Consider the following 497,475-nt stretch of genomic DNA (forward strand, 5'->3'; position numbering starts at 1 on the left):
CAAAGTAAACTGGGCCTGATTGTTTGTTTTCTTAAATATTATTGGTTCATAGACCCAGAACAAAAAATATATGAAAACTCAATTGACAGATATTTGTATTACCGATTCTGAAAATCACTACTCATTTTCTCCAAACCAGATATTACAGTCACCACGACAACATATCTAAAATATTGTGAGGATCTCAGCCATCATATCACTGAATTATTATCCTTTTAAAAACTACCGATCATACGTTTATACAATAAACACACAGAGTTGAAAATGTCTTTCTTGTTTTCAGAGAAACATATCCGTAAACAACCTAAATAAAAAGCGAGGCTTGTGACACTGTGAGTGTCGCAGCTCATACGTCAGGACAGATCTACTTTTCCTTACATCGTGTAAGAGCATGGTTGTAAATTTGGAGAACACTCAAAGTAACAATCAGTAACAGAATTGATGCAATTTCTTTCCACCCATCACACAGTTGAACTACTCCAGTTGTTTATGAACGCGCCTTACTAGATTGTTCTCAGTGACGTAAATGCGCATCACGCATTGCTTGTCAGATGACATTTTTAATGATAAAAGTATGTTCCTTGTACGAAGGAGGATTGTGTTTCATGAACACCTGCACATTAATTTCCCAAGAGACAGATCCGCGTTGTAAACATGATATATTATTTTCCACAACAATACGGGGGAGTTACCTTGTAATTAGCTGGGAGACAAAAACTGTTGTTACAACTCGTTTTATATTTTACGCCGATTTTCCAAACATTCATATTAAACTTATTCACAATTCCACACGACAAAGCAACGACGCCCAAACCTGGCAACCACTCCTGATTTCCAAAAATCACCAAACTGAAGGACTTCGGTACTGAAAACAACTCCGAATGAATGAATGAATGAATGAATGAATGAATGAATGTAGTGAGTGAGTGAGTGGGTGGGTGGGTTTTGGTGGGTGGGTGTTTGGATGGATGGATGGATGGATGGATGGAAGGAAGGATGGATGCATTGGCGGATCCAGGGGGTCAGGGTTTGAACCCCTGAACCCCTCCTTTCAAAATTCCTGGATCCGCCTATGGGATGGATGGATGAATGAATGAATGAATGAAAGGCGCCAATCAGGGTGTTATTAATAATAAGTATCTGGCTGTATATTCTTAAACATAAATAGCAGATTCGTAAATTGATATCCTGCTTTGTTCACTGCTATCTGAATGTTGGAAATACACCGTGAATACTGGACAAGCATACATGAAGATGACTGCTATCTGAATGTTGGAAATACACCATGAATACTGGATAAGCATACATGAAGATGACTGCTATCTGAATGTTGGAAATACACCGTGAATACTGGACAAGCATACATGAAGATGACTGCTATCTGAATGTTGGAAATACACCGTGAATACTGGACAAGCATACATGAAGATGACTGCTATCTGAATGTTGGAAATACACCGTGAATACTGGACAAGCATGACTGCTATCTGAATGAAGATGGAATACTGGACAAGCATACATGAAGATGGCCTTGATTGATAGTGAGCCCTTGTGCGAAGTTTTGATATTTTTCTTGTACAAAAAACGCACACCCGAAATGAGTCCCTGATAAACACTATAAGATGATGTTATGTCAGATGAACATGTGTTCATGTGTCCTGCCACGCTGTATCAGCCAACAGCTAGAGGAGGGCTGGGAGTTCGCATGGAGTTTACATATCTTTTTCAACTATAGTTGAAAAACACCATATTTTAATCAATACTACTGCAGTATGTCTAATTTATACTATTAAACATCTAAACACATTATATTTATCCAGTTTTCAAGCATTATACCGCTTTTCCTCGTGCTTGAAAACGGCATAAGTACCGAAACGTCGCCATTGAACAATAAAAAATGTTGATCACCCATAAAGACTTGTCATTCCTAATGTTTTATTTAACAGTATGAAGTAGGATGTTTTTCTACAAGCATTGCTTTGGATAATGTATGTTTTTTAAAAAAATCCCCACAGATCAAGATGCCCTTTCTTAACTCATCTTGTTTATTGATGTTTGCCCTTTGATAAGCCTGTGGTTTATAAAGGTGAATCTATTGTTTTAACCTCACTTAGTTTACACAATGATGATATCTTCATGATCATCTTACTGTCAGGCATGCGTATGGTACTGGGTACCGTGTAACGGTATCTTGACCTCGGTGACCTCGCCCATGAAACCGTCAGGTGGTATAGTGTTGTAGATAATCGCGTGCAAATCAGGACGCAGCACAAAAAACATTTCTTTAAGTCTTGCAACAACGACTTATTGATATATTGGCATTTATAAAGAGTTCGCTATGAAACATATACCCCCACAGAGTCCGACCGATATCTAACTAACACACCACTGTTATATTGTGCTTGTGCTTGAACTCATGTTGGTGCACGCAACATAATATTTACTAAGAGCGACAACAAAACATTCCTAAATCACATTGTCTGTGTTCTTTCTGTGCATATGATCTTAACCAAACTGTCGATTTGTACCGTTTAATGTTTATTTGCCCCACAGTACTAAATATCAGAAGAAACGCGTACCCAGTTAATGTGTTACCAAAGCTTCCGTAGATCTGTTTTCTCACCTTATCCAGCTGTTCAAGTAAACATGTAGGGCCATCTGGTGATGTTTCGGTTTGCAGCTCTGAAACGCAGAAACCTTAACCAATAAAGTTCACTTTGTATTTAACACAATGCCCTGTACTGTATTCTATGTACTTTGGTCTAAAGGCTTTACGTGCACCAGACATGGCGTTTTGACAAAACAGTGGGATGTGCTACCCGTGTTTTGCTGAACTGCTCAGTCTATAGTGACATCCTTGGACTTCATCACTTTTGTCAGTGACAGAATGTTTAGTTCATACCAATTGCAATAGTTGTACACATCATACAAACATAGTTTGTGTAGTTTGAAGTGCAAAGTCCTGCCAATTATATAGTTATCTTTAAAATACAATAATTCATTATGTCGCACGGGAAGGATTTTATATTTCAACATATGATATGGATATCTCTGTCTGCCTGTGTCGGTCCTCCCAGACAAACGAATCATATCTCATGTCCTCTCCTATATTTCACAGATACTGAATGAGTTTGGAATGAACAACGAGGAGAGTTCTATATACAACTATTTTAATATAATATGAGCGACGTTTCAGTATTGAGTGAATGATGAATATGACCCTGTCAATCAGATACTGAACTCTATAAACAATACAGGGATGCCAGTTCCAGCAAGTTCTGCCCCGTATAGCTGGAATGTTGCAGAGTGCGGCTTTCAACAACAAACAAACAAACAAACATCACTCAAGGACCACCGTAACTCGGACAGAGTCTGCCACAAACACGAACAAGCCCTTCCGCTCTTACGTACCCTCGCAGCACGAAGGTCACGTGAATTTTAAGTCACATCTAGAATTATTCGGACGTAGGGTAGCAAAGTAGATAAAGGATTCGCGCATCACGTCGAGGGTCCGGGTTTGCTTCCCCGAATGGGTGAATTGAGTGAAGCCCATTGGTTGGGAACACGCCGAAAAGTTGCTGTAATATTACTAAAAGCGGCGTAAAACACGCTTCACTTACTAACGCTCTCTAGTAATTGTAGCTACAATCATTCCTGCAGTGGACATTCAGAATCGCCAACTCCACTTTGTCCAGCGTCAACAATTATTAAGTGTGCCATGACAAGCGACCACTTTAACCACTTTACTACCCATCGCATCATATGTTCATGATAAATGCATGAGCATGCCTTAAGGAAAAACATCCCTGAAGATTTGATCGCGATGTGTGATTATTATATTTATATCCGGAATGTAGCAGCAGCGACGACGGAAGTATGAACATAGTGATTCATTGTGGTGTAAACGACACCGTTTCCGTGGATGGATGCTCAGACTGACAACCACACCCTGTGTGGACAGCGTTCACGATAGAATATACCATCCTGCTACCGTCTGTGTGAGCTCTGCCCGCTGTCACGTAAGTGTACCACCTTTATAATCGCTGTTCGATACGATTAGAATGTGACTCTGTGTTTATAATGTATTCAGATAAGACATGTTGTTTAATGCTGGTGTAACAATACTGGTATGTCTAAACCGACGGGGGGGCTGTGTGGTAGCCTTGTGGTTAAAGCGTTCACTCGTCACACCGAAGGTGAGGTGAGGTGAGGTGAGGTGAAATTGGGTTTAACGTCGTGCTTGAGAATATTTCGCTCATATGACGACGTGCATTCGTGTGTATGTGTATGTGTATGTGCGGCTGCTTGTACTAGCCCAGACTGAAGCTGGTTTTATAGTGCTAGCCCACTGAGATACCATGCCGCAGTGAAGCATGAATACCCCACTCAGACACATTATACTGACTCCGAGCCGACCAGTCCTTGTTATACCCATTAATGCCGAGCGCCAGGCAGGGACCAACAAGTACCATATTTTAACGTATTTTGGTATGACAAGTCGGGGATCGAACCCGCGACCTTCCGCTCTCCGGGCGGACGTTCTAACCACTACACCACGGAGGAGGTCTCACGCCGAAGGCTCGGGTTCGATTCCCCACATGGGTACAAAGTGTGAAGCCCATTTCTGGCGTTCCCCCGCCGTGATAATGCTGGAATTTTGCTAAAAGCGGTGTAACGACCAACTCACTCACTAAACCAATGACCGAAAGCATGAGCAAAGATGCATACCATTGTCAGGGTCACAGAGTCCGACCACCCGATCCCTATATATGGTGAAGTTTCTCTCTTAAGTCAAATGTGAGGCACAAATACTGGGGATCAGCGATATTGATCAAATACTTTAGTATCATGTCTCAGTTTTGTATTCAAAGCACCTGTTTTGATCATGATTCCGGACACGAACTTGTGTTCCAAATAGCGCTAATCCCAAGGCTCTCCTAACTGATATGTATTCAGGAAACCAATCAAAGAAATCCCAACCCAGTGGCTTGATGGCATATGTTTATATGTTTCAGCAGGTATTTAAAACAAACCTCAAAACAAATGTGACAACTGTACAGAGTAATGGTATTGTGCTATCTGTGTGTGGCCGACGGATATGAAACTTTCTGTAGATTAAAGAATCAAAATAGGCTTCTCTCTCACTGACGGTTATCTGACATTGCTCAACGTTTTAAGATAATGGGATTCCATTCAGAAGCAGCTCTTAAATAACGGAGGAAGAATACGATTCCAAGAATGCGACTTCAGTTGGTCATTGGTGCACCGCAACACATACCGGTACCGGATACGGACAGGTTATACCAGGAACTTTTAAACTTTAAAAGAATAGAATACCACATTCTCTAATTTTCCTCATTTTCTAATTTTCTTCTATAGACTATATAAACAGGAGACAAGAACACAGATGTCACTCACGCATCTGTGACAATCCGTTGACACGGTGTAATCAGGATCTGAAACCTAATACCATGACAAATATTTATCAAGCGTGTATAAAGTATCCCCGAAGCGGAATGTGCACGAAATTAAGCAAGATTAATTTAGAATAGATTGACACAACGAACCCGGACGAAAAGGAGAAAGAACCTGATATTTTCCATCTAATCTGGTCGCTGCATATGTTTCCTTCGTGGCTAGTATATTACTACCTGCGTGTCCTTGCTTAGTGGCTGGTATGTTACTAGCTGAGTGTCGTTATTTTGTGGCTAGTATATTACTACCTGTGTGCCCTTACTTAGTGACTGGTATATTACTACTTGCGTGTCATTACTTTCTGGCTAGTATATTACTACCTGCGTGCCCTTACTTTGTGGCTAGTATATTACTACCTGCGTGTCCTTACTTAGTGGCTAGTATATTACTACCTACGCGCCCTTGCTTAGTGGCTAGTATATTACAACCTGCGTGTCGTTATTGTGTGGCTAGTATAGTACAACCTGCGTGTCCTTACATTGTGGCTAGTATATTACTACCTGCGTGTCCTTACTTTGTGGCTAGTATATTACTACCTGTGTGTCCTTACTTTGTGGCTAGTATATTACTACCTGCATGTCCATACTTTTTAGCTAGTATATTACTACCTGCGTGTCTATATTTTTTGGCTAGTATATTACTACCTGCGTGTCGTTATTTTGTGGCTAGTATATTACAACCTGCGTGTCCTTACTTTGTGGCTAGTATATTACAACCTGCGTGTCCTTACTTAGTGGCTAGTATATTACTACCTGCGTGCCCTTACTTCGTGGCTAGTATATTACAACCTGCGTGTCCTTACTTAGTGACTAGTATATTACTACCTGCGTGTCCTTACTTTGTGGCTAGTATATTACAACCTGCGTGTCCTTACTTTGTGGCTAGTATATTACTACCTGCGTGTCCTTACTTCGTGGCTAGTATATTACTACCTGCGTGCCCTTGCTTAGTGACTGGTATATTACTACTTGCGTGTCATTACTTTGTGGCTAGTATATTACAACCTGCGTGTCCTTACTTTGTGGCTAGTATATTACTACCTGCGTGTCCTTACTTCGTGGCTAGTATATTACTACCTGCGTGCCCTTACTTAGTGACTGGTATATTACTACTTGCGTGTCATTACTTTGTGGCTAGTATATTACTACCTGTGTGTCCTTACTTTGTGGCTAGTATATTACTACCTGCGTGTTCTTACTTAGTGGCTAGTATATTACTACCTGCGTGTCGTTATTTTGTGGCTAGTAGATTACTACCTGCGTGCCCTTGCTTAGTGGCTAGTATATTACTACCTGCATGTCCATACTTTGTAGTTAGTATATTACTACCTGCGTGTCGTTATTTTGTGGCTAGTATATTACTACCTGCGTGTCCTTACTTAGTGACTAGTATATTACTACCTGCGTGTCCTTACTTTGTGGCTAGTATATTACAACCTGCGTGTCCTTACTTCGTGGTTAGTATATTACTACCTGCGTGCCCTTGCTTAGTGACTGGTATATTACTACCTGCGTGTCATTACTTTGTGACTGATATACTACTACCTGCGTGTCCTTACTTTGTGGCTAGTATATTACTACCTGCGTGTCCTTACTTAGTGGCTAGTATATTACTACCTGCATGTCCATACTTAGTGGCTAGTATATTACTACCTGCATGTCATTACTTTGTGGCTAGTATATTACTACCTGCGTGTCTATATTTTTTGGCTAGTATATTACTACCTGCGTGTCGTTATTTTGTGGCTAGTATATTACAACCTGCGTGTCCTTACTTTGTGGCTAGTATATTACAACCTGCGTGTCCTTACTTAGTGGCTAGTATATTACTACCTGCGCGCCCTTGCTTAGTGGCTAGTATATTACAATCTGCGTGTCCTTACTTAGTGACTAGTATATTACTACCTGCATGTCCTTACTTTTTGGTTTGTATATTACAACCTGCGTGTCCTTACTTTGTGGCTAGTATATTACTACCTGCGTGTCCTTACTTCGTGGCTAGTATATTACTACCTGCGTGCCCTTGCTTAGTGACTGGTATATTGCAACTTGCGTGTCATTACTTAGTGGCTAGTATATTACTACCTGTGTGTCCTTACTTTGTGGCTAGTATATTACAATCTGCGTGTCCTTACTTCGTGGCTAGTATATTACTACCTGCGTGTCGTTATTTTCTGGCTTGTATATTACTACCTGCGTGTCCTTACTTTGTGGCTAGTATATTACTACCTGCATGTCCATACTTTTTAGCTAGTATATTACTACCTGCGTGTCGTTATTTTGCGGCTAGTATATTACTACCTGTGTGACCTTAGTTAGTGACTAGTATATTACTACCTGCGTGTCCTTACTTTGTGGCTAGTATATTACTACCTGCGTGTCCTTACTTTGTGGCTAGTATATTACTACCTGTGTGTCCTTACTTAGTGGCTAGTATTATACTACATGCGTGTCGTTATTTTGTGGCTAGTATATTACTACCTGCGTGTCCTTACTTAGTGACTAGTATATTACTACCTGCGTGTCCTTACTTTGTGGCTAGTATATTACTACTTGCGTGTCCTTACTTTGTTGCTAGTATATTACTACCTGCGTGTCCTTACTTTGTGGCTAGTATATTACTACCTGCGTGTCGTTATTTTGTGGCTAGTATATTACTACCTGCGTGTCCTTATTTATTGGCTTATATATTACTACCTGCGTGTCCTTACTTAGTGGCTAGTATATTACTACCTACGCGCCCTTGCTTAGTGGCTAGTATATTACAACCTGCGTGTCGTTATTGTGTGACTAATATAGTACAACCTGCGTGTCCTTACTTTGTGGCTAGTATATTACTACCTGCGTGTCCTTACTTTGTGGCTAGTATATTACTACCTGCGTGTCCTTACTTTGTGGCTAGTATATTACTACCTGCATGTCCATACTTTGTGGCTAGTATATTACTACCTGCGTGTCTATATTTTTTGGCTAGTATATTACTATCTGCGTGTCGTTATTTTGTGGCTAGTATATTACAACCTGCGTGTCCTTACTTTGTGGCTGGTATATTACTACCTGCATGTACTTTGTGGCTGGTAGTGGCTACCTGCGTGTCTATATTTTTTGGCTAGTATATTACTATCTGCGCGCCCTTGCACTGTGGCTAGTATATTACAACCTGCGTGTCCCACTTAGTGACTAGTATATTACTACCTGCGTGTCCTTACTTTGTGGCTAGTATATTACAACCTGCGTGTCCTTACTTTGTGGCTAGTATATTACTACCTGCGTGTCCTTACTTTGTGGCTAGTATATTACTACCTGCGCGCCCTTGCTTAGTGGCTAGTATATTACAACCTGCTTGTCCTTACGTGTGGCTAGGATATTACTACCTGCGTGTCTTTATTTTGTGGCTAGTAAATTACTACCTGCGTGTCCTTACTTAGTGGCTAGTATATTACTACCTGCGTGCCATTATTTTGTGGCTAGTATATTACTACCTGCGTGTCGTTATTTTGTGGCTAGTATATTACTACCTGCGTGTCGTTATTTTGTGGCGAGTAAATTACTACCTGCTTGTCCTTACTTAGTGGCTAGTATATTACTACCTTCGTGTCATTTTTTTGTTGCTAGTATATTACTACCTGCGTGTCCTTACTTAGTGGCTAGTATATTACTACCTGCGTGTCCTTACTTTGTGGCTAGTATATTACTACCTGCGTGTCCTTACTTTGTGGCTAGTATATTACTACGTGTGTGTCCTTATTTAGTGGCTAGTATATTACTACCTGCGTGTCCTTACTTTGTGGCTAGTATATTACTACCTGCGTGTCGTTACTTTGTGGCTAGTATATTACTACCTGCATGTCCGTACTTTGTTGCTAGTATATTACTACCTGCGTGTCTTTATTTTGTGGCTTGTATATTACTACCTGCATATCCTTACTTTGTGGCTAGTATATTACTACCTGCGTGTCCTTACTTTGTGACTAGTATATTACTAGCTGCGTGTCCTTACTTTGTGGCTAGTATATTACTACCTGCATATCCATACTTTGTGGCTAGTATATTACTACCTGCGTGTCTTTATTTTGTGGCTAGTATATTACTACCTGCGTGTCCTTACTTTGCGGCTAGTATATTACTACCTGCGTGTCCTTACTTTGTGGCTAGTATATTACTACCTGCGTGTCCTTACTTTGCGGCTAGTATATTACTACCTGCGTGTCCTTACTTTGTGGCTAGTATATTACAACCTGCGTGTCCTTGCTTTGTGGCTAGTATATTACTACCTGCGTGTCCTTTAGTTGTGGTTATCTCTACGAATATATATGTTTGTTGCTGCCGATTACTGTTACCGAGTAAAACCACGGACTTTTACTCCATTTGATTAGCAGATATGAAATAATTTCACCACTTTAAAAAGGCAGCTGCCTATAGTTATCCCAAACCAAGATGCTGGCATTTATGTTGTACTCTATATAAATGACGAGGGCGGTGGGGTAGACTAGTGGTTAAAGCGTTTGCTTGTCTCGCCGAAGACCTGGGTTCGATTCACCACATGGGTACAATGTGTGAAGCCAATATCTCGCGTACCCGCCTTGATATTGCTGGCATATAGATATAAGCCGCGTAAAACTAAACTCACTCACTAAAATAATTGTCGAATGTGTCATAAAAGTATTTCTCATGGGATATGCTTAATGTCAACATAACTTGTAGGATAGCCAAGATGTGAAGGTGTTCGTTCATCCAACCAACAAACTCGGTTTCATTCCACACTGTAACACACTGTGTGTTGGCCCAATTCTTAGTGTCCCGCCGTTGCGTGAACACGTGTATATTAACTAACAAAGCCCTACGAAGACTTCAATTAACCACGACATTTCAATTAAATTTAACAAGTGTCATCATTGTCCGGGAAAACTGTTAAGACAACTGACGCGATATTACATTTCTTGCGTGACACGGTGACTCGCTACATGGAGACTTGCTGAGTTAAGATGCTCCCATATCTAATAGTGTGTTACTGTTTATAAACACATTTATAAATCTCCGTTAATGACAACTGTCAGTGGTATCTCAACAGACCTTTCTCATATTTCCAAGTACAAATCCTCCACAATCTGCCCAGTGAAGGAACTTGTGCCGACACAAATGTACCAGCTACTCCCCTTGTAAACTTGATAACGATACGGAACAGTTTCTTTGAGAAGCATTTTAGAAGTTTAGAACTTCTTTATCTTCAACTTCCTAATTACCATCTCGGTGTACATCAAACTCATCTATTACCCGTGAATATCCGGGTTAGAATATTGATCTCCAGTAACCCTTGTTTGTCGTAAGAGGCGACTAACGGGATCGGGTGGTCAGGCTCGCTGACTTGCTTGACACATGTCATCGGTTCCCAAATGCGCAGATTGATGCTCATGCTGTTGATCACTGGATTATCTGGTCCAAACTCGATCATTTACAGATCGCTGCCATATAGCTGGAATATTGCTGAGTGCGGCGTAAAACTAAACTCACTGACTCAAACTCATCTATTGTATAAACTCACTCTGTACATCAACCTTCTTTGTTCAAATCACTAATTAGCAATCAAATGTATATCAACCATGTCAATTGTACATACTCACCATGCAGCTATGTATATATTCTCCTTGTTTCAATTCTTTGTATCACTTGCTTGATAACGGTGTTAGTACCTACACCGAAACGTCGCACTCATTGCAATAAAGAAGTTGACTATCCATAGAAGTTATTTTTCCTTGATACGGAATAGGGCACACACATTTTAAAATTCTATACATTACCTGACGCACATGTATACGTTTGCTTTTGAAAACATCTGAATGTTTGTTATTATATACACATCTTGTTTAGGTTAGCTATAATAGCGTCCGGTCGGAACCAAGTCAAGTATCCCATATACCCTGATGTTAAGGTGTGCACTACAATCACAAAAATCACATATACACCGTAGCTATATTACAATTTTGGTGAAAGACAATCTTTGTCTTTGACCTGATTGACAAAAAAATAGTTATTCATATATTCCGTAACGGTTACGTAATCAGTATAATCAAAATTAGATTTACTATAGTCGGACGTTAGTGGGTGAGGTGTTGCAATAATATAGCAATACCAGGAAGGGGCACACCTGACGGGCTTCACATACCTCCAAGTGAGGCTACTGCCATAACAATAAAACCTCCTTACATGATGGGAAACAAAAGAGAAAATGCAGCTGGACCGGTTTTTGTCGGACATATATCACGTTGTCTTGGCAGTCTTGCATGACGACATAAGTTAAACCCGAACACATTCCTATACGCTGTAGGTATCGCTCATGTAACGGTGGAAAGAAGACAGGCTCAGGGCAATCTTAATATCAATAAACACGATTGCACCGTGGTGTATTTCTCCACACTGATGCTGTGTACCAAGACATAGATCAAGTTCAGTGTTTGCGGTAAATTATGTAAACATGTCTATTTCTAACTCTGCTACCTTAGAAAACAGGGGGTTTGAGCTCTCTCAGATTACACATACACAAACCTTCTTCAGATATGGTCCTAGCATGCTAGTCATAATGAGAGTTTTGTAAACGACTGCACACAGGCTCCACACAAAAATACACATAAAACTTCACACTTTCACATTATAAGACCCGTACCGTATTAGATATAGCAAGACACTGTAACGGAACTGTATACGCAAGTGAATCGATTTACTTTCCTCGGCAATCGACATCACATGTATGGTTCATCGCGTGAGTTCCGCTATAAATTATTTAATTCCAAATATACAGAGGGCATAGTTACATACTCCTCATCTTGGCCGACACATTGGCTTCAACAGGAACCTGCAATCAGAACAATACATGTTTGATGTATCTTTCATGGATTCATTTAAAATGCATTATTAATTTCACATCGTAATTGGTCTTACTGTAATTATATGATGGCATTGCAAACATTACAATAAGATATTGTGATTAAAAGATAATTTGCATTCAATTTTCCTCATTCAGCTGACGTAAAGTTGCTTTTTAAGTGTTGTGCAACACACATACAATGTTGATGTTTACTTCCATAGCCTAAAATACATTTTTTAAACCAATTTCATTACTAATGTTAGGAAATTGATCTTATTCTTAGATATCATAGATTCATTATAACCAAAATGCCTTGGCAAATACTTAGATTTAGTGCCATTTCTTCGAGCATCTGAGCAGAACCATTACAACAGCTCTAAATCCTACAGCTAACATAAACGTCGCAAGTTGTGCAGTTGTGCTTATCACAACAGTCAGGTAGTAAGACCTAAACAACGTTTGAAGCTCAGGGATACACCAAACTGTCCCGTCTCGATCAACATTCGCTGAAGTTATGGTGTCTGCAACTGTTAAACTAGGACAGATCCAGGATTTGCTTAATAGATATAAAAAGTTCCAGCAATTAATGACAAAACATCTTCGTTTACAGATAGATGAGGTGAAGTCTTTGCCCTTCCTTCCCAAATCAGTATTCGTGATTTATGTTTGTATAGGACACAAAATATATGGCAATTGTTCTGAGCACCTTTATGCCTGTTTTTGCAAATACGTATTTTAAATAATAAAAGTATATTACTGGGCATAAATGTCAGTGTACATTATAATTATATGAGCCCCAGTCCCGACCTCACAGAAGAGACATAGGTACATTCATCACGAAGAGGTGGAATTTGTCCCTGGTACCCATTGCTTGTTTCTCATTCCTGATTCAGCAACAGAGAAAGAGACTTGTATGTTAATGCTCCTCTATATACCGCGTATCCATGGAATCTGTAAGTTCCTCGTGTTAGCCCTGATAAAAATGGAGCCATCCGTCAACCATTAAGATTAAAGCAGCTGAGGGACAGTCTTATCACGAAGTTAATGCCATGTGTCGAAATTAATTCGGGTCTACAACTTACGTCACTGTACGTCCGACCTCAATGGAGAGAGGTATCTTTGCTTATCCAGTTTAAGACATATATTTCCTTCAGAAGGGCCAACGTGCGTATATAATAGTGCTTTACATTTCTTGGGGTTTTTTTCAACTGTAAAAAAGCTGGAGACAAATATAGATGGTTTGCATGTAGATTGCTATCTTGTTAGCCTGTACAGAGTACATCTGTGTAAAGCCGACCCGCAATGTGCGTGCCCCAGTTAAGGCATCTTGATATGAACAGAAGTTATCAGTGAAATCTTCCTTACATTAAGTTGCTTTGGCATGGTCCATGTTTTATCGTAGCTCTGAGTTAGAGCTGAGATTCCAGTCAGTGCTTGTTTGATACGACCCCTATAGCTCTGTCAGAAGCAGTCCCTACCCCCAACAACCCTCCCTTACTCACCCTCCCCAGATACACCCTCTCCTCAGCGTATAAAGTATCAACAGCTCTTTCTCCTTTACCCTTTTCTTTGATGACTTCATCTGAATTTCCGCTTTTCATGACAAGTAGATCTCTAGTAAACCATAGGTGGTTTCACTTCCTTTCAGTGGTAGGCGGACTGCTCAAAGCTGTTACAGAGGTCCGCTAGCTTCCATGTGGATTTCTATTTTAACAGCACATTCACTGACAGATGGGTGCGTTATTTTACAAAAGTTCCACTCACCTGAAAATCGTGGAACACACGGACAATAATTTACTAACATTCGACAGATAAACCGTGAAACATACTGACGATATTTATACAACAGTCAATTGTCCATACGCTTAAGTGGAGGTTATTTTTCCAACATTCGACAGATCAACCTTAAAACACATTGACGATATTTATACAACAGTCGACTGGCCATACGCTTAAGTGGAATTTTGTTTTAAATAAACAAACAACTAACCTACCTTCGACTAATATAAACAAAGCTAAATTAGTAATATTCGGGGGAGGACCATCAAAATTCATTTGGATGGGAAATTACATGAAATAGTTGATAGTTATACCCACCTCGGTATAACGCTCCATAGAAATAGAAAACTCGTATCAAGTATTAAAACTGTAAGCAATAGTGACTCAAAAGCAATGTATAGTTTAATGAAAAAAGCTAGAAAGTTAGACCTGCCTTAAGACTGTTTCTTGTTAGCATTTGACTTAATGGTAGTACCTGTCTTGACCTATGGTGCAGAAGTCTGGTCTTTCGAAAACCTTGAAATTTAGGAGAAAATTCATTTAAAATTCTTAAGACTCATTACAGGATTAAGAAATTCAACCCCTCGTTTAATGCTGTATGGGGAACTAGGAAGATTCCCAATTAGAATTATGATATATAAACGTTTATTAAACTTTTGGCACAAGTTAACTGACCAAGAAGGTGTTTTTAAGCTTACGAACTTAATTTACAAGTATTTATCACTTCAAAGATCAATAGATAAAAAAGATAATCCCTGGCTCTCGCACGTAAAAAATATATTTGACAATATTGGACTCTCGTATGTTTTTGAAAATCCCTCAGTTTGTACTACCCAGTGCCTGGCCTCAAAAGTTGAACATATTCTTAAAGATCAATTTATCCAAAACTGGCACAATGACATTATTTCTAGTCCCAAGGGTATACACTATCAGCACCTAAAGCCATTTCCCAATTTTGATGTATATCTCCTCCTTCCAAAACGCATTTCTTTACCATTATTGAGATTTTGAACATGTAACCATAGTTTACCTATTGAGACGGGCCGCTGGTATAATATTCCAAGGGGCGAGAGAACGTGTCAACTATGCACTTCTAAAAGCATCGCAGATGAATACCACTATATTTTTCATTGCAAAGCATTAGATACTTTGAGGAAACAATATTTACCCTCCCATCTAACCTCTTTTCCCAAGGAAACAAAGTTCACGAAATTTTTGTCTGTAAAAACATCTCGAGACATAGTAAATCTATCAAAATATATCCTACATCTATCATCTCTTGTCAGAAAAAAATGTTAATATGTTGTTTACTTCCATCTTGAATTTGAATTTGTATTTGTATATATGTTTACAATATATGCTCTTGTACCACCAAGGTGGTTTATGAGAATAAAGAATTGAAAATTGACTACACGGACCTCAAACCACGATTCATGTTAGCCGTCAGGATGCATGGATAAATAGCCACGACACGGAGGCTCAAATATTCTTCATCTGTTTTACAGTTAATACTTGTATAAAGACCATGCGCGGATAATGTCTTGTGGACCTGGTACATACCAACACCGAGAATTGTCGAACTAAGACGATATTGTACACGTGTTCCTATTTTAGAGATGGGGGTTCTCTCTTTAGATAGACGCCCTTTATTCGCAGCTGTCCAATCCAGTTACATTTATAACTGTGCATGTGATGTGAAAGAGAGAGAGAGAGAGAGAGAGAGAGAGAGAGAGAGAGAGAGAGAGAGAGAGAGAGAGAGAGAGAGAGAGAGAGAGAGAGAGAGAGAGAGAGAGAGAAAGAGAGAGAGAAATACACACCCAAAGAGCTCGACAGGTATCCTTCTAAGATAGAGGCTTTTTGTTTACAAAAATCCACACCCTCTGTCTATGCCTCCATTTGAAAGAATACGGTATTAAACAAGGAAGTTGAAAGCATGTCACACTAAACCGACTGCACACGTAACAGGCGGGATCGTATTGCCGACACTTCGTAAGCGCGGAGAATTAGAAACAAAAAGGTGTCCTGTTTCTTATGAACTGCCAGCTGTGATATACGAATTACCGCATCTGCGCACACTGCCTATTCATAACCTGCCCCGCCCGCTTGACAGCCTCACACGTAGACCCATAGACTAACAGCTCGACTAGTAGACCTACATCACAGCAACCAGGTTCTTCCACCGACTCACATCAGCACGCATGCATCAGAGCCAACAAATAAAAACAAATCACGTATTTATGCTCGTGACTAACTTCTTATTTTTTTCAGCTCAACAACGAAATAATTGGTTACAAATAAACAGATGAGTCCGTCTCTTACTTGCTAACAGGAAGCGTTTTTTGGTAACTTTTTCAAACCAGTTTAGAAAATTACTCCCAACGGAAATCTAGTGATGTGGTTTAAACAATTACGATGTAGCTGTAAGTAGTGTTGCATCCACTATGTGTTTGTGTAAAACATATAATTATAGAAGTGTACTATAAGCATAATGAAAAATGTTGGCAATGTTGTGACGGTGATCAAAAATCTTCTCTTTTTAAGATTGATAGGTGTTCTTGTGATTGATAGCTGTTTTCACTCTATAGTTTTCAGCGAATTATCTTTTATTGTGTCTTTATGGAGGGGTGGGGGTGGGTAGGGGCGAGGGGGAGTACAGGGGGATCACACACTCCCCCTCTTTCTCCACCCCTGAAACTAACTTTATTAAAAAGACGTAGGGTGTTTTGCGCGGGGGATTGGCATGCCTATCTTGTGTTGTCACTGCACTATAGTTGTACATACAGAGCCGGGAACTACCGCTAGTACTGTGGGGAAGAGGAAGCGATATCGTTCAGGGCGAGTAAGTGGGACAACTCGGCCGTCATTAACAAGAAAAAATACTTTAACAGCTACTTCCCATTTGCCCTGGCAGTTACACACACACGCAACGGGATCGCTAATTTCATCTGGAAACTCAACTCGCATTCAAAGGTAAGGTACCTCTCTTGGGATATTTGGCTCGTAGTCCTTGTGCGAATGTCATGGTGATAAGAGTGGTGTTTGGGAGACATCACAATAGCGCTCCGTGGGCACTTCGTTCCCTCACGGCTCGCCCATATAGCCAGATAATTGCCTTCTCTGTTATAACGTTGTGGGAACGTCGACTCAATAGTCACACGTACATTCCTATGGGAGATACATCTTCCCTGTTGTACCGCCACTATCAGTGTTGGCATCATCGTCATCATCGTCGTCGTCGTCATCATCGTCGTCGTCGTCGTCGTCGTCATCATCATCATCATCATCATCATCATTACAATTATGTATGGTATCGTATTGTCGTATTATATTAGTATGAAAACAAGTTGCGTTGGTACCTGTAGTAGCCATAATAGTACCTTATAGTAATCTTATTTTTCCGCCTTTTTTATTCTTGACAGTAGCCTTCGACTAGTAATATCATCATCATATTGACATCATTACAATCAATAACAGTACAGTGGTTGTGTTAGTTAAAATGTATAGTCACGTGGGCTGTATAATCATCGTTGTTGTGCAGATCACTTGAAATATTCTACCACATCATACGCTTACAAAACTATTATAAACACGTTTGTTTGTAACGAATATCGGTATTACACATTTACGTGTTATTTAACATGCGTCTATATCACATACCATCGATGATCGGACGTGTTGTGAATGCCTTCTCGACGTCGACGCACTTGTTATCAGATGAACATCTACACTGTTTCCTTTCATGACGACTCCATGTGATGACTTCAGATCCTGATTGGAAATGCCACAGCTTTATTTCAGTCTGAACAAGTAGGGCTTACTTGAAACTCGACATTTTCTGTCTACGTTGACTGATGTGTGGGAGGAAATATTGGACATGCATAGAATATGGTCACACTTCACCAAATAGGTTGGCAAGAGGGGTATACCGGTGTACTCACCAATACGTTGTAAATGTCAGTCTATGTGTATGTGTTGGGGATTGTGTCCCTGAACTCACTTTAACATGTCAGTTACACTGTGTATGTTGGGTTTCTTCTACAGAGTGATATTGGACGTTCTGTATGTAATATATCATCTATTCACCTCTGTCTAACTAGTATATCATCATCTACTAAGTGACATTGTACACTGTGTATGTTGTATATCATCATTTACTCAGTGACATTGTACACGGCGTAAGTAGTATATCACCTACACAGTGGCATTGCACAGCGTGCAAGTAGTATATCATCTCTTCAGTGACATTGTACGCTGTGTAAGTAGTATATCATCATCTACTCACTGACATTATGCACTGTGTAAGTAGAATATCATCTACATTGTACACTGTGTAAGTAGTATATCATCTTCTACTCAGTGACATTGTACACTGTGTAAGTAGTATATCATCTACTCAGTGACATTGTACACTGTGTAAGTAGTATATCATCTACTCAGTGACATTGTACACTGTGTAAGTAGTATATCATCATCTCTCTGACATTGTACACATTGTACACTGTGTAAGTAGTATATCATCATCTACTCAGTGACATTGTACACTGTGTAAGTAGTATATCATCATCTACTCAGTGACATTGTACACTGTGTAAGTAGTATATATATCATCTCCTCAGTGACATTGTACACTGTGTGACATTGTAAGTAGTATATCATCATCTACTCAGTGACATTGTACACTGTGTAAGTAGCATATCATCATCTACTCAGTGACATTGTACACTGTGTAAGTAGTATATCATCATCTCCTCAGTGACATTGTACACTGTGTAAGTAGTATATCATCATCTACTCAGTGACATTGTACACTGTGTAAGTAGTATATCATCATCTACTCATTGTACACTGTGTAACACTTGTATAAGTAGTATATATCATCATCTCCTCAGTGACATTGAACACTGTGTAAGTGTAGTAGTATATCATCATCTATCCTCAGTGACATTGTACACTGTGTAAGTAGTATATCATCATCTACTCAGTGACATTGTACACTGTGTAAGTAGTATATCATCTCCTCAGTGACATTGTACACTGTGTAAGTAGTATATCATCATCTCCTCAGTGACATTGTACACTGTGTAAGTAGTATATCATCATCTACTCAATGACATTGTACACTGTGTAAGTAGTATATCATCATCTACTCAGTGACATTGTACTCTGTATATATAGTGGTATATCATCATCTCAGTGACATTGTACTGTGTAAGTAGTATATCATCATCTCCTCAGTGACATTGTACACTGTGTAAGTAGTATATCATCATCTACTCAGTGACATTGTACACTGTGTAAGTAGTATATCATCATCTACTCAGTGACATTGTACACTGTGTAAGTAGTATATCATCATCTACCTCAGTGACATTGTACACTGTGTAAGTAGTATATCATCATCTACTCAGTGACATTGTACACTGTGTAAGTAGTATATCATCATCTACTCAGTGACATTGTACACTGTGTAAGTAGTATATCATCATCTACTCAGTGACATTGTACACTGTGTAAGTAGTATATCATCATCTACTCAGTGACATTGTACACTGTGTAAGTAGTATATCATCATCTACTCAGTGACATTGTACACTGTGTAAGTAGTATATCATCTCCTCAGTGACATTGTACACTGTGTAAGTAGTATATCATCATCTACTCAGTGACATTGTACACTGTGTAAGTAGTATATCATCATCTACTCAGTGACATTGTACACTGTGTAAGTAGTATATCATCATCTACTCAGTGACATTGTACACTGTGTAAGTAGTATATCATCATCTCCTCAGTGACATTGTACACTCAGTGTACACTGTGTAAGTAGTATATCATCTTACTCAGTGACATTGTACACTGTGTAAGTAGTATATCATCATCTACTCAGTGACATTGTACACTGTGTAAGTAGTATATCATCATCTCCTCAGTGACATTGTACACTGTGTAAGTAGTATATCATCATCTACTCAGTGACATTGTACACTGTGTAAGTAGTATCTCATCTCCTCAGTGACATTCCACACTGTGTATCTTGTATATCATCTCTGTGTAAGTAGTATATCATGATCTACTCAGTGACATTGTACACTGTGTAAGTACTATATCCTCATCTCCTCAGTGACATTCCACACTGTGTAGTATATATCATCTACTCAGTGACATTGTACACTGTGTAAGTAGTATATCATCATCTCCTCAGTGACATTGTACACTGTGTAAGTTGTATATCATCTCCTCAGTGACATTGTACACTGTGTAAGTTGTATATCATCTCCTCAGTGACATTGTACACTGTGTAAGTAGTATATATCATCTACTCAGTGACATTGTACACTGTGTAAGTTGTATATATCATCTCCTCAGTGACATTGTACACTGTGTAAGTTGTATATCATCTCCTCAGTGACATTGTAGACTGTGTAAGTTATATATCATCTCCTCAGTGACATTGAACACTGTGTATTTTGTATATCATCTCCTCGGTGACACTGGTACCTGTGTAAGTAGTATATCATCATCTACCCAGTGACATTGTACACTATGTAAGTTGTATATCATCTACTCAGTGACATTTTACACTATGCAAGTAGTATATCAGCTACTCAGTAACACTTTGCCCTGAATAATTTGTATATCATCTCGTCATTGACATTGTACACCGTGTAAGTTGTGTGTCAACTCCTAAGTGACATTGTACACTGTGTATTGTGTATATCATGTACTCAGTGACATTGAACACTGTGTATGTTGTATATCATCTCTTGAGTGACATTAAACACTGTGTAAGTGGTATATCATCTCGTCAGTGACATTGTACACTGTTTATTTTGCATATCATCTACTCAGTGACATTGACCACTGTGTATGTTGTATACCATCTAATCAGTGACATTTAACACTGTGTATGCTGTTTATGATCCACTTGGTGACACTGTAACTGTGTGCTGTATAGCCATCTCCTCACTGACATTGTACACTGTGTAGGTTGTATATCATCTCCTCAGTGACATTGTACACGGTGTATGTTGTATGTCATCTCCTAAGTGACATTGTACACTGTGTAAGTTGTATATCATGTACTCAGTGACATTGAACACTGTGTATGTTGTATATCATCTCCTCAGTGACATTGTACACTGTGTAAGTAGTATATCATCATCTACTCAGTGACATTGTACACTGTGTAAGTAGTATATCATCTCTACTCAGTGACATTGTACACTGTGTAAGTTGTATATCATCTACTCAGTGACATTGTACACTGTGTGACATCATCTACTCAGTGACACTGTGTAAGTGGTATATCATCATCTCCTCAGTGACATTGTACACTGTGTAAGTAGTATATCATCATCTACTCAGTGACATTGTACACTGTGTAAGTTGTATATCATCTACTCAGTGACATTGAACACTGTGTATGTTGTATATCATCCACTCAGTGACATTGTACACTGTGTAAGTAGTATATCATCTCTATTCAGTGACATTGTACACTGTGTAAGTTGTATATCATCTCTTGAGTGACATTAAACACTGTGTAAGTGGTATATCATCTCGTCAGTGACATTGTACACTGTTTAAGTTGTATATCATCTACTCAGTGCCATTGAACACTCTGTATGTTGTATAGCATCCACTCAGTGACATTGTACACTGTGTAAGTAATATATCATCTATTCAGTGACATTGTACACTGTGTGAGTTGTATATCATCTCTTCAGTGACATTGAACACTGTGTATGTTGAATATCGTCTACCCAGTGGCACTGTAACTGTGTGTTGCATATCGTCTCCTCAGTGACATTGAACACTGTGTATATTTGATATCATCTACCCAGTGACACTGTAACTGTGTGTTGTATATCATCCACTCAGTGACACTGTACACTTTGTAAGTTGTATATCATCTACTCATTGTTATTTAACACTGTGTATGCGTTTATGATCTACTTAGTCACACTGTAACTGTGTGTTGTATATCATCTACTCAGTGTTATTTAACACTGTGTATGCTGTTTATGATCTACTTAGTGACACTGACCACTGTATATGTTGTATTATTCACTGAGTGATATTGGACACGGCAGTCTCTCAAGTTATTTATTATCAGGACATTTATACAGTCTGGGGTTTTGGGGGGGTATTTTTTGTCACGTTTTGGAAAAATCTCCCTACAAGCAATGAGTGTAGGCTCGACAGTGAAACTAATTTATCATCAAGCCAGCTAGTTTAGGTCTGCATCATTCTACAGCGATCCCATGTGTCAAGGGGTAGATAAGGCTGTAGCAGACTGCCAGCTGATTAGGAGTGCCGTCATGGTGCAGCTAGTTTACACGGGATCTTTGATCATCTCCATCTGAAGGCTTCCCCAAACACACGCTTCAACTCCGGAATATATGAAAACAAAGTTTCCCAGATTTACATCTGTGGCGGAGTTATAAGGTATAGACATGCGAGATATGATCGAGAAATTGTGATGAATAACAATAGTACGTGCATCCGTACAATGACGAACTGTTAAGGATCGAATCCGGATCAGAGAAACCATGAAGAACAGATGTCAACGTTTACATTCCGATATCAAAACTACCACAGCAGGTAGTCTTGGTATTAGACCTGAAACACAAATCTCCAAATCAGCATATATATGTTGTGGTTATTTCCTTAGTTGACATTTGAATTAGTTGTGTTTTGACCCAGGTGAGGTTTAGTTTGTTGTAAGCCAAGGCACATACCGACATAGTTCCAATCAGTAATGTTGAATACCTTTTATTGGACCTGTGTAACGACTGTGGAATTTTTTATGTTAATAACAAGAGCCGAGGCAAGTCCAGATCAGTCATTACATCTACGTTTCTTGGCCACACGCGAAGACAAGATAGGAAGCCATTTTGTTGTTTTTAAAATTATGCAAAAACCTATTTTCATAGTTTAAGTGTAAGTCTTATCGTTTATCTGTTTCTCCTCTAGAAATGTGTCTGAGAACAGACCCTAAAGAATAACTGCAGTGGTGGGCACACCTTAACAGTTGCTCGAGCTGTGTTCACCTAAAATTTTCCATCAGAAAAGCGAATTGAAGCTTAAAGCTGTTACTCGGTGTGTCTGAAGCCTTCAATAACCTGAAGGCGAGACTATGAAACAATTGTCAAAGGTTAGAAATGGTTGCTTGAGTGGGACTGGAAACTTGTGACGTGCGTCAGTCATATGTCACAGGATCTGTTGTTGTTACAATCAGGGTCAAGGTTTGCCCCAGTGTGTGTGTGCGTGCGCGTGTGAATTTAGTCTTAGGCCGCACTCAGCAATATTCCAGTTATATGGCGGCGGTCCATAAATAATCGTGTCTGAACCAGACAATCCAGTGATCAACAGTATGAACATCGATCTACGCAATTGGGATACGATGACATGTGTCCAACATATCAGCGAGCCTGACCACCCGACCCCATTGTTCGCCTTTTACGACAAGCATGGATTACTGTAGATAAGTTCTAGCCCGGGTCTCCAAGGGTCGCCTCAGTCTGTGAAGCTGATATCAGTTACTCGGCCGAGGGTTTTAAGTCTCATTAAAATTTGCTGTTAGCGAAGGAATTTTGTCATTTAAAGAAGTGATGTAAATTTGAATACAGGTAACCAAGGGAACGCTTGTAAACTTACCCAAATGTCAACATGAACGCGCTGGTGGTATTTTGTTGACACAGTCATCAGGCCATGTTCTCTTCTCCGGTATAGAGCAGAAATACTTCATTGATGTACTGTAATTTGATCAGTTTCTTGTGAGTTTGTTGGAACAAACTTTTTCAAAGACGCTGAAAGGGATATTCTTATATGAATATTTGAGTTTTCAAAGTAATATTTGGCTTCATGTTCAGAAATTATTTGACAATGAACTCTGTTTCATGATGGATAAGGATAGGGACAAGGATTAGGATAATATCTGCCATCCTAAGACAATGCATCAAGTTGGTTCCGTATATAAAGTGCTTAATTATCCCTTTTAAACTAGGGGCAGTGGGTGGTGGTTAAAGCGTTCGCTGGTTCGATTCCCCACATGGGTACAATGCGTGAAGCCCATTTCTGATGTTCCGTGATATTGCTGGAAGATTGCTAAAAGCGACGTAAAGCTAAATTCAGTCACTCTCTCACTCTCACTCTTTTGAACTACTTGGCATGTCATTTATACAAGCTACACATGTCTTTCCGTTGCATGTATTTGTGACTGCTACATTCAGGATTGCGTGAACACCTGCTACCTCACTGGGATTGTGTTGGGATTGATAAACACTTGCTCATGATAAGGACTCAGCTTTCAGCAGAGGATTTATCATCATTATGGAAATGACTTTTGACACATTTTTCCAAGTTAATTCAAAATTGCACGTGGAAGGCGTTCGGTGTCTCCTATAAGGTTTAACTCGATTGTACAGGTATTTCGGGAATGATTATGGGCGATCAACTTCTTTATATTACAATAGCAATGTTTCGGTATAGATGCTTATACTGTATTCAAGCATGAGGTGGTGACTGGATACAGCAGCATATATATAGGGTACATGAGAACTAACAGTGGCAGTGGATGATAAACAAGAAGATTAACAATGAAAACAAGCATAATTATACATGAGGCAAGCCGATGCAAGACAAAAACATGATGACTGGGACTAGCAGTGAGGGTGGGGATAGGTAATTAGGGCAGGGGGTGAGAAGCCAGAGAAAGGAGATTGGATTGGTGGTAAGCTGATTGGATGAAACAGCCCTGGTCCCTATTCAGTTTTGAGCTGTGTCCTTTTTATCTGTAGTGCTTATGTCAATTATCTTGTAGTGTAAGCATGTTGATTGTTAGGTAGTGTTTTCACAGTGTCCCAATGGATGTTGTGCTGAGGAAATTTGATGATGTGTCCCGAAATGTCTGATTTGGTGTTCTTGAAGGCGTATGTTGAGTGGTCTTGATGTTTCCACGATGTAGTTGCTGTCGCAGCTGATGTTATAGACCACACCTTTGGGCTGCTATTGTCGTTCTTGTGTAGCGGATTTCCTACCGTTATCCCTAACACTACAAGAAAAGTGGCAGAAGCACTACAGATACAAAGAATTGAAAATTTGAATTCGATAAAAATGTACTCAGTATTGTATATTTTGTATTTTCTTCAGAACAGGAATGTGGTCAGTGACAAGTGCCAGTGGCTGAATGGTGACTCAAAGGGCAATATGGATCCTAACGTCACCTTCAAGAGGACAGGAATACATGTATTTGCGACTTTGCTGACAGTATTCCTAGCTGTAGTGGCGGACACCACAAACTTCACATGTCCCACAAAAGACTTTACACACATGACGCTTCATAATGACACTGTGTACATAGCCGGGGCAAAATGTGTCTGTCGTGAAAATCTGCGGGAGCAGATAAAAAATTGTGCAGAAATCCCTTCCGAATTCACTGGCTTAGTGGTGTTAGAAGTAGCAACAGTGACACATCTGCTGATGTGTTACACATCGGGTGGTTGTGAAACACGTCTTCTGAATGGAAATGACCTTTACTCAAGAAAAAATTTACAATTTGACCCACCAATAGTTGGGGCTACAAATACCATCGTGGTTCCGTCTTCCTTCTCAGAGAGCACTACGGATACAGTTTTGTACACAACCACGAAAGTGGCTCCTGGGAACAACAGTACTTCAACCCTGAGTGCTTGGAATGTGACGTTTCAGACAAATCAATCAAAATCACAAAGGACATATACTATTGATCTTGTTGAAAACGTTAAACAGAAGTACCGAGAAAACTATAACCCTGTTGGAGGTTTCAGTGTAAATGGGGCTGCATACTTCTTTGCAAACCAGATTCAGAATTCAAGCAGTAACTCGACTGTTTCCAAACTTATATTTGTCTGTCGCAATGGAACGTATCGGGATATAGTGGTGGGGTATAATAACACCTATGATCAGGTATCTGATGTGGTTTTACTGTCTGAAAGTCGGAACCAGCAAATATTCAATTCTGCTTATAAAACAAAGGACGGTTCTCTTATCCTTGCAGTCTTTGAGGACAGAACGAAAAACAGATTGGTGTTAACCTATTTCTCTCTTGTAGACATTCAGAATCTGTTATCATCTGCACCAATCATGGACGGCGATAACTATCTGATAAATGATACATCTTCATGCGAGGTATGTTTGTAGCGTATTGAAGACCGAAATTCAACGGAAAGTAGGAGTGCACCTTTGTGAGTGTTTTTGTGTAGACACGTGTGGACGGGTACACATGTGTGAGAGTCAATGTGTAGACACATGTGGATGGTCGCCCCTGTGTTAGTACCTGTGTGGAGACACATGTAGATGGTCACACCTGACTGAGTGTGTGTGAACCTGGATGGGTACACCTGTGTGAGTGTCTGTAGCTACATGTGGATGGTCACACCTGTTTGAGTGTCTGCATGTAGGCACATGTGGATGGCTAAACCTGTGTGAGTTTCGGCATGTAGGCACCTGTGGATGGGTAAACCTGTGTGAGTTCTGTATGTAGGCACATGTGGATGGGTAAACCTGTGTGAGTTTCTGTATGTAGACACATGTGGATGGGTAAACCTATGTGAGTTTCTTCATGTAGGCACATGTGGATGGGTAAACCTATGTGAGTTTCTGCATGTAGGCACATGTGGATGGGTACATTGAGTGATTGTCTGCATGTAGGCACATGTGGATGGGTAAACCTGTGTGAGTTTCTGCATGTAGGCGCATGTGGATGGGTACATCGGAGTGATTGACTGCATGTAGGCACATGTGGATGGGTACATCTGAGTGAGTTTCTGCATGTAGGCACATGTGGATGGGTACTTCTGAGTGATTGTCGTTGTGTAGGTGAATTCGAATGGTCCAAGTGCATGTGTCTCCAGGATTTGTATGCATGTTGATTAGTATGTTTGGGAAAGTGTTGTATGATGCGCGTGTCGTCATAGGGCCTAGGGACGTTCAATGACCATGATGTTTTGTATGTTTCCTATCTCCAACGTTAACCACCACGAGAGCTGACGGGCAAACAATTATGAAACTGTTTTTTCATAAATTGTGTATAATATTTTATGCTGCTTTTGATATAGGTCTGTAAATTCATCTATGATGTCGACTGAATCGCTTTTTAATGGATCTAGGTGAATAAAACCGGCCTGTGCCAAGGATGTCCTTACTTCATTGGAAAGTCGTCCTTCATACTTAATTCTCTCACCAATCTGCTTGACGGACTTCCCAACCCGATCTACAAGATTCACAAGATTACAGGAGCTCCAATTAACGGCGGTCATCACAGTTTGATATTAGTTGCCCCGACAAATGGGCCAGTTCAAATGGTGAGCTCATGTCATGTTAAACCACTTCAAACGAATTCTTTTAGAATATGGAACAAGTTTTTATGGATAACAACTTCTTTATTTGGATGTTATCCATAAAAACTTGTTCCATATTGTACGTCTCAACTATTAAAATGCCACTCAATCAAGAATTCTTTAGGTCGTCTTTTTTCATAAAATCGTTGTAAAGTCAATTCTTTATTTTTTACATATTATTTCGACATTCCAAAGAGTCAAACGTAAATTCACAATTTACATAAGGATTCTAATAAGGTTCACAATTTGTTCACAATTATTCTTTTTGAAAAGTTTAAACTTGAGGCAACCCTACTTCACACATACTAAGCACAATTAATAGCACCAGTGCTCCACAATCACAGAGTTGACATATTACTACAATAGAAATCCCTTGAATTTCATGTCACACTTTTCATCACAATGCTGAAATTGACATGACAGTTTGTAAGTTACCCGTTTAAGGAGTATTTGTAGTATTTGTGGTATAAGGGTTAGCAGTAGCAGTAGTAGTTTTCGTAGTAGCGGCAGCAGTAGTTGCAGTAGCAGTAGCAACAGCAGCGGTATTAGCAACAGTAGTAGTTTCAGTAGCAGCAGCAATAGTAGTAGTAGTAGTGGTAGTAGTAGTAGTAGTAGTAGTGGTAGTAGTAGTAGTGGTAGTACTAGTGGTAGTAGTAGTAGTAGTGGTAATAGTGGTAGTAGTAGTAGTAGTGGTAGTAGTAGTAGTGGTGGTGGTAGTAGTAGTAGTGGTAGTAGTAGTGGTAGTAGCAGTAGTAGAAATAACAGCAGCAGTAGTTGCAGTAGCATCAGCAGCAGTAGTAGCAACAGTAGTAGTTTCAGTAGCAGCAGCAGTAGTAGTAGTAGTATTGGTAGTAGTAGTGGTAGTAGTAGTAGTGGTAGTAGTAGTAGTAGTGGTAGTAGTATTGGTAGTAGGAGTGGTAGTAGTGGTAGTAGTAGTAGTAGTAGTAGTTGTGGTAGTAGTAGTGGTAGTAGTAGTAGTAGTGGTGTGGTAGTAGCAGTAGTGGTAGCAGCAGCAGTAGTAGTAATAGTAGTAGTAGCAGCAGCAGTAGTAGTAATAGTAGTAGTAGCAGCAGCAGTAGTAGTAATAGTAGTAGTAGCGGCAGCAGTAGTTGCAGTAGCGGTAGCAACAGCAGCAGTAGTAGCAACAGTAGTTTCAGTAGCAGCCGCAGCAGCAGTAGTAGTAGTAGTGGTAATAGTAGTGGTAGTAGTAGTAGTAGAGGTAGTAGTGGTAGTGGTAGTAGTAGTGGTAGTAGTAGTAGTAGTAGTAGAAATAACAGCAGCAGTAGTTGCAGTAGCATCAGCAGCAGTAGTAGCAACAGTAGTAGTTTCAGTAGCAGCAGTAGTAGTAGTAGTAGTAGTAGCAGCAGCAGTAGTAGTAATAGTAGTAGTAGCGGCAGCAGTAGTTGCAGTAGCGGTAGCAACAGCAGCAGTAGTAGCAACAGTAGTTTCAGTAGCAGCAGCAGCAGCAGTAGTAGTAGTAGTGGTAATAGTAGTGGTAGTAGTAGTAGTAGTGGTAGTAGTAGTGGTAGCAGTGGTAGTGGCAGTAGCAGCAGCAGTAGCAGTAGTAGTAGTGGTAGCAGTAGTGGTAGCAGTATGAGTAGTAGTAGTAGTGAGTAGTGGTAGTAGTGGTAGTAGTAGTAGTAGTAGGCAGCAGCAGTAGTTGCAGTAGCATCAGCAGCAGTAGTAGTAATAGTAGTGGCAGCAGCAGCAGTAGTAGTAGTAGTAGTAGCGGCAGCAGTGGTAGCAGTAGCAGCAGTAGTAGCAAGCAGCAGTAGCAGCAACGGCAGTAGTAGTAGCAGCAGCAGCATAGTAGCAGCAGTAGCAGTAGTAGCAGTAGCAGTAGCAGTGAAAGTAGTAGCAGCAGCAGTAGTAGTGGTGGTAGTGGCAGTAGTAGAAGCAGCAGTGGTAGCAGCATGGTAGGCAGTAGCAGTAGCAGCAGCAAGCAGTAGTAGCAGTAGTAGTAGTAGCAGCAGTGGCAGTAGCAGTAGTAGCAGTAGCAGTAGCAGCAGCAGCAGTAGCAGTGTTAAGTAGTAGCAGTAGTGCAGTAGTAGCAGCAGCAGCAGTAGCAGTAGTAGTAAAGTAGCAGCAGTAGTGGTAGTAGCAGTAGCAGTAGCAGCAGCAGTGGTAGTAGTAGCAGCAGTAGTAGCGGTAGTAGTAGTAGCAGTAGCAGCAGCAGCAGTAGTTAAGCAGTAGTAGTAGCAGCAGCAGTAGTAGTAGCAGCAGCAGCAGCAGCAGTAGCAGTAGTAGTAGTAGCAGCAGTAGTAGCAGTATCAGCAGCAGCAGTAGTAGCAGCAGTAGTAGTAGCAGCAGCAGCAGTAGTAGTAGTAGTAGCAGTAGCAGTAGCAGCAGCAGCAGTAGTAGCAGCAGCAGCAGTAGTAGTAGTAGCAGTAGTAGTAGTAGTACTAGTAGTAGTTATTCTTTACTTTTGTATCGACCTGCAGCAATATATTTGTCTTCTTTTATGTTATATTGAGTTTGCGATTCATTCTTGGTTTTAAGAGCAAATGTGCCATGGTTGATCGTCCCCGCACCCTTGCTCCCGCCCGCCTAATTAACTCATTAATACTTTAAACCAGTATATTGTTTTCAGCTCTACATTGACACTTCTAAAAAGAAAGGGCGATTCCTAGGCGGTACTTACATCAGAACTCTGTCCATCGATGGATCAACAGTCAGACAGATGAAGATCCACGACGATAATGTTATCATTCTCTACAAAACCTACGTAAGACGTTCGGCAACAATTCCTTGTAACATTTGCAGAAATGTGTGTTTGGACATGACTTAGTTGGAATGATATAGTCTGGTCATTCCCTACATGGGTACAATGTGTGAAGCCCATTTCTGGTGTACCTCGATGTGATATTGTTGTAAAACTCACTCAGTGACAGTCTAGTCATATACAATACAATTTCATGTTTCTTCCATAAGGATGACATGAAAGGTTTAAATGGTTTGATGTGTAAATAAGCTGTTAAACTGACACAACATTCGCTATTTACACCATCTAAATCTATCCTGAAATCGTTGTTGATATGCAACCTTTCAAGAGAAAGTAGCTTCCTACTTGCCTTATGGGGAATGCTTTGGTAATTGTTGTCTCGTTGGTTGCAATAACTGTGCACTATCGTCGTGGCCTTCTCGCAGTAGCAAGCGTGTGAGACCTATATATCTTTCTTCCCATGTTACGCCATCATATAGCTGGAACATTGTTACCAGCGGGCTCAAACCAAACTCACTCACAAATGACCCTTTTGCAGTCATGATAGATGGATGTGCATTAGTAGAAGCCCAGATACACTGAGAGTTAAGACATAAGTATAAACATTATAAAGTCTGAGCATCCTCGCCCATACTTCATGTTACAGGAAAGAAATAATTAAGCACCCCCTGTATTTTTGCAATAATAAGTTATCAACACGTACATAAAACTCCTCGTGGTGACAACGATGGAAAGGCATGAGTTTTTCTGACGCGTAGGATCCCTGACTAAGAATGATTGGAATCCATGTTGATATTATGATGAAAATTGCTCATTTAAAAAACAACAACACTGATTTTCATACAAAACAATATCTGTACAAGCACGGCCCTGGAATGTTTAATAACCTCCATGTGACTGTATGACAGCCAGGACTCTCCTCCTCATAACCCCTGTCAGTCTCCTGATCCTCTGAAGGGGCAGTCAACGCCATTCCTCATGTAAAGCATCTTCCAATTGGTCTAGGTTCTGTACAATAGTACCTTTTTTGCACAAGGCGACCAATCAAGTCCCAGATATGCTCAAAAGGGTTAAGATCTGGGCTCATTCAATCGTGAGATATGTCAGGGTGTGCTTAACTAAGATTTTTGTGTATATAACTAAAAGTAGGTGAGTGCCATTAAAATCGCTTTCATTATTTGCATATTCATGCTTCACATAAATTCAGCCTCTTAGTTAGGAAACCATTCTGTGGTAGGATGAGCATGAACATTATATGTCCTGCCCGTCTTACAAGTCTTGCCTGACTTCCCTTGCCATGTGAAATGGTGCACGTGCACTGATTCAGATTGAGCTACACAGTAAATGTTACACCGCAAGTCAGAGTCAATGTAAAATGTGGAAAAATTCTTACCCTGATCATATTTTCCATACTTGCCCCTCAAATCCACGCAACATAACACGGGAAGGAACAATGGATTTTTTATTTAAAAAACTATTTGGAATATGTTTAAATGGCACTATCAACCACAGAACATGCTGCAATACAATTTTAAATTTAATTTTTGACTTTCATTGCAGACTGAGAAAGTGCCTCTATACTCAGGACAGTGCAGTGTGAATGGTGTCATTTCGCTTTGTTTCAATGGGACCAACCCGTTCTGCGGATGGTGCAGGAAGACAAGAAGGTATGTTGCTTTCATCTTTCTGTAAGCAGTTGTAGGAATCAAATTCAGTTTCATTTAACTCTGTGATTTACTTGAAACATGAAAAGCGAGACTCCGAAGTTGATACAAGATTTACACAAACAATTGGCTTCTGTGATTGGTTTTGTACTCAATACCGAATATTCTATTTCCGACTAGGATACCGCATTGCACAAAACCAGCTTGTACGTTGTCAAATAACATATTTGTTGCACTGAATGTGTTTTCATTTTACAGGGTAGAATAGTCTATTTCCCATACTGAGTCGAGTAGCATACTGCATTGAATGGCTGTGAACAGTTTAACATATATAGCAGTGTGCTTGATGAAATGATGCTGTCCATTTCTAAAAGGCTTTTGTATGTTTCAGCTGTACAACATTCAGGAACTGTAGTGACTTAGATTGGATTCCAGTTGGTGGAAGCTATGTACGTATGACGTTAATCATTTTACTGTTAAGGCTTCACGGATCGTTCGCTCTACTTTAAAGTGACTTTCCATCCTGTATAAACTCAGTTGTAATATAACTGAAAGAGTAATACATTTCATATTTCCACTTGATATGTGTTTTTAACACTTATTATAATAGAATGAAAACTGTTCCAGTTATTCAGTTGTTGAGTGACTAATGTTCATCATCAACCGAATGGACCGAATTAAATATGCGATTCTATTTGTTGCTTCTATAGTATCACCAGAAATTATTAAGAATTTTAAATTTAACGTGTGGGGTGGCATATCTGTGTTAGGGGCAACGCCCCTCTGTGAATTTGAAAGGAATATGAACAGTGAGCGGTACACAGATATTCTCAAGGGACATTTACTTCCATCTGCTCACGTGTTCTATGGAATTTTTTAGATTTTCCAGCAGGACAACGACCCAAAACATCGTTCAAAGCATTCACAGGCCTGGTTTCGGACCCAAAATATGACATGATTAGATTGGCCGAGCTATAGCCCTGACCTAAATCCAATAGAAAATGTTTGGGGACTTATGAAGGAAAGTGTCAATAAGAAAAATCTGACAAATATTGCTGAAATGAAAGAAGAGGTGGTCCGATATTGGGTCACCATGGACCACGACTTTCTAACTTCTTTGATCAGTAGTATGCCCCGCCGCATTGAAGCCTGCATTGCTGCCCATGGTGACTTAACAAAATACTTACTGTTCACCTGTCTTTGAATCTGGAGTTATGTTCTGCTAATTTTCACATTTAATACGTGAGTAATGAGTGAAAATTTTGAAAAAAATACATTCTTTAAATTCTCAATAATTTCTGGTTGTACTGTATTTCACTTTCTTGTTAATACCTAAACAATATATTTATTTATCGGTTTGTTTGTTTGTTTATTTACATGAGTACCGTGTTGCAATTCCAGGGAAATATTTCGGTTGAGAACTTGAGTCCAGAAAAGGGCCCAATGTCAGGGGGAACTCTCCTCTCCCTGAATGGGAGTAACCACGACCTACTCATCAACAGGTCCTTCAGCATCTCCATTGGCAAGAAGCACTGCACAAACGTTACTATAACGTACGGGTATTAACACGATCTTTTCCATTTGTATTGTGGTATCCCTATCCCGGGCTCCATCAACAGAACTGAATTTTTGGTGTGTGTGTGCGCCTGCGTGCGTGCGTGCGTTCGTTCGTTCGACCACGCGGTCTATTTAGTCGCCTGTCACAAGCATAGGTGTTGGGGACCTATTCTGCTTTTTGTTTGTATAACGCTGCAATCAGCAATATCCCAGACGGTGATATGTTCATGAAGAAAGCCAGTCATTGATATTACGTACAACGACCCATGGTCGGTGTATGTTGACAAGCAATCAACCAATTCAACATGATTCTTTGACCCCATCTATGACGAGCATCGGATGCTGGGGTCATTTAAGGCCCTGCACATGTTTGTGAAGAGTTATGTCCCTTGTCAGAAAGCAATCATTGTGGGTTTGAATCCCGATTCGGCAAGATTATGCTTTTGGATCGTGAGGATCATACACGTCCACTTCAGAATCTGTTACTTGGTAAGCGTTCGAGACCTGCATAACTTTGGGCTTTCCAAAACATCGTGATGGAACTGGAATACTGTTAAATATTGAACCCAGCTCACTCTAGCCATAAATCACCACATAATAGTAATTATGGCTATCCAACCTACGTAACACTGTGTCAGAAGAATGAGTGGTTTCGAATTACCCTCCTGAAAGACGGTCGAATGTACATATCGAATGTTTCTACCTTCAGAAGCCATGACGTCATGACGTGTATCACTCCCCGAAGTCACGTGCCGGGATTACAGAACGTCACGTGGACGAGCGGTGACGGTACCATTACATCAATCGGCACATTCCTTTACGTAGAAGATCCCACTGTAGGTGGTATCTTCCCAAATAGATCCTTTGACAGGTATTGGTGTATTTTATATATACAATGGTTTAATGGCTGTGATCATATTCCTGTTTGTCATATTACGATAGTTTGGGTAAACAAATCCTCTTCTATTAAAAAATAACGTGTTTTGGTGTTCAGTTGAGTTTGGGCATTTCTAAATTGTATTTAAACTATTCGGAAAGTATTTGAATGCATATATAGTCCATATCACTGTATACGATCACACAGAATTTCGCAAATGAATACCGAATTACTGGTGTGGACATTGCTGGAGATCTAAATGGATAAGATTGGTTGAGGAATTAGAGTGGCTTTCAACAATAAAGTAGTGGACGTTTATCACCTTCGTGAAATTCCGCCAGCCCATGTTTCCGGAGCCAACAAACAAAGATCTATAAGCAGGACGGATTCGAAATCGACACCAGCGGATCCTGGTGTAACAAATGATCCACGTGTGCCTTTCGTTTTCGAGTAAGCCTGTGATACTGATGTCTGTAAAGTAAACATTAATTCACCCGAAGCGCAGAATGTGTTTGATACTCATGAACACGGTACAGATTTCTAAAAGCTTGCCAATTGTGTTGAAGTGGAGGGAGAGACTTGGAAGTATCAGGGACCAACTTAGACGCCATCCAGGAGCCCCGGATGCTGATCGTGGGAGAGAGCGTGTCAGAGGTAGATATTTCCATTTGTCTGCATCAGTATGTTTGCTGTTTAAGCCGCGGTCTGTAACTAATAGCGCCTGGACCAGACAATCCAGTGACTGACATTATAGGTATTGATCCACGCAGTTGATACGATGACATGTCTGTTCGAGTCAACCGTTCGCGCGTCATGCCACATGGGAACAATGTGTGAAGCCCATTTTTGGTGTCCCTCGCCGTGATATTGCTGGAATATTGCTGGAATATTGCTACAAGCGGCGTAAAACCATAATAACTGAACACTCCCGAATCCGTTAGTCCCATACTACAAGCAGAGTCGCTGAAGACTAGATCTATCCTGATCGTATCGCGTCCCAGCCATATCTGTACAGACGGTGATTTGAGGAGTATACTCAGAGCTTCAAACCCCAAGAGAGTGAGTGAGCTTGGTTTTACGCCGCTTGTAGCAAAATGTTTAGACGTGCGAACGCCGTAACCACTTAGCAACGCTTTAGATGTCACAGGGCCCGGTCGGGTCCGGGGTGGAACCTGGTGGGTAGTTCAGGGGGCAAATCCCCCTTGAAGCCAACGTATAACTGCAAATTCCTCTTTTAGAAAAGTCACTGAAAACGATGTATTAAGACATATACTTGTGATTTTAAGTGGTCAGCATGATGAACCCAGTTTGGCGTGAGTGACAGCGTGACATTAAGGTTGCAGATGTGTATACTCTGTAGAATCAGAACAGTGTATTCTCTGAAAACCACGAAATATTTACATAGAAATAAGTGTTTTTTCACTGTGCAGGGTTGTCGTCACAAAAACGCCACTTTGATAGTGTGTAGTTCTCCAAAAGTGCCGAAGGAACTCCGTGACAAACTTGAGATGAACAACACCCTGGACGCTCAAGCTGACATGATACAAGTGGATGTGGAATTCATAATGGATGGAGTCGATCCCAGTTTACTTCGCCAGACCCTTGAGGTAGTGAGGGATCCTAAATTCTTTAACTTCTCGGAGGATGGCATGACGAAAGAACTCGTGGAGGGGGAACGCACTGTCATCGTCATTAAGGTAAGGCCACTCACAGATAGTCTTGTTTCGCATGACTTTATGACTGAGAGGGTTTGGAGGTAAGACTTTCTTTGGTCGGTAACAAATCTATTTAAATACAACTGGTTCTGATGTACCATCTCCTTGTCGATCGAAGTGTGATGATCTGATGATCATTGCTAAATTCGTCTGAGGAACTAATAAGCATTTACAAAACATAATAATCCGGTGCAAATACACTGCCTTTGATTAGTCGTTTTTCGGGGTGTGTAAAGCTAATACTGTTTTTTTGCGGGAGAATTTGATTGCCTGGAGGGTCTTTATACACATTGTTACAAGGATGAATAAGTTAATGTTATATTGCTGATATCACCAATATTCAAGCTATAACCAATACATGGAACTGATAGAGTCTTGGCCAAAGAGCAAAGATCTATGATCGCTCGATCCTTGTCACGGTTCCCACATTTTTGTGAAAAAAATCCATGATTTTTCAAGAGAGATATTGCTTTTTCCAGACACAACAGTTTATGTCCTAAACAATATCTTAAATACGGCGTGCCATCTCCCCTTAAAGCTGTCCATTCACATCTCTTTATTTTAAGATGACATAATAATAATTTTCTTTTACTCTTTAACTATCTTTATTGACATATAACCAACGAGGAATACAATACAGTTTTGTTACATAAAAACAACAAGATTATTTCATAATTTGTCCATGATTTCATCCATTTTTGGGAGCGGTGGGGAAGCCTAGTGGTTAAAGCGTTGGGTCGTCACGCCGAAGACCCGTGTTCGAATCCCCACATGGGTACAATGTGTGAAGCCCATTTCTGGTGTCCCCCGCCGTGATGTTGCTGGAATATTGCTAAAAGCGGCGTAAAACCAAACTCAGTCAGTCAGTCATCTATTTTCATAAAATTCCATGATTTTTCCAAGACTGGAAAATGGGGTTTGAAATTTCCAGGTTTTCCAGGTATGTGGGAACCCTGCTTGTAACAGTACGTTGTCACTACATACATAAGATGCTTAATTACTATCGAGAAGGCTTAAAATGCTTAATGTTATTTTAGATTACTAATTACTACATACAGTATGACAGTATACAACCATTGAAATATCGAATAAGAACCGTTTGACCAACGTGGGGGTTGAACTATTTCATGGTGGATATATATTTCATCTGTCATTAAATTTTCATAGAAGAAAAACAGTAATAATATTTTACACTTCACGAAAGTTACATACACAAACCAAGAGAGTGTCATAAATAGTAAGTGTTCGTTATGAAAACGAAGTGATACGTATGTGTTGTGAAAACTGCCACAATGATAATGCATAATTAATACTGTTGTGCAAAACCTGTCATTTACAGAGGTGAAATATTCCACCTCTGTGGAGACAAGGGACGGGTATTAGGTTCCGAAATCACCGTTATCTACAGCCAACATCGCATAGCAGGTCACAAATTCCAAGTTGACAGTGAGTGAGTTTTACGCCGCTTTTAGCAATATTCCAGCAGTATAACGGCGGAGGGACACCAGAAATCGGCATCACTAATTGTACCCATGTAGAGGAATCAAACCCGGGTCTTCCGCGTGACGGGCGAACGCATTAACCACTAGGCTTCCCACAGCCCCAAGTTTATAGCCTTTGTTCTTATAAACACATGATTTGAGAACAATGATAGTTGATACGAAATACTGGAGTATGTAGACTATGCGATATTTTGATGCATTTGTTTTGTTTATCTTTAGGAAGCGTAATTATCAAAGAAAACTGTGAAAACGATATTTTAGCATTTCCGAGAGAACGTAATGACGTACGAAATCGTGCTATAGAATCACTTTCCAAAAGGCGACGTAAATATTTTGGAAAGTGTTTTGAACCCAGTTGCAACATTGTCAGCATCTCACGTTCCTCACCCAACGTGGACGATTCAGACAATTTACGACAGTTGTGTTACGGCTTCTTTGTGAAGGGGGCCCTGCAGCTGGTACCTCAACTATCACACGAAACACTATTCTGAGACACCTTTGAACATCCGGGTTAGAATTGGTTTTCAGCAACCCATGCTTGTCTTAATAGGCGAATAACGGGATCGGGTGGTCAGGTTCGCTGACTTGATTGACACATGTCGTATCCCAATTCCCTGTATCGATGCTCATACTGTTGATCACTGGATTGTGTGGTCCAGACTCGAGTATTTACAGACCTTCGACATATTGCTGGAATGTTGCCGAGTGCGGCGTTAAACAAACAAATACAAAAACACTGAAAAGACAGATAATTCAGGCTAGACCAGTTGTCTATGAACTTTAATGGTCAATGTTATTTTATAGATTTTACCAGCGGTTAAAAATATTGAAATCGAAAATTCGGATAAGTAAAGAATATATTCCAGGTGGCATCTTTTAAGATATGAAACAGAGAGTATGCTTGAAACTGGTATATTCACATATGACATAAAATCCGTTAAGTATTCTGAAACAAGCATTAGTTACAGATATTGACAACGGAAATTGATAATCCAACTGCTAAACATGAGTCTCCCTCGAAAACCGTGTGTGGGGGTGGTGGGGTTGGGGATTGAACATCCGCTTATGTGCAGATGATACGGGTTGTGTTAGAGCACGTGCACAGGTGTGCAGGAATTAGAACACGTGATCTTAAAATAAAAGAACTCTGGATAGGCGGGCGTAATGTATTTTTAGAAAAATTAATTAACCACAGTCCGTCCATTGTATATTATAGAAACCCCTGAAAACTTTCTAATAAGTTTAACTTACTAATACAGTTATGTCCAATTTAATGCAGAGACTCTTAGGATAAGTCAGTTCTGGTTGGCTTATGACTAGGTACCTACCTACCTACCTAAACTACCCTACCTACCTACCTACCTACCTACCTACCTACCTACCTACCTACCTACCTACCTACCTACCACGATTGGCTATAATTCGTAATTCACATCCTTCCCATACAGGAAGGAATACGACAATCAATGTACCGGTACAGGTTAAAAAGGAAAACCTGATCAAATGCGTATACATTACACCGCTAGATCCGTCTGACCTGCTTGCTTCGTGTTAACACACCCAGGAAAGTCACAATGACCTGGCCACTTCATACACCTGTGCATGTGTTTTGAGTGCGCGGGACATACCATTCTGATAACTAAGGGGTGCCATTATAGGCTAAGCAACTTTCACTTGCAGTGTGCGTATTTCTTACATTCAGACCACATATATGTTGAAGTTCTCCGTGTACATCTTCCCCGATTCGTGATATTTGACTTAGAACTGAATGAAATCGTCAAGTATTGTAAATAAAGAAATTAAACGCATTTGAGATCGGCAACAGTATCAAATATAATAAAAAAGAATGCATTTCTTCTTTCTGTTGCGTGCACTCCAAAACTCCAACCCTGTCAACACTGTTTATCCATACATAACCTTTATCAGCATCGCATGTTTATCTACTTGCAGGGGGAACGAATCAATGTATCTGCAACAGCGACGGACCTCCACGTGACTGTTGGTACAGTTGCATGCGACGTTCTCTCCAAGAAGGTGTACAGAACAGAGTTCCACTTCTTGGCTCCTGTAAACCGCCCTGCCACAATATCTCAAGATTCCGCTGAGCCAGAAGTTCAGGTTTGTGAATTGTGAAAGAAGAGTTGAATTTAACGCCACGTTGAACAATATTTCCTGGTGGAGTAGCCTATTGGTTAAAGCGTTCGCTCGTCACACGAGTTCGATTCCCCACATAGATACAGTGCATGAAGCCCGTTTCTGGTGTCCTCCGCCGTGATATTGCTGCAATATTGCTAAAAGCGGCGTAATATTATATTCACTTACTTGAACAGTATTTCGGTTTTAGTCCGGCTTCTTCACTTAATGCTCGAGACAAGCAGCCACATCTGATTTCTATTCATAAGTAATAAATGGAAAGAAATAGCAAACAAATACTCGAGATGAATCCTCGATATAACACTATCCAGTTAAAATACGATGTTCTGAAAATCACTATCAGATGAAACATGTAGATGAAAAAGTGTATCACTTTGTAAAATGTCTATCTAGTTAAAATATGTTATTAATATAATTCATCTGTGTTAAAATAAAAGCATATTATCATTTTCACCTCGGTTGAAAAAGGTATTATTTGAACTGTATTTTATCAGCAACAAGTAGAGATGGTCCGTACGGATTAGCTCGCATGGTTAAGAACATTATATCACGAGGGAAAATTGTAGAATTATAGCTTTTGATGGCCTGTATATGACATGACAATATTGTTGCCGTGCAGGTTCGCCTGGGTAACATACGGCGTCGGGTCGGCTACCTGCGTTATATCCCACCCTCCAAATTGCACCTGCACTTGTATATAGCCGTCGGCATCCTAGGACTCGTCGTCCTTGGACTCGTCATCCTCGGCGTTCTTCTGCGACGTCGGAGCCGACTGGCGGTAGAGAAATTGCAAGACGACATGGAACAAATGGAGCTCCGGATACAGACCGAATTCCGGCAAGGTGGGACTACCGGCCGTGCTGATTACTATGATGCTGTATTGTCGTAATATGATCCTAGAAATTAAGAGGAGAATTACTTTGAATAGGTTACTGTTATTGTATGTTTGTAATGCAGACAACAGTAACTCAATAATAAACTTTTGCTGCACATAAAAGTCTGCATATTCCGCTGATTGTCTTTGCTCAACACACCGACCGGGATCCAAGTGGTGAGTTTGAAGTGCTGTTAGAGAATAAACAAGCACAACCGAATCATTTAGTAGCATGTTTTCAACAAACATAACATTGAATACTTACTAATATGTAAACAAACCATGTAAAATTTTAACTTTGAGTTTTTGAAAGATGTGTACCCGAAATTGTTTTCTAGACGTTTGTTCACCCAACCTTTTCAAAGGGTTCCGAAAATACAGCATCCGCATTTGCGAGGGTTGATTCAAAGCTAACGTGTGTTTTTTGTTCCATATCAGCCTTCGCTGAGCTCCAGACAGACATGACCGACATTACTGGCGAGCTGGTGGAGACGGGCCTGCCTTACAACAAATTCAATGTCTACGCCTTCCAAATACTCTTCCCAACCGATGACGTCACAGAGATGACATCACATAAACTGGCTGGATATCCTGAAATTGTAAGTAGAAAATAAAGTAAATTTGTGGCTTTTTCATATAGACGTAACACTCTTCGAATTAAAACCGCGATGATCACATCTATACACTCGTTCCTGTTTACGCTTAGAAACAGCGTTAGAAAGACATATATGTATATAGACCCTACCCTAGTACTATATAAAAGGATTCAGCGTTAGAAAGACATATAAGTATATAGACCCTACCCTAGTACTATATAAAAGGATATTCAGCGTTAGAAAGACATATAAGTATATAGACCCTACCCTAGTGCTATATAAAAGGATTCAGCGTTAGAAAGTCATATAGGTATATAGACCCTACCCTAATACTATATAGAAGGATTCAGCGTTAGAAAGTCATATAGGTATATAGACCCTACCCTAGTACTATATAAAAGGATTCAGCGTTAGAAAGTCATATAGATATATAGACCCTACCCTAATACTATATAAAAGGATTCAGCGTTAGAAAGTCATATAGGTATAAAGACCCTACCCTAGTACTATATAAAAGGATTCAGCGTTAGAAAGACATATAGGTATATAGACCCTACCCTAATACTATATAAAAGGATTCAGCGTTAGAAAGACATATAGATATATAGACCCTACCCTAATACTATATAAAAGGATTCAGCGTTAGAACGACATATAGATATATAGACCCTACCCTAATACTATATAAAAGGATTCAGCGTTAGAAAGTCATATAGGTATATAGACCCTACCCTAGTACTATATAAAAGGATTCCTTTATATACCCTAGTTTACTACCTAAATCCGCTCTATTTCTCTGGTATTACTACTATACTCTAAAGGACTGTACTAAATCACTCTATTTCTCTGGTATTCAGGACCGTGTTGACTGTACTAAATCACTCTATTTCTCAGGTTTTCAGGGCCGTGTTGACTGTACTAAATCACTCTATTTCCTTTTTATATACTACTACCGTGTTGGGTATTCAGGGATAGGGTCTATATACTATTACCGTGTTGACTGTACTAAATCACTCCTCTTTCTAACTGCTACTAAATCACTCTATTTTCTAACTGTACTAAATCACTCTATTTCTCGTGACACGCCCTGTGGTACTAAGTTACTACTAATCACTCTATTTCTCTGGTATTCAGGACCGTGTTGACTGTACTAAATCACTCTATTTCTCTGGTATTCAGGACCGTGTTGACTGTACTAAATCACTCTATTTCTCTGGTATTCAGGACCGTGTTGACTGTACTAAATCACTCTATTTCTCTGGTATTCAGGACCGTGTTGACTGTACTAAATCACTCTATTTCTCTGGTATTCAGGACCGTGTTGACTGTACTAAATCACTCTATTTCTCTGGTATTCAGGACCGTGTTGACTGTACTAAATCACTCTATTTCTCTGGTATTCAGGACCGTGTTGACTGTACTAAATCACTCTATTTCTCTGGTATTCAGGACCGTGTTGACTGTACTAAATCACTCTATTTCTTTAGTATTCAGGACCGTGTTGACTGTACTAAATCACTCTATTTCTCTGGTATTCAGGACCGTGTTGACTACTAAATCACTCTATTTCTCTGGTATTCAGGACCGTGTTGACTGTACTAAATCACTCTATTTCTGTGGTATTTAGGACCGTGTTGACTGTACTAAATCACTCTATTTCTCTGGTATTCAGGACTGTGTTGACGTGACAACCCTAGACACTGCCATGCTGGAACTCGAAGGTCTCTTCTTGAACAAGTTCTTCGTCATTACCATCATCAACACGCTGGAGAAGCAGAGGAAGCTGTCACTGTCGGACAAGTAAGCATGTTATACAGAACTGACAACACCAGCATCAGGCTGTGGGGGAGTGTAGTTACGTTCTAGAACTTACAGATCACTTTCAGATCACTATTTCAAAACGTGGATACTTCTTGAAAATTCATGTTCCTGTCCCGATCAGGGTTAGACATGGCCTTGGAACCTATGCTTGTGGTAAGCGGCGACTAACAGGATCGGGTGGTGAGGTTCGCTGACTTGGTTGATGCATGTCATCGGATCCCAATTGCGTAGATTGATGCTCATGCTGTTGGTCACTGGATTGTCTGGTCCAGACTAGAATATTTACAGACCGCCGCCATACAGCTGGAATATTGCTGAGTGCAACAAAATACATGAACAGGTTCTACATTTTACACTTGCAACATAGCTGAAACAGGAAGGACACAGACGTCATACTTTACCTATACTTCTCACCCATAGAATGTTGTGGTATGTGTGTGAGTGACTGACTGATGGTCCCAGGGGCAGGGCTCGTCACGATGATGACCCGGTCACCTGTTACTGTACAATATGAAAGCCATCGCAGTGACAGTGTTTGTTGTTTTGCTAAAATCGGCAAATAATCACATCCCATAATGTCTTTACAATTTTGTCTAGATCAACATTCGCGGGGTGTCTTGCGGCATGTCTTTTACAGAACATGGACTTTTTCTCGCAGTAAGTTTTGTTCATGTTTATTATTATATTTCTATTGGAATGTATAGATTGAAGGATGTGATATTCCAGTTTTATATGTGCAATGTCATAAATTATAATGGCTCACTTGGTCTTTGTTGACTACTGAAACCAGTGTTATTGTTTATTGCTTCAGATGTGAAAGGTTTACATTGTGTTATGTAAAACAATTCCTCTAAAGTTTTATACGGAAGAAACTGATATTTTACACAAGGTGTACCATAATGCTGTCACAGTGTATATTCTATTTAGATATAATTAGATGTTTTCACAAATCAAATGTTAACATCGTTCAGCGTCAACAGTACATTGTTTATTTTTCAGACTAACAAAACTGCTTCTGGAGCAGTACATACCTGATGCTATTGCCAGAAAGAAACATAAAAGTCTTTTCGAAGGTAACGATTAGATAATTTATGCACTGACTACAAACAAACATCATTAAACACTCTTCCAGAACAAACGGTGTTCACTGTGTTTCGTACACGTCGGTCTGATTAAACCTAAGACATTGAAGGATTTATGTATGTATATCTAATTAAAATGTACAGATAATTCATGGTTAGATTTGGACCTCAGGAAACTATGCGTGTCGTCCGAGGAGATTAGGTAGATCTGGTGGTCAGGGTGGTGAGTGATGTTATCGTTCGTTCCTCATTAAATCAACCAGACTGTTTGGGTCAGACTGGATTCTTTGCGGATGGCTGTGGTTTCCCTGAAGTTTGTTTAGTGCAACGTTAAACAACATTCACTCAGGCCATTATCCCATTGCAGGTGCGAGTCCATCACCGAGACCCTGACCTCTTCCTGGCTGGGGATGTGTCTGCATCAGCATCTCTTGAAAGTAAGTCGTCAGTGTAGAACATGAGGACATTGTGTATTTAGGCTGCCCGTGGTATTTGTCAGTGTTGTGTGGTCGAGAAGCAAATGTGAATATACGCATATAAGTTTGGATGAAATGAGTGAGTTTTAGTTTACGCCACTTCTAGCACTATTCCATGACTATGTACCGTATTGGGCTACCCACACAGTCACGTGGGGATGGTGGAACCACCGATTCCAGGGTAGGTGTCAGGACGCCATGTTGATCGTAGTAAGGGTTGGGTTATCTGCAGCGTCGCCTGCGCGCATTTTGTATTCTTGGAAACACAAACTGGCGTGTTAGTATAAGCATTATACACGCTAACATGATAACAAGTTTCTATCAAAATGCGTGACCTGGTGCCGGTGGTGGTGCTGACGGGTGGTGTTCCAAAATGCCATGCTGACCATTAAGCTAGGGCCCATGACACAGAGGTCAACTTCTATCAATCAGCTTCTATCTTCAACATAAAGTACCCTGTGTGTCACCCTTTAACGGTTGTAGTTTATCGCCAGGGCAACTGTGGGCGAGGAACAGAGATAATGTTTCTATTCAAAGAGATACTGTCTCTATTCGAAACTGACATCTGGACATACTGAAGGAGTGTTCTACTTTTGTGGCCGTGTAAACATGTAAACTGACAATACAATTTTACACATGAAGATCCTGGTTAGAATTGGTCTTCAGCAACCCGTGCTTGTCATAAGAGGTGACTAATGGGATCGAATGGTCGACAGGCTTGCAGACTTGGATGACACATGTCATCGTATCCGAATTGAGTAGATAGATGCTTATGCTGTTGATCACTGGGTTGTCTGGTCCAGACTCGATTACTCTTCATTCTGAATTTACCCTCTATATTGAAAGGGCTCAACAAAATCGTGGTAATCTGCATGACACACATTCGAGATAGATGAGCACAATATTAGGCGCATGGGGATGTATAGTGTCCGTTAGTTCTTACACATTAGCTAACAAGTGAGTGAATAAGTCTATTTTCATGCTGCACTGAGCAATATTCCAGCTACATGGAGTAATCGAGACTGGACCAGACAACCCAGTGATCAACGACATGAACATCGATCTACGCAACTTGGATACAATGACATGTGTCATTGGCGGATCCGGGGGTTGGGGTGAGGTGGTGTGCGTTCAGGGGGTTCCTCTCACGACAAGCATGGGTAACTGAAGATCAATTCTAACCCGGATCTTCATGGGTTCATTAGATGACAAGCACACTTGACTGTTCACTGTAATATATATTAATTCTTTGTAATTTTAAGGTCAAGTGCCTCGGGTGTCAAAATATACTGTAAATTCAGAAATTTTAAAAAAATCACATAAACACTCATTTTTAAATAAGAAACAAATTCGTTCTCAGGAACTAGCTGTGGCGACTTTTAAAATGAATTGAATGAATTTTATCATTACCATTTTTTGTGATTAAACGAATTAAGATTCATTCCATATGTAAGTGTAATTCTTTCAAAAGGATCACACGGTATTTCAGTGAAGTCTTTTCACGCTAAAATTTATACAGTCGAGCACCGTTGTGTCGAACTCTCATAACATAGAAACGCCATACCAACTATCTAATTGAAGAACACTTCTGATATGTAGAAAACAAAAGCATTGTTAAACTCAGTGAAATGGCGAGATCACCAGCCGTATGTGTGCAGATGTTGGCCTGTTGGTGCATTACGCAGATATGCATCTAAAGTGCACCTGTAAGATGGAGTATTCTGACATTGTTTCACCAAAACTATATATTCTACTCTTAATGTGCGCACGTGTTATTTGTTTCACGTAATCCGTTCAAATCTGCTGTCTAACAATTCCCAACGGTGATTTGTAGTTAGACAGGTGACGTTGGTGGCGTTTTCTTGACAACTACGTGCCAGGGTGTGGGGAACGTTGTGTCTGTTCTGGTGACAGGTCTGCCGGCAGATCATATGACGTCTGCTGACCGATGTTGACAGAAATAAACTGCCTCTTGTACCATGGGCCAAAGGACGTGCATCATTTTATCCGAAACTATAAATGAATATCATGACATGTCTCTGGTTCTCTGGTAACATTAACGGAATGAAAATAATAGGGACGTGTTTGTTTCAGAGTCGTGGCGGCTCAGCCTTGATCATGTTGGTGAAGGCGATGCAGACGGTGATGGAGAAGGCCCCGATAGACGCCATCACTGGAGCAGCCAGGACCACACTAGCATATGACCAACTACTGCTGGCCAAAACTGACCATGATAAGTCTTTGGTGAGGCCTTATGTTATTACTGACAAGTAGTTCACTCGTTTCTAACATTGATCATAGGATCCAGTGCAATTCATATTTTGTGTTCCGAATATGTATACCGCGTTTTATATAATTTGTTGCAACAAATCTTGAATCAAAATGTTAACAAAATCATTTTTCAAGAATCTGGTTTCGATTTTGCTAACAGACTCTTAGCGTGCAAATCAATGGTGGAGAGTTCGTGACAACCTGTGCCGTTCTGGAGTGTGACACAATATCACAGGTCAAGGCCAAATGTCTCGGGGTCATTTATAAGAAGGATCCGGCTTCTATAAGGCCCCGTTCAGCGGATGTAGATTTGCGTGAGTATATTGCAAACATCTACGTATTAAAACCGTCACCTCCTACAGTCCGTCAAAACAATTTCAGTGAAATGACTGTCGTATGTCTTACATTTTAAGATGAATTTTCTTGTACCAATATAACCATTTGCAATAATTTACCCGTACAATATGAATATAACTTTGGGTTTTTGTGTGAAAGAGGGGCGGTGGGGTAGCCTAATGGTTTAAGCGTTCGCTCGTCACGTCGAATTCCCAGGTTCGATTCCCTACATGGGTACAATGTGTGAAGCCCATTTCTGGTATCCCAGAAGTGATATTGCTAGAATATTGCTAAAGGCGGCGTGAAACCCAACTCACTCACTCACTTCTATGAATGAGTCGGAACTTACGTGCCTTGAATATGCCTCCTCGACAAGTCACCGCGAATTCACACTAATGTATGGACAAACTGTGTTTAATTTGTAACTCTCTCCATTTCTCATTACCAGACAAGAGATATTCATGTCAAGTGGAATATTTAACATTTAACATGGCGGAATAAACTACTTCAGTAAATTGTAGACAGGAATAAACAACCCTGATATCTTGTAATCGTCGTCCCACCCAATCACTCACAACTCCAGTATCCTGTGATGAGAGGAAGCATAATATATATTGTTCGCCAGCGCACAGAATGATGCACAAAATGGCTTTATCTCGCTAGTTGTAACGGAGACCTATAACGCGGAACATCAAAGGAAGATGTTGCATGAAACTCCGTTTGAAGTTCAATATTGTTTGAAAATTGTCAAACCACTGGTATAAACATATTTACCCGGTATATAATTAATCTCCGGGAGTACACGTGTTTGAATGAGTGAGTGAGTTCAGTTTTACACCGCACTCAGCAATATTCCGGGTGTATGGCAGCGGTCTGTAAATAATCAAGTCTGGACCGGGCACTCCAGTGATCAACATTTGAGCATCGATCTACGCAATTGGGATACAATGACTTGTGTCAACCAAGTCAGCGAGCCTGACCACCCGATCCCGTTAGTCGTCTCTTACAACAAGCATGGGTTACTGAAGATCAGTTCTAACGCGGATCTTCACGGGTATGAACGTTCCAATGACCAATGAATGATCATATGTATGTAAATAATCAATGATTTATAAACCAATCTCGAACACTGTAATAACCTATTCCATCATCATTGCCTTCATGTTCTATGGCATACCACTTGGTAAACCATATCTGTCCCCTCATATGTCTACATGTATGGCTGCTCATAACATTAACCACTGGTCTGACAAACCGAATCCAGTCACCGCGCAGACTGCCACGAATACGTAGTAAAACATCATCCTCTTTCTCACTCCAAGTAGGAACTACGGTTTATTTATTGTGTTGTCTGTATCTTCAGTTTTATTGAACTTCATTACAGAGGACAAGTACTGCTTTGGTGACAACTAATCTATAAGTCATCATCCCTCTTGACCAGAAATGGCCTGTATGTGTCCCCACTTAGTATGTTGACATGGCGAGATCGGTGTCAGATTTATCACGAGGAAACCACTCGCTCCTGTATCACATTCACTGCTCCAATTTCCTGATAATGCTTTACAAGTGTCATACAGTAATGTCATATCCTGTTTACGACATATTTCAACAAGGAACATACTGTCAAGATAACTTCAGAACAATTCATTGGTTCGTGACCATGCAGTATACATTAGAACGAGAGATGGGGAAGCTGTCCATACAACAACACTAGACGGGAGTAAATAAACAAAGGTTTGTTAGACACCCACAGAATCATTTAGTCTACTGGAATATTTACGAAACTTTTATTCATAGAATATTACAATCATTCGTAGAAGTGCTTATATACCTGTAAAAGCAATGATATAACATAATTACACAAGTTACATTTTGTGTTTGTTATGTAATCAGCGTAAAACAACAGTTTATTCACGACTGAACATCATATACCTGACACAGTCTAATGTATCATCTCATCAGAAGGTATTGTCAAGGGTAATTAACATATAGGTAAAAGGCAGTAGACTTTGTCCTTTTGAAGGGTAAAGTTCGTTTCCGGAGCAAAATTCTGAAACTAACTGACCCATCTTCACCAAATGTGCTATACTGCCTCTCCATGTCATGTAGATGTGCCTTTTGGGGGTTTGAACTTTTCTTTCAATTATATTTTTTTCTTCTTGATTAGATTCAAGTGAAAAAGTTACATCCATAACTGAATGTGATAAGATTTGATTTTGATTTCAGCATTTGTTGAAATCTTTATTGACTAGAGACAACTGTGTGACTGAAAAACAACAGATTCATTCATGCATTTCGAATAGAATCATTTAAAATTCTGACTGTTTTGGAAAATATAACCGTGGAGTTGTTGATTTGTTGATAATAAATTAAGTTCAATTGAATATAAAAATATTAAATGAAGACTTTACAGACATAATAACATATATGTTATCAATGATATGTATTTTCATACTTAGATACAATGTGTGAAGCCCATTTCTGGTGTCCCCGCCGTGATGTTGCTGGAATATTGCTAAAAGCGGTGTAAAACCAAACTCAATCAGTCAGTCAGTCATACTTAGAGATTTTGAAATGGAAGGAATCAAATGAATTGTTTGAGTTCTCAACGTTGAATTGGGGGAAGGGGAAGACATCTGAGACATCACAAGTAAAACACTTTCTAGTTTGCTAATAAACATTGTTATGGTTAAACACATCCTCGGCTGTGCAGCAATTAAACAGTTCCGGTTTTATACAACGTGAGCCTTATTACTTGTCAAGTAATAAATAATTGTTCTGCAGTCTATGCTCTTGACTAATAATACTCTCGTACATTTCTGCATGGGAAGGAGTATCAAAATGTCGAGTCAAGCATTTTGTGTAAAACTTCACTTTATCCACAAGACAACTTGTTTTACACCGGATGTATTATCTTTGATTTTACTTCATAGATGTCTGGATTTAAATATTCGAACGCATTTCGATAAGAGGTGAAACCGCTTACAAAATCTGGTGCAAAATGTACTTAATATTTGGGGCCTGTTCTGATTGTGTTGACTAGATGTTCATTTGATCTGTTCTGATTGTGTCGACTAGATGTTCATTTAATCTGTTCTGATTGTGTTGACTAAATGTCCATTTGGTCTGTTCTGATTGTGTCGACTAGATGTTCATTTAATCTGTTCTGATTGTGTTGACTAAATGTCCATTTGATCAGTTCTGATTGTGTTGACTAAATGTCCATTTGAGCAGTTCTGATTGTGTTGACTAGAATGGCTGTCTGGCAAGCAAGGGAAATTGATATTGAAAGAGGAAGACACGTGTCCTGCCATCGACGAAGGTCACGTCAAGCTGATGACGTTGTCGGACTATCACGTCACTGACGGTTCGCTCATGGAGCTCCTTAACAAAAACACTACAGATGAGGATGAAGACCGATACGGTACATGGTTATTACTAGGGGTGTCATTATTCACTCTCACTTTGTCGATTCAATTCGTTCGATTCGATTAATTTCGATTCGATTCACCAAAACTGAGGACAAAGTCAAATTTTGTTGTAATATCAGTTTAATTTGGCAAACTTTGGAAAATTGGCACAATGCACAATTAGAACACTGTCAAGACAAGTTGTCAACAAATACTCACTAAATAAGTGATCATGAAATTAAGTTCAGTCATGAACTCTGGTGTCAAGTGTCCATTGTGACTGTAATGTCACTGTAAGTTATTTGGAATGATCATGTTCTGTGCAAGGAATTTTCACTTGAAAGACATGCCCTCTGGGCACTTACAATGTCTCTAGCAGTGGAGAATACCCTCTCACTGGCCACACTTGTAGCAGCGAATTTTCAACATAATTTCTTACGATTTCAGGTGAAATTTACTCTTAGTATTAGAACGTAAGTACTTAATGAATCGAAATGGATACATTTGAAATCGAGATCGAATCGTACATCTATAGATTCGATTTTCGATGAAGCGAACCGAATCGTGACACCCCAAGTTATTACACAACTGTTTACTCTCTATCAATTTAACAACCATGCATGAGAAGCAGTGATAACATCGAAGATAACATTCACATTATTTTGTTTTAGGAAATCCATTGTTTTGGATAAATACTGACATGCTGACGTCATATATAACAGAAGGCGTGGTAGCCTAGTGGTTAAAGCGTCCGCTCGGCACGCCTAAGACCCGGGTTCGATTCCCCACTTGGGTATAATGTGTAAAGCCAATTTCGGGTGTCCCCGACCGTGATATTGCTGAAAGCGGCTAAAAGCAGCTACAAGTCAAAACATTGATCACACAAGTCGAGTTTTCTGCTGACTGGGCTCCGTCCTATTGCGCGACTTAGTACAATAACCAGTCCAGAATTTGAGGATCAACTCATTCAAATGGATGTATAAATATTAATCAGTATTATTTGATGCATCTAATCACTTGTATATTGCAACACTACACTCCTTCTAATCCTTGCAAACACGTCGTGCAGTGTGCTCTGTCGTACAGCGTGCTCTGACAAACGGAAATCGTGGAAATCTCAAAACGAGTCTCTGCCGCTAGAACAGTTTGGCGGTCTGGTACGGACATTATATTATATCAATCACATTATACGTTACAAAAATACAGTTAAAAAGCGCAAAGACTACAAAACAGGTGTAACCAGTGAGCCATATGAATTGTGAATCACTGTACGACCTCTTCAAACAGGGGTAGTCTGTGACGTCTTAGTTAACGACATGCTGCCTTAACCTCGACACAAAATATAAACTGAGTCAAAAAAGAAACTTCACAAAATGTAATTTGAAAAATAATGAATAATTGTTCTTTGATGATACATCTATGTATCCGAAATGGGATCCCTAACTTTCGACTCTAGAAAAACGTTAGCAAAACCCACTCAAACCCATCCATTCGTCGTGCAAATGACGTTAGTGCCAAATCAGGTTTTACACGTGCAGTCGATCACGTGATCTTCGCATCGAAGTTTTCTTCATATGCACGTGTTTGCATTGGCCGCAAGAATTGAAAAAACACCTTTAAACCACAGTTCTAACGGTACTTGAAATGCCACGATTGTCAAATGTGCAACGTGAACGTGCCGTTGACCGTCAAATCGTCCTACGTCACCTACGTGACAGATTCCTGCCGGCTACACGAACCAGGGCTGAGATGTTTAGAGGTCGACTGTCCTCACAGACCATTCGAAATCGGTTGCGGGCTGCCAATCTCCATTCTCGACGTCCATATCGTGGGCCAATATTGACGCCGTTTCATCAACGTCAACGTCTGCTGTGGGCCCAACGTCACCTCCGATGGACCCAGAGAGACTGGAATCGAGTCGTCTTTAGCGATGAATCCAGGTTTACCCTCAGATTCGCGGACGGCAGGCATAGAGTCTGGAGACGACGTCGTGAACGGTATGCCCAATGTTGTGTACAGGAAGTCGACAGATTCGGGGGCGGAAGTTGCATGGTGTGGGGTGCTTTCTGTGGGAACAACCGTTCTGGTCATCCGTGGAAACCTCACAGCTGCTGCTTACCGCGACCAGGTGCTCACCCCTTAACTCGTTCCTTTCATGGCGGCTCGTGGCCCAGGTCTACAGTTCCAGCATGATAATGCTCGGCCGCATACCGCGATGTTGACACGAAATTTCCTTCAAAACGCGGGAATCAACGTCATGGACTGGCCATCGAGGTCCCCCGACCTTAATTCAATAGAGCACGTTTGGGATGCACTTGGGAGAAGGCTTCGTGGTCTTAGGAACCAACCTCAGAATTTGCAGTAACTTGCAAGAACAATGGCGCAGAATCCCCAACCACGTGTTCACAAGCATCAGGCAGTCGATGAGGAGACGGTGTTTGGCAGTGGTGAATGCGCGGGGCGGCCATACACGATATTGAACTGAGAAATTTCGCATTTTTATTCTTGTGACTTGACATTCTGTATACCCATGTTTTGGAACGGCGGTGTAGCCTAATGGAACTGATTATGGCACTGTCAGTGTATCGAGTACATCACACAGATCTCAGCAATGAAATAATAACAATTTAACCATCTTACCATCTCTTGTTCTTTTATAGTGCCCTGAAGAAAGAATGTGAAGTTTCTTTTTTGACTCAGTATAGAAATACGATTGTTTAAAACTTTAAACTTAAAATCAATTTGTACCACTGAATACCATTTTCTTATGAAACAAGGAAGTGGAATTCAGTGTAACCACAGTTGTTTGTATTGTCTCTTTTCACTTTCACACGAGAAAGTTTGGATCGGCTGAAAAGTAGGTCATTGTCTGAATTGGTTAATGAGACTCATGTTTCATGTTGATGAAACTAAACTCACCAGAACTTAACAGAAACAACCAGTTTGTTACGTTAAGGTTGATTACCCTCTCGTCAGAGTAATCACCACCTAATCAAAGACCACCACCAGTAATCCTTCCATACCCCCTTTGTCCATCTGGCTTCCACGCTCCCATTTGTGCTTGCAATCACAACTAGAGTACTTCAACCTACTTACTTATCATCATCTCATTGTACGTCAAACTCATCAATTGTATAAACTCAACTCTAATCACAATCAATCACTCTGTACATCAACCTCCTCTGCTCAAATCACTTATCAAATATCCAATGTACATCAACCTTGTTAATTGTATATACTCACTATGCAGGAATGTATATATTCTCCTTGTTACAAATTGTTGTATCACTTGCTTGATAACGGTGTTAAGTACCTACACCGAAACGTCGCACTCATTGCAATAAAGAAGTTGACTATCCATAGAACTGGGTTTTCTTCATCTTCACAACTTCTAAATGCCTCTCAAAGAAACTAAGAAGACGATGTCGCACACAGAGAGCTATTTACAATTAAGGATGGACACATTTGGGCAGAAACCTTCCAGCCAATATATCACAATATGTATTGCAATATCTCTTAAATTATTGCAATATATCGCAATATGAGAATCAGGGCAATATCCAGCCCTACCATGGAAAACCCTCTAAAAACTCTTGACAAATGGTTCTGTTGCACCGAAAGGCTGCAAGTGTTTGTTGGGGATCAGGGAAAAACATGTTATTGAAATGACTTAAGGACTGTCCAACTCTTTCATATTGATATAGTTTATCTGTATTAAAACCCGATTCTAGCATATTACTATAGCTACCATGTCATATCATGACAGATTACCAATAGTAATATGAAACAGTCGGTCAGACTGTAGAGGTATTCATATTGGTAATCATTTAGAAAATGTCACAACATTGTTATTTGCTGATGACATGGTAAATGCGGCGGATAGTGTGTTTAGATCACAACAACAGATATATATTTTATGTACAGTTTGCAATAACTATGGTATGAAGGTAAACATGCAAAAAACAAAGATTTTGGTTATTAGAAGAGCTGGGATAATAAAATCCTCAGAAAAATCGAATTATGAAGGGTATGTTTTGGAATCAGTTACTATTATTATAAATATTTAGGCATTTATTTTACACCTGCTTTAAGTTGGGGAAAAGCCTGTCATCATTTATCTCAACAAGTAAAGAAGGGAACCTTTTGCCTTTTAAAGTTTATTAACCGTTATAACATCAGCATTTCTAAATCATTGTTGTTATTTGATAGAATGATTTTACCCATCCTGGTATACGGCTCTGAAATTTGGGGATATCAAAATATGCCATGTATTGAAAGTATTCAACTTTATTTTTGCAAACAATTACAAGGTCTTTCAAGTAATACTAGTAATGCCGCAGTACTTGGTTAGTTAGGGAGGTATCCATTATATGTAACAAAATGTATTAAATACTGGTTGAAAGTATTGTCCATGCCAGATTGTAGATATCCACTTATTTGTTATAAAATGATGTACTCTCTTGATAATGTTGGCAAACAAACGTGGGTTGGATTTGTTAGAAACATTTTGTTTGAGTCTGGTTTTGGTTTTGCTTGGCTAAATCAAAGTGATGGAAATGCGCACATGTTTTTAAATTCTTTTGTACAAAGACTCAAATATATCTCTTTTCTAAACTGGTTATGTAATATAAATGAAAATGTTAAATTACGTTTCAATGAAAAAAGCTCTCACTTCAACCTGAACAATATTTGATTAACATAAAACACAACTTTAAAAAAAAAATTGATTAAATTTCGCTATGAAACCATAATTTACGTACTGAGTCAGGACGTTGGGAAAGTATCTCAGTTGAAAATAGAGTGTGTTTATATTGTAAAAACATTTATTCAATAAGATTGCATGAGGATGAAGAACATTTTCATTTAATTTGTCCATTTTTTGAAAACTTAAGAAATGAATAGTATATATTGCAAAGGATTATTATAATGTTATTAATATCATGTCAATTTGTAACAAGAAGCATGCTTGGAAGTTAGGAGCTTTTATATTTTACAGCTTTAAATTAAGACAAAATTGGATTGAAAACAATTGTAAATGATTTAAATTATCGTGTAAGCATATTTAAACGTTGTTGGCAAAACAATCAAGTATTGTCGTATGTCATAATTTATATATCAAGGAACTCTGTCAAGTACATTAAATGACTATGTATGTGAATTATGGGCCGGATGACCTACATTCCCGAAATATAATCAATCAATCAATCAATGAAACAATCGGAATGTCCTTAATCCAAACATGACTATAGTAATAAGATTGACGAAAAATCAATATGAAAGAATCGAGTGGAGTTATGTCAAAGCCAGTTGATTGAATACAACGATTATTCCGTGTCTTGTGTAACAGTGCTGTTTTCTTTGAATAGACAGAAAGGGTTTCGTGTAAGAGTATGTTTTTTCGAAGCTAATAATGTCACGCGACAAAGGATGGACATAACACGTCCACTGTAGTGATGTAAATCCTCATCTCTCCCGGCCGTGTTTCAGTCAACTACAACAATCTTCAGCAGCAGCAGCTAACTCACAGCGAGGTCCAACTTCTGGTTGAAGACGAGGAAGAGGAAGAAGAGAAGGGAGGAAGTAGTAGAGAAGACGCCATCAGATACCACTTGGTAGGTGCCGTGTGCTGGGGTCGTAGATAGCTGTGCCCCTTTCGCTTAACGATACGGGTTAAGGAATACGATTTAACACATCTTTTAACTATGTTCTGAAATAGCCACGGGGGGGGTACAGAAACGTGCTTTGCACTGTGTATTCCTGAGATGCATTGAACCCACTTGAATCACCGAGCTAAACATCTGTAGAATAGTAATGGTTGGTCTTCATATATATTAGCCTATAGTCAGTTTGGCTCAAAAGCGGACCGATGAATTGCAATCTAACTCGAAAACTAATAAACATAAAATACCCAATGAAACGCTGATCATAATCAAAACATCAGACCAACTCTGTGATTTGTTTGCAGAATTTATGTTCTAAAATTAAATAAGTTGTTTAACAAACTATCATTAAAAGTTTGACACAGTTCACTATTTGTTATGAGGGAGGAGTGCAGAGAAAGGGACAGCCAGGTGTTAGCGAAGCAAGTGCCGACAACGTTATTGATTCATTAACCTGTGCTGTGCCGTGTCCATCCTTTCTCGCACACCTGGCTGTCCCTGTCTCTGCACTCCTCCCTCGTAACAAATAGCGAACTGTGTCAAACTTTTAATGATAGTTTGTCACGACGCCCATTTGTGGTTTCCCCAGCCGTGATATTGCCGGAATATTGCTAAAAGCGGGGTAAAACCATACTCGTTCACTCACTAATACTCTCATAGCGTGAAACATGTTTTCAATTTTGTATAATACTAGTACTTATTCTTAATGCGCGTTCGAAGCGTACGTATAATATTATCTCCAGAGCCTCCTCAGGGCCGTATAGTGGTGTTATTCTTCGCCAGGTGAGGCCTGATGAGGAGGCCCAGGGGAAGACCCGGATGTTGCCAGAGGCTCAGCTGCACAAACTGCTACAGACCAAGGTATAGTATAATGTTACTGGTACACATACATCATCAGATCACATTCACTGTGGAGATCAACTGTCATTAAAGTTACAAGAGTGACTGTTCTTGATTTACACGATCACATCAGTAAACGGGGCCCATTTGTCACAACGACTTTGCAGTTAAACAAAGTCACTGGAAATGAAAGCTATGTTGTTTATCCATAAGTGCTTCTGGTTAAAACGTGACATGTCGTTTGGGGATTCATCGTGAGATCAAGGTACAGGTAAATCGGTAGATATTCTATCTGGTCTGGTCACTTGCGTTCTTTTTGGAAGATCCTAGTTAGAATTGATCTTCAGTAACCCATGCTTGTCGTACGAAATAACGGGATCCTATGGTCAGGCTCGCTGACTTGGATGACGGATGTCATCGGTTCCCAATTGCGTAGATCGATGCTCATGTCCAGAATCGATTATATTCAGACCGCCGCCATAAAACTGGAATATTGCTGAGTGCGACGTAAAACGAAACTCAGTCCTTTTTCATCAATCCCATCGAACACTTGATTTTCTGGTTTGTTTACAGACCGTGGTCACAGCACAGTAGTGCTGTACGGCGTCAGACAAGAACATTTTACCGTTACGTAAACACTGATCGATGCTACTGGTATCATCATGGTAACCCCCCATTGCCCCTACATGCCACTACCCCTACAGCTTATAACAACATATGTTACGGTCTGTTGCACTGTTAATCCACTGCCTGTTACCTATTCCACACAATCGACTAATCCACTTAAGAGACATAACAACACACAACTAAAAGGTTGAGAGAATGATTTTAATGAAAAGTGATCATCATTTGTCATCATCAAGATTTTAATAAGAATTAACAATAATTCGTCATCATGATTCTTTGATGGACATTAGCAATTAATTGTTAACATTCAATGTTAACATAGTCATTTGTGTCAAGTGTTTCAGTCTATGAACATTCAGTGTTTCAATCTATCCCAACTTAAGCAGATAGCCGACGGCGTCCAAGAACTGAAGAGGTGATTTCTGTCCAAGCTCAAGCTGCTCCTTGAGTCTACACAGGCCATTGTCAATCTCCCTGTAGACTCGCTTTCTGCTTCTTGTCGCAGCACCAAAGTCTATTTGTGAAATCTTCATCCTCTCAGCATGTTCAATTCTCCTAATGACTTCTACAAATCTGTATATGTTCGGATGCCTGTGTGGAATTTCACGGTTCAGTCGGTTGTGAAAACCTTCTAGATTGTTGTTTGTCCTCGGCCCAGTTGTCAGGTTGTGGTTCCACAGGGGAAGTAGAAATCTGGCTGTGCCGTCGACCCAGGTTGTCACGATGTAATCGTTGAAGTCGACTGCTCTTGGGACGTCTGGAGTGTCGTCCATGGCTTCTACCCACGTGTCCTGGACCGTGTCTTGAGGGAGTAGAGGTAGCCCAGCTGCTCTCCTGATCCCGAACTATCTCAATTTACTTTCTCGTCTCACCTTCTCATTTCCCTCCACTTTACAATAATACTGTGTATCTTTTATTATGGCACTAAAACAACTTAATTTCAACATTTAACAACCTACACATTATCCAATTTGTAAAATTGTTCTACTCACTAGAGGTTTATCTTTCATCATGAAACTAAAACAACTTTGAGCTAATCCCAAATTTCCTTGACACAAAACACTAAAGAACAGTTGAATCCCTCACTTGATCTCATCTGTATACTCTATGCACTAATCTCTCTTTGGGTCAGTTCATTATGCCAGACAGGTAAATGCCGTGTGTTGTTTAACTAATTGTAGGGGTACTGGGCTGTAGGGGTAGTGGCATGTAGGGGTTATGGGATACAACCATCATCATTGAAATTTACTGATCTATTACAATAATTAACCGATTTCACTGCGGCTTCTCACCGCCATTTAACAAGAAAAACTAATTATAATCTGTATATATCTCTGTATTTAAGATGAATGTCAAGAAGTTTGTCGATGACGTCATCGACTCAGCGCTGGACAAGAAGGACATTCCAGTGTGTGTGAAGTACCTGTTCTGTATACTGGAGGGGCTGGCACAACGCTATGACGTGGACCAGGACACGCTGCTGTCTTGGAAAAACAACAGGTAGCCCTGTGTAGACTTTGGTTACTGACAATTCCACATGTTATAACAGTCTGGGGATGGAATAAATTGATGAAGATAACAGCAGAAATTATTTTTCTTAGCTTCATTTGTGTCATGTACATTGCTACTTAAGGGAGGAGTTGAGCCGAATAATGGTAGTATTCGGAAAGTAGTAGTAGTCGTAGGTAAGTAGTATTCACAGGTACTGGTATGTACGTAGTATTCAGAATGTAGTAGTAGTCGTAGGTAAGTAGTATTCAGAGGTAGTTGTTGTCGTAGGTAAGTAGTATTCAGAGATAGTATAGTAGTCGTAGGTAAGTTGTATTCAGAGGTAGTAGTAGTCGTAGGTAAGTAGTATTCAGAGGTAGTAGTCGTGGGTGTAGGCACAGTAATAGCAGTGGGAGTGGTAGTAGTATATAGTAGTAGTAGACTGACCAACTAGCTTCATACATGGAGAATCTAACATAAATATATCTGACTAATTATGTAATCGCGTGATCTATTACTCTACATTACCTGTTATACTGTTATGATTGTAATTGATATTAGTTTTCAGTAGAAGTAATTGTAGTGACGATGGTAGTAGTAGTAATAGTAGTAGTAGTAGTAGTAGTAGAAGAACATGGTATATAGTTGACTATTAGCCACATCAAACCATAGGGTGAAGGTGAGAATAGGGAGAACGCACTGGACAACTAGACTGAGAATGTGGACAGTTCGATCATGTAGCCAGAATATTGCTGAATGTAGTTGCTACAGACACGATGTAACTACATGTTTTAACTAGACTGGTATATTTCATCAGTCAGTCCAAGACTTGTGAACTATTAGAAATAGTGTCAGTAATGAATTGAACACCCCAGGTTACAACCACATGTGTATGTGCGACGCTCGGGTACACTCACCCTGCTGGCGACGATCAGACCAGTGCGGGTATTGATTCATTCATTTCACGGGAGGCAACTCTTGAAAGCATGACACATGTTTTACTGTAAATTAATTATTATTCCCTCCCTTTGTTTAGGACCAAACATCCCTTGTTCGATGTATTTTTCGTTTATGTAATGATCATAATAGACTAATAGTACCATTTATACGTTGGCGTTCCGGTTCTCGACACATGATTGCGTGTATCGACAGTGACAAGCAACACATCACTGTGAGACTGTGTCAAGGGCTCACATTTTGTTATTTTTCAGTTGCAACTACCTTTAAAATGTTTCTATAAATTGTAACAGGAAACGTAAACCGTCAAATTAAAACTGATCCATTTTGATTTTTCGACCTGCACGGATGCTTGAGTTAAACTTTATTGATGGTAGAGAATGCCTGGTGTACGTATATAAGATTGGGTCCCGTATTTGGAACTATACAACTGAGACAAAGTGTTCAAACTTGGCACGTCTGGTTTTCTCTCGTGCAGATTCAATCATCTGTCACACGAAACTACTTGTACATGACACAGGTGTGCCTTACAAGTTGTATACATGATACAGGTGTGCCTTACATGGTGTATACATGATACAGGTGTGCCTTACAAGTTGTATACATGATACAGTTGTGCCTTATATGGTGTATACATGATGCCTTACAAGTTGTGTATACATGATACAGGTGTGCCTTACAAGTTGTATACATGATACAGGTGTGCCTTACATGTTGTATACATGATACAGGTGTGCCTTACATGTTGTATACATGATACAGGTGTGCCTTACAAGTTGTATACATGTTACAGGTGTGCCTTACAAGTTGTATACATGATACAGGTGTGCCTTACATGTTGTATACATGATACAGGTGTGCCTTACACAGTTGTATACATGTATACATGATACAGGTGTGCCTTACATGTTGTATACATGATACAGGTGTGCCTTACATGTTGTGTATACATGATACATGGTGTATACATGATACAGGTGTGCCTTACATGTTGTATACATGATACAGGTGTGCCTTACAGTTGTATACATGATACAGGTGTGCCTTGTATTGTATACATGATACAGGTGTGCCTTACATGTTGTATACATGATACAGGTGTGCCTTACATGTTGTATACATGATACAGGTGTGCCTTTACAAGTTGTATACATGTTACAGGTGTGCCTTACCTTACATGTTGTATACATGATACAGGTGTTTACATGTTGTACAGGTGTGCCTTACATGTTGTATACATGATACAGGTGTGCCTTACATGTTGTATACATGATACAGGTGTGCCTTACAAGTTGTATACATGATACAGGTGTGCCTTACATGTTGTATACATGATACAGGTGTGCCTTACAAGTTGTATACATGATACAGGTGTGCCTTACAAGTTGTATACATGATACAGGTGTGCCTTACATGGTTGTATACATGATACAGGTGTGTATACATGATACAGGTGTGCCTTACATATTGTATACAGGTGTACCTGTGCCAAGTTGTATATACATGATACAGGTGTGCCTTACAAGTTGTATACATGATACAGGTGTGCCTTACATGTTGTATACATGATACAGGGTGTGCCTTACAAGTTGTATACATGATACAGGTGTGCCTTACATGTTGTATACATGATACAGGTGTGCCTTACATGTGTATGTATACATGATACAGTTGTGTACATGATACATGGTAATTGCTTACATGTTGTATACATGATACAGGTGTGCCTTACAAGTTGTATACATGATACAGGTGTGCCTTACATGTTGTATACATGATACAGGTGTGCCTTACATGTTGTATACATGATACAGGTGTGCCTTACATGTTGTATACATGATACAGGTGTGCCTTACATGGTGTATACATGATACAGGTGTACTTACAAGTTGTATACATGATACAGGTGTGCCTTACATGGTGTATACATGATACAGGTGTGCCTTACAAGTTGTATACATGATACAGGTGTGCCTTACATGTTGTATACATGATACAGGTGTGCCTTACAAGTTGTATACATGATACAGGTGTGCCTTACATGGTGTATACATGATACAGGTGTGCCTTACATGTTGTATACATGATACAGGTGTGCCGCTGGGGTTGTATGTTGTATACATGATACAGGTGTGCCTTACAATGTTGTATACATGATACAGGTGTGCCTTACATGTTGTATACATGATACAGGTGTGCCTTACAAGTTGTATACATGATACAGATACAGGTGTGCCTTACATGGTGTATACATGATACAGGTGTGCCTTACATGTTGTATACATGATACAGGTGTGCCTTACAAGTTGTATACATGATACAGGTGTGTGCCTTACATGGTGTATACATGATACAGGTGTGCCTTACAAGTTGTATACATGATACAGGTGTGCCTTACAAGTTGTATACATGATACAGGTGTGCCTTACAAGTTGTATACATGATACAGGTGTGCCTTACAAGTTGTATACATGATACAGGTGTGCCTTACAAGGTTGTATACATGATACAGGTGTGCCTTACAAGTTGTATACATGATACAGGTGTGCCTTACAAGTTGTATACATGATACAGGTGTGCCTTACATGGTGTATACATGATACAGGTGTGCCTTACAAGTTGTATACATGATACAGGTGTGCCTTACAAGTTGTATACATGATACAGGTGTGCCTTACAAGTTGTATACATGATACAGGTGTGCCTTACAAGTTGTATACATGATACAGGTGTGCCTTACATGTTGTATACATGATACAGGTGTGCCTTACAAGTTGTATACATGATACAGGTGTGCCTTACATGTTGTATACATGATACAGGTGTGCCTTACAAGTTGTATACATGATACAGGTGTGCCTTACAAGTTGTATACATGATACAGGTGTGCCTTACATGGTGTATACATGATACAGGTGTGCCTTACATGTTGTATACATGATACAGGTGTGCCTTACATGTTGTATACATGATACAGGTGTGCCTTACATGTTGTATACATGATACAGGTGTGCCTTACATGGTGTATACATAATACAGGTCTCCCCTACATGATGTATACATAATACAGGTCTGCCCTACATGATGTATACATAATACAGTTCTGCCTTACATGATGTATACATAATAAAGGTTGTCTCCCCTACATGATGTATACATAATACAGTTCTGCCTGTACATGATGTATACATAATACAGTTCTGCCTTACATGATGTATACATAATACAGTTCTGCCTGTACATGATGTATACATAATACAGTTCTGCCTTTACATGATGTATACATAATACAGTTCTGCCTTACATGATGTATACATAATACAGTTCTGCCTTTACATGATGTATATACATAATACAGTTCTCCCCATGATGTTACATGATGTATACATATATACAGTTCTGCCTTACATGATGTATACATAATACAGTTCTGCCTTCATGATATACATAATACAGTTCTGCCCTTACATGATGTATATACATAATACATACAGTTCTGCCCTTACATGATGTGTATACATAATACAGTTCTGCCTTACATGATGTATATACATAATACAGTTCTGCCTTTCATGATGTATACATAATACAGTTCTGCCTTACATGATGTATATACATAATACAGTTCTCTGCCTTACATGATGTATACATAATACAGTTCTGCCTTACATGATGTATACATAATACAGTTCTGCCCTTACATGATGTATACATAATACAGTTCTGCCTTTACATGATGTATACATAATACAGTTCTGCCTTACATGATGTATACATAATACAGTTCTGCCTTACATGATGTATACATAATAAAGTTCTCCCTTACATGATGTATACATACATAATACACATAATTCTACATGATGTACATGATGTATACATAATACAGTTCTGCCTTACATGATGTATACATAATACAGTTCTACCTTACATTATATATACATAATACAGTTCTGCCTTACATGATGTATACATAATACAGTTCTGCCTTACAAGTTGTGTATACATAATACAGTTCTGCCTTACATGATGTATACATAATATAGTTCTGCCTTACAAGTTGTATATACATAATACAGTTCTGCCTTTCAAATTGTATACATAATAAAGTTTTCCCTTACATGATGTATACATAATACAGTTCTGCCTTACATGATGTTTATACATAATACAGTTCTGCCTTACAAGTTGTATATACATAATACAGTTCTGCCTTACAAACTGTATACATAATAAAGTTTTCCCTTACATGATGTATACAAAATACAGTTCTGCCTTACATGATGTATACATAATACAGTTCTGCCTTACATGTTGTATATACATAATACAGTTCTGCCTTACAAGATGTATACATAATACAGTTCTGCCTTACATGTTGTATATACATAATACAGTTCTGCCTTACAAGATGTATACATAATACAGTTCTGCCTTACAAGTTGTATGCACAATACAGTTGTGCCTTACAAGTTGTATACATATACGTTTGTGTCTTACATGATGTATACATATACGGTTGTGTCTTACATGATGTATGCTAATGATAATTCTGTCCCAGCTACCCTGTCCGCTTCTGGGGTCGTCTGTTGTCCCGGCCGAACATCGTGTTTGACATCGACACCCCGGAGTATTTGCAGCCGTCGCTGGACATCGTGGCCAGTACCTTCATTGACAGCTTCACATCCCCTCAAACGCTTTCGAAGGTGAGAGGCAAACCTCTTTCAGCATAGTGTGGGCATTTCCGGATATAATGTAAAACACCATACACAGGCGGCAATGGTTTTTCTCATCACCCACCAGACTAAAATATAGTTTAGTATTTTTTAATGATACATTTAGCTCCGGTTCCGCATCGTTGCAGTGACCGAAGTTGCATTTGTAACGTACCCCGTCCTAAAGACAAGACATGCCCGCAGCTCAGATCAAGAGTGGTTACAGGGTGTGACTTCGCTGGAAAGTCTTAACACAAAACAACACAAACATTTCCACCATACCGTTAAAGTAACAAGAGACATTGTTAATGTGTGTTTTAAATGAACCGGATGTGCGGGATTAGGGATGGCATTTGTTGCTTCCACTGTATTACAGCAGTGTTGTGACAAACAAAGTGTTAGAAAACAAATTAGCTCAGAGAAATATATCGAGTAATAAGAAGATGTCGCGCACTTTAGCATTACACACACAAAAAGTAAGAATCAATCAAAAATGCATTATTGAAAATATATCTTCCAAGACTAGTGAGACCATGGTGAATCATTTTGGAGCGATTAAGGTTTTTTCCCGCTGCAAGGATGTTTTATTGTTTATGGCATCCCCAGTTTGGGCTTTGCAATTAGAAGGATGCATTAATCATTAATTTTGATAGATGGAAGCAAACATGAATAACTGAACATAGATAACGAGCGTGATAATTTCCATCGACACTTGTCATTACACAATACTATGCTTAATGCCACTATATATAGTTTTATATTCCTTGTTTTCATTTCTTCCAGAACTCATCCCCCCACAAACTGTTGTTCTTTAAAGACCTGGAGGAGTACCGCGGGGTGGTTAAGTCGTTCCACCGGGGGGTCAGCTCGGCTCCTGCCGTGGACGAGAGAGACATGGCCAAAGACATGCACAAACTCACCTATGTAAGTCACGCCAGTTACCAGGCGCTGCTTTGAAGGCCAGTGCCCATAGTACACAATATGGTGTTTGATGCATGGTCTACTGAGAAGAACAACAGCATGCACGCATGATAGACATATTATCTCATTGAAATTATTTAAAATTTATACATCAAAACTTTTTTTATTTTATGGAAATTTTAAACAAAACTGGCATGCGATTTGCGACATCGATAACCACAATAATAGATAAATAAATAAGTGAATGAATGAATGAATTAAATAAATAAATAAATAAATGAATATAAATAAATATGGTAAAGGCAGTCGAACAATGTAATGACAAATAACACGAAACAGACTTGTAATAAAACGTCACTGTATTCGTTTTTAGATTTTTGTGAGTACATCTTTCATACGAAATAACCATTTGGTGCTCGGGAAAATGAAGATATTATTTCGTTTTGAACGTGATGCCGTAATATAATTCCCAGAATTGTATCAAAGACCACATTGAACAAAACGAATATGATAATATTTATAAAATCAGTTGCCGTTTTAATTATGTTACTGAATAAACAAGGCTGAAATATACCTTATATTCACCTTGCCCATTTCCGATAATGTAGGGCAATTTTGCGTTAAAGTTATGTCATTATCTAATAGTAACTCAAGCTTGAATAAACTGAGATTTTGATCCTAGCATTCAAACAAAGATATTTACTAAGTTAACTCGGAGATGTCTTCCATGTCATGGAATAATAAATAGATTTGTTATTTAAAATTCAGATGGGATCAGTCGAAAACAAATAAACATATATTGATGTATTTCAGCATCATTTCGATTTCATTTGGCATACCCATGTCCATATTTTATAGGCCTATCTGCAAAGTCAACCGAAAATTTAAAGTGCATATCTTTACAGTAACTAGATAAGCCCCGTATGACAAAGTGTTTAAGTTATGTTTTGGAATAATTTCTACCAGTTATAAAAGTATATTGATAAGGTCATGTTGTTGTTGTACATAGTTTTGTTGAATATTTCCATTCAGTGAAATTTACATTTTAATATCATTTTATTGTATTTAAAATATATTTCATAGTTGTATATAATCAGTTAATAATGTATGTTTTGATCATAAATCATAGCTTGTTTCGGATTCAAAAGTTTGCACGCATACACACATGTAATCATAAACAGTGTCATACAATAATTTGTCATCTGGTACTAACACGGGGCCAGTGTGTTTTACCCAACCTTTCTTGTTCAGGTTGAAACTTCTTTTCCATTCTTTTTGTATACGTGAGATACGTCTTACCATCCTTTGGCCATATCAACTGCCCCGACCGTTAGTTAAACATTTAAATAAACCCTACCTTACACTTTCGCACTGTACGTTCGGAATTATTACATACGTTAAATAATATTGTAATGTCGGTTGATAAAGAAATACATTCATGTTTTTGTAACCTCGTGTTAAGTATATGTTTGAGGCTTTTATTGCATCTGATGTAAATTTAACATTCACAATTTTACATAGACAAAACAGCTTTGAGTGGAATATATGCACCCTGAATGGAAAATACTGAGCATCGCAAACTCAGCCTGGCCGTGGGAAATGTTTTCTTTATTACAGAGGCCGTCAGATAAACGAAAACGACAGATATTAGAAATACTGGACATTGGTACACATCTACTCATGTAAAACCTAATACTGACACAAATGATAATATATAAAGTTCATTGTAATTACACTATTTTATGAACTACAATCATATCAATTGAACACAGAAATAGAGACTTCAATCTCTATTATAACATATCGGAATCATCCTAAAACATACCTTTCAGATGCAGAACTTCAGCCTCAACAAAATATCCGTCTTCTATGAGCTCTTCCTGGTTCTCGCCAAATTCAAAGATGAGGTGAGTTCATTTGCAGATTTGTTACTCTTTGTGAAAAGGTTAAAATGTTTCAATATCTCATTCATTGCCATAATTTAATGTATATATTTATCATTAGAATGTTGCTAATCACTGAAATAGATAGATAGATAGATAGCAGGAATAATCTGTCCACATGAGTAGAATATGTTATCCAGTGCTTATCAAATTGTGGAGTTATTATTTATTTATGGAAAATTATATTTCAGATTATATCTGATTTGGAAGAAAATAAGGACACAAGTAGACTGAAGCTGAGTGAGAAGCTGGAGCATGTTCTGGAGCTCTTGGAGAGTTGATGTTCATTGACATTGCTCAACGACACAGGCCTGTCGACAAAATGGCCGCCTACCAATACTGAAGTATATGTGTGTTTGTTTGTTGTTCAACGCCGCTCTCAGCAATATTCCCGCTATAAGACGGCAGTCTATAAATACTCCAGTCTGGACCAGACAATCCAGTGTTTAACATCATGAGCATCGATCTACGCAATTGGGATGCGATGCTATGTGCCAACTAAGTCAGCGAGCCTGGCCGCCCGCCCGATCCCGTTAGTCGCCTCTTTAGACTGGCATGGGTTGAAGAAGATCAGTTCAAACCCGTAAGGGTGTGTAAATGTGAGCATCGACAGGCTATCGGCCAAACCGTGAAGATGTACATAGAAGTGTTTGTCGCATAATATGACTTTTCACTTTTTGCTGACATTAATATTTCATGATGGTGTGTCATAACGTTGTTGCCATGGTATGTCATTTCAGCTTCCATGTAATTTTACCCTGTGTTTTCCTCCAACAATGTTATACGAGAGTATGTAATATCTACACGAGAAAAGAATTTGAAATAATACATCAGAAGAGACTTGTCAACATGTAGTATTGTAATACGTCAAGACACAGCTGACATAATACATCCAAATAGAGATTTACCAGCCTCTCGCAGAAACAGAATCCATTGTGGATGAAAGGCAATATAGCAGTAAAAAATATTTAATAGTTCCACTATTCTCGGGAAGAGGCACACAGACATATATCTTGTGAAGATATTTCATTCTATATTTCCATGTTATTTCAAACCAAAATGCATGATTTAAGAATTCTCTTTCGTTTTCAAGCAAGTTTAAGCATGTGTGAACAAGCCTGTTGTATTGAGCTTCTGCAAGATAGATTCAGATGAAGATGGGGGTTTCCATAGCCTTTGAAAGAAACTAAAGTCTCAAAATGAGGTTATGATTGTTGTGAATTGATATGGTCTCTAAACGTGAACAGAGTGACGAGTCATAAATAATGTGGAACATACACCTGTAATTGTTCGCAGTCTGTATCCAGATACAGATAGAGTTTATCATAACGCATAGCCTTTAGATCGGATGGACTTCATATATTCAAGATGTGTACATGACACGTGTAATACAATCAACGTATCACGTGGTACCCACCCGTGGTCACGTGACAGCTCCATGGCTTGTTGTCTCCAAAGGTTGTTCGTTCCTGCTATTGTATTTCATTGTTGATGTAAAACTTCATACCCCTGCCTCTCTTCACCATGGAAACACGAAAACATATTCCAGGGACTCAAAGTTTCAGAACATTACTTTATATCATGTTTCATAGCATATTTTTTCCTTATATTTTATTTATCGCACAAGCAAATATCTATGTACTTTTATTAAAGTATAAACAGGTGTAGTGTTGCTTTTTCGTTTCTTCCACTTAAATATATCATAATCCATTCAATTTTTTCACTCCAACACATGGCAGTGTCTGGATTGAGTAGTTTTACGTCGCACTCAGCAATATTCCACCTATATTGCGGCGGTCTGTAAATAATCGATTCTAGACCAGACAATCCAGTGTTCAACAGCATGAGCATGGATCTGCGCAACGGGGAACCGATGACATGTGTCAACTAAGCCAGCGAGCCTGACCACCCGATCCTGTTAGCCGCCTCTTACGACAAGCATGGGTTACTGAAGATCAACCCGGATCTTCACGGGTTGGCAGTCTCTGGAATTATGGAGAAGTTAATAACGGCATACGGTTTTCCTGATTTATTGTTGTTTCTGAATATTATTATTTCATCGGCATGGTTATTGCAGTACTGAAGTACTGTTACAGTAAATGTACTGTTACGAGGTCAATGTTAACATACATGTAACTCCAGACGTTTGTATACATAGATATCATCTTTAATCAACACACAGGAGATCACATTAAGTTTTATATTTCATCCTCTTGAATTCAGTGCATAGAATGAAATGGCTGTAGTTACACCAACCGGCTGCATTGTAGATGTGTTCAAAATATACAGTCACCAATTTACGCTCATGTGGTATTGTTCCGTGCCGATCTCAGCAATCTTACACTAGCTATATGACTGCTATCTGCAAATAATTTGCGCCAAGACAATTATGAACATCGATCTACACAACTTGGATACAATGACATGTTCCAACCAAGTCAGCAGGCCTGACCACCCGATCCTCTTACGTCAGACACAGGCTGCTGAAGACCAATTCTAACTCTGATCTTCACGGGATCTTCATGTACATTCACCATTACGAATAGAACAACTTGAAGGCATCACCTTACCTTTTGTCACAAACAGCCAATCATGACCTACAAAATTTAGATGAATTCGAAACCATCTGATAACTCGGATATTTCTGTTGTTAAAGCGAGAGGATTCTGTTTCCGGAATATCATTTAATAAAGGATACATTTTTGTTGCTCCTCCAATTATATAGTTCAAGTGACGATGCTTTTGTTGATATCGTCATTTCTCAAGGTCCATCTGACATGAGCGAGACAAATGTGAGAACTGCGAAACCATTAAACGCTATAAAATTATACTATTACAATATTTTCAAGGATGAATACATTATAAACTTTCACGTGATACGTTCAGTTAAAACAGCTGAATTGAACACTTGGTGATGATAATATGGGCTTGGTGGAAACTGGACTTGGGATGTTTTGTTTTAAACATATTTTATTCATTCAAGAAAAGGATTGGGCACAAGTTATCCAACTTAGAAAAGCCCTCTCCAGATAATTACACAATTCATCTTACAACAAAGTACACCAGTGACAGACATAGGCTAAGATATGTACAACAGATGTTAACTGAGAAAGCGTGTTGTTTGAGAGATATAGCTATGTACATATTTGAAAACATTCTGGTTGTCAGTGATTGAGAGACCTGCATTGCCTTGTAAGATAAGATTAATATCAATCAGTGTTCTATTTTTGACAATATGTTCTAAAGATTTTAACAGTTTATGTCTTTGAATAGTATACAAAGGACATTCAAGGAAGTAATGAAAAAACATTCTCACATCTATGGCCACATTGACATGATGCGTCATTTTTTACATTTATTCTATATATATCATAATTAAGTGTACTCGTCATATATCTTAATCTAGTGTGCATAACATTGAACTTCCTTATTCCATATGAATAATATATAGGTGCACATTTTTCCTTCACGTGGATATAAGATTTAAACGTGGCAACAGAGTCACAATTTCTAATAGCTAAGGGAATATTATTCCACACTTTAACTGTTGATGGAATAAAAGATGACGTTGAGTACCTCAGTCTTGTATATGGTTGACTGAAGTTATTTGAGTTTCTTAACTCATAACTTGTCTGGTTGCTAACTACAGGTGGGAGTAAATCTTGAAAAAAAACTGGTGTCAGGCATTTTTTAATTTTATAAAATAATGTCAATTTGCGTCTTCTCCTTCTCTCAGAAAGTAAATCCCATCCCGTTTCGTAATACAATTAACTGGAAGATGCATATCTTGGAAGACCAGTAACTATGCGCGCTGCTTCAAGTTGAAGTTTTTCTAATCTATTAGCTTGTTCAATTAAACATCCATCCCATACCTCGCATGCGTACTCAAAGTGTGGCCTTATGAATACAGTATATATTTTCGCTAGTGTTGTTCTATTTAATAAGAACTTTAATTTCCGAAATGCTCCAATCATTTTAGATGTCTTTTTGATACTGTTTTCAATATGATGATGCCAACTCGGGACTTGGGATACGACGAGGACCACCTAAACTCGATAACAACGCCATAAACAGGTAGATCGTAAGGACTAGTACCAAACTGAACAGTGTCGTAATCCTCCTTTTATGTAAAATATGGTAGAAACTGAAAGAAAACGATATGGATGTTGTATATGTTTCACGTTGAAATATAAAGAGAAGCACAGTGGGGGATAGAGGCTCCGTTTCCAGAACCTGATGCTGATTCTCAACGACTATAGCAACCAGATCGCTTGGTCCAACTGTGTCACTGATGATGTCATCTAGATCTTGTAACGATGACGTGGACCAACACTCATGCTTTCAATCACTGGTTTGGTTTGTCCAGTTTCGAATATCTACTGACCGTAGCGATAATTAAACGGCCAAAATATTTCTAAATGACGCATTTAGCAATATTCCCTGACAGAATTGTCTGAATTGTCTAAACACAATGACACAATACGTCAACAGTTCTATTTACGCGGACGTTTGATGACAAACCAGTGCACAGTGCACGTGGTTGAGCATTGTAACAGTAAACATCAACTAATCTACACTATCCTTGATACACTTTCATAAATAAATCAATCTGAAATTCCACGCCTTTTTGGCAATTAAATACATCTAATATACTAAAGCTTATCCCTGTTTTAATAGTAATACGTGCCCAGTTTGAGGTACGACAGAATTGCAGATTCATGCCTTGTGGTCAACCCACGTAGCCTGCTTTGTGCTGTGTATGTTCCTGGGCAGTGAATGTGGGCATCCTGCACGACATCCTCCTCGGCAACAGCTTCCTGTTCCGGTAGAAGACAATCGACTTGCGTCAGCTATTAATTCAGGGATCTGCATCGCTCTCATTGTCACGTCTTCAAATATATACAACCGAACAAACGTAGGCGTTTGTTACATCTAGAATTGCACTCTCAGTGAAGTACAGATTCTAGTACTATATGTAGTTGAGTCACATCCGGGATTCGAACCAATAATATCAGTGTGAGGCCCCATATGGCCAGCACAGAAAGTCAGTGATGTAACTCTCAAAGCCACCGCGGCTTCCACAAAACATTGAAAGTCTCGATCTGACAACTGGTAGTCGTGATGGCTGAAAGCGATGATTACACACTCCCATTTAGAAAGTGGTCAATTGTAGCGTGGTATATTTGGGATTACACTTTCTCAGTAAAATACAGATCCTATTATTTTTCTTAGTTGAGCTTAAACTGACGAACTGTCTAACGTTAGAACTGTGGGTTAAATTTAGTTACTAAGATTAATAAACACAATTTCGGCTTCACAAACCACAATGTGAACTCTCCAAACTACAGCAGTTCGCTAAACAGGTAACTTTCAGTTAGACCAAAGTCAAGGTTAACCAGATTCCACTATATGGGTTTCTGGACTTTCTTTATCGATATGTTTGTTTCTCTTCATTCTACCCGTGAAGATCCGGGTTAGAATTGGTCTTCAGTAACCCATGCTTGTCGTAAGAGGCGACTCACGGTATCAGGTGGTCAGGCTCGCTGACGTGGTTGACACGTGTCATTGGTTCCCATTTACGTAGCCGCCATGATATTGCTGGAATATTGCAAGCTAAAAGCGGCGTAAAACCAAACTCACTCACTCACTCACCATTTACGTAGATCGATGCTCATGTTATTGATCACTGGATTGTGTGGTCCAGATTATTTATTCAATTATTTACTGACCGCCGCCATATAGCTGGAATATTGCTGAGTACGGCGTTAAACAACAAACCAACCGACCATAATTGGACCATATGATACAATAGGATAACAGCATGCACGTGCTCACACGTTTTATATACCAATGGATGTAAGTTAGGGTTTTATATACCCATGGATGTAAGTTAGGGTTTTATATACCCATGGATGTAAGTTAGGGTTTTATATACCCATGGATGTAAGTTAGGGTTGAACGTCATTCAGGTATAGTTTTACAGTCGGTTCGCATAAGCAGCCAAAACTCACATTGCAGAGTTGCGTCCCTTGGGCGTGTATCAGGAACATCGGAAGAAGTACCAGGTTTGCTCTGATACCGTGTTTGTGATGTTCGCCAAGCCTGGAAACGTCTGTGGTCTTACTCATTAGGTTTCCCTTCCACAATACTTAAACTGGCACTGCATGACATAACTGCATCACTGTTCACACTAACGCTTAGGCGGTTGTGGTGCCTTATGGTTAAACCTTCGCTCGCCATGCAGACTGATCGTGAATTGCAATGTCATGCCCAGCTCTGTTGTCTCCGTCTGTGATGGCTAAAACCATACCCACTGTGGCGTCCCACCATAGTTAATCACTAGACATATCACTGCTGTATGTGGGGAAGCTGGGGTGACCCGGGTAGGAACCACGACATCGGCGTTCAACCACGTCTACAGCCTAGTTCTGACTTATCGCTGCTTTATGTGGGGACGAGGTAGACTCGGGTGGGAACCATTTTCTGGGGAAAACCACGACATCGGCGTTCAACCACGTCTACAGCCTAGTTCTGCCTTATCGCTGCTTTATGTGGGGACGAGGTAGACTCGGGTGGGAAAACCAGAGTTGAAATACAAAGTACCGTAACCTTAGGCAATCAATAAATTTCGACAGCTCATGATCACTGAAAATAGTACAAGACACAATCAAATACTGTTTGACTTTACTTGGTTGTGAGACGCACTTTCAAATCCACAATAACTGTTTTGAACAATCATGGTCATGACTAAATGATATCATTTAGACAAAGGCTATAAATATCGGTTTCAATTGGGAAGTGAAAAGTTTCTGGAAACAATCTTTGTCGATTACTATAAATAATTCATAGTGAAACCCGTTGACTCGTTCAAAGCCCTCACGTGAGAAAGCACGTTGAACAGATGTCTACAGAAGATATTGACATGCGCTTCACACTGATGTTCTATCTACTGCAGTTAAAGGCATAATACTAGTCTACAACTGAATATTATAGAGGGGTGGGGTGTGGGGGGGAGTCATTGTGCCTGGAATCTGTTTTTCAAGGGAAAATATCATATGTCCTCAGATGTTTACATTACATCGACTGCTTGACATACTGCAGAATCTGGTTCTTACCCTACGTTTCAGAAAAATGTAAATTGGATTCTCTAACAAAGAAAAACTCCAGTATACCAACAGAATACAACATGGTTGGTTGTATAGTGCTGGATATGCCATGGTTCACAGTTTCAATTCTCTTTAACATTCCATGTATTTCTTGAAGGCAACTGTCTTTGTTCTGTTGCCAGTGTCGGCAGTGGTTAATCTGGTGTGCATTTCAGATGTCCTTTTCTGGGTGACAGCGCGAGTGTTCATGTGAAATATACGAGATTTCAGATGGAGAAACTCATGAAACATGTATGTCTAACGATTAAGATGTAAAGGTCATGTTGGAGCCTGTGGAAAACAGAAACGCTCAACCATCCTCTGTACGTATGTCGGCTGGGAAGCGTATTGGTACAACATTCAATATGTTCACATATATTAGCTGCTATATATGTTACAGTGATCATGTCAAATCAGGGAATATGTATAACCCTTGACATTTTCAGGGAATATATGTAATGTGTGATTCACTAAGGGAATATTCTAACATAATCCCTATAAGTTTCTGGCATTATACATGTTCCCCTCACTTAACAACTGGCACAAGTGGAGGGCAAGGCTTCATACGAGGTAACTGAGCTGGTACCAAGAAATGTCAGAACAACAGGTGCAGATGTTTCAAGGCGTAGCTGCGGTACATATCTCGGTGACATCAGGTGTGTCACGTAACGGTAAAACATGGGAGACATGATTGGTCGTGTTTGAATTCTTGCGTATTACTGCAAGAGCGACAATGTGCTAAAGTTATGGGCCATTTTTTAAATGAATTCTACAAGGACACTTTTGCCGTCAAATTTATGTTTTTTCCATGTAAGGTGCACAATTGTTCTCTCCTGGAATGACGTGGTTGCTGATTATTTTTACGACGCTGTAAAACATTGACGTGTTAATATACACTGTCATAAACATCGCATACCAGGCACTCTTCCTTCTCCCCATTACCTAACCCTCACTCCACGCCCATACCACACACACACACGCCGCTACACTACTTCAGACACACATCGCCACCACCACCACCACCACCCTCCACAGGGCTTGTGAATAATGAAAATAAGCAGCTTTTAATTTCAGCTTCAGGAAAAACTCTACCAGCAGCTCGGATAGCAGCAACTTCAAAGTTTGTCTGTATTCTTGCTGGTGTCAGAGGTCGATGAAGTTTCTGCTGTTCATAATCATTCAGTAGGGTGAAAAGCCGTGTGTATGTAGCCGCCGTGCCATCAGGTAGTAGACCAAGGGATAGATGATGGGTCCTTGTCTGGCGTGAATGATGTAGATCTGGACAGGAGGTGCATGTGCCGCCCATGTACATGGTATCTGCTGACTGTTGTTCTGTGGTGCTGAAGGTCAGTATCTTGTCTGCACTTCCATCATCAAATAGCAAGAAAGGTTGTCCTTTTGTTGCTGTAGACCAGTTGTCAGTCAGGTTGGCCTCATCTCTTGTCTGTGGGAGGACAGGTATGCTCTTCCTTTGGTGTCTGTAAATGAACTCTTCATAGTTGGAAATGGGGGCAAGGTGGGTATTGTCGTTTCAATTTCATTTGTGATTTAATCATTGTAGACGGATTGCATAGGAGCGGTATCTTTCCTGGCTCGCTTCTGGAGAGACCTTGATAAACCTAAGCTTACCTTCATCCTCTGGGGCATGGATAACAGTTTTCCTTAGTTTCAACTAACCGGTTGAAGTAAACTGTTTTACGAAACTGCTATGCAGAAATATCAAATTGGGACATCGCCATCCTACTTCACACTCACACGTCGCCACCCTACTTCACGCTCACACGTCGCCACCCTACGTCACACTCACACATCGGCACAATACGTCACACTCACACATCGCCACCCTACTTCACACTCACACGTCGCCACCTTACTTCACTCTCACACATCGCCACCCTACTTCACACTCACACGTCGCCACCTTACTTCACTCTCACACATCGCCACCCTACTTCACACTCACTTATCGCCACCCTACGTCACACTCACACATCGCCACCCTACGTCACACACACACACATACATCGGCACAATACTTCACACTCACACATCGCCACCCTACTTCACACTCACACGTCGCCACCTTACTTCACTCTCACACATCGCCACCCTACTTCACACTCACTTATCGCCACCCTACGTCACACTCACACATCGCCACCCTACGTCACACACACACACATACATCGGCACAATACTTCACACTCACACATCGGTACAATACTTCACACTCACACATCGGCACAATACTTCACACTCACACATCGCCACACTACGTCACACTCACACATTGCCACACTACTTAACACATCGCCACCCTACTTAAAACACACACATCGCCACCCTTCTTCACATTCACACATCGCCACACTACGTCACACACGCTCATCGCCACCCTACTTCACACTCACACATCGCCACCCTACTTCACACTCACACATCGCCACCTTACTTCACGCACACACATCGTCACCCTACTTTACACTCACACATCGCCACCTTACGTCACACACACAGATCGCCACCCTACTTCACACTCACACACCCACGTTTCCATCCTACTTCACACTCACACATCGCCACCCTTCTTCACATTCACACAGCGCCACACTACGTCACACACGCTCTTCGCCACCCTACTTCACACTCACACATCGCCACCCTACTTCACACTGACACATCGCCACCTTATTTCACACACACACACCGCCCTACGTCACACTCACACACGTCGCCACCTTACTTCACACTCACACATCGCCACCCTACTTCAGACTCACACAAGTCACCATCCTACTTCACACTCACACATCGCCACCCTCACTTCACGCACACATCGCTACCCTCACTTCACACGCCTCACACATCGCTACCCTACTTCACACACACGTCGTCACACCGCGCCACCTTTTACTTCACACTACGTCACACTTCACACACTTGCATTTGTACCGCCACCTTACTTCACACACACACGCACACGGTACTTCACACACACACGCCACCCTACGTCACACCCACACGTCGCCACCTTTACTTCACACTCGCACACAGCACTTCACACAGCATGCCCCCTACTTCACACTCGCACACAGCCACCCCTCACTTCACACCGCCCCTACACACACTCACACACTCTGCGCCCCTTACGTCACACACACACACCGCCTTACACACACACACACCGCCCTACGTCACACCCACACACGTCGCCACCTTACTTCACACTCGCACACAGCCACCCTACTTCACACACACACACCGCCCTACGTCACACCCACACACGTCGCCACCTTACTTCACACTCGCACACAGCCACCCTACTTCACACTCGCACACAGCCACCCTACTTCACACACACACACCGCCCTACGTCACACCCACACACGTCGCCACCTTACTTCACACTCGCACACAGCCACCCTACTTCACTCACACATACACCGTCACCCCACTTAACCCTACTTCACACACGCCGTTACACTACTTCACACTCACAAAGTATCATACTCACACTCATTCACCGCCGCCTAGTTAACCACACTCACATACTTCACCAACTAAACCACTCCAGCCGACTCTCATTCATCTCCTCACCTGCTAATGCTAGGCGAAACACGGTTTTCAAAACTGAAAGCCGGTTGTATCAGCATTCTTTCTACAAGGTTCTATTTGGATTTGAAGCCTCATATTATATATAATTCCTAATCCCAAATGAACATTACGTAACGAACTTACAGTAATACATGTGTCATAACGGACATAGAGGCTAACACGGTCACGTCAATCACATCACACAAACAGTCCCCTCAGTGAAATTCCTCTCAAAGCTCCCGGAACTGACGGCGTGAATAGTCAGGGGGACTGTCGCCATCTATAGACAGTCTACACTGTACTCCTCCCTTTACGACTTCAGCAACACCGTGACCTAATGTAGAAACCAGTCATTTTGCCTGATAAAGTTTCTATAGATCTGCCCAGCATGACAGAGGCCAGTAAGGATGTCCCCACGTCAATATGCCCGCCAGTATCAGGTATGTGACCGAATTATGTAATTATGTATTAAAAAATAGATTTAATTAGAATTTTTTTAAGAATTAATATTTACGATAAGAGCTCATTTACTCCGGCGACGCCTTTGACACCAGAGACACATGAACACTTTCCTAGGACAAAATCATGTGATGCAAACTTATCGTAAATGCTATGAAAGTTTGGATAGTTACTGACCTTGGATATATGAAACATTGTTATGATTTATTGAACAAGGAACAAAATCCACTGTTGTAATAAAGTAATGTCAATGTCATTTCAGATATCTGGTTTATATATGCCAAATAAGGGACCGTTCATAATTTATGGCTAGGAGGGTGATGATGATTTTTATTGAGAAACATGTAAAATGTGAGTGCCCCCCCCCCTGCTAAAATTATGGACAAAGTAAGTGACCCCCCTGCATGTCATGTACAAAATCAATGAGCCCACCCTCCCTTCCCATATTTTTAAGCATACTCTTTAAATATTTGTATGTACAAAATTGCTCACCCCTAGTACATGTGTACAAATTTGATACCCCCCTCCCTACGTCCCCAGAACAAAATGGGTGACCCCACCTTAAAATCATCATCACCCCCAAGCCAAAAATTATGAACGGTCCCTAACTGTTACATGTTTATGTTGGATGAATACTTATTTTGTGACATTGGCTAATCTGTACATGGGACGGAATCTATTTTATTCAGAGAATGAATATTGTTTATTAGTTAGGAATATTGCAGCTATACCGTGGTAACCTGTAAGTAACCGAGTGTTGGGAAGGTGAACAAGAGTTTGGTATAATGATGAGCTACGATCGACACCGCGCGTGGTCCTGTGCTTAAAGCTCAGGTCACAAATCGGTGAAGTTAAGCAGCGTCGAGCTCGGAGAGTCCTTGGATGGGTGACCGTGTTTGGCAGCTTGACTCCTGAGAGTTTCTAGGACTTGAGTCCTGCCCCACAACGAAGCACATGTGATACATGTGGTCTCACCTTAGGCAAGTGAGTTTGTTCAAAATTGTCTCTGTTCACCCAGCAGGAAAATGGGTACCCGGTGGAAAAAAGTCATATGACTATAACCTTCTAGCGCCTAACAGGCAGCTTGGGTTATCCGGGGTAATAATGGCCTTGATTGTTAGCGCTATGAGCATACCTAGTGTGGAGTTTGGCGCTATATAAATGGACACATTATTATTATTATTAAGGGAAGGAATAAATGCTGTGACCACCTGATTCCCCATTAAGTGGCATTTTGGCTAAAAGTATTATAATAAGAGTGCAAAGACGTGGCACGACTTATACCCCACTACATGCTCTCTCTCTCTCTCAAGTTTGATTGAAACCAAATCACAACGTTATATGATCTTAAGTGAAACATTTTAAGGTGAAGTTTTCCTGATAACAATGTCTCCGTTCACTACAGGCATGTACATTAACTTGAAAATATTGGTTATGAAATTATGGTCATACTATTCAAGTGGAATAGTATGTCATATGTTTCATTACTATCACTGATTTTGGTACTGTACTATTTACTATAGATCCAACATTGTATTTTAAATATAATCCCCCGTTTACTGCTGTGCGTCTCTGCGTGGACAACTTGCTATCACTTGTATCGTGTCAGCTCTCAGGAAATTTCCCAGATACTTTATCAGGTCAGAGCAGAGACCATATAATAGATCTATTTAGGTCTCTGGTCAGAGCAGGAACCCGTGCATTCAAAATCAAAATCGGACTCTGTACATAGCAGGCGGGAAGTTCCATCACATTGCTGGATGTAGAAGACTGTACATTTTACTCTTGTGACAAGACGACAGTTTTCTAAAAGGAGGTATGTATATTCACATTATTATTCTTCAGTCAAATTCTATATCTTGCCTTGTGATCGTGGCATAAAATCTTTGTGACGTAGTGTTAGAATGTTACTACATGAGTACTAATGTTCACCAGATCAAAATCAGTAGTACAAGTAAAATGAGATAGCCTGTTTATATAGGTTTGCAGAGTGGTAAATAAATAAATGCACATTCATATCCAAACTATGTCACAGTATACCTGTGTTTGCAAATAATATAATGTAGAGTCATGGTGATATCAATTAAATTACAAAGAGACGTCAACTATTAACTTGACTATAATACCATTTATTACATGACAAAACTGTAGACGTGTGTTTTCAAATAAAGGATTTTCCCCTATTTATTTCATCCCCATATCCAATCTGTCGACACAGATTTGGCCACGTAGACACTCGTTGCTTATCAGCGATGTACAGGAAATCGGGGGATAACATTACATGCGAGTCGGTGACTCCAGTTCGTTATTTTATAGCATAAACAATACGTCACTTCCCTAACAAACAGACTATGATTCCTTACAACAAATGTCAGCCCCATCATAAGTAAATACTTTTAAATAAAAGTTCATCCTGCCATTAAAAGGCAACTTATCATTTATAACTTGGGACAACTGTAAGAAATACACAATATTCAGTCCCGTAAAACTATTGCGGGTAAGAATTTTCTTATGTAAATGATGCCCGTTTTGGGGGGAAGTATCTTACAATATAATCAGATGAAATCACTTGCACAATTTGACAAATTGTTTTTATTTGGTTGGTAATAAATTTCTACTGCATATGATTAATGGCCGACTGAGGTTGATTGATCTGGGTGTTTTTTAAGTTTTCGATAAATACTGGTTGGAATTTGTACTCTTCAACATAGTTTCACGACACAGAAACATTATGTAGCAGTAATATTCCAGCACCATCGAGTCTGGACCAGACAAGATCAAGTGAGCATCGGACAGTAAATATTTATAGAATTTCTTTTGCGTTTATTTCAGAAGCCAACACAGACGCAAGAAGAGCCCGGTGACAAAGATGACTGATCATTTTCCATATGTATTGATGAAATGAAGTATTCTTTAAAACATATAATTGTTTTGTTTTCGTTTTCACTAATAATAACGGATGACATGATTAACAAATTTACTTACGTGTATGTATTTATTGGACAGATTCAAAACACTTAGTGTTGGTAAATTAGCCTTGCAACAATATCAGAAGATGATATCGTTTATGATATCTATACAATCGGAAGACGGTTCAGCCCAAACGTTTCTGAAACGTTTTGGAAACCCAATGGAAAAACGTTTCAAAACGTTTTAGAAGGTTTCTAATGTTTCTCGCCAACGTTTCGTAAAAACGTTTTTAAAACGTAAAAAAACCTCCACAAAACTATGTTTTCAAAACGTTTTTGGAACGTTTTTATAACCATATGGAAACGTATTGTGATAAACATCGATCCACGCAGTCGGGATAGGATGACATGCATCAACCGAGTCAGCGAGTCTGACTACCCGATCTGTTATCTCACACGACAAGGATGGGTTGCGGAAGACCAATGTATGCCCGGGTCCTTCCAGGTAGAGAAGGTTCGGTGATTTGGTCGACTGCGTGTCATTCTTTCTTGATGACATGAGACGCTACACTGTAATGGACGTTGGTTTTTCATATTACAATGTAAACAATACCTTTTACGCCTATATAAATGTTGTGCCTTTTTCCCGTCAGACAGAACACGTGACCACATCAAGCAGTGCATACCACCTTGTTGTCATTCCACTGTCTACCAGCCGAACACAAGCAGTTTATAGTGTGTCACAATATGGAGTGAGTGAGTGGCAGCAGTGATAGGTGGTAGGTCCCTTCCACTGGGGAGATGGCGGAAGCTCTGCTAGCCCCTTAGGTAGTGAGTGAGTTTAGCTTTACGCCGCCTTTAGAAATATTCCAGCAACATCACGTCAGGGGACACCAGAAATGGGCTTCACATATTGTACCCATGTGAGGAATCGAACCCGGGCGCAATATGGAAAGTAGATTAGACAACGTATCATTGTTGAAATATGAAATGATAAAATGTCATTACCAGTAAATGACAAACTCAAAACAATGTGTACTAGTAGAGGACGAATGAGTCAACCTCCGTTGGTCAGGACATAATCACGCTCTGAACAAAAATCTTCCCATTTCACAAAGAAATCCGCACGGTGTTTTATTTTAAGGAAGTTGAAATATAAGGCCACTCACTCTTTGTTTCCATCTACATTTCTGCATGTAAAACCCCTGATCAACAGTTGCACTCACGAACACTTTACATACTGATACATATTCATATATTTTATTCGCATATACTAAACGGAATGATAATTTGATGATATAAACCAGCTGTACTGTGTGTCTGACCCATCTCTGCACAATGGAAATAAAATGGGTATGTTCTCTTGTCACGTAGACCTCAATACAACGGACATTATAGTCTGTTTGCAGTGAAAACGTACCGATGAATTTCACTTTAAACAAAAAAATAAATCAAATAACGTGAGATTAAGATTGCGAATCCTCATAATTTTACCTTGCCAATTGAACAGTTAAATCTCAGAATTTTATTCAACTTAGGATAAAAGTTGTTTAACAAACGATCATAGATTCAAATGGCTTTTATTGGTTTGTATTACAAGGGGATAAGCGAAGTAGTTGGAACAGTGAAACAAATGCACGTGCGGTACCTGGTGAGCGTTAACTTAGACCAAATCTACCCTAGACCAACCCTATTTCTCGGTGTTTCATTTAATGTGCATACCCACATGCCGAAATATCCTACATATTGTGTCCTGGTACATTCTCCACTGATTCTCTCATGCGTCACAAATGTGACTGAGTGAACTCTTGTCCACCATACTCGGGGAGGAAAGACAGGAAGTGGCCGGAAATGACGTGAGTTTCAGAGTTTGTCACTACCAACTGGCCTGCAGTAGTTCGCTCCAACTTAATATCTAACATAGATAAAGTGTTGGAACAATGTCTCACATTGCTGACGAATGTGAAGTACAAGTGCACGAATGTAAGTAATATTATTCATCAGTGTAAATAATCATTCATTTCTCAGCTTGATACAACAGCCGATTTGAGGGGCAGACCAGGAGTGATAATGGCTTACAGTGGCTGAAGTTGAAGCTGCCATTATTATACTATACCTCTATATGTTGCCTGGTTTACAAAGTGAATTTTCCATTTATAGAGCCAATGAGAGAGAGCGGGGGTTATCCTTGACCATGGGTTCTCATGTTTCACAACAACACATATATGTCCGTGGTTTAAAACAGTTTCGTATTTGTATACTACTGTTATACGGAATATACAAGTTCACTCTGAATTATGATAGAACTAAATGTTTCAAGCAATCAGACGCGACATCCCGAGAGAAACGATTTGTTGCACATATTAAGGATTCATCCAGTGTAAGCTTTTGTTGACTGCAACATTCCCCATCGCTGACTATGACACGCACAGTGACACGGAAACAGTAACAAGCACCTGCTCACAGCAGGAAGGTCAGTGTGCGGAATGTATTCAAGGCGAGACTAGAAAGTACACTACGACGACAAATTAAATGTATTTCTCCTTTAACAAGATTCTGCCTTGGGAAGGTGACGATGACCTAGATAAGGGCGGAACATAACGTGCTGTCTTTGAATGTTATCAATATATATTAATATTGTGATATTTCTACGAAAATGTTTTCAGACTATATATGTTCTCTTTACATTTTATACCTTTAAAAGCGTAGAAGACATGAATTATTAATGCTAATGCCAAGTATTAGCAGAATGATAACTAGCGGCGGTGGGGTAGTCCTGTGGTTAAAGCGTTGGCTCGTCACGCCGAAGACCCGGGTTCGAATCCCCACATGGGCACAATGTGTGAAGCCCATTTCTGGTGTCCCCCGCCGTGATGTAGCTGGAATATTGCTAAAAGCGGCGTAAAAACCAAACTCAGTCAGTCAGAATGATAACTGCACGCGGCGAACTAACTGCATGGACGCCTTTTTCTGTAAAACGTCACACCAAAACACATCCCATACACGCGTGCGTAATAATGAAATCACACACATTACAACCGTAACAGAGTCAACAAGATTTATAGAAAAAATAGCTCAGAGATCAGTCTATATTCTTTGAAAGTAACCCATGCTTGTCATAAGAGGCGACTAACGGGATCGGGTGGTCAGGCTCGCTGACTTGATTGACACATGCCATCGGTTCCCAATTGCTTAGATCGATGCTCATGATGTTGATCACTGGATTGTGTGGTCAAGACTCGATTATTTACAGACCACCGTCATACAGCTGGAATATTGCTGAGTGTGGCGTAAAACTAAACTCACTCACTCAAATACTCTTGGACCCGACAGGACGTAATTGTTGATAGTTGGATTTGCGTCTGTTTCAGCTAAACACGCCAAATACATCAAGGCCCACTTGAAGGAGTTACGGGACCAGTGTAACGGCTTCAACCACTGCCTCAACGAGCTGTACTCCCAGGAAAATACACTCCTCATCCTACAAGGCAAAGACATAGAACTGACACATATCTGTAGGTGGGTACATACACGGTCATCAAGGTAATGTATTTAATGTGATTATAGCGCGAGCAGGGAGAGAAAGCAGTTGGTCCAACACAATACACCTTAACACCTGTCTGTAGTCATCCCAGTAATATGTTAGGTGAAAATACTTGTGTTCCGCCTTCATCAACATTGAAAAATCGTTACATAGAATCATGTTCAAAGTGAACACCTGCCTCATCAAGGATTGTGGAATCCTTTTTGATATTTTCAGTTAGATAGTTGATATATTGTTTTTTCTGTGCAGGGTAGTTTCTCAAGTGGTTAAAGTGTTTGCTCGCCACGCAGAAGGGGCGGATCTAATCCATTCTCATCATGTGTGCAATGTCGGAAGCCGAGTAAAACCGTTCTCATTTTGTACATCTCTTACCAGTCTGGTTCAGCCAAACAAGGACGATGAAGTGAAGTTCTCCTGCACTGATGCCGAGAGGTCGATGATCAGACAAGATCTGGCCACACACCTGAGTGAGCTGATCAGTGACGACGATGACAACCACGTGGGGGACGACCACAACCACGCCCGGGTACTTCGTCAGAAACCGGTCAGCGAGGGGGGTCAGTCCAGGTCCAAAAGAGACGAAGCCCACGACCACGAGGAGAACAAACAGAGTCAGACAAAGACCAAGCTGGACAAAGATGACCACCACCGACGAGAGTGGACTCAGTTGAGGAGGTGTATTGATGATAAATATCCCGACAAGACATCTGTAGATGCTGTGTGCATGTGAGTACACATTACCTGTATTTTAGTGAACATACTCATGAACACGTTGCTTTCTGTTTACCTGTAAACTTTGTGCTCCAGCAGTGATAGGTGGTAGGTCCTTTCCACTGGGGAGATGCCGGAAGGGTTTCATCAAAGCACGAGCACTAAGCTTTTCTGGCCCATAGGGTAGATATTCCAAATAATGACCTTTGACGATCACACAATGTACTATCGACAAAACGATTTGGAACTAATCACGTGAATACTGTTCTTGTAGAGATGTTCCTTTACAACACCCTATCATTGAATCTGAACACATCGAGTCAAAACAAAATTTCACATAATGCATAAACAGCATGTGATACACATGCACACATAAGTCAAAGTGGTCTACTAACTCAGCTGAGCTAATCTTAAAAGCGACAGCATGTCAACGAACAACGAACAATCTAAATTTCGAAACGTGGATATAGAGGGAGGGGTCAATGGTCTGTCCAAAAGAAAAGGTGTATTTTCTCGAATAAATGGACAAGTAACGTCAACCGGGTAGGGCTGTGTAGTGGGCCTGCTAGCTCTTATGGTCGTCTCGTTATATCAACTGTGCGACGCCATAGATTCAAACATATCAACAGAATTTCTAAAAATAACAGGAAACGATTTTCAATATTTACCGTTCAAATATTGCTACATGCAGCCCGTGTAAAGGGTGTGACTTAACAGCTAGCCAGGCGACCATATGAATATAGTCCACAACTGTAATACCGTACTAAGAAGGAAATGGAATAGCTGTATACACTTCAAAGAATTTCATTGTAGTCCAACTGTTTCAGGTTACAGAACTACAACAGAACCGTACACGTGTGTGGAAGCAAAGCGATGCACCACGCCGTGGAGAGCTTCTTCAACAAGCAGCTTCAGCATCTTCAGTGCACGTGTGATTCACTTCCATCTGGTAAGACTGAAAATGAAACAATGTTTATGTAATTTGCCTGTTGTACACTAATTGAAGAACAAACACGTGACGATCCTGGTTATAACTAATCTTCAGCAACCAATGTTTGTTTAAGAGGCGACTAACGGGATCAGGTGGTCAGGCTCGCTGACTTGGTTGACATGTCGTCGCAACCCAGTTGCGCAGATCGATGCTCATGCTGTTGATCACTGGACTGTCTGGTCCAGACCCGCTTATTTACAGACCGCCGTCATACAGCTGGAATGTTGTTGCGTGCGGCGTTAAACAACAATGAAACAAACAAACGAATAACACATGTTTTAGTCCGGAACTGTTTTTGCCCTGGCTCCCGGAACAGAACTGGTCCACAGAAATCCACGCATCGAGTAAAAGGCAACTAAATTAATACGGTGGTGACTTGACTGATTGCCGTCATCGTATGTTGCTAGAGTATTGTCGACGTCGGTGTTTGACAGCAACCAAACACTGTCAATTAAAACACATTACGCTGTGCCAACAAAGTTGGACAATATTCAGGCGGACGGAGACCCATAGAATGGGCTTCATGCATTGTACTTAGATTGGCATTGAACATTGGTCTGTAGCTGAAAGAGCGAACCCTGTCGTCAATGACTACGGGAAGCTGATAGATACGTTAAGGGATGGAAGTACGTGGTTGTGTCTTCCGTACGAGGGGCCGTCTGTTGTATCGTGACAAGTGGAATGAAGGATCTCCATACTTAGGTCGCCCGCGTGCCCGGAAATATCTGAATAACGACGTCATTATTAAGGGAGTTTCTGATGTTGAATTGTTACGCCGGACGGATGCTACACTGAACATTCAATATGAAATACACTGGATTAGAGATGATCATTGATACCAGCTGGGTTTGTTTAGATATACAATATATTATTTTTGCTTCGATCCGATGTAATAGAGATGATACTACATGAAATACATGTCAATATAGACTCGCCATTCCGCCCCCCCCCCTCTCACCCAACCCCCACTTCTTGCCATCCCCATCCCCACTCACATCCGACACAGAAGTAGACCCGACCCTCCTCCAGTCAATTACGCACGTGACATGGCGTGCCAACTAGCGTGCAGCTATTTCATCATATTTGCAGAATTGTTACAATTGCACATTTAGTTTATGTTTAAAATGCAAAATCCGAATACATTTGAATGTTTTTGGTCAGATACCAATTGTTAACATTGCCAGAGCCTTTGATGGAATCAGTATTGTCATGACATACGGTATACGATTTCGAATCCCAGCCGAGGTAACTGTTCTTCGAAAACCTGATGGAAAAGGGACAGGCTATTGGTTACATGAATTGTGTTGACCTACATATGTTAACAAGAAACCGTTATGAATATAATCCGACTAATGGGATCGGTCGGTCAGGTTCGCTGACTTGGTTGACACATGCCATCGTATCTCAGTTGCGTTGATCGATGCTCATGCTGATGACCACTGGATTGTCTAGTCCAGACTTGGTTATTTACAGACCGCCGCTATACAGCTGGAATAAATAGTATTATTGCTGATTGCGCCTTGAAACTAAACTAAGTCACTCGCTATGAATAAAATCCACATCTATGGTTCAGCGGGTATTCTAAGTGATGCTTCCAGTTCTTAAAGTATCGATCTATTTCCAGGGAGATCTCCACTCTACCTCATCATAGGGGGCGCTGTTGGCGGCTTTGTTCTCATCAGCCTCATCATCCTCTTGCTGTGTCTCGTAGTCCGCCAGAAGAAGAAAAACAAGAGAAAGAAAACCTGGGTAACTACAGCTTACCGTTGTACTTAATAAAGGTGAAACAAATATAATCCTGCCGGGTGATTGTACACACGAGACTTAACAGACTCTGGGTTGATGAACTAAACAGACAGTTACTTGTACAAGGTGATCACGACTGCCTGTACTAGGTCTCGACCCACAAAACGTTGGTAGCGCTACAACATTCGTAAGCCTGTGATAAACTATAACGCTACGACAACTCGACGTGCACAGTCAGGTGTTCTGCAACCCTATGACCGTAGGTTCGAAATTAGATGTTCTCAGAATTGTCAGCATAATACCGTTGTTCCTTGGACTCACTCACAAACCCATCCACCCACTAACCCACTCACTCACTCACACACTCTGGTGTTATCATTCTCCCAGGGACGACAAGTGGCAGGTCAGCTACGCTGCAGGCGATGCTGAGGACGCAAGCGCTTATTCGGAGATTTCTGACGTCACACTGGTAGGTATAGAGTCATCACGGATTGTCGACGTACACGAATCGTCAGACATTTAAACCGCTTGCTCCATTTTTATTTGTGTTACTGAAAAAGAACGTAACAATAGTTTTACAATTACGATACATTCAGTACTTATTTTTTAATAATTAATGTTAATCTATATCTAACACAAAGCGAATAAAGGTGTCCATATTCATTTTCATTTGTTTAAAAGAAATCGGGTGATAAAATGCACTGTGCCTGTACATGTCAGACTTAAATTACAAGGGTCGGTGTGGTAGCCTAAACGTTTTCTCTTCACGCTTAAGACCCGGGTTCGACTACCCACATAGGTGCAATGTGTGAGGCTCATTTCTGGTGTCCCCGTCATCATGTTGCTTGAATATTGCTAAAAGCGGCGTCAAACCATACTCACTCACTCACTCACTCACATATAATACAAGAGTGATTTAAACTTTGTAATTCTTAGTCTTTGGTCTACAGCGAATAACATTTGTTTGTTTGTCGACTGAATCAGGTTGGGAAGTATGTCAACTCGTACGGAAAGTATGGCTAAACGGAATTTAGAGATGACGTTTGATTCCCAATTCATGCCGGTTACGACGTATGTTATATAATCCCTGTTTCTGTTCTCAGCCTCTTAGTAAATACCGTGCACAAGCCTTGAAGCAAAAGCAGCGAGAAGGATCCCCCGGCCCGAGTCTTCCTGGCCGGTACATCAAAGTACCGCCACCTGGCACTACCAATAACAAGGATCTCGCTGGTAGCATCGAGTACCTGGAACCATGGGATTCCCCACGCTTCTCCCTCGCCGAGGTAGACTACGATGACAGTCATCAAGCCGGGGGTGATGTTGACGTCCATACTGATGCCGCAGACCGAGGGTCCTACTTCATCCCTCTTGGCAACAAGCCAGATACTGGTGAAGACTGTGGCTATGAAACGCTGACCAAAAACAAGAAAACTAGAACCAAAATGTCGAATAGAGATGAACATTCACAAGAGAATGACACTGAAAATGTTCCTGATTATTTTGTGCTTGAACCAAATAAATGAACCTTCCGACTCACACATAAGCATTCAGGTCCAGCAACTTATTTCCGATATGTGCTGCTTTAAAACATTACTTGTATGAAAAACATGGCAACATGACAACAGAGTACTACACTGATAAACAGAACACCTTGTTCTACCATCACACACATTGGTGCCGATCTACTGTCAGTGTGCAAAGATGACGTCAAAGTCCAATTCAGAAACGCCGAAAAGTATTGCCACCCATACATCACTACGAGTCGGACATGCGGTGAAAGATGATTATTGTCGTTCTTGGAATCACGTTTGACTTTGTAACCCGTACTTAGAGAGTTCATCTACCTGTCCCATGGAAGCGTCTCTTCATGCTGCTGATTCGACGTCTCGAGAGAGTCCTCTCCAATTCCCAGTCCCTGGGTCAGGACACTGAACTGGAGTGTCTCTCGCCTTCACGCGGCAGTGCACATGTACGACATGCTGACAAGTTACGGTTAAACTGTTTATCATTATATTCGGAATTAAAATTTCAAGCTCAGTGTCAGTAATCTCATAAGTTCTTAGCATTTTAATAACTGTTTGTTTGTATAGAGATAACAGTAGGTTCGTTAAGCATTGAAAAGACAGCTAGGTTTTCGCTCAAATGATGTCAAGAATTCTTAAAGGATATCGTTTGACATGGATTCTTGTGCATGATATGTTTCAACGATATGCATATATTCGTATGTAAAAGGAAAGGGCCTATCGGTGTCGATAATCAGTATAAATAACAAAGATTGATATAGGTCCCTCCTAGCATTTTACCAATGTCAAATCTCTAAAACAATCCTCCCCCAAACTAGGTTGACAATCACTCGCTGGTCTGAATAAATGTCTCGATATAAACTACATACAAACTAACGTGTTCTATGCATATACCTCACCATATGTACAGCCCATATTTTCTTTCCTGCTTGGTAAACAAAGTACATAGTTTCTGCCATGAATTTGTATTTCCGACGTGAAATAATGAAAGATTTATCTCAGCCGGTGTGGAAATATGTGGCCTGATAAAAAGGATACCCTTTCCCTTGCACGGATGTAAAAACCAGGCCAACTTCACTTTCCTTCATCTTCATTTGTAAAAATAGTGTTCCCGAAACAAAGCGACTTAATCAACATCATAGATTAATCAAAAGATGAATTTTCCATTTGTTACACCATGTGTGAAAACCCTTTTCTCGTATATATTTCGGGTAGACCAAGCGAAATGATTTCGCCCCTTCACGAGTTCACCAGCGCTGAAAACAAAAGAAATGTCTTTAGTATGTGTGGATGCATAATATATATGTATATATCATGTATATATAATGAATCATAAATGTGTATAGCCTTTCGATGCATATTTTTGTAACTTATATATTTGTAACTTATATTTTTGTAACTTTCGTGTGTTTTGTATCTATGGCAAAACAATATTGTGCTTGATACATCCTTTGGACTTGACAAGTTATGGGGAAGCTTAATAAATAAACTATTTAAATAGATCTGTGTAGTTTTCTTCTATCTGTTTTTCTTTAATTTAAGTCTTATATTTCCCATTGTCATGTATTACAAAAAAGATGTACAGTGACATGTATAAAAATACATAACAGGATTATGGAGCATGAAATACAAATAGCACAAGGTACATACAACATGTAGCACAGAAATATGTGTCAATTTATAATATTGTACAACAGATGGCACACAAGCCATAATATATTATAAATATTATTCTTAACTGGCAATGATGTACAGAAAATAGGTTGTGTAGAGTATTTGCCAGTTTCTGCAAGAAAAGAGTTTTTTTTATATTTGACCCCGGGGAAGATTGTATTTTAAGTCTCTGCAAACAAAGAATGAAATGATGACCAAAATGTGAATAAACTTCAGTATTTACAATTTTGGAAATAGTTTATCTTTGTTGCCTCATAGTTGTTAAGTATCTCTCTTAACATGTACCCGTGAAGATCATGCTTAGAATTGATCTTCAGTAACCCATGCTTGGCGTAAGAGGCAACTAACGGGTTCGGGTGGTCAGGCTCACTGACTTGGTTGACACACGTCATCGGTTCCCAATTGCGCAGATCGATGCTCATGCTGTTGATCACTGGATTGTCTGGGCAACACTCGATTATTTACAGACCGCCACCATATAGCTGGAATATTGCTGAGTGCGGCGTAAAACAAAAAACACTCACTCACTCTCTTAACATGTTTAAAACATGGTTTGGTTTTCTGTTTACTGCCATTATAAATATTTTGTTGGCGATAATACTGATGACATTCAATGGATTGTTATGTTTTCCTTCAAATCCAAGAATTTTTTTTTTTCATTTGTAGAAACAATTCTTCGGCAGCTACAGCGTTTAACCAATCCGACAAGCCACTCCATAATCCAAGTGTATAATCACATTCACATAACAAATGAATAACTGTTGCAGGTTCAGCTTCACAAGAACCTATATTTATCGCCAGAGACAACATGTGGGATCAGGTGGCCAAAATCTATGACTTAGTTAAAAAAAATATACAGATCGATAATGTCAATCACTAGATGCCTGGTCCGGACTCAATCATTAACAGTACACGTACAGAATTAAAATTTCAAATCTGAAATTGAAAGTACAGTCTGCTTATGGCTCTGAGATTTACCAGTGTTAGACTCTGCTGGTGAGTTCTACTGAAGTGGCGAAGGTCTGCGACTTGCGCTACTCCGGGGCTTCACCCCTTATGAAGCTGACACGCCAAGATCAGGATATACTTAATCTCATAATTTACACAGTTACAAATTTCATTTTTGTTTTTCTGGAAATGTTTTTTTATATTATTATCACACTGATAGCAGCATGAGAGAAAATATACATAATTACACGTAAAATTGATATTTCCATGAAAATGAACAAGATCGATCTTGGACATATTTTGTTAACCATCAGGAACAGTAGATGCCGATTTACACAATTTCATATTAATAATAGATTATCCATAAATTGTATACGTGTTTGAATCTCTACAAAGCAGTAGTTGCTTAGTTGTTGCAAATAATAGAGGACAAAGATAGCCTCATTGACGTGGAGACACCCAATAGGGACGATATCAATTCTTGGTCATCAGATACAGTGGGCAGGGGGATTCATCCCACTGTCGGTGATACGGGGTTGCTCCTAAACTCGTCGTTCAGTGTCAGCAATATTATTGTATTCAGCAACATTACAGGTATAAATGCCAAGATCGACACCACCAACATATAACGCATGATTGTAGCAAATTTAAATTAAAATCAAGTACGATTCGCATCGGGTATTCAAATCGGTCAAATATTATACACTCATGTTTTTTCATGTTGCTGTGTACACAGATCAAATTTCAGAATCCAAATGTCGAATAATTGTTATTCAGAATGCAAAGTAAATATGAAAACAACCCAGTTTTCAAGGTTCTAAATCATCCACATCTGCCGATGCCCATAAATGAAACCAAAAAAAGCTTAGGAATGTATTTCCACCCGAAATAGATTGCACCCAGCCATACGTGTATCGTATTACGTAAACCATAACTACAACCACGTTAGGACGTATCTAGTCACGTGGTAACGTACGTCGGAGAACAGCTTAAATACGGTGTGCGCTGTGACAGCATTCACTTCTACAGAGCCGGGTAACGCTACAAGGTAAGAGATGTTGTCGCAACAAACGATGCGAGGTTAACCCTCTGTACATGTAATTATGGAAACGAATAAGGGAACACATGAAAGTGCAAGTGTTCCCTTATTTATTTCACCCACAGTGCTGTACATACCTTGTGAAGAAACCAGGAAAAGAATTTTGGAACACTTGTACTTTCATGTGTTCCTTATTCGTTACCATGAGTATATTTGTATGACCACAGGGGTGTGGTTTAAGGTCGCGTTGAAGATGATTTGATTAAAAAATGGTGGCGTGTGGTCCTGTGCACAGAACTCAGGTCACGAATCAGTTGAAGTTAAGCAACGTCGAGCTCGGACAGTCCTTGGATGGGTGACCGTGTTTGACAGCTTGACTCCTGAGAGTTTCAAGGACTTCACTCCTGCCCCACAACAAAGCACATGTGATACCTGTAGTCTCACCTAAGGCAAGTGAGTTTGTTCCAAATTGCTTCTGTTCACCCAGCAGAAAATGGGTACCCGGTTGGATAAAGTCATGTGACTATAACCTTCTAGCTTGGGTTATCCGGGGTAATAAGAATCAGATTCTGATGACTTATTATTTATTATTATTATAAGTGTGCGTGTGTGTGTCTGTGTGCGTGCATGCATGCGTATATAGGTTCTGCCTGTCCGGATTAATCCCTGTGTCATAGTGCTAGCCCACTGAATTAACATGCCCTAGTACAACTTTGATACCCAGACACAGTGTACACATGTGGACCAGTCCATATTTCGACCCATTTATGTCGAGAAGCAGACAGGGTAACAACAAGTACCACATTGTGACGTCATTTGGTATGACGTGGCCAGGGAATTGACTAGGGCTGGGACCCAGGCCCTCGTGTCTTTGCGAGGATTAAAGATTTAAAAAAAACATTAATCATTTGAGATGATGTCATAATGTATTGTACTGTGTAGCAAAGACACGAGGGCCTATGGGCTGGGACGGGTCCAAATTTCAACCGGATACCCCACCCCTATTACCCTACCCTACCCGGATACCCGTTATGTTGATTCCTGACATCAAATTTGCCATCAAAAGGCAATATAGTCTTCAGCTTGGAGGCTAAAATTTGGAGTTTTTCAATATCTTAACCATGTCTTCCTTAAGTGGCATTTAGAAGCTGGTATGATGAAGAGGAAAACACTTTTTATGGGTGATGCTTGATAATGGTGTTAGGATCTACACCGACACGTCGCATCCACTGCAATAATGCAATAAAGAAGTTGTCTATCCATAAACAAGTTTCCCTCTTCATCTTAACCATGTATTATGTTCACAAGAAGTGACTGTAGATCATGTCCAAATCTTCCAAGACGATACAACCTGTTCATCATGAAAGAATAACATATTACATCGTTTAATCTATTAGTCACATGATCATAACGGGTTCGGGTACTGAGACGGGTAACCGGGTCCAACTCATTACCCACCCGTCTCGGGTATCCGGGATACCCATCTCAGCCCTAGAATTGACCCACAGGACAACATAGGTGCTGGAGATCTACTGGAGCTCAGAATCCCCAAGTGGTGGACCAGCATAAGTTATTAGATACCTATTCTAACACAGAGTCCCATAGGGGTGAGACCGCATATGTTGCTGGAGACGAATTCTAACACAGAACCTCAACGGAGTGGACCAGCATAGGGTAATGGGTACCTATATTAGCCAAGATTCCGTACAGGGTATGCAAACATAGGTTGTGTAGAGGGTGGGTAAACATAGGTTGCTGTGATCTAAACCAGAATCCCCACTCGATGGACCTTCATTGGTTGTTTAGGACCTATCCTAAACCAGAATCCCCACTCGATGGACCTTCATTGGTTGTTGGGGACCTAGCTTAACCTAGAATTCCCACTAGATGGACCAGTATATTACGCCTGGGTTTAGTTAAGTTAAGACGTAGTCCACGCTAAACATGCAATGGTTAAATAAGCAGAATTATAGTTTTTCAAACTCAATCGTCTTTGACCATTACTGACGAAATTTCAGTTGTTTGTGAACAGCGTCTTTCTATATATATTTATATAACACATTTATGTTAACAGAATACAGTGTTACACCAATCTAACATTTCATAATATAATTTATATTTCCTTTTATATTTATGACAGTGAATGCATGTAGAAATAGGCAAGTGCGACATGCATCTGTCACTGATAGAACATCACACAAGTCACGTTTCTTAATAAGTGCCAAGTGTTCATACATAATGGCAAACCTAAGATTAAACTGGGATCTAGTGTGGGTACAGTTACCCCAGGTTAATCTGCGAGACCCAGTGTGGGTAAAGTCCGATACAAAACGTGTTTTAACAGAAATGTTTTGTTTTGTTTATTTTCAGATTACAAACGTCAAAACTACCCAGCTGGAACACAAGTGGCGCCAAAAGCTGTAATGAACCACCTTTCTCTAGGTGAATAATCTCACTGTAAATGATAATTTACGTACTCTTCCAATCCAGATATAGCATATCCGTGACTGACGTTTTCTTTTGGGGTTGTCTTTTTAATATTGCAGTTTGGAAACGTTGCCTACTTCAATTCATTATGACGGGACATTCACAATATACCAAAAAACAAATCCAGTTCTTTCATTTAAGTATAGAGAAATGAAACGTGTAAACATATATTAACAAGTACACTTAAAATGACGAGATTATATCCGGAAAGTTCACATCTGTGTATTTATAATAAGGTTTTCCTGACATCTCTTTCATTCCTATTTTGTAATGTTAGTACGTTTAAAGAAGATTACATTTGTGTATTCTGTAGCTTCTGTAGTTGCAATACATGTCGTTCGTTTCGATGTAGATGCTAACACCGTTATCAAGCAATTGATACGTTTAGCTATAGCACATCTAGTGACATTGTTCGTAATATTTTCTGTTTGCTGCAGCCTTTGGCCTGGCGACTCTGCTGTTCATCAGCAGCGCCTACAGCCAGTACGACTCCCGGGGAGATGAAGAGGAAACTGACGGTCAAGATGGTCAACGCGAAGATGGATCGGAATACAAGAATCTTCAAGGACTGTTTGAGCAAGGACAGGCTGGACAACAAGGAGATACTGAATTTACGGGGGATAGGAACGGGCACGCGAACGGAATTGGTGGCCACAGACATGGTGGAGGAGGGGGTGGGAGCAGAATGCATGGCCACAGACACAGAGGAGGTAGGGGTGGGAGTAGAGGTAATATGGGTGGTGACATGGAAAACGAAGGACAGGCTGGGAATATGGGGGATACTGAAATTATTATGGGTGGGAGTGACGGTCACGTGAAAGGAATTGGTAGCCACAGACATGGTGGAAGAGGAGGCATGGGTTCGCGAAGAGGAGGTAGGGGTGGGAGTAGAGGTGGTATGGTTGGGGTAGAGGAGGAAGGGGGGGGGTAGAGGAGGGAGGGGTGGGAGTGGAGGTGGTATGGGTGGGGGTAGAGGAGGTAGGGGTGGGGGTAGAGGAGGTAGGGATGGGAGTGGAGGTGGTATGGGTGGGGGTAGAGGAGGGAGGGGTGGGGAATAGGTGGGGGACGAGGGGGTAGGAATGACAGGAGAAATAGGCGGAAACAACTCACCAAAGATAAACAAGAGCAAAACGAGATCATCAACTTGGTGAAGGGGATGACCAACTTCACTTCCGGAGACTATCAAAGTAAGTGCGTGAGTGAGTTCAGTTTTACGCCGCAATCAGCAATATCCCAGCTATATTATCGAGTCTGGACCAGACAATCCAGACAATGAAATTGGGATACGATGACATGTGTCAACAAAGTCAGCGAGCCTGACCACCCATCACATTAGTCGCCCCTTACGACAAACATTGGTTACTGAAGATCAATTCTAACGTGTCCCAACGTACAGTCTGTTGATCTCATTTGAGACCGATGTATTGCTCACTAACATAAAATCTAATAAATCCAACAAAACCAAATTTTGCAGTCACATTAAATCGACAGACCAACTCTGTTGATTTGTTTCATAATTTTGGACACCCGAATAAAAAAGTTGTTTGACGAACGATCATTATTTTGTTGCCACTTTTAGGTGGAGGACCACTTGCTGGTAAACAAGCCAGGTGTGCGAGTTGCACGTGTGAAACTGACATTTCACTACACACTCTTGTTGATTACCTGGCTGTTCTACCAGCAAGTGGCCCCCCATCGTAAAAAATGATGATCGTTTGTTTTCCGGTGTCCAAAATAATTAGAGTTTGGTTTTGTTGCAATTCTCTTTTTTGTGTTAGTGAGGAATTCATCGATCTCAAATGAAATCAAACGGACTATAAGTAAAGCAAGTGACACTAATGTTTGATACGCGGATGTATTTACGTACCCAGATAATCTCTGTACATCTGTCCCAAGCACTAAAGCTAGGTATTTACAATGGCCACAGTAGTATACAAGCTCACCAGTTTCCGCCTTACCCGTGAATATCCGGGTTAAAACTGGCCTTCAGCGACCCATGCTTGTCGTAAGAGGCGATTGAGGGTATCGTTGGGTCTTGTTTGACCCATGTTATTATATCCCAATTGCGTAGATCGGTGTCCATGATGTCAGTCACCGGTTTGTCTGGTCGAGTATTTGCAGAACGCCGTCACATTGCTGAGGGCGACGTTGAGCAACAAACATATAGACAAATCCACCCTGGTGAATTTCCAAATCCAATATATCATGGTTGTCGGTTGATGAATCGATAGACTTTGCCTCTATTTACTGAATGTAAACACATTAATTAAAATTACTCCACATTTGTGGCTGCCAGAAGGTGAGTTTGAGTTGACAAAGAGATGAAAATGCTAATATCTGCATAACCTTTTGCATTTAACGGAGATACTTGTATGTCAATGTGTATTTGTGCCAAAATAGTTTTTGTACTCTTGTGCTTATTTCCCGATTATAACTTCCAGGTGACAGCACTATGATGACATTATACCTGCGTGCCTCTGAAAAAGGTAAGCGTCTTCCTATACTAGAAATAATCTGGGACATTACCTCTGATTTTCGGATAATGATGCTTTCGAATGGTTTCAACCGTGATTCTGATGGGAAGTTTCCTAATCCAACAATAGCATGTTCCGCTTAAGCTGGAATTCAGTAACATTGTAATAAACCCTTCTTCTCCTTATGAAGGCATTCACAAACATTGATAACCCCTGCTTCCCGTATGAAGGCATTCACAAACATAATAACCGCTGCTTCACCTTATGTAGGCATTCACAAATATTGTAATAACCGCTGCTTCCCCTTATGAAGGCATTCACAAACATTGTAATAACCCCTGCTTCCCATATGAAGGCATTCACAAACATTGTAATAACCGCTGCTTCCCATATGCAGGCATTCACAAACATAATAACCTCTGCTTCCCCTTATGAAGGCATTCACAAACATAATAACCCTGCTTCCCCTTATGAAGGCATTCACAAACATAATAACCTCTGCTTCCCCTTATGAAGGCATTCACAAACATTGTAATAACCCCTGCTTCCCCTTATGTAGGCATTCACAAACATAATAACGTCTGCTTCTCCTTACGTAGGCATTCACAAACATTGTTATAACCCCTGTTTCCCCTTATGAAGGCATTCACAAACATAATAACCTCTGCTTCTCCTTACGTAGGCATTCACAAGCATTGTAATAACCCCTGTTCCCCTTATGTAGGCATTCACAAACATAATAACCGCTGCTTCCCTTTATGTAGGCATTCACAAACATAGTAATGACCCCTGTTTCCCCTTATGCAGTCATTCACAAACATGATAACCGCTGCTTCCCCTTATGTAGGCATTCACAAACATTGTAATAACCCCTGTTTCCCCTTATGTAAGCATTCACAAACATGATAACCGCTGCTTCTCCTTACGTAAGCATTCACAAACATTGTAATAACCCCTGTTCCCCTTATGTAGGCATTCACAAACATAATAACCGCTGCTTCCCCTTATGTAGGCATTCACAAACATAGTAATGACCCCTGTTTCCCCTTATGTAGGCATTCACAAACATGATAACCGCTGCTTCCCCTTATGTAGGCATTCACAAACATTGTAATGACCCCTGTTTCCCCTTATGTAGGCATTCACAAACATAATAACCGCTGCTTCCCCTTATGTAGGCATTCACAAACATAGTAATGACCCCTGTTTCCCCTTATGTAGGCATTCACAAACATAATAACCGCTGCTTCCCCTTATGTAGGCATTCACAAACATAGTAATGACCCCTGTTTCCCCTTATGTAGTCATTCACAAACATGATAACCGCTGCTTCCCCTTATGTAGGCATTCACAAACATTGTAATAACCCCTGTTTCCCCTTATGTAGTCATTCACAAACATGATAACCGCTGCTTCCCCTTATGTAGGCATTCACAAACATTGTAATAACCCCTGCTTCCCCTTATGTAGGCATTCACAAACATGATAACCGCTGCTTCCCCTTATGTAGGCATTCACAAACATTGTAATAACCCCTGCTTCCGAATTCCCCTTATAAAGGCATTTACAAACATAATAACCGCTGCTTCCCTTTATGTAGGCATTCACAAACATTGTCATGAACCCTGTTTCCCCTTATGAAGGCATTCACAAACATTGTAATAACCCTGCTTCCCCTTATGTAGGCATTCACAAACATTGTAATAACCCTGTTTCCCCTTATGTAGGCATTCACAAACATTGTAATAACCCTGCTTCCCCTTATGTAGGCATTCACAAACATAATAACCGCTGCTTCCCCTTATGTAGGCATTCACAAACATTGTAATAACCCTGTTTCCCCTTATGTAGGCATTCACAAACATTGTAATAACCTCTGCTTCCCCTTATGTAGGCTTATACTGGCAAACAAGGATACGTTGGACCTGCGCAGAGAACGCGTTTACGAGAAGTAGGCGATGCACGGCAATGAGCAAACCCATTTGGTTTGCAGAGCAGATGTAGGCTAGTGCACGTGCAGTACATCACGATGAAATTGATTCAGCGCCTTGCTCATAAGACTATCACGTGGTCGGTGTAGGAGGTCGGTAATAGTCGGAGATATAGATATATATTTGGAGAGAGTTACGAAATACAGTTCGCTCTATCTTTAACTATAATAGTTCAGGGCGAAAGTGTGCTTTATTACACTATACTTGGTGGTAGAGCGAACTGTATTTCTTTTCTAAGATGCCAAATTTAATACTTTTTAAGGATAATTACGATTAATCTAAGGCAGAAAACAGACGACGGAGTCGGTGACCTAAATTAAGAATCCCCGCACAGGCGCGCTGTTCTATTGATGTGTCAAACACACACATACACACACACACACACACACACACACACACCCTACGTTAAGACGAACGTTACCAGAAAAAACCCGTGACCAAGCAATATGAACGTCGACTTTCTATTACCAACTGAAGTTTAGATCAGTACATCCAGATAAAACTGAATAGTGAAGCGACATTCCACGATTGCATTGTGGGAATGTAAACATTGCGAACGTTGGGCCGTGTCGCTGTAAAATTATGAGTCGAACCAGGGATAATCTACAACATATATTGTTATATAGTCTCCCTGGTCGAACTGAGACAATTTATCCGTCGAAAAACACAAATGTAATGTTTCCACCAGTGATGTTAGCTGAGTGAAGCAACTGCAAACCAAGAAACGTGATGCAACGGAGTAGTTTACTGTAGGAGGCCGTACGAGGCGGTGACAACTGACATGCACCGTGACGTCGGTTACATTGTGACGTAATGCAAAAGTGTTCAATTACGAGGTGGCAGACTAGAATGGCGCAGACGACAATACATTGTGACATGTCAAAGTTAGGTAAGCACGGTCAGATAATACATTCTCAGACCCGAGAAGTGGCATACAATGTAATTAAGTACATAGAGAAAGAATGTACATCTACGGAAAAGGCACTGTTAAAAGCTAGCACCTGCCACTGTCGAATTCGGAGTTTGCTGAGACAGGCCACGCGCTTCACCCATCGCAATACTTGATCGGGTTCACACCCATAACCCCTACATGCCACTACCCCTTGCAGTCAGCTGACAACCTCTACATGGATGGAACTTTCACAGCCTGTCCTGCACTGTGGAATCAAGTATACATCATCCATGCAAGACGTGGCAGCTCAACATATCCCCTCATCTTCGCCCTTCTTCCGGACCGCCAGACAACAACCTACTCCAGACTCTTCCGATTGCTCAAGGATGAAGTTCAGCAGAGACTCAACAGACCGCTTGATCCTGCCTGCATCCAGACCGATTTTGAGCTAGCAGCAATCCACGCCATAGAAACAGAATTTCCCACTGCTGACGTGAAGGGCTGTTTCTTCCATTTCTGTCAAGCCATCTGGAGGAAGGTTCAGGATCTTGGACTAGTTGTTGCCTACAAGGAAAACCCCGAAGTCACCAAGTGGATCAGGAGAGCAGCTGGACTACCTCTACTTCCTCAAGCCGCGGTCCAAGACACTTGGATTGAAGCCATGGATGACACTCCTGACGTCCCAAGAGCTGGCGACTTCAACGACTACATCGTGACAACATGGGTCGACGACACTGCCAGATTTTTCTTCACCTGTGGAACCACAACTTGACAGCTGGGCCGAGGACAAACAACAACCTGGAAGGATTCCACAACCGTCTGAATCGAGAAATTCCACACAGGCACCCGAACATCTACAGATTTGTAGAAGTCATCAGGAGAGTCGAACACGCCGAGAGAGTGAGGATTGCTCAGATTGACTTTGGTGCTGCGCCAACAAACAGAAAACGAGTGTACAGAGATCGACAACCGTCTGTGCAGACTCAAGGAACAGCTTCAGCGTGGACAGAAATCCCTCTTCAGTTTCTTGACGCCGTCGGCTACCTGCTCAAGCTTGGAAAGACTGTAACACTGACACTTGAACACTTGTGATAATGTAATAATGTGGTCTTTCTCTCATCCTGATATGTTGATATGAAACACTTGTGATAATGTGATCTTTGTTCATCCTTATATGATGATATGAAAACACTGAATGTAAATAGACTGAAAAACTTGACAATTATTGATCTCAATGTGTGATGTATTAAGGTCACACTTTTGATAATGTAATAATTTGGTTTTTCTCTTATCCTGATGTGATATGAGATGAGATGATTAAAACACTGAATGTAAATAGACTGAAAAACTTGACAATTGATCTCAATGATGTGGTACTTTGTGATAACACATGTATTAAAGTCACTTTTAAAATCTGTCTTGTGTCATGTTGTGCATCTTAAGTGGACCAGTCCACTGTATGGAATAGGTAACAGGCAGGAGATTAGTTATGCAACAGACCATAAACTATGTTGTTATAAGCTGTAGGGGTAGTGGCATGTAGGGGTAATGGGAGGTTACCCTTGATCGCGGACAACCTGGGACTCACAATGGCAGGCGCCAGTGGGCGGCACTCATACATGCTAATACGGGTCAATTGTCAGGTCGATGCTCAACTTATCCTTGTTTGCCAGTAAATATAATTAATTTTACAAATTATTCTGACCCACGTTGTTGATTCTCGGCATATCCGTAAAAAAACAACCGACTCCTCGACTGTGCTAGGATTTGTAAAACCTCCAAAGAGAACCATTCTGGCTCAATGGAATGTCATTCATCGATTTCAAAAAAGCGGCATCAACACAAACGTTTGTGTAGCAGTTTTCTATTTTTTCCATCGTGTTTGCCTAAATGACTCCCTCAGAGCATAGTAGTTCATATGCCACATCATTAATGAATATTTGTGGTCGTTTTATCGTACCCGTATGTCGTGTTCTTTTACCAGATAAAACCCTGATTGATAGTTTACTTGTGTTACAGTGAAAGTATATATACTGACGCGCATAAGAAATGCAATTGTTTTTTATCCCAATAGGAAACAAACTCGGACCCTAAACTGATATGGGTTTTTGGCATATAGTGAAACCTGATGGTCTTATCAATAATTTTGTTGCGTTTTGGAAGGCCCGAGCAAAACACATCAATAGAAGGAATCACCAAAACGCACCATACCAATGAACATGTGGGTATCATGCACACACTTCTCGTGAAATCCAACATGCACGAATTGTCACCACCATTAGTGGGTATAAGACTGCACAAAAATTAGGTCTATTACTCCTTGTTCAACAATGCCACGCTTAACTCAAATTGAAAGAAACCAGGCTATCAGACGTTCGGAAGCTGGAGTGTCTGCCCAAACTGGTGCCCGTCAATTCAACGTAAACATAACCACTATTTACCGTCTCCAGCATCGATACAACGCCACAAAGACCACAGATGACCTTCCTCGGAGCGGTCGTCCAAGGGTCACAAACCCTTGACAAGATCGGCACATTACCCATAAACACCAGCGAGATCCGCTCTTGTCAACCCCTTTACCTTTCGAAAACTTAATAATGTCATCATTCTTAGTAGCCAATGAAATGTCTTCACTCAATCTTTTTGTCTATCTGACCCTGTTTGCATCTCTTGTGTTTAATATTGAAAATTACATACATATCTGCTTTATACTTGACTTGCGTTACTTTTGCGTGTGAGTATATTCTTCTTCTTTGACAGTGGGTACCTTGCTGGCGAAAAGACAAGAAATCTTGCTAAACAAATGTACGTATTGCTACTTCAGGTCCATTCATATAAAATGTATCGTAACGTTGATCCGTAACCTTTGCGTTTTCAAATGTATTTCCTAGCAATTCTCGATGGTGATTTCCATGGGGTTTTTATGCTTGCGGGGCAAGAAACGATCCTTAGTGGATTGTTGTTGTTTTCCAACGTAGATAATGCGTATTCATAATCCTATTCTATATGCTACTTACTTTTATATTTACAGTGCGTATTGCCAATGTCAATGGACAGAGTAAGTACACTTTGGGTACTAGCATGAGATACCTTATGACAATGACAACATGACTGAGTTATAGTCATTTTTGAAGTTCGTAGGAGCGCAAATACGTAATATACTATATGAATTCTGATGTCATTATTATTTGATCGGAATCATCTTATAAGTATAAAGGAAGAGTCTCGATGATTATTTGTGAAGTAATTACATTTGGTAATAATTGCTATATTGAAGCTTGGCGAGAATTTGGAAGATACATTTACGTGGAATAAAACTAAATCTAAGAAGCTATACACAACATAGTTCCCAGTACTATTATTTGTGACAATACTGTGGTTTGATTTGTGTGTTAGTTAACGCCGCACTCAACAATATTCCCGCTGTATGGCGGCGGTATGTAAATAGTCAAGTCTGGACCAGACAATCCAGTGACTGATGTCATGAGTGTCGGTCTCAGCAACCCGGATACTATGACATGTGTCAGTAAAGTCAGTGAGCCTGACCACCCGATACCATTAGTCGCCTCTTACGACATGCTTAGTTGCTGAAGAAAAGGTCTAACCCGGATCTTCACGGGTCTGTGGCTGTGGCCATTGCTGTGGCCAGCTCCCCAAACAACCTAACCAATATGCAACTGAGCTGACACAACAGCATGACGTAAATACTGTACTGCGGAGTGAGAATAATTTATATAAAATTCGCAGATACTTTTAACATATTGAGATCAATGTAGGTAAGTAGGTCCTTATTCTTTCTTTGTGTTTGTCTCATTTCAGTAAGAGTCCAAGTAACCAATGGGGCATACAGACGCACACAGAAAAGTAATATCAATAGTTCTTATTCGTACAACATAATTTCATTTGCATGAGATTAAAATCCTTGTTTTTCTTTTATATATTAAGAGCAAGTAATCTCAGGACCATCAGTTGTATCGAGTCATACGTTGTTTTAAAGAAACATTCATTTTAATAAAGAAACAATTAGGTTAGTTTCTCTTTTGAAGTATTTGCTTGAGTGAAAGCGTCTCATGGAAACGTCCACAAACAGTTAAGGGTTGAAAAACAATTACTGTTGTGCTTATTATCTTAAGTCTGTTTCCAGTCACTACCAGATGGAACTCCAAGTGTCAGAAGAAATTTGCTGAATGTAGGTATACTTCGTCATATTTTATTACCATGACAACGTATTCTTGCTTGAATTTGAATTTACCTCCCTTTACTGGATTAAACATTAGAATGAGGACTATATCTTCAGGGACTGTTTTGGAAGATTCAAATTATATATCCTTCCCAGGCGGGATACACAACACTGGATTCAAATCACGTGAACCAATCGGAACATTTGGACATCGACGTATAGCATAATTTGAATCAGTGTTTTCTTAATACTAAAATATGGCATAGGTGCTCATGTACACCCCCGATGAAGAACAACGGAAAATGCAATGTTCTTAATCACACAACCTTACATCCAACCATACTTGTGTTACAGGGGTGAAGAAATTCGGCGAAAACCCTACCGGAAAAGATCTGAAGACAGGTGTGCACCTTGACATATTCACATAAATTATATTTTGGGACATCCGTGGATAAATAACCTTTGGAGAACCAGAAACGTATGATCGTCGGTTGGAAGCAAATATGCTTCCCACCAAAGGTTTAGACTCACTAGTGTAAATATAGCCACTTACTTCAGGCAACTGTTCTAAACTAAATTTTGCAAACTATTCCATACTGTTTAAAGGCACTGTTTACACATGAACTGATGTATTGTAAAACACATTTGTAAAGTTGGAAAGACTATTAGTTCATTAAATGATAAAAATCAGTGAAAATTGGCGAATTCTTAACAAAACTTTACACCAAAAGGCAGCTGTTCACATGCACGATATTTGCACATGCATTTCAGCAATTCATCTGCATAAGGTTTCCAGTTGGTTCCCCCAAGGAGAAATCAATCTTCCATGTAACCATATATATGTACATAACATAGTGAGTGCTTAAAGTGAGTTTAAACTTTTGATGGGAAGTATATTTGCCTTGATTATTGTCCTTGCTTGAATTTGTTCAAGGCTTCAGCAAAGTGGTACACGTCAATGGTTTTAATAACCCGAGATACACTTGGAATACTTATCAGTCGCTAAAAACTTGATTTTCCATCATAAGCAGTTCTAAGCAAGCTGTGCAGCGCGTGTGTGGACATTACAGTGCTAGAGGGTGTTAGGACCACAATAGATAATAATATACAGTCTGTGAAATCTTAAACCGGTTTACAACATACCTGGACTCTTGATATGTGGAGCGGTGGGGTAGCCCAGTGGTTAAAGCGTTCGCTCGTCACGCCGAAGACCTGGGTTCGATTCCCTACATGGGCACAATGTGTGAAGCCCATTTCTAGGGTCCCCCGCAGTGATATTGTGTAATATTGCTAAAGGCGGCGTAAAATCAAACCCATTCATTCACTCTTAATATGTTCTGTTATACTTTCAGCCAAGGAAAAAATAGATCTGATTGCCGTGCATTACGTCCAAGCAGGTAATGAACATCAAGCAACTCATTCTATTTTATAATCATCCGAGTAACTGATCTACAACTACCCGTTGCATGACGCAAATTAAAACATAAACTGTTTCCCCTAAATGTTGGACCTAAATATTACAGTTAGCATATTCCATATCGTTTCAGTGAAGAAACTGTTTGATCACCTGAGTGAAACACTGGATGAAAACGGTAAGTCATAACCCAGGAATAAATTGGTCTAGTAATAAAATATAAGAGAAACGCATGCGCTTATTCAATATAATTAATTGTACTTCTGTAGCGCTAAATTCCATACACCAAGCGCATGCGCAAAGCGCATACAAATTAAAGATAGAGTTCTACAGTTCATTATTACCCCGGATAACCCAAGCTGCCTGTGAGGCGCTAGAAGGTTATAGTCACGTGACTTTTCCCACCGGGTACCCATTTTTGGCTAGGTGAACAGAGGCACTTCTGAACAAACTCAGTTGCCTAAGGTGAGACCACATTTATCACATGTGCTTCGTTGTGGCAGTCTAGAGTTCTTGGAGCTGCATGGCATGGCTGTTGTATCCCACATAAATACCGCAACTACAGTTCTTATCAAGGCAGCGTTAATATAAGAGACATACAGATTTCTTTAACGTAATAAATCTCCACTTAAAATAGAGTCCAGTGAACAATTCCTGCTATACCATGAGATGTGTTTAAGAATCACTTTGAAATACTGATGATACGGGGAAAGGTGGGGCGTGTTCTGCCCCACCGATGGCAGCTGTCACAAACACACAAAAAGGCATGTCAATGTTCGCCAGCACAGCTCAGGAAGCATATGGTGTAAGTCAAAGTAGGCTAGGAAATTGCATCAAATTGGAAGCCTCTTTCACACGTGTGCCATCAATGTTTTTGAACATCTTTTCCTCAGATAAAGGATATTACTTGGATGAAGTGAAACAGGAAAATGGCAATCCGAAAAGTAAGTATGGCGGTTTGCTGATAAGATTTTCTGTGCACCATTCACATGCATCGGTTACATTTATATAAATTGTGTTTCATTGTGTTATGATGAAATGATATATTATAAAGTCAGAAAGGACGGCATAATGATTACTGATCGTATAGAAGATACATGGTTAATGTACATCACGACACCACTATCACTGATCATCATTAGTGTGTTTGTTGTCAGTAACATTATGTATTTATTCTGCAGAGATGAGGGCTCTCATGAGAGATATTAAAAAGATTGCAGCAAATCGTAAGTGTTCATACACTATTCCTTGAGAATGTAATGAAAGATATAAATGTTTTGCGTCTTTTTTTAAATAAATGTATTCATTGCACTTACTATTTCTTTACATAAAAAATGTGTTTTAAACTCATCTACTGAATGAAGGTATCAGGCAATGGAGACCTGTTGAATGTTGTTTCAGTTGGATGTGCAATCCAAGAGAAGAAAGCAGACATGGAACCACGTAAGATATATGTATTTGAACTTCAATCATGCCTGTAACACTTATTTCAAACAGCCCAGTGGTTAAAGCGTTCGATCGTTACGCCGAAGACCTGGGTTCGCACAATGTGTGAAGCCCATTTCTAGTGTCCCCCGCTGTGACATTGTTGAAATATTGCTAAATCGGAGTAAAACCCAACTCACTCACTCATACATCACGACAATAATTGTATCAGCGTTATTCAACAACCAGTGACGTGCGTTATATAACGTTACAATTTCAATGACATCACATAACTTACCCAGCTGCCTTCTCGACATGAGCTTTATTTTCACTAGTACCAATGGCATGCACTAGTTGGCGCATATCCAAATCATTTTAGGACACTCGTTCACCTTTTTCAACGTTATTTCAGATCACGACGATAAGCATATGCCTTCCGCAGCTGAAACACATCTTATAAAGAGACTTGGGTCTGCGCGTGTTCATGGTAAGTAACTGCTAAGGTGAGACAGGTATCAAACTGAGGCAAAATCACAGGTTATACCCAATAAAGTTGGTCATTAACGAATGATGTGTTGGAGATCACGGCAGCTGAATAATGCATTGCAGTAATTATCATGTGTCATGGCACAGTTGTGGTGTATACGTGAATGTTTACGTATGTAACACTAGATTTATACAGAGTGTCACATGTGAATGTTGAGTGTTAATGTCAAGCTAGATGTTTACTGAAAGTCACAAGAAAATATTTACGTATATGGCATACTAGATTTGTAGTGGTTAACACATGTAAATGTTAAGTAATATGTCATGCTAGATTTGTAGTGGACGTCACAAGTAAATGTTAAGTAATATGTCATGCTAGATTTGTAGTGGACGTCTCAAGTAAATGTTAAGGAATATGTCATGCTAGATTTGTAGTGGACGTCACAAGTAAATGTTAAGGAATATGTCATGCTAGATTTGAAGTGGACGTCACAAGTAAATGTTAAGGAATATGTCATGCTAGATTTGTAGTGGACGTCACAAGTAAATGTTAAGTAATATGTCATGCTAGATTTGTAGTGGACGTCACAAGTAAATGTTAAGTAATATGTCATGCTAGATTTGTAGTGGACGTCACAAGTAAATGTTAAGGAATATGTCATGCTAGATTTGAAGTGGACGTCACAAGTAAATGTTAAGGAATATGTCATGCTAGATTTGTAGTGGACGTCACAAGTAAATGTTAGGTAATATGTCATGCTAGATTTGTAGTGGACGTCACAAGTAAATGTTAAGTAATATGTCATGCTAGATTTGTAGTGGACGTCACAAGTAAATGTTAAGGAATATGTCATGCTAGATTTGTAGTGGACGTCACAAGTAAATGTTAAGTAATATGTCATGCTAGATTTGTAGTGGACGTCACAAGTAAATGTTAAGGAATATGTCATGCTAGATTTGAAGTGGACGTCACAAGTAAATGTTAAGGAATATGTCATGCTAGATTTGTAGTGGACGTCACAAGTAAATGTTAAGGAATATGTCATGCTAGATTTGTAGTGGACGTCACAAGTAAATGTTAAGGAATATGTCATGCTAGATTTGTAGTGGACGTCACAAGTAAATGTTAAGTAATATGTCATGCTAGATTTGTAGTGGACGTCACAAGTAAATGTTAAGGAATATGTCATGCTAGATTTGTAGTGGACGTCACAAGTAAATGTTAAGGAATATGTCATGCTAGATTTGTAGTGGACGTCACAAGTAAATGTTAAGGAATATGTCATGCTAGATTTGTAGTGGACGTCACAAGTAAATGTTAAGTAATATGTCATGCTAGATTTGTAGTGGACGTCACAAGTAAATGTTAAGGAATATGTCATGCTAGATTTGTAGTGGACGTCACAAGTAAATGTTAAGGAATATGTCATGCTAGATTTGTAGTGGACGTCTCAAGTAAATGTTAAGGAATATGTCATGCTAGATTTATACTTAAAGTGACAGTGAATGTTAACATAAATGGTTCTGGTAGAATGTTATGTCAGATTAATAATATTCATCACATCTATGTATAATCATATACGAATAGATTTGGTAAATGTGCTAATAAATTAATGGTGTACGCTTATAGTTTAAGGGAGGTTAAAGTTTATGCTTCACTTAACATAAAACGCTTGCAAGTTAATGATATGAAAGGTTAATCGTGAAATGCATTAAGAAAACATATAAGATTTCATTGTTATTTACAGCACTGGATGCGTTTACGGACTACCAGAAGAAGATCCTGGCAGAGAGTAAGCGTTAATGATATATTCACAATCACCACGGTTGTGTGAAACGCCGAAATGTTATGTCCAGGTTGAAACCCTACATTTGATCATGGGTAGGAATCATAGATCTGGCCAGGTTATGTTCAATCAAAATATCTGAGCACGGGTGTTTCACTGGTCAGCATCCAGCTCACATGCCTTAAACACCTTGAATATTGTTCAAAAGTGCGTTAAGCCAACCAAAGTTAATCGCCATTTGTCAAGCTATAACATTTGTCAATTTCTAAAGTTTGGCTCAGACAAAATTGTACGTGGTGCGTTGTCACTGTGATACCTTCCCATACCTCTACTGCCATTTCATCTACATCCTCTGATGCCCACCATCGCAAGAAATATTTCCAAAATTGGAATCAATATTGAATGTCACATGTTGTATAGAAGATCATGATCAATAAAATATGGACGGATGGTTCTAGACATTGTTCCAGGTGTGGAATTCGGAAATAGACGTCAGATTGCAATCGTCAATAATGACATTTTGATATAAGTGTTTTCTGACAGACAGACATTTTATTTCAATAATGTAGGTCATTGGCCCATAATACAAACATAATGCAAATATAAATAATGCATACATGCTGAATATATAGTAACGCACAAAGGTTTCAGTTTATTTCAGAATATTTACCACAGATAAGTAAGTAGCACGTGGAGCTCGTCCTCAACATGTATATTTTCATCTATATAACTCGAAAACAACCTGTCAGGGTTGACTTGTATTTTCAATGGCAAGGTATTTCGTGTGCTTTCGTGTTCGTGGTTTCATGTATAACCTGAAGGAGACCTCAGCTGATTTGGTATTTGGCAGCCTGAAAATGTGACAACATTCGAACTGTTTCTGAATCAATAACAGTCCTGACGCGTTCCACATATTTCTATTTTAGCTAATTCTTTATGTTTTATGCGTCTTGTATGGCATGCACTAAATACCTCCATATGGATGTAATGAAGCATTATTTTCCCTCACCAGGCACACCAAAAGACCGTTCACAACCGGTAGATATAGAGATCCTGAAGAAAAGTATGTATGCTAAGCACTTATGATGTGTGCATGTGTTATCACACTGTAGTTACAACTGCGTAACACCCATGCGTCTTATTTAGCAGCTACAGTAAACCGCGTTTATGACGAACACGCTTATATCGAACTGACGGGTATATCAAACTGACAGGTGTATCGAACTGTAATCTTTGTCCCGACCTTTTGATATATGTTTCAGTCGAAATGTATATTACGAACTATGGTTATAACGAACACAAAGCTATCTCTAATTTTAGTGCGTTATAGTGAGTGAGTTTAGTTTTACGCCGAACTCAGCAATATTCTAGCTATATGGCGGTGGTCTGTAAGTAATCGAGTCTGCACCATGACAATCCACGGATCAATAGCATGAGCACCAATCTACGCAACTGATACGATGCTATTTGTGAACCAAGTCAGCGAGCCTGACCACCCAAACCATAGTTTTCTTGATTGTTGTTTTATGCCGCAGTTATTAATAATAAAGTAACATAAAGTCTGTAATTACGCATGTTCACAACAAGCAAACATTCATTATACAACGCAATCTGGGCATGGTGACGGTATAGCCACGTTAGCGATGCTTACATCTGACCCGCTTACCACAAGCATGAGATTATTGGTCACTTTTTCTGAAGTGGTAATGTTGGTCCGCATAGTGTGTACAGAACACAATGATCCACCATGAGACAGTAATAATGAACTGATGTTTCTCGCCAGGTCTGAAATTCCTTGAAGCCAAAAAGGACGAACTCTTGGAGAAAGGTGCGTAGGTTCATCGTTACTATAGCGTTTGGACAATCCACAATATATAAATATAAGATAAATAGATATAAATATAAAGATGAGTCCAGATATTTCTTATCGCCAAAACTCCTTTATCTCCACAAGATCTTTCGCCGTACAACAGCTCTTTCAGGTGTACAATGAAAACTAAGTATCTATGTCGTCAACATGCATATGACGTTACAGTTAGTGACAACAGCGGGAGTCGTAAAACGTAGTCATAGGTGACAGTAAGGTAACGTTTGTGACGTAATCATATTTTACGTCATAGTTAGTAACTATATATAATATAGATTATTAATATACAACCAATATTGTTTTATTCAATTACACTTATTTAACGTCCATAATATTAACTTGGCGTATATATATATATAGACCCATTATGACAAAAAAACAATATATATATATATATTGTTTTTTGTCATAATGGGTCTATATATATATATATACGTCAAGTTAATATTATGGACGTTAAATAAGTGTAATTGAATAAAACAATATTGGTTGTTCTGCAGGATTTGTTAGAAAATACACAGAATGAATTATTTAGTGACTGATGCAAATGGAAACAACAAGGAACGCCTTTGCTTTCTGTTATAGAGATACCATAGAATATGGCATGATAACTAATATGATATACTTAGAATATTAGAACGGTGCATGTAGGTGCATATTATAAGGAATATCGATTCCCATTTCAGCCATAGCCGAGATGAAAGACACTATTGAAAAAGAGAAAGGTATGTTCAAAATTAATAAGAATATACAAACATTATATTACCCGATACATATATGTCTAACAAACAAATTGATTCTTTTAGCTGAGGTCGGTCACAAATGTCATGTGACCCAGCTTTCAGTATACGTTCCAAACTTAGAACCACTACGGTATTGCCGGAAAGCTATTGACACATCCTGAAGTGCATTATGCAGTAGAAGGGCTGATCAGTTGTTACATTTTGTCTGACAGATGATTCATACATTTCAAAGACCCATTATGCCAAAAATCCAATTGTATGCACGCTTGTACTATTTCTGACAGCTTTATATTATATAAAAAAGGTTTATATGGTGAATTTTGTCCTGAAATAGCTATGTGAGAACATTTTATTATGGTATACAGGACTAACAAACCTCCTTTCCTGGCTTTATTTCAGTTGCCCCCGAACTCATGCCCCGTAAGTATCAGTTTATACTCAAACTGTAACAATTCCAATGAAGTTAATATCAATGCAGCACAATTTGGAAATATTGAATAAAGTTTTAATGGACCTGTTCTGATTAAAATTATTATAATTTTATTTCAGTGAAAGAAAAGCTGTCGGAGGTTGCTCAGGACATTTTTAACCAAGGTGAGTCCTTCTGAACACCTGGACTATAATTGTCATTATAGCAAAAGGTGTTGTAAGATATTCTTCAAGCTGACAATGCGCACCATTTAGGTGACTAAATTCTGCTATGATAATATATATTTGTCGTATATTTTCAATATGGTTAACGACAATTCATATGGAACTGTCAAAATGTTTCTGATCGTTTTTCATAAACCATCATTGCTAATAATGAAAATGTTTAGCATAATAAGATAGTTAGATAATTCAATATTTGTATTTTTTTACCTTTTTATCCGTGTATGCAAACTGTTTTATGGTAATTGTTGGTTGTTAAAATGTTCCTACCAAAGGGCATTGTACACCTTTCATTTCATAGAGAAGACGTCAAGACTGCCGCAGCTGAAGGCGATGATGATGGACTTGGCAAAACGTGTAGGTAGGTACCTCAAGTGCTTATGGTGGAAGTAGAATTGGTGGCGCTCGGGTATCTGTTTATGTGAGCATCATCGAGGTCAGTTTAACATTTGAAGATACAATTGCAAGTCCTATGGCATGACGAGTAGCATGCCCTTGTTTGCACGGTTGGTTGCACGTGAGTGTGCATGAAGCGCCAACTGGGCCATGGCACAAATAGTTGGACATGGACCATCTCACCAGCGAGAGGAATTGTGAGAGGAATGGCTTACAGGGATGTTAATACGGAAAGTCTATTTATTGCATTTAACTGCAAACATTCTAATATTTCAGAGAAAAAACCTGGTGGGAAGCTGATCGAAAAAATGCTCCGTCAGCAATCACAGAAAGGTAAACAAAACATATTAAATGTTCGTTCAGCATACCTATCTCTTAAAGTTCACTTACATGCAATAAACGAAAGACAAGACTGCAGTCGAAATAATACATTTCTTGATTTTCTTTGAACCAGTGAGTAGGATGTTTTCAATAAGAATATATTCATGTATCAGTGCCTCTGCCGCAAACAACATCCAGATCAGTGACACAAATGAACATTTTTCTGTAGAAATGGCTAAGATGCAAGACGCGGTTGGGGATGCTGTTTCCGAAGGTAGGTTTTGTTTTATAGCACAGGGGTTTTGTTCAAATTTCTTCTGAACAGTATTTTTCTTGCTGTAATGTTTACACCGTATGCATAATCTATGCATTATCATTATATGTTGAACATTGAATGCATAATTGATACACCAGAATAATAGTAATTTTTACTGTCCATTTCAATACCCCAAGGCCATATATATATGTTCAAAAATGTGCTTGCCTTCCAGCCGTTCAACGTCTTGGCAATTCAGGTGGTTCACTGGACGAACAACTGAAGAAAGGTATAATTGTTTATGAGGCCAACAAAGTTTTGTTGAATTTTGGGAGAGCGACGATTCGACCTTTTCTTCTTAGTAAATTCTTTTTACTCTGTCCTGTATGCATGAAGGAATAACGTAGCTGCCTGCAATACAAGGCCAGTTTGTCAACACATCCTAAATGTTTGGTATGAGGTGTCCTCACTGCACCCGACAAGCCCCAAAGGTCTAATGTTCTACACAAACACAGCTTGTAACGACACCACAGGACAAACCTGTGTCACGTGTAGTCAGCACGTTCGTTTTGAAGAAATCGAGTTAGGGTTGCCTGCCCTTGTTTGTTAGGATACTAAGAAGCCTGACTCGTGCATTGGGACAAGGAGTCAAGGACCATAAAATATTCCTTTCATGGGGCCTCACATGCGTTTATTTTTGGTGAAAGAAACCTACACGAACGGCCTCATAATAAACCGAAGTTGCGAAATTGTTTTAATACGTTAGTCAAACTGCTGGGATAGAACTTTGAACGAAAAGATGTCTTTCCAAGTTTACAGCAATAGGTCAACAACTTACCACATTTATGGAGGTTTCCGCTGCAGACGAGTAACCGCTAGGTGTCTCATCGTGTCAGTGTGGATCAATCATGTACTTACAGACACGTATCTTGTATTTGGGAATGATGATTTCACGCTGTGATTATACAACACATTCATTGATATGTACAGTCAAACCCCGTTTATCCGGACATTTTGGTTACACTCGGAATACATGTATACATTTTTTACCACACGAACGAAACACTCTATTAATAATGTAATGGTGTAAGGCTGTGTCGTTCACCTGTCTGAAGGTTGCCTGATCCTTACTTTGATCCATAGATACAATACATCCATATTTCATTTAATGCACAGAATCCAATATCATGCATCTTGAATAGAAAGTATACCTGGGTCACCTCTGCCCTATTGCGGTTGATGTCACCTAAAACGTTGTAATTGTATCATATCTATTTAATCAAATCTACGATCAGAACCCAAGCATTATCATGTGCATGCCTGTCCAGATCTCTTTTGAATGTGCTGTCATAATCAGACATTTTCATATTTTGAAAGGTACCTCCTCAGTGAAGTTTACGATTATGGAAGTAATGAACAAAGGTACGTATACTATACGTAGACTGTTTGCATGTATGTGTGTGCGTGCGTGCGTGCGTGCGTGCGTGCGTGTATGTGTGTGTGCGTGTGTGTGTCGCACCATATTTTACGCTAGTTTCTGTTTAGAGGGAATGACATATTCCGAAATCTAGCTGGACACATGATAGAATGTTCCACTCTCACCATGTCACATAATCTGTCTACAGCCCAGGAGAGCCTCAAACAGTTTCTTGAAACCAAGATGAAAGATCTGGAAACAGGTAATATGGCTGGCTACTTTGACTCAGATAATTGTCTTAGCTTGGCATTATTTGCTTTAAGCAATACTATATGTCACACTTCCACAGAGTAGAATCCAAATGTATCTCACGCGAACATTTCAGCTATTGTCCTACATGTCTGGGAATAAAGGCAATGGTGACATACTTTCTAATGGCCAGCATTGTTGTTTGTGTGTTCCATGTCAATGTCTTGTGTTGTTCACACTTCTCAGTGACAATCTATTGTATTCTGTGTCAGTAACTCTTTTTTCACTGTTTACCTGGCTTCAGGAAAAGGGATATTCAGTCACATAAACAAACTGGGTCAACGGAAGAAAGAGTAACAGATGGCTTTGCAGTCCTAACAGGTAGGTTGTCGGTTGTGTATTCCTTAAGACATTTTTTATCTGGAATACTTTTCCTCATTTTTTTACGGTTTCGTTGTCGACACTTTCAGCAATTAAGAATTTTGTTTAGCAAAAGTAACTTAATTAGTGGGAAACAATACGACGGCAGTTTCTGGCTGATGTTATACCTTATACGTGCAACCGTTAAATGTTTTTGTTGCTTCTCAGAATGAGCGAATGGACCTCATGAAAACACATTCATCCAAAATGGCAAACACGACTGTTCAACTTCCAGGAAGCTTATTGGATATGTACAAGATCTGTTGAACGTTTATCACATAATCTCAGACCCTGGAACTGAAGGTTAACTTGACACAAGCTGTATTTGTCATCATGATGAATAAAATATCATACATCTCTGTAAGAATGGTATTTTATCATTTAATCAGTGATCGACGACAGACTGTATGGTTCAGTGAGTGTTACATTTCTTCGTTCTTAAGGTAATGGTTACATTAAGTTAGTCACCTCAACCTATTTATAATTGTATTTTAATGCTATCACATACTATCGTAGGCTGACGCTTTATCCAGCGTTTGTGATCTATGTAGGGTCAATCAAAATAATAGTGTTGAAATATTAGCAGAACTGAAGGTGGCCTGTCATCACAATACCAACTAATCTGAGTGTGTTCATACATAAGTGCCTGCACGCATGCGCACACATGCATACTGTACAATACTATGTTAACCACCAGCCAACCTACCAACCTACCAACCTATAAGCCAGCAAACCAACCAACCAACAGCAAAACCATCCAGTAAGTCAACATACAAACCAGTCAACTACCCGAACAAACAAATAACCACGTGAAGCAACCAAATATCGAACAAATCTACAAGTCAGTCAGTCAACAAACAAGCCAACCAAACCCAGCCAACCAAAAGCAGACACACAAACAGGCAATAGTCAATTTCAGTATAACTGCTTTAGGACCTGCAGTGAAGATGTTTCTACAATGAGTGAAACAGCAAATATACAATTGCGAAAGTCGGTGTTTAATGGCATTGGTAGTGAAAAGTGCTAAATATGTAAGAGCGCTAACACAGAACAGCAGAATTGTTATCAAACTATCCCATAGGATCAGCATAAGGGTGGATATGCAAAAATGGGAATATTTTGAGCGAAATATTGACACATTAGTTCCGTTTCAGTGTGAATTATTTTCAACAAATTTAATTAAAGTTACAAAATTACAAAGACCCCGTATGACAAGAGAAATGGTTTCAACACCCTTCATGTGGGGCAATGTCCGAGCATAAACTGCCTGTGGTGTCTGCATTTCCCATTTTTAAGGGGATGCTCTTTTCTACAAGGAGTTTAAAACACACTATCCGACTCTTGCTCAATAATCTTGTAAGCTATGGTGTATAATGCTGCATTAGCAAAAGGGATAGTCTGATGTCATACCACGAGCAGTGACTTGTGAGCGGTGAATTATTATCATTTTAGCTTGCTTGGGACAAATGCATACACGTGGGTGGTCCTTGGTTCAAGTTCCCGAAATTCTCTCTGCAGTATCATAGGAGATCGGACCCTTAATATTTGTTCATGTCATCTTCAGACTTTTCCCTTCAAGGCAATGATGTCACATATACCGCACCAAGCGTAGTTGTGATTCTTTTTCATATACATATCATTAATACAACGTACATGTCAGTAATACAACGTGCATGTAAGTAATACAACGTACATGTCAGTAATACGAACGTACATGTCAGTAATACAAGATACATGTCAGTAATACAAGATACATGTCAGTAATACAACGTACATGTCAGTAATACAAGATACATGTCAGTAATACAAGGGACATGTCAGCAATACAACGTACATGCCAGTAATACAACGTACATGTCCGTATTTCAATGAACATGTGAGTAATACAACGTACATATCAGTAATACAAGATACATGTCAGGAATACAACGTACATGTCGGTAATACAACATGTCGGTAATACAACATGTCAGTAATACAAGATACATGCCAGTAATACAACGTACATGTCAGTAATACAATATGTCAGTCATACAACGTGCATGTAAGTAATACAACGTAGATATCAGTAATACAAGTTACATGCCAGTAATACAACGTACATGTCAGTAATACGAACGTACATGTCAGTAATACAACGTACATGTCAGTAATACAACGTACATGTCAGTAATACAACGTACATGTCAGTAATACAACGTACATGTCAGTAATACAACGTACATGTCAGTAATACAACGTACATGTCAGTAATACAACGTACATGTCAGTAATACAACGTACATGTCAGTAATACAACGTACATGTCAGTAATACAACGTACATGTCAGTAATACAACGTACATGTCAGTAATACAACGTACATGTCAGTAATACAACGTACATGTCAGTAATACAACGTACATGTCAGTAATACAACGTACATGTCAGTAAAACAAGGGACATGTCAGCAATACAACGTACATGCCAGTAATACAACGTACATGTCAGTATTTCAATGAACATGTGAGTAATACAAAATAAATGTCAGGAATACAGCGTACATGTCAGTAATACAACGTACATGCAACCAATACAACGTACACATCAGTAATACAAGATGCATGTCAGTATTACACCGAATATGTCAGTAATACAACGTGCATGTCTGTAATACAATGTAAATGTCGGTAATACAACATGCATGTCAGCAATACAACGTACATGCCAGTAATAAAACGTACATGTCGGTAAGACAACGTAAATGTCGGTAATACAACGTACATGTCAGCAATAGAACGTACATGTCAGCAATACAACCTATATACCAGTAATACACCGAATATGTCAGTAATACAACGTACATGCCAGTAAAACGACGACAATGTCAATAATACAACGTACACATCAGTAATACATCGTACATGTCAGCAATACAACGTACATGCCAGTAATTAAACGTACATGTCGGTAATACAACGTAACTGTGGGTAATACAACGTGCATGTCAGTAATACAACGTACATGTCGGTAATACAACGTACCTATCAGTCATACAGCATACATGACAGCAATACAACGTACATATCAGCAATACAGCGTAAATATCAGTAATACAACGTACATGTCAGCAATACAACGTACATATCAGTAATACAACGTACCTATCAGTTATACAACCTACATATCATTAAGACAAGGTACATGTCAGTAATACAACGTACATGCCAGTAATACAACGTGCATGTCAAAAATACACCGAATTTGCTAGTAATACAACTTGCATGTCAGTAATGCAAGGAACATGTCAGTAAGACAACGTACATGACGGTAATACAACGTCAATGTCAGTAATACAACGTACATGTCAGCAATACAACGTACATGCCAGCAATACAACGTGCATGCCAGCAATACAACGTACATGTCGGTAATACAACGTACATGACGGTAATACAACGTACACGTCGGTAATACAACGTACATGTCAGCAATACAACGTACATGTCGGTAATACAACGTACATGACGGTAATACAACGTACACGTCGGTAATACAACGTACATGTCAGCAATACAACGTACATGTCAGCAATACAACGTACATGTCAGCAATACAACGTACATGTCAGCAATACAACGTGCATGTCGGTAATACAACATACATGACAGTAATACAACGTACATGTCAGCAATACAACATACAAGTCAGTAATACAATGTACATGCCAGTAATGCAATTTACAGGTCAGTAATACAACGTACATGTCGGTAATACAACGTTCATGTCGGTAATACAACGTACCTATCAGTAATACAACGTACATGTCAGCAATACAACGTACATGTCAGCAATACAACCTATATACCTGTAATACACCGAATATGTCAGTAATACAACGTACATGTCGGTAATACGACGTACATGTCAGTAATACAACGTACATATCAGTAATACAACGTACCTATCAGTTATACAACGTACATGTCAGTCATACAATGTACATGTCGGTAATACAACGTACCTATCAGTAATACAACGTACATATCAGTAATACAACGTACATGTCGGTAATACAACGTACATGTCAGCAATACAACGTACATGTCAGTAATGCACCGAATATGATAGAGTAATACAACGTACATATCTGTATTACAACGTACCTATCATATAATACAACGTACATATCAGTAATACAACGTACCTATCAGTAATACAACGTACATATCAATACAACGTACATATCAGTAATACAACGTACATGTCAGTAATACAACGTACCTATCAGTTATACAACGTACAAGTCAGTAATACAATGTACATGTCAGTAATACAACGTACATGTCAGTAATACAACATTTATGTCAGCAATACAACGTACATGTCAGTAATACAATGTACATGTCGGTAATGCAATGTACATGTCGGGAATACAACGTACATGCCGGTAATACAACGTACATATCAGTAATACAACGTACCTATCAGTAATACAACGTACATATCAATACAACGTACATATCAGTAATACAACGTACATGTCAGTAATACAACGTACCTATCAGTTATACAACGTACAAGTCAGTAATACAATGTACATGTCAGTAATACAACGTACATGTCAGTAATACAACGTACATGTCAGTAATACAACGTACATGTCAGTAAAACAACGTACCTATCAGTAATACAACGTACATGACGGTAATACAACGTACACGTCGGTAATACAACGTACATATCAGCAATACAGCGTAAATATCAGTAATACAACGTACATGTCAGCAATACAACGTACATATCAGTAATACAACGTACCTATCAGTTATACAACCTACATATCATTAAGACAAGGTACATGTCAGTAATACAACGTGCATGTCAAAAATACACCGAATTTGCTAGTAATACAACTTGCATGTCAGTAATGCAAGGAACATGTCAGTAAGACAACGTACATGACGGTAATACAACGTCAATGTCAGTAATACAACGTACATGTCAGCAATACAACGTACATGCCAGCAATACAACGTGCATGCCAGCAATACAACGTACATGTCGGTAATACAACGTACATGACGGTAATACAACGTACACGTCGGTAATACAACGTACATGTCAGCAATACAACGTACATGTCGGTAATACAACGTACATGACGGTAATACAACGTACACGTCGGTAATACAACGTACATGTCAGCAATACAACGTACATGTCAGCAATACAACGTACATGTCAGCAATACAACGTACATGTCAGCAATACAACGTGCATGTCGGTAATACAACATACATGACAGTAATACAACGTACATGTCAGCAATACAACATACAAGTCAGTAATACAATGTACATGCCAGTAATGCAATTTACAGGTCAGTAATACAACGTACATGTCGGTAATACAACGTTCATGTCGGTAATACAACGTACCTATCAGTAATACAACGTACATGTCAGCAATACAACGTACATGTCAGCAATACAACCTATATACCTGTAATACACCGAATATGTCAGTAATACAACGTACATGTCGGTAATACGACGTACATGTCAGTAATACAACGTACATATCAGTAATACAACGTACCTATCAGTTATACAACGTACATGTCAGTCATACAATGTACATGTCGGTAATACAACGTACCTATCAGTAATACAACGTACATATCAGTAATACAACGTACATGTCGGTAATACAACGTACATGTCAGCAATACAACGTACATGTCAGTAATGCACCGAATATGATAGTAATACAACGTACATATCTGTATTACAACGTACCTATCATATAATACAACGTACATATCAGTAATACAACGTACCTATCAGTAATACAACGTACATATCAATACAACGTACATATCAGTAATACAACGTACATGTCAGTAATACAACGTACCTATCAGTTATACAACGTACAAGTCAGTAATACAATGTACATGTCAGTAATACAACGTACATGTCAGTAATACAACATTTATGTCAGCAATACAACGTACATGTCAGTAATACAATGTACATGTCGGTAATGCAATGTACATGTCGGGAATACAACGTACATGCCGGTAATACAACGTTCATGTCGGTAATACAACGTACCTATCAGTAATACAACGTACATGTCAGCAATACAAGGTACCTATCAGTAGTACAACGTACCTATCAGCAATACAACGTACATATCAGTGATACAACATACATGCCAGTAATACAACGAACATGTCAGCAATACAACGTGCATGTCGGTAATACAACATACATGACAGTAATACAACGTACATGTCAGCAATACAACATACAAGTCAGTAATACAATGAACATGCCAGTAATGCAATGTACATGCCAGTAATGCAATGTACATGTCGGGAATACAACGTACATGTCGGTAATACAACGTTCATGTCGGTAATACAACGTACCTATCAGTAATACAACGTACATGTCAGCAATACAGCGTGCATATCAGTAGTACAACATACATGTCAGTAATACAACGTACATGTCAGCAATACACCAAAAGACGTTAAAATATGGTACTTGTTGGTCCCTGCCTGGCGCTCGGCATTAATGGGTACAACAAGGACTGGTCGGCTCGGAGTCAGTATAATGTGTCTGAGTTGGGTATCCATGCTTCACTGCGGCTGTACAAGTCTGGGCTAGTACAAGCAGCCGCACATACACACACACACACGCATGCACGTCGTCATATGAGCGAAATATTCTCAAGCACGACGTTAAATCCAATTTCACCTCACCTCACAATACAACGTACATGTCAGTAATACAACGTACCTATCAGTAACACAACATACATGTCAGTAACACAACAAACATGTCAGTAATACAACGAACATGTCGGTAGTACAACGTACCTATCAGTAATACAACATACATGTCAGTAATACAACGAACATGTCGGTAGTACAACGTACCTATCAGTAATACAACATACATGTCAGTAATACAACGAACATGTCGGTAGTACAACGTACCTATCAGTAATACAACATACATGTCAGTAATACAACAAACATGTCGGTAGTACAACGTACATATCAGTAATGCAACGTAGCTATCGGTAATACAACGTACATGTCAGTTATACGACATATATGTCAGCAATACAACGTAAATGCCAGATTCAGTATTATAAAGTATATTATAAGTTGTTCACTGGTCTCGGGGGAACGGGGGATGTGGGGGGAGGGGTGCATGGGTTGATGTACCCTCCATGTTTGTTCATATACCCTGAGCCCGAATGTTGATTTTGTCTTGTTTGAAGCACGGGTATCGGATCGCGAAAGGGAGTACGAGAGTTAGGCAATTAGCCAATCCCGACAACAACCAAACCACTACTATCCCGATGTACTAGTATCAAATTCCCATAGTTCGGCATTCCCAGCGGGTAACATAGAAGATGTTACTCGCTTGTAAGCGGAGTACATTGATTGGCTCAGCCAATCTGACAACGGCATTTATGTGTGAGGTAAGATGTCACGTAATACAGCGTACTTGTCAGTGGTTCAAGTTTAAGACATTAATAGAACGTAAATGTCAGTAATAAAACGTGCATGTCACTATTAAATAGTACATGTGGAATGTGGTCAAAGATGCACACCGTCAATGTCCATGGTTGAAGTAAGCAAACCTCCTCTGTTCCGTTGCTACAACGGTAACAAAATACTCCGCTTAGATATAGTGTTGATGTATCTGGTCAAAGCGACATGAAAGAAAAGTAGTGATGAATTTCATCTGACTTCAATCTGTAAAAGTCAATAAAAATACTTCTCCGTACTTACCTACCAGATAACATTTAGAAAAGAAATTCTGTGGGAATAAAAGGGTACATTTAGAACCTTTTCTGTAAATATACATGTATATAGTTTCATGGATGGAATCGATCGAATGGTCAGGTATATTAATACCATCACGATTTGTGGTATTGCGTTTTGTTTTTGAATTGGTTGTTGTTTAACGCCGCACTCTCAATAGTCCAGCTGTATAGCGGCGGTCTGTAAATAATCAAGTCAATCCAGTGATCAACATCATAAGTGATTGAGTGAGTATGGTTTTACTCCGCTTTTAGCAATATTCCAGCAATATCACGTCGGGGGACACTAGAAATGGGCTTCACACATTGTACCCATGTGGGGAATCGAACCCGGGTCTTCGGCGTGACGAGCGAACGCTTTAACCACTAGGCTACCCCACCGCCACCAATATTATAAGTAGTGAACTTCGCAGTTAGGATACGATGACATGTGTCAACCAAGTCAGCTAGCCTGACCACCCGATCCCGTTAGTCGCCTCTTACGACAAGCATGGATTGCAGAAGACCAATTCTAACCCGGATCTTCACGGGTCCAGGCATGTTGGTAATAGCTCTACTGCTAGAGATACGTGGAGACCACCAGGACGTGTTTTGGTGATTAGCTGAACATACCGTTCTGGCAGAGGATCACTTATCTGTGTACTAACTGACGTTCACCTGATTCTTTGGTAAAGTGTTTTCTTTAAAACAGCATTAATATTTTAAAAAGTGTTTTGATTCTGCCTTGTCACAAACATTGTGCAAGTGTTTCCAAAACACCAGATATTGTACCCAATTACAATATTGCTAGCGAAATATTTATGGTTTTAATGGAAATAGTCCCAAAACACCAGGTGTGTACTTTCTTATGAACGTCAGTGTATTACTTAAAGCGACATGAAATATTCTTTTATCCCCTATTTCTTTTAATAATGTATTTGAATGAAACCATGACCATCTACCTCATCTCAAACTAATCATGTAGACTTTTGATACATGAGAGATACCATGCCTGACATCCCAAATAATTCTCAGAGTGAGTGAGTGAGTATGGTTTTACGCCGCTTTTAGCAATATTAGTAATATCACGGCGGGGGACACCAAAAATGGGCTTCACACATTGTCCCCACGTGGGGAATCGAACCCGGGTCTTCGGCATGACGTGCCAACGCTTTAACCACAAGGCTACCCCACCGCCCCTCTCATGACACAGATACGCAGGCTTGATACAGCCTGTCGCAAGAAAAGATCCTTTTGGGGGAAAAAGATGTACTTTCAGAAACAATGAATAACCGATGTGACCACTGCGCCGTTAGATGTTGGAAGAGAAGAAAGCGAAAACAATTAATGTAACGTAGCAATTATATTTATGAAATACGGAAGAATGATTATATATGACAAGACGCGTTATCAAGATTTGAAGATGTCATGTGGTTGAGAAACTAACAACCCAGAATGAGATTTTGGTTAAAGCATTTACATAAGTAAAAATGGAAAGTAGTTTAAGACCCATATGTTGTACGGATATTTCAGGATAATTAATTATTCACAATCCTTGATTGAACTTTACAAAAATATACCAAAACAGATATCACTTTTACACAAATATTTGATTTTAGATGTATTTATGTCTACAAACAAGGTGTATCGGGCCAACCGTGTATCGTCTTTCGTACGCCATGGCAACATACATGCTAAAGCGTAACCAGTCACGTGATAAAGTACGTACGTAGAGCTGTTTAAATACGGCCGTATCCCAACATCCCTCCACTGCAGCATCATCGCGGCGCACGTCATCGTCTACACGGTAAGAGGAATTTCAAATTCACATTGGCATACATATTCAGATTGCCTCAACGCATTTACTTCGGTAATTGCTTTGGCTGACGGTCAGTTTCGGACAAACATCTCGAAAAGCATATTGAAAAAATGTTCTTCTAAGGTCAATAGTCAGATATGCTGATTAGAAACTTCTGTTAATTGTTCATCGCCGCACCCATACCGCTATTTGATAACGGTCTGGTAATAGAGTGAGTGAGTGAGTTTCACGCCGCTTTTGGCAATATTTCAGCAATATCACGGCGGTGGACACCAGAAATTGGCTTCACACATTGTACCCATGTCAGGATTCGAACCCGGGTCTTCGGCGTCTTCCTAAACCACAAATCTACCCCACCACCCTAGTCGAATTAGAAAGTAGATTCATTTGCAATGCTTATCCATGTATTTTATGGTAGTTGTGGCTGACACGTTCGGTCTTAAGGCTCTCTTTAATCAGACAGGGTAATCACAGCAGTAGCTGGGTATTGTTAGCTTTAGAGGACATTGATGGGCAAGTATCCGCGGTTTTTCCATGTGGTCAGCTTCATCCACCTAGCCCCCACTGACCAGTAGTATATCAATGACCCAGTGGTCAGAGGCGCCGTGTTTCACTGTGGAGAGTTGCGTTCCTTGGGAGATAAGGATCCTATGTATCACATGCGCAAAATGATACTGAAAGTCTATAAAGTCCTACACAAATCTATCCTCACATTCACGTGCAGTTGATTCGTGTGAATAGCCTATGTGAGTGTGCTGGAGTTCTTTCCCGACATGCATTGTATGAACTAAATTAGGTGTTACCCCCAAATCACCAACAGGGTCAGCTAATGATTACGAACAAACCAATTTTACAATAGATTCGCCATAAGGTGGCGGGTAATTAAGTATCAGTTACTGGCGAGGAAAACTGTAGAAAGTTGAAATGTATAAAATAAAAATAGTTCTTACCCATGTGGTGAAACATAACCTGTGTCATAATATATCATATGTGCACATGTGCACATATCTCTTCTGGCCTTGCAACCATTGTTTGTGTATTTCGTCGTCTGTGACGTCATTAAACAATTGAATATGACGTCAATGAAATTAGCCGTCACACTTGCTTACCGTGTTTGACTGCTCAATGTACATGAATAATATGGATAATAAAGAAACTATTACATTCGAGCAATTGTGTCATATGACTTATACGAAATTCGTGCGAAACTATACTCGCTCGGGCAATGCAAAATTTCACACTCGTATGTATTTATAAGTCGCATGACACACTTGCTCGTGTAATGATCTCTATCTATCAAAGATCTCAAATGGAATACAATAAGCTGCAGCAAGCAGTTACGTCCTATCATTTTTGCCCTCTGATAAAAGCATATTTTTTTCAGATTTTGAGCATCTCAGTCCCAAAAGGAAGCAGTACCTGCAGACGCTGTGATGAGGCGTTACATTGCAGGTAAGTTAACTGATAGACACTGTAGCTTTATTGATTGGTTCAATCACACGGATATCTAAGATTATCTGAGATAATTTGATAGTTGTTGCTTGGCAACAGCAGCCTCTTCCATTGCTTGGTCTTCAGCAGGAGAAGAATAGCTGCTCCTTACCGCTTGTTTAGTGATTGTCGTGTTAACCATGTATCAGTCGACAGAATCATAATTATACATAGCTATTTCAAAAACATAGGATACCCTTATCACTACAGTGTTCGGGGAATCCAAAGATTCATTAACATTACAAATATGATGCACATTTGCAAAATTACTTCCTAAGACAATACTCAACAGAATCATCATCAGATAATCACCAACGTCACCATGTGATCTTTTACATTTATCAAGTGATTTATTACGATTGCACTTCACATGCTGCATAAGAATATTTAAAACTCAATGCGAGTGTAAGAGTACACATATTACCTTAACATTGATGCAGTTAAATGCTGAAACACTTGAGGGAGTTATGCCGGGAGTTTGGTAGATATTTCAACAATAATATGTTTCGAGGGTTTGTTTTACTGTCAGTAATGACAGAACCGATTAGTTAAAATTTCCTTCTGTTGTCGCAGGACTTGGCCTGGTGGCTCTGCTATTCAGCAGCAGCGTCAACTGCCGGAACATCGACAACGTAGATGAATACGCTGATTATACGAATATGGGCGATGATCAGGGTCAAAGTGATGGCGGAAGACCTGGTGGTATGAATGGCGGAAGACCTGGTGGTATGAATGGCGGAAGACCTGGTGGTATGAATGGTGGAAGACCTGGTGGTATGTATGGCGGCAGACCTGGTGGTATGAATGGTGGAAGACCTGATGGTATGAATGGTGGAAGACCTGGTGGTATGGGTGGTATGGATATGATGGGACTTCTGGCAGGCATGCGTGGTATGAATAGCATGATGGGTATGAACGGCGGAAGACCTGGCGGAATGGAAGGTGTGAACGGCGGAGGAGCTGGTGGTATGGAAGCTATGAACGGCGGGAGACCTGGTGGTATGGAGGCTATGAACGGCGGAAGACCTGGTGGTATGGAAGGTATGAACGGCGGAAGACCTGGTGGTATGGAAGGTATGAACGGCGGAAGACCTGGTGGTATGGCTGGTATGGACATGATGGGACTTCTGGCAGGCATGCGTGGTATGAACAGCATGATGGGTATGAACGGCGGAAGACCTGGTGGTACGGAAGGTATGAACGGCGGAGGAGCTGGTGGTATGGAAGGTATGAACGGTGGAAGACCTGGTGGTATGGAAGGTATGAACGGCGGAAGACCTAATGGCATGAGAGGTATGAATGGCGGAAGACCTGGTGGTATTGGTGGTATGGAAGGTATGAACGGCGGAAGACAAGGTGGCATGCGAGGTATGAACGGCGGAAGACAAGGTGGCATGCGAGGTATGAACGGCGGAAGACCCGGTGGTATGGGAGGTATGAACGGCGGAAGACCCGGTGGTATGGGAGGTATGAACGGCGGAAGACAAGGTGGTATGGGAGGTATGAACGGCGGAAGTCCTGGTGGTATGGGGGGTCGAAGATCCCGTGGCAATAGAAGTAATGGTGGCGGTGCAGGGACCATGAGCAGAGCCGACAGAGAAAAAATGAAAGCTGAAAGAAGGGCAAGACAACGGAAGAGAAAACAGATGATTGACGAACGTAAACGACAACAAGACAAAAATAAGATCACCTACGTTGTGAAGGGCATGGTTAACTTCACCTCTGGAGATTATGAAAGTGAGTAATATACACGTACATAGCACTAATTGTTTTTAAATGGTAAGGAAAGAAACGATCATCCAGGCGATCCACTTCCCTGCTGTTTTAACTGTACCCTGTGGCCTGGGAGCTGTAACTCTTTCGAAAGTATAATACAGTATGAAATATGTAACCGACACGCTGCTGGGCCCATGAACTGACCCAGCAATTGTTTGGGCATCTGAATAAATAAGTAATTCGGATGAAGGCATTCTGTGTGTACATTTGTGTACACTCAGATTGTTGCATTGGGAGATCTTACCTTGTAAAATTCAAAACATCGTGTTTATCCCGTGTTCCGTTTCTTCTGACAAAAGATGTTTCGCAGATGTTATCAACCATTCTTGAAGTTCATTTTTGGTTAAAACCTTCTTTATCTTTCTAAGCATTAGAGTTATATTATGTTTAACTGCATTCAAACATTAAAATCATGCAGGTTCATATCTAGGTACGAGCAGTTCTATATTTCTTCTGATTTTCCTTTGGTGTTTGTAGAGGACAGCACCATGATGAAACTATACATGAGCGAGTACACAAAAGGTGAGTTAGAATACATGAACACGCCTCTCTGTAATACACAAGAACATATGTGTTCAAATCTTACAACAAAGATGGCACTGCGTAATCTTCTTTATGAGTAACTGAAATATGCTCACAGTATATATGATACCATATTCCTTGTCAAGTTATCTTACTTCCACTTATCACATAACAAGACATAGTGGATGTTTTACAAATGTTTCCTATCATGTTGGTATTGAAACTCATATTCCTTTACTTACAGTGGTTAGCATTCTGGGAAAGCGACGAGACATTCTAATGAACAAAAGTACGTATTCCCATTTGAATATCCACAAGTAATATACGTCTTGTAAGACATAAGATTTAAACATCACATTTTTGCTCAGTGACCTCAATGATGTACAGTGATTCACTTTAACCCTATCAAGATTATTTGACGTAGAGTATCCTTTCTCGATAATGCGGCAGTGCTAGTCATAATGACGTCATCATCGCCATTGTATATTTCCAGTGAGAGTGGCCAATCTCGGGGGGCAAGGTAAGTGTTGGAAGAAGCTATTTCATCAAGGTTAACAAGTTAAAAAGCAATCTTTCCTCATTATGTTAAGTACTATGAAACCTTTAAAAAATTACATTTAAATCATTTCTTCCTACGTTGACAATTTCTAACAATGACGTAATGATTGTTTTCATTGCAGTGAGAACGTCAATAACTCTCGGGTCATTCAAGCGTACCAAGAAAGGTAAAACTGCCCTGCCCTGCCCTGCCCTGCCCTGCCCTGCCCTGCCCTGCCCTGCCCTGCCCTGCCCTGCCCTGCCCTGCCCTGCCCTGCCCTGCCCTGCCTCGACCTGACCTGAGCAATGTGTATCTGAAACAACCAAACTGTAACTTTTACTTTCTTGTTCAGCCAAGTACTAATAGTGTTAAAGTCTAACTAACAGTTAAGTCTACGTTTTGTCCCGCGTATTCTTTATTCAGCCAACATTGTGTCGAACCTCGGATATCTCGAAGTACGTAACTTCTGTTCAACAGTGTGTGATATTATTCCCATATTATTCAGTCGAGATAATGAGTATGTTGTTATTAAACCACCGACCCAGAAGAGATAGCTGCCATAAGGTTACAACGTCTTCAACGACCAACGTAGCGATATAGACTCTAAACCATAATCAATGAGTTGCGATCGCGTGTGCCCAGACAGATATATGTGTATAAAAGCGTGGTTCTGTTAGTAATATTATTTCAACTCTAATTTTCAGTGTCGGGCAGATGGAACGGAAAATGCCTAAACAAATTCGCAGAATGTAAGTAAGGCGAAAAGCTTATTTGTTTCCTTCAATTTCCGAGAAAGTGACTGGCTTTGATGTTGCCTTCACATAATTTATAACGCATATTGGCTGACTCCTTTTGATGATGATGATGATGATGATGTGTTTCAGTGGTTGAAAAATTCGGTGAGAATCCAACAGGAAAAGACTTGGAGAAAGGTAATTAAATGAACATTTGTGCGTGGTCGGTCATCCTATGCGAGTCTAGGTAGAGGAACATATCAGGGTAAAGAACGACACAATATTGTGTAGCTATGTGAATTTGTTAAAGATCAAATGTTGTTGAACCAACATGCCTGCAATATTAGGGAAGACGACGACCTGTAATTGTATGAGCGAGTACAACACGGTGGTTCGAGAAGATTAAGGACGTAGCATTTACAGGTTCATGGGAACTCACAAAAAGGAAAGGTGTACCCGAGTTACAGAGGTTTGAGCAGCAGGTTAGTTCTATGACAACTGTCAGCTTGACATGATGCAACTGATGCAGACTGTTCCCTTACTAAGTTAGTGGCACTATGAAGCATATACATGTTGCTGACACGCCTTGAAACACAATCAGGACCAGAAGAATCAGAGCCCATGGCCAGTGATGTCTGTCATACATTAGGAACATTTCTGCGAACGAGCTGTCGCGTCTTGGACAACCTGAACAGACATTCCCCTTTGAAAAACCCTTAAATTATTAATAATTCTGCATTATTATTCACTTTTCAGCCAAGGCTATATTAGAGAGAGTTACTGGAAATTACATCAAAGAAGGTAAAATGCATTAAATGTACATATCATATGGAAATAAAATTGTCAGACTTTCAAAGGATTACGGCTGTGATCCATTTCAAAATGGGCAAAGTGCATGCTGGCAAACCCAATGATTAATGAAGATTAATACACATCAGTTACGTTTTGTATGGCGATGAAGAGTTCTCATTGAAAATTACTTTGTGATAATGTGTACACATCCAGTCTTAACCATTCTATTCTGCTAACCCCCCTTTGTTCTGCTAATTACAGACAACTGAATGTTGTAAATATTATGGAGAGGTCGTCTAAATTGTACTCCATTTGTACCCATTATTGTACACACAGTTACAACATGGTTCATAGACTGTGTGAAAATATAACTTCCAGCAGACACATGAACATCATATCACGTGAACGCATGCATCATAGCACTGACCTCTATATATCACTGCTGATATTGTGTGTTGTTGTTTCAGTGAAGAAGCAGTTTGATGACCTCAGCCAGAAAGTGGACAATGGGGGTACGTTTTCATATGAACGTTTTGGTTTGGTTTGGTTTGGCTGTTCTTTAACGCCGCACTCAGCAATATTTCAGCTATATGGCGGCGTTCTGTAAGTAATCGAGTCTGGACCAGACAATCAACATCGTAGTGATCAACATCATGAGCATCGATCTACGCAGTCGAGATACGATGACATGTGTCAACCAAGTCAGTGAGCCTGACCACCTGATCCCGTTATGATTACATAATGCCATTTAGAAAGTGTTCAAATGCAACATATGCTATATTTGGGATTACACTTTCTTAGTAAAATACAAATTCTAGTACCTTTTTGGGTTGAGTCCCATCCGGGATTCGAACCCACACCCACAGAGTCAGGCACCAAATCGCCAGCAAACAAAGTCAGCCGCCTAACCGCCTGTGGAAGTCGCGGTGGCTGAGCGGGTTAGGCGGCTGACTTTGTGTGCTGGCGATTTGGTGCCTGACTCTGTGGGTGTGGGTTCGAATCCCGGTGGGACTCAACCCCCCAAAATTAGTAGAATTTGTACTTTACTAAGAAAGTGCACGTGTAATCCCAAATATAACATATGTTACTGATCCCGTTAGTTTGGAAACATATACCTGCTGTATCGTTTAATATGTCTTCTGTGCATTATCTGGTTACGGTAAGAGAGGTCTTGTATTAAGTAATGATAGAAAGGTTTTGTAGACTAGAAGTGTTTTTTAAACATCCACAATAATGTTCTTGTATTGTTCGCTCAGACAAAGGTTATTTCATCGATACTATAAAGCAAGACGCCGGAAATGCTCGGAGTAAGTATCAGAGCTCGTACAAACATTTCTTCTTGCTGCTGTAAAGTTAATTAGTTACGTTCACAAAATATATTGTGTAAAATTATGCAATGTACATATATATTTTTCTGAAAGCTCACGCGATATCGTCGGATAAGGTACACGCACTTGCGTCACATATTAAGAGACATGAAATTTATATATACTGTATATATGCAACTGTAAGTGTTTATTCGAAATGGAACAGTCATGTCATATATAATGTACAAGTAATATCATGATATGATAATTAAATATGATTGTATGCTTAATCCTACCAATGATGGTCTAACGCCCATATACAGAAAAAGACGTATTTGTGTTTGCAGTTTTGGATACTTCTTTATAAGAGTCCTCTTTGTTCGTGTCATCACATTTTTCACTGTTTTGTTCGACAGAGAAACAGGCCATGATCATGGACGTGAAGAAAATTTCAGCCAGTCGTACGTGTCCTTCAACACTTTATTTTTACGTACATTGTGCAAATCGAATTCTGAAAATGAACTTATTGTAATCAACGGATATTTGTGAAACATCAATAACTATCTTTTCACACCGTTTTTTATGAATTCTGATCTCCGACACTGAACTCTAAAACGTTGATTGTTGTTTCAGTTGGTTGTGCCATTCAAGAGAAGAAAGTAGATCTGGAGCCGTGTAAGTGAAACATATTGAACAAAAAGTAACAGCATCCCTTTATTGTAAACGTCATGGTGTAAGGACATTGATGGGTTTAATGCATATAAACCAATGATACCGCCTTATCTGTAATATATTTAAATCTATGCATGAAAGTTAAAAGTGACAGTACAAAACCCGGCGTGACAAGGGGAATGACTTCAACTTTCCAACAGTCAATCTTCCCTCTATACTGATCAATATGCACCTCGAGACTGGTGTCAGCATTTCATAGTGTTTTGGTTCAATCGAGCATGCTCTTCCTTCGAAGATTTCCAAGAGAGTCATACAACTAATACACGAACGATTGTGATATAAAACATGAATTATTCACCCTTTTTCTTATTATTATGGAAACGGTTCTGTCGCCTCACTTACAAATATACGCGTCAGTGAAACCGTGAACCGTTTATTATTTTACGCCGCAGACATATCTATCATGTCGGCCTTAGACAGAGATTTACCAATGACGTCTCTTCTTGCTAAAGGTTCAAGTCACTTTAGACTAATTTTACCCAGGGTCCCCACATCGTCGGTCGTATTCGGGTGTAGTGCTGGACAAACCACCAGGATATGTACCTTCATATATATTGTCATAGATGACAATGGCCCAATACTCTGACAATCGTTTTCACTTATATACTTTTCATTTTTAATTTTAGATCATAGTAGAGACTATAAGCCCACTGCAGCGGAAGAACACCTGATGAAGAGACTGGGGTCTGTCCGCATGAATGGTATATTTCTGTTTATATGCTAATGTCAGTTAGAACTTAAACCAAGGATTGCGGAACACGTTCACAAATGGCAGTGACAGTGTTCCACGTTTATTTCTCGTTGACTCCACGATTAATTCTCACTGACTCCACGGTTAATCCTCACTGACTTACATGTGTCAACCAAGTCAGTGAATCTGACCACCCGATCCCGTTAGTTGCCTCTTACGACAAACATGGGTTACTGAAGGTCAATTCTAACCCGGATCTTCACGGGTAAATGTCAAAGACGATGCTACAGAGTTGCCATTAGTGAGTGCTGAGACAGATGCTATCATGAACGATGTAATTTCAATTTAATGTACTTTATTTGCTTATATGTGTTAATTAAGTTAATATTACATTTTTTTACAGCTATAGGCACATTTATGGACTTCCAAAAAGAGATCATGGCTGACAGTAGGTATATTATTTACATACAGTGAGAAACGTAAAAACATTACACACAATAGTTTGTAGCTCTACCAACTGTTTTTAGTTGTCATATCAGTTGGAACTATTTGTAATCCAAACTTTTAAAAAGAAATTACTAAGTAACTTGTGTATGATATAGGAAATGTTTTATACTAGTTGGGCGGCGATCCTGAATTCCTCAGAAAAGCGATCTGTAAATGTTCTAGGTCGAATTTGCTCTGACAGAAAACATGTTTGGAAACATATTTCATGTATTTTATATTTATACGTATATTCTGGTAGCTCTCCGTGTCATAATAAGTCATGGTATTTGGAATTCATCGCTGAATATTTCATATTGGTGGCGTGGTGGGAGAACTGTCTAAAGCGCCAGGCTAGTAATCCAGCGAGCTTGAGGTGTCGGGATCGAGCCCACCTGTGACCGGGTGTAAAAAACCTTGGAGTCAACTTTGTGTGCAGACTCTTTCAGTGTTGTCACAACCCCTAGTGTACAGTCCACAACTCTGTGCACTTAAAAGAACCCATATGACCAGATGGTGGCCACATGAATACTTGCAAACACCTAGTTGCGGGTACAGCAACCTGCAGTAAACTTGGACAAAGTACTGTGACTATGTGTCCCAGTCCACCCAGCTGTGAATGGGTACCTCATAAGGATGGGAAAAGCTACACCAAGTCGGTGCGCCTAGTGGCTGCAAGAGTTGTATGATCCCAAGGGAGTTGAGATTAATAATACGACATGCAGTTGAGCTGGATATCGGCGCTATACAAATGTTAGCATAATATGTAATTGGTTTATAACAGTATGCTCTTGTTCTTATGAATTCATTAAAGAACGATACATGTATTTTCATCTTGAAAGGTAAATTGTATATATCACTTGAAACATTCTGCCCGAACCACTTTCGAAATAGACATAATCGTTTTCAGAGAAAGATCATTCAATCCGTAAGAAGACATAACTATTACTGTATATATTTGCATATTTGTCTTTTTTCGTTTTGCGTTCAGTTCTGAATTAATAGCAAACAACTTCCCCTACACTTCGACTAAAGCTCACACCATTTACTGATGACACTGATATTATACGGCAAAGGATGGGAAGATTGTGACTTTATTCGCTCTAGAAAAATATGCGAATATCATAAACAATTATGAATTTCAATCTCGTTTAATACTAATGCAGCTAAATGCAAATAGCTCTGTCTTCCTGCGGTAAAATATAGTGGTGAATAAACGTTCACCTTATGCATTACTAATATCACACACACACACCCACACACACTGGTTTCCAGTGACCGTTCAAAGAAATTTCATCACTGTTTTGACTTTACGCCAAATGGAATCTGTCTCCGAGATAATAGGGATTGATTATTCTCATGCCATGAAGTTGTAAAATTAATTAATTTTCTCACAGTCACCCCAGAAGACCGCACACTGCCCATAGACATCGAGGCGATGAGGAAAGGTAAGTATGTCAACGATATATATGTGTGCAACTTTGTAGGTAAGGCCACATAAAAAATATTCTTGTTTAAAAAAATATGAGTCATACGGGCGGATTTTACTTTTAGTTTTTATTGTATTTTATGTCCCAAGCCCCTTGATTTCTGTGGAAATTTACTAAATCAAAACTTAGAAGTGTGAAAAATTCATGAACATTTTGAGAGTCCAAGTTGCATTTTCTCTGGTGTGAATTTTTTTTTCAATCTTGGGGGCAGGGTGAATTTCTGGGTCGGACGGTAATGAGAAACAAGAATGTTTTTATAAATGGCTTAAGCTTTCAGTTTGAGTTTGGTTGAGCAGGATTGTTTGGTTGAACAGGATTGTCTCTCTCTCTCTCTCTCTCTCTCTCTCTCTCTCTCTCTCTCTCTCTCTCTCTCTCTCTCTCTCTCTCTCTCTCTCTCTCTCTCTCTCTCTCTCTCACACACACACACACGCGCGTTAATGACCCTACAGCTAATGACAGTGACAACGCGGGGCGTGTGTTGTGGGTAACACCATAGCGTGGGTAACACACGTGTGTAAACACATTCACCACGGAATCATACTTGACGAGTTTGGTGAAAATTAAGGAAAGCGTGAGGTATTCGTTATAGTTAGCCCGTCAGTACCCCGAACAAATGTCGTGTTCTCTGTTACCAGGTCTGAAGACCCTAGAGGAGAAGAAAGACGAACTCCTCGAGAAAGGTATGTTCCTTTATCAGCGCTCCTTTACGCGTTCTGTATGTATGTATGTATGTATGTATATATGTATGTATGTATGTATGTATATATGTATGTATGTATGTATGTATGTATGTATGCGTGTGTATCTGTGTCTGTGTGTCTGTCTGTGTGTGTGTGTGGATGGAAGGATGGATGGATGGGTGGATGTTGTATCGTTCAGTTGTACTTACATGTTACCTGTCCATTGTCAATTACGCTGACAACATGCAATAATTTTAGTGAGTGAGTTTAGTTTTACACCGCACGCAGCAATATATGGCGGTCATGCAATAATTATAACTCACTGTCTGGGTCATTGTATCAACAATAAAAATTGTAGTAATAATTTCCATGTTCAACAGCATCTTCTATAAGTAATTTAGTTAGGAAATACTAAGTTATTCATTGGGTGCTTGCCGAGGAACCTCTTGACAATTGATAACTGGTCGAGCACAACGTCTACCCTTCATTATCAGGCCACTGTATCAACCTATACACCAAGTATAACGTCCATCTCTCTTTTTCAGCCATTGATGACATGGGACAAATTATCGATGAAGAACAAGGTACATGCTGGTCTTGGTTGACAGAAGTAAACAATCTGTTTCTATTTTCATGTTTGCATTGGTGCAAGTTTTATGAACTGTCGATACATGTACAATTTGACTGCATTCTCCTCTTGATGAAAAAATGTTACAGAGGAAGACATTCTCCATACCATACAACGGTACACCATACCAACGACAATATTCAGCTAGAATGTTTGGCACCCCTAAAGAGCTCTGTATTGAATGAATGGGGTCATTGCTAAATCGTTACAAGTTTAATGATGTAGTTCCAAGACCCACTATAAATGATTGTTTCCCTGTAACGCGATATGCATTGAACTGTTTCACCATGATAACACACATCCCATGTATATTTAATGAATATGATAAACAATCTTTCGGTGTTTCTTGCAGTTGACCCTGAACTTCGTCCCCGTAAGTATCCAGTAACGTCATATAAAAACGTACATTGGGTTATAATAAACGTGACTGACATTATTATACCGAATAGTTGTCTCAATGTACTAAATGCAAACAATTAAACACTCAATGTCATTTGTCATTTGCCAATCACACATCAACGCCAGTTAACTGTTCGCTTCCATTGTTTAGCCTGCATCTTTGTTGTCTAATTACATGTTGTTCTTACATGTACATATATATGTTATCTGCCTCATACCATTCATTCACCTGATGAAGGAGTAAGGATATACGAAACGTTGTGTTCCTCATTATAAAGAAGTTGACATCCATAAAAAGTCTCTTCCTTATGTGTATCACTTCTAAATACTATTCTACCCGTGAAGGTCCGGGTTAGAATGATCCTTCAGTAACCCATGCTTGTTTTAAGAGGCGAATAACGGGATCGGGCGGTCAGGCTCGCTGACTTGGTTGTCACATGTCATCGGTTCCCGATTGCACAGATCGATGCTCATGCTGTTGATCACTGGATTGTCTGGTCCAGACTCGAATATTTACAGACCGCCGCCATATAGCTGGAATATTGCTGAGTGCGGAGTAAAACTAAACTCACTCAGTCACTCTAAATACCATTCAAAAACTTAATGTAATGCTCATTGCAGTCAAAGAAAAACTCTCGGAAATCGCCCAGGATTTGTTTAAAGAAGGTGAGTTGACTTTATATACAAAACACAAAACATATATGGTAAGACAATCGTCAAATGTTCACAAATCGAAGTAAATTGTTGATGATTTATGTGATATGAGCCACTTGATGACTTTTTAGGTGTATGCTATATTAAAAGATGTTCTTAAGAGAAACACATTATAAGTTTGACTGTTCATTTTGTTGCCCAGTCATGTTGGCTTCATGTACAATCATAGCAAAGTTTAAATGTGTTACAAGAAATTGTGGGCTAACGTTTTATAAAGTTTGCATGGTACAATGAATACATGAATACCTTTTGTTTCACAGAGAAAGATTCAAGAAGTGCTCAGCTGAAGGCTATCATGGATGATGCCATTGGACAAGTAGGTGGGTAGCTGCACCCTCTATACTCGTTAGAATTGATGTTTACTCAGCGTCAAAGGACATATTTTCAGCATCAGCATAAAAAAGAAGCATCGTTCTAATCAGGATTCTTTCCATTTTGTTCCTATAGAAAGCTGGCATTTGGTGAAACTGCTTCCAATCGGCATCATGAAACACAACACAATTATACACACAAGGCTAACGTCTTAACTATTGATATATTATAGTGTACAAGATACATGATCCTAAAGGTGAAATGAAGTACTAATTTCTGGGTTGTTATAAGGAAAAACTGATATTTCAGCTGACAGGCCAGGCGCTGGTACGATCGAGGGTCTTCTCCGAAGGCGATCGATAAAAGGTGAGAAGATATATAAAATTATGTTAAATGATATTTTGTAAAATCGAAAAATTATCAGTTACATATCCAAGCTGTGACTTAATGTTTTGAAGTTATGATATTCGATCGTCAATACAGATCTACTTGTGTACCATACTTCGGTCGTATTCATTAATACTACAAACTTTTTTTTATATTTCAGAGTTGGCTGATATTCAGAATAAAATCGGCTCGTGTGTTACCAAAGGTAAGAACAATTGTACTTAATATCCCATGTGTTCATAGTGCTTACGTGTCCTTGTTTCATATAAAGTATACGAGAGCGTGTTTACAAAAGGAAATATCAATCTATTTAAGATCGATAGTCAAATTTAATGTAAATAATTCAGAGGTAATGGGAAACTGATCCTAACACACAGACATTGATCCAAACTTGTCTGTATAGGCATTCAGACGTCTATTATTCAATGATGGCGTTTGCCAAACAGTGAAATTTATGACGCTGATCCTCAACAAAATCAATGCACATCAAATTATTATACAAACATAGAATCATAATGATAATACATGTATATTGATATGTTTCCTGTGCACTCCTTTTCAGCTGTTAATCGTTTTGCCAAGGCAGGAGGTTCCCTCGAAGAAAAAGTGGCCAAAGGTATAACTACTGCTTACATGGGTCAACGTCAGTTATGCAAAATGCGTATTGAACCATAATGAAACTTGATACAATGAATAGTATGCTGCCATGGCATGTACTCTGATGTTATGTACCAACTGGTTTGGTTTAGGCCCTTCAATCTATCATACAATACAGAGGCCAAATCCTCACCTAAAAAACTAAACGTCTTGCTTGAGTGTGTACGGGCTTATGTACCAATTCAGCTTTTACACTCAAGTACACTCCTAATAATGTGACATTTCTGCATTTTTCAACAGCTTCCGTTTCACTGAGGTCTAATATTCTAAAGGTGATGGACAAAGGTATGTATTCACATGTATACTTTATGTAGTATTTGGCTCGGTCTATATTGAGATAGGCAAATCTAATCTAATGTGCATTCATTTTATGTTTCACCCTAATTGTTTCATGTTAACAGCCCTGGAAAACCTCAAACAGTTTGGTGCAAGAAAAGTAAAGGCTTTGAAACAAGGTAATCTATAAGATATTCGTATCTGGTTGTTTTCCCTTCTCAAGTTTAGTTCTGGGTTTATTCTTCCTTTCATTGTGCAAACTTGTTCTAAAGATGTTCTGTGGTGCGAGGTGCATCCTAGTAAGACAGTGTAGGATCATGCCTTTGGGTTGAATTAAATCTCTGTTATATCTGTTTATGCCCAAAGAAAACGTCGACATGGATGAACTTGACATTAAAGGAATATACACCGAAAACCACAATATTGACACCTAGGCGATTTACAAAATGCATATGATACACTCCAAATTTGTCATATTCTAGTAAACCAATATAACTTTAAATGTATGACACGTTTTATGGATAACAACTTCTTTTTTATTCTTTATACGACGTTTTAGAGCTAAATCCTGCTCCTTGTGAACCCTTTTTTCCAGATGATAACATGTTATATTCAATAGTCACTGTTTGACATACCTCCAGACTACATTTACAGTAACATGAGCCTTTGCTGAATCAACTGTGATACAAGTCGATACAAGTAACATTGAGGATGCATCTTTCAGTCATCGTACACTCTAGGTTAAACATCTGTGTGTTTAGATCTAGTTGTACATGATTGTAGATTGTATATCTGTATATTTATATATGGATTTGGATTGTACATTTTACACTCATGGATTAAGTCTGGTTTTAAATATTCGTACATTGTACATGCGTGTATTAAGATCTGGTTTCAGACAATAGTACATACACATTAATCCATGTTTTAAATAATCGTATCAAATTCCGATTTATTTTCTTAAAATTTAAAGATACTTTTGTGAATATTTTAATGGCCTTTTCTGTGTCTGTTTTAGGAAAGGGCATATTTGGTAGACTGGATCAACTGCACAGAAAGAACACACAATAAAGTAGGACTGAAGGTGAGAATCCATGAGAATGGGCTTAATTGCTTTTCCACTTTTGGGAATCGAACCTACATTTAGATGTCATGAATGCTGCACTCATAAGGCTAATCTGGACATTGGGATTTGATGGGCGCGTTGTATGCCATTCAATTTGGAACATTCTGACATTCTCTGATGTTTTGAACTTTTGTGACCTGTTTCTAAAGTGTGTGGAGAAGACGCGATCAGCTGTTATGTATACGTGGTTTGGGATGGTTTTATATTTTGAATTGCAGCTTAAGAACATATTTTCTCTGCAGGGTAAGCGATTAGACCAAATACGAAGCCTTCATAGAATAGACCGACCATATCAGGCAGATCCTGTGACATGTTCGGAAGACGCAAGTGGCATCTCTCAACCTGCATGGCACATAAAGTGACAACGACCGGTTTTTATCAAGCAGCGGTTACTTCAACACCATGTTCAGATATATATGGCTATCGTTTATCTATACAGGTTCTCATACACGTACTTACAAAGAATAAATTGTAATGCAAATATGTCATGTCGTGTTTCATTTGAAAAGCAGTATGAACGATACGTCATCAAGTGTTCGTTGTTACAAATGGTCGATTTACACTCCTTCTACTCAATTGTTCCACCAAGACAGGATTCCAGTAATTTGAGAAACCAAATCAATCAAGCAAGGCAAATTTAAATACATTCAGAGAATATATGAGACGACGGAGTTGATCCCTTGTGGCTATCGAGAAATTGAAACATTTACTATAAATTACCAAATCTTGGACCAGGGCGAAAATGTGAAGGTTAATAAAAACATGTAAAAATATTGATATTTTACAAAACACTACGCGCCCGTTTCTGAATAAAGGCTTTTGAAATGTGTGTCACAGTTTCAGAGGGACGTGGGCAAGGTGTTAAGACATAAAAGAGATTCATAGATATTCCGATGAAGGCCATGGTGGATTAAACTGACTGATAATATCTATGTCAAATCAGGGGACAGAACACATGGGTACAAAGCTGCCACTAATCTAACTGGTCTGGATCTGGATAACTTTGGGGCTGCTCACTACTGTCGTTAAAGAGTCCATCAAAGCCAGAACATGAATGTATTCACCTTGGAAATCTAACACTGAGTGAGTGAGTGAGTTTAGTTTTACTCGCACTCAGCAATATTCCAGCTATATGGCGGCGGTCTGTAAAAACATTGAGTCTGGGTCAGACAATCCAGTGATCAACAGCATGAGCATCGATCTGCGCAATCGGGAACCGATGGAAATCTAAGATACAAGGGACGATCAATATTCAGTGTCTTATCACGATCTTGTGAAACTGTAAATGATGGTAACCTCTGTACGATGCTGTGGAATGTTTATAGTCGCCAATATCCCAATCATGTCGAGAATGTACATCAGCTCCAATTTATGGCGGCTAGATCTCTGATTGGTTAGGTACAAGTACATGTTCATGCCATTCATATGTCACGGAAAACATAACCATATTAGGTAAGGTTTCACTATCAAAGCAGGGGTACGTCATAGCATAAATTATACACACAGAGGATTGTGTTATATATACGACACGTCGCTAATCAACATGTTGAGTAATGCTACACTGTATGATGGCAGTTTCAGTTTGTGCTAACACGGAAATACTTAGTCTGACATTTAACCCTTGTTTGTTTCCCGGACACTGTTGGAGAAATACCAATCTGTGATTGTATGAAGAAAAATTATTCAGAGTAAGCAATATTACAGCTATATCATGAAGATCCTGAAATGATCTAAACTGTACCAGATAGAACAGTGGTTGGTATTATGACAACCGTAGAGCACCATCAACTAAACAACCCGATCCTGGTCACACGATCCTTTCAGCTGTTACGTCAGGCAGCGGTTACTTAGTGCTTGTTGTATAGCGGATTCCGACTGAGATTCCACATACTGAGTGAGGGTTCTGGGTTTGTGGCCCTTTAACGGTAAATAAGTTATAGGTATACAGTGGAATGGTGTTTTGCATTAGAAGAGCTCTTGGGGTTTTACGTTTGGCGCTTTCCACATCAGTACAACACACCACAGAATTGACTATTCTTAACAATGGCCAATGGAATCTGGCAGCTTCGGGGTTCCTTTGAGTATTTCGAGCACAGAATAGTGTAATATTTCAGCTATATGGCGGCGGTCTGTAAATATTCGAGTCTGGACCAGACAATACAGTGATCAACAGCATGATCATCAATCTACGCAATTATATGATACGATGACACGTGTGAACCAAGTCAGCGAGCCTGACCAACCGATCCCGTTACTCGCCTCTCACGACAAGCATGGGTTACTGAATAGTGAAACCAGTTCTAATCTAATTCTACTGAACATCCATTCTACACGGATCTAACCAGAGATGGAGTAACCCGACCTGGATGATGTGGGTCCTCATTGTCCAGACCAACAGGTAGATGTGTATATCTTCAGATCCGTAATGGTGTATTGTTGTTGTCATTATTGACAGATTATATAATTAGATACAACATCGAAATCCTGGCACAGTTTATCTATCAGTCTCATCATAGCTCAGGGCCCTTGCCCTACTACAGGCACCCAGACCAATGAACGAATGGAACTTCTCCCAATTAGAACCTTTCTGAGAATGTGAAGACACCCCCAACACTGCCGCCTTCTGCATGAACCAGGGTGTGAGAGAGGCTGTGTTCCTGGCATTAAACCCGTACGTTGGCTCGGAAGGACGGTCGGGGTAGACCAGTGGTTAAAATACTGAACCTAAAAAAAAACGCCACACCGATAGAGGTTCTAAAACAACACAATTTAATTCGCACTAATTAACAATCAAAACGGAGGATTGAGTTCAAATCCGACAATTATGGTTAACACATTTTCGGGAATCACATTTAAAGTTCACACAAACAAAATCACCAAATATGGTACCATTAGGATACCACAAAGTCAGTATGGTGTGTGACCTCCATGGACATCGATGTCGGTGTTGCATCGTCTGTACATGGAATGAGTTAGCCGGTTGATGAAGGCCATAGGGACTTGGGTCCATACTCTGTGAAATGGCTGATCGAGTCCAGCCGCAGTTGCCGGCCTTGGTTGGATGTAATTCAGTCTTCTTTCAATCTCGTCCCAAAGGTGTTTTATTGGACTTAAACCCGGACTCGGTGCAGGTCATTGTAGGGTTTGGATGCCAAGTTGTCTTAGGAAGTCCAATGTTACCCTGGCAGTGTGGGCACGAGCATTGTCTTGCTGGAAGTTGTGATTTCTGTGACGTCCAAAATGTGGTACAACGTGGGGTCTTATGACTTGGTCAGTACAGCGAGCAGCTGTCACTCCGTTTCCTCGTCCTGGACCGAGATTCTGGAACACCACAGGGCCAACTCTCTGGTTCAGACCGATTGCACCCCTGACCATCATACTTGCACCAGCCCACGACCACCTCAACAATACACGCATTGGAATACCGTTCCCCACGCCTTCGTCATTCTGCCATGGGCTGTCGGAACATAAGGGGAGCCGTGAGGACAGGGCCACGATACGGTCTGTGACAGCAGAGGTTTCTTTCGCACAAACGTCGACGCACTGAATCGGCCCTAATGAGTGTCTATGTTCTGGCGTGCTGTTTCCGTCGCTCTGTTGAAGCGATCCTGCAGATGGTTGCGCACAATCTGTCGGTCTTGACGTTGTCATCCACTGTGTGGACGGTCTTGAATGATGTTGATGGCCTGATACTGCTCCTGCAACCAGTAGATTGTCCTGACATGAAAATTAAAATGCTTGGCTACCCTCTGTGCAGTCTGACCAGCTTGCAATCGTCCCAAGGCTTGGTTCCTCTGACCTCTCGTAACAAACCGAAACATAAGTCTCATTAACCTATTAAGACAATAACCTACTTTTCAGCCGATCCGAATTTTCTCGTGTGAGAGTGAAAATAGACATCACAAACACCTATGGTTACACTGAATTCCAACTCCTTGTTTCATAAGAAAATGTATTTACAAATAAGTTTTAATTTCAAACTTTAAAAACATCGTGTTTCTATATTGTATGGCGAGGTGTAGGCAGCATGACATTAACTAAGACGTCACAGACTGTCCCAGTTTGATGAGGTCGTAAAATGGTTCACAATGCATCTGGCTCACTGGTTACACCTGTTATCTGCGTTATACGCTTATTCAGTGTAATTCTATAACGCACAATGTGATTGATATAATATCAAGGCCGTATTAGACCGCCAAACCTTTCTAGCGGCAGAGCCTCGTTTTGAGATTTCCACGATTTCCAGGTCAGTGCTCGCTGTACGACAGAGCAAGCTGCACGTCATGTTTGCAAGGATTATAAGGAGCGTAGTGTTGCAATATACAAGTGCTTAGATGTATCAAATAATACTGATTAATATTTATGTTTCCAGTTAAATGAAATGGTCCTCAAATTCTGGACTGGTTATTGTATTAAGTTGCGCAATAGGACGGAATCCAGTCAACAGGAAACGAGACTGTTGTGTAATCAGTGTTTTGACTTGTCGTGGTATGGTGATTGTGTCAATACAAACATAATTTCAGGTGAGTTTGGGACTCGCTTTCATTGGTAGGGTTGTCACGATATGCACGTACATTTTCATTTTCACGAATGTCATACGGAACCTTTTACTACGTCTGCCTTTTTAGGTGTGTTTGGTCGTTTTCTTTTCATCAGAAATTACACTGATGTTGGTAATAACTATTAATTTGGATTGAAAAACATGTTAACAAAACGATACAATCATAATAAAAACACCATCTTGTAAATTGGTGCATTTGTTTTTGAAAAGTGACGCTTCTTTTGCGCTTCAGTATACATGGATTCTACTGGTGATGACATTGGCTTCAAACCCTAAGTGGGCGGTGGGGTAGCCTAGTGGTTAAAGTGTTCACTCGTTACGCCGAAGACCCGGGTTCGATTCCTCACATGGGTACAGTGTGTGGTGATATTGCTGGAATATTGCGAAAGCGGCGTAAAACTAAACTCACTCACTCACTTACTCCAACCTTACGTCGGTGCAAGTTGTGGGGACAACTTCGGCTGATCACGTTCGCTGATATGACTGAAAGAATAAAAAGTCTTGGTACAGATATAATTTCTTTAGTTCTAACCGGGTCTCACACTGTCAGTGTGATGATCATGAGATTAATTAACGTTAACAATCACATAGTGAGACTATTGATGCAATTAACAGTACACGAAGTATATACAAAGTGTTTGCTATACATTGTCTATAGCGGTGCTGCTAAGCTATCATATATGTGTGTGTGTGTGTGTGTGTGTGTGTGTGTGTGTGTGTGTGTGTATGGGAATATTACGTAATAACGTTCCAGACACGACCTGAAGAAAGCAGTTTGATATCAGGACATAATGGTTGAATTTATATGTTTTCGATATTTGGATCAGCAGAGTAGAAGATAAAGGGCGAGCGTACTGATGTAAATAAGGCCTGAAGAATAACAAAAGAGGTATTCACTGAATTTAAATTTTAAAATATTTAAGATAACAGAAATGTGATTAAGGGCGTATTTACTCGTGTATCCAGGCAACTACATCTCGTCTTTCGTTCCCTTTGGCTAAATATGCGAAATATGTTAGTGAGGACTTCGTCACGTGATCATGAATTTATGTAATATAATGCTACTACCGACTCCCTACCATCTATCTGTTCCAGCTTTGAGGGTGTACACAAGGTAAGAGTAAGTCCGGGTGGTCTGTATAGGAGGTGCTTACGCTACAGAGATAAACCTTATTTACTAGTTGTCACGTTCCGCTGGTTCTTAGTTCGAGTACAGTCAAACATCTAAGATGGAGTAAATACTTCGAGATATCCGAGGTTCGATACAACCGCGAAATGATGACTAAATCTGAAATTACTGGTCCCAATTATCCTATTGTTGTCGTAAGAGGTGACTTTCGTGGATCGGGTGGCCATTTGCTATTGATTTCGTGGATTGCACGTCATCATAGCGGCGTGGAATGTTGCTGTTGACATCACTCAATGATTCTGTAAGAGCCAGAATTGAGTGTTTGATCGTGAGGTTATTGTTATGTTAACACTAAATAGATCCAAAACAAGATACGAACGCTTTTTAATCATTTCACACTTGCATACATAATTATAAATTCAGCAGTTGATTTCATTTGACGTTTAAAAAATAATTTCATCGAGGAATGCATTACGTGACACACATGAACGTAACGAATACAATTGTAATACAGGGCACTTGAATATATAGACAGATAAATACTCATGCACTTAAATAATGACTCAGAATAAAGGGATTTGTATGAGATGCTCCATACTTCCAGTCTTATGTCCAGATATACCTGTGACATCGGGTATATTTTAAGACAGACCCAACCCCATCGTTTTCTCCAGTCTTTCAGATAAAAACAATTACAACCCTTTACTGGAGCTGAGACAACAACCCGCCATGAAGCAACGCGACATAGGTCATTCTGGCATTTCGGAAAATCAAAAGAAACAGATGATAGTTTGTTAAGTAACTTTTTCATTTTGAAGACGAACGTTCTGAATCTTTTATCCAGAGTTGGTCTGATGTTTTCATTACATTCTGCGTTGAAATGAATGTTTGATCATGAACCGATTTGGAGTTAGATTGTGATTCATCGGTATCATTTTGACCCGAACAGTCTGTAGAAGAAAAGATAAAGAACCTCCTTTCACACCTTACAGTGAGTAAGAACATTTCGAGATTTTTTCAATGAACTTGAAATACCGAACCGTAATCAAAATTATGAAAATATAATCGATATGATACAAACATAATCGAAATTTCGAAAATCATTAGGAAATAATTGGAATAAAGAGTATTGTGGTTCAAAAGAATAATTCATGATACCAAAGTGGCACTATTATGGGTGCCAATTATATCTCTATTGAACCAGGGCTTGGTCTGGTGGCTCTGCTGCTTATCTGCAGTGTCCGCAGCCGGAGCTACAGCAAGGGGGATGAAGGTGAAACAAGCGGCAAAGATGGTAGAAACAAGGGTCCTACGGTTACCAGAAGGGAAGGTATGACTGACAATAAACCCGGCAATATCCATGGTGGAGTAACTGGTAGGTTAAGTTGTATGGCCGATCTGTTGGGAGGCGATAAGGGTAGCAGAGTGGGAGGCGGTATGGATGATTTGAAGGATCATCTTGATGGTTTGTTGGGTGAAGGTTTGGAGGAGGATGAGGTGGCAGATATTAATCTAAGCGATTTGGGTGGTATGGGTGGTGGTATGGAAACTGATACGGGTGGCTCGTGGGATGATGGGATGGGAGGTTTTATAGGAAGCACGTTGGGTGGTGGTAATGAAGGTGGTGTGGGTGGTGTACAGGGAGGCGGTATAGGTGGTGGGCAGGGAGGCGGTATGGGTGGTGTGCAGGGAGGCGGTATGGGTGGTGTGCAGGGACTCGGTATAGGTGGTGGGCAGGGACGCGGTATGGGTGGTGGTCAGGGAGGCGGTATGGGTGGTGTGCAGGGACTCGGTATGGGTGGTGTGCAGGGACTCGGTATGGGTGGTGTGTAGGGACTCGGTATGGGTGGTGGGCAGGGACGCGGTATGGGTGGTGGCAGGGAGGCGGTACGGGTGGCGGCATAGTTGGTGTGCAGGGACGCGGTATGGGTGGTGGTCAAGGACTCGGTATGGGTGGTGGGCAGGGACGCGGTATGGGTGGTTGGCAGGGAGGCGGTATGGATGGTGGGCAGGGAGGCGGTATGGATGGTGTGTAGGGACGTGGTATGCGTGGTGGGCAGGGACGTGGTATGGGTGGTGTGTAGGGACTTGGTATGGGTGGTGGTCAGGGACGCAGTATGGGTGGTGTGGTGGGCAGGGGAGGCGGTATGGGTGGTGTGTAGGGACACTTGGTATGTGGTGGGCAGGTCGCGTGGTATATGGGTGGTGGTCAGGGACTCGGTATGGCGTGGTACATTCCTGGCAGGGACGCGGTATGGGTGGTGGTCAGGGACTCGGTTTGGGTGGTGGGCATGGACGCGGTATGGTGGTGGCGGTATGGTGGTGGGCAGGGACTCGGTATATAGGTGGTGTGATTCCATTTGCGTGGGTGGCAGGGACATGGTATGGGTGGTGGGCAGGGACTCGGTATGGGTGGTGGTCAGGGACTGGTGGGTGGTGGACACTCGGTCATGGGTGGGCGGTATGGGTGGTGGTCAGGACAGGCAGTATGGGTGGTGGGAGGGACTCGGTATGGGTGGTGGCAGGGGCAGGGACGCGGTATGGGTGGTGGGCAGGGACATGGTATGGGTGGTGGGCAGGGACGCGGTATGGGTGGTGGGCAGGGAGGCGGTAGAGGGTGTGGTGTGTAGGGACACTTGGTATGCGTGGTGGGCAGGGACACTTGGTATGGGTGGTGGTCAAGGGACGCAAGTATGGGTGGTAGTGGTCAGCAGGGACTCGGTATGGAGTGGTGTGTAAAGGACTTAGGGTATGGAGTAGTGTGGTGGGCAGGGACGCGGTATGGGTGGTGAAGCAGGGACTCAGTATGGATGGTGAGTAGTCAGGGACACTTGGTATGGGTGGGTAGGGACTCAAGGTATGGGTGGGCGGCAGGGACACGCGGTATGGGTGGTGGGCAGGGACGCGGTATGGGTGGTGGGCAGGGGAGGCGGTATGGGTGGTGTGTAGGGACCCGGTATGCGTGGTGGGCGGTATGGGTGGGGAGCAGGGGAGGTATAGGGTGGTGTGCAGGGACTCGGTATGGGTGGTGGCAGGGACTCAGTATGGGTGGTGGGCAGGGCTCGCAGTATGGGTGGTGTGTAGGGACTCCCAGTATGGGTGGTGTGGGCAGGGGACGCAGTATAGGTGAGTAGTCAGGGACTCAGGTATGCGTGGTGGTGGCAGGGACACTTGGTATGGGTGGTGGTCAAGGACTCAGTTTGGGTGGTGGGCAGGGACGCTTGGTATGGGGTGGTGGAGTAGGGAGGCAGTATGGATGGTGGGCAGTGAGGCGGTATGGATGGTGTGTAGGGACACTTGGTATGCGTGGTGGTAGGCAGGGACACAGTATGGGTGGTGAGTGAGGACTCAGTATGTGGTGGTATGGGTGGTCAGGGACTCGGTATGGGTGGTGGGCACTCGGTATGGGTGGTGGCAGTATGGGTGGTTGGCAGGGACTCAGTATGGGTGGTGGGCAGGGAGGCAGGAGGTATGGGTGGTGGGCAGGGACTCAGGTATAGGTGGTGGGCAGGGACACTTGGTATGGGTGGTGGGCAGGGACACTTGGTATGGGTGGTGGGCAGGGACTCGGTATAGGTGGTGGTGGTCAGGGACGCAGGGTATGGGTGGTGGGCAGGGCGGTATAGGTATGGGTGGTGAGCACTCGGTATGGGTGGTGGAAGGCAGGGAGGACGTATGGATGGAGTGGTTGGCAGGGACTCGGTATAGGTGGTGGTGGGCAGGGAGGCAGTATGGAGTGGTGGGCAGGGACTCGGTATAGGTGGTGGGCAGGGACTCGGTATAGGTGGTGGGCAGGGGAGGCGGTATGGGTGGTGGGCAGGGACTCGGTATAGGTGGTGGAGGCAGGGGACACTTGGTGTGGGTGGTGTAGTAGAGGAGGCAGGTATGGGTGGTGGGCAGGGACTCGGTATAGGTGGTGGGCAGGGGAGGCGGTATGGGTGGTGGGCAGGGAGGCAGTATGCGTGGTGGTGTGTAGGGACACTTGGTATGCGTGGTGGGTGGGCAGGGACACTTGGTATGGGTGGTGGTCAGGGACTCGGTATGGGTGGTGAGCAGGGACTCGGTATGCGTGGTGTGTAGGGACTCGGTATGCGTGGTGGGGCAGGGACACTTGTAGAGTATGGGGTGGTGGGCAGGGAGGCAGTATGGGTGGTTTGGCAGGGACGCAGGTATGGGTGGTGGGCAGGGACACTTGGTATGGGTGGTGTGCAGGGACGCGTTATGGGTGGTGTGCAGGGAGGAGGTGGTATGGATGGTGGGCAGGGAGGCAGGTATGGGTGGTGTGTGTGTAGGGACTCGGTATGCGTGGTGGGCAGGGACACAGTATGGGTGGTGGGCAGGGGAGTCGGTATGGGGTGGTGTGTAGGGACGCGGTATGCGTGGTGGGCAGGGACACGCAGTATGGGTGGTGGTCAGGGACTCGGTATGTGTGTGGTGGGCAGGGACACTTGGTATGGGTGGTGGTCAAGGACTCAGTTTGGGTGGTGGGCAGGGACGCTTGGTATGGGTGGGTGGGTAGGGAGGCGAGGTATGGATGGTGGGCAGGGAGGAGGCGGGTATGGATGGTGTGTAGGGACGCTTGGTATGCGTGGTGGGCAGGGACACACGGTATGGGTGAGTGGTCAGGGACTCGGTATGGGTGGTGGTCAGGGACTCGAGTATGGGTGGTGGGCACTCGGTATGGGTGGTGGGCAGGGACTCGAGTATGGGTGGTGGGCAGGGACTCGAGGTATAGGTGGTGGGCAGGGGGAGGCGGTATGGGTGGTGGGCAGGGACTCGGTATAGGTGGTGGGCAGGGACGCGGTATGGGTGGTGGGTAGGGAGGCGGTATGGGTGGTGCATAGGGACGCGGTATGCGTGGTGGTCAGGGACTCGGTATGGGTGGTGGTCAGGGACTCGGTATGGGTGGTGGTCAGGGACTCGGTATGGGTGGTGGGCAGGGACTCGGTATAGGTGGTGGGCAGGGACGCGGTATGGATGGTGGACAGGGACGCGGTAAGGGTGGTGGGCAGGGACACGGTATGGGTGGTGTGTAGGGACTCGGTATAGGTGGTGTGTAGGGACTCGGTATGGGTGGTGTGTAGGGACTCGGTATGGGTGGTGGGCAGGGACTCGGTATGGGTGGTGGGCAGGGACTCGGTATGGGTGGTGGGCAGGGACTCGGTATGGGTGGTGTGTAGGGACTCGGTATGGGTGGTGGGCAGGGACGCGGTATGGGTGGTGGGCAGGGACCTTGGTATGGTGTGGTGAAGGGACTCGGTATGGGTGGTGGGCAGGGACGCGGTATGGGTGTGGTGGTGGGCAGGGACGCGGTATGAGTGGTGGTAGGGACCCGCGGTATGCGTGTAGTGGGCAGGGTGGATGGGTGGTGGGCAGGGACTCGGTATAGGTGGTGGGCAGGGAGGCGAGGTATGGATGGTGGGCAGGGACTGGTATGGGTGGTGGGCAGGGACTCGGTATGGGTGGTGGGCAGGGACTCGGTATGGGTGGTGGGCAGGGACGCGGTATGGGTGGTGTGTAGGGACGCGGTATGCGTGGTTGGCAGGGACGCGGTATGGGTGGTGGGCAGGGATGCGGTATGGGTGGTGGTGAAGGACTCGGTATGGGTGGTGGGCAGGGACGCGGTATGGGTGGTGGTCAGGGAGGCGGTATGGGTGGTGGGCAGGGAGGCGGTATGGGTGGTGTGTAGGGACGCGGTATGCATGGTGGGCAGGGACGCGGTATGGGTGGTGGGCAGGGAGGCGGTACGGGTGGTGGGCAGGGAGGCGGTATGGGTGGTGGGCAGGTAGGCGGTACGGCTGGTGTTGGTGGCATGGGTGATGGAAGCGTCCAAGGAGGGTATACAAAGAAGAGAGAAGAGAGCAACGACTTAAGCAACCTTGTTACCGATATGGCACACTTCACCTATGGCAACTATACGCGTAAGTAAACAAATACAATTGACATTGTTAAACTAAACGTGTTTTAGTACGTGCACCGTAAAGCAGAATACGTTCATCGTGCGGGGGGCACCAGAAATGGGCTTCACAAATAGTACCCATGTGGGGGAATCGAACCGGGCTCTTCTGTTGCTTTAACCACTAGGCTACCCTACCGCCCCTACCTTTTTAATGATGACATACTGGCTGAAATGCTAAATACATCCCTTAACATTTTCTTTTTTAAAGAAAAGGATTTCCCCATGTCCTTTAAATCCGGCAATGGAAGTATTCCATCAGCCATTTCCCTTATCTCGACATTCGATTAGATGAAATTTTCGATTGAAAATTGAGATCTTGGGAACCACGGGAATGGATCCAGGGGTTTGTGATGGCTCCAGAGGACTGTGATGGCTCCAGGGGTTTGTGATGGCTCCAGGGTTCAATATAGGGTTGTATAAATTCGACATTCTGGTAAATATCGTGAGTTAGTTAGTTAATCATTCAGTTAATATTCTGGAAATTAGTTTGACATCTGACAACGTACCGACGATACATTTACATCAATATTTCTGACTTTGTCCCTAAATCAAGACATGCTATACTTGTACTGTTTACTGTGACGTCATTTGCAGGTAACAGCACGATGATGAATCTATACGTCCGGGCATCTGAGAGAGGTAAATGTAAACCTCTTCCATCGGTTCATTATTCTAATCATTCATGTGCAAAATTCTGTAGTATACTTTCTTTTTGTCTAACAATGCTGCAAAGGTTAGTTTGTGTCTATTCTGTACGTACACATGGTAACGTTGGCTAAATCGCATAGATGTGGACAGATTGCACCAAAGTAACATGATTCATTTCAATGTAAGACTGAAACACGAACAAAATGTCTGAGGAGACGATTTGTAAGCCGACGTTTTCCTTACACCCTGCTCAACGTTTGCTAAACATCATCGCTTTAATTGATTGATTGACTGTTGTTTAACGCCGCACTCAGCAATATTCCAGCTATATGGCGACGGTAAATAATCGAGTCTGGACCAGACAATCCAATGATCAACAGCATGAGCATTGATCTACGCAACTGAAATACGGTGACGTGTGTCAACCAAGTCAGTGACCCTGACCATCCGATCCCGTTAGTCGCCTCTTACGACAAGCATGGGTTACTGAAGATCAATTCTAAACCGCATCTTGATGGGCCGCTGCTATCAGTAGAAACATGACTTCCTGCTGTGTGGTGAGACACTGTCGACCACCAGCATGTCGCTGGGCAACCGACTCTGACCAGTTCTTTTCGGTAGAGAATTATACTTTTTATATTTTTTTGCAGTCGACAGTTATTTTGGAAAAGGGCAACATATCCTAATGGACAATCGTACGTATTGCCCTTGTATCGATATCCACAGCAATTTAGTGGGTCAGTTAAAGATACAAAAGAACAACTAAAGACATGCACGTTGCCTCACCCTACGGTGAGAAGGCCTTTCCAAGAGATTGTTATAAAGTTCCGAATACAGTTCTTCCTCGGTAATGTGTCTATATTATTAAACTGTTGTCTATTTACAGTGGAAAATGCACATCCCCACGGAACTCACAGTAAGTCTTCCTGTACAAACCGGGTTTCATCCCAAATTACATTTACAGGTAGATGTACATGTGCAAATAGGTTAACGTGTGACAACAAACGCAGGCATTGTTTATGCATATTTTTAACAACTACATGGGTGGAAAGCAGCAACATTTTCTCGTTAACCTGCAATATGAACATTTTGACTTCATACAAGAAAATATACAGGAGGAACGTGGCGATGTGGTGGTTGTTGGGATGTGAATGACATGGCCAGGAGCAATCCAGTCCTAGCCAAACCAAATTGATATTGGACCACCACGTATATACTTAAAAGAAACATGATAAAGAGTGAAACAAATTCATTAAGAAGTCTGTTCAAATGTCATAAAGAATTAAATAGTCACATATATCAAGTTAATAGTCGCCATGACGAGATGCAGATTTAGAATATCTATCCGGACAAGCACGTACTTTATGTATGACTTCTAATAATTTGTTGGAATCTGTCTGATAGTATCTACAAATGAAATGAAATGAGGATCTCGTTCCAAATGAAACCTCTTTCACTTCAGAGAAATCTTCGGAAACAATGGAGCTGCTCAGGCGAGCCAAGAAAGGTAAATGATTTGTTTCATGCTATTCATGCCTAGTTTGTATATATATAGTTAGATACAACCCAAAAAAGACTATTCTACGGTGAACTGTCCACTGGCAAGCGCTCACTTGGAAGACATAGATACAAAGTCCGGAGTGTCCGACTTCGAATAGAGACGCATCAGTGACCAAGAAAAGAGACGACAGAAAAGGAAAGAACGCGCAAACTCTACCCCCCAGGTCTGGTCCAGCCCCTGGCATCTCCTGCCCAAACTGCAACAGACAATTTCGAGCAAGAATTGGCCTCATCAGCCATCTCCACACTCATCCCCGTGATCAGAAGTCATGGTCATCTTCGCAAGCGAAGGACGAACATCATCATCAGATACAACCCGCTATCTGAAAGTCTTTATTGGTATTAAAGTATTGGAGGCCTCGTGGCCCAGATTACAAACTGTGTAAGCTTACTGCTTACAAGTTATTTCTGATAAGTACAATGATAATTATATTGTACAAGAAATGATGATTCAGTTTATATCACACATGAAAACATGTTACTGCAAAATATGAGAGTTTTGCATAAAGATTTCTTTCAAACATAATGCGAGTCCCTTCAAATATTAACATTTGTTGAAGACAAAAATATCCCGGGAAGGATAGTGATGAAAATATTTTGGAATGATTATATTTCTGATAATATAGAAATTACAACCCAAAATGAAATGAAATTCATCTTAGAAAGCCATATTGTCACACTTATCACATATTAGGGCAGATCGGTCAACGTTTTCTCTACTTTTCTTATAACGTTGGTTCTGAATTCAAGTTACAGAAAGTATACGACACTTCGTGAGAACAATTCGGTAACGATAGTTTTTGAAACGGCTGAATTTCTTAGACTGACAATGAAAGACTGGTTACGTATGTGTCAGTTACGTTATCGAAACTCTTTTTGCAGTGACAGAACGTTGGAACTCCAAGTGTCGAGGCACATTGGCTGCATGTGGGTATCCATAATGGTTATCAGCATTCTGAATTTGTTGCATCCATTTCCCGTTATTATTGTGACTGGTGAACACGCTATATCTCTACTGTACAGTAGTTGTCACTTAAAACGACAAGTTATATATACAGCACCTCTTATAAAACCTGTTTCAATAAATGAAGGTCCCCATTTCGAATTGCGACATATGTTTTCAAGTCTTTTGTCCAGACCAACGATTGACTTACCTTTATGTGGATTTACGACAGATGCCATCGATGGGCAGGATGAGCTTACCTTGCCACCAACACGATGTCAGAACTTTTAAAAAGTGATTCATAACACATACCATTTAGTCGGAATCGTACAATTTTAGCGTGATTTCGAATGAATACAGAAAGAGTTTTTATTTATTATTACTGTGTACCTAAAATATATGTTTTCTATATTTTCCACGTGAAACACTATTCACTGGTAGTGCTCATATGTTACATGTCTATCCCCCAGTGGTACAGAAATACGGTGAGAATCCAACCGGAGACAATCTGAAGGAAGGTAAAGCATGAACATGTTTGACAAAGCAATATCTATACACGTGTTAAATGCAAACACGAACTGAACACAGAATGCTTCATAGCTATATAGTGGTCCCAGGTATAAATAGGAAGCTTGTATATATTATGTTGAGATTCGTCCAGACAAACCCTGGCTAGTGCGTGATCTAAGACAAATATTATCGGAAAGGAAATTTGACCACTGGTTCACAGCATACAAAAATCGCTGAAATGTCCTGTCTTGATATACTGTAACCTCACCTGTACCCAAAGCATGGTCACACAGTTATTACGGACATTTAGGCTACATCCGACATGAAGAACATTGAGTCTGGCTGTGCGAATTCATCGAAGCTACCATTCTGTGACAATCAGCCTAATATCAAGACACGTACGAGAGTACACGTTGCCCTTTCTCATCTAACACAATCTGAATAGGTTGGAGAGATCACTCTTAACAAAGAGAAACCAGCCCGAGTTCATGCTTACACTTTTCATTCATTTACAGCCAAGACAAGGATCCACGTGATGACAAGGAAATATATCACCGCAGGTAAAGAATTTTAAATGAAATGATTGAATTTGAAAACCATCATCCTAAAATCATTTATTCAATTGTACAGATGCAAGAACGACAGTATACAAACTGTTCCTCATATTTATTTTCGTTTCAGTGTCTCAGCTGTTTCATGAACTGAGCAAAGACTTGAGCAAAGACGGTAGGCTTTCAAAAGTCAATTGTAAAACCAAACAGAAAGTAGAGATATTTCAGCATGGCCAAACTCACAAATAGGCTGTTTGTCAAAATATTATTATCAATTTAAAGATAGAGATATTTAGGACATCACTTAAATTCTGTGAAACAAGAAAGTGGAAAGAGTATCTTGCTTGTATGGGTAGTAGGTGTTGTTGCCCCACACTAGTGTGCGCGTGCCGTTCACCACGTATCTTCGATGTACATAGTTATCAAGTTACTCCCAGTAGTGCTATCCTGTTCTCTACAGATGCGAGGACAACGCTGGGACCTGAGGCGCCGCAATTAGCTTACAAAGTTACCCCCCTTAAGCATGCAAGAAACCTATGTTCATGTCACACTCCCGCGCAGTGATGACTTAGCATAGCATCACTGCCACAGGCTAATTTGCATATTACGTGACCTGGCTTTTCTCTTGTTTGTAAACACGCGCATATTCGTAAATAAGAAGAGACTGGCCTAACGCAAGTGATTCGGCTCGGTCTTCATAATGTTTCACATTGTTACATAATTATTCTTCTACAACTGGGACAGTCAGGTTTATGACAAAACATATTTATACATCAAAGGGGCTGGATCGTTTGCTCTCCATAAGGCTTCGATGACTGCACGTGGTGCGGTCAACCCATGTAAACAAAGGATCGCTACACAAATTGAAATAGTGTTACACGTTTTAGGATATTTTCTCAGTGAAACTAAATCATTCTACCAATAATTATTTTAAATTAGATGTGTATACTAGTCAAAAATAAAAGAGTTAAGAAATATGTACATTATATTGAATGGACTGTGTAAGATGTGACGAATCGTCACATCGTTCTGGCCTGTGGCAGAAGTACTATGCTGGCTGGCCATGTGGAACTCTGGGTAGGAGAGTGTGTTCATGTACGAATGCCTGTTCAGTCTAATGACGTTTCTAGTTTGGCAGCACGATGCCAGTGCTGTTCAGTGTAACCCAGGTGGTAAACGTCCCAATTCACTTAAACGGTACAGATCAAATCATGTTTATCATATTAATCACAGTGGCGCATTGACACATTATACTCTGGTCATTTGTGACGTCATCCTACTCATGCTACTGCTTACTACTCATAGCATGCCTAGTGTGACCCTCCGCATTAACGTTTCAGTCATGTGGATTTTCAAGGTGAAGATGCTAATAAAAAAGTGGTCTAGACCTGATTGAATAAACGTTTAATTATAACAACGTTCTAACGTAATTACAACATTCTGACACTACAGCATTATTGTGCTCAGATCACTAGAAGAATGACTAGCTTCACATTTATACTCAAACCGAAACCATAATTTGTGAAGTAGTCGTCAGGCAACCACTTGTAGTCAATCTCATACTGAAGCTCTGGAGGAAATAGGAATCAATTAACTCTCGGGTCAAATGAGTTCAAACATACATAAAATCGTACTCACAATAAATATATGTGTTTAATAGCTTCCGGGTGGGGAGAATGTTGCTATACACCGCATTTGATAGTGCATATTGTAATATTACACTGTTTTTATTCACAGGCCGGGCTACGCCTTTGTAAAAAGGATTGGGTTCAGCTATAGAATACAGACCTTGTTGTACGCCACACGTACCAGTTCCTGTATGGCAGTCTGCTAACGGACAGCTGCAATGATATGACTTTGTGTTATTCTAAAAAGAAACATTTCGATTTAAGAACAGATCTACACTGAAGCTTTTATCATATAAAATAGGCCTTCGCTCATTAACACACGCTGGAGTTGTCATATGTACCTTTACGATGAATAAAACATAATGCATCTGTTTCACTTACTTTCTGAAATTTATCTGGATCAATCAATGATGTTGACTGTTTATTTGGTTGATTCAGAAGTAGCATTTTATAAAATTCTAAATGTATTGTTCGTGTAAATTAAATATTTGTTCTCAAGGTTTGTAATTGTATGAATTTTACTCTTGGGGCCAGCTCATTTCATGCTTGGGTGGAGGGTTGGGAAAGATAACCTGTCACCAAAACAAGGTGTTACGATAAAATAGTGACTGTTCAAAAGTCTGTCTCAAACACCCAATTACCCACGGTTCATTATTTCGGTTAACCAGCCACAACGGAGTCCCCAATGGTATATGAAAGAGTGGCCAAATACTTGCAACTGCACGCCCATCGCCCGCAGAGCGCACAAGTACCAACAAACCTGAACACACGTCCATGTCACACACAATACGTTGTTGAAGTTGGATGTGAAATGGAGTTTAGAAGCTCGTATATACCGTTTCACGTATATACCGGCGTCATTGCGTGCGTCCACTCGCGCTCGAGCGCGTGTCAGTATTGCTGTTTCATCTCCTTGTCCTAGCTTGGTCCTAGTACTGTGTTATTGTGATAGTCCACTGTCAAAGCATGATAGACAGTCATTCTATTCAGCCAAGTGCCCCATAATAAAATACAAGTGCCGCAACATTTTGTCACGAGAAAATGGTTGTCTGAAATATTAAGACTCAAACGAATTGGTTTGAATTTTAAGCAACAAATGTTGCTAAAGACAGGATGTAGTTACACTCGAGTATAGTACACTGATCATTGTTTGTTGGCATTTGTGCACCTGTAAAAGATAAATAATCGTAAATGTGAGAATCTGTAAACAAAAAAGAAAGTTTTAAAAATTCATCTTTAACATCACCAGAATCACAGTTCTTACATATGAAATCTAAAAGGGCAACATAGATTTATTCACGGATAACATTCATACATAAGTTATGAAGAGAGATTCTAAATTTGCAAAATTGCCCTGTTAATGTTTAACTTTGTGATCCTTTAACACTCCAGTTCTAAGCAGTGCTATAAGACATGAACAGTGTATTAAAAGGTGATATTCATATTGATCGGTTCCAGTTTTGAATAAAAGTGTATTCAACTCTTTATACAAATATACATAAATGCAGCTTTTCCTCGCCACCATGCATACATGTGCATACACCGACATGGTATTGAGTGAGATGCTTGGCGTTAACAGAAATACTATTTACTTCTGTGGTACATGTTACTATCTTGTTCTACTTCTTGAGGTGACACAACAATTTTGACCTGCATGTGGAGACATCCCTGTGATTGTATTCAAGAAAGACATCTTGATATACTCTATTTTGAATGGTAATGCCCTGAACTGTGCCATCAGTGTGACTAAGATATTGAAATTCACTGTCAACATGAACAGGTTCCACTACATGACCAGGTGCAGTATGACAATATATGAACACATGAGTGCGACAACAATAGACAATGCTCCACTACATGACCAGGTGTAACCTGACAATATATGAACACATCAGTGAGAGCAACAATAACAATTGTTCCATAATATGTCCAGGTGAAAACTAACAACATATGAACAGATGATTGGGCATTAGTCTACATTGTTCAACTACACGGCCAGGTGTAAACCGACAATATATGAACACATGAGTGAGACCAACAATAGATATTGTTCCACTACACGGCCAGGTGTAAACTGACAATATATGAACACATGAGTGAGACCAACAATAGACATTGTACCACTACATGACCAGGTGTAAACTGACAATATATGAACACACCATTGAGACCAACATCAGACATTGTTCCACTACATGACCAGGTGTAACCTGACAATATATGAACACACCATAGAGACCAACATTAGACATTGTTCCACTACATGGCCAGGTGTAAACTGACAATATATGAACACACCATTGAGACCAACACCAAACAATGTTCAGCTACATGACCAGGTGTAACCTGACAATATATGAACACACCATAGAGACCAACATCAGACATTGTTCCACTACATGGCCAGGTGTAAACTGACAATATATGAACACACCATTGAGACCAACACCAAACAATGTTCAGCTACATGACCAGGTGTAACCTGACAATATATGAACACACCATAGAGACCAACATCAGACATTGTTCCACTACATGGCCAGGTGTAAACTGACAATATATGAACACACCATTGAGACCAACACCAAACAATGTTCAGCTACATGACCAGGTGTAACCTGACAATATATGAACACACCATAGAGACCAACATCAGACATTGTTCCACTACATGACCAGGTGTAAACTGACAATATATGAACACACAATAGAGACCAACACCAAACAATGTTCAGCTACATGACCAGGTGTAACCTGACAATATATGAACACACCATAGAGACCAACATCAGACATTGTTCCACTACATGACCAGGTGTAAACTGACAATATATGAACACACCATTGAGACCAACACCAAACAATGTTCAGCTACATGACCAGGTGTAACCTGACAATATATGAACACACCATAGAGACCAACATCAGACATTGTTCCACTACATGGCCAGGTGTAAACTGACAATATATGAACACACCATTGAGACCAACATCAGACATTGTTCCACTACATGACCAGGTGTAACCTGACAATATATGAACACACCATAGAGACCAACATTAGACATTGTTCCACTACATGGCCAGGTGTAAACTGACAATATATGAACACACCATTGAGACCAACACCAAACAATGTTCAGCTACATGACCAGGTGTAACCTGACAATATATGAACACACCATAGAGACCAACATCAGACATTGTTCCACTACATGGCCAGGTGTAAACTGACAATATATGAACACACCATTGAGACCAACACCAAACAATGTTCAGCTACATGACCAGGTGTAACCTGACAATATATGAACACACCATAGAGACCAACATCAGACATTGTTCCACTACATGACCAGGTGTAAACTGACAATATATGAACACACAATAGAGACCAACACCAAACAATGTTCAGCTACATGACCAGGTGTAACCTGACAATAAATGAACACACCATAGAGACCAACATCAGACATTGTTCAACTACATGACCAGGTGTAAACTGACAATATATGAACACACCAGTGAGACCAACACCAAACAATGTTCAGCTACGTGATCAGGTGTAACCTGACAATATATGAACACACCATTGAGACCAACATCAGACATTGTTCCACTACATGATAACCTGACAATATATGAACACACCAGTGAGACCAACACCAAACAATGTTCAGCTACATAACCAGGTGTAACCTGACAATATATGAACACACCATAGAGACCAACATCAGACAGTGTTCCACTACATGACCAGGTGTAACCTGACAATATATGGAAACACCATAGAGACCAACATCAGACATTGTTCCACTACACGGCCAGACGTAAACTGACAATATATGAACACACCAGTGAGACCAACACCAAACAATGTTCAGCTACATAACCAGGTGTAAACTGACAATATATGAACACACCAGTGAGACCAACATTAGACATTGTTCCACTACATGACCAGGTGTAAACTGACAATATATGGAAACACCATAGAGACCAACATCAGACATTGTTCCACTACATGACCAGGTGTAAACTGACAATATATGAACACACCAGTGAGACCAACATCAGACATTGTTCCACTACATGACCAGGTGTAAACTGACAATATATGAACACACCATAGAGACCAACATCAGACATTGTTCCACTACACGGCCAGGCGTAAACTGATAATATATGAACACACCATTGAGACCAACAATAAATATTGTTCCACTACATGACCAGGTGTAACTTGACAATATATGAACACACCATTGAGACCAACATCAGACATTGTTCCACTACATGGCCAGGTGTAAACTGACAATATATGAACACACCAGTGAGATCAACAATAGATATTGTTCCACTACATGACCAGGTGTAAACTGACAATATATGAACACACCATTGAGACCAACATCAGACATTGTTCCACTACATGACCACGTGCAAACTGGCAATATATGAACACACCAGTGAGACCAACATCAGACATTGTTCAGCTACATGACCAGGTGTAACCTGACAATATATGGAAACATCATAGAGACCAACATCAGACATTGTTCCACTACACGGCCAGGCGTAAACTGACAATATATGAACACACCATTGAAACCAACACCAAACAATGTTCAGCTACATGACCAGGTGTAAACTGACAATATATGAACACACCATAGAGACCAACAATAAATATTGTTCCACTACATGACCAGGTGTAAACTGACAATATATGAACACACCATTGAGACCAACATAAGACATTTTTCCACTACATGACCAGGTGTAAACTGACAATATATGAACACACCATAGAGACCAACATCAGACATTGTTCCACTACATGACCAGGTGCAAACTGGCAATATATGAACACACCATAGAGACCAACATCAGACATTGTTCCACTACATGACCAGGTGCAAACTGGCAATATATGAATACATGAGTGCGAACAACACGAGACATTGCTCTTTTACATGACCAGGTGAAACCTAGCTGTACGTGAACACATGAGTGAGATGACGATGGATGGAAGATTTCACTATTTCTGTCAGATTCACAAACTGAATCTTTAAATGTCAAACATATTAATGTGGGTAGTATTCGCCATTCGTGTCATAACATGGGTGTATGCATATATGTGATGGGCTATCCTTCTCAAGCTCGTGATAATAAAGCACTAACATAATATTGACTGAGTTGCTTGGCGTTAACAGAAATACTATTTACTTCTGTGATACATGTTACTATCTTGTTCTACTGCATGAGGTGCACAACCATGCTGACCTGCATCTGGAGACAGACATTAACAAAGACATCTTGATATACTCTAATTTGAATGATCATACCATGAACTGTGACCAAGTGTGCTGTCCTGATATTGAAATTCACTGTCAATGAAAAGGAGATGAGGTGTTTAAACGGCAGTCTCAATTCGTTTCAGAATAATATACCATCACTTGTGGGTTCATGCTGTGCCACGTATGTAGGCTGAGGCAAAATATCGATTTAGTAAATATATGTATATAGGTGTGCTGACAAGCAGATAGGTTAAAAGGTAATAAATATAGAATTTCTACAAGATTTGTTTTGTTTTGTGCTTATACTGTCAAAGTAAGCAAAAAGATCTCATTTACAAAATCATATTGTTCCACAAACAATGGAATGACTTGTTGCGTTATGCAATATTTATCAGAATCCATGTGTGGTGTCAAGGACATATACTATCTGCGCAGGTTTTGTTTTGCTCAATGTTCTTCCAAATAGAGGAAGTTTTATCCAAACCGAGATTCATACAGACATTGTTTTAAGTTCGAAAAGTATAACCTCAAATGGAAAATGTTTTATATTTTCTTTCTGAAAGTTACAAGTTCCCCGTCGCCGTCATTGCTACTGTATCTGCTCAGAAGACGGAGTTGCGAGGAAATTTGATACCTGCAAAACCAATAACGCGCTCACAGATCATGAATAATATATGTTCGTCTTATCTCCTGGTAAATGATACCTTGTCTCTGCTACATACCTTTTCAGTTTTCCTTTTCTTTGTTTGGCTTCGATATGCAAAGAAAAGGAAACAACATGTTCGTACATGTATGAAATGTATGAGATTTATACCGAGATGGAAAAACGATGTTGCAAATTTTGATTATGACTAATTAAATCAAATTTTATGGAACCTCCGAATGTCATATGATTTTTATGCTAATAACAACTCAAACATGATGAATAACATTCTTGTTGACAATATTTCATTTTTCTAGTTAGAGTAATTGCTCGGATTGCATCTTTAAATATGCTAGAAATGGCTGCCAGCCCTCGTGGTACGCACATACGATGGGAAAGACGAAGGACTGGTTGATCAGGGAGATCTTATAAATTTCAGTGATACCATCACTTATGGGAACATTTATTATGCTAAAAAGCCAAATCACACCCAAAAGAGCCATTAACACATACTCTGACACAGAAGAATAAAAAAAATGAAAACCTTACATGTTCATGCCTGTCGGATTGTTGTGATGACGTTTTGTACGTTTCCTTTTATATTATACCGTTTCTAGCGCATCGAGGACATGAAGGGTTGTCGTTGAACATTCCTCAACACATTCAGGGAAAAGAAAATATATTTCGAAGAGATTCATTGAAGACAATATTTTGAACAAGCTATGAATTAATAACTGGTATTTTGGATATTAGGGATGAAGTGAATTTCTTAAAAATGAAATACTAAAATGAGTAACCTTTGGAAAATAAATACGTAAATATCTATCAGTGCCATAAATTAAAGGCCAGTCAAATCATACAAATACATTTGGGAAACCATAGTATGTTTTTGTTTTGTTTCTCCCGGGTTGTTTGGTATCAGTTCAAATCCAAATGCCAGGTAGCAAGTATGCCATGAATAAAATATGAACAGACAATAAGTGGAATGTATGTAAGGCTTTGTGTGGAGACAGGGAAATAATGAAGCTCACTATTTTATATAGTATAGTAAAATAAACATATGAACCACACTTCTCACGCGTATGAATACTTTTTCTATTTTTGTGAAGACAATTAGACAAGAAATCACAACCTACTCGGTTTGGCTCACCACACGTTGTTCTTCGTAACATGACGGGAATGTCGGCATCAGAACATGGTGGATATATTGAGGTTTCATAAATATATAATGTCACTACTGGTTCCAGCTTCGTATATCCAGGTATCAGTTGAATGACACACAGATGCACAATTCAAGTGTCATATATCTCAATCATGTCGGTAACCCCATCATGAAATCTGCTGATTGCAAATGTTATCCTAACGCTAAATTGAACAAGTGTGTTGGGCTGAGGAAAACATGTGCAGCTCGTGTTTGGGTTGCTCAGTCAGTGGTTATATATACTCCACCTTGATACAATTCAACCCTTTCAGAGTGCATGGTTAGCCAGTTTTCATCTGCTGGACACAAATTACCTCTTTGTGAAACAAGGTTATCCAGCCAGAATGTACTCTGAAATAACGCGACATTTACCAGTTGGCATTCAAAGCTCAGATACATTCGGTAACGTCTTAATGTTTGTGGTTTGAAAGATTAATGATGTTAACGTGAAATATTTTAAACACAGAAGAATAAACACTACTGTAACTGCTGGTTGTTATTCCCGTATTTGTGTTTTCATAAAAAGCAATGCGACCAATCTAAAGTCAAAAGGAAATTTACGAATGATGCCGGTCTTTGTTTGGTTTCAATTTCACAGATGTTGTAAGTATGTGCATTTTCCATACTTCTGTTTCTTAAGTCAGATGATTAACGTTTGGAAAATAGCAGTGTTGAACCCGATAACCTTTGTAAATAATACATTAGAAAGTGCATGGAGATTTGAAACTGATGACTTTCAGTATGCTGTAGACAGTTATTTTCAATCGACAGGATCACCACCTGTGTTTAGAAATATCTTATTTCTTTCTCTTTTCATGCATAGGGGTTCATTTCTCCTCGACACGATTTGTCCTCATAAAATATGCAAGCAAAGAGTCTTCATCGCTTCTGTACACTTCGGGGTGCATCCTTTGTCTCAATAACTAAAATGACCCCTAAAGCCGACTGTTCTTTACACGGCGCCCAAGCATTTGGCCATAAATCTACCCAGGAAAACGCATGCCAGCTTGCCTGTGGTCTTCTACAAGGTTTCCGGTTACATCCGTTGCTAATCGGCTGGATTTACGGTTAACGTTGCATGAGCTGATTGGTTGAGGGGGAGTCACGTGGCTTTCCACCCGTGTAAAATCTCGGGTAGGCGATGTAGTTGTCAGATTTTCTAATGAGGGACACTTCGAAAGAGGTGCTTCGCAGGAGCTAAGGCTTGAAGACCGCACAGAGGAACCTGCGGTGTCTCAGCAAGCGAGGTAGGACTATGACAACTTTCATACCTTCAACTGCCAGTTTTTGCTATTTTAACTTCAATTTGTGTCAACCAATCTTAATGTTTTTGGTGTTAAGTTTTTTTATAAAAAGAGGACTATTTGGAATTGTTTTATTTTCGTGTTAAGCGAAAAATAGTCAGATAGGTAGGATACTTTAAGGATGACAACGTCTTTATTAGATCATGATGCGACATTTCGGTATAGATTCTTATACCGCTGTCATAGTTTCTTGGGAATACACAAACTATAAATGTCTAAACTTTTATTGTGCAAAGTATATGTTTTTGTGTAAGGAAAACGTTCATGAAAATCTGTTAATAGTGTTCACCATTTCCAAACAGGATATACTGGGAACACAGAATTTAAAACTAAATATATCAATGAAAGGTAAATGATAGATGGTTGAGTGATGTCTTTATATTATTCTTTTAATGTACGCCGAGATCGCTCAGTAAAGCTTAGATCATGTGACGTTAAATGATTGCTGATTCCATAGTGAGTGTGCTATAAGTCTTGTGAAATGTGCGCATGTTCCTGATGTTTCTGGCGTGGCATCGCAAGGCGTCTTCTGCATCACTGCTGGATATTCAGGAGAACCTCTGCTGCCGTGGATGTGACTTCGGACTGCGCAGGAGGTGTACCTAATCTTCCTTCGCTGGCCGTAGTTGCATTTTCGGCAGACTGTCGGCGAACCAGATATGTACTCCTTTGAAAGATATGCAGCTCCATGTATTTGTGTTTGTAAGAACGTAAGACTTGACATGGCATCAAATAGAGTGTATTCCTCACAATGATCACAAGCAAAGAGAGATTTGTGCGTGGAAAATATTTGTTCAACACTTGTTCTATTTTTTCTTTCCCTGATTCATGGTTTAATGCTAAAAGTGATAATAATTTCATTATTCTGCACATATAGCATATCATTTGGACAGGTGTCTGTTGAGACTATTGCTGCTGTATTCTATATACACACATGGCTATGCTATAGTATTTAGCCAATATTACAGTATAACTGTTGTTGTTTTGTGTTAATTCTGAATGTTTATTTTAGATTAATGCCTCTTGTATATAAATGCACACAGGACACTTACATTTATCTTTGAAATTTCTATATTATCACAAAGGAGTAGGTTAAAACACAGTTTCTATCAGAAATCTGCATGTAGTTTACAATTTGTTTATAAAAATGTTGCAGAGGAAATGAGTGTGTAGGTATATTTTACATCCATGACGACCCATTGACAAAAATGTTGATTTTTGAAGTTGTAGCAAAACCTTTTCGTGTGTTGTTGCAGTTGTGTGGGCAGTCTTTTTAGGCCCGAGGGACAATGAGAGCTTTCATCACGGCAGTACGTAAGTGTTTTAGCTTGATCAATGTTTCACCATTAACCTTATTTCTATGTCAAATCACTTAATTATTACGTGAACCCTCTAGAACGTACTCATGAATCACTGGTTGGACATCCTTCTGAATTATTTCATATGTGAAAAATCTTCATGATATCATTTTACAAAAATACTGGTTGACAATTGTACATGTCGTGAAAATGTACAATATTTTAAACTGTCGTTTCGCTTTAGTTATGCTGTCCGTGACGGCACTGGTGTATGGTGAAGGCGCTACTTCGCAAGCACCGACACCGACGGCGGAACCTTCCTCCACTAAGACGTTAACAAAGCAGAAGAGTGAAACAGAACCTGCCAAAACTCCTGCATCCACTGAGAAAGATAAAGGGTACATACTCTATTTTATCCTATTTGAACTATATAACTGATTTAAGTTTAAATAAAAAATATACGAATAAAGGGTTTTTGTTTTGTTTTGTTTTGAGATTTTTATTTCGCTTTTGTGTGTGTGTATGTGCGTGCGTGCGTGTCTTTGTGTCATATTTGTTGGTGTGTTGTTTTATGTTGTTGCTGGGGGGTTTTCTTTTGATTTTTTTTATGAGGGAGGGGTTGTTTGTTTTGTATTGTTTGTATGGTGGTGGTAAGGTTTTACATAAAAATATACCGAAATTCTGTCGATCCAAGAATCTGCATAGTGAAATTCCACCAGGCATTAGTGACAGAGCCCTGTTTTGCCTGTTTTAACCATAACGTATATTTTGTCACTATTTATTGACGTTTACCGTGTCTCAGCTGCCACATTATAGATATAGATGCTCGTTGCATTAAGAAAGTAAATATAATACATGGCTTTCAGCACACAAACTACTGATGCCAAGAACAAAGTGACGGGTACAGACAAATCCAAGGCGACCAAGGCAGACAAACCGCAGGCCTCTGGGGGTAAGGCAGCGCCCACCATGAGTGTCCGGAAGGGCAGCATGCATAAACATCAACCCATGAATGGTAAGCTGTACCTCATTGGATGGTCATGGCTCCATGAGAGTTTTCGAAACCTAGTGTATTAGAATATGTTCATACGTCTCGGGGCATTCTTTGCTCAACATTCCCAGTTACAGTCAGTAGATCTATGTAATGTTTTATCTGTCAAGGATACTTCACTTTAATCCTTTTGATGTCATCTTCTTTTGTAACTTAAAGTAGAAAAAAGGATTCCCGCGACGGTTCTTTTATTCTAAAACCTGGTAAATACTTTTAAAGAAAAAATCACATATCATTCCTAAATGCAATGGCACTGTTGGATAATCCTAAAATATTTGTTATAAAACAATTATTGCATTGATAAAGATTTCCAAAAGAGTTGGATCTTTTGAGGCAGCGGTAGAGGCCTAAATTTCAGAATTACATTTTTAAATGGCATAGCCTGTATCAACATTACACATTACAGTGGCTGGAACTTGAGTATTCCAGCTAAGTGCACATTTGCTTTTCATGAAAGTTGGGTCGTATCTATAGCTAGAAGAGGGATTCGGTTTCTCGATGGATATGAATATTTTATTAATGTCAGTGGATGTTTTGGTCGAAATCGATAGAACTCATAAAGTATTCATGTTCCCTGACTTATCAACTGCCAACGGGGATATTTCATTTCATACCAATACCACAAGAAATACAGAAATATTGATATCTTAATGTTTTAGCGGTGTAGATTTGTGTTTGTGCTCAGTGGAAAATATACTGTAATTAATTTTGATCCTGTTATACTTTCAGACGAGCCAGCAAAAGCATCAAATGTGAAAAATAAAGGTATTATCTGTGAATACGAGAAACCTCTTCGTTTTATCAGAGACCTGTAACTGGCCTATTAAAGATTCGCCATTCATAACATAATGATTTATCTATGCCTTGAATTATGTTATTACTTTTAATGAAAAACCATATACTGGGCTATCGAAAATATACTAACCATAAGCATAAATATTTATAATAGTGTAAGACATTTAAAACTCTAATACATGTCTATTACTTTCAGATGTTCCCAAAACAACACCAAAGTCCAAATTGGCTGGCAAAGGTGAACACATATACTTTACTCTGCCCTGTTGCACAATAGTATATGGAGTATATATCCTGCTATGTGTAGTTTGGCCAAGTGTGTGTGTTTTGCGGGAAGTGACTTATACATCTAGTTCCAAGCAAATGCTCTTTTGCTTTCCTTGAAAAGTTCAGTAGATATTGGCTTAACATATTGACGGGATGAAGAGAGATTATTGCACGATATCGACACGGATCTACCGTTTTAAGATAAACTTTCAATAGGTTTTAATGAACATATTATGAATAAAATATTAATACTGATAACGACAATAAATAAATTCTTCAACATAATTTACTATTTTGAGTTGTAGGAATAAAGATAACACTTCCTTCCAATTTTTTCACATTTAAATGTTTTAGAATTATGTATAAATAACTCTCACCTTACTGACAATGTATTGTCCTGAATAAAACAAATAAAAAATAGGCTCCCTGTCTGATTCCTATACAATAGTGTGAAAAAGTGTAATTAAATTAAACTATTCTTGTCTTATGAAGCTTTCATTGTGGGTTGAAACGTTCATTTAGTTTTGGAAAGAATTGAATAAAATCTAATCCACATAATTTACTGTTCTCAGCTTCGGTAAATACAAGTGATTCGACCAAAGGCCAGCCAGCCACAGTAACAGGTAAATTGCTTTCATCTACATTCATCTCTAATGATGCACAAATTTAGAATTTTCAACTGATGCACAAATACAGTTTCAATACGGTCCGGTCTCAATAACTGTTAATTAATACTGACTGACTGACTGACTGAGTTTGGTTTTACGCCGCTTTTAGCAATATTCCAGCAACATCACGGCGGGGGACACCAGAAATGGGCTTCACACAATGTACCCATGTGGGGATTCGAACCCGGGTCTTCGGCGTGACGAGCCAACGCTTTAACCACTAGGCTACCCCACCGCCCCTAAAAGAAATACAACGAAAAGTGCGTTAAGTAATTCTAACTTTGTTTTTGCAGATCCCCCGGGCACTAAAGGAAGCGGGTTATCTCCCCTACCAAACTGGAGACTGGTTACTGTCGTAGTTGCCATGGTTACTGTCATGTTGAATTTGCTATAGCGGGGATACAGGTCTTCTAATGCAATAAATAAACCCGTTTCTGCTTTAATCAAACGATGAGAAAACTAGTCGATCGGGATAGTGGTGCAATATACTGATCTACAGAGTATCTGTTCAGTTAAATGTCTTTGCTCAATGCAGGTTTTGTAAACGGTTTCATTTTTCTTGCACAAAAAGAGGCAACGACCACCGTGCCTTATATCACATTCACAATTTCTAGTTGTATATATCCTTGTTGTTAAGATTCTTAACGCTATTTATTTAATCATTGTTATATAATTTATCGAATTCTTGTTTTATGAAATTATTTATCAGAGAGATATTCGTGTATTTTTGTTTTATTTTAACAAAATAGATTATCATATATATGGTAAACTAAACCATATTTAAAGAAGACATTTCAATCTCTATTTCTGTGACTGATGACATCATACGATATTCCTCCGTATGATGTCCAGTATGACGTCATAGACATATCCATAGCTCCTAATACAAAACATCCCAAGTTTCTACAGAACATAGTTAATACATGTGCTAACACATGCTTTGTGTGGTGAACGTACGATATCTCGTAATCTGTAAAGTAAATCTGTTTATTATTCATTTACTGAATAAAGTACGCGACTGGAATGAAGTCTTGTAAAGAAACATTGAGGGTTTCGTCACATCGAAATGAACGTTGTCTTGTAAGTGCGTCATCAATGTACATGATTAGGTGGAACCTGGGGACGATTCGATTCTAAAATACATTGAAATATCTGCAAATTATCTGACATATCTGCTGTCCCGCTATTTCGCTTATTTCTGTCGCCTCGAGCAGTTCAGACATTACTGTAACATGGCTGTAACATGACTGAGGCAATGGTGATTTGTCGTTATCAAGCTCATCTGAAGGTCTGTTGCTTCTGGGATGTTCTTTGTTGATCATTAATATCCGGAATTGTTAAATGCTTGTACATAGCATTGTTGTTATGAATATATATATGATGGACAATGGAGATTAAATAATATGGATCACTTTAGGTATTCGCTTTTTGTCTTCATCTGTGGTAAAATACGGACATTGATCCATTTCATCGATCACTGGAGTCATGCAGACAAACTCTTCCACTACATACACAGCATATAACTACAGATTTGTGCAAAAAGTATTCGGACACTTGACGTCATTTCCATAGAAGCTATTTCAGTGTAGCATAAATAATTTTCATGAAGTGAGTTTAGGTGGATCTTTGTCAAATTTGACAGGCAAATTTGAAATCATCTGCGCACATAATTTCAGTTCAATTCTCCGATCACTATTTAACTAATGATATCACATTTATCAACTTACGTATGGTTCCAAAATGCACAATCCCATAAGCCGCCATGTTAAAGGAATTCACGGCACTGTACAAATGTTGAATAAATTGTTGCCATTCGATAAATAAGCAACGCAAAATTAAACTGAAATTATGTGCAGGTAAGATGATTCCTCACAAATGTGCCAAATATGACTTGGATCTTACGAAAATTAAATTCAAGAAAATTATTTATGCTACGCTAAATTACCTGTAAGTCTATGGAAATTACGTCAAGTGTCCGAATTCTTTTTGCAAGACACTGTAGGTCTGATAAAGTCTACCGCAAATATATTCATTTATATTCAGTGGTCACATATTAGCGATATTAACTTTGAAAACCAATGAAGGACTTAATGGTTGCTGAATTTCTCAACGCTCTTGGTAGACTTGAATACTTGTACGTACATTTTGGGTAAAAAGAAAAATGTTTTATAACCTTTCAACCTGCTTTAGAGCTCAGCCGGATTTGATATTATGAGACTTATACCCATTAGCAAACATAATACCAGTTTTGGAAAAGTAACATCTAAAAGCAGTGCTGCTATTTTGTCTAAAGAGTACATAAATGTGTATATTAATACACTGAAGAAAATATTAATAAAGCAGTAGGAACTGTAGGTTTGCGTTGATTTCAACGGGATAACTTTAGTATGATGAAAAAGAAACAGACACAGTTACAATAACTAAAGTGTTATGAATGGATCACACCCTTCTCTCGTGTGTGTGTGTGTGTGTGTGTGTGTGTGTGTGTGTGTGTGTGTGTTTATAAAATGCTCCACATTTCCACTTTAACATCACGGTTAGATTTAGTTTTCAGGAACCTGTGCTTGTCATAAGGGCGACTAACTGGATCGGACCGTTAACCTCGCTGACTTGACATTCAATCGTATCCAATTTGCGCATGTCGTTCCTCTTGGTATCAATCACTAAGTTTTGTTTGTCTGGTCCAGACTCGATTATCTATAACAATATAGCTTCAACGAGTGCGGGGGCGGTGGGGTAGCCTACTGGTTAAAGCGTTCGCTCGTCACGCCGAAGACCCGGGTTCGATTCCCCACATAGGTTCAATGAGTGACGCATGTTTCTAGTGTCCCCCGCCGTGACAATATTGCTAGAATATTGCTAAACGAGGAGTAAAACTAAACTCACTCACTCACTTGCTCAACGAGTGCGGCGTTAAGCAACAAGCAAACAGACAGCAAAATAGGACCTAAAACATAGATAAGGTAACAGTAAATATATATACACTACTTGTTAATAATTTTAAGTATTATTTTAACTTGAAATAGAAGCAGTCTTTGCAATTGCTTTCAATTAAAACAGCACGAAAGACGAATGCTTTTGTAACAGATCATACTTAAGCTGCATATTTCGACAGTTAAATAGCTAGAACATGTCATTTGTATATATACCTTGAAATCCATTACAACCGGGACACTGACACACATACATATATACAACAGAACATTTCATTGTTATACCGCATACGTGATTTGTGTATCCAGACGATTTTACCAGGAACCGTACAATACCTTATTGCGTGGTGTTACTTAGGAGATAAACATACTGTGTTGGAAAATCAGATGTATACAACGAATTTATAATAGCTCTGAATTTCTTACTTAAAACCTCACCCTCAATTATAGTAGCTCTAAATTTGATTTAAAACCGAACGATTTTCCAACACAGTATGTTTATCTCTATTTTACCATAACCGCGTTATTAGGATTTTTTTTAAATACATACTGTGTTGGAAAATCAGAGGTATATAACGTGATTATATACCTCTGAATGACTTTAATTATTATTTCTGGTGTCCCCGCCGTGATGTTGCTGGAATATTGCTAAAGGCGGCGTATGACCATACTCACTCACTCCTTACACGTAATAACTGATAATGTTAGCGATATTTCTTTCTTGCTTTACCTTGACTCGACTGAGAGCTAATTATGTTTAATTACTTAGTTGGGATGATTTATAGGGGAGCCTATAATCCATGCTAACACTAACATGATATTTAATTTCAGTCTCTCATCCCAACTTGACGTAGTCTAGTAATTAAATAGTTGTTATGGGCAAATACCTGGAGATTGTATATGTTATTGTTGTCGACACACAGCATAACCGTGTGTGCATCTACAAGCCACACACACAACGTATATTATTGAGGAACAGGTGTCTTCACAGGCAGCAAGAATCAATCGTGGTTATTATCCCTCAGTCGCAATAGATATCACGTTCTATGGTTGACGGTTGACATAATTATCCTCTTCAGAAAACTTAAGCAACAAGTATTTTCAGTGTAATATCTTTATCAATCTCGATAGCGAGTTTTGCCGACATGTTACTGAAAAGGTAAATATTCAAAGAATACATAACCTTTAGTGACTGTCAAATTGATATATCTGATAACATTGACAACATCACCCGAAAGCAACCACCCTCAGAAACAGCATGTGTGGCATGAATGTGCTCCACTCTTTCACACATCCACCTTGATGGGTGTAAACCTACCTGTAATCATTCCTCTGGTGCAAAAAGCCTGCAAGGCCAGTTGATCTTAATCCCATTGAACATGCTTGGGGCATTATTGGAAGTCGTGTTTACGGTCTACATGTTCACCGCAGACTCTAGCAGGCGCTGCAGAGAGTATCCCAGAACATTCCACAACAGCAACTTTAAAGTCTCATTTGGTCAATGCAAAGAGGTGTAGAAGCTTGCATTCGTGCCCATGGTGGTCATACCCGTTACTGAACACTGCTTCACTGTCCAAAACTGACTTGAACCTTAATGTTAACATTTTGCTCCATCAATGCAGCACATTTTGCACGACTGTTTCACGGGTACATGCGTTTGATGATTTGTAAGTCTATTATTGCTCAATACCTTTTCATTCCATTTTGTTAATCGTGTGTACATATGTTTCACATTTCTATTGCATCATTCCATGATTTGCAATTTCAATACATGAGGAGTATATATTAAATAATATTACTGGAAATATCCTTCTGTTTATGAACTTGTACAATTATTTAATATCCAAAATACTACACAATTATGAAATAAGTCCGTCACTGGTCACTTAGTGTACGTTCATTCTAATCAATATTAAGACTGTATTTTGGGGGTGTATTTCTTTGGGGGTATTTTTCTTGTGCTTCTCATCTCCAGCTTCAATCAGCAAGAGCGCGAACGTGTGAATAAATTAACAAAATTACAGATGCTGGAACAATACTAAAATTCAACAACGTATGGCATGGATTTACAACTTCTTTAATATTTAGTTGTTGTAAATATTAAAGAAGTTGTAAATTCATACCATACGTTGTTGTGTTACCTACCAACTTCTAAATGCCCATCAAGCATCTAATACTAAAATTGTTTTTAACTAATTATGTAGTTTATTTTATTAATTTTAAAATTTAGATCACTTGGTAATAGTCTTTAAATTAATAAATGATTCATCATTGCTTCGGAAACATTTAGTTAAAAAAACATAAATGGAGAGAGATCAAGCTTAAGCTGTGTGTGAAAGGGTAAGGGGTATCTTCTTTCCCATACACATCAGTGTAATAATGTCCACAGCGGCGGGGGACATTGACAAAAAAGATATATTATTTCATGTCGAAATGAATATTCACAAAACGTTTACAAAACATTGCAATATACGCTGTACTATACATAGATAACACGTCATTGTCTTGACAGCTCTTGGAGTTGACACAAACGATAACAGGAACATACACGGTAGAACATACACACGGCCGTGATACAAGAGACCAATTCAAGACCTAGCGAGCTCACGATTGTCATTGTTCTCGCGACTAAAGAAATAATTCTGACGAATTGTTTGCTCTTTACGTCAACTCTAAGTTTTCTCTGCAGGCATTTAATTACAAAATATATAGTCACGAGCTCCATTATTTCCGCCAACATAACTGTATCTCATTTTCACGTAAGTCCTCGAATCACGCTACTCTCAAACAAATGGCCTTGACAAGAATGCATTAATTATACTGCTGTTTGAGTCAGATATGCATCCAGTTGGACTCATGACTGCGTCATACTTTAGGAACGAGATTAATACTTTCACGTGAATGTTGAGTAAGTACTGCATATCAATAACCACAAAATGTTTAAAACGATCACATTTTTACTAAGTTTAGAATAGTTGCACTCGCGAATATGTGCTAAATGTATTGGAACTAACTATGGAGCCGGTTCATAATTGAGGTGACTGGCGTTGGTGGGGAGACCAGACAGGTCGGGTTCTCATTACCGAGACTCAGAGACTACCACGACTACTTCTACTACACTGATGATCACATACAAGATTATTACTAATCATCATCATCATCATCATCATCATCATCATAGATCATGAAAAAATGTAATAATATGTAATGAACACTGGAAAAGCTTACAGTATCTCTAATAGAAAATGAGCTCAAAATGTAATGAGCTAATATTAGTTAAAGGAAAAGGGTACACTGGATATAACATGAGCTCACAGTATCTCTAATAACATGAGCTCACAGTATCTCTAATAACATGAGCTCACAGTATCTCTAATAACATGAGCTCACAGTATCTCTTATAACATGAGCTCACAGTATCTCTTATAACATGAGCTCACAGTATCTCTAATAACATGAGCTCACAGTATCTCTAATAACATGAGCTCACAGTATCTCTAACATAACATGAGCTCACAGTATCTCTAATAACATGAGCTCACAGTATCTCTAACATAACTCACAGTATCTCTAATAACATGAGCTCACAGCATCTCTTATAATGAACATGAGCTCACAGTATAATCTTATAACATGAGCTCACAGTATGTCTTATAACATGAGCTCACAGTATCTCTAATAACATGAGCTCACAGTATGTCTTATAACATGAGCTCAGTATCTCCTAATAACATGAGCTCACAGTATCTCTTATAACATGAGCTCAGTATCTCTAATAACATCTCAGTATCTCTAATAACATGAGCTCACAGTATGTCTTATAACATGAGCTCACAGTATGTCTTATAACATGAGCTCACAGTATCTCTAATAACATGAGCTCACAGTATGTCTTATAACATGAGCTCACAGTATCTCTAATAACATGAGCTCACAGTATGTCATGAGCTCACAGTATGTCTTATAACATGAGCTCACAGTATCTCTAATAACATGAGCTCACAGTATGTCTTATAACATGAGCTCACGGTATCTCTAATAACATGAGCTCACAGTATCTCTTATAACATGAGCTCACAGTATCTCTAATAACATGAGCTCACAGTATGTCTTATAACATGAGCTCACAGTATCTCTAATAACATGAGCTCACAGTATGTCTTATAACATGAGCTCACAGTAATAACATGAGCTCACAGTATCTCTTATAACATGAGCTCACAGTATGTCTTATAACATGAGCTCACAGTATGTCTAATAACATGAGCTCACAGTATCTCTAATAACATGAGCTCACAGTATGTCTTATAACATGAGCTCACAGTATCTCTAATAACATGAGCTCACAGTATCTCTAATAACATGAGCTCACAGTATCTCTAATAACATGAGCTCACAGTATCTCTAATAACATGAGCTCACAGTATGTCTTATAACATGAGCTCACAGTATCTCTAATAACATGAGCTCACAGTATGTCTTATAACATGAGCTCACAGTATCTCTAATAACATGAGCTCACAGTATGTCTAATAACATGAGCTCACAGTATGTCTTATAACATGAGCTCACAGTATGTCTAATAACATGAGCTCACAGTATCTCTTATAACATGAGCTCATAACATGAGCTCACAGTATGTCTTATAACATGAGCTCACGGTATGTTCTAATAACTCGGTATGTCTTATAACATGAGCTCACAGTATGTCTTATAACATGAGCTCACAGTATCTCTTATAACATGAGCTCACAGTATGTCTTATAACATGAGCTCACAGTATCTCTAATAACATGAGCTCACAGTATGTCTAATAACATCTCTAATAACATGAGCTCACAGTATGTCTTATAACATGAGCTCACAGTATCTCTTATAACATGAGCTCACAGTATCTCTTATAAAGCTCACAGTATCTCTAATAACATGAGCTCACAGTATCTCTAATAACATGAGCTCACAGTATCTCTTATAACATGAGCTCACAGTATCTCTAATAATGAGCTCACATGAGCTCACAGTATCTCTATAACATGAGCTCACAGTATCTCTTATAACATGAGCTCACAGTATCTCTAATAACATGAGCTCACGGTATCTCACATGAGCTCACAGTATGTCTAATCATGAGCTCACAGTATAACATGAGCTCACAGTATGTCTTATAACATGAGCTCACAGTATGTCTTATAACATGAGCTCACAGTATGTCTTATAACATGAGCTCACAGTATGTCTTATAACATGAGCTCACAGTATGTCTTATAACATGAGCTCACAGTATGTCTTATAACATGAGCTCACTAGTATGTATAACATGAGCTCACAGTATGTAATCTTATAACATGAGCTCACAGTATGTCTTATAACATGAGCTCACAGTATCTCTAATAACATGAGCTCACAGTATCTCTAATAACATGAGCTCACAGTATGTCTTATAACATGAGCTCACATGAGGTATGTCTCTAATCAGTATCTCTATAACATGAGCTCTTATAACATGAGCTCAGTATGTCTTATAACATGAGCTCACAGTATCTCTTATAACATGAGCTCACAGTATGTCTTATAACATGAGCTCACAGTATCTCTAATAACATGAGCTCACAGTATCTCTAATAACATGAGCTCACAGTATCTCTAATAACATGAGCTCACAGTATCTCTAATAACATGAGCTCACAGTTTCTCTAATAACATGAGCTCACAGTATCTCTTATAACATGAGCTCACAGTATCTCTAATAACATGAGCTCACAGTATCTCTAATAACATGAGCTCACAGTATCTCTAAGACGAGTCGAGAATTTCGCACAGGCATTTGCATTAACTTCACAAAAAATAATCATGGCAGTGAATTGACATAGTTTAAGCATTACCACAAAGCTATGGCATGTCCAGTGTAAGTTGAGAGCCGAAGGCGCCTTTCCATTTGCCCGTGAATGGGGTCATTTTCAAGGCAATCATTGGGCAGTTGACCATCCATTCTTCCAACGAAGGACATGCCAGATGGTCTTTATGTCCAATTATCTAATTATTCCAGCTATACTTGTCACGTTTAGATATTTTTGGGTTTTAAGGGTAAATCCTAAAACGAGCACTTCAACATGACACTGCTTGAGCACAGGGGTACCACACCTTACACAGACAGCACGCTACCTGCAAGTGTGTAAATGTCGGCCAGTGACAGTCTTGACAATGTCAATGTCAGGCAGAATTGTCAATGGATTACCTTACCGTGGTCAGTTGACCCATGACCTATGTAGCCTTTACGACCCCTACAAAGGTGTTCGTGACCTATTCCTTGTGACAGAGGCGGTTGAAAGACTCGTGCTCCTGACAAATCAACACCACAGCGTTTCTTCATGTTCAGTATTGTATAATGGCAGTGTGTTTCATGGTTTCTTGTGAAATATAGAAAAGACCAGTTCCTAAATAAGGCCAGACCAATTTTATTTCTTGTTTTACGGATTTTTGTCCTAAGAAAACTTGAAGGCAGGAGGGTAAAAAATAAACATAAAATTACCAGTCAAAGTAATATTCCTTCTAAATACTCAACCCAGTCAGACACCGCAGTTTCCAAAAATTATTTTACTTTTGGCAATTTATGAAGCGTATATGGAGCAAAAAACAATCTAAAAAAAAATGTTCTGTAAGTTTACATTTTTGGACAATAAAAACAATAGGATTTTATTTTTTGAGCGGGGAATTTTTTTTTCTTAATCTTGAAAATATACGACAGGAGGGTCCGTAAAACAAGAAATAAAATTGGTCTAATGTTCAAATTTATAAAATGTTGGGGTTTCTTTTTTAAATTTTGTCCTTATACATTTTAGCCCTCCCCCCTACCCTCTCTTGTTATATCACTGTTTCATGACATTGTTCTTCTCTGTGACCCCCACCTCCGTAATAATTACGGTATTTCATCACTAAACACATAATGTTTGATGATATTATATTTTCCGACTTTCGATTATCTTCTTTGAATGGTTCTAGCCAAAGTAAACGTCACAATACAACCTTGTTTAGAAGCCCATTAACTCATTTGAGAAGTTCCATATGAACATTTCCAAACCGTACATATGTCCAATCGCTACATGGTGTATCCTCTTAGTGTTATTCACAAATATGTTTTAAACTCACATTCATGCATTAAATGTCTTGATTAAAAATGCTTGATTACATACAAATGCTTAACATTTTCCCGAGACATCGTTCACGTGACGCATGGTAACATGGTATATATAGATATATGTATGTAGAAAGAACCTGGGCGACACCTCCTCTAGAACGTTCAACCAATCACATGCAGCATACTACCTGCGTCACAGTTGATGTAACACGAAAGGTGTCCAGCAGCCAACTCACCTGTGACATATTCCTCAGTGGACTCGGTGTTACAGGTCAAGCTATTGTCTAGGAGATAAACTAGCCTGTAATAAGTTACGGACTACTGTGACGTCACAAACAACGGCCATGTTTGTCTTCACATGGCGCGAGGTCAAGTAACGTAGAAAGTACTTTTCTCGGAGTTTAGTTGTTACAGAACGGTCAGTTGTTTGAAACGATCAGGTAGGTACTGTTAAATCAACAACTGTCATTCGATATATGTACTGAATCTTAGGTATCTGTGTACTAGCCAATTATATTTATGCATGCTACTTTCCTGTATAAACAACGCGTCTGTATTGACTATATTATAGATCTGAATAGTTTATAAATTATGTCGGTTACTAATATCAGTTGCTCATAAAGGCTACTACAAAAACATAATACTTATCCTTGCGATATAACAAAGAATTTAAAGGGACTTCTTCGATAACTTGGTCCTATTCCAAGAAACACGATATATTCGTCAAAATTAGAAGGATCCCACACTAATATGTTCTTGTGAAACAAATAAGGAGAAATGAGGTAAGGTGTATGTCGCACGCTACAAGGAAAATGTGCACGTGCACTGTTATAATTTTTGCCGATTGCATAATGAGATTCGTTGCTTCAACACACGACCTAAACTTGTACATTGCACTCTGACAGGTCACGTGGGCAGTTAGTGTCAATGACAGCCGGGGGCCATAGGTGCATTGCTGGCGTGTGGTCAGACCGTTTTACCACCGAGTTAGTGAAATGGACAATTTATGAGCTGCAATGGTTATGTACCCCACACACGTGAGATCCCCTGACACGCCAGAGTCCTTTAATAGCTACCTTTGTCGGTACATGACGTTTCATCCGAATCTTGAAGGGGAGAGACTGTATACCTTGGTTGTCATCTGACACAAGGACTGATCCTTTGACAATTACTCATTTCAGTCAGATATAAACGTCTTTCCTGCATTTTTTGATAATGTCACTTTACAAAATTCATAATCTTTTCGACTGGAATGTGTGTTGCTATTTAATTATTTCTTATTTATTTATTTTAATCACATTTGGACCTGCTCTGACATGGAGTGGAATCCTGAGATATGCCGCAATTGTTACATCTGCCCCATACGCATTCCCAACATGGCGTTACCTGACATTTTATTACACAATAAAGCACAGCGTCATGTTGGGCACGGTACCTCCAGCTGATTCCTATCAACGTCATCTGGCAGGGAAAAACCGCAATAAACCTCCCTCTTTGAATTATCGCAGAGATATAATTCACATTCCCATCTTGTGACATTCACGTCAAGGGATTGGTTTGATTTGACAGGTCGTAAAATTTCAATGTAGTAATTGTGACTGATGGGTTATGTATATATACGACAGTGTATCTCTTGTACACAACCTTTAACCCGCAAATGAATTATCATTACATTTTTTAGGTTAACGTAATCAGATTCACAAGTATAACACACTAAATTCATTATAAATAAATTTGTGTGTTACGAAATATTTAATAGATAGGGACTTATCTATCAAACGCATAGTTAAGAAATTGTCAGCTAAGTTTGCTTATCGGCAAAACATATATCACAGAGATATTCTACAATATAACTATCTTGGCCTATCAAAGATGGCATGTAGCTATAAATGGCATGATCTTCTGTTAAAAGTTAAAGACTGTTAAAATTAAGATTGCTGTACTTCACATGTACTTACATGACGTAATATGCAAGCACCAGGCCTTTTCATGTCCCGTTAACGAATTACATATTATTATATATAATTATTTGATTAATGTTGCATACAGCATGATCTATTCCATAATTCATACAAAGGATATACTAATACCTACTGTCACTTTGAACCCGACATTAAAAAACACATGTCACGTACCTCATAACAAAACCCTTTATTCCGTTGTCTTCTAAAATATATGAAATGTCAAATAATGAGCTCCTACGTGACAACGTCGTGCGTCATTTTCCGGTCTTGGCGCTGACATTGTATTATATATGACATGACATGTCAGTCAAAGGGTCTGTCTCCATGCTCGTTGCCATGCAGCTCGCTGTCACGTGGTTGAAATGTACATCTAAAACACGAGGCCATAATTTACCGTTAGAAAAACGAAGGTTCTACCACATACAGCTACGCCAGATAACAGGACCGTTGTGTTCACGCAGGTAATGGGTAAACATTTGTTTTCTTAAACAACCCCAAACCAGTATCGTTGGATTTTATGTTTACTGTTGTTTACTGTTAGATTTTCTCCCCTCTAAAGAAAGAGCTGTTGCATCTCACGGACATTATAAATACCCAGAAAATGGCTTGTGTTTTGTATAATGTTGTCCTTTTAATTCATTGAGATGTTTTACAGTTGTTTAAGTGATTAGCGACAACGAATTTTTCTTACACGCCCGAAAACCCACAACACGAGGTCAGTTATGGGTTATATATGGATCAAGAAGTCTTTATGGGTATGCATACACTTGTGACACTCAAATGTTCACGTTTTCATCAATCATCCATCGATAGAAATATGTTTGTTTTTTTGCATAGATGCACGTGTTACAAGATTACTCTCTTGAATGGAAGCTTACTAAGCAAGATGAACAGTCGAGTGGAGACGGCTGAACCATTGCTGTATATGCTGTTTGCGGGACAATATGTTTGAAATATGACCCGTCTGTCCTTCATTGTTTATAGAAGTACATGGCCCGAGGCATAGCCTCAACAAAAGCTCCATCATTCATTACGTGCAAGGTTTGGTTTCGTTTTCCGTTTTTGTTGGATGACGAACAATGTCCTTGGCTCAAGGCTGTACAGTGGAAGGTGATTTAGTAGAATTTCTATCAAGTGTTGCTTTCTGCCATGGAGCGCTACTACTTCCCACACTCCATCGTCTACGGAGGTACAGTAAACTACGGATGCGTCGAACTAAAGGCTCGACTAATTTTAGTTCGTTATAACCGTAGTAAGTCAAACGCATTTCGAATAAAATATACAAGTTCCCGGACCCCAAACCAAAACCGATTCGATAAATTCAACAGTTCGTTACAAGCATATTAGTTATTTACGAATTTTACAGCACATTGTCGAAGTTAAATATTACTGAGTTGTAAAATTGCATCCAATGCTGTTGATATTTTCTTCTTTAGGTTTCAGTGGAAGTTAATAGCATGCACCGTCCCACAGGTATCCTGACAGTACTAATACTAGGTATGTAGTACTAATGTACCATACTATGTATCTTGACTATCAATCCTCCCTGTCCCCTGGAGAGTGACGCCCTTTATCGGGTGGTCTTCCTCACGGCTATTGTTGGAATCGTCAAAAAATAGTTACTGTATTCCAGTTATTTAGTTTTTAAGGGGCTGCAGGTTTCCTAGGGAGTAATTACAGCCAATGATGGTTTGGTCAACACTAAGAAATTTACATGCATCCATGACACAGCTGAAATATTACTTACACCTTGGTCAGGTGGGTAGTGCATGTGTCCGACCAGAGAGAGGGAGGTCAGTGATTCAGGGTCATAGCCTTATAATTCCAAACGTCTTTAAAATATGGGATGTTACCCAGTCTGGCACTTGGCTTTAGGGGAAATTTTCTGGTAAATCACACTGGTAAATCATGATGTCTCATTTGGCTGGCACTATACATATGGCATATGTCAAGACTAGTACATAAATACACACAAACGCACACGCATTCGTGCTTAAGTGTAATATTCTTGAATAAAACTCTAAATTCAACTTCAGTCCACCTTGTCACCTGATATACAGCTGATATACGTTAAGAAATCGTATGAACTGTTTTGCAATTTATTTTGAAGCCATATCCCCGTCAGCCGGAAAGTAGAAATATAACACTGAACGTGCGTGAGTTTGGATATCTTTGTCAAGATTATTGTTATTAATTTCAAACTTTTAGATGACATAAGGACTTATCTAAAGCAGGAGTTTTAGCTGAAATGTAACACAAATGTATCACATTACTCATTTAGTAACACGTGAGAAATAATTGGCATGTGGGCAGAATGTCAAACGGAACAATTTTCTTGAATTACTTTTAAAGTTATTTTAATTGTCAATAACTCAAACATATTAAAGGCAAATAATAATCATATAGGCGCTTGGTCATTCAGATAAAAGTACAAAACTATGTACGTTTTCCATGTTACATTGATTTTGCGTCCTTTGATGCACCTCTATGTATTTACATGTATGTGAGGGTTGTTGCATCATGGTCCGAACTCTGACACTTGCACTACATATATTTGATGGCAGGTGCTTTGGGTGTGGGAGTTGTTGCTGACGATGATGATGACGACTCGGGTGTAACGTCGGCACTAGCTGCTGCCTTCATAAGAGGTAAGGGATTTTCGAATAAAGTTTTCGGTACACTTTTGCAGCATGTATATGTATTTGCATCACAGATTGTGTAAGTCTATTTGTAGAGATTGCTGATTTTAGGATTTAAGAGGCAGGCACTGGAAACTAGTAAACTAGAGTTAGCCTCTCTTCTAGTTGTTGTCAAACATGAGAGACTTGACAGTTCGCGAAGTTTCGGTAAGGTTTTTAGATGATTGCTTGTACCTATATATGATAGACGCCAGGTCAATTTACTTGTCTTGTGTGTCTACTTCACTAACGCTGGATGGATTCATACCAAATTGTCTACCAGCTTCAAACATTGTTCACAATCAGTTGTAGAGCGTCCGCCCGAAGAGCGGAAGGTCGCGGGTTCGATCCCCGACCGCGTCATACCAAAAGACGTTAAAATATGGTACTTTTGGGTCCCTGTCTGGCGCTAGGCATTTATGGGTACAACAAGGACTGGTCGGCTCGGAGTCAGTATAAAGTGTTTGAGTGGGGTATTCATGCTTCACTGCGACATGGTACCTCAGTGGGCTAGCACTATAAAACTAGCTTAAGTCTGGGCTAGTACAAGCAGCCGCACATACACATACACACGCATGCACGTCGTCATATGAGCGAAATATTCTCAAGCACGACGTTAAACCCAATTTCACCTCACCTCACCTCACCTCACCTCACCTCACCTCACCTCACAATCAATTGTTACAATACGCTGGAAGTTCCTGAATGGACTCACATACAGCACATATTTTATTCTGCTAGTGGGACCTGTTGTAAATCTAAAACGGTATTAATTTGGTTAGAAGTATGAAAGCGCTCGCTGGAGCTAGTGCTACAAGTAGATATCGGTGTGCTACAGCTTGTATTAGTGGAACATATTATGTTCCCCCCCCCCCCCACCTTGTTCCAGAGGAATGATGTTGTTTGCTATATAAGGTATGCATGGTATATATGTGTTCGCTACAGCTGATGTTGGGTTATTTTTAGTGCGTGTTAGAGAGTTGCTTTTATTCCGGTAAAGGGCCCACCGGTCCATTATACAGGTACAAAGTATGATGAAGTACAATTGTTGTACATGAGCGTTGTATATAATACACGTACATTGAGAACATTAGTGTAACTAAGATATTATTTCACAGATATCCCTTTGAAAAAGGAATCACGTTTCTTAGCAGCAAGAAATATATATTTTGCCAAATTCTTGCATATGTTTTGATTAGTGGTGCAAAATAACAAGACCATTTTCTCTCAAGTTGGGAACATGTGATAATACTGAGGTAAGAGATTGGATCGCTGCGTGTGTTAGAGGTATGTAGGTATTCGCTATTGGTATGCTACACATTGTGTTAGAGGTATGTTGGTATTCGCTATTGGTATGCTGATTTTCGCTACTCATTGTGTTAGAGGTATGTAGGTATTCGCTATTGGTATGCTGATTTTCGCTACACATTGTGTTAGAGGTATGTTGGTATTCGCTATTGGTATGCTGATTTTGCTTAGAGGTATGATGGTATTCGCTATTGGTATGCTGATTTTCGCTACTCATTGTGTTAGAGGTATGTAGGTATTCGCTATTGGTATGCTGATTTTCGCTACACATTGTGTTAGAGGTATGTTGGTATTCGCTATTGGTATGCTGATTTTCGCTGCACATTGTGATAGATGTATGTTGGTGTTCACTGCAGCATATATTAGAGTTATGTAGATGTTCGTTACATCTCATGTTTTGCGGTATGTAAGTGTTTGATTAAGATTGTATTGGATACAGCATATATTAAGGTATGTAGGTGTTCGATACGGTATATTTTAGAGGTATGTAGGAGTTATGGTTAGCTCTAATTGTATACTCAAGATAATACTTTTCGTAGTCACCTTGCAGGGTTTTTTAAGGTATGAGTACTACAGTCATATATGTTTTCGCCAAACAGTTTTTTTATCAAGTTATGTGTTCAGGAAGCATTGTTTTCTTCGTGATTTATGTCTGCAATAATGATGTTTCAGATGCACATTTTTAACAGCAGGTTATAGTTTTGGTAGAAGCTTCAAGTTACACTGTCGTAGGGTTACTTCATGTCTGTTGCTGTAGTGAAGACGAGGGAGATCGAGCGGCTCCTCCACACCTCCTGGTGCGTGGTGTCCGGCCCAAGCTGTCCAGATGGAGACGAGGGAGACGCCAGATCCAAGAGGTCCACCTCCGTCTCTGGGAGCAGCGACCTGGGTACCAGCATGCAGGCGGCCATCAACAGGTACCCTGACGTTGTGTTATCAAAAAATGCCTAGAGTCTTCACAACGATTTGAGTGGTTTTCTGCCTCAACAAACAGTGACTTTTCGTCATTGATGTGTTGTATATGAAATTCAGATGGAAACGATTGTCTCGCCAATGTCCGGGCGTCTATGTCAAGAAGTGAACGTTCGGTACGCATCCTCCAGTAAGCCGCAGCAAGACGTTTTGTGGCGATATTTCAGAGTGAGTTTAGTTTTACGCCGCACTCAGCAATATTCGAGTTATATGGCGGCAATATTTTAGAACTGTTCGGCATTTCAATGAAGAAGATATTTCGCTGAACGTTCGTAACTATCAGTAATGTGTAAATCTTGGAAGGTTTCATTTCTTGGTCACGGGTTACCAAGTCGTCAAAGGCAACACAATTCGTAGTAGGTTTGGTTTGTTGGTTTGTTGTTTAACGCCGCACTCAGCAATATTCTTGCTATATGGCGACAATCTGTAAATAATAGAGTCTGGACCAGACAATCCAGTGCTCAATATCATGAGCATCGATCCACTCCATTGGGATACGATGACATGTGTCAACCAAGTCAGCGAGCCTGACCACCCGATCCCGTTAGTCGCCTCTTAGACAAGCATGGGTTGATGAAGACCAATGCTAACCCGGATCTTCACGGGTCTCGTCGTAAGGAGGTGCGTCAAAAGCCTATGATTGTTCCAACGATTGTGGGCACCATATTGTTTGTTGAATTAACATGGTTCACATCCAAGAACCGTATCACCTTCAGCTTCCGACCCGCATCAACGCCGTATAACTGAGATGCTTTTTTGAAGCGGGATATTGGAGCACTCGTCGCCATTTCATACATAATTTTACAATTTTATAAGTGCGTCATACCTACGCTCTCTTTGCCAGTTTCAGCAGATGTGTATGTGCGGCATCCAGGCTGAACCACGTGTGTAACCTCAACATCTCCCTCTACCCCGACAACGTTGACCACTTCGCTGTTCACAGCAGCTTTTCTGTTGTATTTCATTGGCTTCACGTTGTAAAAGGTAACACCCAAATCAAACAAATCGAGGCAAATATATATTTCGGTTTGTAGTGCAGGAAGTTGTGTAATTACATGTTAATTTTTGGAACCAATACTAATTGCAATCACTGTTATGTATGGATTCAGGAAAAACATGGTTCCATTTTGTTTTCCATGGTTTCCTATAAGTGTCATTGTAGGGTGATTGAATATGAGTTCCCAAAATTGCTTGCGACACAATTTCGAGAAAAACATGTTTTTTATCACAACGTAGTCATGTAGCATATCCAAAGGCAGCTTATGATGTATGACATAGAGTTAACCACATAATATGTTTCTAATCATATAAATTAATCAAATATTGTCTTTCCTTCATCGGACACCAACATTGTAAGTATTGGCCTATATTAATGGGAACCATTTACTCAATTAATGTATTCTCCCATTTCATAATATATACTACCATGACACACTTATGTACGAAGTAATAATAGTACCCAGATAAGGTTAATGTGACTATCATCTAGTCGTGCACAAGTGTCAAATCAGGCCTACCAGTAGAGTCAGAATTGACACACTGACACTCGTGTCTGGGTAATTAAATGACAAATGACATAAAGCCAAATATGCAGTCAATACAAACTGAATGTATTAATACAGGAGTGAGAAATTATATCACAGTAAACAGATGACTACATATTACAAGTGGGGTATGCAAGTGAAATATATAATGTGCACTAGTATATTTAACTTAACTTTCACATTGTTAAGTAACTTGCATAGTCAATCAATCCGTCATTAACCTGCAAGAACAAAATATGCTGCTGAAATACAAGCTTCGACATTATTTCCCATACAAACACAAGCATGAATTCTATTTTTTTCTTAATATGGAAACTAGAAGGGCCCTGGTTAGAGAACATGCCTCCGGCTTGCACATCAATTTCCTTTCACTATTACATTTGTAAAGTACTACTGTCCATGTGTACTTGTACTTTAATGTACTTTCACCAAACCCTACGCAGAGAGTCCTTGTGTCATATCTAACATAACCACCGAGATTCATTCAAATCCATCCATAACGTTTTGAGATATTACTCATATTCTCCATTTATTTAATATTGCGATTATTTTCAAAGTACCTCTGTGTACATGTACTTTAACATACACCCTTCAAAAAAAAGAAAATTTGAAAAAAATTAAAGTTTGTACGCAAATGACAAATTTAGCATGTTTTGAGGGTTGAATATTGTTGTTGGTATGGTTTAGAAGAACATGAGTGAGCGGATGCAACCATAAACGATTTTGAATGGTTTTATCGATCATGATTGTCATGATGAGCTTGACAGTTATGGAACACAACCAAAAGCCGCAATTATTGCTTTTCGCGGGCAACCTATGACTATAAAAGACCCAAATGGATCTCGCAAATTCATCCAAGACCCTTGCAAATACTGGATGAGAAAATGGGACGTCTTAACTGTGCCCACCGAAATATTGCCATTGGACAAGCTGGCGAATCCAAGAGTGTCGTGGCGAGGACCTTTAGCATTCATCCCAGCACAATAACTCGTTTTGTGCATTCCATTTCGACAAATGACCATCCAAGACCAGGAAGACGGTGAGTCACCACACAGCCCAAGATCGCTACATCCGGGTAACCCACCTACGTGACTGCCATCGTTCCGCCCAGGACACAGCACAGGAACGATTTGGAGCCCGGAGAATGTCCGACCAGACAGTCAGGAACCGTCTCCGAGAGGTAGGTATGCGTGCCTGACGTCCAGGAGTTGCCCCGTCTCTGACACGATTACATCAACGTCTGTAAGTCAGTCGCTGTGCAGCCATGGAACCTTGGAAACTGGAGGCACATATGGTTCAGTGATAAATCGCGGTATCCCCTCAAGCGACGTGACGGAAGACAACGTGTCTGCAGACAACGCAATGAACGTTTTGCATCCAACTGCATCAGGCAAGTGGACAGAATTGGTGGAGTTGGTGTGATGATGTTGGGAGCAATCTCATACACCTGCAGATCGGAATTGGTGCTCGTCCAGGGCAATCTTACGGCCGCGAGATATACCGACCAGATTCTCTGTCCCCACGTGCATGGTCTTGTCGACCCCAAAGAGAGCTGTACCAACAGGACAACGCCAAACCTCACACAGCACGTGCTACAGTGGACTACCTGGACAATAACAACATCAATGTCCTCCCCTGACCCTCCAGATCCTCGGATCTGAAACCAATTGATTACCTTCGGGTTCAGATAGATAAACGTGTACGTCAACGTCGTAATCCGCCATTGAGGCTTTAACAGTAACTGTTGTTCAACATGCCGCAGGAGGAATGGAGAAGGATTCCACAACGAAACATCCAACACCTGATTCAATCTGTGTCAAGGAGGTGTCGTGCAGTTCTAGCAGTAAGAGGTGGCCATACAAGGCAGTAACGTCAACGTCACCTCGTGACTATGATGACTATCATTCTTGCGAAATGTGCACGAGATACCAATGTATTGCTCTACATAATTTCAATGCTGTACCGTTTATTTTCGTTGATTTACATAATTGAATAAGACCAAATTTTTCAACGATATTTAGCTTTTGCGTATCTATTTTTAAACGTGTACTATTTCAACATCTAATTGATTTGTCCTGGGGACATACCCGAGAGATCCAGAAAGTTTCATTGAAATCCATCTAGTAGTATTTGAGTAAAGATGCTAACACATAAAAACACACACGCGCGCGCGCGCACGCACGCACGCACGCACACACACACACACCAGGGTTGAATGCATACCCTCTGCAAAAAAACTTCGTTTTTGGCAAAAGCACTTATGATCATAGTGCTTATTATGCATACATATAGTATTGAGATTCATGATATATAACGGTAGTTGTAAAACACACATCACAAGGTACATTTTGACATACTACATGCCTATGTTATGATAGGTTTATAAAAATATGTTTTTCTCACATTGGTGTTGCAGCTCGATTATGGGTACCGATGTTCAGTTACCCCAGAATGACACTTATAATCATCAGGAAAAATGGAACCATGTTTTTTCTGAATCCATATGCAATACTGATCACAATTATCAGTGGTTCCAAAAATTAGCATGCACTTGCCACGGAAAGCATTTTTGCTACATAAGCCCCTGCACTATTGGTTTAAACAATACATAATTTCCTTGACAAATAAACTGGACAGCAGCCGCAGATCCCTTTTGAAGTCAGGTCTTCGTGCTCTGTGGGGTGAGTATTTAATCTTGTACATTGAGAACTCATCGACAGTATTCGGTTGTGTGTCCCAGTGGGATTTCAAAACATGCACCCCGCTACTCCGAAAAAGAAAATTTATAGAAAATCATATTTGACTGCAGCGTGTATATGAGCACGACCGTAGCCTGACAAAGATATAAAGATACTGACAACTTGTATAAAGATAATTACAATTTCTATAAAGGTAACGATAACTTGCATAAGGTAATAACAACCTGTATAAAGATAATCGCAACCTGTATAAAGAAAATGACAACTTGTATAAGGTGATGACAACCTGTATAAAGATAATGATAATTTTTATAAAGATAATGACAACTTCTATAAAGGTAATGATAACTTGTATAAAGACAATGACAACTTGTAAAAGGTAATAACAACCTGTATAAATATAATGACACATTGTATAAGGATAATGACAACTTGTATAAGGATAATGGCAACTTGTATAAAGATAATGACAACCTGTATGGAGATAATGACAACTTGTATACAGATAATGACAACTTGTGTACAGATAATGACAACCTGTATGGAGATAATGACAACCTGTATGGAGATAACGACAACCTGTATGGAGATAATGACAACTTGTATACAGATAATGACAACCTGTATGGAGATAATGACAACCTGTATGGAGATAATGACAACTTGTATACAGATAATGACAACCTGTATGGAGATAATGACAACTTGTATACAGATAATGACAACTTGTTTAATGATCATGACAACTTATATGAAGATAATGACTTTATTTTATATAGATTTCTACTGCTACATCAACCCTAGCTCCACCATCACATGTGACTACAGCCAGCACATCGACGTCCCTCTGCCGTCACGGGTGGAGATACAAAATTTCGCGAAACAGATACAAGGGGGGATACTCCAGAAATCGGAGTGTGGGTGAGAAAACGTACACATACGTGGGTCTTATTCAGTAACATTTCTCACACTTAAACACAAATGAATTGAAAGTGAAACAAATAGAAACTAAGAACCGGTATTATTGTGTAAGTATAAGTGTTTTGACCACAATACTGCCTTTGATTAATCCGTTATTTTAATGCTGTACGGTGGAAGTATATGGTGATTAACATGGTTTATATTATTATTAGCTGAAACATGTTTCGTAGACAAAGATGATTTACATATGAAACAGGTTCATCATTTCTGCTATCTCTAGTGGTTTAGAATGTAATAATGTGCTTGTTTGTAGTGAATTCTGTGGTCGGTTCCGGTGTATATACGAGGCATGGAGCGATGATGGAAGAGGAACTTTTGACAACATATACGAAAAATGTAAGTGTAAAACATATGGATAAATAGTGAACGATCAAACATACTACAGGACGATTGAAGACTGAAACGAAGAGCGTGACGGTAGAAGTAAATTGAATTAAAAGAATGTGTATGTCGGACAGGTATTCAACATTTGTGCTCGGTGACTACAACCACCGCCCCGCCATTGACACTTGGGGTAAACTACGACCGGACTGTCCACTCACGGATACCTCACTCACCAGACTTGTCCACGACGCTACCGCCCTACACGAATCATACCATCTTCATTGCAAATGAACCGGTCAAACCTGCGGCGCGGGATACAGTCATACCAGGTAGTGTTTGTGGCGAGGTACAGTCATACCAGGTAGTGTTTGTGGCGAGATACAGTCATACCAGGTAGTGTTTGTGGCGAGATACAGTCATACCAGGTAGTGTTTGTGGCGAGATACAGTCATACCAGGTAGTGTTTGTGGCGAGATACAGTCATACCAGGTAGTGTTTGTGGCGAGATATACCAGGTAGTGGCGAGATAGTTCATACCAGGTAGTGTTTGTGGCGAGATACAGTCATACCAGGTAGTGTTTGTGGCGAGCCAGGTAGTGTTTGTGGCGAGATACAGTCATGCCAGGTAGTGTTTGTGGCGAGATAAGTGGCGAGATACAGTCATAAGAAGTGTTTGTTACCAAACAGTCATACCAGAAACAAGTGGTGATCATTAGTTTATGAAGAGTCAGATCATACACACGCATACAGACACGCAAACACAGAGTGTTTGTGGCGACATACAGTCATACATACATACATACAGACATACATACATACCATGGCGAGATACAGTCATACCATCCATCCATCCATGCCAGTGTTCCAATAATAAAAGAACATCCATCCATCCCAGTGGTGACATTACATAATACATCCATCCATACATACACGCAAATACATCCATCCATCTATCCCATCCATACATACATAATACACATCCATCCATCCATCCATCCATCCATACATACATAATACATCCATCCATCCATACATACATACATACATACATACACACATACATACATACATACACACCATTCCACCTCACCTTTTAGATGCTCTACATCTCTAATTCGGACTTCGGACTCAGCAAGGGTATTCTGGGTGCGTGTGCCTTGTGTGAATGAGTGTACATGGTACGTTACTCTTTTTTCTGATGATCATCCAAGAGGACTGTCTCTGCTGGTGTGAACCCCGAGTTAACAACCCTCTCTACTAATAACGTTTATTAGTATGTTAATGAAACTCAGTCGAAACCCTATATGCTCCTTTAAGCCTGAATGTACCCTGTTAACTGCTCCCAGATGCAGCCCCACAAGATGGCGCTGATCTGGAACCAAGGGGCTCGCCGTCATCTCTTGTAGGTGGATTAGTCGGTGGCCTACTGGCAATGGCTCTCTTGGCGGTCATCGGACTCACTGTGTTGATGTGGAGGAAGAAACAGAGCCGAAAGTAGGCTACACAGTGACCTTTTAACAATAGTGTTCATTAAATATGCTGGTAACTCAAACACATACTCCCATCATGCTCTTATATGTTGTATCATATATAGGTTTGGAAAGCGCTCGAATATCTTTGACATTAAAAATGCATTGGTATGCATTCAGCTGAAAATCGATACAAAAGGTTGTCTTTCTAAATTAAGATTCTATTTCAACGAGAGTTTTGTTCAGAGGAGACATAGGCTTCTCTATTTAATTGTGCTCTTGTGGCCAAAATACACTGAACGTTATTTTGTCTTACTGCTTTACTCAAGTACTTGTCCTTTACCGAGCGGTCTCCAAGGAAAATGATTAGGTGCAGGTTTAAAAGCTGTCTAAACTATGCCTTCGTGAACGAGAAATCCTTTTTGTTATTGTATACAAGTTATGCAAAATATCCGGGTGTGTCCGTGCAACATTAGAAGAGTGTGATTGTTTCAGAGGGAAATGAACATTTGAGGTGTGATTTTGTCATTGACTACCAACAGCGTTAAGCTCTTACTTACCTATTTTCGTATGTTTTGGTGTGCAACACCTGGCATATACAGTTAGCAGATTAATAAAGCAATATTATTATATTACAATTTTGTTATAACATACACATATTATGGCGTTTGAATCAATCCCATGATTATTGCTATTCATGCACTTTCTGTGGGAAATGTTAGCGGTTATGTTGCTGTGTACTCTACAGACACGACGTTCCCCCGGTCAGCTGCGTGTTCGCTGGTCAGACGGACACTGGACAGTCCAACTCACGTGACTACACCAACCTAGATGAACACGTGAGTAGAGATATCCATATAAGGCCATAAAAGGTGTTAAACCTAACCCCCCACTCCAACTGGCTCTTGTGCCCTAAGACAGCTCAGTCGTATGTGACGTTGTGGTCTCAAACGTCTAGGATCTGAAGATGGTGGGTTCAAATCTCACATTTGACGTCTGTTTTCTGGTCGAATTCCTTCGACTTGTTTCACTTTGGGTTTTGTTTTCACATTACGCTGAAACTGCGTGGTATAAATGGAAGTCAATCAGTGTTCAAGGGGCTGATGTTCCTATGTTTATGGAGGTTGATGTGGTGGCCTAGCGGTTAAAGCGTTCGCTCGTCACGTCGAATTCCCGGATCGATTCCCCATATTGGTACAATGTATGAAGCCCATTTCCGTGATATTGGTGGAATATTGCTAAATGCGGCGTAAAACCCTACTCACTCACTATGTCCATGGATAATTTTCATGATAATCATGATTCAATACTTCTGTTTAACGTATTTTCTTCCTTGCAGACCAACATCACAGCAACTAATCCCCTAGCTTGCAATGGCGTCACTGCACGGAACGCAGACATACCCGACGTAATCCCTGGCACAGCGGAACTGAAGGTGGCCACCGACGACACGTATGCGACATTAAACGAGTGCGAGATGAGTGGGCCGCATGATAACCCCGCTTATGACATGAAACCGACGACGAACAAAGGGGAAGAACTCGTGTTAGGGGAGGCAACTCCGTATGGGGACAGTTTTTATCTCGAAGGCATTTACGCCAAACCAGCCGACAACTCCGAAGTCCCCGGTTGCCATGGTTCCGCCAGCAGCAGTCAGTATCTGGAACCAGTGTCCGAAGATGACCGATATGTCCGGTACCCTCCCCACTACCTGCAACCCCTCCCTGAACTCCCGAACTCCGACCAGTACATAGAGCCCTGTAGTGTCAGGAATGGCGGTCACTCGGATGATTCATATATCAGAATGGACAACACCACGTCGGTGAGCAGTACTGACCCTCCCTGCCACGAAGTCGATCAGTATGTTCGTATTGACGAATCAGACCCAAACTATTACAACATGTAGACAACAGCACATATCACACGCGATGTTCCAGCTCTCTGTCCGACACTCGTGTGTTGTTATTTTTGTCTCATGTAACTGGACAATGGACGGTTATTGTTTCATGAACATGTCGCAGCTGTCTCAGGTCTGAATGACAGAAATATCTTCGGCCAAACTTCGAGGTTTCTGTGCACCTGATCATTTCGTTCTCCGCATTGAACCAAAATGATGAATGTAATATTATTTGGAGTTATCGCCCTTTACCCTTCATGTATAGACCTGTAAATAAAGAGAATTGCACCCAAACGCCGTGGTGTTGATGCGAGTCTTTATTTACAGACACACCGACGCAAATATCATGGAATTTGGGGAAATTATATTTCAAGGCATATTTTTTATTAACCCTAAGTTTGATTATCGTGTTAATAAATACAACATAAATTGTTTCAGTCGCGAAAAGAAAAAGTAAAGTACGGTTATTTCGAAAATCGACCGTTAAGCTTGAGCATGATCCAACCAATAATGAGACCTAAGGGACCGTACATAATTTATGGCTAGGGCGGGTGATGATGATTTTATGGGGGGTAACCCATCTTGTTCTGGGGAGGAAGGGGGGTCAGCAATTTTGTACACGTTTCTAGGGGGTCAGCAATTTTGTACATGTAAATATTTAAAAATTATGCTTAAAAATATTGGAAGGAGAGGTGAGGGGTCATTGATTTTGTACATGACATGCGGGGTGGGTGGTGGGTGGTGTCACTTACTTTTGTACATAAATTTAGGGGGTCATTCACATTGTACATTTGTACATGCTTCTCCACACAAACATCATCATTCACACACACCCGGCCATAAATTATGAACAGTCCCTAAGTTTTCTGGACATACTGAGCAACAGCACTTTACTGTCTTTCACCACTAATACAGCCCGGTCAGTATTAAGAGTCTGGATTTCTGGGCAATTTTAACAGGGCCCCTAATAAGAGCCGAGTCAGTTACATCTAATGCTTTCGTTCCTTTACATTTGCTTACCATACAGAATACCAAACACTGTTGTCCTCTTTCGTCATAATCACCGGACCCTCGTTAATCCAGACTTCACTAATCCCGAATCTCCACTTTCCTGCCCCGTATACATGTTCCGTTTAACCGGACGATTACATTCAGCCTAACACGTTTTTACCTTATACACAAGGAATTTGCCCTGAGATAGGCCAAATATAAAATGAACTGAACTGGTCGGGGTCTAAACTGAGTAAATACGGTACGTTTTTCTACTGGTGTAAAAATGCAGCTTTTTGGTTGAATATTTCTCGACGTTGTTTCTATTTAATGATAATAATAATAACAGTCCATTTATCGCGCGCATTGCTTCATGCACAATGCATGCTGGACGCGCCCAAACAATCTCATTATTACCCCGGATAACCCAAGCTGCCTCTTAAACGCTAGAGGGTATTAGTCATATGACTTTATCCCGTTTTCTGTCTGGTAAGTCCGGACATTGTTAATCCGGAACCCTCGCGATTACTGTGCAAGACGGCTACATGTGCATATATAACAGAGGACGGTTAAAATACGAAAACCCATTAGATTTCAGAATGTTATCGGCCGGTATTTACGGTATGTCTGGATGTAAGTTTTCGATGTATATGTGTAATGGTACCCAGGTGCCATAACCTGTGAAAATCCGGGTTAGAAAATAGAAATGGTCTTCAGCAACCCATGAGATCGGGTGGTCAGGCTTGCTGACTTGGTTGACACATGTCATCGTCTCACAATTGCGTAGATCGAGGCTCATGCTGTTGATCACTGGATTGTCTGGTCCAGATTTGATTATTTACAGACCGCCTCCATATAGCTGGAATACTGCTGAGTGCGGCGTTAAACAACAAACAAACCCAGCTGCCATTGTTACATGTCAACGGCATAAAACAATGATCCTACCTGCTATGAGCTGGATATCAAGCTAAGTGTTCTTTCTTCTGAGTAACCGTAATTTTGAGTATATTGTTTTGAAAAAGACAATATTGCCTTAAAACCAACGTAACCAACCCAAAACGAATAATCATAATGCGACGTCTTTCTCACTAAAATACACCGGGATAAAACGCTGAGCGACAACAGTAGGCAGGTTGTCGAAAATATAACTAGCCAAAGTCTCTATTTACAATATATGTTTATTTAAACACATGTACAGAAATATAAACTACCACATCGAATACTGTAGCATCATTTCCTCTAGCTGCCTTGAAAAGTACATCCCTGATGCAGATTTAACTGGTACACGGAAGTATTTTGCCTTCAATAAACTGTTGGAACAGTGTTTTATTATAGTTTTAACAGAGAGCAATTATGAACCTGTTGTCTGAAGCACTCTGCAGAGTTGTCTCCCCTAGTGGTGATTTAAACCCTTGATCGTGGCTACGAATCCCATATTCTCTCATAAAACTTTGTGTCGCTTCATTCGATGAAGCAGAAAGCGTAGTTTTGGTCCAAAAATCTTTTAATGTGTTAATCTTGAAACTAATGCAGTCTACAATTACGCCATTAAATGAAACTAGCGTTTCCCTTAATTTTGTGTGAAGCACCATAATCAGAATTTGTGTTTTAGTCTAGACTGCACTGAAGCCCAAGTGATCACCAATATACATGAAATAGTTCAGAAAAGAAAACCTTCACAAATTGATAAATAGGAACATGATCAATTACGTTTTCTTCCTGTGTACAAACAACGGTGGGCATATTCTCATGGTCAACATGTAGCCCTGAGACCTTGTATCTTCGTTATTGGAACACAATTGTCTAAATATCTTCTGTCATGTAGAGCTGCCTTGATTGGTGTGTTGGTCCTCCGTTCTATAAAGTGTTAATATTTATAGCCGCGTGCATCCCTCATGTCGTCACCGAGTAGTGGTTCCTCTCTGTGAAGGAAAGAACGTAGTTTAAGAAAGGGAGTGAAGTAAGTGCAAGCCAGATATGTAATAGAACAATGAATGGAGTTTACTGGTACTCTTTACAATATTGTTGTTGTATGTGACGGTGTTCCGCTGGTTCCCTTTCCTCTTTCTACCACCACCACCACTACTGCTACTACATCCACTATACTAGTAATAATAATGAAAATATTTATAACGCGCCTTTTACAGGCTCAAAGCGCACAATCTGATCATTATTACCCCGGATAACCCAAGCTGCCTGTTACTCGCTAGAAGCTTATTATTCCCCCGCACTCAACGTTGTTGACGTTCCGCCAGCACTATCGCCGCTATTAGCAACACCAACACCACCCCCTACTACTACAACTACTGCTGCTACTGAAGCCAATACATTATACCTTCTACACTCACCACTGCTGTCTTTCCACTACTACTACTGATGCTGCTACTCCTACTACTCCTACTACTACCACTACCACCACCACTACTTCTACAACTATTACTACCTCCAGTACTAACCTTGGGTCACCTCCCTACATCTCCTACTGCAGTTCACACAAAAGAACACGAGATGCATGCCCGAACAAAAACAAGGGAAAAGATTAAATAAACCTCTCTCTGGGTCATGCTCCTCACCTGCGTGACACTCTGCGTTTGACGACGACACCCAGAACGACAGCAACCAGTAGAATGACCAAGCCAGAGCCTATGAGGCCACCAATGAGATAAAATCTCGTCCCATTGGTGTCTGTAACTGACAGCTCCACAACCACGTTCTCGGTGCCTGAAATGAGCAATATACATTTCACCTGGTCCGTCTCATAGTCCCTGAAACACATTATTGTCCCTTCCACTCAGACCTTTCAGTGAGTGTGAAGTGACCAAAGTGACGCAAGTCTGTCATTTCCTCTGATTCTGGTCACCCATCTTACTGGGGTTCCTTTTCAATAGATTGTGTCCATCAATCATATATTTTCAGAGACCACTCGTAAGTCTACTGTTGTCCCAAAGGTTCTTACTGATGACAAAAGTGAAGGAACGCTCATGATCCTTAATATTGTGCAAGTATTCTCACTTATAATTCAGTACAGTTGAGCAGTTTAATAGTCGCATGATGCCCTTGTGTCTCCCAGAGACGGGTTCAATTACTGAATGGGTCACCTTTCATTTCAGTTGTAGTGTTTTAAGAAAACAATCGAAGCAGCCTACCTGATGACTTTGATGTTGATACTTTCTCTGCTTTGGTTGAATCTGTGGTAACAAAATTAAAGTTTTATGTATCGATAATAACACCAACATCAAATCTCTGATAGAAACAGTTTAAGAATCAGCATTAGATTTCTGATCATTAGATCTCCTCAACTTCTAGAATGCCATTCAAAGAAGTAGATTTCTGTTATTTCTTCTTTTGAATTATTCAGGATCATTGTCAACGAAACGCCAATGCGGCCCACACGCAGTGAAGTAATATTTGTGACCTACCTGATGATGTTGTTGTCGACACTGCTGTTAAACGTGAAGTCGTTGTCTGTTGGGTCTCAGTTGTGGTTGAGCCTGTGGTTACAAAGTCACATTTGGTTAGTTTACTATTGGTAAGTTTACATTTGGTTAGTTTACATTTCGTTCATGTTATACTTCATTAAATCTTTTTTTTCCAAAATATGTCCAACTAAAGTAATTGTCGGAAACAAGGCGATGAAATCCAGCGATTCCCATGTGACCTACCTGTTGACTTTATTTTTGCTTGTGCTGTGCTCGTCTGTTGAAGTTCAGATGTGCTTGAACCTGTGGCAGAAACACATTCAGTTATTGTACCGTCCTGGTTTGTGTTATATTTTGCTCGTTTTGTGTGACAATGAAACAACTCAGTTGACAGAAAATAGGCTGCCCAAATCCAGGTAATCTATGTGACATACCTGATAATTTTGTTGTCGACACTGCTTTTAAACGTGAAGTGGTTGTCTGTTGGGACTCCGTTGTGGTTGAACCTATGGTTAAAAACATGATTGGTTAGTGTACATTTCTATCATGTTATACTTCACTGAATCTATCAAACATTTCTGTCAAAAACGATATCCAGTTTAAGTTCATGGGTATCATGTGACCTACCTGTCGACATTGTTTTTGCTTGTGCCGTTGTTGTCTGTTGAAGTTCAGCTGTGCTTGAACCTGTGATAACAAAGTTACATTTAGTCAAAGAACCAATAATTATATGGTCAGTTTTTAACTTCATTATTCTTTTCGTTTAGGTAAAATTATTCAATGGTTACTCATTAGGCTTACTTCCCATGAAGAACATGGTTAGAATTGATCTTCAGTATCCCATGCTTGTCGTAAGAGGGGACTCAAGGAATCGGGTTGTCAGGCTCGCTGACTTGGTTGACACATGTCATCGTAACCAAATTGCAAAGATCGATGCTCATGATGTTGATCACTGGATTGTCTGGTCCAGACTCGATTATTTACAGAACACCACAGTATAGCTGGAATATTGCTGTGTGCGGCGTTAAACAACAAACTATCATGGGACCTACCTGTTGTCTGTGTGGTGTATGTCTGTGAAGATTCCGCTGAACTGGAACCTGCAGTGACAAAATTACAATCATCCTCGGAACAAGAAACAATTATTCAATCTAGTGTTCTTGATTCATTGATATAGTGTGCTATTGAAATACATCATTTTACAAAACACACGTATTGCTTCACTCACGTTGTGGTTTTAATGACGTGGATGTTGTTTTTGTTGTTGTTGTTGTTGTTACGGGCGCTTCATAGTCCCTATAACCGGAACCTGCGAACAACAACACTGAACATATACTCATAGAACAATATGTTGTCGGGTACAGTGAAACTAATACAATACTGTTTTTGTTTCCAGTAACTCGAAGTCATGTTTAATTCAGTTGTTATAACACTTAACAAAAGGAGTATGAAGGATGTAACACAAATTCTGAAACAGGATAAGTTAATACGCTTATGACGAGCTGACAAACCGTTCTTCTAGGGGTCTCCGTCATATGCTGTGTACTTCAGTTGCAATGTATATTACGAGCTACGGTTAAATAACTGAAATTTATCGTCTCTCTGTATTCGTTATAACCATAGTCAACTATACTATTTCTTCCAAGAATGCATCCCGGGTGTTGTTAACACAGGGGTGAACGTGCATGGGAGTAGGTCCATAACAGAGGACAGGTGTGGTTATCTTCTAGTTATAAAGGCACTGATTTCCTATCGGTGTCAAGTGAAACACAGCTAGGTCACTCACTCACTCATTCTATAGTGATCACTCACCTGAATAATCAGCAGAGCCCGACCCAGACAGAAGATCAGCATCATCCAGCAGCCAGTCTCCATCATCTTGCAAGTCCTTCGTGTCCACTACAAGTTGATACAGAAATCTATCATGTCAGCGTTGTATTTGCATTTTTGAAAAATAATTAGTTTAAAGTTGGTGTTCCTTTGATGTCACCAACACTAACAGTAATGGTTATGCAGCATACAACTGAAGTACATAATTATTTATAAGACAAAATATTATGGATGTCAACTTCTTCTTTATTGTATACACAACGTTTCTGGGCTGTTCCTTGCCCCTTCGTCAGGTGAACGACGCAGGGGCAAGGAAAAGTCCAGAAATGTTGTGTATACAATAAAGAAGAAGTTGACATCCATTATATTTTGTCTTATGCTTGAATACCAACTTCTATATTCCTCTCAAGAACCTACATAATTGTTGGTACATGATGAGAATCAGGTGGTAACTAGCTGACTGACACCTAGGAAAACAATCATGGGCTCAGGCGACGTGTTTTGGTAACAACAAGGTCAGGCATTGATCGCTAACACAGATACAACATTAATCCTACAAATGTAGTTATGTACAGACTGAAAATATCTATGAAGGAATCCCAAATATTAAATCAAAATTCAAAATACTTAGTTTCAGAGCTGAGAGGGCGGTAAATTTGAACTGCGAGACCCAAGAAGGGAATGAGACTGAAATGGGATAACTGCTGAATTGGTGTCCTGCTTCTGTAAGATGGACTAGTGTCGATACAAGAGTTGACGTTTAAGGCATGATACCTCATGGGCAGGGAACATCTGTCAAAAAGGTAGCATAACTCACCTGGAAAGCCTCCGCCCAAGACCCAGCTGGCCGTAAGATCTGAAAATATTATGTCATTTAATAACTTCACATAAGAAATTGATTTCCTGCTTTCCACACCCTTCAATATCCAGACATAAGCCTCTCAAACTATTGGTTTGAGATTATATGTAATTAGGTAAAACCAATCAAGCATTACACATTGTCTGTGATTTACACATTGTCTGGAATATTTCATTTAATTAACAGCATCGTTAATGTTATTACTTCAGACCCAGGCAAAATTGGGGATGATATCATGAACAAAGGATAGCCAAGTCACATATTCGAGTCACTTGATCATCATACAGTCGTACTGGCTAGCTATTCTCGAAACGTTCGTAGCCCTACGAACTTCTTAAGCCCATTCTTAACACATTGGCTACGATCAAAGTTAAGAATTCTTAGGGCTACGAACGTTTCGAGAATAAGGGCCCTGGTGTTTACGGGTTACACAGAGGCTCGCAGGGATATCATACAAGACGAAGATCACTTTGTACCAGTAGAGGTATATCTGCGATTGACCCTATGGTAAAATTAATTATGTTTACTATTGCTATACGACAAGGAAGTAGTATCTTATGTGTCTCAGTGCTCATTAAGTGATTTTACATTCAGTCTGTGTGGATTATGTTTCTTTGCGGCTTTAACTTCAAATTCGAAAACAATCTATATTTTCTCGAAACCATCTCGAACAACTACAAAGGCGACGCCTAGGTACTTATAATACCACGCCCTTTTAGCTAATGGATACCTAAACGCATGGCTTGATAAGGGTAAGAAGATATGTCACTAACTGTAAAACGTCCGTGTCGTCAATATCAGCACAGTTCATTTCTTTGTTGATTTAACATAATGCGCTATACTAAGCAAACGGAATCGTATCAATATATACGTTATAATTTGGTTGAGGCAATTAATGAGACAACTAAGAAATGGTCATTAGATGGCGATGTATTTTATATGGGTTTTATTGTAGTGTTATAAAATTATTGAGCCTTGAGCATGTACTAGATGCATGGATATGTGCGCTATATAAATATCCTATAATCCTATAATAAATATTATTTCGGAGACGGCCTTCAGCCTGGAAGCGTCTTGCCAACGTCTGTACTTTAAGTCAAATCTAGTTTCCAGGGCGGTACAGAATTTTACATACGATTTGACAAAGGCTTCAGATAGACTGGGGCGAACGGGCCTCGATTATTCGTACTTTAGGCGTCCACGCCAGTTCATCTTTGCCATATGTTATAAAGTTGAGGGTAAGACAGTGATTAATATTACACGTTTTTTTGTTTTGTTTTTTATTTCGTTTTCTTCTGTCAACCAGAGTATGTGAATATAACACTGTTGAATCAAAGTGTATTCACAGCCGGAACTCGAAATACTGCCAGTCAGCTGTTTCTGACCTCAGGAAAAGGAAAGGAAATCTTTCTACACTTGATTTGGATGGCACAGCCTATCAAATGCCTTATGGAGAAACACGTTATATTCTGGAGGTTTGATTGGCTGGTCAGTACGTTTCTAGGAATTAGTTACACCGATTGTCTAGGATATGGTGGTGAATAGAACAAGGGCTTAAAAGCTACTGAATTTATTTAAATTTTGATTTCTTTCTGCGATATTGAAGCGTAAGTGTTACGTAATCCATGTTTTCTCTCAAGGAAAGGGCCATGACATTAACACAATTGGTGACTTTTGTCTAAATAATGGTAATAATTATAATTATATTCTTAACAATAATAACGAGGTGGAGGGGAGGGAGGGATAATAATTAACGTCATCTATTTCCTGGAATGACAGTTCAGTCCGTCGGGCACTTCAGTCAGCCACACAGCATCGCACTACAGATTAATTTTACAAAGTACATTTTGAAACATATACACGTAATGCCATCGGTACGCGGTATGTTTCTAAGGGTTTCTACTGACAGATCTCACGGCCAGGGCCCCGTTCCTCAAAGCGATCGTAGCGCTAAAATGATCGTAACTCCCATACTTTAACATTGACTTACGACTGTCGTAGCGCTACGATCGCTTTGAGGAACAGGGCCCAGGTCAACACGGGACAACTGTGTTGATCCTGCTCAGGGTATACTAGGTACAGGTATACCAATATAAAAGATTTTCAGTTAGAAAACCTACAGTCTATGCTACAGATTGTTTACCCGCTAGTAACTGCACTTTATGAGGTCTCTGTTTTCTTTTAAACATTGGACATTTATACATCTAGATAAATAGTGGTGCGACTGAATAGAATCATCACTGCAGAATCTAATGTCGCAAAGGAAGTTTGTTTGGTTGGTTGTTTAGCGCCACACTTCTTGCTATATGATGGCATTCTGTAAATAATGATTCTGTACAAACCAGTGATTGACAGCATGGGCATAGGTCTACGTAATTAGGATATGTTGACTTGCATCAACCAACCCAGCGAGCCGGACAATGAGTTGAGTTGCCTCCTACAACAAGGCTGCTAAAGTATAATTCTAACCCAGATCGTCACGTGTTCGGGTCACGTTTCAGTCAAGACGACTGTAAAAAATGTATGTAATACTCAGTCAAGAACTCACCCATTGAAACAGAGCAAAACAACAGTAGCACGGAGGTCTTCATGTTGACGACAGACACAAGAACGACTGATACCGTTATCTTAGGTCTTATATACATGTATAAGCTGATGACGTAGTAGGTTTCCGTGTCATCAGATGTCAAGCATCATCCGGAACGGATGCTGACGTGACGCAAACAGCCGAATCATCCACTTCAGCCAAGACTTCAAATATTTCACTGTATAATTTCAAACATTACAGACGCCCACTGAATGTTCAGTCATTTCAAATACGTCGCCTTGTAGAGTTGCGTCCCTTTGATCAGCCGGAAATCTGTTTCTCGATTCAATAGTGGCTTTCCTCCACATATTGCAACATATATTGCCACATATAGTTCAACACATTGTGGTACTTCGGGACTAGATAAAAAATGCACGAGACACAGATGTTAAACTTCGGGGCATAATAAATCCATGACTGAGTAACTGCTAGCCGATAACGTCACAATCAGCAGTATACCTGCTGTATCACATTGGCTTCTAAATGTATAAAGGGGTAAATAATATGAGCAAGAACCCAGATACATTGACAAATGATCAAACTGACCACCCAATCTATTTTCATCGCCTGAGATAATCATATAATGTTAGGGTGATGTTTCATCTTCGAATACCTGAAAGACACTCTCTAAATAACTGAATGAATAAGTATTTTCCTCGCCGAGAAGGATACATACATACATACATACATACATACATACATACATACATACATACATACATACATACATACATACATACATACATACATACATACATACATACATACATACATACATACATACATACATACATACATACATACATACATACATACATACATACATACATACATACATACATACATACATACATACATACATACATACATACATACATACATACATACATACATACATACATACATACATACATACATACATACATACATACATACATACACACCATTCCACCTCACCTTTTAGATGCTCTACATCTCTAATTCGGACTTCGGACTCAGCAAGGGTATTCTGGGTGCGTGTGCCTTGTGTGAATGAGTGTACATTGTACGTTACTCTTTTTTCTGATGATCATCCAAGAGGACTGTCTCTGCTGGTGTGAACCCCGAGTTAACAACCCTCTCTACTAATAACGTTTATTAGTATGTTAATGAAACTCAGTCGAAACCCTATATGCTCCTTTAAGCCTGAATGTACCCTGTTAACTGCTCCCAGATGCAGCCCCACAAGATGGCGCTGATCTGGAACCAAGGGGCTCGCCGTCATCTCTTGTAGGTGGATTAGTCGGTGGCCTACTGGCAATGGCCATACATACACATACATACGTTCATACCTACATACATACGTTCATACATACATACATACATACATACATACATACATACATACATACATACATACATACATACATACATACATACATACATACATACATACATACATACATACATACATACATACACATACATACATACATACATACATACATACATACATACATACATATACACACACACACACACATACATACATACATACATACATACATACATACATACATACATACATACATACATACATACATACATACACATACATACATACATACATACATACATACATACATACATACATACATACATACATACATACATACATACATACATACATACATACATATACATACATCATACATACATACATTCATACATACATACATACATACATACATACATACATACATACATACATACATACATACATACATACATACATACATACATACATACATTCATACATACACATACATACATACATACATACATACATACATACATACATACATACATACATACATACGTTCATACATACATACATACATACATACATACGTTCATACATACATACATACATTCATACATACATACATACACATACATACATACATACATACACATACATACGTTCATACATACATACATACATACATACGTTCATACACATACATACATACATACATACATACATACATACATACATACATACATACATACATACATACATACATACGTTCATACATACATACATACATACATACATACACATACATACATACATACATACATACATACATACATACATACATACATACATACATACATACATACATACATACATACATACATACATACATACATACATACATACAATGTTATCTTAGCGCTGAAGTTGTTTTGTACAACAGCGTCCAGATCAAGTTAGGAATATCCGGCCACGAAAGGCTAAGGAGAGACAAACAGACATTTAAATGTTTATAATGACAAACAGAGGCATATTTTATAAAGCTATATATGAATCACTTTTCAAAAGCATTCTAGGATCGTGAGAATTAGTTAAGTGAAGAAAAGTGGCATCTATTCTATGCTAAAAAAGAGTTTTACGTCTGTAAGTTTTAACACAAAAACACAACCGACAGTCTGCACCTGCCGCTCAGGACATACTGTCACGTCGTGAAGTCGTTCCTGATTTTGTCACTTTCAAAGGAGATTGATATAGACCATTATTTCTGCCAGGCATATTGATCTAAGTTATCACACAGTTGTGATATACTTGATGTCGTTGTTTGTGTAATGCTAAGTCAACGCGAAGTCAACGCTATAACGTTCAGTGTTTACAATCTGAGAAGCGGGCTGTGGAACTGGTCCCAATAAACCCATAATGCTGGTGACCTACCCTGTTCAGGGAGTTCAACGACAAAAGTACAGAACTGAAACCAGGCTCTCGAACTGAAACATCGAAGCTTTCATCGGGATGTGGTTTACGGGTCAGACGAGTGAGTGAGTGAGTTCAGTTTTACGCCGCACTCAGCAATATTCCAGCTTTGTGACAGCGGTCTGTAAATAATCGAGTCTGGGCCAGACAATCCAGGGATCAATAGCATGAACATCGACCTACGCAATTTGGATACGATGACATGTGTCAACCCATTCAGCGAGCCTGACCACCCGATCCCGTTAGTCGTCTCTTTATGAAAACGATAAGCATTGGTTACTGAAGATCAATTCTAACCCGGATCCTCACGGGTAATGGGTCAGACGGTCGTCAACTAATCTCCATGCTCGACAACCGCCTCCGTGGTGTAGTGGTTAGATCGTCCGCCCGGAGAGCGGAAGGTCGCGGGTTCGATCCCCAACCGCGTCATACCAAAAGACGTTAAAATATGGTACTTGTTGGTCCCTGTCTGGCGCTCGGCATTAATGGGTACAACAAGGACTGGTCGGCTCGGAGTCAGTATAATGTGTCTGAGTGGGGTATTCATGCTTCACTGCGGCATGGTATTTCAGTGGGCTAGAACTATAAAACCAGCTTCAGTCTGGGCTAGTACAAGCAGCCGCACATACACATACACACGCATGCACGTCGTCATATGAGCGAAATATTCTCAAGCACGACGTTAAACCCAATTTCACCTCACCTCCATGCTCGACGTCCACGTGATCTACCGCCCCTTACAAGTGGACATATTGCCCACAAACCTCAATAGTGTGAAATGAAGCAGGGTTAATTGTTGCAAGCCATATATAATAGGCACATAAAGAAACTGTGCATACAAAAATTTAAAATCTAAATTTATCAAACCTGTGTAGACACATAAGGATTTAAACTCAGAGATTAGTGACATGTATCCAACATGCATGCACGTGCCACGTTCCGTGACGTCAGTAGGTTCGTCCTCGAGACGTGCAATACGTTGTTGCACGTGCATTCCGGGAAAGAGAAAAAGAGCCACACAATACTGTCACTTTGGAAAGCTCAACCCCTAGCCTTGCGATCGTTCAAAAAATTAAACGGCTATTGAAACGCATAGCATGCCAAGGCTCATGTCTGCACAACGTCATGAGGCCATTGGGATGGTCCGTGGGGGAATGTCTCAACGACAAGTGGCTGTACATTTCTACTGCCACCGGAACACCATTTCTGCACTGATGAGACGCTACCAGAACACAAATGATGTCATCGATCGGCCACGTTCTGGACGTCCACGTGTAACAACGCCAAGACAGGACAAATGGATAAGGGTGACCCATCTTCGCCACAGGACTTTTCAGACTGCAGTGATGACTGCCACCCCAACACAGTTCGACAACGTTTACGTCATCACGGGATCAGACCACGACGTCCCGCCATACGGCCTATCCTGACACAACTTCATCGACAAGCTCGCAGAATGTGGTGCCGAAATCATGTCCGCAGACCCTTGTTTTGGTGGAGAAATGTTGTTTTTACAGATGAGTCCAGGTTTAACATTTCCCATAGTGATGGACGTCAACGTGCCTACAGACGCGTGGGAGAACAGGCACAGGCCTGTGTCTTGGAGAGGAATCGCTTTGGTGGTGGTTCCGTGATGATTTGGGGTGGAATAACAGCACGCCAAAGAACTCCTTTGGTGATTGTTCAGGGCAACTTATCTGGTGTCGGCTACAGGGATCAGATTCTTCGACACTGTGGCAATTCCTTTTCTGCAACGTCATAGCCCTGGGTTAACATTCCAACAGGACAATGCCCGCCCTCATACGGCAAGGATTGCTATGGATTTCTTGCAACACCACAACGTTGACTTACTGCCTTGGCCTGCAAATTCACCGGATCTCTCCCCGATAGAGCATGTTTGGGACGAAATGGTTCGACGTCTACGCCGTCTTCCTCATCCGCCAGATAACGTCCTTGACCTTGCAACAGAACTTGAGAGAATCTGGCGTGACATCCCACAAGCCTTCCTTGCACGTTTGATAGGCTCTATGAGTCGTCGATGCACTGCTGTTCTCAATGCCGATGGTGGACATACCCGTTATTGAGCTTGTGACATGGTCGTATGACCCCTGTCCCGCTTGTGGGCGTCATTGTGACTGACTTTTCAATTGAAATTCTCCCGACTTGTTATTGTCTCATGATCCCTGCATTAAAGTTTATATGTACTTTTGACATTCTTATCGTACTTATCAACTGGGATAATATTTTGCCAATGCACAGTTTCTTCATTTGGCTAGTATACCATGTTTTCAGATGAGTGCAAATACACTTTGCACGTCTTTGGCGTTGTCGTGATGGGCGACGTCAAAATAACCTTCAAACCAATGTCCACCTGAGGCCTCATGGCAAATGTTTCGATGGATCTGTAACGGTATTGGGCGGTCAGTATCATCGGAACAGCATACTGACCGTTTTGAAGGTGTGTGTTTCCAAGGCGTTACGACAAGCACCTTTACCTGGCAGGTAGATGGTATTTACCTGTCAGTATCCCACACCTGGGATGGCGTGTCTTTACCTGAACTACGGTATACCCCCGTACTTCGGTCCTGACGATAAGGGATGTGCGAGAGGTACAGTGTCAGTATCCGGTGGCCCTTGGAACTTTACCGTAGTCCCTCCAGCAATCACAAGACGATGATCTTCGTTCAATAGTTTTATTAACACTGTGTTGCTGGTCAACCTACTCTGTGGTCACTCTATAAGACTTCAGCCGCAAAGCTTCAGTCTTAAGCCAAATGCTGGTGCTTCAAGATAATTTCTGAGACGATTCCTAGTGACCAACATCAAGAGTAGGCCCGCACCAGGCTCCCGTCTCTGAGCTTTGCTCCAGCTTAAAGCTGGGTTCCTACGTCACAGCCAACACCCTTTTCCATTTTTTCTATTGGTCAATAACCCATAACCTGACTATCTATTACTCTCCACCACCTCTATTTCGTACCCCCAATACTATATTTGTAAGACTGTGAGGTGGATTCCAGGAATCTCGGAGTCTCTCTCCCCTAGCCATATATGACTCGTAGAGTACCAAGAACTGGTAGCAAGGTCCCCGGCCAGGCCGCTCCATCTTGATAGTGTAGTAGTTTTCCCCTTACCTAAGCTATGAGTCACCTCACCTTGCCCCGACCAGCTCTAACGACCTACTTTCATGTTTATTACCTCCGTTACTGACTTCCTACCTTACAACATTATTAATCACTTAAATCCTTTCATAATTTGTATCTTATCACCTCTTAATCACTTGTTATTAATAATGTCAATTGTATATCTATTATTGTAGCAAGTACCATAACCTCATGCCTATAATATGTGGATCAATGTCTTGTGTTTCACGACTAAGTTATGCATAAATCGCCATTAACACGTCAGGGACATGATAGGTGGAAGTGGCCGAAAACCGGGCCGCTGACTATGTTGCAGAACAAACTCTCTCAAATCACTATTTTGGACATTTTAAGTTATTATATAAGATAAAAATAGATAGCCCCAGCTTGTCACAGGTGCGCATATTTTAGTGATACATTGAAATTATTTAAATCATTGCACGTTCTGTGAATATGATTGGAAACTGGCATGTACAGTGAGATCCGTGAGATACGTGCTCGAACTGGAGTCATGAGTTTCCTCCTCTTTATTGCCTTTATGAGCAATATGTCCTGTACATCAATATGACTACTCCCCCTCCCCACATCCCTACATCCCTACCCACATGTCTCCTGTCACAGTAGTGGACGCTCGTACACCAATCAACGTGCTGTTAGTGCATGGTTTGGTGGTTTTGATCCGTTACCTATGGCCTACCATAAGCTCTACATGTTTGGTTTTAAGAAACATCGTTTTGACAGTTATTACTTTGACAAATGATTCCCTTCTTACTCTAGTAATACGAATAAATGAGAGGTAGTGGAATTATAAATGATCCAGTGTACAAAGTCTGCAGCACCTCGACCGCAACAAGCTTAAACTCAATCGGGACCTCCTTTAACATTGTTCTTCAAAGACATGGTCAGCAATGTGTGTACAAAATCAGAAACATGCCAACCCTGGCCGCTTCTTTAAAGAAGCATCCATCATCTCAAGCGTCCTCGAGATTTACTATGCTATACTAGTTCAGGACAAACGTGCACTTTATTATACTATACATTAGGGGTGGGTATTGCAGAGAAGTTTCATATTGCGATATATTGCAATGCGAAAGCATGCATTGCGCTATGTATTCCAATATATTGCATGAAGCATTTTTAAACAAAAAACTACTTATAATCGAGTTAATTCTTGATTAATAGAGCAAAAACACAACAAAATCACTAGGCTTGATTAAGCTTTAATAACAAATTTTAATCATGATAAAATAAAAATGTGAATAATATTTGGCACAAATGAAACAAGGACATATCAGAAGATTTCCGAGTGTTACGAAATTTTCCGAATGCATGTCAAAATACCGGTTTTCGATCAGCGTATCGCAATACGTATCGTTTTCATGTCTGAACCGGTAAATACCGGTAAACCGGTTATATTGCGCAGCCCTACTATACATAGGGTAGAGCGAACTGTATTTCTTAAGTAACTATGTCGTGTTTATTTAACTAATTTCTTACTTGACTTTTCTAATAATTTATCAGCATGTATATGCATTTCAACACCATCCATATAGTCAACCAAATCGTTAAGGAGAATACTGTTGTTGGTGGAGTTGTGGTGATCAAATCGGGCAAAGTACGCGTCCTTGCACTCATGAATAATACTGTGATTGCCATTTTACTGATAACTTGCTCCAAATGTAGATTTTGGAATACCAAGTCACTTTGATGCCTGCTGATATATGGGTACCTGGGTGTATAGTCAGTTCAAGTTCTGCCTGTAAGTATGGACAATAGTACCCATAAGGGTTGAATCACCATATATACTTTACGATATTTGCACATGTTCATTGGACAAGTTAAGCCCTAAGACCTCACGTTACTTACTTGTTGAGAAAAATACGATATGACGTCACCCATTGTTCATAACGTCAATAAATATATCTTATTACGTCAACTTAAGAATAGGTGCTTCAGTTTCTCTGCTACAGTTTATACGATTTATGTTTTGTCTTTTCTCTAGAAACGTCAATGAGAACTATCTCTCATAAATAACCGGGTCGAATTCGGAATTATGGATTGTCTGTCCATCGTGAATAAATGTTGTGGGTCCCTCACTAAAGGCTGGGGGATTAACACAATTCTATACTCGGGAAGGATAATAGTAATTACACGTAGCACGTTCTTTGGGTTTTTTTCTCTTAGTGATGTGTATTATACACATAACCGGTGTTACATCTTTCGATTGCGTAGATCGATGCTCATGCTGTCGTTCACAGCTATGTTCTTTCAGACTGGATTATTTACAGATCGCCGACATACAGCTGTCATAGTGCGGGGTTAAACAACAACCAATATATGTTTCTGATCATTTCAGCCACCCTTCATCATGCATCCTCAGTCTCTATAACTCTGCCTGGTTTCATTTGCCCCGAGTCCCACGTGGCTTGCAATAACACGTTTAGACGAGTTTAGAAACTCATGAAATACACAAGCAATTGCTCCGCCTCGTTCAATTCTGATGTAATGAATATTCGTAGGTGTTATTAATAGTTAGTATATCTGGTTAAGCACTGTATCCGTTGTAGTAGTGACGCACTTCGCCAACGACTGTGTTGAGATCAGCACGTACGAATATGCAGATCAAAGTTCAAGGATCAAAAGGGACCCACTATTTAGAGACATGCTTTATGATATTCTGAAAAGCGATCTTGTTCCAATATATGCCGGGCTGGTTGGTTAACTTAAGTTTTCAAGTAATATTGCTATGTTCAATATGAATTAAAAGTGGATTGCTTAAATGTGCTCTAATGTCATATATAATGTTCTCAACATCCCATCGCTGATTAAGAAACACGGTGTTCCAGTCAGAATATTATTCATTAGTACGTAATACACGATGATGAAGATGCTCTGGGTTGACTTACACTGTGTTCATTTACTCAACCTAGGTTTCTTGTTTTTAGAAATTCCCATTGTTAGCACAGTACTGATGTTACGATGTTGTATTAACGTTCAGGGGCCACCGGCCCATTATACAGGAACAGGGTTCATAATGGCTGTATGGCAGGAGCGTTGAGAACAAACAAGACTAAACTATATTGAATGGGTACGCTGCTGTCAGCAACATTCCAGCAGTATCACGGCGGGGGACACCAGAAATGGGTTTCATATTGTGGCTGATTAGGACAATCGCTTCCTCACCTTAAAATTCGGAGGCGAGAAAGCGATATCACGAGACGAGAAAGCGATAACAACGAGACGAGAAAACGATAGCACGAGACGAGAAAGCGATAACGCGAGAAAGCGATGGCCCTAATGAGCCACCATAGTTTCACACATTGCATCCACGTTGGAAATCGAACCCGGGTCTTCGGCGTGACCAGAGAATGCATTAACCATTAGGCTACCACCACCGCCGCGACTAAATTTATACATTGATACTATTTGGTATAGGCAATACAATACAATCTATACAGGATGTTGCAAAACAACAGGGTTCTCTTTGAATAAATAATATATTTTTCTACAAAGAGGGAAATCCGTATTTTGCTAGCTTATCACAGACAATAAGTATGTTACTTGAAAATATTGCAAACATTTTGCCGAGAGAAGATGTGTTAATGTTGTGGAATAAGACTAGAGTCGCAAATCTAAATAAAATAGGCACACTAACCAAAAGTTGAATTCATCCACAACTTTTGGTATAATACACGGTGACCGATAGATACTATAGGACTGTGAATATTTTACAATATTCTTTGTTTAAATTTTGACATTGGAAGTATATCTTTCATGGAAGAAAACAATTCAAGCTTTGAACAATATTTGACCTTTAAGTTACAAAGTTCATTCTCAATGTCGATACATCTTTGACTGAATTAGTGTAAGAATAGGTCAACACTCTGTTCTGCCTCTGGACATCCATCAGAGAACAGCAATGATTTTACCAAACCTTCGACCTATATGCCAGAATTGTGTTAGTGGCCAGTGAATATCGCTTGCCTCATTATCTAGATGCTTGTCAATATTTTTCGACCCATCCATGGATTGCTATTTATGTTAAAATCATTTGATTTGAATACTCATTTCCTTGCCTCAACATCTTGTAGTTTTGTGTGACGCAGTATGGGCGATGACCCGTGAGAAAACAATTAGATAATGACTTATATACTGTTAGCAGGAATCTATATTTTGTTGATGAACTGTGAGACTGATTGTAGACTATGATGGTGAACAGTGAGACATATTGTAGACTATGATGGTGAACTGTGAGACATATTGTAGATTATGTTGGTGAACTGTGAGACATATTGTAGACTATGATGGTGAACTGTGAGACATTTTGTAGACTATGATGATGAACTGTGAGACAGATTGTAGACTATGATGGTGAACTGTGAGACATATTGCAGACTATGATGGTGAACTGTGAGACATATTGTAGACTTTGATGATGAACTGTGAGACAGATTGTAGACTATGTGGTGAACTGTGAGACATATTGTAGACTATGTTGGTGAACTGTGAGACATATTGTAGACTATGATGATGAACTGTGTGACATATTGTAGATTATGTTGGTGAACTGTGAGACATATTGTAGACTATGATGGTGAACTGTGAGACATTTTGTAGACTATGATGATGAACTGTGAGACATATTGTAGACTATGTTGGTGAACTGTGAGACAGATTGTAGATTATGTTGGTGAACTGTGTGACATATTGTAGACTATGATGATGAACTGTGTGACATATTGTAGGTTATGTTGGTGAACTGTGAGACAGATTGTAGATTATGTTGGTGAACTGTGAGACATATTGTAGACTATGATGGTGAACTGTGAGACATATTGTAGACTATGATGGTGAACTGTGAGACAGATTAGAGACTATGATGGTGAACTGTGAGACATATTGTAGACTATGATGGTGAACTGTGAGACATATTGTAGACTATGATGGTGAACTGTGAGACATATTGTAGACTATGATGATGAACTGTGAGACATATTGTAGACTATGATGGTGAACTGTGAGATTACGATGGTGAACTGTAAGACATATTGTAGACTACGATGGTGAACTGTAAGACATATTGTAGACTATGATGGTGAACTGTGAGACATATTGTAGACTATGATGATGAACTGTGAGACAGATTAGAGACTATGATGGTGAACTGTGAGACATATTGTAGATTATGATGGTGAAATGTGAGACATATTGTAGACTATGATGGTGAACTGTGAGACATATTGTAGACTATGATGGTGAACTGTGAGACATATTGTAGATTTTGATGGTGAACAGTGAGACATATTGTAGATTATGATGGTGAAATATGAGACATATTGTAGACTATGATGGTGAACAGTGAGACATATTGTAGATTATGATGGTGAACTGTGAGACATATTGTAGACTATGTTGGTGAGCTGTGAGACATGTTGTAGACTATGATGGTGAACAGGCAGAACAGTCATACCTATTGCAGTTTATGATAGTGAACAGTGAGACAAAGTGTATATTATGTTGTGAACTGTGAGACCAATTGTATATTATGTTGTGAACTGTGAGACCGATTGTAGATTATGATGTTGAATTGCGGGACGATGTTGATAAATTGCAGGACGGATTGTGGAATATGTCTGCGAACTGTGCTAAGAAATGTATATAAGGATGTCATACTATAAAGTAGACTGTAGATTTTGTTGTGTGTGGACAAATTACTCAGGGTGTTGATGAACAGTAAGACAGATTGCAGCTAAAGGCAGTGAACTATTAGATTGACTTTAAGTTTTGTTTTGCGGACGTTTAGATTTGGGTGCTGGCTATATTACATTTGTAAACTTCACATTAAGTGCTGGTTATGTTACGTTAGTGAACTTTGAGATGACGTGCTGATTATGTTGCGATTGTGAACTTTGAAATAGAGTGCTGGTTATGTTACGTTGGTGAACTTTGAGATGACGTGATGATTATGTTGCGTTTGTGAACTTTGAGATAGAGTGCTGGTTATGTTGCGTTAGTGAACTTTCACATTGAGCGCTGGTTATGTTACGGTGGTGAACTTTGTTGAACTTTGAGATACAGAGTGTTGGTTATGTTGCGTTGGTGAACTTTGAGATGACGTGCTGGTTATGTTGCGTTTGTGAACTTTCACATTATGTGCTGGTTATGTTACGTTGGTGAACTTTGATATAGAGCGTTGGTTATGTTACGTTTGTGAACTTTGATACAGAGTGCTGGTTATGTTACTTTGGTGAACTTTGAGATAGAGTGCTGGTTGTGTTACGTTGTTGAACTTTGATATAGAGCGTTGTTTATGTTTCGTTAGTGAACTTTGATACAGAGTGCTGGTTGTGTTACGTTGTTGAACTTTGAGATGACGTGCTGGTTATGTTACGTTAGGGAACTTTGAGATGACGTGCTGGTTATGTTACGTTGGTGAACTTTCAGATGACGTGCTGATTATGTTGCGATTGTGAACTTTGATATAGAGTGTTGGTTATGTTACGTTGGTGAACTTTGAGATGACGTGCTGATCATGTTGCGATTGTGAACTTTGATATAGAGTGTTGGTTATGTTACGTTGGTGAACTTTGAGATGACGTGCTGATTATGTTGCGATTGTGAACTTTGATATACAGTGGTGGTTATAATGCTTTGGTGAACTTTGAAATAGAGTGCTGGTTATGTTACGTTGGTGAACTTTGAGATGACGTGCTGACTATGTTGCGTTTATGAACTTTGAGATGACGTGCTGGTTATGTTGCGTTTGTGAACTTTGAGATAGAGTGCTGGTTATGTTGCGTTAGTGAACTTTCACATTGAGCGCTGGTTATGTTACGTTGGTGAACTTTGTTGAACTTTGAGATACAGAGTGTTGGTTATGTTGCGTTGGTGAACTTTGAGATGACGTGCTGGTTATGTTGCGTTTGTGAACTTTCACATTATGTGCTGGTTATGTTACGTTGGTGAACTTTCACATTGAGTGCAGGTTATGTTACGTTAGGGAACTTTGATATAGAGTGCTGGTTATGTTACTTTGGTGAACTTTGAGATAGAGTGCTGGTTGTGTTACGTTTGTGAACTTTCACATTATGTGCTGGTTATGTTACGTTGGTGAACTTTCACATTGAGTGCAGGTTATGTTACGTTAGGGAACTTTGATATAGAGTGCTGGTTATGTTACTTTGGTGAACTTTGAGATAGAGTGCTGGTTGTGTTACGTTTGTGAACTTTCACATTATGTGCTGGTTATGTTACGTTGGTGAACTTTGAGATGACGTGCTGGTTATGTTGCGTTTGTGAACTTTCACATTATGTGCTGGTTATGTTACGTTGGTGAACTTTGATATAGAGCGTTGGTTATGTTACGTTTGTGAGCTTTGATACAGAGTACTGGTTATGTTACTTTGGTGAACTTTGAGATAGAATGCTGGTTGTGTTACGTTGTTGAACTTTGATATAGAGCGTTGTTTATGTTTCGTTAGTGAACTTTGATACAGAGTGCTGGTTATGTCACGTTAGTGAACTTTGAGATAGAGTGCTGGTTGTGTTACGTTGTTGAACTTTGAGATGACGTGCTGGTTATGTTACGTTAGGGAACTTTGAGATGACGTGCTGGTTATGTTACGTTAGGGAACTTTGAGATGACGTGCTGGTTATGTTACGTTGGTGAACTTTGAGATGACGTGCTGATCATGTTGCGATTGTGAACTTTGATATAGAGTGTTGGTTATGTTACGTTGGTGAACTTTGAGATGACGTGCTGATTATGTTGCGATTGTGAACTTTGATATAGAGTGGTGGTTATAATGCTTTGGTGAACTTTGAAATAGAGTGCTGGTTATGTTACGTTGGTGAACTTTGAGATGACGTGCTGACTATGTTGCGTTTATGAACTTTGAGATGACGTGCTGGTTATGTTGCGTTTGTGAACTTTGAGATAGAGTGCTGGTTATGTTGCGTTAGTGAACTTTCACATTGAGCGCTGGTTATGTTACGTTGGTGAACTTTGTTGAACTTTGAGATACAGAGTGTTGGTTATGTTGCGTTGGTGAACTTTGAGATGACGTGCTGGTTATGTTGCGTTTGTGAACTTTCACATTATGTGCTGGTTATGTTACGTTGGTGAACTTTCACATTGAGTGCAGGTTATGTTACGTTAGTGAACTTTGATATAGAGTGCTGGTTATGTTACTTTGGTGAACTTTGAGATAGAGTGCTGGTTGTGTTGCGTTTGTGAACTTTCACATTATGTGCTGGTTATGTTACGTTGGTGAACTTTGAGATGACGTGCTGGTTATGTTGCGTTTGGGAACTTTCACATTATGTGCTGGTTATGTTACGTTGGTGAACTTTGATATAGAGCGTTGGTTATGTTACGTTTGTGAACTTTGATACAGAGTGCTGGTTATGTTACTTTGGTGAACTTTGAGATAGAGTGCTGGTTGTGTTACGTTGTTGAACTTTGATATAGAGCGTTGTTTATGTTTCGTTAGTGAACTTTGATACAGAGTGCTGGTTATGTCACGTTAGTGAACTTTGAGATAGAGTGCTGGTTGTGTTACGTTGTTGAACTTTGATATAGAGCGTTGTTTATGTTTCGTTAGTGAACTTTGATACAGAGTGCTGGTTATGTCACGTTAGTGAACTTTGAGATAGAGTGCTGGTTGTGTTACCTTGTTGAACTTTGAGATGACGTGCTGGTTATGTTACGTTAGGGAACTTTGAGATGACGTGCTGGTTATGTTACGTTAGGGAACTTTGAGATGACGTGCTGGTTATGTTACGTTGTTGAACTTTGAGATGACGTGCTGATTATGTTGCGATTGTGAACTTTGATATAGAGTGTTGGTTATGTTACGTTGGTGAACTTTGAGATGACGTGCTGATTATGTTGCGATTGTGAACTTTGATATAGAGTGGTGGTTATAATGCTTTGGTGAACTTTGAAATAGAGTGCTGGTTATGTTACGTTGGTGAAGTTTGAGATGACGTGCTGATTATGTTGCGTTTATGAACTTTGAGATGACGTGCTGGTTATGTTGCGTTTGTGAACTTTGAGATAGAGTGCTGGTTATGTTGCGTTAGTGAACTTTCACATTGAGCGCTGGTTATGTTACGTTGGTGAACTTTGTTGAACTTTGAGATACAGAGTGTTGGTTATGTTGCGTTGGTGAACTTTGAGATGACGTGCTGGTTATGTTGCGTTTGTGAACTTTCACATTATGTGCTGGTTATGTTACGTTGGTGAACTTTCACATTGAGTGCTGGTTATGTTACGTTAGTGAACTTTGATATAGAGTGCTGGTTATGTTACTTTGGTGAACTTTGAGATAGAGTGCTGGTTGTGTTACGTTTGTGAACTTTCACATTATGTGCTGGTTATGTTACGTTGGTGAACTTTGAGATGACGTGCTGGTTATGTTGCGTTTGGGAACTTTCACATTATGTGCTGGTTATGTTACGTTGGTGAACTTTGATATAGAGCGTTGGTTATGTTACGTTTGTGAACTTTGATACAGAGTGCTGGTTATGTTACTTTGGTGAACTTTGAGATAGAGTGCTGGTTGTGTTACGTTGTTGAACTTTGATATAGAGCGTTGTTTATGTTTCGTTAGTGAACTTTGATACAGAGTGCTGGTTATGTCACGTTAGTGAACTTTGAGATAGAGTGCTGGTTGTGTTACGTTGTTGAACTTTGATATAGAGCGTTGTTTATGTTTCGTTAGTGAACTTTGATACAGAGTGCTGGTTATGTCACGTTAGTGAACTTTGAGATAGAGTGCTGGCTGTGTTACGTTGTTGAACTTTGATATAGAGCGTTGTTTATGTTTCGTTAGTGAACTTTGATACAGAGTGCTGGTTATGTCACGTTAGGGAACTTTGAGATAGAGTGCTGGTTGTGTTACGTTGTTGAACTTTGAGATGACGTGCTGGTTATGTTACGTTAGGGAACTTTGAGATGACGTGCTGGTTATGTTACGTTAGGGAACTTTGAGATGACGTGCTGGTTATGTTACGTTGTTGAACTTTGAGATGACGTGCTGATTATGTTGCGATTGTGAACTTTGATATAGAGTGTTGGTTATGTTACGTTGGTGAACTTTGAGATGACGTGCTGATTATGTTGCGATTGTGAACTTTGATATAGAGTGGTGGTTATAATGCTTTGGTGAACTTTGAAATAGAGTGCTGGTTATGTTACGTTTGTGAAGTTTGAGATGACGTGCTGATTATGTTGCGTTTATGAACTTTGAGATGACGTGCTGGTTATGTTGCGTTTGTGAACTTTGAGATAGAGTGCTGGTTATGTTGCGTTAGTGAACTTTCACATTGAGCGCTGGTTATGTTACGTTGGTGAACTTTGTTGAACTTTGAGATACAGAGTGTTGGTTATGTTGCGTTGGTGAACTTTGAGATGACGTGCTGGTTATGTTGCGTTTGTGAACTTTCACATTATGTGCTGGTTATGTTACGTTGGTGAACTTTGATATAGAGCGTTGGTTATGTTACGTTTGTGAACTTTGATACAGAGTGCTGGTTATGTTACTTTGGTGAACTTTGAGATAAAGTGCTGGTTGTGTTACGTTTGTAAACTTTCACATTATGTGCTGGTTATGTTACGTTGGTGAACTTTGAGATGACGTGCTGGTTATGTTGCGTTTGGGAACTTTCACATTATGTGCTGGTTATGTTACGTTGGTGAACTTTGATATAGAGCGTTGGTTATGTTACGTTTGTGAACTTTGATACAGAGTGCTGGTTATGTTACTTTGGTGAACTTTGAGATAGAGTGCTGGTTGTGTTACGTTGTTGAACTTTGATATAGAGCGTTGTTTATGTTTCGTTAGTGAACTTTGATACAGAGTGCTGGTTATGTCACGTTAGTGAACTTTGAGATAGAGTGCTGGTTGTGTTACGTTGTTGAACTTTGAGATGACGTGCTGGTTATGTTACGTTAGGGAACTTTGAGATGACGTGCTGGTTATGTTACGTTAGGGAACTTTGAGATGACGTGCTGGTTATGTTACGTTGGTGAACTTTGAGATGACGTGCTGGTTATTTTACGTTGGTGAACTTTAACATAGAGTTTTGGTTATGTTACGTCGGTGAACTTTGATACAGAGTGCTTGATATGTTACGTGAGTGAACTTTGATACAGAGTGTTGATTATGTTACGTTATTGAACTGTGTGAACTTTTGAACGTATGACTGTTTATTCATTCCAACTGTATACTGAATTTCTGATCCTTATAAGTGTAGAGAGTGATGTTGAAGGGACCATCAAGTCACTGTTCAAACTATTTCTATAATAATCCTGAATACAGTATAGAAAGACAATATCTTATTGCATATATGAGACAAGTGGAGCTTATCACGTAATCAGCTTGAAAACTTCAAAAGATTTAATTGAACGTAAATATGCAAACATTTTAAATTTTTAAAACCTTTGACCAGTTCGATGTTTGCACAACGTTACGAGAGTGAGAGAATCTAAATGACTAGTGGTCAGAGATAACCGTGTCAAATGCACTGACCGCTGACTTTTGATTCAAAAGGTGTGCAAAAGATTGTGGGATCACAAGTAAAAAACATGTGGCGTTGGGCAACGGTATTTTTACGTGCAACCACCTGCCACGTGACAGGTAACGGTTCAGCAATTTGGAAAGGTCGCATGATCAAAGTAATAGGCAACTGGCATACCAGCTCAAAAACTGGCTCTTACATTCAAGTGAAACACTCATATAATATGCACCGCTACATATCTGTAACCCGGTGGGTTTTGTGAAGGGAGATAATCAAGACTGGTATTTTCTTGGCGCTTCAATCACACAGTGTATGGGACTTTTCACTCACAATCAGCCACATTAATGTATTTTGCTTTTTGAACGAAATACAATATATCTGTGTCTCTATAGTTGGAACAAAATACGGATGTTGTACTTGGTACTCTCAATTCCCATGGTATACTACTGTACTGTTGGTTACTCTATTCATATAAGAAAACCGAAAACATATATATCGTAGTTTTCTTTATTGTCAGAATTTCACATGGCGTTATTGAACATATAGTAAGTTATTATTTTATGACTTATACACCAATAGGTGTGTCTCACTTTCTCTGTAAAGGAAAGTCCTATGCTGGACGATGTCCATTCTCTTCCCACAGAGGTTACTTGTCATTTCTTCCTAGGAACCTCTGTTCTAATACGGCCCTTTCATGGTGCGAGTGTTCAGGATTCGTGATTGGTTGCAATCAGATTTAGTTGTGCAATCAACGACGTTGTTTCAAAAGTGATCATTCGCAAGGCCTCGGTTATTTCCGTATGCTTCGGGAAAACTAGAACCTCTATCCCTGCGCGATGCGCAAACATTTCTTATAGACAGAACTCAGTCATGTAAATGGAGGATCAATGGCGTCTCCATCGCCCTCGTTGACAACGGACAAGCTAGCCATTAAATGCCTTGTGTGTCACATCAACTAAAGGTTCCTGGCAGAGGATGGATATTTTTGACCCAACATTTGCTTGTATTAGTCAAGTTGATGTAACACGTGTTCTGATTGGACAGAAAGGAGGGAGATAATTCGTGTTGCGAGTTTTTGCCGCTAGGGGATTTTACGAGACCCGGGAAATATGACCGTATTAGAACAGAGGTTCGTAGGAAGAAATGACAATTAACCTCTGTGGGAAGAGAATGGACGATGTCGTGTGCGCCAAGGACAGTCTCGCTTTTTGTAAGATGCTCAGAGGACAGTGTTGTGTTTCAGGACTAGAGAAGTAACTTCGGTTCTAAGGTATAGCATTGAGTCATGGGAAGGGTTTGACCCAAACTGTGGTTATATATCAAGAAAACAAGTGAACACGGATGTTTTGTACTTCAAGAGGAGAATGTTCAGCGTAAAGAACGAGTGAAGGTCAAGAACATAGCTTTACAGCAGGCGCAGTGAGGAGCCTGCAGACTGATACATAGGTAAGTGCTCGATGTTTCTTCAGTACGCTCTAATTGTTGTCTTGTCAGAGTGCATACTCAAAAGGCACTGTCTGACGTAAATGTATCACAAGGCGAGTGTAACATTGGAAGAGTGTTATTGTCAAAATGCCCTCATCCTATTTCTGGTAATTAATGATCATTCGCAGCCTCCATGCGTCGAATCCAGGATCATGATCTGAAACAAACAAAACGACGAAACTGAACATTTCCCACTAATAATGTGCCCGTAACGCCATTGTTGTTACACTCCCAGGCTCTAATTTAGGGGGAAGTAACTCTTTATGAAGTTTACGTTTACATATCTTCAGGGCATTACATATTCATGATATGATCGACCCGTGAAGATCCGGCTCAGTAACCCATGCTTGTAGTAAAAGGCGACTAACGGGATTGGATGGTCAGGCTCACCGACTTGGTTGACACATGTCATCATATCCCAGTTGCGTGGAACGATACTCATGATGTTGATCACTGGATTGTCTGGTCCAGACTCGATTATTTAAACACCGCCGCCATATAGCTGGAATATTGCTGCGTGCGGTGTTAAACAACAACCAACCAACCAACCAACCATGATATAATCACTGTAGGGATTGAGTGTCATCTTTGACTTGATACCTATCAAACGATTTGTGCACCAAGGTTATAACAGTTATAAAATAAAAATCATGATTATAAGGAACAATTATTGATTATCATTTATTAGGATTGTTGGGTACAAAACGAGTTACCACGTTTATGAATTGGTTTAGTTTAATGTCGCTTTTGACACTTTTGTAATAATTCAATGGCTAAGCTGTGAGCTGTATCATATTGGTTATGCCGATGAAAGCATTATTTTGCTGACAGACCTAGAATGTATATCTAATAATGATAGTAGAGAGGATGTCACAAATGAATCAAAACTAAAATATGGCAAAGTAAAAATATTAATAACAAGACAATTTATGTAAAAACCGTTTACGTTTTAACTGTACCTGCACTACTCTGTGTTAACATCGCATATGACGTATACATCGAAATTAGGAATGATTTTGCTTCTCTTTGCACTAATGATACAAAAAAATTTCATGCCTTATGGTATTTTTAATCAATATATATTATGTACCTTTGTATGTCTGCGTTGATTCCAAATTCACTTTACAATGATATCATATGAAATATTTATCTTAGTTTTTGGTGGGGTTCGGTTTTTGTTTTGTTTCGGGACGTTTTGTTTGCTATTTATTTATTTGTTTACATTTTAACGGTTAAAACATGTTCGCTTACAAACATGTGGAGTTCTTTGTACTGAACTAGATGTGACCGGGATCGACAACTACACCAAATAACAGACACCTTTGTGTACCATTCGTGTATAAGACAAGGTTGTATGCTGAACCGATTAGTATCAACCTCATTATATTATGTTTTAACATTATTTTATACTGTTTATGACTCTTTCATAACAGAACATTTAGGGGTGTATTGGTGAAACATCAAAGCCTGGGATTATGATATGGGTGGCGCAGCATCACATTATCACATTAGCACCTGCGTAAAAATTGACAATTCGAGTCGCTTGATAGTTCATATTTGTGTACACAACCGAGATGCACATCAATGAAGAAATGTGTTGTGCAGTGGTACTGCTCTTGATAGAAATGTATGCTTATGGGTTCGAACCGATTTGTATTCTTGGTTTCGTAGCACCACACCTCGGTCGTGGCTCTAACCATACCTGAGGTGTATGAAGGGAACTCTTCTACGTGTGGAGACAACAGGATGACATAACACATTGCACTGATATGTCCGGTGATATTAATGTTTGTATTCGAGTTACTTATCCCCCATATTGTCTTTGAACAGATGTACACTTGAATATCCTGAAGACTGAAATACAGTTGATACGAAAGATGAATATATGGTCAGCAAAATCGATATCAAAACTACTTATACACATAATGTTCAACACATGAAATATCACAGATAGTAACAACAGCCATTGTTCTTCTAAGCAGTGAAGAAAAACATGTCATGTCTTAAAGAGTTTATGTGCATAATACATAACGTGGGCACATAGTTTCTGTGGTTTAATGAAATGTGAAGTTTACTGAAATTTGACTCACGTGCTGACCGTTCAGTCCGGCCGTTTAAAATTACACGTGTTCTTTGCTACTTTTCTGTTTTTCAGCCACAGGTTTCTGCGTTCGGGATTCCTGTCTGAAAAATCGAAAACAAAAGGACGATATACAATGTGTGTGACACACCTGACAAAAGTTGTATCTGTGATATATAATCTGTGCGACACACCTTACAAAAATTGTATCTATGACATATAATGTGTGTGACACACCTTACAAATGTTGTACCTATGATATATAATCTGTGACACACCTGACAAAAGTTGTATCTATGATATATAACGTGTGAAACGCCTTGTAAAAGATGTATCTACGATATATTTAATGGGTGTGACACACCTGACAAATGCTGTATCTACGATATATACTCACTGAACACTTAAAGGGGGTGACAACCATTATTGGCATGAGTATATAATGGGTGTGACACACCTTACAAACATGTATCTACGATATATAATGCGTGTGACACACCTGGCTAAAGTTGTATCTATGATATATAATGTGTGACACACCTGACTTAAGTTGTATCTGCGATATATAATCTGTGCGACACACTTGACAAAAGTTGTAACTACGATATATACTGAAGGGCAAAAGAAACTTTCTCCTCCTTCAATTTGATCTCACTTAAAAATAACAACATGAAATCGAAGTTTGCAAGTTATTATTTGTGAAGCAATGACAAAGGCACGTGCTAAGTACAAACATTCGATTTTTAGCAAGGCTGATAACTTATTGAACAGGTTATGGTCGACATGGGGCCAAACTAGAGAATTCACGATCAGTGGGTCCATTCGGGAAACACAACAAAGCGTGAACAGAAGTATCTAATAGCGAGTTTGTCCACCTCTGGATAGAATACATACAAACACACGTCATCTGGCTGAAGTTGTGAGGCGTCTGATGACGTTAGCTGGGATTACGTCGTAACAGCCTCCATTCTTCGACGAGGGCTTGAGTCATTTGCTGTACTGTAACTGGTGGATTCTGTCTCCATTGAATAACTCTATCAAGGTAGTCCCATACGTGCTCAAATGGCGACATGCCAGGAGAGCTTGCAGGCCATAGCAGGACGTTGACGTTGTTTGCGTGAGAGAAGTTCTGGACAACTCGAGCGACCATGTCGGTCTGTCAGCAGCGTTCCTCGATACGGTCGGTAGGCCCTGATACCATAGGCCCGTAGTTTCCTTGACACTATCCTTCGACTCATTGGGTGACCGAATGCTGTTGACGCTGATAACGTTACCGTCAGGAAGCGGTTTCAAGGTGTAACGTCCTCAGGTCTTCCTGCGCAGTCACCCGGGGTCTGCCTGTCTTGGGCCTGTCTGAGGTCTGACCAGTCTGCTGGTTACGCCGACGAAGGGTCCTGACGGTCACGACGGAGCAATTGAAGGTTCTTGCAACGTGACCCGTTGTAGCGCCCATTTGCAGCATTCCGATGGCCCTCTCTCGCTCAGCTGAAGTTAACCTCAGCATTGTACAGTGGTTTTCTGCTGAAGTACGATCTGCTCTGTGCTGTGAGGTGGTTTTATACCATGCATGCACGTGCATTTTACCCTTACTTGCAAAACACGTGCATTTTGCTGTTTTCGATGCAAAGTTGTCAAGAGGTGCGTTTGAGCGCTGATATTGGTCAGAATTGAACCCTTGTGGTTGGCAATAACTATGGGGCAATTTGCATTTGATTATATTTTCTTAAGTTCATATTATGAAACTTTTTGCAGAGACATTTTCTTTTGCCCATAATGTTTGGGCCAAACCTGGCAAAACACATATAATATGTGCGACGCACGTGAAAAAGTTGCGTCATTGAGGTATAATGTGTGCGACCCATGTCACAAAACATGTGTCGGTGAGATATAATGTGTGCGACACACCTAACATTTCTTTACCCAACAATCTGAACTGCACGAAAGGCTGTTGATATGAAAGAATTACTATTGAACTTGACTACCCATAGGACATATTCCAATGAAACACTACGTTGGTAACTTACCTGGTTTAGCAGACATAACATTATAACTGCTGTCGGTAACTGTAACTTTAGATTGTATATATATTTCATGTTACGAGGTACTTCAAGACATTTTGAATGGATCGGTTTTACGATTTACAACCAGTATGGGATCAACGTCCAACTGACGCTGTATAACTTGGCATTAAGATATTAAAAGAAATAAAAATAATTGAGACTCACGTTCTTCTTAATCTGTGGATAAGGACAATGATAGCGACCACGATAACTATGCCAGCTGCAATCCCGGAGCATATCATGAAGTAGAACAGCCAGCCAATATCTCCGCCGCTTTCTTCTGTGTGGACAACGTTGAAAAAGTTGTTAGGTTTATCAAAATAAAGTGGTTTTCCAAAAAACAATTAGTTACAGATCTCTAATACCAATCGAGTACTGAAATTGTGAATGTCTCAATTGGTATAAAAATACCAAGCAGGCCAGATCTGAGAAGCCCTTTGGAGTCGCAGTGGCTGAGTACATGTAGTTAGATGGCTGACTTTGTCTGCTTGGAAATTAGGTGCCTGACTCTGAGAGTCTGGGTTCGAATCCCGGCTCAGACTCAACAAAAGTACCAGAATCGGTACTTTATTGAGAAAGAGGGTAATCCTAAAAATAACATCCGCTACGTTTGACCGCTTTCTAAACGGCATTGTGTTTTCACCACAATTGCTAACGGCTACATTTAAACGTTACTTGTAATTCTAAGGATATATATATTCAAATGAGATGAAGTAGTATGTACATTAGTCTACTTGAGGCCCTGTACTGATGGAACTGGGGGACAGTTCTGAGCAAGACCATACCAGCCACTTGTGTGTTGTACAGATTTAGTGACGCTCCTTCATCTGAACGTCCTGGGCTTGTTTCCCCGGAAACCATATTGTCATTCCTGCCTGGTACATCTAGGCCAGGCTACTCTAGGATGCTTTACATTTGATTGTTTCAAAACTAGGTCATCACGTTCTGATTGCATTTTTAACAATGTTGAGTCTACGGCAACAGTCGAATAAACAAGGAACATACTAGACATGTTTTAGTCACTAAAACTGAACATGGAGCTGCAAATTGATATAAGTTATATCACAGGGTGTCAGTTTGATGTGGGAGAAAATACCCAAATAACTATTGCGATGGTGTGTAAATAATCGAGTCTGGACCAGACAATCCAGTGATCAACAACATGAACATCGATCTAAGCAATTAGGATACGATGACATGTGTCAACCAAGCCAGCGAGCCTGACCACCCGATCCCGTTAGTTGCTACTTACGACAAGTATGGGTTACTGAAGATCAATTCTAACCCGGATCTTCACGGGTATATACTGAAATGGGGAATCGAACCCGGGTCTTCAGCAGACACTTTAACCATTAGGCTACCCCACCGTCACCAAGTGAAATAGAACAGAATAAAGTATAGTGAGTGCTGTGTGTATAATTAATGTCGTAATTTGCAGGGTAGAATATTTGAAGTTCCGGATTCCAACATGAGATACGATTAAAAAAGACCCGCATGAGTATCTCCAAGAGAAAACTATGTCGTAAATGATAAATACTATCACATCTTTGATATATGGCCAAATCCTGTACACATTTAGAAAAATGTGTTTCTTACAACCCATCTCTCCAGCGAAGTGGTGCCTGGAGTTAATTCACATTCACTGTCACGGAGAATGAATGGTAGCGATCTTAAGGCTTCAGATTTTTCAATCTTTTATTACCTGGAACTTCACCTTGACCTGATCCGGAACTCTGAAGTTCATCCGGCCCATCTTCATCGTCTGTTGGTAGAGTATCACCCCTCAGCCCTACAACAGCCATCAGGACACAATACACCTTGCTTAATCCAAAACGATATATCTTTAGATTGAAACATCGTCAAAATTAATTTATGCGAAATTATATTTAGATAAAGAATTGCAATTAGACAGAAATATAATTTCTATGTGAAAACAAGATTCTTTGTAATAAGGCATCTATTTTTGTTCCAACGTTTCAGGATTTGTCTTTTCACTTACTTCTCCTGATTAATTTAATAGGAAATAAAAATCTTTGGACTGGGGAACATCGGAAATGGACTTCACGAATCATTACCATGTGAGAAATGAACCCAAGCATGTGGCGAACGCTTTAACCACTAAACTACCCCACCATCTACCCGGGTACCCCACAGTCCTTGTTACGTCAGTGAGAGTTTCGTTTTCATTCTTACTGAAATAAGATCAGCTGTATGCAGCCTGGAAGTTTCGTTACAATCGAACCGAGGCTAATTGTCGTGTGAGGGACGTTATGTTTGCCTGACGTCACAACACGATCAAACATATTCGAAACCGTGTGTCTAGGAGATATGTCTAACTCGCCACTAATCATCCAACGGAGGACCGTGATAACTACATGTAGTTGTAAACGTATCTGTCAAGAACCAGATACCGTATTTACTTACCTGCGACGAAGGCTGTGAGGATGAGAACGATGTGGGACCACTTCATTGTGTGAACACTAACACCAGATATGACAGCATCAGTACTTCCAGACACGTGAAATTAAACACCGGAAATACACCATCAATAGCATTTGTTGAGTCTCATCCGGGCCTATTGCACGCTTCACGCGCATGTGTAAGGGAAGTAAATACTTTCATATGAACGAAGGTTCATAATCATGACTAATTAGGGACCGTTCATAATTTATGGCTAGGGGGGGTTGATGATGATTTTTATGGAGAAGCATGTACAATGTGACTGACCCCCCCCCCTAAAATTTATGCACAAAGTAAGTGACTCCCCTCTGGATGTCATGTACAAATTCAATTACCCCCTCCCCTTCCCATATTTTGTAAGCCTAATTTTTACATAGTTTTATGTCCAAAATTGATGACCCCCCTAGTACACGTGTACAAAATTGATGACCCCCCTACCTCCCCAGAACAAAATGGGTGATCCCCCCTTAACATCATCATCACACACCCTAGCCATAAATTATGAACGGTCCCTTATTATAATATTATTATTATAGTTGATGTGATTTAATCCAGCGGATCTTGGCACTGTAGAGGAATACATGTTTTTGTAAAACACGCTTGTAGTGAGGCACAAGCTTTCATACTATATGGTGAAATGTGGCGGGCGTTGGTATAGCCTAGTGGTAAAAGCGTTCGCTCGTCACGCCGAAGGTCCGGATTCGATTCCCCACATGGGCCCAATGTGTTAAGCCCATTCCCGGTGTCCCCCGCCGTGATATTGATGGAATATTGCTAAAAGTGTAGTAAAACCCAACTCACTCACTCACTCACTCACTCACTCAAAATGTGGCTATGTACGATTGTAGCGAGTGAGTGAGTGTGGTTTAAAGCAGCTTTGCACTGTATTTCAGTTTGTCAGGGCGTGTCAGCTTGATACAGATCTCAAAGATTCCAGCCTCTAGGAAATGTACGAGTACATATGGCGCTGAAACAAACAAAGACGAATATGACGTCATGATTCTGTCGCGACAAAGGGACATAACTACGCGAAACGAAACTATTGGGCCTAGATTTTAAGAGGTTGATACGTGACAGCTGTCTGAGGCATGAATATTCTCCGGCAGAGCCCAATCCTTATAGAAACTACCACCAGTCAGTATGAAAGCAAAATACACACGGAAACAAAAATGTTGAGTTTAAACAAACTCAGTTTATGTTCGTCAACGAAACCGATACGTTTATGAGTATGGTGAATAAATTATAATACTTGACTTCCGTTTTACATACAGTTTTACATACGGAAATTAAATACACGTGCATGCAACCATGATGTCATTATAATCATGCAGTAGGTGTGAATCCTACATCTGTCTGTGGCAAGCACGGGTACGGACATCTTCCTGTTGAGTAGTTGTCCCCACAAACCCGTGTATTGACAGCCTCGTGTATGGGACCAACTGACAGATGTGCTCACAAGCCCGTGTGTTCCGATTTGTCATCAGCCGAGCTTGTACTTCCTTCCCTTGACGTCATCTACATCAACAGCATTTATCACCACAAAGTATCACTACCAGACCTGACATGGGATTACTTGGGATTATCCAGGGTAAGCTCGTTACCTAGTAGTTAAATATTGCACTAGTAGGCTCGTGTGTGTGTGTGTGTGTGTGTGTGTGTGTGTGTGTGTGTGTGTGTGTGTGTGTGTGTGTGTGTGTGTGTGTGTGTGTGTGTGTGTGTGTGTGTGTGTGTGTGTGTGTGTGTGTGTGTGTGTGTGTGTGTTACATCAATATATATTGACGGCAATAACTATCTTAAACTGTTCATCATGTCTTTTCATAGCATCGTAAATTGATTGTTACATTCAATAGAAACTTGATGCAAACGTCAACTGAAAGTTAGTCGGAACCATACCCACGGAGCGTAATAGATATCCCAAATCTGCATGACTTCGGAGTTCCTCTAAACTAACTTCCACCGTTATATACGTCGAGATACAGAACAAACCCATTTCATTGACTCTTGTGGAGTTAAATTGATTAATTGTTTTCGCTATACTTTTATCTGATGAGGAACTTTGACTGTTTGTGTTTGCGAGTTTCTGCTTCATTGGGATTGTATATGAAAGCCTTATTTAACATGTTCCTGTACAGAACAGACCTAAATATCAAACCGGCATACTAGACCTCCACGCCACCTGAACACAACAGACAACAATATCAAACCGGCATACTAGACCTCCACGCCACCTGAACACAACAGACAACTATGTCAAACCATCACAAAAAGCCGACACAGTAGACTTACACATTAGATCGAAACACGATCCATTGTGATTAATCTAAGTCGACAAACATTGGGAGAATAGTTTTACTCAACGCAGTTTCTCATACGAAATATCCATTAGTTAAATTCTTCTGCAGAGATATATCAGGACGTTGGGATAGCACAGTAGTTTAAGCATTTGCTCATCATGCCTACAACACGGGTTCGATTCCCCACATGTGAACGTGTGAAGCCACTTCTCGTGCCCCCCGCCCGTGTAACCCTCGCTCACTCACTCACTCACTCACTCATTCAAGAGACTAATCTGTGAAAGGTGTATGTAATCCCACAAGACAGAGTAAGTCATATTTTCATTACTGTAGATGAGTTTTGATACTCCCGAACATGAGCCCTCTAATCTGTACTAAGTACTATGATTATAAGATATGATTCCCTCAGAAGCAAACAATTCTTCCCGAAATGTGCTACTGGCTAGGTTTTCTCCAACACCATAGAGAATCATATAATAGGAGTCTAACCCAAATCTGCAATGATTGAACGCGTTTTTTAGCTGCGTTCCTTCTGGATATATTTTGATATATAGTTTTAGAAATGATGGCTGTATATCTGGGACTAAATGCCAGTCTAGCTACTTGCTTCAACAATGAGGTTGGTACACACTGTCGTCAGGTCCGGATACACGATATTAGAACGTGAGAGTGTTGGGACATCCTCTCATGATATGTTGGAATGTTAGGAGTAACACAGTTTACCTCAAAGTCTGTTGCTTGTAATTTCGCAACATGGCCGAAACATTGGGAACGTAGTCTTGTTACATGGAAGACGTTCATTATACACGACATAGATGCATGAACACGATAACCTCCGTAACCATGACAAATGCCTCTTAAGGGCGGGATCAGTGGCACGGTTCAAGTCATAAGCGGTTTCAGAATCACTGTACGCAATAACCATACCCGGTACATCATTACCTAGGTATCCGGAATCAGAAACAGTCTTATTGTGCCTTGGTGATTAAGAGAAAATGATACACGGAAGATGTTCTGCATTTACATGTTCCTAGATATACGATGGTGTCCTCCCATAAGGCAGACAGGCAGTTCGCAGACGCCTTAAAACAACAACATTTACGGTTCAATGAACAGATTAGCTACTACTTGTTACCTACACATTATAATGGAATAGTAAAAAACAAAACAAAAAAACTGGAGCTATATCATTTACTTTGAAAGATGGCCGAAAAGACATTAATTTGAGTTTTGATTGCTGCAATATAAAGACAGGGTTTTTTTCATTAACATTTGGGTTTAACCTTCTCATCTAACGGGGAGTTGGCACCATCATATGAAAATATTGTCAAAAAGACATCTAAAATGCATGATGTTCCTACTAAATAGAACAACACCATTTTTTCTTCAGGATTTACTCCGACCTGTAGTAGGCAACTGGACAAGCTACTGGGGTATTCAACATCTTTTTTCATTCTATCAGCAGTAAAATATGGAATATTATTCCCTTAGCTGTTAGAAATTGCGACTCTGTTTCATAATTTAAATCTTATATCCACGTGAAAGAAAAATGTGCATAAGGATGCTAAATGTTTTGCACAGAAGATTAGCATATATTGAGAGTACACTTAATTATGATTTATTTAGAATAAATATTTAAAATATGACGCATCATGTCAATGTGGCCACGGATGTGAGAATGTTTTTCATTACTTCCTTGAATGTCCATTGTATACTATTCAAAGAGATAAACTGTTACAATCTTCAGAAAGTATTGTTAAACTTAGAACACTGATTGGTATTAATCGTATCTTACATGGCAATGCAGGTCTCTCAATTACTGAAAATCAGAATATTTTAAAATATCTAAATATCTATATCTCTCAAACAAAACGTTTTCTCAGTACATATCCTATTATTGGGAGAGGGCTTTTCTAAGTTGGATAACTTGTGCCCAATCATTTTCTTGAATGAACACATTATGTTTCAATCAATAAATGTAATCAAACATCTCAGTGACAACACTTTTGAGAAGAGAAGAATCACAACAAAGTTCAATTTACACACAATCAAACTTCTCAGTAAAGAACATGTTCCAGGCTCACCCTACTCTACTCACTAGACAGTGGACTGTTCCATTATATCTGTAGGTGTTACCCTAGTTAACCTTCTAGTTCAGTGTCTGTCAATCGACTTTCTGTCAAATGGGTGTCTGTCAGTTGGGAGATAACCTATACGATCATGCAAGACATTCTGACGTCATAAACGAGGCTGTTAATATGTACACAGCAATCTGGAACACGACAACATCTCCAAAAAGGCAATCTATGAGATATGTGAGTTACAGATTACACCATGAGATATATGATAGACTGACTAAACAATGAGATATATGATTCATAGATTACACCATGAGATATAGGATTCACTGATGACACCATGAGACATATGATACACTGATTACACTCTTATATCGTATTCACAGACTACACCATGACACACATGATTCACAGATTACACTATGTGATATATGATTCACAGATTACACCATGAGACATGTGATTCACAGATTACACTGTCTGGTATATGATTCACAGATTACACTATGTGGTATATGATGATTCACCGATTACACTATGAGATATATGATTCACAGATTACACCATGAGACATATGATTCACAGATTACGCTATGTGATATATGATTCACTGATTAAACCATGAGACATATTCAGTGATTTCACTATGAGACATATGATTCACTGATTACTCTATCTGATATATGATTCACTGATAACACTATGTGATATATGATTCACAGATTACACCATGAGACATATGATTCACTGATTACACTATGTGATATATGATTCACAGATTACACCATGAGACATATGATTCACCAATTACACTATGTGATAGATGATTCACTGATTACACTATGTGATATATGATTCACCGATTACACCATGAGACATATGAATCACTGATTATACCATAAGACATATGATTCACTAATTACTCTATATGATATATGATTCACTGATAACACTATGTGATATATGATTCACAGATTAAACCATTAGACATATGATTCACTGATTACACTATGAGACATATGATTCACTGATTACTCCGTGTGATATATGATTCACTGATAACACTATGTGATATATGATTCACAGATTACACAATGAGACATATCATTCACTGATTACGCCTTGAGATATATGATTCACAGGTTACACCATGAGACATATGATTCATTCATTACACTATGAGATGTATGATTCACTGATTACCCCATGAGATATGTTATTCACAGATTACTCTTTGAGACACATGATACACCGACTAAACTATGGGATATATGAATCACACAGACTGCACTATGATTTACCGAATACACTATGATATATAGAGCTATGTTTGTAAATCATATATATCACAGTGTAGGCAATGAACCACGTATATCATAGTGTAGTCTGCGAATCATATATCTCATAGTGTAGTCAATGAACCATGTATATCATAGTATAGTCTGTGAATCATCTATCTCATCGTGTAGTCAGTGAAGCCTATATCTCAGTATATTCAGTGGACCATATATCGCACACTGTAATCAGTGGACCATATACTACAGATTACTATAGATTACAGTGTGCGATATATGGTCCACTGAATATACTGAGATATAGGCTTCACTGACTACACTTTAATATATGGTCCACTGATTACAGTCTGCGATATATGGTCCACTGAATATACTGAGATATAGGCTTCTCTGACTACACTGTAGTAGATGGTCCACTGATTAAAGTGTGCGATATATGGTCCACTGAATATACGATGAGATATAGGCTTCACTGACTACACTATGAGATATATGATTCGCAGACTACACTATGATATACGTGGTTCATTGCCTACACTGTGATATATATGATTTACAAACGTGTCCATTAGAGTTCAAATGTATTTCATTAGAGTATTCATTTCTGCATGATTTGAACAATTCAGAAATAACAATGATAAAGAAATGAAAAGGAAACAAACATGTGTGTGTGTGTGTGTGTGTGTGTGTGTGTGTGTGTGTGTGTGTGTGTGTGTGTGTGTGTGTGTGTGTGTGTGTGTGTGTGTGTGTGTGTGTGTGTGTGTGTGTGTGTGTGTGTGTGTGTGTGTGTGTGTGTGTGTGTGTTCCAAAAATGGATCAAACCAATAAAACTGAACAAACAGAAAGTTTTTCAAAATGCCAGGTACACAAGTTAGAGCTATGTACTGCCTCAGGAGCGAGTATGTCCTCCTTGAGCATCGACACAAGCAAGAATACGTCGGCGCATGGATGACGTCAAGCGTCTAATGGAATCTGTTGCCAGGCGTCATTCAGGCACTGTTCCAGCTGTCGCACATTGACTTGGGGTACTAGTCTGTTTCTAATCTGCCTGTCGAGGTGGTCCCACAAATGCTCAATAGGGTTCATGTCTGGTGAACAAGCTGGCAATGGTAGGAAGTGGGCGTTCATGTTGTTCAGGTAGTATCTTGTCAGTCTGGCGGTATGAGATATAGGCTTCACTGACTACACTGTAATGTATGGTCCACTGATTATAGTGTGCGATATGTGGTCCACTGAATATACTGAGATATAGTCTTCAATGACTACACTGTAATATATGGTCCACTGATTACAATGTGCGATATATGGTCCACTGAATATACTGAGATATAGACTACACTGACTACACTGTAATATATGGTCCACTCATTACAGTGTGCGATATATGGTCCACTGAATATACTGAGATATAGGCTTCACTGACTACACTGTAGTATATGGTCCACTGATTATAGTGTGCGATATGTGGTCCACTGAATATACTGAGATATAGGCTTCACTGACTACACTGTAAGATATTGCAGACAGAGACAGGGATGTATACTTCAACTACTAAAACACATGAATATGATCACAACAAGAGGTATTCATGACAATAGCATGTCCTGTTACGTCAGGTCATTGTTGTGGAATCCTGCATGCAGCACCTGTCAGGTTCCTCTCTGAGGTACAACAAACTCTGCTCGCTGAACACCAGCCATAACGCAAAATCTCTGGGACTGGGTCGTATATACTTGTTGATAAATGTGACAGTTAAAACATTTAAACTTTGTATCCCTATAACTGAAAAGCTTAGTAGAACGGAACTTTATTTCACTCAGGCTTCAAACTGCAGCATAAGAGGTACATAAACAATATTTACATGTACAACATGTATACATGTATGTATACAACATACAACATAAAAATTATATACAAATGGTATGATAGAAGCAATGTACATCGACCAAGTTGAATATCAAGGTATTGAGGTTATTTCTTAATTAAAGCCATTCCTTTTTTACAAAAAATTTTGAAAGTTTGTTTAAAGTTCCTAGCTTATTAGTGTTAAATAAGATGGCATTGTTCATTTTGACATATTTGGTCAATATAATAATTCTTATGAATATATTCTTCTCTTTCTAATTCTAATTTGGGACAGATAAACAAATAATGAAATTCGTCGCCAATATCATTGAAGTTACACATAGTACACTTTCTATCATTTATAGGGATTCGTTGCCTTCTATCTGTCTTGATTGGGAGAAAATAGTTGGAATTTCGAAATTTCAACAAGCTATTGTAATGCAGACAATTTAGGCATTGATCAAAATTGAGAGAGGGATTGCTTTGAAAGAGGTTTAAATTGTTGACATCCATGTTTTGCATATAAATATTTTTAATTTACTTTTGATAACCGTTTTAAGCCAAAATATACTTTATAATTTACCTCCACTATAAGTATACTAAGTTTTAATCATAGTAGAGGGGGTATCTCCAAATGTAAAAGAACCCAGTGAATTCACTTAGCTTCTAATGATTCAAATACGGGTAGTCCCTGAGGGTCTCCCTGATAAGTATATTTCAAAGAGTAGACAATCTGGGAGTAATCACCTATACAGGTACAGTACATTATTAAGTGTAGGGGTGCTCCATTATATGTTTATGTTCATGAGTAGACAAACTGGGAGTAATCACCTATACAGGTACAGTACATTATTAAGTGTAGGGGTGCTCCATTATATGTTTATGTTCATGAGTAGACAAACTGGGAGTAATCACCTATACAGGTACAGTACATTATTAAGTGTAGGGGTGCTCCATTATATGTTTATGTTCATGAGCAGACAAACTGGGAGTAATCACCTATACAGGTAAAGTACATTATTAAGTGTAGGGTGCTCCATTATATGTGGGGCGGTAGGGTAGCTTAGTGGTTAAAGCGTTGGCTCGTCACGCCGAAGACCCAGGTTCGATTCCCCACATGGGCACAATGTGGTAAGCCCATTTCTGGTGTCCCCCGCCGTGATATTGCTGGAATATTGCTAAAGGCGGCGTAAAACTAAACTCAGTCAGTCAGTCAGTCCATTATATGTTTATGTTCATGAGGAGACAAACTGGGAGTAATCACCTATACAGGTACAGTACATTATTAAGTGTAGGGGTACTCCATTATATGTTTATGTTCATGAGTAGACAAACTGGGAGTAATCACCTATACAGGTACAGTACGTTATTAAGTGTAGAGGTGCTCCATTATATGTTTATGTTCATGAGGAGACAAACTGGGAGTAATCACCTATACAGGTACAGTACATTATTAAGTGTAGGGGTGCTCCATTATATGTTTATGTTCATGAGTAGACAAACTGGGAGTAATCACCTATACAGGTACAGTACATTATTAATTGTAGGGGTGCTCCATTATATGTTTATGTTCATGAGTAGACAAACTGGGAGTAATCACCTATACAGGTACAGTACATTATTAATTGTAGGGGTGCTCCATTATATGTTTATGTTCATGAGTAGACAAACTGGGAGTAATCACCTATACAGATACAGTACATTATTAATTGTAGGGGTGCTCCATTATATGTTTATGTTCATGAGTAGACAAACTGGGAGTAATCACCTATACAGGTACAGTACATTATTAATTGTAGGGGTGCTCCATTATATGTTTATGTTCATGAGTAGACAAACTGGGAGTAATCACCTATACAGGTACAGTACATTATTAAGTGTAGGGGTGCTCCATTATATGTTTATGTTCATGAGTAGACAAACTGGGAGTAATCACCTATACAGGTACAGTACATTATTAATTGTATCCATTATAGAGTAGACAAACTGGGTACAGATACAGTACATTATTAATTGGGTGCTCCATTATATGTTTATGTTCATGAGTAGACAAACTGGGAGTAATCACCTATACAGGTACAGTACATTATTAATTGTAGGGGTGCTCCATTATATGTTTATGTTCATGAGTAGACAAACTGGGAGTAATCACCTATACAGGTACAGTACATTATTAATTGTAGGGGTACTCCATTATATGTTTATGTTCATGAGTAGACAAACTGGGAGTAATCACCTATACAGGTACAGTACATTATTAAGTGTAGGGGTGCTCCATTATATGTTTATGTTCATGAGTAGACAAACTGGGAGTAATCACCTATACAGGTACATTATTAATTGTAGTGTAGGTGCTCCATTATATGTTTATGTTCATGAGTAGACAAACTGGGAGTAATCACCTATACAGGTACAGTACATTATTAATTGTAGGGTGCTCCATTATATGTTTATGTTCATGAGTAGACAAACTGGGAGTAATCACCTATACAGGTACAGTACATTATTATTAAGTGTAGGGTGCTCCATTATATGTTTATGTTCATGAGCAGACAAACTGGGAGTAATCACCTATACAGGTACAGTACATTATTAATTGTAGGGGTGCTCCATTATATGTTTATGTTCATGAGTAGACAAACTGGGAGTAATCACCTATACAGGTACAGTACATTATTAATTGTAGGGGTGCTCCATTATATGTTTATGTTCATGAGTAGACAAACTGGGAGTAATCACCTATACAGGTACAGTACATTATTAATTGTAGGGGTGCTCCATTATATGTTTATGTTCATGAGTAGACAAAGTGGGAGTAATCACCTATACGGATACAGTACATTATTAATTGTAGGGGTACTCCATTATATGTTTATGTTCATGAGTAGACAAACTGGGAGTAATCACCTATACAGATACAGTACATTATTAATTGTAGGGGTGCTCCATTATATGTTTATGTTCATGAGTAGACAAACTGGGAGTAATCACCTATACAGGTACAGTACATTATTAATTGTAGGGGTGCTCCATTATATGTTTATGTTCATGAGTAGACAAACTGGGAGTAATCACCTATACAGATACAGTACATTATTAAGTGTAGGGGTGCTCCATTATATGTTTATGTTCATGAGCAGACAAACTGGGAGTAATCACCTATACAGGTACAGTACATTATTAGTGTAGGGTGCTCCATTATATGCTCCATGTTCATGAGTAGACAAACTGGGAGTAATCAACTATACAGGTGGTTACATTATTTGGGTGCTCCATTATATGTTTATGTTCGATTAGACACACTGGGAGTAATCAACTGTACAGGTACAGCACATTCCCATTTCTGGTGTGATCCATTATATGCCGAGTAGACAAACTGGGAGTAATCAACTATACAGGTACAGTACATTCAGTGTAGGGTTGTCCATTATATGTTTATGTTCATGAGTAGACAAACTGGGAGTAATCAACTATACAGGTACAGTACATTAGTAAGTGTAGGGTGCTCCATTATGTGTTTATGTTCATGAGTAGACAAACTGGGAGTAATCACCTATACAGGTACAGTACATTATTAAGTGTAGGGGTGCTCCATTATATGTTTATGTTCATGAGTAGACAAACTGGGAGTAATCACCTATACAGGTACAGTACATTATTAAGTGTAGGGGTGCTCCATTATATGTTTATGTTCATGAGTAGACAAACTGGGAGTAATCACCTATACAGGTACAGTACATTATTAAGTGTAGGGGTGCTCCATTATATGTTTATGTTCATGAGTAGACAAACTGGGAGTAATCACCTATACAGGTACAGTACATTATTAAGTGTAGGGGTGCTCCATTATATGTTTATGTTCATGAGCAGACAAACTGGGAGTAATCACCTATACAGGTACAGTACATTATTAATTGTAGGGGTGCTCCATTATATGTTTATGTTCATGAGTAGACAAACTGGGAGTAATCACCTATACAGGTACAGTACACATTATTATTGTAGGGGTGCTCCATTATATGTTTATGTTCATGAGTAGACAAACTGGGAGTAATCACCTATACAGGTACAGTACATTATTAATTGTAGGGGTGCTCCATTATATGTTTATGTTCATGAGTAGACAAACTGGGAGTAATCACCTATACAGGTACAGTACATTATTAATTGTAGGGGTGCTCCATTATATGTTTATGTTCATGAGCAGACAAACTGGGAGTAATCACCTATACAGGTACAGTACATTATTAAGTGTAGGGTGCTCCATTATATGTTTATGTTCATGAGTAGACAAACTGGGAGTAATCACCTATACAGGTACAGTACATTATTAAGTGTAGGGGTGCTCCATTATATGTTTATGTTCATGAGTAGACAAAGTGGGAGTAATCACCTATACAGGTACAGTACATTATTAAGTGTAGGGGTGCTCCATTATATGTTTATGTTCATGAGCAGACAAACTGGGAGTAATCACCTATACAGGTACAGTACATTATTAATTGTAGGGGTGCTCCATTATATGTTTATGTTCATGAGTAGACAAACTGGGAGTAATCACCTATACAGGTACAGTACATTATTAATTGTAGGGGTGCTCCATTATATGTTTATGTTCATGAGTAGACAAAGTGGGAGTAATCACCTATACAGGTACAGTACATTATTAAGTGTAGGGGTTGCTCCATTATATGTTTATGTTCATGAGCAGACAAACTGGGAGTAATCACCTATACAGGTACAGTACATTATTAAGTGTAGGGGTGCTCCATTATATGTTTATGTTCATGAGTAGACAAACTGGGAGTAATCACCTATACAGGTACAGTACATTATTAAGTGTAGGGGTGCTCCATTATATGTTTATGTTCATGAGCAGACAAACTGGGAGTAATCACCTATACAGGTACAGTACATTATTAAGTGTAGGGGTGCTCCATTATATGTTTATGTTCATGAGTAGACAAACTGGGAGTAATCACCTATACAGGTACAGTACATTATTAAGTGTAGGGGTGCTCCATTATATGTTTATGTTCATGAGTAGACAAACTGGGAGTAATCACCTATACAGGTACAGTACATTATTAAGTGTAGGGGTGCTCCATTATATGTTTATGTTCATGAGCAGACAAACTGGGAGTAATCACCTATACAGGTACAGTACATTATTAAGTGTAGGGGTGCTCCATTATATGTTTATGTTCATGAGTAGACAAACTGGGAGTAATCACCTATACAGGTACAGTACATTATTAAGTGTAGGGGTGCTCCATTATATGTTTATGTTCATGAGTAGACAAACTGGGAGTAATCACCTATACAGGTACAGTACATTATTAAGTGTAGGGGTGCTCCATTATATGTTTATGTTCATGAGCAGACAAACTGGGAGTAATCACCTATACAGGTACAGTACATTATTAAGTGTAGGGGTGCTCCATTATATGTTTATGTTCATGAGTAGACAAACTGGGAGTAATCACCTATACAGGTACAGTACATTATTAAGTGTAGGGGTGCTCCATTATATGTTTATGTTCATGAGTAGACAAAGTGGGAGTAATCACCTATACAGGTACAGTACATTATTAAGTGTGTAGGGTGCTCCATTATATGTTTATGTTCATGAGCAGACAAACTGGGAGTAATCACCTATACAGGTACAGTACATTATTAAGTGTAGGGGTGCTCCATTATATGTTTATGTTCATGAGCAGACAAACTGGGAGTAATCACCTATACAGGTACAGTACATTATTAATTGTAGGGGTGCTCCATTATATGTTTATGTTCATGAGTAGACAAACTGGGAGTAATCACCTATACAGGTACAGTACATTATTAAGTGTAGGGGTGCTCCATTATATGTTTATGTTCATGAGCAGACAAACTGGGAGTAATCACCTATACAGGTACAGTACATTATTAAGTGTAGGGGTGCTCCATTATATGTTTATGTTCATGAGTAGACAAACTGGGAGTAATCACCTATACAGGTACAGTACATTATTAAGTGTAGAGGTGCTCCATTATATGTTTATGTTCATGAGTAGACAAACTGGGAGTAATCACCTATACAGGTACAGTACATTATTAATTGTAGGGGTGCTCCATTATATGTTTATGTTCATGAGCAGACAAACTGGGAGTAATCACCTATACAGGTACAGTACATTATTAAGTGTAGGGGTGCTCCATTATATGTTTATGTTCATGAGCAGACAAACTGGGAGTAATCACCTATACAGGTACAGTACATTATTAAGTATAGGGGTGCTCCATTATATGTTTATGTTCATGAGCAGACAAACTGGGAGTAATCACCTATACAGGTACAGTACATTATTAATTGTAGGGGTGCTCCATTATATGTTTATGTTCATGAGCAGACAAACTGGGAGTAATCACCTATACAGGTACAGTACATTATTAAGTGTAGGGGTGCTCCATTTTATGTTTATGTTCATGGGCAGACAAAATTGGAGAAATCACACCGGGAGTAGTCAAAATGGGAAGATACCATCTGACTACACTGTAAGGCCCATTGACGTCATCATATTAAGATATATAGTCAGTGTCTTCAGTGATAATGATACGATATTTTGTTTACCACGTTTTTCTCTAGGTATCTGCCTCGCCATGCTTCTCTCTGAAACATCCGGCGCAATGCCAGTGGGCGCAGACATAGCCAAAACGTAAGACTTTTTCACAACTTTTCATTTATCGTTGCTATCTGACAAACTAGTCAATCCGACTAATGTGAATACGTTTTATACTATCCGATGATGATGATGATGATGATGATGATGATGATGATAATTTTTTCCCAAGGGCTGAGAAGATGTATGACGAGAAACCGTATAGAGGTCCGACTGGTGACCTGACCATGAGGCCTGTGAAGGACCTGACAACATGTCTGCGGGGCGTGTTCACCTCAGCGGGGCTCAAGCAGGAGGTGACACCCAGGCCACTGACCACTAACCTCCCAACCATGTAAATACACGCATTTTCTCCTTCATCTCGACATTTCTCAAATGCACGTGTATGAACATTGTGTGTTAGTTAACAACACAACGAGTGATATAGCTGTGAACACACATAAAGAAGAACCCCATGATGCAGAGACACATTACTTTCAGTCGAAACTAAGTTGACCTACACTCACACTTTCTCTCCGCATATATATCGTTGATAGACATAAATACATCGTAACACCTCTCTCTCTCTCCAGAGTAGACATGATTTGATGTCTCTCTCACCCACTATCTCTCTCTTTCTTTCTTTCTCTTTCACTCTGTTTCCTTTCTCTCTTATGTCTCTCTTCTCTTGGTATACTTTCTTTTGGACGGTAGTATATATATGATTTACAGACTACACTATGATATATGTTATTTACAGACTACACTATGATATACATGGTTCATTGACTACACAATGATATATATGATTCACAGACTACAGTATGGTATGTATTCACTGGCTACACTGTGTTTTAGAATATACTAAATTTAGATATACTTTCTCACGACTGTCAGAGTACAATTGTGCTGTATCACTGCAATCAAGAAGGGTTCCATTGTTGTGCCATTAGGTTGTACATCATCTTCCTTCCGTATTTCCGACCCTGTGTGAAATGTTATTCTGGCGATCATACACACCAAGTGTCACTTGTCACGAAACTACATCACGTTCACATCATTTCATATCGTACAGTGTATATTGTTTATAAACACATCTACCCGCGAAGATCCGGGTTAGAATTGATCTTCAGTAACCCATGCTTGTCGTAAGACTAAAAGGCGACTAACAGGATCGGGTGGTCAGGCTCGCTGACTTGGTTGACACATGTCATCGTATCCCAACTGCGTAGAACGATGCTCATGCTGTTGACCATCTGAATTGTTGGTTCAGACTCGATTATTTACAGACCACCGCCATAAAGCTGGAATATTGCTGAGTGGAGCGTAAAACTAAACTCGGTCACTCACTATTAACACATCTATTATTAAAACTGGAAATATAAAATAGAGAATACCAGATCCCATTAGTCGACTCTCAGCAAGGGCTGCTGAAGACTTATTGTGACGGGTACTAAGAAACATTACAGAGGTTCATCGTCAGAAAAAATTCAAAAAACATAAGCTACATCTATGTCGTTAGCAATGATTATTGCGTCAAAGAAATCACTGGAGTTTTATTTGAAACATGTGAAGGCAGTATTCGTGACATTGTTTTACTCCTCTCATATCGGTAGCATAATCCACAACATTATGGAGGGGAATAAGGGCACGAATCATCTGAATGTATCTTTAATTGAGATGTACATTTACAACACCGTCATGTTGCATGTGACAGCAACATTAGTACAATGGCATTTCACATCAGGCTGACCAACAGGTGATGCCCACGCACACGTTGACCAAAGTGTATGCGACTGTAGAACTCACAACGCTACTGGTGGTGGGGTTAACTAGTGGTTAAAGCGTTCGCTCGTCACACCGAAGACCCTGGTTGAATTCGCACATGAGTACAATGTGTTAAGCCCATTTCTGGTGTCCGCCACCGTGATATTGCTGGAATATTTCTTAAAAGCGGCGCAAAAGCAAACGCACTCGCTCACAAACGCTACTGCAACTGAGCTCCGAGACATTCGCCTGTATTGTTCCTCACAGAATTTATTCATCCAACATGTATTCGATTCGCAGAACGCCTTCACGGTGTGTTTACGGCGACGGGAATGGAAACGTTATCGTTAAAACAAAGGCACAACGACAACGACGGTCGCAACAGCTCAAGAACGAAATTAAAAAAGTAGGTTTCCACCTAACATGTTGCATTAAAATACATTAGTGTAGAGTCTGTGTGAACTGCATCGTATTAGAAACATATTTAATATGTGTATGTTTGGAACCATTTCCACCCGAAATAGTTAAGTAACTCACAGACAACGGGATTTTCAGTATTTATATGATACTTTAAATCCAATTTATTTTATACAAAAAATATAGTCTGTAGTCATATTCTCGATGGTCCACCTGAAGAATACTCACAATAAACAATCTAAGGTAATATCTCTATATTTCACATTGTGGGTATTGAAGAAGCATGTATTTTAAGAAAGTGGTTTAAACTTTATAAAATGTGCATAAGTGCAGACTTGATCTCGTCGTTTTGGGCTGAAACAATGCCGACTCGACGTAAAACTTCAACTCAACTCAACTCTTTATTTCAAATACAATTTGTAATATTGTACAAAGAAACATTCCAATCCTATTTCAGATTTCATAACTGCATCTGTCGCACGCCTCCTCATGATCGCCACGACCACTGCGACTTCAACATGCTGGAGACAGACTACAATGCGACTGTCCTAGAGGGTTGTCTGAAAAACAAGAACACGTCGGAGAAGGCCAGACTCACTTACAGATCGGAAGGTGCGCCCCGGTAGTCTCACGTTACACATTCAAACATTCAGGGACGGCTGGGGAAAAGCGCTTAATACGCTCGAATCTCACCACGTGTACAACGTGTGAAGTCCCTGCCTGGATATGGCTGGGCAACGGCATAAAACAATACTCACTTAGGCGATACTGGGATTCGAACCCATGATCACTAGGGACGCACGTGAATTGCTAGTTCTTAGACGCTGACAACCGCACATTTATTTTTATTTGATATTTAATACAATAACCACTGCTAAACCTACCACGGAATGGGCAATGTTTCAATGACTATGTTTCACTGCAGAGTTTCACTGTCACTTGAGAAATGATTTCACCATCAGATGTCATCCCAAACAAGGCTTTTTGGAGGATAAAGACACAACGTATGTATGGCCAATAACTTTATTCAAACCCACTCAATAAAAATGACCCACTTAATTGTCAAAGCCGGTTCGATCTGAAATATAAATGCAATAAGACAACATAATATTTCTCTCTCTCTCTCTCTCTCTCTCTCTCTCTCTCTCTCTCTCTCTCTCTCTCTCTCTCTCTCTCTCTCTCTCTCTCTCTCTCTCTCTCTCTCTCTCTCCCCATGGAATATGATGTTGGCATGGGCGTTGAAGGTGACGTCATGTAGTCACCTACACCAACAAGTCAGCTAAACAGCATCATTAACTGACACTGCCCCAAACTTTTAATTTCAGGTTCCTGTCAATATTGGTGTGTTTATCAAGCGCTTTAGAGAGTATTGAATGTGAGTACTTTAGAGGAAACGTGATAATAGAGCATCCTCCAATATCCGCATCCAAATTGTATGTGATATCTCGGATCTGTTGTCCTTTTCCATGCAAATAATGCTATCCAAGAGTTGTCATGTGTTAAGTATGGTTGTGAAAATGAACATTTCGAGGATTCAGCATGTCAACATTGTCCCTCCTCTGCGTCAGGCGACAGGTCCGGCCGGACAATCTACAGACACGGTTTGACCACCACCCTCAGCCCAAACGTGTCCACCGCGATGTCGTTAAAACTCAAACTGGTGTTTCTCTCCATGACTGTGGTGCTGGGTCTACTGCTAGGCATTCTCGGCACTGTCTGTTGCGTCTTCTGCTGGAGACAGAGGAAAAAGAGAAGGTACAGATAAATGTACCCCTTTAATAAATAGAGTATCTACCTAATCTCCCTCCAGATATGTCCTTCACTTCCTTCATGCAGGGGTGCCTGAATAGCTTCATGGTTAAAGCGTTCACTCGTAACTCCAAAGGCCCGGGTTCGTTGTATTCCCCACATGGGTACCATGTGTGATCCCCATTTCTGGTGTCCCCCGCAGTGATATTGCTGAAATAATGCTACAAGCGGGGAAAAACTAAACTCACTCACTCACTCCAGATGGTATCATTCAGTTCCATCATACGGGCACGGCGGTATAGCTCAGTGGTGGAAGCGTTCACTCGTCACGCCGAAAAAAGGGTCGATTTCCAGCATCACAGGATTTCATTGTTTGAAGCCCGTGTAGTGATGTTGATCTTGGGGAGGTTCGGGATTTTGCTGTAAGGTGCTGGTGAACCATGTGAACCTTTTGAAATAAGCGACTGTGTGATCATGAAAGTCGATGATTCATTGAGTAATACGTCTTGTATACATATGTGAATATATGTATCACTGTGTGATTCTTTCACCATATACGCTCAGTGATGATGCTCACTTTTCTTCCAGTGTTCCTACTACGTCGATAGTGAAAAGGACAGGTCCACGTGTTCCGCAGAACACTTATGAACACAGACCCCAAGACAACACCATATATGAAGAACTGCCCGATACGGTGAGCATTCAGTCACTGCATGCTTCCTCTCAAAATGAACATCAGCCTAAGATGCTACGTCAGCAAATAGAGGACGAACTACTCACACTGAATAGATAGTTGTTTGTTTGGGGTTGGATTTGTTTTGTTGGGTTTTTTATTTGTTTTTGGTTTGTTTGTTTTGTGTTTTTTGTTTGTTTGGGGTTTTTTGTTGTTTTGTTGTTGTGTTTGTTTGTTTGTTGTTGTTGTGGGGTTGTTGTTGTTTGTGTTTTGGGGGTTTTGGGGGGGTTATTGTTGTTGTTTTTGTTTTGGGGGTTTGTTTTGGTTTGTTTTGGTTTGTTTTGTTTTGTTTTTGTTTTGTTTTTTTGGGGGGGGGGATTTGTTTGCTTGATCAACGCCACACTCAGCAATATTCCAGCTATATGACAGCGGTCTGTAAATTACTGAGTCTGGGCCAGACAATCCAGTGGTGGGGGTAGCATAGTGGTTAAAGCGTTCGCTCGTCACGCCGAAGACATGTTTCGATTCCCGACATGGGTACAATGTGTGAAGCCCATTTCTGGTGTCACCCGCCGTGATATTTCTGGAATATTGCTCATATTGACCATAAGTATCTCAAATGGTACATCGGTATTGTTTCAGGAGGTGCCGGATCTGCTGCAGCAGGGACCCAGGTCTGTCATCCGCTCCACGGAGGACGTGTCCGATTCTGTGTGCGTCCACTCTAATCTACAGAGCGTCACCTACAAGCCCGGAGGTCAAGGCTACTACGAGGCTCTCGCTCGACGCACGGATGAGAAAGAACTTGGTTCACCTGGAACATCCAAGCCAGTGCCCGCTCCAAGAACAACTATTCAGCCTCCGAGACGGCTTTCGTCAGGGCACAACGACTACCTTGATTTGGAGGAGGGTTCCAAGCAGACTGATGGAACACAACCCAATGTCAGCAATCCATATTTTGTCCTGGAATCCAGTGCCGATACAAGCCCCACGTCACCAGAACCATCAGGACATACAGATGGGGGACATACAACGTGGGAGGACGAGAACACCCAGACCAGTTCAACGACTGGACGAAGAGATGAAGAAGATGATGAATGTTGCAGCAAATCGTCCTCTCTGGGGGGCAGTGACGTTCATGATTATCAGAAGCTCCAGAGACCGACCCTAACCTCAGAGAGTCGACAAGGGGATGGCTATGAGTGTCCCTTATCACCAGACTCGGGATTCGACTTGGCCACCACCTACCATCAAAGCGAGGAAGACAGACAGACTACCTGTTCGCCAGACTATCTGAGATTAACAGGACCTGCCGTTCAGCAGCTACCCCTAGACTCAGTGGAACCAGAGACTAAACATGACTACTTCGTGCTGGAGAACGAGGGCAAGACATAACAGCCAAGCACCGTGCATACACTAGAATCTGGACATAGCGTGAATGTCATATTCATGGAACTTCTAGGCACACCTGCCACGGGTGTACAGCCTCTGATCTGTCACATACAGTTTAGACCCTCAGTCCGGACCTTCAACCCATATTCCGGAAGCCCCGCCTACCAGACGATTACGACTGTAAAGACGATATTATATATTAAGTGAGTGAGGTTTTACTCCGCTTTTAGCAATATTCCAGCAATATCACGTCTGGGCTTTGCACATTGTACATATGTGGGAAATCGAACCCACAAGCGGCGTGACAAGTGAACGCTTTTATCACTAGACTACCCCACCGCCCCTATATTAAGAGATAGTAATCAGTACCAAAACTCCCAATTACATTAATCCGAACACGGATGCACGTGTACCTGGAGCCAAAACCTATCGCATACAGTTAAAACTCTTTAGTCCAGACCCTGTAAAACCGAACCCACGCGATTACGGCTGGAAATACTTTATTGTCGATTAAGAGATTTTATTCCGTAACCTAATCCCCAAGTATATTAATCCCGTCGACAGTGTACAAGCGACGTACGGATTAATAGCATCTCACCGTGCAGGGTCGTGGGTTTCTGATCAGTTGATTGTCTGTGATTGTCTGTGATTGTCTGTGATTGTCTTATGATTCGTGACAGGTTACTATTGTTTCCTCTGTGGAAACCACCGAGTTGCTTCATATCAATATACGTATGTATTTGTTTTCACACGTTCCTACACCAGTATTTTGTGTAGATCTATTTGATTGCAGAACCTAGTTGAATATTTTCTGTATGTATATACGGAGTAGTACGTGCCCTTTAGCCAAGCATGTATAACTTCATATCTTCACCATCACTTCATGCGTAAGATATAATAGATACAGTTCATAATACATTATCTGTCACAATTGTAATATACATATGTCCGTGACTAAGTGTCGACTGTGTGTAATGCATGTGTGTATGTTTGTCTACGCGCGCACGTGTCTGTGCCTGCCTGCGTGCGTGTACGTGTATGTTGATGATTCTGTCTTTGGCGGATGGATGAATGGATGAGTGAGTGAGTGGGTGGGTGGACAGAGAGACAGACAGACAGACAGACAGACAGACAGACAGACAGACTGCAGACAGACAGACAGATCGTCATACACTCCACAAAGATTGTATATAATAATTTCATTTATTATTATTATTTAACCCTGTCATCATATTGCCCGCCATTATTGAGTACATGTCACTCATCACGCTCTTGGGCCCATCGGACATATTCCGCCACCAGCTACTTCTACACTACATCGGGTAGCACAAGAACAGTCATGTTGATGTCGCGGGTTTACCGTGGTACAGGAACCCGGATATTAGCCTTTGTTTTGAAGGAAAAGACAAAAATAACCACCCTCAATTTGGACTTTGGAAATGTCCATATGATATCGTGCCATGTTTCAGCACTCTGTGCAAGGATACAGGAAATGCAGCGCATCTATAACACAGCCAGTATTACTGTTAGCATTTAGCTAACAGTCAGTATGTTCTGAATCAGTACCACTGAAATGTTTCATGACATGCGTAGGTGGTTGATTCCGTGGCTTTACATGTGTGATAACAAGGAGTGAAGGGATGCTCACGAGACAGCTGATTGCAGGATTAGACATTCTTCATGGTTACGAAATGTAAATATATGTTGATGAACGTTACGTCATTTTGTATGTATCATATAAACGTTTCTAAATATGCATTCCAACGTTTTATGTCAAATAAAGTTTGATCGACTCATAGTTCCAAACTATTGTATCTTCCTTCATTATGAGCACCCAGGGCGGACCCGTAGCTGATCCTGTTGACGGGTTGAGCAGGTACGTCACACTTTGAACAACACTTATCAGAGGGGTACACAAAGCCCGCAGTCTTGACTAGCAGTTGTCCGACTTCTGACTTGAGGTGTGAGTTCGAATCCCGGATGGGACTCAACTCAAAAAGTACTAGAATTTGTACTTTTACTAAGAAAGTGTAATCCCAAATATAACACATGTTGCAGAACACTAAATGGCATTGTGTAGTCTAGAGCAGTTGTCCGACTTCCATTTTGTGGAAGTCGCGGTAGCGACAGGTTGAGCGTCTGACTTTGAGCAGTAACACTTTGAGTAGTGACAGTGCCGGATGAGGACTAACACAAAAGTTTGAGCAGTACTTTACTATGACAGTGTAATGAAATATAACATGATGTTGCATTTGACCACTTTCTAAATGGCATTGTGTAATCATAGCTTTCGGCCGTGGGGCCGTGCCAATTAACACTTATCAGAGGGTACACAAAGCCCGCAGTCTAGACTACCAGTTGTCCGACTTCCATTTTTGTGGAAGTCGCGGTAGCTTGAACTACCAGTTGTCCGACTTTCCATTTTGTGGAAGCGGTAGCTGAGTGGGTTAGGCGGCTGACTTTGTGTGCTGGCGATGGAGTGCCTGACTCTGAGGGTGTGAGTTCGAAGATCGGATGGGACTCAACTCAAAAAGTACTAGAATTTGTACTTTACTAAGAAAGTGTAATCCCAAATATAACACATGTTGCATTTGACCACTTTCTAAATGGCATTTGTAATCATAGCTTTCGGCCGTGGGAGCCGTGCCAATTAACACTTATCAGAGGGGTACACAAAGTTCCCGCAGTCTAGACTACCAGTTGTCCGACTTCCATTTTGTGGAAGTCCGCGGTAGCTGAGTGGGTTAGGCGGCTGACTTTGTGTGCTGGCGATGGGTGCCTGACTCTGAGGGTGTGAGTTCGAATCCCGGATGGGACTCAACTCAAAAGTACTAGAATTTGTACTTTACTAAGAAAGTGTAATCCCAAATATAACACATGTTGCATTTGACCACTTTCTAAATGGCATTGTGTAATCATAGCTTTCGGCCGTGGGAGCCGTGCCAATTAACACTTATCAGAGGGGTACACAAAGCCCGCAGTCTAGACTACCAGTTGTCCGACTTCCATTTTTGTGGAAGTCGCGGTAGCTGAGTGGGTTAGGCGGCTGACTTTGTGTGCTGGCGATTGGGTGCCTGACTCTGAGGGTGTGAGTTCGAATCCCGGATGGGACTCAACTCAAAAAGTACTAGAATTTGTACTTTACTAAGAAAGTGTAATCCCAAATATAACACATGTTGCATTTGACCACTTTCTAAATGGCATTGTGTAATCAGTAACATGACAGTTTGAGCAGTAACATGATAGGTTAAGCAGTAACATGACAGCTTGAGCCGTAACATGACAGCTTGAGCACTAACATGACAGCTTGAGCAGTAACATGACAGGTTAAGCCGTAACATGACAACTTGACCGGTTACATGATAGGTTGAGCCGTAACATGACCGCTTGCACAGTACCATGACACCCTGAGCCGTACCATGACAGGTTGGGCAGTAACATGACAGGTCGAGCAGTAGCATGACAGGTTGAGCAGTAACATGATAGGTTAAGCCGTAACATGACAGCTTGGGCAGTAACATGACAGGTTGGGCAGTAACATGACAGCTTGAGCAGTAACATGACAGGTTGGGCAGTAACATGACAGGTTGTGCAGTAACATGACAGCTTCAGCAGTAACATGACAGGTTGGGCAGTAACATGACAGCCTGAGCCGTAACATGACAGCCTCAGGTCGTAACATGACAGGTTGTGCAGTAACATGACAGCTTCAGCAGTAACATGACAGGTTAAGCAGTAACATGACAGCCTGAGCCGTAACATGACAGCTTGAGCAGTAACATGACAGCCTGAGCCGTAACATGACAGGTTGGGCAGTAACATGACAGCCTGAGCAGTAACATGACAGGTTGGGCAGTAACATGACAGCCTGAGCCGTAACATGACACACTTCACACTCTTGTCCCATCGGACATACTCCGCCACCAGCCTACTACACTACATCCGGATGCTCGCCATGTTGAGGAGTAACATGACAGATTAAGCAGTAACATGACAGGTCAGCCATAACATGACAACTGTATCACTCTGACACCAGACAACTGTATCTCTCTCATCCAAGGTAATTGTGTCACACTCACACCAGAGAACTGTATCCCTCTCACATAAGGTAATTGTGTCACATTTACACCAGACAACTGTATCCCTCTCACGCAAGGTAATTGTGTCACACTCACACCAGACAACTGTATCTCTCCCTCGCGCACGGTAATTGTGTCACACTCACACCAGACAACTGTACCCCTCTCACTCAAGGTAATTGTGTCACACTCACACCAGACAACTGTATCTCTATCACGCAAGGTAATTGTGTCGCACTCACACCAGACAACTGTATCCCTCTCACGCAAGGAAATTGTGTCACACTCACACCAGACAACTGTATCCTTTTCACACTCAAGGTAACTGTGTCGCACTCACACCAAACAACTGTATCACTCTCACACAAGGTAATTGTGTCGCACTCACACCAAACAACTGTATCACTCTCACGCAAGGTAATTGTGTCACACTCACACCAGACAACTGTATCACTCTCACACAAGGTAATTTTGTCACACTCACACCAGACAATTGTATCCCTCTCACGCAAGGTAATTGTGTCACACTCACACCAGACAACTGTATCTCTCCCTCGCGCACGGTAATTGTGTCACACTCACACCAGACAACTGTACCCCTCTCACTCAAGGTAATTGTGTCACACTCACACCAGACAACTGTATCTCTATCACGCAAGGTAATTGTGTCGCACTCACACCAGACAACTGTATCCCTCTCACGCAAGGAAATTGTGTCACACTCACACCAGACAACTGTATCCTTTTCACACTCAAGGTAACTGTGTCGCACTCACACCAAACAACTGTATCACTCTCACACAAGGTAATTGTGTCGCACTCACACCAAACAACTGTATCACTCTCACGCAAGGTAATTGTGTCACACTCACACCAGACAACTGTATCACTCTCACACTGTAATTTTGTCACACTCACACCAGACAACTGTATCCCTCTCACGCAAGGATGATTGTGTCACACTCACACCAGACAACTGTATCCCTCTCACCCAAGGTAATTTTGTCACACTCGCACCAGACAACTGTATCCCTCTCACGCAAGGTAATTGTGTTACACTCACACCAGACAACTGTATCCTTCTCACGCAAGGTAATTGTGTCGTACTCCACACCAGACAACTGTATCCCTCTCACGCAAGGTAATTGTGTCACACTCATACCAGACAACTGTATCCCTCTCACGCAAGGTAATTGTGTCGTACTCACACCAGACAACTGTATCTCTCTCACGCAAGGTAATTGTGTCGCACTCACACCAGACAACTGTATCTCTCTCACACAAGGTAATTGTGTCACATTGGCACCAGACAACTGTATCCTTCTCACACGCAAGGTAATTGTGTCACACTCACACCAGAGAACTGTACCCCTCTCACGCAAGGTAATTGTGTCACACTAACACCAGACAACTGTATCCCTCTCACGCAAGGTAATTGTGTCACACTCACACCAGACAACTGTATCACTCTCACCCAAGGTAATTGTGTTACACTCACACCAGACAACTGTATCACTCTCCCCCAAGGTAATTGTGTCGCACTCACACCAGACAACTGTATCACTCTCACACAAGGTATTTTGTCACACTCACACCAGACAACTGTATCCCTCTCACGCAAGGTAATTGTGTTACACTCACGCCAGACAACTGTATCCCTCTCACGCAAGGTAATTGTGTCGTACTCACACCAGACAACTGTATCTCTCTCACGCAAGGTAATTGTGTCGCACTCACACCAGACAACTGTATCTCTCTCACACAAGGTAATTGTGTCACATTGGCACCAGACAACTGTATCCTTCTCACACGCAAGGTAATTGTGTCACACTCACACCAGAGAACTGTACCCCTCTCACGCAAGGTAATTGTGTCACACTAACACCAGACAACTGTATCCTTCTCACACGCAAGGTAATTGTGTCACACTCACACCAGACAACTGTATCACTCTCACCCAAGGTAATTGTGTTACACTCACACCAGACAACTGTATCACTCTCCCCCAAGGTAATTGTGTCGCACTCACACCAGACAACTGTATCACTCTCACACAAGGTAATTTTGTCACACTCACACCAGACAACTGTATCCCTCTCTACGCAAGGTAATTGTGTGTTACACTCACGCCAGACAACTGTATCCCTCTCACGCAAGGTAATTGTGTCACACTCACACCAGACAACTGTATCCCTCTCACATAAGGTAATTGTGTCGTACTCACACCAGAGAACTGTATCCCTCTCACATAAGGTAATTGTGTCGTACTCACACCAGACAACTGTATCCCTCTCACGCACGGTAATTGTGTCACACTCACACCAGACAACTGTATCCCTCTCACGCACGGTAATTGTGTCACACTCACACCAGACAACTGTATCCCTCTCACATAAGGTAATTGTGTCACACTCACACCCAACAACTGTATCCCTCTCACGCAAGGTAATTGTGTTACACTCACACCAGACAACTGTATCCCTCTCACGCAAGGTAATTGTGTCACACTCACACCAGACAACTGGATCCCTCTCACGCAAGGTAATTGTGTCACACTCACACCAGACAACTGTATCCCTCTCACGCAAGGTAATTGTGTCACACTCACACTAGAGAACTGTATCCCTCTCACATAAGGTAATTGTGTCACACTCACACTAGAGAACTGTATCCCTCTCACATAAGGTAATTGTGTCACACTCACACTAGAGAACTGTATCCCTCACGATACCAAAAGCATGAGGCTTTGGTAGGCAAGGGTGTAATGATCCATCGAAGTGTCTTCGAATCGTGATATCCATATCCATAGTGTAAATATAGTAAATTTTCTTAATTGTTTTGTTTTGTTTGGGTTTGGTTTTTTGTTGGGCTTTTTTTTTTTTTGGGGAGGGGGGGTGTTCTCTTTTGGGGTGTGCGTGGGGTGTATTTCGACCTTTTGCTGCAATATGATACGGAACCAATTTCAAGTGATTTATGTGATGGGTGTATCCAGCGACATTAACGGAAGATAGTAAACATGACAAATTAACCCTCGTGCCCATGCCTATGTCGACAGTCGGGTTTCCTTAACTGTTTTCTAACCTTGTATTAATCAGGTTAAGCTTTTATGAACAATGATCAACTACATTTATGTTGCATGCTGAAAGGTCCAGCTTTAACATTTTCGCTGTTGATGTGCAATAGACTCTCCAACTCAGAGAGCGGAAGCAAGGTCGCGGGTTCGATCCCCGACCGCGTCATACCAAAAGACGTTAAAATATGGTACTTGTTGGTCCCTGCCTAGCGCCTCGGCATTAATGGGTACAACAAGGACTGGTCGGCTCGGAGTCAGTATAATGTGTCTGAGGGGGTATTCATGCTTCACTGCGGCATGGTATCTCAGTGGGCTAGCACTATAAAACCAGCTTCAGTCTGGGCTAGTACAAGCAGCCGCACATACACACGCATGCACGTCGTCATATGAGCGAAATATTTCTCAAGCACGACGTTAAACCCAATTTCACGTCACCTCTCCAACTCAAATGATAATTTTCAGCGCGAGCTGTTCTCCCTTTGCCTACAGGTAAAATTGTAATCAACAGAGTTACCTGCCCGTGTCAGGTAAGATCCCGTGTAAACACATGGCGGCTGGTTGATTCATACGGGGTGACGAGTGGCAATGGCGGATTGTGTGGTGTTCATGTGAACTAGTCGTCCCAAGTGACCAGTGAGTCCTACTGTCCCGTCCCATTTCCTTACGTAGTGTCGGTATATATATTCTGGACGGGGGAAGGGGCGATTTCGTTCCCATGCTGGCCGCACGAAACCGTACAGTCAGAGACAGCGGAAATAGGTTGAGAAGTGGAGAGGTCGCATTGTCAGTTCGGAGTATCTACTGCTGTGACCGTCCTATTGTGTGTCACCGGTGTGCTGCCGATTACTGGAGATACATATAAAACTTGGAACAGTTGATTAGTTTGAGGTAAGTCTATTTGTGGTGTGTCTATACTTTGATGACCATCGTTTTTTCAAAATAATTTAATTAATATTATCATCACGACCGTTGTTTTGCGTAGAGGAGAGAGAGTAACACTGCGCTATGTTATCACGGTCTATTTAACCAAGACACGGGCAAGCCATACATGTTATTTTCTTGATGTTACTTCATGTTCAGACCTCATTATACAACACGTCTTAATGATTGATACATGTATATGACCTAATTGGGAGATAGGTTCATTTAAATGTGATGGCAATTCCAAAAGCAGTGCATGTTGATCAATATTTCCACCATGAATAACCTGCCACTAGTACTGTCCGTGAAGCCATGTCATGTTTACAACACAACAGATGTTTATCAGAATTCTTGTATAGGTATACAATGTATCTCTGACTGACTACATGTGTTTATTGTATAAATGTTAATATTTTCAGTAAAATTTGGTATTATTGGTGAAAACCGATGTAACTCTATACAATAGCGCAACTTGGAAATACCAGTCCCACCCCCGCTATTTGTGAGTCACCCACAGTGAACGAGATTATCTAATCGAAGTCACCTTACCGATAATACCCTTTCAAGTGTTGAGCAATGTTGCGATCTCACGTGCCGCAGCGTGTTTTGATTGTGTGTGTGGTCAGTCGTGCAGATCAAGGTCAGATTACGTCATTGGTCAATGTAGCCACTGAACCATTACAGAGAGACAAGGAGTGGCATTTTCCCAGAACTCAGTCGTGTATTCTTGAGGTCACGTCAGTCATTGATCGAGCAATATTCTCTTCAGACTTTTGATAAATAGTTTATATATCTATTGACTTTCGGAGCTTGGATTATGAAAATTGTCAAGGGGAATCAAGTTATTGCTTATATTTATGTTGCCGTGACATTATGTCCTGAGACCTGGGAGAATTTATAACCGGATATGGTTGTTGGGAATCTATACAAGGGCATGTACTACTTTCACAACACCGATACCCATTACGCACAAGAAAACTCCAAATCATCATCATCATCACACAACACCGAGGCAATGCCAACAGTCATGCCTATATACCCCCCTCACTCTCCCGACCTAACGCCCCGGGAGGTGTACAATGTCAACGATAACCTACCTGTGAACAATGTTGATGTTTTCACAGATGACTCATTAGAACGGTATACTGATGCACACAGTATGTTGCCAGGATAATGATAACATGTCTAGTTCATGTTCTGCTCCACTTTGCAAGATAATCAATTATTCCATTAATATTGAACATAAACCTGACATAGATTAGTTTTATGGAGGGTCAAAAAATCCCTATTAAAGTGGAGTGGTATATTTTCCACAGATATGGCAAATGGAACTACTGAGCTCAAGGCTCCTTTTTTTATATATATCGAGGGATTTCTGTGTTTCCTTAGCAGCTATATAAGAGTTATGAAGGATCCGACATGATGTAATCTTAGATCAGAAGTGTAATTATCCAATACAGATGTCAACACTCCCTGTTCATGCATGATATGTATCTGGTAATCGTATTTTTAATACTTAAGTTAATCATCAACCGAACAGTGAATTCAAAAAATATTTTATAACTAAAAATATCGGCTATTTACGGATATGAAGCACACGTGATGGAAGAAGCTATGGAGCAAACAGTGGTCAGGTTAGTCCCCTACTCTTGGCTGTGGTAACAACCCTGAACTACCCACTGTCTCCACAGGCCCTCGAGTCTTTGCGGGGATTAAAGAATAAACAAAAATTGAGATGACCCCCTATTCGAAATGCTTCGCAGTACAATAAATCATTATCTATTGTACTGTGAAGCATTTCGAGTCGGGGGTCATCTCAGTTTTTTTGTATTTTTTAATCCCCGCAAAGACTCGAGGGCCTGTGACTGACTCTACCAAAAGTGCACGATGCAGTCCCAATCAACAGTCCATTTGTATGAGGACAAAAATTCGTTATCAAACACTATAATCTACTTTGTAAACACTAAGTACAAAGCCTCATAAAGTCATATAGCTTATACATGAGGTTTTCAGGAAGTATTTTCCAAATCTTTGCGCCTGAGGGTATTTAAGAAAGTGAATGCATGAAATTAGTCTCGTTTGGGATGACTTTCATATGGGGCATAAAATTATATCATGTTATTTTGTGAAGTGTGAGACATGATAGTGTTATGTTGGTATATAAGTGTTTTTATTTCTATTGTATATATTGAATATTGAGCATAAAGAATTATGAAGGGAAAGAAATGTAAAATGATTAAATAAGAAAATGTAAAATTAAAAATCTTTATAATAACAATCTCATTTTCATCCTAAGGATATTTAAGCCCAATTTAAGGAATCATGTGGCATGTATATGTACGACTGGTATATGCTTTAGAAAACACATGCGTAATTACATAACACATACCTACAAACACCTTACATTTACACCATGCATGGTGTTATTTAATTCATATAAATTCAATAAACATCATCTTTGTGTTCAACTTGAATAACGTGGTTTGACGCCCAAACTGACAACACCATGCCTTTATGACGTTTGTTGATGGTCGGTTTATAAATACTGGTCAAGTTATATAATACATCAATCAATTCTCTGGGCTATGCTGGTAGTTTCATGGGGTTCCAAGCATACCACAGACCGCCAACACCACCTCGCGAAGTCATTGCCAGGTATGCTCAGATTGTGTCATAACTACGTGTATTGTCACCTAATAGTGCATCAACTCGGATTGTCACCTCATAGTGCATCAACTCGGTCTGTGTCATAACTACACACATGTATTGTCACCTCATAGTGCATCAACTCGGACTGTGTCATAACTACACACATGTATTGTCACCTCATAGTGCATCAACACGGACTGTGTCATAACTACGTGTATTGTCACCTCATAGGGCATCAACTCGGACTGTGTCATAACTACACACATGTATTGTCACCTCATGGTGCATCAACTCGGACTGTCATAACTACACACATGTATTGTCACCTCATAGTGCATCAACTCGGACTGTGTCATAACTACGTGTATTGTCACCTCATAGTGCATCAACTCAGACTGTTTCATAACTACACACATGTATTGTCACCTCATAGTGCATCAACTCAGATTGTGTCATAACTACGTGTATTGCCACCTAATAGTGCATCAACTCAGATTGTGTCATAACTACACACATGTATTGTCACCTCATAGTGCATCAACTCAGACTGTGTCATAACTACACACATGTATTGTCACCTCATAGTGCATCAACTCAGACTGTGTCATAACTACACACATGTATTGTCACCTCATAGGGCATCAACTCAGACTGTGTCATAACTACACACATGTATTGTCACCTCATAGGGCATCAACTCAGATTGTGTCATAACTACACACATGTATTGTCACCTCATACGGCATCAACTCGGATTGTGTCATAACTACACACATGTATTGTCACCTAATAGTGCATCAACTCAGATTGGGGGCGGCGGGGTAGCCTAGTGGTTAAAGCGTTGGCTCGTCACGCCGAAGACTCGGCTTCGAATCCCCACATGGGTACAATGTGTGAAGCCCATTTCTGGTGTCCCCCCTCCCGCATAGTGCATCAACTCGGATTGTGTCGTAACCAAACTCCCTTATTGTCATTTCATAGTGTCTCATTACGCGGACTACTGTTATAAAAGCAACGGTGGAGTGAACATAGACTGATTTGACACTTACCCACACCTGTGGAATGATTTAGCAAACAAAACAAATGACCCAAACACCGCGTTCAGTAATCGTTTGATGGGCATTCTAGTAGTTAGTAGGTGAATAATGAAGTGCACACCTTTATGGATGACAACCTGTTGTTTAAAGCATAGCATGAGGCATGGGTGTATATTCTCACACCATTGTCAAGCTAGAAATTGTATGCTTCATTAATAACGTTTGGTGTCTTTTTAATATAATTCAGTTTTACTTATCTGTGTAATGAATTGTGCGTTAACGGTGCAATGTCACCAAAACGGATGTGGGAGGAAGTAGAGTCGCTGACGTTGTACCTAAGTCACAGGATGAGGAACGTCTGTATTGCAGCTGTTGAATCTGAATGTGTGGTGCTTGGCTGCCCGCGCCTCCTTGTTGCTACAAGTGTGTCATTGCGTGGAGTTTGGGTAAGAACAAGGCCCCTGTAAGCTTTGTTTGTTTGTTGATTGGTCTGTTTGTTTAACGCCGCACTCAGCAATATTCCAGCTATATGATAGCGGTCTGTTAATGGACCAGACAATCCAGTGATCAACGGCATGAGCATCATTCTACGCTGCTGGGATACGATGACATGTGTCAACCAAGTCAGAGAGCCTGACCACCCGATTCCGTTAGTCGGCTCTTACGACAAGCATGGGTTACTGAAGACCATTTCACAGCTGTGTTTGACGTTTGAGGCGAGTAATTGAATAGGATTGTCTGGGTCGGCAACTTGCTTGATTGGGTTGTAGAAAAAGAATCATCGGTTGCAAAAGTCCTTTTGTAATAAAAACTAATTTAGTTATATTTATTTGACCAGATTGATTATAAAAAAACTTTGATCTGTATTCAAAACAGTTGTAAGTGTTTTAGTGTGTAAGCATCTCACCCAGAAGGATCAGACGATGGTAAGGGCTGTAATTGCCCAGGACGCCATTGGAAATGTCCATGTGAAGAGAAAACAAAAACTGTCTTCCTCAAGCTGCAGAAACATCTGCACAAACTGTGTAGTGACATGCCGCTGGAAGGAAGTCCACCCCCGAGTTTATGCACGGAGTGGCAGTGAACATCCGACCTCATAAATCTCAGTATCAGTAGGCCTATATTATCTCATGTCATCATGTGATGCATTATAAAAAATAAAGAAGCAGTGTTTTTCTATACAGTGCTTGTTAGGAAATGAAAAGGGGATTTTTTCCTAGGACTTTAGGACCTAGGAAAATTTAGGACTTTTTACCGAGGACGTTTTGACCGAACACCCTTGATTGTGTGCCATAATATCCACCACTGGGTTCTACGGTCCACATTCTACCAGTGCAGTCCTCCTGGTATATCGGGAACCTTGCTGTGCGGCTTAAAACAACAGACACACGCCCCGCCCGAGACGGTCGTTCCCCACAGTGTGTCACGACGAACACGATACAGACAACCACCGTAAGCCCTACTTCAGTTGTAATCTTGTATAGTTAACCCCGAAATATAACACTTTATCTACACAGAACAGTCAGGTCCAGCTCATAGGTCTCCCAGGTCAGACTGTCCTGATTAGCGAGTCAAGGATAGTTGTGTACTCGATGTATAGAGAGGAGTGCAATGCATGCATGTGCTCACAGTTTCCAACCCTTGCCGTTTAAATGGTTCGATTCCGCGTCATACTCAAGTCGGTTAAATGATGGTACTTGTTGTTACCGTTCCTGTTCGAAATCAACGGGATCCAACATAGTGGGTTCTTAGTCAGTACAGTATTGTGATTGGAGTATTGTAGTGTATAGGGACGCGAAACGCTTAGAGAAACGTGTGCATTTCAGCATTACTGACGTCAAACAATTGGCTGCATTATCCAAACAGTTTATATGAACGCTATATCTGCCTCAACTATGGATGGTGGACCTTGTGAGATCTGCAGTTGAGAGTTCAATAACTCGAATATGTGTCTGTTCTCCAGGATATAGAACTTTTGTCAGTTCCTCATCGGGATACCGGTGAAGATCCGGGCTCAGTAACCCATGCTTTTCGTAAGAGGCGACTAAAGGGATTGGATGGCCAGGCTCACTGACTTGGTTGACACATGTCATCGTGTCTCAGTTGCGTAGATCGATACTCATGTTGATAGTCACTGGATTGTCTGGTCTCGACTCGAATATATACAGGCCGCCGCCATATAGCTGGACTGTTGCTGAGTGCAGCGTTAAGAAACAAATAAACAAAACTTCATCGGGATTAAAACATACTGTCGTGAGTACTAAGGACGAATACCTTAACATCCCGACAAAGAACAGGTACTGATCCAATATTAGGTCTTTATACAAATATTAATTGAAGATACTTGTTTTCCACGATGAAGCCACGATTGAGACATTAACTTCCTCCATGCTTTAGATGGAAACCGCATATTAAAACATTCTGTGGTCCCTTGTATAGTATATACCAAGTTGTCAGTCTTCATCATGTTGTCTGTCATGACTAACTGGGTGTTAGATTACGATAGATCCAGTTTTGCTGCATAACATAACAGCCCAAAATAGATATCGAAACAGACTGTATGATGACTCTGGTGAAGCCAATGCCTCCTGAGTAAATGGTCTCTGTTGAATGAAAAACAATGCCGTATTTCATAGCCACACACTAAATCTGTCTACGTTATGATGAGTGGCTCTCTGCAAACAAACTTAGTGGGCTAAGGCTGTTAGGTCAACAGTTTTATGACAGGAATAATTCACAACTGTGCTACGTGTTCAGCTGATATAACTGTACTATATGTTCAGCTAATATATAAGTAGAATGTGTTCAGCTGATATAACTGTACCATGTGTTCAGCAGATATAAGTGTACCATGTGTTCAGCTGATATTACTGTACTAATGTTCAGCTGATATAAACTGTTTGAGGTCATACAACACGCCCACTGTCCATGTCATACACCAAGCCCACTGTTCACGTTCATGTCATACACCACCTCCTAGACCTATCAATAACGGTATTTGTGTAGATTCTGGAATCATCGAATGTCAGTGTTAAATCCAAGTAGTTTGTCAACTACCCAAAACATTCTGAAGAACAGATTATTTGCAATTCACATAACATTTGTTGTGCTGTAAACATGGCACATGAATGCACGTGGAGTGGAGAAAGGACATTGTTATGTAGAGACGATGATAATATTATGTTCTGTAGGAACATATGAGAAAAGCAGATCCAATGTTGATTTAGTTCCAGCTGAGATATTGATACACCCAGGTTTAGTGTTGTTAAATCAATGGCATTTGACACTATGGGAGAGAGAAAGATATCATTTGCCATAACCTCTGTAATGTTTCTTAGTACCCGTCACAATAAGTCTTCAGCAGCCCTTGCTGAGAGTCGACTAATGGGATCTGGTATTCTCTATTTTATATTTACAGTTTTAATAATAGATGTGTTAATAGTGAGTGACCGAGTTTAGTTTCACTCAGCAATATTCCAGCTTAATGGCGGTGGTCTGTAAATAATCCAGTCTGAACCAACAATTCAGATGGTCAACAGCATGAGCATCGTTCTACGCAGTTGGGATACGATGACATGTGTCAACCAAGTCAGCGAGCCTGACCACCCGATCCTGTTAGTCGCCTTTTAGTCTTACGACAAGCATGGGTTACTGAAGATCAATTCTAACCCGGATCTTCGCGGGTATATGTGTTTATAAACAATATACACTGTACGATATGAAATGATGTGAACGTGATGTAGTTTCGTGACAAGTGACACTTGGTGTGTATGATCGCCAGAATAACATTTCACACAGGGTTGGAAATACGGAAGGAAGATGATGTACAACCTAATGGCACAACAATGGAACCCTTCTTGATTGCAGTGATACAGCACAATTGTACTCTGACAGTCGTGAGATGTATACCTTAATTTTAGAGAGAGAGAGAGAGAGAGATATCTTATTATTGTGTCACGATACAGTCTATCAATTGTACTCTGACAGTCGTGAGAAAGTTTATCTAAATTTAATAGAGAGAGAGAGAGAGAGAGAGAGAGAGAGAGAGAAAGAGAGAGGATTTTATTATTGTATCACGCAGATGTTTACAAAATATATAAAATTTGCCCGGGACTCATAAAATCCATAAAACATTGCATAAATAAGCTATAGCTATGGTGTTACCCACCACACCCGCCCCGTGCTGCCACTGCCATTAGCTGTAGTAGGGGGTGACTGTTGATGGAGATGAGCACTCGGATGTAGGGTTGCTTTCACAATGGGAGAGGAGTATGTCAACTTCCTTCCCTGCCTTCACAAACGTCAGCTTCGCGACACCACTTGTCGATGATGACGCTCGTGGTGTGGACGTCAGGTTGTAGTTGTACACAACCACGTCACATCACCCATCACCGTGTCTCGCGTGGGACTCTTGTCGCACAGAGCTTGCTTACGTCAGATACAAACGATTGTACGTTTACATACACTACTGTTCATATAATGATTGAAATGGCCAGTTTTGATTGATAGATTAAGACGCAATGACAAGTTTGAATATAGTGATGAAATGTTTGTGTGTGCCTATTAATAAATACGACCGGATTAGAATTTGTCTTCAGCAACCTATGCTTGTCGTAAGAGGTGACTAACGGGATCGGGTGGTCAGACTCGGTGACTTGGTTGACACATGTCATCGTATCCCAGTTGTGTAGATCGCTGCTCATGATGATGATCACTGGATTATCTATTCAGGAGTGTCGTTTTCCCATATATTCACACATCCGGGTTCGCCACAGTGGACCCTTCACTTTGTTACATGCAGATTGTGGAAGCTCAAATTCAGCTGAATGGTTAAAGCGATCGCATAAAGACAACGTGATATTGCGGGAATATTGGGACAGCGTCGGAAAACCGTACTCACTCCTCCAGACCTGTCCCACAGTGTCAATGCACTACTATGTTGTACTTTCAGAAGCGAGGCCGGGGTTGTTTTATTTCCTCGTGTGGTGAAACCTGCATCCCTTTTCGGCCACAATGTACAATAGTCATGCATGTTTGTGTAATTATGTTTTCCTTGTTTGAGTATTGAGTATGAGTAGTGGTATCACATTACAACAACGACACTTAATGTGTTGGATAGAAACAAATAGGTTCTGTACCTGTGGACATCAAGATTTGCTTCATTTAGGGCTTTGCATTTCCGTTGGGTGGAAGGGGAATTAGTGCGGTTCAGGGAGTATGAGCGAGACAAGCACCTCCCGTGAAGATCCCGATATGAATTTATCCTCGGGGCCCCTATCCGCTGGTGAACTCTGAAAAGTGGTCTACCGGATGTTCTGTCTATGAGACAACATGGTAATCCGGTTGTTTACAGAAACCGGGTTTGATTCCCTACATTAGTACATCTGTGGACCGTATTTCAAGTGTCTTCGTTGTAATCTTGCTGGTCTACTGATAAAAGCGGACAGGGTGTAAAATGATACTAATTCACCGTTTACTTACGCGACGTTCATCTTCAAAAACACCCGAAGAAGCAATAAAACTTCAGTGACTGAGTGAATTTTAGGTTTATGCCGCATTAAGCAATATTCCAGCAACTTTACGGCGGGGTACACTAGAAATGGGCTCCACACATTGAACCCATGTGGGGAATCGAACCCGGGTCTCCGACGTAACACGCGAACGCTTTAACCACTAGACTACCCCCACCGCCCCAGCAGTAAGATGCTGACAGCAGGATCGGCTGTCGGTACTCGCTGACTTGGTCAACACATATCATGGTTTCCGAGTTGCGAAGATCGATGCCCATGATGTCAATTACTTAATGTCTGGCTCAATTATTGACGGGTCGTCGTCAAAGAGCTGTGGTATTGACGTGTGCGACGTTAAACATCAGACAAATACACGCTTCCCTCGCGAGGGTTTCAGCTGGTCGGCCAGGCCTATGCACATGCAGGTGTTTGTGATAGTGTAATTAACTTGACAGTAGTTTTCCCTTCGTTCCAGCTATCCACGTTAACGATGTCGCCCCGCATCCGACGTGACCACGATGATGACGACAACAATGACAGGTACGTGGGCATGAATAATTTGCAACACGTTCATGTCATATATCTTTCGGTAACGTTCGGTAATCGTAGACTGGCTTCCGTGTTCTTTAAAAGAAATATTCAATATGATTTGCCTGACTATAACAGGAAGGGTCAATATTTCAACACCTCTGATTAACTGCAGATATGGCAAGTGTCTCATTTGTTGATGTCACGAAATATTACTTATTCAACATGTTCTATGAGAAGGGGTGGCTCCCAAACCTCACTCCCTATAGTCGCGCATATGGGTTTCAATAGTCCATTACCCATGCTTATCGTAAGAGGCGATTAACGGGTGGTCAGGTTCGCTGACTTAGGTGTTGACACATGTCATCGAATCCCAAATGTATAGATCGATACTCATGCTGTTGATCACTGGCTTGTCTGATCCAGACTCGATTATTTACATACCGCTGTCATATTGCTGGAATATTGCTGAGAGCGGCGTTAAACAATTAGCAAACAAAAGATACCTATGATAATTTTGGTTCTGTGAATTAAGTCTAAGTCTGCCCCCGTTATATCTTTGGGTCTCGCATATCGCTAAACCTACATCCTCGCATCAATTCCGTAGCTATTTGCGATACCAAATTAACCCCCTTTTTTCGTTTACATTTAATGATCAGTCAAACGTCGACGTGAGGAAGGGAGGTAACTTAAGGATATAGGGGTAAGGGAGATAACTCGTATTACCTAGAAAAGAAAGTTTCCCCCAGCTGCCTTCTGAAAGATTGTTAAGGCTTTCTTTTGCGTCTCAGTCAGTCTGTCAGTACTGAATGTCTTACAAACTCGACCATTATCAACAGGACTGAGCGCCATATTGTTCGAAAATCGCATCCTTATTGCTACCAAGTAGCAGTCAGTCAAATGGAAATCAAGGGCGGGTAATTTGAGATTGTGAGAACCACGGGGATGGATTCAGGGTCGGTGAAAGTTTATGGAAATATGAACCCGGGGTTATAGATGTGACACGTCATGTCCAGTCATAACTGCCACTGTTCCAGGAGTGACGCTGAGTACAAGTTCCGACCTCGTAAACTCCGGAGATGTATCAACGACGCCTTGAAGACACCACTGCCTGTGGAAGGCACAAAGTGAGTACATTTTACTGTGTAAGTCAATGATTTTAGTACTTAATATTCCAGGTTCAGAGACCTGCAAATATTCGTGCTGAACCAAGCAACAACCAGTGTTTGAAAGTATGAGTAATGGCTTCGGTCCCGACCCTCAAAGCGTTCGTAACGTTACGACCTATCGTAACGCTATACTTACGCATAGGCTTACGAATGACATGGTGCTACGAACGTTTTGTGGATCGGGCCCCTGGCTCGTAATCGCGGTAACCTGCCAATAGATATGAACAGCCCAGGGGCCTGTTTCACAAAACGATCGTAGCGCTACGACTGTCGTAAACATATTGTAAAGCATGGGAGTTACGGTCACCTTAGCGCTACGTTGTTGCAATTTGTTTACGTTCTCCCTGGAATTTGTAATCCCATTATACTTATAATTATGACGTCATTTCCAATGTATATGAAGTCATGGAGGAGTCATGCGTCTCTGAAACATTTACTCTCTATATTCAAAAATAAATAGTTATATGTAAACATACAAGTAACTATGGCAATACGTTGTTGCAATTTGTTTACGTTCTCGCTGGAATTTGTAATCCCATTATACTGATAATTATGATCATTTCCAGTGTATATGACGTCATGGAGTCATGCATCTCTGAAACATTTACTCTCTAAATTAAAAAAATAAATAGCTATATACTTCCTGGTATATTCAATGTACTGTTTTCGTAGTGAGACAGAAACCTGCATGAATGACGATATGGCCCGAGTCCCGGTCACCACACGGGAAAGACTTCTTCGAAGGGAAAATATCTTCATTGAAATGGAAACGTAAGTATCTTGCTTGTGATAGGTAAAATTATGTCAATCATGAAACATGGTGTAAATCAGAATACAAACGAAATGCATACGGGTCTGGTTATCTGGATATTTATAGACGCTATAAGCTTATGGAAATATGGTTCTACAAAGTAAACAGATCACCCTTACCCTACATGGCGTCAGTTGGCCTCGTTCACGCTGATCTCATATATCTCCACTCATCGCAACATGGCTGCAATATTGCTGATGCGACGAAATACTTTAACTCACTCACTCACTCTAGATATCCAGGCCGTCCTTGTAGAAAACTACCTCAGCGCTACGACAGTCGTAAGTCTATGTTAAGGTATGGTGGCTACGATCACCTTAGTGCTAAGATCTCTAAACAAAGCGGAACCCTTGTAAACACGGACTTGATACTTGTGAGGGCATCAGTTTTTTTAATGTGTTCTTGATTCTCATTAACTGTAATTCTTACTACAATTTCTCGCGTTCTTTTTGACTTTTGGCAGCAACTCATTAAAACATTTTAGATAGATAAACATTTTATATGACGAGGCGGTACGGTTTAGGTTCGGGTCGGCGGTGTTGGAATGAAAAAAAGGGGGGTCGGCAATAAAATTAGAAGGGTCGGTCGGGCGATGAGAAACACAAAAAATAAAAAGCTGCCCTGATAGGAATGTTATATGAAGCGGTACATAACGGGCTGGATCATGGCATTGTTGTCATTGTGTTTGCTTTGTGCAGGTTCAACAATTGCCTGTGCGACGTCCACTCCCCCAGCAACTTCTGCTTGTTCAACCTCCTGATCGTGCAGCAGAACGAGACGGTACTGGAGACCTGTCTAGGGAAGAGGGAGTTCAACGCTCACCTGTATCACCCAACACGAAACGCAAGTGAGTTCGAAAAATTATCTTTTCTCCAAAATTGTCAGAAAAGACACCTAAACTTTTGAAATATGTGGGTTTTTTTCCTTTATGGTATTTAAATTTAGTTGATTAATTAGTGCCTAGTTCATGTTGTCCATGAATTTATCAGTCCAAAATCGATGTGGTTGTTGATTAACAGACGAGTTTTTTTCTGTTTAAATGGCACACAGGCAGACAATCGATGATCTTACCGTGATTCCCCTCTTGTAGATTTCACCTGTGACATGAAGCGGTCCGGACGAACAGAGTCGCGTGTAGACGAAATGATGTCCCTGTATGTGTATGTTGCGTATGCCCCCGCTGGGAAACAAGGTAGGTGCAGGTGATCCCCTGACTAACATAATGTTGGAACAGGGTTTCTGCATGTTGCTGTATGTGTATGTTGCTGTATGTGTATGTTGCTGTATGTGTATGCTGCTGTATGTGTATGCTGGCCAAGTACAGACGTTACTAACAATAACGCACATACTTTAGACCTATAATCACTATGTTCCCTTCATGGAAGACTGTAAAACTGGATACCTCTTTAGAAGTATGTTGTACGATATGTACTGATTTGACTTTCCATTCAGATTTCAGTATGTGTTAAACTGCCTCGGCGAACACTTTCCTGACTTCAGCTGTAAGTAATTAATATAACAGTGACATGTCTGTAAATACTGTATTGTATAACCCTCATCCATCCATCCATCGATCCATCCATCCATCTCAAGTTTTATCCCTTTTGTTGCGTTGAAACCAATATGTGAGGTAACAGTAAACGTGATATATTGTGCTGTGAATATTCAATACATTCACCTGACGAAGGGGCAAGGAAAAGCCCAGAAACGTTGTGTATAGAATAAACAAGAAGTTGACATCCATAATATTTTGTCTTATACTTGAATACCAACTTCTATATGCCTCTCAAGAACCTCACTGCAGGTGTTTTGAATGCCATCTTCTGTTATATGAAAGTCGAGTTTGTTGCGATTTTGACATACTTTCATCTGCATTTCAGGCCCAGTCACGACGGCAGCCCCTCCAGGTTTGACGACGGCGGCGCCGATGACAGAGTCCCGGGTTGCCATGCTGGTGATGGCCCTCCTCATCAGCCTCCTCCTGGGCGTGCTGGGGACGTGGCTCGGCATCTTCTGTTGGAGGAGGAGGGGCAAGAGGAGACGCATCAACAGGTGAGAACCATCCCAAGGAGGAGTGAATAGTTGGTGTAGAGGCTGCCACGGAGGAGTGAATAGGTGACTAGTTGGTGTAGAGGCTGGCACGGAGGAGTGACTAGTTGGTGTAGAGGCTGGCACGGAGGAGTGAATAGTTGGTGTAGAGGCTGGCACGGAGGAGTGACTAGTTGGTGTAGAGGCTGGCACGGAGGAGTGAATAGGTGACTAGTTGGTGTAGAGGCTGGCACGGAGGAGTGAATAGTTGGTGTAGAGGCTGGCACGGAGGAGTGAATAGGTGACTAGTTGGTGTAGAGGCTGGCACGGAGGAGTGAATAGTTGGTGTAGAGGCTGCCACGGAGGAGTGACTAGTTGGTGTAGAGGCTGGCACGGAGGAGTGAATAGTTGGTGTAGAGGCTGGCACGGAGGAGTGACTAGTTGGTGTAGAGGCTGGCACGGAGCAGTGACTAGTTGGTGTAGAGGCTGGCACGGAGCAGTGACTAGTTGGTGTAGAGGCTGGCACGGAGCAGTGACTAGTTGGTGTAGAGGCTGGCACGGAGGAGTGAATAGTTGGTGTAGAGGCTGGCACGGAGGAGTGACTAGTTGGTGTAGAGGCTGGCACGGAGCAGTGACTAGTTGGTGTAGAGGCTGCCACGGAGGAGTGACTAGTTGGTGTAGAGGCTGGCACGGAGCAGTGACTAGTTGGTGTAGAGGCTGGCACGGAGGAGTGACTAGTTGGTGTAGAGGCTGGCACGGAGGAGTGACTAGTTGGTGTAGAGGCTGGCACGGAGGAGTGAATAGTTGGTGTAGAGGCTGGCACGGAGGAGTGAATAGTTGGTGTAGAGGCTGGCACGGAGGAGTGAATAGTTGGTGTAGAGGCTGGCACGGAGGAGTGACTAGTTGGTGTAGAGGCTGGCACGGAGGAGTGACTAGTTGGTGTAGAGGCTGGCACGGAGCAGTGACTAGTTGGTGTAGAGGCTGGCACGGAGGAGTGACTAGTTGGTGTAGAGGCTGGCACGACTACCTCAGCGGATAAGTTGCGGTTCTTACGTGTTTATGGTTGAAATTGAATGGCTTGATCAAATCTCACCATATCATCTGAATCATATAAGACCCGAATACTTAGCAAGTTCCAAGTCAGCTCAAACATAATGGGACCTGAACATTTAGCTTGACTCAACTGACCGAATACTGAGTTTAACCCAATTTCACTTATCAGCTGAATCATTGCTTTACACAGTTTTCCTGCCCCAGAACTGGACGTTTAGGCAAAACAATGTTGTATGGATTATGACTGTGTGAGAAAGTCATTTTTCACCTTGTCGTGTTAATATCATGGCAGATGCCTCAATATGAGTTTATTTTTATGTACATATTCCAGGCCGCTTCCCCCTCTAATGCCCCGCCCCGAACACTCCAGCCTGCCCAACCTATACGACGAGGACTACACCGAGGAAAATATCTACGATGTCGTCAAAGCTGTGGTAAGACACTTAAGAGGTCACGGTCATCACCGATTAAACCACATTCCAGATGTTATTAGGCTGTTTTTGAAAAATAGTATAGTCCACATGCCGCTGTTTAGCGAAAAGGGAGGCAACTTCGTCAGGATTAAAGAGCCCACTGACAAGGACTAACGATACTGAAGCTGAATTAAACTAAAACTGCTAACGCGTCTATTTATATGTGTTATATATAAACAATATATAAACGTATTTTGCCAGTGTTTTGTATGTGGTGTAGTTTAAACATGACCTATATGAACAAACGCTTCATACATTTAAATGGTTACATCATTTTTGCAGGATGAGTCGCCAACGTCCCACCCAGTGCCTGATCTGCTGAGTCGAGTTCCATCCCTCCCACCCGTCACGCCTAGACCCGCGTTAGACCTCAACAAGGACAATAGGAATTCCAACCATACTGAATTCTATGAACCTTTGTTGCGAGGTCACAGCACATCTCAAATTAGCGATCACACGTCACCTAAGATCCCCGTTTCAACTGAGGACACTGGGGGTGAAGATTATCTGCCTTTGTTACCTGACAGAAACAGTCGGGAAATACCGGAAACGGAGACAGTCAAACGATTTCATCCTTACGACACCCCAGATGAGTCATTCATTGAAACAGAAGCAGAGGATGCATCCATTACTGTTCCGAAGGTCGTGGAAGACCAGGATAGTAAACCCTCCGAAACAAAACCAGAGTACTATATCCTGGAGCCACCCGGCGGAGACACTCGCGGCGCTAGTCAGAATCAGGAGGACGCAACTCCAGTAACCCAAGAGGGGGTAACTCCTGGTACAAATATGGAAACATCTGAAAGGATTGCGTCAAAAGAAGATACAGTAGCATCTGAACGTGAATCTGATTCGGACGGATATGAAATACCAGTGTCTGAGGAGGTGCCAGCTTTTGACATTGCCTCTTCTTTCAGGAAGGGACCAAAGAGTGAAGTAGTGCACGATATGAATAAGGACGATGTTCTTGATGTGTGATACAACAACGCCGCGCATCAGTCGGACATCATGGTGTAAATAGTGGTGATGACCCTTTCTTCAACACACCAAAGTCTGAAGACGTTTTCGGGTATTACCTGACATGATAGCACTGGAATATTGCCACATATGTTCACTCACTCGCTCACTGCATCAAAGATTCACCTCTTTCCTGCCTTGTTGCTTCAATTCCCATTTTCTCAGGACTTCAAAGATGTTCAGACGCCGTCATATAGCTGGAATATTGCTGGGTGCGGCGTAAAACTGAACTCACTCGCTATGTTCAGACGAGACATTTACTTGTGTATGTGTATTGTTGACTGTGTGTGTGTGGTGTCTCAAGTTGTGATGTGTATAGAACTGTACAGAATTGTACAGAATGTTTGTATGTTCGTGTGTAAATATGTTAAGCAGTAGTTAACGAGCTGATGATAATCATACATGGTCAGGAATATGCAGAAAATCGAAATGTTTCCCCACACGTTGGCGCCATTTGTATGATTTTTGTTTTCGTCTTGGAATGTAAGTTTTTTTATTATTATTATTTATGATTGATTTGCGTCCTGTATTTCATGAAAGCTCATGTCTTTAGTCTGGCATCATCGTTTTTTATGGATCCGTAAATAAAGTGTGGATGATTTTTATGTCCTGTTTTGTTGTGATGTTGCCAGTAGTGAGTGTGGCACTGTTAGGTTTACACAGGAAGGGCAGTTGCGGCACATGGTTGAAATCATATGTTTAAAAACAGTTCCTGGTCTGGTGCTCTAAATGTCAACCAAAGGCTAACTGTGATAGCAAACTGTGATAGCATTACAGGCTAGTTCTGGTCCTGTCGTAGTGGACCAATATAGCAATAGTTTAGACAGTGTCGATCATCAGATGTAACAGTCTTTACCAGGAACTGATTTATAGTCATTGATGTGCTGCTATCTTTATCAAACGGCAATGCAACAACACATTTCCAAGATCTGGGTTAGAATTCAGTAACCCATGCTTGTTGTAAGAGGCGACTAACGGGATCGGGTGGTCAGGTTCGCTGACTTGGTTGACACGTGCCATCATATCCCAATTGTTCATGTTGCTGATCACTGGATTGTCTGGTCCAGACTCGATCCCGCCGCCACATAGCTGGAATATTGCTGAGTGCGGGGTAAAACTAGACTCACCCGCTCACTCCGAGATATGAAGTTTGGCGTATAACGACTTTCACTGTGATAAGTATCCCTGATTTCCACGGAGCAGGTGTAGAATTCGTAGAACAGATCCCCGTTCAATAGGGTGCACATGGCGTAACGATGATCGCAGGTTAATGTTGAAGTATGGATCACTACAGTGTGGAATCGCTTTGTGGAATACGGCCTAAGTGCATCATCCGAGGATTGTTGTGAGAGGTTACTGGTGAAGATATGGTGGTCATTGCTTGAGTGAGTGAGTGAGTGAGTGAGTGAGGTTCGCTTTTTCACCGCACTCAGCAATATTCCAGCTATATGGCGGCGGTCTGTAAATAATCGAGCCTGGACCAGACAATCCAGTGATCTACAGCATGAGCATCGATCTGCGCAATTAGGAACCGATGACATGTGTCAACCAAGTCAGCGAGCCTGAAAACCGATCCCGTTAGTCGCCTCTTACCACAAGCATGGGTTACTGAAGGTTCATTCTAACCCGGACCTTCACGGATCTCATTGCTTGAAGCTGACCACTGTGCCCTGTCAACCTGCGATATATGGACAAGTGCAGGTTATCGAACTATTGCGTTTTATATCCTTGAAAAACCCATCTCACTCACTCACACCACGGTGCTTTGTAGTGGTCGTGCATTTACTAAATGTGTCTAGATTACACCAGAACACTCAGCCTTACCCCCACATGGCTCTGTGTTGCACTCGTGCATCTCCCTGTTCTGTGTGGCTTCCCCCTCACAGTCTCTACCCCCGTGCATGGGGGTGGAGCAGGAGCGTGACCTCGTGAAGTTAGTCTGGCCTCCACCGCACAGGACGGGGCACTCGGTCACTGGTGTCCAGTCTTCCCAATCAGTCCACTGACCGTCGACTAAAATATCGGCATGATACACCATAATGACAATAGTAAGTGTTTAGAGATATTGTCGGCATGACACGGAATTCATCATTAAGCTGCTAATATGATGAACATTTGTATCAGATCATAATCCTGCATGATTTAAAAGTGTATTAGTAGCTAACAAGTCGGAGAGAGAGTTGTATATTTACAAAATGAGGAAAGGTCTGGAGAAACAGACGGCCATGTCAGCTGAAGAATGTTATACAGCCTCAAAGAGTTTGTTGCAACACCTGCAACTTGTAGGACGGCATGCATAAGTCGTCACTTCCCTGCATTTGCAGACAGGGTAGGACAGTGGCACTACCACTTCCATCCTGACTTACCACGGCACTGTCGAACTATTAACCCCTGTTTACCCTGCACTGTCGGAGTATCAACCCACTTTACCCCAGCACGGTCGAACTATCAACCAGTTTTAGCCCAGCACTGTCGAACCACCAACACCTGTTTACACCGACACTGTCGAACTATCAGCCCCTGTGTTCACCGGCTCTGTCGAACTATCAACCATTCTTTACCTCAGCACGGCCGAACTATCAACGCTTGTGTTAACCCGGCTTTGTCGAATTATCAGCCCGTGTTTCCACGTCATAACAGGTAGTCCATGGCATAAGATCGCGGAAGAATGTGAAATCTATGTCTGAGTAACTGAAAGTTTTCGCCCCATTCGGCGAACAGATCTGAATCTAACAAAGAAAACAATGAGGAGAATATTTAAGTGTTTATTGAGCGCAGGGGTTCAATCTTGAGGTTTACTCACACACCCTGGTTTCCGCATTGAAGAAGGTGCCGGGTGCACAGACCATGTCGATGATCCTTTCACCTGACAGACACATGAGGTACTTCCTGCTGTCGCTGGGATGACGACTGAGAAGACCCTCGAGTTGCAGGTGTCCTCCACACACACCTCGCCAATGGCGTAGAAGGTGGAGTGATCTGGACACTTCTTCAGGTAGGCTACACTGTCACTGCACTCGTAGAACTTGTGGGGGTCACTGTGAGCTATAGACGTAGGACTGGCATCGCGGCATCTGTCTGCAAGACCGGTATAGCAATAGTTTAGACAGTGTCGATCATCAGATGTAACAGTCTTTACCAGGAACTGATTTATAGTCATTGATGTGCTGCTATCTTTATCAAACGGCAATGCAACAACACATTTCCAAGATCTGGGTTAGAATTCAGTAACCCATGCTTGTTGTAAGAGGCGACTAACGGGATCGGGTGGTCAGGCTCGCTGACTTGGTTGACACGTGCCATCATATCCCAATTGTTCATGTTGCTGATCACTGGATTGTCTGGTCCAGACTCGATCCCGCCGCCACATAGCTGGAATATTGCTTAGTGCGGCGTAAAACTAGACTCACCCACTCACTCTGAGATATGAAGTTTGACTTTCATTGTGATAAGTATCCCTGATACTATTTCTATGGAGCACGTGTAGAATTCGTAGAACAGATCCCCGTTCCATAGGGTGAACATGACGTAACGATGATCGCAGGTTAATGTTGAAGTATGGATCACTACAGTGTGGAATCGCTTTGTGGAATACGGCCTAAGTACATCATCCGAGGATTGTTGTGAGAGGTTACTGGTGAAGATATGGTGGTCATTGCTTGAGTGAGTGAGTGAGTGAGTGAGTGAGGTTCGTTTTACGCCGCACTCAGCAATATTCCAGCTATATGGCGGCGGTCTGTAAATAATCGAGTCTGGACCAGACAATCCAGTCATCAACAGCATGAGCATCGATCTGCGCAATTGGGAACCGATGACATGTGTCAACCAAGTCAGCGAGCCTGAAAACCGATCCCGTTAGTCGCCTCTTACCACAAGCATGGGTTACTGAAGGTTCATTCTAACCCGGACCTTCACGGATCTCATTGCTTGAAGCTGACCACTGTGCCCTGTCAACCTGCGATATATGGACAAGTGCAGGTTATCGAACTATTGCGTTTTATATCCTTGAAAAACCCATCTCACTCACTCACACCACGGTGCTTTGTAGTGGTCGAACATTTACTAAATGTGTCTAGATTACACCAGAACACTCAGCCTTACCCCCACATGGCTCTGTGTTGCACTCGTGCATCTCCCTGTTCTGTGTGGCTTCCCCCTCACAGTCTCTACCCCCGTGCATGGGGGTGGAGCAGGAGCGTGACCTCGTGAAGTTAGTCTGGCCTCCACCGCACAGGACGGGGCACTCGGTCACTGGTGTCCAGTCTTCCCAATCAGTCCACTGACCATCGACTAAAATATCGGCATGATACACCATAATGACAATAGCAAGTGTTTAAAGATATTGTCGGCATGACACGGATTTCATCATTAAGCTGCTAATATGATGAACATTTGTATCAGGTCATAATCCTGCATGATTTAAAAGTGTATTATAAGCTAACAAGTCGGAGAGATAGTGATATATTTACATAATGACACCACCCCGACCCCACCCCACCCCAAAAAAATATTCACTAGCCAGTCGGGCCATTGACTGTGGAGATTTACTGGCACGGTGGATTTTTACTAGCCACAGGTAAGCGGGCCAGTTCGTATACTGCGTTTAATGAGTCGCTTCTCCCACAAGGACAGAACACAGAAATGCAACAAATCAGCGTTAACACAGCATGTATTATAGGGTGTTACCTGGGCATGGAGATTTGCTGCAGGTGAAGGAAAAGGTATATTCGCTTGAGCCATAGCAGCGGGCTCCACCATTAGCTGGGGCTGGGTTGGTGCATGATCTGGTCTTCTTGTAGTGCTGGCGTCCAGTGCCACACGTCACCGAGCACGAAGCCACCACTTGGTAGCTGGACCAGGACGACCAGCCGCCATTTACTGCATTGCGGAACACAGAGTCAAGATCGGAGGATAGAACCACAATCAACGGTAGACGGTATATAGAGCAGCTATATATCAATTACCACTTCTACAATATTAGCATTCTGGCATATGATATCCAAAGATCTCGCAACCAAAGATAACTAAACATATTACAACATACTAGCTAGTAAGGGTACAAGTAACTAGGTTGGTACTACAGCTCACCTCTAGGACAGGGGCCGAAACATGTGTAGTAGCTGGTCCTGCATAACACAAGGAAAAACGAGTTATACGAGGAAATAACTTAATTGTACATGGAATGATAAACCACCTGTATCGGTGTTCCAGTTCACACCGGAAACTGTTCACACTTGGATCTGTGCCCCTTCCACACCTATAGCTGTTCACATACATCTGTCCTCACCTGTATCTGGTGCACCTATGCCTGCTCCAACTCCAACGACTGGTGCTGCAGCTGGTCGTATACCTCGTCCTACTGGAACATGTCTTGCGGCATCTGAAGCACACACACCATATAGGATCACATATCACACATTCACAGCTCGTCACACCACACGATGATCATAGTCGTGTGTAAACATATCGTGAGTGAGGTGGGTTTAATACCCTTTCAACAGTATTCCAAGAAACACACCTCGACACAGCAAGCCCCCCTCCCCGCCCTTGTAGAAATAGTGCAGCTGAATAAAGTTCGAAGCATTTTCAGTTTCACAAAATATGATTTTTTTAAATACCTATGTACGTGAAAATCGGATAAAGCTTCCACTTTAGCCTGCATAAGATGAACCCTGAGTCCGTCACGTTTAGAGGAAACGTGGACAAGTTCTTAAACCAATCAGATGGCAGCTATCTAAAATGCATTATCTTCCAATTATATTTCAATTTCCCCCTAACAAAATTCTGTCGATGTAGATGCCATGGCGCTCAGAAACGATAAGGTGTTCCACATATTAACAGAGTTTACAGCGAGGTATTTTTTATTTTATATTCGGAACTGCACGTTTATGTTCGAGAAAACAGATTTGCAAGTTTTGCTCGCCTGTACCTAAAATGTAAACACCATTAACTGATGAAAACGTTATCTATGCAGCTATTATCATAACCTTCCGCTTAAGTGATTCGGTGTCAAAACTGAGGAACCATGTTGACATGATTTCGAGGGGATCCAACGCCATAACAATAAGGGACAATATCAACAACGTCAGCAAAGTAGTAGCGTCAACGCATTTTGCCTTGATTTATATATACAGTTCTTAGTTATCGAAGAATTCAATAGACAGACCTCATCTCATAATATGTCACAGATGGGTTAACCAGTGATGTAGTTGGTGAAGGACTTACTTCTTTGTGTAGGCGGCTACACAAGCCACTATCAGCAGGAACGCCAGGAACACTTTCAAATTCATGTTGACTGTATGAACGGAGACGTCGGCTGCGTCTGCAGAGAGTGCGGCAACGGTGACATGTTATATACCAGCATCACAGATCTATTCTAATTGCTAAACTGTGTAATACCTGTACTGACTGGATCCGATTAGGTTGTCTGAATTGGCACCCCTTTCATACGTCATATAGCGATTAGGTGAAATGGAACCAAGCTGATGAGAAAGCTGATGATTAAATAGGACAGACCATTTTAAAAATTATTGGGTGGGTGGAAGGATTGTTAGCGGTAAAATATGTTTCTTTGGACACCGTATATGTTAATTTTCTTATTCATAGCACGGTTTATTTAGGACTTTTAGAGAGTGATTATCATATTATTTATATATTCCGTTTCTGTTTTCCAAGACCACTCCGCCACCCCCGACCCTTACCCCGACTTACACACACCGTTGTTCTTCACCAGACACACACTCGATATACCACACCCCATGAATATATAATGGTCAGTCCCTAACGGCTAATCTGATTTTGTGGCACAGTCACTTGTGTGTTCATATATTTATTTAAATTTTGTGTATTGCAGAAGCGTAAATATTGGAAGAAAAGTATTCTTATCATTTGCATGTAATTCTATTGTGATGAGGATAATACCATAAATGCACTCTCTTTTTGTTTACCCTCTTGACACACACGGAATTCCATATCTACTTTAATAAATGGCCTTAATAAACCTTAATGCATTTTTGCATTTTCAGGACTTAAAAAATTATTGAACTCTTGTTTCGCGAACGTTTGCTAAATCAGCGATATTTAAATTAGTCTAAAACAAAGACAATAACCTGAAGGCAAATTCACGCCCTAAGCCTAAGTGTCTTCAAACCATTCATATACTGAACATGATACATCTTAACGTATGGCTGACAAGGCGGCTCAGTACTGAAATGTAGTTTGTATGTGGAGTGGGGTGTGATGTGGCGGGGTGTCGTGTGATGTGGCGTTGTATGGTTGTATGATATGGTGTGGCTTGGCGTGTGATCCGGTGTGTGGTTGTGTGGTCTGGTGTGGTGTGTTCGTGAAGTTTGGTGCGATGTGAGGTGATGTGATCCGCTGTGGGGTGGTGTGTGGTCTGGTGTGGTGTGATTGTGAAGTTTGGTGCGATGTGAGGTGGTGTGATCCTCTGTGGTGTTGTGGCTTGCGTTATGTGGTTGTATGGTCTGGTGTGTTATGATTGTGAGGTATGATCCGCTGTGGGGTGGTGTGGGGTTTGATCGTGAAGTTTGGTGCGATGTGAGGTGGTGTGATCCTCTGTGGCGCGGTGTATGGTCGCGATGTGAGGTGGTGTATGGTCTGATGTAGCGTGGTGTGGATTGTGGGTCGAAGTTTGGTGTCGAGTGAGGTGGTGTGATCCTCTGTGGCGCGGTGTGATCGAGTGTGAGTGGTGTGGTGTGGTTGTGTTGATTGTGGTGTCGTGATTTGTGGTGGGGCGGGTGTGATCCGCTGTGGTATGATCCTGTGGCTGGGTGTGGCGTGTGGCGCGGTGGTGTTGTGGGGCGGGTGTGAGTGGCGTGTTTGTTGTGTGTGGTGGGGCGGGTGTGAGTGGTGTTGTTGTGGGTCGTTATGATTTGTGTTGTGGGGTGTAATTGAGAAGGGTATCAAGGTAGTTTGTAATGTATTTGCAAACGTTTCTTAAATATCAAACTCGAATGTTCACTAACATACACTCGAACACTAACATACATACAAAGCCCCCTTCCTCCAAATGATTGCTTCGTCGATTTTAACAACTCTTCACCTCCAAATTATTTCTCGAGCAGTATATTTAAGGTGACATCTATATTAATACGGAATATAATTAAAACTGTCTGCCTGATGAATCAAAACATCCTTAATTGCCTATTACCTGGGGCTATACCGACACTGTCACCAAACAGGAGTAGTATGTTTGGGGAAATAGTTTTACATTCACACCGACAATGGTTATCTCCCTTTGACTAACGATAGGTTTTTAAAATGACCAATATATAACTGTATTATTCCAGCTGAATAAGCATGCGTCAAATTAACGTGACGTCATGAGTAGTCACCCGAGCGTGTCCGACATAGACAAATAGTCGTTGATGAAGGTGTTGATTAAGGAAATGTGCGTTAGAATATCCAGTGGACAGCAGTCAAACGTGACCACTGCCTGGTCACAGTCGTCTTGGAGGAATGGTATACTTGACCTTGGGTCAGGATGAAATACTGGACACATCTTCTGTGTAAGTAGAGAACTATTATCGCTCGGCGATATATGTTTATATATGTGAAAGAATTGGCTTTATATTTATTTTCATAAATATGTTTCACAAATTACATATGAGTCGATTAAAGTTACAATTTACATCTGTTCTTTTTTTGTACCATCTGTTGAAATTACAAAAACAGTCACTTATCAGTTAACAAAGTTCAATGGACATCTCAAGAATACCCTTCGTTAAAACGCGGACAAGATCTACTGAACGTATTTCGACACTATACACTGTAAATCTGAAGATGTGATTGTTGCTTATATTATCAACCATTGGTTTGTCTCATAATAATTGTATTATTTACAGACTGATGTGGTATTGTTGTAATTTAGCTGCAACGTGAAATACGTCACTGTAAAAACAGCGCACTCGTTTCCTACATCATATATTTTAATACAACACTGAAACTTGTGAACACTGCCTGAATTTTAAACATGTAAAATGTACCTAACGAATATTAAGAAGACGTTTCAACAAAACCTATGAATATGTTTCTCAGTGTCTATCTGGCTGTGATTTATAGTGTGCTACATTTTCCCCCTTGTCATTTCAGTCATCGTGACCACCTGTTGCTATGTCTCCACACAAAATGTTACCACAGAAGGAACAGACACGGTCCCGACTGTATCTATATCAAGAGAACTTCGCCCAGGGTCGTAAGTTATTTAGCATTTTTAGGTGGTTTTTTATAATAACATAAGCTCCTGCGTCTTGTCATATTGTCATATAGTACCACAGGGTAAGTCCTTTTTATCACTACTTTGTGATTTGTAAAAACTTAATTTTTGTGTGTGTAAAATCTTGATATATTCTGAGGCATATGTCTGTATATTGTATTTTATCTGTGATGCATTATATTCATATATGCAATAATTATTATAATCATACCGATATTCCCTTGGGGAAAATGTATATTGTGTATATTTGTTGAAATTGTAGTGTTTACACATAATAACAGAAAGCACTGCACATCACTGCATCAAATCTGAATATATTCTTTAAGGTACTCGTTTATTGTATTTACCTGTAATTACCATCCTTAATAACATGAAAAGGATAAATGACTTCTTTGAGTGGCATTTTAGAAGCTGGGAAGTACAAATTTGACAAACTTTATGGATAACAACTTTTTGCACTCTCGTAATAAAGAAGTTGTTATCCATAAAGTTTGTCAATTTTAATAAGGATAAATGAGAAAGAATATATGAAAGTGAAAACATGTTCAAAATGATACATTTATATATAGTTTGAAAGGTTTTCATTAACATTTACATACGAACGTCGTAACGAGATACTGCTATGCAATAGTTCATGTACATAAGCAGCATCAGTTACACTGAGGAGAAGAGTAATCAATCAACCATGGATAGAATCAATGATATCTATATCATGATCGATGAATGGAATGCGGATGTGTTGACGGCATAGGAAACTATACGACAGATAGAAAGATATTTTATACACACTTCTTTGACAAACTGTAACTCCACGCATAGCCGGGGGCATGTATTACGCATTAATCTATACCCTGGAGACAGGGTCAGACAAGGATATAGTTCACCTTCGCCTTTCTTCCTGTTATCGAGGTACAACACACTTCCTCTTTGTCGTAATGTTATACGAGACGTGCAGCCACACTTAATTAAGGGGCACTTAACTGTCAATAGCTGATAGATGACTCTTGAATTGTAAAGTGTTCAGTGTTGTGTACACTGCTTTAAAATGAAGGCTTCATTCTACGATTTAACTGACGCTACTTAACTAACATATGGCTCAATTTATCTGTCGTTCCTCAGTTTGTTTGTTATGTAGTCACCCCTGTTTACAATAACCTAACGTCAACCTATCCGATAGTATTCACTTTTGTCAGTTATGTTTGAAATATTGTGACAGGCAAGGCACAATAACACAAGGAATCTTAGCTTTGGTTCACTTCAATCATTAAGGTTAGAATTAAGGCTAGCTTGGCCTGACGTTCCCGAAACAGCCGCATCTATGTTTTAATATCGTTATGTCAACATCAGCGTTAACGTCGACATCGTAAGGCTGTATGACTTCTGAAACCTTTGAAAACAACGATCTGCTGTTAACACAGAACAGTTTAGAATTGGTTTCTTTCTGGCACAAATTATAAGCGCTGATTTTTTAGCTTGATTTACATAAAGGTCAAATGTAATTTCTAAGCTCGATCGGTTACGAACCTATCGCTAACTTCCATCACATTATAATCTTGTAAATCAAAGTATAACGGCTCTAATTAATTAATCTCGGGTAAATCTCGGGCACAACATTATGGATTGATCAGGGTAGTTTCCTCTTCCTCGTTTTTTCGTGACACTGCAGAGTAAACGACTCACATACTGATGTGTTAAGGGTATTCCTGAGATCCTGACATTCCTTACGAATGTAATGACTCATTGCTTAAACAAATAAAGAATTTATAATACTACATATTCCATACATGTGAGTAGTGTGGTAACTCTAAAGTAATTAAGTCAAAAGGTCACACCAGGATCGATAACATGGTCTCGGGCGTATCCCGACTCACCCATCCCGACATTCCTCCCAACGTATCTGGTCAGTTAGCCTGCATCAGACGAATGGCAAGCAATATAAAACCACGAAAGCATAACGCTTTATAGGTAGCATCAGACCCACACATACTTCCATGAAATATGATAAGTGATTCAGCAATATTCTTAGAACCAATTACACCACTATATCATTGTTCACTTAAAATAGCTTTGGTCTCCCCGTTCCTGGGATCGTTGGAATTCTGACAGCAACTACAACTTCTTCACCATCAACAACGACGACAGGTAGACAATGTCCCCCGGGTGAGAGATGGAACCGACCCAGGACAAGAAGGTAAGGCTTCAGATTCCAATCTGGACACCAAACAAGCCATCTACATATATACCACGAACCTTGGTAATGTTTTAACCAGACACTGAACTCCTACTGGTTTCAACTCCATACTTACCCGTGAAGATCCGGGTTAGAATTGGTCTTCAGCAACCCATGCTTGTTAGAGGAGGCGACCAACGGGATTAAATGGTCAGGCGCATTTGGTTGGCACATGTCCCAATTGCATAGATCGATGTTCATGCTGTTGATCAATGGATTGTCTGGTCCAGATTCGATTATTTGCAGACCGCCACCATGTAGCTGGAATATTGTTGAGTCCGGCATCAAACAGCAAACAAACTATTCGATGCTGTAACTTCATGAACTCCCCTGGGCCACATCAGCGTCTATTATTGTTCTCCCTTTGTGTTCTAACATTTGTCCGTCCCACCGTCAGCTTCCTGGAGTGTCTGTGTGAGCGGGGAGGACCTGACCATCAGCCATGTATCCTGAGACTTAGCAACGTCCTGGGCGCCTTTTCCGGAAGGGTCATACCGGCCATTCTGCCTCGACTGACCGGCACTGATGTCGGCTTCCTCTATCTCTGGACATTTGAGGGTCAGTCAGCATGCGATCCAAGTTTTTTTTCCAACAGAAAAGTATCACTTGGGTCTAGATCCACATATTTTGTCACAATTCTAACGTCAAATAAAAGTCTTCATTAAGGATATTTTATTTTGTTACACAAAGCTGCAAAAATGATACTTCACAAGGAAAGTTTATCAAATGCCTTCTGACAATTACTGAAGTCACATATAAGTGAGTGATCAGGCTCTTTGACTTGTTTGATTGTTTGATTGTGTATCATTGAACCCGAACCCTGAACTGTTGTTCATAATATCAGTCCCTAGGTTAACACAGACTTGATCATGTAGCACAAGGTGTATTATTGCCGGAACGGTGAAGGAAACAACAAACAAACCATATTAATGAGCTTCAGACGTACAGTCGGCTAGGTTTCCGTATTACCTCATGCGATCGGAGAGATTCGGGTTAGAATTGATCTTCATGCAGCTACCCATGCTTGTCGGAAGAGGCGAATAATGGTATCAGGTGGTCAGGCTCCCTGACTTGGTTGACACATGTCATCGTATCCCAGTTGTGTAGATCGATGCTCATTGGATTGTCTGGTCCAGACTCGATTATGTTAAGACTGCCGCCATGGCTGGAACATTGCTAAGTACGGCGTTAAACAACAAACAAACAAAACCAATTCTGGATGCCTGAGGTGTGCCGGAATGTCTTCCTTAGTGACGGTTTCTAAGTTTGTTGCTGTCATTTTTAGCCCACGCAAGTCATTGTGATGTACGTTTCGTCAGAAAAATGGCATTTTCGGTCAAGAAAGGTAGTAAAAATAATTGAATGTTTCTTGATATGTGCCTGTTGTGTAATTGCCTCACACCAATATGGAACGTATACCGTCTTGTCTACTTTCAATGTTGATGCCTGATTGTGTATTGATACTATAATCATTGTAATCATATTACACCACACAGATGCATGCGGGGTTATTTTCTGCTGACTTCCAAGTTTACGTCCCCTTGTTGCCAAACAAACATGCTGAACATTGCGGCCCTTAGAAACATCAAACAAATATGGCCGACAGGTATCCGGATTAATACAAGCATGCAGTCAGTCGAGGAATTGCCATTAAATTCACTTCTGTTTTTTCCTTTTATTCCAGGATTTCAGTGTAACCCCTTCATGGGGATGGGTGGTTTGAGTATTGCGTGTTACCATGACATCGGGAATTCCCCTTTCTCCAGAGACTGTCGGTGAGCATTCGCTAGCAGACTTTCATAACAACCTTATGTTTCACTCGGTTCCCATCCGACTCCAGCCAAGGTTACCATAGTCGTGGAAAGGATCGATATAAAAAAAATGAGATTTTACAACAAATCTTACGTTCAAAGTCTAATAACTATGTTAATTTGTGTCAGAGGGGACAGAATACATTCTATCATAAAAAAAACTCGCAAGTGAAGACCGAGATATTCCGAACGAATGTTACATCTATTATTCATAATGTTCGTGAATATAGATGTTGTTACTTAGCACAACTGCACAGGAGCAGTACCATGAATTACGTTTGACAGTATATTCAAAATAATGAAAATATATTTTATATAACTTTTATTTCCACCTAATCATTTCGACAGACAATGGTTCCCTGTTTACATATATTTTATATTCCGATTATATCGAAGACGTGCCACTAACTACTTTCACTGTTTGTGTAGTTTTAGCAGGTCTCGCTATTTCTGTGAGTTGCTGATGTGCGTCGACACCATCCTCGCCGACACGAGAAGCGCCCCGCAAGACTTCCTCAACTGTGAGAATCAGTCCTGAACTGTGTATTGTTACTAATTTAACATGCTAAAATAACTGTGACACATTCACGTTCACGTCAGTACAAATGAAGAACGATATCCTATGAATTCCCTGGTAGAAAACCTGATGTGTTGTTATCTGAGGAGTATTAAAATGATTCCTTTATTCAGGCGTACGGAGGATAGCTGTACCCGCCCAGAACAGCCCAGTCTACACATGGCCTCATACCCGGATAACCCACCCACCGATCATCATCACCCACCGCACAACCACCACAGACGAGCCGGCTGTGACGTCATCATTACGTCACGATGACGCCGACCACGCCGATCACCTTGAATTCGACCAGGACGAGCATGGGGCGCTAGGCGATGAACACTACAAATATGGTAGGACATTACTGTCTGAGGGGGGCGGGGCGGTGGGGTAGCCTAGTGGTTAAAGCGTTTGCTCGTCACGTTGAAGACCCGGGTACGGTTCCCCACATGGGTACAATATGTGAAGCCCATTTCTGGTGTCCCCCGCCGTGATATTGCTGCAATATTGCTAAAAGCGGCGTAAAACCATACTCACTCACTCACTATAGTTGTGGACTATCTCCCCGACGTCAGTATATTTGGACATACACATGTAGACTGTAATTCCTCGTAAACTTTTCTCATCTTCCTGTCAAACTTTCAATTCCCAAACCCTAGAAACGAGTAAGTTGAGGGCTTTTATCATTAGCTATCAGTTAGGTGAGGTGAAATTGGGTTTTACGTCGTACTTGAGAATATTTCGCTCATATGACGACGTGCATGCGTGTGTATGTGTATGTGCGGCTGCTTGTACTAGCCCAGACTGAAGCTGGTTTTATAGTGCTAGCCCACTGAGATACCATGCCGCAGTGAAGCATGAATACCCCACTCAGACACATTATACTGACTCCGCGAGCCGACCAGTCCTTGTTGTACCCATTAATGCCGAGCGCCAGGCAGGGACCAACAAGTACCATATTTTAACGTCTTTTGGTATGACGCGGTCTGGGATCGAACCCACGACCTTCCGCTCTCCGGGCGGACGCTCTAACCACTACACAACGGAGGCGGTCAAGCTATCAGTGAGTGAGTGAGTTTTCACCGTATGTACAGTAAGACCGACGTGTACGGTATGTGCAGTTACATCAGGGCGGGCGGGCTTGTGTGGGAGGAATGATACAGGTCTCAGGGGTTTACCACAGACGCCACGAGCACGAACACTTTACTGGCGTGCCCAAGGGCGGCAACTCAGAGCAGCTTTGGGCCAATGGACCACCCCTGTTTCTTGGTAACCTCTTGGGCAGGGGCGGATACAGCTCTTTAAGAAAGGGGGGGTGCACACTATTGAGAAAAGGAGGGGTGCACACTTCATTTTCACCCGAGTTTCAATGGTCATTTAACAAACTTTCACCACAAAAGAGGGGGTGCGCACCCCTGCACAACCACCACCCCCCCCACCCCACCACCCCTCTGGATCCGCCTATGTTGGGTGATCATAATTTCTTGTGTCTTCCTCAGATATTATTCGAATTGTTGGAGGCGTGTTTGGCGGCGTGATGACCGGCATCTTCATCACCGCTGTCATCTTCATCCTCTGCTGGTTTTCGAAACGGAGAAGGTAGTTTACGTTTTCCAATTTCTCGTATTCGAAAGTGAACAATGCTGCAAAGGCGTTAAAACATGCAACTATTAATATAAAAAAATAACTGACATTTTTGCATTAGATTAAAAAATAATTTACCAAATGTGCATGTGGTAGAGAAAGTGTTTAGCACAGTTCCCATCCAACTTTCAACTGTTTAGTATACAACATGTACAAGTTGTATTACAGGGAGCAATGTCGAGCTGTTACATGTGACACTGGTAAGTGGTAGCAAATACACATACACTGATAATACAATAAACATGCTGCATTTCAGAGAACATTCTTCATCCTCTTCACCTCGGCCCAGGATGTCCGTCCGTACACAAGAGTCTGCAATCTATGCTGAAGTTGACGATACGGTAGGTATCATAGTGGGGCGGAAACCTGAGAAGGAATCGGACTTGAGTGAGTGAGTGAGTTAGTTTTACACCGCACTAAGCAATATTCCAGCTATATGGCGGCCGTCTGTAAATAATCGAGACTGAACCAGAAAATCCAGTGATCAACAGCATCAGCATCAACATCGATGTACGCAGTTGGGATACAATGACATGTGTCAACCAAGTCAGCGAGCCTGACCACCCGATCCTGTTAGTCGCCTCTTACGACAGGCATGGGTTACTGAAGATCAGTTCTAACCCGGATTTCTTCACGAGTCCGGACTTGAGACTCAAGTCAAGAAATGTTAAGGTTTTATTTACTGTATAGGGTGTGGTTTTGAATCAATTACTGCCGAACAAGCGACAGCACTATCCACAAGACTAACCCTGAAGCCTGCTAAAGTGTATGAATAAAATGCAGCTTGCAGTACAAACTGTAGCAAACGCAGCACCTCAGTGAGATATTTAATTGTAAGTATTTATCAAAGCTCCTGAAGAAAGTATACGTTTTCATATGCTTGACTTTCACACTGGATTTTCACACTGACATATTCTTGATTTCCAGGGTTCTGACACAGGTCTCTGTAACGCTGGGTACCTTGCTCGCCATGCCCCTGATATCATCAGCGTCGTTGGCAACAAGTCCGCAGTCGACGACGCCGCATACAATACTCTCAACAACATCAACATATCCCCCGGGGAACGAGGCTACCTGGGGCGCCCCCTGTCGGTAGACAGTCAACAATACTCGACTATAACGGACCAAGACTCGCTGTCCAAACGGTCTTCCCGAAGCAGCGTCTACAACAAGCTTAGAGAGGATGGGAAGACCACCGTCGGCGAGCACGTGTACAACAGAGCACAGTTCCCACCCTATGAGGAGTACCAACCGGCGGCAGAGGGGGTATGAGTGTGTCTCTAAGAAGCAGAACAACTGCGACGGTCCCCAGAAGACTATCATGAAGAAACAACCTTCCACCAGCTCTATAAAGAAGAGGGTGTACTTTACCCTGGAACCGATGGAGTACTTGGGAAAACCGTCAGACAAGATGTAACGGTTCTTTGAAGCGAAACTGACACAACGTCACTGAATGTTAAAACCTAGGCAATACTTTGCTTGTCAATAACGTAGCGAATCATTTAATATATGGAAAGACGGTTTATACTTACTTGAGTTTCCTTTCGTTTAGACACTCCTTCGATGAAGTTACAGAGTCTTAAACAAGAAACACGTTACTTGTATATCTTGCATCTAAATGTAATGAAAATTACAATTGTCCAATTGTTTATTCAGTGTGACAATGCACATCCACTAATATCATTCCAGTGGGCCCACAAACAATATATTCGTTGTCTAACTATTATAGGCATGAGATTATGGTCTTTATTACAATAAGAGATATATTACTAATATTACGATGACAGATTAGGGGGTAGAAGATATACTAGGAGAGTTTTAATAAAATATCTTAAATATTTTATTAAAACTCTCACAATTTGTATCTTCTGCCCCTTTAATCCCCTGTCATTAATAATCTTGTTTTAATAAAATATCTTAAATATTTTATTAAAACTCTCACAATTTGTATCTTCTGCCCCCTTAATCCCCTGTCATTAATAATGTTAATTGTATATCTAATTGTGTCGCCTCTCACTCGTTTTGAAATGCCTGTTTTCATATGTTTATAACATTGGGGATCCGCGGAATTCAAATATTAAACGATCAGGCGGAATTATTAAACGTTCAGGAAAAAAATTAAGGAGAGGCGTCTTTTCTTGGCAGCCAGCCATTCTTTTTACGCCCAGCCCCCCTGATTTGTCTGACAGAATAAGGAGGGCCCTAATTGTAGCCGCGAGACCGTCACGCCTAGCCGCGAGAGACCCGTCCCACCCAGAAAATATAGATCAGGCTTTGGATATCGGGGCGGCGGTACTCCTGATGTATGGCCTGTACTTTGGTTTTCCCCTCCTCGTGGGTCTAGGCGTTAAAGCGGCGTTTAGGGACAGGACGTGACCATTTTATTCCAATTGACTCAACTCCATACTGACATGGGTACGGAACTGCGAGGTTACGCGGAAATCCTTTGGCAACTGCTACCTATTCCGAGAACAAGGGTTTGGGAATTCCTCTCTAATCCACCATCGGATGAAGTGGTCACAGGGGTCAGTCGAGCGGCGTCCCGCTTCCATGACAATAGGATGGGATTTTCCTTCAATAAGGAGGCACTGAGGTTTTGCGCCCTTTGTACCAGGAAATATTCCCGATCCGAGATACCCGCAGGAAATTTCTGCCGCCAACATTCTGCAAATGGTGTCGACGTGTTCAACACACAGGGTGTGCGGCCACACTGCTGAAAGTAGCAGGTTCTGATTTCCGCCAGGTGACACGAAATGACATGGCACCAGGGGAGCAAACATGCATATGCCTGGGTATACCCCAAGGCGACGGAATGGACGGGTTGGAGGCCTTTTTGGCTGGGGGTTCCCCACCCCACGTCTCCATGTTGGTTGAATGTCAAACAGTGCCCGGATTGCAAGGTTCCCTATGAGAGCCCGTTCATCGGAGTGTCGGACGGCATGTCGTCCACCCTCCGCAAGCATCCGGCGTTGTTCCCACCCAGCAGCTTTTTAGACCGATATGACGTCATGACGTTAACAAATTACTACCGCCCGAGAAGAGTTAAAGTAGTCCCGGAGGAATCAATGGTCTGTTTTTATTTAGATACAGAGTCAGCATTGCCTGACCTTCCTGAAGGCCTCGTCTACAGTATTAAGAGACGGATGGCCCCTTACCCGGTAGAACAACTGGTCATGAAATTAAAGTTGTTCTACCCCCCTCAAAGCCGGGGCCACTGGGATAATTGTACCTGGAGGTCCTCGGAGATAGATCCTGAGTGGAAACTTTGACACCCAGGGGCCAGTCAATCGGGGATGCTGGGTCAACAAACAAACAAACAAACAAAAAACCCTACCCCACCGCGTCGTCAAGGGAAGCCAAAAATATATCTCTATAATATTATTATTGACATATTAGCCATCTTACATGTATTCCGTCCGGTTCCTTTATATCGTTTTTGTTAAATATAGAAGAGTTGTATTTAAACCATATTGATAATAATAATTTTTGCTCGATGTTGTAACTTATATCTGTATTTGTATGGTTGCGGTTAATCAACCCCATGGTCACAACAAGAACAAGGAAAAATACGAAATTAAAAGGTATCAAAAACAAGTAGCTTGGGTCTCGACGTCATTAGTCCTATAGGAGTGTGGGGACACACTCTTCGTTGGAAGGGGGGTCGTATTATAGGCATGAGATTATGGTCTTTATTACAATAAGAGATATACAATTAACATTATTAATGACAGGGGATTAAGGGGGCAGAAGATACAAATTGTGAGAGTTTTAATAAAATATTTAAGATATGAAGTGATTGGTAACGTTGTAAGGTGGGAGGTAAGGTAGAAAGTCAGTAACGTAGGTAATGAACATGAAAGTAGGTCGCTGGAGCTGGTGAGTGCAGGGTGAAGTGACTCATAGCTTAGATAGAGGAAAAACTACTATACTATCAAGATGGAGCGACGTGGCCGGGGACCTGGCCGGGGACCTGGCCACCAGTTCCTGGTACTCTACGAGCCATATATGGTTAGGGGAGAGAGACCCTGAGATTCCTGGAATCCACCTCACGGTCGTACAAATATGGTAGTGGGGGTACGAAATAGAGGTGGGGGAGAGTAATAGATAGTCAAATTATGGGTTATTGACCAATAGAAAAAATGAAAAGGGTGTTGGCTGTGACGTAGGAACCCAGGTTTAAGCGGGAGCAAAGCTCAGAAACGGGAGTCTGGTGCGGGCCTGCTCTTGCTGTTGGTCACTAGGAACCGTCTGAGAAATTATCTTGAAGCACCAGCATTTTGGCTTAAGACTGAAGCTTTGCGGCTGAAGTCTTATAGAGTGACCATAGAGTAGGTTGACCAGCAACACAGTGTCAATAAAAACTATTGAACGAAGATCATCGTCTTGTGTTTGCTGGATGGACTACGGTAAAGTTCCAAGGGCCCCCGGGTACTGACACTGTACCTCTCGCACATCCCTTATCGTCAGGACCGAAGTACGGGGGTATACCGTAGTCCAGGTAACGACACACCATCCCAGGTGCGGGATACCGACAGGTAAAATACCATCTACCTGCCAGGTAAAGGTGCTAGTCGGAACGCCTTGGACTCCAAGAATATACAAACATGTCTACATTCCCCGATAAAACCCATACCCCGCCAAAGCGCCTACGATACAAGGTGTTGGTCAAGGCTGTGTTTTGTCAGCTTGGTTATTTTCATTGTATATTAATGACCTATTATACGCACTGCAAAGATTACAACACGGTGTAAGTATTCCATGGGGTAATGTGCCAGGTATCTTATTAGCATCTTAATCATAATGCCGACAAAAGTGTATTCTTAACATACATGCCCACCATTTTACATTGGGTAGAAAATTGTAACACTTAAAGATCTTGTCGTGTATGCTGGCTTGTGCATAACCACTGCATCTTCAACTGTAGTGCGTACTCATGTGATAAACTTAGAATGTTAGTCGCTGCAATGGTTTGTTCTTTGACGGTCTAAACTTCATGCATGTCTGCCTGTGGAGTCTGGAACAGATTTATGTCACCATGTGCTCTGTTTGCTTGTGAACTATGGTGTAAACTAACATCTAAATAGTATGAACTACATAAAAAGAGCACAATCTTTCTTCTGTAAACACATCCAGGGGCTCTCTAAATTTTCTTCGACAGTTGTCGCACGAGACTGTTTAAATTTACTATCAGTCCAAGCATACATAGAAAAATCGTTGTCTTGAGTTCCTTGGCAAATTATGTAGAAGTAATTTAAATTTTGTACTCAAGAATGTCTTAGACTATAAACTTAATCAATTCTTATTCATGTTATGACAGAGAAGTACAAAATAACCTATCTACCATATGATACTATTAACATATAAATACGACCTTACAGATGTATACTTGTGTCTGCCAGCTTTCCTTGTAAAGCACAATGCAATGTCCATGTTACGAAAACAATTCATGATGCCAAAATGTTAACGTCAACATAGATAATAGTCAGTGCGAGACCAGAATATACATAGACTATGGCAAATGTCGATTCTACGACCTGATCTATTTCACTGTATTGCAAACTTGGTGCAAATTAGTACTCTGCGTATCCAATCAAAAGAGTGTATATGTGGCACATTTGCCTACGATATTGTCAAGCATGTTTTTATGTACTGCGAGTTGACATGACGTCAGAAGGATCTTCTTATCCAATCAATTATTGACATAGTAGATGTAAATACGTTTTCTAGCCTTTGGAACAATGATGAAGAATTGACTCTATGTTTCTTACTCGGAGGACCTTTATATCCCTTGATGATAATGTATGGCTTGAATGTATGGCCAATGTATACGCAACTGTTAACAACTGGAAACACTTCTTGGTAAATTGTTTGTAGCTATCTGTATTCCCCTGTTTCTGATCTGCATGTAAATATATCATATCACTTGGTATCTTCATTCCCTGGAGAAAATAAGAATATCTATCTATCTATCATCTCCCGTACGTGGGTGGTCTGGGCTCATTGTTGTTTATGCATTCTATGGATGTTGTGATGTTTGAAGTGATTATTGACAAAATGTGGACACTACTTCTCTGAGAGACAACATTTCTTCTCAACCGCCTTGCAAACCGGACAGCAAAGCGTGTCAGCATGTTGTTCCAAATGTACTGTCCCGGGAACATTCCTGGCACAGCATGGAGTATGCGCCAGTCATAGTTATGCACCTAACACCATATCCGACCACCGCGAAATTTGTCTCAGGTCTCAGGCTGACAATAGTTGATGTTATTCACGACCACGCCTATCAAGGAAGTGCAAACTGAATCGGGGCTCATATGGGGACATGAGTCGTGACCACTGAAGATGACGCCAGTGATGTCTGTGAACACAATGACGATTTGTAAGGGCGTCACAACAGACGCCTATCGAGCATGCAGATGAGCTGCATGTAGGCGATTTCTCATCATCTGCCTCGTAACTTGTACTCCATCAACCTTATGGCACTTTGAATCTCGATTTCGTCAAACCTGGATTCGGATAATCGATCCTGTGCTCTGTCGTTGTTCTTGAAATCTAAATTCAATTGACTCAAAACTGTATGATAAGTGGAATCCATAAACTGACAGAAATTGTGGCCTACAGAGTTCAACCGGTCTTCCTGAAAGTGTAAAAAAAATGATACCTTACCGTGTATCTTGGGTATCAAACTTGGGGATGTGTTTTTGTATTATAGACATGTGTTCTTGTATATGATGTTTATTGTCAACATGTCGTAATACTTGGTATTTATAGTCCCAGTACAACATATCACCAGTCGTGTCGGTGACTAGGAAAGTATTGAAGGACCAGGACATGTTTTGTATGTGGTCTCAAGTAACATCCAGCGACTATGAATGTAGCCCAGTCATATTCAATTTAATCAGAGCGTATCTCACAGTGTAAACAAAACATGTACCTGAGGTAAGGAGATACTTCCCTGCCTCATGTGTGGGAGTATTGCCCACTCAACGTATAGTCATGCCGATCCACATCAGCTAATATGAGCTGAATTTCAGGATGTATACATATGTGGATATTGTTCAAGGAACGTGCAGAAAATCTATTCCTGTCCACTAAGTTGAGGTGAGTTCAACATACGAGAATTCTGTAACCATCGTTCATTTCTTACAGCTGTAGAGGAAAGGTTATTAGTGTAACTCCTATCCGCTGATTGTACACTTGGGCAGATGTACTACTTTCAGTCTGCGTATATGAGACTTGTTAAGAACACCACACGGTTGGATCATGATCATGTTTTGCCAGTAAAAGCTGATACTTCTACAGATAATGAAAGAATATATAAAACGTTATTAGAATACCCTATCGTACATCCTGCATGGGTTACAACCTTAAGGAGTCATAGCTGGATTACCAGGGCGATGAATTAGTGAGGTTCTCTTGAAATTACTACGACGTAACTAGTTTAGACCATTGTGATGACGTCATTCTATTGATTCTGAATCAGAAATTCACTAGCCTCCCTAGTTCCAAAATCAGCAGATTCTCATGATTTCCCAGTGCGTCCCACGTTGTTATTGTAGTGTTCACATAGACGAGTAAACAGGACCTAACAGAGATGATTGTTCCTGAAACAGAACAGGATCATAAAGAAGGAAGATACTTGTAACGTCAAAATACGTGAATATACGACACCGTGACATGTTATGTCATGCTTGAGAGTGAATGAGTGAGTTAGAATTTAAATCACAGCGGCAGTATTTCAGCCATGTGGTGACTAAGAAAGTTGTACATATATAAATGAATAAAAAGAAAGTTAGCAAATATACTTACCTGTCTGCAAAGAACAGTAAAACAACTAGATTATCATAGAAATACATTTAAAACTAGTAATTAAATCTAAAATACTTTAACTATAAATGACAAGACAATATAAAAACAGGCTATAGATCGCCAACAACTGAAGGTAGATCACCATGCTAGGGTTCATGCTTGAGAGCAGACAGGATGGAGTATTGTGTCGACGGGTTCTCAGAGTCAACTGTTCAGTATTCGATCAGCCATCAAGACTGATATCAGCATACGAAATTTAATTTAACCTTTCAGAATGTCACATTGGTCAGTAAGTGTCGTGGATGTGCACCTCTCAAATAAATGTCTGTTCGACTTGACGACGGGCAGAATATGAGACGTCTGAACAAATATTCTGAAATGGGATTCAACACTAACTAGTTCGTGCTAACTGTCCCTTGTTATAAGGGAGAGCTGGTCGTACTGTAAGGTCAAGGTCACGATGGTCCCATAAGTATCCTGTAGTTGATAAATCTGGTGATTGTGCTGGCTAAGTTAAGATGTTTAGTTATTGTTCAGGATAAAATATCTCAGAGGACAACTTGTGTCGGGCATGTGTCGTTATTGCGATCCGGAGGTTGTACAACTGGCTGGGGACCTTTTCAATTCATCCATTAACATCTTACAAAATCAACAGGTCTGCAAGTCAAGGCAGATCAGTCCCCAAACGGGGAGACATGACCCCTTCCATCTGCTCTGAAAAACCTGGTCTCAGCCCTCGTCTGTCAACATTAATCTTTGTCGGTTTCTTTTCTGACAGTGATGAAGTTTCCGAGCCCTCTTATGTCGGTGTTCCGGTTCCAGTGTAAACTAATGTGTCTGTAAGAGGTCATATTGAAATACAATGTTCTGGACACTCTCCAGGAACTGACTGACAGGATGCCAAAATGGGAGGCGCCCCTAATGACGTCACCGTGAAATCTGCTTCCCCAGGATACGTAAGGAGCGGCATTCCTGGAGGAAAGATGAAACAGGAGGTCTGATACTCTTTGGCCTGTCTCATGTCCGCCAATAATGGGCCAGCATGTTGCTTATCACTGCCTAACTGGTTTTGTGTTAATGATAATAATGAAATTTTTCGTATGTGTTGGCGATTCATTCCAAACTTTCCTTAAATTAGGACTTCGTTTGCTCAGTTTATCGGATTATATATGAAAAACTGATCTACAAGTTCTGGCTCTCCCTAACACACTTTTTATAAAAGTAAAGCAATAAATAGGCTGTCTTTTTTCTTACGAATCACCTGTCAGTACCACTGAAGTTACTCTCCTCTGCAATCGACAAAATACGGACGCGTAAGCAAACACGTTATGCATGTCCGTTCTCAGCCTGTTGGTAAAAGGCTATATTGTTCTTACTCGCTTACAAGTGAATGAGTGAGTGAGTATGGTTTTACGCCGCATTTAGCAATAGTCCAGCAATATCCTGGGGACACCAGGAATAGGCTTCACACATCGTACCTATGTAGCGCATCGAACATGGGTCTTCGGCGTGACAAACGAACGCTTTAACCTTTACACTACCCTGCCGCCCCTATTTACCTACAAAAGTATGTTTCATTCATTGTTGGTTTGTTTGTTGTTTAACGCCGCACTCAGCAATATTCCAGCCATTTGGCGGCGGTCTGTAAATAATCGAGTCTGGACCAGACCACCCGATCCCGTATTTGCCGTTCACAACAGACCCGTGAAGGTCCGGGTTAGAATTGATCTTCAGTAACCCATGCTTGTCGTAAGAGGCGACTAACGGGTGGTCAGGCTCGCTGACTTGGTTGACACATGTCATCGTGTCCCAATTGCGTAGATCGTTGTTCATGCTGTTGATCCCTGTATTGTCTGGTCCAGACTCGATTATTTTACAGCCACATAACTGGAATATTGCCGAATGTGGCGTAAAACTAATCTCACTCACTCACTCACCTTTTACGACAAACGTGGTTTGGTGAAGTCAAACTCTAACCCGGATCTTCACGGGTTCGTTTCATTGATACATTGCGTGTTATCATTACAGATTTCCAGTGCAACAAATGGAGGGAGTGTTCGTATTTTTAGGTATGGAAGTATGCAACGGTTTATACAACATAGTGATGGTTTACTTAGTTTTATCGTCACGATATGACTGAAATATTGCCGATGTGACGTTAAATATGAACTCACTCACTCACTTAGTTTTATGTTACGTAGCATTTCAAACAGGCTTAAGCTTTACTGAAATTTTCAGTTTGTGTACGTTTCAAAACGAAATTCCGTTAGAGATCGGAACATTGACAGTGACTTGAAAATGCTTGGATGTTATTAATGAGAGATGGATATATTGTAGTTACCACTGTATTACGTTTGGTTATTAAGTACTGTCTGTGTTATTTTGTTAACTGACTGAACGTAATGATCAAACCTTCAATTCAAATTTTTAGTGATTTGACAATGAAATGCTTTTTATTGACTGTACTTTGTATTCAGCATATATTATATATTGTATTTAGTATCTCTCATTTGGATCTGTGATGCATCAAACAGTCAAGATGACGCCTCGCAATTTCTGACAACACCGTAAGTATCACACAATAGTTGGAATGAAAGCAGTATCAGATACATATCCTGTAGAAAAATGAACAAAGGCGTTGTATTTCAGCCCCAAAGATTCTGTTGTCTCGGCATGTTACACATTGAGCTGTCATGTACTAGTATAGTAAGAAATGAATGGTTTGGCAACACTATCTAACACTAAATAATTGTAGCTTTCCGTCAAACATTACGTCAATACGTGACTTTTCGCTTATGAATATGTGTGGTTCGTTTCTTCTATTTTCAGTGTAATATTATGGCAAGTGGTCGAACTTGACATAACTTTGAAAAAAATAAATTTCTCATGTTGTTATTCCGGTATGATCTATAAATGTGTTAATGTGACTTTTCAGACAATGCAAGCAATGTGTGTGTTCAGTTTGTGCCAGCGTTGTGTCCCAAGGTAGTTTTATTATTTATCAAAGATGAATAGTTGGAATCTGATCATTTGACCCAGGAAGAAGAAGGTAGCACAAGCTACCTACAACTTAACTCAAAACATAACGCATCTTAATTAATGAGGATTACTTCATAAAATCCACTTGGAGTTTAAGTTTGTCTTATATAGGCTTTGCTCTTCCATTTTCATCTCAGGCGGTGTCCTTCACAGAGGAAGAAACATTGTAAACACATATCTCAGGTGACGGTACGTCTTGTTATGGGTGGATAGAATGTCGTTGTCGTAGAAACTGTCGAACTGCAATCAGAGAATGTTTGGCAAACAAGTGTCGAGATTGGTACGCCGTGCATTTGCCATGATGTTTGTTTATCCTAGCTTATATATATGTGTGAACACATCTCACACATAAATTGGTGATCCAGTAGGTGAACACACGTCACACATAAACTGGTGATCCAGTAGGTGAACACATCTCACACATAAATTGTTGATCCAGTAGGTGAACACATCTCACACATAAATTGGTGATCCAGTAGGTGAACACATCTCACACATAATTTGTTGATCTAGCAGATGAACACATCTCACACATAAATTGGTGATCCAGTAGGTGAACACATCTCACACATAAATTGGTGATCCAGTAGGTGAACACACCTCCTACATAAATTGGTGATCAACTAGGTGAACATATCTCACACATAAATTGGTGATCCAGTAGATGAATACACCTCACACATAAATTGGTGATCCAGTAGGTGAACACACCTCACACATAAACTGAAGATCCAGTAGGTGAACACTTCTCACACATAAATTGGTGATCCAGTAGGTGAACACACCTCACACATAAATTGGTGATCCAGTAGGTGAACACACCTCACACATAAACTGAAGATCCAGTAGGTGAACACTTCTCACACATAAATTGGTGATCCAGTAGGTGAACACACCTCACACATAAATTGGTGATCCAGTAGGTGAACACATCTCACACACGTTTCACCTGTGAGTACTTCAGATTTATTAGACAAGTAATGTGAAGTAGGGTTTAGACGTGAAGTACATATCCTCTCTTACTTATTGGACCTGACCTAAAATCTACAGACACAAAGTTTCAAAACATTTGGAAAATGTATGGCTGTTCATATCACAAACAATGCATGACGGGCATATTGCATTATGTTTGACAGGCGTTTCTTAGATGAAACCAACCAGGCTCTATTTTAACACCTTCTCTGTTACACTGTAATATCAGCAAATCGGTAAGATATTTATACCATTATCTAGCAGACTTTGTGTAGAAACATCGCTATTACAATAAAGAAACTGTTATGCGTTTGTCTAATTTGACTGCAGTTAATTCATTGCAAACACATTTCTTTACACAGACGCCAAGAGAGTCCTGGTAAACAGCAGACAGACACTCATGCATACCTAGGACCAGTACGTCAAGATTTAATATCATTATTAGATATTCTCAAGCGAATTGCATTTGATTGTGTAACGTTTAATCTTAACGTTCTTCCCATAGACCATCTGGTTTAATTCTGGTTTCATTACAGCTTTACTTGTAAACTACTCTTCTTTTCTGTAATAAAAAATAATAAATCTTATGCAATGGGTTTTACTTTGCAATTTCAGAAATCTCCATATAACTACTGAATGGTTACTTGGCTTATATCTCTATCCTTAGGGTCATACCAGCGACTCATCAGACAAGAACAAAGGAACAAATGAAAAGACTTCTTCAGTTCCCGACCTGGTTAAAACGTCCGTAGAACCTGCTGCTGGTGAGTACGCGATCATCTCAGAGCCTGCAGACGTAGGAGACTACACGGAAATTACAGAAGACATCTCTGGGGCAGCGGCAGGGGTCTCCATGACAACAGCAAGTCATGGGATGACCACACTGGATGGACGTAAACCAGAAGACGCTGCAGACAACCTTGCTGGTCAATACAACAAACTGGGGGAGTCTATAAATCTGACCATAACCGATGTTCAGGCCACCTACAACAGGTTGAGGGACAATAACTTGGCCAGTGCCCATCTCCGGCAAACTGGTAATGGATCATCAGCAGAATATTTCGTCCTGGAAGAATCTGATGGCAACTACAACAGACTAGGGCAAGCTGCTCCCATCACTACGACTGATGCCACGAGTGGCTATCACAGACTTGGGGACACAGCCGAGGCTGGAAGTCCTCAAGCCAAGGACACTGAAGCGCCACCACCCGATTACTTCGTCCTAGAGGAACCTGCAGACACGTACAACAAACTTGGAGTTACTGTTGCTGCAACTGAGATGGCTACAAAGAACACCTATCACCGATTGGAAAACACTGATGTTGATACAGGGAACAGGGATCCAGAACCTTTCGAAACTGTGCTTGAAAAGTCAGGTGACAGCTACAACAAACTTGGAGAGAAAACGTCTGCTGAAGAAGCACACGGCACGTACAACAAACTTGGAGAGGTCACTTCCGAGATCAGAACCTGACCATTCTCAAGATGATTCCGAAGGACCCACCCTCAGGGTCTTACGGCATATTCGACTAACAACCGACTTGATTATATTCAAAGAGATAATGCTTCAAGTCCATTGTCCTCTTTAGATATTTCACATAAGTGGATGTGCAAGAATGTTTGCCTTATAGCAAGAAAATGTTATCCATATATCAACATATGTACTAAATTTATATTTCTTTCGGGATACATTCAGAGAAACTGACGTCTTGGTATTTATTTGTCTGTGAAATATAGATGGTGTTCATTATTTCATCTCACGGTACGCTTTTTGACACCTTGCACGCATATATTTACTCAGTGCTTTATAAACTATTGCCCAGGACATCTATATTCGTCTGGTTGAAAATGAAGATCAGACTGTCAGCCGGTCTGAAATTATACATCATAGAATGAAGGATGTAAAAACCCTTGCCTGTCTCAGTGATGTATCCTCATCCGGTGCAATGTTTCAGTGGTACGCATAACTTTCTCTTTGAAGTTCAAGGGACAGAAAGTTGGAGACTCTGCATAAAAATTAAAATTATATATCTAGATATACTGAAAGGCAAAAGAAACGTTGTAATATTGAAAATGACATTTAAGTATCAATGGAGTATTTGAACATATTTTTTTTAAATATACACCGGAAGTCAAGGTTAAGGAAAACATTGAATCGTGGTCGTATAGCATGTTTTGCCCAATAAAGTATTGTTTGAGATTGAGGTTAGAAATTATTTTGTTTGCGGAAAGGGAAGAGTTTGCACAAATACAACATTGAAATCTGAACACAGCAGCTATGGCTAGGTTAACGAGAGGTATAGATGGACGATATGACGGTCCTGGTCCAATATTATGACGTGTCTCTTGCCTTTCAGTATATTTGCAAGCGACATGGTGTATATTCACATTACGCCTATCAAACGAATTATTGCTATAGCAATTAAATGTCAAATGTCATACCCTAGTGTGTGTTGTGCGTTACCTTCACATGCAGTATGTGTGCCATGAAGATGCATGCTGAACTTTTCACACAATGTCGTCATCTCTTAACAGCTAATTACAACTGTTACAGAAGAGTGGCATACCCGCTTTTGCGTTTGTATCTGCACCTATGTATTTCATACAGTAGCACAGCCACTGAGACAAACCAGACAATGACACTTAACCTTCTAAAACCAGTATGTGTACGTTTGCTCAGGAATTGCCAGAATGGACTCATGTAGGCTTTTCGTGGGATCACTCCTGCCACTCCTCCCTATTGACCATAATTTCACGTGTTCTTTATGTGTTTGTATCAAATATATAGTTTATAGTAAATTCATCCACGAGCGATTTTAAACAGCCGACAAGCAAAAGTTTCCTCCTTCTGGGACATGACTGGGCATGAAAAGGTGACCAAGGTCCAATGTTTTCCTTGTATAACATTACGATATCTTGTGGATATCCAAAGCGTGTGTCTAAATATACAGGCACGTTGTTATGAAAACTCCGTGCATTATCCCCGTCGTTGCAAATACATGTATGCCGTGGGGCTGGCTGTCGACATAGATCATAGAAATCGATAATCGTTTACTAAATATCGATTTCGGAGAAGTAACTTTGAGCAAAAACGAATAAAAATGCCTGAAGGAAATGAATATATTTCACACCACTGGTGAGTTGTGACATGTTCATGCATGAGTTACAAACAAATCAGCGTCCTCTACATAATGGAGAAGCAGCCCATGTATAAATACCTAACTTTGTGTTTGTGTGAGTAAATTAAAACGTTATTCTATCACAAAAGTTTATGTACCCTAATTATCGATGACACTATTTTCAAATCGATAATCGTAAATATTATTTCCGCTTATCGACCTTTTTAGCCAGCCCTTGTATGCAGATACTTAAATATTATTTTTCCTGTGATATATTTCCTTCCCTGTACGATTACATGGACATTAGTGCATCACCAAATGCATTACGCAGTGCATCATCACTCAATGCATCACACAGTGCATCACCACCCAATGCACCACCAAGTGCATCATCACCCAATGCATCACCAAGTGCATCATCACCCAATGCATCACCCAGTGCATAATCACACAGTGCACCATCACCCAATGCATCACACAGTGCATCATCACACAGTGCATCATCACCCAATGCATCACACAGTGCACCATCACCAAATGCATCACCAGTGCATCACCCAGTGCATCATCACCCAATGCATCACCCAGTGCATAATCACACAGTGCATCATCACCCAATGCATCACACAGTGCACCATCACCCAAATGCATCACACAGTGCACCATCACCAAATGCATCACACAGTGCATCATCACCCAATGCACCACCCAGTGCATCATCACCCAATGCATCACCCAGCATCATCACCCAATGCATCATCACCAATCATCACAGTGCATCATCACCCAATGCACCCCATGTGATGCATCACCCAGTGCATCACCCAGTGCATCATCACCCAATGCATCACCCAGTGCATAATCACACAGTGCATCATCACCCAATGCATCACACAGTGCATCATGCACACCAAGTGCATCATCACCCAATGCATGCATGCATCACACAGTGCATCATCACCCAATGCATCACACAGTGCATCATCACACAGTGCATCATCACCCAATGCATCACACAGTGCACCATCACCAAATGCATCACACAGTGCACCATCACCAAATGCATCACACAGTGCATCATCACCCAATGCACCACCCAGTGCATCATCACCCAATGCATCACCCAGTGCATCACCCAGTGCATCATCACCCAATGCATCACCCAGTGCATCATCACCCAATGCATCACCCAGTGCATCATCACCCAATGCACCACACAGTGCATCCCGGAGTAAGGGCACAGTCAAAGAAGGATCGCAATGTCTGGCGTCCTGGGTGCCGTTGTTCAAAACAACCTTAGCGCTAAGGCTACCTTAAGTCAGTGTTAAAGTATGGGAGTTACGGTCACCTTAGTGCTAAGATCGCTTTGTACAACGGCACCCTGGACCTTAACCCTGACTGGTCTGATTATGAGAAGACAACACTTAGAGAAAACATATCGTTTGCATACAGAATGTAAACCTTCTATTATGTATTATAACTTTTGGGACATAATTCATAAATTCCTTTTTGAAATAAATGAAATATAAAAGTAACAACAACTTTGTGTTGTTCACAAATGGTTGAAATGGCGATTCGCCCCAACTTTAGACAGGTCCTGTCACAGATAAGGGGTACTGACATCCCACGGCAACTTTTGGAGACTAAACAGTTTGGGTCGGCTGCAAGTATGAAACTAAACAGCAACCGTTATGATAACATTGTTAAATCAGAAAGTTGTCAACAACGACAGAAAACATCAAAACATAATTTTATGCAATGCCCACCATGGGAACACTGATTTTTCAAAAATACTGTATAAACTTATGTTGGTCGTTATCAGTATTTGTAAGCTATAGAAAGTTTCGATGAATCACTGTATCAACAACGTTCGTTGTACCACCTATGTTACCGGCAGGAATCTATATCCCTCTTACATAGAAATTTGTACGGGAAGTGTATAATTTGTGAACAAAGTTATTGAAAAGTATTCACAATTCATAATTTTGTATGAAATAGTATCATGTTGTCAATAAAATATACACCTTTACAACTATAGTTTATTCCTTTTTGCGTGTGTCCATATCAGAATTGTTAACAGTTGACTCTCTGAAAACCTATATGTTGATTGTAGGAATACTCGTCAGTGTTGTGTTTAGTTATCTCGGCATAATATAACCACAACAGAAAATCAATAACGTTGTTTATGTTTGTGTGGGCGATTACATACAAAAGAATAATTCTTATCATTTCGCAAAACTTGAGCACATAACACCGGAACCCGTGAAGATTCCGGTTAGAATGGATCTTCAGCAAGCCATGCTTGTTGTAAGAGGCGAGTAACGGGACCGTGTGGTCAGGCTCGCTGACTTGGTTTACACATGTCATCGTATCCTATTTGTATAGATCGATGATCGGCAGATCACCAACATTTACAGATACCACAATTACTGTTATTATACCTGAAAACAAACCCCAGATGTCACACGATGCATAAATATATCACAAAATACCATACCTTGACAGGATTTTTGCACAATACTTGAAGTGAAATATAAGACAATACCCCATACGTTTATGCTGTTGCCCATTCATATTTTTAACACATGCATGTAAATAAATAATTTCAACTTTTGCCGTTGGGTAGGTACGTACAGGATGGCCGACATGTTGTTTTACCTAACTATGAGCGAGTGAGTGAGTTAATATTTATCGTCACATCGGCAATACTTCAGCCATATCGTGACGAGAACAATTAATTACATTATAGATCAATTAAATTGCAAAATAAATACCTGTTGACGAAGAACAGTAAAACTACTATTGTATTACATATATCCATTTAAAAATAGTAATGCGATCTGAAACATTTGAACTAGAAATGACAAGACAATGTAAAATCAGGCTATAGATTGTCAACAACTGAAAGTAGATCACCATACTAAGGACCACAGGGACTTACAGTGCATTTGCTTCCTGCATGGACCCTTAGTTTGGCATGAAATGCATGTGGACCCGGTTTTTTGTAAATATCTCTTCATCCAATAACCCAATCGATCTCAAACTGTGCAAGTGGATGTTTTGTCAGACAACCTAATCACATTGTAAATCACCGATTTTATGCATTTGTATTAAAGAATCTGTCTATGTAACTGTCAACAAAATAAACAGCAGAACGCAGACGGCTTGCAGAGGGATGGAGCCAATGGCCTGTAACATTGGATGAAGAGATATTTACCAAAAACCGGGTCCACATGCATTTCTTGCCAAACTATAGCTGGAATGACACCATCCCTTCAGCAGTCAGCAAGTTTAGACAATTTAGCCATACATTTAAAAACACACATATACTACGATTAAAATAATGGAGAGTTTTAATTTACCTTGAATGTTTGTGGACTTACGTACCCTCTCAGGGCAATAATTTTACAGTAGTTAAACCCCCTTTGAGGATACAGCCACTCACAATCTAAGTTACTAACTTAAACTTACAATCATAAAATATTTATCTATTTACAAATTATTTAAAAAATCTATTTCTTTTAAAAATGCAATAACTAAATGAGAACTGATACTATTAAAAAGATCCTTCATAGTTCGTGATTCGTATCCCTTGTGATGGAATATTCAACACAGTCAAGCAGGACATGCCAGAACGTAACTATGAAGAATGACGAACTATGGTCTGTGTATTTGTTTAGAAGGCAATTCAAATAAGTTTTATTTATACTTTAAATAAAGAAGAATATGCAGATTTTACCAAGCATATAATTTATGTGGACATTCAGCCCCCGGGTTTGTTGTCAACATGTCACAACGTCATTGGCACAATCAAGAATACCCTTCTTACGCAGATTTCAAAGACTAATACAAAACCAAATCTCCATTCTGCAAAGTCATCGCAAACATTTCGGCGGTGCGTTTAAAAGCATCGAAATATGGATCGGCTCTTTCTATGTGGAATACAAATTTGCTTATTAGAGACTATTATTTCGACAGGTTTTTTTTTGTGTTCAGCGCTATTCTCTCTGCACTGCGACACCTACCGGAGGATCGAAGAATGATAGGGGCGATGGGGTAGCCTTGTGGTTAAAGCGTTCGCTCGTCACGCTGAAGACCCGGGTTCGATTCCCCACATCGGTACAATATGTGAAGCCCATTTCTGGTGTCCCCCGCCGTGATATTGCTGGAATATTGCTAAAAGCAGCGTAAAACCAAACTCAGTCAGTCAGTCAGTCAGTCGAAGTCTGATAAAAAAAGGGGTACAGCAAGGAGGTACAGGTACAGCAAAATGGACACATGTTTTTGTTGCTTACAGGACTATCGTTGAACTTCATTATTACGCACAGTGAATAACTACATAGTATCCCTTCAGAGTTTACAGTTAAAAGAACAGCTCATAACATGTGCGGTCTATAAAATGTGAAATCTGAGATATAGTATCACTGGACATGACCATTTACGTTTCTTTATGTATTTTGCAGTTAAGGCGTAGTTTTATACACAGATACAGATAAAAGAATGCAGCAAAATATGCGGAATAATTGCTTTCTATTGCCCTATCATTTTTTTCGTATGAACCACTTTGACTAGTAACGATTGAGGCTACACCTTGGGGGTAAGGCAGTTACAACCAAAACAAGTGATATGTACAATATCATATAGTCACCTTGTTTGAGAAATATATCCGTCAATATCCACAAATTGACAACACCCCATACATCTTAAACTTGTTCGATGTCGCGTGTCTTTGTAACAATCTAATATTAAAAAATATCTCAGCGTTTCGTGATATTATACCCAGTGTTCATCTTTCAACTGATCATGTGAGTTTGTTTCAGGTGTTTCACATCGGTGTCATGGCTCCTTAGTCAGCAGAGATAGCACATGTGATGTCTATTTCTATGACATTCACAGTTCTTTAAAAGAGTGGATTTAGTTAGGCAACAATGAACAATCCTAAGTATAGGATTTCAGTTGTTAAGTAGAGGGTTGCCGTTGGTTAGGATATGGTTGCCGTCGGTAACTACAGCAGTGCATTTGGGTAGGTACGTATAGGATGGGCAACATATTGCTTTACATATCAACTATGAAGAATGGCCAACTATGGTCTGTATATTTGTTTAGAACGCAATCCAAAATAAGTTATATTTTCAGTGTGTGCATAAAAATACATGTACATCTATCCTGATCCTCGAAAGCAAATTTGTAACCATTCTCAACTTATTACCTGCATGCAGAGTATCGGTAGGTCGAACAAGGATGTGGAAGTCTCTGTATGTAGAGGTGAGATTGCAATTCTAGCCATAGTACAGTCTAGCCGTATAGGAAGACACCATTTCAAGTTGGAGGAAGGGGGTGGGGGTGGGGAGGGAGGAGAGAGAATTCATGACGCTATATCGCCTAAGCAAGCTCAAAGTTCAAACCCGCAATCTGAGAGTGAGGAGCCAGGCTAAATCCTGGAGGTCAATCCAAAAAGTTACCAGCATTTGTACTTTTCTAAGAAAGAGTTATCTCAAATATTACATTTGTTACACGGCAATGTACTAAACCTATATTTATTGAGAATAATAAAGACAAGCATGTAAGGCTCACATACTATGTATTTATATGCCATACATAGGAGCAGGGTAAACAGAAAGCCTACATTACGTTTTCATTGTATTTTGCTTAAAGCCCAACATACAATTTAACGTGAGATATTATTAAAGTTATAAAAGTGTACTGACTAAAGCTTATCGATATTTTAGGTTGGTTCTACAGCACATGCAGCGTGGTTCTCAACTTAACTACCTCATAGCATTCATTCTGTTTTTGAGGTTTTCACTACGTCAGGCAGTCACAAAACATGACAACGCTACACCTTTCTATAGACATGCCATTCAAAATGAAAGTGGTAAATGTGTAAACTGTCGGTCGGTAGTTTTCCTCATAGGTAATACATGTATATGGTAATCTATGTCCGTGTCACTTAACGTGAGATCCACTTCCCTGTGTGATCTGTGTCGTAATGTGATCTCTCTGTCGTGATGCGATCCCAGCCCGGGAACATCTCAGCATTATTCATATCAGGTGAGTTTCAAAGTTGTTTTATGTTTTCTCACGATCTCATTATAATTTCCTTTTTCTGGATAAACGTGTATCGATTGTTATAGAGCACGTATTACAGGGAACCACCACTGAGCATGCAGGAGATTTATTTTCCTTACTGCCAAGCCTTCTCTGCAGTGCTAAAGCCCTAAATGAAGCAAGTCTAGATTTCCTCAGGTTCAGGTTCTGAATCTCTTGTCCTTCTATGGCTCCTTTTCAGTTTAAATGGGCTTGTGTGTTACTGTCAAAACTATATATATTCAGAGACTAAGCATTAGTCTAGCAGGAGATTATATACAGCGTTGTGTAGCAGTGAAATATTTTGTGCTTCGTCGGGTGGACGTGCTGGTGGGGGAGTGGGATAACTGGACATCGGGACTTCAGGAGAGGTTGTTGTTGGTGGGTGGCTTGACAGTCGATCCCCTCAGTCCAGTCACAATGACACACAATCTACCAGTGAGTGAGTTTAGTTTTACGCCGCACTCAGCAATATTCCAGCAATATGGCGGCGGTCTGTGAATAAACGAATCTGGACCAGACAATCCAGAGATCAACAGCATGAGCATGGATCTACGCAAGTGAGAGCTGAGCCGATGACATGTGTCACAATCTACCAGGTCACACATTGTGGCCGATTTATTCCACATTGATGTCCCCGAATTAGGGGAAGGGGTTCACATTGCATTCATTCAACACCTCTGGTCTCACCAAGGCTTTAGGGACACAGGGATATATTTCCTTGTCACAGCATCGATATTCGTCTATTTTATATCAGAAAGATATTCATTTCGTTCAGTTGCAAATGTTACTTTTGTTGTAAATATGTGCTCATGTTTATTTCAGTATTGCAACACTAAAAGCAATGAAAGCTTTACACCTATTTTTAGGTAATTACTTTATTCTTGATAGAATTGGTTATTACGTAATTCATGTAAATTCTTTCTCTAAGATCTAACATCCCCAAGGTCAAAGATGTGATGTGAGGGGAAATTGGGTTTAACGTCGAGCTTGAGAATATTTCGCTCATATGACGACGTGCATGCGTGTGTATGTGTATTTGCGGCTGCTTGTACTAGCCCAGACTGAAGCTGGTTTTATGGTGCTAGCCCACTGAGATACCATGCCGCAGTGAAGCATGAATACCCCACTCAGACACATATACTGACTCCGAGCCGACCAGTCCTTCTGTACCCATTAATGCCGAGCGCCAGGCAGGGACCAACAAGTACCATATATTAACGTCTTTTTGGTATGACGCGGTCGGGGATCGCACCCGCGACCTTACGCTCTCCGGGCGGATGCTCTAACCAGTACACCACGGAGGCGGTCCAAGGTCAAAGAAACCATGGAACAAGTAGTAAAGCAAACACATGTAAACACTATTTGAAATGTAATAAATCAATATCACCTATGCTTTTCTGTTTTGGAAGAGTAAACTTGTTGGTAGTAGTAATCTACAGTCACTTGCTCACTTCAGGCTGACACGATCATGGATCAAATCAAACTCATGTCAAACATTAATGATGCACGTTGATATTGTTACATTTGTGCAGTGCTATTTATCTCATGACATAATATTTACTCTGTGTAGTGTGTGCAGTCATTGTAGGCTGGATCCCCTGCGGATGTGCAGTACGTACGTCAAAGTAAGTAGAACACTTAATGCTGAAGTTACAATAATGATAATAATACAGGAAATTTATATAGCGCTAAATCCAACCACTAAGTGGGTGCTCAAAGTTAAAATTTAATGGTCTAATGACAACCCAGCCAAACAATGCACTTCTTATCGCCAATACACCAATCACATAAAGTCAACCCATTCTTGGAACCAAACGTTAGTTTCTAGGATAGTTAACATATTTACAGACAGACAGACAGATGATTTTATTTGTATGAATGGCCATGAGGCCAACAGTTACATCGACATTCATAATAGTAAAGAGTCCGGACATTGATTCACATATAAACTGTATGTGATGGTACTTTTGTACAATACACAGCTAAACGTACTAGTATATAAGCTGATTTTGAATTCAGAAGAGTAACGAACTTGTGATAGTTGGGGTTGGAGTAGTAATAACATGGTAGATATTTTTTCCGTAGATCGTTGTACAATGGACATTCTAGTAATACGGGATATTCATTTTCTAACTTATCAAGGCAATGTGGACACTTGGCAATTGCGATATCTGCACTTTTCGATCTTCTGTATAATTGTATGTTAAAACCAGCAATACCACATCGAAATTTTGTCAGTGCTCTACGCAGATGAGCAGAGGGCAAGACTCGAAGGTAAGTTTCCGGCATTACATCAAGTTTATAGGTTGAATATGTGCATAAATATTAGGAAGCAGTCACGGTAGCTGACCACTCTTGATAATAAACATCTTTACATCTTTGTGTGAATATACACGTGAACAATTCTTTATTACCTACGTCTTGGTTCAACCAAGCATAAGACAAGCCATGCTGGAACAATAACTCTCGCACTGCTGAGGTCCAATTAATATCTCCAGAATCATCTAAACGTTTTAACATGAGATACGATCGTTTCGAAATGCGAGAATCAGGCTGTCTGGGCAACCGAATCCAGTATGATATTACTCTAGCTTTGTAATTTACATGCAGTGGATATCGTCCACACTCAGCTAGGATAGCTTTTGTGGGTGAGCGGTAACCAATTCGTAAGACAAATGTACAAAAATTTGAACATACCTTTTCCAATGTTGTGGCGATACACTGTTCCCCAGATTTCTGCCCCGCACAATGGGATAGGTTGGATTTTTCCATCGAATATTTTAAAAGCGATGTCTGGAAGCACTGATTTATAGGTGCAGATAAATTTATTGATTGGATACAGAGCCTTCTCGGCTTGCTTAGATGAAAAAAACCATCACAAGCTTTAGAGAACATATTTCTACATGACAAAGTTAATCCCAAATATTTGTAATAATTGACAGTTTCAAGTTTCTCATTAGCAATGTACCACTTTTCATGCTTTGATACTGTGCCACCTTTTCTAAACACTACGACCTTAGTCTTGTCGGTATTTATAGAGAGTCCCCACTTCTTGCAATACCTTTCTAGAATATACATTTTCTTTTGTAAATTTATAACATTGTCCCCAAATATTGCAACATCATCGGCAAACAGGAGAATGGAGAGTGCGTTGACAGCTTCGTCAATAAATGCACCACTGTGATCGCTGTTCACAATATCTTTAACAAGTTCATCAATATATAGAATGAATAGAATACGGGATAAAATGCAACCTTGACGGACTCCTGTCGTACAATTAAATACCTCGGTCATTGTTTGCTTACTACACCGAACAGCAGACTTAACGTTTGTGTACATATTACGAAGCAAGGTGTTTATTTTACCATATAGGCCATTATTTAGGAGAACCGAAAGCAGTTTACTTCTATCCACTGTATCAAAAGCCTTCTTGAAATCGACGAAAATACAATAAAATTTGCCGCCTTTCTTTCTGATATATTTATGTTATCGTTAACATATTTACCATATATGTATTTGTTTTGCTCTCTTTTTTGACAATGAATTGTTTGGTTCCACTACACTGTAGTGTTGGAATACAAATTTTTAGGAATCCTCGAACAACAATACCCGTACCATGAGGGTAGTTTGGTAAGGATAAACAATAATTTCAGCCTCTGTTCAGATCAATACATAGTGGAATGTACTTGTAACCCCCTTGTTGTTATCAATTCATTTAAATTTAAGAGACATTGTTTTGCAGTCTACATCTAAATCATCAAATACTAAAGTTCATTTCTGTTCACTGATGAAAACTAAATTTACGTCATGTTTTCATAAACCCACGATTTCCTCACTTGGTGGTTTTTAAAGTGATTTAAAAAGCATAACTAAAAGCCATACGTTTTAGGACAGAGTTCACTGTTGTACGCCTTTGTCCATGCTCCACACTCCACTGTCCAGAACAACATAACACGTGAACAAGTGCTAATGTTTTTGGTGTGTTTAGAATCCTGCTGGCCCAATTAATCTTTTACAGTTCGCCCCCTTTCCTGCTCCATTTTTAACATTCATTTGACTGCACTGATGAGACGCAATGGGAGGGTGTATGTTGAAATAGTTCCTCTTTTGCGTGAATCGTAACAAAAAGTTAAAATGTCATTTACATATTTTGCGTATTAATTTAGTAGTTTCTGTTTTTCCTCTAAAGGTCGTTTGGTAAAGATTTATGCATTATTTTTTTCTCGTAAACATAGAACACAAAGCATGTCATTCGTCTTTACAGGTGTTTCTGCAAGAGAAACAAACGTAAGTATAAAACTATGAAGTTTAAATCAAGGTGATTACAAAATGACTTGAGTAATAAATGCTTCATATCCTTTAATCAAATCTATGTACAAAGATGACATAAAATCGCAATACCACAACACACGTAATATAATGCGTTTTACTAAAATACATCAACAAAGTTCTATGTTTTCGCAGATAACCGTACATGTACATGCAACTGGTCTCGAGGTTCCTTTTACTGTATCTCAAATAATTGCAGGTAAGCGTTCAAGTCTCTAAGACTTGCAGGTATGGTTCTATGGTAAAGTGCATTTATGGTTCCCGTTGGCGTATGACTTGTTCAAAGTAATTGTTTGAACTACCATAAGCCTCCAAGATGACTTGAGATAAAGTTTTCATGATAACAGCCTTGATATCTTTGTCATTTAGCGCATGGTGCTTTATCGTGTGATCAATAACATTTCTAAAATTCTGGAAACTCTTGCTTGATAGCCTTAGTAGCGAAACATAACATTATAACAAGTTTGTTTGTGTTTGTATTTTTAATGTGTATAAATATATTTCATAAGACAAACACACTTCTCGTTAAGCCTTCATGTCTTACAACGACAATACGTAGAAATGTTAAACAATGGAATCTTTTTACCTACTGTGCAGATGTCCACCAAGGTGCAGTGTCTGTTGTAATATTTGTGAGTATTACACAGTACATGAGTTGACCTTTCTTCAAGTATTATTAATTTTATCACACCATTCGAACTTCTTCAGTTCACCACTACGTTTAACAGCTCAAGATGACTTCTTATACACCCTTTAGAGAGGTTTAACAAATGAAGAAATAGGAAGTACATGGCGGGGACAGTTTGCATGTTTATATATTGTGAAGGTGAATATTTTATGTGACATATTATTGTATAGAGCTATATCCGAATTACTCGTAACTTTCAATTGAAAGATGAAAACATTCAAAATACAACTACAATATCCATTGATATCCAAATCGGAACAAAAACAACAACATGTCACGTTACGACACAAGGGGCAACCACAGCTAAACATGTCGCTACGACCACCGATCCAGCCAATACTACAAGAGCCACTTCTACCACCTCTTCAACAACAACTACACGTGTTATCACGACCACCGCATCTACAACTTCACATGCCACATCGACCAACAGAAGGACGACGGATGCTTATTCACCTACAGATGCCGAAATGTCACCCGTTACAACTACACATAGGGATGTTTCTGGAACAACAACGGACCACACTGGTAAGACTCAAGCTTAGTGGCGTAAATTCCCTGTTTAGAGATATCTAAAATGAAACATGAGATTTATACAAGCCCATTCATTCTTTCCGAACCGTAACATAACTACAAAACTGACAAAGATGGATTCAACCAACACCCACCAATTATTCCGTTTTTTTCGGCAGATCGGAACCCTCGTGGACCCTCGTCGGCGTCTTATAGCTCGGTAGCAGGAGTTGGAGGTGTGATCGGAGGTGTCATCATCACTGTCTGCATTGTTGTGCTGTGGCGCTGCTATCGCTCTCGACAAATGTATGGTATATTTCAACATCACATACCCCAACTACAACATAATACTGAGTATAACTGTTACGCCTCTTAGTGTCACGAGTAATACCACGGTATATCAGCTACATGTTGGCGGAAATACTCAAATAATATTGGTGAATTGTACGACCACAGGTATGCTTGTGACAAAACCTGAAATATAAACTTTCGTATCTTTGGTTCGAACCATCAACCACGTTTTGGCACGAGATTCTACACTGCATATTTGTAGCATGGAATAATCTATTCTATCATTTCAAGATGGAAATAATATTGTTTGCTATATATATAAACTACACCATATCATGAAAATTACTTCTCAGTAACAGACAGACAAACGGAGAAGAGGGAGAGAAGAAAGAGTCGAATACAAGCTTTGGATTAGTAAGTTTGCATCTATTCACGTGTACATATTACGTATGGGTGGATTACTGGATGGATGCGAGTCTGCATGCGTGCGTGCGTGCGTGCGTGCGTGTATGCGTGCGTGCGTTCGTTCGTTCGGTCACACATTCGAAATTTACTCTACACTTACGATATATTAATTTGGATGTAATCTGCACAATTTCTTCCGATGTCTTCGGAATTAAAAGGTTTCAATATATATTTAAGACTTTGTTGTGCTTCAATGATTTGTCATAACAGAAAGTAGGAAGATGATAGTTATCTACGTATCCATTCCAGACCCAGTACCGGTCTGTGTTACATATGTGTAGGTTGGATTGATGATATGCAGAAATCTCAGTCCACTTGATTCAGCTGTGAAAACAACACATAAACCACACAGCATAACAAATACATCTGAAGCTAACACAGCTTTTTGTTTTCAGGATCCCACAACGTCGTCAGGGAGAAAACCCGACCCAGTCCCAGTCCCAGTCCCAGATATTATCAAGATATCTACTGGACCAGGTATTGGCGCGGCGGAAAACGTGTATGATGTGGCCAACGATGAGGAAAACCACACCGTGGGGAATGAGCCTGCTGGTGCAGACCACGGACACTATGAGGACATAACAGATGGAATACCAGGGGCAGCTGTGTTCTCTGTGTCCAAAACAACCCCGGGGAAGAAGCCTGCTGCTGGAGACCACGGACACTATGTGAACATAACAGATGGAATACCAGGGGCAGCTGTGAACGCCCAGGACACAAAGTCACAACCACCTCTGGAGAAAGTTGACCCAACAGAGGGAGACTACAACAGACTGATCCGAGACCACGCCACTCACATCAGGATGTTTGCACACGACAAATATAACAGGCCGGGAATTAAGGAAACTTGTGGCCAACCCAAAGTCAGCGGTCCATCAGCAGAGTATTTTGTCCTGGAGAAGTCGGACGCCGTCTACAACAAACTAGGAGACAGTGCTACGACCACTAGTGGCCAACTCGATATCAGCGGTCCATCAGCAGAGTATTTTGTCCTGGAGAAATCAGACACCGTCTACAACAAACTAGGAGACAGTGCTACGGCCACCACTAGTGGCCAACTCGATATCAGCGGTCCATCAGCAGAGTATTTTGTCCTGGAGAAGTCGGACACCGTCTACAACAAACTAGGAGACAGTGCTACGACCACTAGTGGCCAACTCGATATCAGCGGTCCATCAGCAGAGTATTTTGTCCTGGGGAAATCAGACACCGTCTACAACAAACTAGGAGACAGTGCTACGGCCACCACTTGTGGCCAACTCAATGTGAGCGGTCCATCAGCAGAGTATTTTGTCCTGGAGAAATCAGACACCGTCTACAACAAACTAGGAGACAGTGCTACGGCCACCACGACTGATGTGAAGAATACCTACCACCGACTTGGGGACACCGCACCTGACATCTACAGCAAACTTGAAAAGCAATACTGTGTTGAAGAGGCACAACGAACCTACTGTAAACTCGGGGAGGCGACATCCACCATCTACGACAAACTTGAAGACAAACACTCTGTCGGGAACAAACAAGGAACATACTGTAAACTCAAAGGAGCGACAGCCTAGAAATCAGGATCTGTACTCCCTTGTTGTCCAGAGTCTGATAGGATCAGACAATTTATTCACACAGTAGTTTATTTTTTTCTAAATTCTTAGCCATGTATCATGCAAGCAAACCATTCTTCCTGGTGAATCTTGGAACTTGGTATACAGACTGCAGAATATAGTTTTGGATTTGCAATATGACTACCGATTCAAATGTGCTCTCGTCTTCTATTATTCGTGTGGGGCATATTTAGTTAGATTGGTCTTTGTTCTGGAGTTACAATTTAGCGTCACATCGGCTATATGTCGGGCCTATATCCATGTAAAGCGGTCAACAGTGTGTTCAAATAGTCAGTTAGTCTAAAGAGTCAATATAACAGTCGCAATCTAGGGACATGTCCACAGTGCATAGTAACTGTTTCCAAAGTAGTTTCTTTCAATCTATACAATGCACCAATAGTAGGGGAAATACTTATTATTAATAATACTTATTGTAACTATAGGAAAATACAGCAATGTCTGGCAATGTATTCAGTAAAACAAAGTGATTTTTAGTGGTGTGGACATTGCAAAGACAAGAATCACCAGACACGTAACGCACGTGCAAGGGTTCGTGTGGCAGATTTACTACAGAGTCATGTCTCTGTTCTAAGCAGGCAAATATTCTTTTTTTTGGTATCAAACTTGGGCATCTGTCATCAGCAGATTGTTGATAGGGCAACAACAACAAAACTAGCGTCGATGGTTGACGCCGCTCTGGACATCCAAGGGCAACAACTCCAGCCCGGGACAGATTAATCAGAGCGATGGAATTATGAACTTGGTTAACTCAGGCAATGGGCAGGTTACATCAGGCAGCTGGTGCAAAGTCATATCTGCAGATATTTGTCATCCCACAACTTGCTACACGTTGTACAACTTGCTTTAACTTGAAGAAGAGAGCTCAGTGGTGTAGGGAACGTCAGCACTGGGATAATCGACGTTTGGCTAATGCCTCGACTTCCATGACAGAAGCAAACATGACACGTCATTGTAAGCGTTTTATGGACGTTCATGGACATCAATTGCACAACGTGTCCTCTTTGAAGGTGATAACGCACGTGCACGTCTACCAACAGCCGTGATGTGCCCGATGTCACTGACGCCGGATGCAAAATTCATTTTTCGAATTTGACCCCTGACCTTTTTAACGACCTAGAGCGCCACCAGTTTATTACACAACCCATTAAATGTGATCGCCTATGCAGATATATCATAACATTTCCATTTGCCAATATCACATGGATCAGGAGATATATGCAATACCGATCTCCTATACGTGTAGGATAGTACATAGTGCAGATATTGGTGGTTGAGTCGTTGAGTAATGGGATGTTGGGTCGATGAGTCACGGTTGTGTGAGTCGTCAGCACGATAGACGTGTTCGTGAGTTTTAGCAACATGGCATGATGTTGAAAGGTTAGGCCACGCGACTGTTTCCAGTTTTCCTGTTTAATCATGTGTTTTCGAACAATTTTGCTTTTTTAAATACATTTATTTGTAAGTATACATTTATGCTTTTGGGTCTTATTTGCTTTTGTTGTTGTTGTTTTTCTTTTCTTTTTTTCTGTTTTGGTTTTGGTGGTATGTTTAGTGGTAATTTGGGATTTTGGGTTTGGGTATGTACCTAAGACAACATGTCCGTCTTTCTTAACAATATTGATGCTTTTGACTTAAAATACAGCTACAGTGGCATGTATTATTTGCTTGATAACGTAATTTCAACACAGATCGTTGTGTATTTTATGCTGTATCACTTTGAATGATAAAATTTGGAGAAACTGCACATCATAGTCTGATTTGTATTTGTCTGATTATGGACATGTGATGCCCCGGTAGCGTCCACCATTCCAATGGCCAGTGAGCTATGTTCTCCCATGGGTTGCCATCACAAACATACCATCACACTTCCACTTCCAATCAGCGTTAAATGGTTCTTCTGGACGGCTATAAGCGCTTGCAGCGCCACCGGAACTGTTCAGATGATATCTAGAGTCATCTGTGAACATTAGACTATCCCAGACGTGTCTTCTGGGAACCTAAGATGCTGTCGAGGCCTATCTTGGCGTCACTTGCGGTGACATAGAAGAAAAAAGGGCGCCGGGGCGTCACTGGACGTCGGGGCTGGCTTGCAGGTGATTGTGTATGGTTCTGTTTCTGCCACTACTTAATCTAAATCAAGGAATTATCCGAGCTGTTAATGTGGCAGTTAGGAATCGATTCCAACGATGCATCAACCGAATATGATTGTCTGGCTAACTCTTCCTCATCCTTGGTAAGCCATGAATGATAACGTCTCCAAAGAAACGGTATTGTGTTTTGATAGACATTCAAAATATCTGGCAACTTCGTTTTACGCCATTCCAGTTTGCAAGCGAGTGGACTGATTTTCAGCAAACCATGGCATTGCGTAGACGCTTTACTTACTGTTAAACAAAGTGTTTAACATACGCGCTGAGAGTCAGTTGAGAGTCAGGGCCTTAAAGTCGAAGTGATGTCTTCATGAATATATACTGAATATTTCTTAGTGAACTTTATATTCAGTATAGTAACTTTTTCCGGTAGAATACAATACGTCATTTTTTGTCCAAATCCAAAGGTGATCTTTACTGTCATTACCGTGCTGTGTCACTGACCACCAGGATTACCCATGAAATTCCGGGTTAGAATTGGTCTTCGGCAACCCGTGCTTGTCGTAGGGGGCGACTAACGGGATCGGGTGGTCAGGCTCGCTTGACACATATTAACGTATCACTATTGCGTAGATCAACGCTCATAGTGTTGATCACTGGATTGTCTGGTCCAGACTCGATCAGTTACAGACCTCCGCCATATGGCTGGAATATTGCTGAGTGCGGAGTTGAACAACAATCAAACAAACAAATAACGAATCAATCATACTTTGTAGGTGAATAAGAGTAATATAGCATAAGTTATATAGTATAATGCTGACAAGAGACATGCATCACGTGTTTGTTTATGCTTCACATTCAAGCTAGCGAGTCCCCATTTTGTCGGTTGGGGAGGAGAGTAACTTCAGTGACATAGCATGAGGCTAGTTTTCCTGACTGGTGATTCTTGGCCTACACATGTCATCGTATCCCAGTTGTGTAGATTGACGCTCATAGTGTTGATCACTGGATTGTCTGGTCCAGATTCGATTATGTACAGACCGCCGCCATATAGCTGGAATGTTGCTGGGTTAAACAACAACCAAACCAAACAGGCTACAGAACGTTCTTTCACAGTCCTTGGTTAGAGTAACAACAGTGTCAGTGTCAGTGTCAGTAGATGCCAGCCACTTTAATACAGAATTATCCCCAAAAGTAGCTTTATATAGTGACATTAAATGGAGACACCAAGACGCACAACGTTGCATAAACGTTGATCATGACTTCGGTGTTTTGTCAATATATTTTAGATTCAGCTTTGTCTGCTATAAACTAAAGACAACGACACTCCTACCGATCTGACACGACGGCAGTTAAAACATTCTTGAGCTTTGGTATATCACGTGCAGACAGTAAAAGCGATAAACAGTGATGTCACGTGGTCTGCAAGAACTCGTCTCACACGGTATTCCAAAAGGCCGACTATATGTGTTTCACATCTCCAATTTCAACAATCAAGAGAGCAAGCGGGCGAAAAATGACAAATGGAAAAATCAAAGTGTTTTACATTAATTGTTATTTTACTAAATTTCAAAATGTCAGTTGGTTCTTTTCATTATATATCGTTTCATTATTCCCCGTGGGAATGACAAATCAGGGCAGACGGGCGATTGGAAGCACAGAATTAGATACGGACCGCCTAATGGACCATACAGACGCTCGAACAAAGTTGTGATGAGATAGTACGTGCATCCCGTTAGTCATGTCGCGACATCCGTGTCGGAGTGTTACATCCTTGATCACAGCCACTAGGTGTTAGATACATCGCCATCCTTCACGTAGCACTTCCCGTTACAATGTGACTTAATCACCCGAATCAGAGTCGACACATCAGTGGTAAGTACATGATAATCTGTCACGTTTCTCCTCTCAAACATTAGACACATGTGCGAAATGGACAATAATTGCATCTGAACCTATCTGATTGTACAAGGTGATGCTGTTAGGTACACAACTGTATGGTAGTCTAATATTGAACAAACTGTATGGATAACAACTTTAAGACAATGGTACAAGAATCTGTATCGAAACGAAACGTGGTACTCACGAAATACAAGAAGTTGTTATCCATAAAGTTTGTTGAATATTGTACGTCCCAACTTCTAAAATGTCACTCAAACAAGTAGTAGTCATAACTATGTCTGCACAAACGATAACACCGTCAGTAGAAATTTGGATATTGAACGCTTTGTATATTTGTATATCCTTATGAATTATTCTATATATTTAATATTAACTATTCAGACTTAAAGCCTAATACATGGGGCGTGAGATGACAACAATGGAAGTATAAAAATACTGTTACCTTATTTCAATCTGTACTTTACTTTGAAAGTCTAATCCAAAATATAGCAAATGTTACATTTGACCACATTCTAATAGGCATTACGTAGGCATAACTTTATGACTAACTCGCTCACATTCTAAATTTGATGGACATTGTCTTTGTACAGCAATTGAGCGCAGTAGTCAATCCAAGCCGAAAACAGAGCAATCTGCATTCCGTTTCTGAAGAACCGGTACGTAGGAATTGTTGCCCCCCTCATTTTTCTAAACTAAGAGTTCCAACAATTGGCATGCATCTCAAGGTTCAAGAGAGATCTTGATCCGGGTCCACTATTGCCGCTAAAGAGTCGTGTAGTTTCAGTACGAGTTTACATAACGGCCCCCAGGGTTTCTCACTTCCGACGCAAGGTGACCTTTGGTTTATGAAGATGAATATCCGACACTGTTAACCCTAACTCAGAAGCCTTGTAATGCCATAGTTTGTATACTAGTTAGAAGCCTTGTAATGCCATAGTTTGTATACTAGTTCTACAGCTGCAAATGAAGCAAATGTGTTGAAGATGTTGAATCGCTTAATATCATCCGCAAGAGAGCAATCATTTTACCTTAAAGTTTCAACTGATATTTTGATTATGATCAGTGTTTCATCGAGTATTATATGTTTAGTAGTTTTAGAGTTAGATTGCAATTCATCGGTCCGATTTTGAGCCAAACGGACTATATCAATTTATTTTATGATGAAACAAATGATTGAATTTCTTTATTGTCGTTCTCATTCATTTTATAACGTTCTCGTTATCCTGTGACGCTAAATATTAACTCACTCACTCTCTCGCTATCCTATGCTTGTTCAGTTTAAAGATAATCTGTACTGGTTGGTTTGTGTTATACAGAAGGAAGATGGACAGGAAACGCCGCCCAAAGGGTATGTCTCTTTCTCTGTGGAAAACTGTTCATAACAGTATAGTTTGGTGTAGCTGGGGTAAAAAAACAACCAAACCAAACAGGCTACAGAACGTTCTGTCACAGTCCTGGGCGTTGGTTAAGGTAACAACAGGGTCAGTGTCAGCGAAGGTATAAAGTTATTTGTGTATACCTGTGTAACGGGGAACAGGTCTGGTCAACCGGGATCTCAAAATAACTTTCATACAGTTTTATGTAAACATATCGAGTCGACGTTGAAGGAACCCATGTAAATAATTCGAGTTATCCGATGTTCGATTCAACTGCAAAATGATGACTTAGGAAGGAGTATGGGTACAAAGCGCTATTTCGAGACAACCATAAGTGTGCTTGCATGAGTGAGTGAGTAAGTGTGTGTGTGTGTGTGTGAGAGAGAGAGAGAGAGAGAGAGAGAGAGAGAGAGAGAGAGAGAGAGAGAGAGAGAGAGAGAAATTAATAGTTCTATTATATTTTCAGGGGCAGATAGAGGGAGAAAAAGAGACAGGTAATATTGTTGTCTTCGGTGCAACCTGTTGGTGTAGGTGTTTGTTTCCACATATGCCTGTTTTAAAACTGTTCACCCTATACTCGTCATAAGTTTAATTTAGTGTTTGATTTCGTTGGCCTTGAACGCCCGACTGTGATGTTGATGGGTTTCCTGAAATATCAGGGCCGCCATTGAATGGTGTTATTTGTTTTGTTATTTTGCTTGTTTTGTTCATTTCATATGTTTTATGTTTTTTGTTTACATTGTATTTGCTGTTTGGGAGTGGGGAGTGTGTGATCTTTTTTTGTTTTCTAGGAAGGGGAGGTATTTGTCATATTGGGACTTGGGGTGGGATTGAGAGAGTGTAATTTATCTTGAATGAATATTCACGAAAAATTTCGCGATTTCTGTTTGAAGCAATAATTTTGAATATCGAGTAAAAGGGAAGTTTGCAACACATAATCTTGGTTATTTATTTGCTGTAGATCTGGCCGCAGCTGCCCTCCTTCTCCACGTAAGTATAACCATTTATTACTTACCACTGATATTCTTTTGGTGGCAGGGGTGAGCAGTGGGGACGGGGGTGCCGATAACATTATTTTGTCACATCGGTTTTTACAATAAACTGTTATCTAAACAGAATCGCGCATGGTATCAACGTCTTTGTTAAACATCCCAGAGTGGGTGAATGAGTTGACAAAAACCTAGTATGTTTACAAATCATGTTTATCTACATTTTGATTAAAACGACCAATGTCTAACCTTTGTGTAAAAATTGACTGTATTGATTTTTCCATCACATGGGATAAATAAACTCTGTCAAAAAAAGAAACGCAACCCCTGTATTTTAGAGATTTTGATCTGAAGTTTTAGGACGACACGGCATTTTTATTATTTAAGACAGAAGTCTGAAATTTGGCAGAATAATAACCCAGATGGGCATGTTTAAAATTGTCATTTCAAAAGTCATCTCACAGACACCAGTTTGTCACCAGGGGGGCGTCTTTCTCAGTATCTCGTATGAGCACCACGCGCTGCAATCACTGCACGGCATCTCCTTGGACAAGAACGGATAAGACGCCGGATTCTTTCCTGGGGGAATGGCTCTCCACTCCTCCTGCAGTGCAACGGCGAGCTGTTGCAGCGTCTGTGGCGGCGGCTGACGTTGACGTACGCGTCGATCCAGAGTATCCCACAGGTGTTCAATAGGGTTGAGGTCTGGTGATTTAGAGGGTCATGGCAAGACATTGACGTTGGAATTCTGCAGAAAGTTCATTGTTGCACGTGCAGTATGAGGCCGGGCGTTGTCCCGTTGAAAAATCTGTGTCTGTTGGTCAATAATCGGGAGAAGGTGAAGCTCTAACACGTGGTTGATGTAACGTTGGGCTGTCAGGTTCCCTGGAACGATCACCAAGTCTGATTTCTGGTTGTATGAGATGGTTCCCCAAACCATGACGCTTTCTCCGCCAAATCTGTCCACCTGTCGGACGCAGATGGGCGCAAAACGTTTATGACGTCTCCCATACAGACGCTGTCTTCCGTCGTGACGTTGCAAAAGAAAACGTGATTCATCAGAAAACCAGATTCGCCTCCAGTTTTGTAAAGTCCGTATCCTTACGTTGTTGCACCACCTGAGTCGTCGGCGTCGATGTAGGGGCGTAGTACAGGTCCAACAACTGGTCTACAGGCACGTAAACCCGCTTCTTTCAGACGGTTCCTAATCGTTTGAGCTGACACTCTCCTCAAACCTGGTATTTGTGTGGCAGTTACGGTTGGTAGGGCATGCCGATTACGCAGGTGATGGACCCGGATGTACCGATCTTGAAGGGGGGTCGTGATTCTTGGCCTTCCACTTCTCGGGCGATCGTTGGTCAAATTGACGTTGTTGTAGCGGCTCCAAAGTCGGGATATCGTTGTTTTGTGAACATTTAGGTGCCGTGCAACAGTTCCAAAACTTTCTCCGGCTTGAACACGACCAATGGCGATATTTCGGTCGGCAGCACTCAATCGTGGCATTTTAACACAGCTTTTCGGCGACAAATGAATGAATATAATACGGAAGCACATGGGCTTTTATACACCCCTACATTAACTGCCATTTTCATGATTTGCATGTGTTTTTTTTGTGCGAAGTCACCATGAGGGTCATTTCATGCGTTGTGACGGAATAAGCAATAAAATACACTTATGCGTACAAATGCAGTTGTTTGGATGGTCATCTTCATTAATTACGTGTCTCATTTCAATACATTCGAATAAAATTTAGTTTGGAAGCAATAACTTCATTCAAACGAATTTTTCATATCTGAGGACAGGGGTTGCGTTTCTTTTTTGACAGAGTTTATTTCAATGTCCAAACAATTAAGGATCTTATTATAATGTCAATTATCATTAACAGGTCACAATTCAATTCTGGACTCACAAAAGTCCAGTAACTCTCCGCATTGTGGACACTTTCTGACAAGGGATTTAACCAAATTAAACATGCAGTTGTCATGAACATATGTCAAGGATGAAAAAATGAAAACAATTTTTTTCGAAAACTCAAAATTTAAACTCGCTCGCCCATGGGCCGGCACATTGGCGAGAATGTTGTTTGACTCAGAATTCATGTTTTGGAGGTTGTAAATGAAAGAATGTATGTTTATACGTATCATGACACAAAATTCAACTCATTTTGACTTAATTCGGCTAATTTAGAGCGATATTTAATACTTGTTTTTTAAGGAAATAGAATTATTAGATCAATTTTGAGCAATATGTTTTGTAATAGATAAACGGGATTATAAAATTGTAGTATAAATTAGCAATTGCGATTGTTAGTGGCTGTATCCTGAAAGGGGGCTGAAGTATCGTAAAATTATGGTCCTCCTAAGAGGGCACGTAAGTCCCAAAATTATCATTAAAATATTGACACAGTTCACTGTTTGTTACGAGGGAGGAGTGCAGAGAAAGGGACAGCCAGGTGTTCGAGAAGCACGTTCACAGACAAAGTTATTTATTCATTAACCTGTGCTGTCTCCATCCGTTCTCGAACACCTGGCTGTCCCTTTCTCTGCAATCCTCCCTCGTAACAATTAGTGAACTGTGTCAATATTTTAATGATAGATTGTTAAACAACTTTATTATTTTTAGGACAAAAATTCTGCAAAAACCTCACAGTGTGGGTATGATGTTTTGATTATGATCAGCGTTTCACTGAGTATTTTATGTTTATTAGTTTTCGAGTTAGATTGCAATTCATCGGTCCGCTTTTGTGCCAAACGGACTATAGTATGGTGATCTACCTTCAGTTGTTGGCGATCTACAGCCTGTTAGTATACTGTATTGTCTTCGTAAATAAAACAGTGTTACATTTCCCTTATAGTTTTAAACTCCATCTGTGATACTCTAGTTATTTTACAGTCCTTCGATGACTGGTTATTTAACAACTTATATTTATAGTGTATGCCAAACCTTTCTCGGCACTATATCTCTGAAATATTGACGTTAAATTTTAAGTCACTCAGTCATTCACTTTGTGTGAGTGAGTGAGTTAAAATGTAAAGTCACATCGGCAATATTTAAGCCATATCGTGACTAAAATAAGTCATCATAAATACAGGTGAGGTAAATCACTAAAACCTGTCAACGAAGGACAGTAAAACCAACTAGAATATCACAGACACAAACAAATATAACTAGTATATATCTCTAAACCTGAATTTCAGATTTGGACAATACAATATAACGAAGGGCTATAGATCGCCAGCAGCCATACTAGGGACTCACTTTGTGTGAAAGTGTATGTGACCGTCAACGTTTAGATAGTCATACCAAAAGACATCAACGATGGTACATATATATTTGACCTGTATATTCTGTTGTAACAAGAAATGGGATCGGCTTCTGTTTCTTCTCAGATGTTGCTTCAATCTATTCAACTTTTCAAAGTTTCATATCGTTATTTGTAACATTGTGTGCAATACGTATATGTTTGTTTATGTGTCAAGAATATAGAATCATTTGTGTCTATCAATTATTTCAGCTGGAAATGGAGCGGGCAATAGTGGCAGGTAATGCCCTTTTCTTTAATGAGACGTTTTGGTACACATGCTTGTATCCACCCATGCTCGTCCAGGCTGTTAGCTGTAGCCTATCGCTACAGACAGTGGTGAAGTCTATGTAATGTTATTAGTCTTAAGGCACCTGGACCGCTTCCGTGGTGTAGTGGTTAGAGCGTCCGCCCGGAGAGCGGAAGGTCGCGGGTTCGATCTCCGGTCGAGTGATACCAAAAGACGTTAAAATATGGTACTTGTTGGTCCCTGCATGGCGCTCGGCATTAATGGGTACAACAAGGACTGGTCGGCTCGGAGTCAGTATAATGGGTCTGAGTAGGGTATTCATGCTTAACTGCGGCATGGTATCTCAGTGAGCTAGCACTCTATAGTATGACCAGAAATTATTGAGAATTTTAGGAATATGTTTAATTGGATTTCTAGTATAAACAACCTTGACCAGCTATCAAGTGCTTGGTTTCATTTAAATAAGACAACTCGGTTAATCCTTTTTCATTAGTTTGTGAAGAGTTATCCCCCTTTGTTTACTTGCTAGCAGACGACATTTTCAGTGATCCTCAGTATGGATGATTTAGAGAACAGGAAGTTGATTTTAGAGGACATCAGATCAGCTAAAATGATTTCAAGTAGAACAGGCATCCCTTTGTTTATCGTGTTTTGAAAAATATTGCAAATGGATGTGGCACTGAGCACCAGGTAGACGCAGGTAGGCCCAGAAAATTGACTGTCAGTGACAGGAGGCGGCTTGGTATTCTTGTTTCTAAAAACAAACGAAGGAGTTTAGAAAACTTAAGGCTGGATATGATTGATAGAGGAACTGTGGTTGTCTGTAAGAAGACAATTAGAACTGAGCTGCATGCAATGGGTTGGCAGAAAAGTCGAGGAATTCAATCACCGATCATGAAACCTGAACAAAAGGAGCGAAGGTTGAACTGGAGCTTACAGCATAGAAGTTTTAACTGGGGCAATGGGATTTTTCTCAGATGAAAGTTCTGTGTGGCTGTTTCCTAAAACACTGAACTTCTGGACCAAACAAACTGAAAAACCTTTGTATCAGCGCCAAAATTTGTACAGTCCGAAATTTAACGTGTGGGGTGGCATATCTGTGTTATTTTAAGGGAATATGGGAGGGAATATGAATAGTGAGCGGTACACAGATATTCTCGAGGGACATTTACTTCCATCTGCTCACGTGTTCTATGGAAATGTTTGGATTTTCCAGCAGGACAACGACCCAAAACATCGTTCAAAGCATTCACAGGCCTGGTTTCGGACCCAAAATATGGCATTATTAGATTGGCCAAGCTATAGCCCTGACCTAAATCCAATAGAAAATGTCTGGGGACTTATGAAGGAAAGTGTCAATTAGAAATATCTGACAAATATTGCTGAAATCAAAGAAGAGGTGGTCCGATATTGGGACAGCATGGACCACGACTTTCTAACTTCTTTGAGTAGTATGCCCCGCCGCATTGAAGCCTGCATTGCTGTTCATGGTGACTTGACAAAATACTAACTGTTTACCTGTCTTTGAATCTGGAGTTATGTTCTGCTGATATTCACATTTAATATGTGAGTAATGAGTGAAAGAAATATAAAAAATTACAATCTTTAAATTCTCAATAATTTCTGGTTGTACTGTAAAACCAGCTTAAATCTGGGCTAGTACAAGCAGCCGCACATACACATACACAGGAATGCACGTCGTCATATGAGCGAAATATTCTCAAGTAGGACGTAAAACCCAATTTCACCTCACCACACCTCACCTCACCTCACCTCACCTAAGGCACCCGACCGTATTTTTGCAAAGGTTTAAGAGTTTCTCGACTCCGGACCTGGGCAACATGACTTACTGAAGACGATCGGCCAGAGTTGATAAAATCAAGAATCATTCAAGATAGTTTATTGTACATAAGGCCCCGACCCGTTTCCATAATATCATAATCACAGGCAAAGTATGGACAGTGCAAGTAGTGACAGTATCATATCATTGTGTCATTAGTTGCCGGAAGAAGTCAAACTCTTTCTTAATGTCAATGAACGTGCTGCTGATATACTGGGTGTCCTGGAATATTTTGAGTAATTAAACTAATATGGATAATATAGACAATGAAACATTCGGGATCCTAGTGGGAATATATTTACGATGTTGTGCCTTAAATACATATATGGAATCGTGTGTATTTAATCATGATTTTGTTTTGTTTTCTAGATCTCACAGCAGATGTCGTAGTTCTTCACGTGAGTAGAACCAGGGATCACTTTCGTTGATATTGTTGGTGCGGGATGAGATGTCGGGAAAATAGCATGGCCTCGTTGGGTTGTACGAAACACAGAACATGTTTGGTTAACACGTTACATGCCCTGAAAATCCGGTTTTGAAAACACAACAAAACGGCCGCGGTATCAACATGTCGTTGGACATGTTTGAGTGGATGGGTATTCGATAACATAATCTCTTCATGTTCTGTCTGATTTTGATGTTCTGATTATGTGTTCTCTGCAACCACAGGAAGATCCCCCACAAGATCCCCTACAAGATCCCCCACAACACAGGGTACAACTACAACAGATGGCGCCATCACCACGGGTGCCGATACAACCACACACACATTAACTGGTACCTCCCCAAACACGAGTACAACCGTGGCCACAAGCAAACCAACCACCACGGGAAGACCCCCAGGTATTGCCTTTGTGACATGGTGTACAAGCTGGGATACAACCTCTATAGTATATTAGCTAAAACATATCTCAAGAACTTGTCGTAAACTAGTAATAATTAATCATATAGTATTATGACAAATATTTTCATACATATATATAATTCATGTGGATATACGTAGTGTGTTCAGCTGGTTTGATGGGATAGCGATACGTATGAACTAAATGTATTAAAGAAATGATAATACCTCTTATGTTAACTTGCCCATGTCCATATGCAGCTGATGCCTCCCCTAAAAATGGCCATGTAGTAGGCGGAGCTGTTGGTGGTCTCGTCGGAGGTGTCGCCATTACTGTTATCCTCTTTCTACTCTGGCGTTTCTTCCGAGCTAAGAAAAGGTACTGGTAACAAAACACAAAGTCCTTTAAAAACTGGCATGATGGTAGACTGACTGACTGAGTTTGGTTTTACGCCGCTTTTAGCAATATTCCAGCAATATCACGGCGGGGGACACCAGAAATGGGCTTCACTCATTGTACCCATGTGGGGATTCGAACCCGGGTCTTCGGCGTGACGAGCCAACGCTTTAACCACTAGGCTACCCCACAGCACCGGCATGATGGTAGAACTGTAGAGGGTCCGTGGTTCGAATCCCAGCACGGGACTTTCGTGTGATTATTTAATAGGAGCCAAACAGGTCTGAGTACCATGCCTTCTGTTGACGGGGAAGTATGTAGCTGGTCGTGGGGTCATCCAACAGATGACATCCTTATCTTGTCAGCTTGCTGATAGGGTTAATCTCTTTGGTCATACGGACAAGGCGCCTGATAAAGGATCAGAAGATCCGTGGTTTGAAACTTTATGGCCACTATACTCTGTCTCACAGTCCCTCAACCATACTAATTTCCCTACAGTCTAGCCCTAAAGACGTCAATGAAGCAAGTCTGGAGATAGGACAGGGCTTAACACGAGGGCCAATAAATATGCCTGTCACTTATACCGGTGACTTCTAATTGATGACCCCAACACGTGTAGCCCCAATGCAGGTGGTTTTTGTCTCTGAATCTCTGGTCTCCCTCGGGCTCCTTTTCAATTTAAATGGGTTAATTTGTTACAATCAAAATCATATATTTAGAGACTAAGCGCTAGTCTATGACCAGCACCAACACCACGTATGTTCTATATCCATGGATATAGTGTCTTGGTGTTTTCTGGCGTATGAGTGCTCTTCCACCATATCAGGAACCTGAGCCAGGAAATTCAAAATAGCTCATGACCGAAGTGTTGTCAGACAAAAACACATTGTAAACGAGAGCTGAAAGTGAAGCATTTCTTACAGAGAATAACATACCAGGCATAATAATTGTTTGATCGGCATTCTAGAAGTTGGTGGGTCAAAAATGAAACATACAACTTTATGGATGACAAGAAGTTGTATGTTTCCTTGTTTTATACCAGGCATTGTTGTTGTTGACTCGTGATCTAACCTGAGTGAGTTGGAGTTGTCATAGACAGCTACTCACAGAGGGTCCCTTACGGTATGAGCACTTCTTAATGCGACCCGCGAAGATCCGGGTTAAAATTAGTCTTCACCAAACAGTGTTTGTCCTAAGAGACGACTTACGGGATCGGGAGGTCAGGCTCGTTGATGTCATCGGATTCCAGACTCGATTATTCACAAACCGTCGTCATATAGCTCCAATATTGCTGAGTGTGGCGTTAAGCAATAAACAAAAACTTGTTATGATTATTTTATTCGTATGATTTACATGGGTCTTGCTGCATCTGTTTGGTTTTCTTGAACAAACAAAACAAAAGCTTGAACAACACTGCTTTATGTGACCAACATTGCTGTTACAGAAGAGGAGACCGACCGAAGGAAGGAGAGACAGAAAACCCTCACACATACATGGGATTAGTAAGTTATGTCTTATTTATATTAATATTATTTTGTTTATCTATATATCATATCACCATCTGGATCATGGGAGTTAGTGGCACCGTATCCATGTGTGTCATGTCATTGCTGTGGAGGAAGCGTGAAGTAGGAGAACATACATGGTCTTGTCTGTAGAACATCTATGGGTCTTTTTCTAAACTTTCTCCCCCGCTTCACATCGCAAAGCTCCAGGACATCTAGGTAGAAAGTAAAGGGAAACTGAATCCTGCATATATTTTGATGACTGATCAGTATTCTTTCCCACAGGTTGTTCTCAATATCCACTTCATTGGTTAATACCTGTAATTTTGTGGATGTAAATCTATAACTCACCATTCATATGTAATGCCTTCCTTTCCCAGATTTACACCAACAACCCCAGCAGTTTGGTGATGTCCACAGTCCCGGATGTAATCATGGTGTCGCCAGCGCAACTCGCCCCCAATGAGGCGGAAGCTGAGTATAATGTTATTCAAGAGGAAGAAAATTACCAGTTGGCAAAGAAGATGGTTTCTGCCTCTAAGCAGGCAGATTACGCAGAAATCCCGGACACACAGAAGAGCGGTACATCACAACCTGCTGCTGAATATTTTGTCCTGGAGGAAGATGGCCACACAAGTGACGATTTAAACAGACTAAGAAACGCTGCGACTCCGACTGGAGGAAAGGATACATACAACAGACTGGGAGACGACACTGCTTCGACACCGACTGATATGAAGGGTACATACAACAGACTGGGAGACGACACTGCTTCGACGCCGACTGATATGAAGGGTACATACAACAGACTGGGAGACGACACTGCTTCGACACCGACTGATATGAAGGGTACATACAACAGACTGGGAGACGACACTGCTTCGACGCCGACTGATATGAAGGGTACATACAACAGACTGGGAGACGACACTGCTTCGACGCCGACTGATATGAAGGGTACATACAACAGACTGGGAGACGACACTGCTTCGACGCCGACTGATATGAAGGGTACATACAACAGACTGGGAGACGACACTGCTTCGACGCCGACTGATATGAAGGGTACATACAACAGACTGGGAGACGACACTGCTTCGACGCCGACTGATGTATAGGATACATACAACAGATTGAGTACAATCGATCAGGACAATAAAGACATTAAACAACCGGAACCAAACGGACGGGAGCAGATTACTTCTGACCAAGTTATACCCTCAGACACCAAGTTCTAATCTCCGTACACCAAGATTTACCCTCTAACACCAAGTTTTAACCTCTAACACCAAGTTCTAATCTCCATACACCAAGATTTACCCTCTAACACCAAGTTTTAACCTCTAACACCAAGTTCTAATCTCCATACACCAAGTTTTACCCTCTAACACCAAGTTTTACCCTGTAACACCAAGTTTTAACCTCTAACACCAAGTTCTAATCTCCATACACCAAGATTTACCCTCTAACACCACGTTTTAACCTCTAACACCAAGTTCTAATCTCCATACACCAAGTTTTACCCTCTAACACCAAGTTCTAATCTCCATACACCAAGATTTACCCTCTAACACCAAGTTTTAACCTCTAACACCAAGTTCTAATCTCCATACACCAAGTTTTACCCTCTTACACCAAGTTCTAATCTGCATACACCAAGTTTTACCCTCTAACACCAAGTTCTAATCTCCATACACCAAGTTTTACCCTCTAACTTCAAGTTCTAATCTCCGTACACCAAGTTTTAACCTCTAACACCAAGTTTTACCCTCTAACACCAAGTTCTAATCTCCGTACACCACGTTTTAACCTCTAACACCAAGTTCTAATCTCCATACACCAAGTTTAACCCTCGAACACCAAGTCCTACCCTCAACCATTTCATACCCTCAAACACCAAGTAATTCCCACCAACACTCAGTCATACCTTCTAACGCAAAACGACTTCACACTAAGGATTTGAGCAAGGTAGTATGACACAAAGGAAACGTTCTTTGTCAACCTATATATTAGATAAAACAAAAGCCACTCCATCCGATGCTTTTGATGTATGATAATAAGTGTAGTTTAACTATTTCTCTTTAATTTAAAATTTGAAACATTTTTATGATCATTGTGTATATCATGCTGTCTGTAGAATATACTCCCGGGTTCCCCTGCTTTGAAAGCTACATTGATGCCCCTTATATTATGTAGGTAACTGATAAATAAGCCAAGTAGGCCCGAAGGAAAATATCACTTTGTTTACTACCTGCAAGTTATTTTCTCGTTAGAGTGTTGTTGTTATTATTTGCTTGCATCCAGCTCACTTATACTGTGTAACATAGCCATACATACTGTTTCTTCTACAGTTTTTGTTACAACACACCATCATTTGATTATTTGTTCAATGTGTACCCATATTCATTAGAATGTGAAAAACGTAATAATGTCTCATATCAAAAGCAATAAAATCTCACCTGCCTAATCTTTGTTTGAATATTATTTATACACATTGTTTAACTATAACAATCCGCGTTTTATGTGTCATAGTTTCGAAACAAGTAATCTACATGGGATAATTGTAATCTCCACATGGATAACCTCTGATGCTGGTGGCTGTCTATACATTATCATGTGTACAATGGTAATAACGACATCTACAGATATTGAAGCAACTACCCGACGTTTACGCCTGCAGTTGAAGCAGGTGTGTGTGTTTGTTTACACACTCCATTTAACAACAACAATCTGCAAAAATCGATTGATACGCTCTCAGGACTTTCAGGCATATCATGGCCTGTCAATATGTGGAATAAAAACATTTCGATAATCATATGACATGTCTTTTGAAAGCAGAGCTCATTGTACCAGTGCGGTTACACCATACGCCTGATGCTTATGAATCACTATCAAGAGTCAATGGTCAAACACATTTACCAGATGAAACCTACATGTACCAGCACGGACAGGTGCCGACAGTGCAAATGTCTTAATCAGGACCAGCCTGGGACTCGAACACACGTCCAAAGAAGCGTTGCATGGTAAGGGACGTAACTCCAGCCAGCCTTCCCAACACTTCCTTCAGGCAGGTGGAGTATGTTCAGTCAAATTAAGTTAAAATCTGATGTCATTCGATATATGAAACTTAACACGCATTGTGCAGGAAAACATGGGTCTGTCGACAGCCCGTGGTTTTTAAACAAGTCGCCAATAACGCATTTGATGTATATATTCTATATCAGAATATTTTATCAAACATTGTGAAATCTGTTTCCGAGCACATGCGATACTACTTCACCGGTCACAAAGAACGTTAGCAGTCTCTAATACTATCGTGTGTAAAGGAAAACACGCCGATAAATAGTCATACTTCCGGGTTGGTTCCGTTGGCAATGTGCCAGCAGGCTAATTTCACCACTACATCTACAAGGTAATGGGGAATATAACTATAGGGTTAGTCCTCTGAGTCCATGAAATATGTAAATGTGAACTTCAGCCATATTGAAGTTGATTATGATGGACAGCAATAGAATACCATATCAAGCCTATTGTATGCTTAAGTTAGTTTAGTTTGACGCCGCACTCAGTAACATTCCAGCTATATGGCGGCGATCTGTAAATAATCGAGTCTGAACCAGACAAGCCAGTGATCAACAGCATGAGCATCGATCTGCGCAATTGGAAACTGATGACATGTGTCAACCAAGTCGCCTCTTACGACAAGCATGGGTTACTGAAGATCAATATTCTAATCCGGACCTTCACGGGTATGCTTAAGACACATGGTGATGCATGGGGAATTACATGGGCATCGCATACTAGAAATATGGTTTTGGTATTTTATGGACAAGTCAGGACATAGGAAATAAAAACTGTTTATCTCACTTTTTAAGCAGAGATTGTTTGATTGTTTGAACCAAGATTGGCATCATGCTGTTTCATTTTTTAGCAAATGTCAGACATACTGTCAATTTAAGACAATGTTGCAAGTTGAAAGATTACAAACATGATTAGTATTACAGATGTAATAACTTCAAACTTTCAACTGAAACAGGGAGGCATGATAACACACTGTACTGTAACTGACTTTGTTTATATTGTCATAGCCAAGGCATGTCATTAGTTGAAGATGAGGAGCACTTATTGATGGTTTGTCAACGCTATAAAGATACAAGAAATGAATATATTAACCATACCTATATTAGAAACTCGTGTAGGGAAAGTTTAGTAAGACTTATGTCATGTAATTATGTAAATGGTTTGATAAGTATTGCTAACATCTGATAAAGGCTCGTAAAATTAGAAATGCATAAATTAAGTCAACATTCTGCATACTAAGATTTATATGTTATCTTAAGAAGGATATATACTGCCTATACACTGTGCACAAATGTTTAATCTTTCAGGAACGCTCTGACAATATTATTGATTGTTACTGGTTTACCAGCATCAAATAAAAACATCAGGAGATGTATTGTAATGTGGGCCATGACCTTATATACGGAAATATAACTGTCTGTCTGTCGGGTTGGAGAGATTAGAACGACATGTTTCCGGACAGATATGCAGCAGGTCAGGATGAAACTAAACTCTGTCAAAAAAGAAACGCAACCCCTGTATTTTAGAGATGTTGATCTGAAGTTTTAGGACGACACGGCATTTTTATTATTTAAGACAGAAGTCTGAAATTTGGCAGAATAATAACCCAGATGGGCATGTTTAAAATTGTCATTTCAAAAGTCATCTCACAGACACCAGTTTGTCACCAGGGGGGCGTCTTTCTCAGTATCTCGTATGAGCACCACGCGCTGCAATCACTGCACGGCATCTCCTTGACAAGAACGGATAAGACGCCGGATTCTTTCCTGGGGAATGGCTCTCCACTCTCCTGCAGTGCAACGGCGAGCTGTTGCAGCGTCTGTGGCGGCGGCTGACGTTGACGTACGCGTCGATCCAGAGTATCCCACAGGTGTTCAATAGGGTTGAGGTCTGGTGATTTAGAGGGTCATGGCAAGACATTGACGTTGGAATTCTGCAGAAAGTTCATTGTTGCACGTGCAGTATGAGGCCGGGCGTTGTCCCGTTGAAAATCTGTGTCTGTTGGTCAATAATCGGGAGAAGGTGAAGCTCTAACACGTGGTTGATGTAACGTTGGGCTGTCAGGTTCCCTGGAACGATCACCAAGTCTGATTTCTGGTTGTATGAGATGGTTCCCCAAACCATGACGCTTTCTCCGCCAAATCTGTCCACCTGTCGGACGCAGATGGGCGCAAAACGTTTATGACGTCTCCTATACAGACGCTGTCTTCCGTCGTGACGTTGCAAAAGAAAACGTGATTCATCAGAAAACCAGATTCGCCTCCAGTTTTGTAAAGTCCGTATCCTTACGTTGTTGCACCACCTGAGTCGTCGGCGTCGATGTAGGGGGCGTAGTACAGGTCCAACAACTGGTCTACAGGCACGTAAACCCGCTTCTTTCAGACGGTTCCTAATCGTTTGAGCTGACACTCTCCTCAAACCTGGTATTTGTGTGGCAGTCACGGTTGGTAGGGCATGCCGATTACGCAGGTGATGGACCCGGATGTACCGATCTTGAAGGGGGGTCGTGATTCTTGGCCTTCCACTTCTCGGGCGATCGTTGGTCAAATTGAAGTTGTTGTAGCGGCTCCAAAGTCGGGATATCGTTGTTTTGTGAACATTTAGGTGCCGTGCAACAGTTCCAAAACTTTCTCCGGCTTGAACACGACCAATGGCGATATTTCGGTCGGCAGCACTCAATCGTGGCATTTTAACACAGCTTTCGGCGACAAATGAATGAATATAATACGGAAGCACATGGGCTTTATACACCCCTACATTAACTGCCATTTTCATGATTTGCATGTGTTTTTTTTGTGCGAAGTCACCATGAGGGTCATTTCATGCGTTGTGACGGAATAAGCAATAAAATACACTTATGCGTACAAATGCAGTTGTTTGGATGGTCATCTTCAGTAATTACGTGTATCATTTCAATACATTCGAATAAAATTTAGTTTGGAAGCAATAACTTCATTCAAACGAATTTTTCATATCTGAGGACAGGGGTTGCGTTTCTTTTTTGACAGAGTTTATATACACACATGTGGAGTGTAAGTCAATCGTTTCTATTAGAAATAATATATATTTTGTTATTAACGTAAAAGGGTTAATGGTCAGTTTATTTTAGGGTATAATGGTATAATATACACTCTTCAAAAAAGAAACGCATATGTGATTTTGAGAATATTGGACTCATATAGCTACGGCAAAACAATACAAATATACTATTTCTTTCCAAAACATCATCTTTGTGTGATTGTAAACAGCTTCAGTGCTAACATGCGGCAAATTTAACTTTTTTCTGGTTTTAGAAGCGTTTGAAGAAAGATTCGCTCAAACGTCATGAAGAAAACATGCAAAGGAAAATGCACGTGCAAGTAAGCGGAAAAGCATGCGGTATCGATCACTATAAAATGGCAAGCGTTGTGTTTATTTTTGTCTTTAGTTTTTGCCTGGAAAAGAGGAAATCATCCTGCCACTGTGTGCTGCTAATCGAAACATCGCAATAGGCCGTCTTGAAGCTGGGGAGTCGCAGTCTGCAGTTGTACGACATTTCAACGTTCATCAGTGCACCATATCTCGCCTTTGGGATCGTTTCCTGTTTCCCAAACTGTCAGGAATAGATTGGGGGATTCGACCAAGAGACTTAGTTTTGAGATACTTCCATCGGCGCAATCGCTTGCGGTGGTGTCGTAGTGTCCGGAACTGGAACCTTAGAAAATGGATGCGAGTCTGGTTCAGTGATGAATCACGATGTCCTCATCACCGGGAGATGGAAGACAGCGTGTTTACTGTCCACTGTTTACTGAAAAATTAATTTTTTATTATGAGATCAGTTGTCATTGATTAAGTGAATTAATACAGTGATTATGAATATTTACAACAGCGATAAGAACCCCATTACTATAATCATATTTGTTTTATACAAAACATTTTCAGATTCGTGTCATGTGGAATAATTACGAAATTTTCTGAACCACTGAAACGAATTTACAGGTAAATGCATGTCAGTTATCAGCTTCAAATTATCTGCATTTGGTGAATTTGGGTGACCAATGAAATGATGACTTAGAATGTCCCACAGATGGGTCCTATCATAGGCGAAAACTGATTCATTGGTATGTTTCTAGTCTCAGACACATAACATCAGCACCAAGGGTGAGGTGTCATCTAAAGGCAGCTCAATGACACCCACAGTCCACGCTGTCAGCATGGTGTCGGGACACCAAGACATGGGTACTAGCCGGACGTTCATGGTCCAGTATCACTTCCCTCGAAGAAGGTTGTGTATATACACCTAGACAGACAGGACGGGAGAGACAGTGTCAGACACGTACCTTGGTTTGGTAGGTTGCTGCTGTTGGAGGTACATGTGACACTGGTGTATTTGGGGCGGTGGGGTAGCCAAGTGGTTAAAGTGTTCGCTCGTCAAGGCGAAGACCCGGGTTAGAATCTCCACATGTGTACAATGTGTGAAGCCCATTTCTGGTGTCCCCCGCCGTGATAATGCTAGAATGTTGCTAAAGGCGGCGTGCGTACGTGTGTGCGTGGTTTGTAAATGTATTAGTGTTAGCCCACTGAGATACCGTGCAGTGATGTTTTATCCCCTTACTGTCGGTCGCCGCAGGTATTTAGCGACGATGCCAGGCGGTTCTGGACTCTCACGGGGGCTATACAAGATATTGAGAACAGATGACCTTCACTTTGACACGTTTCATATGTGCCATGATGAACCTCGGTCAGTGACAATGACTTGTGCCAAATTTGAACCGTTTATTGTGATCTATTGGTTATTTATATACATAATACATAAAACATACATCTGAAAAACACTTTTTGCAGAGTGTATGTCTTTCAGGAGTCATTCTAGGTACACACAGATAATGTCAGTGACTGCTTTGATTTAACCGTTTTATAATTCCATTCCTCAGATCCACAAATACGGTAACGTGTCTATAGATTAGCCCTCCACAGTCCTTGACATGCTGTCGCCGGGACAACACACAAACAACGTGGCTGAAGACGATGGCGAGTTTTGCGACTATCAGCTTGCCAAGAAGATACCATTTCCACATGTATACACCGATGCTCATGCTGTTGATCACTGGATTGTCTGGTCCAGACTCGATTATTTACAGACTGCCGCCATATAGCTGGAATATTGCTGAGTGCGGCGTAAAACTTAACTCACTCACTCCCCCATTTCCTCATGAGTCTAGCAACAAGGGAGTCTACATATATAGACATAATAGGTGGCAGTTACCCTTGTGGGGTCAGAGCAGGTACAACAACACATGAACCCGCTTGAAACTTGAACATGGGTTATTCACAGAGAATCTCCCTCTGACATAGATAGTGCATACTTTCATGTTGTTTCGAATGTACAGTCGCCTAACATATCAGAACGTCGATAGGTCTCTATTATCTTGCATACACCTTTCTGAAACGCAACCAGTTACAGAGAGATCCTCCGATGCGCACGTAAAATCAGGTAATCTTACCAGATGTTACCATATACTACCCGTGTGTGTGTGTGTGTGTGTGTGTGTGTGTGTGTGTGTGTGTGTGTGTGTGTCTGTCTGTCTGTCTGTCTGTCTGTCTGTCTGGTGTTACTTCGAAGATGAATTTGTCCACCAACTTGGGGGAACCAACTGCAAACCTTATATAGGACGAATTGCACGAGGATCATGCATCAAATTGCTGAAAAGCATGTGCAAATATCATGCATGTGAACAGCTGCGTAGTTAACAATTCCCCAATTTTCACTTAGTTTCATCATTTATTGAACCCATGACGATAATCTTTTCAACGTTACGAATTTGTTTTACTATACATAGTCATGTATAAATCATATCTTTTAACAGTATGGAATATTTTGCAAAATCTAGTTCAGAACAACTGACTGCAGTAAGTGCCTACATTTGCACTTGTGAGTCTAAACATTTGATGGGTAGTACATATTAAATCGGGATTGGAGTAGATAACATACATTTTTGCAAGCCATAATAATGATAATTAGCGAATTAATCAAATCAAAACCAATTACACTAGCCGAAAACTGAGCCGAAAACGTCACGATCAACATAATCAGTTTCCAGCATTTCCAATTGTAACACGTTTCTATAGAACTCTCATATTTTTATAGCGTGTTACTATTACTAGATCTAGCTTACGCTTCTTAGGAGCTGCGTGTGGTATTTTAACATGAAGTATATATGCCATGATTTCCTACATCATAACAAATGCTATACTGGCTTCTATGTGTGTTGTTCAAGACATCAATAGCTGGCATGAATCACAAATACACTTTTCCTATTTGTGAAGTTTGTAACAAGAACTGCTAGTTTAGTTCGTATTTTCAATAAACATTAAAGACTACATCAATATTTCCAAAATAACTAGCAGCGATCAGTTTGTTATTTTGGTTCATAGTTTCCAGTTTCCAGAGCTTTTCTAAATTTACTTTGTACACTGATAAGGAATTCTTGGTCGACCGCCATTTACTTGTTTTAGCGGGACAAAGCAATAATGTTGCCTTTTCGAAAGAAATCCTTTGATCTTTGAATGAACTTCTTAACTAAGTGATCTGAAGTCAGCGTTGACACATTAACTGTATCATAAATGTAATTACAGTGAATAATATTAAACAATGTGTACTTGTCACGTTATGTATCTACTACATCTACCCATGAGAGCATCGTTCTTGGGGTATTGACAAGGTGGGACTTCCAGGTAAGATGGGTCCTAGCTACCGATGCTTGACGTCACTGGATCATGACGTTTCGTGTCATCATACACTGCCGTGGGATATTGCTCATAACACCAATCACTGACTTGTCTGGTCCAGACATCAATCACTGACTTGTCTGGTCCAGACATTAATCAGAGACATCAATCACTGACTTGTCTGGTCCAGACATCAATCACTGACTTGTCTGGTCCAGACATCAATCACTGACTTGTCTGGTCCAGACACCAATCATTCCTCAACAGCTGGATCATAGCTGAGTGCGGCGTTATAAACACACGGACAAATATTTTTCTGTGAAGTTCAATCTAATTAGTACGAAACAAGATACTAAATCAACATATTGATGATAAAAGTAAAAGTTTGTCTGGAGCCTGACAGACTAGCAACGTGTATCTGTTTTTCCTGAGTGAAGAAATCTGATTGACCTTTCTAACCGATAAACATGTGAAATGAAATGGTACATTTGTACTTTCGTGAACACTGTAAATGCAGATGTACTTAGGCTTAAGTGTGACACACACGCCACGCAAAATGCAGAATAGAATACTGCCCTCGTTCTCAAGGTCTGACTTATTTCATGAAGCTCACACTATCATCCACTGGTTCCTTTGCCTTTACACCATAATGTATACTGCAACAATCCCTATCTAGGCTGAGCTGTATTTGCATGAACATTCCCTGAGAGTTCGATATGACAACGTTTCACTGGACTGTTGAAAGCAGCTCACTCACTCACTCAATCAATCAATCACCCGCCCGCCCGCTCGCTCGCGGTTTCAGATTGTGATTATTTGTGTTTATGGAGAGGAAGTATGTCACAGTATGAGAGATAAATGACCAACCCATCGCCTTAAATACAACTGACCAGGAAAATGTCGGGTAGATTTATATACTTAACATATTTCGTCATGTAATCAGATAACATTATTATTTATTGAAACCTCAACTTTTCCTCTGGGGATTATTTCTGAACCTGTAGCACACAGACTGTGACTGCCGATGAGGAAGTACTGCATGTATTTAGTGTCGCGGAGGTAAGTCGTATCTCTCCATGTCAGTCCTTCGTCATGCTTCCAACTAATGCATTTAATATGTCTGGTACACATCCTCTTCTTGCTTAGTTGAAGAGATTAAAACATGGAACAGCTGTGCAAACAAATACCCTTTGGTAATTATAAATGGACTCGTGAAGTATTATTACACAATATACACGACAAATAATGAGATAACACCCCACCTCAAATTCAGAAAATGTATTTTTCGAAGATGAAACCCAAAATGTAGGCGGGAGAGACTTTGTACCAAAGGGGTGAAAAAACATCACTTTGTCAGAGTTCAACATATACTACCGACATGTAAGGGAACATATGGAATGATACTGAAGGTGTAATGACGGTAAATCTCTTTAAAATATACTCTCCCAAAAAAGAAACGCATATAGGTATTTCAACTGTATTTTTATGTTTATTTTGAAACATCTTGTAGGCTTTATGAGTCAATGAAATATGGCGAAATTGCACACTGGGAATGCGGACTTATCCCTTTTTAGGCACCAACTCGAGGAAAGTCAGTTTGAGTGTCACATGGAGACGTGTGGTGGCGCTGAAGTCAATACCTCGTGTGGCCACCCTGGGCATCAAGAACTGCACGGCATCGCCTCGGCATCGAACGAATAAGTCTCAGAATCTCGTGTTGCCCAATCGCAGCCCACTCTGCCTGTAGTGCCTGTGCGAGTTGCTGAAATGTCTGGGGCTGAGGGTTACGGCGTCGCACCCGTCTGTCCAGGGCATCCCACAGATGTTCGATCGGGTCAGGGGAGCACAGGGCCAGGGCCAGGGGAGCACATTGATGTTGTGGTTCTGGAGGAAGTCTCTAGTGTGACGTGCTGTGTGGGGCCTGGCAATGTCCTGTTGAAACAACTCCCTCTGGCGATCAATGATTGGAAGGAGGTGTGGGCGTAGGATTTCGTCACAGTACCGCTGAGCTGTCATGTTGCCCTGGATCATCACCAAATCACTTCTCCTGCGGCAGGTGATCGCTCCCCACGTCATAACACTTCCCCGGCCGAATCTGTGCACCTGGGGAACGCAAGCGTCGGCGAAACGTTCACGTCTACGTCTGTACACCCGCATTCTTCCATCGCGTCGTTCCAGTAGAAATCGTGATTCATCACTGAACCAGATTCTACGCCAATTCGGTAGGTTCCAGGCCTGAACGTTGGTGCACCATTGAACTCGATGTCGACGATGTTGTTGTCGAAGCACAGGGCCAAAATAAGGTCTTCTGGCACGTAAACCAGCCTCTTTCAACCTGTTCCTGACGGTCTGTGCAGAAAGCCTCCTCAATCCGGGTATTTGTCGAGCGGTACTGGTCGCCGTAGCTGTTCGATGACGCAGGTGATGTACCCGGATGTAGCGATCCTGCGCCACAGTGGTCGCTCGAGGTCGCCCACTACGAGGGGCATCTGCTACCGCATTCTGCCGGCGATATTTCTCCCAGAGCCGTGAAATGGTCCTTTGGTGAACATTCATGCGTCGGGCAACTGCGCGTTGAGACAGGCCAGCTTCAAGCAAACCGATGGTGATAAGACGGTTGGCTTCACTTAGACGTGGCATTTTGCGTTCGTCAACAATATTCCAAATACAGTGAATAATCGACAGACAGCGATCAACCTTTTATACCCATCATTGAGACTATCTGATCCCCAACTTTCACGTGCATTGCATGTGAATTGTGTATTCTGTGACACTACACGCCGAAATTGAAAATCATGCTGTTAAATACGGGTATTTTACGGATGGTGCGTTTTGTTGTGATGTTTCAAAACATAAACACCATAGGACTCATAAACAGAGCAAAACCTTTTGTAAAATGAATCACGTTTTAATTCATTGCTACATGAAATTGCTATTTTCATGATGCGTTTCTTTTTTGGGAGAGTATATATTCCAAGGCGTATATTAACATCTGATTGGTCCAGCATGTTGGGCAAAATATGTACACCTTGATGGCGTTCTGTTGTTCTGCTTACCCTTTGTATTGCCTGTCATCCCACCCGGAGACCTACCCAAAGTTGTGTCAGGGTGGTAAGTCAGGAGGGCACACTCTCCACCCCAGAACATCCTACCGATGCTGTACTAGGGGTATGTCAAGGACTTAGCGGACCAGTGAAATGTCCGTATGTCTTCTCGTCGGTGACAATCGCTGACGGCCTTGACATCATGCGGTCTCACATCATCATCTCGAACTCCAACATTTCTGCATATAATTCTGTCGGATAAAATATGGACAGGATACAAAATCAGCATATCGCTTGCTAGTCAAATGTCCATTCACAATAACCGCATGAGTTCGTCCGTCACGTGTGACACCACGCCACACCATGACACTACCGACCCATTAACGAACTGTTGCCCCGGTCCCCGTTCCACAACGCGATCGTAGCGCTAAAAAGGTCGTAACTCCCTTACTTTAACATACGACTAGACTTACCACAGTCGTAGCGCTGCGATCGTTTTATGAAACGTGCCCCTGGTATGCTACATGCAGCTTCGTCGCCAACACCTACCAAACCCTTGATTTGTGTGTGTACACATCGTAGCGCCAAACTTGCAGACAAACCTTAATATTTGCCACCTGTGGTAACCTGTTAATGCTGTTATGGTCACACTTTTCACCCTTGCTTTCAAAGAGCTTGGGTTTAAAGGTGGATGGTAAAATTTGCCTCTCTTGTAATTATCTGTATCGATAATAGGATATTGATAATGCATAGTGCGATTACTGTAATGTTGGATGTTTTGTCATGATTAACAACTCATCATCATCATCATCCAAATCTTTATTACGTATAAAGGCCACAGGCCCATATACATAGAGAATCTCACCCGAGTGTATTTTGATATCAAATATATCACCACGAGTTGATAAAGTAACAAACATCCGAGGCTTGCCGAGGATATTTTTACTTTTATCAAGGAGTGTTAATATATTTGATATCAAATGCACTCGGGTGAGATTCTATTTATCATTAAAAAAACCTCTTCATTAGTTTTTAACGAAAAATGTACATCTCTGAACACAGTACTGCCATTAGATTCGCAGTGCAGCGATGAAAATAGAAAATAGCAAACCACTGTTTTTAGGCTGTTACTCTGTATCCCTAAAATTGACAAATTTCCAAATAGCATATACATGTATTGAAATAACCCACATCGGCCTAATTGTTGTGGGCATTCAGTGGGATGCGTAATAGTACGAGTCGTATATCCAGAAAAGCATGTTTACTCGTAAAATCGGGCAAAACTACGAATAGCTGCTCAAAACAATAGATCGGACTTTTGATGGCAATTAGGTCGCTCAGCCAGGTATGACGACGGACCGTCGACTCACAAGTCAAAACATTGATTACACAACAGTCTCGTTTCCTATTGACTGGGTCCCGTCCTATTGCGCAACTTAGTACAATAACCAGTCCAGAATTTTGAGACCAATTCATTTAACTGGATACATAATTATTAATCAGTATTATTTGATACATCTAAGCACCTGTGTATTGCAACACTACGCTCCTTCTAATCCTTGCAAACACGTCGTGCAGCGTGCTCTGTCGTACAGCGAGCTCTGACAAACGGAAACCTGGAAATCGTAGAAATCTCAAAACGAGGCTGGGCCGCTAGAAATGTTTGGCGGTCTGGTACGGACTTGATATTATATCAATCACATTGTGCGTAACAGAACTACACTGAATCAACGCAAACAATACAGAACAGGTGTAACCAGTGAGCCAGATGCATTGTGAATAATTTTACGACCTCATCAAACAAGGGCAGCCTGTGACGTCTTAGTTAAGGTCATGCTGCCTAAACCCCGCAATAAAATATAGAAATACGATGTTATTAAGGTTTAAAATTAAAATTCATTTGTAAATTGTATTTTCTTATGAAACAAGGAATTGGAATTCAATATAACCATAGTTGTTTGTGATGTCTATTTTCACTTTCACACGAGAAAATTCGGATCCGCTGAAAAGTAGGTCATTGTCTGAATAGGTTAATGAGACTCATGTTTCGGTTTGCCTGGCATGAAATGCACGTCCTGCCTACAAGCACAATTGGTCATCTCAAAGATATTTTATGCTTTTTCATGTGTGTTGTATATGTCTCATCTATTGATCATAAAGTTTATGTTGAGATGCGTTAAAGGGCATGATACCCATGGAAAAACTTAAATCAGCCATCGTATTAAATGTCTCAAAATATATAGGTGGCATGACCACCCGAAGATCGACAGGACTGGATATTATTTGCATATTGTTATGACATGCCGTTTGCTTCCCTGTTTAATTCCCCTAAAGGATTATCTTATCTCAGCTTATATCTCTATCCCCCCAGCCCAACCCCAACCACTGTCTGCGACACCCGTCCTGGATTTGCTTTTGAGACGCCCCCCTCCTACCTGTTTCTTTTTATAGTGATAGTGAGAGAATCCATGGTTGCTACATCCTTTATAGTTTCAGTATTAAAGTTATTATTTTTTTACGTCAGCTATCGTTTATAATGAAGCTAAGTTTAATTTCAAAATGGACATATAAAAATTGTCCTTTGTAATATAATATCATCACACACTAATTTGCATAAAGCCATGGTCTGTTCCAAATAAGTCGCGTTGGACTCATTTCTCATTTCTGCACTAATCTCTCATCAGTAAAGTCCTTTTTCTACGTTTCCTATCTCCCTGCCCCTGAGACTGTAGTTAGGCCGAACTAAGTTAAACAGATATTTCACACTGACACATATCAACTACATAAATTGTAGATATCAAAGCGCAAAAAACAGGGTTTTTTCTATTTCCGACAGAACTTTTAGGAGATATGGTCTGATCTCACACATGCGATATACCCTGTTGAACACATATTGGATGATAAATATTAACATACATATTCGAAACAGGTATAAAAACAGGAAACAATTTCTTGAAAGATTTAACATTTACCTGTCTACCTGAGTAGATTTTCTTACACCCCAAGTGAAAAATATCAGTTACATATATACATGTATGTACATGTATAGCTGTACTTGATTTTTTAAAATAATTCTAATACCTATTTCTATTTTTCTAATTTTTCCCTTATTTGGTATGCATAATAGATAAAACGAGCTAGATTATTTATGTCTTCAGTTTTGTTTTGTTTAAGGATATTTCTAAACGATATTATATTTACTTGCACATTCTTAGGCAAATATCTATCCCGAAGATCTTTATAAGCTGGACTTTTCAACAAAAAGTGATATTCATCTTCTAAATCTACTTTACATGCAGGACAATTTCCTTGAGATACATCAATATTTTGCCAGGTACCTACGTTAATCTTTAAACGGAAGACACCAGCTCTAAATTTGACCAACATATACTTTACGGAATTTATATTTCAAATTTGAAAACAGATACTCCTCAGGCTCAAGAAGACTCTTATATTTTGCATATAACGTATAACGTGAACTGTTTTCAAAAGTAAATGTCCAATTTTGGTTAAAATAATTGATCAAGCGTTCTTTAAAAATGTGAATAAAAGCGCACGGATCACCGACAGCTTGTGAAAACCAGACAAATCCAAAGCCGTGTGAGCAAAGTATACGGCGGATCTCAGACGTCCATGTGTGGTACCCAGCAGTATCTAGGTAGTATAACATATTACATGCCTTTTTCGGAATTTGTCCATCATGCATTGTCAATAACTTAAGCCAATATTTCATCGTTCGAACGTAGGAATTAATATAAACTGGAAACCGTCCACATTCTCCATATACTATTGCATTTGGTGTCTGTGGACCGACATTTAAAAATATTTGACATGCTTGTAAGTGAACTTTTTCAATGCTAACGTATCTTTTAACTCCAGGTCTAATTACAATCCAAAACGCTGAGACTGTCTCGGGTACGTTATTAAACGTATGCTTAGTTCAGCTTCATTAGTTATCTTGAGTTCCTCACTGGTGTGCTTGTATGATTAGACTTCAGAAGCAACACTGTGTTGTACACCTCACTGATGCTAACATTTAAATCACAATATATATATATGAGATGTATTTTGTTGCACCACTATTTAACAATACCCACATCAATAATGGAAATAAATGTTTGATTGACGCACGATATAAGCCTATTATATCCTGATTATACTGTATCCTAATAAACGATTCACTTATGTATGTAAACAACATTTATAGGCAGTAATGTTCAACATTGACAGGGTGAGGTCTAACCTGGACTCCCCGCATACAACGATAGCATGGGTACACCGTATAGAACTATAAAACTGTAACCGGTTATCAATGTATATAAATATAACCGGTATTCACTGTATGGAACTATAACCGGTATTCACTGTATGGAACTATAACCGGTTATCAATGTATATAAATATAACCGGTATTCACTGTATGGATCTATAACCGGTATTCACTGTAAGGAACTATAACCGGTATTCACTGTATATAAATATAACCGGTATTCCCTGTATGGAACTATAACTGGTATTCCTTGTATGAAACTATAACCGGTATTCACTGTATGGAGCTATAAACGGTATTCCCTGTATGGAACTATAACCGGTATTCTCTGTATGGAACTATAACCGGTATTCACTGTATGGTATTCACTGTATGGAACCATAACCGGTATTCACTGTATGGAACTATAACCGGTATTCACTGTATGGAACTATAACCGGTACCGTATATAACCGGTATTCACTGAGCTATAACCGGTATTCACTGTATGGAACTATAACCGGTATTCACTGTATGGAACTATAACCGGTATTCACTGTATGGAACTGTATGGTATTCACTGTATGGAACTATAACCGGTATTCACTGGAACTATAACCGGTATTCACTGTATGGAACTATAACTGGTATTCACTGTATAGAACTATAACCGGTATTCACTGTATGGAACTATAACCGGTATTCACTGTATGGAACTATAACCGGTATTCACTGTATGGAGCTATAACCGGTATTCACTGTATGGAACTATAACCGGTATTCACTGTTTGGAACTATAACCGGTATCCACTGTATGAACTATAACCGGTATTCACTGTATGGAACTATAACCGGTATTCACTGTATGGAACTATAACCGGTATTCACTGTATAGAGCTATAACCGGTATTCACTGTATGGAACTATAGCCGGTATTCACTGTATAATGTCAGACAATGTCTGATAGTGATCTCTTGTCTGATAGCAATGTCATGAGACAAATCTATTGAGTGACAATATGGTACAACAAAGCGTATTGAATGTAGGATGTGATAGGGGTTGCTGTTGGGTTGACTTGCTCCGTTGTAATGCCTTGCTCTAAAGTGTTTTCGTGTTCTACGGTTTCTCTATCTAAACATTCCATCATCGACACTAGCTTCATATTCCCTGTTCCCTTCTACCCTAGGTAACGCTGTACACCAGGGGCCATGTCTCCACGTTCCGTCCGTGCAGGTAAAGTATGTTATCATGATCTTTTAGCATGCACTGCAAAACACACAAGAAAAAACGCACTGAACCAGCAGATATATACTCTATTTTTTATTTACGATTGAAAAAAATGTGAGATATATGGGAGTCAATCAATCTTGATATGACAATAATGAATTTCTGATTGTGCATCGCCACTTGCATTTCCTTATGACCATAATTGTTTGTACAGATGATTATCAAAATTAATGGTCCACAGTGATTTATCGACCTTCTTGAAAACCGTCAAAGTCAAGAATGGCACCCCATGCACGTGTGTGGGGCTACTGCGTCGTGCACGTGCATCCCATGCGTTGTGTGTAGGGGTGGTGATAAAGAGAATAATGTATGTCTCTGGAAAGTTTGTTAAGGCTTATACTCTCTATCTAAATTGACAGTTCAGGTTCCCCTACCTTTATAAAGAGTATACATCACCCGTGCAGTCGATAACAGAAACCGAGGTAACATGTTTGTCTACTAGTCAATGTATGTAAACCGATAAGAAAGTTCATTACAACGCGTAGAACATCAAACGGATACATTAATATCATTATCAAAGTTTATCTTGTATTTTAATATATCAACAAGTGAAAGTGAAATTCTCTCACGCACACCTGAAGAGTTACACATATAATATCAATACCTAGGTAAACACATGCCTTACATTAAATACTTACATGCATGGCTGAATCACGACATGAAACTACTTAGTTCCCAGGGCTTGACGTCATTGGGGTTCAACTTGTGTATTACGTAAATCACTTGAAGGGTTTCGGAAATGGAAAGTGAGCACTGTGTAGTGGGGATGGATTCTTTCGCTGTACGCGGAACACCCGATTAGCAACATGTTTACGCCAATCTTTCTATGTACCGGTATATCTTTATCAATACTGGCTGATATAAGTTAATGAGATCTTATTGTATTTCTACCTCGATTAAACGAAAAAGCCACTGTATCAGTCTCCATTAACACGGTGTAATGAGGCGAATGTTGATAATCGGCACCGCACTACTTCTGTCCACTGAAGGTTTGAGGGCACAGAATAATCCCTGCACATGTATGTCATTGTTTGCAGGTGTGGGCACATGTCTCATACACGTCATGCTGCTGTACAACGCTGTCATGTTATTTCCGAAACCAATCACGTGAGTAAAACTGAAATTCTGGCAGATCAGTCATTTGTAAGAAATAATGATGTGAGTGAATATACTGATTAACACTGCATCAGCAACGTGCAGCTATTACGTATATGTCGTACGTATCACAGGTCCTCGTGTCTTTGCGAGGTTTAAAGATATAAAAAAATGTAGATGTAAAAGATAAGATGTAAAAAAATATTGTCTTAAATTTCAGATGACTCCCGGCTCGAAATGCTTCACAGTACAGTACAGTAAAGTACAGTACACAGACCATGAGATACAATGTGTAGAACTATAACTGGGACTCACAGCATAGAACTATGATTTATTTACTGTGAAGCATTTCGAGTCGGGGCTCAACAGATTTTTTTTAACGAAACTAATTTTATTATCTTTTTTTCATCTATACTTAGCAGCAAAACAAACGTTACTACGAATTCAAAATTAGATAGGCACTGTAATCAAATCAATACAGAAATGGACATAATAAGCGGATCAAAACCATTTTTTGTGTACAATATGTTGATACATCGATGAATAACTCAGCACAATTTCAAGACATTATGTGAACATTTGCAGTCCATTCAGACTCTTGACTTCAGTATCTAGTGTGACCACCACGAGCGGCAATAACTGCAGCACAGCGTCTATGCATGGAGTGCACCAATCGATTGATGAAGGCCATTGGCACCTGGAGTCACACTCAGAGAAAGGCCTGGCGCAATACATCGGCTGAATTCGGCCTTGGTATGACATGATTCAGTCTCCTCTGAATTTCATCCCAAAAATGTTCAATTGGGTTTAAATCAGGACTAAGGGCTGGCCACTGCATAATGTTGACACCGTTCTGCTGTAGGAAGTCCCGCGTGGCTCTGGCAGTATGGGCCCGGGCGTTATCCTGCTGGAAAATGTTGTTCCGGTGACGTGCGAAATGTGGTATGACGTGGTGTCTGAGAGCTTGGTTGATGTAGCGCACCGCTGTGGTGCCGCCTCCTCTCCCTGGACCAAGGTTCTGGAACACCACAGGACCCACTCTCTGGTTCAGGCCTATTCCACCCCATACCATGATGTTGCACCTCCCCATGAGTCTCTTTTCATAACACATTGGTCTGAGCCATATTCTTCTGCCATTTGCAGTTGATACGCAATACCGACTCTCATCTGTGAACAGAACAGTTTTCCATTGCCTGTATCGCCAGTTTTGGTGTTGTAGGGCAAACTGTAGACGTTCACGCCGATGACGCAGGGTGAGGATAGGTCCACGGTAAGGTCTACGGCAATGGACTTTCCCGCTGTTAAGACGTCGGCGTACTGTTTCAGTACTAATTGGTCTTCCGTGTGTTCCCACTGTCTGGTGGATGCCTGCATGAAGGGATTCTGTACATACTGTCGCACAACATGGCGGTCTTGTCGTCTTGTGGTCACCCTTGGTCTGCCAGTACGGGGGCGATCATTTGTGGTGTTGGTGGCCCGGGAACGTTGCTGCAGCCTTTAGATGGTCCGAACGTTGACCTGGAAGTCATTGGCAACGGCTTGTCCCGTCATCCTGCTGACGTTGTAATGTGAATGTTTCAAGCAGGTTTGGGGTGCGTTTTATAGGGCTGGTCCTTGTGAACAGCACATGCAGCATGAGTTGCATTAAAAACATGGAGAACACCGTACCATCGCCTAGATCAGGTTGCGTTTTTGAGATCATTTCCTGGCTTCAATTCTGAGTTTGGGAAGGAATGTCTTTGCTCAGATAAAGTTGGAGATGTTGTCAACAATAAACAATCAAAACATTAAATGAGTTTACAGTTATCCGTTTCTGCGAAGGAAAATTCCAAACTGTCGTTTCTTTTGCTGCTTAGTATATAATCCTCGCAAAGACACGAGTGCCTGTGGTACATAAATGAAATGTCAATGCGGAAGAAGAATTATCAAAGTTGTCATGAAACTGGTACCTTACACAAACACTGGTGTTAAAACCATGAGCCCTCACAGTGTTGTGGTCCTACCGTCACTGTAATATGCAGACAACAGTTACACTGCTAGACAAAAGAAAATACACTTTTGTCAAAGGTTATTCGATGACGATGTAGTTAATGTTGGCGTCATGGCTGTGTTTTATACCTTCAGTTAGCAGTGTTTCGGTAACTGTGTTAAGCCTAGTGGCAGAACATCGTTATCGATGTTTGGTCAGATCCTATTTCAAATGTATGCATTCTTTTGCTCGACATATTATCCGCTATTGTTTGTTTCTAATGAGACGGACTAGCTTTTCTGTGTCGTTAAAAACGTATATGAAATTACATCACCAAAATCCAGCCAACGGTTATAACCATAAACCGAGTAAGTGATTGTGTTGCAGGGCATCTCATATCGAGGTGTCAAACCAGACAACTGACGTCATTAAAGGGTAAGTTACATTCGGTTGAGCAAAACACTTACAAACGTAGAAACATGCTTCCAACGATGAGCGACCCTTTTTATTTGACACACGGGACAAGTGGGTTCATTACAGGTCTATACATATACTGAGTCAAAAGAGAAACTTCACAAAATGTAATTTGAAAAACGTTAGCAAAACCCACTCAAACCCATCCATTCGTCGTGCAAATGACGTTAGTGCCAAATCAGGTTTTGCAGTCGATCACGTGATCTTCACATCGAAGTTTTCTTCATATGCACGTGTTTGCATTGGCCTCAAGAATTGAAAAAACAGACTTTTAAACCACAGTTCTAACGGTACTTGAAATGCCACAATTGTCAAATGTGCAACGTGAACGTGCCGTTGGCATGTTGCAAGCGGGAAGATCAGTTATTGACGTCGCAAGAGCAATGGGATGCAGCCGTCGTACTGTGTATGATTTGCGAGGTCGTCTACAACAAACTGGCACCACTTCTGATCGCCCAAGGTCGGGTTGTCCACGTGTGACGTCACGAGCAGAAGACCGTCAAATCGTCCTACGTCACCTACGTGACAGATTTCTGCCGGCTACACGAACCCGGGCTGAGATGTTTAGAGGTCGACTGTCCTCACAGACCATTCGAAATAGGTTGCGGGCTGCCAATCTCCATTCTCGACGTCCATATCGTGGGCCAATACTGACGCCGTTTCATCAACGTCAACGTCTGCTGTTGACCCAGAGAGACTGGAATCGAGTCCTCTTTAGCGATGAATCCAGGTTTACCCTCAGATTCGCGGACGGCAGGCATAGAGTCTGGAGACGACGTCGTGAACAGTATGCCCAATGTTGTGTACAGGAAGTCGACAGATTCGGGGGCGGAAGTTGCATGCTGTGGGGTGCTTTCTGTGGGAACAACCGTTCCCGACTTCTGGTCATCCGTGGAAACCTCACAGCTGCTGCTTACCGCGACCAGGTGCTCACCCCTGAACTCGTTCCTTTCATGGCGGCTCATGGCCCAGGTTTACAGTTCCAGCATGATAATGCTCGGCCGCATACCGCGATGTTGACACGAAATTTCCTTCAAAACGCGGGAATCAACGTCATGGACTGGCCATCGAGGTCCCCTGACCTTAATCCAATAGAGCACGTTTGGGATGCACTTGGGAGAAGGCTTCGTGGTCTTAGGAACCAACCTCAGAGTTTGTAGGAACTGGGCGCTGCCTTGCAAGAGCAATGGCGCAGAATCCCCAACCACGTGTTCACAAGCATCAGGCAGTCGATGAGGAGACGGTGTTTGGCAGTGGTGAATGCGCGGGGCGGCCATACACGATATTGAACTGAGAAATTTCGCATTTTTATTCTTGTGACTTGACATTCTGTATACCCATGTTTTGGAACGGCGGTGTGGCCTAATGGAACTGATTATGGCACTGTCAGTGTATCGAGTACATCACACAGATCTCAGCAATGAAATAATAACAATTTAACCATCTTACCATCTCTTGTTCTTTTATAGTGCCCTGAAGAAAGAATGTGAAGTTTCTTTTTTGACTCAGTATATATGTCCAGTCTTTTGATCACTAAACAACAAGTAACCGGGCAGGGGCGGATACAGCTTTTGAGAAAGGGGGGTGCACACTATTGAGAAAAGGAGGGGTGCACACTTCATTTTCAACTGAGTTTCAATGGTCATTTAACAAACTTACATCACAAAAGGAGGGAGTGCACACCCCTGCGCCCCCCTCTGGATCCGCCTATGCCAGGTAGTAACTGATTGTCATTGTCGAAGGCGAAGATGCAAGTCGTTTTAGAGTAATGTCCCCTTGTGCAGAGTAATGTCCCCATGGTGCACCATAACCTTATGGTCGCGATTACGCGTTTGTGGATGTGTCGGCACTTTTCACCAACATGGTTAATGCCACATATGGATTTACTGCGGCGTCAAACTAAACCAAATCATAGCTGAAACACAATATAAACCAAATACATTCACTTCTGACATTGTCCGCCTACATTCCAGAATCCTAGATGGCAGCTGCTTCAATCAGACCAGTTGCCAGGATGTAGTCAACATATCCTGTCAATGGCAGACTCCAGGTGAACTATTGCATACTTTACTCCTCATACTCATATATAGTAAAGTAACCGCATGTAATGTGGCACAGGGTAAGTTATGTGAACAAATTGTATGTTGCGACACATTATATAGGTTGTATCATACAGTGTATGTTTACGGTACGTTATGTCGCAGATTGGAGGTTATGTGATACAGGGTACGTTATGTAGTACATTGGAGGTTATGTGATACCGGGTACGTTATGTCGTAAATTGGGGGTTATGTGATACAGGGTACGTTATGTCGTACATTGGGGGTTATGTGATACAGGGTACGTTATGTCGTACATTGGAGGTTATGAGATACACGGTACGTTATGTCGTAAATTGGGGGTTATGTGATACAGGGTACGTTATGTCGTACATTGGGGGTTATGTGATACAGGGTACGTTATGTCGTACATTGGAGGTTATGTGATACAGGGTACGTTATGTCGTACATATGAGGTTATGTGATACAGGGTACGTTATGTCGTACATTGGGGGTTATGTGATACAGGGTACGTTATGTCGTACATTGGAGGTTATGTGATACAGGGTACGTTATGTCGTACATATGAGGTTATGTGATACAGGGTACGTTATGTCGTACATTGGAGGTTATGTGATACAGGGTACGTTATGTCGTACATTGGGGGTTATGTGATACAGGGTACGTTATGTCGTACATTGGAGGTTATGTGATACAGGGTACGTTGTGTCGTACATTGGAGGTTATGTGATACAGGGTACGTTATGTCGTACATTGGGGGTTATGTGATACAGGGTACGTTATGTCGTACATTGGAGGTTATGTGATACAGGGTACGTTGTGTCGTACATTGGAGGTTATGTGATACAGGGTACGTTATGTCGTACATTGGAGGTTATGTGATCTTGATACGTTTTTATGTTATACACTGGAGTTTATGTGATGCAGCTGGTTATTTCAAAACTATGTTTTGATATACAAATTTGTATGATCAAAAACAAATCAGCACTCATGCCCCTAGTCCCTGTAGCATGATGCAACAATATACTTTCATTGTACGTTCATTGCGATAGATCAGTAGTATATTTTGATACCCTTGCACAACTATAATGTCGAAACCAGACTTATCTACTAAACCGCGTTTTTCCATTTCAGATGCTCCAGTGGAACACGCACCACTCTGCACGGTTTGGATAAATTGTTCCCAAGATTGTAGTGGAAATTGCAGGTCAGTGGCCTTTTCAGGGATAGGTCAGTTAGGTCAGAGAGTCTTCCAGCTCAGATGTTATTAGGAAGATAATAGAATCTTTTTATTGTTCACAGAATATATTGTCTAAGGCGTCTTAATTCGCAGTGTTGTGTGTCTTTAGCAAACCAGAATCCCGTGCTGGCTGATTCCAACCTTGTAGTTGTGAGTTTCACGCAAGTAGTAGCCGTCTCAGACCTGTATCTTGTAGGTCTTTAGTGCAGGTATATATGACACACCTTGGTATTACGGAAATATTGTTAAAAGCGGGATAAAACAACTCGCTCGCTCTTGTTTTATCATGTACAAATGCAGTGAAAGAACACACTTTCACAAAGATGCTTTATAACCGACAGCATGGATTCGTCTTGTCACACGTTTGAGGAAATACATTCTTCAAAGTAGGTTCAGGTGTTGACAGACCATCAGTTCAGAAGGTATTCGGTATAGGCTATAAGAGAAGTGCCATGGAGAAGTACTGTATGTGGTATTAATGGTCTGAACAATGTGTCTAAGTTCATTGCTGCTCTGATGATGCTCAGGTACTGCAGGGTTCCATGTCGATATGTCCATGATCCCCATAGGACGAGTGTTTGAGCTGACATTTGAATTAAGGTGTTCTATTTCAGCCACAACATTTCCTGCGTGGGAAACAACACTCGCGCCCAACATCAACCGGAACCTGGTAAACTGGGTAGTTATGTAACTTCCAGGGTAGGGGAGCGTCAGTGATGTCAATGTAACATGTTGGCTGGAACAGAGCCAATGAGGTCACTGTGACATGTTGGCTGGAAGAGCGTCAATGAGGTCACTGTGACATATTGGGTGGTAGAGCATCAATGAGTTCAATGTAACATGATGGCTGGAAGAACTTCATTAAGGTCACTGTGGCATGTTGAGTTTAGAGCATCAATGAGGTCACTGTATCTTATTGGCTAGTAGAGCGTCAATGAGGTCACTGGGAGATATTGGGTAGTAGAGCGTCAGTGAGGTCACTGTATCAGGTTGGGTAGTAGAGAGTCAATGAGGTCGCTGTATCATGTTGGGTAGTAGATCGCCAGTGTTGTCACTGGGGCATGTTTGGTAGTAGAGCATCAATGAGATCACTGTATCATGTTGGGTAGTAGAGCGTCAATGTGGTCACTGGGAGATATTGGCTAGTAGGGCGTCAATGAGGTCACTGTATCATGTTGGGTAGTAGAGCGTCAATGTGGTCACTGGGAGATATTGGCTAGTAGGGCGTCAATGAGGTCACTGTATCATGTTGGGTAGTAGATCACCAGTGAGGTCACAGGGACATGTTTGGTAGTAGGGCGTCAATGAGGTCACTGGGATATATTGGCTAGTAGATCGCCAGTGAGGTCACTGGGAGATATTGGGTAGTAGAGCATCAATGAGGTCACTGGGATATATTGGTTAGTAGAGCGTCAGTGAGGTCACTGGGAGATATTGGGTAGTAGAGCGTCAGTGAGGTCACTGTATCATGTTGGGTAGTAGATAGTCAGTGAGGTCACTGGGACATGTTTGGTAGTAGAGCATCAATGAGGTCACTGTATCATTGGCTAATAGAGCGTCAATGAGGTCACTGGGAGATATTAGGTAGTAGAGCGTCAATGAGGCCACTGTATCATGTTGGGTATGAGATCGTCAGTGAGGTCACTGGGACATGTTTGGTAGTAGAACGTCAATGAGGTCACTGTATCTTTGGCTAGTAGAGCGTCAATGAGGTCACTGGGAGATATTGGGTAGTAGAGCGTCAATGAGGTCACTGTATCATGTTGGGTAGTAGATCGTCAGTGAGGTCAGTGGGACATGTTTGGTAGTAGAGCATCAATGAGGTCACTGTATCATTGGCTAGTAGAGCATCAATGAGGTCACTGTATCATGTTGGCTAGTAGAGCGTCAATGAGGTCACTGTATCATTGGGTAGTAGAGCATTAATGTGGTCACTGTATCATTGGGTAGTAGAGCGTCAATGTGGTCACTGTATCATGTTGGGTAGTAGATCGTCAGTGAGGTCACTGGGACATGTTTGGTAGTAGAGCATCAATGAGGTCACTGTATCATTGGCTAGTAGAGCATCACTGAGGTCACTGTATCATGTTGGCTAGTAGAGCGTCAATGAGGTCACTGTATCATTGGGTAGTAGAGCATTAATGTGGTCACTGTATCATTGGCTAGTAGAACGTCAATGAGGTCACTGTATCATTGGCTAGTAGAGCGTCAATGAGGTCACTGTATCATTGGCTAGTAGAGCGTCAATGAGGTCACTGTATCATGTTGGATAGTAGATCGTCAGTGAGGTCACTGGGACATGTTTGGTAGTAGAACGTCAATGAGGTCACTGTATCATTGACTAGTAGAGCGTCAATGAGGTCACTGAGAGGTATTCGGTAGTAGGGCGTCAGTGAGGTCATTGGGACATGATGGGTAGTAGAGTGTCAATGAGGTCACCGTGACATTGAGTAGTAGAGCGTCAATGAGTTCACTGTGACATTGAGTAGTAGAGCATCAATTAGGTCAGTGTGACGTCGCGTAGTAGAGAGTCAGTGAGATCACTGTGACATCGCTTAGTAGAGTGTCAATGAGGTTGCTGTGACATTGAGTAGTAGAGCGCCAATGAGTTCACTGTGACATTGCGTAGTAGATCGTCAATGAGGTCACTGTGACATTGAGTAGTAGAGCGACAATGAGTTCACTGTGACATTGAGTAATAGAGCATCAATTAGGTCAGTGTGACGTCGCGTAGTAGAGTGTCAATGAGATCACTGTGACATCGCGTAGTAGAGAGTCAATGAGGTCACTGTGACATTGAGTAGTAGAGAGCCAATGAGTTCACTGTGACATCGCGTAGAAGAGAGTCAATGAGGTCACTGTGACACTGAGTAGGAGAGCGTCAATGAGTTCACTGTGACATCGCGTAGTAGATCGTCAATGAGGTCACTGTGACATTGAGTAGTAGAGCGTCAATGAGTTCACTGTGACATCGCGTAGTAGAGTGTCAATAAGCTCATTGTGACATTGAGTAGTAGAGTGTCAATGAGGTCACTGTGACATTGAGTAGTAGAGCGTCAATGAGTTCACTGTGACATCGCGTAGTAGAGCGTCAATAAGGCCACTCGTTGGTAAATATACATGACTTAATCTCCTGAGAAGTGATACAAACGAGCAGTTATTCTTTATTACATAGGTGATTCCGGCATCCTGATTGGAGCACTGGTTGGCGGTTCTGTGATGGGCGTGGCCATCGTCTGTGTCCTCATCTCTCGACACGTGTATCTAGCCATGACGAGGTATGTAGGACTCCTCCCAGATCCTTACGTTGTCAAACTAACGTATGTTTAAATACTCTATCCATATTTATAAGAAAACTCTGCTAAAAGCATATTAATTGAAGGAGTAGTATATACACTGGGGGTACGAAATCAAGTCCAACAAAAGCCTCTGAAAAGCTTCATTTATGAAATAAAGCTTTTGTCAGGCCCTTATCTCTCTCGGCATTGTATATACCAGGTTTGAACCACCAGTTAACTTCCTGGTCACTATGACCGCGAACCAACACTTTCCTGATCACGTGACACGATAGCTCTATGTCGTGTTGACCTCGAGGAAACAGTTTAATGTGAATCGCCTATGATCTCTTTGGTATTCATAATGAAGGCTTGCCGGGCTTTTTGTACCCCTTGTTCTATGTACTTTTTTTTCTCATCTTCACTGATAGCAGACTTACGAGACTTGAACCGGATTTCTTGTTTCATCTTATGGTACTTGTCGAATTCAGAGAGGACCAAATGAAACTCCTCCTCGGAGACTTTACTGTCAGTGAGTGCGGTGGAGATGTGGTCGCTCACCGTGTTCAGCTTTGCTTCAGCCAGAACCCTGATCTCGTCGTGCTTCAACGCTTTACGATGCAGTCTGTGGGATGCAAACTTAAACACCAACCCCGCCAACCCTGACACCCCAGCTGTTATTTCGATGCCTAGCACTATGGGTGCGGCTACGATGGTGGCCAACAACCCGACACCTACCGCCCCTAGTCCCATGCTGGTTGCCATAAGGGTGGTATCAACCCCGTCCACGGCATTGAAAGCTCTATAGTACTTCTTGTACAATGCTGCCCGTCTGTCGCGGTCTTGTTCTATTTGGTGTTTTATGTCGCATAACTGTCTCAAGCGGAACCCGTCTACGGTTTCCAGTGTCTTTGCTACTTCCTCTACGACTGGGTACAGCCCCATCCTGTGTATATAATACATTCTATGAAATATCTTTAAATTGTATGTAATATAATTCTTGCACAGTGTATTTGAGGCTTATAAGGTTTAGACCACTGTACAGGGAAATAGGTGAGAGGCTAATAGGTACCTCTGCGCCCACATGAACACTACAGGGGCTTACTGAGGGGACTATAGAACCCATTAAGGGGTCCGGTTGTATGACGATACAGCAACGTTGGTGAAAGTGTGGGGAGTACCAGCGTATTGTCACCCTGGGTAAAAGTTGTCCTGTTTCATCAAAACGTACCCCGAGGTAGACTTCTATGGCGAGTGTGGAGCCTGGTTTCACAGTCATAAGGTCCAGTTGGGAATCGGGGCCGTCAAACCTTAACTCAACCTTCCAGCCTGAAACTAACATGTTACCCGTGTGATCCGGTATTAGCTGAGTATATGTTGATGATTCGGACTGAAAGCCCCCAGCAAGATACCGTTGTTCCTAATTTCGGAGACATCCCTACCTTTGTTTAACGAGATATAAGGTGCGGTGAGGGTCATGTTGATCAACCATTTGGACTCTGTAAAGTCGTCTTGCCAGAGGCTGCCGTATGTACACGCCGTCTCTTAAGCGCAGGACGTACGAGTCGCCGTCCACGCCGGGCTGATCGAATCCCTCTATGCCTCCTAGGTCCCCGAGTGTGATGTTGGGCCAATGATCGGCCATTGCCACCCGCCTATACACGTTGTCTTTCAAGTGTAGGACGTACAAGGCGTCTTCCTTGCCGGGCAGATCAAACCCCTTCGTGTCTCCTAGGTCGTTAAGCGTGGCGTTGGGTCGATGACTAGTCATTGTTATATTACTATCATAAGATAGTTTCCAACTGTTTTTCTGATAACTTCTCAGGGGTGCACTTCACCCCCATGAAGTGTATGTTGTGGTGTAAGAAGATCTTGGTGAGTGATATCGTGTCTTCCACGGTCACGGTGACCCCCTGCAGACTGTTGTGGGAGTCGACACCCACCCGCACGTAAACAGTGCAAACCTGATACTGGTGTTGTTTCCCCCACCGGAGTTTGATCCCCTTATGACTTCGACTTCGCGCTGTGGTTCACCTAGGTAGACTTGGATGACCAGTGTGGAGTTCCCCGTTAGACTCTCCAGGATGTTGACCATGCCTTCGAATTCAGACACCACCTGCAATGCCACGTTTTGCATCCCGGGCTTGCTCGACAGCATGTGGGCTGCCATACTGGAGAGTGGGCTGATGATTACGCTACGCCTCTGCGCCGGGATGTAAGCCACGAGCAGGGTTCCGTTGTTCATGACTTTGTTTAGGTAGTTGTCTTTGTTCTCCGTGAACACGTAGGGGGAGCCGAGACTAATGTTGAGAAACCAGTCAACTTGAGCGGGTAACAACTCCCACTTGTCGGCGCCAGTGAAGACGAGGGTATACTGCTTGTTTCTAACAACGGCCGTTCTCTCAACATCTTCTAAGTCGAACAGTTTACCTCCAAACGATGGGTATACCGCCCATCTATCATCACCGATGGGGACTAGGTCGAACCGAGTGTTGCGGGCCGCTCCTGAGGTATCTACTATATCCCCTAGTGTTCTACCGATGGAGGGGACTTCAACGCGTTTGTAAATACTGTTTTTAAGCTGCAAGGCGTATAGTTTACCATCTACTCCGGGGTCGTCGAATCCGCGTGTGTCCCCGAGGTCGGAGATCCCCACATTGACGCATTGTTTCAACTTCATTCCGGGACCTTGTGCGCTAGTCATTTTATGTGCAGCGTTATGCTGAGGTATCCTAAATTCACAGGATTCTTTTTTATATCTAAAACTGATATTACCAACTCAGGGATGGTGCCCCGAGTTAACCTCTTGTACTGCCGTGGTGAAAACGACTCGGATCTGCCGTCATTGTACTTCTCCGTTTTCACCTGTTTCAATTAAGAACCCAGTTCATAGATGTGTTCGACCGATATAAGCTTTCGGTGACTTACGTCAAGGCAGTCCACGCCTGGTTCAACACCCCAATGCAGTTCTGGCAGAATCAACTCAACTTCGCCGTCTGGTGTGCGAAGACTGGGTGTGGCTTGACATTGACCGACACTCAGCGGGGACCACTGCCTTAGTCTGTGTTCACGTTTCACGTGTACTACCAGGTCAGGCGTATCCTCAAAGAGATCAGCGCTCTGCTACCACAGGACAAAGCATGGGATGCAGTAAACAACCCGTACGATAGACGGGTTTACGAACCCATTTCCAATGAATTCGAACTAGACCCGAAGACTGATTGGCGTTTGCCGGGCCTGAACCATGGGTTGGGTATCCCCATCGTTCACAACATGCCCCTCATGGAAGCCAGCGAAAAGAGGAAAGAAAGGGGTACAAGTCATATCATCACATCACAACAAACGAGTGGGATGACCGTTACATGGCTTTCGATGACAGCAAGGATTACCGAGTCTGGAGGTTCGAGCAGCCAGCCGCGGATGACTGGAAAAAGTTCATGCTGGACACGTCGAGAGGGTTCACTCGTGCCAGTGTAACCAGATTGAACGACTCGATTCGAACGTACGTGCGGGCGCTGTTGGGTGCGCACTGGCAAACGCTTTCCAACATCCTCAGTAAGGGGACTGCTTACGACGCTCAGAAACAGTTCGTTGTTAACGTCGAGGATGCTATCAATGCTCCAGTTGATCTACTGAGTGCTATCTGATGCTACCAAGACGTCGGAATACGCCCGGTCGAAAGTCGACTACGTGTTCAACGTGGGATTGTACATGGCCCCGAGCGATATGCAACGGAGAGTAAAAAAAGTGGTGGGTTACAACAACGAAATAGTCATAGCCACGGCCGACCAGAAGTTGGGTGCCAATGCAGGCATCAACGTGTCACGTCCGACCTCCCACGGGTGAAACGGGTATAGTCGTACCACCCCCAGAGCCCAGGGTTCAACCCACACCACCACAGCCCCTGCCGCCACACCGGGTGGCTGAAAACAAGGAACACATCGATCGTAAAACAGCGCTGGTGGTTGGGGGGATGGCGGTCGGTCTCATTTGGTTAAAAATTCCTTAGCCACTACGTACACCAGCCCAGCCACGGCGACGATGGCTGCCCACAGGTTTTGACCAAGCCATGTGACTGTTTTTGACAGCGTGCTCAGCAGCCACGAGACGATGCTACCCAGGATGCCGGGCAGGGCTTCGGCGGCCTTACCCACGAGTTTAGCCAGGGCTTCACCGAGTGATTTCAGATGTTTTTTTACCCAGTCTCTGACGTCGCCTGATGGGCTTGGTGGGGTGGGTGTACCACCACTTGGTGTTCCCCCCACTCAGCGATACGACCAAGGTTGATATGATGAAGCCCAATGCAGTCAGAATGCAGGCGATTGTGATCCCTTGCTCTCGGAAAAGGATTCGGATCCTGTCAGCCAACGTTGTGTCCTCATTCAGGACTAGATCGCTTGTTTCGCGCACCCGGTTGATCTGAGATCGAAGCTGGTCCCGGTTCGAGGAAGCGGATTCCAATCGAGTCCGCCTCTCATCTTGTCACGCAACTGTTTTTCGATGATGGGTTTCAGGGAGTTTTATTTTCTCGCGGGCGATGTGCTCATCAATTTCGTTCAGTTTCCCCATATTGTTCACGAGTTCTCCACGAATGTTTCGCAATGCCCTGTCTAGCCCTTGCAGTTCTCGAACAGGAAATTCGAAACCCGGCAAGGGTTTGTCATTGTACGTGGCCAACATTTTTTCGAGAATGTCTGATGTTTCTTTAGCACTTTGGGGCATATCACCTTCACCGCTGAGTTTGGCCCTGGCTGCTTGCAGATCTTGGACGACCTTCGGGGAAAGCTTAGGCCGTGCGCTACCATAATCTCTGAAGCCTAGTTCATCACTGATCAGTTGCCTCCCACCAGGGCGATTGCCTAGCGTAGACAAGGCAAGCGGTTTTCTCATGTGTTTGTTCATAAGATCGATCCCCGGCGTGCCCTTCTTGTCGATGGTAAACTTGGAAAAGTCTCGTCCCCTCGGATTGACGTAGTTTCTACCTGACTTCAACGCGTGGTAGTAGTCGTTGACGGTCGATTTTAAAAGTTCGTTACTAACGGTGTCGCCCATGAATGAGGTGTCTTCATCGTTATCCCCATCATCGAGTGCACCAGCACCCATATCATCCATCAGGCTGTCCTCATGACCGCCTTCAGCCATTAATTATATTAAACTTTTATATTTTATGTATATAAGAATGTACGGTACGAAACTAGATCCTTTCCGAAGATCAAGAGAGCCTCTAGGCGTCAGAGCCGTGCGCCAGTCGGTGACCATCACCAACAATCCCAGCAAGATAGACCAGAACCAAACGCTGCTGGTTAGATTCCCCAACCTGGGTGAGAATGACCTCATCGTACCAGACACGGTTCGACTGACGTTCCACCTCACGTTGACCTCCACCAACGACAAACGCGATCTCGTACGGAACGTAGGTCGAGCCATCATCAAGAAAACCACCATCAAGTTCAGCGGCAACAAGGTGTTGAGCATCGACGACAGCGACGTGTTTCACTGCTACGTGGACCTCTGGAAAAGTGAGGGAGAACGCGTCAATGATGTGTACCAAGGAATCAGCACATCGACTCGGTTGCGGGTGGGGTACGGCTTCACGCAAGACCAGCTAGACAAGATCTCAGCAGGTGAAAAGGCCATCGCCCAAGCGTACGGGAGCCGGTTCTGCGTGCCGCTCGACTTCGAGTTGCTTACGGGCCACACGCCGTTTTACCAGGGCGCGCTTGGTGATAGGCTTTAATACGAGCTCACGTTTAACGACTACAGCAAAGTCGTGCGTACGGCAAACGTTATATGGATAAGAGCCACACGCTGTGGAACATCAACCTGAACGTGCCGGCGCAATCGATGAAAGGTATCCTGATTGTCCCCGTGGAGGGTTACGAGTCGTTCCGAAGGGACAGCGAGAAGTTTTTCAACCCCGAGATTGAAAAGGTGGAAGTGACCATTGAGGGCATGCCCAACCAGCTGTTCAGCGCCGGTATGAGGTCACACCAGCAGTGGGATGAGATAACGAAGCTACCGACCCGACACCAACACGTCATCAAGGACCTGGACCTATTCTCCGTGCAGATTGGTGAATACCTGACCACCAAGTACGCACTATGGTTGGACATGCGATCCACGGACGATGATCAATTACATGGCAGCGGTCGCCGCATCGACAACGGCAGCGAGGGGATAACCATCCAGATTACCAAGAAGGCTCAACCCGTGGGCAAGTTGAAATTATATCTGTACGTGATTATGGACGCGCAAATTAATATAGAGAATGGGAGATGTGTTTGATAACATCGTTATCATGTGCCCTACTTTGCACATGAATAAAACGTACAGGGAAAGACCTTGGGTGATGACGGACCCGGACGTAAACAAAGTCGACCCGGGAACACGTCTGCAGGACTGGTTGAAGGCTTATCACGGGAAATTTAAAGGGGAGTCGACGCTGTTTATCCTGGACGACTGCAGCGCTAATAAAGAGATAACAAAAAAGAGAGACATGCTATCGTACCTGGCCTTCTCCGGCCGGCACGCAAAGCACAGCGTCTGGGTGCTAACGCAGAAGTTCAACACGGTGTTGAAAGACCTCAGGGAGCAGGCGCGATGGGTGGCCTTATTCCACTGCAAGGACAGGGATTCGTTCGAGGAGTGCTTGAGAGAGAACAATGTGATGAGCAAACTAGAACGGGAACGGGTGAAGAGGCAGCTAGCCGAGACGAAGCATGTTAAGCTCGGGCTCAAGACCGACCAACCCATGGACTATAGGGTGTTTTAGCTTAGCATTGCTAAGCAAATTGGAGGCCCCAATAAGGGGGAACCCTCTACAAGTCACCAAGCAGAAGAACCCTAAAAGGGTCGCCGCCGGTAGAAAAGGCGGTCTAGCCAAGCAACATAAGAGTAACTATATATGGATTGTAGGCGCAACTGCTGCGGTTGCCACGGTTTTCATGCTTTATAATAGGCCACAAGCACCAACCCCAGCACGAGTAGAGGTAAACCCCCATATTATGTTGTAATTAAATATATGTTTCTATATCATATACATCATGTCTGAGGGACAAACGTTCGTTAACGAAGCATACCACGCCACCGTGGTCGCCGGCCATATCTGTAGGGTACGCTCGGTTGACCAAGATGGTCCTCAAACAACCGACTATCAAGCTCGACTTCGACCTGCAGGATATGGGCATGCTCATCATGAATTTGGTCATGGCGATGGCCACCAAGGATATCTTCCTGAAGCAAGGGATCATACCGGGGAATATTTTGAAGTAAATATAGACATATATAGTATGGGTACGATTGCTATGATGGTCGGCGGGGCTTTAGTCAACGCCCTGGCATTTTCCGGGAGTAATTACCTGTTCTCGAAATTACGGGAGTTGAACACGGCCGAGGTAGAAGCGGAACAAAAAAGGCACAATATAGCCATGGAGCGATTACATGCCACGCAAGTTGAGTACACGAAGAAACGTATGCAGATGCTCGATTACATTAACGACCGACTCCAGCATGAGAACCATGCCGTTAAAACGTTCCATGACGTCGACGACGCAGTGAGAGAATACTACCTACTAACCGGCAAACAGCTCGAACCACTCCATGAGCCCACACTTGCTCAGTACTACACACCATCCCCGGGGCAAAAGGACCGAGAACTGACCTTCGTCGTGCTGGGTCTAGCAGCGACTGCGTTGCTCGTAAAGCAATTCAACTAAGTCCCCATATGAGTATACCAAAGATGAGACCTGCCCCGTACCTATGCCAGTACATACTTATGGGGAAGACCGAGACCTGCGGTAGGAGATGTAGGACTGAGGGGTACTGCTGTTTTCATAGGAGGTGTTTCGCGAAAATACACGTGTTCCGTGTGCGGTATTGGAGTGAAATGCCATTACTGTTTATGTAAAGCCCATGGGGCAAACGTAGTCAGGCACCAGCTTATCTACGAGAAGAAAAAGGACTACATAAACGAATGTAGGCACCTCCTTAGTATGGAGGTGTAGCTCTCATTATTTTTTGATGGTTGGAGGAGTTACCTCCCTTCCCTAGCCAGTGACCTAATTAGAAATTGTGTACACCTAGGTATAATGATGCCTGCGTTCATACGAACTACTGTAACCCCGAAAGGTTACCTGAAAAGCTGGCCGATGAACAAAGCCGAAAGCATACCCGTCACCGCCATCGCTGGTATACTCAAAGAGGAACTGAATAGCCTGGGGCGCTTCAAATTTCGGTTCACATTGGAAATGAGCTAAGGATGGCGCTAAGGATGGCGTCAGGTATACTTTCCCCATCACAGGTGGGTGGAAAATCGCGACTCAACCTGAGCTAGATCAGTACCTCAACACAATACGAAGTATCTACCCCCAGGTGTACGTGACCAAAACGGTCTACCTAAGTATAGCTGATTATTACGTTAAAGTGGACCTACTGGCGCCAGCCCTCCACCTGCTCACAGCAAAGTTCCATTAAGGTTGGAGGAGTTACCTCCCTTGCCGGTGGCCCAATTAGGGATTGTATACACCTGGGTATAACAATGCCTACTGTCCGAGAGCTCAAGCAGATTGCGAGAGAACAAGGTGTAGTGGGTTACTCCCGAATGAGGAGACCCCAATTGTTTAGATAACACGACATACAACCCCCTGCCACGGTGAAACAACTCAAATGCCAAGCCAGAGAGCTGGGGTTGACTGGTTATTCCCGTATGAGGAAAGCCGGGCTAGTCGCACTGTTGCACAACCGCGCACAACCTCCCCACACTGTGAAACAACTCAAACGGGAAGCCCGCGAGCTGGGGTTAGTAGGTTATTCCCGTATGAGGAAGCCCGAGCTAATCAAACTGTTGCATCAGCACAGAGTCGTTGATCTAGAGTTCGTGCGCACTGAACGCGTTGTAGGTAACTATTTGAGAGGCTGGCGCATGCATGTGGATAAGAACATAGTCATCGGCGACGTCAAGCCGTTGATCACTGACAAAGTTAATGAGGAACTGAACGATTTGGGAAGTCTAAAGTTTCAAATAACGGCAAAAATGTTGCTCGTTAAACAGCAGAATGGTGCCATTGAGTATGTTCAGCCTTACTTCCGGGTTAAACAAGAAGTCATGACTCATGCCGAGACTATAGACGAGTCCATCGATACCAGTCTTCAACAAATACGGGAATATTTTGAATGCTTCACGCACAGGGGTTCCGGGTGGGCCGTGGATAAAATCGATAAACTCTATCTAGACATAGCTAACTACGTACCGTTCAGAGGCGGATCGTACCTAGACTTGCCCCCCTACTACAAGAAAAAACAAGCCATGGTCAACATCAAAAACAGAGGGGACGATTGCATGAGGTTAGCGATCAGATCAGCCTTGTTTCCAGCCGACGTTAATTCGAACAGGCCTTCTAGCTATCCACAAGATGATGGGCTCAACTGGGCTGGTATAGACGAACCCACCCCGATATCCCAGGTCACCAAAATCGAGAAACAGAATGATATAGCCGTCAACGTCTTTGGGCACGAAGGCAACAAAACGATTGTGCACAGGATCAGCTCAATGGAGGGTCGCCGCGTGATCAATATATTCATGATCCAGTGAGGTGATAAGTATCACTACGCGTGGATAAAACACTTCAGCAGGCTGTTGTACGACCAATCGGCACACAGAAAAAAGAGTCACTTCTGCGAACGGTGCCTGCACGGCTTCACCTGACCCGACCTGCTGGAATCACAACGGGAGGATTGCCTAGACGTGGGGCAGACGGCCATACGAATCGACATGCCCAAGGAAGGCGACAATGCCCTAAAATTCGGCAACCACAAGAATCAGATGCCAGTGCCTTATGTCATCTACGCCGACTTCGAAGCCTTGATCAAAAGCATTGACATCGGGCCGACCCCCAACACGCACAAAACGCAGGAGCATGAGGCCTGTGGGTTCGGATACGTGGTCGTCCGATGTGATGGGGAAATGAAAGCTCCTGTAGTGTACAGGGGTCCCGACGCGGCTGAGAAGTTTCTAAAGTGCTTGCAATGGGAAGAGAAAGCCATCAGGAAGAAACTGTACAATGTCGTCCCCATGTGTATGACCAAAGCCGACCAGCGAGCCCACGGCTGCAGCACTCACTGCCATGTGTGCGATGGCCCGCTGAACGGCGATTCGGTGAGAGATCACTGCCATGTCACCGACGAGTACAGAGGCGCCACTCACAGCGCGTGCAACCTCAAGCTCAGAATCAACCCCAAAACAATCAACATCCCCGTGGTCTTCCACAACTTGAGAGGGTACAACTCTCACTTGATCATGCAGGCCATCGCGAGGGTTGACAGCAACCTGACGTGCATCCTCAACAACATGGAGAGATACATCTCCTCTTCCCTAAACGGCCTGAGGTTCATCGATTCAGTTCAGTTCCTCCTGTCGTCTCTTGACAGTCTGGTTAAGACCAACGATACCTTCCCCATCACTGATCGATACACCGACGCCAGACTCGGCCCCTGCTGATGAGGAAGGGTGTTCACCCCTACGAGTACATGGATGGCTGGGCCAAGTTCGCCGAGACCCGACTACGCGAAAGCCAACAATGAGTACGTGAAGGGTTACGACTCTAGCAAGCCCACCACCCACATCCTCTACCTGGACACCAACAACCTGTACAGCTGGGCCATGAGCCAGTATCTAGCCACCGGGGGATTCGAGTGGGTGCTTGAGGTAGACGTCATGAGCATACCGCCGGATTCGGAGAAGGGTTACATACTTCGAAGTGGACTTGGAGTATCCAACAGCATTACACAAGTCACACAACAGCTACCCCCTGGCTCCAGAACGTTTGATGGTGAACCCGGACTGGATGTCTGACTACCAATGGAACCTGCTGGGTGGACGGGTGGCCAACGTTGAAAAACTCGTACCCAACTTGATGACAAAAACCAAGTACATCGTTCACTACCGCAACCTGCAGCTGTACCTGTCGCTGGGTATGAGGCTGACTAAAATTCATAGGGTGCTCAAGTTCAACCAAAGCCCCTGGATGGAGCCCTACATCAGAATGAACACAGACCTGCGAAAGCTGGCCACCAGTGACTTCGAGAAGAACCTCTACAAGCTCATGAACAACTCAGTGTACGGTAAGACGATGGAGAATTTACGAAAACGCGTGACCATGAAGCTGGTTCGGTCGAAAGAGGAAGACAAGCTCAGGAAACTGATAGCCAGCCCGACATTCAACCGGAGCAAGATATTCACCAACGACCTGGTGGCCCTGCACATGAGGAAGAGCCACATCAAGTCACTGCGGACGGGGCTCATCGCAGCCAAGCCATAGTCGAGAGATTCAATCGGACTTTGGCCGAGCGCTTATTCAGACACCAGTATGCAAGAGAGATGGTCAAAGATCGACGGAATGGGTAGCACAGCTACCTCAAGTGGTGTCGGCTATCAACCACGAAACCACCCGTCTCACCGGGCAAGAAACCGGCCGACGCTATCAAACTGAAATCAGTGATAGCCGAACCAGCTGCACCATCGCGTGGGAAGGAGAAACAGATACACGATAGGGCCCTCGTGAGGTACCTCTACCAGCCGGGGGAACACGAAGGGGACACTCGGAAACGAGCCACCGATCCGACATGGTCAGTCAAAACTTACAACATAGATAAAGTGGACATCAAAGCCGACGAGCCGAACTTGTACTACTTGAAACATGGGCCAGAGAGAGGTTTCGTCAGAGAGGAATTATTGATCATACCATACGGCACAATGTTACCCCCCCATGCAAAATATTTAACACTTACCTTGTCGAGTGATCCCAATAGTATCCTATCACATTAAACTGTTTCCTGTCAACACGACATAGAGCTATCGTGTCACGTGATCAGGAAAGTGTTGGTTCGCGGTCATAGTGACCAGGAAGTTAACTGGGGGTTCAAACAGTGGTATATACAATAGCGGAGAGAGATAAGGGCCTGACAAAAGCTTTATTTCATAAATGAAGCTTTACAGAGGCTTTTGTTGGACTTGATCTCGTACCCCCAGTGTATATACTACTGAAGGTGCAATTCCGACTACAGCTTAGTGTTAATGAATTACGATTAAATGTGACGATACCAGTTGTTAAGGAAAAGGTGAGCCCGTCGGTGATACCAGTCACAAACACATCCAAAGCTAGTCGAAAAAATACAGGTACATGCCAAAGTAGAGAATAGGAACTGACGTCCTTTGTGTCTTTAATGGTCAGGTTTGGAAATGTACTCCTCATATCAACTGTTAAATATTTGGAAAACTTTACTGAGGCACTTAAATTTATAACCCTAATCAAACTAGTTTTCAGCAAGAGTCGTCGTATGTCCTTTTGAAGTCTTCTCAGAAAGAGCTCGAGGTTGCTCTATTGTAGACTCCCTGGGCTTCATAAAGCTTGCAGTGGGTAACAAATATCTTGCTCTGTCGGCATGGAACGAAATATACGTATCTTGGAGAAACTATGTACTCACAAATAGGAAAGTCACGACCCGTTGACGTATCAGTATTTGAAAATTGAGTGGGGAAATTAATAAAATTTTGAGCAAACCACGTTGACGATTTTTTCAAAGGAATCTTCACATTAGATCGTAGGCATCCTCATGCAATGGAAACACCCAAAACTCAGAGCATGTAATTGACAACAAAAGGACGCAGCACATTACAACTGTCGCTTTGTAGATCGCGCTTTTGGACATCCGATGGCAGGCATGGGTTCGACTCTCCCCTCGTGGGATCATGATCTATAATCCCGTCCCGACTGTGATACGAGCATGTACTTCTTCCAGTGAGAACAGCTTCCATTTTCCATGCAAAAGATACACTAAGGTCCAGTGGTACACTTTGTTTTCACTGAATTGATATTGTAAACATGTGGTTGCAACATTAAACCAAAGTTGAAGACCTGTTGAAAGTTGACTCAGTACACCGTGCTTCGCCTTCAAATACAGACTCGTCACGTGATCTGTGTGCAACAAAGCATTGACTCCTGCACCGAGAATACACTCACGACTACAATGCGCATAGCTCTGTTAATCCTTGACGTTGGAATAAGGTTCCTTTTCTTCCATTTCCCTAACCCGATCACATGTGGAATCTACATGAACAAATACGTAAAATAAGTTTACAATGCCAACTTCTTTGATAACATTTTATTCATGTCGACATATTTCTTCCTTCAAAAGTTCAACTGGCAGCATCAGACGCTACTCACGCCAGTACAGAAAGTAGGGTAGATTAGTTCACTGTGTTCGTGTGTTTAGGCGGACCAAAGGCAGGATGGTCTTCAGTGGACTCAATGGGAGACGAAGGTCAACCGTCACACTGAGTGGGAAATCCAAGATAAGTAGCAGACGACAGGAAGTTCGTGGGTCCATACAGGGATCGACAAAAGTGAACTCCTTGAGAGATCAAACGGTGGTGAAGGAAGATTCCCAAAAGCGTCACCTACCGGTAAGGAATAATAAAGAGTGCTGTTGCTTTACGCCGCAATATTCCAGCTATATCACGACGGGCTGTACATAATCGAGTCTCGACCAGACCCACTAGTAACTGAAAACGTGTGATCTATCCAAGTCACCCATCCTGATCCCCCGTGGTCGGTTCTATGAAAACCATACTTGGAACCTATTCCTTTTTCTAATGCGGATTGCTGTAGGACAAGAATTTCATGCACACAGGCACACTAATTCCAGGAGGTAACTTTTCTATTCCGTGCGCATTAACCATAAAATAGATATATTTAATATTGTTCATATGTCTGACTAACTGCTTAAATTTATTTCTCATCAGAAAATATCCTCTGACTCGGAAACTGAAGTCACCTCTACTCCAGACGGTATTGTCCTCCACATTGGTGGCAGCAAAAGGGCGATCTCGTCCACGGCTTATGAAGAAATAGCAGATACCGTGATGGAAACACGCAACACTGACATTCCAGCACGCAACACTGACATTCCAGCACGCAATGACAAGACTGGTAAGAAAGACTGCTTGAAAGGAACAGTTAAGGACGTACCTGCTCCAGGCGTATGTGATGGCGTTTCCAACAACAGCATCGTTAAGAGGAATCAGATCTCGTCCAGTGGGTATGAAGATGTACCGGACAGCTTGGGGGGAAGATGCTTCTGGCCCTGCCAAGCCACTACCCACACGTGTCAAGGACCAATGGAAGGGTTCGGTTGAGGTGGTCTTCCTGACGCCACCAGAAGATGAACAAGATCCTGAGAGCGATATGAACTAAACTGGTTCCACTGCTGGTACGCGAGGTCGCTTTCAGCCAACAGGCTACGAAAAGTAGACCAACTCTGTACCACATCCGATAGTGAGCGTGCATGGCCATATTGCCATATCCATTTGGAGGAACAGCGAGTGTATCACCTTCCAAACCACGTAGCAAGAAGTACGTTAGTTTCTTATAAGGCCATTATAATCTACACTTACAGCATTTCAATAGACATCATGAAGATATACATACCACCCATAAACAAGTGACAATTGGCAGTAGTCTCTTGCATAAGAGAATGTTTTGTGGGCGGTTTGGTACGAAATGACGTCAGGCGTTTATTGGTTTGCCAGTAGAGAGAACACGGAAGAATGTACAATCATTTCATAAGAAGTCAAAGCGATTTGAAATGCTAAAACTATAGAATGAAGACATGGTGCAATTTAACAGGTTCGCACTCATTTCATATTCAATCCATATGCTTCAACTTGTAAACCGCGTTGCACTTTATATGTTGTGTGTATAGATTTTGCTCTGAAATATTACTAACGATATGAACATAATGCAATGTTAGGAACAGTAAAGTAAACTTCATTAATCCGAACATGCTATAAATAAAATAACTATGAATAAATGACCTATTTGATGGGCATTTTAGAAGTTGAGGGGATGAAGAATGATGGTAATTTTACGGATATACCACTTCTATATTCTGTGAAAGGCGACGTTTCGACATAGGTGCTATGTCGAAACGTTGCCTTTCACAGAATAAAGAAGTTGTATATCCATAAGATTATCATCATTCTTCATGAATAAATGGTCTTCAAAGATATGTGCTTGTAAGACAAAACGTGATCGGCTGGTATGCTGACTGGTATGCTCGTGGTATGTACGTTCACAATCACGTTGGTAGATGAAACGATCATTTCGCCAGGTACAGTAGCGGCAACAGCGGCAACGACTTGTTGGAGAATGTGTACGTTCTCGGGATCGATGGATCCTCCGTTTATTTGAGGCACCTTAGTTGTCCTGATACGAGTGTATTGGATCCGGATTGTTAGGCATAAAATGTTGATTAGGACAGACAGACAAGTTTATTCAGTAAAAGGCCACAGGCCCATCATACAGTCATTTGCATATGATATAGATAGTTTAGTGCACATGCTGTGTAAGAGGAACATTTCTAATGCGCTGAAGTACATGATACAGAAAAATACTGACATCTCTTATGATACAATCATTATGTGTTTTCATGATGTTAATAAAATTGGCATTTGGATCAAAATCAGTAAAATATTTCTGAATATATCTTAACCTTAAATCAGAAAAACGTTCACACTTAAGGAGTACATGGAATTCATCTTCAATAACATTTTTGTCATCCAATTTACAAAATAGACATAGTCTGTCGTTGTAATTAACTTTATTGTATCTTCCAGTTTCAACAGCTAAATTAAAATTTCCACATCTAAATTTAGTGAGTACAGATCTGAGATGTAAAGGAATATCAGAATTTAAATACCTTTCCACATTTAAAAATGTCTTAAATTGGGAGTAATAAAAACACTTATTAGAATTTTGAATTGAAGTGGACCAACATTGTTTAAGATTATCAGAAAGTCTCTGCTTAAACAAGGATATGAAATAATCAACATTGCCAACATCCTGACTGATCCATGCATAGCCAAAACCCTACTTAAATAAAATATTTTTGACACAAGTTGCCCAAGTAGTGCGGCCAACATCATCTAAGGACTTGAGCATAATATAACAATGTTTTGGCAGTCTATCATAAGGCATATACAATAGGTGACACCAAGTATTTAATTACTTTAGTCATATAAGTAATTTGTAGAGGAAGTCTGCCACAATCACCAAGAGCCATGTTATTACATGTAGATTTACCAACTTTCAAGAAATATTTACAAAATTTTACCTGAACAGACTCAATGATGCTACAATAGTTAGTACCCCAAATCTCAGACCCATAACACAAAATAGGCGAAATCATACAGTCAAAAATCTTATATAAGTCTTTACAATTTACTCTTCCCATCTTTTTTTGAAAACCATTTACAGAAAATATCGCCTTGTTAGCTTGAGATACCAGACAGCTTTGCGCTTTACTCCATACAAGCTTTGGTGTAAATACAAGTCCTATATATTTATAAAAGGATACATATTCAATAAGATTGCCATTATAGGACCACTTTTCATATTCCCGTAATGGCCCACCATTTCTAAAGACAAGAACTTTTGTTTTACTAAGATTAATTGACATTCCAATTTTGTTTACAAAAACATTCAAGTGCATTTATCTTCTTTTGTAACTGATTACAAGTATCAGAAAGTGCAGAAACATCATCAGCAAACATAAGTGAACACAAATCGTTAAAAGCAGATGAAACATTAACACCTATACCACCTTCCTGTTCCATTAGGGAAAACAACTTATTAATAAATATGATAAACAGCTGTGGGCTTAACACACAACCCTGACGGGTACCAATATTACATGTAAAACACTTAGATAAACCCTTTGAAGTTCTAACACATGCAGATAAACTGCTGTACATTGATGATATTATATTATAAAATTTACCAGAAATACCAACTTCAGCTAAAGATTGCAAGAGAACATCATGTCTTATTGTGTCAAAAGCCTTTGAGAAATCAATAAAAAGGCAATAAAATCTACCTCTCTTTTTACCAGAATATTTTTGGGCTAAAGCCTGAAGAGAGAAAATGTGATCAATTGTGGAGTACCCTGCTCTGAAGCCTGCCTGGGACTCATTGATAGTTTCATGTGCATCGCACCATGATTTTAAACGCTTATTCAAAATATAGGAAAATGTTTTACAAATAGAATCAATAAGAGATATACCCCTATAATTATTTGGGTTACTTTTACAGCCAGATTTGAACAGAGGGCATATAATACTCTTGCCCCAACCACATGGAAAATTACCACTATCAAATATCTGATTAAACAGTACTGTAAGAAAAGGTACAATGGAGGCACTTGATGCTTTAAGAAACTCATTTGATATACCATCAGGTCCAGGGGACTTATTGTTAGGAGAATGTAAAATGTGAAACAAAACTTCCTTAGCAGCATTAAGTGTTGACACATCAGTAGCATTTACAACATGTGGTGAAACAATAGGTAAAACATCAGGCTGGTCAACAAAAAAAGTAATGATACAAAGTGATCAAACCACTGATTACATGAGATAGATGAGGGAAGACTGTCACACATTCTATATTGTTTCAATAATTTCCAAAATTGGCTTGAGTCACTCCTGGAATCCACTAGTTTCTGTCTCTGCTTACACTGATAATTCTCCTTTTTGGATATGAATGTCTTTTTAAATAGTTTTTGTAGTTGTCGAAATATATCCAAATCCTGATTATTGTCTCTGTGTGCACGTAATGCAGAATATTTATCGTGTTTTAGTTGTTCCAGCTCTGCATCCCACCAGGGGGGCTGTGATCTGTCCCTGTGCGTATCAAAGCTTCTAGTATGGGAGGCAGTTTGTTGTATCACACTAACTAAGAGATTAAATGCTTCATCAATATTGGTATACACAAGGTCAGTTAGTGTAACAGACATATCTAAAAATTTGTTGTGAAACTGTGATCTGTCCCTGTGCTTATCAAAGCTTCTAGTATGGGAGGCAGTTTGTTGTATCACACTAACTAAGAGATTAACTGCTTCATCAATATTGGTATACACAATGTCAGTTAGTGTAACAGACATATCTAAAAATGTGTTGTGAAACTGTGTTGCAAACTGACTATTACTGCCCTTAGACTACACATATCTAACCCATGAATCCTCCTCAGTAGTGGCCTGCTGACTAGCATCTGTATTAGAAGTTGTGGTACATTCAGAGTTAGACAGAGCACATGAAATATCAAGAGTGCAGTAGAGGGGGGAATGACAAGAGAGGTCCAGAGTACCTATCCCAAAATTTCTATTCTTGTGGAATAATGATGAGCTTCCAATCATATAGTCCACAACACTGGAGCCATTGTGAGTGATACAAGTAAACTCACCAGATTTATCATTATGGAGTCGGCCGTTTAAGGTATGGATTCCAAATGTTCGACAAAGTTCGTACAATTTAATGCCATAATTATTGTGAAAATGAAAGTCTTTGCTTGTTCGGGGAGTATCAAAGTCGTCCCTGGGATAGTCTGCTGAATCATAAATGCAAATTGTCATCAGGGATGTAGTCGAGAAAATCCTTCATCCTGGCATTGAAGTCTTCACACAGAAGTATATGGTCTACAGGATAATCACATCGTATAGTTGATATGTAGTCTTCCAATACAGATACTAGTATACCATCTATATCATCATTATTATATATAGGAGAGTTTTCTGGTGTTATATACTTGAAGATTAAAATAGTGTCTCGATCCCATTCTAACCGTGACGTATGTAGTAGAATCACTATACAGTCCTTAAAATGTTCATAAAGACGCTTACAATATCCATCTTCAATTAGGCATGACTTTAGGAAGACAGTTACAACACCGCTATACCGGCCAAGTCGTCTGACTTTCTGACGTACACTGTTGAAAACACTATAGCCTGGCAAAAAATCAGTGAACTCACTTGCTGATCGTACAAACGATTCACAGAATCCGATTACGTCGAACTTATTGCAGTAGTTCTTCAGAGGAGATCCACATTGGTCATGTTTACGTAGACCCTCTATATTCCATGAAAGAACGTCAACTCCATCACTTTGTTTGTAAACAAACGAGCCTCGGCCTTCACTTCAGTAGTTTGGAGATTGTTGATTAGGGTTAACCAGGGATAATCTACAACACGTTATATAGTCTCCCTGGGTTAACAGATGTTGGCGATCCTTCGTCAGTCGGGTGAAAGAGGTTTAACGTTGTTGTAGATCCTTTGTTGAGTTGGATTAATGGATGTGTCGATCCTATGTTGAGTTGGTTAAATGATGTTGGCGATCCTTCATGGAGTCGGGTGAAAGATTGTTAGGAAATCCTGTGATTCTGGAAAGCGTTCTTTCAGTGTTAGTGCTCCGTCGTTGTGGAATGAACTGTCCCTCGCCTTAAAACTGTCCCCATCTTTTGCTACGTTTAAACAGGGATACTCTACAACCTTATATAGTCTCCCTGGTTTAAATCACATCTTATAACGCATCTCTTTTCACTGCACTATTAACTCTACTCAAACATTATTTTGTAGCGCTTTGAGCACCCACGTAGTGGTATTTAAATTTTCAGTATTATTATTATTATGTGTAACGTTGTTAGCGATCCTTTGTTGGTTTAATGGATGTTGAAGATCTTTTGTTGTGTTGGGTTAATGTATGGTGGATACCCTTTATTGAGTTGAGCTAATGGATGTAGTTGATCCTTTGATGAACTGGGTTAATGGATGTTGAGGATGATTTTTCGTTGGTTAGGGTTAACAGATTATTGAAGATCCAACTTTTTAAAGAGAGATTGTTGGATGTCTAATGCAGATCTATATGTCGAATAGATCACAATTTGATAATGTATTGTAGAATGATTATGTTGGCAATCTGATGTTGAATGGCATCAATATGTTTTGATAGTTTTTGTGATTGTAGTCAATCCTGTATAGATTGGAGTGATGACTCCAATTTGATAGTAGCATGGGATGTTGGAGATCCAACCTTTAATAGTAGTATGGTTTTGTTAGAGTTGCAATTTAAATTGAGTAGATCCATCTTGGTAAGAGGCATGGATATCTGTGGTTCATTCGAGTCAGTACTTTATTCAGCACTGGAAACAAGGACATCATGGTAATTCAGTTGAAAGACGATGCCTGGTCATCATCAAGTCAAACAAACAGCATATGAATTTATACCTCTTTATTTGTGAAAATAGCACCGACCATCATCTTTGATGATGTCGATGAATGCAGTGATAAAGTGATGATAATGTAATGACAAAAGCCAGTGTTCCTGTGCAATAACGAGCTAGGTGATCCCCCATGTCTCAAGGTGCCTTGGTAGCAACTTCCTGACCAAAATAACTTGGAACCATGCATCTCAATGACCTGCTCAATCAACATGTGGCATCACAGACCCAAAAACCCATAGGGCATCGTAAAGAGGTATATCATGTTTTATTGGACTTGTGGTTGGCATGATGATGGCAGCATGTGATGCCACATGCTGAAGGGACAGCTCCCAGATCACAGATACATGAAGGAGTTCCACCTGTTACTTACACTTGATACGAGAACAGTCTTTGGGCAGGGGAACAAGTGGTTCCCTTCAGAACTAAGGTTTGTCTGTCACTGAAATCAATACTTCACCATAAAGGCTTCCTTTACATTTCGCAACGCCAAAATCTAACAAGCATGAATATTTTTTTCTTGATTACTAATACAAAATTAATCCTCTAACAAAAGTCTTGGTACCAATTGTATATATTTATTTAGTTAGTGTTAATCTTATTGTAACATGTGCATAATAGTGCCATAAAACAGTATACATACATTTCAAGAACATAATACATTATATCAAACATGGAAGCATATCCAGAAGTTGAAACCATTTCATTTGCCATACAACACTACAAGCACCAGTACATATCATAGAGGTGGTAAGATTTCAAACATTCTCATATATCTGCAGAAACTCGGCTAAAATCAATCACCATATCTAAAACTTCCGGGGGGCTTTCTGAAATAATGTTTCCTATTCAGTGAGTAATATGTTTGTATGTGCAACCTACAAAACATGCTTTTAGAAAACATCAATACTGCTGAATGTGGGTGTTTGTTCCATGTTACGACCAAGTGTTGTTCAAGGTGCACTTCAAGATTTTACATGTTTCCTTTATCAGACATATGCTTTCCAACTCATCTCTACACAAAGACCTAGCAATCACCACTGCTTTATCAATCCACTCAGTGAGGGCAGCATTGATACCACTGGTGCTTACCGTGTCTAAAGAAACGTTCCTAGGTCGTGATACCCCATAATAGGAGACTTTAGACTGACTGTGACTAACAGAAGCTTTGCCTGAATAGTGAACATTTCACATGATATGACTCAAGCATTCAGGAGATCACTACAAAATCATCAACAATGTCAGAAATGTTACCATTTTAGAACTAAAATCAAAGCCATAATATATTCCGCTGTTTGAATTCTACTGCCTCAAATTGTTACGAAGTGTTAGTAAAGAAATTATACACAATCTGAAATTAATTCCATTGTGCTGAGAATAATAAAACAAAGTATCAAATGCATTATTTTTCTAAATCTCACATCCTACGGCCTGGTAAAGTGTTAACAGAATGAAAAGTCACAAGGCATTGCGTATAATATAGAAATCTTGCAAAAACATCAAAAAACTAGTCGAATAAAACAAACAATAAAACATCCACAGGAATAACGTTGCCCACTCTCTCAGCTTCTACCACAACTGTACAATGTGTACATACATAAATATAGAAATAAATGTAGACATATTCAGACTGGGTGTACATAAACAATGTTACATGCTCGTGATGAACTCTCCTCTGATACCTGCACGAACATCAACTCACATGAAACATATCATGGATGTCTGTGGATATAATTTTCATTTCCTCAGGGCAATGAAAGACATGGTCATGTGACCATTTGTAATTGGCTGTTTATTCAGCCTAGTAAATGTAAGCATTATAAATCAATGTTTAAGTACAGGTTGAAATGTCCCAGTAATACCAGTAAGTGTGTGACCATTTGTTGATGATAAGCTGCCTAACCTACCTACAAGTGCTTTGCACTCAGTCACCTGACATAAAGCCTGGGCCACAAACAGGTGTTTTGTATTCCATGGCCTAACCCCAAACCTGGGCCACAAACAGGTGTTTTGTACTCCATGGCCTAACCCAAAACCTGGGCCACAAACAGGTGATTTGTACTCCATGGCCTGACCCCAAACCTGGGACACAAACAGGTGCTTTGTACTCCATGGCCTAACCCAAGACCTGGGCCACAAACAGGTGATTTGTACTCCATGGCCTGACCCCAAACCTGGGCCACAAACAGGTGCTTTGTACTCCATGGCCTAACCCAAAACCTGGGCCACAAACAGGTGCTTTGTACTCCATGGCCTGACCCCAAACCTGGGCCACAAACAGGTGCTTTGTACTCCATGGCCGGACAACAAACCTGGGCCACAAACAGGTGCTTTGTACTCCATGGCCGGACAACAAACCTGGGCCACAAACAGGTGCTTTGTACTCCATGGCCTGACCCCAAACCAGGGCCACAAACAGGTGCTTTGTACTCAATGGCCTGACCTCCAACCTGGGCCACAAACAGGTGCTTTGTAGTCCATGGCCTGACCCCAAACCTGGGCCACAAACAGGTGCTTTGTACTCCATGGCCTGACCCCAAACCTGGGCCACAAACAGGTGCTTTGTACTCCATGGCCGGACAACAAACCTGGGCCACAAACAGGTGCTTTGTACTCCATGGCCTGACTCCAAACCTGGGCCACAAACAGGTGCTTTGTAGTCCATGGCCTAACCTCAAACCTTGTCACTGTTTATGTGGAAAACCAAGTAGAAGCCAACATAATCCCTTCCTGGAACCGTACCTTTTGATTATCAAATCATCAAATGATGACAAAATAGTTTAGATAACTAAGTAACAGGCACAAAAGTCAGTTACTAACATAACACTGTCCTAAAAATACCCAAATAAATTGATATGTATTTACATAACATGTCTTTTGATAATTAGTCAATCATAAAAACGTAAAAGTAAAACAACATATATGCAGCAGTCCTACGCTATACCTTTTTTAATAACATAATTCATGAATAGTCCAAAATTATAGAAAGAATTCCCCAGAACATGTTCCAATTCAATGTTTAACGTGGCAGACCTAACAAAGCATGTCATTTTCCCAATGGAATGTCTTTACAAGCAATAACAATACAGTAGTGAGCCGATTATATATGTATAACAAGAGAAACATAACAGTAACCTTTCATCTATCAAGTTTCAATTCAACGTAGATATCAATCATCACTTTGGCTTTTTAAATGCTTTCAAACTTCATCACTGAATATCCCAACAAGGTAACAGTTCAACAGGTTTAGTTTAACAATTGTCTTTCATAAGAAAACTTATACAGACACACTTCCAGTGAGTATTGTTCTTCTTAGTGTCATCATATCATCCAAACTAGTTTATGGAAAATGAAAATTTACTGAAGAAAGGTTTCTTTACACAAGGCATTCTGATCTCAAAATATTTTGGCATAAAAAGTTCGATTCATACCACTGTTTTTTATTCTTTCTGAAACAATGTCCTAACAATAATGGCTTGAGATAGGATTTAGAGTTTTACATAAACTGTATTCAGTGTGACATGTAGTTGGACCAATGTTGAATCTAATATGTTGATTACAATAATCAGGCAGTGTTCAAGGGAAACAAAGGAATGGCCAACTTATTGTTTTTAAATGTATTTTATTTTATTTGTATTTTTTTTTAGTTTTTAAAAGCTTCAAGACTATATTCAAAGTAATGACTGTCACTCTGGTTTTACTCAAGCTGACCATTTTCTACTTTTCCAACTACTGTAACCTCTGATGACTCTGAATACCCATAGAGACAGGCCTTTAGACCAACATACATAACAACAGAGTTGATAGGTAATATATTGATACTTCAGTGAAATGTTTTAATATCGATACTAACCATGGAAGAGGGATATCTACTTAGTGAAACTACACAAACATCTATCTATGTTTCCTGGAAACTCCATCCACCATCTCTACATAATACACTCCTCACCAACCTCACATCACATTGCCCCCAGCTCACCCAGTGGTACACTACAGTGCATAAGTAACAGCTAACAGTCTAATGTACATGTCGAAATATACAAGAAATGAAACATCTGAATGCATGGGAGGTCCAATATAAGACAAGGTAAATGAGTGCAATATGCACCAAACACAGTAAAACTCACCGAAAGGCTGGAACACTAGCTAGGCTGGAACACAGGGTTGACTTATACACAAAAACAAACTGAAGAAGAAGGACAATATAGAACAAACTTTATGGATAACAAGTTCTTTTTAACAATAAAAAGAAGTTGTTATCCATAAAGTTTGTTCTATATTGTACTTCCCAACTTCTAAAATGCCACTCAAAGAAGTGAAGAAGAAGGACCTGAGCCAAGTCCAGACCACAACTCGGCTCCAGGAATTCTAACCATATTTCAACATTGGAGTTTACTTTCATCTAGTGGCTTCATTGAGAGAAGTTCCATACAAAATAATGGAAACAAGGCTTTTGTTGCACTTTTCTCAAATTCTTATACCATCCAGAACTAACTAACAAGACCATTTCTATGGAAACGGTTCATGGATATAAGGCATAATACCATGCATATTATGCTAGCTCATACCAAATAATGCAATAGTACACACTTGTACCCATTATGCTGTGACTGTCACGTAGTCAGATATATCAATGGCTGAACACTTGCAGATGTAAAGTTTCTTTTAGAGACAAGGAGGAATAAAAGTAGCTATGTGCCTCTACAGGCAAATTCTTATGGAAGGAATGCTCACACTTTATATTGGTAATACAAACATATTTAAAGTGACATAATTCAAAGGCAAGGACAGAAGGACACTTGTAATTCATTACCCCTAAGACAGCTTACCATAATCCATCACCCTAAAGCTTGGTCATCCCCTCTACTGTATAAGCCTCAGGCCTACCATTGTACCTCTACTTCCAAAACCCCCTTGCCTTACTTGTCCACCCACCCTACCCCACCCTTGTACAACCAACTAGCCTTCCTGTCCACTCATTTCTACCCACCCTACCCCACCCTTGTACAACCAACTAGCCTTCCTGTCCACTCATTTCTACCCACCCTACCCCACCCTTGTACAACCAACTAGCCTTCCTGTCCACTCATTTCTACCCACCCTACCCCACCCTTGTACAACCACCTAGCCTTCTTGTTCACCCATTTCTACCCACCCTACCCCACCCTTGTACAACCACCTAGCCTTCCTGTCCACTCATTTCTACCCACCCTACCCCACCCTTGTACAACCACCTAGCCTTCTTGTTCACCCATTTCTACCCACCCTACCCCACCCTTGTACAACCAACTAGCCTTCCTGTCCACTCATTTCTACCCACCCTACCCCACCCTTGTACAACCACCTAGCCTTCTTGTTCACCCATTTCTACCCACCCTACCCCACCCTTGTACAACCAACTAGCCTTCCTGTCCAACCATTTCTACCCACCCCTACCCACCCCTTGTACAACCAGCTAGCCTTCTTGTCCAACCATTTCTACCCACCCCTATCCCATCCTTGTGCAACATCCTAGCCTTCCTCGTCTACCCATCTCTACCCACCCCTTCCCCACCCTTGCATAACCCTTAGCCCTCCTCAACTACCCATTTCTACCCACCCCTTCCCCACCCTTGTATAACCCTTAGCCCTCCTCAACTACCCATTTCTACCCACCCCTTCCCCACCTTGTATAACCCTTAGCCCTCCTCAACTACCCATTTCTACCAACCCCTTCCCCACCCTTGTATAACCCTTAGCCCTCCTCAACTACCCATTTCTACCCACCCCTTCCCCACCTTGTATAACCCTTAGCCCTCCTCAACTACCCATTTCTACCCACCCCTTCCCCACCCCTTGTATAACCCTTAGCCCTCCTCAACTACCCATTTCTACCCACCCCTTCCCCACCTTGTATAACCCTTAGCCCTCCTCAACTACCCATTTCTACCAACCCCTTCCCCACCCTTGCATAACCCTTAGCCCTCCTCAACTACCCATTTCTACCCACCCCTTCCCCACCTTGTATAACCCTTAGCCCTCCTCAACTACCCATTTCTACCCACCCCTTCCCCACCCTTTGTATAACCCTTAGCCCTCCTCAACTACCCATTTCTACCTAACCCTTCCCCACCCTTGTATAACCCTTAGCCCTCCTCAACTACCCATTTCTACCTAACCCTTCCCCACCCTTGTATAACCCTTAGCCCTCCTCAACTACCCATTTCTACCCACCCCTTCCCCACCTTGTATAACCATTAGCCCTCAACTACCCATTTCTTCCAGCCCAACTCCACATCTGTACAAACACCTAGGACTATCTGACTCCCCACTTCACTGCCCCACCGTCCCCCTCTTTTCACCCCCAGTAAAGCTCAGTATGCTGCAATAAGGGTTATCATGACTGAGGTGTAATTGAGAAGCAGTACTACTGTATAGTTGACTTGCGTGCTTGGAACAAATACTGATTCACATTTGATTCAAATTTGGACATATAAACAAACATTAATAAAACTTCTAAACAGTACAATTTCAAAATAATTCATAATATCTGATCAAGACATAATGTCAATATATATATATATATATATATACATATATATATATATATGTAATTCATAAAACAGTATCAAAAAGTACATAAATACAAACCATACGTTTGATTATATATTTCAGCTGTCTAATATTTGGCAGAGGAGATTCAATATAATCTACAAAAGTGAAATATTTCTTGAATTTGATTATAGGGTCCAGTACTTGGAATGACCAGGATAGGGGTATTATGTCACTTTAAAATTATGCACAAATGGTAAGAAATATGTGAAAAGAAGATATGGCATTATAAACATCATGAAATAAAACACCTTACTTTGACAATATGGAAGCCACTACACTGAACACATGAGTGAAATATTGAAAATATCTGCCTACTTTCCTCTGTAGATATGGGAAAAACATCTCAATGAATAAAAGGAAAAACAACAAATCATTTACGTGAAAACATTCAGAAATCTGTTAAGATCTTTGAACACTAATAAAATGCCACACCCTAAACAAATTCCAGGAAACAATTTCACAATTAACAAGGTAACGTAATTTCAAGAACAGAAAATTCAAACAATTCTCCTTGTGTTACGTCGAAATTCTTGAGAATGTATCTTCCTTGAAACAAGTTACAACAGTCAATTTATCCAAGTGAATAAAAAAGTAAACTTGTGTGATTTCTGTGCATATATTCACAATAGATCTACACAAACAGTTAGTCTATGAAAACTATTTGAAGATGTATCTAAAATATTATGAAAATCTCTACAATATTACTGTCAATTACATGTAGCAGTATTTACTACTGTCCAATGATTTCTGCACGCTGGACAGAATATGTCATGGAGGTTTTAAGTACATAGTAATGATTGACCATGATGAAAAATGATTATCAGTATCATTCTAATAAAAATATGTACTAATTGAGCAATCTTATTTATTTTGTTTCTAAAAAGATTGAACTATTTGCAATGAAGCATCTTTGTCAAGTTCTGTACATGAATATTATGCAGAATTATGCATCTTAGCTAGGAATATAGGTTATCTACAAGACTAGTGAAGGTTTAGTGACACTAACAGAGCTACGACACATCATACTGACAGAGGCTATGTGATCAGGGCCAAATATGTGCGACAGTGCAAACCGCCCATGTGTGTCTGACACATGATTGTCTGATCGTCATGACAACTTGCATGTTTGTCCTTGGTACCACCTGTGTCTGTCCATCTGCAAGTTGGCGCCCCACATTCCAAACCACAACAGAAACCCTGTGTCGACATCCTCCAGCCTCCAGCCCCAGAGATGCTAGTTCCATGAGTTTGCCTGGCAGAGTGGTCTCCCTTTATTCAGTGATTGCTGTCATCCTTGCTCATAGCCAGCTTCTTCATCTGCCGTATGACTGCTGCAGCATTGTAGGCTTGCTGGAACACACACCACACCATCACTTGTATGTGGAAGATCCAACATCACTAATGTTTGTTTGTTGTTTAGCGCCACACTCAGCAATGTTCCAGCTATATGATGGCAATCCTTAAACAATCCAGCAGGGTTTGTTTGTCTCTTTGTTTTTAACAACTCACTCAGCAATATCCCAGCTATAATGGCTGCAGTCTGTAAATAGTCAAGTCTGGTCAAGACTACCCAGTGATCAACAGCATGAGCATCAATCTACACAATTGGGATACAGTGACATGTGTCAACTAAGTCAGCAAATCTGACCATCCAATCACCTCTTGAAACAAACATGGGTTGGTGACGACCAACTCTCACCAAGATGTTCACAGGTATCAGTGACAACAAAGATGAATACAGTCTTGTTGCTCACATAGAAAGGGCTGTAAACAAGCTGTGACTTGTCATAATGGAGATGAGTGTGACTTATGAAGAATTTACTACAGTGTATCTGTATACTGACCCTCCATCTTGTCTTAGCGAAGTTCTTCTTGATCTGAGCGCTGACAGAAGCGTGGATGTCCTTGTCCAAGGCAGCATTACCAGAAATCCTGTCATGAATCACATCCCTCTCATCAAATAACAGTACATTCAACATAGTCTAATAACATCACTGATCAAGCTATCCAGGAAATGTGTTGCTAGAACTGTTTTAACTGACTCCTTGTTATGACCATTTCTGAACACACCCATGACATTTCAGTGCAAGCAGTTTTAATCATCTGTATAACAATCACAACAATGATAAATACATGTTATCCCTACAACTACTTGTGTCCAACTTCCCAACTTCCATCCTGAACTATAACAAGTGGCAGCATTGCCTGCAGCTGCTTACCATGGATCATCCATTGCCTGCTTACATGTGAATCGTTGTTTGACATCCTTACACATTAGGTGTCGAATGAAGTTCTTGGCTGCAACGAGATGGGGATCAAATCCTTCAGTATAATACAACAGTTCAACTCAAGGGGAGATCATTCTTACAGGAATCAAAATTCCAATATCTAGAAATTCTCAAGCCATATAGTTTGGACTGTGTGTGACTTAAATCAGTTAAATCTCTGCATGGAACTTTGAAGAACCAGTGAAAAATATTCTGTACATTTGGATATCATAGGAGATCTGAGTAACTTATCACAATAGAACAGTAGACGTGGGTTTTGGAAATACTGAATGTGAAGGGATAAAAACAGTCCTCTGAGGAATGAACACTAGGTGGTCTACTCAACAGGTTTGAGAAAATTACATACCAGATTCAGATATCTCATCCCAGTACGGAGAGTCAAACTCGTACTCTGCCTTCAGGATCTGCTTGAACAACTCTGCATCACTCTCATCATAGAATGGGGGGTAGCCACAGAGCCTGCACATAGACATAACACAGGTAACAACCTCCGCCATACAGGTGTAACACACAGGTAACAACCTACATCATGCAGGTGTAACACAGATAACAACTATGGTCAAACAGACATAACACAGGTAACAACCTCCACCATACAGGTGCAACACAGGTGTAAACAGGTAACAACTAATGTCACACAGACATAACACAGGTAACAACCTACATCACACGGGTGTAACAGGTGTAAACAGGTAACTACTAATGTCACACAGACATAACACAGGTACATCTCACAGGTGTAACACAGGTGAAACCAACTACACACAGACATAACACACATAACAACCTACATCACACAGGTGTAACAAAGGTAACAACCTACTTCACACAGGTATAAAGAGGTAACAACTAACAGGTGTAGCACAGGTAACAATCACCTACACACAGACATAACACAGGTAACAAACAACTACACACAGGTGTAACACAGGTAACAAACTACTTCACACAGGTGTAACACAGGTAACATCCAACTACACATGCTTAAACCAGGTAACCACCAACTGTACACAGACATAACACAGGTAACAACATCCGTCATACAGGTATACACAGGTACCAACCTATGTAATACAGGTGTAACACAGGTACCAACCTACATAACACAGGTGTAACACAGGTACCACACAATTTTAGTGTAAGTTCATGTTTGTTGCCATGGAAACACAAATATTGATGTAAGAAATACCCAAACTTCAAAAGGGAACAATTAAGCATTGTTTGATATATCCAAAGTTTTATAGTAAAATATTAAGAGGTTCCAAACCTATGGAAACAAAGCGTGATGGATAAACAACACAAGCGATGGACAACATCCTATATTTCCCACTTCATGGTGGAGGTAATTATAGACTTTATATGAGATCAATAGAACTCATTATGGACATGAAAAACATCTATATTGAAAAACAATCAATATTGATCGAGGACAAGGTCTGAGGAGGTGAGGTGAGGTGAAATTAGGTTTTACGTCGTGCTTGAGAATATTTCGCTCATATGACGACGTGTATGCGTGTGTATGTGTATGTGCGGCTGCTTGTACTAGCCCAGACTGAAGCTGGTTTTATAGTGCTAGCCCACTGAGATACCATGCTGCAGTGAAGCATGAATACTCCACTCAGACACATTACACTGACTCCAAGCCGACCAGTCCTTGTTGTATCCATTAATGGCGAACGCCAGGCAGGGACCAACAAGTACCATATTTTAACTTCTTTTGGTATGACGCGGTCGGGGATCGAACCCGCGACCTTCCGCTCTCCGGGCGGACGCTCTAACCACTACACCACGGAGGCGGTAAAGGTCTGAGGATGAAAATATTATCTTTCTGCATATCTTTAAAAGGAAGTACTAGGTCTCTATTGATTTTTTTCAGATTCACACAAACAGATATTGACCACATATAAAATGTAAACTGATACATTAACATCCTCATGCTGTCAATGACATCAGTTAATGTCTGTCAACTTGTCAAATGTCATCATCATGATGAATAAGCATAACTGACAACACAAAATTTACATATATATAAGAAATCTGAAATTGTTGAAACCGTCACGCTAGACATGTGACACTTGTTATCAAAGAAATACAATTTTAATGTTAAATTTCAGAACAGCAAACTTGTGGCATACTACACTATGGTATGTGAGGTAGAGAGATTTACGTGACGTACAGTATGTAGGCTATGACACCTATAGACCAGCAGTCCACCTCCTTCCCATACGGCTGCTGGGCCAGCACTTCAGGGGCTGCAAACAAAGAACATCAGGAGATAAACACACAAGTAAAAATCAATGCAGTATCACACCCCATGCAGGGTGTGTTGGGAACAAAGCCGAGCACCGTGGGTTCATTACAGGAATGCACAACCGCAACACTAGTTCATATAGGCAATCTGAATAAACAACCAGTACCTGGGACACAGACAGTGGTTCATACAGGCAGCCTCCATGCACATCCACCACCATGGTGGAGACACTGGTTCATACAGTCAGTCAGCAATCAAATTACAGACAGACAGTGGTTCATACTGGCTGGCTGCATGCACAGCCACCACCTGGGACACAGACAGTGGTTCATACAGTCAGTCAACAATCACCTTAAACACAGACAGAGGTTCATACTGGCAGTCAACAATCACCTTACACACAGACAGAGGTTCAGACTGGCAGTCAACAATCACCTTACACACAGACAGAGGTTCAGACTGGCAGTCAACAATCACCTTACACACAGACAGAGGTTCAGACTGGCAGTCAACAATCACCTTACACACAGACAGAGGTTCAGACTGGCAGTCAACAATCACCTTACACACAGATAGTGGTCCATACTGGTAGTCAACAATCACCTTATACACAGAGTGGTTCATACTGGCTGGCTGCATGCACAGCCACCACCTGGGACACAGACAATGGTTCATACTGGCAGTCAACAATCACCTTACACACATACAGTGGTTCATACTGGCAGTCAACAATCACCTTACACAGACAGTGGTTCATACAGGCAGTCAACAATCACCTTACACACAGATAGTGGTTCATACAGGTAGTCAACAATCACCTTACACACAGACAATGGTTCATACTGGCAGTCAACAATCACCTTACACACAGACAGAGGTCATACTGGCAGTCAACAATCACCTTACACACAGATAGTGGTTCATACTGGCAGTCAACAATCACCTTACACACAGATAGTGGTTCATACTGGCAGTCAACAATCACAATCACCACACAGATAGTGGTTCATACTGGCAGTCAACAATCACCTTACACACAGAGTGGTTCATACAGGCAGTCAACAATCACCTTACACACAGATAGTGGTTCATACTGGCAGTCAACAATCACCTTACACACAGATAGTGGTTCATACTGGCAGTCAACAATCACCTTACACACAGACAGAGGTTCATACTGGCAGTCAACAATCACCTTACACACAGACAGAGGTTCATACTGGCAGTCAACAATCACCTTACACACAGACAATGGTTCATACAGGCAGTCAACAATCACCTTACACACAGACAGAGGTTCATACTGGCAGTCAACAATCACCTTACACACAGACAGAGGTTCATACTGGCAGTCAACAATCACCTTACACACAGACAGAGGTTCATACTGGCAGTCAACAATCACCTTACACAGATAGTGGTTCATACTGGTAGTCAACAATCACCTTACACACAGACAATGGTTCATACAGGCAGTCAACAATCACCTTACACACAGACAGAGGTTCATACTGGCAGTCAACAATCACCTTACACAGATAGTGGTTCATACTGGCAGTCAACAATCACCTTACACACAGATAGTGGTCCATACTGGCAGTCAACAATCACCTTATACACAGAGTGGTTCATACAGGCAGTCAACAATCACCTTACACACAGATAGTGGTTCATACTGGCAGTCAACAATCACCTTACACACAGATAGTGGTTCATACTGGCAGTCAACAATCACCTTACACACAGACAGTGGTTCATACTGGCAGTTCATACATACTGGCAGTCAACAATCACCTTACACACAGACAATGGTTCATACAGGCAGTCAACAATCACCTTACACACAGATAGTGGTTCATACTGGCAGTCAACAATCACCTTACACACAGACAATGGTTCATACAGGCAGTCAACAATCACCTTACACAGATAGTGGTTCATACTGGTAGTCAACAATCACCTTACACACAGACAGAGGTTCATACTGGCAGTCAACAATCACCTTACACACAGACAGAGGTTCATACAGGCAGTCAACAATCACCTTACACACAGATAGTGGTTCATACAGGCAGTCAACAATCACCTTACACACAGATAGTGGTTCATACTGGCAGTCAACAATCACCTTATACACAGAGTGGTTCATACAGGCAGTCAACAATCACTTTATACACAGAGTGGTTCATACTGGCAGTCAACAATCACTTTAAACACAGACAGCGGTTCATACTGGCAGTCAACAATCACCTTACACACAGACAGAGGTCATACTGGCAGTCAACAATCACCTTACACACAGACAATGGTTCATACTGGCAGTCAACAATCACCCTACACACAGACAGTGGTTCATACTGGCAGTCTGGACCAGACAAATCAGTGATGAATTCTAAGGACTGCCCCACCCCAGGTGTGCTGACCTCCATTGAACCAGAGTCAGGTAGTCCAATCTGTCACTATGACCAGCATATACTGTAGGGGGCCTAGTCTGACCCTGGTCTCCAGGGAGTGGCTACCAACAGGCTGAGCAACAACCTGCTGGGGACAGGACAAAACAAGGACAAAGGGCAGTAGGCCACAGAGTGTGGCTCTGATTACTTCAATACTTTATCATAATCTGTACACAATACAATACAATAACTAAACATTCCTACAAACATGTGCAACGTATATGTAGCTGACACGTTTGTGTCTAACTCTAACAGAAAGGTTCCACAAATGTTACTGAGCACCTCTCTGCTAGTCCACAGTTGTTTCATATGTCACTTTTGGCATATTCCGATATGAAACAACAAAATCTACATATTAGAATGAGAAAGGCCAATGTTCTATACATACTGAATGATAGGTCTGTGTTATCAAGCAATCATCATTTTCTTACAGTAAGATTTTTAGGATTTTATGGACCCCAGGCCAAATGAAGATGAAATGATAAAAAAATAGCAATATGGCTCAACTCATCTGAATATTTTGGGTTTATGATATCGGATCACAAGATACAGGCCTAACTGGTTAAGCAGAGGGCCAAGGTCAAATGTTCCTGATGACTCACCACAGCATATTTGGCAGCAACAACTTAGTCATAGATTGAAGGTGTGTCAAGTTTACTTAGATGAATGGGATACCTACCCTCCCACTACAAGTGCCACCTTTCTATACTGGGATGAAATAGGACACCTACCCTCTGCCTAAAAATGCCACGTTTCTATACTGGGATGAATAGGACACCTATTCTCCAGCAATATATGCCACCTTTCCTTATTGGGATGAAGAGGACACCTATTCTCCAGCAATATATGCCACCTTTCCTTATTGGGATGAAGAGGACACCTATTCTCCAGCAATATATGCCACCTTTCCTTATTGGGATGAAGAGGACACCTATTCTCCAGCAATATATGCCACCTTTCCTTATTGGGTTGAAGAGGACACCTATTCTCCAGCAATATATGCCACCTTTCCTTATTGGGTTGAAGAGGACACCTATTCTCCAGCAATATGTGCCACCTTTCCTTATTGGGATGATGAGGACACCTATTCTCCAGCAATATATGCCACCTTTCCTTATTGGGATGATGAGGACACCTATTCTCCAGCAATATGTGCCACCTTTCCTTATTGGGATGATGAGGACACCTATTCTCCAGCAATATATGCCACCTTTCCTTATTGGGATGATGAGGACACCTATTCTCCAGCAATATGTGCCACCTTTCCTTATTGGGATGATGAGGACACCTATTCTCCAGCAATATGTGCTGATTCCTTCATTAGGATGAATGGTACACCTGTCCTCGAGCTGCATGTGCCACTTGTCTACAGGCGTTCGCTACACATGATGTTTTCCAAAGCACCATGACTTACCCACATATCCTGGTGTGCCACATGCTGTCTCCATAATGCCGGTACCCTCCACCTTTGACAACCCAAAGTCACTGATCATGATTTTCGAATCTTCATCATGGCTGTAGTACAACAAATTCTCTGGCTGAAAAACAATATCATAAGCATAACTAACTGTGCATCACCTAGAGACAGTTCAGTGACTCTCTTGACCAAACTTATGGTCTTGGGGAATGTTGAGCAGTGTAGTCATTAGGAGATGACATACAGGGTGCATGGCAACACAACCTTTCCATGATATTCTTGTGTGTGCATGTGTAAACGTGCTGCTGTAACTATTGTCAAATTTACCTTCATCTTACTCAGTCTAAACAGAGGCTGGAAACTAAATCAAGTCATCATCTAGTAGGGTTCAGCTCAACATTTACACACATGTATGATCACTTGATTCCAGCCATTGGCTAAGTTATCACATTGGACATTGGACAATAATCAGATTGAAAGTAACACAGTGGCTCATCATCTGTCGTCTATCCTTCAATCTAACCATGTAACACTTACATCTGACATGAAAATACAAATGGGAAAAGCTATATTTCTGCTCTGTATAATGTGTAATGAATATATTCACACTGGTTTCAGCTGGTAAACCCAAATTACCATCTATAAGCCGACCCCATAGATAAGCCGAACCCAAACTTGACCCTTAAAATCAGTGTCATAATGGTATGTTTCGTGCATAAGCCGACCCCCAGTGATGGGGTCCTAATCGCGGCAAGCACAGACCACAGACAACTGGCGGTTACCAATAATTATAACTTTGGTCCACTTTATTCAAAGAATTCACAATCATATTGCGTCTACTCACGCATCGACATGAAGTGTAGTTGACAGAAAATGGATAATATATTTTGTTTCGCTAAATATCATACATATTGTAGTTAGACGATAACATGTCAACATACTGGTTTGCTTATTACCGCCTTGTTTTCCATGGACTGCTAGTTTACAGTATCATCAGCAAAACATGTGTGAGTTTAAATGGCTTGCTTATTTTACCCCATTCCATATGCATACAACTTACCACGTTCATGAGGGTCCGTATAACCTTAGTGTTGATTATATAATTTACATTTATAGTGAAAAAACTGTAGTTGAAATAATGAAAACGTACAGGTTAATATGTATTTTATTCATCATTCACAACATAAATGCTGTAATCGTGGCAAACATCCTGGCAGATGTACCGGTAACCTGTAACATCGTCCTGGCAGGGCACTGGCGAGCTAAAAAATATTTCCGTGAAATTGTATCTCATAGATAAGACGACCCCCTTCTACAGACATATTTTTGGGGTCCTCAAAATTCGGCTTATAGACGGTTATATACGGTATTACTTTCCACTTAACATTCATACAATGTTGCCCGATAAAATGTTTATCTCATCAAACGCATGAAAAAAATTCACATGTTGATGCTACAAGATCTGATCATGATGGCTCTTGGAACGGAAGAGAGCATATTTTGCTCATTTCTTGTCTTCGTTCATACACAAGAATGCTGGTTTCTAATTTTCATACTCAACAGTGTGGCAGCAACACCTACTTTCAGTATCCATCCATTGCGCAGATAGATACAGACATTACTGCGCAGACACTGTATGTTGTACCTACCTTCAAGTCTCTATGTACAACCCCCTTTGTGTGCATGTAGTCAACTGCAGCCAGCACCTGCTTTATCAAGTTACTGGCATCCTTCTCTGTATAGCTTCCTTTCTCCACGATTCTGTCAAACAGCTCCCCACCAGTGACACTGAAAACACCAAGCCATCAGTTCAACCTCTCCCACATCTTTCAAAGTTGTTCAAGCATTCTACCAAAACAACAAACAACATTCCAGAACCTGTGTTACCTGTATTTATCAGATCTTAGCTATAATACAACCCTGGACAGTCTGTTTGAAATATGTTACTGTGTCTGTTAACTAATGGTCCTGTCTGAAATATGTTACTGTGTCTGTTAACTAATGGTCCTGTCTGAAATATGTTACTGTGTCTGTTAACTTGGTCCTGTCTGAAATATGTTACTGTGTCTGTTAGCTTGGTCCTGTTTGAAATATGTTACTGTGTCTGTTAACTAATGGTCCTGTCTGAAATATGTTACTGTGTCTGTTAACTAATGGTCCTGTCTGAAATATGTTACTGTGTCGGTTAACTTGGTCCTGTCTGAAATATGTTACTGTGTCTGTTAACTAATGGTCCTGTCTGAAATATGTTACTGTGTCTGTTAACTAATGGTCCTGTCTGAAATATGTTACTGTGTCTGTTAACTTGGTCCTGTTTGAAATATGTTACTGTGTCTGTTAACTTGGTCCTGTTTGAAATATGTTACTGTGTCGGTTAACTTGGTCCTGTCTGAAATATGTTACTGTGTCTGTTAACTTGGTCCTGTTTGAAATATGTTACTGTGTCTGTTCACTTGGTCCTGTTTGAAATATGTTACTGTGTCTGTTAGCTTGGTCCTGTTTGAAATATGTTACTGTGTCTGTTAACTTGGTCCTGTCTGAAATATGTTACTGTGTCGGTTAGCTTGGTCCTGTCTGAAATATGTTACTGTGTCTATTAGCTTGGTCCTGTTTGAAATATGTTACTGTGTCTGTTCACTTGGTCCTGTCTGAAATATGTTACTGTGTCTATTAGCTTGGTCCTGTTTGAAATATGTTACTGTGTCTGTTCACTTGGTCCTGTTTGAAATATGTTACTGTGTCTGTTAGCTTGGTCCTGTTTGAAATATGTTACTGTGTCGGTTAACTTGGTCCTGTTTGAAATATGTTACTGTGTCTGTTAACTTGGTCCTGTCTGAAATATGTTACTGTGTCTATTAGCTTGGTCCTGTTTGAAATATGTTACTGTGTCTGTCCTGTTTGAAATATGTTACTGTGTCTATTAGCTTGGTCCTGTTTGAAATATGTTACTGTGTCTGTTAACTTGGTCCTGTCTGAAATATGTTACTGTGTCTATTAGCTTGGTCCTGTTTGAAATATGTTACTGTGTCTGTTCACTTGGTCTTTTTATTCTGAATTCCAATAAACATAATCCTTACATTCAATATCATCATAAACAATCTCCACATGTTTACTTGATGTTTCAGAAACAGGACACGCAAGCTGATGTCCTCAGTGTATCTACCATGCTGTGGTCAATGAAGAACAATGTTGGCTCATTACTGTATTGATCTTTGCTGGGTATCTTCAAAACACCTGATCTTCCGAAGGGAGATAATCTACTTAATTGGCATCTGATTCTTCACAAACACATAACAGTGTAACACTAGAAGTATGCTTGCCAAAACATGGCTGTATTTCTGGCAAATAGGAAATCTATATACCAATTATTATTTTTCTCATTTCCGAAAGACTCTTAGCTTTTATTCTTCATCTGTTATCTGTTAGTTTAATAAAAGGTTAACTTAATGTACAAAATGCTCATGAGTGAGTGAGTGAGTTTTAGTTTTACGTTGCATTTTAGCATTATTCCAGCAATATCACAGCGGGGAACACCAGAAATGGGCTTCACATATTGTACCCATTAGGGGAATCAAACTCGGGTCTTCGGCGTGACGATCGAACACTTTAACCACAAGGCTACCCCATCGCTCCACAAAATGCTTGTACTGTTAGAGACAATGACAGTCTGACACCAGCTTCTACCAAGAGGGCTTTCAGCACACCCGTTGCACCAAATCTCACACACAAACATCACTAGAGAACAGTAATTACCAGCCAAGGACAAGCCCAGCTTGACCTGTATCATTGGAGAACACTGATTTAATCAGCATCATTTCACATAAGTCCTCTTTCCACATTTATCACCAAGCCATGAAATGGATCCCACAGGACTCATTTCAACTCTCTGTGGGTCCCCTGCACTTTAATCAGTATCAAGCACACGTGATATATCTCATTGTCAGCTTGTTGTCTGTAGCCAGGTTCTGTGTTAATACAACTGAGTGAATGTTGTTTACCATAGTACTGTACCTATATCACTGCTGCCTAGAAATAATTGAATCTGACACTGTTACTACAGCTTGACGCACTTTGAGCCTATTTTGAATAAAGGGCCCTCCAGGGGTGTGTTTATATGTCTGCTAGTGCAGAATGCAGGAAGATGGAGGGACGCTGACCTTGGAGCATGGGCAGACAGATCAGGGAGAATTATTCAGGATGTACTTGATCAGCTACTTGTCTCTCCATCTTCTTATTGTTGCACAAAGGGAACTAGGCTGAAGGGATGAGGACTGGCATCTATCTGTCTCCAAGCCAAGGTCTAAGCTGGGAATATGAGGGATCATGAAACTCTATGATAGAATGAAGCCAAAGTCGAGAGGGTGGGGGCGGGATTCTGTTACAAATTGTTAGTGATGTCTCTGAAAAGGCCAAGTAACTGAAAATACCTCATCAGAGGCTGAGGTTCAGCCATTCACAACCACCTTCTGGGAACTACCCTGTGCATATCTCCTGGTAAGTACTGTTGTGTCAATCTGAGAGCCACAGTAATTTGTCAACAACATGACACTTCCTCAAAATATCCCAGTGTTCAGGATGAATTATTTGTCTACATTTGAACGCATTTCTATCAGGAATCTCTTCAATAGCTATAGATCAATGCTCATGCTGTTGATCACTGGATTGTCTGGCCCAGACTCAAATATTTACAGACTGACAGCTGGAATACTGCTGGAATGTGGCATAAAACTAAACTCACTCACTCACTCAATAGCCATATGCCACAAAGCACTACCAGTACAAAATGGCATGGTGGTTGTTGATAGTAACTCTACTGTGGTTGACTCTACTGTGACCCAAATGTGACATGTTTGACTCTATTGTGACCCAAATGTAACATGGTTGACTCATAACTGTGCCCCAATTGTGACATGATTGACTCTACTATGACATGGTTGAGTCTACAGTGACCCAAATGAGACATGGTTGACTATATTGTGACCCAAATGTGACATGGTTCACTCTACTGTGACCTAAATGTGACATGGTTGACTCGATTGTGACCCAAATGTGACATGGTTCACTCTACTGTGACCTACATGTGACATGGTTCACTCTACTGTGACCCAAATGTGACATTGTTGTCTCTATTGTGACCAAATGTGACATGGCTGACTCTACTATGACCAAAATGGGACATGGTTGACTCTACTGTGACCCAAATGGGACATGATTGACTCTACTGTGACATGGTTGACTCTAACGTGACCCAAATGGGACATTGTTGTCTCTATTGTGACCCAAATGTGACATGGTTGACTCTGTGACTCAAATGTGACTTTATTGACTCAATTGTGACCCAAATGTGACATGGTTCACTCTACTGCAACCTAAATGTGACATGGTTGACTCTAATGTGACCCAAATGTGACATGATTGACTCTACTGTGACCCAAACGTTACATTGTTGTCTCTACTGTGACCCAAATGTGACATGGTTCACTCTACTGTGACCCAAATGGGACATGGTTGATTCTACTGACCCAAATGTGACATGGTGGACTCTACTGTGACCCAAATGTGACATGGTTGACTCAATTGTGATCTGAATATGACATGGTGGACTCTATTGTGACATGGTTGACTCTACTGCTCTGTGACAGGCTCACTGTTGAAATGAATATGAGGATGTTGTGACCTGAACATGTGGCAGCTGATCAATGCGTGTGATTCTAACACACCATGACTGGTGACCCAGTAGCTACTCACAGTTCCATCACCAGGAAGACATGTGTCTTGTCATCAAACACATCCACCAGCTGTACGATGTTGGGGTGGTTCAGTCTGAAATACACAACAAAATGATTTAAGAACACATAACATCTAGATGGAGCAACTAAATCAGCACTCATTTTATCCCTGACAAAGAAAACTCTTCTACATGAGATATACACAATGGATAAATCAAAGCTGAGACTACAGATACAGCCTACCTAAAGAATGGGCAGATCACATCTTGAATCATCCCCATCCTCAAACTATAGCACACTGGTAAGGAGGGGGATATGTATCTGTCACCTATAGGTAAGCCAAGTAGAGCGTTTGCTGTAAATTTGTTTGCTGTAATGCTCTTGGAAAGTTCAGTTTTCAATAAATCACTTGGCTTTTCAGTGGTTGATTATACATTTCATTCATTCTTTCTTTGTGTCATCCACACGCTGATATAGAATAAAAATGAAAGATTTCAGGATGCTGATTCCAAGTAAGCAACTGCATCTTGGTACATAGTCCAGGGCCCACTTGCACAGAACGATCTTATCGCTACAATTATTGTAAATCCTTAAGATCGCGATCTTAGGCTTCGGCTACAATCGCCATCGACTTGCACAAAGCGATTGTAGGCTAAGATCGTTGTAAGTTACAATCGAAACTTACAATTGGTCCAGACCAATTGTAAGGAGCTAAGATCATTGTAGTCTGTGACAAAATGGTGTTCAAGTTTCACGCAAATAATCAGCTTTACGTTTGGAGATAGCGTGCTTTTATATTGCATAAAACTGTACTGTATGATTCGCCTCGACACTTCAACAACACGGAGAATGCACAACCGATTTAACGCCGGATACATTGTTATTTGCTGTAGTGAACCACAGAACTATCGAAGTCGATATCACAAAGTACTATTCCCAACCGATTCAATGTTGGAATAAGTGTGAAACAACATACCTTTTGATAATCAAGGAAGGATACTAGCAAATGGTGTCAGCGTGCGATTAACAATGGCCGTGACCTTTTCATTAACTCAAGAGCAGATAATTTTAGTTTATGGGCAAGATGGGAGTGGTTTCCCCTGGCTTATGCCGTTGCCGTAGAGTCTGTCATGCCCAATCGCAGAGCTCAAGATATTTTCTTTTCGGTGATGGAGTGATTTTGTCTTAGTTAATCATTAAAGTAATCAAGTTAAGCGTGCAAAATCAAGATTCAATTTTAATTTCACTTTTAGAAAAATATTTATCAGCATAATAGGGTCATATCATTAATATACTGTGAATGAGTATTTAACAACTGCTCTCTCGATATATTATTTGATATTCAGATTTCCCTGTCATGAATTCTTTACAACACTTCTGTAGCCATATTACATTTTCTGGTTATATTGTGAGAAAACCAATACTTCTAGGGTATATTTTGATTTTACACACACAAAAACAAAAGGAAAAAAACAGCTGTGCATTAAACAATGTCTCATTGACAACCAGTGGCAAATCATGCATTTAGGTGTTATATCATAAGTAAATATTGTCGATATTAGATATATTATTATAATTTTCATAATTATTAAGTCACTAAATCTAGACCCAAATTTATGAATGTATTTTTCTCAGTTCAATATTTTCATAAAACATGGGTAGGTATTTCCGTGGTTGAAATATCACATTCTCAATTCATAAATCAAGACAGTTAAAATGTAGAAAAATATATGCTATCGTCCACGTAATCGTTTCCTTCAAGATTTCTTGGAATGTTTGTCATGAAAATTCTGCAAAGTGCGATTGAGGGAGGTATGTATTGTGTGCAGGGACCAGTATCACTCTCTATTTGCGCAGTATGCTATGCGCACTTGCAGACAACTGTAGACAGGAGTCGTAGTTTAAGAAATTCGCACCTCCACCGTTGAAGAGTGCGATCTTAGCTAAGATCGCGATCTTAAATCCATGCGGTCTTACAATCGCGTTAAGATCGGCTTTGTGCAAGTGGATTAGGGCAATTGTATGTTGATTGTAAAGTTGATTGTAAGGCCCTAAGATTGATTGTAACTAAGACTGCTCTGTGCAAGTGGGCCCAGGTCTATTCAAGTACCATCCAGTGATGCTCTGGGTGTATGGCATTCTTTTAAGTTCGAAACTTCAACATAGGCAGCTGATCCACTGATACATTTATGTCAAAACATGTCACCAACTTCAAATGACATTCTTACACTTGAAGATGTTGACTTCTAAAACTGTTTACTCACATTTGAAAACACAATGCATAAAAAGCAACAAATTATTATATTTTACATTATTTTGTATAAGTGTACAATCATAAAACCAGGCAAGCAAAGTTACTGCAGGTGATTTGTACAAGGTACAAGTCCACATGTAGTTTTAATAACTACAACTGATTATGTAGGTTGTAAAAATGGAAACAATTGGAAAAAATTAGCAGATTTTGGACTGAAGCCTACATTTAAAAGTAATTTTGGATAGTGAAAACAGGTTTATTTTTGAATTCTACTCAGTGTACGAAATTTACGCTGGTCCTGAGGTCCCTGGCTAGTAACAATTTATTAGGACTACTAAATGATAAGTTTGCAGTGGTCCAGGTGGCCAGTGAATTTTGCATTGATAGTTACGTAAATCTACAAATGTTATTTTGGACCAGTGAAGTTCAGACACAACCACTAATTATTGTCCACTCACTGGTCCTTAGGTCTTGTGGGAAGTTTGGAAATGTTACTTTCCCCGCTACTTTGTTCTTTTGGCAACATGCATAAGATTTGTTGAACTGTGAAATGCATGAGCATGGAAAAAGACTTGAATTGAAATGAAAGTAACTTTACAACATGCATATTATAATTTTGTAAATAAAACCTTACATATTGACATAAAGTGCTGACATCTTTTGTTTTAACTGACCCCTGAAGGTCCAGGTTAGAATATCGATCTTCAGTAACCCATGCTTGTCGTAAGAGGTGATAAACGGGATCGGGTGGTCAGGCTCGCTGACTTGGTTGACACATGTCATTGGTTCCCAATTGCGCAGATCGATACTCATGTTGTTGATCACTGGATTGTCTGGTCCAGACTCGATTATTTACATACTGCGGCCATATAGCTGGAATATTGCTGAGTGTGGCGTAAAACTAAACTCACTCACTCGCTCTAGTTTAAATAGACAGGAGCCAAGTCAAGCACCGTTGTGCCTTGTACTATTAGTTTGATTTTACAGCCGCTAGGAAGTTTTAAGGTAGTTAGTAATGTGGTCTAGAAACATTTGAACTAATTTGATTATGGGGAAGAATGGTAAGAACCTACTCAAAACTACGATGATTGTGGTTTATCATTCCTGGAGCCACTTGTGATCTATGACATTAATGCCCTCGGAAAGAATGTCTGTAATTCCTTACAGCTAATACTTTACAAAACGCACAAGACTACACCATTTTCACACAACACCTGTCTGGGACTACCAATACATTACACCATCCTTGAACCACACTACACCATCCTTGCACCATACTACACCATCCTTGCACCACACTACACCATCCTTGAACCAGACTACACCATCCTTGAACCAGACTACATCATCCTTGAACCAGACTACACCATCTTTGAACCACACTACACCATCCTTGCACCACATGACACCATCCTTGAATCACACTATACCATCCTTGAACCACATTACACCATTCTTGAACCACATTACACAATCCTTGATCCATACTACACCATACTTGAACCACATTACACCATCCTTGAACCACACTACACATCCTTGAACCACACAACACCATCCTTGAACCACACTACACCATCCTTGAACCACATTACACCATCCTTGAACCACACTACACCATCATCCTTGAACCACACTACACCATCCTTGAACCACATTCCCACATTACACCATCCTTGTACCACATTACACCATCCTTGAACCACATTACACCATCCTTGAACCACACTACACCATCCTTGAACCACACTACACCATCCTTGAACCACATTACACTACACCATCCTTGAACCACACTACACCATTCTTGAACCACATTACACCATCCTTGAACCACACTACACCATCCTTGCACCACATTACACCATCCTTGAACCACATTACCACATTACACCATCTTTGAACCACATTACACCATCCTTGCACCACATTACACCATCCTTGAACCACATTTTATTGCAGAATTACATCAATCTCAAAAACATTCAAAATGAAACAAAAATCCCAGAAATCTGTGGATTCGTGGAAATTTCTCATGTCTGACTACACCATTCTTACACGCCATTCTCGCACCACACTACACCATTCTCGCACCACATTACACCATCCACATGTTGGACAAGATAATCAATGTTGATAGGGCTGTGGACTTGGTGTTATTGTGTAGGTGAAGCTGAGGGATCATCTCATGAAGTGTGGTCCGGAGGGAGCACCCAGCCACACATCACTGATGACAGTGTAGTCATCAAAGGAAAACCAAATCCCGAGGGCCAGATATCAGTATCCTAGTTAACAACTGGAGCTGCATAATGCACCTCTTGATGTCTTCTTTAATGCGAGCAGAAAACACAGCATAGCAATTACTTTCAACTGTAAAAGATGGGTTGGTGAAAGATGCACACCACAACTTCATGAATACATGAACAAGTGAAACGATGATGACCAACAGGATACTTGTAGGTCAATAAAGTTGCTGTCCTACACATTTAAATGTGTATAAACTTCAGGACTTTTTATGCATAATTACAGTAAATTATTTAACATGTTTCAGCGATGTCTTGTTTGCATTGCTTTTGGGATTTGGCGAACTGAACCCTAATCTCTGTGATCAATCTGCAGCCAATATAGTTTGAATATTTATTTAAACCAAACGCTACTAATCAGTAACCATTGAACATAAAGAATTCTACTTAACAGATTATTCAGTACTTTTGAAATTGTAAAAAATGTTCAGGTTGTCTTGATTCTATAGACACACAGTCACTGCGCACACTGTGCTAGCTGCAAGCTGTATGATATCCTCACTGTTTATATTTCATATTTACAACTACGAAATGATGAATATTCTGCTGGAATGGTGTTTGCATTGTCTGTGTGTTGTGATACATACCCATCAGATTAACTCAGTGTCATGGCATGAGAAAATCAGGGCTTCACTAACTGTTTTTCAGTGGAGTGCATGTCACACGCAGTACAAGGTACTTCAATAATATGGTGATAGAGCTCTTCCAGGCATCAAGATCATGCATGTGATATTTCTTCAAATTCCAATCATCAATACTTAAGGTATTATGAACACAGAAGTCCAATTTCCACAAAGTGTCCTTGATCTTCAAGGCCATTCCTTCTTGCAAACTATGGCCATAACAAATTAGAAGTTGATAACATACAAACTTCATGGAGGAAACTATTCACATGTTTTTTTAAAGGAATTATTGCCCTTGAAAGCAACCTGTTGAGTTAGTGACTTTGAATTTACATTAATAACAATCTATAATATTTTATGAAATAATCATAATTTCATAAATTAATCCAGATGTCATGCTTCTTAACGTGACCTCTAAGTGGCCATAACCTTACAGAGTTGACCCAACAGTTGCTGAGGTGCCGAGACTCTGGCTTACAAATCATGTATAATTAGTCAAATTTACACTAATGCTTAGTTTCTGAATTTATATAATTTTGATAAAAACAAATAATTCCTCTTAAATTGAAAAGGAGCCCCGGTGAGATGAGAGATTTCAGGGACTGTCAAACAGACTAAGACAGATTGTAGTCATTTATACTCAAGTTTCTTCCTCGGACACTCTTCAATAAAACAGAGACTGGATATGTTTCAAATAAAGAGGTTGGATACACTGCAGTAAAATGGCTGGATACAGTTGGTACAATGATGGTAAACCATGCAGATCCCTTCATCATCTTTTATATATATAAGTCCCCTAACAACACCTAAATTTCAGGCTAGAGCTCAGAGCAATATTGACCTGCCAAACCATTCCAGACCTGAGTTGGATTCATTTTTCATTGTATTCTCCTGGGTGTTGTACAGAGACGATGTGAATCGTAACTTCTGCTACCCAATACTAGTTTGCCTGATCCAGACACAGTGATGTACAATCTACTGTCACAACAGCTCCAGCAATTCTGACTGACTCACAAGCAGGTTTTCAACTGTTATCATTCCTATCCCATCTCCTCCAGCACAGCCAATAACCCTCCTTCTGTGCACCCTGTATCACCAGTCCCAGCACTTACAACTGTCTGCTTTCCTCATATATCATAAACAAATCGCCTCCAACAATTAATCCTCCATTTCTATAGGCAGCCAGTAACAAATCTGATAGACATTGTATGATCCTGTGTAGACTGACAAGCCATAAATCCCCAACTATACAGCGTCAATCAATACTACAGTCATTGCAAGTAGTGAAGAAGCGCTGAGGAATGGACTAACCTCTAATTCCCAGATTTGATATATAAAGACAGTGGGGTGACATTTGCTTACAAAGCCCTTCACAGTGTCCATAGATCTAGCCTGGCTCTGACAGCTAAGGAGAGAAAGCATCATCATGATCATCAAGACAAGTGGCAGGACGACCATCACTTTCACTCTTCAATTTCTCTTGCTTGCAAGTTTTATTGATTTTTTCTACATCCATCACATAAATATCTAGCATGACAGTTTTACACATAAAATATGAGTAGTGTGTCCTGGGGCTGATGCTTGGGTCAGGCTGATCACAGGGAGATATTTAACACCTTCAAAGTTAACCTGAGACTGGCTCCCCCCAACAGATACAACTGCTCCTTGAAGTAGAACCCTGGTGGTCACAGACATTTTAAAATGTTACCTCTCTTGGGTTCTGAGGTGAGGTGACATGAAATAGGGTTTATTATTATGCGATTATTTCGCTCTTATGACGACGTGCATGCGTGTGTATGTGTGGCTGCTTGTACTAGCCCAGACTTAAGCTGGTTTTATAGTGCAAGCTCACTAAGAAACCATGCCGCAGTTAAGCATGAAGACCCAACTCAGACCTATTATACTGACTCCGAGCTGACCAGTCCTTGTTGTATCCATTAACTGCGAACGCCAGGCAGGGACCAACAAGTACCATATTTGAAAGTCTTTTGGTATGACGCGTCCGGGGATCAAACCCGCGACCTTCCACTCTCCAGGCAGATACTATATAACCACTACACCTCAGAGGCGGTCTCTTGGGTTCTGAGGACAAAAGGTCCATAAAGATATTCAAACTGTTATTTATATAGCTGTTATTGTTCTTCTTCTTGTCACTGGCATGAACGAACCTGAATCCCATTGTTATTGATCTAACCATATAAAAATAACTTACAGACTTTATAATTTGAATTATGTTTTTCTTTGCGAAAAAACACAAAAAGATTGTATGCTTGCAGCCATGAATAAATCTCAAGATGCTGGGAATGCTCTGGTGTGTCATCAGTTCCCGGGGTTTTGTTTACAAGACAATCTTAATGGACAGACAATGGATAGAAGATTTCCGGAATGGAAATTCTCTGTATACACACTGGTGATAGTTGGACAGATGTTCCTTAACTGAAACAGGTGAAAATGGTTGGTTGTTTGTAACATCAAAACAGAAAGAAGTAACAATGAGAGTGGGCACTGCCCTCAGCAAGACTTCCTGCAGACGGACATGCTTGCTGCCCGAGAAACTGATGTTTGTCCATGTATCTGTCTGTAATATCAGCATGGAAGGTGTACCTAGTTAACATGTAATTCCTCTACAAACTATTTGCACTTATAATTAGGAATATCAGTCAACTCTAAGTTTCACAAACATTATCTCATCATATTTAATAGACATCTGCAAACTACTGCACACATTAACACCTTGAAATTTGTAACAAGATGTATTTCAAGCTATCTGCAAGGACACACCTATGCATGAGTAAACATGTTTCATAATGTCACCTTGACATTTGAAAGAAATATTTATGTCTCAAGGCTTTTTAAGTCCAAATTTCGAAACTTTTCGCTTGAGAAAATGACATTGCTAAAGTGGTGATTCTAATCAATAGTCTTGTTTGATCAACCGTTCTTACCATGAAGACAAGTTGTGGAGGATGTGGAGTAGTCCACAGCAAGCTCCAACCGACTCACCCATTATGTCCATATCACTGATCTGCCTCTTCATACCTCACCCAACTGTCACTTCTAAATTACTGATCTGCATCTTCATACCTCATCCAACTGTCACTTCTACATCACTGATCTGCATCTTCATACCTCACCCAACTGTCACTTCTACATCACAGATCTGTCTCTTCATACCTCACCCAACTGTCACTTCTACATTACTGATCTGCCTCTTCATACCTCACCCAACTGTCACTTCTACATTACTGATCTGCATCTTCATACCTCACCCAACTGTCACTTCTACATCAAAGATCTGTCTCTTCATACCTCACCCAACTGTCACTTCTACATCACTGATCTGCCTCTTCATACCTCACCCAACTGTCACTTCTACATCACTGATCTGCCTCTTCATACCTCATCCAACTGTCACTTCTACATTACTGATCTGCATCTTCATACCTCACCCAACTGTCACTTCTACATTACTGATCTGCATCTTCATACCTCACCCAACTGTTACTTCTACATTACTGATCTGCCTCTTCATACCTCACCCAACTGTCACTTCTACATCACTGATCTGTCTCTTCATACCTCACCCAACTGTCACTTCTACATCAAAGATCTGTCTCTTCATACCTCACCCAACTGTCACTTCTACATCACTGATCTGCCTCTTCATACCTCACCCTACTGTCACTTCTACATCACTGATCTGTCTCTTCATACCTCACCCAATTGTCACTTCTACATTACTAATCTGCATCTTCATACCTCACCCAACTGTCACTTCTACATTACTGATCTGCATCTTCATACCTCACCCAACTGTCACTTCTACATCACTGATCTGCATCTTCATACCTCACCCAACTGTCACTTCTACATTACTGATCTGCTTCTTCATACCTCAACCAACTGTCACTTCTACATCACTGATCTGCATCTTCATACCTCACCCAACTGTCACTTCTACATCAAAGATCTGTCTCTTCATACCTCACCCAACTGTCACTTCTACATCAAAGATCTGCCTCTTCATACCTCACCCAACTGTCACTTCTACATCACTGATCTGCATCTTCATACCTCACCCAACTGTCACTTCTACATTACTGATCTGCCTCTTCATACCTCACCCAACTGTCACTTCTACATTACTGATCTGCATCTTCATACCTCACCCAACTGTCACTTCTACATTACTGATCTGCTCTCTTCATACCTCACCCAACTGTCACTTCTACATCACTGATCTGTCTCTTCATACCTCACCCAACTGTCACTTCTACATCACTGATCTGCATCTTCATACCTCACCCAACTGTCACTTCTACATTACTAATCTGTCTCTTCATACCTCACCCAACTGTCACTTCTACATTACTGATCTGTCTCTTCATACCTCACCCAACTGTCACTTCTACATCACTGATCTGCATCTTCATACCTCACCCAACTGTCACTTCTACATCACTGATCTGCCTCTTCATACCTCACCCAACTGTCACTTCTACATTACTGATCTGCATCTTCATACCTCACCCAACTGTCACTTCTACATTACTGATCTGCATCCTCAAACTTCACCCAACTGTCACTTCTACATTACTGATCTGTCTCTTCATACCTCACCCAACTGTCACTTCTACATCACTGATCTGCCTCTTCATACCTCACCCAACTGTCACTTCTACATTACTGATCTGCATCTTCATACCTCACCCAACTGTCACTTCTACATCACTGATCTGCATCTTCATACCTCACCCAACTGTCACTTCTACATTACTGATCTGCTTCTTCATACCTCAACCAACTGTCACTTCTACATTACTGATCTGCATCTTCATACCTCACCCAACTGTCACTTCTACATCAAAGATCTGTCTCTTCATACCTCACCCAACTGTCACTTCTACATCAAAGATCTGCCTCTTCATACCTCACCCAACTGTCACTTCTACATCACTGATCTGCATCTTCATACCTCACCCAACTGTCACTTCTACATTACTGATCTGCTTCTTCATACCTCACCCAACTGTCACTTCTACATTACTGATCTGCATCTTCATACCTCACCCAACTGTCACTTCTACATTACTGATCTGCATCTCTTCATACTCTCACCCAACTGTCACTTCTACATCACTGATCTGTCTCTTCATACCTCACCCAACTGTCACTTCTACATCACTGATCTGCCTCTTCATACCTCCCAACTGTCACTTCTACATTCACTGACCACTTGCTCTTCATACCTCACCCAACTGTCACTTCTACATTACTGATCTACTCTTCATACCTCGCCCATCTGTCCTTCTTCACTACATTCTCGCCTCTTCACCTCCAACTGTCACTTCTACATCACTGATCTGCCTCTTCATACCTCACCCAACTATCGCTTCTCCAACTCCTGATCTTCTTCATACCTCAACTGTCACTTCTACATTACTGATCTGTCTCTTCTTACCTCCCCAACTGTCACTTCCATCCACTGATCTGCCTCTTCATACCTCCACCAACTCATTTCTACATTGTCTGTCTTCTTCATACCTCACCCTTCTGTCGCACCGTTCACTGATCTGTCTTCTTCCTCACCAACTTCACTTCTACATTACTACATCTGCCTCTTCATACCTCTTAACTGTCACTTCTACATTTTCAGTCTGCATCTTCCTTCCTTAACTGTCCTTCCATTCTGTCTCTTCCATCAGCTGTCTTCTCCATCCTTCCATCTGTCTCACTCCTCATACCTCACTGTCCTTCCTACACTGGGTCCACCTCTTCATGCGTCCTTGTCCTTCTATCCACTGTCTACATTTGCTGTCCTGTCTACTGGGATCCACTATCTGTCCTTCACTGGTCTGCCTCTTCCATGCCTCACCTTTGTGTACCAGTTCTATCCTGTCTTCCTTGTGTCCTGTGTCCTGCTGTCCTTGGTCTTCAGTCTGTGTCATCCTTCCACTGTCATGTCCTTCCATGTGGTCTGTCTCTTCATGCCTGGGTCTGTGTCCTTCACTGTTCTGTCCATCTTCATGCTGTCCTTCTGTCCTGGTCTGTCTCCATGCCTCCTTCTGGTCTTCCTTGCTGTCCGTCCGTTGGTCCTGCCTCTTCCTTGGTCCTGTCTCTCTGTCCTTCTGGTCTGTCTCTTCCTGTGCTGTCTGCTGGGTCTGTCTTCCTTGTGTCATCTGCCTCTTCATCACCTGCCTGCTGTCCATTACAGATCTGTCTCTTCCATGCCATCCTTGTGCTCGTCCGCTTCATGTGTCAGTGTGGTCCTCCATCCTCGTCTGCCTCATCCTTTGTCCTGGCTGTTGGATGAGTCCATGTCTATGTCTCCGTCCTTACACCCTCATTGGACAGTTGTGTCTTTATCTGCTGTCCTTCACACCTCACAGGACAGTTCTTCTATGTCTGCCTCCTACACCCACCTGTCGAACAGGGATGGCCTGCATATCTCCCCGTCCTCGTCCACAGTTATGTCTATATCTTCGACCCTTACACTTCACTGGACAGTTATGCTCTATATGCCTCCTCACACCTCACTGGACAGTTATGTCTATATCTGCCTCCTTATCCTGTCACTGGACAGTTATGTCTATATCTCCCGTCCCTTACACCTGTCAATGGACAGTTATGTGCCATCTTCCTCCCACCGCCACTGGTCCAGTTATGTGTCTATATCTGCATCTTACAACCTCACCTGGACGTGCCATGTCCACATCTGCCTCCCTTACACCCCACTGTGGACAGTTATGTGTCTATAATCCTCCGTCCCTACACTTCACTGGACAGTTATTGTCTATCTGCTGCCTCCTCACACCCCACCGGGTCAGGCCATGTCCATATCCGCATCCTTACCTCCACTGGACAGCCATGTCCATCTTCCTTACACACCTCACCTGGACAGTTATGTCTCTCGCCCCTTGCCCCACTGGACGGGTTATGTCTATATCTGCCTCCTTACACCTCACTGGGACAGTTATGTCTATATCTGCATCCTACACCTCACTGGACAGTTTATGTCATGTCTATATCTCCGTCCTTAAACCTCATTGGACAGTTATGTCTATGTCTCCGTCCTTACACCTCATTGGACAGTTATGTCTTTATCTCCTTCCTCACACCTCACAGGACAGTTATGTCTATATCTGCCTCCTTACACCTCACTGAACAGTTATGCCTATATCTCCGTCCTCACAGGACAGTTATGTCTATATCTTCGTCCTTACACTTCACTGGACAGTTATGTCTATATCTGCCTCCTCACACCTCACTGGACAGTTATGTCTATATCTGCCTCCTTACACCTCACTGGACAGTTATGTCTATATCTCCGTCCTTACACCTCAATGGACAGTTATGTCTATATCTGCCTCCTTACACCTCACTGGACAGTTATGTCTATATCTCCGTCCTTACACCTCACTGGACAGTTATGTCTATATCTGCCTCCTTACACCTCACTGGACAGTTATGTCTATATCTCCGTCCTTACACTTCACTGGACAGTTATGTCTATATCTGCCTCCTCACACCTCACTGGACAGTTATGTCTATATCCGCATCCTTACACCTCACTGGACAGTTATGTCTATATCTGCCTCTTTACACCTCACTGGACAGTTATGTCTATATCTCCGTCCTTACACCTCACTGGACAGTTATGTCTATATCTGCCTCCTTACACCTCACTGGACAGTTATGTCTATATCTGCATCCTTACACCTCACTGGACAGTTATGTCTATATCTGCCTCCTTACACCTCACTGAACAGTTATGTCTATATCTGCCTCCTCACACCTCACTGGACAGTTATGTCTATATCTCCGTCCTTACACCTCACTGGACAGTTATGTCTACATCTCCATCCTTACACCTCACTGGACAGTTATGTCTATGTCTCTGTGCTCACACCTCACTGAACAGTTATGTCTTTATCTGCCTCCTTACACCTCATTGGACGGTTATGTCTATATCTGCCTCCTTACACCTCACTGAACAGTTATGTCTATATCTGCCTCCTCACACCTCACTGGACAGTTATGTCTATATCTCCGTCCTTACACCTCACTGGACAGTTATTTCTACATCTCCATCCTTACACCTCACTGGACAGTTATGTCTATGTCTCTGTGCTCACACCTCACTGAACAGTTATGTCTTTATCTGCCTCCTTACACCTCATTGGACGGTTATGTCTATATCTGCCTCCTTACACCTCACTGAACAGTTATGTCTATATCTGCCTCCTCACACCTCACTGGACAGTTATGTCTATATCTCCGTCCTTACACCTCACTGGACAGTTATTTCTACATCTCCATCCTTACACCTCACTGGACAGTTATGTCTATGTCTCTGTGCTCACACCTCACTGAACAGTTATGTCTTTATCTGCCTCCTTACACCTCATTGGACGGTTATGTCTATATCTGCCTCCTTACACCCCACTGGACAGTTATGTCTATATCTCCGTCCTTACACCTCACTGGACAGTTATGTCTATATCTGCCTCCTTACACCCCACTGAACAGTTATGTCTATATCTCCGTCCTTACACTTCTCTGGACAGTTACGTCTATATTTCCGTCCTCACACCTCACTGAACAGTAAATATGTCAATATCTGCCTCCTTACACCTCGCTGGACAGTTATGTCTATATCTGCCTCCTTACACCTCACTGGACAGTTATGTCTATATCTGCCTCCTTACACCTCACTGGACAGTTATGTCTATATCTCCGTCCTTACACCTCACTGGACAGTTATGTCTATATCTGCCTCCTTACACCTCACTGGACAGTTATGTCTATATTTCCGTCCTCACACCTCACTGGACAGTTATGTCTATATCTGCCTCCTTACACACCCAACTGTCACCTCTCTTCCAGTAATCTATCTCCTCACTCACTCGGCTGTCTCCACTATCAACACTCACACCATAAACCCGTCAGCAGCTCATTCAATCACACGCCCTGCCAGGCTTCACAGATATAGTTTCATTTGTCAGTACAATAATCAAGTGGATGATCATCACTACTTAACATTCAAAACCGGGATCTGCTACAGAGAAATGGTCACTGTATCTAAGAAACAACTCATGCACATTGTTTTATTTCCAAAACAGATAGAAGTCATAAATATTCCATGTGTACTCATGATAAAACTCATTTCACATGCACGTCTACATTGTGCGTGTTGTTGACGTCATTTGAATCTGTTGCCAAGTAAGAAGTCAAGTGACATCAAAGAAGTAGATTGTTGACTCAACAACTGTGGCTTGTCCAGGTAACAGGTAACAGGAAGGGGATTAGCAGTGCATTGGACCGTGAACTTTGTTGTTATAAGCTGTAGGGGTAATGGGATGTAGGGGTAATGGGAGGATACCGTGGCTTTCTGAGACAGGAATCACTGGCAGGCCAGTCAGCAGGAGCTCAGAAGTATAATGAAACAATGCGTAATACACGTGTTTCATGCAGGTATTGTCCTCACTCAGGAAATACAACAATACGCCCAGTTATTTCATAAACTCGTGGAATATACTTGCTTGTATAACTCTGTGAACATGCATTACCAGCACGGACTGAAACCCATAAACAAGCAGTTATGGCAACTTTCATTTATGGCAACACAAAATAATGCATGTTGAGTAACAAAATCTCTGCACCAACATCAATAATAATTGATCTGCAAAACAGGATCAACTTTTTGTTGATCTGCAGTGATAGCATATCAGACATTTTGTTACAAACTCGGACTTGCTCAATGAGTTGGGAGACTATGACTCACAGTGGTGATGGGCAGCAGAGATGGCCACCTCATATCTAATCACATAATACACGCTGACATCCTCCTCAAACACAACACAGTCATATTTGTTATTCTTATGAGCAGGTGCGTAGTTACAGCAGGTATATCCTGAGGTCAGCTGTCTTCTAAGTCGTTTCGATTTCTGTGTGGAGCTTTTCTAATTAATCCCGTCAGTGGTACCACGTTTGAGGAGCTGCCTTTAGTCACCAAGATGAAGTTAATAACACTGACAAAGTCAATATCGGAACTCACCATTGATTGTATGATATGTATACACTTCTGTCTCCAGTGGATACAATTATTAAAGGGCCACTAATCAAGAGCTATTCCCAGGACTGGTTGATGTTTTTGTTATTGATATTTCCCCCTTGGGTACCCAGATGATATCCCATAATTGTTGACTGGGTTGCGATCTCTGCTGCACCACCACCTATAAGGGTAGTTGATAGTATAAGGGTGTAACCTCACATTGATCAACAAAGGTGAAATACAGTTTAGAATCAAAAGTCCTTGTGACCCTTAATTTCAGTTATTTTACAAACTGTTTGCCAAATATGTCCATCTAGTTTTCTATGAAAACAAGTCCAAACATTTTTAAGTTTAATTCATTGCCCAGTGACTAAAAATGTCAAGACTGAAAGAAAGTCAATGTTTTTATTGATATTTTAGGCTCATAATCCTAGGATAGCTATCTATTATTATTCCTTATGCGCATTGGAACTTCATAACATAAATTAGCCAATCTGGTATTTTAAGTGAATTTGTTAAAATGACTGTAATATTTGGGCATTTTATAAATTGCCTAGTGAATGATATTTTACAAACACATGTCTCAAATGAAAACGCTTGTGAAAACAATGACTAAGTGTCGTCTTTCCGAACAAGTGGTTCACTAAGTGTACGTCTTCAAGGTACCCGTAAAAATGGGATCCAAATCAAGTGGTTCATATCATCTTGCATCAGAAATTTGTAAATGTTACTTATCAGGGTTGACTAATGATTATATATCAAGGTACAAAACGAATCGAAAAATGGGATCCAAATCAATCTCAGTCATCATATCATCTTGCATCAGAAACCAATTTGTAAATGTTCAGACTAGTACCATCGAGGTTATTTACAGCTAATGTGCTGTAATGAAAAAGCTAATCCGATGGACATTTAGACTGCTTGAATCCCAGGTGACCGACAGCACATGACTTGAGATGACACACAAAATGTGTGAATGTCACCACATACAGAGTGATAATATCTGTACAATTATATGTCTGAGATTATGATCGCCTAAAACATTCAGTGAGTTATCGCGGAACCCTCAGTCATTCTGTCAATTTGAGAACATTTTGCTAATGGCTAATTTGCTTTCATTTCTTGAAAGTCATTTGGATATGTGAGCTTTGCTTTTCTGATATTTCTCAATGTTGTCAAAAAGAAATGATATCCTCAATACAATGCTATGTGAAGACTTCAATATTATCATGCGTTGCCAGATATGGCACAACTTAACATTAGGAGGGTCATCTGAATACTAATCATAGCAAACTGTGCTCTCTGTATTTTTCATCACCTCTACATAAATGGAAATAAAACAACCATGGAAACTATGCCTTTATTCATTTATCAGAGAAATATCTCTAAAGATTAAGAGTCAGCTTTGAAAAAAAATATCAGGGAAAAATACTGAATCTCTATGTGTCATGTGAACGTAAATGATTACATCATTAATTGAAAATAGATTCTGATTTGGCCAATGTTAAATGTCTAAATGGCGACTCTATGAATATCAATGTATGATATAAGAATTATGCATGATATTCCAAAATTTCCACAACTTAAACAAGCTGGGATTTGTTGGCAGGTGAAGACAGTAAAAGACAAATACCATCCATTATCCTTCCACATGAGTGGAATTGATAGCTCAGTATGCAGCATTAAATACAATGTTGATCTCAAACAGGGAGAATCTCATGATATCTATTCATGGAGGAAATCCATCAATCACAAGCACATTGACTCTTCATACTGAATTTTAATAGAAAATTGACGGAGATGATCACATAACAGAATCTGCATCAAGAGTGCCCTGATCACTTAGGGCTTTCCGTAACTGAGAATAAATGACAAAAGTGAAATACTATCAATCACACAAAACCATTGGAGACAAAATTACTATCTAAGCGAGCTGGAATGAACTTGTTCTGCAAACAGAGGAACTATGATGTCATCTGAATCAATTCTGAATAAACAGCAACAGAAATTGCTGACAACTGATACCATCTCATCTCAATCTTGCTGAGTGACACCAATGCACTCTGGAAACATTGACAGCATTACTCCATATATGGCCACGCTAAAATAGCACCTGCATAAAATTATCTCTGTGAGTGATGGTTTAATCAGCCGGGGCTGGATGCTTGTTTTACATTCACATAGAGAAGATAGCTATGAGATAAAACACAAAGAACAATGAAGGACAAGGCTTAGTATATTTCATGATTTAAAACGGGTTCTATTTTGATGTCATTTCTGGAGATTCGAACATTCCATGTCATTTCTGGAAATTCGAACATTCTATGTCATATCTGGAGATTCGAACATCCTATGTCATTTCTGGAGATTCAAACATTCTATGTCATTTCTGGAGATTCAAACATTCTATGTCATTTCTGGAGATTCGAACATCCTATGTCATTTCTGGAGATTCGAACATTCCATGTCATTTCTGGAGATTCGAACATTCCATGTCATTTCTGGAAATTCGAACATTCTATGTCATATCTGGAGATTCAAACATTCTATGTCATTTCTGGAGATTCAAACATTCTATGTCATTTCTGGAGATTCGAACATCCTATGTCATTTCTGTAGATTCGAACATTCAATGTCATTTCTGGAGATTCAAACATTCCATGTCATTTCTGGAGATTCGAACATTCCATGTCATTTCTGGAGATTCGAACATTCCATGTCATTTCTGTAGATGCAAACATTCCATGTCATTTCTGTAGATACAAACAATAGATGTCATTTCTGGAGATGTACAACATGATGATATCCTAAACTGGATACCACCATTCTGGAAAGGGAGGCAAGTTGCTGAGACAGACCAGGGATCTGTGAGCAAATGATCGTGTACAACAGTGATCAAGATGCAGTCATCTGTACTGGTAGAAATGAAACATGTGATGGCTGTTTATTCTTCCTGTTTGTAAAAACTCTTCACAAATACTAAACGTGACTCCATCAAAATGTATGTGTCAAACCTTGCTGCAATCAGATCACATTCAGGAAACCATCATCATCAGGGTTTATTCTCCCTACAAACAACGGCCCCACAGCATGTTTTTCTTGAATATCAAACTGTCACTGTTCGTAGTCTTTCATACAGACCCTGAAACAAATATTCCCAATGTAGCCTGTGCAAGTCTACAATGTGTAGCAAGTCTAGATTACAGCAGTTTCAGGAAAATGAAGAAAGTCTCTCGGCTCCTTGTTTTTTCAATTTATTTAATCTAAAAACCTTTTTCTGTAAAATATGTTCATTTCAGAGACTAGATGTTAGTCTACCAGTTCCCAAGTACTTTGTAATCAAGTATAGAAATGGTTGCCAACTACTACAAAATGTTTAAAATACGTTGAAAGACTGACATAGCATAACCAAGCACTAACCATGACTCAGTTGTGACCACAACAGTGTACAGACGAACCTCACCTATAATCTGGACACTTGTGTTTTCTCACATTTTGTCTGGATCGACAAATTTCCAGATATATAAATCTCAACAGTTATAAAAACAATAATAATGGTCATTTATACAGTACCTGTTTCTACACACTTGTGCATAATCACAGTACACAGTATATATTACCCTGAATAACCCAAGCTGCTTGTTAGGCGCTAGAAGGTTACAGTCACGTGACATCCCTATGGGTACCCATTTTCTGCAGGGTGAATAGAGGCAATTTTGAACAAATCCACTTGCCTAAGGTGAGACCACATGTATCACATGTGCTTCGTGATATCAGTTATCACCCTTACCCAAATTCTATGGATGCAAAAAAAATCAATATAATGCAAAAGATTATTCAAGTATTTTTAGAAGTTTAAATTTACATCTAAACTTCAGTGAATTCAAGTGCATAAACAGGTGATAAGAAAAGTGGTTAATAAAAAACGAAGATAGTTACAATTACACCTCACTGGACACAATGATTCAACATATAAATATATTTCCTGCTCTTCTCAGCATTGTTTTGTATGCAGAGATTAAAATTAACATGTGTATATCTCGTAAGCCAAGATGGAAATAGCAATCAGCTGTACACACATTTTTTCCTTATCTACAGGTGATTCAGTTAGAAAGAAGCCATTAGTAAACCTTCCTGGAGTATTTGTGCAAAGGCTGGGATACATTTTATCTGAAACCATTCCAACTTTGTGTCATTTTCCTCTCCATTTACTGTACATATTTCAAATGATGATAACCATTAGTGAAGCACTTTAGAGCAAATGGTTGGTATTTTCACTTGAGGAACAATTTGAATAGTCACCGTTGAGATTTTATGTGATTTTGTTATTTCAATCAAGGAAACATCATATTGGTATATAACAGTCAAGCTACCATTATTACTTTCAACGTGTCAAAGCATGGCAGTTGTGATGTATATAACCATTTCCTTCAGCTGAAGTACACTTTAAGACATCAATAGCAGGAATCTAAATGTTGATGAAGCAAAAACTTAGTCAATATTTATACGGTCACTCGCATTTTCAGTGAACAATATTGAATGCATTATTGCATATAATTAATAAAAAAACATCACAAATATCAGTCAGGATATACAATGAATACTTCTTATAACCGGTATGTATAATGTCAGAATTAAATTAAACCGCAATCTTGTGATACCTATCCAAGGTCGTCACTGTTAGTAATTCACTAATTTGACTCCAGAAGCTGGATAATTGAAGCATTGTAGGTAGTATGTATATGGTCCAGTAGATGAGGTTCCCTGATATGTAGAGTATGGAAATGGGTGGTTCCAGTATGACAGACAACAACACTGACACTCTCTTACACACACGTCTGTCAAACACAAGTTCCATTGAAGCGTCTGTAAAGTCACTTTTTTGACATTTAAACAAAATATTAAATGCACCGAAACATTGCTAAATGCTTTTCACATCCTCTAGCAATATTTCTGGCTTTTCTTAGAACTGCAAAGGTCACTACTGCTTCATGAAACTCTGCGAAATATTAATTCTGAAACCTTGATATCATTCTTTCCTGAGCTTTCTCTAGCCCGCAGAGGAGTATGTATCACTGGATATGGAAGAATATGGTCCAATTTTAGTTTAACTGGATACAAAATATTGCATCCTCTCTGTATACAAGCTGAAAACAGACACAAACACACTGTTTTCAATCGGATGCAAAATGTCTGTTTGAAACACTGAATCATAGTTACTTGTAGTATGCATGTTAGATTTATCTGATGTTTTTTATGCTTATAAATATGGATTTCAAGTACAGACAATTCACAGTGGTCCATGCTACATTTCTGTCAGTAAATCTGAAAGTCTGTAGCACACATATTTCATTTATTGAAGATCAACATCTAAACCTCCATTTATCATGGCAGAGACCCCAAAGAATCTGGAGAGTGAAGATACAGTAGGACAATGTCTACTTTGAAAGTCCAGTGTGGCAACAGCCTTCTCAAGCAGCGTTAAAACACATGCTCATCCCACATCAGTGCCCTAATTGGCCTGTCTGATCCTTTACTGAAGTCTAGTTATCAAACCTAAGAGGATAATTCTTAATACTGTTAGCACATATGATGTACAAAAAGATAATAGGATTGTGTGATTACCATCCTGCCCTACCGTGGGGTAAAAATGCTTGAGAAGACCAGTAGGATTGATCTTACAGATGAATGACAGTAAAGATGGTTGTCCAAACTGGAACAGATGGTTGTGCATTCAGGGACAGATGGTTGTTTATCCTGGGACAGATGGTTGTGCATTCAGGGACATATGGTTGTTTATCCTGGGACAGATGGTTGTGCATTCAGGGACAGATGGTTGTTTATCCTGGGACAGATAGTTGTGCATTCAGGGACAGGTGGTTGTTTATCCTGGGACAGATGGTTGTTTATCCTGGGACAGATGGTTGTGCATTCAGGGACAGATGGTTGTTTATCCTAGGACAGATGGTTGTTTATCCTGGGACAGATGGTTGTGAATTCAGGGACAGATGGTTGTGCATTCAGGGACAGATGGTTGTGCATTCAGGGACAGATGGTTGTTTATCCTGGGACAGATGGTTGTGCATTCAGGGACAGATGGTTGTGCATTCAGGGACAGATGGTTGTTTATCCTGGGACAGATGGTTGTGCATTCAGGGACAGATGGGTGGTTGTGCATTCAGGGACAGATGGTTGTTTATCCTGGGACAGATGGTTGTGCACTCAGGGACAGATGGTTGTGCATTCAGGGACAGATGGTTGTTTATCCTGGGATAGCGGGTGGGAAAGAGAGAGAGAGACATGTGATGTGCTTCCCTCATGATTGTGAGATCCAGTGATGTCATAACATTGGCTGTTACTGAGATGTTTGTCTGTCTCATAGTCCCGGAACCGCATTATTTTCCCTTCCATGAAGCAATTAAACATTTCCTCAGCAATCTCCCTTTTCACTAGGACACTTCTGCCAGTTAAAAGGAATGTATTTTTTACTACCATTATGATATACATTGAAAGACTAAGTGTCAGTCCACAGAGATGTATGTGTAGTGGCTACTGGCGTTGTCTCTCTCCAACATCAACATGTCAGCTGATTCATTTCAAGCTCCATGGCCTCCAGCATGAAATTGATTTGTAGTACTGGGCAATAGAAGTGGATTGTGGCACTGCAGGGCCTTGGATGACTTTATTACCCAAACTCTGATGGCAACATGCTATCAACATGCGTCCATTACACTCCGACCTGCTTCCAGTTGTAGTGTCAGGCTGTCATATACAACAGTCATCAACTTAATTACTACCAACTTCCATGAGATATGTCAACATTAACCATGTATATGTACACATCATTACTTCAGCCCAGTTCATATACATACCATGCTGGCAGTATCCCGGCTAATATATATCTACATTGATACTGACATTTTGCAAGTGAAATGGAGACTGTTCTAATTAAGCCAGAGGGCACCTGCAGGTTAAAAAGTCTAGCAAGAATCTCAGCCCGTCCTACAGCTACCAACTGCAACATTCCTGATGCTGTACTTAGCAAGATTCACTCACTCATTCTGGTTGTGTCCTAGTAATAGGTTGTGTCCCAGTAATAGATTGTGTCCCAGTAATAGGTTGTGTCCCAGTAATAGATTGTGTCCCAGTCAAACAGACGGTGTTCAAACAGACGGTTTACATTCAAGTAATGGGTTGTGTTCAAATAGAGGGTTTACGTTCAAGTAATGGGTTGTGTTCAAATAGAGGGTTTACGTTCAAGTAATGGGTTGCGTCCAAGTAATAGGTTATGTCCAAATATAGGGTTTATATCTGAGTAATGGGTTATAGCCAAGCACAGGGTTCATGGTCAAGTAATGGCTTGTGTCCATACACTGTATTTATTTCCAAGTAAATGGTTGTGGCCAGGCAAAGGATTGTGTCCTAACTCATTGTTTTGTCTCAGTACAGGTTGTGTCCAAATACCGAGTTTGGATTTACAAAACACCCATTAACCAATTGCTAACTGCTTAGAATAAATTTTCATCTCATGAATGTTCCAGAAGATTACACCAATACTTGACTATAAAATTTGATAAACTTGTCAGATTTATTAAGACAAGCCTATTCAAGCTAAAGGAGTTATTTGTTATGCTTTCATAATATTATTTCCAACAGCATTATAGCAGTTTAAGTTCTGACAACAATGGACATCTCTTAAAAACAGTTATGAATTTGTTTTGCAATTATGCGACGTATCCTGACCCACAAAATGACACACACAATTCCTTCAAACAAACTTTCTTGGTATGGCAGCTGAGGCTGGAGATAAAACAAGTCATTGTTCCTGACAAAACCTGATTTCACAAAACACTTCAGAGAAACCTATGAAAAGGTTGCCATGGTGATAGATTCAACATGTCACTCAAAGCAAGTCCTCAAACCAAATTTGTTTCAGTGCTATACTCAAGGGGCAGTTCTTCAGCTATAACACAATTTTAGGAAATACGTGTCTTCATGATCCTGATGTGACAACTCATTGAAGACTGGAGACTCAAGGATCTGGATGGCAGCCAGTCCTGACCGTCTGCCACTGACTCAAGCTGACCAGCAGTCAGGAAATGCCAATGTCTGATGCCAGGATTAAACAGTGATGTCCATTTGCTGAGCCTCCCCTTGGGGACAAGTGGAATTAACCCTCTCAGAGAGATCTCAGTAACCCCACATCATAATTAACACATTTCTTTCAATCTACTGGATATCAACACAAGAGATGATATGAGTAGTCAGAATATGCTGTATGTTTAGCAATACTACATAAATATCAAAGCTAGGACTAACAAGTATAACATAATATAGACTGGTCCAATGGAACTGATAAGCCAATGTGTTTCATATGATTAGCAGACATTGTGAACTTGAGATGTGGCTACTGGCAGTTTCAGCAATGAGATATGGCTCAGTAAAAGGACATTTCAAATACATCTTTTCAAAACGGCAAATTGATGTAGTGTTTCAAAATACATATAATCCTGTCTGATGCCAATGCAGGTATTTCGTACATCAAAGTCCAGAATCCACTTAAACAACATGAGCAATGAAGGATTAAGCCTGAAGATTCTGATGTCTTCCTTCCTCGGTCTGAATGTACAAGGCCCATGGGTACAGTTAAGCATTCTTGTGTGGAACATACATCTTGTGATGTTTCCAGATTACACAATGTTTCAGCTGATGTTGCCAGCAGTCTATGGGAGTACAACAGTGGCGGCAGCGGCAGCAGGTCCCGTGTTTACTCAGCATGGTGATGTATTGATTGGCGGGGCACACGTTACTGCCCTGCTTCTGAGCCACATCACCAAAACACTCAGCGCTGTCTGCGGGAACAACCTACTTTAGCTTCCAGGAAAGTATGGCTAATCTTGTATAGTATAAGGACAAATTTCACTACTACTCCACCATAATGCTGCCTCATTAGGGCCACTGTACACAATGCTTATTTCACCTAGTGTTTTCATCAATGTGTTCCATTGTCATCATTCATGCCAACGTCTCATTGCTTGTCAATCTCAAGGAAAGGAGATGATGACAGGTTATCACTATTCTAAGTTATCGTACATTTCAAAAAGAATTTTTACAAGCTGATTTTCTGTAGCTTTTATCAATACAGCTTCGTTCCTCCTAAACACTCGAGTAGAACAACATTCGATGCGACATTCGATGCAAACAAGCCCAATGGCTGTAAGTTAGTTATACATTAAACATTCAAAACACAACTGAACAAGGAAAATGTTAATGTATTAAATGAATAAGTTATCTGACAATGCTTCCAGAGGTACTTTTTTGAAATCAAGTTTCTTGCTTAAATATCTTTAGTATTGATTGAGCTATCTGCAAACAAGTTTAAAGAGTGCATTTTAGGTCAGATGAACAGTGGCCCTACATCATAAATATTAGACCCACATCTTCAAAAGTTGACAAACTTCATAACCAGTGGAAAATGCACCATATTTGATGTTTCCACTCTGAATTTTTATATCTGTAACCTTAGTTGACTGACCAGTCCCCCATCTTGAGATCAGTCCATGGTAGATTCCATCTGTAACTTGGGCAGAAAGACACTGTCTTGAAGAACTTCAGGTATCACCCATGTTCTACTTCAGCACTAAGAACACCAGAAGATAAAAAACCTCAGTATCTGATATCTGAGGGGGCTAGTGGATGAATTGTTACCTTCTGTAGTGAAAGCTGAATGGACCAATTTACAGCTGCAAAACTAGGTCCAGCCAACAACTTCGTTCCTAACCAGTCGTTTATCATCAAGAGCTGCCAACTGGTTGATGTCCCCTTATAGGTTACAGGATTATCTTAGAATTAAATCTGGTAGAAGACAATTCAGGTCAAGGACAAAGTTGATGTGATTTGTTTATGGCAATGTTTGTCATGTCAGCAGAGCGCTTGTGTACAATGTGACCCTGTTGTATCCTTTCTGCCTTGGTGGTTCATAGGACAGGGCTGCTTCACAAGGATATCAGCAAGCATTACTACCGTAAGTGTTTCTACATCGGACATGCTTTGGTGGAGGACATGGAAGACACCTTCCCTGACGTTTTCATCTTCCTTTGACGATGGCCATGATAATGTAGCAGCAATGCCTTCCCAGGATCATAGATTGACATAAGACGAGTCATTCAGTATATTGAGCTGTAAATAGTGCAGAACCTTTATCGACACGCCAAGGATGCAGTTCCCCCACTGTCGTGACAGTGACAAGTTGGTGGTTCAGTTCTATCTTTGCTCCTTACACATACTAGGGCTGTAACGATGCATCAAACTATCGATGGATTGCAATTCTTGAGTCTCCGATAGCAATTAATCAATGGTAGAAACGAAAAGCTATCGATGCATCGATAGTATGTGTGACTATCAATAGTATAGTAATTGACTTCCATTGATAAATGCGCAGCGCAAAGTACAGAATGTTTGGGTGCAGACTTGCAGCTTTATTGAGTTTATGTTTTAACTGTTTACTTGATCCGGGTTTTAAGTTTCTTGTCAGTTATTAAAATAGACTGAAACTACTTCAACTTGGTTTTATTTCATATAACCTATACTTTCATTTGGGAAATGACTTCAAATGCGACAATTCAAGAAGAAAAAAACTATTGCAATAGTATTGTCGGTGAGTTGTGACAATGGTTTAATCTTTCAAAAACATTGTGTCCAGATATTCAAGCTGGCACTGTATACAATATATTGAGAGCTGACACTTGAGTGACCATTCAGTAATCATTTTGAACCCTTGGCATCGTGTATGAGTAAGTGAAAACATTAGAATAGGTTATGTCCTTATGAAAGGGGGGTGCGTAGTGTCTCCAAAACAAGCTCTTTCAGTAAACATGAAGGGGGGAGTCACTTTAACAAGCGGTTGTAGTTTCAAATTGGTTATTTATGCACTATAATATCTAAGTTTGATCATAGGGGACTTCTGCCTATCTCAAACACAAAATGGTTCTTGCATATTTCGTTTCCTGAAGTTTGTGATGTATTTATTGCAGATTTTGTGTTTTTGGAGGGTACTAAGATAAAAAGTCAAACAAAATGGTGATCATGAGGCTGGAACATAGCAAAACCAGTTTGCTTGAGGTTGACAGATATGTAGAAAAATAAAACATGAAAACAAATGCATTTGTATAATTTTCCAGGTGAGGCTGACTACTTTTTTAAACGCCCCACGTACATTGAACAATGGTGTTTCAACTGTAATCCATTTTACCTGAAGATTCAGTAAGGAGCATTGGTGTGGTGTACTATAGTTAGACTTGTACTAGATTTACACAGAATGATCTTGAAAGTGCAACAAGGAGCTTATTCCAACATCATCTGCCTTAGAGAGTATTGTAGCATTTTCTTGCATATTTTGTTACTTATATATTGGGAGTTAACTCTTGCCTCTTATCTCACATTGCATCACAAGCCACAAGAAGTGTAGCATTGTATGCGATGATTGTACCCTGGACACGCTCTCCAAGCTGGGTTACTGTTGCCGAGAGGTGAATACTACCATGATTGTTTATATTGCTATAATCACTGATCTTGTGTTATATTACCTCTTAATCTGTACTGCCACTCTAGTTTGTACTGCCATACTGATACCTTTGTAGTCAAAATGCAAAGAGTAGTAGTGAGTCAATCTGAAAAATGTGTGCAAATGTACACCGAAAAATGTCGGAGTTATAAACTGCAAAAAAGAAGAACCAGTTCCCATTTTGTGCAAAGACTTTTACACAGGGAAGGGTTTACGTAACAACTCTTTTCGATAGCTGACAGCGATGTGGACATCTGTTGAAACTCCAGGAATTCTGTAACTATGATGTAAGATGTATTGCAGGAAATAAGGCTATAGCGCAGTAGAGATGGGATATTCAAAGTAATTATACAGTTTACACATTTATAGTTCTCTCTTCATAACAGGCAAATAAAAATGCATGATTCTATCAAGCACTGTCAATAGGAGTGACATGATTGAGCCATGAAGAATTCCTGAGACAGTTCTTCCCAGCAGACTAAGGCACGCTGTGGGTGAGTCATTATGTACAAGGTGTCTGAAGCTCCATATCAGTCAAAATACCAACTTCTCCTGCCAGTGGCCATTCGCTTACAGGCTTGAAATAATTCAATAACATCTCAACTGAGAGTAATATAAGGAATGGCATTCAGAACAGTACTTTTCATCCCGTCAACATCTCAGAAAAATTCTTGTAATCGATGGAAGAATCCCAAACCCTGTGCACTGCAGCTACCTTCAGCCGGCACTGGGCTGACTGGGACGGGGTGTTTATACAATGAAATAATTTAGTCTGTGATCCACAGAGAAAACTGAGGCGAGTGGGTGTGATATGACGTGGCTTGCCCATCGTACGACCATAAAGCCACAAATGTTGTGCTGTAAGTACTGATAATCCATTTCCTTAACACTCGCCCCACTCCCGTTGCCAGCAGTCTCTCGTATGAACAATTAATGTGTGGTTTGGTTTGAAACATGTCTTACAGACAAATTAGCAAAACAGTTTTGTAGGAGTCTGGTTGTATAATATATGTTGCTTACAGTTGGTCTGTTTCTCATCAGAAGAAACATATAGCAAAATTAGTTAGTTGTTGCGGTTCAAGTAGAAACTTAAATTTCTTGAGTGTACAATGGAGAAACAATACAGATCCCTAAGTACTCCTGTCCTTAGTACAGTAAGCTGCTCTCAAGACAAATCAAGTGAGTGAGTGAGTGAGTGAGTGGAGTGTAGCAAGTGGAGCGGAGTGAGTGAGTGAGTGAGTGAGACAGAACAGTGAAACGTTACATCGAACTCTCATGGACTGGAGGAATATTCACATAAATACAACTCATCATTCTTAATGGAGGAAGGTGTGTAAGAGTAAAGGTGTCATTATATGTTCAAAGGTTATATAAGGACAGGCTACACTTGATGGAGTTTGGTAAAACCCACCATTAATAGGGACTGTTTTAATATACATCATGGCATCTTTACACAAGTACATTACAAGTGACTGTCCCTAGAACCCATGCTCACATTACAAGGGAACTCATCAGATTAACCTAGTTGTTTCAAACCATTATACTGATTTATAATTATCATTCCTAGTGTCAAACCATATTCAATGGCCACTAATACATTCATTATTAATGATCCTTTTTTCAAATGAATACAAAATATTGTAAGACAAATGATCACCATTGATTGAGCTGAAGGGGTTGTTGTCGGCACAGGTACTACAGATATGTACCCCAGGTACGTTTCTGTATACAGAAATGTACACTAAACAAAGTCAGTCTACAGAAATGTACCCGGTACCCTAAACGACGGACAAGTCCATAATCCGAAACCCAATACCGAAACCATATATAGTTGTTCCCTTTCAGCTGATTGCGAGTGGTGTACGTTGTGCACCATGAAATATCCGTTACTGTGTATGCATCTAATATACCATCTAATATACCAGTATGACAGTTCCGATCAAGAAAACGGCACAATGCAGAATGGAATCCTCCAAGGGTACGTTTCTGTATTTTGAGTTTGGCTAGGGTACGTATACACAAACGTACCTGGGGTACACATCTGTAGTACCCGTGCCGACAACGACCCCTTCAGCATTGATTGATTATAAGTATTTCATCTCAGGTTAGATGCAGTCATCTGATCGCCAACATCTACATAATAAAATTAGCCAGCCAAACTTAAGCATATACACAATATGAAGGCAGGCCCAGCCCTGCTGAAACTACCCCAACTCTGTCCAGATCCTGCACAGGACAAAGAGAGAGCTTATAGTATTGGCAAGACCTAGGAGCTCCTGATAGAGCAGCTCATCCAGCAAGGTCTAATTACACCAGCTCTCCTCACTATCTTACAATCTGAACAAGTTTCAATACCAAGGTGGCAAAAGAGGCTCAGGGCCTTAGCCAATTTGCAAGAATGAAAGCTTAGAATTAATGAAAAATCAATGAAAACTTGTACAAAAGACAACAGTGGATTGCCTGGCTGGAAGCTTTGGCCAGAGGGAACATACACAGCAATTTGGTGGAACAGAGGTTGTTGTTGAGTCAGCACAGCACTCCTGGCCAGCACAGTTGTAATGATTCCACACAAGGGCGATACATATCCATCACATGTCCTTTCAGCAGTCTCTGGTGTCACTTTAAACAATGGAACCAAAGGTGGAAGGCACCAGAGGTCAAAACAATATATTAGTCAAAAGAATATCTCTACTGAAGCAAGATTGAAGAAAACTTTCTTAGATTGGAAATTCGACACAACAGTCTCGTTGCATTGAGTTGAGGTCTGCCACTATCATAATAGTTTCCTAAACACCAGTTCAGACTTCATCCTCCTAGTCATGCATGAAGAACATCACTTTGTAAAAATCTCTCTGTAGTTTTTTCCTTTTCTAAAACTTACAAGCATCATATGCTGATCGAAGATATTTTTAAAATTTTAAGTTTTCATCCAAATCAATGTAGAATCTCTGCAAGATTTTCTGTTTCTTTCATCATACAATAAAGTCCTGGTTGCACGGTGAATGATTCAATTTGAGTTGCACCCACTCTACTGGACAGCTGTGATGTGGTTACTGACTTGGTGAGCACTGTCTTACCCATGTTTGATCACATGGAATCACTGCATGATTAAAGACGAAATGCCATTGATCCCTGGAAGCCAAGTCAGAGGAGACCTGCCTTGGGCTCACCAGAAAGGATTGGGAAAATTATACACATCAAGCAAACAGAAGCCTCTCTCCTTTCGCGTCTTTATCAATTTTAATCAGGTTCTGAAGTGATGACTTCTGAAGTTTGATGCTCATGCAGTTTGAATGTGAAATCTGAAATGTCTTTGTCCTAATTCTTAATGTCAATAGACCTTTCTTTTCTAAGCATGACCTTTAATGCTGCCAATAGGTGAAAAACAAGCAGACATTCTTCTTTCAGTGAGAATCTGAGGTGTAGTGACATTGGTCTACATACCATCACTTGAAGGAAGGCTGGTGAGTTTGGGTGTGTGTCGGTGAATTGTGACTGGTCTACATACCATCACTTGAAGGAAGGCTGGTGAGTTTGGGTGTGTGTCGGTGAATTGTGACTGGTCTACATACCATCACTTGAAGGAAGGTTGGTGAGTTTGGGTGTGTGTCGGTGAATTGTGACTGGTGAGGAATTGTGACTGGGTCTACATGACTGGTCTACATACCATCACTTGAAGGAAGGTTGGTGAGTTTGGGTGTGTGTCGGTGAATTGTGACTGGTCTACATACCATCACTTGAAGGAAGGCTGGTGAGTTTGGGTGTGTGTCGGTGAATTGTGACTGGTCTACATACCATCACTTGAAGGAAAGTTGGTGAGTTTGGGTGTGTGTCGGTGAATTGTGACTGGTCTACATACCATCACTTGAAGGAAAGTTGGTGAGTTTGGGTGTGTGTCGATGAATTGTGACTGGTCTACATACCATCACTTGAAGGAAGGCTGGTGAGTTTGGGTGTGTGTCGAAGGTTTGGTGAATTGTGACTGGTCTACATACCATCACTTGAAGGAAAGGTTGGTCTACATGCCATCACTTGAAGGAAGGTTGGTTAGTTTGGGTGTGTGTCGGTGAATTGTGACTGGTCTACATGCCATCACTTGAAGGAAGGTTGGTGAGTTTGGGTGTGTGTATGTGAATTGTGACAGTGGTTACCATGCCTGCATTTTCAGGAAATACGGTAATATAAATCCACAAAGTGCCTCATCAAGGAAGTAAGATTCATCAGACTTCCAATTTTGTGGAAGTCGCTATGGCTAAGTGGGTTAGATTGCTGACTTTGTGTAATGGTGATTAGGTGATTGACTCTGACAGTGAGGTTTCGAATCTTGGATAGTACTCAATCCAGCTGAAATGGCCAGCTGATGACACTACACTGCTGTACCCGTACTCGATGTCAATGAGTGCAGACAGTAAAACCCATGTGGGCCTTTTGGTTTATTTTTGTGTTTACAATGTCGATAAACATCATGTGTCGGCCAATTTCCGGGTGTTATTGAGTATTTGAAGCACGGGAATATTTCATTTGAAACCTCCGGCTAACGCCATCGGTTCCAAATGAATTCCTGTGCTTCAAATGGTCAATAACACCCAGAAATTTGCCAACACATGATGTTTATCTCCTAAATGTGGAAACTGTACATATGAGTATCCTAGTTGATGTTTTATTGAATATTTATATACACAGTTTCCAAAACTTGTAAACTGACTTACATTCTGTTTCAATATTCAGACTACTGTGATGGCATGTGGTCCTGTGCACAGAACTCAGGCCACGAATCAGTTGAAGTTAAGCAACGTTGGGAGCGGAGTCCTTGGATAGGTGACCGTGTTTGACAGCTTGACTCCTGAGAGTTTCTAAGACTTCAGTCTTGTCCCGCAATTAGGGTTGTAACGATGCATCAAACTATCGATGGATTGCAATTCTTGAGTCTCCGATAGCAATTAATCGATGGTAGAAATGAAAACCTATTGATGCATCGATAGTGTGTGTGACTATCGATTGTTTAGTAATTGACTTCCGTTGATAAACTCACTGCGCAAAATACAGGATGTTTGGGTGCAGACTTGCAGCTTCAATGAGTTTATATTTTAACTGTTTACTTGATCTGGGTTTTAAGTTTATTGTCAGCTATTAAAAAAGGCTGAAACTACTTATACTTACTTTTATTTCATATAAACTATACCTTTATTTGGGAAATGACTTCAAATGAGACCATTCAAGGCTGGAAAAAATATAGTATATTGCAATAGACTATCGCTATCGTAACAGTTGTTTCCCCCTCAAAAGTCACCCCTACCCACAATGAAGCACATGTCATACATGTGGACTCACCTTAGGCAAGTTAGTTTGTTCAAAGTTGCCTCTGTTCACCCAGCAGAAAATGGGTACCTGGTGAAATAAGTCATGAGACTTTTAACCTTCTAGTGCCTAACAGGCAGCTTGGGTTATCCGGGGTAATAATAATCCACTTTGAGCATATCTTCATGGCGTGGATACAGCGCAATATAAAAGTCATTATTATTATAATTATTATTATTATTACTTTAATACTGATAAACATTATAACACACATTTGTGAAGAACCCTGATAGCTAGTTTTGACAAGGGCAGAACCCCCAAATCCATGCTGATCATATGATAAGAAAGCATGTTTTATAAGAATGACAGAGTGCCCTGATGAAGATGTTTCATAACCCTTTAGAGACATGCCAACAAATGAATACCTATCATCAAATCTTTTGACTTACTCAAATGGCTACAATCACAAGCAGATGTAATTTAGAATGTTTTCCCCTTAAAATCATAGCGACTGATAATATCCCAGGGCTACAGATAAGGGCCGTATCGAATAAAAAATATACACAATACGGTAGGAAATAATTTAGAAAACATAGCAGATACGCACCACAGCAATTGTGTACCGTCTTAGAATCATTTACAGACATATTTATCTGAAAAAGTATTGTTTAATTGTTTATTGACCGTTTACACCAGAGTAGCAATGCTGTCATGCATATATGAAACGAAGCACAAGTTTAATGATACACCATTAAATTCCATTCAGTACTCTAAATGTACTCTTATTGTTTTCCAGTACTCATATATTGAAAAAATAAGGAGTACGTACTCCTGATGTTGAAAAATTATCTGGAGCCCTGATATCCTTTTCAATTTCTGAATCATCAGGTATATTTTGCTGATGATACAATGCATTAAGTTGCTTCTTGTCAAGTGATATGTGTTCAAAAATAAATTAATATGACCTGATACACATAATGAACTACACAAGGCATTCTTGTTCAAACAGTATGATTTGGAAGTGTATCCTTCTGAAGCCACACCATATTTCAAACATGCCATTACATTTCAAATGTGCATTAGAACACGGAAATTCAACCCAAGATGAGCATTAGAAATTCTGAAGAAAGTCAGCACTTGACTGATAATCTGGACTGCATACACATAACACTAAAGCCAGTTTTTTTCACAAACTCATTGGTATGGCTTGTCATGATAAATGTATGACTTGATGTACTCATGTTTCTATGAAGTCAAGGATGCTCTTAACATTCTTCATCCACTGTAACCGCGGGACTTCATTCTCATTAAAGTAATATGGATAATCCATCAGTCTTTCTATTTCAGCTCTCTGTAATCTCGGCACATTTGATGAACTCATGTATGTCATAGTCAGAGGATGATCTGCATCAAAGGTATTTCATAAACAGTCATATGTTTGCTCTGTTAGTGCAGGAATCCTCTTAGGACTTCAACTGAATACATTTCTGAAAATGTACTGGCAAGTTGTGGAAGTCAGCGCATTTTATTTCTCATGAAGAATTTGAAGTTACTGGCACATAACATGACTTTGAAATAAAAGAGTGAATCATTCATTTGTGACCTTTACATTGTGGAAGAATCAATGCCACTTTATATATGTCATAGCTTTGGAGTAGTGACTAGGAACACGTGGTATTATTTGGTTTCTGCAAGCCTTCTATTGCGGGATCTGATCAACTTGTATTCATCACACAGCAGGAAGGAATGTTTGGAGGAACAGAGGTTACAAAATGAGATGAAACCATGCGGAAATGGGTGTCTCCAAATCTGGAACATAGTCTGTCCAAAAACTAGTGTAAATCATCGTCCTGCTTATTTAAGTAAAGACAGCTGATTATTTTATCAATGTAACATCTTCAGGGTAAAGCAGGATAATGGCTTGGAATCCTTGCGACCCTAAGAAATTGCCTGACATTTGTGTGCTTCCTGACAAGCGAAGTGCTGTGGTGGAGATAATCCTGGTGTTTGTCTGCAGCACGGCCCCGGTTCCTGGTACCACCTGGCTGACAACAGTTCACGTGTACCAGCACTAGCAACATGGCCGACAGCTCAGGCAGTTCACATGTACCAGCACTAGCAACATGGCCGACAGCTCAGGCAGTTCACATGTACCAGCACTAGCAACATGGCCGACAGCTCAGGCAGTTCATATGTACTGACACGAGCAACATGGCCAACACCTGAGGCAGTTCATATGTACCAGCACTTGCAACATGGCTGACAGCTCAGGCAGTTCACATGTGCCAGCACTAGCAACACGGCCCGACAGCTCAGGCAGTTCATATGTACTGACCACGAGCAACATATGGCCAACACCTGAGGCAGTTCATATGTACTGAGGCACTTGCAACATAGCTGACACCTGAGGCAGTTCATCAACATGGCCGACAGCTCAGGCAGTTCATATGTACTGACACACGAGCAACATGGCCAACACCTGAGGCAGTTCATATGTACTGACACTAGCAACATGGCCGACACCTGAGGCAGTTCATCAACATGGCCGACAGCTCAGGCAGTTCACATGTACTGACAAGAGCAACATGGCCGACACCTGAGGCAGTTCATATGTACTGACACTTGCAACATAGCTGACACCTGAGGCAGTTCACATGTACCAGCACTAGCAACATGGCTGACAGCTCAGGCAGTTCACATGTACCAGCACTAGCAACATGGCCGACAGCTCAGGCAGTTCACATGTACCAGCACTAGCAACATGGCCGACAGCTCAGGCAGTTCACATGTACCAGCACTAGCAACATGGCCGACAGCTCAGGCAGTTCATATGTACTGACACTAGCAACATGGCCGACAGCTCAGGCAGTTCATATGTACTGACACTAGCAACATGGCCGACACCTAAGGCAGTTCATCAACATGGCTGATAGCTGAGGCAGTTCACATGTACTGACAATAGCAACATGGCTGACAGTTGAGGCAGTTCATATGTACTGACAATAGCAACATGGCTGACAGCTGAGACAGTTCACATGTACCTGTACTAGCAACATGGCCGACAGCTGAGGCAGTTCATATGTACTGACACTAGCAACATGGCCGACACCTGAGGCAGTTCATCAACATGGCTGATAGCTGAGGCAGTTCACATGTACTGACAATAGCAACATGGCTGACAGTTGAGGCAGTTCATATGTACTGACAATAGCAACATGGCTGACAGCTGAGGCAGTTCACATGTACCTGTACTAGCAACATGGCTGACAGCTGAGGCAGTTCATATGTACTGACAATAGCAACATGGCTGACAGTTGAGGCAGTTCATATGTACTGACAATAGCAACATGGCTGACAGTTGAGGCAGTTCATATGTACTGACAACAGCAACATGGCTGACAGCTGAGACAGTTCACATGTACCTGTACTAGCAACATGGCTGACAGCTGAGGCAGTTCATATGTACTGACAATAGCAACATGGCTGACAGTTGAGGCAGTTCATATGTACTGACAATAGCAACATGGCTGACAGTTGAGGCAGTTCATATGTACTGACAATAGCAACATGGCTGACAGTTGAGGCAGTTCATATGTACTGACAACAGCAACATGGCTGACAGTTGAGGCAGTTCACATGTATCTGTACTAGCAACATGGCTGACAGCTGAGGCAGTTCATATGTACTGACACTAGCAACATGGCTGACAGCTGAGGCAGTTCACATGTACCTATACTAGCAACATGGCTGACACCTGAGGCAGTTCATATGTACTGACAATAGCAACTTGTCAGTTAGGGCCGTCCATTTTACTATTACTTCAATGCTGACAGACTTACTTTGATCCATGTATGATGAAAAATGGTGAAATTTGTTCGTTTTCTGACACATAACAAAAACTGACATAAATCAAAATCAGTCAGTGCGATGATTGTTAGTATTTCCTTAGGCCCAAGTGTACACACCACTCAGTTTTGAAGTACAAAATTATACAGTCGACACATACTGCTGAATCGTTTCTAAAACGTGCCATCAATGGTCCATCATCTTATCTTCTGCAAGCTCCATCTCAGCTTAGCATACATCCAAAATGCACTGAGCTGAAACATCCCTGTGTCACCTTCAGAAGAACATAAGCAAGAAAAGAGCTTAATTTCCCACCAGGGAATATTTACAGAGTTTAACCATGTCAACATATAAAATCATACCTTGTGATGAATATCCACATTTTACTTTGAAAGTAGGTAATGTTGAAAAAGAAATGGTTAATACAATTTGGCCTTCATCTGCATGTGACAATTAGTAGTTTGCTGAGATACCAACATATTACCATTATTTAGGGTTCACCTGGCTAAGGAAGAGAGACTAGATGAGAGTGGTGGTGTCAGATTCTCCTACAACAAGGTAGCCATGGTCGTGGCCATGAAGTGGTATCAGACTAACAGAACCAAAACAACCACACAGCCTGCATTTCACATAAGCAGCTATCTCATATGGGCATCACAAAGCAAGCTTCTACAGTATATACGCCTACATATATACATCAGCCATCATCAGCCGGGAACAGTAAGGAAGGTTGACACAAACAGTCCCTTTCTACATCCTAATACTGGTCCTCAAAGCTGATCTGAGATGAAAACTGAGGTCTTCCTTGGTGTAGGCTCTGAGGCTAGTGTTTGCATTGAACTTAGTGTGTGCTGAGGTACTGAGAAGAGTTGGCTATCATGCACTGTGGTGTATGTATGATCCTCTGAGCCCTCCTGGAGTGTCTTCAACAAGAAGCCGAGGTGTCAGACTTTCAGTCAGGTTAAACTGGGGACTGCAACACTGTGTTAAATGGGTCGTGTTGGAGATGACGGTGAATTTGGGCAGTCATTGATCAGAAGCAGCAGCTCAAAGACATACTTTGTCCTATTCCAATCACTACAGTGACATTGGCATGTGAACATTTCAAACATGCAAGTCCTTTCACCTTTCACTGCAGGTGAATGGGTGGTTTCAACTGTGCACAAGTATATACACTTCATACAAACATATACTCTGAAGAAGTCTGAAATCAATAACTGATCATGACTGTGTGAAAACCTGTAGATCACTTGAAAGGACCAAGCTCATCTTTTGTCAACGTCCACCTCATGCAGACTAGATCTGGGACTACAGATCCTAGTACTGTGGTGTATGTATTTTCAATCAATATGATTATCTCAACATGTCAATATTTCATAAACCCAAGAACAAGCAGAATGCCTCAATTTATGCATGAAATAAGTAATCCTTGACAAATGAATTGATAGACACTAAAATTTCACATTCAAGGTATAGAGTTGTAACAGACGCAGTTGATACATAACACTGGCACAGAGCGCTGACAAACTCAGACTTATTAGCATTATCAGTGAGTAACAAGAGTAGTGCATGTCCATGGAGACATGTTGTCAGCCATAAGTCCAGCTAGATGTAGATACTACTTACCTCCTCAATACTGAGATCTCATTCTCCAGGGCTTCTTCCTTGCCAAGTAAACCTTTCCTGTCGATACATTTCACAGCCATGTACTTCCCCCTGTTAAATTTGTCCTCTCCTAACACAACCTCTGAGAATGCTCCTCTGAAACACAAGGGAAACATAATGAGTTACAGCATCAGGACAGAAATTCATGGGTCATAACTTGATGAAGTGGACTCAGAATACCCAGATGAGCGAAGCAGGACACCAACGGTGCACATTGAGGTGAAGATGGTGGTGGGGACCTGGTGAGTCACAGTAAGGCCCTTAGCTAGAGGACATCAGCAATTCTGGCATTGAAACATGGCTATTGAGATAATGACAGTAGGTTTGGAGTATTTGTTTGTTAACTAGTTGTGTAAGGTCACACAGTATTTCAGCAAAATGATGTCGACCTGCAAACATTGAACTGTGGACCAGGTAAACTGGTGGTTGATAAAAAACGCAATGATACAAGACATGATCAATCACTACCCTGAGCCTCACCATCCAGTTCATTCACTCAGCTCTCACGATCAGCATGATGTTGCTGGGAACCTGTTAAAATCCAGGTCCTCAACAGACTCTGCGGCAAGATAAGGCTACCACCTGTCACGCAGCTGCACATGCAGGAAGAATGTCAAGGCAAACTGACATCAATAACATGCTTTATTCCAATATCTGACACGATTCGATACCCACTGAACCCATACACACGACTCGGGTGTCATGGGAGCATCAAGTGATGATTCCATACCCATTGTATACACAATACCCAAACAAACATTTTCACAAAACCATTCCATAATCAACATACACACATCAAGAACAGTCCATAATTAGCATACACACATCAAGAACAGTCCATAATCAACATACACACATCAAGATCAGTCCATAATCAACATACACACATCAAGAACAGTCCATAATCAGCATACACACATCAAGAACAGTCCATAATCAACATACACACATCAAGATCAGTCCATAATCAACATACACACATCAAGAACAGTCCATAATCAACATACACACATCAAGAACAGTCCATAATCAACATACACACATCAAGAACAGTCCATCAAGAAAAGTCCATAATCAACATACACACATCAAGAACAGTCCATAATCAAGAACATCCATAACACATACACACATCAAGAACAGTCCATAATCAACAACGTACACACATCAAGAACAGTCCATCAAGAAAAGTCCATAATCAACATACACACATCAAGAACAGTCCATAATCAACATACACACATCAAGAACATTCAAGCTAGCTTCTCCAATGCTATAATGTGCTATTAACTAAATGACATGATTCCTGCTACAGATAACATGAACAAAATGCCAAAGCTGGGCTCTGACAGCTAGGTTTAATGTTTTGACCGAGATTAGATTACATTGATTACTTCAAGTTAATATCCACTACAGCACTACAAAGGCCTGAGTTAGAAACAAAACAGATACAGTGCAATAGCAATAGGGGGACTAGATGCCGAGCCTCAAGTCAGAGGACTAGATACTGAGCCTCATGTAGAGGGACTAGATGCCGAGCCTCATGTAGGGGGACTAGATGCCGAGCTTTATGTAGGGGGACTAGATGCCAAGCTTTATGTACGGGGACTAGATGCTGAGCCTCATGTAGGGGGACTAGATGCTGAGCCCCATGTAGGGAGACTAGATGCAGAGCCTCATGTAGGGGGACTAGATGCTGAGCCTCATGTAGGGGGACTAGATGCTGATCCTCATGTAGGGGGACTAGATGCTGAGCCTCATGTAGGGGGACTAGATGCTGATCCTCATGTAGGGGGACTAGATGCTGAGCCTCATGTAGGGGGACTAGATGCTGAGCCTCATGTAGGGGGACTAGATGCAGAGTCCCATGTAGGAGGACTAGATGCCAAGCTTTATGTAGGAGGACTAGATGCCAAGCTTTATGTAGGAGGACTAGATGCCGAGCCACAAGTAGGGGGACTAGATGCAGAGCCTTATGTAGGGGGACTAGATGCCGAGCCCCATGTAGGGGGACTAGATGCAGAGCCTCATGTAGGGGGACTAGATGCCGAGCCTCATGTAGGGGGACTAGATGCAGAGCCCCATGTAGGGGGACTAGATGCAGAGCCCCATGTAGGGGGACTAGATGCTGTATGTAGGGGGACTAGATGCAGAGCCCCATGTAGGGGGACTAGATGCAGAGCCCCATGTAGGGGGACTAGATGCAGAGCCCCATGTAGGGAGACTAGATGCCGAGCCCCATGTAGGGGGACTAGATGCAGAGCCCCATGTAGGGAGACTAGATGCCGAGCCCCATGTAGGGGGACTAGATGCAGAGCTTTATGTAGGGGGACTAGATTCCGAGCTTTATGTAGGGGGACTAGATGCAAAGCCTCATGTAGGGGGACTAGATGCAGAGCCTCATGTAGGGGGACTAGATGCCGAGCCCCATGTAGGGGGACTAGATGCAGAGCCTCATGTAGGGGGACTAGATGCTGAGCCTCATGTAGGGGGATTAGATGCAGAGCCACAAGTAGGGGGACTAGATGCCGAGCTTTATGTAGGGGGACTAGATGCCGAGCCCCATGTAGGGGGACTAGATGCAGAGCCTCATGTAGGGGGACTAGATGCGAGCCTCATGTAGGGGGACTAGATGCCGAGCCCCATGTAGGGGAACTAGATGCAGAGCCCCATGTAGGGGGACTAGATGCCGAGCTTTATGTAGGGGACTGGGGGACTAGATGCAGAGCCCCATGTGGGGGACTAGATGCAGAGCTTTATGTAGGGGACTAGATGCAGAGCCCCATGTAGGAGACTAGATGCCCCATGTAGGGACCCCCATGTAGGGGACTAGATGCAGAGCTTTATGTAGGGGACTAGATGCTGAGCCCTCATGTAGGGGGACTAGATGCTGAGCCTCATGTAGGGGGACTAGATGCTGAGCCTCATGTAGGGGGACTAGATGCAGAGCCTCATGTAGGGGGACTAGATGCTGAGCCTCATGTAGGGGGACTAGATGCTGAGCCCCATGTAGGGGGACTAGATGCAGAGTCCCATGTAGGAGGACTAGATGCCAAGCTTTATGTAGGAGGACTAGATGCCAAGCTTTATGTAGGAGGACTAGATGCCGAGCCACAAGTAGGGGGACTAGATGCCGAGCTTTATGTAGGGGGACTAGATGCAGAGCCCCATGTAGGGGGACTAGATGCAGAGCCTCATGTAGGGGAGCCTCATGTAGGGGGACTAGATGCAGAGCCCCATGTAGGGGACTAGATGCAGAGCCCCATGTAGGGGACTAGATGCCGAGCCCCATGTAGGGGACTAGATGCAGAGCCCCATGTAGGGGACTAGATGCAGAGCCCCATGTAGGGGGACCAGAGCCCCATGTAGGGGACTAGATGCAGAGATGTAGCCCCATGTAGGGGACTAGATGCAGAGCCCCATGTAGGGAGACTAGATGCCGAGCCCCATGTAGGGGGACTAGATGCAGAGCTTTATGTAGGGGGACTAGATGCGAGCTTTATGTAGGGGGACTAGATGCAAAGCCTCATGTAGGGGACTAGATGCAGAGCCTCATGTAGGGGACTAGATGCAAAGCCCCATGTAGGGGACTAGATGCAGAGCCTCATGTAGGGGACTAGATGCTGAGCCTCATGTAGGGGGATTAGATGCAGAGCCACAAGTAGGGGGACTAGATGCCGAGCTTTATGTAGGGGGACTAGATGCCGAGCCCCATGTAGGGGGACTAGATGCAGAGCCTCATGTAGGGGGACTAGATGCCGAGCCTCATGTAGGGGGACTAGATGCCGAGCCCCATGTAGGGGAACTAGATGCAGAGCCCCATGTAGGGGGACTAGATGCCGAGCTTTATGTAGGGGGACTAGATGCAGAGCCCCATGTAGGGGGACTAGATGCAGAGCTTTATGTAGGGGGACTAGATGCAGAGCCCCATGTAGGGAGACTAGATGCCGAGCCCCATGTAGGGGGACTAGATGCAGAGCTTTATGTAGGGGGACTAGATGCCGAGCTTTATGTAGGGGGACTAGATGCAGAGCCTCATGTAGGGGACTAGATGCAGAGCCTCATGTAGGGGACTAGCCTTGAGCCCCATGTAGGGGGACTAGATGCAGAGCCTCATGTAGGGGGACTAGATGCTGAGCCTCATGTAGGGGGACTAGATGCAGAGCCCCATGTAGGGGGATTAGATGCAGAGCCCCATGTAGGAGGACTAGATGCCGAGCCACAAGTAGGGGGACTAGATGCCGAGCTTTATGTAGGAGGACTAGATGCCAAGCTTTATGTAGGAGGACTAGATGCCAAGCTTTATGTAGGAGGACTAGATGCCGAGCCACAAGTAGGGGGACTAGATGCCGAGCTTTATGTAGGGGGACTAGATGCCGAGCTTTATGTAGGGGGACTAGATGCCGAGCCACAAGTAGGGGAACAAGATGCCAATCCTCACGTAGGGGGACAAGATGCTGAGCCTGTAAATGATCCTGTGTAAATGATGCTCAGAGGACAAGATGCTGAGCCCCATGTACAGGAACCAGATGTTTAACCGCTTGCTACAGTGTGAGCCTCATGTTGATCCTGTTCTCTGAAGCCTCAGAGCAACTGCAAAATATTATACTTTGACTACTTCAGAGCACACTAATTAACACTGTTCCTGGAAAGGTCAGAATGCCATTGCTTTCCTTCTTTTCATTTCATACTTGATTTTTTTCCCTTTCATTACCATTTTCAAACTATAACACCTTCTCTTTGTGAAAATCTTTTCTTCCATAAGAAGTCTATCCTCAAGCATGAAAACTCGTAAATTACGTTCTACTAATTCAGTTGGCCAGCTCAAGGATTCATTGTAGTCTTCATTACACCTGTAACTTGTGTTACACAGAACCACAACAAACTGCTTGAACAGGTTCTAAACTGAACCTATGGGTAAATCTACCACTCAGCCCTTTCATGCTGAACATTCAGCTATGACATAACATGACGTTAAAGTAGAAACATCACAGGCAAGTCTGGGGGGATGTCGCCTCTTGAGCAGTATTCAGCTCTCATCCCTTGTCACTGCACACAATTGGATTCATTAGTCTGGGCCCTGGCCAGTAACCCATGTGAGGTGCAAGGCCTTTCACCCAGTCTCACCATGTGGTGGAGCAGGGACAGCCAGATCGCCAGTGGTCAATCAACTGGGAATGGTGTAGACAACCCTGGCGGCCATGGCCGATAATGACCAGCACACACAGCACTTACAGGCAGGCCATCTCTGTCACTGGATTTTCATGACACTCTATGTATGGACTGAAATGCTTGGAGTCAAGCACTGTAAATGTGCTTCAGCCAAGTGTGATGTCAGACAGAAGACAGCAGCACCAAATGAGAACGTGATCGCACATTTTATTAATTCGTAAGCTCAGTACTTAATAACATGATTTGCTTTGCATCCTTCACACTGATATTTCTTGATAGGCATTACAAAGCATTTTCCATAAACACTGGTCCACTATGCACATTAGTTGATCCGAAAACATTTCCATCTGAATTTTTTGTGTCACATGCTATTCAATTATGAATTTGTCGGATTGATTAAATGGTGTTATTCATCAAATAAACAACATTCAATTCAAGAAGTTCTACCAAATGAATCAGAAATGACCAGTCTTTGAAAAACTTTTCTGTTTCAAATGGAGCTTCATGTCAAGTCTCCACAAGACTACCCAACATCTAAGTCAGTCATGGATGTAAACTTTACCTCTGGTTCCCCCATAAACCACACCTAAAAACATCAATGATACCAAACATTCACAACCAACAATAATCAAAAACAACTATGATGAAATTTATTTCAAATTAAGACAAATTATTGACTCTGTCCAACACCATAAAACCCTCACAAAAAGTCATTCCTCCTTCCTGACACAAATTGACCATCTATGATGGAGGTTTCTAGCGGTAGCTCCATAACATTCTGGTCCTGCTCTGACTGTAAACTGCTGTCTCCAGCTTCAGCAATAAACACTGTACTTTCAGGAAATGTCAAAAGAGTTTTCAATATTGGACCAAGTGTCCCCAAAGGTCAGCAACATTATGTAAGTGTGGATGGGGGACAGTTGACCTTTGCGACCAGCCACAAAGTAATTAGCCACAGTCTGTCAATATTGGCTCCCATAGCTGGACACATTAAAACAGTAATTAAATTGTGGTGGACTGAGCAGAGTCGCCACCCTGCTGCTGCTGCTGCTGCCGCACCCACCCACACATCCACACCTTCCACAGGTCATAAACACAGGTCAGGGAGGACTATACTTGAAATATTAACGCATGTCATCTCACACTGACACTTGGTTCTCTGATCAATGTTTCACCAGCACCACCTCACTGGCTGCAACCCCTTTCTCAAGCCACCTGCAGTCCAAGCTTACGCTCTAGTCTCCTGAAGCTTGGGACCATCTAAACTTGCTTCATGTAGGCCTTTCACATCACAGAAAGGGCTGAGCACAAGAGTAAATAATACAGATCAGGGACAGTGAAAAAGATTATTTCAAGTCAAGCTCTTAATCCTGCAGGTTGAAACAGATTCATATAGCCCCATGGGCAGTGATGAGACTATTGCAGCAAAGGCTCCCATGGAACATACAGTACTTCCAAAATGTAGAGGTTCTAGCACTAAAACTAAATGTGTCTCTAGCTGGCTCAGGAACCAAGAGCGCAATTCCAGAGTTCAGAAGCTGGACATCAAGTACAATTCTATCTTTCAAAATTATATACTGATATGTTGAGCTATTTTGAATAGCACTGATGGTGTCAACTTTCAAGAATGAATCTGAGCAAGAAAATAATGATTGTGTGCGGTTTTCAATAGATGAGGTTGGAATTTTTATGATACTATATTAAAATCAGTAATAAAGAGAATATGCCAACTGTACATATTGATTATACACAGATTATATTGTCATATTGATTATATATATATATATTTGGTGCGTGTATATTTTTCTCCCTGCACAGGAGAAATGATTCTTTAAATATTATACAAAATTCAATCAATTTTTCATCAATTTAACAACTCTGTTATCACAGCAACAACACAGCTAATTTGATAAGCAACAGCTACAGTGACTATAACTGTCGGACAGGAGAACAAAATTCATCCATCATTAGGACAGTCCTAATTATACATGGTTTAGTTAAATCATTCAGCTGATTACTGGAGTAATATTCTAGTCAGTGACTGAAACTTGGTCGTATTCCTGTCTCTAAGTGTATTACACAGCCAGCCAGGGCAGAGAGGTGACCATGACGGCCACCTGACAGAGCAGGGACAATTACGCTGATTGCAATACGATGTTCACAAGTGTCACCTAATACAATGCGATCACAATGAGGAGTGACAGGAATAGAGTAACTCTCATCAACTCCCAAACAGGGAGCCAGGATGACTGTGACTCGGTCAATCCACTCTTACAATTAAGCTTTTACAACTAAGTATTTTGAGATTGAATCACATTTCATGATCCCATTTCACCTCAAACAGCAGCACATGACTTGTCTACTAGCATGTATGTGTCATGTGGTAGCCCATTGTGCACAGCATCCTGTTTATGTGTATGAATATCTGGTTATAAGAGACCAGAACATAAATCATCATCTACTTGGCTTCACGAAGAAATATCTCCTTGAACACTGAAAACAGGAGCCATGTAATTTAAGTATCTTGTGTGAAAAACATTATCCCCAAGTGATCTTGAACTCACATGCAGGCATACAACTGTATGACCAATCACAAAGTGAATGTCACAGTGATCGGACAAAACACGACTTACACATCTTCCTCGGTTCACATCAATCAGTCTATGACCTATGGGATTTCATCATTACTACGTGTGACCTTCAAGTGTTTTTTAACTTTACATCACAATTAAAACAGATTTATTGCTGTGCAATGTCTGATAAAGATATTACATGTAAACGAAGGGGCAATCCCTTACTGTTTTTAGCTAAGAATAGATCCTTTTAGATGGAGCCAAGTGTATGTGTAACACACGCAGATTAGGTGTATGTTCAATGGCAGCAAGGAAGCAGCCTCATTGTCTTTTTTTCAGACTCCAGAGAACAAATTTAAAAAAGCCTCAAACTCTAGTCTTGAATGACTGGGCATGTCTAGATTGCCTCAGCTCTAGGTCTGACATTATGAATTTTTCTGGGCTTCTTTAGAAATATGTACATATTTTTATACATATTATCAAATAACATAAGTATTTCTGAGCTTAATGTCTGTTTTGTAGACTCAATGGAGGCTTTACTTCATGACACAATTGTTGTTTTGAATAGATCATAAAACATATTCATGCAATATAGATTTTCGTACATGTAAGGCATGCTATTGCATGACCACATCAACACTGTCAAATATCTTACTCTATACCTACAACTCCGGCTAAGCTTTTGGTTACTGGGGTATTTCACTCACGTATTTGATTTTCATTTTGAATTTGTTTAGGGTATTCAGTTCTTTTCTCCTGCGTTTCTTAACATCTGCATATTTTAACTTGAAAACCTGTTTTGATGGATACTGTCATTGTGTGTAAACTCTTTAAATCTGAGTTTGTGTGGCCAAGATGCTGTTACAACAAATTGGGCTTCATTCTCTATAAAACTAAATATGTACAAGGATATTTATGTTTCCATCCATCTGCTGTCTTTCTGGGTGGATGGTTATGTATAATCATGCCTTTTGTCTGTGCCAGAGAAAGTAGCTGACCAGGTCACTTCACTCAAACTATCAGAGCCAACATGTACTGGATTCCTTCATCAAGACTTGGCCTTGAAAGAAAGAGTGGGAATTGCATGCAATTTTCTGAAGCAAGAATCAACAATAGGTAGAGCAGCTATGTCATGTTTTTTTCAGTTGCAATCTTTAATTATTTCACGTTTGCTGTAATTTTATATTCAAATTTAACTGTCATGAAATTAATTTCAGTTGTAACAAACACATTTGTTTTATCTGTCAGTTGTAACATGTTTCTCTGTCAGGTGTAACATGTTTTATCTGTCAGGTGTAACATGTTTTATCTGTCAGGTTTAACATGCACATTGTTTTATCTGTCAGGTGTAACATGTTTTATCTGTCAGGTTTAACATCCACATTGTTTTATCTGTCAGTTGTAACATGTTTTATCTGTCAGGTGTAACATGCACATTGTTTTATCTGTCAGTTGTAACATCCACATTTGTTTTATCCATCATGTATAACATGCTATATCAATCAGTTGTAACATGCACCTTATTTTATCAATCAGTTGTAACATTCACCTTGTTTTATCAATCAGTTGTAACATGGAACTTATTATATCTATCAGTTGTAACATGCTTTATCTATCAGTTGTAACATGCACACTTGTTTTACTTTAATAGCATACCTTTATTTTTTTTGCCTGTTTGATTGAGCTGCATATTGTGGGTAATTTAATGGATATTTTATGCAAATTTGCAGCTCTATGTTTTATCGTTCATTTTGTTTTATGAATGAACCTCTCCCCTCTTTGTACTACAGAGAAAACTAGAAATATAAAAAAAATATTTTCCTTGTTTTCAATATTTCATATTATTGGTCCTCAAGAAATTATAACATTAATTAATGTCCTCTCTGTCCTCTGAGTTAATTAAAAGCTGGAAACAGGGAGGTGCACGGAAACTGATTCACAAGAAAACATGATTTCAAAAGAATGTATTCACCGGGTATAGTGATAGCTGACACAACAAAGTGATGTATGTCATGATCTCCAATAAATGAGTGTGTAGTGTTGATGACACAACAAAGTGATGTATGTCATGATCTCCAATAAATGAGTGTGTAGTGTTGATGACACAACAAAGTGATGTATGTCATGATCTCCAATAGATGAGTGTGTAGTGTTGATGACACAACAAAGTGATGTATGTCATGATCTCCAATAAATGAGTGTGTAGTGTTGATGACACAACAAAGTGATGTATGTCATGATCTCCAATAAATGAGTGTGTAGTGTTGATGACACAAAGTGATGTATGTCATGATCTCCAATAGATGAGTGTGTAGTGTTGATGACACAACAAAGTGATGTATGTCATGATCTCCAATAGATGAGTGTGTAGTGTTGATGACACATCAAAGTGATGTATGTCGTGATCTCCAATAAATGATGTCATGTGTGTGTAGTGTTGATGACACAACAAAGTCATGTATGTCATGATCTCCAATAAATGAGTGTGTAGTGTTGATGACACAACAAAGTGATGTATGTCATGATCTCTAATAAATGAGTGTGTAGTGTTGATGACACAACAAAGTGATGTATGTCATGATCTCTAATAAATGAGTGTGTAGTGTTGATGACACAACAAAGAGATGTACGTCATGATCTCCAATAGATGAGTGTGTAGTGTTGATGACACAACAAAGTGATGTATGTCATGATCTCCAATAGATGAGTGTGTAGTGTTGATGACACAACAAAGTGATGTATGTCATGATCTCCAATAGATGAGTGTGTAGTGTTGATGACACAACAAAGTGATGTATGTCATGATCTCCAATAGATGAGTGTGTAGTGTTGATGTCACAACAAAGTGATGTATGTCATGATCTCTAATAAATAAGAGTGTAGTGTTGATGACACAACAAAGTGATGTATGTCATGATCTTCAATAGATGAGTGTGTAGTGTTGATGACACAACAAAGTGATGTATGTCATGATCTCCAATAAATGAGTGTGTAGTGTTGATGACACAACAAAGTGATGTATGTCATGATCTCCAATAAATGAGTGTGTAGTGTTGATGACACAACAAAGTGATGTATGTCATGATCTCCAATAGATGAGTGTGTAGTGTTGATGACACAACAAAGTGATGTATGTCATGATCTCCAATAAATGAGTGTGTAGTGTTGATGACACAAAGTGATGTATGTCATGATCTCCAATAAATAAGTGTGTACTGTTGATGACACAACAAAGTGATGTATGTCATGATCTCCAATAAATGAGTGTGTAGTGTTGATGACACAACAAAGTGATGTATGTCATGATCTTCAATAAATAAAGTGTGTACTGTTGATGACACAACAAAGTGATGTATGTCATGATCTCCAATAGATGAGTGTGTAGTGTTGATGACACAACAAAGTGATGTATGTCATGATCTCCAATAAATAAGTGTGTAGTGTTGATTACACAACAAAGTGATGTATGTCATGATCTCCAATAAATGAGTGTGTAGTGTTGATGACACAAAGTGATGTATGTCATGATCTCCAATAAATAAGTGTGTAGTGTTGATGACACAACAAAGTGATGTATGTCATGATCTCCAATAAATGAGTGTGTAGTGTTGATGACACAACAAAGTGATGTATGTCATGATCTCCAATAGATGAGTGTGTAGTGTTGATGACACAACAAAGTGATGTATGTCATGATCTCCAATAGATGAGTGTGTAGTGTTGATGACACAACAAAGTGATGTATGTCATGATCTCCAATAAATGAGTGTGTAGTGTTGATGACACAACAAAGTGATGTATGTCATGATCTCCAATAAATAAGTGTGTACTGTTGATGACACAACAAAGTGATGTATGTCATGATCTCCAATAGATGAGTGTGTAGTGTTGATGACACAACAAAGTGATGTATGTCATGATCTCCAATAAATGAGTGTGTAGTGTTGATTACACAACAAAGTGATGTATGTCATGATCTCCAATAAATGAGTGTGTAGTGTTGATGACACAAAGTGATGTATGTCATGATCTCCAATAAATAAGTGTGTAGTGTTGATGACACAACAAAGTGATGTATGTCATGATCTCCAATAAATAAGTGTGTACTGTTGATGACACAACAAAGTGATGTATGTCATGATCTCTAATAAATGAGTGTGTAGTGTTGATGACACAAAGTGATGTATGTCATGATCTCCAATAAATGAGTGTGTAGTGTTGATGACACAACAAAGTGATGTATGTCATGATCTCTAATAAATGAGTGTGTAGTGTTGATGACACAACAAAGTGATGTATGTCATGATCTCTAATAAATGAGTGTGTAGTGTTGATGACACAACAAAGAGATGTATGTCATGATCTCCAATAGATGAGTGTGTAGTGTTGATGACACAACAAAGTGATGTATGTCATGATCTCCAATAGATGAGTGTGTAGTGTTGATGACACAACAAAGTGATGTATGTCATGATCTCTAATAAATGAGTGTGTAGTGTTGATGACACAACAAAGTCATGTATGTCATGATCTCTAATAAATGAGTGTGTAGTGTTGATGGCACAACAAAGTGATGTATGTCATGATCTCTAATAAATGAGTGTGTAGTGTTGATGACACAACAAAGTGATGTATGTCATGATCTCTAATAAATGAGTGTGTAGTGTTGATGACACAACAAAGTGATGTATGTCATGATCTCCAATAAATAAGTGTGTAGTGTTGATGACACAACAAAGTGATGTATGTCATGATCTCCAATAAATGAGTGTGTAGTGTTGATGACACAACAAAGTGATGTATGTCATGATCTCCAATAGATGAGTGTGTAGTGTTGATGACACAACAAAGTGATGTATGTCATGATCTCCAATAAATAAGTGTGTAGTGTTGATGACACAACAAAGTGATGTATGTCATGATCTCCAATAAAATGAGTGTGTAGTGTTGATGACACAACAAAGTGATGTATGTCATGATCTCCAATAAATGAGTGTGTAGTGTTGATGACACAACAAAGTGATGTATGTCATGATCTCTAATAAATAAGTGTGTAGTGTTGATGACACAACAAAGTGATGTATGTCATGATCTCCAATAAATGAGTGTGTAGTGTTGATGACACAACAAAGTGATGTATGTCATGATCTCCAATAAATAAGTGTGTAGTGTTGATGACACAACAAAGTGATGTATGTCATGATCTCCAATAAATGAGTGTGTAGTGTTGATGACACAACAAAGTGATGTATGTCATGATCTCCAATAAATGAGTGTGTAGTGTTGATGACACAACAAAGTGATGTATGTCATGATCTCTAATAAATGAGTGTGTAGTGTTGATGACACAACAAAGTCATGTATGTCATGATCTCCAATAAATGAGTGTGTAGTGTTGATGGCACAACAAAGTGATGTATGTCATGATCTCTAATAAATGAGTGTGTAGTGTTGATGACACAACAAAGTGATGTATGTCATGATCTCTAATAAATGAGTGTGTAGTGTTGATGACACAACAAAGTGATGTATGTCATGATCTCCAATAAATAAGTGTGTACTGTTGATGACACAACAAAGTGATGTATGTCATGATCTCCAATAGATGAGTGTGTAGTGTTGATGACACAACAAAGTGATGTATGTCATGATCTCCAATAGATGAGTGTGTAGTGTTGATGACACAACAAAGTGATGTATGTCATGATCTCCAATAAATAAGTGTGTAGTGTTGATGACACAACAAAGTGATGTATGTCATGATCTCCAATAAATGAGTGTGTAGTGTTGATGACACAACAAAGTGATGTATGTCATGATCTCTAATAAATGAGTGTGTAGTGTTGATGACACAACAAAGTGATGTATGTCATGATCTCTAATAAATAAGTGTGTAGTGTTGATGACACAACAAAGTGATGTATGTCATGATCTCCAATAAATGAGTGTGTAGTGTTGATGACACAACAAAGTGATGTATGTCATGATCTCTAATAAATAAGTGTGTAGTGTTGATGACACAACAAAGTGATGTATGTCATGATCTCCAATAAATGAGTGTGTAGTGTTGATGACACAAAGTGGAGCTGATGTCACTCAGTAATGTTTTTGATGAGCAACATATATAGTATATATTAACTGGCTAGGAGTTATGGGTCACACAATACAGTGACGTACATGACTGTAAGCGATCAGTTCCAAAGTGCGATGTCAGATAAATATCCTGATTCCCTCTGCCTGTCTGTCTGTCAAAGGGTAGGGTTAGGGTTAATGGCCTACTCTATTTCACCGATCCAAAGTTTAAATCAAACAGTCATCCGAACTATGAACTTCACAGTACATATTTCTGTCATTCCTTGTGTAAACATTATTGTTAGATAATAACATATGGAATAGTACGAAAATATGTTTGCCATTCTACTGAGCTGTTAATATTTTGGTATTACAAGGAATTCAACATTTTCAGAATAAAGTGTTGGGAGATGGGGGTAGGTCACAAAACTTAAGGAATTACATAGTTTATTTTACTATGAACTTTTGATGTGGTCTCTGAGCAGCAATCAATAAATGACAGATGTGTGGTATGTTATCACCCTGCACAGTACAATGTACACATGCATCAAACTTAAGATCAAACAGAGCTAGTCAATACATGTTTTCCATAGCTGTGTGAACCAAAATATACAACCTTACAACTCCTTTCAGCCATATTCATTTGCTGAAAAAAAATAATAGTTCTTTGGATTCTTTTTAAAACACCAACAGAATTCTGTGTCAGTTGATTATATCTTAGCTATAATTTCACTGATATTTAGCTTTCCAATCTGCTCACGTGCACTGGTGAGAAAAGTCCCCATCTCATTTCCCTACTTAAAGGTCACATGCAACGTAAAACACAACTTTGCAGATTCTGATACCTTTCGGTATGGACTTACCGAAACAAATCATCAAAAATGCAAATTCAACTTAAAGTTGAAAAATAACACGATGAAAAAAACCCGCACGAAATCGGAGTTCAAACGATTCACTAATTTTCCCCGACTTTTCGGGGGAAAACTGGTTTCAACAGCTGGGCTGCGCTCATAGCACATGCGCAGTGAAATAGGTTCGCGCAACTTGGAAGCGGGTTGTCCGGTGAATACTCGGTGAAGGCTTAGGTGTGAGCTATTTTTCTAATGTTTTGTTGATATCTCACAGGCGCGAGCTTTTTATATGTTATGACAGTAAATAAACTGTTTACATAATTTCATTTGTCTATTTCACCACACGTTCTTCTTACCGAGTCACTTTCTCAGTTCGATACTTAAAAGCAATGTCATTATTTAGCGTTGACAGAATTTCTAACTGTGATATAGAAATGTCGTTGTCACAGACAAAACTCAATGTCTTGTTTTATTGACACCTGTGTGTCTGCCTGCCTGTCTGCTTATGACAAGATTCAATACACAACTGCGATCACTGACCACATGCAATTTGAACTTAACACCAATCAGGCTATACACCATAAACAAAACGCATTGATTTATGGCCCGAGTTCGGTCTCTGTCACATTATGTAATTACACAGACAGGCAGGTGGGATACTTGAACACATGACATGTTATGATGTCTGTTGATTGTAAAATGTTATACACAAAAAATGAGCATGTATTTACAAAACCCAACATCTCTATATATACACACACAATGAGACGTGGGGCATCTGCAAATGAACCAGCCGTTACACTTGAGTGCACACCCACCCGCTCTGACTGGGTTCGGTATCCCGGCTGCTTCGTTTCTTGGGAAGTAAACTCAAGTACACAATATTGCACTTTTGATTTGCGATTGTACGCTTATAATTTTGCTTATATGTTTTTTCATAACCAGCAATGTATATTATATGTCATGAATACGTGATAATTGTGTTTTAATTATGTTTGATTTTTTGGTTGCATGTGACCTTTATGTCATAGGGGTATGACATTTATAAATGCTTTAGTTATATGATAAAACTGTATACAGACTGTGTCAGGTACCTGGCACCAAAAACTGATGCTTTGTCTACATGTTTACACAGTTGAAGCTGCTGACGGATTAGAGGAGAAGTCCTGACCAGAGTTATGGAAATCTTTTAAGGAGACACTTTCAGTAGTTTTGTTTACATTTTTGGTGAATTTTCTCATATTGTGGGGTATTTTGTTTAATGTTTTTTAATATTGTAGAGTATTACTACACTTCTGACTCCCTGAGCAAACAATGTTGTCCTTGAAGATGGTAGTAAATCCAGCAAAGCTGCACACACTAGTGGAGTCCGATGTTCAACTTCATCCCAGAAAACCTTTGGAGGATAACAAACTTAGGGTTGTTTGATTGATGGATTGATGACAAAGTCATATCTTCCTCCTCGAACTCTTAGCTTGCATTCTTCTTTCTGAAACAGTGGAATATATCCATCCAACCAAGATGTTCTCAAGAAGACAACTGTTGAGCCTCTCCCACATGAGGAAACAGTCAGAAAGTAATGAAGGGGGTAAATATTCTACTGAGTCTCTCCTAGTCCCATCCACATCATGTTTCAGCCACTTCATGCATTTGTCACATTTACAAGTGCATCAAAATTCACTTTAAAGATCAAAACCACCTTTTGTCACAAACAGTTATTAACTTTAACATCATGTCTTTTTTATTAAGAAAAATACAATCTGGCCCAAGGATGTTCCAACAGGCCATCAGGCCCGAGGACATGCAAAAAGTTAGGCCATCAGACCCAAGGACCTGCCAGAAGGTATGCCATAAAACCCAAGGACATGCCAGAAGTTAGGCCATCAGACCCAAGAACCTGCCAGCAGGTATACCATCAAACCCAAGGACCTGCCAGAAGCTAGGTCATCAGACCCAAGGACATGCCAGAAGGTATGCCATCAGACCCAAGGACCTGCAAGAAGTTAGGCCATGATCCGAGGACATGCCAGAAGTTAGGCCATCAGGCCCGAGGACATGCCAGAAGTTAGGCCATCAGAACCAAGGACATGCCTGAAGGTACGCCATCAAACCCAAGGACATGCCAGAAGTTAGGCCATCAAGCCAAACGGCATTCCAGTAGATAGGCCATCAGGCCCGAGGACATACCAGTAGTAATATAATCACATGATTAGCGAACACATTTTACAGATTACAAAAGTTACAAATTGCTGTCCTCAAGAAAGCTGAACTTGTGAAACTGCGAATGTTCAATGTTTGATACAGGGCAAGTTGCAAGCTGTTAGTACTGTAGTACAATTTCCCAGCTCAGTGATGACATGCTATCTGATACCCTTGCACTTGAACTGTGGCAGTTTCACCTTATATCTTTCAAGGGAATCGAAAACCATGTCTTAGAAAATCACAAGTATCGAATTCAATAATGTCAGAATGAAACGGACACTTTCAAGTGTCAATCGCCTCTGAGAAAGCTTTTAAAGTCTTCCTTTGAAGGTTCATGAGTGATGTACTGGTGTCCTGCATCAAGGTTAGATCATTAAACAACAGGCTCTTGCTGGGTTAACCTGATTCATGGCTACCTTTCATTTCCGCCAAGTTTGTGTATATTGTTCTTTACAAAGGCAATACACAATACAAATACGTGTGTTCCATTTTACACTCCTGGCTGCATGGACTTCAACAATCACTGAAATATGTCTCCTGGAACTAATATGCCAATTACACAATGCAATCAGTGATCATTTTCAAACCCTGGGAGCTAAAGGTGATCATTTTGCCAATGACATCATTCAAATGACAATGGACTATTATGATAAAGATCTACTGAATGAACTTCTGACCTAGATTGACTGACCAGACTTATAAAGAGAGTTATGACATCCACAAGTACAAGTGCGGGCAGATCAGAATCTGGTGACTCTATAACCCTTATATGGCTCCAGAAAAAGACAGAGGTAATCAACCATGTTCCAAACAGGTTAAGAGGAGTGTGTCACAAGCATTGAAGCAAAGTGTTACTGAACCATAGTCAAGGTCAAGGCCATGAAGAGGGGGATCATTGACATTGCCTTGATCACCACTGTCACTTCGTCTTAAGTGGAGGCCAAAGGTTAAACACAGTTCAGGTCAACTTCTCTAGTTTATATCTGACATACAGATTCTCATCTTCTTCTGTTACCTGATTCTCTAAGGGGGTGAGAGAAATATGACTCCATGGATGTCAATGTCTTATTAATGTCCACAAACCCTTCAAGGCAACTTCTCATACTACAAGCTCTAGCAAAGTCTTGGCATTAAATTACAGTTAAAAAATAATGTTTTCCTATGAACTTTAACTCTGAAAGCCTTTCAAAAAACAAAATAGAAAAGAAATTAGGTTTCAGTTACAACTATTTCTGTAACATCAATAAAACATTACATTTGGTCCAATGGTTAATGTTGTGAAAGCTATATTGCAGCCATGTGCTTTTGATGGTGGCTGTTGGTAGTGCGAAGCTGAGTTCCTGGCAACCAGATAGATATACAGTAGAGACAAAGAATACTAATCAGACAATGCTTGATTAAAGTACTCCCACCTGTGCTGTAATAGCACATTAACACTATCAAGTCAACTCTGTCTAAACTTCACTAATGCAGCTTGTTAAAGATATGGATAAAGAAGATGATAACTGAAGGTGCATTCCTGATTTCCTGACACAGTACCCAGGGATTTACCTGGAGTCCTGTATTTGAGGGTCCCTGGGACTCGTACTCTTACTTTTCAGGGGTCCTGGACAACAAAATGGGGGTGACAGACACTTAAATATTATTATTAATACTGTTATTGAATTGTGCATCATGATCAACGCATTGTTACAGTAATAAAATTGCAAATGATACCATAACCCAGCTAGTAGCGAACTCAGTGATAACATATTGTTACTTGTTTGGAATTTTTACAAAAAGTATTTGGACTTTTTCTGCGTCCCTGTGGATGTGCTAATAAATTTTGTTGCATCAATTGTCAATTTTTATGCGTATAGGACGCAGGAATTTGCGTCCTGTAAATCCCTGGTACCCAATGGAAACATTTAGGTTACAACACTACCATACATAAATACCAAGTGTTGTATTACAAGGATAAACAAAGGACATGACAAGGATTTCTAACATGAAGAATAAAGTATGCTATCCTTTGCAAGTTATACTTCAGATCACTCGATTGCACTCACAGTCTTAAAGCAGAAACTAGAGCACTGACATATGAATTGCATGACCTTCGTGCCAGGTGACAAGATAACGGGGAAATGGAATAAAATATTTCGTAAAGATTACTTTACAAAATGGGAAAACACTTAAAACCTTTTCAACAACCAGTAATAAATTAAATGACAAAACCATTCACTTACAATACACTGATGATAAGGTACATAATTCACAGATTGCCGACAAAGAGGAACTCATTTTAAGAAAGATCAAATTTTCTTGGAACCATTTACCGTCATATACAGTATTATGTCAACTTTCAGGCAGTCACAGTAATACTATACACACATTTTTGACAATATTTGGGCCTATATTATATTATATTGGGGCATATGCACTCACTTTAGCTTCCTATTGATGCAATAAAAGACTTACTATCCCTCACGACTTGCCAGAAGTTGATAATTGAAACTTTGAGGTGAACAGTTCCTGAACAGAGAACACTAGCCATATATGGAATGTAAACAATTGCTCCATGCATCAAAAACTGTCGAACACGGTGTTGTCGGTGTTTGCCGAACTGGTTTCAATCACAAATTGTGCATAGGATATTCGTAAAGAGTGCTCCAAGGGACATAACTCTAAGGGGTTCACTTGATATAATTCTCAGCTGGTAGAGGGCACAAGAGTGAATATTATACGTTGCATTAATTCATTCAAACTTATTAATTTAATATTGCAATATTGGAATAAATGATATGGTAGCTTTGTTGAGGACTGATATTTACCATTATTGAGAGAAATGCATCATTTATTTTTAGAGAAGTATGGTGCGATGTAGTGACCTTTAATATGTAACATAATGTCTTGACGAATTCAGTACAGTGGGACTATCCAAGCAGCAAGTGATTCTCCGATTGTGCCTCAGTGTGACGTTACACAACAAATCTATTATGGCTGTCCCTACATATCACAAGGAAGAAAATTATAGATTTTACCCATGAACCAAGCTGAATCAATATTGGTTTGTGCAAGAGAGATAAGTGATGCCTAGCTGATAGTGGCTGCCACAACCTACACATTGGCGGAACTACAACCCTGGCTGTTCATCATTGGATATAGCAAATATTTACTTCTGTACGGTCAATGTTGGGCCATAAACAGTATAATTAACCTCTACACAAATCCAGTAGTGATTATTACAGCCTCCACTCACTTATCATTATCACCTCCAGTTGTCTGAAAAGTCATCAATACAGTTCGTCAATCAGCAGTAACGGCAAACTCGTGGTGCCAAGACATCAGCTACTGACGTAGATAACAGACTTGTGTGGCATGCTGCTCTCACAATCTGGTCTAATGTCAGCATGCTTTTATTGATGGCCTTGACGTCACTGGTCCAACTACATAGCCAAACTATTATCTTGGTAACTTTGAAGAGTATCAGTGATATACAAAGTAAACAATAGCAAATGAATGTTTATTTAAGCCATGATGACGACTGAGTCCACTTTGGGTACACCACAGATGACAAAGTCACAGTCAGGGTTCAGGGTATGAGGCTGCTACTAGACATGTCCTCATGGCAGGGTCTCGTGCTGCAAGTAGACTTGTCCTCATGATAATGTCACACAGTCAGGGTTCAGGTCTCGTGCTGCATGTAGACTTGTCCTCATGATAATGTCACAGAGTCAGGGTTCAAGTCTAGTGCTGCAAGTAGACTTGTCCTCATGATAATGTCACACAGTCAGGGTTCAAGTCTAGTGCTGCATGTAGACTTGTCCTCATGATAATGTCACACAGTCAGGGTTCAGGTCTCGTGCTGCATGTAGACTTGTCCTCATGATAATGTCACAGTCAGGGTTCAGTGCTGGGTTCACAGTCAGGGTTCAGGTCTCCGTGCTGCATGTAGACTTGTCCTCATGATAATGTCACAGAGTCAGGGTTCAAGTCTAGTGCTGCAAGTAGACTTGTCCTCATGATAATGTCACATAGTCAGGGTTTAGGTCTCGTGCTGCATGTAGACTTGTCCTCATGATAATGTCACAGAGTCAGGGTTCAAGTCTAGTGCTGCAAGTAGACTTGTCCTCATGATAATGTCACACAGTCAGGGTTCAGGTCTCGTGCTGCATGTAGACTTGTCCTCATGATAATGTCACAGAGTCAGGGTTCAAGTCTAGTGCTGCAAGTAGACTTGTCCTCATGATAATGTCACACAGTCAGGGTTCAGGTCTCGCTGCATGTAGACTTGTCCTCATGATAATGTGCTGCCTTGTCTCATGATAATGTCACACAGTCAGGGTTCAGGTCTCGTGCTGCAAGTAGACTTGTCCTCATGATAATGTCACACAGTCAGGGTTCAGGTCTCGTGCTGCAAGTACACTTGTCCTCATGATAATGTCACACAGTCAGGGTTCAGGTCTCGTGCTGCAAGTAGACTTGTCCTCATGATAATGTCACACAGTCAGGGTTCAGGTCTCGTGCTGCAAGTAGACTTGTCCTCATGATAATGTCACACAGTCAGGGTTCAGGTCTCGTGCTGCAAGTAGACTTGTCCTCATGATAATGTCACACAGTCAGGGTTCAGGTCTCGTGCTGCAAGTACACTTGTCCTCATGATAATGTCACACAGTCAGGGTTCAGGTCTCGTGCTGCAAGTAGACATGTCCTCATGATAATGTCACACAGTCAGGGTTCAGGTCTCGTGCTGCAAGTACACTTGTCCTCATGATAATGTCACACAGTCAGTGTTCGGGTCTCGTGCTGCAAGTAGACTTGTCCTCATGATAATGTCACACAGTCAGGGTTCAGGTCTCGTGCTGCAAGTAGACTTGTCCTCATGATAATGTCACACAGTCAGGGTTCAGGTCTCGTGCTGCAAGTAGACTTGTCCTCATGATAATGTCACACAGTCAGTGTTCGGGTCTCGTGCTGCAAGTAGACATGTCCTCATGATAATGTCACACAGTCAGGGTAGAGGTCTTTGTATCTTGAATCAAAACAAATGTGAAACTATACAGTGAGTGCCTTGGAGAGCAGATCAAATCAATAACCAGTGGTGCTCTAAGTGGTGAGGCTTGTGTGCTGTGTTCGTTTGATCCATGTCAGGTAACTGAAGGATAAGGATACCATATTGATAATGGTCCTGGCACCACTGCATGTCAACCCTAATAATATCTATGTTAATCACTGAATGCAATCAGGTCACTGCACTTACATGAAATGGCACTCTGTTTCCTCGAAACACACATTTCCTACATACAGAAACAGTGAAGCACAATGTTCAACACACATTTCCTACATACAGAAACAGTGAAGCACAATGTTCAACACACATTTCCTACATACAGAAACAGTGAAGCACAATGTTCAACACACATTTCCTACAGATACAGAAACAGTGAAGCACAATGTTCAACACACATTTCTTACATACAGAAACAGTGAAGCACAATGTTCAACACACATTTAAAACATACAGAAACAGTGAAGCACAATGTTCAACACACATTTCCTACATACAGAAACAGTGAAGCACAATGTTCAACACACATTTCCTACATACAGAAACAGTGAAGCACAATGTTCAACACACATTTCCTACATACAGAAACAGTGAAGCACAATGTTCAACACACATTTCCTACATGTTACATTTCCTACATACAGAAACAGTGAAGCACAACAATTTCAACACTTATTTCCTACATACAGAAACAGTGAAGCACAATGTTCAACACATTTCCTACATACAGAAAAGTGTTCAACACACATTTCCTACATACAGAAACAGTGAAGCACAAAGTTCAACACACATTTTCTACATACAGAAACAGTGAAGCACAATGTTCAACACACATTTCCTACATACAGAAACAGTGAAGCACAATGTTCAACACACATTTCCTACATACAGAAACAGTGAAACAGTGAAGCACAATTTGTTCAACGTTCAACACATTTCCTACATACAGAAACTACATACAGATACAAACAGTGAAGCACAATGTTCAACACACATTTCCTACATACAGACACTGAAGCACAATGTTCAACACACATTTCCTACATACAGAAACAGTGAAGCACAATGTTCAACATACATTTAAAACATACTGAAACAGTGAAGCACTATGTTCAACACACATTTCCTACATACAGAAACAGTGAAGCACAATGTTCAACACACACATTCTACACACACAGAAACAGTGAAGCACACAATGTTCAACACAATATTTCCTACATACATACAACAGTGAAGCACAATGTTCAACACACATTTCAACTACATACAGAAACAGTGAAGCACAATGTTCAACACACATTTCCTACATACAGAAACAGTGAAGCACAATGTTCAACACACATTTCCTACATACAGAAACAGTGAAGCACAATGTTCAACACATACACAGAAACAGTGAACACATTTAAAACATACAGAAACAGTGAAGCACTATGTTCAACACACACTTCCTACATTTCCTACAGAAACAGTGAAACAGTGAAGCACTATTTTTCAACTCACATTTCAACACACATTTCCTACACACAGAAACTGAAGCACAATGTTCAACACACATTTCCATACAGAAACAGAAAACAAGTGAAGCACAATGTTCAACTGAAGCACATGTTCAACACACATACATACAGAAACAGTGAAGCACTATGTTCAACACACATTTCCTAGATTTGAAGCACAATGTTCATACAACATACAATGTTTCCTACATACAGAAACAGTGAAGCACAATGTTTCATTTTAAAACACACACACTATGTTCAACACACATTTCCTACATACAGAAACAGTGAAACTAGATACAGAAACAGTGAAGCACTATGTTCAACACACATTTTCCTACACACAGAAACAGTGAAGCACTATGTTCAACGTTACATTTCCTAGATAAGTGAAAACAGTACAGATTTCCTAGATAAAAAACAGTACAGAGCAGCAAATGCTTCCTTTTCAGCATGGGGTTCCCTGATACAGAAACAGCAATGTTTAACATGGAGTTCCTAGTCACGTGAGGAATGTATACACAAAGCCTGGATACTAATGGGCCTCCATTTTACTCAAGCATGAACAGTGGCAACATAAACATTCACTTTCACATTCTGAGTAATCTGTCAAAGAATTCGTAACCATGGTTTAAAATCAACCTCCTGAAATTCCATTAAAAATCTGTTGACAATCAGTTACCTTGCACATGCTCAACATCCAGGCAACAATGGACCGGGGTATTATATAACCCATCAATCTGGCAGTTAAACCTGTATGGACACATGCCCACTTTGAACTAATGTGTTGAATGTCAAGTTCCGCACCACACGCCATCAGTCACTGACACAATAGGGCTGTGACATGTACAGGCACAGTTCACATTAACTGATGAAATTATGGGATGCTGTCAATAACATGGTGTTCAGATTCTTCCAGGAAAATCTACTACTCTAACTGAGGCATCAAGTCAACATGCCTACGATTACATGAAGCGTATGTTTCTATATGGTATGAACATGATGAACCAGGGACAAACATTACTACACTGTATAATGTGTAAGTTGTACATTTTACCTTTAATGGCACCAAGACCTGTGAAGATCTGGGGTAGAATAGGTCTTCAACCCATGATTGCCACAAAAGGTGACTATCCTTGTCGTAAGAGGCAACTAACGGGATCGGGTGGTCAGGCTCACTGACTTGGTTGAGACATGTCATCGGTTCCCAATTGCGCGCAGATCGATGCTCATGCTGTTGATCACTGGATTGTCTGGTCCAGGCTCGATTATCTACAGACTTCAACCATATAGCTGGAATCACAGGGGCATGTCACGCTTAGAAACAGCGTTAGAAAGACATATAGGTATATAGACCCTACCCTAGTACTATATAAAAGGAAAGGGATGTAACGACAGAACCATCCCCTCCTCAATCAAAGTTAGATTTTACCACATACACTATTTTTAAGACCCCGTCGAGGCCTACGGATTGAAAGCGAGATCACTTCCCTACAAAATGAGCTATAAATGGTCACAATCGGATCATTATTTCAAAAGTTATACGTCACGACTCACTGAAAACAGCTTCCTCCGCAATTCCAAGCCAAAATCGTGGATCACCCAAGACAGTAAAAACTCACCTTTTAAAATCGTTTATTAATTCCAGCCACATTGACAGCACCCATGTAGGGCTAGATTCTTTCGGCAGCGGCATTCCACAGGTCTAAAACTTATTGCAACATCTAAAAATCCTTTCCTCGACAGTAAGCAGGCATTTTATCCAAAACCATCGGCAATCATACTCACTTGTCGGCCATAGATGGCCTTGACATTCAAGTGATCTGAGCAGATCTGCAGAAACTGAATTGGGCCATCCGATTGGTGGAAAATATAATATACTGTAAGATTTGGACTGTTTGCTAATGAGCGAGAAATATGAACTTTGCAATATTCCTTCTATTTTGGATGATGTACGGAACAGTAAATTATTGAGAATAATTTTAGAGGTTGTAAAAATGCATTCGATATTGATTCATTTTAGGAAATTATATTTATAAATATTTAACCTCTAAAATTATTCTTACCAATTTACAGCTCAGGTCACTTAAATGTCAAGGCCATTTATGGCCTGACAAGTGAGTATGATTGCCGATGGTTTTAGAGAAAATGCCTGCTTACTGTGGTGGAAATGATTTGTAGATGTTGCAATAAGTTTTTAGACCCGTGGAATGCCGCTGCCGATCTAATCTAGCCCTACATGGGTGCTGTCAACGTGGCTGGAATCTAATGCTGTTTCTAAGCGTGACACGCCCCTGTGGCTGGAATATTTCTGAGTGCAGTGTAAAACTAAACACACTCACTCACTTTAATGGCACCAAAATGTTTTTGGATGTCTAAGCTGATACACAAAACTTTATCAGCATTTCTTTAATTTTATTAACGACATGTTTCTGAATGACTTGCATATTTGGATCCTAATAAATTGGTACTCCATAGTTATATTCTGACTCAGAATGAGGATCGTCAAGAATGAAGCTTAATAATTTCTCACAATGACAAGCAGAATTAGTTATATATCCTCTGTTTTAATCATGATTCATCTGTTCTTCTTAAAGTTTGGCCAAGAAAAGTGTAATGTCAGGAGACCTGGACAGAGTGAAAGCTGAAGCTCAAGACAGTGAAATCACCGACCTCAGAAGCTGAAGACAGCAATATCATTAAAACAAAAAGCTGAAGACAATGATATCATTAAACATAGAAGCTGACAACAATGATATCACTAAACCTAGAATGCCAAAATCTTTCTTGAAGAGTCAGGTTAACTGACCCAGTAACCTTACAACACAAATGTCCCACCCGCTGGTTAAGTTGAATGAATGTCTAGTCAAGTTGTAAATAATGTGCCATAACACAACTTTCCTTTTGATAGAAATTCATGAGTATAACTTCTTTTGAATAGTCATTACTGCTCAGCTTGCCATGATGAAAATAAATCATCCAATTTATGTCATTAATTTAGACCTATCACAGACCTTGAGACTCCCATCGTAACACCCATGCTATGTAGATACTTCTAGAACCAAATCTGGCTAAGACCTGAAAAAATACTCTTTTGAACCTGCATTTTTAGACAAATCATTTGAAGACTCATGGCACCTGCAGAAACACTGCATCTACAGACACACAGAAACAAAAATGTATATTTTCAGTCACCTTTAGAAAAGACTGAGGAAGAGAGAAACTGAACCAAGATCGTTAATGTGATGACGCAAAATGTGGAGTTTAACAAATCTAGTCCATGGCTGAATAATATCGGTGATATCTCCTCCCATAATGCTTCTACACAAGTGGGTGAAATCCTTAGTTGTGCTCCACCAGTCAGCCCCTAGGGGCAAAGTGGCCAGTATGACCTGCATCCCAGCAGCCCATGTCATCCAGTTCCCCAGGCAGATCTCACAGTATATCTCACAGATTACCTGTAGGGCAATTTCATCATGTTCAGAGTGAAGAAATAAAACCTGCCTTGAGGGCTCATCCTCAACTGAGCCTCACTGAGCAGCGTAAACTGTCGAACAGTCCTTGTAACGCAGTGCGAGAATGTTGGATCTTACATTCATAGCAATACAAACAATTATACCTTATTTCCTTTGAATAGCACAGCAGGGCATGAGTGACAGAACACTTAACACAGACCATTTTCCTTTGTTCAGGCTCAGCTTTACTGTTACAAGCACCTGCATATAACTTTGTACAATAGAATCTATACACAAGAATCACCCATTTTAAATATTATCGCTGTTACGGCTTACAGAAACATAACAAAATAGGTAATCCAAATAACGACCTCAATTTCAACATGTTACAAGTGCCGACCAAATTAATTCATTTGATTTTTTTCAAAAATACGATGGAAGTTTTGTTACAGCTGGATAATTTTTACAAAAACGTAATTTTCATTGTCCTAATGTTATGAATAGAAAATCAAGGGGTCTTGTCATAATCCTGAAAAGGCTTAAAATTTAAGGGGTTCCTGGAATCAAATACACTTGTAGCATTCCTGCCTCAAGGTCCCCCGCATGTAGTATCTTTCTTTAAGGCCTCTAAAAGAATGTTGACAGTCACACTATCTGATCATGTTGGCAAGGACCAACCTCCAAGACCGAGTAAGCTGAACACATATTGCACTATTTACAAAGAAAGGGCAGTTAGTGTTGCTATGGTTACAAGAAGTAATACAAGGTACGACTTTATCACAACATTTTTGTTGGTGATCAGTGTAGCATGAACAGAACTGACGACATGACTGACAGCATCTACCTACTTCACCGTGATGACCCATGGATCCTGCAGGATAGACACTATCATCATCATCATCATCATCATCATCATCATCATCATCAACAATACTCATCACCATACTTCCACCAAAGCAGGTTTAACTGAAGGGGCGGTGGGGTAGCCTAGTGGTTACAGCGTTGGCTTGTCACACTGAAGGCCCAGGTTCGATACCCCACATGGGTACAATGTGTGAAGCCCATTTCTGGTGTCCCCGCCATGACATTGCTGGAATATTGCTAACAGCGGTGTAAAACCATACTCACTCACTGTTTAACTGAACATGCTTCCGCCAAAACTAGTCCCTACAAGTCGAGCAACAAGAGGACTAAACAGACATGGTTCATTATTCCAATGTCATGTTCCAGTCAGTACAAACTACAATGATGTTGCTACTTCTTGTTCCCAGTTTTTTAAAGACTCTGATTTTAACCATATCATCATATATATTATACAGTGGGCAAAATGCTGCTTGGAAGTAGGTATGTGCCTGATTTATCCCCCCTGAGGAGCACTGGGAGTAGGAACTGCCATTTCCACTGGAATGTCAGCCATAACTTCAACTTGATATACACAGTAGCACCCAACAATCTCCATCCCTCAGGTATCTTGTTAGTTTCATACAGACCAGGGCCTAGATTTTCGAAGCTCTCTTAGTGCTAAGATAGTCGTAAGTTAATGTTAATGTATGGCATTTACGACTATCTTAGCGCTAAGAGAGCTTCGAAAATCTAGGCCCAGATGCTGCTTAAAGAGGTAGGTAACAGCCCTAACCAAACCTCTGATGGATTTCATAATACAAGTGAAAGTATATGTGTCACTGATTCCATCATTGATGCAAAGATTAATGTAATCTGATGGCTAGCTAGCCCTAACAATTATTCCTGAACAAATGCCATGCCACAATTATCCATAAATTAAGCCTGTTTAAGACCTTCTCTGTTCGCGGTATATCATGTTACTAGCCTTTGTGATAATATAATGTATGTTGGAATTGATCATCAGAATCTAACTTTCAAATACTCATAAGCACAATCTATGGGGTATATATATTATTTCAATTAGCCTTGGTACAGTTTACTTCCAAAGGTGTAATTTCTTGTTCTATTCTGACTTCCCATTTTCACAATGTATAATGTTTCACATGACCTTTAGGATGACTTCCTCGTCAGTGCTTCAGTCATGAAAACCATGAAACAAGACAAGACCTCGCCTAGCATACAAAGGTGACACACAGTTTTCTTTTTCGAAATACAGATACAACTGACCAGAATCAAAATCCTGAAAATACAATATCAAATAAAACTTGATCAAATATATGTTTATCCACCAAACTGCACTATCAGATAAAAGGTAAAACTAAAGTGTTGAAAAATTGGAATATTTCAGTTTGCAGTAGATAAATAATTCAGTATGTCAGTCAATATAGTCTGCACCGGATTATCTGAGAAAATGCAGGTAGCTGCTGTAAGGGTCATGCTGTTTTTCAGGGAGGGAGTGAGTGAGTTAAAATTTAACATCACCCCGGCAATATTTCAGCCATATAGTGATGAGAAATGTTGTACATACACAATACGTTTTTTAGGGAACTATCATTTGCAGAAAATATATAAACTGACCAACGAAAGGTAATTCCATAATAGTTCTATCCCTTTTATATATAACATTGCTGGGTAATGTAGAAAGTTGCTGTCACCAGCACTTCCATTACTGTAGACTACACGTGTATTACAGAGTAAGGGACCTACAATCACACCTCAGTACTCAGCTGAGTACAACTGTTGGGTCAAAACCTTAATAGTCTTCTCTTATACATACATATATATGTATACCTATCGATCTCTGCCCAACTGAGGATTATATTAGTTCCCCGAGCAGTGGATGAGTATGCATCCCAGTAATCATTCTCAGCTCCCTAAAGAGTATCCTACCCAAGCTGAATTGGAGATGCTAGAGGGTTTTTATATACACCTCACATATCATATACCTATGCCCAGCTGGGTGAACAGAGGCAGATGTGAACCAAGATAAACGTGACACCAGTTTAGATACTAGTGTTTCAGCATCATCTACTGACGGCTGAGAGGCTTCTGTACCGTGCATGGGGTGAATGTGCTGCACACAAAGAGACCACACTGTACAGACCTGTAAACACTCATACCATATGAGAACCTGATGCTTCAACACTGGGCCACATACATCAAACACCAACCAGTAACAAACTTTTAAGTGCTGCAATGCTACTTGCAATTTAATTCAGAATATTAGGGGACACAGATAACTAAAATATGAGTATGCTATGTGTTACCTGTTACCAAGAATTCAAAATGATTCAGAAACATTGCCTGGTTATCAATCAACATAGGTGTTTAAGTGAGTACTGGCATCTTGTCAGTATAAATCAGGTAAACCATCGTGGCTATTTCGTGCGAAAAAACAAATTATGTTGGAAGCCGCACATTAAATCTCCAAATCAATTACATGTTGTGTGTCTGAACTCCAAAAGCTAAACATCCTGTTTACAGGTGAGGAAGGCAGCGAGGAATCCTTATTCACCTCCATGGTCAGGGTGCAGACTGACCTATAACACTAACTTGCCTGGAGTTATAACAAGGAAGAGCAACCCATAAAAAGCCTGAACTTCTACATTCCCTGGGGTACCTTCAGCATTAGGTTAACAGACTAGAGATGGTGGCGAGCAATGTCCCTGTTTCCTGTATCATCATATCTGTGCCATGTTGAACACCTACATAACTGGAGCAGCTGACAGCTGATGTCACAAACAACATTTCTGTCTTTGGCACAACACACACTATATAGAGGACAAAGAGGTTAATTACCCATTCGAATACCACTACTTCAATAAACTAACCACTCATTAATAATGAAAAGATCATCAGTGACTTGGCAAGAAACAAATGTCAGTAGCATATCTTTGGAAATTTAACAACTTTCAATAGGACATACTTTTTAGTAGTAACTGAATTTGAAAAATCTCAGAACAAATTTGTACACTTAGTCCGCAAAAAGATTTCTTCAGAGTACTTGTAATATATTTTTCTTATGAATAGACCCTTTCCTACTTTGCTGTTTACACATACATCCAACACTCATGGCCTTGGACTACAACTATTACTAGAGTAGCATTGCAGCGATGCATGGTATATAACAGTATTGGGACACGGACATGTTTATATTACAAATTTGGAGATTGAGTATGCTGTGATGATGTGCTTTGTTCAGAACCGCGCTATAGACAGGGTATATAAATTAGCATTGATTTTGAAGGCTTGTACAACAGGGTCACCTTATACATGGGGTTGCTTTATACACTGAAATGCACAGTATTCAAGGTGAGAATCAAGACTTTATATCTGTAGAAGCTTGTAGAAAGAATGCTGGGGCCATATTTAACACATGGAGATTATATTTTCAATCCTTCAGACGTTGGTGATCCTTACTTCAGGCAACACCATACTATTATACATGTATTTGAATATGTTAGTGCAATGCTTAGAATGACTAACACATACACTGCACAATCTGATGAAACTGCAGGGATTATGTTGCACAATCAACCTACAGACTGTAATATCAGGCTGTGGATATTAGTGGTATTGTATGTTATCATTTATACACAATTATATCCTTCCTTCTCAGTTCACAGATCAGATCATAAATAGGAAAAGGAAAAGACCACCCATACGTGCCAACATCCTGCTCAAGAAGACAATAAGGCAACATTGAGGCCACAGTAGGTGGCATATGCACCTGCTGTAGCTTTTATAGAAGATTCAACATCTACCCCCTAATGCTTAGGTCATAGAGTTTCAAAAAGAGGACAGCATGACTTTTTCCCTGAAGGCCATATAAACGGGTGATTTCCTTGATACATACCCTGGGTAATAAACAAAATATGTACTGAAAAGACGGACATTACAGCACCATGCTCTTTCCAAACTCCAAATAGTAGAGTGTCTGGAAATGATGGACAGTGTATGGCACCATTCCTCCAATCTGTGTCCCATTACTTCCTCATATAGTTTACCCAGACATGATTTAAGAGTAATATCCCTCTACATTTTAGAATCTGACTTATCTTTTTCACTATAGTAAATAGCGATTACAGCCGATGTGTATGTCGACAGGGGAATTAGCTCGGAATGAAGACGAAGAATATATTTGGTTATAAATTAACTTAAATAGACAAGGGCATTGCTTTTGACAGAGGACTTATGGGTGTGGTTACAGACATGACCTGTGTATAATTTCATAAATATATTAATACACAATGCCATTGAGGAAGTGGTCAAGTGTAACATACGTTATTTTCGGGATTACACTTTCTCAGTAAAGTACAGATTCTAGTACTTTTGTTGGGGTTGAGTCCCATTCAGGATTTGAACCCACACTCTCAGAGTCAGACACCTAATTGTCAGCACACAAAGTCAGTCATCTAACTCACTCAGCCACCACGCCTTTGATAAAGATAGGTATATTAGACAATGGCCACGATTGACCTGTTATGCATGTACCACACTCACAGCATGTCTAATAGCCTACATTCCCCCAGCAACACTGTGTAAAAGTGAAAGCAGTCCAGAAGCTATGATTAATAAAAGATAATATATTGCCCAAACAGAGAGCTATTAAGTCATTCTGAATGAAATTACCATCCCAAGTCAATTGTTGTTTAGAAGATTAAAATTACATTAAATAAATAGCTACGTTTCGTAAGCAGATTACTGTTCGCGAACAACATATCCTCGGTTTCAAAGTGCTATTAAGTGATGCTGAGGCAACTGCCTCTCTCACAAGAAATATGGGTCATGTTGAGTTAAGCACTAATTGCATAGTTTCAATATACACATGAAATAGTCAATTATGAGCAATAGTATGTGACATTCAAACACAAGAATTCTTCTGAATGTGAACAAGATCTGGCATTCTGGTCTGCTGTTCGTTCAATAGGCCATCATATAGTGACTCTTCATATGGTATGGGCGCAGGTACACATTTCTCACTAGCATTAAGGTATGTTACTACACGCTGTCATGTTTAGCCTCAGGCATCCTCAAACGTTTGTTGTTGGGTAGGTTCAGCAATCTGATGAGATATTCAGATCTGTTGTTCCTGACTCACTGTTAAAGGACATTATCTCGCATCGAGGAGAGAGGGCTGGGTTTGTTCGCTGTTGGCTGTGAGTTGGAACTAAACTTCAACACTGACATTGCAGGTTTCTTTTTAGCAGAGACCCGTGAAGATCTGGGTTAGAACTGATCTTCAATAACCCTGGTGCTTGTCGTAAGGGGCGACTAACGAGATCAGGTGGTCAGGCTCAATGACACGGTTGACACATGTCATCGTATCCCAGTTGCGTAGATCGATGCTCAGGCTGTTGATCACTGGATTGTCTGGTTCAGACTCGATTATTTACAGACCGCCGCCACATAGATAGAATATTGCTGAGTTCAGAGTAACACTAAACTCACTCACTCATTTTAGCAGGAGAATTCCTGAATGGCGACCTTGATATTATTCAGTGTGGAACCTGGCTGTTCCCTCCACTGTGGGTAACTCGGAGGTTGTCCATTATTAGTTTCTTGGATGGTCCATTCATGATGAAATTGTTGACTATTCATGTTGTTCAGCACCATGTGATTTCTTTGAGTCTACATAGGACTTGTGGATGTATCCTTGACATATATGTAGATGGTTAACAAGTAGGGAGGTTACAAAGATAGCTCAACCCCAATTCAGTGGTAGCTAACATATGGATTAAGCTCAGAATGAAGACAATTAGTATGTTCAGTCATCTTTAGTTGATGAAACAAGACATGAATACAACTGACACACATAAGTCGAGCAATGAGGCAAACACTAGTTCCAACAAGTCAGGTCCTGCAAGCAGGTGTATCATACTCAGAACTATACATACACCAGACTGACTAACAGTATAGATGTAAACATACAGTAACATACAGTAGTAGACAGTAGCAGACAGTAACAGACAGTAACAGACACCATGGCATTGCCCTGGACAAGGGACTTCCTGGTGTGATGACAGACACTACGCTGGATAATTTCATTAAGGAAGACACTTGAAGAATTGCAACAAACTACAAACTAAAAGATAATACACTGTCAAAGCTGAATGCTACCAAGTCATTCAGTGACAGATTACCATCCCAAGTCTATAGCTGTCTTGAAGATATTTCTTTTGAAGATTGTATTATAATTTATATATATAAACTGGTAAATTTGGTGAGAAGATTACTACCTAGAAACTTGCATTGCATACTTTATCTGGACCTGCACTATTTTTCTTACAAAGACTTTGTATATGAGGAGATTTCTCCAGGATCTGTACTTTTGTATATCTAGATCACCAAATGAACTTGATGACATGAGCATGGCTACCTCCATTCCTCCTTCAGATAAAGCCTCTGTATAAGCAGTATGATTAATACAGACTGGAAGTCAAAGGGCCCATGACATATCCTAAACCTAAACTTTGGGGGAATCTGTACATTAAAAAACTGAAGCAGAAAATCTCAAGGAACACCCCAACCCACCACACCTTCAAACACTAGTTCATTCTTTCAGTTTAACTATATGAGGGCTGGGACGATTCACCGATGCATCGAGACATTTAAGTTTGATACAGCTATCATATCGTGGACTGGTGTATCGATACAAAACGATACACTTCTTTTTTAAAAACAGTATTATCTTAAACATGATTTAGAGAAAAATATGCAAGTATGATGGAGTTACTTGTTTGTTTATTACAACAGTGTTATTGTTAAACACAAATACCTTGAAATAAATCAGTTTAAATCTTGATACCGTGTCATTCTTTCAAGGTTTATGTATCGTGATACGTATTGTATCGCAGGTAAAATATGGCGATATGTATCGTATCGTGACATAGTGTATCGTCCCAGCCCTATTTAACTATATGGAATCAACATGATATTCAACAGAAAATGTACGTCATTGGGTCAATGAGGCCTGTTAAGAAAGTGTACCATGTACAATCACTGTTTGCTTTGTGCTGTCAGTCCTGATAACAATACCAATACAGTTACTGTGTACAGTACTTACATAGGGAATTAGGAATAACGAATCAATGCACCTATTAATAGATCAGGATACAGGATATAAACAGGTTTTCTATGGGCTGACAACAATTGCAACATTTACCCTTGGATTGTTGCAATTGGTACAGAAAGACCCCTGCTCCATGAACGCCCCCTTACCAACCTCAAGGCCAAACTTGAGCAACCAAGAGTGAAGGAACATAGAGATTTTTTCTGGGTTACATCTTCTTTTTATTCTCGAGTACAACATTTCAGGGCTTGTTCTGGCCCCATCATCAGGTAAAACTGAACAGTAACTGTTAACTCTGGCCGTGACGTCACAATGCTTATGACGTCACAATGCTATGACGACGCAATACATGTGGTGGTCAATAGATACAGATCCGACATGGCTAATAGAATACATGTTATTATGAATACTAGTATATAAGATGTTGTTTACTGCAAAATTAATGGATCAATTTAGAACTTTGCAGATACTTATACAAAATTGTTGATTGATTTAGAAATGTACGGAGACGTATTTATAAATGTATAGAATGTAAAGTAATAGCAGTGTATACATAGAAATTATGCTTTATACATGGGAACAGTGACGAGGATAGGGTATTGTCTTATTGTTTTATGTACCATGCATTTGGGAGGTAGACACCCTGATCCCTGTAAATTGCTGGTTTTGTGCGTTTGATGAAGATAGCTTCAATCAACTTGCGTTTCCGCCAGTCACTGATGTTTTTTGCGAGGACTTCAGTTTCCCAGTCAATTTCATGATCGGGATTATTCATAATGTGTTTGGAAACTGCAGATTTCAGATCTGATTTGTCCACTGAAGTTTTGTGTTCTTTCACACGTGTAGCTACTGGTCTGCCTGTCTCACCAATGTAGATGTCACCACAGTCACATTTCAGTTTATACACACAGCCTTTAGGGTTGGATATAGCGTGATTGCACCCCTTACCATTTGCACGTAAGTTTTACCTGATGATGGGGCCAGAACAAGCCCTGAAACGTTGTACTCGAGAATAAAAAGAAGATGTAACCCAGAAAAAATCTCTATGTTCATCAAATATCATCTTCTAAAATGCGAATCAAGCATCTAAGAGTGAAGGACTAACAAACATTGGACAAATTTGAACTTAGTCTGTTCGGTTTTTTGACAACATGTGAAAAGTTTTCAGAAGTACAACCATTGTCAATTTTCAATGTACCCTGGACTGACTTTTAGAACCCGAAGAAAAGGAAACTTATTTGAAAATATCAATCAAGAACACAAATACATGTAACTAAAATCCAAAAGAAGCCCACAACAATTCCTAATTTCTGGTCCTCGAGCTAAGGCAATCTAGACTTGCCCAATCATTCTGGTCCTCGAGCTAAGGCAATCTAGACTTGCCCAATCATTCTGGTCCTCGAGCTAAGGCAATCTAGACTTGCCCAATCATTCTAGACTTGAGTTGGGCTCCTTTTTACTTTATTCTCAATGGGGTGGGAGACAGACTACCCGGTGATAACTGTAGCAAATATGGTTGGTTCAATTTCAAATTAAACAAAATTTAATAATACAAACTCAAATATGCATGACAGGTATGAGGAAGCTCAGGTATGTAGATTATTACTGATTTAACAAATACATTATACTGTTGAAATCTTAAAGATTAAATGTGTCAAAATGAAGGATGTGAGTTGTTTACTATAACATAAGTTAGATGTCAAAATGTTACTGACTTAAGCATTGACATGTAAATATATAATAACATTTTCATGGTACGTTTTACTAGACCACAGAATATCACATGCAAGTTAATTTCTGTCATTTCACAAGCATTACAAAATAAGTTGTGTGGGAGAACATATATAAATAGAGCTGTTTGAGATTTTAAATAGCAAGATCACATTCACTATTCACAATTTTATGAAAACGTTAAACCGTTGGGCCACTACCCATTCAAAACATATAATTTAATCAATGTATTTTCTATAGTACAGTTGGACTAACGTTATTTGGCTGTGTGAAAATATAGCCCCTCATTCGTATAATTCATTCCAAATATATGAAATAAATATGTCAAACGTAGGACTCGCGCTCATAATCTGTCGTGTGTCATTATCATCCGCTCCCTAAAGCACGTACCCCTAAAATCCCATCGCTAACGGCAACCAGTGTCGCGCGATGACGGATATCTGTATTTCAGATTGACAAGGAATGCTGCTGGAAGGGCGACTGGCGTTTCAGTCATGTCCAACCACCACCGATATACTTACGTGCCGAGTGTTTCTTTAAATTCATACTTCCGACGTATATCCCCATCTTTTGTATTTTTTTTCTCTGTTTCTTGTTTTCTACCAAACAGAGGCATCCTTTAAACCAAGCACAGTACGATCCTACACCAAATACACACACATCGGACAGTCTCGACTATTTTCCGATTTCATTCACCGTCAAGTCACGTGACATGTAGGGGGCGCTCGCCACTTAGAATAAATAATTACGCACGGCGACCGATCGGCGAGTTGTTGACAAGAAACTATGGCAACTGCTGAATCTGAGATGCGGGTTTAATGTGATGTTATCATTCTAAACGCTAAGGTGGGAGTTTTAGCAGCTAGAGCGCGGATGTGGTGTGTGTCGAAGCGAAACTTGATTCGCATTCGTCTATAGGGCTATAAGGCTTGTGCTATATTGTGCAACATATCGAAGATGTGTCCTACATTTTACAACATTGAGTTAGCCGTTGTTGATAATATTTGTCCATATCACACGTCCATATGTTACATCCATATTCTTACAGTAAAATATATATGGCCAAATTAAATTTTCAGATCCGTAGCCATATTTATTTTTTTACAAAATAACAATGATATTACATTACATCTCCGATTGAAGTGTTTATTTACGTAAACGTTTTTATGCATGGATGTCACATATAATGTCCAACCACAGAATTAAGTGTGCTAATATCAGGAGTGCAAAGCCACACATAGATCAGGGATTAATCAATACTTCTGTGCCGTTTTTGCGTGAAAATCTCCACGTTCCGGGTTTGGCCCGATTGAAGTTCCTGTTTTGACTGGTTTGTGTTTGTTCACGTGACCAGTCGATCAGTGTGGGTGTTGAAATAGTATCAGGACATCAGGTTTCACATTTAGTTGAGTGATAATCGCAAAGCATCGCTAGCATGAGTTGTCATGAATTCCGGTTAACTTTAAATACACTTGAAAAATCGAAACATGGCTACATAAATAGGCCTACCCTGTTACGTTTCGTATATATCGTCAGAAGTTATTCTCCGTCGCATGTGGAGCGCGATAGCGGTCAGAACAAAGTTCACATAAACGAAAATGCTGTGTTTTGTGGCAATATCATTTACAGCCTTTGGGCTTCAGAAATTGTGGATGCACCGAAAAGAAACAGAGCCACCACTATCATAGCATATCAAAGAGGGGGGGGGCGTGTCCTTAGCGGGATGATAGCGACAAGTCACAATAAGTCAGGTAAAGTGCGGGCCAGTTAAGATATTAATTTATTGTATTTTTCAGATTTGCGGGGTTTGCTGAGTATTCGATATGATTTGTGCTCTGTGCAAATATGATAAATACGTTTTAACGTTATTGTGTAATACAAACGTTATTAGTCATCTGCTGAAGCTCTCTCTCTCTCGACCTCTCTCTCTCTCGACCTCCTGTAAGACGGACATGACGTCACTGTGACATGCCACGTCACCCTGGAATACGACGTCGTCATGATACGATGGTTGTCGCCATGCACATGCTTCCATGATAACGGAGCTTGCTTGGTAAGCAGAATGTGGAAAAAAGACAATTAAATCTAAGTCGTTCGATCATTATTGTCCAATAACGATGTGTATTGACGTCAGACATATTACAGTCGATATTTTACCTCGTCAGCTTTTTAAAACCTTTTAACCCTTGTAAGCTCAACCGTACCCGGGGCTATTCCACGCATTCTTATCTGGGTCTTCCGAACAGCACTCGAGGGGATCTCTGGAAATGTTTATGATGACGGGTCTCTAGGCTAATATGTCGCACTGACCTCTGGGAACGTTTTAACAGAGAACATGGTCATGATCATGCACGTTTTTGGGCGTTTATGCTGTTGCGATCGCAAGAAAGCGCTCTATAGTTTGGCATGAAATGCATGTGGACCCGTTTTTTTGTAAATATCTCTTCATCCAATGACCCAATCGATCTCAAACTGTGCAAGTGGATGTTTTGTCAGACAACCTAATCACATTGTAAATCACTGCCAAAACCGGGTCCACATGCATTTCATGCCAAACTATACACGTGTACCCTCTACATTCACCTCTACACGTGTACCCTCTACATGCACCTCTACACGTTTACCCTCTACATGCACCTCTACACGTGTATGTGTCTATATACCAGGAACAAATCTGCACAATGTCTACTGCAGGTGCAAATGTAAATTTACTCCAGTCCCGATCTTCACTGTCTGTTGTCTTGTTTAGAGTTATACCAAAGCCTGAGGATGTTCTCATCAATACATCTGTTGATTTTCCAACACAAGGCAAATTGACAACAGCTCTGTATTCTTAAGTTCGTGTTGTTCAGTAAACAGCATCAACTCATATGCGGACACTGAGAGCTTGGCGGACAGTGTTTTCTTTGAGTTTCAAGGAGTTAAACATTTGTGGAGTGATTAAATGAAGCACATGTATATTCATTCAAAGATTTAATTTTCTTCTCATTCGGCTTTGATTGGAAAACAACCTTTTATGTTGAACGGCTGATAAATATGTGAGAGTGAGTGAGTCTAGTTTTACGCCGCGCTTAGCAATATTCCAGCTATATGGCGGCGGTTTATAAAAAAATCGAGTCTGGACCAGACAATCCAATGATCAACAGCATGAGCATCGATCTACGCAATTGGGAACCGATGACATGTGTCAACCAAGCCAGCGAGCCTGACCACCCGATCCCGTTAGTCGCCTCTTACGACAAGCATGGGTTACTGAAGGTTCATTCTAACCAGGATCTTCATGTTTAGATAAGTATGTGTGCCTTACAACATGTAGATTCCATAGCATACACAGCCATGTGAACACCATGCTGTATGCAACCTGTCCATTTAGCTTACAACATGTAGATTCCATAGCATACACAGCCATGTGAACACCATGCTGTATCCAACCTGTCCATTTAGCTTACAACACGTAGATTCCATAGCATACACAGCCATGTGAACACCATGCTGTATCCAACCTGTCCATTTAGCTTACAACACGTAGATTCCATAGCATACACAGCCATGTGAACACCATGCTGTATCCAACCTGTCCATTTAGCTTACAATATGTTTATTCCATAGCATACACAGCCATGTGAACACCATGCTGTATCCAACCTGTCCATTTAGCTTACAACACGTAGATTCCATAGCATACACAGTCATGTGAACACCATGCTGTATCCAACCTGTCCATTTAGCTTACAACACGTAGATTCCATAGCATACACAGCCATGTGAACACCATGCTGTATCCAACCTGTCCATTTAGCTTACAATATGTTTATTCCATAGCATACACAGCCATGTGAACACCATGCTGTATCCAACCTGTCCATTTAGCTTACAACACGTAGATTCCATAGCATACACAGTCATGTGAACACCATGCTGTATCCAACCTGTCCATTTAGCACGACGTATCATTGTGTTTAACGCCGCATTTAGCAATATTCCACCTATATGAGGGTGGTCACTAAATAATTGGGTCTTGGCCAGACAATCCAGTGACTGACATCATGAGCATGGATCTACTCAACTGGAATATGATGATCATCATCATCAACCAAATCAGCGCTAGTCGCATCTAGCGACAAACATGGGTTGCTGATGACCATTTCTAACCCAGATCCTTATGAGTACGTTGTTTTGGTTGCTTTGGGAACATCATTATAAGTAGACCTCTATATCCTATAACGGCGGTAACGTTAGCTATCAGGGTAGTAGCGTTAGGCAGCCAACTAATGGCAGACACCAGATGTCTGCAAATGAAAGGCCATTAAACAAACGTTATATTACCTGGAGACAAGTATTGTCACAGAAACCATTCTCACCAGAAACCATGTACAGAACAAATATGTGACTAGATATGTCAGATTTTCTATTTGGTATGTATTTTGTCACTGGTCTAACTCATCCTGGTATAAACTCATGGTGTTGACCAGACAGACTGGAAGCAAACGGATCCCACACAAACGCCTTGTCAGTGAAAGAACACCCCATGTATATCGTTCAATATTATTTTCTAGATGAACATCATACACATCTGAATAAATTATTAATAAAGGGCAACTGTCTTCCCAGCACGGGGAAGGATTGCACTTTGCCGGCAACACGATGACTTGATCATCCTGTTGGTAAAGAAGCCATGATGTTGTTACAGGATGTATTACCTCGGGTTGTTTCCATTATCGTACAATGAAACCACAGTTTCAATGAGATAAACAGAGTACTTCTGGCGTAAAGGGAGTATCGATTGTACAGTTGGAGATAACCAGTACTCTACCACTTTATACACGATGGATGTTTTTAAGAGCATTCTTTTGTTGGTATATGATATAGTTTGAGCGATTTAAGAACATTTATTTTTCCATCTGAATGCATAAATCAGGATTTCCACGTGCAGTTGGAATATTTCACCCAGATTTCGGACACAAGGATGCTAGGGCGCCTCCTCATTGTGATATAGATGTCGCACACATATAGCACTAGATTCCAATTAACATTTCGCAGTCGCCTTGGAAACGTGTATCTCTTGTTTCATTTTCATAAGACAAAGTGTTACGTTTGAACATCGGAGAGGCTGTGATGCTGTTACTTGTTTGATGCCAGAGTGAGAAGCGGATGTAAAATCCAACCTCTAGATAAACTCCCGATTTATGAATAAACTTCTTCATTTTTCAAGATACAAGATAGTATGTAAGACCCTCAACCCGCGTACTGTATATGAAACACTGCATTACATCGGTAATGTGGAAATCAACTCGAACGGTTTCTGAATCTTAAAGCTATGGTTCTTATACCATAGAGTACCCTGAGTTAGAGAAAGAGTGCTTCAGAAAACGACTGATATTTTTTTAAAGCCTTGATTGATTCATCAGTCCGGAATATACTCGTTTCTGAAATTCCTCAAAGTATCACATGTAATAATATATAATCCTCATGTTCACTGCCCGCCAGACGTTTCGGACAAATTCGTTAAATAATGACTGTTTCCTACTTCGGTTAATCAATATGGCAAGTCTACGTGCAATGGATGTGTTTCTAAGTCGTCTACTAATTGACAGACATATCTTTCTGGTTTTATTTCCATTTTATACGATCTGTAAACATGTGCATCATAGCTAGAGCTTCCACACAGGGCCGTATTTCTTTATTCGTGAAGGTCATCGGTAAGACTAATGCTTACTGTCTGAAATTTATATTTTTGGTGGAACTAAATATGTAAATGAAAATTGAAAACTAGCCCAATGAGCTTGGTGGTTATTTACCTGAGGAAAATCTAGAATTCCTTTATTTAGAAAAATACCTATATGGCATAAAGCCACAAAGTCCTTTCCATAAGCACGAAATCTCTGTTTGTCTAGTGTACAACTCCGACTTAATGATAATAAAAATAATGGCTATTTCTATAGGCGTCGGTGTCCACCCACTAGTGCATGCTCATCGTGCAATATAACTATGTGCATGGGATGGACAAATCATTCATAGACCAGTCTGAATAAGTGCGTCTTTAGGTTCTTCTAAACTAATCAAGAGAGTGTGATACGCAATGGTAGAGAGCTCCATAGAGTCAGGGCGACATGCTGGAAACTCTTCTTTCAACAGGACGAGAGACGAGCAGGTGGACCTGAAGTAGATGCTGATCCTGAGACCAGAGAGTTCTGGTTGGTGTACACTCTGTGAGATGTGAGAATGTAGTTTGGTGCAAGATTGTTGGGACATTTGAACACTATATAGAGAACTTAAAAGTCTATACAGAACTTAACAGGAAGCCAATGGAGAGATTTCAAAACAGGGGGGATGTGGTCATGCTTGGAAGTGAGAGAAATAACTTGGGCAGAGGTATTCTGAACTCTTTGGATCCTTAGTATTTGTTTCTTCGGAAGCCCAATGAGGAGGCTGTTACAGTAGTCTAGGCGGGAAATGACAGGACATCTTACAAGCATATGTGCACTTTCTTAGGCGTTGGCGGTGCCCCTGACGTGAATCTGATTGTAACAGGTCTTGCTCAGATTGTCAACTTGTGCTCCCATGGAAAGGTGAGACTGGAGTAGCACCCCAAGATCTTTAACCTGTCTTGATGGAGAGATGCTGGTTGAAACAACCCCCGTGTGCTGTATGCCCACCTTGTCCATGTGTTGTTGGTTTCCAACCAGCAGAACCTCAGTTTTGTCATCCTCAACGTCATCACAAGCATGTATGAATCACTATCAAACAGTGTTGATGTCAGGTGTTTGCGACAACAAACACCTGACCCACTGGTTGCACCCTTCACACACATCTGACCCACTGGTTGCACCCTTCACAAACATCTGACCCACTTGTTGCACCCTTCACAAACATCTGACCCACTGGTTGCACCCTTCACAAACATCTGACCCACTGGTTGCACCCTTCACAAACACCTGACCCACTGGTTGCACCCTTCACAAACACCTGACCCACTGGTTGCACCCTTCACAAACACCTGACCCACTGGTTGCACCCTTCACAAACATCTGATCCACTGGTTGCACCCTTCACAAACATCTGACCCACTGGTTGCACCCTTCACAAACACCTGACCCACTGGTTGCACCCTTCACAAACATCTGACCCACTGGTTGCACCCTTCACAAACATCTGACCCACTGGTTGCACCCTTCACAAACACCTGACCCACTGGTTGCACCCTTTACAAACATCTGACCCACTGGTTGCACCCTTCACAAACATCTGACCCACTTGTTGCACCCTTCACAAACATCTGACCCACTGGTTGCACCCTTCACAAACATCTGACCCACTGGTTGCACCCCTTCACAAACATCTGACCCACTGGTTGCACCCTTCACAAACATCTGACCCACTGGTTGCACCCTTCACAAACATCTGACCCACTGGTTGCACCCTTCACAAACATCTGACCCACTGGTTGCACCCTTCACAAACACCTGACCCACTGGTTGCACCCTTCACAAACACCTGACCCACTGGTTGCACCCTTCACAAACATCTGACCCACTGGTTGCACCCTTCACAAACATCTGACCCACTGGTTGCACCCTTCACAAACACCTGACCCACTGGTTGCACCCTTCACAAACACCTGACCCACTGGTTGCACCCTTCACAAACACCTGACCCACTGGTTGCACCCTTCACAAACACCTGACCCACTGGTTGCACCCTTCACAAACACCTGACCCACTGGTTGCGCCCTTCACAAACATCTGACCCACTGGTTGCGCCCTTCACAAACACCTGACCCACTGGTTGCACCCTTCACAAACACCTGACCCACTGGTTGCACCCTTCACAAACACCTGACCCACTGGTTGCACCCTTCACAAACATCTGACCCACTGGTTGCACCCTTCACAAACATCTGACCCACTGGTTGCACCCTTCACAAACACCTGACCCACTGGTTGCACCCTTCACAAACACCTGACCCACTGGTTGCGTCCTTCACAAACACCTGACCCACTGGTTGCGCCCTTCACAAACACATGCAAAGGCTTGTCAATTTTGTCACATAAAAAAGCACGGGAACATGTGGTAATAGTGAAAAATTGTAATTGCATCAGTCTATCGCAAAAAAGCAAGCTTTAGCAAGGCCTTCAATATTCTGGCATTAGCAAGATGTTATTATCCATTAAGTTGCATGCTTAGTCAATGTCTTACCAGCATCAAATAATTGGCCTGTATGTTATTGCATCGGTTGTCACTTACAATTCTGTCAGAACTATTTTCCATATGCCCAGCTAAATGGTATTCCTGATTTGCAAACACTAAAATGTCCTTCATCATTAACAAAAATATTTTACTTACTAAGTTCTTCTCTATTACTATTAAATTGAGACACAAAAGGTGCCCCCCAAACATGCTGTTTATGCAACTTTTATCCCTGTATATAAATTAAATGGATCGGGCAGGCTAACAACATCTATTGATGTGATATATACTTTGCTCTTGTACCACTGTGAATGTGTTCCAAAATCCCTGTACTTAGTTAAAACAACAAAGGGAATTTACCTTGCGCAATACTAGACCCGACCACTTTAGGTTACAACGACTTAACCCACGAGAGAGGGGATAAGCTCAGGTCAACACTCGTATTATCGGTTTGATGTGATCAGAGTTATTAGTGCTGAATGTATGGCTCACCGAGCACACACACAGCATATATATTACTAACGTATCTCTGACTCGCCTCACAGATACGGTATTAGTTACACCTATAATCACTTAAAATGGTTTCACCTGTAATTGCAATATGATTGCATAATCAATCAAAACATCACAAGCAATTGCCCTTAATTACTTCCCACGCGTTTCTAAGCAAGTATTTCTAATTGCCGACAATCTCTCCGTTAGCTAGCAATGTGATCCGCGGAAATAACATGTTTTCAATTTTTTGAAACATATGCGTCCTGAAATACTTTGGAAATAAGTTCTGGCTATAACAATGCCATGCTGTATAACACATGAGGTTAAAGTGCTGTATGGATGTTAGAATATTGAGACAGGTCAGCTCTGCATGAAAGTTTATATTTCCATACTTCTTCCTCGTGGGTACTTATTTCATTTACTACAATCTTTCTCCACTAATGTTTCGCCGGGTATTCTCCTGTGCAGATACATGTAGTGAAATACATGAATTAGGTTGTATTAGCTGTGTGATAGCAGCACTCAACATTAACGTTATTGTGGCGTGACCACATCAAGGGTATCATGAGACACTGTCTTGTGTAGAGTTAATGTGGCACAGATACACCCGAGCAGTGAACTCTGTTGTTATGATCTGTTTATCGCATAATCGCTGTACGTGATAGGATGGGTGTTGGCCGAGAGAAACAACACTAGAAAACACGTTAGGATATATATCTGTGAGTCAACAGTCTCATGGTTAGTTTACTAGTAAATATATTTTGTTTTAGAATCAATGCATTTGCAAATCAGCTATGATATTTCGCTTTCAAGCAGTTTGATTTGAATAAGACTGGCGATTTAATAAGAACATATACAAGTTATGGCTGACAGCTTCTATAGTTTAGTCATTGCGTTAGCAAGTCTCCGATGTGCTGTTGTCAGTGTGGAGAGACTCTAACCAGTACACGACTGGTATATGATATGTCGTTATAAGCAGCACATTAACAATTACAAGAGGTGATGGATAACACGGAGCGCACGGATAATTGGACGAAGCCATGTGCACAGTGAGAATAACAAATAGCACACGAGCAGGTAATGAAGCTAAATTAAAAATTTGACCAAACTGACTGGCTACTGATTAAACCGTTGAACAAGCTAATAGGATCCAGATAAAAACTGTCTATAGCTTGATTAGAAGGGGCGTAATACCTTTGATCTCTGTTGATCAAATGTTTGACAGTGGTTTTCATTTGCTTTCAAGAGCAGTCTTTTAGTGAAGTTATGGTGTTTGGAAAAGAGGATTTAGACTTTGTCAAACTGATTTAGCATCCTGAGGAACTTTGCTGGTGGTCTGAGAGGCCTGACTTGGCTGCTGAAGGCTGCTGAGGTATAACGTTCTTTGAGGCGGGAATATGCTGGGCGGAATTATTCACCAGTGTACGAGTGACCAAAACGAAGTATTGCCTCTTATAGATCACTCCTTTTAGGGTCGGTTGCTTAAGGGAGGGGCTATTGGCTTGCAGGATTTTCCAGAGTGAGTGAATGTTAGTTTTACGCCGCCTTTAGCAATATTACACAATATCACTGCGAGGGACACCAGAAATGGGCTTCCCACATTGTACCCATGTGGGGAATCGAACCCGGGTATTCGGCGTGACGAGCGAACGCTTTAACCACTGGGCTACCCCACCAAATCTATACATTGTGTATAGTCCTTGTCTCATAAAATCACTACTGGAAATCAATTTGCCGGAATCAAGAATTTCTCAAAATTATATCATGATCAATTTAGTGTATACGTTTTAATGTATACGAGTCTCTGGTAGAGGTTAACAATCAAACCTCAGAAGTATTGCACGTCATGGGATAGTAGTTCTTTTTCCCACGGATATAAATTTCAGTTATTGATATAATAATTCTCATGAACAGTATATCTTCTGACATAATTGTTTATTGTGCTCGCATTTGTTTAAATGTAATCATTACCCATTAACGGAGTTTACGAAGCCGTAAATAATGTGACCACAAATATCTCGGTCATGTGGTATGTAAATACCTACAAATCCCAGTCGCTAATCGTATGCTCCCATTGTGTAAGCAGGATCTAGAGGCACGTGGCGTGTGTGTGGGCGTAAGTGTGTATCCGCTTACGTTGTGAGTCAGTGTAAAGGCTGGAATCATCGCCAGTGGCTGGTTCAGGCTTACAGATGGGTGGATGCACCAACTCCGGATTCACCAGGGAGCCGTGAGCTAGGTGTATTTATGTCCCAGTGTAAATATCTAGGTGAAATTGACTGTCTGAGCAAGCTTTTACGAAGGATTTAGCAATATTCCAGCAATAGCGCGGCGGGGAAAACAATATTCCACACATTGTACCCATGTGGGGAATCGAACCCGAGCTCTCGGTTTGACGAGCGAGCACTTTAACCACTAAGCTACCCTGCCGCCCCACTCGGTTCGAGAGTTCAGCCGGGTTGTGGTCACATGTTCAGTTTCTGCTGGATGTAGGTTTTAAACAATTGTCTTGACTTAAACCAAAATGTTATCGACCTGTCCCCCCCCCCCCCATATCACTGCCTAAACCTCCAATGATATGTATAAAACATCTTTCTTCAATCCTGTTAGCCATTATATACCTGTATCATAAAATGTGACACTCATGTCCTTTTGTGATTTGTTTTTACTACTCATGTATATTTCATCAAATGTAAACTTCCGTATCAAGTTGCCCGTTTTACTCATTCCAAAAATAACTGAATCGAGGTCAGACGTAAATTAAATGTCTGTCTACATGGGCGTCAAACATTCATAATCCCTTTATCCCTTTTATAAACACTAGTGGGAAAAAAGGAAAACAAAGAAAACCACCCTGCAAAGAAAGGTGATGCTGGCACGTGTCAGGCTGGTAAGGTTCATCATCAGCTCATGGCCCTTGCCCCCTCTACACGCAGCCCAGACAGCGAATGGGACTTCTCCCAGAAAACGCTGCCTGGACTTCTCCCAGGAATCCAAGAGCTTTCCGGAGAATATGTAGACTCCCCAACACTGCTCCCGGTGGAGAACCCGGGCACTCTTCTGATCTGCGCGAAGAGATCAGGAGGTACCAAACCAAGGGCACCGGGAACAATGGGGTGTCTGACGACAGTGTACTTGGGATGCAAGCGAGACATTTCAAAGGCGAGGTCCGCATAATTAGCATGCTTTTCCTGAATCTTGCCAATCACGTTGCTGTCAAAAGGGAGAGATAATTCAATAATATAAATAAAGTCATTTTCTTTATCGAAAAGGACAAGATGAGGTTTGTTGGCTGTATATGGGCCTATTCCAAAGAAGTTTAAAAACATGATTTTCCATGACGCCCTGGACATGTTCAGGGTCGTACCATAGATGGACCTCGGAGTCAAAGCCACAGGCAAGGTGAAGACGATAGTAGAAACAACGAGCCATTCCATCATGTCATCATGTCGTTTTAAGATATGCTGTTTGTGCCAAGGAAGGGCATCCATGCACTTACAGGGTGTTGGACAGTCTCTGTAAATGCATTGCACAATCGACATTTCATGTTAATATTTTCTTTAAGAATCACATTTATGCGATTGCGAGTGGGAACTGACTAGTCCTGGGTATAGCAAAAAGGAAGCCCTCTGCTCCACATTTAAGACCAGGCAAAGGAGTCGGTTGGATTGCTATTCTGTTCCACACACTGCCTGTAGACACGATACAGTGGTGTCTCAGACAAGCTTCTCCACAAAAGACCGACTTTGGGGAGACTTGGTGAAGGCCTTAACCTGGTTTAGTCCCATCGTTGTTCCGTCCAGCAGTTATTATTATGTTTTACAGATTAAGATGAAAATGCAGCAGAGAGGGTTCTGATTATCCTAGCACAGTCAGGCTGGTAAGGCACATCATCATCTCAGGGCCCTTGCCCCATCTACACGCAGCAATTCACACGCACTTCAATCACGTCTTTGTTTACCGACGTACTTACAGCAAACACTCTATGTCAAATGTCTCCAATTTCTGAATGACAAACTACTGCCGATAATACGCTTAGCTGTCGAGTCGGGTTGTCTTACAAAACTTATTCAACCGAAAACTTCTACACCTACGCCAAGAGAATGGCGTTTTGTAACACGGACCTTCTGAAGAAGACTGCGTTGTTGTAGGAGTAACTATTATAGGTGCTTCCAACTATTGTAATAGATCGGTTAGAATCGAAATCTGAGGAATACAGATGAGTTGTTGTCGTAGCCTACGGTGTAGGTGAATAAATCTCCCATGGCCGTCTGAAGTCAGAGATGATCGCCGACACGTGGACAATGGGCGGGGTATAATACCTCAGTTTACCTGAACTCCCGACCCCATCCGACCCACACCTACACTGTCCATCTGACAAGGCCAAGTAGTTTCTGCACTGTGTTCACTGGTTGTGTTTAACCCGGGTGTTCGGTAGTGCTATAGTAAATACACTGCCCTTTTGACATGGTCCGTGATTTCTACACGACGGGTAGATTTAATCGTGATGTCTTCTGTCGATTATTGCCTCTACATAAATTACACACAAAAATAGTTCACGACAACATTAGAGGTCGGGCATTATGCATTGACAATGTGCGCCACTCAAAATGCAGGGCTGGAACATAAAGTTTGTTTGTTTTGTTTGTTGTTTAACACCATATTCAGCAATATTCCTGTTATATGGAGGCGGTCTGTAAATAATCGAGTCTGGGCCAGACGATCTAGTGATCTACAGCATGAGCAACAACATTATCATCAATATACGCATTTGGGATATACGATGACATGCGTCAAAAAGTCAGCGAGCCTGACCACCCGATCCCGTTAATCGCCACTTACGACAAGCATGGGGTGCTAAAGGCCAATTCTATCCCATCGCTGGGAGGTAGCTAATATAATAGCTTATAATACTGTTTTGCCGGGTAAAATAATTGAAAACCAGATCTAAATAAGTACCAAATGACAAATGATCATCATTGACGCCGGAGCACGTGAAGTGACGTCACACACACTGATTATTGATGGCGATGTGACTGTCATCACCAGATACCAGCAATACGCCAGGGTCAGTTGACATGGCTGACAGTGTCGTGAATTATTGATTTCCGTGCTCGTCCATTGGTATTGTAAATATATACCACGCACGCGTTGTATTGAGAGGCGACCACCAGGGTGTTGATGCTCGGGAACCTGCGTCACACTGACAAATGAGATGACTACTTACTGAAACCCATGCCAGTAATTGCCAAACCAGAAGTCAAGATTGTCTTCAAACAGCTTTCAGTTATTTCGGCTTTGTAACGTACACAGTCCGACACCTATAATTAATGCTAATCCCGTATGTCAATACATCGTAGGTGTAGGTGATCATGAAATATAAATGTAAATACTTAGTATTAGAACAAAGATACGTCTTGACCACAAATGTCCATTGCAAAAACGTGTATGTCTGTGAAAGTTAGCACCGTAACACGTCTTTAAAGGCAGCACCAAAGTACATAATTTATATAAATATTGTTGAACGTAATGGAACCAAACACTTGCATAGGGTGTGATTCTTTGTTTTGACATGTTCGAGGAAGATCAAATCAAATAGTCGCCATTATTTCCGTCAATCTTGAAGATGTTGGTCCTGATACAGTTGTGACTTACTGGATGGCATTCATAGTTGGTGTATACAACTAGCGATGGTGCGTCTCCCACGTCCAGGGCGTCTACTGGCTGTTGGGCATGCTGGATGCTGGACGAAGTAAGCTTGCAGTGGCCAATACTAGCAGACTATGGAACAGGTACACATACCAGTAGAATAGCTCACAAAACAGGATTTAGTCACCACATTATCTGTAACCTGGTCCACCAAGCACTCTTAGTGTTAAGGTGATGGTAATTCGCTTTCTTTGACAATGGTGTATTTGACCATGAGTCAAGACCCAGTTGAATAACAGTCCCACCAATTTCACAAGTGAATTTCAATGTAATCGGTGTAGGAAATGTCTTGTATTTCAAGCTGTGTCTTCACACAGTGATATGTAAAAAGCAGCCATAGATATTAGTTCTATTCTCTAATTCTATTACAAATTCCCACTGTGGCCGTTAAATTTTCACCAGACAGATCTTTAACTGCCAAACTGCGCATGAGTGCACAATTCCATTTTGAAAGCGGTCAAATGTAACGTGTTATATTTGGTATCATACTTCCTCAGTACTAGAATTTGTACTTCATCGCGTGTTTGCTTAACGCCGCACTCAGCAATATTCCAGCTATATGGCGGCGGTCTGTAAATAATCAAGTCGGGACCAGACAATCCAGTGATCAACATCATGAGCATCGATCTGCGCAGTTGGGATACGATGACATGTGTCAACCAAGTCAGCGAGGCTGACCACCCGATCCCGTCAGTCGCCCCTTACGATAAGCATGGGTTGCTGAAGAACAATTCTTCCAAAACGTACAGTGGAAAGTGGGAATGACTACCTCCAGATGTTCCATCCAGCCCTGGTACAATGTACCCACGGAAACTCGTACCCAGACATGTTGGGCGGACTCGTACCCAACTGTTGGACAACTCGTAACTCAAAAATGCGATTGAAAAATCTCCCTTTTGGAAATTGTATGTTTTATATCACTGAGTCACATATGAATATCTGACCATTGACTGCAAAACGAAGGTCACGTTGACAGCTAGGGTGAGGTGTTGTGAGGTGAAATTGGGTTTTACGTCGTACTTGAGAATATTTCGCTCATATGACGACGTGCATGCGTGTGTATGTGTATGTGTATGTGCGGCTGCTTGTACTAGCCCAGAATGAAGCTGGTTTTATAGTGCTAGCCCACTGAGATACCATGCCGCAGTGAAGCATGAATACCCCACTCAGACACATTATACAGACTCCGAGCCGACCAGTCTTTGTTGTACCCATTAATGCCGAGCGCCAGGCAGGGACCAACAAGTACCATATTTTAACGTCTTTTGGTATGACACGGTCGGGGATCGAACCCACGACCTTCCGCTCTCCGGGCGGACGCTCTAACCAGTACACCACGGAGGCGGTCGACAGCTAGGGTGAATGGGAACGTGAAGGTCCAGACTGACAATAACCAGTTTCAGCGAGTTCCACAGTTCATGGTTATCTTTGCTGAGCAATTTTAGATCCGTAATGCAGATATCCGAGGTGTTATGTTTTGGTACGTGGAAAACTGTGGCGCAGAAGCCTTTGGTGGTGTCTGATTTTTACTGAGGAGCGAATAGCTTTTTTTACTAGCATTGCCTGCGTATATTCACTTGGTTCCTTCTATGTGAAATCGGCTTGGATTTTTGCGCTGGGCACATTGGAAATTTAGCTTATAGACCTTTTCATGACATCAAATATGACTTGGCCTTCTAGATCTAGAAATGTGCTTACTTTATCCTTTACAATTCTGTGGAAAAGTAAGCTCATTTAAATGGTTGTTTATGTTTGGTTATATCATTGTTAGCAGTTAGCACGTCTAAATCCTTGAATCTGTTCATGTAGATTTGCATTCTGGTTGAAGATTTTATGCACTTAAATTGTAACATTTATCATCAATGGTACGATAGGGCGAATGGGACAGTCGTGTGTACTGTCGGGCGTCTTGAGGCCTAACCTGAGGGAAAGATTGTCTGACTATTTTCCTTTGTTGCCCCAGTTATTGGATTTAGTAATGGAGAGAAACAGCAGAGCCGGGTTGTTCCGCCTTAGTGACAGGTCCTACTGCAGGAATCAGCTAGTGTCTCCAGTAGCAGTGACTGAAAAGACACAACTCCTTGCAAAGCAGCACAGGATTCCTCTGGATGTCTGATTGATAGGTCCCTGGAAAATTATGTTGATCTACATTCACGTCTGTAAAACTAAAGCTTTTCCTCAAGATACATGAGTAAGATAAACAAAGGATTCCTGACATTTTTGTCATGAAAGATGTTTTTCGGATGTGC

At 40.7% G+C, this 497,475-nt stretch overlaps 13 protein-coding genes and 5 long non-coding RNA genes across 28 annotated transcripts; 11 read left to right on the forward strand and 7 right to left on the reverse strand.

The window, feature by feature from the left end:
* Positions 1-3,894: 3,894 nt before the first annotated feature.
* LOC124287696 (plexin-A1-like) lies at positions 3,895-69,372 on the forward strand. 5 transcript variants are annotated; one of them, XM_046724226.1, is made up of 18 exons: positions 3,895-4,019; positions 25,270-26,286; positions 27,267-27,461; positions 30,088-30,222; positions 31,780-31,886; positions 32,275-32,332; positions 33,285-33,436; positions 34,150-34,311; positions 34,884-34,971; positions 35,748-36,014; positions 39,485-39,652; positions 40,308-40,530; positions 41,001-41,161; positions 42,831-42,958; positions 43,577-43,636; positions 43,979-44,052; positions 44,429-44,498; positions 46,632-46,766. In XM_046724226.1, exons 1-17 carry the CDS (start codon positions 3,927-3,929, stop codon positions 44,452-44,454), a joined length of 3,114 nt encoding a protein of 1,037 aa, XP_046580182.1. In that variant the 5' UTR covers positions 3,895-3,926; the 3' UTR covers positions 44,455-44,498; positions 46,632-46,766. The 5 variants fall into 5 exon arrangements, with proteins under 5 accessions (XP_046580182.1, XP_046580199.1, XP_046580191.1 ...); XM_046724243.1 differs by having other exon boundaries at positions 3,966-4,019; positions 25,275-26,286; XM_046724235.1 differs by lacking the exon at positions 3,895-4,019 and adding an exon at positions 16,907-17,085.
* Positions 69,373-78,682: 9,310 nt separating this feature from the next.
* LOC124287763 lies at positions 78,683-90,347 on the forward strand. 2 transcript variants are annotated; one of them, XM_046724263.1, is made up of 7 exons: positions 78,683-78,884; positions 85,184-85,331; positions 85,732-86,082; positions 86,895-87,016; positions 88,683-88,807; positions 89,192-89,273; positions 89,908-90,347. In XM_046724263.1, the coding sequence occupies exons 1-6, from the start codon at positions 78,833-78,835 to the stop codon at positions 89,231-89,233; spliced, it is 840 nt and encodes a 279-aa protein (XP_046580219.1). In that variant the 5' UTR covers positions 78,683-78,832; the 3' UTR covers positions 89,234-89,273; positions 89,908-90,347. The 2 variants fall into 2 exon arrangements, with proteins under 2 accessions (XP_046580219.1, XP_046580220.1); XM_046724264.1 differs by lacking the exon at positions 78,683-78,884 and adding an exon at positions 83,621-83,795.
* Positions 90,348-183,098: 92,751 nt separating this feature from the next.
* Positions 183,099-199,021, forward strand: LOC124287790. 2 transcript variants are annotated; one of them, XM_046724265.1, is made up of 11 exons: positions 183,099-183,331; positions 186,292-186,352; positions 187,420-187,503; positions 189,599-189,758; positions 190,658-190,797; positions 194,836-194,977; positions 195,291-195,373; positions 195,496-195,690; positions 196,708-196,855; positions 197,579-197,669; positions 198,170-199,021. In XM_046724265.1, exons 2-11 carry the CDS (start codon positions 186,313-186,315, stop codon positions 198,734-198,736), a joined length of 1,650 nt encoding a protein of 549 aa, XP_046580221.1. In that variant the 5' UTR covers positions 183,099-183,331; positions 186,292-186,312; the 3' UTR covers positions 198,737-199,021. The 2 variants fall into 2 exon arrangements, with proteins under 2 accessions (XP_046580221.1, XP_046580222.1); XM_046724266.1 differs by lacking the exon at positions 183,099-183,331 and adding an exon at positions 185,234-185,316.
* Positions 199,022-200,877: 1,856 nt separating this feature from the next.
* On the reverse strand, positions 200,878-208,478 carry LOC124287812 (cell wall protein DAN4-like). The gene is made up of 12 exons (XM_046724277.1): positions 208,374-208,478; positions 205,784-205,822; positions 204,949-205,035; positions 204,365-204,445; positions 204,189-204,236; positions 203,764-203,823; positions 203,571-203,642; positions 203,380-203,439; positions 203,137-203,208; positions 202,864-202,905; positions 202,291-202,438; positions 200,878-201,639 (listed from the first exon to the last, which is right to left on the reverse strand). The coding sequence occupies exons 1-12, from the start codon at positions 208,468-208,470 to the stop codon at positions 201,585-201,587; spliced, it is 861 nt and encodes a 286-aa protein (XP_046580233.1). The 5' UTR covers positions 208,471-208,478; the 3' UTR covers positions 200,878-201,584.
* Positions 208,479-227,390: 18,912 nt separating this feature from the next.
* Positions 227,391-234,025, reverse strand: LOC124287822. The gene is made up of 5 exons (XM_046724287.1): positions 233,895-234,025; positions 233,173-233,259; positions 231,636-231,750; positions 229,421-229,514; positions 227,391-227,487 (listed from the first exon to the last, which is right to left on the reverse strand). The coding sequence occupies exons 1-4, from the start codon at positions 233,938-233,940 to the stop codon at positions 229,451-229,453; spliced, it is 312 nt and encodes a 103-aa protein (XP_046580243.1). The 5' UTR covers positions 233,941-234,025; the 3' UTR covers positions 227,391-227,487; positions 229,421-229,450.
* Positions 234,026-235,232: 1,207 nt separating this feature from the next.
* LOC124287831 lies at positions 235,233-255,214 on the forward strand. Of its 2 annotated transcripts, XM_046724298.1 has the most exons (10): positions 235,233-235,518; positions 248,071-248,140; positions 248,277-248,438; positions 250,151-250,256; positions 250,726-250,879; positions 251,193-251,271; positions 251,593-251,642; positions 251,836-252,022; positions 252,605-252,710; positions 253,332-255,214. In XM_046724298.1, the coding sequence occupies exons 1-10, from the start codon at positions 235,494-235,496 to the stop codon at positions 254,082-254,084; spliced, it is 1,692 nt and encodes a 563-aa protein (XP_046580254.1). In that variant the 5' UTR covers positions 235,233-235,493; the 3' UTR covers positions 254,085-255,214. The 2 variants fall into 2 exon arrangements, with proteins under 2 accessions (XP_046580254.1, XP_046580263.1); XM_046724307.1 differs by lacking the exons at positions 235,233-235,518; positions 248,071-248,140 and having other exon boundaries at positions 248,325-248,438; positions 250,725-250,879.
* LOC124287841 lies at positions 237,579-258,658 on the reverse strand. Its single transcript, XR_006901327.1, has 4 exons — positions 258,647-258,658; positions 241,268-241,275; positions 239,331-239,336; positions 237,579-237,652 (listed from the first exon to the last, which is right to left on the reverse strand). It is a non-coding gene; the product is annotated as an uncharacterized LOC124287841 (long non-coding RNA).
* Positions 258,659-261,752: 3,094 nt separating this feature from the next.
* LOC124287846 lies at positions 261,753-279,034 on the forward strand. Of its 2 annotated transcripts, XM_046724335.1 has the most exons (8): positions 261,753-262,121; positions 271,826-271,890; positions 272,916-273,005; positions 273,720-273,818; positions 274,557-274,705; positions 274,949-275,050; positions 275,311-275,360; positions 275,739-275,871. In XM_046724335.1, exons 2-7 carry the CDS (start codon positions 271,841-271,843, stop codon positions 275,325-275,327), a joined length of 507 nt encoding a protein of 168 aa, XP_046580291.1. In that variant the 5' UTR covers positions 261,753-262,121; positions 271,826-271,840; the 3' UTR covers positions 275,328-275,360; positions 275,739-275,871. The 2 variants fall into 2 exon arrangements, with proteins under 2 accessions (XP_046580291.1, XP_046580283.1); XM_046724327.1 differs by lacking the exons at positions 261,753-262,121; positions 271,826-271,890; positions 272,916-273,005; positions 273,720-273,818; positions 274,557-274,705 and adding exons at positions 277,271-277,373; positions 277,695-279,034 and having other exon boundaries at positions 275,739-275,910.
* Positions 279,035-281,181: 2,147 nt separating this feature from the next.
* Positions 281,182-285,991, reverse strand: LOC124288290 (coadhesin-like). Its single transcript, XM_046724809.1, has 6 exons — positions 284,655-285,991; positions 283,717-283,809; positions 283,518-283,555; positions 283,116-283,307; positions 282,531-282,719; positions 281,182-281,507 (listed from the first exon to the last, which is right to left on the reverse strand). The coding sequence occupies exons 1-6, from the start codon at positions 284,717-284,719 to the stop codon at positions 281,212-281,214; spliced, it is 873 nt and encodes a 290-aa protein (XP_046580765.1). The 5' UTR covers positions 284,720-285,991; the 3' UTR covers positions 281,182-281,211.
* A 381-nt stretch (positions 285,992-286,372) lies between these two features.
* On the forward strand, positions 286,373-308,164 carry LOC124287857. 2 transcript variants are annotated; one of them, XM_046724353.1, is made up of 10 exons: positions 286,373-286,957; positions 287,541-287,643; positions 289,730-289,855; positions 290,292-290,452; positions 291,579-291,669; positions 292,135-292,226; positions 292,396-292,614; positions 293,761-293,860; positions 294,162-294,246; positions 294,833-295,588. In XM_046724353.1, the coding sequence occupies exons 1-10, from the start codon at positions 286,933-286,935 to the stop codon at positions 295,175-295,177; spliced, it is 1,347 nt and encodes a 448-aa protein (XP_046580309.1). In that variant the 5' UTR covers positions 286,373-286,932; the 3' UTR covers positions 295,178-295,588. The 2 variants fall into 2 exon arrangements, with proteins under 2 accessions (XP_046580309.1, XP_046580303.1); XM_046724347.1 differs by lacking the exons at positions 294,162-294,246; positions 294,833-295,588 and adding exons at positions 306,088-306,142; positions 306,393-308,164 and having other exon boundaries at positions 286,809-286,957.
* LOC124287874 lies at positions 300,851-304,701 on the forward strand. The gene is made up of 4 exons (XR_006901333.1): positions 300,851-301,006; positions 303,743-303,783; positions 304,215-304,281; positions 304,650-304,701. It is a non-coding gene; the product is annotated as an uncharacterized LOC124287874 (long non-coding RNA).
* Positions 308,165-314,697: 6,533 nt separating the features above from the next.
* On the forward strand, positions 314,698-316,529 carry LOC124288298. Its single transcript, XR_006901415.1, has 3 exons — positions 314,698-314,895; positions 315,757-315,800; positions 316,505-316,529. It is a non-coding gene; the product is annotated as an uncharacterized LOC124288298 (long non-coding RNA).
* Positions 316,530-320,421: 3,892 nt separating this feature from the next.
* LOC124288319 lies at positions 320,422-322,782 on the forward strand. Its single transcript, XM_046724830.1, has 4 exons — positions 320,422-320,479; positions 320,644-320,770; positions 321,109-321,169; positions 321,616-322,782. The coding sequence occupies exons 1-4, from the start codon at positions 320,422-320,424 to the stop codon at positions 322,780-322,782; spliced, it is 1,413 nt and encodes a 470-aa protein (XP_046580786.1).
* Positions 322,783-326,586: 3,804 nt separating this feature from the next.
* Positions 326,587-338,451, forward strand: LOC124288329. Its single transcript, XM_046724843.1, has 10 exons — positions 326,587-326,807; positions 328,151-328,182; positions 328,677-328,704; positions 329,172-329,200; positions 332,714-332,741; positions 334,960-334,988; positions 335,260-335,433; positions 335,693-335,810; positions 337,273-337,330; positions 337,714-338,451. The coding sequence occupies exons 2-10, from the start codon at positions 328,158-328,160 to the stop codon at positions 338,449-338,451; spliced, it is 1,227 nt and encodes a 408-aa protein (XP_046580799.1). The 5' UTR covers positions 326,587-326,807; positions 328,151-328,157.
* A 187-nt stretch (positions 338,452-338,638) lies between these two features.
* Positions 338,639-339,161, reverse strand: LOC124287897. The gene is made up of 3 exons (XR_006901335.1): positions 339,083-339,161; positions 338,817-338,918; positions 338,639-338,715 (listed from the first exon to the last, which is right to left on the reverse strand). It is a non-coding gene; the product is annotated as an uncharacterized LOC124287897 (long non-coding RNA).
* A 1,022-nt stretch (positions 339,162-340,183) lies between these two features.
* On the forward strand, positions 340,184-380,680 carry LOC124287881. 2 transcript variants are annotated; one of them, XM_046724371.1, is made up of 10 exons: positions 340,184-340,356; positions 355,602-355,648; positions 356,740-356,809; positions 359,154-359,201; positions 361,214-361,290; positions 362,435-362,507; positions 363,155-363,210; positions 365,716-365,818; positions 379,085-379,274; positions 379,614-380,680. In XM_046724371.1, exons 2-10 carry the CDS (start codon positions 355,624-355,626, stop codon positions 380,004-380,006), a joined length of 1,035 nt encoding a protein of 344 aa, XP_046580327.1. In that variant the 5' UTR covers positions 340,184-340,356; positions 355,602-355,623; the 3' UTR covers positions 380,007-380,680. The 2 variants fall into 2 exon arrangements, with proteins under 2 accessions (XP_046580327.1, XP_046580320.1); XM_046724364.1 differs by lacking the exon at positions 340,184-340,356 and adding an exon at positions 348,116-348,181.
* A 5,230-nt stretch (positions 380,681-385,910) lies between these two features.
* Positions 385,911-390,882, reverse strand: LOC124287908. Its single transcript, XR_006901338.1, has 2 exons — positions 388,043-390,882; positions 385,911-387,996 (listed from the first exon to the last, which is right to left on the reverse strand). It is a non-coding gene; the product is annotated as an uncharacterized LOC124287908 (long non-coding RNA).
* Positions 390,883-392,497: 1,615 nt separating this feature from the next.
* On the reverse strand, positions 392,498-481,548 carry LOC124287900 (calcium/calmodulin-dependent protein kinase type 1-like). Its single transcript, XM_046724390.1, has 10 exons — positions 481,357-481,548; positions 444,214-444,348; positions 406,666-406,740; positions 402,567-402,705; positions 400,915-401,038; positions 396,973-397,048; positions 395,143-395,255; positions 394,728-394,806; positions 394,353-394,440; positions 392,498-393,858 (listed from the first exon to the last, which is right to left on the reverse strand). Exons 1-10 carry the CDS (start codon positions 481,449-481,451, stop codon positions 393,784-393,786), a joined length of 999 nt encoding a protein of 332 aa, XP_046580346.1. The 5' UTR covers positions 481,452-481,548; the 3' UTR covers positions 392,498-393,783.
* Positions 481,549-497,475: the final 15,927 nt, after the last annotated feature.

Source organism: Haliotis rubra, unplaced genomic scaffold (genome assembly GCF_003918875.1).
Source record: "Haliotis rubra isolate DU_JTF1 unplaced genomic scaffold, ASM391887v1 Scf111, whole genome shotgun sequence".
Taxonomy (NCBI): Eukaryota; Metazoa; Mollusca; class Gastropoda; order Lepetellida; family Haliotidae; genus Haliotis; species Haliotis rubra.

Excerpts from the sequence above, each read along its gene's own strand:
- LOC124288290 (XM_046724809.1), bottom strand. The coding sequence starts at position 284,719 with ATGAATTTGAAAGTGTTCCTGGCGTTCCTGCTGATAGTGGCTTGTGTA. Across the intron at positions 283,556-283,716 it reads CATAGGTGCACCAGATACAG|GACCAGCTACTACACATGTT; the intron begins GTGAGGACAGAT and ends TGTGTTATGCAG. Across the intron at positions 283,308-283,517 it reads TTTCGGCCCCTGTCCTAGAG|TAAATGGCGGCTGGTCGTCC; the intron begins GTGAGCTGTAGT and ends TCCGCAATGCAG.
- LOC124287846 (XM_046724327.1), top strand. The coding sequence starts at position 275,786 with ATGACAGAGTCCCGGGTTGCCATGCTGGTGATGGCCCTCCTCATCAGC. Across the intron at positions 275,911-277,270 it reads AAGAGGAGACGCATCAACAG|GCCGCTTCCCCCTCTAATGC; the intron begins GTGAGAACCATC and ends TACATATTCCAG. Across the intron at positions 277,374-277,694 it reads ACGATGTCGTCAAAGCTGTG|GATGAGTCGCCAACGTCCCA; the intron begins GTAAGACACTTA and ends TCATTTTTGCAG.
- LOC124287763 (XM_046724263.1), top strand. The coding sequence starts at position 78,833 with ATGACAGAGGCCAGTAAGGATGTCCCCACGTCAATATGCCCGCCAGTA. Across the intron at positions 78,885-85,183 it reads AATATGCCCGCCAGTATCAG|CTAAACACGCCAAATACATC; the intron begins GTATGTGACCGA and ends CGTCTGTTTCAG. Across the intron at positions 87,017-88,682 it reads GTGTGATTCACTTCCATCTG|GGAGATCTCCACTCTACCTC; the intron begins GTAAGACTGAAA and ends ATCTATTTCCAG.
- LOC124287822 (XM_046724287.1), bottom strand. The coding sequence starts at position 233,940 with ATGAAGTGGTCCCACATCGTTCTCATCCTCACAGCCTTCGTCGCAG. Across the intron at positions 233,260-233,894 it reads CCTCACAGCCTTCGTCGCAG|GGCTGAGGGGTGATACTCTA; the intron begins GTAAGTAAATAC and ends TGGCTGTTGTAG. Across the intron at positions 229,515-231,635 it reads ATCCACAGATTAAGAAGAAC|ACAGGAATCCCGAACGCAGA; the intron begins GTGAGTCTCAAT and ends TCGATTTTTCAG.
- LOC124287831 (XM_046724298.1), top strand. The coding sequence starts at position 235,494 with ATGGGATTACTTGGGATTATCCAGG. Across the intron at positions 248,141-248,276 it reads GGCGCAGACATAGCCAAAAC|GGCTGAGAAGATGTATGACG; the intron begins GTAAGACTTTTT and ends TTTTTTCCCAAG. Across the intron at positions 250,880-251,192 it reads ACTCACTTACAGATCGGAAG|AGTTTCACTGTCACTTGAGA; the intron begins GTGCGCCCCGGT and ends GTTTCACTGCAG.
- LOC124287790 (XM_046724265.1), top strand. The coding sequence starts at position 186,313 with ATGCACCGTCCCACAGGTATCCTGACAGTACTAATACTAG. Across the intron at positions 187,504-189,598 it reads AGCTGCTGCCTTCATAAGAG|TGAAGACGAGGGAGATCGAG; the intron begins GTAAGGGATTTT and ends CTGTTGCTGTAG. Across the intron at positions 194,978-195,290 it reads CTCCAGAAATCGGAGTGTGG|TGAATTCTGTGGTCGGTTCC; the intron begins GTGAGAAAACGT and ends GCTTGTTTGTAG.
- LOC124287696 (XM_046724226.1), top strand. The coding sequence starts at position 3,927 with ATGCTCAGACTGACAACCACACCCTGTGTGGACAGCGTTCACGATAGA. Across the intron at positions 26,287-27,266 it reads ATGATACATCTTCATGCGAG|GTGAATAAAACCGGCCTGTG; the intron begins GTATGTTTGTAG and ends TAATGGATCTAG. Across the intron at positions 44,053-44,428 it reads ACATAAAAGTCTTTTCGAAG|GTGCGAGTCCATCACCGAGA; the intron begins GTAACGATTAGA and ends ATCCCATTGCAG.
- LOC124288319 (XM_046724830.1), top strand. The coding sequence starts at position 320,422 with ATGTCACCCGTTACAACTACACATAGGGATGTTTCTGGAACAACAACG. Across the intron at positions 320,480-320,643 it reads AACAACAACGGACCACACTG|ATCGGAACCCTCGTGGACCC; the intron begins GTAAGACTCAAG and ends TTTTTTCGGCAG. Across the intron at positions 320,771-321,108 it reads TGCTATCGCTCTCGACAAAT|TAACAGACAGACAAACGGAG; the intron begins GTATGGTATATT and ends ATTACTTCTCAG.
- LOC124288329 (XM_046724843.1), top strand. The coding sequence starts at position 328,158 with ATGGACAGGAAACGCCGCCCAAAGG. Across the intron at positions 329,201-332,713 it reads CAGCTGCCCTCCTTCTCCAC|CTGGAAATGGAGCGGGCAAT; the intron begins GTAAGTATAACC and ends CAATTATTTCAG. Across the intron at positions 335,434-335,692 it reads CACCACGGGAAGACCCCCAG|CTGATGCCTCCCCTAAAAAT; the intron begins GTATTGCCTTTG and ends GTCCATATGCAG.
- LOC124287881 (XM_046724371.1), top strand. The coding sequence starts at position 355,624 with ATGTCTCCACGTTCCGTCCGTGCAG. Across the intron at positions 361,291-362,434 it reads CTGTCAATGGCAGACTCCAG|ATGCTCCAGTGGAACACGCA; the intron begins GTGAACTATTGC and ends TTTCCATTTCAG. Across the intron at positions 365,819-379,084 it reads GTGTATCTAGCCATGACGAG|GCGGACCAAAGGCAGGATGG; the intron begins GTATGTAGGACT and ends TCGTGTGTTTAG.
- LOC124287900 (XM_046724390.1), bottom strand. The coding sequence starts at position 481,451 with ATGCCTCTGTTTGGTAGAAAACAAGAAACAGAGAAAAAAAATACAAAA. Across the intron at positions 397,049-400,914 it reads TGGCACACCAGGATATGTGG|CCCCTGAAGTGCTGGCCCAG; the intron begins GTAAGTCATGGT and ends CTTTGTTTGCAG. Across the intron at positions 394,441-394,727 it reads CAGGCAATGGATGATCCATG|GATTTCTGGTAATGCTGCCT; the intron begins GTAAGCAGCTGC and ends GATTCATGACAG.
- LOC124287857 (XM_046724347.1), top strand. The coding sequence starts at position 286,933 with ATGAAATACTGGACACATCTTCTGT. Across the intron at positions 289,856-290,291 it reads AACCGACCCAGGACAAGAAG|CTTCCTGGAGTGTCTGTGTG; the intron begins GTAAGGCTTCAG and ends TCCCACCGTCAG. Across the intron at positions 306,143-306,392 it reads CTCATGCATACCTAGGACCA|GGTCATACCAGCGACTCATC; the intron begins GTACGTCAAGAT and ends CTCTATCCTTAG.
- LOC124287812 (XM_046724277.1), bottom strand. The coding sequence starts at position 208,470 with ATGTATATAAGACCTAAGATAACGGTATCAGTCGTTCTTGTGTCTGTC. Across the intron at positions 203,824-204,188 it reads ATACACCACACAGACAACAG|GTTCAAGCACAGCTGAACTT; the intron begins GTAGGTCCCATG and ends TTGTTATCACAG. Across the intron at positions 203,643-203,763 it reads AGCAAAAACAATGTCGACAG|GTTCAACCACAACGGAGTCC; the intron begins GTAGGTCACATG and ends TTTTAACCATAG.